Source organism: Elephas maximus, chromosome 7 (assembly GCF_024166365.1).
Source record: "Elephas maximus indicus isolate mEleMax1 chromosome 7, mEleMax1 primary haplotype, whole genome shotgun sequence".
Taxonomy (NCBI): Eukaryota; Metazoa; Chordata; class Mammalia; order Proboscidea; family Elephantidae; genus Elephas; species Elephas maximus.
The window spans coordinates 44,575,179-45,151,894 of record NC_064825.1 but is presented as its reverse complement, the minus strand read 5'-3'; the positions used below and the strand labels follow the sequence as shown (position 1 = coordinate 45,151,894).

The window sequence follows — 576,716 nt, the reverse complement described above, 5'->3', positions numbered from 1 at the left end:
TGCTCTATATATGTCATCCCATTGCCTTCTTGACTGCATGGTTTCTGCAGAGTAGTCTGAACTTATTCTTATAAATTCTCCTTAATAGGAGACTTTTCTTTTATCCCTGGCTACTTTTAAAATTTTCTCTTTATCTTTGGTTTTGGCAAGTTTGATGACAATATGCCTTGGTGATTTTGTTTTTGGATCAATCTTATATGGGGTTTGATGAGCACCTTTGATAGTTATCCTTTCGTCTTTCATGATGCCAGGGAAGTTTTCTGCCAACAGATCTTCAAATATTCTCTCTGTATTTTCTGTTATCCCTCCCTGTTCTAGAGCTCCAATCACACACAAGTTTTTCTTCTTGATAGAGTCCCACATAATTATTAGGGTTTCTTCATTTTTCTTAAATTCTCTGATTTTTTTTTCAACGATACTGGTGTCAAATGCCTTATCCTCCAACTCCCCCACTCTGCATTCCAATTGCTTGATTCTGCTCCTCTGACTTCCTATTATCTAATTCTGTAATTTTACTGTTAATCTTTTGGATTTCTGAATGCTGTCTCTCTATGGATTCTTGCAGCTTATTAGTTTTTCCACTATGTTCTTGAATAATCTTTTTGATTTCTCCAAATGCTTTATCAGTGTGTTTCTTGGCTCTTTCTGTAGATTGCCTTATTTCATTTCTGAGGTCATCCGTGATGTCTTGAAGCATTCTGTGTATTAGTTTTTTATATTCTGTGTCTGGCAATTCCAGGATTGTATCTTCATTTGGGAAAGATTTTGATTCTTTAATTTGGGGAGTTGTAGAAGCTATCATGGTCTGCTTCTTTATGTGGTTTGATATCGACTGCTGTCTCTGAGCCATCTATAAGATACTGTAATGATTTATTTTATATTTGCTCACTGAGTCTTGTCTTGTTTTGTTTTCTTTCAGTATACCCAGATGGGCTACTAGATTGTGCTGTCTTGATTGTTGTAGCCTTTGAATCACTTATGTCCTATTACCAGCTGGTTTGGGCTGTTACCAGATATATAAACCTAAGAGTCCATTCACTATTCTTGAATAGAATCAGCTTAGGTGTTCTGATTTTGGGTCACCAAGTGTGTGGTGTACACTGTCACCTATTAACTTAGAGGAGTAGTGGTGATAGTTGTGTGCATCAGATTCTAGTAGTAGCAGGGGGTCACACTCCAGGGGGGCAGGATGCTGACAGCCTTCCCCCACATGCCAGTGAGGTAGGTATGTCTCTATTCCTAAAGCACTTTGGTGGGTGGGCTCTGCAGCTGTACCTTAGGCACCCGATGCATGTACCTCTAAAGACTGGTAGGCGTCAGTATCCTCAGACCCCTTTGGCAGGTGGCTAGGTGGTTTGGGTGGAGCTTCAGCCCTCAGTTCCCCATTGTGGATCAGTGAGGGCTCTGTTTAACAGGTAGAGATATCAGACCTGGAAAACTTGTCTTTCCAGTGATCAGCTAAAAGAATTACATTCAGATCTCTTATTAGAATTGCCTTTGCATTATAATAGCCACCTTGTTCCCTGTAGGGATGAAAGCCAAAGACTGTGGACCTCATATGCTTGGCTGGAGCTGGTTCTGTATTTTCACTCCAATTTAGGGAAGTCAGGGAAGTATTTTTTGTCCCTGGGTTTGTAGTAGCTACTTTTCTCAGGCCAGGAGAATGGGTTAGGAAAAGAAAAACAAGAAACAAAAAAACACAGAGCACTTCGCTCCCTGGCCCAGGAAATTCCAATGTTAATGAAGCCACCTGGGACAAGGAGGGGAGGGATCAGATAGACAGGAGTAGCACCCAACAATACAGACAAAGTTACTTATCTTGCTTGGTGATGGCTGTTTTATCTGAGATTCCCGAGGGCCAGGGGTGTGTAGCCTGTGTGTCCTGGCTGGGTTGAGATTGCCCCTGAGGGTCAGGCTGTGCTTGTGCTGTCTCAGAAGCCGTGGTCAGCTCCCCCGCTCCCAGTCCAACGCCCAGTGCCAAGGTTCCCCAGCTGGGACACTGCACTCCAGGCTCCAAAACCAGTCACTGCCTCCTTGTGATTTCTCCTGTCAGCACTGCCTGCCTGCGTGAGCTGGGATTCCCCCGAGGTCACTTCACGGGGCTAGGGCTGCATCCCATGTTTGCGCCATCTCAGGAAGCTGTGCTCAGCTCCCCTGTGCCCAGTCCAAAGCCTAGCGCCAAGGTTTTCTGACTGGGACACTGGATCCAGTCTTCAAAAACAGTCACTCCTTCCCCATGGTTACTTTCTCTCATTATCCGGGTCAGTGTGCTGCCTGCTTGTGCTGGCTGAGTCTCTACCGAGGTTACCCCACGTGGCTAGGGGTTATGGTTGTGTCCCATGCCTGCCCCGCCTCAGAAAGCCGCAATCAGCCCCGCCACTCAGCACTGGGAACTGCGATTCTATGTGGAGCGGGTCGCCAGTTCCAGAGCCAGTCGCTGCTTCAGGGCGCAGGTTTTCGCTCTGTCACTCAGGTCAACTCTTTGGATCTGTGTTTGATGGTCAGGGTTCATAGACTGTCATGTATGTGATCGATTCACGTGTTTTCCCAAGTCTTTGTTGCAAGAGGGACCCGAGGTAGCTTCTACCTAGTCAGCCATCTTACGGGAGACTACAAATTTTATAGGCTCAAAGAATTCCTCATTCCATGAGTATTTTTCTAAGATCTCCATCATTTTCATTTGTCCCAAATGGAAAGGTTTGTGTAAATTTTAAGTAATTGGAAGATGCAGATATTTTGGTAATTCTGCCATCAGCTCCAAGCCATAAATTGGTAGTTGGATGTTGATACTAGCCAACCCTTTTCCAAGTTATGAGTTCACTTCTTCGGAATGTTTGTTGGTATTCAGAAAGTATTTCTAAAGCAGCATGTAAATTTAAGTCACTCTGAGAAGGCTTAGGTCTCATAATAGAGGCTGGTAAGTCCTGGGAGGCAACTTACATTGCAGCTACACCAGCAAGGTTGTTCCCTCAGATTTCCTGTTTGAGGAACTCCCTTTGGGTGGTGTGCAGGAATTTTTCTCACTGTAATTTGAGACAGTATTAATGCATTTCAAAGTTCAGCTACTAATGCTCCATATTTAATGGCAGTTTCAAAGGAAGTCAAAAAAAAACCATTTCCATAACATGCCAAAATCGTGAATAACTCCAAAACAATAATGAGACTCCATTAAAATACTTATGGACTTCTCTTTGGCTAGTTTTCAAACCCTGGTAAGGGTAATTTATTCAGCCTATTAGGCTGAAGTTGCCTCAGGAAGAGCCTGACTTTTTAAAATTTCAGTGGAGGCTGTAACAGCATACCCAGTTTCATAGCAACTACTAGTAGAATTGGGCTACAAATAAGAACCACCCACAAAAAAAATTAAATCAGGATTATCAAGAGGAGACTCCTTTAAGTCTTTTCTGTGAAACACTAGTTGTTCTCTTAAAGAATCATGAATTGGATAGTCCTCATCTCTCATGGAAGAAGAGTAGCTGGATTTAAATAATTCACAGTGTGAAGCCTAATGTTAGCTGTAGCAAAAAGAATAATCCTTAAGAGGTGAGCCTGCTGCAGATAAATGCTATATATATAAACAAAGTTAAGTAGGGCAGACACAGTATGTGGTACATGATATCTAAGAAATTCCAAGAATAATGTCTGTAGCAGATTCTACAAGTTTGGCAGTGGCAGCCACTGCTCAGAGGCAAGGGGGAGAGCCTCTAGCTACTGCATCAAGTTGGAGACTGTAACAGCCTATAGGTCTATGCTGTCCTCAGTGTTTTTGGGCTAATAAACCTAATGCATTCTCATTTACCTCATGGATAAATAAGGAGAAGTCAAGTTGATAAGTAGGAAAATCGAAAGCAGGAGCCAAGACTAGGGTTTCTTTTAAGGTTTTTAAAGCCTCACCATCCTCAGGGGTAAGCTGAAATGAATCAGTTCTGAGGACTTTAAATACTTGTATAAAGACTGAGCTAATGAAGAAAAATTTGAAACCCAAGTTCAGCAGTAACCATATCACCTAAAAATCCATGTGATTGTTACTTTGTTTTTGTAACTGGGTAGGCTAAAAAATAATCTTTTCTCTTAGGATTTATATAAATACTATGAAATACCAGAAATTAGATGGCCTAGGAATTTAACCGTGGGTTGGAAAAAAAAAAAAAATTGAGCTACCAGTAACTTACCTTTAAGGACCTTGTGTCCTCCTGTGGCCAAAGGTTCAAGTAAAATAAGGCTGTCTTCTAAGCAAATCTCCCTGGAAAAGGAGATTAACAGATATTGCTGTTAGTTGGCCTCACGTTGGTTCCAACTCACAGCGACCCTATGTACAACAGAACGAAACACTGCCTGGGCCTACACTATCCTCACAATCATTGTTATGCTTGAGCCCATTGTAGCAGCCACTGTCAAAATCCATCTCACTGAGGGTCTTCCTCTGTTTTACTGACCCTCTAATTTACCAAGCGTGATGTTCTTCTCCAGGGACTGGTCACTCCTTGTAATATGTCCAAGTATGTGGGACGTAATCTTGCTATACTTGCTTCTAAGGAGCACTCTGGTTGTACTTCTTCTGAGAGATTTGTTCATTCTTTTGGCAGTGCATGGTATATTTAATATTTTTTAACGACACCATAATTCTAAGGCCTCAATTCTTCCTTGGTCTTCCTTATTCACTGTCCAGCTTTTGCATGCACATGAGGTGACTGAAAACACCATGGTTTGGGTCAGGCACACCTTGGTCCTCAAAGTGACATCTTTGCTTTTTAACATTTTAAAGAGGTCTTTGCCAGCAGATTTTCCCAGGGCAACGCATCATTTGATTTGCCTGCTTCTTCCACAGGTGTTGGCAGTGGATCCAAGTAAAACGAAATCCTTAACAACATCAATCTTTTCACCATTTATCATGATGTTGCTTACTGGTCCAGTTGTGAGCATTTTTGTTTTCTTTAGGTTGAGGTGCAATCCATACTGATCTTCATCAATAAGTCCTCTTCACTTTCAGGAAGGAAGGTTGTATCATCTGCATAACACAGGTATTTAACGCGTCTTCCTCCAATCCTGATGCCTTGTTCTTCATATACTTTAGGTTCTGGGATTACTTGCTCAGCATACAGATTGAGTAAGTATGGTGAAAGGATACAACCCTGACACACATCTTTCCTGACTTTAAACCACACAGTATCCCCTTGTTCTGCTCAGAAAAGCTGCCTCTTAATCTATCTACAGGTTGCTCGTGAGCACAATTAAGTGTTCTGGAATTCCCACTCTTCACAATATTATCCATGATCTGCTATGATCCACATGACTAAATGCATTAGCATAGTCAATAAAACACAGGTAAACACCTTTCTGATATTCTCTTCTTTCAGCCAGGATCCATCTGACATCAGCAACAATATCCCTCATTCCACGTCCTCTTCTGAATCTGGCCTGTATTTCTGGCAGTTCCCTGTCGATGTATTGCTGCAGCCTCTTTTGAATGATCTTCAGCAAAATTTTACTTCCATGTGGTATTAATGATATTGTTCAATAATTTCCACACTCAGCTGGAACACCTTTCTTTGGAATAGGCAAAAATATGGATCTCTTTCAGTCCATTGGCCATGTAGCTGTCTCCCAAATTTCTTGGTACAGATGAGCGAGCCTCCAGTGCCACATCCATTTGCTGAAATACCTCAATCAGTATTCCATCAATTTCTGGACCTTTGTTTTTTTGCCAATGCCTTCAGTAAAGTTGGGACCTCTTCTTTCGATACCATTGGTTCCTGATCATATGCTACTTTTGGAAATGGCTGAACGTCAACCAATTATTTGCAACTTCATGTATTCCTTCCATCTTCTTTTGATGTTTCCTTAATCGCTCAGTCTTTTGCCCACAGAATCCTTTGACGTGGCAATTCAAGGTTTGAATTTTTTCTTCAGTTCTTTCAGCTTGAGAAATGCTGAGCGTGTTCTTCCCTTCTGGTTTTCTTTACACCTGTCATTATAATACTTGACTTTGTCTTCTTGAGCTGTTCTTTGAAATCTGTTCAGCTCTTTTACTTCATCATTTCTTCCATTTACTTTAGCTACTCGACGTTCGAGAGCAACTTTCAGAGTTTCTTCTGACATCCATTTTGGTCTTTTTGTCCTTTCTTGTCTTTTTAATGACCTCTTCCTTTCTTCACGTATCATGTCCTTTACGTCATCTCACAACTCATTTGTTCTCTGGTCATTACTGCTCAACGTCTCAGATCTATTCCTGAGATGGCCTCTAAATTCATATGGGATATACTCAAGGTCGTACTTTGGCTCTCACGGACTTGTTCTAATTTTCTTCAGCTTCAACATGTACTTGCATACAAACAAATGATGGTCTGTCCCACAGTTACCTCCGGCCTTATTCTGACTGATGATATTCAGCTTTTCCAGCATCTCTTTCCACAGAGTAGTCGATTTGATTCCTGTGTATTCCACCTAGTGAGGCCTACGTGTATCGTCACACTGTTTATGTTGTTGAAAAAAGGTATTTGCAATGAAGAAGTTGTTGGTCTTGCAAAATTCTATCGTGCCATCTCCGGTATTGTTTCAATCACCAAGGCCATATTTTCCAACTACTGATAACTTCTTTGTTTCCAACTTTCACATTCCAATCACAACTATTTATCAATGCATCCTGATTGCATGTTTGATCAACTTCAGACTGCAGAAATTGGTAAAAATCTTCAAATTCCTCATCTTTGGCCTTAGTGGTTGGCGCATATATTTGAATAAAATTCGTATTAACTGGTCTTTCTTGTAGGTGTATGGATATTGTTCTATCATTGACAGCATTGTACTTCAGGACAGATCTTGAAATGTTCTTTTTGATGATGAATGCAATGCTATTCCTCTTCAATTTATCATTCCCAGCATAGTAGAACATATGAACATCCATTTCAAAATGGCCAATACCTGTCCATTTCAGCTCACTAATGCCTAGGATATCAATGCTTTTGTGTTCATTTTTGACAATTTTCACTTTTCCTAGATTCATACTTTGTACATTTCACGTTCCAATTACTAATGAGTATTTGCAGCTGTTTCTTCTCTTTTTGAGTCATAACACATCAACAAATGAAGGTCCTGAAAGCTTGACTCCATCCACATCATTAAGGTCGACTCTGCTTTGAGGAGGCAGCTCTTCCTCACTTGTCTTCCAAGTGCCTTCCAACCTGAGGGGCTCATCTTCTGGCACTATAACAAAAAAAAGTTCTGCTGCTATTCATAAGGTTTTCACTGGCTACTTCTTTTCAGAAGTAGACCGCCAGGTCCTTCTTGTTGTCTTAGTCTGGAAGCTCAGATGAAACCTGTCCACCATGGGTGACCCTGCTGGTATTTGAATACCAGTGGCATAGCTTATAGCATCACAGCAACACCCATGTCCTCACAGTACAACACACTGACAGATGTGTTGGGGGATTAAAAGATAGTCTATGTACTGTAGCAAGGTAGAACTGTGTGTACATTGTGAAGGCTGATAATCAATATGTAAAACTTGAGAAAAATAAGCAGAGGACTCTGTAAATCCCTGAGGCATCACTGTCCAAGTAAACTGTTGGTTTTCTCATATGAAGGGTGGACAAAAATACTGAAAAAGGCACCACAAAGATCTATGAAGATAAAATGTGTGGCCTCAGGTGGAACACTGGAGAGTAATAAATGATTAGGAACAACAGGAAATCTGGGAATGACTATACAACTAATTGCACACAAGTATTAAACCTTCAGCCCTTATTTTTAACAGGGAGGACTGGGATATTGCATGGGCTAGTACAAGGGACTGTGAGGCCCCTAGAAAGCAAGTTTTATATTATTGGAGCAATGCCTTCTTCAGCTTCTCATTTAAGAGGGCACAGGGGAATCTTTTTAAGGGTTTTGATGAGTCTATTTGAATTTTAATTGGTTCAGCGAACAGTACTCAACCCACATCAGTAGATGTGGTAGCCCGCAAATTCTCAGGAATTGATCAGAGGACTTCTGTGTGTTAATACGTTTGTAATTTTCAAAGCTGGCCACTATGTCTTTCATTATAATTGAGGTTGCAAAATAAGATAATGGAGCGGGGGGAGGAGCGATCCGGTATTTATCAGTACTCAAAGATGATGGGGGTGTAAAGTTACAGAACTGGGAGGGGAGGTGATTAGAGCTCCCAGATATTAAAGACATATTTTCCAATTAATTCTACCTAAGACTCTTATCTTTTTTTTTTTTTTAATTGCTCTTCAGACGAAGGTTAACAAATTAGTTTCAAATTAAACAATACACATATTGTTTTGTTACACTGGTTACTAAACCCACGACTTGTCAACACTCTCTCCCTTTCAACCTTAGGTTCCTCATTTCCATTTGTCCAGGTTTCCTGTTCCCTCCTACCTTCTGGTCCTGGCCTCTGGGCTGGTGTGCCTATTTAGTCTGGTATACATGATTGAGCTGCATGTATTACTATTTGTTCTATGGGCTTTAGATGAAGATTTCCAAACCAAATTAGTTTCTCATTAAAAAAGTAATACAAATATTGTTTTGTGACAGCGGCTGACAACCCCACGAGACGTCAACATGTCTGTCTGGATGTCTCTACAAACATGCTATGACCTTGCCTTGGTCAAGTTGTGCTGACTTCCCCAGTACTGTGTGCTGTCTTACCCTTCACCAGTTACCACTTACCTATTGTCTAGCCAACTAACAAATTTATCAGCTATAAATCTGGTAGTCCAGGTTCATAAGTTTCAACTGAAATTTTAAATTTTCTTGTAAAATTTTTTTAAAGGATCTTTGTGAGGATTAGGAAATTCTTTTACTATTGTGTGAAGCTCTGCTTTGGATAAGGAAGCAAAAGTGACCTGCAGGAGTTCATCTTTTTCTTCTGGGTGTCTAATTTTAAAGGGCATTTCATGTAAAAGCTTATCTTCTTTTTTTTTCTTTGTGCTAAAAAGGGAGCTCAGATAGATCAGTAGAGAGTAAAAAGGGGGAAAGAGACAAAGAGGAGTTGGAGCCAGTGGTGAAGCAGAAAGAAGTTCTGGAGACATGACAGTAGATGGCATTGGAGCAGTAGGTACTGCATCACAGTTTTCACATTATACTTCTTTAACTTCCTTGTTTTAAAAATGATGTCTTGTAGGAATGCAACTTTACTGTCCTGCTGCCATTTTAAAGCTGCTAAATTCCAATTGAAAAATTCCAATTAAATCCCATTGCATCTGTTTTATTCAGGAATCTTTCTTTTCTAATTTACTGTGCAGAAAAGTTAATTTAGCAAGGTCAAATGATCCCTCGAAGTAGCCACTGCTATTCTAAATTGTCTTTAGAAAGGCTATTCCAACAACTTAAAACTGAGTGCGTTACAGGACCAAAATGCTTATTCAAATAATGAGTGGGAGTCCCAGAGGGGAACTCTCTGTTCTTAGATTTGGCATTACCCACTCTTATCATCATCAGAAGCAAATGTGCACACAGAAAGAATTTTGAAAGTGGAGTGCTGCCTTCGGTTTCTCGGGGATCCTTTATACAAATCTGCACAGTGCTAACATGCGCGCTAAACCTAGGTCAAACAAACCTTAACCTGGACTTGCAAGCAGAAAACTTGACTCAAACTTCCAAGTGGACAAAAGTGAAAATAAACACAGAATTCTCAATAAAACCAAGAGATTTCTATAAGGATGCAGAGCTTGAGCTGAGGGGAATATCCTAAGGTGACTCCCAGAAAGGTTTGGGGAGACAAAGAGCTTACAGGACTCCACTGGCCAGACCCAAATTCCCGAGCTTCCAGGGGGTCGTTGGAGTCAATGTTCTTCATATCCTATGATGTGTGACACCAAGAAATGTCACAGAACTCAAGCCAGGGAGCCTGCTTAAAGTAAAACCAAAGAGTTTTATTAAGGAAAAAAAAATTCAAAAATTGAGAAACACAGAGTTGAAGATGCTCTCAATGTAGCACTCTGTTGTCCCTATCAAGTTAGAGGATTTTATCCATACAGAAACATAAGGAAAGATAGGGGATTAATGACTGATTGTACATCAGCTTCAGTCTGAAGTCCTCTGAAATGTAAAGGGTGGCCATCTAATTGGGGGGAGTGAGCCAGTTGCTTTGGTTATTCTTGATGGTGGAATTGTAGTCAGCTTTCCATGACTGTAGTCACTTCTGGAAGCAAACTATTCACATATTCTTCTAGAACGGTTGACACCCTGACTGGTTTGATTACTTGCTAACATATTCTTCCCGAGAACAGTCGTTTACATCTTGACATACTCTGCCTAAATGATCTGCATACTGATCTTTTCTTTCCTGGGAATCTATGTCGGCCCCATCGTTCTGTTTGTTGAGAGTGGGTAAAGTTCCCTCATTCTTTTCTAAGAGTTACTTATCTATCAGTTTCAGCAAAGCACCGTGGAAACTTAAAGAAATGACAGGGTGTAGTTTTCAAGCAGTATCTATGCTAAAAATCAAAATGGAGTCTGACTTTGGGCAAAAACATAGCTATTTCCTATTAATCAGGTACCCCAAGTATTAATTTTAGGTGCTCTTTTTTTACCCATGTCTGAACAGACATTTCTTCAAAAAAAGTACACAAATGGCCAACAAGCACATGAAAACATGTTCGACATCATTAGTCATTAGGGAAATAGAAATTAAAATCAGATTAAGATACCACTTCACACTTACTTAGCTATTTAAGAAATTAAAATAACCAGTCTTCGCGAGGATGTGGAGAAATTGGAACCCTCATACACTGCTGGTGAAAATGTAAAATGCTGCAGCTGGTGCGGGCAACAGTTTGTTAATCCTCAAAAAGTTAAACATTCATTGAGGAATTTCACTCTTAGTGATATATCCAAGAGAACTGAAACAGGGACTCAGCCAGATACCAGCAGACCAACGGTCACTGTAGCATTATTCACAGTGGCTTGCACCATGGGGACAGGGACTGTGCAAGGTGCTTTTAACAGAGGAACTTGCTTAATCCACAGAACTGTATGAGGTTATTTAACTGCATTAGGTACAGTTCTGTGGATTAAGCAAGTTACTGTGTTTAAAGGTATAATTTTCTTTGTTTTCCAAGTGGCAAAACTGAAGCTGCAGAGGCCTGAAGTCACAGAGTTGGCAACACAGCCCATTCTGAACTCAGGCCTGCTAACTCCAAAGCTTGTGCTTTATTCTCTGTACCACAATAACTACTCGTATGAGTCTCCTGCTGCTATCGGCTGGCCTAAATGCCTCTTCAGTTTCCCATAGCAGGTAGCTGGCCAACAGGAAACACCTATGAAAATAAGATAACGGGCAGCTTTTTCTATGATCTTCCACACTTTCGTTCATTAACTTCGTATCACTTACTTCTCCCTGAAACATCCAAGATCCCAAATCTCCCTCCTTTCTCATTCTCATAAAAACATACCTGTACTCATCAACAACCTGTGTTATGCAGATGACACAACCTTGCTTGCTCAAAGTGAAGAGGACTTGAATCACTTACTGATGAAGATCAAAGACCACAGCCTTCAGTACGGATTACACCTCAACACGAAGAAAACAAAAATCCTCACAACTGGACCAATAAGCCACATCATGATAAACGCAGAAAAGACTGAAGTTGTCAAGGATTTCATTTTACTTGCATCCACAATCAACACCCATGGAAGCAGCAGTCAAGAAATCAAAAGATGCATTGCATTGGGCAAATGTGCTACAAAGGACCTCTTTAAAGTGTTGAAAACAAAGACGTCAACTTGAAGACCAAGGTGCACCTGATCCAAGCCACGGTATTTTCAATCACATCATATGCACATGAAAGCTGGACAATGAATAAGGAAGACCAAAGAAAAACTGATGTTTGAATTTGTGGTACTGGAGAAGAATCCTGAATATACCACGGACTGCCAAAAGAATGAACAAATCTGTCTTGGAAGAAGTACAACCAGAATGCTCCTTAGAAGCAAGGATGGCGATACTGTGTCTTATAACATACTTTGGACATGTTGTTGGGAGGGATCAGTCCCTGGAGAAGGACATCAGCAAAAAAGAGGAAGACCCTCAACGAGATGGACTGACACAGTGACTGCAACAATGGGCTCAAACCTAACAAGGATTGTAAGGATGGCGTGGGACCGGGCAGCGTTTCGTTCTGTGGTACATAGGGTCGCTATGAGTCGGAACCGACTCAACAGCACTTAACAACAACTTTGTCCAAAACCTTCAGAGCTTGCTCCCTGCTAACAGATCATCTAAAAGTAATCCACATCCACTCTCAGTGGATGGCAATGTCGACAGTTCCCCCTAGGTGTATTCCTTCATTCATTCAATATTTAAAAAAAAAAAAAAAATTTTTTTTTTCATGTGCCACATACTGGGCTGAATACTAAAAACAATGAAAACGACAGACACGATCCCTACAAGCATAAAGTTTACATCTATTTGGGCAGCAAATAAGCAATTCCAATAGAGTATAATACATTCTACTGACAGAGAACTCCAGTGTGCTATGAAAGCAGAACAATATCAAGACTCAGGCCTATCCCAAGGAGTGACCCTAATGGCAAGGGTAATTTCAGCCAGTAACACCTGAGAAGGAAGGGAAGAGCCTCTTCATTGCCCCTGAAACTTGCCCTCTGTGCATCAGCCTGCGTAATGTGAAGTCTGGCTTTATGTTCAGTTATAGCTCAGTCTCAGTAATGTCATTCATCATGAGGACCCTTTAGAGGTTCTGGTATGTAATATATTTCATGAGGACTACAAAGAAGAGTACAGCAGGAAAGAAGTTCAGGCCCACACAGGTTTCACTGGCCTCATATCAAAACCAAGTAATCTTTTTTCATCCAGAATACAATAAGTCCCCAGTCTATTGGGGACTATTACTCCCTGTTTCTGAAGCAGGAGCTGGAGGTGGCAGTTGCCGGGTAACACCAATCACTCCTCAGCTTCCCACTAGCACCATGGTATACCATCAGGCATTCCGAATATAACTTAGGTAGTCCCTCTCAATCAATTCACCTCAAAAAAGAAATCTCGAAGGGCTGGCCCATCCCCAAAAGAAGTAACTACCTCACCTTCTTCACATCTTTGCTCAAATGTCACCTTCCCAGTAAGATCTACCTTGCCACCCTCTTTAATACTGCAACCTGTTCCTCTCACCCCAACACTCCTAATTCTCCTATTGTTCCCTGTTGTTGTTATTGTTGTTAGGTGTCATCAAATTCGTTCTGACTCATAGTGCCCCTATCTATGTACCACAGAATGAAACACTGCCCGGTCCTGCGCCTTCCTTACAATCCCTGTTATGCTTGAGCCCATCGTTGCAGCCACCGTGTCAATCCATCTCTTTGAAGGTCTTCCTCTTTTTTGTTGACCCTCTACTTTACCAAGCATGATGTCCTTCTCCATTGAATGATCCCTCCTGACAACATGTCCAAAGTATGTAAGATGCAGTCTCGCCATCCTTGCTTCTAAGGAGCATTGTGGTTGTATTTCCAAGACAGAATTGTTCCCTAGTATTTCTTTTTTCTACAACACTATTACTTCAATAATTATACCTTCTTATATAATTTACTTATTGTTGATATGGTTATTGTTTGTCTGTCTTCAATTGCTAGAATGTATGGTCTATGGGAGAAGGAATCTTTTTTTGTTCCTTGATGTAACCTAAGCATCTATAACTGGTACAGAATGGCATTTAATAAATGTTTGTCAAATACATGAATAATTATCATAGGTCAAGGGATTATGAAGACCACAGCATCAGCTTCCTATTGCTGCTATAACAAATGTGCTACAAACTGAGTGGCTGAAAACAACACAAATTTATCTATCTCATAGTTCGGTAAGTCAGAAGTCCAAAATGGGTTTCACTGGGCTGGGATAAACTTGGAGTGATGAAAAATAGTAACTCTGGAGTCTTTTTAAAAGACAGTCTTTCTCTCCACAGTACTTTACCCATGAGGTTTTTTTTTTTAATTTTTTTCTTCTTTTTCAAAATTTTATTGTGCTAATATGTATTTTTTTATATCAAAAATTTTGCCATTTAACCATTTTTAAGTCTGGCAGTTCAACATGGTAACAACTGGCTGAGTAGTAGTGGCTGCTCTATTGTTTTACATTTGCTTACCTTCGTTCATTCATATTATTTGCTCCCCACTCCCTAAAACACTGAATATGTGAACACCTTATTAGATAATCCCTAAATAGTGTCTTTCCTGTGATGTTCAATGAATTTATAAATGGAAAGAACGAAGGACGAGGAGTTCAATCCCAGAGTCCACTAAGCAGACCCCAGGAAACCAGTTCCCCAGATACATTGTTGAAAGCTCCCAATCCCCACTGCTTCCTCTATCTACCTCACTAAAAGAACATGATCAGCCTCAGTAATCCATAGTGACAGAACACAGGTCCGTGCAGCATAGGGAAGAGTAACACCAAGGGATTACAAAGGGACACGAGGAGTATCTACGTATGTTAAAACTCATCAAGTGGTACGTTTTAAGTATGTGCAATTTATCTCTTTTTTAAAAAGGAAAATAGAATAAAAAAATAATCAAACCAAAAGAAGGCAAGAAAGATGTTAAAAAGGAACAAAGTATAGGTGAACAAATAGAAAGCAAATAGTAAGATGCCAGAGTTAAACCTAAGTGTATCAGTAACTACCTTAAATGTAAATGCACTAAACACTCTAATTAAAAAAAATTAAAACAAAGATTGTCTAACTGGATTACAACAAAACCAAACCACATACTCCTTACAAGAGAAAATGATTGAAAGTAAAAGACTGGAAAAACATAGCCAAGTATATGTATCAGTTTTCTTTTGCCAAGATAACATCATAACATCATGTGTCAACCAAAGACAAAATTTCAGTGGCATATACAAATAAGTATTTTTTGCTCACATATCTGGGCTGATTGGCTATCTATTCTGCTGATTTAGGCTGACCTCAGCTAGTCTGCTTGAGGTGACTTGCCTCTGCTCCACAGGTAGCCAGAGTATGTTCTCATGATGATGAAAGATGCCTGACAGGGCAAGTTTCAACATACAAATCCATTTCAAGCTCTGCTTCAAGGATTTCTGCTCACATGGCTGGGAATAAAGTCAAAAGCAAAGTAGGAGGTAATATAAAGTTACATGGCAAAGGGTGTGGACACAAAGGGTGTAACTAAGACGAGGAGGAAGAATAAAATTTGGGGCCAAATGATACAATCTACTTTATTATTAGCAAAAAAACAAACAAACCTGTTGTCATCAAGTTGATTCTACCTCATAGTGACCCTACAGAACAGACTAGAACTGCCCCATAGGGTTTCTAAGGCTGTAGCCTTTATGGAAGCAGACTGCTACATCTTTCTCCCTGCCACTTCTTTGTCCCAAAGAATGGATGGGAGCCACTTCTTTGTCCCAAAAAATGGCTGGGAGCCACTTCTGGTTAGTGGCTGAGTGCTTAAGCACCGCACCACCAGGGCTCCTCTTTATTATCAGCAAAGTAAATCTTGAGGCAAAAAGCTTTGCTAGAGACAAAGAGGACTGTTTCATAATAAAGAAAAATGATTAAGAAAAAGAAAAAAGAATTTTCAATTTTTTTAATCACATAAACAGAGCTCTGAGACTGCAATGGTTAAGTGTGTGACTGCTAACCAAAAGGCTGCCAGTTCAAATCCATCAGCTGCTCCTTAGAAGCCCATGGGGCAGTTCCATTCTGTCCTATAGGATCACTATGAGTCAGAATCAACTCAATGGCAAGGGGTTTGGTTTTTGGTGTTTGGTAATCACACAGCCTCTAAAGGAGAAAGAGATAAATCCAAAATTGTGATGGAAGGTTTAGCATGCCTGTTTCAAGAAAGGATAGAACAAACAGATAAAAAAGAAATCTGTATAACAGTATAGATTTTAACAACTCGATTCAACACACTAGTCTTAACTGACATTTTTAGAACACTCCACTAAACTACAAAATGCACACTCATTTCAAAGGTACACGGAACTTTTTTTTTTTGATAATATATTGAGCCACACAGCTAGTTTTAACGAACTTCAAATAATTGAAATCTTGTCTGCATCTTTTCTGACTACAGTATAATTAAGCCAGAAATCAGTAAGAAAAAGGTAAGGAGGAAATTCAACATTTGGAAATCAAACACATCGGTCAAAGGAAAACAAACAAAATGAAACTAGAAAAAATTCGTTAATGATAAAACTACTTACTACATGTATCTAGAATTGGGATGTACCAGGGCAGTTATTGTGAACAAAAGCTCTGTAACTAGGAGAACGGTAAACCCTTTGGCTACTGAATGAAAGGGCGTATTTCTACCGCAATCATCCCCAGCATCATTTTCCACATGCCGACAGTGGTTAAGCGCTCGGCTGCGAACCCAAGGTCAGCAGTTCAACCCACCAGCCTCTCCTCCAGGAGAAAGATATGCAGTCTGCTTCCATAAAGATTACAGCCTAGGAAACCCTATGGGACAGTTCTACTCTGTCCTGTAGGGTCCCTGTGAGTCGGAATCCTCTCTAAGGCAGTGCGTTTGGTTTTGGACAGATGTTTGTTTATTTCTACGCACCCGCGTTTACAGACAATTCAGTAATATTTAGCGGGAGATCAATACATGTTATATTTCTCTTCTAGACCTCCTCTCTGATTTCCAGACTACCAAACAACCTAACAAAACCTCCACTTGGATTTCTCAAAGGCATCTCAAAACTACTATGTCCAGAACTGAACCTTTGATTTTCCCTCTAAAAGCTATTCCTCCCGAAGTTTGTCCCATCTCAGTAAACAGTACCACCATTCACTCAGTAGTTTATGCAAAAAGAAAAAACACTCAGGGAATGCCTGCTAGGATGGAGAAACTAGGATCAGATTTTTCCCTTTCACCATTAAAAAAAAAAAAAAAAAACTAGAAACCTGGGCAAAATACACGAAACAACTATTTTGAGACACTGAACAAAAGGCAGCACAGGCAGGTTGTCTGAGTGGGTCTCACCTAATCACAGGAGCCCTTCACACCTGCAGCAACGGAAGCCCTGTCTCCCGAGGGCAACCCTGGGCGCCCAGCCAGCCTCTCCCTGGGGCTGCGGAGCTTTGTGCTGCCTGGACCTGACTGGAGACCGCTGTGGGGTCGATGTCCTTTGGCCTCAGCTCCTCCCGTGAGGAGTGGGAATAACGGCAACTCCAAGCTTACCCAAAAAGTAGTTCGCTAACCGGGTCAAACTGCCCCAGGGCCAGAGGGCTGGGCCAAAGCGAGTTTGGCTGCCGTAAGTGATAATATTAACGTGCCTTCCTATTTCTGAATACGTGTTAGGATGAACAAAGAGCTGGACACATTACCTACACTGACTTCACCGTCCCAAACCCAAACGCAGACTTTAGCCCTTGGGAAGAGAACCTCTTCCCTAAGATGGCGGCGGGCCACGAGGAGACGCTTGAGGTAGGAGGGTAGTGGGCGTGGCCAGGGGCGTGGCCACTGATGCTAGTTTCAAGGCCAGCCTGATCCAATTTGCTCAGATTACGTATTTTAGATGTTTTTAAAGGTATGCTCTCTTTATTTTGGTTTCATTATTTTATTAATTGGTTTTGGGTTTTTTTATTTTGCTTCTTATTAAAATAATCTTAAGTATATCTAGGTTAAATTCTTATTAATTGTTTAGTTTCAGGAATTAACTATTTTGTAGTCTAATTATTCTTAGATTGCCTCAATTTTTAATATTTTTTCTTGTTTCTCTTTTTCATCCCTTCCTAATATCAGAAAGGGAGCGCTGGTGGCACAGTGGTTACGAGTTTGGCTGGTAACCAAAAGGTCGGCAGTTCTAATCCACCAGCCGCTCCTTGGAAACTGTGGGGCAGTTCCGCTCTGTCCTATAAGGATCGCTATGAGGCAGAGTTGGCTCAATGGCAGCGGGTTTGATTTGGTATGGTTAAACCCAGAAAACCAAACCTATTGCTATCCAGTCAATTCTGACTCAAAGCGACAGGGTACAACTGCCCCATAGGGTTTCCAGAGCATACTACCACATCATACTTTCTGCAGAGCAGCTAATGGGTTCCAACTGCCTACCTTTTGGTGAGAAGCCCAGGGACTGTGCCATCAGGGCTCCTTTTTGACGCCCCGGCACCCACCTGTTTCAAACATTGGAGGGCCTGCAATGGGCCTATTTTATCTTTAATTTTTGATCCCTCCAGCTATTTGTCCAACTCTGACCTCATTCCTCAGCCCTGGACTCATATCCAACTGACGCTTGTCAGTCCTCTCTATCTGAACATCCCACTGCCAACACCTCAAACTCACTAAATCCTAACCTGGATTTATTATCTTTCCCTTCAAATCTGCTCCATCTCCTGTGGTTCCATATCTGTAAATACCAAGAACTGAAACCAGTGCCTTATTCTTGACTCCTCTCCTTCCTTTGCAACACCCCCACTCCCCATCACACACACGCACACCAAACTCTGCTCAATATATACTGTTTCTTAGTCATTTCATTTCATTGCCCACTAGGCCCTAATCATCTTAATTGGTACAAACCAACCAGCTTAGTACTGTTAGTACTATGTTAAGGATTAAGGTAGTTACTGCAATAGACTCCCAAAGAATCTCCCTGCCTCTAGTTTACCTTTCCCAACACCTTCCAAAGAGCAGCTAGTGAGCTCTCAAAAGTGCAAATATGACCATGTTTTAAACTCATTCCTAGTGTTAAAGTTGCAGCTTTCTTTCCAGCCCAACCCATACAGGTTGGTCCAGTACACACACAAACACACACACACACACACACACACACACACACACACACACAGAGTCCTCAGTCAGTCAATGGCCGTTCTTCTAATTTGTGAACATAGCATTGTGTGGAGTTCAACAGGGCCATTTATAGTTGCACAGGACTTGAATATAGGCTAACCAAGGCCTATAAGATTGTTTCCAAGCCTTTCTAATGACCCAAAAGTCTGTATATTCCAAAAGGAAGTAAAGCTAGGCTTGGGACATAAGTTTATTGTTGACAGTCAGTTTCATAGGCAAGTAGTGGGTAGTGTAACTCAACCGAGGAGGACAGGAAGCTTGGGAGTAGGGAAGTATAGTCAGGAAACAGCGGAACTTTTCCAGTTCTCCCTCATTGCATCTGGCACCTGATGACTGATCTAGCATTTTGACAGATTAGCAAAGGAGCTATTGCCAATAGAGCTGGCTGGAAAAAATTGGGATGGCCTGGGTGACAATCCTTCTGGAGAGATCCAAGTATAAGATAATTGATATGTACTATGCCCACTTGCCTCCCATGGTGTTAGGTGTGTCCTTCTTTCTGGTGAGGAGCTTCGCCTTCTAGAATTATCTATAGCATCTGGCCCACATCTAGCACAATAAACTTACCAGGGACCCAGGAGTAGCCCATCACTACCAATCTCCTTTCCCCACGGTCCCACGATAGTTGGACTACATTCATTTGCACCAAAGGTGAAGGCAGGTAGCATAGTGCTCATGTGACAAGGTGACTAGACCTGGAAGTACAATATCACCAAAGGCAGGATAAAAGTATTCCTCTCACAATAGAATGAACTAGAGCTACACACAACTACATACATATATCTTAAGAACATAAATATCTATTATGATTCTATTATAAAGTTCCAAAACTGGCAGAATTAAACTGCATAGGTTTTGGAATACATACTAATGTAATTAAAGTATAAAGAAAAGCAAGAATGTGATTTCAATAAGTGAGGATAGTGGTTACCTTGAGTGGGGGGAAGAAAGGCTGTAATGGGAAAGGGCATGGTAAGATAGATAAGGTTCTGGAGTACTGGAAGTGTTCCATTTCTTGATTTAGGTCATGGATACATGTGTGTTTATAATAATTCCTGAAACAGAACAAATATGATTTTGGGTCATTTCTCTTAATCAGTTGATATTTAAAATAAAGTATTAAGAAGAAAGAATATACAATGAGGTATTAGTGGTAAAGAGCCATCCTATCTTCAATTTACTTTTAAATGGCTCAGGGAGGGAGAAAAATATAAATATATATTTACAAACAATAAGAATATCTGGGGGAAGGATATATGGGAATCCTTTATACCATTCTTGCACTTTTTTTTAAGTTTGAAGTTTCTTCAAAATAAAAAGAAAAGAAAGAAAGGAAGACTCCAAGTATTTTCATCTCCTTTTATTGAAGGAAATAGAAACTCACGCTGCAGAGGCAGTGGTGCCTCAGAGCGTGACAAGGTAACCAGTGGGGCTGACATGACAAGTCACAATGCTGGCCAGGGATCCAACCACTGTGGGAGGACCAAAACCACAAAGACAGCAGGAGGTAGCAAACATCCCCAACAGCCAGTGCAAGCATTTCCATTTGTAGAGAGCTTGGCCATGCACCTTACAAACAGGGTCCCCTCACAGCTGGCAGATTATCATCTCGGGCCTTGGCCAAAATCATCCAAATGCATACAAAATTAATATGCTATCTCACATCTGGAGACCCTTCCCTTTGATCCAAAGATTCGGGTCAGAAGATCTGGGCTGATCATTCAGCTCCTCATCCCAGAAGGGAAAAGAGGCTGAGTTCTTAAAACATCAAACAGGTATAGACTAGACAGGTGCTGACGCCCAGTCTGGCTCTAAAAGAAGCTCGATTTGTTTCTTCCTGACTTCTCACATTGCTCTCACCCTGCATGGGCCCTAGGATACCTCTCAGTGTTATGAACTAGTACAAAATGGGGGCAGCAGCCTAGGAGATGCAGGGAATTAAAAGGTGCTATTTTTTTTTTTTTTTTTTTGTATTAGCCAAGACCGTTTCACAAGAAATAGCATGAGAAACACTATTGGGTCAAGGTCCTCCCAAACAGCTGCTAGAAGCACACACAAAGAAAAATGTGGGAGCTCTCTCTCCCATGTCGGGATCCGCTGCACCAAAGTCATGGTCCAGGAGGCTGAGCCATGTCGTGTCCCTGGCAGATTATCAAACCCCAAGGCATTACTCAAGCTGTTCCAGTTTTCAAATACACTGAGGTGTTTGGGCAGCTCAGTCACAGAAAAGCAAGCAATAAAGAAGTCTCAACCGATTACAAATTGATAATGTTATCAACCCTTAAATTTACATAGTCAAGATCTGATTGTGGGGGGGGGGGGCGGTTCTGCTATGTAAAAATAACAGTCCAAGTTTATTCACATAAACCCTTGATCATAAACCATCCTCACCTCCACAAATTGGAAGGAAATTCCTTATTCAGAAATGGCCATCATCTGATTGGTCATCCCAGTGCAGTTCTCTTCAATGCTGGGCCCATGGTTTCCAAAGATCAAATTCTTGAGAGCTCTAGACCAGAAAATGGGAGGATCAAGGCAAGGAGGAGAGGGCACTGGGGTTGGAATTTCTGAAATGAGCATTTATTTCACAGAAGGCTTGGCACAAGAGGGCCGGGGTGTGCATGGGTTTAATGGTTGTTCTTGGTTGCCTCCTTTGCTGCAGCAATCAGTGGAGTGAGGCTGGAGAGGGGCTTGGCAATCTTCAGAAACTGATGCTAGTAAAGAGAAAAAGAGCAAAAGACATGTGATCATTTCCCATTCTTCCTCAGCAACCATTACAAGACATTACGGGCATCCACGTTTATATGAGGTGCTGCCTAGAGAGCTTCAGATAATGCCCAAATTGAAGGACACCTTTAAAAGGTATCAAACCTACTCAGGCCTTCATAACCACTGGGAATAATTCTCAACTTTATTAAATAGTATGGATTATTATAATCTATGGATTCCAAATATGTGGCTAAAAAAGATCCCCCAAAACTTGATATATAGTAACTTCCTGTACAGTTGAAAAAAGCATTTAATCTGAAAGTTTTTCTTAAATTTAGTAATGAAAAAGTTTTGTCTCTTGAGGATGTGGGATGTTTCTTCCACCTGATAAAACATACAGGAATTACTACATTGTCTTTTATGTCCCAGCTACCAGGACACTTAGAACTGAATGTGATGTTTAAGCATACCTATTAAACTCAAATGATTAGCATATTTGATTCTTCTGCCATCCCTTGGTCAGAGGTTTATAATTCCCTTTTATTTATCATATTATTTACGTATATGGTACACACACACCCCTACACTTTGCTGGAAGCTGTTTCAAGTTCTCTTTGGACACTGATAGTATATAATGACTACTGAGAACAAGGGGTTACTATTACTATAAAAGGAATAAAAGATCTTGACTAAATCCTGAAGATATTAATTCCAATATATTATCTTGTATATTTCTGTCCATATATATGTTCTCTCAGGAAAAACAGATATGAAACCTTCATGATTTATGGCTCTGAAAGTCATGGTTTTGAATATTTACCATGTACAGTAACAAGTTAAAGAGCTAATTTTCTCAGATCACATGTTTCTACAGTTCCCCCTCCGAGTTAAGAAAGCAGCATGATCCAACACTCAACTGGGAGGCCTCAGTTTCCTTCTCTGTACAGTGAACAAAGTAGACTAGATAAACCCTAAGACCCCCCAGTTTTGACTCTTTAAGCCTGTAACCGCAGTGGCCAAGACCTCACACAGTAAGAGCCAAACAGACATGGATTAAAATCCTGGCTCCACCACTTATTGCCTATGCAATCATGAGAAGGTTACTAAACTCCAGAAACCTTGGTTTCCTCATCTGTAAAAATGGGAATAACAGAACCTTTAATTCACCTGACTGTTGTGCAGAATAGAGCAAAAATATGTACTTAGTGCTTAGAATGTGGTACATTCAATATAATATATTCCTTATTATTATAATGTTATGTCAGGAATAAAACTCTAGAGGGCACTAATCTTGAATGACTATACTTCAGTACCTAATTAAGAATGATATCTTCACCAATCACAGGCTTGGCACAGTATTTGCACATTTCTCAATGCCTAGCGTTTCCAGAACACACCTTATGTGATCTTATATTGTACTGTCTGTTATAAGGAGTTTTTAGTCCCAACAGATCCTAGAAACTAACTGATTACTTGACAGAATCCAGACCTTCTATCTCATAGGTCAGAGCTCTGTAATCAGTAACTCCGATTACAATGACGGTCCAAAGCATGACATTCTGCTGAAGGCAAACACTTTAAGCAATTCTACCCAGTTTAGCAAGTATTTTCTGATTACCTCTTCTAGCCCTAGTCAGGACCTAGCTAGGTGCAAGAGGAGGCCCAAGATTAATAAGGTACAGGTTATAGCCTTTTTTTTTTTTTTTTTAATAACCTAGTGAGAAACACAAAGATGTTCATAACTAACTTTAATGCAGGATAGTGTGGTAGGTCCTGACCCGGCCTGCCTTGCTCAGTCCCCCAGGCCACATGATACAGGGGTAGATCCACTGTTCGTGACTACAGACCAATCACGGTCATAAAGCTGCATCTGATACTTATTATTAAATCACCAGGGGACAATGCAGTACAATGACACTAGTAATGTAGTAAGAAATTGTAGCTGAAACTTAAGTGTTAGATACAAATGATGTGACCTGCTAAAGGCAGTTTTTGCAACCATATAAAGTAATTATGCTTTAATTTCAGAACTAAGAAGGTGAGAACATAAGAGGCTTGGTAAATCCCCCCACTCAGGGCTTCCCTACAATTTGGAGAATCTCACTTCAAGCAAGTAGAATATCATTGCTATTACCTCAGAGAGTCTCTGATGAAGAAACTAGGGAGACGTGAAAAGCCGCACTCACTAACTGTCCTCTAAATTTACATCCTCTGATATGCTTTGCTAAAAATGTAGCTTGTGTTAAGATTTGTGTGTCAGAGAGCTTCTTTTCATCAGGACTCAAACTCTGTCAGACTACTTCAGGCAGAACAAAAGAAGTGCTAAAGAGAGTGCAAAGTTCAGTAGGTGCTCAGAAAGTAGACTTTGGGCTGAGCCTAGGACAGTGTACAGAGTTTTCATAGGTTGAGGAAGAGGCTAAGGAAAGAAGGTGAGCAAAGGTACAGGGATGAGGAAGGTTAGGGAACTGGGAATATAGGGTGAGTTCAGGGTGTGGTAACAGACAAGGCTTCTTCTATAATAACCAGTACCTTACAGATAGAAATGAAGGAAAAAAGGTCTGGTGGAGTGATTTCTCAGGCAAGTGCTTCTCTGCATAGGGACAGTTACCTGTAGTAGCTCTTTTGCTGAACCTCTCTTCTCCACAACCATTTCAAGACAGCGGTTCAGAAAGTCCCGGAAGATAGCTGACAGCTTCTCTGGGTTCTGAAGCTCTGGGGTCCCATTGGTGGCAATGAGGTACAAGGCCTGGCAATAAAAATGAAGAATGGCTGTTATGGATTGAATTGTGTCCTGCAAAAATATGTGTTCTAAATCCTAACCCCTAAATTTGTGGTTATAATCCTATTTGGGGATGGGTTTTCTTTGTTATACTAATGATACAGGACTGGTGTAGGATGTGTCTTAAATCAATCTCTTTTAAGATATAAAAGAGGATTAAACAAGCAAGCAAGAGAAGCAGAGATGGGGGAAGACAGCCATAGGAAGATCGCCCAGGAGCAGGAGCTCAAAGAGACAAGGACCTTCCTCCAGAGCCCACAGAGAAAGAACACCTTCCCTTAGAGCCGGCACTCTAAACTGTGAGAAAATAAATTTCTTTTCATTAAAGCCACCCATTTGTGCTATTTCTGTGATAGCAGCACTAGATACCTAAGACAGGTCTAAAGATGGACAGCTGCAGGAAGGACTAAGAGGAAGAGAGAGATCCAAAAACTATTTCTTAAATGCAATTATTGGGACCTAATGGTCTTTTTTTTTTTAATGGTCAGGGGAAAAAGGTGAGGCAGAGAGAGACAGAAGCCTGAGCCCCAGATCAGCCAAAGCACAACTTCTCAAGTCCCTAGACTCTTGCCCAGAGCCCTGGGCTTTACTCCTGGACGGGGCAGCTGTTTCAGGGTCACAGCACTGGATGGACCAGAGGCCTCAGAGTGAGGTTTACCACCACTAACAGTCACTGCAAATTCTGACTGTGTAATAATGCAAGGGGATCTGTTTCTCTGGCAAAGTGCAGCAAAGATGGTTGGTTGTGACACAGATAGGAAGCCAGAATCTTGTCTACCTGTAGGCTTTCAGTCAAGGACAAAAGTTCTTAAAGATTAAACTTGTTAGTTTCCATACCTTGTTCAGATCATTAAGATTTCCTGGTAAAAGGTTAAGTGCCATCAACTACTAGCTATGGAGGTCATGTATGTTAACAGTTAATAACACAGAATTTAGTGTTAGGCAATCCTGAATTTGATCCAACCTCTCTCATCTACTCCAGGACCTCATTCCTGCAGTTGACACTTCTCTCTTGTACCCCCCTCCACTGAATCATCAGAACACAAATATGCTGTGATAACATCATCTTTTTAATAAAACCCTTTTTTTTTTGAGTCCATATCCACTTCAAGGTATTGTTCCATTTCTGTTCTTCTTTTACCAATACTCTCTCCTTTCCTCTCTCTCTCTCTCTATGCCATCCCACTTCCTGTTCTCCCACTCTCGTGAATTTGTTCTAATTAGGCTTTCATCCCCATCATTCTACTGATACTGATTACCAAGGTCATCAATAACCTCCACATAAGCAACACTGGCAGATCCAAGGTTGATTTCTCAGTCTGATCTTACTCAATCTATGGGTTACATTTAGCACAACAATCAACCCTCCTTCTCGAAATACTTTGTTCACTTGGCCTCCAGGACATACTTCTCTCAGTTCTCATCTACTAGGAAGGCCACTCCTTCTCGGTTTACTTTGCTAGCTCTTCATCTCTCCAACCTGTAAATACTGGAGGTACCCCAGCACTCAAATTTCTTTTCTTCTTAAACTGCACTCATTCCCTAGTTGAGTGATCTCATCTAGTTCTGATTTTAAATAACAACTATATACTCTCTATTAATAAATTTGTATTTATACTCCTGAGCCCTTTCCCTTCTTTGGGGATTTGCCCAAACTCAACATTTCCACTTGAATATCTAATAAACTTTTCAAATCAACACATTCAAAAATCAGACCCTTATTACTACATCTAACCTGCTCTGCCACGTGTCAGTAAATGGCAAATGAATTTTTTCAGTAATTCAGGCCCAAAATCTTGTAATCATTGTTGATTCCTCTCTTTCTAATACTATTTCATTGTGTCAGTTGTACTTTCAAGGTATTTCCTGTGTCCAACCACTTCTCACTTTTACTCCTACCAATCTAGTCCAAGCTACCACTCTTACCTGAACTATTGCAACAGTCTTTTTGCATAAAAGCAGCCTAAGTGATCTGTTTAAAAATAATTCACATTACTCCTCAGCTCAAAACCCTCCAGTGGCTTCCCATCTCTGGTAGAGTAAAAGCCACGTCCTCACAAGTCTTACTTGATCTGACCCCTGCTAGTTCTCTGACCGGTCTACCACTCTCCTTATTCCTCACCCACTTCAGGGACACTGGTCTCTTTGGTGTTCCCCAGAACATAGGAAACATGTTCCCAAATCAAGTTTTTGGTGTTCTTCATACCTAGAAAGCTCTTATCCCAGATTAATCTCATGCCTTGCTCCTTTTCTTCTTCTAGTTTTTGCTCAAATAACCTAAAAGAGAGGACTTCCTCTGTACCCATATAAAATAGCATACCTCTCCCATTACTCTCTTAATGCCTTTACTTTGCATTTTTTCTCATAGTACTTATACCTAGTTTTATCTGGAAACTCATAGTGAACCCACCTGAGTACTATTTCCTGGGACCAGAGACAACAACCTAGACATCTTGAAATGGGATCAGTAACACTCACTCTCAGAGGGTTTTCATTGAGGTATGGGGGCTCCCCTTCAATCATTTCAATAGCTGTAATGCCTAAGGACCAGATGTCAACATTGGGCCCATAGGCCTTTTGCGTCACAACCTCTGGTGCCATTCAGTATGGGGTTCCCACCATGGTGCTCCGTTTGCTCTGCTCTGGGGTGATCTGGGCAGAGAATCCAAAATCAGCTAGATAAGGAAAATAAAAGAAGGAAAGTATTTACATTTAGCATACTCCTTTTTTTTTTTTTAACTCCTTAGTAAGTGTTAACTCTGTGCCTACCCCTTGGTGTCAAGCTCTGCCTGGCCGCCCCCCCAGCCACTGCAATCCCTGATCTCTTCAAAGCTGGAATTGCTTGACTTCCATCTACCAGTCCAGCTCCTAGCTTGTCCCTTGTCCAACCCTAAAGAGTAGCAGGAGGATTATAAGGAACAACATCTCTGTCCTCCTACCTCTCCTCAAACTAGAAGGACTAGGCATCAAAGTCCAAGCTGCCCATTTTGGCCTTGATCAATTGGTCCAATTCTGTTTTGTTCTTGGAAGTCATTCTTATGTCTCAGAATCTGGTAACGAGGTCCTTGCCTTATTCCCTAGGCTTGAGACACGGGCTTAAATCCTAATCACCTACGATAGGCAAGGCCTTACTTTATCAGTTCCCCAACCTGTACCTCATGGCCAGAGGCTGCTAAGAGTCCTTTCACAAGCTGCTTATCCACCTGTGACACAGCCTGTTTGTCTGGCCTACTGGTTCTTACACCTTTGAAAAACTGTTCTGCATACAGCTTATTTACATTATATTGCAATTATACGTTTAATTAAGTTATGAGGTCTTTGATAGCAAGAACTATGTCTTCGTACTCATCTTTGTATTCCCAGGGAGTCTGGCATATAAACCCTCTCCACCCCGGTCTGAGGTGCTGTTTCTCCTCTTCCATTTCTCCTCTTGCTTTTTGAATTCTGCTTTTTCTCTTCCTCAAGGCACCCTCCTTCCAATCACCCCATTCTCGTGTGTGCCCCTTGCCTCTGCCACCACTCCAGTTTGTACAGCCCAGACCCAGGGCCCAAGGAGGCCAAGGCCAAGTCCTACTTGTGTTGTTTGGGAGAAAGACCCAGCCATGAGTTGCTTTTTCCTGTCTGTCTTCTTAAAATGCTCTGCCCAGTGCTGGACCATGGGGAAGTCCCTCAGAGGGAGAGTGTCTTGCATGGGTCAGGGTGCTTGGTCTGGTGGGAGGCACAGCCAGGGAGCATGAGAGGCCCAGGAGAAGGCCTGCTGGCACCAAGCAAGCACCACCCCTCTCAGGCCTTCAAGATGGAGTCCAGCACCAAGGCCAAGGACTTTTGCCAGAACATTGCCACCCGGCTACACCTCAAGACCTCCGAGGGGTTCAGCCTCTTTGTCAAAATTGCAGACAAGGTAGGTAATGTCTATTGTGAGGAGCTTATGGGAGAGCAGGAGGAGGGCTGAGAAAAAGAGAGAGAGACGGAGAAATAAAGAGAGAGAGAGGGAGAAAGAAGGAGAGAAGGAGAAAGAGACAGACAGACATGCTTGTATACAGCTCCTAAGTGTACCCATCTCCTTCTTGCATATCTACTGTGGCTCCCTTTACTTGGAGCAGCTGCCCTGAAATCTCTCTCCTCTGAGGCATTGCACAGCATGTCCTCAGACCCTGTTTGGAGCCATGTGCATGGGTACTCTATGTTCTCGTCATACCAGTCTCCTCACCCTGCCCCTACACACATGTATTTTCCAGACTTTGTTCTGACTGGTCCATCAGCCCCCATGCCTGCAGCCAATTAACCCTTGAACTAATCCTTGAAAGGAGGAGTGATTAACCCCATTTAATGCATCACAAAACTAGGTAGGGTTCAGAGAGGTTAAGTAACTTATCAAAGGTCACACAGCAGGGACTCAGATGCAGGTGGGTCTGCCTCCGAAGCTCATGCCTCTGCCACCATCCCACATGGCCCTCCCTCCACATCTCTGCACACGGAAGTCTTAAAGGCCCAGCTGTAAAGTCCCTCCCCATGAGAAGGCTTCCCTGATCATCTCAGAATTAGATGCTCCCTCCTGTTTGTCTCTGACAATTCCTTGTCCACCCATGTCTGTCTCCTCACCTCACGCCTGTCCTTGTGCCAGACAGCAGGGACTCAGAGGTGACTTCAATGAGATCCTGGACCCAGGAGAGCCCAGAACTTGTGGGAGGAGTCGGACATGGATGCAAGAACATCAGCTTCAAGGAAGGGGCTGGGTCTCGCTCTCTGCCATATCCGTGTGCTAGGTAGGGCAGTGTTTAGTAGATTTTGCTGAATGACTGAATGGAGACACTCAACAGGCACAGATGGGAGGAGGGTGGGGCTGATACAGGGAAACCCTTTCCGGCTGGGATTAAGTGTCTTTCTGGAGAAGGGGCCACCAGGAAGACCTTGGGTGGGAACATTGGAAAACACACTATTTGTTAAACTAAAATGAATGGACTAGAACAGCCGTGTCCCTAGGTCATCAGCGTCCCTGAGAATGACTTCTTCTTCGACTTTGTCCAACACCTGACGGACTTGATACAGAAAGTGCGGCCAGTCAAGGATGGTAACGTGAGGTCAGGGCCCTGGGGTCATCTGAGGCCCAGGGCAGGGCAGGTGCTTGCTCAGGGCCATAGCGTGAGGTCCACCTGGGTGGGAACCGAGGCCAGGCCTTCTCTGGGCTGGTGCTGGGCTAGGAAGGGCATGGGCATCTCTTTGTGCTGGGACCTCCCTGTGATCAACTGCCCTATGCCACAGGAATCGTGCCCTCGCTCACCTACCAGGTGTTCTTTATGAAGAAGCTGTGGACCATCACAGTGCCAGAGAAGGACCCCGTGGCTGATTCCGTCTTCCACTATTACCAGGTGAGCTGCCCACTGCCTCTCTGCTCCTGTTGCCTCCCCTGCAGCTGCCAGCCCTGCTGTACTTTGTGATAACAGAGTCCTGCTGCCCTTGCCAGGTGAGGGGCCTGTAACAGGATGGCCTCGAAGAGATTCCCAGAATCATGTTCATCCTTCCCAAACCACTGGGCCCCCAGGGAGTGGCCCAAGTTCGGGTCCTTCTCTTTCCTAGCCGTCCAGCCTTCAAAGGCTTGATTTTTCCTCTCCTGAGCTCCCAAATCCCTGCCTGTTCAGGTTCCTCCCTCCCTCGGTGCAGGGTTGTTTTTTGAATTCAAGATTCTGCTATTTGAACAAGGCGTATCCAGGGCCTCTGTGATTCATAATTTCTAGCACAGGACTGGTCCCGAAGTAAGGTAGGAGGGAGGCTCACGTGTTGCATTTCTATTATGTGTCTGGCACTTTTTACTCATTCCATCCTCTCAACAAACCCCAAGAAGTAGGTATGTTGTTCCCATTTTATGGAGGGAGAAACTGAGACTCGGAGACATTAGGTGATGTAATTAAGATCACACAGCTGATGGTCCTGGGGTTTGATTCAGGGTCTTTGTAACTGCAGACTCAGTGCTCTTTCCTGGGCTACAGCCTGCTCACCATTCTGTTGGAGAGACAAGCCAGGAGGTTGGGAGGGGCCAGGGAGGCAGGAATGGTGGCTCCTATGGCAGAGAGAATCCTAGCCTCGAGTTAGAGGCTGTTGTCATCCAGACCTGGGATATGCCTTTCCCTTATGCCTGCTTCTGACCTCCACACCATGAATGAATAGATGGATGGTGGATAGGTGGGTAGATGGTTGGGTAGATGGATCAGTGGGTGGACAGATGAATGGGGGACAGGTGGGTGGATGGGTATGGATGCATGCATAGGTAGGTTGGTGGGTGGGCAGATGGATGGGTGAGTGGATGTCCTCAGGTCAGTCTCAGTTTCCCTACCCTTCAAATAGTAGATAAGACATCCTGAAGGCTCTAGGGGTCTGTGGGCAACACTGGCCCTTAAGGGACTTTATCTCTCCTTTTTGTCTACTCTCCATCCTCAGTTGCTCTGGTTCTGGGTCACGGAGTTCTAGGGCGGTGAGGGGAGCCAGCGATAAGGATGAACCAGCCAGTCTCAAGGGAACATAATGACAGGATGCCTTTCCCAAGGGAGGACAGGGCCTGGAGGGTCAGGAGTGTGGAACAGAACAGTCTCAGATTCACCAGCTGGTCACTCCCAATTTAGTCATCTTTGCAATGGGGCTGCTCACCTCACTGAACTGTTCAGAGGGTAAATGAGATGATACTCATACATGGGTATGCTTTCAAACTATAACATGCTAGATCTGTACAGGCATAATTGCAATTTCCCTGTACTATGCTGTTTCCCCTTGGGAAGCGGCGTCATCTGAGGCTGGAGAAGTGGGTGGGGGTAAGGCAGTAGACCCTGGCCTTGAGGATGGTGGGGAAGGAGCCCACTGCCTCCAGATCCCGCCACTCCTGTGACCTGTCTGTCTCTGGCAGGAGTTGCCCAAGTATCTCCAAGGCTACCACAAGTGCACACGGGAGGAAGTGCTGCAGCTGGGGGCGCTGATCTACAGGGTCAAGTTTGAGGAGGACAAGTCCTACTTCCCCAGTGTCCCCAAGCTGCTTCGGGAGCTGGTGCCCCAGAACCTCATCTGGCAGATCTCACCTGATGACTGGAAACGGGTGAGCATGGGAGAGGAAGAAGCAATGGGGGGGGGCTTGAATGGGTCTCTGGGCACCCCAGGAGTCAAGGGGGTAGGTCCTGGCCAGCTGCCCAGGGAAGTACCTCTTGTGACTCCTGTGTGTGATCAAACCACCCTCCCTTTCTTTCCTCCACCTGCTGTATTCTCCTGTCCTCCAATACAGAGGGTTCAGCTGCCCACTTGGCAGTAATTTGCCCCCTTCTGGTTACCATGATGACTTGATTTTACCTGATACCCACAGGCCTGTCTCCCTTGGGCCTGGGGGAGAGGCCAGCAAAGTCCTGGCTCTGAGAGCCTATTACCTGAGACAAAGGGGAAGCCCCTCATGGCCTCTAGGACTGCCCATCCTACACCTGGCCCTCCAGGGCCCGTGTCAGCTACTGACAGCACAGAATGGGGCAGGAGTGGCAGGAGAGGGGCCCCTGTGTGGGGCAGTGTCCTGGTCCCGCCCCTGACTCCCCACCCCCTGCAGTCCATCCTTGCCTACTTCAATAAACACGCAGGCAATCCAAGGAGGAGACCAAACTGGCCTTCCTGACGCTCATTTTCAAGTGGCCCACGTTTGGCTCAGCCTTCTTTGAGGTGAAGGTACCTTGTGGGGGCCTTCTCTGAGAGGAGGAAGAGGGCAAGGAGAGGGATGAGAAGGCACAGAGAGTTCCCCCAGGACTGCGGGGAACAGCAATACCTTCTGCCGCCTTCCCTGGTGAGGAAAGGGGGGAGCACCTCAGCCTTGTCCCACATGCTAAGTGCTGAATCCTGGGGGCACAGAAGCCCATATGCTCAGCCTGGCAAGGGAGGCAGATACACAAACAGGTGAGGGTAACGGAGAATGATCTGTGCTATGACAGTGGGAAGCCTTCACAGAGGTGGCAGAGCCCGAGAGGACCTGCCCAGACTGAGGAGAAGGGCCAGGGAGGCTTCCTGATGGAGGTAACACCTGAACTTTCCAGGGAGCCCCTGGGGAGAGTGTCTCTGGAGGACGGTGCCGTGTGTGCAAAGGCCCAGAGGTGTGAGATCTCAGGCCTGGGCAGGAAATGCAAGTGGTGGAGGGTAAATGGGGCCTGGGGTGTGAGGTGAGCAGACCGGGGGGACGTGGAGGCCCAAACCAGCTGGCCCTGATTTGGGGGATGATCATGTGGCTGTCTAAGAAGACATCCCAGCCCCATCAATGTTTACATGACTCTACAGTCAGCCCAGGATAAAATCTGAACCAGAAGGAAGGTGCTGTGGTGATCTGCCTCTACACCATCATCATACAGGTGGGGATGCTGACGCCCAGTGAGGGAGTGTAAATGGGTGATGGTCACACAGTGTAACTCAACTCACTGCTACTAATATCCAGCTCCTCCTTTTTTTTTTTTTTTCCAGACAAAAGGGCTCCAGATGCTTGTTGAAAGCTCTAGTTTCCCTTCAAGGCCAAAGGTAAGCATGGGACTGTGCCCACCATCCCATTGATGAATCAGCCAATGACAAGCTATTACGAAGCATCCTGCAACACACTGGAGCAGAGAATGTGTATGGGTGATGAGACCTTTGCCCCTGACTCATGCCCATGTCACCACTCATCCTCTGGCTCAGGATGATATCACTTTTGCATTTGCCCCCAGTCCTGGATGATCACAGAAGGTCCCAAAGTGTACACCACTACTGTTTGGCTTCTGGAGAGGTTGCCTTTATTTACAGGCTGATGTTCACTACAGGCACTCCTTTCACAGGGACTACTATAGAAGGATTAGGATGAGAAAAACCATATAATACCCAGAAAACCACCATCTCCAACTCCAAGACCATACACAACTGTTTTCCCCTTGCCCTTGAGATGCATTCTTTATAGAAAGGCTGGACCAAATGGACTCCTGATAGCATCAGTGGTCCTTCTCCACTCCATTCTTTACCACTCCTCACCATCACCACCCATACAGAGAAGAAGAAGGGAGTAAGGTGTGGCTATTTCTTCTCTCAGAACATCCTAAAGCTGGAATCTGCTGTTAAAAAGGATTCCTGGTGGCGGGGGGGAGGTTCAACCATGGGGGACGCTTTGGGGTGTGTTTTAGGAAGGGGGCCACTTTGGAGGGCATTTTCCATTCATCCACATTAATGACAGGCAAGGCAGTTTGGAGGGCGGACCGTCTGGTGGCCCACTGAGTGGGTTCTTTGGTTAGCTCAGAGGGCTTCTTTTTGGGCTCTGGTGGTTTAACATCATCCTTGGCAGGCATCAGGGGTTTGATGTTTTTCTTGGTTGGTGGTGTTTTGGCTTTCTTCTTGGGGGGTACTGTCAAATGGAAGACACTTGAGTGGTTACTTGTGCTGCTGCCTATACTTGGGTAGGGGGCTTTTACAGTCCAAGGACTTTCTGAGACTCGGTTGAGAGGCTGTGTGGATAAAGAGTCTCAAACCTTTCTCTCTTGGAGGTCCATACCCTGAGTACCTGTGGGATAAAAAAGATAGAAACAAATTCCTCAATTGTCACTTCTCCAAACTCTGCTTGCCATGTGATTAAATCTAGTCATCCCTCAAATATGAGCCCCTTACGTACCCTCTCAGGTTCTTCCCGCCAAACTCTCCCACCCCAAGATTTTGTGCAGATGTTATTATGGTCCTCCAATTCTGCCTGGGACTGAAGAGTCCACTGTGTGAGGCTTTAGGTCACCAAGGGAGCTCTCAAAAGGCATGGACTGACATTTGCTTGACATCACTGCTTCCAAATCATCTTAAATAGAAAAATGAACTCTTCCTCAATAGAGTGTGAGCTTGAAGGTGGGGGAAAAAAAATTTCTTTTTTGTCTTTTTTTTTTTGTCTGACTGATGGAAAAAATAGATAATAGAGACTTCTAATAATGGAACTAGGAAATTAGGACAAATCCTCTTACTTAAATAAAAAACAATAAAACATCTTAAAATTATCCAAGAGTTAATATAGTGAGGAACTGTGGGGCCAAAATCTAAAAGAATGTGAGTCTCCAAAGAAGCAAATACAGGATTCAAAGTTATTTTTACTCTGAGTGTAATTTCAATCTAAAGACACAGCTACACAAATAGTTTGCATTTTTGTCAGCTTCACGGAAGGAGATTTTTATTGGACTTGAATCTTTAGGTCAATTCAGTATCTTTATGATACTGAGTTTTCTAATTCATGAACGTGGTATATTGCTCTATTTGTGGCTTCTTTAATTTCCTTCAGAAAGTTCTGTACTTTTCAGGGGCCCTTTATATATCTTCCTTTGTGAGGGCTTCCAAAGCTTTCATTAAAGTTATTCCTTAAGTATTGTATGTCTCTGTGCTATTCTAAGTGATGTTATTTCAAAATTTTATAATTTTCCAATTATTCATTGCTAATATGTAGACATACAATTGATTTTTGTAAATCGATCTTGTATCTAACTCACTTCTTAGTTCCAGTAGGTTTGTTTGTTGTTGTTTGAGTCCTTAGAATTTCTTATGTAAACAATCATATCATCTGTGAACCAGGACAGTTTTCTTTCTTCCTTTTCAATCTTTGTGCCTTTTATTCCTTTTCCTGCCATATTATACTGGCTAGGATCTCCATGACAATGCCGAATAGAAATAGTGAAAGTAGATATACCCCTGCCTTATTCCTGATCATCAAAGAAAAATATTCAGTGTTTCACCATTAAGTATGATAATGGCTATGGTTTTTTTTGCGATACCTTTTATCAGATTGAGGGAAGTTCCGTTCTATTCCTAGTTTGCCAAGAGTGTTCATCATAAATGGGTGTTGATTTTTTTCCCTATAATTTATGCTTTTTCCCTATATTTTAATGTAGTGGATTATATTCATTTTCAAAGGTTAAACCCATCTTGCACTACTGAGATAAATCTCACTTGCTCATGGTGTATTAGCCTTTTTATATACTGGTGGATTCAGTTTGTTAATATTTGTTAAGAATTTTTACGTCTAATTCATGAGTGATATTGACCTGTAAATTCAGTTTTCTTGCAATGTCTTCGACAGGTTTTTATATCAGAGTATTACTGCCTTCAAAGAATGAGCTGAGAAGTGTGCCTTCCTCGTCTTTTTTTCTGAGTTTGTGTAAGATTGGTATTATTTCTTCCTGAAATATTTGATTCACCAATGCTGGGCCTAGAATTTCTTTGTGGTGAGGTGTTTGATATATGAATTCGATTCTGATAGACAATGGGTTATTTAAATTTTCTATTTTTCTCTCAGCTCTGGTACATTGTACATTTTAAAGAATTCATCCATTTAAGTTTTCAGATTTAATGGCACAAAAATGTTCATAATATTCCCTTATTTTCCTTTTTATGTCTAGCATCTGTAGAGATATTCCCTTTTAGATCTGGTAATCAATCTCTCTATCTATATACATGTCTATAAAACCAAAAACCCAAACCCAGTGGCATCTAGTCGATTGTGACTCACAGCGACCCAATAGGACAGAGTAGAACTGCCCCATAGAGTTTCCAAGGAGCGCTTGGCAGATTCGAACTGCCAACCCTTTGGTTCACAGCCATCGCACTTAACCACTATGCCACCAGGGTTTCCATATGTGTCTATATCTATGTTTTATAGATATATGTCCATCTGTTCATCTCTCTTGATACGAGTTTATCAGTTTTATTAATCTTCGCAAAGAACCAAAAAAAAAATTTTGGTGAAAGTATTCATAGCCAAATATACATCATTTCAAGAATTTCTACACATATAATTTAGTGACATCGGTTATATTCTTCAAGTTGTGCTGCCATTCTCACTATCTTTTTCCACATTATGCTACCACCATTTTCTTAAACTCACTGGCCCCAAGCTTCCCATCCAACCTTTCCAGTCGCTGTTGTTCATTTATCTCATATAGATAATTATGTAAAAGAGCATAATGCTCAAAGCAGATGTACTTTACTAATTAAAATATGCTATTTTTGGTTCAAAGACTTCAGGGGATAGTTTTGGTATACGGTTTAAATTTTAAAGATCATCTCAGGACAATAGTTTCAGGGGCTCGTCAAACCTCAATGGCTCCAGAAAGTCTGGATTGCATTGAGAACCTGAAATTCTGTCCTGCATATCCCCCCTTTTTGTCACTATTCTTCTATACAAAATGTTTTGTGCATGCAGTGAGGTATGGGCCTTGTTTCATTTTTTTGCAGATGGATATCCAGTTATGCCAGCACCAATTGTTAAAAACACTGTCTTTTCCCCATTTAACTGTTTTGGGGCCTTTGTCAAATATCAACTGCTCATATGTAGATGGATTTATGCCTGGATTCTCAATTCTGTTCCATTGGTCTATGTATCTGTTGTTGTACCAGTACCAGGTTGTTTTGACTACTGTGGTGGTATAATAGGTTCTAAAATCAGGTAGAGCAAGGCCTCCCACTTTGTTCTTTTTCAGTAATGCTTTACTTATCCAGGGCATCTTTCCCTTCCATATGAAGTTGGTGATTTGTTTCTCCATCTCATTAAAGAATGTCGTTGGGATCTGGATCGGAATTGCATTAAATGTATAGATTGCTTTTGGTAGAATAGACATTTCTATAAGGTTAAGTCTTCGTATCTATGATCAAGGTATGTTTTTCCACTTATGCAGGTCTGTTTTTGTTTTTTGCAGAATAGTTTTCTTTGTATAAGTTTTTTACATCTCTGATAAGGTTTATTCCTAAGTATTTTATCTTCTTGGGGGCTACTGTAAATGGTATTGATTTGGTGTGTGACGTAGAGGAATCCAACTGATTTTTATATGCTTATCTTGTATCCCGATACCCTGCTGAACTTCTCTATTAGTTTCAGTAGTTTTAATATTTAAAAATTTTTTTTTAACATTTACTCATATGTTTACCATTTCCAGTGCTCTTCATTCCTTCCTGTTGATCTGGATTACTATCTGATGTGATTTCTTTTCAACTTGAAAAATTTCCTTTATCATTATCACTGTGGTTTCTTTAAAAGCTGACTTGTTGGTAATAAATTATCTCCATTTTGTTTATCTTAAATGTCTTTATTTCAACTTTGTTTTTGAAAGATGATTGTGTTGGATAAAGAATCCTAGGTGAACAGCTCTCTTCATCCAGCATTTAAACTTGCTAGCTCTTTGTTATGGCCTCCAGTATCTCTGATGAGAAAACACCATCATTCACTAAAGTCTTTGGCTGCTAATTATAACACTTAGGTCATCTCAGGATCAGTTCCTATTGATGGTTTTTTCTCTTTGAGTATAGCTCCTATTTCCCCATATCCTCCTACCTAATAAATTTTGACTGTATATTGGACATTGTGAAATACATATTGTAAATACAGATTTTTTTATACTCCTCAAAAAGTATTGCTTTTTCTTACCAAAGATGTAAAAGACCTATACAAAGAAAACTACAAAGTACTACTGCAAGAAACTAAAAAGGACCTACTTAAGTGGAAAAACATACCTTGCTCATGGATAGGAAGACTTAACATAGTAAAAATGTCTATTCTACCAAAAGCCATCTATACACACAATGCACTTCCGATCCAAATTCCAATAACATTTTTTAATGTGATGGAGGAACAAATCACCAACTTCATATGGAAGGGAAAGAAGCCTCGGATAAGTAAAGCATTACTGAAAAAGAAGAAGAAAGTGGGAGGCCTCACTCTACTTGATTTTAGAACATATTGTACAGCCACAGTAGGCAGAACAGCCTGGTACTGGTACAACAACAGGCACATAGATCAATGGAACAGAATTGAGAACCCAGATACAAATCCATCCACATATGAGCAGCTGATATTTGACAAAGGCCCAGTGTCAGTTAATTGGGGAAAAGATAGTGTTTTTAACAAATGGTGCTGGCATAACTGGATATCCCTTTGCAAAAAAATGAAACAGGACCCATACCTCACACCATGCACAAAAACTAACTCCAAGTGGATCAAAGACCTAAACATAAAGACTAAAACGATAAAGATCATGGAAGAAAAAATTGGGACAACCCTAGGAGCCCTAATACAAGGCATAAACAGAATACAAAACATTACCAAAAATGATGAAGAGAAACCAGATAACTGGGAGCTCCTAAAAATCAAACACCTATGCTCATCTAAATTCTTCACCAAGAGAGTAAAAAGACCACCTACAGACTGGGAAAGAATTTTCAGCTATGACATCTCCGACCAGCGCCTGATCTCTAAAATCTATATGATTCTGTCAAAACTCAACCACAAAAAGACAAACAACCCAATCAAGAAGCAGGCAAAGGACATGAACATGCGCTTCACTAAAGAAGATATTCAGGCGGCTAACAGATACATGAGAAAATGCTCTCGATCATTAGCCATTAGAGAAATGCAAATTAAAACTACGATGAGATTCCATCTCACTCCAACAAGGCTGGCATTAATCCAAAAAACACAAAATAATAAATGCTGGAGAGGCTGCGGAGAGATTGGAACTCTTATACACTGCTGGTGGGAATGTAAAATGGTACAACCACTTTGGAAATCTATCTGGCGTTATCTTAAAAAGTTAGAAATAGAACTACCATACAACCCAGAAATCCCACTCCTCGGAATATACCCTAGAGAAATAACAGCCTTTACAGGAACAGATATATGCACATCCATGTTTATTGCAGCTCTGTTTACAATAGCAGAAAGCTGGAAGCAACCAAGGTGTCCATCAACAGATGAATGGTTAAATAAATTGTGGTTTATTCACACAATGGAATACTACGCATCGATAAAGAACAGTGACGAATCTGTGAAACATTTCATAACATGGAGGAACCTGGAAGGCATTATGCTGAGTGAAATTAGTCAGAGGCAAAAGGACAAATATTGTATAAGACCACTATTATAAGATCCTGAGAAATAGTATAAACTGAGAAGAACACATTCTTTTGTGGTTACCAGAGGGGGAGGGAGGGAGGGTGGGAGAGGGTTATTTACTGATTAGTTAGTAGATAAGAACTACTTTAGGTGAAGGGAAGGACAATACTCAATACACAGAAGGTCAGCCCAACTGGACTAGACCAAAAGCAAAGAAGTTTCCGGGATAAACTGAATGCTTCAAAGGTCAGTAGAGCAAGGGCGGGGGTTTGGGGACTATGGCTTGAGGGGACTTCTAAGTCAATTGGCAAAATAATTCTATTATGAAAACATTCTGCATCCCACTTTGAAATGTGGCATCTGGGGTCTTAAATGCTAACAAGCGACCATCTAATGATGCATCAATTGGTCTCAACCCACCTGGATCAAAGGAGAATGAAGAACACCAAGGTCACACTATAACTAAGAGCCCAAGAGACAGAAAGGGCCACATGAACCAGAGACTTATATCATCCTGAGACCAGAAGAACTAGATGGTGCCCGGCCACAACCGATGACTGCCCTGACAGAGAGCTCAACAGAGAACCCCTGAGGCAGCAGAATAGTGGGATGCAGACCCCAAATTCTCATAAAAAGACCAGACTTAATGGTCTGACTGAGACTAGAGGAATCCTGGCGGTCATGGTCCCCAAACCTTCTGTTGGCCCAGGACAGGAACCATTCCCGAAGACAACTCATTAGACATGGAAGGGTCTAGACACTGGGTTGGAGAGAGATGCTGATGAAGAGTGAGCTACTTGTATCAGGTGGATACTTGAGACTATGTTGGCATCTCTTCTCTGAGGGGGAGATAAGAGGGTAGAGAAGGTTAGTAACTGGCAAAATTGTCACGAAAGGAGAGACTGGAAGGGCTGACTCATTAGGGGGAGAGTAAGTGGGAGTACGGAGTAAGGTGTATATAAGCTTACGTGTGACAGACTGACTTGATTTGTAAACGTTCACTTAAAGCTCAATAAAAATTATTTTAAAAAAAAGTATTGCTTTTTTCTAGTAGGCTGTTATTTTGGCTAGACTCAAGGTCCAACCTCTGTCTCCCTTGCTATGGGCAGCAGCTATAATTTATGCTCACTTCTTCCAACTTGCAGATGCTTATATTTCACCAGGATCTCTGGGTTGTCCATTATACATGCATAGTTTAATGGTCTCCCAAGGATTGATGTAGAATTTATGTGCAGATTCTTGAGATTTACCTGCTTTGTGGCTCCTTCTGTTCCAGAATAGCCCCATAACGTTACAGATGCTCTGTCAAACCTGAACTCTTTCTTGCGACACCATAAACCAGTAATTTTATGGCTTTCTGCTGCCTTGAACCACACACAAATTACGGAGAACCCTAAGGCAAAAAGCTGCAATACTGCAAATCTCCCTTGTTGAAGTTCCTCTATTCCAAGGGTAGATTTACCTCAGATTCTACAACTGACTAGTGCTTTCAAATACATTTTTCTAAAGTGCTTTTCAGTGTTTGTAATTTTTATCTCTGATAAGCTAATTCCACAAAGCTGCTCTACCATTACTGGGAGAGGAGCTCCCACTGTTAGATTAAAATTTTGTATGAAGGTAAAACATAATACAGAAAATGCACAAAAAGCACTAAGTGTGAACATCAATATAAGGAAATTTCCAGCATAACAGAAGGTTCCCTTATGCTCCTAGGTAGTCAATACCAAACCAGCTCCTATATCCTGACTGCTATTGTCATTGATCAGTTTCGCCTATTCCTGAACTCAATTTAGTATCTGTGAGATTAATCTCTGTTGTTGTGCAGCAACATAGTTTATTCTATTGTTCTATTGAATGATCACAGTATATAAGGAACCTGCACATAGACCAAGAGGCAGTCATTCATACAGAGCAAAGGGATACTGCGTGGTTCAAAATCAGGAAAGGTGTGCATCAGGGTCGTATCCTTTCGTCTTTCAATCTGTATGCTGAACAAATGATCTGAGAAGCTGGAGTATATGAAGAAGAACAGGGCATCAGGATTGGAGGAAGACTCATTAACAATGTGCAGTATGCAGATGACATAACCTTGCTTGTTGAAAGTGAAGAGGACTTAAAGCACTTACTGATGAAGATCAAAGACTACAGCCTTCAGTATGGATTACACCTCAACATAAAGAGATCAAAAAGCCTTACAACAGGACCAATAAGCAACATCATGATAAACGGAGAAAAAATTGAAGTTGCCAAGGGTTTTATTTTCCCTGGATCCATAAACAACTCCCATGGAAGAAGCAGTCAAGAAATCAAACAACATACTGCACTGGTCAAATCTGCTGCAAAGGACCTCTTTAAAGTGTTAAAAAGCAATGTCACTTTGACAAGTAAGGTGTGCCTGACCCAAACAATGGCACTCACCTCATATGCATGATAAAGCCGGACAGTAACTAAGGAAGACGGAAGAAGAATCGATGCCTTTGAATTATGACATTAGTGAACAATAACGAATATACCATGGACTGCCAGAATGAACAAATCTGTCTTGGAAGAAGTATAGCCAGAATGCTCCTTAGAAGGGAGGATGGCGAGACTTCATCTCACAGACTTTGGACACGTTACCAGGAAGGACCAGCCCCTGGAGAAGGACATCATGCTTGGTAAAGTAGAGGGTCAGAGAAAAAGAGGAAGACCCTCAGTGAGATGGACTGACACAGTGGCTGCAACAATGGGCTCAAGCATAACAAAATCTCAGCAGACTTGTAACAATTAAAGAGATTGAATCAGTAATAAAAAACTTCCCAACAAAGAAAAGCCCAGGACCAGATGACTTCACTGGTGAATTTTACCATTTAAAAAATTACACCATTTGTGCTCAAACTTAAAAAAAAAAAAGAAGAGGGGGGAGGACTTCCTAACTCATTCTGTAAGGCCAGCATTACTCTGATACCAAAAGCAGTTAAATACAACACAAGGAAAGAAAATTATAGATCAATGCCTCTTATGAATATCAGTGCAAAAATTCTCAACAAAATACTAGCAAATTGAATCCAATAGCACCTTAAAAGCATTACCGACCGTGGCCAAGTGGAATTTTCCCCAGGAATGCAACGGTGGCTCAACATGAGGAAATCAATCAATGCGATGCACCACACTAATAGAATGAAGGAAAAGAACCACATGATCATCTCAATTGATGCAGAAAAAGTATTTGACAAAATCCAACACTCTTTCATGATAAAAACAATCAGCAAACTGGGAATAGAAGGGAAATCCTTCAACACGATAAAGGGCATTTATGAAAAACCCACAGCAAATATCATACTCAATGGTGAAAGACTGAAAACTTTCCCCCTAAGATCAGGAAAAACTCCAGAATGTCCTCTTTCACCACTGCTATTCAACATTGTATTGGAAGTTCTGGACAGAGCAATCAGGCAAGAAAAAGAAATTAAAAGCATCCAGATTGGAAAGGAAGTAGTAAAATTATCCCTATTTGCAGACATGATCCTATGTATAGAAAATCCCTAAAAGTATACAAAAAAGGCTACTAGAGCTAATAAATGAATTTAGCAAAGTTTCAGAGTACTAAATCAACATGGAAAAATCAGTTGTGTTTCTATACATCAGCAAGGAACAATCTGAAAAGGAAAACAAGAAAACAATCCCATTTATGATAGCACCTAAAATAATAAAATACGTAGGAATAAATTTAACCAAGAAGGTGAAAAACTTGTACACTAAAAAGTATAAAATGCTGCTGAAAGAAATTAGAGAAATTTTAAATAAATGGAAAGACATCCTGTTTTCATAGGTTGGAAAGCTTAATATTGTTAAGATGTCATTCTTACCCAAAGTGATCTACAGATCGAATGCAATCCCTATCAAGATTCTTTTTTGCAGAAATGGAAAAGTTGATCCTCAATATTGCAAAGAATAAGGTAGGAGGATTCACACTTCCCAATTTCAAAACATACTGTAAAGCTGCAGCAATCAAAACAGTGTGGTACAGGATAAGGATAGACATATAGAGCAACGGAATAGAATTGAGGTTTCAGAAATAAGCCCATACACCTACAGCCAATTGCTTTTTGACAAAGGTGCCAAGTCCATTCAGTGGGGAAAGACCCGCCTTTCAATAAGTGGTGCTGGTCTCAGTGGACACCTAGCTCTATTGGCATAACATAGTTTATACAGAAAATGTTCTACATTTTACTTTGGTGAGTACCATCTGGGGTCTTAATAGCTTGAGTGGCCCTCTAAGATACTACACTGGTCTCACCCCATTGGGAGCAAGGGAGAATGAAGAAACCCAAGGACACAAGGGAAAGATTAGTCCAAAGGACTAACGGACCACATTTACCATGGCCTCCACCAGACTGAGTCCAGCACAACTTTATGGTGCATAGCTACCACCACTGACTGCTCTGACAGGGATCACAATAGGGAGTCCTGGACAGACTTGGAGAAAACTGTAGAACAAAATTCTACTGGAGAAATCCTGAGAGTATGGCCCCCAGACACCCTTTTAACTCACGGTTTACCCTTCAGCTAAACATCACACAGGCCCATAAAAAAAATGAGACTAAATGGGCACACCAGCCCAGGGGAAAGGACTAGAAGGCAAGAGAGGACACAAAAGCTGGTAATGGGGAACCCAAGGTCAAGAAGGGGAGAGCGTTGACATGTCATGGGGCTGGAAACCAACAACAATTCTGTGTATTGTTTAATAAGCTAATTTGCTCTGTAAATCTTCATCTAAAGTACAGTAAAAAAACAAAAAATGGTGCTTGGACAACTGGATCACCACATGCAAAAGAATGTAGTTGGACTTATGCCTCACAATATACAGGCAGTCCTGGGGTTATGAACGAGATCTGCTCCTGACAGCATCTTTAAGGATTTGTAGGTAAGTTGGAACAGGTGCACATGGTTCTTATTTAGCCTTACTTTAGTGCAAGAAAAGGCTCGACGCCTTTTCAGTGATTTAAACGCTGCCACACAGCAAGTGAAGGTGACTGTGATGAAGAATTTGTTATGAGCAAGATTGGTCAATCATTTCAAACAGAGGGCAAATTTACGTAACATTAAACGGCAAGTACGTGTTGTCCGTAAGTCGGGTGTGCGTAACCCAGGGACTGCCTGTATACAAAAATTAACTCAAAATGGATCAATAACCTAAATATAAGAGCTAAAATGATAAAACTCTTACAAGAACAGAGGTAAAACCTCAAGACAACAAAATAGATAAATTTAGCTTTATGTAAGTGAAAAAAATGTGAATCAAAAGATTTTATCAAGAAAGTGAAAAAACTACCTGTACAATGGGAGAAAATAGTTGGGAACCATATATCTGATAAGGGCTTAATATCCAGAATATATAAATAACACTTATAAACAACAAAAAGACAAACAACCCAATTTTAAAATGGGCAAAGGATCTGAATAGATATTTCTGCAAAGAAGATATACAAATGGTCAATAAGCACATGAAAAGATGCTCAAGGTCATTAGTCATCAGGGAAATGCACATCAAAACCACAATGAGCTATCATCTCACATCCACTAGGACGGCTATTGTCAGAAAAATGGAAACTAACAAGTGTTGTCGAGGATGTGGAAAAATTGAAATCCTTTGCGTATCGCTAGTGGGAACGTAAAATGGTGTAACTGCTACGGAAAATGGTTTGGCAGTTCTTCAAAAAGTTAAGCACAGAATTACCATATGACCCATCAATCCATTCCTAGGTATATATCCAACAGACCTGAAAACAGGTGCTCAAACAGATACGTGTACACTAATATTTATTGCAGTATTATTCACAATAGCCAAAATGTAAAAACAACTCACGTGTCTATCGACAGATACTCAGATAAACAAGATGTAGTATATACATACAGTAGAATATTATTCAGCCATAAAGAGAAATGAAATTCTGATACATGGATGAACCTTGAAAACATTATGCTGAATGAAAAAAGCCAGACACAAAAGAATAAATATCGTACAATTCCACTTTTATAAAATACCTAGAATAGGCAACTGCACAGACACTAAAGTTCGTTAGTGGTTCCCAGAGGCTGGGCAGAGGAGGAAATGTAGTTATTGCTGAAAGGGTACTGAGTTTCTGTTTGGAGTGATGTAAAACTTTGGGAAATGGGTAGTGGTAATGGTAGCACAGCACAGTGAATCTAAATCAAAGTCACTGAATTGTACACTTGAAAATGGTTAAGATGGCAGGCAAACTGTTACATATATTTCACCACAATGTAACTTTAGAAAGTGAATCAGTAAATAAATATTTTCAGGATTTCTTGGTTTTAATTTCTTATATGATAAATAATGATAGAAACTAGACATGCTAAGAAGCCAGAAAACATGATCCATATCCAGAACAAAAGTCAGTCAACAGAAACAGACCCAGAGATAATAGATGATGGAACTAGCAGACAAGGATATTAAAACCAATATAACTAAACTATGTTCAGATATTTAAAGGAAACATGAACATGAGAAATGGAAGATTAAAAAAAAAAAAACCAAAAGGAATTTCCGGAGATGAAAAGTACAATATTTGAAATGAAAATTTCACTGGCTGATTAAGCAGGTTAGGTATTAGAGAAGAAAAGATCAGCGAAGTTGCAGACAAGTGTGGGAGGCAGAATTCTAAGATGGCTCCCAAGACGCCCATCCTGTGGTATACATGCCCTGGATAATCCCCTTCTCTTGAATGTGACTGAGACCTTCATCAGGTTACATTATGTAAGAAAGGTAATGGGGATAGTCACTCCCATGATTACATTATATAAGACTCTATTATACCACACGGGAGAGAGAGTCTCCTGTTGCCTTTGAAGTAAAGGTGCCATGTTCTCAGACAGCCATGTGGCTAGGGCCTGAAGGCGGCCTCTAGGAACTGAGAACAAAACTCTGCCATCAGCCAGCAAGAAAACGGGTGACTTCAGTCCTACAGCTGCCTGGACCTAAATTCTGCCAGTAATCATTAAGCTTGAAAGAGGACCCTGAGCCTCAGATGAGACTGCAGCCCTAGACGACACCTTGATTTTAGTCTGGTGATACCCTAAGCAGAGGACCAGGCTAACTCATGCCTGGACTACTGACTCAGAGAAACTGCGAAATAATCTATTTTGTGTTGTTTCAAGCTACTAGGTTTGTGGCAATTTGTTCCCCAGCAATAAAAAATACACACAAAAATAGAATCTATCCAAAACGAAGCACAGAAACAGAATAGGATTAAAAGAAAAACAAATGGAGTTTCAGTAACCTTGGGGCAATATCAAACTGTCTAACATTCATGTAACTGGAATCCCTAAGGGGGCGGGGCAGGAAAATATTTGAAGAAATAAAGGCTGAAATTTTCTCCAAATTTGCTGAAAACTGTAATGATCTAAGAAGTTCAACAAACTCAAGCAGGATAAAAACACACACACACACTCTCTCTCATAAACACACACACAGCCCAATATAAACTATAATCAAATTATTGAAAATCAGTAATAAAGGGAATAATCGCTATGAACAGAGGGATGAAGAAAAGAACACTAAAGACTTCATAAGAAACTATGTAAGAAAGAAGACAAAGGACCGATTCCTTTAACATGCTGAAAACACACCCTCACAGGTGAGGGGCAATGAACGCCTTCTGGCGGCAGAAGTGGCGGCAGCAGGTGCAGCGGTACATGCCCATCCTGGACGTGGCCGTGGCGCAAGATGTGGCACTGTGTGTTTAGTGTTCAGGGCTCTCTTCTCCTCAGCCTGAATGGGGCTGGGCTGTGGTGCTGGCTGAGGTCCTGGCTTCTGCCAAGTCGTCCTTGTTCTTTCCCTGGTTCTAAACCTGGTTCTGCACCTTCTAGGTGTGTCTCTTGGAGGTGCCCAAATAGCTCTTCAATAGATTCTCTTTCTGTGTGGGTGAGGCAAAATTGGTTCCTGTAGCATGCAACTAAGAACACTTAAAAACGGGAAAAATTCTTTGTTTTCTACTCTTATTATTTTCTTACACTATTTGAATATATAGGGGCTTGGGGGTCAGGTTAACTTGTACTTTTTCTAAGGGAGCCAGTGGGTAGAGGTGGAGAAATAGGAGTGGGCTAGACTTTACCTTTGTGAATGTTGGCTCTTATGTACATTTTATCTCTCTGTTCACCTTTCCACCTGGAAAAAAAGCAGATCATTCATGAACCTCACAGGCTTCTCTGAAAAAAGGCAATAACTCAAGGCAGTGGCCTGGAAGGAAAACTACGAAGCCAAATTCTCATTTAAGCAGAGGGTTTGTGCTCCCCTCCCCCCTTTAAAGGATAAGTGACAAATCAAGAAATGACAAGCCACAATGGGGCCTGAACTAGCACACTCTCCTCAAGCTACTACATGTCTTCAACCAGGATGTTCCCCCTTTCACCTTGAACTTCCAATCCTGTAGGATTTTCCCTGAAATGTCTCTCAAATATAATTTTCTTGGACAGATTAAAAGACTGGCCCAGAAGGGGATGGTTATTTTCCCAGATTCACTCAACAACTAAAGGGTAAAGCCCGCGCTAAAACCCAGGCTTCCCAGTTGATGAACTTGCTCTTTGCACAGCACCTCACTATATTCTGTTTCCTGTAACGTGAGAATATGGAGGCACTTGTCCTGGCCAACCTTCAACTCCTGCCCTCTCCCAGAAGCTACATAGTGAACCCGTGGTAGTGTGCACTGGCTAAGCTTCGCTGAGAGTCTTCATCGTCAAAATATTTTCTAATGTTGGGGAAAAAGGAGGGGAGTGAGGAGCAGCGGGCAGCATGAGAAAAAATGAGAAGAAACAAGAAATTCAGACTATAAGCACCATCTTCCTGAGAATTTGCCCAAGTGAGATTACAAAAAGAATATAAGTCTTCCCCCTCCCCCCTTAACTTCTATCTTTTTCTAACTTCTGTAAGAACCATTTATCATTTTATTTTGGGAAGCAAATCATTTAAAATATATAAATATATACTTACCAGTGAAAATAAAATATGGCAAAAATTAAAACTGCAGAAATACCATCTATGAGAAGCCATATGAACATATAGTACCTTGGTGTCTGTAAAACATGAAACGAGTGACAATTAAAGGACTTTGCAGTTGGAAGGGATTTCAGATCATGTGGGCCAAGTCCCTCGCTCTGCTACAAGAGCTAGAAGAGGGACAGAAGGGGGGATAGACCAGGTGGAGGAACACTGACTGACATGGTGGTCTCAAATACACAGAGTACCTGCTGCTATCCTAAGAACTACCCTTTACACATGCAGGGAGCCCTACAAGGGACAAAATACTTTATACCCTTCATCTCCCTTGACCCTCAAGACAGAGGTCTGAGAAAGTCACTTGACAGTAATTCTTCCTATTATACAGATTTGAAGCTGGGTCCAGAAAAGTCCCATACCAAGTCTGTTCTGGACCAGGACTACAGCCCGGCTTCTTATCCTCTAGTCCTCTATGTTTTCACGGCAGGTGTTCCCAAACGTGGCTGTACAAATCCACCTGGGCAGCTTTTAGTAATACAGGTTCCTGGGTCTCACTACAGATGTACGGAATCAGAATCTCTGCACTTTTAGCAAGCTTCCCAGATGATGCTGAAGCAACTAGTTTGTGAACCAGCATTTGGGAACCATTGTTCTAAATTATCCTGCTTTAAATAAATATGTTGAAATTACAATACCCCCTTACCTTACATGCCCCTTCTCCATGCTCCTTGCCTGAATCACCCAATTCCTACAGTCCTATCTCTTGGGTCCTCCTATGTGAGTTTCACAATTCCCTAGTTTGATCCTCCCTTCCCAGCTCCAATGTTCCCCCTACTCCAATTTCACTTGATACCACTGTGGCTGGCACATTTTATTATTTCTCAGGTCACTCTCAACCCTGTCTCAAGGTCTTTCCTTGCACTGAATAATAATAACACTAAGGATCGTGATAATAATGATAACAACAAACATTTAATGAGTATTTATTAGGAGCCAGGTAGGTGTTCTAAGAACTTTGAAGGTATTTTCATGTCCTCGCAACAGCCCCATGAGGCAGGTATAGTGGAAGCTCTTAATGAAAAGCCTCTTCTAAACCAAGGCCCTTAATTCCCTCTGGGAAACATACTGACCGACGCCTTGCCCTACTGACTGCTCCAGGACGCCCAGCGGGTGAACAGTATGTTCACCAAGAATCAGTTGCCCTTGTCTCCAAATGGCTTAGTTGGGTCAGTACTACTTGTTACTGTAATTCTGCAATGTAATTAAATACTGCTTAAATCTACAAAATTGGAGTGAAAAAAAGTATGTCATTGTCAAGAAAATTAAGTCAATGCTTTGAAACATTCAGTGAAGACAGGATAGGTCACTATAAAAAATAAACTGCTATTGAATTAGGTGAGGGTAGAATACTGTAAGAGACTGGAGTAGGGGAATTATAAAAAAGTAGATGAATTCCTCCTTCAGGTTTGTTTTCTCCCAATGACTTTCTTATTTCATTTTAAAGAAACAGAAATTAGAAATCACAGCTGGTTCGTTGGGTGTTAAAAGAACCAAGAGAACACAGAATTCAATCAGCTGAAGTATCCTCAAAGAAAAGACCTTGGCCCTATATCAAAAGTTGAGTAAATGAATATTTTAAATTAAATTAAAATGTGTAAGGCATGTGTGTGGTAGACTATTTACAAAAACAACCACACTACTCCTCCCAAGCCTCTCTGCAGGCTTCTTTGCCATGTGGCTTTGCTGCTCCTCACCATCCTGATGTGAAGTCTGTTTCTCCCTCACCTTGAATCTGGACTTGGCCATGTGATGTTCTTTGGCCAATCAGGCATTAGGAAACAACACTGGGAGAACCTGGAAAAGTGCCTGGGCATTGAGGCTTGGCCTCCCTTGAGGCTGGGAACCCTTCTGCCACTAGGTGAACACATCCAGGCTAGCCTCCGTGATGGTTTATGACCACATGGAGAGAGACCCAGTCATCCCAGGTGTCCCAACCATCCCGGTAAGGCCCCAGACATAGGAGTGAGTCCATCCTAGACCATCTAGCCAGCCATATTGGCTCAGACCAGAGGAACTACTCAGCTGTGATACAGAATTATGAGAAATAATGCCTTTCGTCTTAAGTTGCTAAGTTTTGAGGTATTTTTTTTAAAAGCAGTAAAAGCTACCTAATAGCATGTATATCTTTTTTTTTTTTTTTTAATAAATCCCTGCTTCAACTAACTTTTTCAATTAACTGACCAGTGATCACAGTCCAATTGTGTTGGATCAAAGTACTTCTACTGGAATATTATTATCTCCAATTTACAAAACAACACACTGAGGCATGGACAGGTTAATTAAGATTTCCAAGTTGACTATATAAGTAGTGGAGCCAAGATTTGAATCTGCACAATCTGACTCCAGAGCGTGGGATGCTGGCCCCACCTCCCCGAAGCAGTGACACACAGCAGGAGCCTGGAACTGTATATTGGGCCCTTTAAACAAGCCTCGGCCAGGTGTGGAGGGAAGATTTTCCACCTATATCTTTTGATATTTTGAATTTTGAAACACATGAATTTATTACCAATTCAAACATTAAAAAGAAAAAAAAATGCTTTCAGCAACAGTGGTAGCACTTAAGTAAATGTGTAGCCTCCCAAGGGGACAACTTTGAATGAGACATTACTGATTTGGGGGGATAGGATTATGGAGGAATGTATTGCTTTCAGAATTATGCATTTTTGTAATGACTGAATTTTATGTAATAAACAAGCTTATATTTATAACCTATTAAAAAGAACAAAAATGTTAGAAAAATATATAGAAATTCTACAGAACATTAAAAAAGCCCTGACCACAGACCCTGCCTACTGGAGTTGGGCTGAACACACATTTTTGCCTCCAGTCCCTATTTCCCACCTTGACTGGTCTCTGTCCTGGGCTCACACCCACAACTCACAGTTTACTCAGTACTCAAAACAACAGCGCTATAACTCATAATATTTCATTTAATCCTGACACAGAAAACCTGAAAGGTGGATTTTCTTTAAGTGGGACTTTTTCTTGCTGTTTCAAGTAAGGCTCCACAGGTCAGGACAGAACAGGGGTCTAAGGACCCCATGTTCCAAAGTGAGGGGCTAGGTCCTCTCCACAGGCCTCTGCTGAATTCCCATGGAGGATTTCTTAGAGTTGTCTACGTGTTGTGTTCCCCACCCCACCCGTGGTGATAGGGGCAGGTTGCTTTCCTCTCACCTCAGGCCAACTAAGAGGGGCTTCAAGGAGACTGCTTGGAGATCCCCTGGCCTGTGTTTCCTAGAATTTCAGCTTGAAATAGCTGGGCAAAAAGGGAGAGATGCCTTTGGAGGTTGGGGCTGTGATTAAAGGAGTGATGTGACTCCCATAAAGGGAGTTTACCAAAAACAGGAAACAAAAAAACCCATTGCCGTCGAGTCGATTCCAACTCATAGCAACCTTACAGGACCAAGTGGAACGGCCCCATAGAGTTTCCAAGGAGTGCCTGGTGGATTCGAACCGCTGATCTCTTAGTTAGCAGCCATAGCTCTTAACACACCACCAAACAGAGTTTGGGGGCAGTAAACTGCAGAATCCTGGAGGGCTGAGAGGGAAGTTATATGGGGGCAGGTGAGTGAGGAAGCTTTTCCTGGCCCAACAAACCTGTCATCCAAGGTTCCCTGCAGGTCATCTCCAGGAACCCATGGAAACCACCAGAGAGAGGAGAGCTCAGAGATTTGACATCTGCCATCACAGGGCCTTAAATGCAGTATGGGCCCTGTGAGACAGTGCTCTGAACCCTTCTCCCTAATCCCTTCTCTCCCCGGTCCTGACCCTTGATAGGTTAGAAATGGGGATTAGGGAGGGCAGAAGTAGGGAGACAGAAACCAGAGACCTCTGCCCACTTCAGCGTTCTCTGCCAAAAGCTTTACGTCACTACAGTTTGGAGTTTGGGTTATTACTCTAGAACAGGCACTTAAATTCTGAGATGAGGCTTCTTTGTAACTAAAAGTAAACTTCAAAAAAGAGTCTAAGAGTGGCTAGAAAAGCTATGGGACCTAAGCGATATTTCATTCAGGGGAGGGAAAAGCCTAGCTCACAAAGCAGGTTTTAAAAGTCATTGAGGAAAATTTAAACTGTTTTCTGCTTGTATGCTATTGTATCCCAACCTGCTCAATCTACTCTACCCAAACAAGATAAAAGGACTCTGTAGCAGTGAACTGGTTAGCTGGGGCTCCTTCCACTGACACTAACTGATGGGATTTGGCTGGTATTACAACCCAGGTCCTTCAGGTCCCCAAGCCTCTGGCAATGAGCAGTAGGAGGGTCAGAAGGGAAAACCAAGCTAGGCAACTGGACACTGGCTCCCTTCTTCAGAAGTGTTTTGTTCAGGGTACACAGTTTTTATACCAATGAAACCCAGTAGAAACCCAAAAATAGACCCACACAAATATGCCCAATTGATTTTTGACAGAGGTGCAAAAGCAACTTGTGATGGTTAGTTTTGACTTTTGTTCATACACTTGGTTTTCTCCTCATACTCCATGCCATTATTCATTGTTGCCACGCCTTTAGGAAAGTAACAAAGCTCTGGAGTCAGACCTCATTCTGAATCCCACATCATGAGACCTCGCAGAAGGATCTTAGACTCTAGGAGCTTCAATTTCCTCATGGGAATGATAACAGTAGCTAACTTAGAGGGTTAAATATCCAAAAGCATATTTTAGAAGTAATTCAATAAATGGCAATACTAATTAATCTCTCCCTGCAAATCACAGAAGGATCTAGGTGAGAGAAGGGAAAATGGTATATCTCCAATATCAAAGAAATCTCTACTCTTAAATAGCTCCCTAGTGGACTGCACAGTGGGTAATGTAGGGTGAGGTGGGAGGACATAGATCCCTATGGTACCAGGCTTGGAAGAACAATATGGGCAACCAGCTCACCATGAAGAAGTGAGGGTGATCAATCTCACTCAGGAGCTTAATGTTGTCTGTGGTGACTGAATGAATTCTGGAGCACCAGGCCAGTGAGAAGAGCCAAGGCTTATTGACGACATATAAGTTGATGGTGATGTTAGCGGCTTTATAATCTCTGAAATAAAAAGAGAACCCACAGGGTATTTAGATCTAGTCTCGCTCTCATCATCTACAAAAGGAAAAGCCACCATGTTATTGAAAGGCTGTTGTCTAAATCACCAGGAGCAGTGGGTCCTGGGATGACTTATGATGGAATATGACAGAATAGGCTCACATTGCAATGGGATAAAGGACTGAATTCAGTGCCTCTGCTCCCTTAGCAGCGTGGTGTGCTGGTAAACTGGATCTCCTAAGGAAAAGGGAAAAAAGAGAGGGGCAGGGGGAGGAGGGGGAGAAGGAGAAAGGAATTCCTTATTTGTAGCATTTGCAAATTTCCATGGTGTAAATACTCCTACACTGGCCAATTTCAGCTACCACTGGTAAAACCACTTTGCAAAATTCCTGAATATTTAATCACTGGAAAACAGTTTCGTGGTTTATTAAAAAGGTAAACATAGAGTTGGCATACTCAAAAGAATTTAAAACAGGTATTTAAATCCCACTCCTGGCAATACAAATTTGGAGCCCTGGTGGTACAATGAATATGAGTTCGGCTGCTAACCGAAAGTTTGGCACTTTGAATCCACCAGCCACTCCTTCGAAACCCTATGGGGCAGTTCTACCCTGTCCTATAAGGTCGCTATGAGTCTGAATTGACTCCACGGCAATGGGTTCGGTTTGGATTTATCCAAACAAAAACCATTTAAAATAGTCAAAAGGTGGAAACAACACACATGTCCATCAATCAATGGATGAATGGATAAAGAATTGTAGTATATCCATACAATGGATGGAGGGATATATTCAGTCAAAAAAGAATGACATACTGCCACATGGTACAATGTGCATGAACCTCAAAACACATTATGCTAAGTGAAAGAAGGCAGACACAAAAGACCACATATTGTGTGATTCCATTTATATGAATTACCCAGAATATGTAAATCCATAGAAACAAAGAGCAGATTTGTGGCTGCCAAGCTTTAGGGTGCTAGGAGAATGGGGACTGACTGCTTAATGAGTACAAGGTTTCTGTTTGGGATGATGACCAATGAAAACGCCAAAGCTTGGGTCAGGCACACCTTAGTTCTTAAAGTGACATCTGTGCTCTTTAACACTTTAAACAGGTCTTTTGCAGCAGATTTGGCCAATGCAATGTATCGCTTGATTTCTTGACTACTGCTTCTACGGGCATTGATTATGGATCAAAGTGAAATGAAATCCTTTTCATTTTCTCCGTTTATGATAATGTTGTTTATTGGGCCAGTTGTGAGGATTTTTGTTTTCTTTCTGTTGAGGTATAATCCATACTGAAGGCTGTAGCCTTTGATCTTCATCAGTAAGTGCTTCAGGTAATCTTCACTTTCAGCAAGCAAGGTTGTGTCATCTGCATAACACAGGTTGTTAATGAGTCTTCCTCCAATCCCGATGCCCCCTTCTTCTTCATATAGCCCAGCTTCTCAGGTTATTTGCTCAGCATACAGATTGAATAAGTATGATGAAAGGATACAACCCTGACACACACCTCTCATGACTTTAAACCACACAGTATTCCCTTGTTCTGTTCAAAAGACTGCCTCTTGGTCTACGTACAGGTTCCTCATGAGAATTAATACATTTAGTATATGTTACTAAAATAAATTTAGTAAGGTTGTAAAACAAATTTAATATGCAAAAATAAAATTTATTTGTATACGCTAACAATGAACAAATGGAAAAAGAAATCAAAAACAGTATCATTCACAATAGCATTCAAGATATAAAGTACCTAGAGATAAATTCAATAACTATAAACTTGAGGACATTAAAAAAGCTAAGTGAAATACACAAAAGGACAAATACTGTTTGATTCCACTTATACAAGGTACCTAGAAGAGGCAAACTCATAGAGACAGAAAATAGAATAGAGGTTACCAAGGGCTGAGGAGAGGAGAAAAAGGGGAGTTGTTGTTTAATGGGTATATAATTTCTATATGGGATGATGAAAAGATCTGGAAATAGATAGAAGTGATGGTAACACAACATTATGAATGTATGTAACACCACTGAATTGTATAGTCAAAACCTTAAAACAGTAAATTTTATGTTACCACAATAAAAAAGAAAGAAAAAAGAAACAGACCTACACAGATATGGCCAAATTGTTTTTGACAAAGGTGTATAGGCAACTCAATGGAGAAAGTATAGTCTCTTCAGCAAATAGTGTTGAAACAACTGGATATCTATACCCAAGAAAATGAACCTTGACCTAAACTTTCCCCTAGATAAAACTGAGTGAAAATAGATCATACATAAATGTAAAATGTAAAGGTATAATACTTTTAAAATAAAACATAGGAGAAAATCCTTGTGACCTTGGATTAGGCAAAGAGTTCTTAAATATGATACTAAAACCATGATCCACAAAAGGAAAAAACTGATAAATTGCATTTCATAAATTAAAAAAACATTTCCTCTGCCAAAAACACCAGTGAGAGAATGTAAAGACAAGCTACAGAAAGGGAGAAAATATTTTCAAATCACATACTGAGCAACGAAGTTGTATCCAGCATATATAAAGAACTCTCAAAACCCAAAGGTGAGAAAACAAACAACCTAATTTTAAAAATAATGGACACCCATTCTTCATAAAAACTCTCAATAAAATAGGAATAGAAGGGAAATTTCTCAACATAATAATGGGCATCTATATAAAACCAAGAGCCAACATCATTCTCAATGGAGATACGCTGAAAGCATTCTCCCTGAGAATGGGAACCAGACAAAGGTGCCCTTTATCACCACTATTTAATATTGTGCTGGAAGTCCTAGCTAGAGCAGTAAGGAAAGAAAAAGAAATAAAGGGCACCTAAATTGAAAAGGAAGAAGTAAAATTATCCCTTTTCACAGCTGGTATGATCCTATACACAGAGAACCCCAAAGAGTCCACAAGAAAACCACTGGAACTAATAGAAAGATTCAGAAGAATAGCAGGATACAAGACCAACATACAAAAATCAGGTGGATTCCTATACACCAACAAAGTGTACTTTGAAGAGGAAATCAGGAAAATAATACCATTTACAATAGCCCCTAAAAAGATAAAATACTTAGGAACAAATCTAACCAGAGACATAAAAGACCAATACAAAGAAAACTACAAAACCCTACTGCAAGAAACCAAAACAGAACTACATAAATGAACAAAGATACCATGCTCATGGATAGGAAGACTCAACATTGTGAAAATGTCAATCTTACCCAAAGCAATCTTCAGATATAATGGAAGCCCAATCAGATACCAACAGCGTTCTTTAATGAGATGGAAAAGCTAATCACCAATTTCACATGGGAAGGAAATAGGCCCCAGATAAGCAAAGCATTACTGAAGAAAAAGAACAAAGTAGGAGGCCTCACACTATCTACTATACAGCCACCGTAGTCAAAACAGCCTGGAACTGGTACAAAGACACATAGACCAATGGAACAGAGTCGAGAACCCAGGCGTAAATCCACCCACCTTTGGTCAGCTAATTTTTGACAAAGAACCAAAGTCCATTAAATGGGGAAAAGGCAGTCTTTTTAACAAATGGTGCTGGCAAAACTGGATGTCCTTCTGTAAAAAAAAATGAAACAGGACCCATACCTCGAATCATACACAAAAACTAACTCAAAATGGATCAAAGACCTACACAAAAAACCTAAAATGATAAAGATCATGGAAGAGAAAACAGGGACAGTGCTAAGGGTCCTACGTGGCATACATATAATAAAAACCATAACTAATGATACACAAACACCCAAAGAGAAACTAGATAACTGGGAGCTCATAAAAACTAACCACTTATGCTCATTAAAAGACTTCACCAAGAGAGTAAGAAGAAAACCTACAGAGTGGGAAAAAAACAATTGGCTACGACATACCTGACAAGGGTATAATCTTTAAAATCTATACAATGCTTCAACATCTTAACAACAAAAAGACAAATAATCCAATTAAAAAATGGACAAAGGATATGAACAGACACTTCACTAAAGAAGACACTCGGGCAGCTAACAGACAAATGAGAAAATGCTCATGGTCATTAGCCATTAGAGAAACACAAATCAAAACTATAATGAGATACCAGTTCATTCCAGCATTACTAGCACTAATCAAAAAAACAGAAAATAACAAATGTTGGAGAAGTTGCAGGGAGATTGGAACGCTTATGCACTGCAAGAGGGAATGTAAAATGGTACAACCGCTATAGAATACGATATGACGCCTCCTTAAAAAGCTAGAAATAGAAATACCATTTGATCCAGCAATCCTACTCCTAGGAATATATCCTACAGAAGTAAGAGCCATCACATGAATACATGCATGCACACCCATGTTCACTGCAGTATTATTCACAAGAGCAAAAAAGATGCAAACACTCTGAGTGTCCTTCAACAGAGACAAGACGGCAGGAAGGGGCAGGGAACCTGGATGAATGGACAAGGGGAAGCCAGGGTGTAAAGGGAAAGCGGGAGCATGCTGACACATTGAGGGGATTCCAACCAATGTAACACAACAATTTGTGTATAAATTTTTGAATGAGAAATAACTTGCACTGTAAACTTTCACCTAAAACACAGTAAAATTAAAAAGAGAAAAAATGGTAAAGGGGGGGAAGATGATAACTTCAACAGACACTTAACCAAAGAGGATATAGAATGGCAAATAAGCACATTAAAAGATATTTAACATCATTAGCCATTACGTAAATGCGAATTAAAACCACTGTAAGATACCATTACACATCTACTAGAATGGAAAAAACAAAACAAAGAAAAGCAAAACAAAAATATTCGACACTACCAAGAGCTGTGGAAGATGCAGAGCAGCCAGCATACATTGCTGGTGTCCAGCCCCTCTGGAAAACACTTTGGCAGTTCCTCAAAATGTTAAGCATGTTAAGGATGTTGACAGCAAGTGGAACTCTCATACTTTGCTGGTGGGAATAAGAAATGGTACAACCACTTTGAAAATCAGTTTGGTAGTTTCTTAAAAAGTTAAACATATACTTAACCATATCATGCAGTCCTTCCACTCCCAGGTACCTACCCTAGAGAAATGAAAACTTACATGCGCTCAAAACCTTTACATGAACGTTCTTACCAGCTTTATTTGCAATAACTCCAAACTAAGAACAAGCCAAATGTCTATAAACAAGTGAATATATAGACAAATTGTGTTGTATCCATACAATGAAATACTACTTGGTAATAAAAAGGAATTAACTATTCATACATGGAAATTATGAATAAATCTCAAAATAATTATTCTAAGTGAAAGAAGCCAGACCCTCCTCTAAAATAAAAAAAAAAAAAACAAGAGTACATACTGTGTGGTTTCATTACAGAAACTTCTATATAATGCAAAGAAATCTACAGAGAGGCAAAGAAAGCAGATGCTGATTTGTCTGGGGACAGGGCTGGGGAAAGAACAGGGCAGTAGGAGGGAGTGCAAAGGAGTGATGGACATGTCCATTATTTTGACTCAGGTGATGGTTCCAGGAGGGTATACATATGGCAGAATTTTTTTAACGTGTAAACTTTTTAATGTGTAAACTTCAAATCAGTGCAGCTTATTGTATGTCAATTTTACCTCAATAAAGCTATAAATAAAACTGTTAGGCTAAAACATTCTCCACAAAATTTGAATTTGTAAAATTGGGCCTGAGAAAATTAGACACGATGAAAATATGATACAAATGAAAACTCACAATGATAAAAGTTATAATTCATAAAACGCCACAAGGATAAAAAACTGATTAGTCAATTCTTTATTACAAAATTTGCAGGGGAAATAATCCTATTAAAATAACTTCTGTAAGTTAAAAACAGAAAAAAAAATTGAGATAAGATCACTGCAGTTTCTCAGAAGATAGGCCTGGCAATCTGCTTCTGAAAAGGTCATAGTTCTGGAAACCCCTGTACACATGGGATTGCCATGAGTCGGAATCGACTCGACAGCAACTAACAACTGCAGTTTATAGAAAATCGATTGAGAAATTAAATAGATATCTCTTTGGAAAATAGTTTCTCAATGTTCATATAACTCTGATTAAAATAATATATCTAAAACATTCTCAGAGTCAAAATGGCAAGGTTAAAATATCTTGTTAACAGTGGCCTGATGGACTAGAAAGAGAATATTGATCACTGAAAATGTGATCGTAATCAGGTCATCAACATTACACAATTATTTAATGTATAACTGTTTCATTTGTTATAATTTAGAGATACTGGGAATGATTTTGAATAAAGTCCTATTCATGAATTTATTGCAATCAGCTTTGTATTACAGCTACGTGGGAAAAAGACTTATTCTCCCTACTAGAGTACATACCGTCCTTAAGGAAAAGAAGGATGCCTTGCTAATGTTGACCTTTTGTATAAAATTTCTATGATGCATTTACATATTACTACTCAGCAAACATTTGTTGAGCTAAATGAAGCTGCTTAACTTTATACGAGAACTCCGGATATGATCCCTGTTAAACCTGAGGGAAGTTGGGACTATGGCTATATAACGATGGCCAAGGGAATACCTATAAAGGCACAGTGGTAAAAGAACTTGGACTCTGGCATCTGTCAGGCCTATGTTTAAAGCCCAGGTGCACAATTGACCAACTGTCAGTGATGAATTACCTAACCGCTCTGAGCTTTAGTTTCCTCATTTAAAAAATGGGATAATAATGCCCACTACATACTACGTAGGAGCCCTGGTGGCATAGTGGTTAAGAGCTTGCTGTTAATTAAAAGGTCAGCAGTTTGAATCCAAAAGCCACTCCTTGGAAATCCTATGGAGCAGTTCTATTCTGTCCTATAGGGTTGCTATGAGTTGGAATTGACTCGATGGCAATGGGTTTTTGGTTTCTTACATAGTTTGTATGGATGGAGATGATAAAAGCAGCAGCTAACATTTATTGTGCTTTTACATTTGTCCAGCATTCTGCTCTGTGCATTACAAGAATTAGCTCACTCTTTCAGCCATTCCTTCCAGTAGGTACCATTGTTATCCTTAACTTACAAATGAGAAAACTGATGATCAGAAACTTCCAAAGTCACACAGGAAACGATGGGTAGGGCAGGATTTGAAACAGAATCTGTGTTCTACTAACCACAGAACTTTACACATAATAAAGGCTCGATAAATGGAAGCTTTTATAATTATTTTTCAACTACTAGATCAATCTAAGTTATGATTAGGAGGGAAGAACATAACTTTAGAGTCATTTTCTATTTGAAAAAAGTAAAAGTAAATAGAAATGCTGTCAACATAGAGGGGTAACCGTGTAAGAAAAATCTTCTGGTTGAGAAATAGACAGTAAAGCACACATAATTTTCCAATGCTAAAAGACAAAAAAGGCATTATATGAGTAACCTCTCCATGGCCAGAGAGACAGAAAATGCAGACACAGAGGTATATCCAACAGCCTGCTTCATGGCTTGGAATGCAGAAAAATGTCTATGGGAATTTTTATAAAGCCTAGCAAGAGCTTGTGATTTAGGCTGGGTTCTCTAGAGAGGCAAAACCAGTGAAGTATATAAATATCTGTATAAAAAAAAAAATAGAGAGATTTATATAAAGGAAATGGCTCACGTGGTTGTAGAGGCCAGGAAGTCCCAAATCTGTGGGTCACGCTGGAGGCTTCCCCTGATTCACATAGCTGCAGGGGCTGGCGACCCAAGATCAACAAGTCAGACAGCAGGGCTCTGGCTCACAGGCTACGAAGACGAATGAATCCCGTGATCAGCAGGCAAGATGGCAGATAAGCTGCTAGCTCAAGTCCCAAGAACTGGAGGTCAGACAAACAGGAGCCAGCTGCAGGATCCAGTGTGAGTAAAAGCCCAAAAGCCTTGTCAGAAAGTCCACGTATATTCAGTGCAGGCCACACGCCCAAGGAAACACCGCTTCAACTGAATGGCCACTCACAGCAGATCCCATCATGGAAGTGATCACGTATCAAATCCATCACGGAAGTGATTGTATCATCATACAGCTGCCAAACTACATTATACCTGCCAAACCACTGAGAATCATGCCACAGCCAAATTGATACACAACCTTAATGATCACACCTTGAATATATATATTTCTCTCCAAGGAAGACCCTGTCTCTGGAACATTCACAATTACCTGAAAAATTTATCCTTAAATCTAAGAGGAAGGATATGAAATAAAAAGTTACCTTTTTATTCCTAGGTGCTTTTAATCAGGGACAGATCACCCAATAACAAGGTAGGCATCTGCTTAGAGCATCAAAAAAAACAGGGGCACCAGTTGTCCAAAGCAAAGACCCATAGATGCCAAGCAGACAGGACACAAGGAAAAGTGAGCACTGCAGTGGAAGGAAACCAGCAAGGCACTAAATAAAACTGATACCAGCTCCAGTGTGTGAGAATGTGCCAGCTGGAAATAAAAGTTAATCCAGGGTCACGAGGACACCCACATGAAAGGTTGTTTAAGCTATGAAGCCCCTACCACTTCAAAACCTTTGTTGACGTCTGTGTCCTACAGTCCCCTCCTTATCTCAGCAGGTCTCCTGAGTTAATACTATTTCTTTCTAATAAACAAGAGGTGGGGGAGGTCTGTTGAATCTAACTGTTGCTACGTTCACCCAATATGCCACTGTATCCAACATGAGCAATTACTGGGCAACGACATTTTATAAGTAATATATACATAAACCAAACCCGTTGCCGTTGAATCAATTCCGACTCATAGCGACCCTATAGGACAGAGTAGAACTGCCTCATAGAGTTTCCAAGGAGTGCCTGGTGGATTTGAACTGCTGACCTTTTGGTTAGCAGCCATAGCACTTAACCACTACACCACCAGGGTTTCCATTAATATGTATATAATTAATATTAAGATAACAGATCTCTGATCCATTTTGAGAGAACATTCACATCTGCTGATCCAGCAACTCCAGCCAGAAGGGCCAGCAATGCTCTTTGCCATGATATAAACACAAGGGTACGCTCTTGCACACATCCTGGTAAACAACCAATGGGAACTACAGTCCAAGGTGACATACAGAAGTGAGGGAACTCGAATTCAATCAAGTTACTTTTAAATGCTGTATAGCATTTATGTACAGAGTTATGTCCTAAGTTTTGTACACAATAATATTTATAACTTTAAAATATATTTGGCATACATGTATATGTAATCTAGCACATTTAATATAATATTAACATGGGTAATAATTTAATACATTACTAATATAGCAAAATCCAAAAATTACTGGAAATCTTAATATTTGTCTAACACAAAAATGTTTAATTTTGTATCAGGTAAGTTTTGTTCTTATTCTCTGTTGTGAGAGACACAGTGCTTGATATTACTCTATGTATGCTAATCAATGAGGTACTAGGCACATTAAGAGGACACAAAATTGAATATATATTTATTATGCAAAATACACTTCTGTTTTCAACGAGTGTGCCTCTAGATTCATCTTCTAAGAAAGGAACACAGGGAGTTCATCAGAACATTATATTTATATTTTATCAGAATATTTACATATCTCCATGTAAGAGAAGTGAACATTTCCTGAAGGAAATAAATGAATAGATAATAAAAATTATATAAATGTATTTTCCATTTCCCTTCAGACTGACTTTCTTTTAAGAAATTAATAGATATTGTTATAACTCACAAAACAAACTTGCTTATTGAGAAGTGCTATTATTACATCAATTATGTACATAACTCCAAATATGGGCATTGAACAATCCCACAAATAAATAAAACGTCCCGTGCAAAGCAAACCAAAACGTGTCTTCAGGCTGAACATACCCTTTATTGGTATGCTCTTTGCGATCGCTAGTGCCCCCACTGGGTATTGACAGTAGTCTAATAACTGTGAAGACACAGCACCAAAGGACAGAACGTGAGTGTGCAGGCTTTTAAGTACTATTTCAAGACAAAAACACTCATGGAGATCTGCAAGGGGCCTCCAACAAACATCACAGGACAAGCGAATGAAATTATTTCTGACTGCCTTATACTATTTCTTTTGACTGTTTAAGATCTGAAGAACAAAATGACATGTTCCAAATCAATTTTTTTTTACTTAATAATTCTAAAATATAAATTTTTGTGTTACCATCCAACTTTTAATGTAAATTTTATTTTATAAATTTTATTTATTCAAAATTATTTGCTATGGTAGAACCAAATTTAAAAAGTGATATAATTTTTCATCCCTAAAATGAAACAGCAATAACTAAGTGAAGTGCAAAAATGAAAGCTGCAGAAGATAAAAGGATTCGTGAATTCTAAAGACAATTACAAAATTAACCTCCTTTTTAAAACGTAATGAATTAGAAGAGCCTTTTTCCATTGTATCTCAAATAGCTTTAGTAGTACCCCTAGTGCTGAAATTACTAATAGCCATACAAATATAACAGAATTTATTCCTAATTCTGTACCTATTCCTCGGTGTACTAAGAAAAAATTAATAGTGGTGTAGCAAGTGAAACTATTTTAGAATCTGAAATTGTCACATCAACAGAAATACAAATCCTGTTTTCTGAAATAATTTTCCTTCTAATGATGTAAATTACTGAATCAAAACAGGGCCAAGAGATTGTCAGCATCACGGTGGACCATTTGAAAATTCGTGTTGAAAATTTCTGGATAGTAAATAAGCAAGGTTCTGTAGCCGGAATATATTTCTACAGTGCAAAGCTAATGGTGAAAATTATAAGAGGGAGTGGCTACTGTATTCTCCATCAGTCAGCTCTGTACGTTGTTTTGTTTGCAAACTATTCACTTCTAAATCATTTAATTCTCGATTTGCTACGGATGTATTTAGCAATTGGCGCAACGTGAATATGTTTGATAAACATGAAAACAGTTCAATTCACAGAGATTGTATGTTCTCACACTTAATCTGAAGACATGGTTTTGGCTTAATTTATGAGCTGAAAACACAATGAAGAATGTTAGTACTGGAAAGAAATTTTGCAACGCATTGTTGCTGTCATTATAATAATCACTAAATGTGGACTGTCTTTTCAATGAGGAGATGAAGTGTTTAAGTCCCCACAAAGTGGAAATTTTGGGGGTTTACTTGAACTCATTGTCCACTGTGATCCATTTTTAGCAGGTCACATCTCAAAATATGGTAACACAGGAAAGGGCAACCCATTGTATATGTCTACAACAATGTGTGAGGAATTAATCAATGTAATAAGTGATAAAGTTTGATCAACTATTTTCAATGAAATTAGTACAGCTTGATATTTCAGTTTGTCTGTAGATTGCACTCCTGATCTTTCTCATACAGATCACTTGAGTATTGTTTTAAGATACATATCTCCAACAGATGGAAAACCTGTCACACGATTTAGAATATTTACTAGCTTAAATTCATACTGATAAAGAAACTGCAAATCAAGTACTTCACTACTTATGTGAAGTTTCAAAATTAGATTTTTCTACGTGCAGAAGCCAGTCCTATGCCAACGCTGCCAATATGTCAAGGCGTTATAAAGGCATGAAAAAGAGAATTTTAGAACATAATGCATGTGCCATTTTCATACCATGTGCTGCACATTCACTGAAACTTGTAGGACGTAATGAAGTAGATTGTTGTCTGGAAGGAGTTGATTTTTTTCCCTTTGATCAGTTACTCTACACATATTTTGCCACCTTAATGGAGCCCTGCTGGCGCAGTGGTTAAGAGCCTGGCTGCTAACCAAAAGGTTGGCAGTTTGAATCCACCAGCCACTCCTTGGAAACCCTATGGGGCAGTTCTACTCTGCCCTATAGGATCGCTAGGAGTCAGAATTGACTCAACAGCAATGGGTACTCATGGTATGTTCTTAAAACATATTTAGGCAATGATTGAGTATTAAAATGCCTTTCCAACACACAACGGGAAGCACGTGCTGTAAAAACAACTGCAATCCTGAAACCCTAATCTTAGATTCTAGATGCCTCAGGAAATATTGCTGAAGAGAAGACACAAAAAGGAGATACCAAAAGAGAAGCTGAAAAATTTGCCAACAAGATGCAAGCACGAGAGTATGTATTTATGCTGGTTATGTGGAATAATATATTGCAGAGTTTTCATCAGATTAAGTCAAACTCGCCATGATTCAAAAGTAAATTTGAAGACATGCTCAGATCTCTACCAGTCATTAATAGGTATTTACATAATTTAAGAGAAGATTTTGAAAAATTTGAGAACACAACAAAACAAGTACTACCAAATACTGATTATCAAGCAATTCAGCATCACAGAAGCATTAGAAAGAAACAAGTAAATGACAGAAGTACTCCAGAAATACTGAGTCCCAGAGATCAATTTCATGTAAGCACACACTACACCGTCATTGACACATTTGAATCTTGCATGAAAAGAAGGGCAAAAGTATATGCAGTTCTTTCACATAAATTTTCCTTCTTAAAGAATGTGGATATACATAATGAAGAATGCATAAAGGCATCCAAGAAATTAGTGCAGGCTTATCCCAATGACTTAAATACAAAGCTTTATGGAGAAGTGTGACAATTTTGTTCTTAAATGAGACCTAAGTTTAGAGATTAGGTAAAGACAAATTTTACTCATGTAGGCATGTATGATTCCATAATAGAAGATAAAATACAATGCATATTTACCAATGTTGAAATTACATTGTGCATATTTTAACTTTAATGAACACAAACCGCACAACACAAAACTCATTTTCATCCTTCAAGAGACTCAAAAACTCTCAGCATACAACAATGATTCAAGAAAGACTCAATTCATTACCCTTATTACGTAGCGAAGTAGATATTTTTCAGCAGTTTAATTCTGATGAAATCGTTGAAGAATTTGTAAGAGCAAAGAACAGAAAAAATGTTTTAAATTATAACAGAGATGAAAGACCTATCTAAAAATAAAATATAGTCATTTGTTGTAATGTGTTTTCTGATTATTAAGTTTTCTTTTATGACATTTTTCATTTGTAATTATAGAGTTTATTATAAAACAAGCATCAAAACTGAAGTATGAGGCCGTTTAAAACAAAATTGGTGAAAGTCAACTTTTCGTTGTGGGAGGTCAACAGAATTTTACATTGATTGTTGAAACAACTAAGTTCACTGACTCATTTTCTTTGTTATAGAATTTCTTTTCATAGAAAATGTGGTATATAGTATCATGGATTGAACTGTGTCCCTCCAAAATATCTGTTAACTTGGCTAGGTCATGATTCTCTTGTATGATTATGTGATTGCCTGCCATTTTATCATCTGATGTGATTTCCCTGTGTGTTGTAAATCCTACCACTGTGATGTAACAAGATGGATTAGCAGCAGTTATATTGATGGGGTCTACAAGATTAGGTAGTGTCTTAAGCCAATCTCTTTGAGATATAAAAGAGAAGCGAGCAGAGAGACATGGGGACCTCATACCACCAAGAAAGGAGTGCCGGGAGCACAACACGTCCTTTGATCCTCAGGTTCCTGTGTTGAGATGCTCCCAGACCAGTGGAAGACTGATCCTCCAGAGGTGACAGAGAGAGAAGGCCTTCCCAAGGAGACAGCACTCTAAATTTGGATTTCTAGCCTAGTGGACTATGAGAGAATAAACTTCTCTTTCTTAAAGTCATCCGCTTGTGGTATTTGTGTTACAGCAGCACTAGATGACTAAGACATATAGTAAAAATATTAGTACCCTGTACCCAATAAAAAATTTATAATCTATTTCATCTCATTCCACTAAAATGGTATACACCACTTTTGCATTCAATCGCTAATATTATAGTCACATTTTAAAAGAAGTTACATCATAGATAGCTAAGACACACATATATATGTATACGTATATATATAACTCACATATCCCGTTTGAATGTGTGAGTGAGCAGAGTAGAAGACACCACAGAGTATTGGTCCTTAGGGCCCTCGCATGCCTTAATCTGGTCCTGCTTTTAATTCTGAAAATTTTTCTCCAACTGAGTATTCATGAAAGTGGTGGTTAATAATTTTAGATCCTTCTCATACTTGGCTGCTTGAAACTTAAAACTTTTTTTTTTTAAAGAATGATTTAGTAATATTCTTAATTATGCCTACTAGAAATCTGACTATCTGGATCATGAAGTTATATATGAGATACTGCAATTGATCTGGCAATGGCAGGAAGAAATAAAAAACTTTTTAAATTCTGACTTTTCCATGTCTACCTTAATAAAATCAGAAATGCAAAGTATACAAAAGAGTGTGCCAAATGATGAGGGATTAGGACACACAAAAAAGAAGGGGTTTAAGACTATGTTCCAGGGACATAGTCCATACTTTATGTATCATTTGTAGGTAGAGGGAGGGAAGAGAAGAGATGGAAAAAGGCTGAAAAAGTGGAAGAAGGGTCGGGTAGGAAGGAGGAAGTAGGTGATTCCAAGAAGACGACTGCACATAGCAATCCTGAGATGGAGAGGGGAAACTAAGTAGCTTAGTTGGAATGTGGATTTTCTTCAAGTAAGGCAACTCAAGCTAAGAGAGGTATAGTCAATCACTTACCTCAAGCCGTTGTAGAACAACTCCTTGTAGTCAACATTTATTATTTTTATGTTTTCCTTTGAAAGTTGGTCAAGGGGGTATAACCGGCCCACTTGCTGAAAACCAGGAGCCATATGCCTGACGTAGTCCCTGTCAAAATTTGGCAACCAAAAAATCTGTAAAGAAAAACAGTAAATCCTTCAGTGGATAATCATCTGTCTCAGTACAAACAGCTCCACGTAGAATAGAGGGAGCACCGTTTTAGTACTGGTTAACAGTCTACGGGAAATATAGTGAGTGATTCTGGCCCTTGTGAAAAGGACCAGCCTGGCCTAATACAGACAGTCTGATGGGGCCTTCCCCAGAGTTATTTTGGAGCTGAGTTTTCTCAAGACCTCTCGTCCACCAGTTAACATCACGGACCAAGGGTCCACTATATCCATAAGTTTCATACTAGGCAAACTGTATGATGAGTGGGTAGATGAGGATGAAAGGTAGGAATCATAAACATCCCCTGGATAATGCTGCTGGAAACAATCCTTGAGAGGAGTCATTTCCTGCCAACAGGGAATGCTATTATGATTCATCTGTGAAAACAGTTCCATTTGCAAAAAAAATTCATATTTATTTCACTCCTAATACTCTCCCATATGATTCTGTGAATTAGCTGCCCAAATGTAGAGAGTTGCTTCTGAGAAATATGATGAATGAGTCTCTGCTCAAATATGAAGCAGGTACCCTTTCTACATTATTCATCAAAGCCAATTTATCAAAGCCTTAATGTTACCCAAGCTCTTTCTAATAGATCTATGTTAGTGATGGTGCAGGTCACATCACATGGTCATTATAAACATTCCTCTTTGACAGGGTGCTGATATTTCATCTGGTTTGGAATAGTAAATGGCCTGCTTGCTATTTAACTGGGTCATCCTCAAATTGTTACCTGTAGCCGTATTAGCAACCATCTACAAAATTACTTAAGGATCCCATCCATGGAGGAGCCACACAGCTGATCACGTCCAACTGCTATACTCCTGGGACATGCTATCCACCTCCCAATCTCTACTATAAACACTGAGATAGACGTACCAGATGTGGCTCAATTTTAGAGTCAAGGATCACGCTTACTACCAGTCGGACAAATGTATTTCTGTGAGGATGTTTTGGTGGAGGGGTTGTAAGATCAAATATCACGTATTTTTTTTCCTTCTGTGCGAGATCCAATAAATCACGTAATTTGGGGATTTTCTGATTTCTTGCTTTTTCATTATCAGCCTCTGATAGGGGTTCCATACGATAAAATGGTTTGTCCTAAAAATATACAAATACATCAGAAAATACATTGGCTCCCATCAAAAGCATTTCCTGGTTCTCTTGCTAGGTAGTCCTACCTCCATCTTCCTCCATTACCATTCAACCTACCAGGCCCTCTGAAACACTGGTTCTGAGATCAGAGTTGACAAGAAGAAAAGTAAAATGTAATCTTCATAGGTGATTCTGGTGTTTGCAATGGTTTCTTCTATATCTAAGACCATGTTATATTTGCACTGAAGGTCTTTTATGTTCTAGTTCTGACCTTTCTTTTCAGGCTTTTCTTCCATAACTCAAGGTAATATATCCCTTTTCAGTTTCACTAGATTTCCACATATGTTCTTACTGTTGTAGTTTTGAGTAATGGGAAGAGGCTTTGGCCTTAGACTTAATTGGCTATAATCCCAGCTCTACCACACATTTGTCCTCTTTGACAAATCTTCCTGTTAAAATCCTACCTCCAACCTACAAAGCCCAGTTCAAATGCTAGCTTCTTCATGAAGTCTTCCTTAAGTATTCCTGAACTAAAAATAACATCAATGGTGTGAAACCTCTATAGCCTGTTTTTATGCCTGCTTAATTGTATGCCTCACTCTGCTTTCTACAGTTACTTGTACATGTCTTAGATGGACCAAAGTTCAAATCCTAGCTAAATACACTTCTTACTGTGTAATTTTTTACTGTGTAACTTTGCTAAAATCATCTGAATTCTCAAAGTCTTATTGTCCAAACTATAAAATTGGAGAAGGGAGGAGTAATCCATGTATTTCTCAGCAGTATTTTGAAGATTAAATTTGATTAAATATTTACAGGGTCTGGGAGCATATCTGGTACATAGAAGGTATAAAAATCACATTAGTTCATTTATTCTACTGTTTCTACCAGAGTATAGCTCCCTCATGGCAGGAATTTTGTCTTATTTTCTATACACTTCACAGTATTTATCTCACACATAAACAAACAAAAAACCTAAACCTGCTGCTGTGGAGTCAATGGAAATTCTGTTGGACAGAGTAGAACTGCCCCACAGGGTTTCCAGGGAGTGGCTGGTGGATTTGAACTGCTGACATGGTGGTTAGCAGCCAAGCTCTTAACGATTGTGACACCAGGTCTCTACCTTACACATAAAAAAAAACTCACTGCCGTCAAGTCGATTCGGACACATAGTGACCCTATAGGACAGAGCAGAACTGCCCCATAGAGTTTCCAAGGAGCGCCTCTTGGTTAGCAGCCCTGGCACTTAACCACTATGCCACCAGGATTTCCAAGCAGGCCGTAAATATATTTGATGTATTAAATTCAATGGAGTGACATCAGCAACATGGCAGACTAACAAACTCTACACTCCCACATGACCCTCCCCACAGAAACATCCAAAAATAAGCAGAAACTATCAAAACCAACTTTGTCAGAACTCTGAGAAATACTCAAAGGTTTACAGCAGCCAAGTGAATGCTCAATCAAGAAAAATGCAACTTCATAATGGTAGGAAAGCTTTGTGGCATGGCTCTTTACTTGTTCATGCCCCACTCCCTCCCTGGCTCAGCAGTTGGCTTGAAGAGAGTAGCCTGTGTTCCCAGTGTGGGACCCTGGACCCTGGTTCTGGAGGAAGAAGAGAAAACCTTATTCAAAAGTAATCTGTCAGGTGGATACCTAAATGACTGAAGCAAGGCACTTGTCTCTGATTCACCTATATCAGAACGCATGCAGGGTTAAAAATGTCTGGCGTTCCTCAAACACTGTAAGGTAAACAATCAACCTGTATCTGTCTGGCACAAAAGAGTGTGGTTAACATATACAACAGATTGCCTAAGGACTGGAAAGCAACGCTAAGAAAGTTTCTTTAAAAAAAAATAGGACATTCAAAAGCACCCATGGGAAAGGGGGGAGGGGAATTTAGAAAGCTACATGCATGCCCAGGGCAAGACACACGCTCAGAGAAGACCTGAGAAAACCCTAAGCTTTCACATTGGTCTGATTGCTAAACTCAATGTAAGGCTAGCTAAGTATTGAAGGAAGGTGCCAACACAGAGCCAATCTGCAAAGACAGAAAGTGGTGATTCTATTCTGTTGTTTTTTGTTTTGGGGTTTCTTCTTCTTCTTTTCTTTTTTTTTTTTGACTTTTGGAATTCAAAGAAATCTCTGTCAAAACACCAACTGAATACAAGCTAAAGAAACAGACTTCAGTGACCACACACATCAGGGAACATAGTTTTTGCAAAAACAGTTTGGAAGGATCACTAAACCAATGGATCATTACAGTCTTCAACACTAAAAAAACTCAGAACATCCTGAAGAAGTGGGATAATCTGATTTCCAGAGTTACTATAATATTCAAGTGTACCTCTTTCAACATAAAATCACACACATACAAACAGGAAAGTTTAATTCATTCAAAAGAATTTTAAAAAGCATCGCAAAAACCATCACCCAAGGAATCCCAGATATTGCACTTACCAGACAAGGACTTTAAAACACTGTCTTAAGTATGCTCAAAGAGCTAAATGAAAACATAAACAAAGAACTAAAGGAAATAAGGAAAATGATGTAAGAACAAAATGAGAATATTCATGAAGAGGCAGAAATGACCAAAAAAAAAAGAAAGAAATTCTGTAGCTCAGAAATACAATAATTGAAATGAAAAATTCACTGGGGTTCTTCAACAGCAGATTTTAACTGGCAGAACTGAAAAGCAGCAAACGTGAAGATAAGAAATTAAAAATTACCAAGTCTTAGGAGAAAAAAAAAAGTGAAGAAAAGTGAACAGAGAACAAGGGGCTTGCGGGACACTGTCAAGCTGACCAACATATGCTTTATGGGAGTCTAGAAGGGGAAGAGAAAAAGAAAAGGGCAGAAAGAATACTTGCAGAAATAATAGCCAGAAACAGGTCAAATTTGATGAAAGGCATGAATCTACATATCCAAAAAACTCAAGGAACTCCAACTAAGACAAACCAAATTAATCAAACTTTCAAAAACCAAAGATAAAAAGAGAATTTTGAAAGCAGCGAGAGAAGTGAATCATCACATACAAGTAGTTCTCAATAAGATCAAGTAACAATTTCTCCTCAGAAACTATGGAGGCCAGAAGGCAGTGCAATGACATATTTAATGTGCCGAAAGAAAAGAACTGTCAGAGATGGGGCCAAGATGGGGGAACAGTCAGATGCTTCCTGTGGTCCCTCTGAAAACAAAGGCCCCCAAAAAACAATTGAATTGATTTTAGGAGCCCTGATCCTCAGAGACAAAGTTGAGGAGCTGGACTGAGTGGCAGGGGGAGGAAGAGACAGTTCAGAAGTAGCAAAGAAGTGCCAGTCTTGAGCTAGCAGGCACCCTGTGGGCTGGGTTAGCTGGCGCACAAGGGCTAAGGCAAGCAGTAGCACTCAGGAAGCATTTCACCACATCCGGAGAGACTGGGCAGCAGAGAGTCTCCATAAGCCTCTGAAGTCAGGGGGAAGTGGCGCTGGATCTGCGAAAGTTAACTGCGTCTAACCTACTGCGTGGGATCAAAATAACCCCTCCCTTTCCGGGACTGGTTTGTAGTGGAGAAGTGTCACTTTCCCCTAAACCACCCCACTCTTTGCTATGCTCCAATACCAGTCTGGCAGTATTCAACAATTGCCATACTGAGTAAGCCAGAAATGGAGCTATTGCACCCAAATCAGTCTCAAGACTTTAGGGAAAAAAGAAAAAAAAAAACGCCAAGTTCCCTAAGCCAGGAACTCAGGAACTCAGTCCTCAGCTTCAAAAAAATCACCATGCCCCCTAAGCCAGGAACTCAAGGAAAGCACTGTCCCTTTGCCTAGGGACTGGCATAAGGGGTCCATGGACTGTGAATATCCTTCGCCCTTGCCTAGACCTCTGTGGGCCAATTCAACAGCAGAGGCCTTCATTACCGTAGAACAACAGCCTATTTGCAACTGTAGTGGCCAAGGGGGAGTTTCAGATTTATGACATTTGATACTACCCTGCCCATTAGGCAGGGTCCTCACCCACCCACATCAGGGGTCTGAGGACTGGAGGTTCCACCCATTCCACCTAGCCACCCATGCCAGGGGTCCAAGTGGTGCCTCCCAGTCCTTACAGCCAACATATTGGGTGCCCAAAGTCCAGCTGCAAAACCCATCCACCTATGCGCTCTAGGGGAGACAGACACAGCTTCCACCTAGGCACTCAGAGGCAGCCATCAGCCCCCTACCTTGCTCATCACATAGCCCCACAGCAGCCAGATACCTGTGACTGCTCCAATCACCCCTACATAGCCCTGCCCATCTACGACTCTAGGTAAGAGTCTATGCCACACACTTGATGACTGATGACCTGGACACCTGAGCTGAATCTGCACAAGAAATGTAAACAGACTCCTGGGCTCACACACCTAGTAGCAGCTCTAACCACCTGGTGACAGAATGTGAAAGCTTCGAAGATGCCAATAAAAATATTAGCTTATAAGCCCAGCCTATTTTGGGCATATCGAACAAAACAAAATGCTATGACACAGTAAGCAAACACACAATAAATAAATATAACTATGGAGGGCTCAGAGATAACAGTCAATATCAAATCTCATAAAGAAGCAGGCTAAGATGGCTCCAACAAGTGACCAAAACGAAGAATCAGGAAACCTTCCAGAGGAAGATGTATTGGACTTACCAGAGTTAGAATTCAAAAGATTAATATACAGTGCCCTTCAAGAGATCAGGAAGGAGATCAGGCAAAACTCAGACCAAGCTACGGAACACACAAAGCAATTGATGAATTCAGGAAAGCAATATAAGAACAGAACAACAAATTTAATAGGGAGCTAGAAAATCCAAAAGATTAACAATAAAATTTCAGAATTGGGCAACTCAATAGAAGGTCATAAAAGCATAACTGAGGCAATGGAAATCAGAATTAGTGAAATTAAAGATAGAGCCCCAACACCAATTTATTTAAGGAAAAATCAGATAAAAGAATTTTAAAAAATAAAGAAATTCTAAGACTTATGTGGGACACTATCAAGAGGAAAAACCTACTAGTGATTGGAGTACCAGAACAGAGCAGGCGGGGGGGGGGAGGGAAAACAGAAAACACAGAATTGTTGAAGAGTTGCTGGCAGAAAAATTCCCTGATATTGTGAAAGACAAGAAGATATCTATTTAAGAACCTCACTGAACCCACACAGGGTAGATCCCAAAAGAATGTCGCCAAGACATATCATAACCAAACTTGCCAAAACCAAAGATACAGAATTTGAAGAGCAACTAGGGATAAGTGAAAAGTCACCTACAAAGGACAGTCAATAAGAATAAGCTCTGACTACTCAGCAGAAACCAGGCAGGCAAGAAGGCATGGAATGACATATATAAAGCCTTGAAAGAAAAAACTCTCAGCCAAGAATTATGTATCCAGCAAAACTGTCTCTCAAATATGATGGTGAAATTAGGGCATTTCCAGATAAACAGAAATTGATGGGATTTGTAAAAACCAAACCAAAATTACAAGAAATACTAAAGGGAGTCCTTCGGTAGAGAACCAACACTATCAGACAACAACACAAAACTAGAACACAGGATGTAACAACCAGATAGCAACCCAGATAGGGAAGACACAAAAATAAGTCAAAGCTAAAAGGCTGAAAATAGGGAAACAGAGACATGAATATGTAAACGATGACAAAGTCAAAACAAAAAAAGAGAGACTAACTAGTGTAGTCATAGAGCTTTCATATGGTGAAGATGTTAAGGTGATATCAAGAGATAAGAGATTAGTTTAAACTTATAAAGACAAGGGTAAATTTTAAGGTAACCACAAAGGGAGCCAACAAAACTACCCAACAAAATAAAAAAGAAGAAAAACATAAAGACTCAACAAACACAAAATCAACAATAATGAAAAAGATGAAAAGAAAATACATAAAGAAAAATGACTCAGCACAGAAAACTAAGCGGAACAAACAAACCGTCAACACCATACATGTGAAAAAAATACATAATAGTGACAGCACTAAACTCATACTAGTGAAATTAAATGGTGGCAGAGAGAGCAGAATGGACTAAAAAAAGAACACAGTCCATCTATATGCTACCTAAAAAAGACACACCTTAGACTCAAAGACACAAACAAACTAAAACTCAAAGGATGGGAAAAAATATATCAAACAAACAACAACCAAAAAAGAGTAGAAGTGGCAATATTACTCTCTGACAAAATAGACTTTAAAGCAAAATCCACCAAGAAGGTTAAGGAAGGACACAATACAATGATTAAAGGGTCAATACACCAGGAAGAGATAATTATAATAAATATATACGCACACAATGACAGGGCTCCAAAATACATAAAACAAACTCTAACAGCATTGAAAAGAGAACTAGATGGCTCCACAGTAACAGTAGGAGACTTCAGCACACCACTTTCGGTAAAGGACACAACATCTAGAAAGAAAATCAACGAAGATATGGAAGATCTAAATGCCACAATCAATCAACTTGAGCTTATAGACATATACAGAACACTCAATACAATAGCAGCCAAGTATGCACTCTTTTCTAACATACATGGAACATTCTTCAGATTAGACTACATATTAGGCCACAAACCACGACTTAAGAGAATCCAAAACATCGAAATATTACAAAGCATCTTTTCTGACCATAAAGCCATAAAAGTAGAAAACAACAGCAGAAAGATCAAGGAAACAAAAATTCAAATACACAGAAACTGAACAACACCCTGCTCAAAAACTACTGGGTTATTGAAGAGATCAAGGAAGGAATAAAGAAATTCATAGAATCAAATGGGAATGAAAACACATCTTACCCAAAACTTTGGGATAGAGCAAAAGCAGTGCTCAGAGGTCAATTTATACCAATGCATTCCACACATGCAAAAAGAAGAAAAGGTCAAAATCAAAACATTAACCCTACCATTTGAACAAGTAGAAAGAGAGCAGCAAAAGAAGCCCTCAGGCACCAGAAGAAAGGAAATAATAAAGATTAGAGCAGAAATAAATGAAATAGAGAATAGAAAAACAATTGAAAGAGTCAACAAGACCAAAAGTTGGTCCTTTGAAAAGACCAACAAAATCAACAAACCACTGTCCAAACTGACAAAAGAAAAACAGGAGAGGAAGCAAATAACCTGAATAAGAAATGAGATGGGCGATATCACAACAGACCCAAAGGAAATTGAAAGGGTCATAACATAATACTATGAAAAATTGTACTCCAACAAATTTGAAAATCTACAGGAAATGAACAAATTTCTAGAAATGTACTACCTACCTAAACTAACAAACTGAAGTAGAAAAGCTAAATAAATCCATAACAAAAGAAGAGATCGAAGAGGTAATTTAAAAAACTCCCAACAACAACAAGAAAAAAGCCCTGGCCCGGAGAGCTTCACTGGAGAATTCTACCGAACTTTCAGAGAAGAGTTAACACCACTACTATGAAAGGTATTTCAGAACATAGAAAAGGAAGAAATATTCCTGAACTCATTCTATGAAGCTGGCATAACTCTGATACCAGACCCAAGACACCACAAAAAAAGAAAATTACAGACCAATATCCCCCATGAACATAGATGCAAAAATCCTCATCAAAATTGTAGCCAATAGAATTCAACAGCATATCAAAAAAAAATAATTCATCATGACCAAGTGGGATTCATATGAGGTATGCAGGGATGGTTCAACATTAGAAAAACAATCAATGAAAAACCATCAAATAAATAAAACATAAGAACCACATGATCTTAGCAACTGATGCAGAAAAGGCATTTGACAAAGTTCAACACCCATTCGTGATTAAAAAAAAAACTCTCAGCAAAACAGGAATAGAAGGGGAATTCCTCTACATAATAAAGGGCATTTATACAAAGCCAAAGTCAACATCATTCTAAATGGAGACAGACTGAAAGCATTCCCCTTGAGAATGGAAACCAGACAAGGATGCCCCTTTTCATCACACTTATTGAACATTGTGCTGGGGGTCCTAGCCAGAGTAATAAGGCAAGACAAGACATAAAGGCATCCAAATTGGTTAGGAAGAGGTAAAAGTATCCCTACTTGCAGATGATATGATCTAATACACAGAAAACCCCAAAGAATCCACAAGAAAACCACTGGAACTAATAGAAGATTTCAGCAAAGATTCATGATACAAGATAAACATACAAAAATCAGTTGGATTCCTCTAAACCAACAAAGAGAACTTTGAAAAGGAAATCAGCAAATCAATACCATTTACAATAGCCCCCAAGAAGATAAAGTACTTAGGAATAAACCTGACCAGAGATGTAAAAGACCTATACAAAGAAAACTACAAAACACTATTGCAAGAAACCAAGAGAGGCATTACATTAAGTGGAAAAACATACCATGCTCATGGATGAAAAAAAAAAAAAGGAAGACTTAACACTGTGACGATCTCAATTCTACCCAAAGTGAACTACAGATAAAATGCAACCCTTATTCAAATTCCTACAGCATTTTTTAACAAGATGGAGAAACAAATTACCAACTTCATATGGAAAGGGAAGAGGCCCCAAATAAGTAAAGCATTACAGAAGGAGAACAAAGTGGCAGGCCTCACACTACCAGATTTTAGAACCCATTATACCACCACAGTAGTCAGAACAGCCTGGTACTGATACAGCAACAGATATACAGACCATGGAACAGAATTGAGAACCCAGACATAAATCCATTCACCTATGTGCAGCTGATATTTGACAAAGGTCCAAAGTCCATTAAATGCGGAAAAGACAGTCTCTTTAACAAATGGTGCTGGCATAACTGGATATCCATCTATTAAAAAAAAAAATGAAACAAGGACACATACCTCCCACCATACACAAAAACTAAATCAAAATGGATCAAAGGACTTGGGGGCCAAGACGGCTGACTAGGTAGACGCTACCTCGGATCCCTCTTGCAACAAAGACTCGGGAAAACAAGTGAATTATCACATACATGACAATCTACGAACCCTGAACAACAAACACAGATTTAAAGAGTTGACCTGAGTGACAGAGACGGAGAACGAACAACTATGGGAAAGCAGCAACTGTTTTCAGAGCCTGGAGCCAGCGTCCCAGTCAGGTAACCTTGGCGCCGGGCTTAGGACTGGGCACAGGGGAGCTGAACACGACATCTGTGACGGTGCAAACACGGGGAGCAGCCCTAGCCCCCTGAACTGACCCCGTGAGGGGGCCCAGCCGGTCCGTGTAGGCGGCACGGCCACGCAGCTGGTGGGAGGAGAAGTCCCCGGGAGGCAGTGACTGGTTTTGGAGCCGGGAGTGCAGCGTCCCAGCCAGGGAACCTTGGCGCCGGACTTTAGACTGGGCACAGGGGAGCTGAACGCGACATCTGGTCATGGCGCAAACACGGGGCGCAGCCCTACTCCCCTGAACTAACCCTGGGAGGGGGCCCAGCCAGTCTGCGGGGGAGGCGCAGTGACGCAGCTGGTGGGACGAGAAGTCCCCGGGAGGCAGTGACTGATTTTGGAGCCGGGAATGCAGCGTCCCAGCAGGGGAACCTTGACGCTGGGCTTTGGATTGGCAGCGGAGGATCTGACCGCGGCTTCAGCGGGCCAGACCCTCGGGGACAATCTCCACACAGCCAGCACACATAGGCGACACGCCCCTCGGGAATCTCAAATAAAATAGTCATCCCAAGCAAGACAAGCAACTTTGGCTATATTCCGGGGTGCTACTCTCTGCTGTTTTTCTGAACCCTCCCCTCCCCTTCCCAGGCAGCTTCATTAACTTTGGAATTTCCTGAGCCAGAGGGAGAACGGCTCCGGCTCCACGGCTTTGCTTTTCCCTTTTTTTTTTTTGGTCTTTTCCTAACCCATTCTTCCAGCCTGAGAGAAGCAACCACAGAAAACCCAGGGACCAAAAATTCTTCCCTAATTGGACTAAAAACACAGAACCAGCTCCAGCCAAGCATATATGATCCAAATCTCGGGCTTTTACCCTTACAGGGAACAAGGTGGCTGTTATAATGCAAAGGCACTTCTGATAGGGATCTGACTGCATTTTTTTTAGCAGATTTACTGGAAAAACAAGTTTCCCAGGTCTGATATCTCTGCTTATTCAACAGAGCCCTAACTGACCCACAACAGGGAACTGAGGGTTGAAGCTCCCCCCAGACCACCTAGCCTCTTGCCTTAGGGGTCTAAGGAGGGTGACACCTACCAATCAGTAGAGGTACTTGCATTGGGGGCCTAAGGTACAGCTGCAGAGCCCTCCCACCAAGGTGCTATAGGAATAGAGACACACCTACCCCACTGACACTTGGGGGAAGCCTGTCAGCATCCTGCCCCCCTGGAGTGTAAACCCCAGCTGCTAATAGAATCTGGTGCACACAACTATCACCACTACTTCTCGAGGTGGATAGGTGTTAGGGTGCAGCACACACTTGATGACCCAAAATTCAGATTCTACTCAAGAACAGTGAATAGACTCAGGCATATATATCTGGCAACAGCCCAAACCAGCTGGTAATAGGTCATAAGTAAGTCAACGGCTACAACAAACAAGACAGCACAATCTAGTAGCCCATCCACGTATATTGAAAGAAAACAAAACAAGATAAGACTCAGTGAGCAAATATAGAATAATTTTTTTTTTTATATCTTAGTGATGGCTCGGAGACAGCAGTCGATATCAAACCTCATAAAGAAGCAGACTATGACAGCTTCTACAACCCCCCAAACAAAAGAATCAAAAACTTTCCCAAATGAAGATACAATCCTGGAATTATCAGATACAGAACATAAAAAATTAATTTACAGAATGCTTCAAGACATCAGGGATGACCTCAGAAATGAAATAAGGCAGACTGCAGAAAAAGCCAAAGAACACACTGATAAAACACTTGAAGAACTCAAAAAGATTATTCAAGAACATAGTGGAAAAATTAATAAGTTGCAAGAATCCATAGAGAGACAGCATGCAGAAATCCAAAAGATTAACAATAAAATTACAGAATTGGACAATGCAATAGGAAGTCAGAGGAGCAGACTCGAGCAATTAGAATGCAGAGTGGGAAATCTGCAGGACCAGGGAATTAACACCAACATAGCTGAAAAAAAATCAGATAAAAGAATTAAAAAAAATGAAGAAACCCTAAGAATCATGTGGGACTCTATCAAGAAGGATAACCTGCGGGTGATTGGAGTCCCAGAACAGGGAGGGGGGACAGAAAACACAGAGAAAATAGTTGAAGATCTGCTGACAGAAAACTTCCCTGACATCATGAAAGACGAAAGGATATCTATCCAAGATGCTCATCGAACCCCATTTAAGACTGATCCTAAAAGAAAAACACCAAGACATATTATCATCAAACTTGCCAAAACTAAAGATAAAGAGAAAATTTTAAAAGCAGCCAGGGATAAAAGAAAGGTCTCCTTCAAGGGAGAATCAATAAGAATAAGTTCAGACTACTCAGCAGAAACCATGCAGGCAAGAAGGCAATGGGATGTCATATACAGAGCACTGAAGGAGAAAAACTGCCAGCCAAGGATCATATATCCAGCAAAACTCTCTGAAATATGAAGGCGAAATTAAGATATTTACAGATAAACACAAGCTTAGAGAATTTGCAAAAACCAAACCAAAGCTACAAGAAATACTAAAGGAAATTGTTTGGTCAGAAAACCAATAATATCAGATACCAGCACAACACAAGGTCACAGAACAGAACATCCTGATATCAACTCAAATAGGGAAATCACAAAAACAAATTAGGATTAATTTAAAAAAAAATGCTCAAAACAGGGAATCATTGAAGTCAATATGTAAAAGATCACAGTAATCAAAAAGAGGGACTAAATACAGGTGGCATAGAACTGCCATACGGAGAGGGATACAAGGCGATATAGGACAATACAAGTTAGTTTTTTACTTAGAAAAATAGGGGTAAATATTAAGGTAACCACAAAGAGGTATAACAACTCCATAACTCAAAATAAAAGCCAAGAAAAACGTAATGACTCAACAAACATAAAGTCAAATACTATGAAAATGAAGATCTCACAATTTACAAAGAAAAACATCTCAGCACAAAAAAGTAAGTGGAAAAATGAAATTGTCAACAACACACATAAAAAGGCATCAAAATGACAACACTAAACACTTATCTATAATTACGCTGAATGTAAACGGACTAAATGCACCAATAAAGAGACAGAGTCTCGGACTGGATAAAGAAACACGATCCGTCTGTATGCTGCCTACAAGAGACACACCTTAGACTTAGAGACACAAACAAACTAAAACTCAAAGGATGGAAAAAATATATCAAGCAAACAATAAGCAAAAAAGAAGAGGAGCAGCAATATTTTCTGACAAAATAGACTTTAAACTTAAATCCACCACAAAGGATAAAGAAGGACACTACATAATGATAAAAGGGACAATTGATCAGGAAGATATAACCATATTAAATATTTATGCACCCAATGACAGGGCTGCAAGATACATAAATCAAATTTTAACAGAACTGAAAAGTGAGATAGACACCTCCACAATTATAGTAGGAGACTTCAACACACCACTTTCGGAGAAGGACAGGATATCCAGTAAGAAGCTCAATAGAGACACAGAAGACCTAATTGCTACAATCAACCAACCTAACCTCATTGACTTATACAGAACTCTCCACCCAACTGCTGCAAAGTATACTTTTTTTTCTAGCGCACATGCAACATTCTCTAGAATAGACCACATATTAGGTCATAAAACAAACCTTTGCAGAGTCCAAAACATCGAAATATTACAAAGCATCTTCTCAGACCACAAGGCAATAAAAGTAGAAATCAATAACAGAAAAACTAGGGAAAAGAAATCAAATACTTGGAAACTGAACAATACCCTCCTGAAAAAAGACTGGGTTATAGAAGACATTAAGGAGGGAATAAGGAAATTCATAGAAAGCAACGAGAATGAAAATACTTCCTATCAAAACCTATGGGACACAGCAAAAGCAGTGCTCAGAAGCCAATTTATATCGATAAATGCACACACACAAAAAGAAGAAAGAGCCATAATCAGAGAACTGTCCCTACAACTTGAACAAATAGAAAGGGAGCAACAAAAGAATCCACCAGGCACCAGAAGAAAACAAATAATAAAAATTAGACCTGAACTAAATGAATTAGAGAACAGAAAAACAATTGAAAGAATTAACAAACCCAAAAGCTGGTTCTTTGAAAAAATTAACAAAATCGATAAACCATTGGCCAGACTGACTAAAGAAATACAGGAAAGGAAACAAATAACCCGAATAAGAAACGAGAAGGGCCACATCACAACAGACCCAACTGAAATTAAAAGAATCATATCAGATTATTATGAAAAATTGTACTCTAAGAAATTTGTAAACCTAGAAGAAATGGATGAATTCCTGGAAAAACACTACCTACCTAAACTAACACAATCAGAAGTAGAACAACTAAATAGATCCATAACAAAAAAAGAGATTGAAACAGTAATCAAAAAACTCCCAACAAAAAAAAGCCCTGGCCGGGATGGCTATACTGCAGAGTTCTACCAAACTTTCAGAGAAGAGATAACACCACTACTACTAAAGGTATTTCAAAGCATAGAAAATGACAGAATACTACCAAACTCATTCTATGAAGCCACCATCTCCCTGATACCAAAACCAGGTAAAGACATCACAAAAAAAGAAAATTACAGAACTATATCCCTCCTGAACATAGATGCAAAAATCCTCAACAAAATTCTAGCCAATAGAATTCAACAACATATCAAAAAAATAATTCACCACGACCAAGTGGGATTTATACCAGGTATGCAAGGCTGGTTTAATATTAGAAAAACCATTAACGTAATCCACCATATAAATAAAACAAAAGACAAAAACCACATGATCTTATCAAATGATGCAGAAAAGGCATTTGACAAAGTCCAACACCCATTTATGATAAAAACTCTCACCAAAATAGGAATTGAAGGAAAATTCCTCAACATAATAAAGGGGGCATCTATGCAAAGCCAACAGACAACATCACTCTAAATGGAGAGAGCCTGAAAGCATTTCCCTTGAGAACGGGAACCAGACAAGGATGTCCTTTATCACCGCTCTTATTCAACATTGTGCTAGAAGTCCTAGCCAGAGCAGTTAGGCTAGACAAAGAAATAAAGGGCATCCGGATTGGCAAAGAGGAAGTAAAATTATCTCTATTTGCAGATGACATGATCTTATACACAGAAAACCCTAAGGAATCCTCCAGAAAACTACTGAAACTAATAGAAGAGTTTGGCAGAGTCTCAGGTTATAAGATAAACATACAAAAATCACTTGGATTCCTCTACATCAACAAAAAGAACATCGAAGAGGAAATAACCAAATCAATACCATTCACAGTAGCCCCCAAGAAGATAAAATACTTAGGAATAAATCTTGCCAAGGATGTAAAAGACCTATACAAAGAAAACTACAAAGCTCTACTACAAGAAATTCAAAAGGACATACTTAAGTGGAAAAACATACCTTGCTCATGGATAGGAAGACTTAACATAGTAAAAATGTCTATTCTACCAAAAGCCATCTATACATACAATGCACTTCCGATCCAAATTCCAATGTCATTTTTTAAGGTGATAGAGAAACAAATCACCAACTTCATATGGAAGGGAAAGAAGCCTCGGATAAGCAAAGCATTACTGAAAAAGAAGAAGAAAGTGGGAGGCCTCACTCTACCTGATTTTAGAACCTATTACACAGCCACAGTAGTCAAAACAGCCTGGTACTGGTACAACAACAGGCACATAGACCAATGGAACAGAATTGAGAACCCAGATATAAATCCATCCACATATGAGCAGCTGATATTTGACAAAGGCCCAGTGTCAGTTAATTGGGGAAAAGATAGTGTTTTTAACAAATGGTGCTGGCACAACTGGATATCCATTTGCAAAAAAATGAAACAGGACCCATACCTCACACCAAGCACAAAAACTAACTCCAAGTGGATCAAAGACCTAAACATAAAGACTAAAACGATAAAGATCATGGAAGAAAAAATAGGGACAACGTTAGGAGCCCTAATACAAGGCATAAACAGAATACAAAACATTACCAAAAATGACAAAGAGAAACCAGATAACTGGGAGCTCCTAAAAATCAAACACCTATGCTCATCTAAAGACTTCTCCAAAAGAGTAAAAAGACCACGTACAGACTGGGAAAGAATTTTCAGCTATGACATCTCCGACCAGCGCCTGATCTCTAAAATCTATATGATTCTGTCAAAACTCAACCACAAAAAGACAAACAACCCAATCAAGAAGTGGGGAAAGGATATGAACACACACTTCACTAAAGACGATATTCAGGCAGCTAACAGATACATGAGAAAATGCTCTCGATCATTAGCCATTAGTGAAATACAAATTAAAACTACGATGAGATTCCATCTCACTCCAACAAGGCTGGCATTAATCCAAAAAACACAAAATAATAAATGTTGGAGAGGCTGTGGAGAGATTGGAACTCTTATACACTGCTGGTGGGAATGTCAAATGGTACAACCACTTTGGAAATCTATCTGGCGTTATCTTAAACAGTTAGAAATAGAACTACCATACAACCCAGAAATCCCACTCCTCGGAATATACCCTAGAGAAATAACAGCCTTCACACAAACAGATATATGCACACCCATGTTTATTGCAGCTCTGTTTACAATAGCAAAAAGCTGGAAGCAACCAAGGTGTCCATCAACGGATGAATGGTTAAATAAATTGTGGTATATCCACACAATGGAATACTACACATCTATAAAGAACAGTGACGAATCTGTGAAACATTTCATAACATGGAGGAACCTGGAAGGCATTATGCTGAGCGAAATTAGTCAGTGGCAAAAGGAAAAATATTGTATAAGACCACTATTATAAGATCTTGAGAAATAGTATAAACTGAGAAGAACACATACTTTTGTGGTTACGAGTGGGGGGAGGGAGGGAGGGAGGGAGAGGGTTTTTTACTGATTAATAAGTAGATAAGAGCTGCTTTAGGTGAAGGGAAGGACAACACTCAATACATGGAAGGACAGCTCAACTGGACTGGACCAAAAGCAAAGAAGTTTCCGGGATAAAATGAATGCTTCAAAGGTCAGCGGAGCAAGGGCGGAGGTTTGGGGACCACGGTTTGCGGGGACTTCTAAGTCAATTGGCAAAATAATTCTATTATGAAAACATTCTGCATCCCACTTTGAAATGTGGCGTCTGGGGTCTTAAATGCTAACAAGCAGCCATCTAAGATGCATCAATTGGTCTCAACCCACCTGGAGCAAAGGAGAATGAAGAACACCAAGGTCACAGAATAACTAAGAGCCCAAGAGACAGAAGGGGCCACATGAACCAGAGACCTACATCATCCTGAGACCAGAAGAAGTAGTTGGTGCCCGGCCACAACCAATGACTGCCCTGACAGGGAGCACAACAGAGAACCCCTGAGGGAGCAGGAGATCAGTGGGATGCAGACCACAAATTCTCATAAAAAGACCATACTTAATGGTCTGACTGAGACTAGAGGAATCCTGGCGGTCATGGTCCCCAAACCTTCTGATGGCACAGGACAGGAACCATTCCCGAAGACAACTCATCAGACATGAAAGGGACTGGACAGTGGGTAGGAGAGAGATGCTGATGAAGAGTGAGCTAATTATATCAGGGGGACACTTGAGACTGTGTTGGCATCTCCTGTGTGGACGGGGGATGGGAGGATAGAGAGAGTTGGAAGCTGGCAAAATTGTCACGAAAGGAAAGACTGGAAGGGCTGACTCATTAGGGGGAGAGCAAGTGGGAGTACGGAGTAAGGTGTATATAAACTTATATGTGACAGTCTGACTTGATTTGTAAACGTTCGCTTGAAGCTCAAAAGTTAATTAAAAAAAATGGATCAAAGACCTAAATATAAAACCAAAAACTATAACAGTCACAGAAGCAAAAATAGGGACAATGCTATGAGCCCTAGTACATGGCATAAATGGTACACAAACCATAACTAAAGTGCACACAGGCCAGAAGATAAACTAGATAACTGGGAGCTCCTAAAAATCAAACACTTATGCTCATGAGAAGACTTAAAAGAGTAAAAAGAGAACCTACAGACTGGGAAAAAAAATTGGCTACAACATATCCAATAAGGGTCTAATTTCTAAAATCTACAAGACACTGCAACATCAAAAAGACAGATAATACAGTTAAAAAATGGGCAAAAGATAAGAACAGACACTTCACCAAAGACATTCAAGCAGCTAACAGATACGTGAGGAAATGCTCATGATCATTAGCCTTTAGAGAAATGCAAACTACAATGAGATACCATCTCACCCCAACAAGGCTGGCACAAATCCAAAACACAAAATAGTAAATGTTGGAAAGACTGGAACACTTATGCACTGCTGGTGGGAACATATAATTGTACAACCACTTTGGAAAATGATTTAGCACTTCCTTAAAAAGCTAGAAATAGAAACACCATACAATCCAGCAATCCCATTCCTAGGGATATATCCTAGAGAAATAAGAGCCGTCACACAAATAGACACATGCACATGTTCATTACAGCACTGTTCGCAATAGCAAAAAGATGTAAACAACCTAGGTGCCCACCAACAGATGAATGGATAAACAAATTATGGTACCTAATTCCTTCATACACAGAATGGAATATTACGCAAAGATAAAGAACAATGATGAATCCACAGAGCATCTCACATGGATGAATCTGGAAGGTATTATGCTGAGTGAAATCAGTCAGTCACAAAAGAAGAGGGGAATTCACTAACTAGGTAGTAGGCAAGGATCAACTTCAGTGAAGGGAAGGGCAACACACAATACAGGGGAAGTCAGCACAACTGGACCAAAGTAGAAGCTAAGAAGTTTCCTGGACATACCACAATAAAGAATTCTCTTGGTATTTGGATTGGGATTGCACTGTATTTGTACATTGCTCTCAGTAGAACTGACATTTTCATGCTGTTGAGTCTACTTATCTATGAGCATGGTATGTTTTTCTATTTATGTTAGGTCTCTTTTGATTTTTTGCAATAGTGTTTTATAGTCTTCTTTGTATAGGTCTTTTATGTTCCTGGTTAGATTTATTCCTAAGTGTCTTATTTTTTAGGGGCTATTATACTGCTTTCCTGATTTCCTTTTTGTAGTTCTCTTTATTGGTGTATAGGAATCTAATTGATTTTTGTATGTTTATCTTGTATCCTGCTTCTCTGCTGATTCCATCTTTGATTTCTTCTATGACCCAATGGTTTTTAAGCTAGGTGTTACTTAGGTTCCATGTACTTGATTTTTTCCTTGCTCTTCCTGTTATTAATTTCTATTTTTGTGGTGTTGTGATCAGAGAAGATGCTTTGTATTATTCCAATGTTTTTAGATTTTATTGTGACCTAAGATGTGACCTGTTCTGGAGAATGTTCCATGTGCATTGGAAAAGAAAAATACTTTCTACTATTGGGTGGAGTGTTCTGTATATGCCTATAAGGTCAAGTTGGTTGATTGTGGCCTTTACATCTTCTGTATCTTTGTTGAGTTTCTTTCTAAATGTTCATTCTTTACCCAGAGTGGTATGTTGAAGTCTCTCACTATTATTGTGGAAATGTAAATTTCTCTTTTCGGTGCTGTTACAGTTTGTTTTGTGTATTCTGGAGCCCTGTCATTGAGTGCATAGATATTTATTATGGTTATAGCCTCATGATGGATTGTCCCTTTGATCATTATATAATATCCTTCCTTGTCCTTTACGGTAGATTTTGTTTTAAGCTCTATTTTATCTGAGATTAGTATTGCTACTCTGCTCTTTTCTGGTTGCTGTCTGCTTGATACATCGTTTCCACCCTTTGATTTTTAATATGTCTTTCCTTCTAAGGTATGTCTCTTGTAGACAGCATATTGATGGGTCCCGTTTTTTGTTTTTTTTTTTTTTATCCATTCTGTCACTCTCTGTCTCTTTATGGGTACATTTAAGCCATTTACATTCAGTGTCATTATCAGTAAGTGTAAGATTATTGCTGTCATTTTCTAGTACTTTTTTCTTTCTTTCTTTTTTGTGGTGCTGACATTTTCTTTGTTCTTCTTACTCTCCCGTGCTGAGTTCCATTTGTTTGTGGATTTGGTTTGTTTTTTGTAGATTTTGTGTTTACTAAGGCTATGTTTTTCTTCTTTATTTTGATGAAGTTTGTTAACTTTCTTTGTGGTTACCTTGAAATTTACCCCTATCTTCCTAAGTTTAAACCAGGTTTTTATTACTTGATATCACCTTTACTTCCTCTGCATTTGAAAATTCTATGCCTACACCATTTATTCCCTCTTTTATTATTCTGACGTTGATGTCATTAACAGATTGACTTTTCTGGTTCCCTGTTTTAAATCTTTTAGTTGTGTTTTATCCTTGAGAGTTCATTACCTAGGTTGGTATCTGGCTGATGCTGTCCCATGTCCTAGATTCAGGTTGTTGTCTGATGTTGTTTGTTCTCAAACCAAAGATCTTCCTTTAATAATTCTTGTAAGTTTGGTTTTTACATATTCCCTTAATTTTTGTTTATCTGCAAATGTCCTGATTTTGCCATTATATCTGATTGAGTTTTGCAGGATATATTATTCTTGGTTGGCAATTTTTTTCTTTCAAGGTTTTATATATGTCATCCCATTGCCTTCCTGCCTGCATGGTTTCTGCCAAGTAATAAGAGCTTAGTCTTATTGTTTCCCTTTTACGACTTTTCATTTTTCTTGAGCTACTCTTAGGATTCTTTCCTTGCTGTGTTTTGGCGGATGGGATTATGATGTCTTGGTGACTTTCTTTTGGGGTCTCTCCTGTATGGGGTTTGTTGAGCTTTTTGGTTGGTCAGCTTTTCACCTTTCATGATATTAGGGAAGTTTTCTGTCAGCAAATCTTCAAAGATCCTCTGTGTTTTCCATTTTCTCCCCATGTTCTGAACTCTGATCATGTGCAACTTTTTGCTCTTGACTGTATCCCATATCATTCTCAGGTTTTCTTCATTCTCTTCTCTGATTTTTTCTCAAAGAAAATGGTATCCAAGGATTTGTCTTCAATTTCACTGATCCTGTCTTCTGTTGTTTCACATTTGCTCCTAAAACCTTCAACTACACTGTCCATTTCTGAAACCTTGTTGCTTATCCTTTGGATTTTGAATTGCTGTTTTTACATGATTTCTAGTTGTCAGTTTATTCTGACATTTTGTTCCTGTATTATTTTCCTGAATTCTTCCATTGCTCGGTCTCTTTTTTCCCTGATTTTGTCTATTTTTTCCTTATTTTGTCTTTGTTTTCCTTCATGTTTTTCCTAATCTTTTGGAGAGTCCTAAATATTAGACTTTTGAATTCCCTATCAGGCAGTTCCAGTGCCCCTTCTTCTATAGGAAGGTCATCTGGTGTTTTACATTAGTTGCTTACTGGAGCCATCCTGTCCTGTTTTAACTCATATTCTAAAAAGTAAGCTAAATAGTCCTAAATGAATTTATCACTTTAACAAAGAGAAAATCAAATTATAGTTTAACAATAATATAAAGTTTGCTAGTGAAGCATTCACAAGCCTTTGTTTTATCTTAAAATAAACCCTTTAAACTAAATCTACATGTTTCATTGCTTCTTAGTATACTTATTTTCAGGTAGTTTAAATCAAGTTTAAATAAAGTTCACTTTCTCTTAAACCCTCTGCAACTTATTATACCCACTCATTTGTCTATCGTTTTGTTTCACATTCCAGAACATTCAGACACTTTAAATCAGCCATACCACTAAACTCAATGTTTTGTTCAGTTCACTTTTTTCTTTTCACAGCAAGATTGTCTTGGGGAAGAAAGTAGTTTGTTGATTTACTTTCTGTTGTGTGTGTTTGTCTCTGTATACACATATATATAGATACAAACACACATGTAAAGGACATAGATTCTATTAGTTGCCATCAAGTCAACTGCAACTCATGATGACTGTTATGGATTGAATTACATCCCTTCAAAATTAGTGTTCTAAATCCTAATCCCTATACTTGTGGTTGTAATACCATTTGGGAATGGGTTTTCATTGTAATGTTGAAGAGGCCATATCAGTGCAGGGTGCATTTTAAGCCAACCACCTTTGCGGAAGAAATGGAACAGATAAGGACAGAGGAGAAAGTAGAGATGGGAGAAGATAGATGCCCTGCCACATGAAGACGGCCAAGGAGCCAAGGAATAAGGACCTTTCCTTGGAGGCCTGGTGGTGAAGCGGTTAAGAGCTCAGGCTGCTAACCAAAAGGTCAGCAGGTTGAATCCACCAGTCACTCTTTGGAAACCCTATGGGGTAAGTTCTACTCTGTCCTATAGGATCGCTATGAGTCAGAATTGCCTCGATGGCACACGACAACAACGTAGAGCCAACAGAGAACAAGCCTTCCCCTATAGCCAGCATCTTGAATTTGGATTTATAGCCTCCTAAACTGTGTGAGAATAAATTCATGCATTTTCAAAACCACCCACTTATGGTATTTTTGTTACAGCAATACTAGATAACTAAGACAGTGATCCCACGTGTTATGGAGTAGAACTGCTCCATAGGGTTTTCTTGGTTGTAACATTAACAAAAGCAGATTGTCAGGCGTTTTCCTTCACGGTACTGTTGGGTGGGTTCAAACCCCAACTTTAGGGTAGCAGTCAAGTGGAAACCTTTTGTGTGACCTAGGGATATATATAAATAATTCCCGCAGTCATTCAACTATGAGTTGAATAATCGGGCATGTCACTTACCCTTTTCAAGCTTAAGTTCTCTCATTTTTAATATAAAATATTTTAGGTCAAATTAAATGATGCATTTAAGGTTTTTTTTTAAATTGTAACTTATAGTTACTGTTTGTAGCATGTCCAAAAAGGGTCCAAAGTACTTTTAAGTGACCACTGTCATACAACTTATATCCTCTCTGTCCATTTTATCTCCCTTAGTAGACAGTGAATATCTTGAGAGCAGGAACTGTATTTTATCAGCATATAGAGTTTGCTTACTGGATGAATGAATGAATGACTCAATGAAAGAATATCTAGTGTTCGGGACTGAGTAAACAAGTCTGACTTTATACTCCACCATTCCCTCTTAATGTCACTGAAAGTGTACTGTTAGTGGCATTGGTAAGTTAATTTTCACGAAACACTGAACCACAAGTAATATTCACTGTCACAAAAATAAGTCCAATGCAAGTCCTTATAACTGGATTAAGCAAACCTCTCCCTCATCTAGCTACAATTTATCTTTAATCTAGGTACAACACAAAGTTTCAGCACTTGTGCTAGTTGGTCAAAAATAAATCCAAAGCTATTCTATTTTCCCTAATAAATTTCACTGAGGAATTTAAATTGTTAGGTTGTACTCAAGGGTTGTGCTATATCGAGACTTGTTCTATATCAACCAAAGTGAAAGACAAAATTTTGGTAATCACCTGAAACTATCCAACTCCTATTGGTGGGATCAATATCCTTAGGAAGCTGTTTCCCACCAAATATGCTAACCTCTGCAGGTTTTTTATAAACAGACATTGTCTATGGAGAGCTTGAGAAGTCATACAATTGGAGTGGCCTATTTTAACAGCCCGACAGAACAATTAACCTTGACCTTGGGTTGGCAGCAGAAAGCCTGATTCCCATATGTTATGGATAGAATTGTGTACCCCAAAATGTCTGTCAACTTGGCTAGGCCATGATTCCCAGTATTCTGTAATTGTTCACCATTTTGTTACCTGATGTGATTTTCCTATGTGTTGTAAATCCTACCTCTACAAAGTTAATGAGGCAGGAATAGAGGCAGTTATGTTAATGAGGCAGGGCTCAATCTACAAGATTGGGTTGTATCTTAAGTAAATCTTTTCTGAGATACAAAAGAGAGAAGTGAGCAGAGAGAAAGAGGGATCTCATATTCCAGGAAAGAAGCACCAGGAGCAGAGCAGGTTCTTTAGACCCAGGATCCCTGTGCTTATAGAACAGTGGAAGATTGATGACAAGGACCTTCTCCCAGAGCTGACAGAGAGAGGAAGCCTTCCCCTGGAGCTGGCACCCTGAATTCAGACTTCTAGCGTCCTAAACTATCAGAGAACAAACTTTTGTTTGTTAAAGCCATTCACTTGCGGCATTTCTGTTATAGCAGCGCTAGATAACTAAACCAAAACCAAAAACCCAGTGCCGTCAAGTCGATTCCGACCCATAGCAACCCTATAGGACAGAGTAGAACTACCCCATAGTGTTTCCAAGAAGCGCCTGGCAGATTCGAACTGCTGACCCTTTGGTTACCAGCCGTAGTACTTAACCACTACGCCACCAGGGTTTCCCGATAACTAAGACATCACATATTAAAAGAACACAGGAATTTCACAAAACATGCAATCAACTACCGTGGAGTTATAAGAATATTTTCTCTGAGAGTTGCGATAGCAAGTATTTATTATTACATCCCAGAATACTTTTTATCCTCTGTTTCCAGGTCAAGGACATTTTCCTTCATTTATGTACAATTTAAAAAAATAACCACTATTAGTAAATTTGGTATAGTAGTTTGAATATTTCCCCCATAAATACATCTACATCCTAATCCCTGGAACCTATGAATATTACTTTATATGCCCAAAGATGTGACTAAGTTAAGAATACTGGGAGAAAGTTTATCCTGGATTATGTGGGTGGGCTCTAAATACAATCATATGTATCCTTATAAGAGAGGCAGAGGGAGTTTTGAGGTAGATCCTCAAAGGAGACTACACGCAGAGAAGAAGGGGACTGGACGGCAGAAGCAGAGACTGGAGTGAAGTAGCCACTAGCCAAGGAAAGCCAAGACATATTAGGCAAAACAGATTCTCCCCAAGAGCCACCAGAGGGAGCACTGCCCCACTGATACCTTGATGCCAGATTTCTGGCTTCCAGAACTGTAAGAATAAATTTCTGTTGTTTTACGCCACCAGGTTGGTGGTAATTTGTTACAGCAGCGCTAGGAAACTAAAGCCGTTGGTATAACTTCTTTATGTTGTCCTCAGTTACTTCTGTACCTGGACGGTTAGAACTTTTGTTCAATTTATACGACTAAACCATGGTTTTAAGTGTTTACGTCTTTTTTGAGGATTTGATATGCTTTTTTTTTTTTTTTTAAATACTACAAAGGAAATTGTAAGGGCAACCTTCAAAGGGGAAATATGATTGGATATTAGTCTGATTTATATGATCGAATTGAGTTGCAGTGTCCCTGCACGGGCTATAAATCCATAGATATCAGCCTAACATCTCTCTTTTTTTTTTTTAATGTGCTTTAAATGAAAGTTTACAGTTCGAGTTAGTTTCTCATACAAAAATTTATACACACATTGTTATGTGACCCTAGTCGCTCTCCCTATAATGTGAAAGCACACTCCTTTCCAATTCATAAACACGGTTTATCGTTCCATTTATTTAGGTCTTCTTTCTTTCCACGATGTTTTATAGTTTTCAACATACAAGTCTTCCATTTCCTTGGTTAAATTTATTTCCAGCTATTGTATTCTTATACATGCTACTACAAATGGAATTGTTTTCTTAATTTTCTTTTTGGATCGTACATTACCAGTGTATAGAAACAACTGATTTTTATGTGAAAATCTCTTTTGTTCATTGGTGTGATTCAACAATTTACAATTGACATAATTACTGATATGCTTACATTTAGGTATCTCAGTTTATGGTTTGTTTTATGTTTGTCCTTTCTGTTTCTGTTTCTTTGTTCTCCCTTTCCTGCCTTCTCTGGATTATTTAATTATTTTTTTTAGTTTTCCATTTTATATCTTAGCTTTATATATGGCCAAATAAAAAAGGCCAATTTTTTTTTAGTATTCCACTTTAATGTATCCTATGCCTAGATCTAATATTTGGATATAGCTTTGTATTTTTTAAATAGGTGCTCTAAATATAAAAAAATAGGATGTGCGGCCAAGATGGCAGGGTAATCAGACACTTCCTGTGCTCCCTCTTACAACAAAGACCCCCCCAAAAAACAAATGAATTGATCATATATGACAATCTAGGAGCCTTGAACATCAAAGGCAAACTTGAGGAATTAGACTGAGCGTCAAGGGGTGGGAGAGACAGCTCAGAAGCAGTGAGTTGCTAGACCTGACCCAGCAGGAAACGGCACCCTGTAGGCTGGATCAGCTGGTACACGTGTGGCGAGGCACGCAGTGGCGCTTGGCATGCGTTTTCCACATTGGAAGAGACTGAGCAGTGGAGAGTCTACTCAAGCCTTCAGAACTAGTGAAAAACGATGCTCAACTGGCAAAGATAAGTACATGTGTCTAATCTACCAAGCAGATCAAAAAACACCCCTTTTGGGAAGATCCTCTCTCCCAATTACCTGCCCCCTCCCCATTCTGCACTGGGTCCTGGGCTGGCTTCAGCGATTGCCACATCCCTGGGGCCAGAAGTAGGTCTCGGCACACGCTCTAAGCCATTCTCCTGGCTTTGGAGAGGGAACAAACTAACAAACAGGAAAAAATAATCTGCCAGCTTCCCTAAGTTGGGAACCCAGGGCAGGAACAGCCTCTTTGCCTAGGCACCGGCATAAGGTGTCCATGGACTCTGAATGCCTTTCGCCCCTGCATAGTCTTCTGTGGGCCCATTTCAACAGTAAAGGCCCTCATTAGCACAGTCCAAAAGGGTATATACCTGAAGCCTATTATCAACTGTCTCAGCTGTAAGGTAGACTGGCAAATTTGTGACATTTGACACTGCTCTGTCCATTAAGTAGGATCCTCACCTACCTACATCAGGGTCCTGAGGACTGGTGGCACCACCCATGCCACCTAGCCATCCACGAAAGGAATCCAATAATAAGTGGTGCCACTCAGTCCTTATAGCCAACAGGAATGGGTGCCCATATTACAGCTGCGAAACCCACCCCCCCAACACGCTCTAGGGAACAGGGCCACGCTTTCCTCTCATACACTCAGAAGTAGCGATCAGACCTCTGCCTTGCTCAGCACATGATCCTCCACTGCAGCCAGATATCTGAGTCTACTCCAATCACCCCTGCCCGTCTAGGACTGTAGGCAAGAGCCTATATGGTGACCGACTACCTGGATACCTGAGCTGAATCCATACAAGAAATGTAAATGGACTCCTGGGCTCACATACCTAGTTACAGCTCTAACCAGCTGGTGAAAGGACATGAGAGCTTCAAAGGTGCCAATAATCAAACTGGCACACATGACCAGCTTATTTGGGCATATCAAAACAAAATAAAACAAGAAGCTAGGACACAGTAAGCAAACATAAAATAAATAAATATAATAACTTATTGATGGCTCGGAGACAAGAGTCGATATCAAATCACTTAAAGAGGCAGACCATGACGGCTTCAGCAAGTGCCCAAAACGAAGAATCAAGAAACCCTCTGGAAGAAGAGAACTTCTTGCAATTATCAGAGGTAGAATTCAAAAGATTAACATACAGAGCTCTTCAAGAGATCAGGAAGGAGATCAGACAAAATAAAAATATGCCAAGGAATTCATAAAGCAACAGAGGAACTTAAGAAGCTTAAACAAGAGAATAATGACAAATTCAACAGGCAGCAAGAGTCCACAGAAAGGCAGTAAAATGAAATTCCAAAGATTAACAATAAAATTTCAGAAGTATACAACTCAATAGAAAGTCATAGGAACAGAATTGAGGCAATGCAAGTCAGAATTAGTGAGATTGAAGATAAAGCATTTGACACCAACTTATTTGAGGAAAAATCAGACAAAGAAATTTTCATAAATGAAGAAACCGTAAGAATTATGTGGGCCTCTATCAAAAGGCATAACATACTAGTGACTGCAGTGCCAGAACAGGGGGAAATAACAGAAAATACAGGCAGAATTGCTGAAGATTTGTTGGTAGGAAACTTACCTGATATCATGGAAGATGAGAAGCTATCTATCCAAGAAGCTCTTCGAATCCCACAAGATAAGATTCCAAAAGAAAGTCACCGAGACATATTATAATCAAACTTGCCAAAACCAAAGATAAAGAGAGAATTTGAAGAGCAGCTAGGGATAAACCAAAAGTCATCTACAAAGGAGAGTCAATAAGACTAAGTTTGAACTGCTCAGCAGAAATCATGCAGGCAAGAAGGCAATGAGATGACATATATAAAGCCTTGAAGGAAAAAAATTGCCAGCCAAGAATTACATATTCAGCAAAACTGTCTCTCAGTTATGATGGTGAAATTAGGAATTTTCAGAAAAACAGAAGTTTAGGGAATTTGTAAAAACCAAACTAAAATTACAAGAAATACTAAAGGGAGTCCACCGGTTAGAAAATCAGTAACATTGGGTAACAACCTAAGACTAGAACACGGGACAGAACAAACAGATATCAACCCAGATAGGGAAGTCACAAATAAATCAAAGCTAAAACACTGAAAATAGGGAAAAAGAGACATGAATATATAAATGATGACAACATTAGAACAAAAAAGAGGGACTAAATAATGTATTCATAGATCTTTCATATGGAGAAGTCAAGGTGATAAAAAGAAGTAAAAGATTAGTCTAAACTTAGAAAAATAGGGGTAAATATTAAGGTAACCACAAAGGAAAATAACAATCCTATACATCACCAAAAAAAAAATTTTTTTTATACGTCAAAATAAAAACCAAGAAAAACATAAAGATTTGGCAAATACAAAATCAACAACGATGAAAAGGATGAAAAGAAAACACATAAAGAAAAACAACTCAGCACAGAAAATTAAGTGGAACAAACTGACAACACACTTACACACACAATACATCAAAATGACAGCACTAAACTCATACCTATCAATAATTATGCTGAATGTAAATGGACTAAAAACACCAATAAAGAGAGAGTGGCAGAAAGGAGTAAAAAAACATAATCCATCTATAAGCTGCCTACAAGAGACACACTTTAGACTTAAAGACACAAACAAACTAAAACTCAATGCATGAAAAAATATATATCAAGCAAACATACCAATTAAAAAGGAGCAGAAGTGGCAATATTAATCTCCAATAAAATTGACTTTAAAGTAAAAACCATCACAAAGGATAAGGAAGGACAGTATGTAATGATTAAAGGGTCAATACACCAGGAGGACATAACCATAATAAATATTTACGCACCCAATGAGAGGGCTCCAAAATGCATAAAACAAACTCTAACAGCACAGAAAACGTAAATAAACAGCTTCACAATAATAGTAGAAGACATCACTTTTAGTGAAGGGCAGAACATCCAGAAAGAACTTTAATAAAGACCCAGAAGATCTAAATGCCACAATCCAACAACTTGAACTCATAGACATATACAAAACACTCTACCCAACAGCAGCCATGTATACTTTTTTTTTTTCTAACGCACATGGAACGTTCTCCAGAATAGACCACATATTAGGCCATAAGAATCCAGAGCATTGAAATATTACAAAGCATCTTTTCTGAGCATAAAGCCATAAAAGTAGAAATCAATAACAGGAAAAGCAAGGAGAAAAAAATCAAACATATGGAAACTGAACAACACCATGCTCAAAAACTACTGGGTTAATAAAGAAATTGAGAACAGGATAAAGAAATTCACAGAATCAAATGGGAATGAAAACACATCCTACCATAACTCCTGGAACTCAGCAAAAGCAGCGCTCAGAGATCAACTTATAGCAAGAAATGCACACATCCAAAAAGAAGAATGGGCCAAAATCAAAACATTAACTTTAAAATTACAACAAATAGAAAGAGCAGCAAAAGAAGTCCTTGAGCTCCAGAAGAAAGCATGTATAAAAATGAGAGCAGAATCAAATGAAATAGAGAACAGAAAAATTACAGAAAGAGTTAACAAGCCCAAAAGCTGGTTCTTTGAAAAGATCAACAAAATTGATAAACTGTTGGCCAAACTGACAAAAGAAAAACAGGACAGGAAACAAATACTCCAAATAAAAAATGAGATGGGTGATATCACAACAGACCCAAGTTAAAAGAATCATAACAGAATACTATGAAGAACTGTACTCTAACAAATTTGAAAACCTAGAGGAAATGCACATATTCTAGAAACACGCTATCTACCTAAACTAACACAAACGGAGGTAGAACAACTAAATAAACCTATAACAAAAGAAGAGATTGAAAGGTAATTAAAAACTCCCAACAAAAACAAGCCCTGGCCCTGACAGCTTCACTGGAGAATTCTACCAAACTTTCCGAGAAGAGTTAACACCACTACTACTAAAGGTATTTCAGGGCACAGAAAAAGATGGAATACTCCCAAACTCATTCTATGAAGCTGGCATAACCTTGATACCAAAGCCAATAAAGACACCACAAAAAAAAAAAAAAAAAAGAAAGAAAATTACAGGCCAATATCCCTCATGAACATAGATGCAAAAATTCTCAACAAAATTCTAGCCAAGACACTTCAACAACATATCAAAAAAGTAATTCACCGTGACCAAGTGGGATTCATACCAGGTATGCAGGGATGATTCAATATTAGAAAAACAATCAATGTAATCCATCACATAAATAAAAGACAAGAACCACATGATCTTATCAACTGATATAGAAAAGGCTTTTGACAAAGTCCAACACCCATTCATGATTAAAAAAAACTTTCCAAAAAATAGAAGGGAAATTCCTCAACATAATAAAGGGCATTTATACAAAGCCAACAGCCAACATTATCCTAAATGGAGAGAGTCTGAAAGCATTCCCCTTGAGAACAGGAACCAGACAAGAATGACCTTTATCACCATTCTTATTCAACATTGTGCTGGAGGTCCTAGCCAGAGCAAATAGGCAAGAAAAAGAACTAAAGGGCATCCAAATTGGTAAGAAGAAGTAAAAGTATCCCTATTTGCAGATGATATGATCTTATACACAGAAAACCCCAAAGAATCCACAAGAAAACTACTGGAACTAATAGAAGATTTCAGCAAAGTATCAGGATACAAGATAAACATACAAAAATCAGTTAGATTCCTCTACACTGACAAAGAGGAAATCACCAAATTAATACCATATATAATAGCCTCCAAGAAGAGAGAATACTTAGGAATAAATCTAACCAGAGACGTAAAACACCTATACAAAGAAAACTACGAGACGCTACTGCAAGGAACCAAAAGAGACCTACATAAGTGGAAAAACACACCTTGTTCATGGATAGGAAGACTCAACATTGTAAAAATGTCAGTTCTACCCAAAGCAATCTATAGATCCAATGCAATCCTGATGCAAATTTCAAAGCATTTTTTAATAAAATGGAGAAACAAATCATGAACTTCATATGGAAAGGTAAGAGGCCGTGGATAAGTAAAGCATCACTGAAGAAGAGGAACAAAGTGGGAGGTCTCACACTACCTGATTTTAGAACCTATTATTCTGCCATGGCAGTCAAAACAGCCTGGTACTGATACAACAACAGACAGACACAGTAATGGAACAGAATTGAGAACCCAGACATAAATTCATTTACCTATGAGCAGCTGATATTTGACAAAGGCCCAAAGTCTGTTAAATGGGGAAAAGACAGTCTCTTTCACAAATGGTGCTGGTATAAATAAATATCCATCCATTTGCAAAAAAAGAAACAAGACCCATACCTCACACCATGCACAAAAACAAACTCAAAATGGATCAAAGACCTAAATATAAAATCTAAAATGATAAAGATCATGAAAGAAAAAATAGGGACAACGCTAGGAGCCCTAATACAAGGCACAAACAGTACACAAAACATTACCAAAAATACACAAACACCAGAAGAGAAAATAGATAACTGGGAGCGCCTAAAAATCAAACACGCTCTTTAAAAGACTTCATCAAAAGAATAAAAAGAAAACCTTAAAAAAAAAAAAAAAGTTGCCATTGAGTCTATTCCAATTCATAGCAACCCTGTAAGAAAGTGTACAACTGCCCCATAGTTTCCAAGGAGCACCTGGTGGATTCAAACTGCCAACCTTTTGGTTAGCAGCCACATCACTTAACCACTATGTTACCATGTTTTCCTAAAAAAGACAGCCTACAGACTGGGAAAAAACTTTTGGCTACAATATATCTGATCAGGGTCTAATCTCTTAAAATCTACAAGATACTGCAAAACCTCAACAATAAAGAGGCAAATAACCCAATGAAAAAACGAGAAAAGAATATGAACAGGTATTTCACCAGAGAAGACATTCAGGTGGCTAACACATACTGAGGAAATGCTCACGATCATTAGCCATTAGAGAAATGCAGATGAAAACTATAATGAGATACCATCTCACCCCGACAAGGCTAGCATTAATCCCAAAACACACAAAATAATAAATGTTGGAGAGGTTGTGGAGAGGCTAGGACACTTATACACTGCTGGTGGGAATGTAAAATGGTACAACCAATTTGGAAATCGATTTGGCACTTCCTTAAAAAGCTAGAAATAGAACTACCATATGATCCAGCAATCCCACTCTTTGGAATATATCCTACAGAAATAAAAGCCCTCACACAAATAGATATATGCACACCCATGTTCACTGCAGCACTGTTCACAATAGCAAAAACATGGAAACAACCTAGGTGCCCATCAATGGACGAATGGATAAACAAATTATGGTATATTCATACAATGGAATACTATGCAATGATAAAGAACAATGATGAATCCACGAAACATCTCGTAACATGGATGAATCTGGACGGCATTATGTTCAGTGAAATTAGTCACTCACAAAATGACAAATATTGTATGAGACCGCTATTATAAGAACTCAAAAAAAGGTTTAAACACAGAACAAAACATTCTTTGATGGTTATGAGGGTGGGGAGGGAAGGAGAGGGTACATGGACTCGATTACAAAAAAAAAAAAAATTACCATTGAGTCGATTCTGACTCATAGTGACACTATAGGACAGGGTAGAACTGCCCCACAGGGTTTCCAAGGAGTACCCATTGGATTCAAACTGGTGACTTTTTGGTTAGCAGCTGTAGCTCTTAACCAATATGCTACCAGGGTTTCACACCAACTAGAATTATCTTAGGTGAAGGGAAGGACAACACGCAATAGAGGAAAGTCAGCACAACTGGACTAGACCAAAAGCTAAGGATTTTCCAGAATACAATCAATCACTTCGAGGGACAGAGTAGCAGGGGCAGGAGTCTGGGGACCATGGTTTCAGGGGACATCTAGGTCAACTGGCATAACAAATTTTATTAATAAAATGTTCTGCATCCCACTTTGGTGAGTGTCATGGCGCTCTTAAAAGCTAGTGAGCCGCCATCTAAGATGTATGAATTGGTCCCAACCCACCTGGAGCAAAGAAAGAAGGAAGAACACCAAAGACACAAGGAAAATATGAGCCCAAGAGACAAAAAGGGCCACATAAACCAGAGACTACATCGGCCTGAGACCAGAAGAACTAGGTGGTGCTCCGCTACCACCCATGACCGCCCTGACAGGGAACACAACAGAGAGTCCCTGATGGAGCAGGAGAAAAGTGGGGTACAGAACTCCAATTCTAGTAAAAAGACCAGACTTAATGGTCTGACTGAGACTTGGAGGAACCCTGAAGACATGGCCCCCAGGCTGTTAACTCAGAACTAAAACCATGTCCAAAGCCCACTCTTCAGACAAAGATTAGACTGGACTGTAAGACATAAAATTATACTCATGAAGAGTGTGCTTCTTAGTCCAAGTACGTATATGAGACTAAATGCACAGCTCTTATCCGGAGGTGGGATGAGAAGGAAGAAAGAGATAGGAGCTGGTTGAATGGACACGAGAAATCCAGGGTGGAAAGGAGGGTTGTGCTGCGATATTACAGAGAGACCAACTAGGGTCACACAACAATGCATGTATAAATTTTTGTATGAGAAACTAACTTCAGCTGTAAACTTTCACTTAAAGCACAATAAAAATAAAATAAAAATTACAAAATACATTCCTACCCTAGCCTTTCATTGTCTATTTAGTGTTTATATTTTATCACTTTAAGTAAAATGGAGAACTCTTACAACTATAAAAGGTCCCTTTATCCTCCCCCCACTGTATTATAGTTATGTATTATATCTACATACATTGAAAACTCTATGAGAAGTGTTCTAATTTTACTTTCAGTCATAAATGTTTGTTAAAAATTGAGAGGAAAAAGGTAACCTATCATATTCACTCACGTATTTACAATTTTTGTTGCCATTTCTTCATTCCCGAAGTTCCAACTTTCCCTCTGGTACTTTCTTGAGGGTTTCTTTTACAGTAGTTCTTCTGACAATAAATTCTCTAATTTTCCCTGCACCTGAGGATGCACTGATTTCACAGTCATCCCTGAAGGATATGTCAGGATTTGCTACTGTCAGTTTCTTTGATATGAGCCATTTTAACGGGAGCCCTGGTAGTGAAGTGGTTAATTAAGCACTTGGCTGCTAAACAAAAGGTCAGCGGTTCAAACCCACCAGCTGCTATGTGGGAGAAAAGACCTAGCAATCAGCTGTAGTAAAGATTACAGCCTGGGAAGTTTTATATAGTTAGTTCCATGATCTATTTTAAGTTAATTTCTTCTAAGGTGTGAAGTATATGTTGAGATTAATACGGGACATCCAATTCTTCCAACAAAATTTCTTCTAAAGGCTTTCCTTTCTCTATTGATCTGCCTTTGTACCTTTGTCAAAGTCGGTTTACTTCTAGGATTAAAATTCTGTACCATGATCTTTGCCTATTCTTTCACCAATACCACACTTTCTTGATTACTGTAGCTTTATAGTAAGATTTGAAATCAGGTAACGTGAGTCCTACAACTGCCTTCTTTTTCAGAATTGCTTTGATTTTTCTCATTCCTTTGCTTTTTCATATAAATTTTAGAACCAGCTTGTTGACACCTGAAAAAAAATAGATTCCTTGAATTTTGATCTTTTGATTCAGATTGCCTTGAATCTATCAATCAAACTATACACATTTTAAGATCAACTCTTACAATTCATGAACATAGCATACCTCTCCATTAATCTAGATCTTCTTTGGTTTCTTTCATCATAGTTTTGTAATTTTTAAGCATACAGATGCTGCACAATTTTTTTTTTTCAGATTTATGCGTAAGTACTTGACTTTTTGGGTGCTACTAATGTTATTGTTATGTTAATTTCACACTTCAACTTTTCACTATTAGTATTTGAGGATACAATTTACTTTTATATATATGTCTTGTATCCTGGGACCTTGTAAAACTCATTTATTGGTTCTAGGAGCTTTTTTGTAGGTTCTTTTGGAATTTCTACATAAACAATCATGTTGCATGTGAATAGAGATAACTTGCTTTCTTCCTTTCAAATATGTATACTTTTTCTATCTTTAATGCACTGTCTGAAACTTCCATTGTAATACTTAATAGGAGTGATGAGGGAAGGCATTGTTGGGGAAGATTCGAGTCTTAGGGGAGAAGCATTCATTCTCTCACCATTAAGAATGTTAGCTGTAGGTTTTTTGACATTCTCCTTTATTAGCTTAAGGAAGTTCCTTTCTATTTATAACTTGCCGAGAGTTTTGTGAATGGAATTTTGTTGAACGCTTCTGCTGTATCAGGTGAAGTCATTATGTAGTCTTCTTTTCTCTTTAGACTGTCAATATGGTAAATTACATTGATTGATTTATGAATGTTGAACCAGTGTTCTACTCCCAAGATGGAGCCCACTTGATCATGATATATTTTCTTTTTTATAGATTTGAGATGCTAATATTTTGTTGATATATTTAATTTTCTAGGTTAATGAATTAATATTATGAAAGACAAAGGTGGACATTATCTCATGTATTAGATTTCTATCGCTGCTGTAACAAATCAACACAAATTAGCAGCTTAAAACAACATGTATGTCAAATAGTTTGGTAGGTCAGCTGTCTGATATTGGTCTCACCAAGCTAAAAGCAAGGTGTTAGCAGGCCTGCTCTTAACAAAGAGCTTCAAAATACATGAGGCAAAACCTGAAAGCTGTAAAAGGAGAAATACGTAAGTCAACAATACTGACAGACTTCAACATTCCTTTCTCAGTAACTGATAAAATAAATGGGCAGAAAAATCCATATGGATATATATGATTTGGACAACATTATTAACCAACTTCACCTAATTGAAATTTACAGGACACTCCACACAACAACTGCAGAATACACACGTTCTTCTTAAGTGCACATGGAACATTCATCAAAACAAGTCATATTCTGGTTTATAAAACAAATCTTAGTAAACATAAAAGAACAGAAATCATATAAAGCATGCAGTCAGAATTAAACTAGAAATCAATAATACGAAGATACTTGTAAAATCCTCAAATATTCAGAACTTTAAAAACATACTTCTGAATAACCCATGGATCAAGGAAGAAGAGTCAAGAGAAATTTTAAAACATTTTGAAGTAAATACAAATTAAAATGTAACATTTTCAAATCTGCAAGATACAGTTAAAGCAGTGCTTATGGGTAAATGTATAGTATTAAATGCTTATATCAAGAACGATCTAACATCAGTAACCGAAGCTTCCACCTTAATTAGAAAAAAGAAAATCAAATCAACCCAAAGTAATCAGAAGAAAAAAACCAATAAAGATTTCAGCAGAAATCAATGAAATTAAACACAGAAAAACAATAGAGATAACCAATGAAACCAAACATTATTTCTTCGATAAGATCAATACAATTGCAAAATCTCTAGCCAGGCTGTACCAAAAGGAGAGAAAAAACAACAAATTAACCAATATCAGGAATGAAAGAGGGAATATCACTACTGATGCTACAGTAATTTATAGGAAATTAAGGAAATGTTAAGAACAACCCTGCTCATAAATTTGATATCTTAGATGACATAGACCAATTCCTAGAAACACACAAACTATTAACAATGACTCAAGAACAAAGAGATAATCTGAAATGCCCTATGTCTAGTCAAGAAACTGAATTTATAATTAAAAACCTTCAACAAAGAAAACTCCAGGCCCAGGTATGTTCACTGTTGAACTCTACCAAACATACAAAGAATAAATTCTATGCAGTATCTTCCAGAAAATAGATGAGGTCAGAGGAATTCCCAACTCATTTTATGAGGCCATTACCCTAATACCAAAACAAGGTAACAACACTGTCAGAAAAAGAAAAAAAACTGCAGACCAATATGCCTCATGAATATGCCCATCCAACAAAAAGCCACCAGCCTAACCTTCACAAACAAAATCAGTTTCTCCACCAACAAAAATTACCCAGTTCTATAAATGTTTTAAATCACATGCCAACATCACTTCAACCACCTTCTGACCATATTGTTATGCAAGCAAAGAAAGCTCCACAATCCAACCTAAAAATAAAGACCCAAATACTCATATGTGATCTTCAACTTTCAGGATATTGCTCAGTAGCCATAGTAAGAGTATAACGCAACATTACAAGCATACAACCTAAATATACTAAAGTAGTAACCTGAAAATTTTCACCAAAATTTAGTACAATAATATAAACAACTCTACCACCTCCAAATAACCCAAGACATTCACAGACAGAAGATGCTCTGGGAGGAAAATCTTGAAAACTAGTAATTAAAATACCTAAATATATCATAGCTGTCACATGGAATTTAACCATGACCAGTCACATGAAAACCAATGTTGTCTTTCAACTATAAGGACCATCAAGTAACCAACATATGAAAACTCATCTATTAATTAAAATTATCAACCACTCATTCATCAACCTCCCTGCTCGATCAAACATCTCAGCCAGATGAAACTTTGGCTCAATTTTAGGAGCGTGTTTAATTCAACAAATCCTAATAAGACTTTTCCAAGCCATAAATTATATGTCAGATACAATAACGGCCTTCTCATCTGGAATATGCATTAGCCAAGATGTTCGCTATGGCTGACTAATCCAAAATACACATGCTAATGGAGCATCTCTAGTTTTTATGTATCTATTTATTCCTCTATGATGGTAATTATATTACAGATCCTACATATACAGAGAAGCCTGGAATATCAGAGTAATTCTATTGTTTTAACTTACAGAAGCAGCATTTATAGGCCATGTACTTCAAGAGGACAAATATTTGGAGGAGCTACAGTAATCACAAATCTACCTTCAGCTATCTCTTGTATTTACACTAGCTAACAGAATGAGTCAGAAAATGTGTGTGTAAGGGCTGCATCCTTTCATCATATTTATTCAATCTTTATGCTGAACAAATAGTCCAAGACGCTGGACTACACAAAGAACACGGCATCAGGACTGGCGGAAGACTCATTAACAACCTGCGATAGGCAGGTGACACAACCTTGCTTGCAGAAAGCAAAGAGGATCTGAAGCACGTACTGATGAAGATCAAAGACTACAACCTACAGTATGGATTACACCTCAACATAACAAAAACAAAAATCTTCACGACTGGACCAATAAGCAAGATCACAATAAATGGAGAAAATATTCAAGTTGTCAAGGATTTCATTTTACTTGGATCTACAGTCATTGCCTGTAGAAGCAACAGTCAAGAAATCAAACGACATGTCTCATTGGGCAAATATGCTGCAAAAGGCCTAACTAGATAGTAGCTAAGTGGTAACTTCGGTGAGGGATAAGATAGACAGTATATGATACTGGGAAAGTTAGCACATCTAGGCCAGGGCAAAGTCATAGAAACATCAGACAATCCAAACGCCCTCAGAGACCGAGCTACTGGGCTGAGGCCTGGGAACCATGGTCTTGGGGAACATCTAGCTCGACTGGCATAACATAGTTTATAAAAAATAAATGTTCTACATCTGACTCCGGTGAGAATCAACTGGGGTTTTAAAGCCTGTTAGTTGGTCCATCGCGTCTGGAGGAAAGGAGAATGAAGAACACCAAAGATACAAGGGAATGATTAGTAAAGGACTAATGGACTATAACTACCACACCTCCACCAGACTGAGCCTAGAACAACTGGATGGTGCCCGGTTACCACCACCCACTGCTCTTCCAGGGATCAAAATAGAGGGTCCCAGACAGAGGTGGAGAAAAATGTAGAACAAAATTCTCACTCACAAAAAAAGACCAGAGTTAGTGTTCTAACAGAAACTTGAGAAACCCCAAGAGTATTGTCCCTGGACACTCTTTAACTCAGTACTGAAGTCACTCCTGAGGTTCACCCTTTGCCCAAAGATTAGACAGGCCCATAAAACAAACAATAATACACATAGCTCAACCATGTATATAAGACTAAATGGACACACCAGCCCAAGGGCAAGGACAAGAAGGCAGGAGGGACAGGAAAGTTGGACGAATGGAAATGGGGAACCCAAGGTCAAGAAAAGGAGAGTGTTGATACGTCGCAGTGTTGGCAGCGAATGTCACAAAACAATATGTGTGTTAAATGTGTAATGAGAAATTAATTTGCTGCAAAAGACCTCTTGAAAGTGTTCAAAAGCAAAGCTGTCACTTTGAAGACTAAGGTGCTCCTAACCTAACCCATGGTATTTTTGGTTTCCTCATATACATGTGAAAGCCAGACAACAAATAAGGAAGACCAAAGAGGAAGTGATACCTTTGAATTACGGTGTTGGTGAAGAATATTGAATATATCATGGACTGCCAGAAAAATGAAGACATCTGTTTTGGAAGAAGTATAGTCAGAATTCTTCTTAGAAGTGAGGATGGGAGACTGAGGCTTCATCTCACATATTTTGGACATGTTATCAGGAGGGACCAGTCTTTGGAGAAGGACATCATGGTAAAGTACAGGGTCAGAGAAAAAGAGGCAGACCTGCAATGAGATGGACTGACACAGTGGCTGCAACAGAGGGCTCAAACATAGCAACGATTGTGAGGACGACACAGAATCAGGCACTGTTTCGGTCTGTTGTACACAGGGTCTCTATGAGTCGGAAGCAACTCAAAGGCACCTAACAACAACAGAATGAATCTTAAGTGGAATTTCAATAGATAAATCTATCCCTATGTAATTCCTCACTTTTCACTATTTTTACATTAAACAGAATCTAACCAGTTATCACATCCAATATAAGTAAAATTCCATTCAACCCTTAGTACACAATAAAAAATACCTTAAAATTCATTTTCTTAATTGCACTGTTACCTGATAAGAAAGCTAGTGCCACAGCTGACCCCTCCCCTCAATTATGCTACTGTATCTATTGACGCATATGCCAGAAATATGAATATCCACTGTCTATCTTGTTCATAGGAACCCTGGTGAGCAGTGGTTAAGCGCTCAGCTGCTAACTGAAAGGTCAGCTGCTTGAAACCACCAGCTGCTCCGCAGGAGAAAAATGTGGCACTCTGCTTCTGTAAAGATTATAGCCTTGGAAACCCTATGGGGCAGTTCTGCTCTGTCCTATACGGTTGCTATGAGTCGGAACTGAGTCCACAGCAATGGGTTTATCTTGTTCAGATGCTTACTTTCAAAATCAAATTCTCAAATGAGTACCTCTGATTGGCAGAACCTGGGTCACAGGGATTCACCCTCGCCACAAGACGAGTTGGGAAAATGTGTTCTGTTTTCCTTAACTTGAGAAAGCAGGTTTAAGCTTTATCAAATGCATATATGACCTTTTATTTTACCCACTTAAAAATCTTCAAGAATAAATCTAAACTAACTTGTTATTTAAGAATTGCTATAATCACCTGTCAAAATGTTTTCCCAGACTCTTCCCATCTCTCTTCTATCTCCTCTCCGCCTCTCCCTTTCCGCCTGCTCTCCCTCTCCCTTACACACACACCACATCCCTCTTGCTCGAGTATGCTGTGATCTCTGAAACACACTACCATCAATACTCATGGTTTCCCGTAGAGTAATGATCTTCCCTCAGAAGAAATGACATCTTTGCACAAAGTATTCTCCAACCCTCTCAAGTAGAACTATTCATTTATGCCTCAAAATTACTTATCACACAGCCCTTGCTTTAAATTTTATCACACTCATTTTTGCCCTATACACCTCCTTATTCTAGAATCTCCCATCACCACTCATCATACTAAAGTTAGAAGTTGTTCTTGTGTGCTCCCAAAGCAACCTGAAATTCTCCTTTAGCACTTATCACAATGTATTGTAATTGTCTGTTTCTTATACTACTCTGTGACCTTTATTAGGGCTGGATATGTGCACACACTAGTACCCAGTAGGTATGCAATAAATATATGCTGAATGGCAAGAAGAAGGAATCAAGAATAATTATGTTTCTAGTCTTCCTCATATATAAAACTGTGAGCTACTCAAAATGCCTGGTAAAATGCTATGTACAATAGGCTCCCCTTAACCACAGTTTCACTTTCTACAGTTTGTTGCCTACAGTCAAACGTAGTTCAAAAATGTTAAATGAGTAGTGTAATGAAATCTCGAGCCATCGCACTTCAACCTGCCTGGAACACGAATCATCCCTTTGTCCAGGGTATCCACCACCTGCCCATTAGTCACTTAGTAGACAACTCGGTTATCAGATCGACTATTGTGGTACTGCAGTGCTTGCATTCAAGGAACTCTTATTTTACTTAATAATGATTTAGTAGTGATGCTGGCAATTTGGATATGCCAAAGAGAAACCATAAAGTGCTTCCTTTTAAGGGTGCTGGTACATATATGTCCCTGTTACATTTTCCACCCCTGGAGGTTTACTGGCAGACATTTGAGCCACTTTAGTGCGTAGGGTTATACAGGTGCAACTGGCTGAAAAGTGCTGAGAGCTATTTGGATAAGGCAATGCTTCTTGGAGGAGTGATTATGTGAAATTTTTGTGTCTTTTGGTTTCTGTACAGTGAGATAAGGTCTAAGGCTTGCAAAGATGTTTATTATTTCCATTGCGTTATTGGGAAGGCATGGTTATCAGTATTCAGGAATATTCAAGTACTGAGTTATTTTCAGGGTGAAAACAGTTTGTGATGTACTTCCTGGACTATGGGACCGATATGGCCCACTTGTATTAGTCACCTCCCTTATGACATCTTTTATAAAGCGCTCACCTCGCTGATGGAGAGTATCTCCCAGTTAAGACAACCAGAAGGTGATGCAGAGAAGGTAGCACTCAGAAGAAACATACTCAAAGAACAATTCCGTGTGGAAACTGCAAAGTGCCTTTATGTGTCACCCTGTATTTTCTAAACTTTCACTCAAAATCAAACTGATAACAATTATGTGCAGCAAGTGCAATGTTTATTTAGTATTTTGTGTATAATTTTGGAAAGCTGAGTATGGTAAGTATGAGTATGGCTCAAGTGTAAGCAAGAAGTGTGATACACTTCCTGGGCCATGGTATCAATATGGTCCACTTGCAATTGGCAACTCATTTTTTCAAATAATAAATAACTGTCAATGATGATGCAGCATCCCTGCCAATAATGAAAAAATATGGCATCACCAAAAAGTTCCCCCCTAAATTCATCCTTTAAAGGCTTAAGTGAAAAGGTGAAAGTTCTCAACATCATTACAAGAAGAAGGATGCGTACAGTACCATATTTTGAGAGAGAGAGAGACCACATTCATGTAACTTTTATTATACTGTATTGCTATAATTGTTCTATTTTATTAGTGTTGTTAATCTCTTACTGTGCTTAATTTATGAATTAAACTTTATCATAGGCATGTATGTTCAGGAAAAAACATACTATATATAAGGCTCAGTACTATCCATGGTTTCAGGCATCCACTGGGAGCCTTGGAACATAACCAACGCAGATAAGGGGGGACTACAGTATACGATAAGGGGGGACTACTGTACATGATAAGGGGGGACTACTGTACCTGGGGGGCACGCTGTAGAACTTTACGAAATGCTTCAATGAAAAGGAATTATATGACAAGTATACACGTATGTCTTTGGACCTTCCAGGAAATGTAGAAAGCAGCAATTCAACTGAACGAATTACTGGAAAGACCCTCCTGCCAGTGCTAGGACCCTGCCACCAAACTGGGATAGAACTGTGTGTATACTTCCCTATCTTTACTAACGGCCTTATCTCAAAGAGTAGCAGATGCAGAGAGATTCAAAGCAGGTTTGTTGACCTGAGGTCTCTGTCTTACCCATCGTTCTATTACCTTCAAAAACCATTCGCCTGCATTCAGAGTCGATATGAAATCCCATTCGTAGAATTCACTTCTTTTGAGGTCAGCACTGGATATCACCTCCTCAATATCAGTTGTTCGCTTGAAGTCATTGTCATGCAAGAGGAAAGGCACACTATCGTAACTGCAGACAGAGGGAAAAAAGAGAGGCAAGTGTAGGTAAGTTGAATACAGCTATCTTGGTAGAGAAAAAAAAAACAAACCCACTGCCATCAAGTGGATTCTGACTCATAGCAACCCCATATGACAGAGCAGAACTCCCCCTGTATGATTTCCAAGGAGCGCCTCAGGGATTTAAACTGAGAACCTTTTGGTTAGCAGCCATGCCTCTTAACCACTATGCCATCAGGTTTTCCTCTTGGTAGAGAGGATCTTTGAAAGCGTATCAACTTCACAAGTCTTATTAGGGTCCTTCCTCCCTCACAAACCTCAGTAAAGCACTAAGTAAGAGTCATTTACACTTTGATGTCAATATTTTCCTGCCCTAGGTATCAATATTTTTTCATGATGTATAAAAATCATATTAGTGATGGTGAAAGAGCAGATTCTCTATTCAGGGTAATTCCAGTGCCAGGAAAGTAGCAGGTATAGTAGTGACCTGAGAGTAGGGTGAGTGAAAGTGTGAGTCCTGAGGTCCCCAGGACCATAGTAAGCAGGTGTCCACATAATCTTTGTGTCTTTCTGACTCTTTCCCTGTCTAGGCACCTGCCCTAGGTCTAGAACTCTCACATCATATGGTATCACTAGACAAGTTTCTGGTCCTGCTATTTGCTATTTGCATTGGGGAATCTCTGTTTCTATTTAAAAAAAAAAAAAAAAACTCTCTTGCCTTCTCAATAGAGTATCTATGAAGAGAACTTGTACAATGGCCACGACAGAGTAACAGGTTTGGTAGTTACCCTCTAGCCATGAACAACTGGAAAACTAGCAAAATAAAGGAAATAACTCTTTTCAGTCAGTGGACAACAGGGAGCACAGTATTATGTTCTCTGAGAAAAAATAAATATGATAATCCCTACCAATACTCAGACTTTCTTACTGCAAGTGACTGTGGCACACAGAAAACCTAAAATGAGGAGAAAGAAATCAAAGTAAAGAAAGGCCAAGGCAGCTGGAATTTGTGAGCCAGATCCCCACAGAAATTGGAAGGAAAGAGTTCCAGAAATCTTCACAGAAGTCCCTTGAGTCTATGGCCTAATACCAATCTGTATACATGTAGGGTAAAACTCTATAAAGCTTGGCAAGAACAACTTGGCAAGAAAAGAAAAAGTACCAGAAAGATCTAAACCAAACAGTTTTCAGAGCCAACACGGGTGTTAATCATTCAAGTTCCTTCTAGGAAGAGTAAAAAGAAGAGTGGAGACACCTTAATGTTTGTATGGGATATTCATTAGACACTCCAGAGGACCACACCTTAGAAATGGGGCTAATTGACATCTAGAATAATTCAGATTTAGAGTCATCATAAAAGAGCTTGAAAACAAACATCTAAGAAGTCAAATGTTTCTGCCTCCTAGAAAAAAGTCCAACATCCTTTAAAGGAATACAACAAAATAGCACCCAGCAATGTAAAATCAAAATGTCCAGTATGTAACCAAAACTTAGACACGCAAAGCAGCAAAAAAAATAAAAGGTGACTGACCCATAATAGCAGAAACTACTCAACAGAGAAAACTCAAAAATGAAAGAGATGATAGTAGACAAGGATATTAAATAATATAAAAAAATATATAAATAATAAATGTAAAGCAAATAACCATACGAGGAAATAAATGGAAAATACATTTTTAAAAATAGGAATCATAGAGGTGAAAAATATAGCAACAAAAAAATTTTTTCACTGGATGAAATTACCAACAGATAATGCAAAGACTGGTGAATCTGAAGATGCTGCAATACAATCTCTCCAAGCTGTAGCATACAGAGAAAAAAGACTGAAACAAAAAGAACAGCATATCGATGTGGCCTGTGAGACAAATCAAGCAGAAATACATATGCGTAACTGGAATCCTAAAATGAGAGGTGAAGCACAAAAAATATTTGAAGAAATAAAAGTTAAAATTTTTCAAAATTTGATGACCATTATGCATCAACAGATCCAAAAATCTCAACAAATTCTAAACAGAATAAATACAAGTGTACAAACACACACACAGCATATTAAGGATCACCATAATCAAATTGGTAAGGAATCAGTGACAAAAGAAACTCTTAAAAAGAAGCCAGAGAAAAAACAGACATATGTACACACTGGTATAAACATTATCATTATCACAGTGGAATAAAGATAATCATTATCACAGCTTTAAAAAAAAAAAAACCAAACCCGTTGCCATCAAGTCAATTCCGATTCATAGTGACCCTATAGGACAGAGTAGAACTGCCCCATAGAGTTTTCAAGGAGCACCTGGTGGATCTGAACTGTCGAACTTTTGGTTAACAGCAGTAGCACTTAACCACAAAGTCACCAGGGTTTCCTGTTACAGATTACTCATTAGAAAATATGTAAGTCAAAAAAACAATAAAACAACATATTCGAATGCTGAAAGAAAAAGCTGATAGCTTAGAATTCTACATTCAGTAAAAATATTCTTCAAAAATAATGGTGAAATGAAAATATTTCAGACAAACAAAAGGCACTAATATCCATTTCTAGTAGACCTGCTCTATAGGAAATATTTAAAGAATTACTTAGGCAAAGTGAAAATTATATCAATTGAAAACTTGGATCTACACAAAAGAATGAAGACTGCAGGTTATGATAAATATGTAGATAAATATTTTAAAAAATTCCCATTTTTTAATTGCTTAAAAAGATAATTGTTTGAAGAAAAAATTAGTAACAATGTGTTATGAGGCTCAATACAGCAACAGGCTGAAGAACTGACACCAGTCCTGATTAAACTCTTCCAAAAGATAGATAAGGCAGGAATACACCCTAATTCACTCTATGAAGCAAACATAAGCCTGATACCAAAATCAGATAAACACACTACAAGAAAACTGGAGGCTAATATCCCTTATGAATATAGATGCAAAAATCCTCAACAATATACTAACAAACAGAATTCAACAGCATATTAAAAGATTCATGCATCATGACCAAATGGGATTTATTCCAGGAATACAAGGATAGTTTAACATTAGAAAATCAATCAACATAATACCCCATACATCAATAGAACAAAGGAAAAGAAAAACATGATTGATCATCTCTACAGATGCAGAAAAGCATTTGATAAAATCTACTACTATTTCTTGATGAAAACCTCAAGAAGATTGGAATAGAAGGGAAATCTTTCAATATGATTCAGGGCATATACGAAAAGCCAACAGCTAACATTATACTTAATGGAAAAAGACTGAGAGCTTTTCTTCTGAAATTGGGAACAAGACAAGGGTGTCCGCTCTCACTGCTTCTATTCAACATTGCATTAGAAGTCCTAGACAGCTCAATAAAAGAAGAAAAAGAAGTAAAAGGTATCTAGATTGGGAAAGAAGCAAAATTTTCTCTATTTGTGGATGACATGATCCTGAATATGGAAAATCCAAGAGTCCACAAGAAAAATTCTAGATATATAATAGAGAAATTTAGCAAAGTTGCAGGGTACAAGATCAACAAACAAAAATCAACTGTGTTTCTAATACACCAGCAATGAGAGATATGAAAAGAAAATTACAGAAACAATTCAATTTACAATAGCATCTGAGAAAATAAACTACCTAGGAATAAATTTAACCAGGGATATGAAGGACTTATACAATGAAAATTATAAAACACTGTTGGAAATATTAAAGAATACTTAAATAAATGGAAAAATGTTCCATATTTATGGATTGGAAAACTTAATATTGTTAAGATGTCAGTACTACTTAAAGTGATCTACAGATTCAATACAATCCCAGTCAAAATCCTAATAGTCATCTTCATAGGAATGGAAAAACCAATCCTCAACCTCATATGGAATGGCAAGAGGACATCAATAGCTAAAGCAATTTTCAAAAGGAAGAACAAAGTAGGAGACTCACACTTCCTTATTTTAAAACATATTATACAGCTACAGTAATCAAAATAGCATAGAGACAAATAACAATAGACATATAGACCACTAGAATAGAACTGAGAATCTAGAAATAAACCTGCATGTATAAGGTCAACTGATTTTTGGTAAGGGTATTTTTAAGTCCATTTGACAGGGAAAGAATAACTTCTTCAGTAAATGGTGCTGGGAAAATTGGATTTCCACATGCAGAAAAATGAAACAGGATCAATGCCTCACATCATATACAAAAACAAATTAAAAATGGATGAAGGACCTAAAGGTAAAAAGTAAAACCATAAAATTCTTAGGAGGAAATGCAGGGACAATGTTGTTAGGCCTAGCTTTTAACAAGGGATTTTCTAATATAATAACAAAAGCACAAACATTGAAAGACAAAATAAACAAATGAGACCCCATGAAAATTAAAAAAATTTTTATCAAAATACCTTATCAGACTTCCAGCCAACATGGTGCCACAGACAGAAACACCACGCTGTCCCTGCACAGCAAAGACCCGAAAAACTAAGCAAAACGAGACCAACGTCAGTCCTGGAACCCTAAGTGTCAAATTAAGAGAAAAAGAACTCAGCCAAGCACTGAAGGGAATAATAAACTGGCAAAGGATGGAGAGCAAGGAGAAATATGTGCGGTGGTCCCCTATCAGGTAATGCAGCACGGATTCACCATATCGGACTCCTGCTGGAGATAAGCATCCAGGGAGCACAGGAAAACAGCTTCACGGAGCTCACAGCAGGAGACGGAGCACCCAGTAACCAGTGATATATGTTTCCCATCCCCCATATTCTCCCCGCTGTTCTACCTCCGTGCCTCCTGGCTGGCAGTGGCTCCGTGGGCTGGGAAGTGCAGCATCCATGCTGCCTGGATTTGCCCCACCCACATCAGAGATCAGTGTACAGGGAGTATGAGAAAGCAGCTTCGTGAAGTTCCCAGCAGGTGAAAGAGCACCTGGTAACCAGCGATATATGCTTTTCTAACTTCCCACCCTTTTTACCTCCCCTGCCCTCAGCCTCCTCTGCTTCCCAACAGCTGCAGTCTCCTGGCCCTGAGGGAACTGCTTTGGCCCTGGGCTGCTTGGATTCACCCCACCCACACTGGATGGCTACCTGAGTGCCACTTGTTGCTGCTGTTGCTTTTTTTCAATTTCTTTTTGTTTCTTCTGTGCCTCCCACCACCTCCCCCTCCTTTCTCCTGAACACCTGAATCCCTGTGACATCTCTGCTTCCTCTTGAAAGCCTGTGAAGCACCACTCGACTGGGGAACCACTCCCCCAGGACGCAACACCACGCTGCTGGGATCCCCGAGGCTTTTTTTTTTTTTTTTTGCTTTCTTTTGTTCTGTTTTATTTGTTTGTTTGTTTTTTCATAGCTTGGGAGCCTCTTCCAGTCAGGCTACACTGCACGCATTAGGAGCCACTCCCGCAATCTGTGCAGCTGCGTAGATGGGATCCTTTGGGGCACTTCTTTTTTCTTTCTTTCTTCCTTTCTGTCACTCTCATTTCTCAATTCTCCCATCTCTATACTTACCTTCTCTTCCTGTCTCCTACATACCTGGCTCTGTGTGACATCTATATACCCGCTCTAGCCAAGCTATATTGCACAGTCTGGGAGCCACTTCCCCGGTTTTTTCAGCTGCACCTGTGGGACCACTGGGGATTTTCTTTTTTCTCTCTTTCAAGTTTTTATCTAGTTATTTTTTTTCTTTTTTCCCTGTTTTTTCCTTTTTTTTTTTTCTCCATTTCTGGGTTTCTCATCTCTCCACTCCAGTGGCAAACTCCCCTAGCACTCTTTTTTTGGTGTTATTTTATTTTTTATTTTTTAGGCTCCTGCTTCTCTCTCCTCTCTCTTGTCTTTCCCATACCCATATAAGCTCCACACACCACAACCTCCCCCCTCCTTCCTGCCTACCTGCACCATGCACTGAACATCACACCCCCGAGCAGTACAGATACGGCCTACCGAAACCTGTCAAGCGCTGAATCCTGACCCCCGTTGTCGGCCCTAATATGTGCCACAAACAACCCACTCCAGCCCTTCCCCTTTGGCTGGACCTGCCCTGCTGCACCATAGCTGAGTGACTGGCCCTGCCCACTGGACAAGGAAGTGAAAAGTACTGTGACCACAAACGAGCAAACAACAAAGAACGCACAGCCCGCCTGCTCAATTTATAATTCAATAAAACAAAACTGCAGGAGTAAACAAACAGGTCTACAATCAATAAATAAAGAAATTAACTACTGAATATCCGAAGACAGCAGACAATATCAAAATATAAAAAATGAAAAAAAGGACAGGATGATTCCAAAGGCATCCAAAATAAAGCACCAGATAACTTCACAGCAGAAGAAAAGTCACTAGAACTACCTGACAGGGAATTCAAATCTCTAATATACAGGCTATCTAAGAGTTGAAGTGGAGAACAGACAAAAATAAGGAAAAAAACAGGCAAATTCATGGAAAAGGCAGACAAAGAAATGGAAGAATTCAGGAAAATAATACAGAAACAAAATGCCAATATATTCACAACTAGAAATCATACAAAAAAAAAAAAATTAGAAATCCAAAAGATAAATAACGGGAATTTCACAAATGGACAGTGTCACAAAAGGGCTGAGAAGCAGGTCTGAAACGATAGAAGACAGAATCAGCAAAATTGGAGACAAACACTTGGATACAAATCTGAGGAAAAATTAGAAAAAAGAATGATGAAAAATGAAGAAACCCTGAGAATTATGTCGGCTAAAATCAAAAGCAAAAATTTGCGAGTGATCGGAGTTCCAGAATACGGGAGAAAATGGAAAACACAGAGAGGGTCATTGAGGAATTGCTGAGAGAAAACTTCCCTAATATCATGAAAGGTGAAAAGATGACCATTCAGGAAGGTCAAGAAACCCCACATAGGAGAGACCCCAAAAGAAAATCCCAAGGCATATCATAACCAAGCTCACTAAAACCAAAGACAAAGAAAAATTCTGAGAACAGCTCAACAAAAACAAAAAGTCATATACAAAGGAGAAAGAATAAGACAGTTGTTGTTGTTAGGTGCCCTCCTGTCGGTTCTGACTCATAGCAACGCTATACACAACAGAACAAAACACTGCCTAGTTCTGAGCAATCCTTACAAACATTGTTATGCACAGCTCATTGTTGCAGCCACTGTGTCAATCCACCTCGTTGCGCGTCTTCCCCTTTTCTGTTGACCCTGTACTCTGCCAAGCATGATGTCCTTCTCCTGGGACTGATCCCTCCTGAAAACATGTGCAAAGTATGTAAGACACAGTCTCGCCATCCTCGCTTCTAAGGAGCATTCTGGTTGTATTTCTTCCAAGACAGATTTATTCGCTCTTCTGGCAGTCCATGGAATACTCAATACTCTTCGCCAACACCACAATTCAAAGGCATGAATTCCACTTTGGTCTTCCTTATTCATTATTCAGCTTTCACATGCCTATGATGCTATTGAAAATACCACGGCTTGGGTCAGGTGCATCTTAGTCTTCAAGGTGACATCTTTGCTCTTCAACACTTTAAAGAGATCCTTTGCAGCAGATATACCCAATGCAATGTGTCTTTTGATTTCTTGACTGCTGCTTCCACAGCTCCTGATTGTGGATCCAAGTAAAATGAAATCCTTGACAACTTCAATCTTTTCTCCGTTTATCATGATGTTGCTCATTGGTCCAGTTGTGAGGATTTTTGTTTTCTTTATGTTGAGGTGCAATCCATACTGAAGGCTGTGGGCTTTGATCTTCATTAGTAAGTGCTTCAAGTCCTCTTCACTTTCAGTAAGCAAGGTTGTGTCATCTGCATGACTCAGGTTATTAACGAGTCTTCCTCCAATCCTGATGCCCCATTCTTCTTCATGTAGTCCAGCTTCTCATTATTATTTGCTCAGCATACAGACTGAATAGGTATGGTAAAAGAATACAACCCTGATGCATACCTTTCCTGACTTTAAACCAATCAGTATCACCTTGTTCTGTCCGAACAACTGCGTCTTGATCTATGTAAAGGTTCCTCAGAAGCACAATTAAGTGTTCTGGAGTTCCCATTCTTCGCAATGTTATCCATAATTTGTTACGATCCACACAGTCGAATGCAGATAGTGGAGGTACACAGAGGAGAAGATCACTGGAAAAAAAAATGTCAGCAAGCAAAAAAACAGAAGGGTTGAAAGGATAATCTACATTAAATTTGAAATTACAGTAGTAAGTGAGGAGAGAAAAACAAGGCGTCAGGAGCTCATTGGCCCAGCACCCTTGCCACATTATGCCCATGACCACTAGACATTTGTTCACCAGTGACACCAGCAGCTCTGCTTGAACATCCAGTTTTTATCCTGACTCAAAATATTCTGCATGGAAGGGTTGTCACTTTTGGGTAATGTCAAGAACCCTGGTCTGAGGTCATGAAATCTAGTTCTAATTCTGGCTGTATCATGTACATTATAGCCATATGACCTGAGCAATACACTTTACTTCTTGGGACCCAGGTTCAAACCACAGTTTCCTCTATCTGTGAAACAGAATGTTAATTTCTGTTCTGCTTGCCTCACACGATGGCCGTGAAGAGGCTTTATACATACCACATACACTACTATATCCACGCTAGAGATGGCCCCAGACTTCCCACTTCCTCAGCTGCCCAGCTTTGTCAATTTTACTGAGAAGCATGTCTTTTTATCCCTGCTCTTGCTCTGATCCAAGTCTTCCTTTGTCTCTCCTTGGACCGTTGCTACAGTCATTTTACTCATCTCTCTGGCAAGTCTTTGTTACAGACTTTCAGATGAATCCTTCTAAAACACATCTCCAATAAGGTCATTTCTCCTCTAAAACCCCCCATGGCTGCTCATTACACATTCCGGGCTCTGCATGGTCCAGTCTCAGTCAGGCCTACACTCAGTCACACCTCTCCTCACATAGCCCTCTCCAGCCCACAAAGCACATCACTTTTGGCATCCACGCAAGTTAGCTCACATACCTACAAACTTACTATTTCTCATTTAAATTCCTTTGAATAAGCTGATGCCTCTGCCTGGAATGTCTCTTTTCCCCAACTCTGCTCGATAAAATACTATTTTTCCTTCAAATCCCAACCCAATCACAACCTAGAGCACAGGGTACTTTTTTTAAATCACACAATAGGAGGCAACCTTTTCCTTCACTGAGGTTCCATGGCACTTGCCTTATTCTTCTCTTGAAAGCACTCACTGCAAATGGTCTTATACTGTGGTTATTTGTAAATATGCCACGTTTCCTTCACTGGGTTGGGAACATCTCTTAGATAGGACTATATCTTACTTATTTGCATTTCCTCAGCACTCTGAAGAAAGCCTGCAATATAGTAGATGCCCAGTGAATGTTAGTTAAATAAATTGTTGAGTGTTGGTATATAGTATACGGTTTGCCATGGAGATAAATTTGAATTATGCATGGGAAATGCAGAGTGTGTGTACGATTTGTGGTGTGTGTGGAAGGATGTTTGCCTTTTATTCCATTTTTGCCTAGATTGAGAATGTAGGGGTACAGACGTGTGGTTTGTAAGGGGGACATGGTTCATACGTGTGGTATCTGCATATACACCATGGGTACAGGAGAAACTCTGCAGGGCTTCCCCCTCTACTCCTTGGGTCAGATTGGTCCTCTTCCATAGAATTGCCTTATCTTCTCCTGCTTCCACCTCCATCCCTGATCCTGCTTTCTTACCTTATATGTACGTCAGACTCTAGTCCATAGGCTCCATGTTCAATAGCTTTCTCAAAAGACATCATGGTGTTCTCAGGCCCGGACTATGAAAGAAAAGATAAATGACAGTCAAGAGAAATAGACTGGGAGTCTGGTGATCTGGGTTTGAGGCCAACTTCAACAATTAATTCCTTATTCTTATCATCTCAAGCCAACCCATTTCCTCCCCAGGGACCCCTATGGTTTTGAGCTCACTTTCTCTCACCTATTCACCCCATGCACACCTGTACTCACCCTTGTTCACCATGGTCAGACCTACCATGGGGGCACCTCTATGTCCAAAGAAGTTGGGCTTGGGGCCTAACTTCTCCTTATCTTGGATGCAGGGAGAATGAATCCCCAGTGGCATCACGTAGAGAAACAAAAGGACAATAACAAAAGGCAGTCCAACAACTATTTGTAGAGCTGAAAAAGTTGGAAGAAAGGGGAAGAGAGAAAAGAAGAAAAGGGAGATGAAGACCCATCCCAAGCAACTGACTATCCCAAAGCAGCAGTCTGAGTAAATATCCAGCCCATCGGTTTCACTGACTCTGTGGATTGGCTAATTTACTCTACTTCTGTCACATCCCCACCTACTTTCAGTGATTTGCATGTGAAAGTACAAGACTGTCCAAAAATACGGCATTATGTTAAGGCAGCATTACCGGAACTGGAAACTGACAGGGGAATGAATTGTGCAGGGGTACAAAGGGAAGGAAGCAGAGGGAATGTTAAGGATTAGCTTCTCAGGAGGAGGAGCTTGGCTGATTTCGAGAAAGCCCTAAAGCCTGTAAAGATCAACCTAACATGTCTCTATATTTGAAGGCAGTGTGGTATAATGGAAGGGTACTAGCTGACAGAAACCTGGGATCAAAGCCAGGCTCTGCCACTTTCTAACTGTTGCTTAACCTCTCTGGGTCTTCATTTTCTTATATAAAATGGGGCTATTCCACTACTAACATCTGCCTCACAGACTTGTTATGACTTTTTTGACTCAAAACAGGTACTCAATAAATAGTACTTGTTTTTCTCTCTCTATCCCTCTTGCACACACACACACCCTGTCCACAGCCCATTATCACTGGTCATTCTCCAACACTTCACCTTTTAGACTTTTGAGGACATTTTAAGTTACCACCTATGCTTCATTGACTTTCAAATCTAGGTCTCCAGCTCTAACCTTTCAACCTTGTGAGTATATGACATCTCTCGGTTTTTTCTCTCTCATAATATGGCATCATGGATCTTCTGGACCTAGCTAAAATTTAGGAAGTAAAAAAAAAAAACCCATTCATTATTGTCACCTTTAAGTTCTTGCCCCAGAAACATCTTCTAAAATTCATCCTCCACAGACATATATACAAACATACATATGTACAATGGCATCGCTATCAATTCAGTCTGGCTCTTGCCTGTATCCTTCTACAAATCAGGAAGCAAATACCCTATACTAAAACAATGGTAAACAGGGAGGCTTAGAGAAAAGAGTCTACTGGTTCCTCAGTAGGAGTAGTAAGAGATAACTCTATTCTCAGAGCAATTAAGTGTACAGCTGATTCCCTTTTGTTTCCATTATACCAGGGCAAAGATTGAGAGAAAACCAGTGACAGAACTAAAAATCTTTACTCCTGCTGTGAGTCCCCAGGTGTGACAGACAGGGATTCACATGGGCCTGCTTTGAGTTTCTGGGAGGTAACCAGGGACCTATGGGTCTCATAAAAATTCATTAAAACTAGTAATATTTTCTAAACCAAACTGAAAGTACTGTGACTCTTATCAGTACTCTGGTCAAATAAAATTAAAATGGTCCCACTGCCCCCACCCCACCATTCCCAGACAGTCAATGTGTAACAACATACAAAACAATCTTATTTTTCTAGAAGAAGAATCCCTCTTTAGAAGACCTATTTGGTCAGGGAAATAAATACTATGACACAGGCCATTTACAGCAGGGAGTGAGAACACAAGGAACACGCCTGAGTAATGAGCTAAACTACTTTCAAAGAGCCATAGGGTTGGCTAGCTACCAAGGCTCTGTTTCACTGAGTGCAGTATATCAGCTAAAGCCAGAGCTGAATGGGTCAGGCAAGGGTCTGCCAAAATGACATACCTTCTCCTTCCAACTGGACCAAGTAGTAGGACACAGGCCATGAAAGGATAATCATCAAAGTTATGCAGGCCAGATGCCAGTAGGGAGCAAAGATCTGGGAGAAAGCCAGAAATCAGGCTGGATACACCTGGACAGACAGTGCTAGAACTGCAGGATGATGCTTACCTTCAGAGACAGCCCAAGTATCAGCCACTTGTCTCTCCATAATTTGCATAAAACCCACAACAAAGTGATGGATAGTGCTGTCACTAGCAGAATCAGGATCTGAGGAAACAGAAAGGATCTTGGGAAACAGAAAGAATCTCCTGACTTCCATGCACTAAGCTGGAACCAGAACTGACCTTGGGGATTGTATGCGTGTTCCCAACAACAGCAGAGTCCTCACTCCTCATTCTTTTAATTTAACCTTCCTGCAAACCCTCAATATTGGATGGATCCAATCATTCACTTTCTCTGATCCCAAGTACATTGTGTGGCGTGGCTAGAAAATATTACACAGCCGTATGGTCTGAGGACATTACTAATTTATCATTTCCAGCCTCAACCGGACCCTCAACCTGGATTGGCGTCCCTCTTTCATTCTCAACAATGGCCGTAGCAAATATTCACTTCTATATACGACTCAATATAATTATAACCAAATAATATTTTGTAATTACCTCTTTAATGTATGTTTTCTCCAGAAGACTGTAAGGTTCATGAAGTCAGGGATAGCATTTGTATTATTACTACATCCTCAGTGTCTTGCACTGTCTGACATATAGTAAGCATCCAATAAATATTTGTTGAATAGATGAAAAAAGCTGCCAAATCAGACTCATAAATCACAGATCTTCCCCAACACCAAAGTTTGCAAATGATTTAAAGGATACACACAATCATAAGGTATAGGTGAAGCATTTCCCCTTGGAGAAATCTGATCCTGTCAAGAAAGTTCTTTCCTCTCCTGCATTAGGATACATTCTGGTTTGGGACTAGAAATGTAAGGTGTGTTCTGAGCAACATATGCAGAAACACTGCCTCACAGAAGGGGCCACTTTGGTTACAGAACATCCCTACTTCGTATACCATTAATGATATCACTCCACCCAGCCACGTCCCCTACCCCATAAATCTCTAAAGTCCAGGTTTATTTAGATTTACAATAAGCAACCTAGTTATACTAGGTATACCCTCCAAAAAAATTTCATAGATATGGACTATACATTACATTTTGGCTAACAAATACCTTTAGTGTGTTTACCAGGATATCTGGTTATTAGCAGGTTTACAGGGAGTTTCGATTTAGGTCATTCATTCCACCCTGGACATCTCTAGGTAGAAGGGAAATAGGCTATACGTCTGTCACTAACCTCTTCCTAGTTGGGTTTATCATGAGTGCATTAAGACTGAAATTCCAAGTGCTACAGAATCTATCTTCCCAACAGAAACAGTCTCTGCCCCAAGTCTAGTAAGCCTGGTCCTTCCTTGCTTGAAGGTCCAACTGAGGTAGTTACCTTCCAAGGGGATGCCAACTGTTCTCATAACCCACCTCCATCATCTCTCATTGCTGTCAGACTTAAAACTGCAATTAGATCCCAGAATGCCTCAGGAGATTAAGGCTTACAAAAGAATAACAAGATTTTGCTCATTTACATTGGCAAAAATCCTGTAGCATATATGTAGGATGCTAGACCAGGAGAAAAGAACATAAGTTTAGATCAGGCTAAATTTATTGATAAAGTTCCATTTACCAGAGATTCTGGATTCAATATATCAGGATCCAAGTGTTAAACAGCTTTGGGTCATTCTAATTGTCTGCAATCTTGGTTCTATAGTGGCCTATGCCTAATGAAATTGGGATGATAGCAATGTCTTGGTATGGAAGAAAAAATCCAAAGATTTAGGGAGAAAAAGATGTTGGAACGCTATCGCCTGTGATCAGCTCACCTACCCCATATCATGGTCTCTGGGAGGTCTCAGAAGACCCTGAAAAATACACCATGGCTGTCTACTCAATTCTGACTCATAGTGCCCTACAGGACAGAGTAGAACTGCCCCATAGGGTTTCCAAGGAGCTGCTGGTGGATTTGAATTGCTGACCTTTTGTTTAGCAGCTGGGCTCTCAACCACCATGCCACCAGGACTCCATGAAAGTGCCAGTATACTTAAAAAGCACTGTTATGGCTATCCTCTAGGCCTGAATAAAGGTGAGAGATGCTGGGCTCCCTGATTTCCAAGGGGATGATGAGATCCAGCTGTAGTCAAAGCCAAGCAGCAGAACTGCCAGGAGAAGGTGAGCATGGTTTCTATAAGAGGCACAAGCCCGGAATGGTAATCAGAATATTTTAACTGGAATAAATTCAGGCCTTCAACTGGTTCATTTCGGTTCGAACCCCTGCTGAGAATCTGCATTTTTAACAAGTTTTCAGACAACGCTAATACTGCTGGTTAGGGATCAATTCTGAGAACCACTAGTAGAGCAGTGGTTCTCAAAATTTATTATACAGGAGAATCACCTGGGGATCTTCTTAAGCTGTAGATTCTGACCCAGTATATCTGGGGTGAAAACGCAAATTCTCAGCAGGGATTTGAACCGGAAAGAGCCAGTTCAAAGCCCTGGATAAGTTGGTAGTGGCTAATTGATCATAATGTCCCCATTCTAAAATAGTGATCTCACTAAGATCTATTCACTTCTCAGTCTACGTTCTTTCCTTAAGGATCTCATGACTTCAATTTTCACTTATTCTGGCAACTCTTAAATTTCTATTTCCAGTTCATACTTCTCATTTGAGTAAGAGAAGATTTAAGGGGACCACTCAGTGAATTTGACGTGTTCCTGGATTTGGGGAAATACAAGGAATAGTATTAGAGCCACTCTTGGAAAAGTCTATAAAAAGGCAAAAGCCTGGGACTGGAGCTGCTCCTGCCTGTGGCAGAACAAAAGGAGGTTTATTTTGGAAATGAGCTGCATGTCTACAGATAGTGGACAAAGTTGCCAGTTTTCTGGGAACCAGATATGGACCCTTTGAAAGAAATCATGCTGGCGTCATCTTAAAGGGATCCCACAAAAGGGAGGGTCAAAAGGACCTTACAGAGAAATTCTAGGACGAAAGACAGGCATTGACTCCATCAAGCGAGTTGAAGTCAAGGTTTTCAGCAGAAGGTGACACACAGAAACTACCCATGAGGAAAAGATCTAGGAACTGTGCATTTATCTGGTCCAGACAGAATAACTGAGATGACCAGAGGAAGAGGACCCTATGCCCTCTTCACCAGTATAGGCTTCCAGGCCTGAATCAGGCCTGAATAGGGGAGGGAAGAAATTTTAAGATTAATAAAATTGAAGTTTGAGTTATTACAATGAACTGAAACTTTCAATGCCTGAAATAAGAATGTTCTTATGACTAAAAAGGATTGAAAACTAATGGACCTTTCCTAAGATCCTTGCCTAAGATTTTTTCTGGGTGGGAAAAACAAGGCCACAGAGTGGGTTTAACAGGGAGTGGTGAGAAAGAATGAAGTTTGAATTTGTCTTGGGTTCAACTCCTTCAATAAGCCAGTTACATCTAGTAGAAATTATTTCAGTTAAAATAGTGTAAGTAAATCTCTTCTCTCTAGAGGAAACAACAAAAGACTGACTATACCTAACCCTGAGTGCCAGGGAGGCACAGTCAGTCCTGGTTTTAAGGACTCCTATGAGGATTCAGATGTCCTACCTTATGGCACCAGTGCAGGTATAGTTTGTTCCCTTCCCAAACCAACAAAAATCCAAGTACCTGCAAAAGAGAAAAGAGGAGGTAATTTTGAAATTACCAAGTTGTTGCTCAAACCATTGTTCTGGAGCTCAAAATTCCACAGTCTGGCACTATAGTCACTTCTTGCTATACCTGCACTTCTTAGCCTCTGGGACTTCGCCATGTTGTTCCTCTACCTGGAAAGCTCTCTCTCCCCATTCCACTTACCCTTCAAAGCCAGGTCAAATGTTACCTCCTATTTTTAACTTTTAGAAGCTTCCCCAGAAAGAATTAATTATTATTTCCTCTGGGATTTTATAACAATCACCCCAGTAATACCCTTTGTGAGTTCCTGCCAATTCTTTTCCCCTGGGTTGGACTTGATTCCTGGCATTACTCAAACCAATTTGCCAGAGGACCCAGGTCAGGGGCTAGCCCTTCCAATGGTATTTTAAAAGCTATTTTGTGGGGAAATGGTATGTAACATTACCACCACAGCTACCACCGTGAACACTGGTACGTACTCAATAAATCTTACTTAGACTTGGCGTACATCTATCTAGTTACCAAGCCAGTGCAGAGATGAAAACTGAAAATTGGAGTATTCCTCAGAAGCCTTGTATATTAATGATAATTTGAATGTGTAAGGCCCTTTATCTTTTTATCAAAATATCATATATATGATTTCATTTGTTCTTTATCAAATCCTATGAAACATTTTATTATATAATACTCATTTGAAAGGAGGAAACGGAGGCTCATACAAGTTATATAACTTGACCAAGCTTACAAAACAACTTAAAGATAGAGCAAGAAATAGACCCAGGCCTCCCTCCATGTTTAATGTTGTCACCATTGCAGATATTCAAAAAGAGGTAGGGTGGTAGTGTAGAATAGAAAGTTCGCTAAAATATGTTAGTTTACTGGGCAACTAGCACTCACGCCTACCTGAGAAGCTAACTTTACCATTTCTTGTTTATTGTCTATGAAAATGGTGTAATTCAGTGGCCAGGGTTTGGCTTAGAGCATGTCCTTCACAGGCATTTTCTCTATTTAAAAAAAAAAAAAAAGCTTCTAATTGGTCCCTCTGCTTGCAAGCTCCAACTACAACTTCCAGAACGATTTTCCTAAAATAAAAATCTGATTTATTTCAAATGTCTTAATCTTGCATTCCAGGTCTTCCAAAGTCTGTTACGAGCCTACTTTTCAGTCCTGTTCCCCATTATTCTTCATTATGTCCTACACACTAACAGAACTGACCATTCTCTCTTTTCTAGACTTATTCCGTAGTTTTCTATCTCACTGCCTTTGTCATGATGTTCCTTCAGCCTGGAATATTCTTCACCATTCCAACATTTGTAGTCCACATCCAACATTCTCTTAAGGATTTTATTCTAGTACCACCTTCTTCAAGAAGTCTTACTTAATAGCCATGGCTGGAAGCTAACCTCTTCCTTCTCAGAACCCCTGTAGAACTCTATTTAGGCTTTCCAATAACAATTATAATGCTCCACCTTGTGTTAATTATTTTTGTCCATAACTGAGCCCTACTAGATCTAACTCATTGGGTGAAGGGGAAGGGGTTGTTTCACTTTACATCTCATACCTATTTCCATAAAATATTGTGCATGAAACAGACACTACATTTATTTTGTTGATCTCTGTATTCTCAGTACCTAGCACAATGTTCTACTCATAGTAATACTCAATATGTTTTGTTGAAAGAAAAAAATTAATGCAAATGGTGGCTGATTTGGAGGTTAGGTCCTTCTGTGTCAAACAGGAAATCAGTAGGGGCAGAGAACAGTAGATTCAGAGAGAGATGTCTGCCTTCTGTATATGTGAGTACTAAAAAACTCCAATTGCCTAAAGTTATCCTCCCATATGCTTCCCATTTCCACAGCCTTTTCTCTTCCCTGGCTTGAAATTCTCACACTACACTACACTGCTATGTCAGGCAAAGAGACAGGGTCACTACTGCTTAAAGACTTTTGCTCTAATGTGCTTTTCATTTGGGCTAGGTGACTAGCATTTGCACATTAGAAGGGATTTAACAATCTAGCTAATTTAACTTGTAAGGCCCAGAAAGACTGATTCCCAGGGGATGCAATATGAAATGAGATGGTTTCATGTGTGAAGGTATTACTGATGGGAATCTGCAAGTGCCTAAAATTACAATACTGTGTGAACCATAGGACAGGCTATGAAACAGGGGGGATAGAAAGAGGATATTCTGCCACCCTTTAAAAGGGTCAAATTGGTAAGGCACATTCTCTAATAGCACAAGCCTTTTTTCCCCCTCTACCTCTTGTGCCTAAATTCAAGTAGCTGATATAAAACCAAACTCTGCTAAAAACAAGGGAAATCTTCGGTTTTGGGGACACTAGAACCAAGTGCATACCATATCAGGGACAGGAGCACCTCATGAGTCCACTCATGGAGACAGTCAGGGAAAATGGGAAGCATTACTCACCAACAGCAATGAAGTGTAGGCAGTCAGGATCCCAACAAGAGACAACAAAACAATGGACCAGTAGAACCAGATTCCTGTAGTTAAGTACATGGCCCTGCAAAAATGTGTTTCAATCCTTAATACACAGCAGAACACAGTAGAGTTTTTGCCAGGGATGGGACAACACAGGACTGAATGAGGCATAGGAGAACCAGAGAGATAAGAAGAGGTTTGGGAACAGATCTATGAAGATCTTTGGTTTGGGGCTATTTAGTTGAGGACTTTGAACACTCTCCTGCAGGCAATTGGGTACATTAGTGGGGTCTGTATAAATGGTAAGATTATTTTTAAAAAGAGTTACTTAGAATATATATTCAAAAATCATATCCTTTAATAGCACAATATAATAATATACACATACTAAAAAAAAAAAAAATACTAGAACGTGAAAAAAGGAAAACGTCTTCCCAAAATACCACCCCGTTAATAAAACTAGTACTTTCCATCTTGGCAGTTTCCTTATCCATGTGCATGTATATTTTTTATAGAATTGTAATCACAGTCAACATATTAATTGCTCTGTTCTGTGGGAGAGATTTTGGCTCTTTAAAAACAGTCCTAAATATTTTTGTTCTTGAAGTACTTTATGAGAGGGAAATTACTAATGATCTGCTAAGAGAAATAATGTCATACTTAGTCTAGGTACATATGCCAAAGAATTTAAACTTTTTATTTCAAGATAGCAGAGTGATAATAAGTTGAAATTTCCTCATCTCCATACAAAACCTGGAGAAATTATATTTTAAATATATAAGCTACAGATCAATGAAAAAACAACCACATTAAAAATAAGAAAGAACCCTAGAGGTTGTGGTCCCCAGGCCTTCTGTTAGCCCAAGACAGGAACCATTCCTGGGAATTCTGGGAAATAACAGTTTCAGTTTAACTAAGTTGACCCAATTCGTACACCACCACAGTTCACCCATTGTCAACTTGGCATTCATAGACATCTCTTTTAATCATCCTTAACTTCTAACACGATGTGATTATCCCTCATACAAACAAAAACACACTAACCCTCCCCAAAAAATATACTATTAGTGATGCCTATTTGTCTTAAATAAATATTGATATACAAGGCTAACTATTGGTAACACATCTATGTTCAATGGGAGGGGAATGGGAGAGAAGGGAAAAATATATATATATGCATATATACGTATATATATATATATGTACACAGAGACACATGCACAGAATTCTGGCTCCCATGACCTTTGTCCTCTGGTGTCACAAGTAGTTAGTCATAAGGTAAAAAAGACTGTGCAGATGTAATTAAGGTTACTAATTAGCTGACCTCAAAATAGGGAGATCAACCTGGATTACCTGGATAAACCCAATGTAATCACATGAAGTCTTTAAAACAACAAAGGAAGTCACAGACATGTAGTAAAAGCATAAGTCAGAGAAATATGAAGTATGAAAAGCACTCGACACATCATTGCTAGTTTTAAAGATGGACGAGACCATAAGCCAAGGAATGCAGCTGGCCTCTAGAAGCTGAGAATGACCACCAGATGAGAACCAGAAGGAAAATGGAAGCATCAGTTCTACAATCATAAGGAAATGGATTCTGGCAACAACTTGAATGATTTTGGAAGTAGATTCTCAGCCAAAGCCTCCAGGTAAGAGCCTAGACAAAAGGAGATAAGTGGAGCTAAGGTGTTTCTAGATCCTTGCATTATCCAGAAAGAGAGTGAAAATACTAATTAACGTTAGATTTCGATAATGTTAGACTTTGTAATTTTTTGGGTGGGTACAAAAAGAATAAAGTGGGTAGGGTAGAAAATGGGCATATACCTTCCAAGTTAAGAGAGAAGAAAATAAAATAATACAAAATGCTCAATACCAAAGAAGGCAAGAAAAGAGAAAAATATGAATATAGAAGTGATGGGATAATAGTATTAGGAAGATTATAGATGTAAGCTGAAATATAGTAGTAATTATATTAGTACAGAAATGTCTTTTATTTGTAACAAACTGTAAATATTGTCAGACTGGATTTTTAAAAATCCAACCATATGGTATCTACGAAAGAAACTTCTAAAACATTAAATACAGACAGCTTAAAAAGAAAAAAGACAATGAACAGAAATTTGAAATAAAAAAACACAACACTATTTACATTAGCACCAAAAAATTACATAGGTATAAATGTATACAAGATCTACATAAGGAAAACAAAATCCTGATGAAAGAAATCAAAAAAGATCTTAATAAATGGAGAGATATTTCGTGTTCATTAAGAGGTAGACGTAATAGTATAAAGATGTCAATTATTCCCAACACGTCTATACATTCAAAGCAATCTCAGAAAAAGTCCCAGCAAGTTACTTTGCAGATATCAACAAAATGATCCTAAAGTTTACATGAAAAGGCAAAAGACCAAGAATAGCCAGCACAATACCGAAGAAGAACAAAGTCAGAGGACTGACACTACTAAATTCATAACTTACTTTAAAGCTACAGTGATCAAGACAGTGTGTACTGATGAAATGTATCACATACCTAAATGTTAAACACAAAAATATGCAACTTTTGGAAGATAACACAGGAGAAAATCTAGGTGACCTTGGGTTTGGCAATGCATTTTTATATACAACACCAAATTCATGATTCATGAAAAAATAAAAATTGGTAAATTGGACTTCATTAAAGTTAAAAACTTCCTCTCTGTGCATATTGATGAAAGAATAGACACATAGATCAATGGAACGTAACAGAGAGCCCAGAAATAAACCCACACGACTATAGTCATCTGATCTTTAACACATGGGCAAAGACAATTCCATGGAGAAAATAAGTCTTTTCAATAAATGGTGCTGGAACAAATAGATATCCACATGCATAAAAATGAATCTGGTGCAAAATACTGGTAGAGGAAGGAAAAGACAAGCACAGAATGGGAGAAAATAGTTACAAAACATGTAGCTGATAAATAACTTGTATCCAAGATATATAAAGAACCCATAAAACTCAACAACAAAAACACAAACAACCCAATTACAAAATGGGCAGAATATGTGAACAAACATCTCACCAAAGAAGATACACAGATGGCAAATAAGCATATGAAAAGATGGTCAACGTCATATTTCATCAGGGAATTGCAAATTAAAGCACTACACACACCATTTAAAATGGCTAAAATACAGAACACTGACAACCCCAAATGCTACTGAGGATGTCGAGTAAGAAGAACTCTCACTCACTACTATTGGGAATGAAAAATGGTAGAACCACTTTGGAAGACAATCTGGAAGTTTCTTACAAAGCTTAATACAGTCTTACCATACAATCCTGCGATAGTGCTCTTAGATGTTTACCCAAACAAGGGGAAAACTTATATCCACACAAAAAGTTGCACATGAATGTTTAAAGCAGTTTTATTCATAATTGCCAAAAATTGGAAGCAACCACAATGTCCTGCAATAGGTGAATGGATAAACAAACTGTGGTATATCCATTCAATGGAATATTATTCAGCAGTAAAGAGACATCAGCTATCAAGCTACAAAAAGGCATGGAGGAACCCTAAGTGCATATTGTTAAGCAAAAGAAGCCAGTCTGAAAAAGCTACATACTGTATGATTCCAGCTACATAACACTGTGGAAAAGGAAAAACTAGAGAGACAGTAAAAAGATTAATGGTTTTTTTTTTTTTTTTTTTATGCATTGGGGTCAGGGCATTCAATAGATAAAGCACAGGCAGCGAAACTATTCTGCATGATATTTTAATGGTGAATACATGATATTATGCATTTTTCAAAACACACAGAACTGTACAACACAAAGAGTGGGTGCTAATGTAAACTATGGACTTCAGTTAATAATAATGTACCAATGTTGGTTCGTCAAGTGTAACAATTACACCACACTAAAGCAAAATGGTAACAATAGGGGAAACTGAACAGGGAGGAGGGGGATGCATGAGAATTCTTCGTATTTTCTGCACAATTTTTCTTAAACCTACAACTCTAGAAAAGAAAGTGTATTAAAATAGAAGATAAAAAAGAAAAAGGATGAAAAAGTTAAACGATGCAAAGTGGTATGGATATATTAACATCATACAAAACAGTCTCTAAGGTTAAAAAGTACCTTACAAGACAGTACCCAGTACTGGGGAAGCCAGCACAACTTGTACAAGGCAAGCTCATGGAAGCTCCACAGACACACCCAAACTTCCTGAGGGATCGAGTAACTGGGCTGAGGGCTCTGGGGACCATGGTTTCGGGGAACATCTAGCTCAACTGGCATGACACAGTTTATAAAGAAAATGTCCTACATTCTACTTTGATGAGTAGCATCTGGGGTCTTAAAAGCTTGTGAGCGGCTATCTAAGATACTTCACTTGTCTCACCCCTTTAGGAGGCAGGGAGACTGAAGAAAACTAAAGACACAAGGAAAGATTAGTCCAAAGGACTAACGGACCACAGCTACCAAGGCCTCCACCAGACTGAGTCCAGTACAACTAGATGGTGCCTGGCTACCACCACTGACTGCTCTGACAGGGATCACGACAGAGGGTCCCCAACACAGCTGGAGAAAAATGTAGAACAAAATTCTAACTCACAAGAAAAGACCAGACTGATTGGCCTGACAGAGACTAGACAACCCTGACAGCATGGCCTCCGCATGCCCTTTTTGCTCAGTTATGAAGTCACTCCTGAGGTTTACCCTTCAGCCAAAGATCAGACAGTCCCATAAAAGAAAATGAGACTTAAGGGGCACACCAGCCCAGGGACAAGGACTAGAAGGCAGGAGGGGGCAGGAAAGCTGGTAATAGGGAACCCAAGGTTGAGAAGGGAGAGTGTTGACATGTCATGGGGTTGGTAACCAACATAATAAAACTATGTGTACTAACTGTTAAATGAGAAGCAAGTTTCTTCTACAAACCTTCATCCAAGTACAATACTGAAAAAATAATAATAAAAACCCCAGAAATCTACAAAATTTCAAACCTCTGTTGAAAGTGATCAAGAAAAAGGAGGGAAGACACAAATATCTGACATCAGACATCAGAAATAAAAAAGGAAATAGTACTACAGATGCTGCAGGCTTTAAGAACTACACGAAGGGGATGCAGTCAGTAAAATCCAGACTACGGGAAAATCTACAGGACAAAAAACTTATTTCTTTAACAAATAAGCTGCATGGGGAAAAGTTTGTGTCTGGGCAAGTGGGAACCTCTAGATTAAAAGAGACTTAAAAGACATTTTAAAAAGGCTAAATTAAGATACAGTATTGAGAGATGCACACTTGACGAAATTATGAAGAAAAGCAAGGAAGTAATTATCATAAAGTCAAGCAAAGATTACTTTTAGGGGGGCAGAGGGGATTGCGATTGAGACAGGGCATGTGGAGGGCTGCCATGGTAGCTGGTGAGGTTCATTTCATGAACGAGCAGTGATTCACAGGCGGTGTGCCTTACAGTAATTTAATGATTTTATGGTTATTGTAGCTTTGTTATATTTTAAAATAAAAAAATTAAAAGGATAGTAAGAGGTTAGTTATTATGAACAACTTTGTGCTAATAAACTGGAAAATTGCATAAAACAGAAACATTCCTAGAAATATGTCCTATATAAGCGTTTTAAAAATTAAAACAGTCGTCAAGATGATTCACAGGTAAGTTCTACCAAACATTCAAGGAATAAATAATTCCAACTTTATACAAACGTCCAAAAAAAAAAAAAATAGCAAGAGAGGGTTTACCAAGCAACTCATTTAATGAGGCTTACTTAACTTCAGTACCAAAACCTGAAAAGGACTGCACAAGACAGGAAAACTATGGGCCTGGGAGAAACGGTTAACCGCAGGCTTAAACTCTTTCTTCATGGGAAGATAACATCAGTTTTACTTTTTCCCAGCACTGTTCTTAGAAACATACCAAATCGGCTCATGAAATACTAATGTAGTTTAGTGTGAAAGTGACCTCCGAGTGGTACCTGTGTCTGGACTAGAAGGACTGAGAACACGCATGCTTTGAACATGAGGGCCTTGCAAAACTCAGGTCTTGGCTTCTTTGTGCAGTGTCTCTTAGAAATCTTGCCTATATGGGGCCTTATCACTTAAAATTTAGTGTGACCTTTGTGGGCACTAAGAAGCTGTACCCAGAATGCTGTACTGGCTCCCATAAAAATGTCTGATGCTATCATGCTGACATGCTGTGTTTCCTGATCTCTATTGAACCTCATGCAAGGTTAGACCCTATTGTGCCCATCACTATGAATGTGAATCTGAACAAAGTCCACTGCAGGCCAACCTTACTCATAAACAAAGATACAAAAGTCATAAATTAAATATGAGAAAACAAAATCCAACCATAAAAAAAAATCCAACCGTAGAGACAAATAAAACACTATGACCAAATTGTGTTTATCCAAAGAATGAAAAATTGATTTTATATTAGAAAATCAAATCATTTTCCATAAGATAATCATACAATACTGTTAACAGATGCAAAAAGTATTTGATAAAACCAAACACACACTCATGGGGGAAAAAAAAACCAAGTAGTCTAGGAATTTAAGGGAGATTCCTCAACCTGATAAAGATTATACACAAAATAATCTCCAGCAAACATACTTAATGGCAAAATGTTGCAGATTTTTCCTTTGAGATCAAGAACAAGAAAAGGCTGATCACTATCATCACTTCTACATAAAATTGAATTGGAAGGTCTAACCAGCTCAATTGGCAAGAAAGAGATATAAAATATAAGGACTCAAAAAGAAGACACAATAGTTATTACTTACAGATGATATGACAGTAAGTAAAAATTCAAAAGTGGCCTACAAATAAATTATAAGACTAAGAAAAAAGCAAAATTGCTGATAATAAAATCAATATATAAAAATCAATCGTATTCTTAAATATCAGTTAAGAAAATACAATAGCATAAAATAGCAAGTACCTAGGAAAAAATCTAACAAAATATATATAAGATCCCTAAAGGGAAAAATCAATACATTTTATTAAGAAATATTTTCAAGGACCCAACTTAAGGAAGAGACAGGATCAAATACAAGGACTAGCAAACTCAATATTGTAAAGAAGTCATTTCTTCCCAAATTAATTTACAACAATACCAATCAAAATCTCAACATACTTTTTTTTTAATAATTTTATTGTGCTTTAAGTGAAAGTTTACAAATCAAGTCAGTCTGTCACATATAAACTTATATACGCCTTACTACATACTCCCATTTACTCTCCCCCTAATAAGTCAGCCCGCTCCCTCCTTCCAGTCTCTCCTTTCGTGACCATTTTGCCTGTTTCTAACCCTCTCTACCCTCCCATCTCCCCTCCAGACAGGAGATGCCAACACAGTCTCAAGTGTCCACCTGACACAAATAGCTTACTCTTTATCAGCATCTCTCTCCAACCCATTGTCCAGTCCCTTCCATGTCTGATGAGTTGTCTTTGGGAACGGTTCCTGTCCTGGGCCAACAGAAGGTTTGGGGACCATGACCGCCGGATTCTTCTAGTCTCAGTCAGACCATTAAGTCTAGTCTTTTTATGAGAATTTGGGGTCTGCATCCCACTGATCTCCTGCTCCCTCAGGGGTTCTCTCTTGTGCTCCCTGTCAGGGCAGTCATCTGTTGTGGCTGGGCACCATCTAGTTCTTCTGGTCTCAGGATGATGTAAGTCTCTGGTTCATGTGGCCCTTTCTGTCTCTTGGGCTCATAGTTATCGTGTGACCTTGGTGTTCCTCATTCTCCTTTGATCCAGGTGGGTTGAGACCAATTGATGCATCTTAGATGGCCGCTTGTTAGCATTTAAGACCCCAGACGCTACACTTCAAAGTGGGATGCAGACTGTTTTCTTAATAGAATTTATTTTGCCAATTGATTTGGAAGTCCCCTTAAGCCATAGTCCCCAAACCCCTGCCCTTGCTCCGCTGACCTTCGAAGCATTCAGTTTATCCTGGAAACTGCTTTTGGTCCTGTCCATTTGAGCTGACCTTCCCTGTATTGAGTATTGTCCTTCCCTTCACCTAAAGTAGTTCTTATCTACTATCTAATCCGTAAATAACCCTCTCCCACCCTCCCTCCCTCCCTCATCTCGTAACCACAAAAGAATGTGTTCTTCTCAGTTTATACTATTTCTCAATATCGTATAATAGTGGTCTTATACAATATTTGTCCTTTTGCATCTGACTAATTTCACTCAGCATAATGCCTTCCAGGTTCCTCCATGTTATGAAATGTTTCACAGACTCGTCACTGTTCTTTATGGATACGTAGTATTCCATTGTGTGAATAAACCATAATTTATTTAACCATTCATCCGTTGATGGACACCTTGGTTGCTTCCAGCTTTTTGCTATTGTAAACAGAGCTGCAATAAACATGGGTGTGCATATATCTGTTTGTGTGAAGGCTGTTATTTCTCTAGGGTATATTCCGAGGAGTGGGATTTCTGGGTTGTATGGTAGTTCTATTTCTAACTTTATAAGAAAACGCCACATAGATTTCCAAAGTGGTTGTACCACTTTACATTCCCACCAGCAGTGTATAAGAGTTTCAATCTCTCCGCAGCCTCTCCAGCATTTATTATTTTGTGTTTTTTGGATTAATGCCAGTCTTGTTGGAGTGAGATGGAATCTCATCGTAGCTTTAATTTGTATTTCTCTAATGGCTAATGATCGAGAGCATTTTCTCATGTATCTGTTAGCTGCCTGAATATCTTCTTTAGTGAAATGCGTGTTCATATCCTTTCCCCACTTCTTGATTGGGTTGTTTGTCTTTTTGTGGTTGAGTTTTAACAGAGTCATATAGATTTTAGAGATCAGGTGCTGGTCGGAGATGTCATAGCTGAAAATTTTTTCCCAATCTCTAGGTGGTCTTTTTACTCTTTTGGTGAAGTCTTTAGATGAGCATAGGTGTTTGATTTTTAGGAGCTCCCAGTTATCTGGTTTCTCTTTGTCATTTTTGGTAATGTTTTGTATTCTGTTTATGCCTTGTATTAGGGCTCCTAAGGTTGTCCCTATTTTTTCTTCCATGATCTTTATCGTTTTAGTCTTTATGTTTAGGTCTTTGATCCACTTGGAGTTAGTTTTTGTGCTTGGTGTGAGGTATGGGTCCTGTTTCATTTTTTTGCAAATGGATATCCAGTTATGCCAGCACCATTTGTTAAAAACACTATCTTTTCCCCAATTAACTGACACTGGGCCTTTGTCAAATATCAGCTGCTCATATGTGGATGGATTTGTATCTGGGTTCTCAATTCTGTTCCATTGGTCTATGTGCCTGTTGTTGTACCAGTACCAGGCTGTTTTGACTACTGTGGCTGTATAATAGGTTCTAAAATCAGGTAGAGTGAGGCCTCCCACTTTCTTCTTCTTTTTCAGTAATGCTTTACTTATCCGGGGCCTCTTTCCCTTCCATAAGAAGTTGGTGATGTGTTTCTCCATCACATTAAAAAATGTCGTTGGAATTTGGATCGGAAGTGCATTGTATGTATAGATGGCTTTTGGTAGAATAGACATTTTTACTATGTTAAGTCTTCCTATCCATGAGCAAGGTATGTTTTTCCACTTATGTATGTCCTTTTTAGTTTCTTGCACTAGTACTTTGTAGTTTTCTTTGTATAGGTCTTTTACATCTTTGGTAAGATTTATTCCTAAGTATTTTATCTTCTTGGAGGCTTCTGTGAATGGCATTGATTTGGTGATTTCCTCTTCCATGTTCTCTTTATTGATGTAGAGGAATCCAAGTGATTTTTATATGTTTATCTTGTAACCTGAAACTCTGCTGAACTCTTCCATTAGTTTCAGTAGTTTTCTGGAGGATTCCTTAGGGTTTTCTGTGTATAAGATCATGTCATCTGCAAATAGAAATAATTTTTCTTCTTCCTTGCCTATCCAGATGCCCTTTATTTCTTTGTCTAGACTAATTGCTCTGGCTAGGACCTCCAGCACAATGTTGAATAAGAGCAGTGATAAAGGGCATCCTTGTCTGATTCCCATTTTCAAGGGAAATGCTTTCAGGCTCTCTCCATTTAGAATGATGTTGGCTGTTGGCTTCGTATCCCAAAAGCTTTGTATAAAATCGCCCTTTATTTTGTTGAGGAATTTTCCTTCAATTCCTATTTTGCTGAGAGTTTTTATCATGAATGGGTGTTAGACTTTGTCAAATGCCTTTTCTGCATCAATTGCTAAGATCATGTGGTTTTTGTCTTTTGTTTTATTTATATGGTGGATTATATTAACGGTTTTTCTAATATGAAACCAACCTTGCATAAAAAAAAAAAAACCTGGTATAAAATCCCACTTGGTCGTGGTGGATTATTTTTTTGATACGTTGTTGAATTCTGTTGGCTAGAATTTTGTTGAGGATTTTTGCATCTATGTTCATGAGGGATGTAGGTCTGTAATATTCTTTTTTTGTGGTGTCTTTACCTGGTTTTGGTATCAGGGATATGGTGGCTTCATAGAATGAGTTAGGTAGTATTGCATCATTTTCTGTGCTTTGAAATACCTTCAGTAGTAGTGGTGTTAACTCTTCTCTGAAAGTTTGGTAGAACTCTGCAGTGAAGCCATCCGGGCCAGGGCTTTTTTTGGGAGTTTTTTGATTACCTTTTCAATCTCTTTTTTTGTTATGGGTCTACTTAGTTTTTCTACTTCTGATTGTGTTAGTTTAGGTAGGTAGTGTTTTTCTAGGAATTCGTCCATTTCTTCTAGGTTTGCAAATTTGTTAGAGTACAATTTTTCATAATAATCTGATATGATTCTTTTAATTTCAGTTGGGTCTGTTGTGATATGGCCCATCTCGTTTCTTCTTTGGGTAATTTGTTTCCTTTCCTGTATTTCTTTAGTCAGTCTGACCAATGGTTTATCAATTTTGTTAGTATTTTCAAAGAACCAGCTTTTGGCTTTGTTAATTCTTTCAATTGTTTTTCTGTTCTCTAATTCATTTAGTTCAGCTCTAATTTTTATTATTTGTTTTCTTCTGGTGCCTGATGGGTTCTTTTGTGGCTCGCTTTCTATTTGTTCAAGTTGTAGGGACAGTTCTCTGATTTTGGCTCTTTCTTCTTTATGTATGTGTGCATTTATCAATATAAATTGACCTCTAACCACTGCTTTTGCTGTGTTCCAGAGCTTTTGATAGGAAGTGTTTTCATTCTCATTGCATTCTATGAATTTCTTTATTCCCTCCTTAATGTCTTCTATAACCCAGTCTTTTTTGAGCAGAGTATTGTTCTTTTTTCTTTTTTTTTATTGTTCGGTTTTCTAAGCATTTGATTTCTTTTCCCTGATTTTTCTGTTATTGATTTCCATTTTTATGTCCTTGTGGTCTGAGAAGATGCTTTGTAAAATTTCGATGGTTTTGGATTCTGCAAAGGTTTGTTTTATGACATAATACGTGATCGATTCTAGAGAATGTTCCACGTGCGCTAGAAAAAAAGGTATACTTTGCAGCTGTTGGGTGGAGTGTTCTGTATAAGTCTATGAGGTCAAGTTGGTTGATAGTAGCAATTAGGTCTTCCATGTCTCTATTGAGCTTCTTACTGGAAGTCCTATCCTTTTCTGAAAGTGGTGTGTTGAAGTCTCCTACTGTAATTGTGGAGGTGTCTATCTCACTTTTCAGTTCTGTTAATATTTGTTTTATGTATCTTGCAGTCCTGCCATTGGGTGCATAAATATTTAATATGGTTATATCTTCCGGGTCAATTGTTCCTTTAATCATTATGTAGTGTCCTTCTTTATCCTTTGTGGTGGATTTAACTTTAAAGTCTATTTTGCCAGAAATTAATATTGCTACTCCTGCTCTGTTTTGATGGTTGTTTGCTTGGTATATTTTTTTCCATCCTTTGAGCTTTAGTTTGTGTCTCTAAGTCTAAGGTGTGTCTCTTGTCGGCAGCATACAGACGGATCGTGTTTCTTTATCCAGTTTGAGACTCTCTGTCTCTTTATTGGTGCATTTAGTCCATTTACATTCAGCATAATTATAGATGTGTTTAGTGCTGTCATTTTGATGTCTTTTTGTGTGTGTTGTTGACAATTTCATTTTTCCACTTACTTTTTTGTGCTGAGATGTTTTTCTTTGTAAATTGTGTGTTCCTCATTTTCATAGTAGTTGACTTTATGTTTGCTGAGTCGTTATGTTTTTCTTGGTTTTTATTTTGAGTTATGGAATTGTTAGACCTGTTTGTGGTTACCTTAATACTTACCCCGATTTTTCTAAGTAAAAACCTAACTTGTGTCATCCTATATCACCTTGTTTTCCTCTCAGTATGGCAGTCCTATGCCGCCTGTAATTTAGCCCCTGTTTTTGATTATTGTGATCTTTTACATAATGACTTCAATGATTCCCTGTTTTGAGCATTTTCTTCTTTTTAAAATTAATCTTAATTTGTTTTGTGATTTTCCTATTTGAGTTGATATCAGGATGTTCTGTTCTGTGACCTTGTGTTGTGTTGGTATCTGATATTATTGATTTTCTGACCAATTTCCTTTAGTATTTCTTGTAGCTTTGGTTTGGGTTTTGCAAATTCTCTAAGCTTGTGTTTATCTGTAAATGTTTTAATTTCGCCTTCATATCTGAGAGAGAGTTCTGCTGGATATATGATCCTTGGCTGGCAGTTTTTCTCCTTCAGTGCTCTATATATGTGATCCCATTGCCTTCTTGACTGCATGGTTTCTGCTGAGTAGTCTGAACTTATTCTTATTGATTCTCCTTTGTAGGAGACCTTTCTTTTATCCCTGGCTGCTTTTAAGATTTTCTCTTTATCTTTGGTTTTGGCAAGTTTGATGATAATATGTCTTGGTGATTTTCTTTTTGGATCAATCTTATATGGGGTTCGATGAGCATCTTGGATAGATATCCTTTCGTCTTTCATGATGTCAGGGAAGTTTTCTGCCAATAGATCTTCAAATATTCTCTCTGTATTTTCTGTTATCCCTCCCTGTTCTGGGACTCCAGTCACACGCAAGTTATTCTTCTTGATAGAGTCCCACATGATTCTTAGGGTTTCTTCATTTTTTTAATTCTTTTATCTGATTTTTCTTCAACTATATTGGTGTCAATTGCCTTATCCTCCAGCTCCCCCACTGTGCATTCCAGTTGCTTGATTCTGCTCCTCTGACTTCCTATGGAGTTGTCTAATTCTGTAATTTTACTGTTAATCTTTTGGATTTCTGAATGCTGTGTCTCTATGGATTCTTGTAGCTTAATTTTTCCACTACGTCCTTGAATAATCTTTTTGATTTCTTCAACTGCTTTATCAGTGTGGTCCTTGGCTTTTTCTGTATATTGCCTTATTTCATGTCTGAGGTCATCCTTGATGTCTTGAAGCATTCTGTACATTAGTTTTTTATATTCTGCATCTGGCAATTCCAGGATTGTATCTTCATTTGAGAAAGATTTTGATTCTTTAATTTGGGGAGTTGTAGAAGCTATCATGGTCTGCTTCTTTATGTGGTTTGATATCGACTGCTGTCTCCGAGCCATCTATAAGATATTGTAATGATTTATTTTATATTTGCTCACTGAGTCTTATCTTGTTTTGTTTTCTTTCAGTATACGTAAATGGGCTACTAGATTGCACTGTCTTGATTGTTGTAGCCTTTGAATCACTTATGTCCTATTACCACCTGGTTTGGGCTGTTACCAGATATATAAGCCTAAGAGTCCATTCACTATTCTGGAGTAGGATCTGATTTTGGGTCACCAAGTGTGTGGCATAGACTGTCACCTACTAACTTAGAGGAGTAGTAGTGATAGTTGTGTGCACCAGATTCTAGTAGGAGCAGGGGTTCACACTCCGGGGGGGCAGGATGCTGACAGGCTTCCCCCAAGTGCCAATGGGGTAGGTGTGTCTCTATTTCTGAAGCACTTTGGTGGGTGGGCTCTGCAGCTGTACCTTGGGCATCCAATGCATGTACCTCTACAGATTGGTAGGTGTCACTATCCTCAGACCCCTTTGGAAGGAGGCTAGGTGGTTTGGGTGGAGCTTCAGCCCTCAGTTCCCCGTTGTGGGTCAGTGAGGGCTCTGTTTAATAGGTAGAGATATCAAACCTGGAAAATCTGTCTTTCCAGTAATTCGCTAAAACAATTACAGTCAGATCTGTATCAGAATTGCCTTTGAGTTATAATAGCCACCTTGTTCCCTGTAGGGATGAAAGCCCAAGACTGTTGATCTCATAAGCTTGGCTGGAGCTGGTTCTCTATTTTTATTCCAATTTCTGGAAGTCAGGGAAGGATTTTTGGTCCCTCGGTTTTTTGTAGCTGCTTCTCTCAGGCCAGGAGAATGGGTTAGGAAAAGACAAAAACAAAAACAAAAAGACAACCACAGAGCACTTCACTCCCTGGCCCAGGAAATTCCAATGTTAATGAAGCCGCCTGGGAAGGGAGGGGAGGAATCAGATAGATAGGAGAGAGTAGCACCCAGCAATATAGACAAAGTTACTATCTTGCTTGGTGATGACTGTTTTATCTGAGATTCCCAAGGGGCTTGTAGCCTGTGTGCTGGGTGGGTCGAGATTGCCCCTGAGAGTCAGGCCCTCATCCTGCGCTTGTGCTGTCTCAGAAGCCGTGGTCAGTTCCTCCGTTCCCAGTCCAAAGCCCAGCGCCAAGGTTCCCCGGCTGGGACACCACACTCCAGGCTCCAAAATCAGTCACTGCCTCCTGGTGACTTTTCCTCCTGTCAGCCGCGTTGCTGCGCTGCCTGCATGCACTGGCTGGGCTTCCCCCGAGGTCACTTCAGGGAGCTAGGGCTGCGTCCCGTGTTTGCGCCATCTCAGGACGCTGTGCTCAGCTCCCCTGCGCCCAATCCAAAGCCTGGTGCCAAGGATTTCTGTCTGGGACGCTGGCTCCAGGCTACAAAAACAGCCACTGCTTCCCGTGGTTGCTCGTTCTCTCGTTAGCCGCGTCAGTGTGCAGCTTGCTTGCGCTAGCTGAGTCTCTACAGAGGTTACCCCAGGGGGCTAGGGGTTAGGGCTGTGTCCCGTACCTGCCCCGCCTCAGCAAGCCGCAATCAGCCCCGCCACTTGGCACCAGGGAACCGCGAGGGCTGAAGGCTGTGGCAACGGATGCTGGCTCCAGAGGCAGTTGCTGCTTCAGGAAGCAGCTTTACGCTCACCTGCCACTCAGGTCAACTCTTTAGATCTGGGTTTGATGGTCATGGTTTGTAGATTGTCATGTATGTGATCAATTCACTTGTTTTTCTGAGTCTTTGTTGCAAGAGGGATCCGAGGTAGCTTCTACCTAGACAGCCATCTTGGCCTCGCCCCAACATACTTTCTATGGACCATGAAAAATAGATTCTAAAATTTGTATGGAAGAAAAAGGGATGAAAGATCATGAAGACATCTTAGAGAAGAACACTGGGTGAGGACCTGCTCTACCAGATACCAAGACCGATAACTAGACAGCGTGGAATTGGTGCAGAGATAGACCAACGGGCCAATGGAACATAACACACTGCCCAAATACAAACCCACACCTGTATGTGCACTTGATACACGACAGGTTTGGCACTGCCCAGCAGCAGAGAAAGGACATAGTTCTTAATAAAAGATGCTGGGACAATTGAGAAAAAAATATAGTTTCTTACGTCACAGTATAACAAAAATTAATTTCAAGTGGATTAAAGGTTTAAATGTAAAGGGCAAAACTATATAACTTTTAGAAGATGATAGAGTTGAGTAAAAGTAGTCCCTGATTTACAACAGGGTTTCCTTTCAACGACTCCACGAGTCCGTTGTGATGTAAGTCGAATACCCTTTTTGTTTTAAATTTTCATTCTTATTGCCTTTTATTATCAGTATCTTTATAAATCCAATCTTTGAACGTCTACAACTGAACATCAAAGAATAACATCAGCCAATTATGGGCTGCAACACTGTATATAGTACATATTACTAACAATAAGATGTAGAAAAACAAAAACAGGACAGTAGTAAGTGCGGTTCATTGTAACTCGAATGCATATGTTGTTAGTCAGGGACTACCTGTACCTTCATGACTTTAGATTAGGGAAGGACCTCTTAAACAAGACACAAGAAACCACTAATCATAAAGGAAAAGACTGATAAATTTGTCACCCTGGAAGAAATTTCCTTTATTAAAAGATTTTATAAAGAGAGTACAAAGGCAAGATATAGAGCGGAAGACCATAAGTGTTATGCAAATAACTGATAAAGTGCTTGTATTTATAATAAATAAAGAACTCCCACATATCAAAAGATACATAACCCCCCCCAAAAATGGGCAAAATACTTGAAACATCACTTCATGAAACACCAAATCAAAATGGCCAATTCACTTATAAAAAGTGTCAACTCATTTATCACATCAGAGAAATGCAAATTTAAACCACAATGATATACAACTACATACCCACCAAACTGACAAAAATTTAAAATATCAAGTATTGGTGAAGAAGTGGCACAACAAAAACGCTCATACACTGCTAGTGGACGTGTAAATCAATACAACCACTTTTAAAAAAGAATTTGGCATCATTTTCTAGTAAACCTGAAGGTATGCATAAACTTGAGCTAACAATTCATTTGGGATATATCCTAGAAAGATTTGTGCACATGTGGTTCAGGGTATATGTACAAGAATGTTCACGATAGCAGTTTTCATAATCAGTCAAAACTGGAAAAAAAACCCAGTGTCTATCATTAGTTGAATGGTTAACTTATCCTACAGTATATTTATACAATGAAATATCAAACAGCAAAGCAAATGAATGAATCACGTTGACATACAAAGTTTGGATGAATCTAGCAAACAATGCTAAGTGAAACAAAAAGCAATGACTACACTAAGATATTAGTGATAAAAATTGCAAAAATAAGCAAAATTAGGTTACGTTTTCAAGAGATATATTCACACATGATAAAACTATAAAGAAAAGAAATGAAATTTTTAGCTAGGATAGTGGTTACCTCTAGATGAAGGAGGGGGTTGTGATCTGGACTGGATACAGGTGGACTGCTGAAACTGGCAATATTCTATCTCCTGAGGTAGTAGGTGGTTATACTGGTGTTTATTTTGTAATTATTTTTAAAACTATATTTTTTTATAATCTATGCAATTTTATATACTTTATAATAAACATACTTTACTTTTCACCAAGTAAATAAGTTAAACCATATGATCTTTCCAACCCCAAAACCCAGTGCTGTCGAGTCAATTCCGACTCATACCGACCCCACAGGATGAAGTAGAACTGCCCTATAGAGTTTGATTTTCCCAGTAGATGCCCCCAAAACATAGATAAAACTTCACAAACTCATCTGATAAATTTTTTTTAGAAAATCAGGAATTGCAGAACATTTTCTTAACATGAAAATATGCACCTTAAACTATCAGCAAACAATATACAATTAATCTGAGTTATCTGTCAAAGAGGGGCAAGGAATAGAAGTTGGGGCTGTGAAGAAAATCAGGGATTATCCCTACCCTAAAGACACAGAGAGTTACTTTCCATCAGGATTGAAAAAAGGGAGCTGTTCAAGATTGCACTATTACTCAGACTTGTGCCCAACTTCCACGTTGCACCCTGGAGGCACACGACCATGAGTGGGGGACTGTTGCATGGGAGCTTACGGAGGCTGATCATTAAGCATCTCAGTCTTGGGAGCAATGGTGAGGATTCCGGAGCCAATCTTATGCTTAATACAAAAGACTGTTGTGAGAGTCATTTTGGTAACATACCTGGAAGAGCAATTCCAAAAAGTGGTCAGGAACCAGTACCTGACTGAGGCATTGTATAACAGAAGTAATAATGGCCAAGGTGGTCAGTGTAAACTGATGATCCGAGGTTCCCCTCACAACCACCGTACTATTTTGGCTGTACTGCAGTAAACCTCCAGACTTTGATATAACACAAGGGGATGGGGAGGGAGCCGGGTAAATTTAAATACACCTTCTCACTTATCGACTATCTTGTTATCTGACATTTTGCATTTACAATGGTAGTAAAAAATCTACTAACCAAAAATTTTGTGCATTAACGTGTGTCTGGCAGTAATGAATGCTGAGATGCAAGGTGAGACTAACATTGGCCTTGATGGTTAAGGTTGTGTCAACCTAACTGGGCCATGATTCTCAGTTGTTTGGTAGTTCTACAATGATGTAATCTGGCAGTTACATAACGATGTGATTTGGCAGTTATATAATGATGTAGTCATCCTCCATTTTGTTATATGATGTGGTCATCCTCCATTTTCACAAAATACTGATTTTTCATAATGACCTGGTCTTTGGAGCCTAACCAGATTGATAATTAAGGAGAGGGAATATTAGACTTGGCACAAACCTTGACATCTATGGATCTCTGAGCCATATTTTTAAAAATTTGTAAATATAAAGAATGAAACATTTCTTGTATTTCAAGTGCTGCAGAATAATTCATAAGTGGTCCATAAATAAATACTGCATATAAACTGATGAGAAAACTTACTGAAGGCCCCAAAAGATAAATGGACAAGGGAAAACTAAAGAGAAGATAAATTAAATAAACTAATGTTGAAAATCAATGATTCAAATTAAAACAAGTTAAAAAAAAAAAAATTCCATCTAGCAAATTAACAAAACTTATTCAAAATTAGAATATCTAATGCTGGCAATGGTAGGTTAAAACACAAACTTTCATATACACCTTTTGAGAAAGTACTTTGGTGATAGGTATAATGAATTTTTAAGACTGTTCTTGCCTCAATAACTCCGCTTGTATAATCTATCCTAAGAACATTAGTCAGAATACAAAGATTTATCTGTACTGTTATTTTATAAAACAAGAAAACTAGAAACAATCATAATGCCTAACACTAAAAAATGGATAAGTATGCTATATCATCTTCATGTGATGAAAAATCTTGAAACTAAATGACGTTCAGAGGTTTAATAATTTGTTAAAATGACTGTAATAATTTTAAATGAAAATAGAAAAAATATATCTACATACACATATGGAAACACTGGTGGCGTAGTGGTTAAGTGCTACAGCTACTAACCAAAGAGTGAGCAGTTCGAATCCGCCAGGCGCTCCTTGGAAACTCTATGGGGCACTTCTACTCTGGACTATTGGGTCGCTGTGATTCAGAATTGACTCTACAGCACTGGGTTTTTGGTTTATATACACATATAAGCATGTGGGTCATATAACCATAAAAAAAAAACCATAGTAATGTAAAAATAAGCAAAGGGAAAAAAATGCTATGAAATATACCAAGAAGTGACACTTGAGAATGAGGCTAAGAAGATCTTATATTTTCTAATTTTTCTTCACATTTAACAAATCATGTTAAAATAACAAAACATATTTTACTGCTATAAAGAGAAAAATAAAATGTATTCCACTGGGGGAAAAAAAAATGTCTCATATCCCAACATGCCTCTCCTCACCCCAAATACCAAATAATGGGTAATATTTTACAGCAAAGTAGGAAGATGCTGGGTCAGAAAAACTGGAAGTGTTGGGAGCAGTCCAGGAGTAGAAGTTTAGCCATGAAAGAGTGCTGAGAGGGGACAGCTATCTCTATGTTCAGAGTCTTCCTAGGATAACTCCTAAGGACAGGAGGATGCAGAGGTTGTAGGTGCTGCACTGACAGCAGGGTTCAGAGACAGAGATCATGAAGACCCACTGCTGTAGATATCAGTAACCCAGACAAAAAGACTGAGGAATATGATACCAGGGAGTCATTATCTGAGTAGCAGGACTGGGGACATTGGAAACAAAGACAAAGCTTCCCACTGAGCTAGATGAGAGATTTCGTCTAAGTACGATACTGAGCACAGCTGGAAGTGGTGTATAGTAGGTTAAGGTGCTAAGCATCCTTACTCCCACCCACAGTCACGCCTCTTACCCATCATCTGTGCAATGTCCAGTTTTGTCCACCCTGCCCTCTTGTGCCACCACATCTTTGCAACCTGGTGTATAATCCAGATGGCTATCAGACCAAAGAGCCCTTACATAAATGAAAATGCAAAAAGTGAAACTCACCAGTCAAAACCAAAGTATTCATTTGAGGTTTCCACCCACACGAACAGTGAAATCACAGAGAAGCCAAATGAAATAATCAGAAATGGGAAAAATAATCGCTCTCTCTGGGAAGAAAAAGGAAGCTAATTTAGCTCCATTTATCCATGCAATTTCATAACAAGCAATTTCTGTATCTACTTGTTAAAGGTCAATACCATTACGGTGCTTTGAATTACTTTCCCCAGGCTGGACTGGCCACTCTCTTATTCTCACCCTCCCTCCAACAAGAATCTTGTCTGTGCCTATTTATAGCATTTATTACACTGAACTGTACTTACATGTTTATGTTTCTATCTGCTGCTACACTGTTTCTTCTTTGGGAAAAAAAGGTAACTTCTCTTACATATCTCTGTATTGCCAATATCTGGCATAGTTCCTTGAATGCAGTTGACTCTCTATAATTACCTGTTGAAATTATCCACCTCTTCACCTGTCTACCTACCAAATATTTGTTTGGTGATTCATTTATTGAGTCAGTCATTCATCAGTTTATTTAGTCATTTATCTATCTACTGGTAGGGGGAAGGTGGATGTCAGGATTAAGGAATTTTTTTTTTTTTAGTAGCTATTTTGTGACATTAAAATACTAAGGACCTCACAAGCTACTTTTACTTTATTCAGTTTGTTTCTCATAATAGCCATATGAGTTAAGTATTGTTAATCTCATTTTGTAGAAAAAAGAACTAAGGCTCAGTGAGATAAAGCAACTGGATAAGGATGACACAGAGAAGAAATGTCAGGGCCAGAACTAGAACCCAGATTAGCGAGCCCAAAGCCAGGACGGAATACATGTTCAAACTGGGTCTTGAAGGCAACCACCCTACCACTGAAAAACATGTCACAAAGCACCCATGCTACAAGCTGGCCGAATTCTTCCAGGAAGGATAAGGGTTACGTTGCAATCCGAGTTAAAGAGTTCTAACATTCTCTTATTCTCTGTATCACATGAATAAGAAAATTTGACCTCTTTGGGGCACTGTTGTTAATTTGTTAAAAATGGATAGACTAATCCTTGTCTTATCTAAGGTATGATTATGGGGTTATTGTGAGGGTTACTGGAGCTAGTCAGTGGTGAAATTATATATTTTTTTCTATATGTTAATTTTCTCATTGTTGAGAACATACACAGAAAAACATACACCAATCCCACAGTTTCCACATGTACAATTTAGTGACACTGAATACACTCTCGGAGTTGTATAACCATTCTTACCCTCATTTTCTAAGTTGTTCCTCCCTCATTAACAAAAGCCCATTACCCCCTAAGGTTCCTATCTAATCTTTCAAGTTGCTGTTATTAATCTGATCCTATATACTTCTTAAAAGAGCATAATGCTCAAGACAGACGTTCTTTACTTTGTTGTTGTCGTTAGGTGCTGTCAAGTTGGTTACAACTCACAGCAACCCTATGCACAACACAACGAAACACTGCCCCGTCCTGAGCCATCCTTACAATGATTGTTATGCTTCAGCTCATTGTGGCAGCCACTGTGCCCATCCACCTCATTGAGGGTCTTCCTCTTTTCTGCTGACCCTGTATTCTACCAAGCATGATGTCTTTCTCCAGGGACTGATTTCTCCTGACAACCTGTCCAAAGTATGTGAGATGCAGTCTTGCCATCTTGCTCCTAAGAACCATTCTGGCTGTACTTCTAAGACAGATTTCTTCGTTCTTTTGGCAGTCCATGGTATATTCAATATTCTTCGCCAACACCACAATTCAAAGGCGTCAATTCTTCCATCTTCCTCATTCATCGTCCAGCTTTCACATGCGTATGATGCGATTGAAAATACCACGGCTTGGGTCAGGTGCACCTTAGTCTTCAAGGTGACATCTTTGCTCTTCAACACTTTGAAGAGGTCCTTTGCAGCAAACTTACCCAATGAAATTTGTCTTTTGATTTCTTGACTGCTGCTTCCATGGTTGTTGATTGTGGATCCAAGTAAAATGAAATCCTTGACAACTTCAATCTTTTCTCCATTCATCACGATGTTGCTCATTGGTCCAGTCGTGAGGATTTTTGTTTTATGTTCAGGTACAATTCATACTGAAGGCTGCAGTCTTTGATCTCCATTAGTAAGTGCTTCAGTCGTCTTCACTTTCAGGCAGCAAGGTTGTGTCATCTGCATAACACAGGTTGTTAATGAGTCTTCCTGCAACCCTGATGCTCCGTTCTTCATATAGTCCAGCTTCTCGGATTATTCATTCAGCATACAGATTGAAGAGGTACAGTGAAAGAATACAACCCTGACACACACCTTTCCTCACTTTAAACCAATCAGTATCCCCTTGTTCTGTCTGAACAACTGCCTCTTGATCTATGTAAAGGCTCCTCATGAGCACAATTAAGTGTTCTGGAATTCCCATTCTTTGCAACGTTATCCATAGTTTGTTATGATCCACACAGTCGAATGCCTTTGCATAGTCAATAAAACACAGGTAAACATTTCTCTGATATTCTCTGCTTTCAGCAAGTATCCATCTCACATCAGCAATGATATCCCTGGTTCCATGTCGTCTTCTGAAGTCAGTCTGAATTTCTGGCAGTTCCCTGTCGATATACTGCTGCAGCCGTTTTTGAATGATCTTCAGTAAAATTTTGCTTGTGTGTGATATTAATGATATTCGTCCATAATTTCCACATTTGGTTGGATCACCTTTCCTGGGAATAGGCATAAATATGGATCTCTTGCAGTCAGTTGGCCAGGAAGCTGTCCTCCGTATTTCTTGGCATAGGCAAGTGAGCACCTCCAGTGCTGCATCTGTTTGTTGAAACATCTCAATTGATATTCCATCAATTCCTGGAGCCTTGTTTTTCGCCAATGCCTTCAGAGCAGCTTGAACTTCTTCCTTCAGTTCCATTGGGTCCTGATCATATGCCACCTTTTGAAATGGTTGAACATGGACTACTTCGTTTTGGTATAATGACTCTGTGTATTCCTCCCATCTTCTTTTCAAGCTTCCTGTGTCATTGAATATTCTCCCCATAGACTCCTTCCCCATTGCTACTCGAGGCTTGAATTTTTTCTTCAGTTCTTTCAGCTTGAGAAACACTGAGTGTGTTTTTCCCTTTTGGTTTTCCATCTTCAGCTCTTGGGACATGTCATTAAAATACTTTACTCTTTCTTCTCGAGACGCCCTTTGAAATCTTCTGTACAGTTCTTTTACTTCATCAATTCTTCCTTTTGCTTTAGCTGTTCAACGTGTGAGAGCAAGTTTCAGAGTCTCCTCTGACATCCATCTTGGTCTTTTCTTTCTTTCCTGTCTTTCCAATGGCCTCTTGCTTTCCTGTATAATGTCCTTGATGTCATTCCATGACTTGTCTGGTCTTCAGTCAGTAGTGTTCAATGCATCAAATCTATTCTTCAGATGGTCTCTAAATTCAGGTGGGATACACTCAAGGTCATATTTCGGCTCTCGTGGACTTGCTCTGATTTTCTTCAGTTTCAGCTTGAACTTGCATATCAACAATTGACAGTCTGCTCCACAGTTGGCCCCTGGCCTTGTTCTGACTGATGATATCGAGCTTTTCCATTGTCTCTTTCCACAGATGTAGTCAATTTGATATGTGTGTGTTCCATCTGGCGAGGTCCATGTGTACAGTCGCCGTTTATGTTGGTGAAAGAAGGTATTTGCAATGAAAAAGTTGTTCGTCTGGCAAAATTCTATCATTCGATCTCTGGCTTTTTCTATCACCAAGGCCATATTTTCCAACTACTGATCCTTCTTCATTGCCAACTCTCGCATTCCAGTCGCCAGTAATTATCAATGGATCTTGATTGCATGTTTGATCAACTTCAGACTGAAGCAGCTGATGAAAATCTTCTATTTCTTCATCTTTGGCCCTAGTGGTTGGTGTGTAAATTTGAATAATAGTCGTAGTAACTGGTCTTCCTTGTAGGTGTATGGATATTATCCTATCATGGACAGTGTTGTGCTTTAGGACAGATCTTGAAACGTTCTTTTTGACAATGAATGCAACACCACTCCTCTTCAAGTTGTCATTCCCAGCATAGTAGACTATATGCTTCTCCAATTCAAAATGGCCGATAGCCAGTCCATCTCAGCTCACTTATGCCTAGGATATCGATGCATATGCACTTCACTTTTGACGATTTCCAATATTCCTAGGCTCATACTTCATACATTCCAGGTTCCCATTATTAATGGATGTTTGCAGCTGTTTCTTCTTATTTTGAATCGTGCCCCATCAGGAAATGAAGTTCCCCAAAGCTTTATTCCATCCACGTCATTAAGGTTGACTCTACTTTGAGGAGGCAGCTCTTCCCCAGTCGTCTTTTGAGTGCCTTCCAACCTGAGGTGCTCAACTTTCAGCACTATGTCAGACAGTGTTCTGCTGCTATTCATAAGGTGTTTACTGGCTAATGCTTTCCAGAAGTAGACTGCCGGATCCTTCTTCCTAGTCTGTCTTAGTCTGGAAGCTCAGCTGAAACCTGCCCTCCATGGGTGACCCTATTGGTACCTGAATATCGGTAGCATAGCTTCCAGCATCACAGCAACACGCAAGCCCCCACAGTACGACAAACTAGCTTTACTAGTTATGCTAAACTATTGCTCTTTTTAAGATGACTTCAGGGGATACTTTTGGTTTAAGCTTTAGAGATTATCTTAGGGAAATAGATTCAGGGGTTCATCCACCCTCCATGGCTCCAGAAAGTCTAGAGTCCATGAGAATTTGAAATTCTGTTCTGTGTTTTCCCCCTTTTGATCAGGATTCTCCTATGGAATCTTTGATGAAAATATTCAGTAGTGAGAGCTGAGCACCATCAGTTCTTCTGGCCTCATGGCAAAAGAAGGCAGTTGTTCATGGAAGCGATTAGCCACACATTCCATATCCTCCTCCAGTTCCTGATATTCCTTCTTCCTGTGTTGCTCCAGGTGAATAGAGACTAATTGTTGTGCCTTGGATGTCCGCTTGGAAGCTCTTAAGACCCCATGCACACCCAAAAAACTAAGAGGTAGAACAGAACCACTAAACACATTATTAGGCCTATTAATTGGGATGTCCCAAGAAACCAGGACCCTAAACCTCCAAATCAAAGAACCAAATGCCATGCGGTGTTTGGTTGTACATAAGCAGCCTCAGTAGCTACTTTTACAGGTGTACAACTTTTTGACAGCCATCATCATAACCAGCTGTGCAACCCTACCCTTAATCAATGTGATTTTTCCATCATCATGTACCCCCTTCCCCCCCATCCCTGGTAACCACTAATAAACTTTAGTCTTTATACACTTCCCTTTTATTGTCTTTTTAAATAAGTGAGATCATACAATATTTGTCCTTCTATAATTCCCTTATTTCGCTCAACCTAACGTCTTCAAGCTCCATCCATTCTGTATCATGTATCAAGACTTCATTTCACCTACTGGGTGAGTAGTATTCCATTGTATGTATATATCACATTTTGTTTATCCGTTCATCTGATGATGGGCATTTAGGTTGTTTCCACCTTCTGGCTATTATGACTAATACTGCAATGAATACTGGTGTACAAGTATATCTGAGTCTCTGCTTTCAAGTCTTTTGGGCATATATCTAGAAGTTGAATTGCTGGGTCATATTGTAGTTCTGGAAACCCTGGTGGTGTAGTGGTTAAGTGCTATGGCTGCTAACCAAAGGGTCAGCAGTTTGAATCCGCCAGGCACTCCTTGGGAAATCTATGGAGCAGTTCTACTGTGTCCTATAGGGTTGCTGAGTCAGAATCAACTTGACGGCACTGGACAATGGATAGTTCTATTTTTACTTTTGTGAGGAATCCCCACACTGTTTTCCACAAGAGCTCTACCATTCCACTTTCCCACCAGCAATGGGTAGGTGTTCCAACTTCCCCACATCCTTGCCAACATTTGTTCTTTTTCTTTTTTAAAATCTTAGCTATCCTAATGGGAGTCGAGTAGTATCTCACTGTGGTTTTGATTTGCATCTCTCTGATGGCTAATGATACTGAGCGTCTTTTCATGTGTTCAGTAGTCATTTGAATGTCCTCTTTGGTGAAATGTCTATTCAAGTCCTTTAGCCATTTTATGATTGGGTTGTCTTTTTGGTGCTAAGTTGTTGAATCTTTATATATGTATTGGTTATTAGATTCTTGTTGGACTTATGGTTTTCAAAGATATTCTCCAGCCAGAGCTTGTCTTCTCACTTTTTTGGTAAAATCTTTTGATGAGTAAACATTTTTAATTTTCATGAGGTCTCATTTGTCTTTTGCTGTTTGTGCTTTTGTTATTACATTGGATAATCCATTGTTGAAAGCTATACCTGACAGTGTAACCAGTACTTCTTGTTCTAAGAATTTTAGGGTTTTAGTTTACACGTTTAGGTCTTTAATCTACTTTGTATTTGTTTTTGAGTATGGCGTGAGGTATGGATCTCGTTTCATTATTCTCCATGTGGAAATCCAATTTTATCAGCATCATGTATTGAAGAGACTCCTTCTTCCCGAACGAATGGACTTAGCACCCTTGTCAAATATCAGTTGACCATAGATGTGTGGGTTTATTTCTGGACTCTCAATTCTATTTCATTGGTCTATATGTCTATGGTTATACCAGTACTAGGGTGTTTTGATTACAGCTGTACAGAATATTTTAAAATCAGGAAGTGTGAGTCCTCCTACTTTGTTCTCTCTCAACATTGTTTTACCTATTCAGGACCTCTTGCCATTCCATATAAAGTTAAGGATTGGTTCTTCTATTTCTGTAAAGAAAGCTGTTGAAATTTTGATCAAGATTGTGTTGAATCTACAGATTGCTTTGTATAATACCAACATCTCAACAATATTCTTTCAATCCATGAACATGGAACATTTTTCCATTTAAGTATTCTCTAATCTCTTTCAGTAGTGTCCTATACATTGTATAAGTCCTTCATGCCTCTGGTTAGATTTATTCCTACGTATTCTATTCTCTTAGGTGCTATTGTAAATGGAATTGTTTCCCTAACTTCCCTGTCAGGTTTCTTATTGCTCATATATAGAAACCCAACTGATTTTTTAAATTGTGCTTTAGGTGAAAGTTTACAGCTCAAGGTAATTTCTCATACAAAAGTTTATACACATATTTTGTGACATTAGTTGCAATCCCTACAACGTGACAGCATACTCCCCATTAACACCCAGGGTTCCCTGTGTCCATTCAACCAGTTCCTGTCCCTTCCTGCCTTGCATGTTGCCTCTCAAGGGAGTCGCCCGTTTGTTCTCATCTATCTGACTGAACTAAGAAGTACACTCCTCATGTGTATTCTTTTTTGTTCTATAATCCTGTCTAATCTTTGTCTGAAGAGTGGGCTTCAGGAATGGTTTCAGTTCTGGGTTAACAGAGCATCTGAAGGCCATAGTTTCAGGGGTTCTGCCAGTCTCTGTTAGACCAGTAAGTCTGTTCTTTTTATGTGAATTTCAGTTCTGCTTCACTTTTCTCCCACTCTGTCCAGGACTCTCTGTTGTGTTCTCCATCAGGGTGGTCATTGGTGGTAGCCAGACACCATCTAGTTCTTCTGGTCTCAGGCTGGGGGAATCTCTGGTTTATGTGGTCCTTTAGTCTCTTGGGCTAATATTTTTTTGTGTGTCTTTGATTTTCTTCATTAACCTTTGTTCCAAGTGGGATGGGACCAACTGATGCATCTTAGGTGGCCACTCCCAAGCTTTTAAAACCCTGAATGCCACTCACCAAGGTGGGATGCAGAACATTTTAATTTTGTTATGCCTATTAACCTAGATGTCCCCCAAAACTATGGTCTCCAGGCCCCAACACCAGCTACTCTGTGCCTCAAAGTGTTTGGATGTGTCCAAGAAACTTTTTAGCTTTTCTTCTGGTCCAGTTGTGCTGACTTCGTCTGTATTGTACATTGTCCTTCCCTTCACCAAAGTTGACCCTTTTCTACTATCTAGTGAATTTCCCTCTCTCCAACCCCCACCACCTTCGTAACCATCGAAGAATTTTTTTTGTTTAAACCTTTCCTTGAGTTCTTACAATAGTGGTCTCATATTTGTTCTTTTGTGACTAAATTTACTCAGCATAATGCCCTCCATATTCATCCATGTTGTAAGATGTTTCACGGATTCAACATTGTTCTTTATCATTGTGTAGTATTCCACCATGTGTATGTACCATAATTTGTCCGTTCATCTGTTTATGGGCACCTAGGTTGTTTCCATCTTTTTGGTACCATGAACAATGCTTCAATGAACATAAGTGGGCATATGTCTATTTGTGTGATGGCTCTTATTTCTCTAGGATATACTCCTAGGAGTGGGATTGCTGGATCATATGGTATTTCTATTTCTAGTTTTTTTTTTTTTTAAATTTTTATTGTGCTTTAACTGAAACTTTACAAATCAAGTCAGTCTCTCATACAAAAAATATGAAACGCTTCACAAATTTGTGTGTCATACTTGCGCAGGGGCCAAACTAATCTCTGTATCGTTTCAATTTTAGTGTATGTGCTACCGAAGTGAGCACTATTTCTACCTTTTTAAGGAACCACCAAATTGTTTTCTATACTGGCTGTACCATTTACATTCCCACCACCGTAAGTGTTCCAATCTCTCCACAACCTCTCCAACAATTATTAGTGTTTTTTGGATTAGTGTCACCCTTGCTGGGGTGAAATGGTATCTCATTGTAGTTCTGATTTGCATTTCTCTAGTGGCTAATAATCACGTGCATTTCCTCATGGTCTGTTAGCTTCCTGAATGTCTCCTTTGGTAAAGTGTCTGTTCATACCCTTTGCCCATTTTTTAATTGGATTATTGGTCTTTTTGTTGAGGTGTTGCAGTTATTTTGTAGATTTTAGAGATTAAATCCTTACTAGATATGTTATAGTCAAAATTTTTCCCCAGTCTGCAGGGTTTTTTTTTTTTTTTCACTCTTTTGGTGAAATCTTTTGATAAACTTGTGTTTCACTTTTAGGAGATCCCAGTTATTGAGTTTCTACTGTGCTGTTTGTGCATTGTTATGACTTGTATACTGCTTATGCCATGCATTAGGGCCCCCAGACTTTTCCTTTTTTCTTTCATATTTATCATTATAGGTTTTATTTTTAGGTCTTTCATCCATTTTGAGTTATTTTTGTGTGTGGTGTGAGGTACGGGTCCTTTTTTTTTTTTTGCAGATGAAAATCCAGTTATGCCAGCACCACTTATTAAACAGAATGTCTTTTCCCCATTTAACGGACTTTGAGCCTTTGTCAAACATCATGTGACTGTAGGTGGATGGATTAATATCTGTTCTCAATTCTGTTACACTGGTCTATGTACCTGTTGTACCAGTACTAGGCTGTTTTGACTACCATGGTGGTATAACAGGTTCTAAAATCTGGTAGTGTGAGGTCTCCCACTTTGTTGTTCTTCAGTAATGCTTTACTTATTCAGGATCTCTTACCTTTCCATATGAAGTTGGTGATTTGTTTTTCCATCTTGTTAAAAAATGCCACTGAAATCTGGATCCGGATCTGTTGATCGCTTGGGGTGGAACTGACATTTTCACAATGTTGAATCTTCTCATCCGTTAGCATGGTATGTTTTTCCACTTATGTCTTTTGGATTTTTACAGTTTGCATTTTTCTTTGCATACTTCTTTTACATCTGTGGTTAGACTTAATCCTAAATGTGTTATCTTCTTGTGGGCTATTGTAAATGGTATTGATTTGGAGATTTCCTTTCAAAGTTTGTCTTTGGAAACTCAACTGATTTTTCTTTGTTGACCCTGTACTCTACAACTTTGCTAAATACCTTTATTAGCTCTAGAAGTTTTCTGGTGGATTCTCTAGGATTTTCTATACATAGGATAACATCATCTGTGAACAGAAATAATTTTACTTCTTTTCCAATCTGGATACCTTTTGTTTCTTTTGCTCTGCCTAGGACTTGTAATAGCATATTGAATAGAAGTGGTGAGAGCGGGCACCCTTTTCTTCCTCCTGATTTCAAGGAGAAAGCTCTCGGTCTTTCTACATTAAGTATAATATTGGTTGTTGGCATTTCATCTACGCCCTAAATCACATTGAGGAATTTACATTCTATTCCAATTTCTTGAGAGTTTTCATCAAGAAACAGTATTGGATTTTATCAACTGCTTTTTCTGCATCCATAAAGATGATCATGTGGTTCTTTTCCTTTGTTTTATTAATGTCATGTACTATGTTCATTGATTTTCTAATGCTGGACCATCCATGGATTCCTGGAATAAATCTCATTTGGTCATGGTATACAACTCTTTTTATATGCTACTGGATTCTGTTTGCTAGTATTTTGTTGAGGATTTTTGCATCTATATAGAGATATTGGCCTGTAGTTTCCTTTTCTTGTGATGTCTTTGTCTGGTTTTGGTAGTAGTGCTATGTTTGCTTCACAGAATGAATTAGGGAGTATTCCTCCCTTCTCTATCTTTTGGAAGAGTTTAAACAGTATTGGTGTCAATTCTTCTCTACATATTTGGTAGAATTTCCCAGGGAAGCCATCTGGTCCAGGATTTTGTTTGTTGTTGGAAGGTTTTTGATCACTGATTCAATCTCTTTAATTGTTAGAGAATTTCTATTTCTCCTAGAGTCAGTTTGGGTACACAGTGTGCTTCTAAAGAGTTTGTCCATTTCATCTAGGTTATCTAATTTGTTGCCATAAGTTGTTCATAACATTTTACCATATGAAGTCATAATTTGAATTCAGGCAGTCTTTCTCCAGAATACAAGATCTTAACTCTTATGCTATATTCCTTTCCTTGAGCAGGAAGGGACACTGAGAATCATCTAGTTTAATTTCCTTGTTGTAAAGAGGCTTAGAGATGTCACATAACAAGCGCAAGGTCAAAGTTGGAAATAGGACCCATATGCACCCCCATTTGGTCCAGGGATTTCTGCATTATAACACACTGCCTCAAATGTCACCTTTCCCATGAAGTCTCCCTTTACTTCCCCCCATGTCCTTCTTTATAGCTTTCACGTGGCTACTGCATCCCTAATTAATAAATATTGGTCAAATCTATCCACTCTCTCCATCTTTACCACCAACTCTAATCCAGGGCATCATCATCTCTTATCTGGAATATTGCTATTGCCTTCTCTTTATCTTCTTTCTGGTCTGCCTGCATTACTTTTGTCCTTTCCAATCTAACATCCACAAAATAGGTACTCTTTCCAAAGTACAGCTCGGACTACATCAACAGCTTAAACCCTATAGGGCAGAGTAAAAATGTCCCAGGATTTCCTAGGCTGAAATCTTTACAGGTACAGACTGCCACATCTTTCTCCCATGGAGCAGCTGATGGGTTCAAACAACGAACCTTTCAGTTAGCAGCCAAGTGCCAAACCACTGCACCACCAGGACTCCTCAGTAGACACTAGTCAGACCAGTAATAAAGGAGTGCCTTGTTTCCAACCTGCTATTTTTTTCGTATGAGCATAACTCCTTTGGGAAACTCATAGTGATGACAGAATTAAAGACTCAGGTATTCCTAGGCAAAAAGATCTAACTGCACACAAACCTCACTCTTTCTTCAAGGTTCACTGAATAATAAATGCAAAAGTAGATGAATGAATGAATGACATAAAAGAGGTAGTAAGGAAAAAGAAAAGTGAAAGGAAAAAAGAAAGCAAGTACATGTTTCAGTAAGGTTTTCTTTGGATCCAGAATTGGAACAGTCTTTTGAGGGAGGAACTAGAGCCCTAGCATCCCCAGTCCTCCAGACTCTAATAAGCCCTCTTGGTGTCAGAGGCCATCCCAAGTTCCCCACATCTGAGAAAGTGTTGTCGAGCTTCTTCCCATATCTCTGTACCAAACTGCAGCAACAGGATCCTAATTTATATTTTTCCCAGTCTTTCGGCTTCCATTCACAGCTGTAGCAACCAGTAATGAAGGTGACATAGCAACGGTGGTTGAGGAAATGTGAGATCCATGGGCGAAACGTTTTCTGGCTTCTCGTCTTTTCACTCCTGGGCTCAGCTGCGTTCTTAAGCATGATTCACTCTTTTCCTGGAAGGATAAATAAAACAATCAGGATATAGTGCAGCTCCCTTAAATACGCTCACCCTATTCCACCATTCAACAGGATTCTATGGAAAGAGATGGATAAATAATGTTTATAATCAAAGACAATGCATTAGATCGGGGCAGAGGAATAGAGCTTTATCCTATCTTTCCCACTAACTTGTTGAGTGTTTATGGCAGCAATCTAGATCTAGGTTTCTCTCCATTCTAGGTTTAGGTTTCTTGCCTCTAAAATGGGATCACGGCTAACAGCACTCTTTGACAAGATGGAAAAACTAATCACAAACTTTATATGGAAAGGAAATAGGCCCCAAATAAGCAAAGCATTACAGAAGAAAAAGAACAAAGCAGGAGGCCTCACACTACCTGATCTCAGAACCTATGGTGGTCAAAACACCCTGGTACTGGTACAACAACAGACACATAGACTAATGGAACAGAACGGAGAACCCAGACATAAATCCACTCACCTACAGTTAGCTGATTTTTGACAAAGGACCAGAGTCCATTCAATGAGGAAAATGCAGTCTTTAACAAATAGTGCTGGCAAAAGTGGATGTCCACCCACAAAAAATTAAACAGGACCCATACCTCACACCACACATAAAAACTAGCTCAAAATGATCCAAAGACGTAAATATAAAACCTACAACTATAAAGATTATGGAAGAAAAAATACTGACAAAGCTAGGGGCCCTAATACATGGCATACATGCAATATAAGCCATAACTAACAATGCACATACACCAGAAGATAAACTAGGTAACTGGGAGCTCTAAAAAATTAAAGATTTATCCTCAACGAAAGATTTCACCAAAAGAGTAAAAACAGACCGGGAAAAAATTTTGGTTATGACATATCTCACAACACTGTACTCTCTAAAATCTATAGAGTATTTTAACACTTCAATAACAAAAACACAAATAATTCAATTTAAACATGGGAAAAGCTTACAAACAGACACTTCACCAAAAAAGAAATTTAGGCAGCTAACAAACACATGAGGAAATGCTCCAGATGATTAGCCATTAGAGAAATGCAAAAAAAAAAAAAAAAAATTACAATGGGATACCATCTCACCCCAACATTACTGGCACTAAAGAAAAAACAAACAAACAGTAACAAATGTTGGAGAGGGTGCAGGGAGACTGGAACTCTTACGCATTGGTGGCAGGAATGTAAAATTGTACAACCAGTATGGAAAATATATGGTGCTTCCTTTAAAAGCTAGAAATAGAGATACCATATGATCCAGCAATCCCACTCCTTGAAATATATCCTAGAGAAGTAAAAGGCGTCACACAAACAGACATACGCACACCATGTTCACTGCAGCATTATTCACAATAGCAAAAAGACGGAAACAACCTAAGTGCCCATCAACAGATGAATGGTTAAATAAATTATGGTACATACACACAATGGAATACTATGCAATGATAAAGAACAACGATGAATCTGCAAAGCATCTCACGATATGGATGAATCCAGAGGGCATTATGCAGAGCGGAATAAGTCAATCACAAAAGAACAAATATTGTATGCTACCACTATTATAAAAACCCAAAACAAGGTTTATACACAGGAAAAAAAACAATCTTTGATGGTTATGAAGGAGGGCTGGGGTGGGAAGGGAAATCACTAACTAGACAGTTAAGACAAGTTAACTTTGGTGAAGGTAAAGACAACACACAATATAGGAAAAGGCAGCACAACTTGACCAAAGAAAAGTCACAGAAGCTTCCTAGACACATCCAAACACCTTGAGAGACTGAGTATCTGGGGCTGAGGGCCACAGACCATGATCTCATCTAGGTCAACTGGCATAACATAGTTCATAAAGAAAATGTTCTACATTCTATTTTGGTGAGTAGTATCTGGGGTTTTAAAAGCTTGTGAGCAGACATCTAAGACACATTTATGGGTCTCATCCCGTTTGGAGCAAAGAGGAATAAAGGAAACCAAAGACACAATGAAAATAGTAGTCCAAAGGACTAACGGACCACATGAACCACAGCCTCCAGCAGCCTGAGACCAGAAGAACTAGATGCTACACAGCTACCACCACTGACTGCTCTGACAGGGATCATAATAATAGGGTCCCACACAGAGCGGGAGGAAAATGCAGAAAGTAATTCAAATTCACCAAAAAAAAAAGACCACACTTACTAGTCTGACAGAGACTGGAGGAACCCCTGAGACTATGGACCCCCGGAAACTCTGCTAACTCAGAACTGAAGCCAGTCCCAAAGTCCACCTTTCACTTAAAGATTACACAGGCCTATAAAACAAACAAGACATGTGAGGACCATGCTTCCTAGTTCATCAAGTACACTAGACTAAATGAGTAACACCTGTCGAAAAGCAAAGACAAGATGCAAAGAAGGGACAGGAAAACCGGACAAATGGACATGGAGTTCCCACGGTGGAAACAGAAAGGGGGAGAGTGATGACACACTGCAGGGATGGCAACCAAGGTCACAAAACAATTTGGGTATAAATTTTTGAGTGAAAAACTAATTTGAGCTATATATTTTCACCTAAAGCACAATAAAATTTAAAAATAATAATAATAAAATGGGACCAGAGTCCCTGTCCTAGACAACAAATAGATACTGAAGCATCAATGAGATAATATACATGAATGGGCTTTGCAAACTGTAATATGCTTTTGAAATAAGTTAGAGACAAAAGTGAGGTACATGAAAAATACAACCCTTAACTAATAAATGATTCAGTCACATAGATGCCTTTCCTTTTTCTCCTCTCCCACATGGAATAAACTAGAGTTGAACTCAATTATCAATGACAGAGCACTGAAAACAGCAATAGGTCAAATAAGACAGCTTATTTTTTCTTTTCCAAAAAAGAAAGAAAAAAGTTCAGAGGTAAAGAACAAGGTATGTGGTATGTGGCATCACAATATCATTAGGGATCCAGACATCTTCTAGCTTGCTGTTCCAACGTTCTCAGCACAGGGTTTCCTCGTCTGGGCCCAAAAATCGCTGCTCAAGCTATAACCACCATCCCAAAATCTAGCCAGCAGGCAGGAGGAAGGAATTCAGAAGGAAGCTTCTGTTATTTTAAGGACATTTACATAAGTTTGACTTGACATGTCACTACCAGACATGGGTTCTCTTACTATTTAAAAAAAAAAGGTAAAGGAAAAACCAGTATTGAGGAAAATCTAGCAGTCTTTATTGCATTTTCTCACCCCACTGTGATAGTAAAAAGCTGTGCTCATACCACAGAACCTTTCACAGAATGTGTTCATTCAGCAGGGGAAGGGAGGTGGCAGGGAGAAAGTGTTTAAAAACAAATAAAAATCCTATGAAGGATCTTATCCCAGGCAATACTCTCCTTCTGAAAACTTTGTGATGCTCTGATCTGTTTGTTTCGTGAAAGGCACTCTGGAGTTGTGTTTAAGAGTGTATGGTAAAACTCCCACTTCTGGCCAAATGGCATAATGGGATAGGAGTTACCCTCCCATTTTAAGGGACTAAAAAACTGGGGAAAAAAGCATGAAACGATAGTTTTCCAGACACTGGACAATAGGCAGTGAGGGAGAGTGACTCCTGAAAGAAGAGAAACAAAGAAAATGAGTCTATGAATGCTTCACTTACAACCTGAATAGAGTTTCCAGGATGCAGCAGCAGGAGGGGCAGTGTAGGTACAGCCTGGTAGTCTCCCTGAACTGAAGAGATTGAAATTGCAGTTTGGGGAGGTAACGGTTCCTCCTACTCCTGAGTCTCCAGCTGAATATGATGCAGTCATGCAAAGAAATTAACTGAGGTTGGTGAAAGAACCACACAAAAGGAGATCACGAAAAAATTTCTAGGGCTCACACAGGACTAGGAATAGTTGGTGTTTCCACCAACCAGAGCAAAAAAACCCTGTATGGGGGAATTCAACACAGTACTCAGTAGAGTACTGCCTTAGTTAGTACGCTTATATTAAAGGCTGCTCTGATCTGGCCTAATGTCATGGATTGAATTGTGTCCCCCCAAAATATGCGTCAACTTGGTTATGTCATGATTCCCAGTACTATATGATTGTCTACCACTTTGTCATCTCATGTGATTACCCTGTGTGTCGGAAATCCTATCACTATGATGTATTGAGATGAACTAGCGGCAGTGATATTGATGAGATCTACAAGATTAGATAGTGTCTTGAGCCAATCTCTTCTGGGATATAAAAGAAAGAAGCAAGCAAAGACACATGGGGACCTCATATGACAAAGAATGGGGAGCAGGAGTGTGCATTCATAGGACCTGAGGTCCCTGCGCTGAGAAGCTCCTCGACCAGGGGAAGACTGATGACAAGGACCTTCCTCCAGAGCTGACAGAGAAAGCCTTCCCCTGGAGCTGATGCCCCAAATTTGGACCTGCAGCCTACTAGACTGTCAGATTATAGCAACACTAGATCACTAAGACACCTAACGAAGCTTAATGGTAAGCTTTAAAAGAATCAAAATATTTCTAAGCAACTTAGCAGTGATCTAGAACAAAGATCAAGAATATTTTGAGAAAGGCAATGCCAACATGGCACTATAGAGAGAAGCACCATGCTCTCCCTCTGCAGCAAAGACCCAGAAAACTAAGTAAAACAGATACAAACATCAATCCTGGTACCCTAAGTACCAGATGAAGGCATAGAAGAACTTGATCAACCACTGAATGAAATAAGAAACTGACAGAGAACAGAGAATGAGGAGAGCTACGGAATGGAGGTCCCCTACCAACTAACATGGTTGGATTCGCCGTCTTTGACTACAGCCACCAAAGAACGTAGACAGGGAGTATGTGAAGGCAACTTCATGGTGGAGCTCCCAACAGGAGACAGAGTACCTAGTAACCAGGGATACATGCTTTCCCACCCCCTACCCTTCTTCCCTGCAGGAGGCCTCCGCTGCTTGCCAACAGGTCATGGGTGCTTGGTCGGACAGATACCAGCTCACTGCCAGCCGGATTCGAAATCCTGGACCTCAGCCACCAAGGACTGCAGAGAGTACAGGAGGGCAACTATATGGAGTTCCCAGCAGGTGAAAGACTACCCAGTAACCAAGGATACTCATTTTCCCACCCCCCACCTTTCTTCCCTCCACGTTGCCTCTGCCACTTTCCAACGGGCCATGGTTGCTTAGCTGGAGAGACACCAGCTCACTGCTGCTGGGGACTGCCCTGCCCCACCAGCTGGCCCCTTCAATGCCTTTTGTTTTGTATTTTTGTTTGCCTTTTTTTTTTTTTTGCTTCTACCTGTGTCCCTTCTTTCCTTTCTCCCACTGAGCTAGCCTCATGTGCCATCCCCTCCCCTTCTTGGTGGGCTGTCATTTTTTTGGTTTGTTTCCTTTTCTTGTTTTTTCTCACCGTCTTTCCTTCCTTTCTCCCACAAACCCTGCCCTGTACACTGCCCCGCCCCTGCCCCTTCTTGAGGGCCTGTGCTGCACAGCTCATTTGGAGAGTCACTGCACACAGCTTTGCAGGGTCTGTGCCACTGTCACCAACCAGATCCCTCAGCGTCATTTTATTTACTTACCTATTGTTTTTCCTTTTTGTTCACTCTCCCTGTCTTTCTTTCCTTTCTCCCAACCACCCAGCCCCATGCGCCACTGCCCCACCCTTTGGCAGGCTATACTGTACTGCTTCGTTGAAGAACCTCTGCCACATGGCCGCCCCAGGTCTGCACTGCGCCCCCAGGCTGGCTCCTTCAACGTCATATTTTTTATTTTTCTTTATCTTTCCTCTTCTCCTTTTCCTTCTCCCTCCCACCTAGGCCCTGCGTTGCCTCCGCACCTTCCTGAAGGGCTATGCCATAGCACCTGGTGAGAGAGACATCAGCTCACCACCACCCCAATTCTACTCCACCTCCAATGGTTAGTTCCCCCACTATGATATCATTTTTGTTCCTGTTATTTTTTTCGTATTTATCCATTTTTTGTTTGTTCGTTTGTTTCTTCTCTCTCTTTCCCCTCTTTCCATTATTTTCTCCTGCTCTTCATGACCCATGTGCAACCCACGCCCCTCTCGATAGATAGATCCACACAGCTCAGCTAGAGAGCCATTAGCACATGGCCTCATCAGGTCTGCCCCACTACTACCCACCAAATTCTAGTGCACCACCATTTTATTTACTTCTTCTCTTTTTCTTTATTTTTAATTCATTTTTTATATTAGCTTTTTAAAATTTTGTGTCTCTTCTTTTTTTCACTTAGCTCTGCACATCACGTCCTCTCATTTCCACCCTACCTATATGCAACATGTGCTGTCATGACCCTGAGCACTACTGACATGGTCCTGCAGGCCCTGCCATACACTGCCCAACAATACCTCCCTGTCACCCACACTTCATGCTGGAAACTACCCTTCCCCCCCTCCACCCATGCTGGACCTGCCCTGCTGCAGCATACCTGAGTGACCAGCCCTGACCACCTGAACAAAGTGCTAAGAAGGATCTTGCCCACAGGCAAGCAACAACAAAAAAACCAGTCAGCCTGCTCAGACACAACAAAATAAAACAAAAAAGCAGGACAAAACAATCCTATCTACAACCAATAAATGAATACAGTAATTCCTGGTTGTCCTAGAGACAGCAGAAAATATCAAAACATATGATAAAACAGAAGAGGATGGCTCCAGAAAGTGATCAAAATAAAATATCAGATGACCTTCAACTAGAAGAAAAGTCACTGGAACAAACTGATAGGGAATTCAAATCTCTTAATATTCAGGGTTCAACAACAAGTAAAGGAATAAGTAGAGGAAGAAATAGACAAAATCATGGAAAAGACAGACAAAACAATGGAAGAATTCAGGAAAATAATACAGGAACAAAATGTCAAAATAAATAAACAACTAGAAATCATACAAGAACACCAACTAACAATACAAAATATAAACAAGATTTCAGATATGGACAGTGCAATAGGAGGTTTTAGGGGCAAATCTGAAACAATGGAAGACAGGATCAGTGAAATCAAAAGACAAATCCTTGGATACCACAAAGAAGAGAACAAAGAAAAATGAAGAAATCCTGAGAATGGTGTGAGATAAAATCAAAAGCAAAAATTTGCATGTCATCAGAGTTCCGGAATGGGGGGGAAACAGAAAACACAGACAGGATCATTGAAGATCTGCTGACAGAAAACTTTCCTAATATCATGAAAGATGAAAAGCTGACCATCCAAGAAGCACTACAAACCGCATACAGCATAGACCCCAAAAGAAAAACACCAACACACGTCATAATCACACTCGCTAAAACCAACCATCTCAGGAAAAACGAAAAATCACATACAAAGGGGAAACAATAAGACTAAGCTCTGATGACTCAGCAGAAACCATGCAGCCAAGAAGGCAATGGAATGACATATATAAAATCTTCAAAGGAAATAACTGCCAACCAAGAACAATATATCCTACAAAACCCTTGCTCAAATATGATGGTGAAATTAGGACATTTCCAGATGAACAGAAATTAAGGTAATATGAAAAAATAAAACTAAACTGAGAAGAATGATTCAAAGGAGTCCTTAGAACTCTTATCTGCTGGTGGTGGTAATGCAAATGAAACATTCTGGAAAACAATATGGTAATTCCATAGAAATAGAAATACCATATGATCCAGCAATCCCACTCCTAGGAATATACACTACAGAAATAAGAGTCGTCACACGGACACAAACATGCACACCCATGTTCACTACAGCATTGTTCATCGTAACAAAAAGATGGAAATAACCTAGATGTCCATCAACAGATAAATGGAAGAACAAACTGGTACATACACACAATGGAGTATCACACAATGATAAAGAACAATGGTGAATCTGTGAAGCATCTCATTACACGTATGAATCTGGAGGACATTACGCTGAGTGAAATCAGATCACAAAAGGACAAATATTGTACAAGACCACTACTGTAAATACTCATGAAAAGGTTTACATACAACAAAAAAATCTTTGATGGTTATGACGGAGGGAAGGGGTGGGATGGAGAAACACTTCACAGACAACAGATAAGGGGAAACTTTGGGGAAGGGTAACACAGTACACAATACTGGGGAAGCCAGCACAACCTCTACAAGGCAAGGTCATGGTAGCTCCATAGATACATCCAAACTTCCTGAGGGACCAAATTTCTGGGCTGAGGGCCGTGGGAAATGTGATCTCAGGGAATATCTAGCTCAACTGGCATAACATAATTTATGAATAATATGTTCTACATTCTATCTTGGTGAGTAGTGTCTGGGGTCTTAAAAGTCTGTGAGCAGCCATCTAGGGTACTCCACTGGTCTCATCCCTTCAGGAGCAAGGAAGAATGAAGAAAACTAAAGATACAAGGGAAAGACCAGCTCAAAGAACTAATGGACCCCATCCACCACAGCCTCCACCAGACTGAGTCCAGAACAACTAGATGGTGCCTGGCTAACACCACTGACTGCTCTGACAGGGATCACAATAGAGGGTCCCAGACACAGCTGGAGAAAAATGTAGAACAAAATTCTAACTCAAAAACAAAGACCTGACTTGCTGGCCTGACAGAGACTGGAGAAACCCTGAGAGTATCCACCTAGGACATGCTTTCAGCTAATTAATGACGTCACTCCTGAGGTTCACCCTTCAGCCAAAGATTGAACAGGCCTATGGAATAAAACAAGACTAAAGGATCACACCAGCCCTGGGGCATGGACTGGAAGGCAGGAGAGAACAGGAAAGCTGGTAATGGGGAACTGACGGTTGAGAGGAGAGTGTGTTGACGTGTCGTGGGGCTGTTAACCAATGTCCTGGAACAATGTGTGTACTAACTGTTTGATAGGAAACTAATTTGTTCTGTAAACCTCCATCTGAAGTACAATAAAATAAAAATTTTTAGAAAAAAGGAGCCTTTAGGTTAGAGAACCAACAAAATCAAACAACAATCTGAATCTAGCAAATAAACAGCATCATGTAGATAACAACCTAGATAATAAACTCTCAAGGATAAAATAAAACAATTCACAACAGGGAACCAGAGAGGTCAATCTGCAAATGAAAACAACGTTGGAACAATAAAAGAGGGAATAAAAATGGAGAGGAAGTCAAAGCACTATCAACTAATAAAAGACCGGTTTAAACTTAGGAAGATGAGAGTAAATTTCAAGGTAACCACAAAGAAAGTTAACAAATCTACTCATCAAAATAAAGAAGAAAAACAAAGTCTCAGTGAACACAAAATCCACAATAATGAAAGAAATGGAAAAAAAAAAACACAAAAAGAATTCAGCCAGAAGAGTAAGAGGAACAAAAAAAAAGGTCAGCACTACAAAATGACAGCGATAAACTCACACCTATCAATAATCACACTGAACATAAACGGCTTAAATGCACTCATAGGAAGAGTGACAAAATGGATTTAAAAAAAAAAAAAAACATCAATATGCTGCCTACAAGAGACACACCTCAGAACCAAGACATAAATATATTAAAACTCAAAAGATGAGAAAAAATTCATCAAGCAAACAGAAACCAAAAAAGAGCAGAAATAGGAATACTAATCTCAGATAAAATAGGCTTTAAAACAAAATCCACCATAAAAGACAAGGAAGACATCATGTAATAATTAAAGGGACAATCCACTGTGAAAATATAGCCATAATAAATATCTACATACCCAATGACAGGGCTCCAAAACACAGAAAACAAACTTTACCAGCACTGAAAAGAGAAACAGACAGTTCCACAATAGTACGAGATTTTAACACATCACTCTCAATAAAGGACATAACATCTAGAAAGAAACTCAACAAAGATACAGAAGATCTAAAGGCTGCAATCAACCAGCTTGACCTCATGGACATATACAGAAAACTCCACCCAACAGGATGGAAGTACACATTCTTTTCCAACACACATAGAACGTTCTCCAGAACACACCACATCTTAGGCCACAAGGCAACCTTCAACAAAATCCAAAAAATTCAGATAATACAAAGCACCTTCTCTGATCACAACATCATAAAAGTAGAAATTAATAACAAGAATTAAAAAAAATTTTTTTTTTAATAGCAAGGAAAAAAATAAAAAACATAGAAAGTGAATAACACCTTGCTTAAAAACCAGTGGGCAATAGAAGAAATCAAAGATGGAATAAAAAAATTCCTAGAATCAAATGAGAATGAAAACACATCATATCAAAACCTGTGGAATACAGCAAAGGCAGTGATAGGAAGTCAATTTATAGCAATAGATGCACACATCAAAAAGAAGGGACAAAATGAAAACATTAGCCATACAACTTGAACAAAACGAAAAAGAACAGCAAAAGAAGCCCACAGCCAGCAGAAGAAAGGAAATAAGAAAGAACTGAGCAGAAATAAATGAAAAAGAGAATAGAAAAACAATAGAAAAAATCAACAAAACCAAAACTTGGTTCTTTGAAAAGATCAACAAAATCTACAAACCACTGGCCAAACTGACAATACAGTAACAGGAAAAGAAGCAAAAACCCAAATAAGAAATGAAATGGAGGATATTACAACAGACTCGATTGACATAAAAAGGATTATTAACAGAGTACTTTGAAAAACCACACTTTGAAAAATTTGGAAACTTAGAGAAAATGGACACATTTCTAAAAACACACTACCTACCTACGGTAACTTAAACCGAGATCGAAAATATGAACAGACTCATAACAAGAAAAGAGATTTAAAAGGTAATAAAAAAAAACTCTGAACATAAAAAAGCCATGGCCCAGATGGCGTCACTGGAGAACTCCACCGAACATTCAGAGAAGAGCTTACACCAGTACTACTCAATCTATTTCAGAAAATAAAAAAGGAAGTGATGCTCCCAAATTCATTCTATGAAGCCAGTATAACCCTGATACCAAAACCTGGCAAAGACACCACAAAAAAAAAAAAAAAAAAAAAAACACACAGATCAGTATCTCTCATTAAAATATTGGATACAAAAATTCTCAACAAAATTCTAGCCAATAGAATTCAGCATCATATAAAAAAAATAAAATTACACACCATGACCAAGTGGGATTCATACCAGGTATGCAAGGATGGTTCGACATTAGAAAGTCAGTCAAGGTAATCCACCACATAAATAAAACAAAAGGAAAAATCATATGATCATCTCAATTGACACAAAAATGGCATCCCGTAAAATTCCATATCCATTCCTGATAAAAAAAACTCTCAAAAAAATAGGCATAGAAGGGAAATTCCTCAACATAGTAAAGGGCATCTAAAAAAACAGAGCCCTGGTGGCACAGTGGTTAACAGCTTGACTGCTAACCAAAAAGTCAGCAGTTTAAATCCACCAGCTGCTCCTTGGAAACCCTATGGGGCAGTTCTACTCTGTCCTATAGAGTCACCGTGAGTCGGAATCGACTCGATGGCATACAACAATAAAAACAACAACATACAAAACCAACAGCCAACATCATTCTTAATGGAGGGAGGCTGAAAACATTCCCCCTGAGAACGCCCTTTATCACCACTCCTATTTAACATTGTGCTCAAAGTCCAAGCTAGAGAAATAAGGCAAGAAAAAGAAAAAAAGGGCATCCAAATTGGTAGGGAAGAAGTAAAACTATCCCTACTTGCAGATAATATGATACTATACATAGAGAACCCGAAGGACTCCACAAGAAAACTACTGGAACTAATAGAAAGATTCAGCCGAGAGGCAGGATACAAGATAAACATACAAAAATCAGTTGGATTCCTATACACCAACAAAGAGAACTACAAAAATGAAATCAGGAATGCACCATCATTTATAATAGCCCCTAAAAAAATTAAATACTTAAAAATAAACCTAACCAGGGACCGTCAAAGACCTACACAAAGAAAACTACAAAACACTACTACAAGAAACCAAATGGCACCTATATAAATGGACAAACATACCATGCTTATTAACAGGTAGACTCAACATTGAGGAAACGTCAATTCTACCCAAAACAATCAACAAATACAATGCAATCCCAATCCAAATACCAACAAAATTCTTTAATGAGACAGAAAAACTAATCATTAACTTTATATGGAAAGGAAAGAGGCCCCAGATAAATAAAGCACTCCTGAAGAAGAATAAAGCAAGAGGACTCGCACTACCTAACCTCAGAACCTACTATATGGTAGTCCAAATACCCTGATACTGGTACAATGACAGACACGTTGACCAATGCAACAGAATCGAGAACCCAGATGTAACTCCATCCACCTACGGTCACCTCACCTTCAACAAAGGCCCAAAGTCCATCAAATGGGAAAAAGATAGTCTTCTAAATGGTGGTCCTGGCAAAACTGGATGTTCATATGCAAAAATATGAAAAAGGACCCACACCTCACATCATACACAGGAACTAATTCAAAATGGATCAAAGACCTAAATATAAAGCCAAAAACTATAACAATCATACAAGAAAAAAATACAGTTAATACTAGCGGCCCTAATACATGGCATAAACAGCATACAAACCATAACTAACAAAACACAAACACCAGAAGATAAGCTAGATAACTGGGGTCTTCTAAAAATTAAACACCTATGCTCATCAAAAGACTTCAACAAAAGAATAAAAAGAGAACTTACACAATGGGAAAAAAATTTGGCTATTACAAATCAGAAAAAGGTCTAATCTCTAAAATCTATAGTAAAATCCAACACCTGTATAACAAAAAGAAAAATAATCCAATTTAAAAAATGGGCAAAGAATATGAAACATACACTTCACCGAAGACGGCATTCAGGAACCTAACAGACAAATGAGGAAATGCTCAAGATTACTAGCCATTAGAGAAATGCAAATAAAAACCACAATGAGATACCATCTCATTCCGACATACTGGTATGAACCAAAAAAACAGAAAATAACAAATGTTGGGGAGGCTGCAGGGAGCTTGGAACTCTTATGCACTGATGGTGGGAATGTAAAATGATACAGCCATTTTGGAAAACGTTATGGAGCTTCCTTAAAAAGCTAGAAATACAAATACCATATGATCCAGCAATCACAGTCCTAGAAATAAACCCTAGAGAATAGGCATGCACACCCATGTTCATTGCAGCATTAGTCACAATAGCAAAAAGATGGAAACAACCTAAGTGCCCACGAACAGATGAATGGATAAACTATGGTACTTACATGCAGTGGAATACTATGCAACACTAAAGAACAATTATGAATATGTGAAACATCTCACAACATAGGTGAATCTGGAGAACATTATGTTGAGTATAAGTCAATCACAAAAGGACAAATATATGAGACTACTATTACAAAAACTCAGGAAAAGGTTTACACACAGTAAGGAACAGTCTTTGATGGTTGTGGGGAGGGAAGGAAAAAACACTAGACAATAGATACATGGGAACTTCAGTAAAGGGTAAGACGTACACAATTCTGGGGAAGTCAGCACAACTTGACCATGACATGGTCATGGAAGCTCCATAGACACATCCAAACTCCATGAGGTAACAAATTACTGGGCTGATGGCTAGGGACCATGGCCTCGAGGGACATCTAGCTCAACTGGCACAATATAGTTTATAAAGAAAATGTTCTACATCCTACTTTGGTGAGTAGCATCTGGGGTCTTAAAAACTTGTAAGCAGCCATCTAAGAAACTCCACTGGTTCCACTCTATCTGAAACAAGGGAAAATGAAGAAAACCAAAGACACAAGGGCAAGATTAGTTCTAAGGACTAATGGACCACAACTACCACAGCCTCCACCAGACTGAGCATAACACAACTAGATGGTGCCTGGCTATCACCACTGGCTTCTCTGATAAGGATCACAACAGAGGGTGCCGGACAGAGCTGCAGGAAAATGTAGAAGAAAATTCTAACTCATGAAAGAAGTCCAGGCTTACTGATCTGACAGAGACTGGAGAAACCCGAGAGTATGGCCCCTGGACACCCTTTTAACTCAGTACTGAAGTCTCTCCTGAGGTTCACCCTTCAGCCAAATATTACACAAGCTCATGAAACAAAATGAGACTAAATGGGCACACCAGGTTAAGAGGCAGGGACAAGAAGGCAGGAGGGGACAGGAAAGCTGGTTAAAGGGAACCAAAGGTCGAGAGGGGAGAGTGTTAACATGTCATGGGGGTGGCAACCAATGTCACAAAACAGTATGTATATTAATTGTTTAATGAGAAACTAATTTGCTTTGAAAACCTTCCTCTAAAGTACAATAAAAAAAGTATACATATATTTATTTAATTACAAGAATTTTCGGTATCCAACAAGGTAAAATTCAAAACGTCTATCCAATCAAAACTACCAGGCATACAAAAAAGCAACAAAACACAGCCCATATGGAGGAGAAAACAAAACAAAACAATTAAGAGCAGACCAGATATGTCTCAAACAATATAATTAGTAGATAAGGACTTTAAAATATTATAACTATATTCTGTATGCCCAAGAAAGTAAAAGAAAACAAATATGCTAAGACATAAAAGATGTAAAAAGAGTTCTACTTTTACAGATGAAAAATACAATACTTGAGATTAAAATACACTGCTTAGACTAACAGAAGATTAAATACTGCACAACTAAAGATCAGAGAACTTGAAAATTTTTAAAAACAAACAGCCAAAACAATCTTGGGGGGGGGAAAAGAACAAAGTAGGAGGACTCACATTTCCTGATTTCAAAAGGTACTACAAAACTATAGTAATAAAAACAGTGTTGTACTGGTATAAGTAACAACATGTAAACTAATGGAATAGAATTAGGAATCCAGAAATAAACTCATACATCTATGGCTACCTGGTTTTTGATAAGGAGTCAAATCTATTTAATGAGGAAAGAATATTCTCTTCATCAAATGGTGTTAGGACAAGTGAATTTCCATAAGCGAAAGAATGAAGCTAGAACTGTATCTCACACCATAAACAAAAGTGCATTAATGACCAAAATATAAGGGTTAAAACCATAAAATATTTACAAATAAATAAATAAATAAGACGAAAGCTTCAAGACATTCTTTTAGGCAAAGTGTTTTTAAATATGACACCAAAAACATGAGCACCAAGAGAAAAAATAAACTGGATATCATTAAAACTAAAAACCTGTGCATCAAGGGATATTATCAAGAAAGTGAAGAGACAATCTATAGAATGAGAGGAAGTATCTGGGATCCATATATCAAACAAGGATTTTATATCCAAAATTTACAAAGAACCCTTAAAACTCAACTAATAATCCAATACTAAAATGAGTGAAAGACAGGAACAGACATTTCTCCAAAGAAGATATACACAAAACAAATAACATGAAAGTAAGTTCAATACCATTACTCATCAGAGAAATGCAGATCAAAAGCACAGTGCGATACTTCATACACACTAGGATGGCTATTACAAAAAAAGACAGAGTAAAAGGAGATTGGGGATGATAGGGACAGTGCGGTCACCAGTATGTAGGAAAAATGCAACAAAGTTCTTTGACAATCTGATCTGTGAAATGAGTCCCTCGATCGCTACACAGGGTGTTTGGGTTGCTCCAAACAGGTATAATGCTCCCAAGCAATTTCTTTGCTAAAAAAGTAGCAGTGGCTTGCCTAAAAGGGAAAGCTTCTACCAAATATGAGACGCAGCAGACACTACGAAGTACATATTTATAACCACAAGAAGGTGGTAGCTGAATGAAATCTATTTGCCATTCCAGCACACAACCAATGGGTAAAAGATAACATCCATGCTGAGGCTTCATGTTTTCCAGGATTATAGTGGGAGCTGAGAACAGTGAGAACATATTCTGCTGCTTCAAGAATTTTTCCCTACCAATATTTCTTCATAATTTCCATCATTTAGTCATATACTAAATGGGAACCTTCAAGTAAGGCCCACAACATAGGAACATGCCAGCATTTAGGCATAACTACTTCTCCATTAGGTTTGGCCCATAGTGGCAGGGTCTTAATGCCAGCTCTCCCTTTTCCATATTTTCTGTTTTAACTGTTAAAGCTAACTGTTGGTATTTTTCAAGAAGCTATGGAGCCAATCCACTAAGGTTATAGTTATTCATAAATGAATCAAGGTAGTCTCTACCACTGGCTTTCGTAAGGGCAAGAGTTTGAAAAACAGGTTTTCTGCAACGTTATCGATGAGGAAAATTTCATTAGTTTTATCATGTTTAGCTCTCAGATTACACGTAGCACAGTGGGAGACTACAAATTTTATAGGCTCAAAGAATTCCTCATTCCATGAGTATTTTTCTAAGATCTCCATCATTTCCATTTGTCCCAAATGCAAAGGTTTGTGTAAATTTTAAGTAATTGGAAGATGCAGATATTTTGGTAATTCTGCCATCAGCTCCAAGCCATAACTTGGTAGTTGGATGCTGATACTAGCCAACCCTTTTCCAAGTTATGAGTTCACTTCTTCGGAATGTTTGTTGGTATTCAGAAAGTATTTCTAAAGCAGCATGTAAATTTAAGTCACTCTGAGAGGGCTTAGGTCTCATAATAAAAAATAGAGGCTGGTAAGTCCTGGGAGGCAACTTACATTGCAGCTACACCAGCAAGGTTGTTCCCTCAGATTTCCTGTTTGAGGAACTCCCTTTGGGTGGTGTGCAGGAATTTTTCTCACTGTAACTTCAGATGATAGTAATAATGCATTTCAAAGTTCAGCTACTAATGCTCCATGTTTAATGGTGGTTCCAGAAGATGTCAAGAAACGCCCATTTCCATAACATGCCAAAATCATGAATAACTCCAAAACAATAATGAGACTCCGTTAATACTTCTGAACTTCTCTTTGGCTGGCTTGCAAACCCTGGTAAGGGCAATTTATTCAGCCTATTAGGCTGAAGTTGCCTCAGGAAGAGCCTGACTTTTTTAAATTTCAGTGGAGGCTGTAACAGCATACCCAGTTTCGTAGCAACTACTAGTAGAGTTGGGCTACAGATAAGAACCATCTGCAAATAAAATTAAATCAGGGTATCAAGGGGAGACTCCTTTAGGTCTTTTCTGTGAAACACTAGTTGTTCTGTTAGATTTAAACAATCATGAATTGGGTAGTCATCATCTCTCATGGAAGAAGAGTAGCTGGATTTAAATAATTCACAGTGTGAAGCCTAATGTTAGCTGTAGCAAAAAGAATAATCCCGTAAGAGGTGAGCCTGCTGCAGATAAATGCTATGTATATAAACAAAGTTAAGTAGGGCAGACACAGTATGTGGTACATGATACCTAAGAAATTCCAAGAATAATGTCTGTAGCAGATTCTACAAGTTTGGCAGTGGCAGCCACTGCTCAGAGGCAAGGGGGAGAGCCTCTAGCTACTGCATCAAGTTGGAGACTGTAACAGCCTATAGGTCTATGCTGTCCTCAGTGTTTTTGGGCTAATAAACCAAATGCATTCTCATTTACTTCATGGATAAATAAGGAGAAATCAAGCTGGTAAGCAGGAAAATCCAAAGCAGGAGCCAAGACTAGGGTTTCTTTTAAGGTTTCTAAAGCCTCACAATCCTCAGGGGTAAGTTGAAATGAATCGGTTCTGAGGACTTTAAATACTTGTATAAAGGCTGAGCTAATAAAGAAAAATTTGGAACACAAGTTCGCCAATAACAACATCACCCTAAAAATCCATGTGATTGTTACTTTGTTTTTGGAACTGAGTAGGCTAAAAAATAGCATCTTTTCTCTTAGGATTTATATAAATACCATGAAATTAGATGGCCTAGGTATTTAGCCATGGGTTGAGATACCAGTAATTTATCTTTAAGGACCTTGTGTCCTCCTGTGGCCAAAGGTTCAAGTAAAATAAGGCTATCTTCTAAGCAAATCTCCCTGGAAAAGGAGATTAACAGATGCTGCTGTTAGTTGGCCTCGTGTTGGTTCCGACTCACAGCGACTCTATGTACAACAGAACAAAACACTGCCTGGGCCTACACCATCCTCATAATCATTGTTATGCTTAACCCCACTGTTGCAGCCACTGTCAAAGTCCATCTCATTGAGGGTCTTCCTCTGTTTCACTGACCCTCTAATTTACCAAGCATGATGTCCTTCTCCAGGGGCTGGTCACTCCTGGTAATATGTCCAAGTACGTGAAACGTAATCTTGCCATCCTTGCTTCTAAGGAGCACTCTGCTTGTACTTATTCCAAGAGAGATTTGTTCATTCTTTTGGCAGTCCATGGCATGTTCAATATTCTTCAACAGCACCATAATTCTAAGGCCTCAATTCTTCCTTGGTCTTCCTTATTCACTGCCCAGCTTTCTCATGCATGTGAGGTGATTGAAAACACCATGGTTTGGGTCAGGCACACCTTAGTCCTCAAAGTGACATCTTTGCTTTTTAACATTTTAAAGAGGTCTTTGGCAGCAGATTTTCCCAGTGCAACGCGTCATTTGATTTGCCTCCTGCTTCCATGGATGCTGACTGTGGATCCAAGTAAAATGAAATCCTTAACAACATCAATCTTTTCGCCATTTATCATGATATTGCTTATTGGTCCCGTTGTGAGGATTTTTGTTTTCTTTAGGATGAGGTGCAATCCATACTGATCTTCATCAATAAGTCCTCTTCACTTTCAGCAAGCAAGGTTGTATCATCTGCATAATGCAGGTATTTAATGAGTCTTCCCCCAAAACTGATGCCTCCTTCTTCCTATACTTTAGATTCTGGGATTATTTGCTCAGCATACAGATTGAATAAGTATGATGAAAGGATACAACCCTGACACACACCTTTCCTGACTTAAACCACACAGTATCCCCTTGTTCTGTTCAGAACTGCTGCCTCTTAATCTATGTACAGGTCCTCATGAGCACAATTATAATGTTCTGGAATTCCCATTCTTCAGAATATTATCCATGATCTGTTATGATCCACACCACTGAATGTATTAGCATAGTCAATAAAACACAGGTAAACACCTTTCTGATATTCTCTTCTTTCAGCCAGGATCCATCTGACATCAGCAATGATAATCCTCGTTCCACATCCTCTTCTGAATCCGGCCTGAATTTCTGGCAGTTGCCTGTCGATGTATTGCCACAGCCTCTTTTGAATGTTCTTCAGCACAATTTTACTTGTGTACATTATTAATGATATTGTTCAATAATTTCTGACTCACTTAGATCACCTTTGTTTGGAATAGGCATAAATATGGATCTCTTCCAATCTGTCAGCAGTGTAGTTGTCTTCCAAATTTCTCAGCACAGAAAAGTGAGCCGCCAGTGCTGCATTCATTTGTTGAAACATGTCAATCGGTATTCCATCAATTTCTGGAGCCTTGATTTTTTTGCCAATGCCTTCAGTGAAGCTTGGACCTCTTCCTTCTGTACCACTGGTACCTGATCATATGCTACCTTCTGAAATGACTGAAAGTCAACCAATTATTTGCAACTTCATGTATTCCTTCCATCTTCTTTTGATGTTTCCTTAATCGCTCAGTCTTTTGCCCACAGAATCCTTTGACGTGGCAATTCAAGGTTTGACTTTTTTCTTCACTTCTTTCAGCTTGAGAAATGCTGAGCGTGTTCTTCCCTTCTGGTTTTCTTTGCACCTGTCAGTATAATACTTGACTTTGTCTTCTTGAGCCGCCCTTTAAAATCTTCTGTTCAGCTCTTTTACTTCATCATTTCTTCCATTTCCTTTAGCTACTCGATGTTGAAGGGCAACCTTCAGAGCCTCTTCTGACATCCATTTCAGTCTTTTTTTTTTTCCTTCCTGTCTTTTTAATGACCTCTTCCCTTCTTCATGTATCACGTCCTTGATGTCATCTCACAACTCATTTGTTCTCTGGTCATTAGCATTTAACCTGTCAGATCTATTCCTGAGATGGTCTCTAAATTCAGATGGGATATACTCAAGGTCCTACTTTGGCACTCACAGACCTGTTCTAGTTTTCTTCAGCTTCAACTTGTACTTGGATATGAACAACTGATGGTCTGTCCCACAGTTAGCCCCTGGCCTTATTCCAACTGATGATATTGAGCTTTTCCATCATCTCTTTCCACAAAGTAGTCGATTTGATTCCTGTGTATTCCATCTAGTGAGGCCTACATGTATCATCACCATTTATGTTATTGAAAAAGGTATTTGCAATGAAAATGTTGGTCTTGCAAAATTGTATCGTGCCATCTCCGGTATTGTTTCAATCACCAAGGCCGTATTTTCCAACTACTGATAACTTCTTTGTTTCCAACTTTCACATTCCAATCACAACTATTTATCGATGCCTCCTGACTGCATGTTTGATCAACTTCAGACTGCAGAAGTTGGTAAAAATCTTCAAATACCTCATCTTCGGCCTTAGTGGTTGGTGCATATATTTGAATAAAATTTGTATTAACTGGTCTTCCTTGTAGGTGTATGGATATTGTTCTATCATTGACAGCATTGTACTTCAGGACAGATCTTGAAATGTTCTTTTTGATGATGAATGCAATGCTATTCCTCTTTATCATTCCCAGCATGGTAGACCATATGGACATCTGATTCAAAATGGCCAATACCTGTCCGTTTCAGCTCACTAATGCCTAGGATATCAATGCTTTAGTGTTCCATTTCATTTTTGACAACTTTCACTTTTCCTAGATTCATACTTCATACATTTCATGTTTCAATGACTAATGAATATTTGCAGCTGTTTCTTCTCTTTTTGAGTCATGACACATCAACAAATGAAGGTCCTGAAAGCTTGACTCCATCCACATCATTAAGGTCGACTCTGCTTTGAGAAGGCAGCTCTTCCTCACTTGTCTTCCAAGTGCCTTCCAACCTGAAGGGCTCATTTTCTGGCACTATAACAAAAAAAAGTTCTGCTGCTATTCATAAGGTTTTCACCGGCTACTTCTTTTCAGAAGTAGACCGCCAGGTCTTTCTTGTTGTCTGTCTCAGTCTGGAAGCTCAGATGAAACCTGTCCACCATGGGTGACCCTACTGGTATTTGAATACTGGTGGCATAGGTTATAGCATCACAGAACACCCATGACCTCACAGTACAACAAACTAACAGATGTATCAGGGGATTAAAAGAGAGTCTACGTACTGTAGCAAGGTAGAATTGTGTGTACACTGTAAAGGCTGCTAATCAACATGTAAAACTTGAGAAAAATAAGCAAAGGACTCTGTAAACCCCTGAGGCATCACTGTCCAAGTAAACTGTTTGTTCTCCCATGCAAAGGGTGGACAAGAATACGGAAAAAGGCACCACGAAGATCTATGAAGGTAAAATGCGTGGCCTTAGGTGAGACATTAGAGAGTAACGAATGATTAGGAACAACAGGAAATCTGGGAATGACTATACAACTAATTGTACACAAGTATTAAACCTTCAGCCCTTATTTTTAGGTTTCTTAACAGGGAGGACTGCGATATTGTATAGGCTAGTACAAGGGAGTATGAGGCCTCTAGAAAGCAAGTTTTATATTATTGGAGCAATGCCTTCTTCAGCTTCTCATTTAAGAGGGCACAGGGGAATCTTTTTAAGGATTTAGATGAGTCTACTTGAATTTTAATTGGTTCAGTGAACAGGACTCAACCCACATCGGTAGATGTGGTAGCCTGCAAAGTCTCAGGAATTGATCAGAGGATTTCTGTGTATTAATATGTTTGTAATTTTCAAAGCTGGTCACTATGTCTTTTATTATAATTGAGGTTGCGACAACAGGTAATGAGAGTGAGGGAGGAGCGATCCGGTATTTATCAGCACTCAAAGATGATGGGGGTGTGAAGTTACAGAACTGGGAGGGGAGGTGATTAGAGCTCCCAGATATTAAAGACATATTTTCCAATTAATTCTACCTAAGACTTTTTTTTTAATTGCTCTTCAGATGAAGGTTTATAGAACAAATTAGTTTCTCATTAAACAATACACATACTGTTTTGCTACACTGGTTACTAAACCCACAACTTGTCAACACTCTCTCCTTTTCAACCTTGGGTTCCTCATTTCCATTCCTCCAGGTTTCCTGTTCCCTCCTACCTTCTGGTCCTTGCCTCTGGGCTGGTATGCCCATTTAGTCTGGTAAAATTGAGCTACATGTATTACTGTTCGTTTTATGGACCTGTCTAATCTTTTTATTGTTGTGCTTTAGATGAAGGTATCCAGACCAAATTAGCTTCTCATTAAAAAATTAATACAAACATTGTTTTGTGACAGCGGCTGACAACCCCACGACATGTCAACATGTCTGTCTCCATGTGTCTACAAACCTGCTATGACTTTGCCTTGGTCAAGTTGTGCTGACTTCCCCAGTACTATGTACTGTCTTACCCTTCACCAAAGTTACCACTTGCCTATTGTCTAGCCAACTAACAAATTTATTAGATATAAATCTGGTAGTCCAGGTTCATAAGTTTCAATTAAAATTTTAAATTTTCTTGTGAATTTTTTTTTAAGGATATTTGTGAGGATTAGGAAATTCTTCTACTATTGTGTGAAGCTCTGCTTTGGATAAGGAAGCAAAAGCAACCTGCAAGAGTTCATCTTTTTCTTCTGGGTGTCTAATTTTAAAGGGCATTTCATTTGAAAGCTTATCTTTTCTTTTTTTCTTTGTGGTAGAAAGGGAGCTCAGGTAGATGATTAGAGAGTAAGAAGCGGGGGAAGGGACAGAGAGGAGTTGGAGCCAGGGGTGGAGCACAAGGAAGTTCTGGAAACATGACAGTAGATGGCATTGGAGCAGTAGCGACTGCATCACAGTTTTCACATTACACTTCTTTAACTTGCCTGTTTTAAAAATGATGTCTTGTAGGAATGCAACTTTACTGTCCTGCTGCCATTTTAAAGCTGCTAAATTCCAATTGAAAAAGGCATCCCACTGCATCTGTTTTATTCAGGAACCTTTCTTTTCTAATTTACTGTGCAGAAAAGTTAATTTAGCAAGGTCAAATGATCCCTCAAAGTAGCCACTGGTACTCTAAATAGTCTTTAGTAAGGCTATTTCAACGACTAAAACGGAGCACATTATAGGACCAAAATGCTTATTCAAATAATGAGTGGGAGTCCCAGGGGCGAACTCTCTGTTCTTAGATTTGGCATTACCCATTCTTTTCATCAGAAGAAGCAAATGTGCACACAGAAAGAATTTTGAAAGTGGAGTGCTGTCTTCGGTTTCTCACGGATCCATTACAGCAATCTGTACAGTGCTAATACGTGCGCTAAACCTAGGTCAAACAAACTTTAACTTGGACCTGAAAGCAAAAAACTTGACTCGAACCTCCAAGTGGACAAAAGTGAAAATAAAGACAGAATTCACCATAAAACCTAGAGAATTTTACAAGGATGCAGAGCTTGAGCTGAGTGGAATTTCCTAAGGTGACTCCCAGAAAGGTTTGGGGAGACAAAGAGCTTACAGGACTCCACTGACCAGACTCAAATTCTTGAGCTTCCAGGGGGTCGTTGGAGTCAATGTTCTTCATATCCTATGATGTGTGACACCAAGAAATGTCACAGAGCTCAAGCCGGGGAGCCTGCTTAAAATAAAACCAAAGAGTTTTAATAAGGAAAAAAAAAATCACAAATTGGAAAAACACAAGAGTTGAGGATGCTCTCAATGCAGCGCTCTGTTATCCCTATCGAGTTAGAGGATTTTATCCATACAGAAAACAAAAGGAAAGGTAGGGGATTAATGACTGATTGTACATCACCTTCAGTTTGAAATCCTCTGAAATGTAAAGGGTGGCCACCTGGTTGGGGGAAGTAAGCCACCTGGTTTGGTTATTCTTGATGGTGGAATTGTAGTCAGCTACCCATGACTGTAGTCATTTCTGGGAGCAAACTGTTCACATATTCTTCTCAACAGGTTGACACCCTGACTGGTTTGGTTACTTACTAACATGTTCTTCCCGAGAACAGTCATTTACATCTTGACATACTCTGCCTAAATGATTTGCATACTGATCTTTTCTTTCCTGGGAATCTATGTCGGCCCCATCGTTCTGTTTGTTGAGAGTGGGTAAAGTTCCCTCATTCTTTTCTAAAAGTTACTTATCTATCAGTTTCAGCAAAGCACCGTGGAAACTTAAAGAAATGACAGGGTGTAGTTTTCAAGCAGTACCTGTGCTAAAAATCAAAATGGAGTCTGACTTTGGACAAAAACATAGCTATTTCCTATTAATCAGGTACCTCAAGTACTAATTTTAGGTGCTCTTACCCATGTCTGAATAGACATTTCTTCAAAAAAAGTACACAAATGGCCAACAAGCACATGAAAACATGTTCGACATCATTAGTCATTAGGGAAACAGAAATTAAAATCAGATTAAGATACCACTTCACACTTACTTAGCTATTTAAGAAATTAAAATAACCAGTCTTCACGAGAATGTGGAGGAATTGGAACCCTCATACACTGCTGGTGAAAATGTAAAATGCTGCAGCTGGTGTGGGCAACAGTTTGTTAATCCTCAAAAAGTTAAACATTCATTGAGGAATTTCACTCTTAGTTAGATACCCAAGAGAATTTAATGCAGACACTCAGCCAGATACCAGCAGACCAACGGTCACTGTAGCATTATTCACAGTGGCTTGCACCATGGGGACAGGGACTGTGCAAGGTGCTTTAAACAGAGGAACTTGCTTAATCCACAGAACTGTATGAGGTTATTTAACTGCATTAGGTACAGTTCTGTGGATTAAGCAAGTTACTGTGCTTAAAGGTATAATTTTCCTTGTTTTCCAAGTGGCAAAACTGAAGCTGCAGAGGCCTGAAGTCACAGAGTTGGCAACACAGCCCATTCTGAACTCAGGCCTGCTAACTCCAAAGCTTGTACTTTATTCTCTGTACCACAATAACTACTCGTATGATTCTCCTGCTGCTATCAGCTGGCCAAAATGCCTCTTCAGTTTCCCATAGCAGGTAGCTGGCCAACAGGAAACACCTATGAAAATAAGATAACGGGCAGCTTTTTCTATGATCTTCCACACTTTCATTCATTAACTTCACATCACTTCTCCCTGAAACAGCCAAGATCCTAAATCTCCCTCCTTCCTCATCCTCATAAAAACATACCTGTACTCACCAACAACCTGTGTTATGCAAATGACACAACCTTGCTTGCTCAAAGTGAAGAGGACTTGAATCACTTACTGATGAAGATCAAAGACCACAGCCTTCAGTACGGATTACACCTCAACACGAAGAAAACAAAAATCCTCACAACTGGACCAATAAGTCACATCACGATAAACGCAGAAAAGATTGAAGTTGTCAAGGATTTCATTTTACTTGCATCCACAATTAACGCCCGTGGAAGCAGCAGTCAAGAAATCAAAAGATGCACTGCATTGGGCACATCTGCTGCAAAGGACCTCTTTAAAGTGTTGAAGAGCAAAGATGTCACCTTGAAGACTAAGGTGCACCTGACCCAAGCCACAGTATTTTCAATCACATCATACGCACGTGAAAGCTGGACAATGAATAAGGAAGGCCAAAGGAAAACTGATGTTTGAATTGTGGTACTGGAGAAGAATCCTGAATATACCACGGACTGCCAAAAGAACGAACAAATCTGTCTTGGAAGAAGTACAACCAGAAAGCTCCTTAGAAGCAAGGATGGCAAGACTGTGTCTTACATACTTTGGACATGTTATCAGGAGGGATCAGTCCCTGGAGAAGGACATCAGCAAAAAAGAGGAAGACCCTCAACGAGATGGACTGACACAGTGACTGCAACAACGGGCTCAAACCTAACAAGGATTGTAAGGATGGCGTGGGACCAGGCAGTGTTTCGTTCTGTGGTACATAGGGTCGCTATGAGTTCGAACCAACTCAACAGCACCTAACAACTTTGTCCAAAACCTTCAGAGCTTGCTCCCTGCTAACAGATCATCTAAAAGTAATCCACATCCACTCTCAGTGGATGGCAATGTCGACGGTTCCCCCTAGGTGTATTTATTCATTCATTCAATCAGTATTTACTGAGTACATGTGAAAGATACTGGGCTGAATAATGAAAACAACAGACACGATCCCTACAAGCATAAAGTTTACATCTATTTGGGCAGCAAATAAGCAACTGCAATAGAGTATAATAAATTCTACTGACAGAGAACTCCAGTGTGCTATGAAAGCAGAACAACATCAAGACTCAGGCCTATCCCAAGGAGTGACTCTAAGGGCAAGGGTAATTTCAGCCAGTAACACCTGAGAAGGAAGGAAAGAGCCTCTTCGCTGCCCCTGAAACTTGCCCTCTGTGCATCAGCCTGCGTAATGTGAAGTCTGGCTTTATGTTCAGTTATAGCTCAGTCTCAGTAATGTCATTCATCATGAGGACCCTTTAGAGGTTCTGGTATGTAATATATTTCATGAGGACTACAAAGAAGAGTACAGCAGGAAAGAAGTTCAGGCCCACACAGGTTTCACTGGCCTCATATCAAAACCAAGTAATCTTTTTTCATCCAGAATATAACAAGTCCCCAGTCTATTGGGCACTATTACTCCCTCTTTCTGAAGCAGGAGCTGGAGGTGGCAGTTGCTGGGTAACACCAATCACTCCTCAGCTTCCCACTAGCACCATGGTATACCATCAGGCATTCCGAATATAACTTAGGTAGTCCCTCTCAATCGACTTCAAAAAAGAAATCTCAAAGGGCCATCCCATCCTCAAAAGAAGTAACTACCTCACCTTCTTCAAATCTTTGCTCTAACGTCATGTTCTCAGTAAGATCTACCTAGCCACCCTCTTTAATACTGCAACCTGTTCCTCTCTCCCCAACACTCCTAATTCTCCTATCGTTCCCTGTTGTTGTTATTGTTGTTAGGTGTCGTCGAATTTGTTCTGACTCATAGTGACCCTATCTATGTACCACAGAATGAAACATTACCCGGTCCTGTGCCTTCCTTACAATCCCTGTTATGCTTGAGCCCATCGCTGCACCCACCATGTCAACCCATCTCTTTGAAGGTCTTCCTCTTTTTTGCTGACCCTCTACTTTACCAAGCCTGATGTCCTTCTCCATGGACTGATCCCTCCTCACAACATGTCCAAAGTATGTAAGATGCAGTCTCGCCATCCTTGTTTCTAAGGAGCATTCTGGTTGTACTTCCAAGTCAGAATTGTTCCCTAGTATTTCTTTTTTCTACAACACTATTACTTCAATAATTATACCTTCTTATATAATTTACTTATTGTTGATATGGTTATTGTTTATATGGTTATTGTTTATTGTCTGTCTTCAATTGCTAGAGTGTATGGTCTATGGGAGAAGGAATCTTTTTTTGTTCCTTGATGTAAACTAAGCATCTATAACTGGTACAAAATGGCATTTAATAAATGTTTGTTAAATACATGAATAATTATCATAGGTCAAGGGATTATGAAAACCATGGCATCAGCTTCCTATTGCTGCTGTAACAAATGTGCTACAAACTGAGTGGCTGAAAACAACACAAATTTATCTATCTCATAGTTCGGGAAGTCAGAAGTCCAAAATGGGTTTCACTGGGCTGGGATAAACTTGGAGTGATGATTTTGGAGTCTTTTTAAAAGACAGTCACTTAACTTTCTCTCCACAGTACTTTACCCATGAAGTTTTTTTTTTTTTTAATTTGTTTCTTCTTTTTCAAAATTTTATTGTGCTAATATATATTTTTTTATATCAAAAATTTTGCCATTTAACCATTTTTAAGTCTGGCAGTTCGACATGGTAACAACTGGCTGAGTAGTAGTGGCTGCTCTATTGTTTTACATTTGCTTACCTTCGTTCATTCATATTATTTGCTCCCCACTCCCTAAAACACTGAATATGTGAACACCTTATTAGATAATTCATAAGTAGTGTCTTTCCTGTGATGTTCAATGAATTTATAAATAGAAAGAATGAAGGATGAGGAGTTCAATCCCACAGAGTCCACTAAGCAGACCCCAGGAAACCAGTTCCCCAAATACATTGTTGAAAGCTCCCAATTCCCACTGCTTCCTCTATCTACCTCACTAAAAGAACATGATCAGCCTCAGTAATCCATAGTGACAGAACGCAGGTCCGTGCAGCATAGGGAAGAGTAACACCAAGGGATTACAAAGGGACACGAGGAGTATCTACGTATGTTAAAACTCATCAAGTGGTACGTTTTAAGTATGTGCAATTTATCTCTTTTTTAAAAAAGCTCTTTGTAAAAAGCTGATAGAGAGGAAAATAGAATAAAAAAATAATCAAACCAAAAGAAGGCAAGAAAGATGTTAAAAAGGTACAAAGTACAGGTGAACAAATAGAAAGCAAACAGTAATATGCCAGAGTTAAACCTAAGTGTATCAGTAACTACCTTAAATGTAAATGCACTAAACACTCTAAAAAAAATTAAAACAAAAATTGTCTAACTGGATTACAACAAAACCCAACCACATACTCCTTACAAGAGAAAATGATTGAAAGTAAAAGACTGGAAAAACATAGCCAAGTATATGTATCAGTTTTCTTTTGCCAAGATAACATCATAACATCATGTGTCAACCAAGGACAAAATTTCAGTGGCATATACAAATAAGAATTTTTTGCCCACATATCTGAGCTGATTGGCTATCGATTCTGCTGATTTAGGCTGACCTCAGCTAGTCCGCTTGAGATGACTTGCCTCTGCTCCACAGGTAGACAGAGTATGTTCTCATGATGATGAAAGATGCCTGACAGGGCAAGTTTCAACATACAAATCCATTTCAAGTTCTGCTTCAAGGATTTCTGTTCACAGTGTTGAGAACAAAGTCAAAAGCAAAGTAGGAGAGTAATACAAAGTTACATGGCAAAGGGTGTGGACACAAAGGGTGTAACTAAGAGGAGGAGGAAGAACAAGATTTGGGGCCAAATGATACAATCTACCTTACTCTATTATTAGCAAAAAAACATATAAACAAACCTGTTGTCATCAAGTTGATTCTACCTCATAGTGACGCTACAGAACATAGTAGAACTGCCCCATAGGGTTTCCAAGGCTGTAGCTTTTATGGAAGCAGACTGCTACATCTTCCTCCGTACCACTTCTTTCTCCCAAATAATGGCTGGGAGCCACTTCTGGTTAGTGGCTAAGTGCTTAAGCACCGCACCACCAGGGCTCCTCTTTATTATCAGCAGACAAAGTAAATCTTGAGGCAAAAAGCTTTGCTAGAGACAAAGAGGACTGTTTCATAATGAAGAAAAATGATTTAAAAAAAAAAAATTTTTCAATTTGTAGGTACCTAAAATTTCTTTTTTAATCACATAGTCAGAACCTTGAGAGTGCAATGGCTAAGTGTCTGGCTGCTGGCCAAAAGGCTGCCAGTTCAAATCTACCAGCTGCTCCTTAGAATCCCGTGCGGCAGTTCCATTCTGTCCTATAGGATCACTATGAGTCAGAATCAACTCAATGGCAAGGGGTTCATTTTTTGGTGTTTGGTAATCACACAGCCTCTAAAGGAGAAAGAGACAAATCCAAAATTGTGTTGGGAGGTTTAGCATGTCTGTCTCGATAAAGAATAGAATGAACAGATAAAACAGAAATCTGTAACAGTATAGATTTTAACAACTTGATTTAACAAACTAGTCTTAACTGACATTTTTAGAACACTCCACTAAACTACAAAATGCACATTCATTTCAAAGGTACATGGAACTTTTTTTTTCATAATATATTGAGCCACACAGCTAGTTTTAAAAAACTTCAAATAATTGAAATCCTGTGTGCATCTTTTCTGACTACAGTATAATTAAGCCAGAAATAAGAATGAAAAAGGTAAGAAGGAAATTCAACGTTTGGAAATCAAGCAAGTTTCTAAAACCCATGAGTCAAAGGAAAACAAAACGAAACTAGAAAAAAATTCGTTAATGATAAAACTACTTACTACATATATCTAGAACTAGGATGTACAAGGGCAGTTATTGTGAACAAAAGCTCTGTAACTAGGAGAATGGTAAACCCTTTGGCTACTGAATGAAAGGGCGTATTTCTACCGCAATCATCCCCAGCATCATTTTCCACATGCCGACAGTGGTTAAGCACTCGGCTGCGAACCCAAGGTCAGCAGTTCAACCCACCAGCCTCTCCTCCAGGAGAAAGATATGCAGTCTGCTTCCATAAAGATTACAGCCTAGGAAACCCTATGGGACAGTTCTACTCTGTCCTGTAGGGTCCCTGTGAGTCGGAATCCTCTCTAAGGCGGTGCGTTTGGTTTTGGACAGATGTTTGTTTATTTCTACGCACCCGCCAGGGTACCCAAGTTTACAGACAATTCAATAATATTTAGGGGGAGATCAATACATGTTATATTTCTCTTCTAGACCTCCTCTCTGATTTCCAGACTACCAAACAACCTAACAAAACCTCCACTTGGATTTCTCAAAGGCATCTCAAAACTACTATGTCCAGAACTGAACCTTTGATTTTCCCTCTAAAAGCTATTCCTCCCAAAGTTTGTCCCATCTCAGTAAACAGTACCACCATTCACTCAGTAGTTTATGCAAAAAAAAAAAAAAAAAAAAAAAAACACTCAGGGAATGCCTGCTAGGATGGAGAAACTAGGATCAGATTTTTCCCTTTCACCATTAAAAAAAAAAAAAAAAAAACTAGAAACCTGGGCAAAATACACGAAACAACTATTTTGAGACACTGAACAAAAGGCAGCACAGGCAGGTTGTCTGAGTGGGTCTCACCTAATCACAGGAGCCCTTCACACCTGCAGCAACCGAAGCCCTGTCTCCCGAGGGCAACCCTGGGCGCCCAGCCAGCCTCTCCCTGGGGCTGCGGAGCCTTGTGCTGCCTGGACCTGACTGGAGACCGCTGTGGGGTCGATGTCCTTTGGCCTCAGCTCCTCCCGTGAGGAGTGGGAATAACGGCAACTCCAAGCTTACCCGAAAAGTAGTTCGCTAACTGGGTCAAACTGCCCCAGGGCCACAGGGCTGGGCCAAAGCGAGTTTGGCTGCCGTAAGTGATAATATTAACGTAACTTCCTATTTCTGAATATGTGTTAGGATGAACAAAGAGCTGGACACATTACCTACACTGACTTCACCGTCCCAAACCGAAACGCAAGCTTTAGCCCTTGAGAAGACAACCGCTTCTCTAAGATGGCGGCGGGCCACGAGGAGACGCCTGAGGTAGGAGGGAGGTGGGCGTGGCCAGGGGCGTGGCCACCGATGCTCTTTCCAAGGGCGCCGGATCCACGTTGCTGAGATATTTTAGATGTTTTTAAAGGTATGTTCTGTTTATTTGGATTCATTATTTTATTGATTGGTTTTGGAGAGTTTTCTCTTTATTTTTGGTTCTTATTAAAATAATCTTAAGTATATCTAGGTTAAATTCTTATTAATTCTTTAGTTTCAGGAATTAACTATTTTGTAGTCTAATTATTCTTAGATTGCCTCATTTTTTAATATCTTTTCTTGTTTCTCTCTTTTATCCCCTCCTAACATTCGAAAGGGAGCCCTGGTGGCACAGTGGTTAAGAGCTTGCATGCTAACCAAAAGGTCAGCAGTTCTAATCCACCAGCCGCTCCTTGGAAACTGTGGGGGAGTTCCACTCTGTCCTATGAGGATCGCTATGAGGCAGAATTGGCTCAGTGGCAGCGGGTTTGATTTGGTATGGTTAAACCCAGAAAACTAAACCTATTGCTATCCAGTCAACTCTGACTCATAGCGACAGTGTACAACTGCCCCATAGGGTTTCAGAGCATAGTACCACATCTTCCTTCTGCAGAGCAGCTAATGGGTTCCAACTGCCTACCTTTTGGTGAGCAGCCCAGGGACTGTGCCATTAAGGCTTCTTTTCGATGCCCCGGCACCCACCTGTTTCAAACATTGGAGGGCCTGCAATGGGCCTATTTTATCTTTAATTTTTGATCCCTCCAGCTATTTCTCCAACTCTGACCTCATTCCTCAGCCCTGGACTCATATCCAACTGACGCTTGTCGGTCCTCTCTATCTGAACATCCCACTGCCAACACCTCAAACTCACTAAATCCCAACCTGGATTTATTATCTTTCCCTTCAATCTGCTCCATCTCCTGTGGCTCCATATCTGTAAATACCAAGAGCTGAAACCAGTGCCTTATTCTTGACTCCTCTCCTTCCTTTGCAATACCCCCGCTCCCCATCACACACAAGCACACCAAACTCTGCTCAATATATACTGTTTCTTAGTCGTTTCATTTCATTGCCCACTAGGCCCTAATCATCTTAATTGGTACAAACCAACCAGCTTAATACTGTTAGTACTATGTTAAGGATTAAGGTAGTTACTGCAATAGACTCCCAAAGAATCTCCCTGCCTCTAGTTTACCTTTCCCAACACCTTCCAAAGAGCAGCTAGTGAGCTCTCAAAAGTGCAAATATGACCAAGTTTTAAACTCATTCCTAGTGTTAAAGTTGCAGCTTTCTTTCCAGCCCAACCCATACAGGTTGGCCCAGTACACACACGCGCACGCATGCACACACACACACACACACACACACACCCAGAGTTGTCAGTCAATGGCCGTTCTTCCAATTTGTGAACATAGCATTGTGTGGAGTTCAACAAGGCCATTCACAGTTGCACAGGGCTTGAATATAGGCTAACCAAGGCCTATAAGATTGTTTCTAAGCCTTTCTAATGGCCAAAAAGTCTGTATATTCCAAAAGGAAGTAAAGCTAGGCTTGGGACATAAGTCCATTGTTGACTCTCAGTTTCATAGGCAAGTAGTGGGTAGTGTAACTCAACCGAGGAGGACAGGAAGCTTGGGAATAGGGAAGTATAGTTAGGAAACAGCGGAACTTTTCCAGTTCTCCCTTGTTGCATCCGGCACCTGATGACTGATCTAGCATTTTGACAGATCAGCAAAGGAGCTATTGCTAATAGAAAAAAAAAAAAAAAAACTTTTTTTGAGGTGGCTGAAAAAATTTGGGATGGCCTGGGTGACAATCCTTCTGGAGAGATCCAAGTATAAGATAATTGATATGTACTATGCCCACTTGCCTCCCATGATGTTAGGCGTACCCTTCTTTCTGGTGAGGAGCTTCTCCTTCTAGAAGTATCTATAGCATCTGGCCCACATCCAGCACAATAAACTTACCAGGGACCCAGGAGTAGCCCATCACTACCAATCTCCTTCCCCCATGGTCCCACAGCAGTTGGACTACATTCATTTGCACCAAAGGTGAAGGCAGGTACCATAGTGCTCATGTGACAAGGTGACTAGACCTGGCAGTACCATATCACCAAAGGCAGGATAAAAGTATTCCTCTCACAGTAGAATGAACTAGAGCTACACACAACTACATACATATATCTTAAGAACATAAATATCTATTATGATTCTATTATAAAGTTCCAAAATGGGCAGAATTAAACTATATAGATTTTGGAATACATACTAACGTAATTAAAGTATAAAGAAAAGCAAGAATGTGATTTCAGTAAGTGAGCATAGTGGTTACCTCGAGTGGGGGGAAGAAAAGCTGTAATGGGAAAGGGCATGGTAAGATAGATAAGGTTCTGGAGTACTGGAAGTGTTCCATTTCTTGATTTAGGTGATGGATACATGTGTGTTTAAAAAAAAATTACTTTATAATAATTCCTGAAACAGAACAAATATGATTTTGGCTCATTTCTCTTAATCAGTTTATATTTAAAATAAAGTATTAAGAAGAAAGAATATACAATGAAGTATTAGTAGCAAAGGGTCATCCTATCTTCAATTTACTTTCCAATGGTTCAGGGAGGAAGAAAAATATACATATATATTTACAAACAATTAGGATATCTGGGGAAAGGATATATGGGAATCCTTTGTACCATTCTTGCAATTGTATTTAAGTTTGAAATTTTTTCAAAATAAAAAATTGGAAAAGAAAGAAAGGAAGACTCCAAGTAGTGTATTTTCATCTCCTTTTATTGAACGAAATAGAAACTCATGCTGCAGAGGCAGTGGTGCCTCAGAGCGTGACAAGGTAACCAGTGGGGCTGACATGACAAGTCACAATGCTGGCCAGGGGTCCTACCACTGTGGGAGGACCAAAACCACAAAGACAGCAGGAAGTAGCAAACATCCCCAACAGCCAGTGCAAGCATTTCCATTTGTAGAGAGCTTGGCCATGCACCTTACCAACAGGGTCCCCTCACAGCTGGCAGATTATCATCTCAGGCCTTGGCCAAAATCATCCAAGTGCATACAAAATTAGTATGCTATCTCACATCTGGAGACCCTTCCCTTTGATCCAAAGATTCGGGTCAGAAGATCTGGGCTGATCATTCAGCTCCTCATCCCAGAAGGGAAAAGAGGCTGAGTTCTTAAAACTTCAAACAGGTATAGACTAGACAGGTGCTGACGCCCAGTCTGGCTCTAAAAGAAGCTCAATTTGTTTCTTCCTGATTTCTCACATTGCCCTCACCCTGCATGGGCCCTAGGATACCTCTCAGTGTAATGAACTAGTACAAAATTGGGGCAGCGGCCTAGGAGATGCAGGGAATTAAAAGCTGCTACATTAGCCAAGACCGTTTCACAAGAAATAGCATGAGAAACACTATTGGGTCAAGGTCTTCCCTAACAGCTGCTAGAAGCACACACAAAGAAAAATGTGGGAGCTCTCTCTCCCATGTCGGGATCCGCTGCGCCAAAGTCATGGTCCAGGAGGCTGAGCCACTTCATGTCCCTGGCAGATTATCAAACCCCAAGGCATTCCTCAAGCTGTTCCAGTTTTCAAATACATTGAGGTGTTTCGGAAGTTCGGTCACAGAAAAGCAAGCAATAAAGAAGTCTCAACGATTATAAACTGATAATGTTATCAACCCTTAAATTTACATAGTCAAGATCTGATTGTGGTGGGGGGTTCTGCTATGTAGAAATAAGAGTCCAAGTTTATTCGTATAAACCCTTGATCATAAACCATCCTCACCTCCACAAATTGGAAGGAAATTCCTTATTCAGAAATGGCCATCATCTGATTGGTCATCCCAGTGCAGTTCTCTTCAATGCTGGGCCCATGGTTTCCAAAGATCAAATTCTTGAGAGCTCTAGACCAGAAAATGGGAGGATCAAGGCAAGGAGGAGAGGGCACTGGGGTTGGAATTTCTGAAATGAGCATTTATTTCACAGAAGGCTTGGCACAAGAGGGCCGGGGTGTGCATGGGTTTAATGATTGTTCTTGGTTGCCTCCTTTGCTGCAGCAATCAGTGGAGTGAGGCTGGAGAGGGGCTTGGCAATCTTCAGAAACTGATGCTAGTAAAGAGAAAAAGAGCAAAAGACATGTAACCATTTCCCATTCTTCCTCAGCAACCATTACAAGACATTACGGGCATCCACGTTTATACGAGGTGCTGCCTAGAGAGCTTCAGATCATGCCCAAATTGAAGGACACCTTTAAAAGGTATCAAACCTACTCAGGCCTTCATAACCACTGGGAATAATTCTCAACTTTACTAAATAGTATGGGTTATTATAATCTGTGGATTCCAAATATGTGGCTAAAAAAGATCCCCCAAAACTTGATATATAGTAACTTCCTGTACAGTTGAAAAAAGCATTTAATCTGAAAGTTTTTCTTAAATTTAGTAACGAAAAAGTTTTGTCTCTTGAGGATGTGGGTTGTTTCTTCCATCTGATAAAACATACAGGAATTACTACATTTTCTTTTCTGACCCAGTTACGAGGACACTCAGAACTGAATTTGATGTTTAAGCATAACCATTTAACTCAAATGATTAGCATATTTCATTCTTCTTCCATCCCTTGGTCAGAGGTTTATAATTTTCTTTTATTTATCATATTATATATATATATGGTACACACACACACGCCTACACTTTCATAGAAGTTGTTTCAAGTTCTCTTTGGACAGTGATAGTATATAATGACTACTGAGAACAAGAAGTTACTATTACTATAAAAGGAATAAAAGATCTTGACTAAATCCTGAAGATATTAATTCTAATATATTATCTTGTATATTTCTGTCCATATATATGTTCTCTCAGGAAAAACAGATATGAAACCTTCATGATTTATGGCTCTGAAAGTCATGGTTTTGAATATTTACCATGTACAGTAACAAGTTAAAGAGCTAATTTTCTCAGATCACATGTTTCTACAGTTCCCCCTCCGAGTTAAGAAAGCAGCATGATCCAACACTCAACTGGGAGGCCTCAGTTTCCTTCTCTGTACAGTGAACAAAGTAGACTAGATAAACCCTAAGACCCCCCAGTTTTGACTCTTTAAGCCTGTAACCGCAGTGGCCAAGACCTCACACAGTAAGAGCCAAACAGACATGGATTAAAATCCTGGCTCCACCACTTATTGCCTATGCAATCATGAGAAGGTTACTAAACTCCAGAAACCTTGGTTTCCTCATCTGTAAAAATGGGAATAACAGAACCTTTAATTCACATGACTGTTGTGCAGAATAGAGCAAAAATATGTAAAGTACTTAGTGCTTAGAATGTGGTACATTCAATATAATTTTTTTTTATTATTATAATGTTATGTCAGGAATAAAACTCTAGAGGGCACTAATCTTGAATGACTATACTTCAGTACCTAATTAAGAATGATATCTTCACCAATCACAGGCTTGGCACAGTATTTGCACATTTCTCAATGCCTAGCGTTTCCAGAACACACCTTATGTGATCTTATATTGTACTGTCTGTTATAAGGCGTTTTTAGTCCCAACAGATCCTAGAAACTAACTGATTACTTGACAGAATCCAGACCTTTTATCTCATAGGTCAGAGCTCTGTAATCAGTAACTCCGATTACAATGACGGTCCAAAGCATGACATTCTGCTGAAGGCAAACACTTTAAGCAATTCTACCCAGTTTAGCAAGTATTTTCTGATTACCTCTTCTAGCCCTAGTCAGGACCTAGCTAGGTGCAAGAGGAGGCCCAAGATTAATAAGGTACAGGTTATAGCCTTTTTTTTTTTTTTTTTTTTTTTAATAACCTAGTGAGAAACACAAAGATGTTCATAACTAACTTTAATGCAGGATAGTGTGGTAGGTCCTGACCCGGCCTGCCTTGCTCAGTCCCCCCGGCCACATGATACAGGGGTAGATCCACTGTTCGTGACTACAGACCAATCACGGTCATAAAGCTGCATCTGATACTTATTATTAAATCACCAGGGGACAATGCAGTACAATGACACTAGTAATGTAGTAAGAAATTGTAGCTGAAACTTAAGTGTTAGATACAAATGATGTGACCTGCTAAAGGCAGTTTTTGCAACCATATAAAGTAATTATGCTTTAATTTCAGAACTAAGAAGGTGAGAACATAAGAGGCTTGGTAAATCCCCCCACTCAGGGCTTCCCTACAATTTGGAGAATCTCACTTCAAGCAAGTAGAATATCATTGCTATTACCTCAGAGAGTCTCTGATGAAGAAACTAGGGAGACGTGAAAAGCCGCACTCACTAACTGTCCTCTAAATTTACATCCTCTGATATGCTTTGCTAAAAATGTAGCTTGTGTTAAGATTTGTGTGTCAGAGAGCTTCTTTTCATCAGGACTCAAACTCTGTCAGACTACTTCAGGCAGAACAAAAGAAGTGCTAAAGAGAGTGCAAAGTTCAGTAGGTGCTCAGAAAGTAGACTTTAGGCTGAGCCTAGGACAGTGTACAGAGTTTTCATAGGTTGAGGAAGAGGCTAAGGAAAGAAGGTGAGCAAAGGTACAGGGATGAGGAAGGTGAGAGAACTGGGAATATAGGGTGAGTTCAGGGTGTGGTAACAGACAAGGCTTCTTCTATAATAACCAGTACCTTACAGATAGAAATGAAGGAAAAAAGGTCTGGTGGAGTGATTTCTCAGGCAAGTGCTTCTCTGCATAGGGACAGTTACCTGTAGTAGCTCTTTTGCTGAACCTCTCTTCTCCACAACCATTTCAAGACAGCGGTTCAGAAAGTCCCGGAAGATAGCTGACAGCTTCTCTGGGTTCTGAAGCTCTGGGGTCCCATTGGTGGCAATGAGGTACAAGGCCTGGCAATAAAAATGAAGAATGGCTGTTATGGATTGAATTGTGTCCTGCAAAAATATGTGTTCTAAATCCTAACCCCTAAATTTGTGGTTATAATCCTATTTGGGGATGGGTTTTCTTTGTTATACTAATGATACAGGACTGGTGTAGGATGTGTCTTAAATCAATCTCTTTTAAGATATAAAAGAGGATTAAACAAGCAAGCAAGAGAAGCAGAGACGGGGGAAGACAACCAAAGGAAGATCACCCAGGAGCAGGAGCTCAAAGAGACAAGGACCTTCCTCCAGAGCCCACAGAGAAAACACCTTCCCTTAGAGCCGGCACTCTAAACTGTGAGAAAATAAATTTCTTTTCATTAAAGCCACCCATTTGTGCTATTTCTGTGATAGCAGCACTAGATAACTAAGACAGGTCTAAAGATGGACAGCAGCAGGAAGGACTAAGAGGAAGAGAGAGATCCAAAAACTATTTCTTAAATGCAATTATTTTCTTTTAATGGCCAGGGGAAAAAGGTGAGGCAGAGAGAGACAGAAGCCTGAGCCCCAGATCAGCCAAAGTACAACTTCTTAAGTTCCTAGACTCTTGCCTAGGGCCCCAAGCTAACCAGACAGGCTTTACTCCTGGACGGGGCAGCTGTTTCAGGGTCACAGCACTGGATGGACCAGAGGCCTCAGAGTGAGGTTTACCACCACTAACAGTCACTGCAAATTCTGACTGTGTAATAACGCAAGGGGGTCTGTTTCTCTGGCAAAGTGCAGCAAAGATGGTTGGTTGTGACACAGATAGGAAGCCAGAGTCTTGTCTACCTGTAGGCTTTCAGTCAAGGACAAAAGTTCTTAAAGATTAAACTTGTTAGTTTCCATACCTTGTCCAGATCATTAAGATTTCCTGGTAAAAGGTTAAGTGCCATTCACTACTAGTTATGGAGGTCATGTATGTTAACAGTTAATAACACAGAATTTAGTGTTAGGCAATCCTGAATTTGATCCAACCTCTCTCATCTACTCCAGGACCTCATTCCTGCAGTTGACACTTCTCTCTTGTACCCCCTTCCACTGAATCATCAGAACACAAACATGCTGTGATAACATCATCTTTTTAATAAAACCCTCCTTTGAGTCCATATCCACTTCAAGATAGTGTTCCATTTCTGTTCTTCTTATCACCAAAACTCTCTCTCTCTCTGCCATCCCACTTTCTGTTCTCCCACTTTTGTGAATTTATTCTAGTTAGGCTTTCATCCCCATCATTCTACTGATACTGATTACCAAGGTCATCAATAACCTCCACATAAGCAACACTGGCAGATCCAAGGTTGATTTCTCAGTCTGATCTTACTCAATCTATGGGTTACATTTAGCACAACAATCAACCCTCCTTCTTGAAATACTTTGTTCACTTGGCCTCCAGGACACACTTCTCTCAGTTCTCATCTACTAGGAAGGCCACTCCTTCTCCGTTTACTTTGCTAGCTCTTCATCTCTCCAACCTGTAAACACTGGAGGTACCCCAGCACTCAAATTTCTTTTCTTCTTAAACTGCACTCATTCCCTAGTTGAGTGATCTCATCTAGTTCTGATTTTAAATAACAACTACATACTCTCTATTAATAAATTTGTATTTATAGTCCTGACTCCTTTCCCTTGAACTCCAGATGCATTTGCCCAAACTCAGCATTTCCACTTGGATGTCTAATAAACTTTTCAAATCAATACGTTCAAAAACGAGACCCTTATTACCACATCTAACCTGCTCTGCCACATGTCAGTAAATGGCAAATCAATTTTTTCAGTAATTCAGTCCCAAAATCTTGTAATCATTGTTGATTCCTCTCTTTCTAATACTATTTCATTGTGTCACTTGTACTTTCAAGATATTTCCTGTGTCCAACCACTTCTCACTTTTACTCCTACCAGTCTAGTCTAAGCTACCACTCTTACCTGAACTATTGCAACAGTCTTTCTCCATAAAAGCAGCCTAAGTGATCTGTTTAAAAATAAATCACATTACTTCTCAGCTCGAAACCCTCCAGTGGCTTCCCATCTCTGGCCGAATAAAAGCCACGTCCTCACAAGTCTTACTTGATCTGAAGCCCTGCTAGTTCTCTGACTGGTCTACCACTCTCCTTATTCCTTACTCACTTCAGGGACAGTGGTCTCTTTGGTGTTCCCCAGAACATAGGAAACATGTTCCCAAATCAAGTTCTTTGTATTCTTCATACCTGGAAAGCTCTTACCCCAGATTAATCTCATGGCTTGCTCCTTTTCTAGTTCTAGTTTTTGCTCAAATAACCTAAAAGAGAGGACTTCCCTCTGTACCCATATAAAATAGCATACCTCTCCCCTCTCCCATTACTCTCTTAACCCCTTTACTTTGCATTTTTCTCATAGTACTTGTACCTAGTTTTATCTAGAAACTCATAGTGAACCCACCTGAGTACTATTTTCTGGGACCAGAGACAGCAACCTAGACATCTTGAAATAGGATCAGTAACACTCACTCTCAGAGGGTTTTTAGTGAGGCATGGGGGCTCGCCTTTAATCATTTCAATGGCCATGATGCCCAAGGACCAGAAGTCAACCTTGGGCCCATAGGCCTTTTGTGTCACAACCCATGGTGCCATCCAGTATGGGGTTCCCACCATGGTGCTCCGTTTGCTCTGCTCTGGGGTGATCTGGGCAGAGAATCCAAAATCAGCTAGAAAAGGAAAATAGGAGAAGGAAAGGATTTACATTAGCATACTCCTTAGTAAGTGTTAGCTCTGTGCCTACCCCTTGGTGTCAAGCTCTGCCCGGCCCCCAGCCACTGCAATCCCTGATCTCTTCAAAGCTGGAATCACTTGACTTCCATCTACCAGTCCAGCTCCTAGCTTGTCCCTTGTCCAACCCTAAAGAGTAGCGGGAGGAATATAAGAAACAACATCTGTCCTCCGACCTCTCCTCAAACTAGAAGGACTAGGCATCAAAGTCCAAGCTGCCCATTTTGGCCTTGATCACTTGGTCCAATTCTGTTTTGTTCTTGGAAGTCTTTCTCATGTCTCAGAATCTGGTAACGAGGTCCTTGCCTTATTCCCTAGGCATGAGTCCCTGGCTTAAATCCTAATCACCTACGATAGGCAAGGCCTTACTTTATCAGTTCCGCAACCTGTACCTCATGGCCAGAGGCTGCTAGGAGTCCTTTCACAAGCTGCTTATCCACCTGTGACGCAGCCTGTTTGTCTGGCCTACTGGTTCTTAGACCTTCGAAAAACTGTTCTGCCTACAGCTCATTTACATTATATTACAATTATATGTTTAAGTTATGAGGTCTTTGATAGCAAGAACTATGTCTTTGTAATCATCTTTGTATTCCCAGGGGGTCTGGTATATAATAGACATTGAATGAAAGTTTACTGAATAATGATTGAATGACAGAAAGTACGTACACTAAACTCTTTTTTTGTATTATCTATTACATGTCTCTTTATCCTAGGCTGAGAACTCAATGGCAGACAACATGTACCCTCAATGCTCATCACAGGAACCAGCACATACCAGGCATTCAGCAAATTATTTTTGGCTGAAAGTATGAAGAACTGAAATGACATTCTATGACAGAGGAGTATAAAGAATCTGCATATCCCAGGAAATAAAGACCCACTGATGAGTCTTATAGCTACGATTATATAATTTCCACCCCACAGGGGACAGGATCCCACAGGAAAAAGAAGTACTATCACTCCTAAGACTCCTACTCACTTAGCTTGACAGAGCCATCCATTCCCAACAGGATGTTGTCTCTCTTGTCTCTGTGAATGACCTGGTTCGAATGTAGAAACTCCAGGGCCTGCAGGCACTATTGAAGTGGTGTGGGCAGAGGGAGAAAGAAAAGACATACAATACAGGAGAATTATAGAAAATCAACTAATCTAACCTCCTCTTTCTAAGAGAAAGTGAGGCCCCAATGAGTTAAAGGACTTGCCCCAAACAAGTGGCAGAGCTAAGTCTAGAACCAGGTCTCCTGACTCAGCATTTTCACAATGCTCCCTGTTGTTGTCTTCCCATTATAATGGTTTTGTTTAAGTGATGAAGTCCCTCCAATGTATTTACTTTGGTGTTTTAGAGAACATTAAGTCCTTGATTAAAAAAAAAAAAACCTGAGGTCCAAGAAAAATTACTGAAGAAGACTGGAAAGGATTTTGTAAAGAGAACTAGAGGAAAACAAAAATAAGAGTCATATGGAAGTGATATTATTAGAAGCAGTTATGTTAGAGAGATAACCTTGTTTTGGTAAGGAGATATTTTGGACTGTTCCGGATATGTTGAATTTGACATACCATAGGGTCGCTATGAATCGGAATTGACTCGATGGCAACGGGTTTGGTTTTTGGCTTTATAGAACACTGACAGACAAATGTCCAGTAGGCAACTGAACATATCTTAAGTTCTGTACAGAGGTCTGAACTTGAGATAAACATTTACAAGTCATTTGGGAAGAGGTTTTTCTTTTAAGTTATCAGAATGGTTGAAACTGACAAAAAACAGAAGAGGATAAAGAAAAGAACCTTGGAAAACACCTATATTTAGCAGGCAGAATGAGTAACAAGGAGACAAAATGATACAATTAAAATGCCTTGTTCTATCACTACCTGACTAACCATATCATTCTAGACAAATCACTTACTCTCTCTAGGCTACTGATTTCCTATGTGTAAAATATGGGGATCGGATGATATAATCTCAGGTTTTCAACTAAATCCAATGGTTAGAAACGTCTACCAATTGAAAAACACGAAAGATGCAAACCAATAGGAAAATTCTATGTCAGTGGTCTTAATACTTTACTTTCTAAGAACTATCAACAGTTAAATTTAGAACAAACTTCATGTGGAGAGACTAATTAGGAAAAGAATGTCTAATAAGACTTCTTAGAGGGGCAATAATTAAAAAAGGCTGAGAAACACTTTATTACTGGTAGGGCAAAGAAAAGAAGTCAGGTCTCCTAAAAATGCCAGTCCTTTGTTAATTCCATTAACTTACTTGTGTGCTCTCTACATCCCAAGGTTCTTAATGCAAAGGTGACCATACTTTCTAGGACCGTATTTATTTCACGGGGTCTTATTTTCTCCTAACATTAAATATACAACTACATAATTTCATCTGTATGCCTCTAGATCTTACATCCTCAAGCCCCACCCCCTCTATTATACTTATCCTCACAAAATTCTGAACCTCATCTAAATGTCTACTCTTTTCAGTTATTGGGTCATTGGGAAATCCTAGTCTCTCATCAGCAAACATCCAGTATCCTCAACTGTTCTGAATATTCCCTTCATCTTCTTGCTGTAATGAAAACCTGGCTGTCTACTGAGGACACTGCTTCTCATGGAGCCCTTGTGGAGTTTTTTTTCTTTTTCTTTTTTCTTTCTCTTACACACATCAGCATATTACAGACCTTAGATATTAAACAGCCATGAGGAGAAATGAGGATAGTATTTTAAGTTTGTTTTCTATTTCTTTTGCTTGGAAATATTTTACCCTAGATTTTTGCTCAGCTTGCTTTTTCACATCATTCATATCTTCACTCAAATCTATGGTGACTAACCTGTCTAAAATAGTACTGTACTTTAATGCACCTTCCACATTTGTTTGCCAACATCCCCCCAAAAGGTATTTTCCTAAGTTCGCTATGCTAATTTTTTTACAGCAACATGTAAAAAAATTAGCATAGCTGAACATATGAAAATACAGGGGAGGCACAGTTGGCAAACAGGTGTAGAAAGCATGCACTGTTTGCGTAAAAATAAGTACCTCCTATGTCACTATCTTCTTACTCTTGATTATTTTCTTCGTAACACCGAAATAAAACAGGAGCGCAGAATAAAAATGATTAAAAAATATATATCCAGCAACTATAAAGAATAATGGTGAGTCCGTGAAACATATAACATGGTTGAATCTGGAGGATATTATGCTGAGTGAAATAACTCAGTCACAAAAGGATTGTATGGTCTTATTATTATAAAAAGTCAAGAATAGGTACACACACAGAAAGCAATGTCTTTTGATGTTTACCAGGGATGGGAGGGGAGGGAGGGGAACCACTTGCTAGATAGTAGACACCAGTAATTTCTGGTTTTGAGAAAAGCAATACACAATATGGGAGAAGTCAGCACAACTTGACCAAGGTATATAAAGACACTGAGAGGTACACAAGAATAAAAGACAATTGCGGTAAATATTATACAATTTTGTGACACCAGTAATAACCAAAAAATATGTGTGTGGTTACAGAGATATATATGTATGCTTTATGTATAAAGGAAGGTATATATGAGTACATTCACATGCATATATAGGTATATTTGTAGGCATAAGTATATACATTGTTTGGGTGTGCTACATACATATTCATATATATAATAAATCACATGGAGGGCACAGCTATGGAGATTTTCTAGACATATCCAAACACCCCGTGGGATTGGTTTACTGAGTTCAAGGGCTTGGGACCATAGCCTCATAGGACAACTCAGTCAAATGGCATAACATAGTTCATAAAGATAATGTTCTACCTAGTTTGGTGAGTAGCATCTGGGGCCTTAAAAGCTTACGGAAGGGCATCTAAGATACAACTATTGGTTTCTTCCTGTCTGGAGCAAAAAAGAATGAAGGAAACCAAAGACTCAAAGAAGAAACTAGTCCACAGCACTAAAAGACCACATGAACCACAGCCTCTCCTAACCTGAGACCAGGAGAACTAGTTGGTGCCCGGCTACCACTCCTATCAATTGTTCTGACCAGGGGCACTACGGAAGTCCTCAAATAGAATGGGAGAAAAATGTAGAACAAAACTCAAATTCCTAAAAAAGACCAGACTTACTGGACTGAAGAGACTAGAGGAAACCTGAGACTTTTACCCTAAGACACCCTTGGAACTTGGAACTGAAGCCTTTCCCAGAGGTCTCCTTTCAGCCAAATCATAGATTGGCTTATAAAATAAACACTATCACCTGTGAGGAATGTGTTCCCTTAAAAAATCAACCACATGAGACCAAATGATCAACATTTACCCAAAAGCAATGATGAAAAGGCAAGGAGGGGCAGGGAAGCTAGATCAATGGAAACAGAACAAACAACAGAACTAATGAGAATGCTGACACATTGTAAAAACTAATAACCAATGCCACTGAACAATTTGTACAAAAATTGTTAAATGGGAACCTAATTTGCTACGTAAGCTTTCACCAAAAACACAATAAAATGTTTACAAAAAAAAAAATGTATATGTATGTATATAGCAGTTACCTTTAAAGGTTGAAATTATGAATGATACTTTTATAATGCTTTTAGTACTTAACTAATTTTTCTTCAGTGGGTATAAATTTTATAATCAGAATAAAGTTATCATTAAAGAAAAATATCATGATGACAGAAACTATGAAACACAGGTATAAAAAGAGAAGATGGAAGAGTCACTAATTTCTCCCACCTCCACACTGCCCAGGCTAAGATCCCATTAGGTGTGGGAATTTCAGGGGACATGGATATGGAGGCCACTTCCTGTCTGAGGCTGCTTGGTCCTTGGCCTTACCTCACGGCAGACAGCTGCAATCTGGCCTTCATCCATGCAGGTTTCTGTCACTACATCTGTCAGAGAGCCTCCAGCCAAGTATTCCATGACAACCCATAGCTCATCTCCCACGAGGTAACTACAGAAGTACAGATAAAGGGTGAGAAGGAACAATCAGGGTACACTGAGACACTGCTTTGGGTTTCGAAGGCTAAGCACGTGCACGGAGTGAACCTGCATCTCAGTCAGCTGTGGAAGAGTCTAGGGTTCTTTAGCCTGGAGAAAAGCAGAACCTGGGGGACAGATCACTAACTTTAAAACTCTAAAGAATTTCTCCTGGAGAAAACAAAGCAGACATGTTCTGTGAGGCCTCAAAAGGCAGAACTAAGATCGCTAGGTTAAAGATAGAAAAAAACTAGAGCTCATTACAACATAAAAAAAAAAATACTTTCTAAAATTAGAAAGATTAGAAATAAAATAGGTTGCTTTGTGAGGAGGCACAATTCTCACACCTCTAAAAACATCCAAGTAGCCCGCTGCCATCACATCAATTCTGACTCACCCCAGTAGAAAGCACCCAAATATTGGACAAAGATGCTTTGGTCAAAAGGGCTTGGGATTTAAAGCCCATGTTACCAATACTCGGGAGAGTTACTAAACTTCCCTAGGAGTGCTAACTAGATCTGAGATTCACAAATGCAAGTACTGAGTCTTATTCAAGACTCTATCCCAGAATCCAACACAGTAGATGCCAATATTTACTGAATAAACGAATAAGTAAAAGGCCCGCTGGCTCCTCAGTTTGTGGGCGCTGCTGATGGGCTGGGCTCCCTTGGCTGACACAGGGGCAGCCCTGATACCACTCCCTTTCCACTCCTACATTTGTCACCTCAGTGGAGTCAGGGCCCAGCTAAAAGGCCAAAGACTTCCAGGTCAAAGGGTGCCCTGGGGTGCCTGGTCCAACACCCTGCTTCTTTGGGCAGCTTTGTTGTGAAAGTTATCTCTCCCTCCCTCCCTTAAGAGGCTTCGTGGTGAAGAAAAGTCCTTTCTCCCTCTGAGCTGAGCTCTACACTGGTGCCACCCCCTCCCCATTCCCAGTTCTGTTCCCAGGCACAGAGCCTCCCTATATCCCTGAGCCCACTTTCCTGCAGGCAGAGGCCCAGACCCATCTCTGCCTCCCCACCTAACATGATTGTAGGCCTCTCACCCTGGCACCCTCTGCCAAAGGATCCTGTTTGTCTTTGTGCCCACATACTCAGGCTCTCTTGTGTATCTCTACCCCCACCCCAGCTCAGCACAGCATCTCATTCAGATGCTCATGAGTCCAGCATCTAAACTTAGTTTGAAAAAGCAGTTCACTGGTCTAGGGACCAGGACCAAAATAACCAAACCCATTGCTGTTGAATTCAGATTCATAACGAACCTATAGGACAGAGTAGAACTGCCCCATACAGTTTCAAAGGAACACTTGGTGGATTTGAACTGCTGATGTTTTAGTTACCAGCTGTAGCTCTTAACCACTGTGCCACCAGGTTTTCCCTAGGGGCCAGAGATACTCAGAAATGTCACAATACGATTCCACTTACAAAGACAGAAAAATTTCCTAAAGTCCTTTTCTGTCCCTCCACTTCTCCCTCCTCCTTCCATCTGAATTTCACCAGGCTCTCAAATCCCTCTCCACCCCGGTCTGAGCTGCTGTTTCTCCTCTTCCACTTCTCCTCTTCCTTTTTGGAATTCTGCTGTTTCTCTTCCTCAAGGCACCCTCCTTCCAATCACCCTGTTCTCGTGTGTGCCCCTTGCCTCTGCCATCATTCCAGTTTGTACAGCCCAGACCCAAGGAGGCCAAGGCCAAGTCCTACTTGTGTTGTTTGGGAGAAAGACCCAGCCATGAGTTGCTTTTTCCTGTCTGTCTGCTTAAAACGCTGTGCCCAGTGCTGGACCATGGGGAAGCCCCTCAGAGGGAGTGTCTTGCATGGGTCAGGGCGCTTGGTCAGGTGGGAGGCGCAGCCAGGAAGCATGAGAGGCCCAGGAGAAGGCCTTTTGGCACCAAGCAAGCACCATCCCTCTCAGGCCTTCGAGGTGGAGTCCAGCACCAAGGCCAAGGACTTCTGCCAGAACTTTGCCACCCGGCTACACCTCAAGACCTCCGAGGGGTTCAGCCTCTTTGTCAAAATTGCAGACAAGGTAGGTAATGTCCATTGTGAGGAGCTTACGGGACAGCAGGAGGAGGGCTGAGAGAAAGAGAGAGAGAGGGAGAAATAAAGAGAGAGAGGGAGAGAGAAGGAGAAAGAGACAGAGAGACATGCTTTTTATACAGCACCTAACTGTGCGAATCTCCTTCTTACGTATCTACAGTGGCTCCCTTTACTTGGAGCAGCTGCCCTGAAATCTCTCTCCTCTGAGGCATTGCACAGCATGTCTTCAGACCCTGTTTGGAGCCATGTGCATGGGCACTCTATGTTCTGGTCACACCAGGCTCCTCACCCTGCTCCCACACACATGTGCTTTCCAGACTTTGTTCTGACTGGACCGTCAGCCCCCATGCCTGCAGCCAATTAACCCTTAACTAATCCTTGAAAGGAGGAGTGATTAACCCCATTTAATACATCACAAAACTAGGTAGGGTTCAGAGAGGTTAAGTAACTTATCAAAGGTCACACAGCAGGGACTCAGATGCAGGTGGGTCTGCCTCCGAAGCTCATGCCTCTGCCACCATCCCACATGGCCCTCCCTCCACGTCTCTGCACACAGAAGTCTTAAAGCCCAGCTGTAAAGTCCCTCCCCATGAGAAGGCTTCCCTGACCATCTCAGAATTAGATGCTCCCTCCTGTTTGTCTCTGACAATTCCTTGTCCACCCACGTCTGTCTCCTCACCTCACGCCTGTCCTTGTGCCAGGCACTGGGGGCTCAGAGGTGACCCCGATGAGATCCTGGACCCAGGATAGCCCAGAGCTTGTGGGAGGAGTCGGACATGGTTGCGAGAACATCAGCTTCAAGGAAGGGGCTGGGTCTCGCTCTCTGCCATGTCCCTGTGCTAGGGCAGTGTTCAGTAGACATTTGCTGAATGACTGAATGGAGACACTCAACAGGCACAGATGGGAGGAGGGTGGGGCTGATACAGGGAAACCCTTTCCGGCTGGGATTAAGTGTCTTTCTGGAGAAGGGGCCACCAGGAAGACCTTGGGTGGGAACACTGGAAAACACACTATTTGTTAAACTAAAATGGATGGATGAGAACAGACATGTCCCTAGGTCATCAGCATTCCTGAGAATGACTTCTTCTTCGACTTTGTCCAACACCTGATGGACTTGATAAAGAAAGCATGGCCAGTCAAGGATGGTAACATGAGGTCAGGGCCCTGGGGTCATCTGAGGCCCGGGGCAGGGTAGGTGCTTGCTCAGGGCCATAGCGTGAGGTCTACCTGGGTGGGAACCGAGGCCAGGCCTTCTCTGGGCTGGTGCTGGGCTAGGAAGGGCGTGGGCACCTCTCTGTGCTGGGACCTCCCTGTGATCAACTGCCCTATGCCACAGGAATCGTGCCCTCGCTCACCTACCAGGTGTTCTTTATGAAGAAGCTGTGGACCATCACAGTGCCAGGGAAGGACCCCGTGGCTGATTCCGTCTTCCACTATTACCAGGTGAGCTGCCCACTGCCTCTCTGCTCCTGTTGCCTCCCCTGCAGCTGCCAGCCCTGCTGTACTTCGTGATAGCAGAGTCCTCCTGCCCTTGCCAGGTGAGGGGCCTGTAACAGGATGGCCTCGAAGAGATTCCCAGAATCATGTTCATCCTTCCCAAACCACCGGGCCCCCAGGGAGTGGCCCAAGTTCAGGTCCTTCTCTTTCCCAGCCGTCCAGCCCTCAAAGGCTTGATTTTTCCTCTCCTGAGCTCCCAAATCCCTGCCTGTTCTGGTTCCTCCCTCGGTGCAGGGTTGTTTTTTGAATTCAAGATTCTGCTATTTGAACAAGGTGTATGCAGGGCCTCTGTGATTCATAAACAATTTCTAGCACAGGCCTAGTACCGAAATAAGGTAGGAGGGAAGCTCACATGCTGCATTTCCATTATGTGTCTGGCACCTTTTACTCATTCTGTCCTCTCAACAAACCCCAAGAAGTAGGCATGTTGTTCCCATTTTGTGGAGGGAGAAACTGAGACTCGGAGACGTTAGGTGATGTAATAAAGATCACACAGCTGATGGTCCTGGGGTTTGATTCAAGGTATTTGTGACTGCAGACTCAGTGCTCTTTTCTGGGCTACAGCCTGTTCACCATTCTGTGGGAGAGACAAGCCAGGAGGTTGGGAGGGACCAGGGAGGCAGGAATGGCGGCTCCTATGGCAGAGAGAATCCTAGCCTGGAGTCAGAGGACTGCTGTCATCCAAACCTGGGATCTGCTTTTCCCTCACGCCTTCTTCCCACCTCCACACCATGAATGAATGGAAAGATGGTGGGTAGGTGTGTGGATGGATGGGTAGATGGATCCATGGGTGGACAGATGAACGGGGGACAGGTGGGTAGATGGATATGGATGGGTGCATAGGTAGGTTGGTGGGTGTGCAGATGGATGGGTGAGTGGATGTCCTCAGGTCAGTCTCAGTTTCCCTACCCTTCAAATAGTAGATAAGACACCCTGAAGGCTCCAGGGGCCTGTGGGCAACACTGGCCCTTCAGAGACTTTATCTCTCCTTTTGGTCCACTCTCCATCCTCAGTCACTCTGGTTCTGGGTTAGGGAGTTCTAAGGCGGCGAGAGGAGCCAGTGCTAAGAATGAAACCAGCCAGTCTCAAGGGAACATAATGACAGGATGCCTTTCCCAAGGGAGGACAGGGCCTGGAGGGTCAGGAGTGTGGAACGGAACAGTCTCAGGTTCACCAGCTGATCACTCCCATTTTAGTCATCTTTGCAATGGGGCTGCTCACCTCACTGAACTGTTCAGAGAGGAAATCAGATAATATTCATACATGGCTATGTTTTCAAACTATAACATGCTGGATCTAAACAGGCATAATTGCTATTTCCCTGTACTATGCCATTTCCCCTTGGGAAGAGGCGTCATCTGAGGCTGGAGAAGTAGGTGGGGGTAAGGCAGTAGACTCTGGCCTTGAGGGTGCAGGGGAAGGAGCCCACTGCCTCCAGGTCCCGCCATTCCTGTGACCTGTCTGTCTCTGGCAGGAGTTGCCCACGTATCTCTGAGGCTACCATAAGTGCACAAAGGAGAAGGTGCTGCAGGTGGGGGCGCTTATCTACAGGGTCAAGTTTGAGGAGGACAAATCCTACTTCCCCAGTATCCCCAAGCTGCTTCAGGAGCTGGTGCCCCAGGACCTCATCCGGCAGATCTCGCCTGATGACTGGAAACGGGTGAGCATGGGAGAGGAAGAAGCAATGGGGGGGAGGGGGCTTGAATGGGTCTCTGAGCACCCCAGAAGTCAAGGGGGAAGGTCCTGGATAGCCGCCCAGGGAGGTACGTCTTGTGACTCCTGTGTGTGATCAAGCCGCCCTCCCTTTCTTTCCTCCACCTGCTTTATTCTCCTATCCTCCAATACAGAGGGTTCAGCTGGCCACTTGGCAGTAACTTGCTCCCTTCTGGTTACCATGATGACTTGAGTTTACTTGATACCCACAGGTCTGCCTGCCTTGGGGGCAGGAGAGAGGCCAAGAAAGTCCTGGCTCTGAGAGCCTATTACCTGAGACAAAGGGGGAGCCCCTCATGGCCTCTAGGACTGCCCATCCTATACCTGGCCCTTCAGAGCCCACGACAGCTACTGACAGTACAGAATAGGTCGGGAGTGGCAGGGGAGGGGCCTCTGCGTCAGGCAGTGTCCTGGGCCCGCCCCTGACTCCCTGTCCCCTGGAGTCCATCATTGCCTACTTCAATAAACACGCAGGCAAGTCCAAGGAGGAGACCAAGCTGGCCTTCCTGATACTCATTTTCAAGTGGCCCACCTTTGGCTCAGCCTTCTTTGAGGTGAGTGTACCTTGTGGGGTCCTTCTCTGAGAGGAGGAAGAGGGCAAGAAGAGGGATGAGAAGGCACAGAGAGTTCCCCCAGGACTGCGGAAAAGAGCAATCCCTTCTGCCACCTTCCCTGTCGAGGAAAGGGGGCAAGCACCTCAGCCTTGTCCTACATGCTAAGTGCTGAATCCTGGGGGCACAGAAGCCCATGTGCTCAGCCTGGCAAGGGAGGCAGATATGCAAACAGGTGAGGGTAATGGAGAATGATCTGTCCTATGACAGCGGGAAGCCTTCACAGAGGTGGCAGAGCCCAAGAGGACCTGCCCAGACTGAGGAGAAGGGCCAGGGAGGTTTCCTGATGGAGGTAACACCTGAACTTTCCAGGGAGCCCCTGGGGAGAGTGTTCTTGGAGGAGGGCACAGTGTGTGCAAAGGCCCAGAGGTGTGAGATCTCAGGCCTGGCAGGAAATGCAAGTGGTGGAGGGTGGATGAGCCCTAGGGTGTGAGGTGAGCCGACCAGGGTGAGGAAGGTTGTTGAGCAGGTGAGGGCATTGTGTTTCCTCCTGCGGGTGGTGCAGCCTTGGAGGGTTTTGAACACGGAGGCTAGGACCAGGAGCCCACTCTGGCTCCGGGGTGGAGGATGACTCCAAGGGGCCCAGTCTGAGAGGCAGAATGGTGAGGAGTCTAGTGAGAGAGGCTGAAGGGGTAGGTCAGGATGGAGGGGGGATAACTTTGTTGCATACCTAGGATGGGAGGCCTTTTGGGAAGCTTGAAGGAAAGAGAGGTGGGATGGTAGCTGGAGGCAGGTGTGAGGTTCAAGAAGGGTTTTCTTTAAGTTGGGAGGCATTAGAGCTGAGGGAAAAGAGACAGCAGAGACTCCTGGAGAAGGAGGATAGAAGGGATGGTTGAAAGAGGTTCCAGAAGCAAGGGGAGTGGACAGGGCCCAGAGCACTGAGGGAGAAGGGGTTGGGGGGGAGGATCAGGTAAGATGGTAGCTTGGGGGGTTAGAGCAGTCTGATGGCTCCCATTTTCTCTGTGAGGTCTTCTCCTGCGGGTGGAGGTGAGGAGAGTGGCGTAGCAGTCACTATGGGAGAGAGAGCTGTTCCGGATCCTCTGCTGTGGGGAGTGAGGGGTAATCTGGGGACCCATGAAGGGATTGGGGTAGCACTGAGGATCCAGCAGAAGTGGAAACTGTAAGGTCTGGCAGGGCCAACAGTACCTCTCTGCACCCCTGGAACCAAGCAGGTGGCAGAAGAGGTTGATTTTATCCTAGCTTCATTCTTGTCCCCAAATGCACATAGATTTTCCTATTCTCAGTCCTCCCATCTTATGGTTTCCTGTCTTTCTTCACTAGCAAACTACCGAGCCAAATTTCCCTGAGATCCTCTTAATTGCCTTCAACAAGTATGGAGTCAGCCTCATTGATCCCAGAACCAAGGTGAGGAGTGACAGGAGTGAGCAGGCAGGGGTGGGCTTCTTCTCTACCAGCATGGTGGCCTCAGAAGGGCCTGCATCTGGGACACAGTGCACCCTAGACCCAAATCCTGGAAGCCCCTACCAGACCATCCTCACTCTCATCTGCCCCTCTTAGCCACCCTTCTTGAAAGATTGTCTGTATTTGCTGGGTCCACTTCCTTACTAAATCTAAGGAACTCTAATTAATATTTGGCCTTTCACAGGTGGGGACGGGAAAGCTGGTAACAGGGAACCCAAAGTTGAGAAAGGAGAGTGTTGACATGTCGTGGGGCTGTTAACCAATGTCACAAAACAATGTGTGCTAGGTGTTTAATGAGAAACTAGTTTGTTCTGTAAACCTTCATCTGAAGTACAATAAAAAAAAAAAAAGGGCCTTTCAGCACCATCAGATGCTACCAGCCACTCCCTCCTTCCAAAATGCTCTTTGCTTGTATTGGTCAAGATGGTCAGGTTGTTCAGGGGTAAAACATGTCCCTGTTGCTTGTATGTGTGAGCCAGAGCAATCCTGACCCGGGGACCAGGAAGTACAGTCCTACCACGTGCCCAGAAGGGGGCAGCACCTATAGTTGGCCAACAGCGCCGATGACCACCATCCCCACTTTGGCATGTGCCACACTTTCCTGATTTTCCTCTTATCTCTCTGGTCATTTATTCTCAGACACTTTAGTGGGCCTCTTCTCTACCCAGCCCATAATTGTTCCAAGCCCCAAGACTCTGTCCTTAGCCTTCTTTCTCCCTCCTCAAACTCCCTAGGTGATATTACCCAGGCTGACTTTAGTTCCCTCAGGCCTCATCCAGCTTTCCAATTTGAGCCCTATGTACCCAACACCCTACTGGTCTAGCCTAGCTATCCGACCAACTGGTCCAAATCAAGGTATGGGAGACGGAGCACCTGCTTCCTACAGCAGCTCCGTGGCGGAACTGGCCTCTTCCTGCTGCGCCTTTTCTTGTCAGAGGGCCTTTTATGCTATGCTGTCTGTGGGCTGGACCTGGGGGGCAGTGAGACCAGGGGGTCCAGGCTGTGCAGCTTCATGCCCTTTCTGCTTCCTCAGGACATCTTGACCACTCACCCCTTCACCAAGATCTCCAACTGCAGCAGTGGCAACACCTACTTCCACATCACCATCGGGAACCTGGTGCGCGGAAGCTGCTCTGTGAGACATCACTGGTGAGAGCCCTTCCTTCTGGGCCTGGTGGGCTCACTGCCTTGTCTGCAACTTCAGCCATCCTCTCAGCCCCTGGGACAAATACAAGGAGTGCTGTAAGGGTCAAGGTCAGATTGGGGCCAGGGTCAGAGGCCAGTGTAGGGGTGGGGAGGGGGCTTAACCCCTCATTCACTCAACAACAATTTTGTGGGTGCCTTCAGTATCTGGGTATTGAGTCTGTGGTTGTAGCTCTTTGGCCCCTGAGTTCAACAGCAGAACCATTAGCAATGAGGCCTCCTGGACTGAGCTCAAACTTCCAAGGAGACCTCAGCTGGGATAGACTTTAGAGCCATTCCTGGAGGTAGGCATCTAGAATTTGAAGGATCCACAAGCTGTGGACTTTATGTGAGATCACAACATCTTAGAACCTTAGACACAGGGCTGGATGAATCCAACCCTTCAACTGTCCAGATGGGGAGACTGAGTCCAAAGGAGGACAGGATTTGCCTTGTACCAGCGTTCTGCCCCCAGCCCTGGGTTCTCCCCACAGCACAGTTTCCTGAAGGCTGTGTTCTGGTTCGAGTGGGCAGGCCCTGTTCTACTCTGTGCCCTGCTTATCTTGCCCCTGTGTTCAGGGCTACAAGATGGATGATCTCCTGACTTTCTACATTAGCCAGATGCTCACGGCCATGAGCAAACAGCGGGGCTCCAGGAGCAGCAAGTGAACAGAGGTGAGGAAGGGCTGGCTCCGTGCTTGCTATTTAGACAGCAGCTGGCTGAGGCCCATAAGCTACTGTTGCAGATGGGGGAAGACTTCGGCTATCCAGGCAGGAAGGCTGGACTGGCTGGACACCACTGACTGTACCAACTTGGTCTCTGATCCTTCTTCCAGTGAGGCAGCCTTGCTGGTATGCAGAATCCCCACTTCTTCCACCCTTGAAGTACCTGGGTTGGATTCTAGTACAGGCTTCCTATGGCATTCCCGGTTGTAAGAGGCTCCAATCCTTGGATGCATCTCCTATCTCAGACCAGCCCCACCATGCAACCCCCCTTTAACTTCCTGTGCACTGTTGGTACACAGAGGGATCAAGAGGACAACCCAGCTCTCCATACTGGGAGGGCCCAAATGAAATGCGCATTGAATATTCTGAAGACTAAGGGCCTGGGATCTTTAGCTGGGACCAGGGAGACAGGCCACTTTTATATATTGCAGTGTGAGTTCTGGGTCCATGCTGAATCTCCCCTGGTCATCTCAGGGCATAAAATGTGTATTTTATCCTCTGGCCCTTTAGTCTTTTTCCTGGGGGAGGGGGAGTGTGTGTGTGTGTGGGGCCAGAACAGGATCCTTAAGGGAGCAGCCTGTATAACTACTTCCTGTGTGTCTGCAGGGCCAAACTGGTCTGTTTGGGGGTCAGGGTGCCTACGCCCAGGCCAACCCGGTCTGAGTTTGGGGGCTGGGGTGCCTGAGCCCAAGGTGTGCTTGGAACTGGCTTAAAGGATCCTGGGATGAGAGTAGGTTGGGGGAAATGCTAGGAGTCAGTGGGAGTCAACCTGGACAGCAGGGAGCTGAGTGTGCATGAGCTGGGGATACAGAAGAGGAACCAGTTTCTGGGCCTTAACCACGGCCAGTGGAGTCAGAGTGGTCCTTACATCTTCCAAGAAACATCTCTTTTGCTCATCAAGACATGTTCGAGAACCCCAAGAACAATGCTGAATTGGGCTAATGGATTACATCCAGAGGGTGTCTGTAAAGTGTTACTTTATGACTGGGGTGGGAAAAACAAGTTTGGGCATGACCAGGGCAGGTCTGGGGGTGGGGAACTTCAGGCATAGGGGTCGGAGGATCCTCCTGGGATGTTGCTGGGATGAGTGCCTGGAGATGTGACAGTAAATAATCCCATTGAGGTGGGAGTACTTGTGACCCCAAAATCTCGATCTCTGTTTGCCTTTGATGTTCCTGATACTTCAGCAGAGTCAAGTCCTGCTTCCCCTAACACACCCAAGGGCTGAAGTTGTTCCCATCTATGTGCTCAATGACTCCACAGGGAGCGCTATTCCTGTTCTCCCCAGCTGCCTGGGTAGGAGGGGGGAGAACGTGGAGGCCTAAACAAGCTGGCCCTGATCACGTGGCTGTCTAAGGAGACATTCCAGCCCCATCAATGTTTACATGACTCTACAGTCAGCCCAGGATAAAATCTGAACCAGAAGGAAGGTGCTGTGGTGATCTGCCTCTACACCATCATCATACAGGTGGGGATGCTGAGGCCCAGTGAGGGAGTGTAAATGGGTGATGGTCACACAGTGGAACTCAACTCACTGCTACTAATATCCAGCTCCTCCAGACAAAAGGGCTCCAGATGTTTGTTGAAAGCTCTGGTTTCCCTTCAAGGCCAAAGGTAAGCATGGGACTGTGCCCACCATCCCATTGATGAATCAGCCAATGACAAGCTATGAGGAGGCATCCCACTACACACTGGAGCAGAGAATGTGTATGGACGATGAGACCTTTGCCCCTGACTCATGCCCATGTCACCACTCATCCTCTGGCTCAGGATGATATCACTTTTGCATTTGCCCCCAGTCCTGGGTGATCACAGAAGGTCCCAAAGTGTACACCACTACTGTTTCGCTTCCGGAGATGTTGCCTTTATTTACAGGCTGATGTTCATTACAGTCACTCCTTTCGCAGGGACTACTATAGGATTAGGATGAAAAAAACCCAATACTACCCAGAAAACCACCATCTCCAACTCCAAGACCACACACAACTGTTTTCCCCTTGCCCTTGAGATGCATTCTTTATAGAAAGGCTGGGCCAGATGGACTCCTGAGAGCCTCAATGGTCCTTCTCCACTCCTTTCTGTACCACTCCTCACCATCACCACCCATAGAGACAGAGAGGAAGAAGGATGTGAGGTGTGGCTATTTCTTCTCCCAGAAAATCCTAAAGCTGGAATCTGCTGTTAAAATGGATTCCTGGGAGGGGATCTAACCATGGGGGACTCTTTGGGGTGTGTCTTAGGAAGGGGGGCCACTTTGGAGGGCATTTTCCATTCATCCACCTTAATGACAGGCAAGGCAGTTCGGAGGGCGGACCGTCTGGTGGCCCACTGAGTGGGTTCTTTGGTTAGTTCAAAGGGCTTCTTTTTGGGCTCTGGCGGTTTAACGTCATCCTTGGCAGGCATCAGGGGTTTGATGTTTTTCTTGGTTGGTGGTGTTTTGGCTTTCTTCTTGGGGGGTACTGTCAAATGGAAGACACTTGAGTGGTTACTTTTCCTGCTGTCTATACTTGGGTAGGGGGCTTTTACAGTCCAAGGACTTTCTGAGACTTGGTTGAGAGGCTGTGTGGATAAAGCTTCTCGAATCTCTCTCTCTTGGAGGTCCATACCCTGAGTACCTGTGGGATAAAAAAAAAATAGAAACAAATTCCTCAAATGTCACTTCTCCAAACTCTGCTCGCCATGTGATTAAATCTAGTCATTCCTCAAATATTAGCCCCTTACACTCTCAGGTTCTTCCCTCCAAACTCTCCCACCCCAAGATTTTGTGCAGATGTTATTATGGTCCTCCAATTCTGCCTGGGACTGAAGAGTCCACTGTGTGAGGCTTTAGGTCACCAAGGGAGCTCTCAAAAGGCATGGACTGACATTTGCTTGACATCACTGCTTCCAAATTAACTTAAATAGAAAAATGAACTCTTCCTCAATAGAATGTGAGCTTGAAGGCAGGGGAAAAAAAAAACTTCTTTTTTGTCTGACTGATGGAAAAAATAGGTAAGAGAGACTTCTAATAATGGAACTAGGAAACTGGGACAAATCCTCTTACTTAAAACAAATTAAAACCAATAAAACATCTTAAAATTATCCAAGAGTTAATATAGTGAGGAACTGTGGGGCCAAAATCTAAAAGAATGTGAGTCTCCAAAGAAATCCAGGATTCAAAGTTATTTTTACTGAGTGTAATTTCAATCTGAAGACACAACTACACAAATAATCTGCGTTTTTGTCAGCTTCATGGAAGGACATTTTCATTGGATTTCAATCTGTAGGTCAATTCCATGACAACTAATATCTTTATGATATTGAGTTTTCTCATTCATGAACATGGTATATTGCTCTATTTGTGGCTTCTTTAATTTCCTTCAGAAAGTTCTGTACTTTTCAGGGGCCCTTTATATATCTTCCTTTGTGAGGGCTTCCAAAGCTTTCATTAAAGTTATTCCTTAAGTATTGTATGTCTCTGTGCTATTCTAAGGGATGTTATTTCAAAATTTTATAATTTTCCAATTATTCATTGCTAATTTTTAATATGTAGACATACAACTGATTTTCATAAATCAATCTTGTATCTAACTCACTTCTTAGTTCCAATAGGTTTGTTTGTTGTTGTTTGATTCCTTAGAATTTCTTATGTAAACAATCATATCATCTGTGAACCAGGACAGTTTTCTTTCTTCCTTTTCAATCTTTGCACCTGTTATTCCTTTTTCTTGCCATATTATACTGGCTAGGATCTCCATGACAATGCTGAATAGAAGTAGTGAAAGTAGATATATCCCTGCCTTATTCTTATTCTTATTCAGTGTTTCACAATTAAGTAGGATAACGGCTATGGTTTTTTTTGCGATACCTTTTATCAGATTGAGGGAAGTTCCGTTCTATTCCTAGTTTGCCAAGAGTGTTTATCATAAATGGGTGTCGAATTTTTTCCCTATATTTTAATGTAGTGGATTATATTCATTTTCAAAGGTTAAATCCATCTTGTACTACTGATCTCACTTGCTCATGGTGTATTAGCCTTTTTATATACTGGCAGATTCAGTTTGTTAATATTTGTTAAGAATTTTTATGCCTAATTCATGAGTGATATTGATCTGTAAATTCAGTTTTCTTGCAATGTCTTTGAGAGGTTTTGATATCAGAGTATTAATGGCTTCAAAGAATGAGTTAAGAAGTGCGCCTCCCTCTTTTTCCCTGAGTTTGTGTAAAATTGGTATTATTTCTTCCTGAAAAATTTGATTCACCAATGCTGGGCCTAGAATTTCTTTGTGGTGAGGTGTTTGATATATGAATTCGATTCTCATAGACAATGGGTTATTTAAATTTTCTATTTTTCTCTCAGTTCTGGTACATTGTGCATTTTAAAGAATTTGTCCATTTAAGTTTTCAGATTTAATGGCATAAAAATGTTCATAATATTCCCTTATCTTCCTTTTTATGTCTAGCATCTGTAGAGATATTCTCTCTTAAATCTGGCAATCTCTCTCTATGTATGTCTGTGAAACCAAAAGCCCAAACCCAGTGCCATCGAGTCGATTCCGACTCATAGCGACCCAATAGGACAGAGCAGAACTGCCCCATAGAGTTTCCAAGGAGTGCCTGATGGATTCGGACTGCCAACCCTTTGGTTCACAGCCATAGCACGTAACCACTACACCACCAGGGTTTCCATATATATCTATGTTTTATAGATATATGTCCATCTGTTCATCTCTCTTGATACGAGTTTATCAGTTTTATTAATTTTTGCAAAGAACATAAAAAAAATTTTGGTAAAAGTATTCATAGCCAAAAATACATTATTTCAACAATTTCTACACGTATAATTCAGTGACATCGGTTATATTCTTCAAGTTGTGTTACCATTCTCACTAATGATACCACCATTTTCTTAAACTCACTGGCCCCAAGCTTCCCATCCAAGTTTTCCAGTTGTTGTTGTTCATTTAATCTCATACAGATAATTCTTTAAAAGAGCACAATGCTCAAAGCAGATGTACTTTACTAATTAAAATATGCTATTTTTGGTTCAAAGACTTCAGGGGATAGTTTTGGTATAAGGTTTAAATTTTAAAGATTATCTCAGGACAATAGTTTCAGGGGCTCACCCAACCTGAATGGCTCCAGAAAGTCTGGATTCCATTGAGAACCTGAAATTCTGTTCTACATTTCCCCCCTTTTGGTCACTATTCTTCTATACAATCTTTGATCAAAACGAAAGAACTTAAAAAAAAATTTTTGTTTATTGTACTTTAGAAGGAGGTTTACATAGTAAACTAGTTTCTCATTAAACAATTAATAGACACATTGTTTTGTGACATTAGTTGCCAACCCCAAGACATGTCAACATTCTCCCCTTCTCAACCTTGGGTTCCCCAATACCAGCTTTCCTGTTCCCTCCTGTCTTCTCGTCCTTGTCCTTGGGCTGGTGTGCCCACTTAATCTCATTTTGTTTTATGGTCCTGCCTAATCTTTGGCTGAAGGGTGAACCTCAGCAGTGACTTTATTACTGAGCAATAATGGTGTCCAACTCTTGGGGTTTCTCCAGTCTCTGTCAGTCCAGTAAGTCTGGTCTTTTTTGTGTGTGTCCGAGTTAGAGTTTTGTTCTACATTTTTCTCCAGCTCTGTCCGGAACCCTCTATTGTGATCCCTGTCAGAGCAGTCCGTAGTGGTAGCTGGGCACCATCTAGTTGTATGGGACTCAGTCTGGTGGACGCTGTGGTAGTTGTGATCCACTAGTCTTTTGGACTAATCTTTCCCTTGTGTCTTTGGTTTTCTTCATTCTCCCTTGCTCCTGAAGGGGTGAGACCAGCGGAGTATCTTACTTAGATGGCCACTCACAAGCTTTTAAGACCCCAGATCCTACTCACCAAAGTAGAACGTAGAGTATTTTTTATAAACTATGTTATGCCAATTGAGCTAGATGTTTCCCGAGATCATGGTCCCCATAGCCCTTAGCCCAGTGATCTGGACCCTCAGGGAGTTTGGATGTGTCTACGGAGCTTCCATGACCTTGCCTTGGACCAGTTGTGCTGGCTTCCCCAGTTTGTGTACTTCATCAAAGTCACCACTTATCTATTGTCTATTCAGTGTTTTTCCCACCCACCCCTCCTGTCTGTCATAACCATCAAAGATTGTTTCTTTTTGTGTGTAAACCTTTCCTTAAGCTTTTATAGTAGTGGTCTCATACAATATTTGTTCTTTTGTGACTCACTCATTTCACTCAGCATAATGGCCTACAGATTCATCCATGTTGTGAGATGTTTTGCAGAGTCATCATTATTCTTTATCATTGTGTAGTACTCCACTGTCTGTATGTACCATAGTTTGTTTATTCATTCACTTGTTGATGGACACCATCTTTTTGCTATTGTGAACAATGCTGCAATGAACATGGGTGTGCATATGTCTACTCGTGTGACAACACTTATTTCTCTAGGAGTGGGACTGCTGGATCATATGGCATTTCAATTTCTAGCTTTCTTAGGGAGTGCCATATCATTTTTCAAAATGGTTATACCATTTGCCATTCCCACTAGCAAGTGCATAAGAGTTCCGATCTCCCCACAGCCTCTCCAACATTTGTTATCTTCTGTTTTTTTTTTTTTTTTTGTGCCAATAATGTTGGGATGAGATGGTATCTCACTGTGGTTTTGATTTGCATTTCTTTAATGGCTAGTAATGTTGAGCATTTCCTCATGCATCTGTTAGCCACTTGAATGTCTTCTAGGATGAAGTGTCTGTTCATATCCTTCGCCCATTTTTATTTAATTGAACTTTGGATGAAGGTTAACAGAAGAAAGTAGTTTTTCATCAAATAGTATACACGCTGTTGTATGACATTGGTTAACAGCCCCACGACATGTCAACACTCTCCCTTCTTAACCCTGGGTTCCCTATTACCAGCTTTCCTGTTCCCTCCTACCTTCCAGTCCTTGTCCCAGGGCTGGTGCACTCTTTTAGTCTTGTTTTGTTCCATGGGCCTGTTCAATCTTTGGCTGAAGGGTGAACCCCAGGAGTGGCCTCATTACTGACCTGAAAACGTGTCCAGAGGCCATGCTCTCAGGGTTTCTCCAGTCTCTGTCAGGCCAAGAAATCTGGTCTTTCTTTTTGAGTTCGAATTTTGTTCTACATTTTTCTCCAGCTCTGTCTGGGACCCTCTATTGTGATCCCTGTCAGAGCAGTCAGTGGTGGTAGCTGGGCACCATCCAGCTGGGCTCAACTCTGTCTGGTGGAGGCCATGGTAGATGTGGTCCATCAGTCCTTTGGACTAATCTTTCCCTTGTGTCTTTAGCTGTCTTCATTTCCTTGCTCCCAGCCTTTGCCCATTTTTTAATTGGATTATTTGTCTTTTTGTTGTAGAGGTGTTAAGATTTTCCTGTGGAATTTAGAGATTAGACCTTTGCTGGATTTGTCATAACCAAACTGTTTCCCAGTCTGTAGGTTCCTTTTTTACTCTTTTGGTGAAGTCTTTTGAAGAGCATAAGTGTTAATTTTGAAAAGACCCCAGTTATCTAGCTTATCTTCTGATGTTTGTGTATTGCTAATTACAGTTAATGTTATGCCTTGTATTAGGGTTTCTAGCATTGACCCTATTTTTTCTTCTATGATCTTTATAGTTTTTGGTTTTATATTTAGGTCTTTGAGCCATTTAAATTAGTTTTTGTGTATGGTGTGAGGTGTGGGTCCTATTTCATTTTTTTGCAGGTGGACATCCTGTTTTGCCAGCACCATTTGTTAAAAAGACTGTCTTTTTCCCTGTTTGATGGACTTTGGGCCTTTGTCCAAGATCAGGTGATCACAGGCGGGTGAACTTATATCTGGGTTCTGTTCCACTGGTCAATGTGTCTGTCACTGTACCGGTACAAGGCTGTTTGGACTACTACAGCTGTATAGTAGGTTCTGAGGTCTGGTAGCACAAGGCCTCCTACTTTATTCTTCTTCTTCACTAGTGCTTTACTTATGCGGGGCCTCTTCCCTTTCCATATAAAGTTAATGATTAGATTTTCCATTTCATTAGAGAATGCTGTTGGTATTTGGATCGAGATTGCACTGTATTTGCAGATTGCTTTGGGTAGAACTGACATTTTCACAATGTTACTTCTACCTATCCATGAGCATGGTATGTTTTCCCATTTAGGTAGGTCTCTTTTGGTTGAAAGAACCAACTTTTTACTTTGTTCATTTTCTCTATTGTTTGTCTCTTTTCTATTTCATTGATTTCTGCTCTTTATCATTTCCTTCCTTCTATTTGGGAAAAATTGACCAGTTGTTTAAACCAAAATAAAGAAGGAAAGAGAGAGAAGGAAGACAGACAGACAGAAAGAGATTAGACAGATAGATAGACAGACATAGATAGCTGCCATTGAGTTGACTCCAACTCATGGTGACCTTATGCATAACAGAACAAAATGTTGCCCAATCCCGCATTATCCTCAGGATCGCTGGTTTGTTCAAGTCATCGTTGCAGGTACTATGCCAATCCATCTCACTGAGGGTCTCCCTTACCCTTGTTAGCTCTTCTCTTTGCAAAACATGATGTCGGCATCCAGTGATGGGATTTCTTCTGGTAATGTGTCCAAAGCAAGTGGTCGGACAGTGTTCTCTTGTGACCCATAAGGTTTTCATTGGCTAATTTTTGGAGGTAGATCACCATGCCTTTCTTTCTAGTCTATCTTAGTCTGGAAGCTCTGCTGAAACCTGTCCACCATGAGTGACCCTGCTGATATTTGAAATACCAGTGGCATAGCTTCTGCCATCACAGCAACATGTAAGCCACCATGGTTTGACAAACTGACAAATGGGTGGTAGGAGGCAAAAATATATAACACTTTATGTGGGGTTTATAACATATGTAGATACATTATTTTAGAGAAATGAAGAAAATATTTTTAGAAAATTTTTAAAAATTTTTACTGTGCTTTAAGTGAAAGTTTACAAATCCAGTCTCTCACACAAAAACTTCTATACACCTTGCTACATACTCCCAATTGCTCTCCCCCTAATGAGACAGCCCGCTCCCTCCCTCCACTCTCTCTTTTCGTGTCCATTTTGCCAGCTTCTAAGCCCTTCTACCCTCTCAGCTCCCCTCCATGGAGGAGATGCCAACATAGTCTCAAGTGTCCACCTGATCCAAGAAGCTCACTCTTCACCAGCATCCCTCTCCAACCCACTGTCCAGTCCAATTCCTGTCTGAAGAGTTGGCTTTGGGAATGGCTCCTGTCCCTGGTCAACAGAAGGTCTGGGGCCCATGACCACCGGGGTCCTTCCAGTGTCAGTCAGACCATTCAGTTTGGTCTTTTTATGAGAATTTGGGGTCTGCATCCCACTGCTCTCCTGCTCCCTCAGGGGTTCTCTGTTGCATTCCCTGTCAGGGCAGTCATCGGTTGTAGCCAGGCACCATCTAGTTCTTCTGGTCTCATGGTGATGTAGTCTCCGGTTTATGTGGCCCTTTCTGTCTCTTGGGCTCATAATTACCTTGTGTCCTCGGTGTTCTTCATTCTCCCTTGATCCAGGTGGGTTGAGACCAATTGATGCATCTTAGATGGCCGCTTGCTACCATTTAAGACCCCAGATGTCTCTCTCCAAGGTGGGATGCAGAATGTTTTCTTAACAGATTTTATTATGCCAGTGGACTTAGATGTCTCCTGAAACCATGGTCCCCAAACCCCTGCCCTTGCTACGCTGGCCTTTGAAGCATTCATTTTATTCAGGAAACTTCTTTGCTTTTTGTTTAGTACAGTTGTGCTGACCTTGCCTATATTGTGTGTTGTCCTGTCCTGTCACCTACAGTAGTTCTTATCTACTATTAGTGGATACCCCTGTCCCACCCTACCTCCCTCCCCCATCTTGTAACCATCAAAGAATATTTTCATCTCTGTTTAAACTATTTCTTGAGTTCTTATAATAGTGGTCTTATACAAATATTTGTCCTTTTGCAACTAATTTCACTCAGCATACTGCCTTCCATTCCTCCATGTTATGAAATGTTTCACAGATTCATCACTGTTCTTTATCAATGTGTAGTATTCCATTGTGTGAATATACCATAATTTACTTATCCATTCATCTGTTGATGGGCACCTTGGTTGCTTCCATCTTTTTGCTATTGTAAACAGTGCTGCAGTGAACGTGGGTATGCATATATCTGTTTGTGTAAAGGCTCTTATTTCTCTAGGATATATTCCAAGGAGTGGGATTGCTGGATCGTATGTTAGTTCTATTTCTAGCTTTTTAAGGAAGCACCAAATCGATTTCCAAAGTGGCTGTACCATTTTACATTCCCACCAGCAGTGTATAAGTGTTCTAATCTCTCCACAGCCTCTCCAACATTTATTGTTTTGTGTTTTTTGGATTAATGCCAGCCTTGCTGAAGTGAGATGAAATCTCATTGTAGTTTTGTTTTGCATTTCTCTAATGGCTAATGATCATGACCATTTCATCATGTATCTGTTAGCTACCTGAATGTCTTCTTTAGTGAAGTGTCTGTTCATATCTTTTGCCCATTTTTTAATTGGGTTATTTCTCTTTTTGTAGTTGAGTTTTTGCAGTATCATGTAGATTTTAGAGATCAGGCGCTGATTGGAAAAGTCATAGCTAAAAGCTTTTTCCCAGTCTATAGGTAATCTTTTTACTCTTTTGGTGAAGTCTTTGGATGAGCAGAGGTGTTTGATTTTTAGGAGCTCCCAGTTATCTACTTTTTCTTCTGCATTGTTAGTAATGTTTTGTATACTATTGATGACATGTATTAGGGCTCCTAACGTTGTCCCTATTTTTCTTCCATGATCTTTATTGTTTTAATTTTATATTTAGGTCTCCGATCCATTTTGAGCTTGTTTTTGTGCATTGAGTGAGGTATAGGCCTTGTTTCATTTTTTTGCAGATGGACATCCAGTTATGTCAGCACCATTTGTTAAACAGTCTGTCTTTTCCCCCATTTAACTGTTTTGGGGCCTTTGTCAAATATCAACTGCTCATATGTAGATGGGTTTATGTCTGGATTCTCAATTCTGTTCCATTGCTCTACGTATCTGTTGTTGTACCAGTACCAGGCTGTTTTGACAACTGTGGCAGTATAACAGGTTCTAAAATCAGGTAGAGTAAGGCCTCCCACTTTGTTCTTCTTTTTCAGTAATGCTTACTTATCTGGGGCCTCTTTCCCTTCCATATGAATTTGGTGAATTGTTTCTCCATCTCATGAAAGAATGTTGTTGGGATTTGGATCGGAATTCCATTAAATGTATAGATCACTTTTGGTAGAACTGACCTTTTTATAATGTTAAGTCTTCCTATCTATGAGCAAGGTATGTTTTTCCACTTACGCAGGTCTCTTTTGGTTTCTTGCAGAAGTGTATTTTAGTTTTCTTTGTGTAAGTCTTTTACATCTCTGGTAAGGTTTATCCCTAAGTATTTTATCTTCTTGTGGGCTACTATAAATGGTATTGATTTGGTGATTTCCTCTTCGATGTTCTTTTTGTTGATGTAGAGGAATCCAACTGATTTTTGTATGCTTATCTTTTTTTTTATCTTGTATCCCGAAACCCTGCTGAACTCCTCTATTAGTTTCAGTAGTTTTAATATTTAAAAAAAAAATTTTAACATTTACTCATATGTTTACCATTTCCAGTGCTCTTCATTCCTTCCTGTTGATCTGGATTACTATCTGATGTGATTTCTTTTCAACTTGAAAAATCTCCTTTATCATTATCACTATGGTTTCTTTAAATGCTGACTTGTTGGTAATGAATTATCTCCATTTTTGTTTATCTTAAATGTCTTAATTTCAACTTTGTTTCTGAAAGATGATTGTGTTGGATAAAGAATCCTAGGTGAACAGCTCTCTTCATCCAGCATTTAAACTTGCTAGCTCTTTGTTATGGCCTCCAGTATCTCTGATGAGAAAACACCATCATTCACTGAAGTCTTTGGCTGCTAATTGTAACACTTAGGTCATCTCAGGATCAGTTCCTATTGACGGTTTTTTCTCTTTGAGTATAGCTCCTCTTTCCCCATATCTTCTTACCCAATGAATTTTGACTGTATATTGGACATTATGAAATATATATTGTAAATACAGATTTTTTTATACTCCTCAAAAAGTATTGCTTTTTTTTTCTAGTAGGCTGTTATTTCAGCTAGACTCAAAGTCCAACCTCTGTCTCCCTTGCTATGGGGAGCAGCTATAATTTATGCTCACTTCTTCCAACTTGCAGATGCTTATTCGTCACCAGGATCTTTGGGTATCCACTATACATGCATAGTTTAATGGTCTCCCAAGGATTGATGTAGAATGTATGTGCAGATTCTTGGGATTCACCTGCTTTGTGGCTCTTTCTGTTCCAGAATAGCCCCATAACTTTACAGATGCTCTGTCAAACCTGAACTCTTTCTTGCGACACCATAAGCCAGTAATTTTATGGCTTTCTGCTGCCTTCAACCACACACAAATTATGGAGAACCCTAAGGCAAAAAGTTGCAATACTGCAAATCTCCCTTGTTGAAGTTCCTCTGTTCCAAGGGTAGATTTACCTCAGATTCTACAACTGACTAGTGCTTTCAAATACATTTTTCTAAAGTGTTTTTCAGTGTTTGTAATTTTTATCTCTGTTAAGCTAATTCCACAAACCTGCTGTACCATTACTGACAGAGGAGCTCCCACTGTTAGATTAAAATTTTGTATGAAGGTAAAACATAATACAGAAAATGCACAAAAAGCACTAACATTAAGTGTGAACATCAATGTAAGGAAATTTCCAGCATCACAGAAGGTTCCCTTATGCTCCTAGGTAGTCAAAACCAAAGCAGCCCCCATATCCTAATTGCTATCATCATTGATTAGTTTTGCCTATTCTTGAACTCAATTTAGTATCTGTGAGATTAATCTCTGTTGTTCTGCAGCAACATAGTTTGTTCTGTTTTTTTTTTGTGTGTGTGTGTGAATGATCGCAGTATATAAGGAACCTGTACATAGACCAAGAGGCAGTCGTTCAAACAGAACAAAGGCATACTGCGTGGTTCAAAATCAGGAAAGGTGTGCATCAGGGTCATATCCTTTCATCTTTCAATCTATACGCTGAACAAATAATCTGAGAAACTGGAGTATATGAAGAAGAACGGGGCATCAAGATTGGAGGAAGACTCATTAACAATGTCCAGTATGTGGATGACACAACCTTGCTTACTGAAAGTGAAGAGGACTTGAAGCACTTACTGATGAAGATCAAGGACTACAGCCTTCAGTATGGATTACATCTCAACATAAAGAGATCAAAAAGCCTTACAACAGGACCAATAAGCAACATCATGACAAACGGAGAAAAGATTGAAGTTGCCAAGGGTTTTATTTTCCTTGGATCCACAACCAACTCCCATGGAAGTAGTAGACAAGAAATCAAACAACATATTACACTGGGCAAATCTGCTGCAAAGAACCTCTTTAAAGTGTTAAAAAGCAATGCCACTTTGACAAGTAAGGTGTGCCTGACCCAAACAATGGTACTCACCTCATATGCATGATAAAGCTGGACAGTAACTAAGGAAGATGGAGGAAGAATCGATGCCTTTGAATTATGATGTTAGTGAACAATAACGAATACATCCGGGACTGTCAGAATGAACAAATCTGTCTTGGAAGAAGTATAGCCAGAATGCTCCTTAGAAGGGAGGATGGCGAGACTTCGTCTCACAGACTTTGGACACGTTACCAGGAAGGACTAGCTCCTGGAGAAGAATGTCATGCTTGCTAAAGTAGAGGATCAGAGAAAAAGAGGAAGACCCTCAGTGAGATAGATTGACACAGTGGCTGCAACAATGGGCTCAAGCATAACAAAATCTCAACAGACTTGTAACAATTAAAGAGATTGAATCAGTAATAAAAAACTTCCCAACAAAGAAAAGCCCAGGACCAGATGACTTCACTGGTGAATTCTACCATTCAAAGAATTACACCATTTCTGCTCAAACTATTTAAAAAAAAAAGGAGAAGAAGGGGAGGGGAGGACTTCCTAACTCATTCTGTAAGGCCAGCATTACTCTGATACCAAAAGCAGTTAAATACAACACAAGGAAAGAAAATTATAGATCAATGCCTCTTATGAATATTGATCCAAAAATTCTCAACAAAATACTAGCAAATTGAATCCAATAGCACCTTAAAAGCATTACCGACCATGGCCAAGTGGAATTTTCCCCAAGAATGCAACGGTGGCTCAGCATGAGGAAATCAATAAATGCAATGCACCACACTAATAAAATGAAGGAAAAGAACCACATGATCATCTCAATTGACGCAGAAAAAGTATTTGACAAAATCCAACACTCTTTCATGATAAAAACAATCAGCAAACTGGGAATAGAAGGGAAATCCTTCAACACGATAAAGGGCATTTATGAAAAACCCACAGCAAATATCATACTCAATGGTGAAAGACTGAAAACTTTCCCCCTAAGATCAGGAAAAACGCAAGAATGTCCTCCTTCACCACTGCTATTCAACATTGTATTGGAAGTTCTAGACAGAGCAATCAGGCAAGAAAAAGAAATTAAAAGCATCCAGATTGGAAAGGAAGTAGTAAAATTATCCCTATTTGCAGACATGATCCTATGTATAGAAAATCCCTAAAAGTATACAAAAAAGGCTACTAGAGCTAATAAATGAATTTAGCAAAGTTTCAGAGTACTAAATCAACACGGAAAAATCAGTTGTGTTTCTATACACCAGCAATGAATAATCTGAAAAGGAAATCAAGAGAACAATCGCATTTATGATAGCATCTAAAATAATAAAATATGTAGGAATAAATTTAACCAAGAAGGCGAAAAACGTGCACACTAAAAACTATAAAACACTGCTGAAAGAAATTAGAGAAATTTTAAATAAATGGAAAGACATCCTGTTTTCATAAGTTGGAAAGCTTAATATTGTTAAGATGTCATTCTTACCCAAAGTGATCTACAGATCGAATGCAATCCCTATCAAGATTCTTTTTTGCAGAAATGGAAAAGTTGATCCTCAATATTGCAAAGAATAAGGTAGGAGGATTCACACTTCCCAATTTCAAAACATACTGTAAAGCTACAGCAATCAAAACAGTGTGGTACAGGATAAGGACAGATATATAGTGCAACGGAATAGAATTGAGGTTTCAGAAATAAGCCCATACACCTACAGCCAATTGCTTTTTGACAAAGGTGCCAAGTCCATTCAGTGGGGAAAGACCTGCCTTTCAATAAGTGGTGCTGGTCTCAGTGGACACCTAGCTCAATTGGCATAACATAGTTTATACAGAAAATGTTCTACATTTTACTTTGGTGAGTACCATCTGGGGTCTTAATAGCTTGAGTGGCCCTCTAAGATACTACACTGGTCTCACCCCATTGGGAGCAAGGGAGAATGAAGAAAACCAAAGACACAAGGGAAAAGATTAGTCCAAAGGACTAATGGACCACATTTACCATGGCCTCCACCAGACTGAGTCCAGCACAACTTTATGGTGCATAGCTACCACCACCGACTGCTCTGACAGTGATCACAATAGGGAGTCCTGGACAGACTTGGAGAAAACTGTAGAACAAAATTCTACTGGAGAAATCCTGAGAGTATGGCCCCCAGACACCCTTTTAACTCACGACTGAAGTCACTAATGAGGTTTACCCGTCAGCTAAACATCAGACAGGCCCATTAAAAAAGGGAGACTAAATGGGCACACCAGCCCAGGGGCAAGGACTAGAAGGCAGGAGAGGGCAGGAAAGCTGGTAATGGGGAACCCAAGGTCAAGAAGGGGAGAGCGTTGGCATGTCATGGGGCTGGAAACCAATGTCACAAAACAATTCTGTGTATTGTTTAATAAGCTAATTTGCTCTGTAAATCTTCATCTACAGTAAAAAAGCAAAAAATGGTGCTTGGACAACTGGATCACCACATGCAAAAGAATGTAGTTGGACTTATGCCTCACAATATACAGGCAGTCCTGGGGTTATGAACGAGATCTGCTCCTGACAGCATCTTTAAGAATTTGTAGGTAAGTTGGAATAGGTGCACATGGTTCTTATTTAGCCTTACTTTAGTGCAAGAAAAGGCTCGACGCCTTTTCAGTGATTTAAACGCTGCCACGCAGCAAGTGAAGGTGACTGTGATGAAGAATTTGTTATGAGCAAGATTGGTCAATCATTTCAAACAGAGGGCAAATTTATGTAACATTAAACGGCAAGTACGTGTTGTCCGTAAGTCGGGTGTGCGTAACCCAGGGACTGCCTGTGTACAAAAATTAACTCAAAATGGATCAATAACCTAAATATAAGAGCTAAAACGATAAAACTCTTACAAGAACAGAGGTAAAACCTCAAGACAACAAAATAGATAAATTTAGCTTTATGTAAGTGAAAAAAATGTGAATAAAAAGATTTTATCAAGAAAGTGAAAAAACAACCTGTACAATGGGAGAAAATAGTTGGGAACCATATATCTGATAAGGGCTTAATATCCAGAATATATAAATAACACTTATAAACAACAAAAAGACAAACAACCCAATTTTAAAATGGGCAAAGGATCTGAATAGATATTTCTGCAAAGAAGATATACAAATGGTCAATAAGCACATGAAAAGATGCTCAAAGTCATTAGTCATTAGGGAAATGCACATCAAAACCACAATGAGCTATCATCTCACATCCACTAGGACGGCTATTGTCAGAAAAATGGAAACTAACAAGTGTTGTCGAGGATGTGGAAAAATTGAAATCCTTTGCGTATCGCTAGTGGGAACGTAAAATGGTGTAACTGCTACGGAAAACGGTTTGGCAGTTCTTCAAAAAGTTAAGCACAGAATTACCATATGACCCATCAATCCATTCCTAGGTATATATCCAACAGACCTGAAAACAGGTGCTCCAACAGATATGTGTATGCTAATATTTATTGCAGTATTACTCACAATAGCCAAAATGTAAAAACAACTCACGTGTCTATTGACAGATACTCAGATAAACAAGATGTAGTATATACATACAGTAGAATATTATTCAGCCATAAAGAGAAATGAAATTCTGATACATGGATGAACCTTGAAAACATTATGCTGAATGAAAAAAGCCAGACACAAAAGAATAAATATCGTACAATTCCACTTTTATAAAATACCTAGAATAGGCAACTGCACAGACACTAAAGTTCGTTTGTGGTTCCCAGAGGCTGGGCAGAGGAGGAAATGTAGTTATTGCTGAAAGGGTACTGAGTTTCTGTTTGGAGTGATGTAAAACTTTGGGAAATGGATAGTGGTAATGATAGCACAGCACAGTGAATCTAAATCAAAGTCACTGAATTGTACACTTCAAAATGCTTAAGTTGGCAGGCAAACTGTTACATATATTTCACCACAATGTAACTTTTGAAAGTGAATCAGTAAATAAATATTTTCAGGATTTCTTGATTTTAATTTCTTATATGATAAATAATGATAGAAACTAGACATGCTAAGAAGCCAGAAAATGTGATCCATATCCAGAAGAAAAGTCAGTCAATAGAAACAAACCCAGAAATAATAGATGATGGAATTAGCAGACAAGGATATTAAAACAAATATAACTAAACTATGTTCAGATATTTAAAGGAAACATGAACATGAGAAATGGAAGATTAAAAAAAAAAAAAGGAATTTCCGGAGATGAAAAGTACAATATTTGAAATGAAAATTTCACTGGCCGAGATTAAGCAGGTTAGGTATTAGAGAAGAAAAGATCAGCGAAGTTGCAGACAAGTGTGGGAGGCAGAATTCTAAGATGGCTCCCAAGACGCCCATCCTGTGGTATACATGCCCTGGATAATCCACTTCTCTTGAATGTGACTGAGACCTTCATCAGGCTACACTATGTAACAAAGTAATGGGGATAGTCACTCCCATGATTATATTACATAAGACTCTATCATACCAGACAGGAGAGAGAGTCTCCTGTTGGCTTTGAAGTAAAGGTGCCATGTTCTCAGACAGCCACGTGGCTAGGGCCTGAAGGCGGCCTCTAGGAGCTGAGAACAAAACTCTGCCATCAGCCAGTAAGAAAACGGGTGACTTCAGTCCTACAGCTGCCAGGAACTAAATTCTGCCAGTAATCATTAAGCTTGAAAGAGGACCCTGAGCCTTAGATGAGACTGCAGCCCTGGACGACACCTTGATTTTAGTCTGGTGATACCCTAAGCAGAGGACCAGACTAACTCATGCCTGGACTACTGACTCAGAGAAACTGCGAAATAATCTGTTTTGTGTTGTTTCAAGCTACTAGGTTTGTGGCAATTTGTTCCCCAGCAATAAAAAATACACACAAAAATACAATCTATCCAAAACGAAGCACAGAAACAGAAAAGGATTAAAAGAAAAACAAATGGAGTTTCAGTAACCTGTGGGACAATATCAAACTGTCTAACATTCATGTAACTGGAATCCCTAAGGGGGTGGGGCAGGAAAATATTTGAAGAAATAAAGGTTGAAATTTTCTCCAGATTTGATGAAAACTGTAACGATCTAAGAAGTTCAACAAACTCAAGCAGGATAAAAACACATACACACGCTCTCTCTCATAAACACACACACAGCCCAATATAAGCTATAATCAAATTATTGAAAATCAGTAATAAAGGGAACAATCGCTATGAACAGAGGGATGAAGAAAAGAACACTGAAGACTTCATAAGAAACTATGTAAGAAAGAAGACAAAGGACCGATTCCTTTAACGTGCTGAAAACACACCCTCACAGGTGAGGGGCAATGAACGCCTTCTGGCGGCAGAAGTGGCGGCAGCAGGTGCAGCGGTACATGCCCATCCTGGACGTGGCGGTGGCGCAAGATGTGGCACTGTGTGTTTAGTGTTCAGGGCTCTCTTCTCCTCAGCCTGAATGGGGCTGGGCTGTGGTGCTGGCTGAGGTCCTGGCTTCTGCCAAGTCGTCCTTGTTCTTTCCCTGGTTCTAAACCTGGTTCTGCACCTTCTAGGTGTGTCTCTTGGAGGTGCCCAAATAGCTCTTCAATAGATTCTCTTTCTGTGTGGGTGAGGCAAAATTGATTTCCGTAGCATGCAACTAAGAACTCTTAAAAACAGGAAAAATTCTTAATGTTCTTATCACTAACTCAAAGTGTAGGGCCTTGGGGGTCAGGTTAACTTGTACTTTTTCTAAGGGAGCCAATGGGTAGAGGTGGAGAAATAGGAGTGAGCTAGGCTTCTTACTTTACCTTTGCGAATGTTGGCTCTTATGTACATTTTATCTCTCTGTTTCCCTTTCCACCTGGAAAAAAAGCAGATCATTCATGAACCTCACAGGCTTCTCTGAAAAAAGGCAATAACTCAAGGCAGTGGCCTGGAAGGAAAACTACGAAGCCAAACTCTCATTACGCAGAGGGTTTGTTCTTCCCGCCCCCCTCTGCCCCCACCCTTTAAAAGATAAGTCACAAATCAAGAAATGACAAGCCATGATGGGACCTAAGCTACCACTCTCTCCCCAAGCTACTATCCTTCTTCAACCAGGACATTCCCCCTTTTACCTTGAACTTCCAATCCTGTAGGATTTTCCCTGAAATGTCTCTCAAATATAATTTTCTTGGACAGATAAAAAGACTATGGCCCAGAAGGGGACGGTTATTTTCCCAGATTCACTCAACAACTAAGGAGTGAAAAAAAAAAAAAAAGGGGGTAAAGCCAGCGCTAAAACCCAGGCTTCCCAGTTGGTGAACTTGCTCTTTGCACAACACCTCGCTATACTCAGTTTCCTGTAATGTGAGAATATGGAGGCACTTGTCCTGGCCAACCTTCAACTCCTGCCCTCTCCCAGAAGCTACATAGTGAACCCTTGGTAGTGTGCACTGGCTAAGCTTCACTGAGAGTCTTCATCCTTAAAATATTTTCTAATGTTGGGAAGAAAGTAGGGGAGTGAGGAGCAGCGGGCAGCATGAGAAGAAACAAGAAATTCAGATTATAAACACCATCTTCCTGAGAATTTGCCCAAGTGGGATTACAAAAAGAATGTAACTCTTCCCCCTCCCCCACTTAACTTCTGTAAGAACCATTTATCATTTTATTTTGGGAAGCAAATCATTTAAAATATATAAATATATACTTACCAGTGAAAATAAAATATGGCAAAAATTAAAACTGCAGAAATACCATCTATGAGAAGCCATATGAACATATAGTACCTTGGTGTCTGTAAAACATGAAATGAGTAACAGTTAAAGGACTTTGCAGTTGGAAGGGATTTTAGATCACGTGGGCCAAGTCCCTCGCTCTGCTACAAGAGCTAGAAGAGGGACAGAAGGGGGGATAGACCAGGTGGAGGAGCACTGACTGACATGGTGGTCTCAAACACACAGAGTACCTGCTGCTATCCTAAGAACTACCCTTTACACATGCAGGGAGCCCTACTAGGGACAAAATACTTTATACCCTTCATCTCCCTTGACCCTCAAGACAGAGGTCTGAGAAATTCACTGTGTTCACAGTAATTCTTCCTATTATACAGATGTGAAGCTGGGTCCAGAAAAGTCCGATAGGAAGTCTGTTCTGGACCAGGACTACAGCCCAGGCTTCTTTTCTTCTAGTCCTCTATGTTTTCATGGCATGTGTTCCTAAATGTGTCTGTACGAATCTACCTGGGCAGCTTTTAGTAATACAGGTTCCTGGGTCTCACTACAGATGTACGGAATCAGAATCTCTGCATTTTTAACAAGCCTCTCAGATGATGCTGAAGCAACTAGTTTGTGAACCAGCATTTGGGAACCACTGTTCTAAATTATCATGCTTTAAATATGTTGAAATTATAATACCCCCTTACCTTACATGCCCCTTCTCCATGCTTCTTGCCTGAATCACCCAATTCCTACAGTCCTATCTCCTGGGTCCTCCTATGTGAGTTTCACAATTCCCTAGTTTGATCCTCCCTTCCCAGCTCCAATGTTCCCCCTACTCCAATTTCACTCGATACCACAGCAGCTGGCACATTTTATTATTTCTCAGGTCACTCTCAACCCTGTATCAAGGTCTTCCCTTGGACTGAATAATAATAACACTAAGGATCGTGATAATAATGATAACAACAAACATTTAATGACTATTTATTAGGAGCCAGGTAGGTGTTCTAAGAACTTTGAAGGCATTTTCATGTCCTCACAACAACCCCATGAGGCAGGTATAGTGGAAGCTCTTAATGAGCCTCCTCTAAACCGAGGCCCTTAATTCCCTCTGGGAAACATACTGACCGATGCCTTGGCCTACTGACTGCTCCAGGACGCTCAGCAGGTGAACAGTATGTTCACCAAGAATCAGTTGCCCTTGTCTCCAAATGGCTTAGTTGGGTCAGTATTACTTGTTATTGTAATTCTGCAGTGTAATTAAATATTGCTTAAATCTACAAAATCAGAGTGAAAAAAAGTATGTCATTGTCAAGAAAATTAAGTCAATGCTTTGAAACATTCAATGAAGACAGAATAGGTCACTATAAAAAATAAACTGCAATGGAATTAGGTGAGGGTGGAATAGTGTAAGAGACTGGAGTAGGGGAATTATAAAAAAGTAGATGAATTCCTCCTTCAGGTTTGTTTTCCCCAATGACTTTCTCATTTCACTTTAAAGAAACAAAAATTAGAAATCACAGCTGGTTCGTTGGGTGTTAAAAGAACCAAGAGAACACAGAATTCAATCAGCTGAAGTATCCTCAAAGAAAAGACCTTGGCCCTATACAAAAGGTGAATAAATGAATAGTTTAAATTAAATTAACATGTGTAAGGCATGTCTGTGGTAGACTGTTTACAAAAACAACCACACTACTCCTCCCAAGCCTCTATGCAGGCTTCTTTGCCATGTGGCTTTGCTGCTCCTCACCAACCTGATGTGAAGTCTGTTTCTCCCTCACCTTGAATCTGGACTTGGCCATGTGATGTTCTTTGGCCAATCAGGCATTAGGAAACATAACACTGGGAGAACCTGGAAAAGTGCCTGGGCATTGAGGCTTGGCCTCCCTTGAGGCTGGGAACCCTTCTGCCACTAGGTGAACACATCCAGGCTAGCCTCCGTGACGGTTTATGACCACATGGAGAGAGACCCAGTCATCCCAGCTGTCCCAACCATCCTGGTAAGGCCCCAGACATAGGAGTGAGTCCATCCTAGAGCATCTAGCCCAGCCATACTGGCTCAGACCAGAGGAACTACTCAGCCGTTGTACAGAATTATGAGAAATAATGCCTTTTGTCTTAAGCCGCTAAGTTTTGAGGTATTTTTTTTTAAAGCAGTAAAAGCTACCTAATAGCATGTGTATCTTTTTTTTTTTTTTTTAATAAATCCCTGCTTCAACTAACTTTTTCAATTAACTGACCAATGATCAGTCCAATTGTGTTGGATCAAAGTACTTCTACTGGAATATTATTATCTCCAATTTACAAAACAACACACTGAGGCATGGACAGGTTAATTAAGATTTCCAAGTTGACAATATAAATACTGGAGCCAAGATTTGAACCTGCACAATCTGACTCCAGAGCGTGGGATGCTGGCCCCACCTCCCTGAAGCAGTGACACACAGCAGGAGCCTGGAACTGTATATTGTGCCCTTTAAACAAGGCTTGGCCAGGTGTGGAGGAAAGATTTTCCACCTATATCTTTTGATATTTTGAATTTTGAAACACATGAATTTATTACCAATTCAAACATTAAAAAGAAAAAAAAAGGCTTTCAGCAACAGTGGTAGCACTTAAGTAAATGTGTAGCCTCCCAAGGGGACAACTTTGAATGAGACATTACTGATTTGGGGGGATAGGATTATGGAGGCATGTATTGCTTTCAGAATTATGCATTTTTGTAATGACTGAATTTTATGTAATAAACAAGCTTACATTTATAATCCATTAAAAAGAACAAAAATGTTAGAAAAATATATAGAAATTCTACAGAACATTAAAAAAGCCCTGACCACAGACCCTGCCTACTGGAGTTGGGCTGAACACACATTTTTGCCTCCAGTCCCTATTTCTCACCTTGACTGGTCTCTGTCCTGGGCTCACACCCACAACTCACAGTTTACTCAGTACTCAAAACAACAGCGCTATAACTCATAATATCTCATTTAATCCTGACACAGAAAACCTGAAAGGTGGATTTTCTTGTCCCTGCTTTACAGTAAGTAATAAGAGGATGTTAAAGTGGGACTTTTTCTTGCTGTTTCAAGTAAGGCTCCACAGGTCAGGACTGAACAGGGGGGCTAAGGGCCCCATGTTCCAAAGTGAGGGGCTAGGTCCTCTCCACAGGCCTCTGCTGAATTCCCGTGGAGGATTTCTTAGAGTTGTCTACATATTGTGCTTCCCACCCCACCCATGGTGATAGGGGCAGGTTGCTTTCCTCTCACCTCAGGCCAACTAAGAGGGGCTTCAAGAAGACTGCTTGGAGATTCCCTGGCCTGTGTTTCCTAGAATTTCAGCTTGAAGTAGCTGGGCAAAAAAGGAGAGATGGCTGTACTTTCTTGACTTGGAGGTTGGGGCTGTGATTAGAGGAGTGATGTGACTCCCGTAAAGGGAGTTTACAAAAAAAGGAAAAAAAAAACCCACCGCCGTTGAGACGATTCTAACTCATAGCAACCCTACAGGACTGAGTGGAACTGCCTCATAGTTTCCAAGGAGTGACTGGTGGATTCGAACTGCTGAGCTCTTAGTTAGCAGCCATAGCTCTTAACACACCACGAAACGGAGTTTGGGTGCAGTAAACTGCAGAATCCTGGAGGGCTGAGAGGGAAGTTATATGGGGGCAGGTGGGTGAGGAAGCTTTTCCTGGGCCAACAAACCTGTCATCCAAGGTTCCCTGCAGGTCATCTCCAGGAACCCATGGAAACCACCAGAGAGAGGAGAGCTCAGAGATTTGACACCTGCCATCACGGGGCCTTTAATGCAGTATGGGCCCTGTGAGACAGTACTCTGAACCCCTCTCCCTAATCCCTTCTCCCTTCTGGTCCTGACCCTTGATAGGTTAGAAATGGGGATTAGGGAGGGCAGACGTAGGAAGATGGAAACCAGAGACCTCTGCCCACTTCAGCGCTCTCTGCCAAAAGCTTTACATCACTACAGTTTGGAGTTTGGGTTATTACTCTAGAACAGGCACTTAAATTCTGAAATAAGGCTTTTTTATGACTAAAAGTAAACTTCAAAAAAGTGTCTAAGAGTGGCTAAAAAAGCTATGGGACCTAAGTGATACTTCATTCAGGGGAGGGAAAAGCCTAGCTTACAAAGCAGGTTTTAAACGTCAGTGAGGAAAATTTAAACTGTTTTCTGCTTGTATGCTATTGTGTCCCAACCTGCTCAATCTACTGTCTTCCCAAATAAGATAAAAGGACTCTGTAGCAGTTAACTGGTTAGCTGGGGCTCCTTCCACTGACAGTTACTGACAGGATTTGGCAGGTATTACAACCCAGGTCCTTCAGGTCCCCAAGCCTCTGGCAATGAGCAGTAGGAGGGTCAGAAGGGAAAACCAAGCTAGGCAACTGGACACTGGCTCCCTTCTTCAGAAGTGTTTTGTTCAGGGTACACAGTTTTTATACCAATGAAACCCAGTAGAAACCCAAAAATAGACCCACACAAATATGCCCAACTGATTTTTGACAGAGGTGCAAAAGCAACTTGTGATGGTTAGTTTTCACTTTTGTTCATACACTTGGTTTTCTCCTCATACTCCATGCCATTATTCATTGTTGCCACGCCTTTAGGAAAGTAACAAAGCTCTGGAGTCAGACCTCATTCTGAATCCCACATCATGAGACCTCGCAGAAGGATCTTAGACTCTAGGAGCTTCAATTTCCTCATGGGAATGATAACAGTAGCTAACTTAGAGGGTTAAATATCCAAAAGCATATTTTAGAAGTAATTCAATAAATGGCAATACTAATTAATCTCTCCCTGCAAATCACAGAAGGATCTAGGTGAGAGAAGGGAAAATGGTATATCTCCAATATCAAAGAAATCTCTACTCTTAAATAGCTCCCTAGTGGACTGTACAGTGGGTAATGTAGGGTGAGGTGGGAGGACATAGATCCCTATGGTACCAGGCTTGGAAGAACAATATGGGCAACCAGCTCACCATGAAGAAGTGAGGGTGGTCAATCTCACTCAGGAGCTTAATGTTGTCTGTGGTGACTGAATGAATTCTGGAGCACCAGGCCAGTGAGAAGAGCCAAGGCTTATTGACGACATATAAGTTGATGGTGATGTTAGCGGCTTTATAATCTCTGAAATAAAAAGAGAACCCACAGGGTATTTAGATCTAGTCTCACGCTCATCATCGACAAAAGGAAAAGCCACCATGTTATTGAAAGGCTGTTGTCTAAATCACCAGGAGCAGTGGGTCCTGGGATGACTTATGATGGAATATGACAGAATAGGCTCACATTGCAACGGGATAAAGGGCTGAATTCAATGCCTCTGCTCCCTTAGCAGCGTGGTGTGCTGGTAAACTGGATCTCCTAAGGAAAAGGAAAAAAAAGAGAGGGGCAGGGGGAGGAGAGAGAGGGAGAAAGGAATTCCTTATTTGTGGCATTTGCAAATTTCCATGATGTAAATACTCCTATGTTGGCCAATTTCAGCTATCACTGGTAAAACCAGTTTGCAAATTCCTGAATATTTAATCATTGGAAAATAGTTTCATGATATCTTAAAAAAGATAAACATAGTTAGCATATGATTCAGTGATTCTCTCCTTGCTATATAAAAAAAAAACCTGCCAAAAATTTGAAACAGGTATTCGAATCCCATTTCTGGCAATACAAGTTTGGAACCCTGGTGGTACAGTGACTAAAAGCTCGGCTGCTAACCAAAAGGTTGGCACTTTGAATCCACCAGCCACTCCTTTGAAACCCTATGGGGCAGTTCTACCCTGTCCTATAGGGTCCGTATGAGTCTGAATCGACTCCATGGAAATGGGTTTGGTTTTGGTTTATCCAAACAAAAGCTATTTCAAATAGTCAAAAGGTGGAAACAGGACAAATGTCCATCGCTGGATGACTGGATAAAGAAACTGTAGCATATCCATACAATGGACGGAAGGATATATATTATTCAGTCATAAAAAAGTATGACGTACTGCCTCATGCTACAATGTGAATGAACCTCAAACACATTATGCTAAGTGAAAGACGCCAGACACAAAAGACCACATATTGTGTGATTCCATTTATACGAATTATCCAGAATATGTAAATCCATAGAAACAAAATATAGAGTTGTGGCTGCCAGGGGTTAGGGTGCTAGGAGAATGGGGACTGCTTGCTTAATGAGTACAAGGTTTCTGTTTGGGATGATGAGCAATGAAAATGCCAAAGCTTGGGTCAGACACACCTTAGTTCTAAAAGTGACATCCGTGCTCTTTAATACTTTAAAGAGGTCTTTTGCAGCAGATTTGGCCAATGCAATGTATTGCCTGATTTTTTGAATACTGCTTCTATGGGCATTGATTATGGATCAAAGTGAAATGAAATCCTTGACAACTTCAATATTTTCTCCGTTTATCATAATGTTGCTTATTGGTCCAGTTGTGAGGATTTCTGTTTTCTTTATGTTGAGGTGTAATCCATACTGAAGGCTGTGGTCTTTGATCTTCATCAGTAAGTGCTTCAAATAATCTTCACTTTCAGCAAGGAAGGTTGTGTCATTTGCATAACACAGGTTGTTAATGAGTCTTCCTCCAATCCTGATGCCTCATTCTTCTTCATATAGCCTAGCTTCTCAGATTATTTGCTTAGCATACAGATTGAATAAGTATGGTGAAAGGATACAACCCTGACTCATACCTTTCCGGACTTTAAACCACAGAGTATTCCCTTGTTCTGTTCAAAAGACTGCCTCTTGGTCTATGTACAGGTTCCACATGAGAATTAATAAATTTAGTAAGACTGTAAAACATATTTAATATGCAAAAATAAAATTTATTCCTATATGCTAACAATGAACAAATAGAAAAAGAAATAAAAAACAGTATCATTCATAATAGCATTCAAGTTATAAAGTACCTAGAGATAAATTCAATAAATATAAACTTGAGGACATTAGGCTAACTGAAATACACAAAAGGACAAATACTGTTTGATTCCACTTATACAAGGTACCTAGAATAGGCAAATTCATAGAGGCAGAAAATAGAATAGAGGTTACCAAGGGCTGAGGAGAGGAGAAAAAGGGGAGTTGCTGTTTAATGGGTATAGAATTTCTACATGGGATGATGAAAAGATCTGGAAATAGAAGTGATAGTAACGCAACATTAAGAATGTACTTAACACCACTGAATTGTAGTCAAAAATCTTAAAACGGTAAATTTTATGTTACCACAATAAAAAAGAAAGAAAAAAGAAACAGACCTACACAGATATGGCCAAATTGTTTTGACAAAGGCGCAAAGGCAATTTAATGGGAAAGTATAGTCTTTTCAGCAAATAGGGTGAAACAATTGGATATCTATATCCAAGAAAACGAACCTTGATCTAAACTTTCCCCTAGATAAAACTGAGTGAAAATAGATCACACATAAACGTAAAATGTAAAGGTATAATACTTTTAAAATAAAACATAGGAGAAAATCCTTGTGACCTTGAATTAGGCAAAGAGTTCTTAAATGTGATACTACAAACATGATCCATAAAAGGAAAAAACTGAAAAATTGCATTTCATAAATTAAAAACATTTCCTCCGCCAGAAAGACCAGTGAGAGAATGTAAAGACAAGCTACAGAAAGGGAGAAAATATTTTCAAATCACATACTGAGCAACAAACTTGTATCCAGAACATATAAAGAACTCTCAAAACCCAAAGGTAAGAAAACAATCTAATTTTAAAAATAATGGACACCCATTCCTCATAAAAACTCTCAATAAAATAGGAATAGAAGGGAAATTCCTCAACATAATAATGGGCATCTATTTAAAAAAAAAAAAAATATATAAATATAAAACCAAGAGCCAACATCTTTCTCAATGGAGATACGCTGAAAGCATTCTCCCTGAGAATGGGAACAAGACAAAGATGCCCTTTATCACCACTATTTAATATTGTGCTGGAAGTCCTAGCTAGAGCAGTAAGGAAAGAAAAAGAAATAAAGGGCACCTAAATTGAAAAGGAAGAAGTAAAATTATCCCTTTTTGCAGATGGTATGATCCTATACACAGAGAACCCCAAAGAGTCCACAAGAAAACCACTGGAACTAATAGAAAGATTCAGAAGAATAGCAGGATACAAGACCAACATAAAAAATCAGTTGGATTCCTATACACCAACAAAGTGAACTCTGAAGAGGAAATCAGGAAAACAATACCATTTACAATAGCCCCTAAAAAGATAAAATACTTAGGAACAAATCTAACCAGAGACATAAAAGACCAATACAAAGAAAACTACAAAACACTACCGCAAGAAACCAAAACAGAACTACATAAATGAACAAAGATACCATGCTCATGGATAGGAAGATGCAACATTGTGAAAATGTCAATCTTACCCAAAGCAATCTTCAGATATAATGCAATCCCAATCCAGATACCAACAGCATTCTTTAACGAGAGGGAAAAACTAATCACCAACTTTATATGGAAAGGAAATAGGTCCCAGATAACCAAAGCATTATTGAAGAAAAAGAACAAGGTAGGAGGCCTCACACTACCTACTATACACCCACAGTAGTAAAAACAGCCTGGAACTGGTACAAAGAAGAAACACAGACCAATGGAACAGAATTGAGAACCCAGATGTAAATCCACCCACCCACGGACAACTAATCTTTGACAAAGAACCAAAGCCCATTAAATGGGGAAAAGGCAGTGTCTTTAACAAATGGTGCTGGCAAAACTGGATGTCTATCTGTAAAAAAAGAAACAGGACCCATACCTCACACCATACACAAAAACTAACTCAAAATGGATCAAAGACCTAAACATAAAATGTAAAACAATAAAGATCATGGAAGAGAAAACAGGGACAGTGCTAAGGGTCCTAATACATGGCATACATATAACACAAACCATAACTAACGATGCACAAACACCTGAAGAGAAACTACATAACTGGGTAAAAAAATAAAAAGAAATAACTGGGAGCTCATAAAAATTATGCATATTAAAAGGCTTCCCCAAAAGAGTAAAAAGAGAACCTACAGACTGGGAAAAAAAAAAATTGGCTACAACATACCTAACAAGGGTATAATCTTTAAAATCTATAGAACACTTCAACATTTTAACAACAAAAAGACAAATAACCCAATTAAAAAATAGGCATAGGATATGAAGAGACACTTGATTAAAGAAGACATTTAGGCAGCTAACAGACGCATGAGAAAATGCTTATAGTCATTAGCCATTAGAGAAATGCAAATCAAAACTACAATGAGATACCAGTTCATTCCAACATTACTAGCACTAATCAAAAAAACAGAAAATAACAAATGTTGGAGAAGTTGCAGGGAGACTGGAACGCTTATGCACTGCAGGAGGGAATGTAAAATGGTACAACCGCTATAGAATACCATATGGCGCCTCCTTAAAAAGCTAGAAATAGAAATATCATACAATCCAGCAATCCTACTCCTAGGAATATATCCTAGAGAAATAAAAGCTGTTACTTGAATACACGCATGCACACCCATGTTCACTGCAGTATTATTCACAAGAGCAAAAAAGATGGAAACACTCTAAGCGTGCTTCAACAGAGAGAAGAAGTCAGGAAGGGACAGGAAACCTGCATAAACGGACAAGGGGAAGCCAGGGTGTAAAGGGAAAGCAGGAGCATTCTGACACATTGAGGGGATTCCAACCAATGTAACACAATAGTTTGTGTATAAATTTTTGAATGAGAAATAACTTGCACGGTAAACTTTCACCTAAAACACAGTAAAATCAAAAAGAGAGAAACAAAGGAAAGAAAAATAGTGAAAGAAAAAAAAAGGATAACTTCATCAGACACTTAACGAAAGAGGATACTGAATGCCAAATAAACACATTAAAAGATAATTAACATCATTAGCCACTAGGTAAATGCGAATTAAAACCACTGTAAGATACCATTACACATCTACTAGAAGGGAAAAAAAGAAACAAAGAAAAGCAAAACAAAAATACTTGACACTACCAAGAGCTGTGGAAGATGCAGTGCAGCCAGCATACATTGCTGGTGTCCAGCCCCTCTGGAAAATGCTTTGGCAGTTCCTCAAAATGTTAAACATGTTAAGGATGTTGACAGCAAGTGGAACTCTCATACCTTGCTGGTAAAATAAGAAATGGTACAACCACTTTGAAAATCAGTTTGGTAGTTTCTTAAAAAGTTAAACAGGAGGCGGGGCCAAGATGGCGGACTAGGTGGACGCTACCGCGGATCCCTCTTGCAACAAAGACTTGGAAAAACAAGTGAATCGATCACATACATAACAATCTACGAACTCTGAACAACAAACACAGACTTAGAGACGGAGAACGAACAAATACGGGCAGACAGCGATCGTTTTCAGAACCACGAGCCAGCGTACCAGGCAGGTGACCTCTGGAGCCCGATCTGGGGCAGAGCCCAGGGGGCAGACGGCACAGAAAAGGGGCCCAGCCCTACGCCCCAAACTCATCCCGGGAGGGAGCCTAGCTGGTTGGCGCGGGTGGTGTAGCGGCACAGCCGGTAGGAGAAGCACCCGGGAGAGAGTGACTGATCTCGGAGCGGGGAGAGCAGCGTCCCAGCCGGGGAGCCGTCCCACCGGGAGTTTGGCGGGAAGTGGGCGTGGCGAGAGCATGGGGATCAGCTATATTTCCCTAAAGCGACCCCGGGGGCGGGCCCAGCTGTTCGTGAGGGCGACGCCCACCCAGTTCGCGCGAGCGGTGGGGCGCAACAGAGGGAGAAGTCCCCAGGAGGAAGTGACTGGTCTCGGAGCAGGGAGAGCAGCGTCCCAGCCAGGGAGCCCTCCTGCTGGAATTGTGGCGAGCGCGGGTGGAGCATGAGCGCGGCGACCAGTTATATTTCCCTGAATTGACCCCGGGGGCGGGCCCAGCCATTAGTGCGGGCACGCCCACCCAGTTCGCGCGAGCGGAGCGGCGTGCCGGAGGGAGAAGTCCCCGAGAGGAAGTGACTGGTCTTGGAGCGGGGGGAGCCGTCCCGCCGGGATATTGGCAGGCGCGGGCGGAGCGTGAATGCGGGAATCAGCTCTATATTCTGAGGTGCTACCTCCTAGCTCTCTGATCCCTCCCCCACACTCCCCAGGCGGCTCCATTAACATCCAAATACCCTGAGCCAGAGGGAGAATTCAGATAGGGATCTGACTGCATTTTTTTTTTTAGCTGATTACCTGGAAAAGCTAGTTTCCCAGTGATGGCTCGGAGACAGCAGTCTATATCAAACCACATAAAGAAACAGACCATGACAGCTTCTCCAACCCCCCAAACAAAAGAATCAAAATCTTTCCCAAATGAAGATACAATCCTGGAATTATCGGATATAGAATATAAAAAACTAATTTACAGAATGCTTAAAGACATCACAAATGAAATTAGGCTAACTGCAGAAAAAGCCAAAGAACACACTGATAAAACTGTTGAAGAACTCAAAAAGATTATTCAAGAACATAGTGGAAAAATTAATAAGTTGCAAGAATCCATAGAGAGACAGCATGTAGAAATCCAAAAGATTAACAATAAAATTACAGAATTAGACAACGCGATAGGAAGTCAGAGGAGCAGACTCGAGCAATTAGAATGTAGACTGGGACTTCTGGAGGACCAGGGAATCAACACCAACATAGCTGAAAAAAAATCAGATAAAAGAATTTAAAAAAATGAAGAAACCCTAAGAATCACGTGGGATTCTATCAAGAAGGATAAATTGCGAGTGATTGGAGTCCCAGAACAGGGAGGGGGGACAGAAAACACAGAGAAAATAGTTGAAGAACTCCTGACACAAAACTTCCCTGACATCATGAAAGACGAAAGGATAGCTATCCAAGATGCTCATCGAACCCCATTTAAGATTGATCCAAAAAGAAAAACACCAAGACATATTATCATCAAACTTGCCAAAACCAAAGACAAACAGAAAATTTTAAAAGCAGCCAGGGAGAAAAGAAAGGTTTCCTTCAAGGGAGAATCAATAAGAATAAGTTCAGACTACTCAGCAGAAACCATGCAGGCAAGAAGGGAATGGGACGACGTATACAGAGCACTGAAGGAGAAAAACTGCCAACCAAGGATCATATATCCAGCAAAACTCTCTCTGAAACATGAAGGAGAAATTAAGATATTTACAGATAAACACAAGTTCAGAGAATTTGCAAAAACTAAACCAAGACTGCAAGAAATGCTAAAGGAGATTGTTTGGCCTGATGACCAATAATATCAGGTACCAGCACAATACAAGGCCGCAAAACAGAACGTCCTGATATCAACGCAACTCAAATAGGGAAAACACAAAAACAAACAAATTAAGATTAATTCTAAAAAATAAATAAATAAACAAAATAATACACATAACAGGGAATCATGGAAATCAATAGATAAATGATCACAATAATCAAAAAGAGGGACTAAATATAGGAGGCATTGAACTGCCAGATGGAGAGTGATACAAGGCAATATAGAACGATACAAGTTAGGTTTTTACTTAGAAAAATAGGGGTAAATAATAAGGTAACCACAAAAAGGAATATCAATTCCATAACTCAAGAAAAAAGCCAAGAAAAACGTAACGACTCAACTAACATAAAGTTAAACATTATGAAAATGAGGATCTCACAATCTACTAAGAAAACCGTCTCGGCACAAAAAAGTATGTGGAAAAATGAAATGGCCAACAACCCACATGAAAAGGCATCAAAATGACAGCACTAAAAACTTATTTATCTATAATTAAGCTGAATGTAAATGGACTAAATGCACCAATAAAGAGACAGAGAGTCACGGACTGGATAAAGAAACACGATCCATCCATATGCTGCCTACAAGAGACACACCTTAGACTTAGAGACACAAACAAACTAAAACTCAAAGGATGGAAAAAAATATATCAAGCAAATAATAAGCAAAAAAGAAGAGTAGCAATATTAATTTCTGACAAAATAGACTTTAGACTTAAATCCGCCACAAAGGATAAAGAAGGACACTATATAATGATAAAAGGGACAATTGATCAGGAAGACATAACCATATTAAATATTTATGCACCCAATGACAGGGCTGCAAGATACATAAATCAAATTCTAACAGAATTGAAAAGTGAGATAGACACATCCACATTCATAGTAGGAGACTTCAACACACCACTTTCGGAGGACAGGACATCCAGTAAGAAGCTCAATAGAGACACGGAAGATCTAATTACAACAATCAACCAACTTGACCTCATTGATTATACAGAACCCTCCACCTAACTGCTGCAAAATATACTTTTTTTTCTAGCACACATGGAACATTCTCTAGAATAGAGCACATATTAGGTCATAAAACAAATCTTTGCAGAATCCAAAACATCGAAATATTACAAAGCATCTTCTCAGACCACAAGGCAATGAAGCTAGAAATCAATAACAGAAAAACTAGGGAAAAGAAATCAAATACTTGGAAAATGAACAATACCCTACTGAAAAAAGACTGGGTTATAGAAGACATCAAGGAGGGAATAAGGAAATTCTTAGAAAGCAACGAGAATGAAAATACTTCCTATCAAAACCTCTGGGACACAGCAAAAGCAGTGCTCAGAGGCCAATTTATATCGATAAATGCACACATACAAAAAGAAGAAAGAGCCAAAATCAGAGAACTGTCCCGACAACTTGAACAAATAAAAAGTGAGCAACAAAAGAACCCATCAGGCACCAAAGAAAACAAATAATAAAAATTAGAGCTGAACTAAATGAATTAGAGAACAGAAAAACAACTGAAAGAATTAACAAAGCCAAAAGCTGGTTCTTTGAAAAAATTAACAAAATTGATAAACCATTGGCTAGACTGAGTAAAGAAAAACAGGAAAGGAAACAACCCGAATAAGAAACGAGAAGGACCACATCACAACAGAGCCAAATGAAATTAAAAGAATCATTTCAGATTACTACGAAAAATTGTACTCTAACAAATTTGAAAACCTAGAAGAAATGGATAAATTCTTGGAAAAATACTACCTACCTAAACTAACACATTCAGAAGTAGAACAACTAAATAGACCCATAACAAAAAAAGAGATTGAAACGGTAATCAAAAAACTTCCAACAAAAAAAAGTCCTGGCCCAGACGGCTTCACTGCAGAGTTCTACCAAACCTTCAGAGAAGACTCAACACCACTACTACTGAAGGTATTTCAAAGCATAGAAAAAGACGGAATACTACCCAACTCATTCTATGAAGCTACCATCTCCCTGATACCAAAACCAGGTAAAGACATTACAAAACAAGAAAATTATAGACCTATATCCCTCATGAACACAGATGCAAAAATCCTCAACAAAATTCTAGCCAATAGAATCCAACAACACATCAAAAAAATAATTCACCCTGACCAAGTGGGATTTATACCAGATATGCACGGCTGGTTTAATATCAGAAAAACCATTAATGTAATCCATCACATAAATAAAACAAAAGATAAAAACCACATGATCTTATCAACAGATGCAGAAAAGGCATTTGACAAAGTTCAACACCCATTTATGATAAAAACTCTTACCAAAATAGGAATTGAAGGAAAATTCCTCAACATAATAAAGGGCATCTAAGCAAAGCAAAGCAAAGCCAACAGCCAATATCACTCTAAATGGAGAGAACCTGAAAGCATTTCCCTTGAGAACGGGAACCAGACAAGGATGTCCTTTATCACCGCTCTTATTCAACATCGTACTTGAAGTCCTAGCCAGGGCAATTAGGCTAGACAAAGAAATAAAGGGTATCCAGATTGGCAAGGAGGAAGTAAAGCTATCACTATTTGCAGATGACATGATCGTATACATGGAAAACCCTTGGCAGAGTCTCAGGTTATAAAATAAACATACAAAAATCACTTGGATTCCTCTACATCAACAAAAAGAACACCAAAGAGGAAATAACCAAATCAATACCATTCACAGTAGCCCCCAAGAAGATAAAATACTTAGGAATAAATCTTACCAAGGATGTAAAAGACCTGTACAAAGAAAACTATAAAACTCTGCTACAAGAAATTCAAAAGGACATACTTAAGTGAAAAATATACCCTGCTCATGGATAGGAAGACTTAACATAGTAAAAATGTCTGTTCTACCAAAAGCCATCTATACATATAACGCACTTCCAATCCAAATACCAATGTCATATTTTAAGGGGATAGAGAAACAAATCACTAATTTCATATGGAAGGGAAAGAACCCCCGGATAAGTAAAGCATTACTGAAAAAGAAGAAGAAAGTGGGAGGCCTCACTCTACCTGATTTCAGAACCTATTATACAGCTACAGTAGTCAAAACAGCCTGGTACTGGTACAACAACAGGCACATAGACCAATGGAACAGAATTGAGAACCCAGATATAAATCCATCCATGTATGAGCAGCTGATATTTGACAAAGGACCAGTGTCAGTCAACTGGGGAAAAGATAGTCTTTTTAACAAATGGTGCTGGCATAACTGGATATCCATTTGCAAAAGAATGAAACAGGACCCATACCTCACACCATGCACAAAAACTAACTCCAAGTGCATCAAAGACCTAAACATAAAGACTAAAACGATAAAGATCATGGAAGAAAAAATAGGGACAACCCTAGGAGCCCTAATACAGGGCATAAACAGAATACAAAACATTACCAAAAATGATGAAGAGAAACCAGATAACTGGGAGCTCCTAAAAATCAAACACCTATGCTCATCTAAAAACTTCACCAAAAGAGTAAAAAGACCACCTACAGACTGGGAAAGAATATTCAGCTATGACATCTCAGACCAGCGCCTGATCTCTAAAATCTATATGATTCTGTCAAAACTCAACCACAAAAAGACAAACAACCCAACCAAGAAGTGGGCAAAGGACATGAACACACATTTCACTAAAGAAGATATTCAGGCAGCCAATAGACACATGAGAAAACGCTCCCGATCATTAGCCATTAGAGAAATGCAAATTAAAACTACGATGAGATTCCATCTCACACCAACTAGACTGGCATTAATCCAAAAAACACAAAATAATAAATGTTGGAGAGGCCGCGGAGAGATTGGAACTCTCATACACTGCTGGTGGGATTGTAAAATGGTACAACCACTTTGGAAACCCATCTGGCGTTATCTTAAACAGTTAGAAATAGAACTACCATACAACCCAGAAATCCCACTCCTCAGAATATACTCTAGAGATACAAGAGCCTTCATACAAACAGATATATGCACACCCATGTTTATTGCAGCTCTGTTTACAATAGCAAAAAGCTGGAAGCAACCAAGGTGTCCGTCAACGGATGAATGGGTAAATAAATTGTGGTATATTCACACAATGGAATACTACACATCGATAAAGAACAGTGACGAATCTCTGAAACATTTCATAACATGGAGGAATCTGGAAGGCATTATGCTGAGCGAAATGAGTCAGAGGCAAAAGGACAAATATTGTATAAGACCACTATTATAAGATCTTGAGAAATAGAAAAAACGGAGAACACATACTTTTGTGGTTACAAAGGGGGGAGGGAGGGAGGGAGAGGGTTTTTTACAAATCAATTAGTAGATAAGAACTGCTTTGGGTGAAGAGAAAGACAACACTCAATACAAGGAAGGTCAGTCTAATTGGACTGGACTAAAAGCAAAGAGGTTTCTGGGATAAAATGAAAGCTTCAAAGGTCAGTGGAGCAGGGGCTGGGGTCTGGGGAACATGGTTTGAGGGGACTTCTAAGTCAATGGGCAGAACAATTCTATTATGAAAACATTCTGCAACCCACTTTGAAATGTGGCGTCTGGGGTCCTAAATGCCAACAAGCGGCCATCTAAGATACATCAATTGGTCTCAACCCACCTGGAGCAAAGGCAAAGGAAGAACACCAAAGTCACACGACAACTAAGAACCCAAGAGATAGAAAGGGCCACATGAACCAGAGACCTACATTATCCTGAGACCAGAGGAACTAGTTGGTGCCTGGCCACAATCGATGTCTGCCCTGTCAGGGAGCACAATACACAATTCCTGAGGGAGCAGGAGACCAATGGGATACAGACCCCAAATTCTCATAAAAAGACCATACTTAATGGTATGACTGCGACTAGAGGAATCCCGGAGGCAATGCTCCCCAGACCTTCTGATGGCACAGGACAGGAACCATCCCCGAAGACAACTCATCAGGCATGAAAAGGACTGGTCAGCGGCGGGGGGGAGAGATGCTGATGAAGAGTGAGCTAATTAAATCAGGTGGACACTGGAGAGTGTGTTGGCAACTCTTGACTGGAGGGGGGATGGGAAGATAGAGAGAGAGGGAAGACGGCAAAATTGGCACAAAACGAGAGACTGAAAGGGCTGACTCAATAGGGGGAGAGCAAGTGGGAGAAGGGAGTAAGATGTATGTAAACTTACATGTGACAGACTGATTGGAATGGTAAATGTTCACTTGAAGCTTAATAAAAATTAATTAAAAAAAAAAAGTTAAACATACACTTAACCATATCATGCAGTCCTTCCACTCCCAGGTACCTACCCTAGAGAAATGAAAACTTATATGCACACAAAACCTTTACATGAAAGTTCTTACCAGCTTTATTTGCAATAACCCCAAACTAAGAACAAGCCAAATGTCTATGAACAAGTGACTATATAGACAAATTGTGCCATATCCATACAATGAAATACTACTTGGTAATAAAAAGGAATTAACTATTCATACATGGAAAATATGAATAAATCTCAAAATGATTATTCTAAGTGAAAGAAGCCACACCCTCCTCTAAAAAAAAAAATAGAGTACATACTGTGTGGTTTCATTACAGAAACTTCTATATAAGGCAAAGAAATCTACAGAGAGGCAAAGAAAGCAGATGCATGATTTGTCTGGGGACAGGGCTGGGGAAAGAACAGGGCAGTAGGAGGGAGTGCAAAGGAGTGATGGACACGTCCATTATTTTGACTCAGGTGATGGTTCCAGGAGGGTATACACATGACAGAATTTTTTAACATGTAAACTTCATATTTGTGCAGCTTATTGTATGCCAGTTTTACTTCAATAAAGCTGTACATAAAATTGTTAGGCTAAAATATTCTCCACAAAATTTGAATTTGTAAAATTGGGCTTGAGAAAATTAGACATGATAAAAATATAATACAAATGAAAACTCACAATGGTAAAAGTTATAATTCATAAAACACCACGAGGATAAAAAATTGATTAGTCAATTCTTTATTATGAAATTTTCAGGGGAAATAATTAATCCTATTAAAATAACTTCTGTAAGTTAAAAACAGAAAAAAAAAATTGAGATAAGATCACTGCAGTTTCTCAGAAGATAGGCCTGGCAATCTGCTTCTGAAAGGTCATAGTTTTGGAAACCCCTGTACACATGGGATCACCATGAGTTGGAATCGACTTGACAGCAACTAACAACTGCAGTTTATAGAAAACTGATTGAGAAATTAAACAGATATCTCTTTGGAAAATAGTTTCTCAATGTTCATATAACTCTGATTAAAGTAATATATCTAAAACATTCTCAGAGTCAAAACAGCAAGGCTTTTTACAATGTCTTATAACAGTGGCCTGATGGACTAGAAAGTGAACACTGATCACAGAAAATGTACTTAAAATTTGATTGTAATCAGATCATCAACATTACACAAATATTTAATGTATAACTGTTTCATTTGTTATAATTTAGAGATACTTACGGGGAATGATTTTGAATGAAGTCCTGTTCATGAATTTATTGCAAACAGCTTTGTATTACAGCTACGTGGGAAAAAGACTTATTCTCCCTACTAGAGTACATACCGTCCTTAAGGAAGAGGAGGATGCCTTGCTTATGTTGACCTTTTATATAAAATTTGTATGATGCATTTACATATTACTACTCAGCAAACATTTGTTGAGCTAAATGAAGCTCCTTAACTTTATACGAGAACTCCGGATATGATCCCTGTTAAACCTGAGGGAAGTTGGGACTATGGCTATATAATGATGGCCAAGGCAATACCTATAAAGGCACAGTGGTAAAAGAACTTGGACTCTGGCATCTGTCAGGCCTATGTTTAAAGCCCAGGTGCACAATTGACCAACTGTCAGTGATGAATTACCTAACCGCTCTGAGCTTTAGTTTCCTTATTTAAAAAATGGGATAATAATGCCCACTACATACTACATAGCAGCCCTGGTGGCATAGTGGTTAAGAGCTTGCTGTTAATTAAAAGGTCAGCAGTTTGAATCCAAAAGCCACTCCTTGGAAATCCTATGGAGCAGTTCTATTCTGTCCTGTAGGGTTGCTATGAGTTGGAATCGACTCGATGGCAATGGGTTTTTGCTTTTTCACATAGTTTGTATGGATGGAGATGATAAAAGCAGCAGCTAACATTTATTGTGCTTTTACATTTGTCCAGCATTCTGCTCTGTGCATTACAAGAATTATCTCCCTCTTTCAGCCATTCCTTCCAGTAGGTACCATTGTCATCCTTAACTTACAAATGAGAAAACTGATGATCAGAAACTTCCCAAAGTCACACAAGAAATGATGGGTAGGGCAGGATTTGAAACAGAATCGGTGTTCTACTAACCACAAGACTTTACACATAATAAAGGCTCAACAAATGGAAGCTTTTATAATTATTTTTCAACTACTAGGTCAATCTAAGTTATGATTAGGAGGGAAGAACATAACTTTAGAGTCATTTTCTATTTGAAAAAAGTAAAAGTAAATAGAAATGCACTCATAATAGAAGGGTAACTGTGTAAAGAAAAATCTTCTGGTTGAGAAATAGACAGTAAAGCACACATAATTTTCCAATGCTAAAAGAAAAAAAAGACATTATATGAGTAACCTCCCATGGCCAGAGAGACAGAAAATGCAGACACAGAGGTATATCCAACAGCCTGCTTCATGGCTTGGAATGCAGAAAAGTGTCTATGGGAATTTTTATGAAGCCCAGCAAGACCTTGTGATTTAGGCTGGGTTCTCTAGAGAGGCAAAACCAGTGAAGTGTATAAATATCTGTATAGAGAGATTTATATAAAGGAAATGGCTCATGTGGTTGTAGAGGCCAGGAAGTCCCAATCTGTGGGTCACGCTGGAGGCTTCCCCTGATTCACATAGCTGCAAGGGCTGGCAAACCCAAGATCAACAAGTGAGACAGCAGGGCTCTGGCTCACAGGCTACGAAGACGAATGAATCCCATGACCGGCAGGCAAGATGGCAGATAAGCTGCTAGCTCAAGTCCCAAGAACTGGAGGTCAGACAAACAGGAGCTGGCTGCAGGATCCAGTGTGAGGAAAAGCCCTAATGATCACACCTTGTATATATATCTCTCTCTCCAAGGAAGACTGTCTCTGGAACATTTACAGTTACCTGAAAAAATTATCCTTAAATCTAAAAGAAAGGATATGAAATAAAAAGTTACCGTTTTACTCCTAGGTGCTTTTAATCAGGGACAGGTTGCCCAATAACAACGTAGGCACATGCTTAGAGCATCAAAAAAAGAGGGGCACCAGTTGTCCAAAGCAAAGACCCAGAGATGCCAAGCAGACAGGACACAAGGAAAAGTGAGTACCAAAGTGGAAGGAAACTGGCAGGGCACTAAATGAAACTGATTCAGCTCCAGTGGTGAGAATGTGCCAACTGGAAGTAAAGTTAATGCAGGGTCACAAGGGCACCCACATGAAAGGTTGTTTAAGCTATGAAGCCCCTACCACTTCAACACCTTTGTTGACATCTGTGTCCTACAGTACCCCCCTTATCTCAGCAGGTCTCTTGAGTAAATACTATTTCTTTCTAATAAACAGAGGTGGGGGTGCCCTGTTGCATCTAACTCTTGCTTTGTTCACCCAATATGCAAAAGGATCCAAAATGAGCAGTTACTGGGCAAGGACAGATAATAATTTATATATATATATACATATATAAAATTAATATTATGATAACAGATCTCTGATCCATTTTGAGAGAACATTCACATCTGCTGATCCAGCAACTCTAGCCAGGAGGCCAGCAATGCTGTTTGCTGTGATATAAACACAAGGGTACGCTCTTGCACACATCCTGCTAAACAACCAATGGGAACTATAGTCCCAGATGACATACAGAAGTGAGGGAACTTGAATAAGTCGACCATTGCAATGAACTTGATCAAGTTACTTTTAAACTGTATAGCATTTATGTACAGAGTTATGTCCTAAGCTTTGTACACAATAATATTTATAACTTTAAAATATGTTTGGCATACATGTGGATGTAATCTTGCTGTTTGTGTTGTTAGGTGCTGTCGAGTCGGTTCCGACTCAGCGACCATATGCACAACAGAACGTAACACTGCCCGGTCCTGCGCCATCCTTACAATCGTTGCTATGCTTGAGCTCATTGTTGCCGACACTGTGTCAATCCACCTTGTTGAGGGTCTTCCTCTTTTCCGCTGACCCTATACTCTGCCAAGCATGATGTCCTTCTCCAGGGACTGATTCCCTCCTGACAACATGTCGAAAGTATGTAAGACTTTCGACAGTCTCGCCATCCTTGCCTCTAAGGAGCATTCTGGCCCCACTTCTTCCAAGACAGATTTGTTTGTTCTTTTTGCAGTCCATAGTATATTCAATATTCTTCCCCAACACCACAATTCAAAGGCGTCAACTCTTCTTCCGTCTTCCTTATTCATTGTCCAGCTTTCACATGCATATGATGTGATTGAAAATACCATGGCTTGGGTCAGGTGCACCTTAGTATTCAGGGCGACATCTTTGCTCTTCAACACTTTGAAGAGGTCCTTTGCAGCAGATTTGCCCAATGTAATGCGTCTTTTGATTTCTTGACTGCTGCTTCTATGGCTGTTGATTGTGGATCCAAGTAAAATGAAGTCCTTGACAACTTCAGTCTTTTCTCCCTTTATCATGATGTTGCTCATTGGTCCAGTTGTGAGGATTTTTGTTTTCTTTATGTTGAGGTGCAGTCCATACTGTAGGCTGTGGTCTTTGATCTTCATTAATAAGTGCTTCAAGTCCTCTTCACTTTCAGCAAGCAAGGTTGTGTCATCTGCATAATGCAGGTTGTTAACGAGTTTTCCTCCAATACCGATGCCCCGTTCTTCTTCATATAGTCCGGTTTCTCAGATTATTTTTCCAGCATACAGATTAAATAGGTATGGTGAAAGAATACAACCCTGACGCACACCTTTCCTGACTTTAAACCGATCAGTATCGCCTTGTTCTGTCCGAACAACCGCCTCTTGATCTATGTAAAGGTTCCTCATGAGCACGATTAAGTGTTCTGGAATTCCCATTCTTTGCAGTGTTAGCCATAATTGGTTATGATCCACACAGTCGAATGCCTTTGCATAGTCAATAAAACACAGATAAACATCCTCCTGGTATTCTCTGCTTTCAGCCAGGATCCATCTGACATCCGCAATGATATCCCTGGTTCCACGTCCTCTTCTGAAACTGGCCTGAATTTCTGGCAGTTCCCTGTCGATATACTGCTGCAGCCATTTTTGAATGATCTTCAACAAAATTTTGCTTGCATGTGATAGTAATGATATTGTTCTATAATTTCCACATTCAGTTGGATCACCATTCTTGTGAATAGGCATAAATATGGATCTCTTGCAGTCAGTTGGCCAGAAAGCTGTCTTCCATATTTCTTGGCATAGACGAGTGAGCACCTCCAGCTCTGCATCTGTTTGTTGAAACATCTCAATTGATATTCCATCACTTCCTGGAGCCTTGTTTTTTGCCAAGGCCTTCAGAGCAGCTTGGACTTCTTCCTTCAGTACCATCGGTTCCTGATCATATGCCACCTCTTGAAATGGTTGAATAACGACTAATTCTTTTTGGTATAATGACTCTGTGTATTCCTTCCATCTTCTTTTGATACTTCCTGCATCTTTTAAGATTTTCCCCATGGGATCCTTCACTATTGCAATACGAGGCTTGAATTTTTTTTCAGTTCTTTCAGCTTGAGAAACGCTGAGTGTGTTCTTCCCTTTTGGTTTTCCATCTCCAGCTCTTTGCACATGTCATTATAATACTTTACGTTGTCTTCTCAAGAGGCCCTTTGAAATCTTCTGTTCAGTTCTTTTACTTCCTCAATTCTTCCTTTTGCTTTAGCTGCTTGATGCTCATGTGCAAGTTTCGGAGTCTCCTCAAACATCCATCTTGGTCTCCTCTTTCTTTCCTGTCTTTTCAGTGACCTCTTGCTTTCTTCATGGATGATGTCCTTGATGTCATTCCACAACTTGTCTGGTCTGCAGTCATTAGTGTTCACTGCGTCAAATTTATTCTTGAGATGGCCTCTAAATTTGGATGGGATATACTCAAGGTCATATTTTGGCTCTCATGGACTTGCTCGGATTTTCTTCAGTTTCAGCTTGAATTTGCATATGAGCAATTGATGGTCTGTTGCACAGTCAGCCCCTGGCCTTGCTCTGACTGATGGTATTGAGCTTTCGTGTCTGTCAGTTTGTCATACTGTGGGGGATTATGTGTTGCTGTAATGCTGGAAGCTATGCCACTGGTATTCAGATACCAGCAGGGTCACTCACGGAGGACAGGTTTCAGCTGAGCTTCTCGACTAAGACAGACTAGGAAGAAGGACCCAGCAGTTTACTTCTGAAAAGCATTAGCCAGTGAAAGAGATGATGGATGTAATCTAGCGCATTTAACATAATATTAACATGGGTAATAATTTAATATATTATTAATATTGCAAAATCCAAAAAATACTGGAAATATTAATATTTGTCTAACACAAAAATGTTTAATTTTGTATCAAGTAAGTTTTGTTCTTATTCTCTGTTGTGAGAGACACAGTATTTGATATTATTGTATGTATGCTAATAAATGAGGTACTTGGCACATTAAGAGGACACAAAATTCAATATATATTTATCATGAAAAATACATTTCTGTTTTGCAATGAATGTGTCTCTAAATTCATCTTCTAAGAAAGGAACACAGGGAGTTTATCAGAACATTATATTTATATTTTATCAGAATATTTACATATCTCCATGTAAGAAAACTGAACATTTCCTGAAGGAAATAAATATTTAGATAATAAAAATTATATAAATGTATTTTCCGTTTCCCTTCAGACTGACTTTCTTTTAAGAAGTTGATAGATATTGTTATGACTCACAAAACAAACTTGCTCATTGAGAAGTGGCGCTATTATTACATCAATTATGTACATAATTCCAAATATGGGCATTGAACAATTCCATAAATAAATAAAACGTCCTGTGCAAAGCAAACCAAAATGTGTCTTCAGGTTGAGCATACCCTTTATTGGTATGCTCTCTGTAATCGCTAGTGCCCCCATTGGGTATCGACAGTAGTCTAATAACTGTGAAGACGCAGCACCAAAGGACAGAACATGAGCGTGCAGGCTTTTAAGTACTATTTCAAGACAAAAACACTCATGGAGATCTGCAAGGGGCCTCCAACAAACATCACAGGACAAGCGAATGAAATTATTTCTGACTGCCTTATACTATTTCTTTTGACTGTTTAAGATCTGAAGAACAAAATTACATGTTCCAAATCAATTTTTTTACTTAGTAATTCTATAATATAAATTTTTGTGTTAACATCCAACTTTTAATGTAAATTTGATTTTATAAATTTTATTTATCCAAATTTATTTGCTATGGTAGAACCAAATTTAAAAAGTGATATAATTTTTCATCCATAAAATGAAACAGCAATAACTAAGTGAAGTGCAAAAATGAAAGCTTGCAGAAAAAGGATTTGTGAATCCTAAAGACAATTACAAAATTAACCTCCTTTTTAAAACACAGTGAATTAGAAGAGCCTTTTTCCATTGTACGCTCAAATTTAATGTGTGCAAATAGCTGTAGTAGTACCCCTAGTGCTGAAATTACTAATAGCAATACAAATATAACAGAATTTATTCCTAATTCTGCACCTATCCCTTGATGTAGTAAAAAAAAAAAAAAAAGGTGTAGAAAGTGAAACTATTTTAGAATCTGAAATTGTCACATCAGCAGACCTTATAAATAACAGAAATACAGATCCTATTTTGTGAAATAATTTTTCTTCTAATGATGTAAATTACTGAATTGAAAGAGGGCCAAGTGACTGTCAGCATCACGGTGGACCATTTGAAAATTCATGCTGAAAATTTCTGTATAGTAAATAAGCAAGGTTCTATAGCCAGAATATATTTCTACAGTGCAAAGCTAATGGTGAAAATTATAAGAAGTGGCTACTGTATTCTCCATCAGTCGTGTCTGTACGTTGTTTTGTTTGCAAACATTCATTTCTAAATCATTTAATTCTTGATTTGCTACAGATATATTTTGCAATTGGTGCAACCTGAATATGTTTGATCAACATGAAAACAGTTCAATCCACAGAGATTGTATGTTGTCACTCTTAAAACGAAGACAGGGTTTTGGCTTAACTTATGAACTGAAAGCACAAATTAATGAAGAATGTTAGTACTGGAAAGCAATTTTGTAACGCCTTGTTGCTGTCATTATAATAATCACTGAATGGGGGCTATCTTTTCAATGAAGAAATGAAGTGTTTAAGTCCCCACAAAATGGAAATTTGGGGGGTTTACTTGAACTTCTTGTCCAGTGTGATCCATTTTTAGCAAGTCACATCTCAAAATATGGTAATACAGGAAAGGGCAACCCATTGTATATGTCTAAAACAATGTGTGAGGAATTAATAAACGTAATAAATGATAAAGTTGATGAGGTTTGATCAACTATTTTCAACGAAATTAGTATAGCTTGATATTTCAGTTTGTAGACTGTACTCCTGATTTTTCTCATACAGATCACTTGGGTTAACATACATATCTCCAACAGATGGAAAAGCTGTCAAGCAATTTATTATGTTTACTACCTTAAAGTCATACCAGTAAAGAACCTGCAAATCAAGTACTTCACTATTTATGTGAAGTTTGAAAATTAGATTTTTCTAAGTGCAGAAGCCAGTCCTATGACAATGCTGCCAAGCTGTCAAGGCATTATAAAGGCACGAAACAGAATTTTAGAACATAATGCATATGCCATTTTCATACCATGTGCTGCACATTCACTGAAACTTGTAGGATGTAGTGAAGTAGATTGCTGTCTGGAAGCAGTTGATTTTGATCCTGCTACTCAGTTACTCTACACATATTTTGCCACCTCTAATGGAGCCCTGCTGGCGCAGTGGTTAAGAGCCTGGCTGCTAACCAAAAGGCTGGCAGTTTGAATCCACCAGCCACTCCTTGGAAACCCTATGGGGCAGTTCTACTCTGCCCTATAGGATCACTAGAAGTTGGATTTGACTCGATGGCAATGGGTACTCATCAATGGACAGTTATTAAAACATATTTAGGCAATGATTGAGTATTAAAATGTCTGTCTAACACATGTTGGGAAGTGTGTGCTGTAACGACGACTGCAATACTGGAACCCTAAGCTTAGATTCTAGATGCCTCAGGAAATATTGCTGAAGAGAAGACACAAAAAGGAGATACCAAAAAAGAAGCTGAAAAATTCGCCAACAAGATGCAAACACAAGAGTATGTATTTATGCTGGTTATGTGGAATAATATATTGCAGAATTTTTATCAGATTAAGTCAAGCTTGCCAAGATTCAAAAGTAAATTTGAAGACATGCTCAGATCTCTACCAGTCATTAACAGGTATTTACATAATTTAAGGGAAGATTTTGAAAAATTTGAAAACACAACAAAACAAATGCTATCAAATACTGATTATCAAGCAATTCACCATCAAAGAAGCGTTAGAAAGAAACAAGTAAATGACAGAAATACTCCAGAAGTACTGAGTGCCAGAGATCAATTTCATGTAAGCACACACTACACCGTCATTGACACATTTGAATCTTCCATGAAAAGAAGAGCAAAAGTATATGTAGTTCTTTCACATAAATTTTCCTTCCTAAACAATGTGGATATACGTAATGAAGAATGCATAAAGGCATCGAAGAAATTAGTGCAGGCTTATCCCAATGACTTAAATACAAAGCTTTATGGAGAAGTGTGACAATTTTGTTCTTAAATGAGACCTAAGTTTAGAGATTAGGTAAAGACAAATTTTACTCATGTAGGCATGTATGATTCCATAATAGAAGATAAAATACAATGCATATTTACCAATGTTGAAATTGCATTATGCATATTCTTAAGCTTAATGATCACAAATTGCACAACACAAAACTCATTTTCATCCTTAAAGAGACTTAAAAACCCTCAGGATACAGCAATGATTCAAGAAAGACTCAATTCATTATCCTTATTACGCAGGGAAGTAGATATTTTTCAGCAGTTTAATTCTAATGCATCATTGAAGAATTTGTAAGAGCAAAGAATAGAAAAAATGTTTTTAATTATAACAGAGATGAAAGAATCTATCTAAAAATAAAATATAGTCATTTGTTGTAATATGTTTTCTGATCATTAAATTTTCATTTATGACATCTTTTCATTTGCAATTATAGATTTATTATGAAACAAGCATCAAAACTGAAGTATGAGGCCGTTTAAAACAAAATTGGTGAAAGTCAATTTTCATTGTGGGAGGTCAACAGAATTTTACATTGATTGTTGAAACAACTAAGTTCACTGACTCATTTTCTTTGTTGTAGAATTTCTTTTCATAGAAAATGTGGTATATAGTGTCATGGATTGAACTGTGTCCCTCCAAAATATCTGTTAACTTGGCTAGGTCATGATTCTCTTGTATGATTATGTGATTGCCTGCCATTTTATCATCTGATGTGATTTCCCTACGTGTTGTAAATCCCACCACTGTGATGTAACGAGATGGATTAGCAGCAGTTATATTGATGGGGTCTACAAGATTAGGTAGTGTCTTAAGCCAATCTCTTTGAGATATAAAAGAGAAGCGAGCAGAGAGACATGGGGACCTCATACCACCAAGAAAGGAGTGCCAGGAGCACAACACGTCCTTTGATCCTCAGGTTCCTGAGTTGAGATGCTCCCAGACCAACGGAAGACTGATCCTCCAGAGGTGACAGAGAGAGAAAGCCTTTCCCTGGAGATGACACCTAGAATTTAGATTTCTAGCCTACTGGACTGTGAGAGAATAAACTTCTCTTTGTTGAAGTCATCCACTTGTGGAACTTCTATTATACCAGCACTAGATGACTAAGACATATAGTAAAAACCTTACTACCGTGTATCCACTAAAAAATTTATAACCTAGTTCATCTCATTCCACTAAAATGGTATACACCACTTTTGCATTCAATCGCTAATATTATAGTCACATTTTAAAAGTTACATCATAGATAGCTAAGACACACATATATATGTATACGTATATATATAACTCACATATCCCGTTTGAATGTGTGAGCGAACAGAGTAGAGGACACCGCAGATTATTGATACTTATGGCCCTCACATACCTTAATCTGGTCCTGCTTTTAATTCTGAAAATTTTTCTCCAAATGTATATTTATGAAAAAGGTGGTTATTTAATTTTAGTTCCTTCTCATGCTTGGCTGCTTGAAACTTAAAACTTTTTTTTTTAAAGAATGATTTAGCTATTTCTTAATTGTGCCTACTAGAAATCTGGCTATCTGGATCATGAAGCTATATATGAGATACTGCAATCGATCTGGCAATGGCAGGAAGAAATAAAAAGCTTTTTAAATTCTGACTTTTCCACATCCACCTTATATAAAATCAGAAACGCAAAGTATACAAGAGAGTGTGCCAAATGATGGAGGATTACAAAAAAACCGAACCCACTGCCGTCTAGTCGATTCCAACTCATAGCAACCCTATAGATATAAACAAAAAAGAAGGAGCTTAAGACTATGTTCCAGGGACATAGTCCATACTTGATATACATTTGTTGGCAGAGGGAGGGAAGGGAAGAGATGGAAGAAGCCTGAAAAAGTGGAAGGAGGGTTGTGTAGGAAGGAGGAAGCAGACGATTCCAAGAAGACTACACATAGCAATCCTGAGATGGAGAGGGGAAACTAAGCAGCTTAGATGGAATGTGGATTTTGTGCAAGTAAGGCAACTCATGCTAAGAGAGGTATAGTCAATCACTTACCTCAAGCCATTGTAGAACAACTCCTTGTAGTCAACATTTATTATTGTTATGTTTTCCTCTGAAAGTTGGTCAAGGGAGTATAACCGGCCCACTTGCTGAAAACCAGGAGCGGTATGCCTAACGTAGTCCCTATCAAAATTTGGCAACCAAAAAATCTGTAAAGAAAAACAGTAAATCCTTCAGTGGATAATCATCTGTCTCGGTACAAACACCTCCATGTAGAATAGAGGGAGCACCATTTTAGTACTGGTTAACAGTCTACGGGAAATATAGAGAGTGATTCTCGCCCTTGTGAAAAGGACCATTCTGGCCTAATATTGTCTAATAAGCTTTCATAATAGGGCCTTCCCCAGAGTTGTTTTGGAGCTGAGTTTTCCCAAGACTTCTCACCCACCAGTTAACATCATGGACCAAGGGTCCACTGTATACAGAAAGTCTCATACTAGGCAAATCGTATGACAAGTGGGTAGATGTGGATGAAAGGTAGGAATCATAAACATCTCTGGATGATGCTGCTGAAAATAATCTTTGAGAGGAGTCATTTCCTGACAACAGGGAAAGCTATTATGATTCATCTGTGAAAACAGTTCCATTTGCAAGAAAATCCATATTTATTTCACTCCTAATACTCTTCCATATGATTCTGTTAATTAGCCGCCCAAATGTAGAGAGCTGCTTCTGAAAAATATGACGAATCAGACTCTGCTCAAACAGGAAGCAGGTACCCTTTCTACATTATTCATCAAAGCCAAGTTCTGAAAGCCTTAATGTTACCCAAGCACTTTCTAACAGATCTGTGTTAGTGATGGTGCAGGTCACATCACATGGTCATTATAAACATCCCTCTTTGACAGAGTGCTGGTATTTCATTTGGTTTGGAATAGTAAATGGCCTGCTTGCTCTTTAACTGGATCATCCTCAAATTGTTACCTGTAGCTGTATAAGGAACCATCTGCACAATTACTTAAGAATCCCATGGAGGAGCCACACAGCTGATCACGTCCAACTGCTATACTCCTGGGACATGCTATCCACCTCCCAATCTCTACTATAAACACTGAGATAGACGTACCAGATGTGGCTCAATTTTAGAGTCAAGGATCACGCTTACTACCAGTCGGACAAATGTATTTCTGTGAGGATGTTTTGGTGGAGGGGTTGTAAGATCAAATATCACGTATTTTTTTTCCTTCTGTGCGAGATCCAATAAATCACGTAATTTGGGGATTCTCTGATTTCTTGCTTTTTCATTATCAGCCTCTGATAGGGGTTCCATACGATAAAATGGTTTCTTCTGAAAATATACAAATACATCAGAAAATACATTGGCTCCCATCAAAAGCATTTAAAAGCATTTCCTGGTTCTCTTGCTATGTAGTCCCAAACTCAGCCCTACCTCCATCTTCCTCCATTACCATTCAACCTACCAGGCCCTCTGAAACACTGGTTCTGAGATCAGAGTTGACAAGAAGAAAAGTAAAATGTAATCTTCATAGGTGATTCTGGTGTTTGCAATGGTTTCTTCTATATCTAAGAGCATGTTATATTTGCACTGAGGGTCATTTATGTTCTAGTTCTGTCCTTTCTTTTCAGGCTTTTCTTCCATAACTCAAGGTAATATATCCCTTTTCAATTTCACTAGATTCCCACATATGTTCTCACTGTTCTAGTTTTGAGAAATGGAAAGAGGATAGGCTTTGGCCTCAGACTTAATTGGTATAATCCCAGCTCTACCACACATTTGTCTTCCTTGCCACATCTTCCTGTTAAAATCCTACCCCCAACCTACGAAGCCCAGTTCAAATGCTACCTTCTTCATGAAGTCTTCCTTAAGTATTCCTGAACTAAAAATAACATCAATGGTGTTAAACCTCTATAGCCTGTTTTTATGCCTGCTTAATTGTATGCCTCATTCTGCTTTCTACAGTTACTTGTACATGTCTTAGATGGACCAAGGTTGAAATCCTAACTAAATACACTTCTTACTGTGTAACTTTGCTAAAATCATCTAAATTCTCAAAGTCTTATCACTGAAACTATGAAACTGGAGAGTAGAGAGGTAATCCATGTCTTCCTCAGGAATATTTTGAAGATTAAATATGATTAAATATTTACAGGGTCTGGGAGCATATCTGGTACATAGAAGGTATACAAATCACATTAGTTCCCTTATTATGTACTGTTTCTACTGGAGTATAGCTCCCTCATGGCAGGAATTTTGTCTTATTTTCTATACAAATCACAGTATTTATCTCACACATAAACAAACAAAAATACCCAAACCTGTTGCTGTGGAGTCAACTGCGACTCTTTTGGACACAGTAGAACTGCCCCGTAGGGCTTCCAGGGAGCAACTGGTGGATTTCAATTGCTGACATGGTGGTTAGCAGCCAAGCTCTTAACGACTGCGCCACCAGGTCTCCATCTTACAAACAAAAAAAAACCCCACTGCCAACAAGTCAATTCCGACTCATAGTGACGCGATAGGGTGACCAGAACTGCCTGAGAGTTTCCAAGGAGTGCCTGGTGGATTCGAACTGCTGACCTCTTGGTTAGCAGCCCTGGCACTTAACCACTATGCCACCAGGGTTTCCATCTTACACATAACAGGCCGTAAATATATTTGGTATATTAAATTCAATGGAGTGACATTGGCCAGATGGCAGACTAACAAACTCTACACTCCCACATGACCCTCCCCACAGAAACATCCAAAAATAAGCAGAAACTATCAAAAACAACTTTGTCAGAACTCTGAGAAATACTCAAAGGTTTACAGCAGCCAAGTGAATGCTCAATCAAGAAAAATGCAACTTCATAATGGTAGGAAAGCATTGTGGCATGGCTTTTTACTTGTTCATGCCCCACTCCCTCCCTGGCTCAGCAGTTGGCTTGAAGAGAGCAAGCTGTGTTCCCAGTGTGGGACCCTGGACCCTGGTTCTGGAGGAAGAAGAGAAAACCTTATTCACAAGTAATCTGTCAGGTGGCTACCTAAATGACTGAAGCAAGGCACTTGTCTCTGATTCACCTATATCAGAACGCATGCAGGGTTAAAAATGTCTGGCATTCCTCAAACACTGTAAGGTGAACAATTAACCTGTATCTGTCTGGCACAAAAGAATGTGATTAACATATATAACAGATTGCCTAAGGACTGGAAAACAAGGCTAAGAAAGTTTCTTTAAAAAAATTAGGACATTTGAAAGCACCCATGGGAAAGGGGGGAGGGGAATTTAGAAAGCTACATGCATGCCCAGGGCAAGACACATGATCAGAGAAGACCTGAGAAAACCCTAAGCTTTCACATTGGGCTGATTGCTAAACTCAATGTAAGGCTAGCTAAGTATTAAAGGAATGCCCCGAAACAGAGCCAATCTGCAAAGAGAAGAAGTGGTGATTTTATTCTGTTGTTGATTTTTGTTTTGGGATTTCCTCTTTTTTTTTTTTTTTTGACTTTTGGAATTCAAAGAAATCTCTGTCAAAACACCAACTGAATATGAGCTAAAGAAAGAGACTTCAGTGACCACACACATCAGGGAACAGTTTTTGCAAAAATAATTTGGAAGGATCACTAAACCAATGGATCCCTACAGTCTTCAACACTAAAAAAAAAGCAAAACATCCTGAAGAATGGGATAATCTGATTTCCAGAGTTACTCTGTTATAATATTCAAGTGTCCCTTTTTCAACATAAAATCACACACATACAGAGAAACATGAACGTTTCATTCCATTCAAAAGAATTAAAAAAAAAAAAAAAAAAGACAGAAACCATCACCCAAGGAATCCCAGACATTGCACTTACCAGACAAGGACTTTAAAACACTGTCTTAAGTATGCTCAAAGAGCTAAATGAAAACATAAACAAAGAACTAAAGGAAATAAGGAAAATGATGTAAGAACAAAATGAGAATATTTATGAAGAGGCAGAAATGACCAAAAAAAAAAAAGAAGAAGAAATTCTGTAGCTCAGAAATGTAATAACTGAAACGAAAAATTCACAGGGGCTCTTCAACAGCAGATTTGAACTGCCAAAAGAGAAAAGCAGCAACCGTGAAGATAAGAAATTAAAAATTACCAAGTCTTAGGTGACAAAAAAAAAGTGCAGAAAAGTGAACAGAGAATAAGGGGCTTGCGGGACACTGTCAAGCTGACCAACATTTGCATTATGGGAGTCTTAGAAGGGGAAGAGAAAGAGAAAAGGGCAGAAAGAATACTTGAAGAAATAATAGCCAGAAATAGGTCAAATTTGATGAAAGGCATGAATCTACACAACCAAAAAGCTCAAGGTACTCCAACTAAGACAAACCAAATTAATCAAACTTTCGAAAACCAAAGATAAAGAGAGAATTTTGAAAGCAGCGAGAGAAGTGAATCATCACATATAAGGAGTTCTCAATAAGATCAAGTACCGATTTCTCCTCAGAAACTATGGGGGCCAGAAGGCAGTGCAATGACATATTTAATGTGCTGAAAGAAAAGAACTGTCAGAGATGGGGCCAAGATGGGGGAACAGTCAGATGCTTCCTGTGGTCCCTCTGAAAACAAAGGCCCAAAACAACAATTCAATTGATTATAGGAGCCCTGATCATCAGAGACAAAGTTGAGGAGTTGGACTGAGTGGCAGGGGAAGGAAGAGACAGCTCAGAACCAACAAAGAAGTGCCAGTCTTGAGCTAGCAGGCACCCTGTGGGCTGGGTTAGCTGGAGCACATGGGCTGAGGAGAGCAGTAGGACTCAGGAAGCATTTCACCACATCCGGAGAGACGGGCAGCGGAGAGTCTCCCTAAGACTCTGAAGCTGGGGGAAGTGGAGCTGGATCTGCGAAAGTTAAGTGCAAGCGTCTAACCTATTGTGTGGGATCTAAATAACCCCTCCCCTTCCGGGACTTTCGTAGTAGAGAAGTACCACGTTCCCCTAAACCACCCCACTCCCTGTTCTGCTCCAATACCAGTCTGGCAGTATTCAACAATTGCCACACTGAGTAAGCCAGAAATAGGAGCTATTGTACCCAAATCAGTCTCAAGGTGTTAGGAAAAAAAAAAAAATACCAAGTTCCCTAAGTCAGGAACTCAGGAACTCAGCTTCAAAAAATCACGACGCCCCCTAAGCTAGGAACTGAAGGAAAGCACTGTCCCTTTGCCTAGAGACTAGCATAAGGGGTCCATGGACTGTGAATGTCCTTTACCCCTGACTAGACCTGTGTGGGCCAATCCAACAGCAGAGTCCTTCATTACCATAGAACAACAGCCCATTTTCAATTGCAGCGGCCAAGGGAGAGTTTCAGATTTATGACATTTGATACTACCCTGCCCATTAGGCAGGGTCCTCACCCACCCACATCAGGGGTCTGAGGACTGGAGGTTCCACCCATTCCACCTAGCCACCCATGCCAGGGGTCCAAATGGTGCCTCCCAGTTCTTACAGCCAACACATTGGGTGCCCAAAGTCCGGCTACAAAACCCATCCACCTATGCGCTCTAGGGGAGACAGACACAGCTTCCACCTAGGCACTCAGAGGCAGCCATCAGCCCCCTACCTTGCTCATCACATAGCCCCACAGCAGCCAGATACCTGTGACTGCTCCAATCACCCCTACATAGCCCTGCCCATCTACGACTCTAGGTAAGAATCTGTACCACACACTCGGTGACTGACGACCTGGACACCTGAGCTGAATCTGCACAAGAAATGTAAACAGACTCCTGGGCTCACACACCTAGTAGCAGCTCTAACCACCCGGTGACAGAATGTGAAAGCTTCGAAGATGCCAATAACAAAAGTAGCTCATAAGCCCAGCCTATTTTGGGCATATCGAACAAAACAAAATGCTATGACACAGTAAGCAAACACACAATAAATAAATATAACTATGGAGGGCTCAGAGATAACAGTCAATATCAAATCTCATAAAGAAGCAGGCCAAGATGGCTCCAACAAGTGACCAAAATGAAGAATCAGGAAACCTTCCAGAGGAAGATGTATTGGACTTACCAGAGTTAGAATTCAAAAAATTAATATACAGTACTCTTCAAGAGATCAGGAAGGAGATCAGGCAAAACTCAGACCAAGCTACGGAACACACAAACAAAGCAATCGACGAATTCAGGCAAGCAATACAAGAACAGAACGACACATTTAATAGGGAGCTAGAAACCATAGGGAGGCAGCAACTAAAAATCCAAAAGATTAAGAATAAAATTTCAGAACTGGGCAACTCAATAGAAGGTCATAAAAGCATAACTGAGGCAATGGAAATCAGAATTAGTGAAATTGAAGATAGAGCCCCAACACTAATTTATTTAAGGAAAAATCAGATAAAAGAATTTAAAAAAATAAAGAAATTCTAAGACTTATGTGGGACACTATCAAGAGGAAAAACCTACTAGTGATTGGAGTACCAGAACGGTGGGGGTGGGGGGAAGGGACACAGAAAACACAGAATTGTTTAAGATTTGCTGGCAGAAAAATTCCCTGATATTGTGAAAGACAAGAAGATATTTATCCAAGAACCTCAATGAACCCACACAGGGTAGATCCCAAAAGAATGTCACCAAGACATATCATAATCAAACTTGCCAAAACCAAAGATACAGAATTTGAAGAGCGGCTAGGGATAAATGAAAAGTCACCTACAAAGGAGAGTCAATAAGAATAAGCTCTGACTACTCAGCAGAAACCAGGCAGGCAAGAAGGCATGGAATGACATATATAAAGCCTTGAAATAAAAAACTCTCAGCCAAGAATTATGTATCCAGCAAAACTGTCTCTCAAATATGATGGTGAAATTAGGGCATTTCCAGATAAACAGAAATTGATGGGATTTGTAAAAACCAAACCAAAATTACAAGAAATACTAAAAGGAGTCCTTCGGCTAGAGAACCAACAATATCAGACAACAATTCAAAACTAGTACACAGGATGGAACAACCAGATAGCAACCCAGATAGGGAAGTCACAAAAAATAAGTCAAAGCTAAAAGGCTGAAAATAGGGAAACAGAGACATGAATATGTAAATGATGACAAAGTCAAAACAAAAAAGAGAGACTACATAGTGTAGTCATAGAACTTTCATATGGAGAGGAAGTTAAGGTGATATCAAGAAATAAAAGATTGGTTTAAACTTATGAAGATACGGGTAAATTTTAAGGTAACCACAAAGAAAGCCAACAAAATAAAAAAGAAGAAAAACATAGACTCAACAAATACAAAATCAACAATAATGAAAAAGATGAAAAGAAAATACATAAAGAAAACAACTCACCACAGAAAACTAAGTGGAACAAACCGTCAACACCAGACACGCGAAAAAATACATAAAAATGACAGCTCTAAACTCATACCTATCAATAATTACACTGAATGTAAATGGGTTAAATGTACCAATAAAGAGACACAGAGTGGCAGAATGCATTAAAAAAACCACAATCCATCTATATGCTACCTAAAAAAGACACACCTTAGACTCAAAGACACAAACTAAAACTCAAAGGATGGGAAAAAATATATCAAACAAACAACCAAAAAAGAGTAGAAGTGGCAATATTAATCTCTGACAAAATAGACTTTAAAGCAAAATCCACCAAAAAGGTTAAGGAAGGACACAGTATAATGGTTACAGGGTCAATACACCAGAAAGAGATAATTATGATAAATATATACGTACACAATGACAGGGCTCCAAAATACATAAAACAAACTCTAAAAGCATTGAAAAGAGAACTAGACAGCTCCACAGTAACAGTAGGAGACTTCAGCACACCACTTTCGGTGAAGGACACAACATCTAGAAAGAAATTCAACAAAGATACGGAAGATCTAAATGCCACAATCAATCAACTTGAGCTTATAGACATATACAGAACACTCTATACAATAGCAGCCAAGTATGCACTCTTTTCCAACATACATGGAACATTCTCCAGATTAGACTACATATTAGGCCACAACCCACGACTTAAGAGAATCCAAAACATCGAAATATTACAAAGCATCTTTTCTGACCATAAAGCCATAAAAGTAGAAAACAAAAGCAGAAAGATCAAAGAAACAAAAATTCAAATACACAGAAACTGAACAATACCCTGCTCAAAAACTACTGGGTTATTGAAGAGATCAAGGAAGGAATAAAGAAATTCATAGAATCAAATGGGAATGAAAACACATCTTACCTAAACCTTTGGGATAGAGCAAAAACAGTGCTCAGAGGTCAATTTATAGCAATAAATTGCACACATCTAAATAGATGAAAAGGCCAAAATCAAAACATTAACCCTACGACTTGAGCAAATAGAAAAAGAGCAGCAAAAGAAGTCCTCAGGCACCAGAAGAAAGGAAATAATAAAGATTAGAGTAGAAATAAATGAAATAGAGAATAGAAAAACAATTGAAAGAGTCAACAAGACCAAAAGTTGGTCCTTTGAAAAGACCAACAAAATCAACAAACCACTGTCCAAACTGACAAAAGAAAAACAGGAGAGGAAGCAAATAACCTGAATAAGAAATGAGATGGGTGATATCACAACAGACCCAAAGGAAATTGAAAGGGTTATAACACAATACTATGAAAAATTGTAGTACAATAAATTTGAAAATCTACAGGAAATGAACAAATTTCTAGAAATATACTACCTACCTAAACTAACAAACTGAGGTAGAAAAGCTAAATAAATCCACAACAAAAGAAGAGATCAAAGAGGTAATTTAAAAAACTCCCAACAACAACAAGAAAAAAGCCCTGGACCAGAGAGCTTCACTGGAGAATTCTACCGAACTTTCAGAGAAGAGTTAACACCACTACTATGAAAGGCATTTCAGAACACAGAAAAGGAAGAAATATTCCTGAACTCATTCTATGAAGCTGGCATAACCCTGATACCAGGGCCAAGATACCACAAAAAAAGAAAATTACAGACCAATATCCCTCATGAACATAGATGCAAAAATCCTCATCAAAATTCTAGCCGATAGAATTCAACAGCATATCAAAAAAAATAACTCATCATGACCAAGTCAGATTCATACAAGGTAGGCAGGAATGGTTCACCATTAGAAAAACAATCAATGTAATCCATCACATAAATAAAACACGAGAACCACATGATCTTAGCAACTGATGCAGAAAAGGCATTTGACAAAGTTCAACACCCATTCATGATAAAAAAAACTCTCAGCAAAATAGGAACAGAAGGGAAATTCCTCTACATAATAAAGGGCATTTATACAAAGCCAAAGTCAACATCATTCTAAATGGAGACAGACTGAAAGCATTCCCCTTGAGAATGGAAACCAGACAAGGATGCCCCTTTTCATCACTCTTATTCGACATTGTGCTAGGGGTCCTAGCCAGAGCAATAAGGCAAGACAAGAAATAAAGGCATCCAAATTGGTTAGGAAGAAGTAAAAGTATCCCTATTTGCTGATGATATGATCTTATACACAGAAAACCCCAAAGAATTCACAAGAAAACTTCTGGAACTAACAGAAGATTTCAGCAGTTTCATGATACAAGATAAACATACAAAAATCAGTTGGATTCCTCTAAACCAACAAAGAGAACTTTGAAAAAGAAATCAGCAAATCAATACTATTTACAATAGCCCCCAAGAAGATAAAGTACTTAGGAATAAACCTGACCAGAGATGTAAAAGACCTATACAAAGAAAACTACAAAACACTATTGCAAGAAACCAAGAGAGACATTACATTAAGTGGAAAAACATACCATGCTCATGGATAGGAAGACTTAACATTGTGAAGATGTCAATTCTACCCAAAGTGAACTACAGATAAAATGCAACCCTTATTCAAATTCCTACAGCATTTTTTAACAAGATGGAGAAACAAATTACCAACTTCATGTGGAAAGGGAAGAGGCCCCAAATAAGTAAAGCATTACAGGAGGAGAACAAAGTGGGAGGCCTCACACTACCAGATTTTAGAACCCATTATACCACCACGTTAGTCAGAACAGCCTGGTACTGATACAGCAACAGATGTATAAACCATGGAACAGAATTGAGAACCCAGACATAAATCCATTCACCTATGTGCAGCTGATATTTGACAAAGGTCCAAAGTCCATTAAACGTGGAAAAGACAGTCTCTTTAACAAATGGTGCTGGCATAACTGGATATCCATCTATTAAAAAAAAATGAAACAAGGACACATACCTCCCACCATATACAAAAACGAAATCAAAATGAATCAAAGACCTAAATATAAAACCAAGAACTATAACAGTCACGGAAGCAAAAATAGGGACAATGCTATGAGCCCTAGTACATGGCATAAATGGTACACAGGCCAGAAGATAAACTAGATAACTGGGAGCTCCTAAAAATCAAACACTTAATGCTCATGACAAGACTTCAAAGAGTAAAAAGAGAACCTACAGACTGGGAAAAAAAATTGGCTACAACATATCCAATAAGGGTCTAATTTCTAAAATCTACAAGACACTGCAACACTTCAACATCAAAAAGACAGATAATACAGTTAAAAAATGGGCAAAGGATAAGAACAGACACTTCAAAGACATTCAAGCAGCTAACAAATACATGAGGAAATGCTCATGATCATTAGCCCTTAGAGAAATGCAAATCAAAACTACAATGAGATACCATCTCACCCCAACAAGGCTGGCACAAATCCAAAACACAAAATAATAAACGTTGGAAAGACTGGAACACTTATGCACTGCTGGTGGGAACTTATAATGGTACAACCACTTTGGAAAATGATTTAGCACTTCCTTAAAAAGCTAGAAATAGAAACACCATACAATCCAGCAATCCCATTCCTAGGGATATATCCTAGAGAAATAAGAGCCATCACACAAATAGACACATGCACATGTTCATTACAGCACTGTTCGCAATAGCAAAAAGATGTAAACAACCTAGGTGCCCACCAACAGATGAATGGATGAACAAATTATGGTACCTAATTCCTTCATACACAGAATGGAATATTACGCAAAGATAAAGAACAATGATGAATCCACAGAGCATCTCACATGGATAAATCTGGAAGGTATTATGCTGAGTGAAATTAGTCAGTCACAAAAGAAGAGGAGGGGAATTCACTAACTAGGTAGTAGGCAAGGATCAACTTCAGTGAAGGGAAGGGCAACACACAATACAGGGGAAGTCAGCACAACTGGACCAAAGTAGAAGCTAAGAAGTTTCCTGGACATACCACAATAAAGAATTCTCTTGGTATTTGGATTGGGATTGCACTGTATTTGTACATTGCTCTCAGTAGAACTGACATTTTCATGCTGTTGAGTCTACTTATCTATGAGCATGGTATGTTTTTCTATTTATGTTAGGTCTCTTTTGATTTTTTGCAATAGTGTTTTATAGTCTTCTTTGTATAGGTCTTTTATGTTCCTGGTTAGATTTATTCCTAAGTGTCTTATTTTTTAGGGGCTATTATACTGCTTTCCTGATTTCCTTTTTGTAGTTCTCTTTATTGGTGTATAGGAATCTAATTGATTTTTGTATGTTTATCTTGTATCCTGCTTCTCTGCTGATTCCATCTTTGATTTCTTCTATTACCCAATGGTTTTTAAGTTAGGTGTTACTTAGGTTCCATGTATTTGATTTTTTCCTTGCTCTTCCTGTTATTAATTTCTATTTTTGTGGTGTTGTGATCAGAGAAGATGCTTTGTATTATTCCAATGTTTTTAGATTTTATTGTGGCCTAAGATGTGACCTGTTCTGGAGAATGTTCCATGTGCATTGGAAAAGAATGTATACTTTCTACTATTGGGTGGAGTGTTCTGTATATGCCTATAAGGTCAAGTTGGTTGACTGTGGCCTTTACATCTTCTGTATCTTTGTTGAGTTTCTTTCTAAATGTTCATTCTTTACCCAGAGTGGTATGTTGAAGTTTCTCACTGTTATTGTGGAAATGTAAATTTCTCTTTTCGGTGCTGTTACAGTTTGTTTTGTGTATTCTGGAGCCCTGTCATTGAGTGCACAGATATTTATTATGGTTATAGCCTCATGATGGATTGTCCCTTTGATCATTATGTACTATCCTTCCTTGTTCTTTATGGTAGATTTTGTTTTAAGCTCTATTTTATCTGAGATTAGTATTGCTACTCTGCTCTTTTCTGGTTGCTGTTTGCTTGATACATCTTTTCCACCCTTTGATTTTTAATATGTCTTTCTTTCTAAGGTATGTCTCTTGTAGACAGCATATTGACGGGTCCCGTTTTTTTTTTTTTAATCCATTCTGTCACTCTCTGTCTCTTTATGGGTACATTTAAGCCATTTACATTCAGTGTCATTATCAATAAGTGTAAGATTATTGCTGTCATTTTCTAGTACTTTTTTCTTTCTTTCTTTTTTGTGGTGCTGACATTTTCTTTGTTCTTCTTACTCTCCCGTGCTGAGTTCCATTTGTTTGTGGATTTGGTTTGTTTTTTGTAGATTTTGTGTTTACTAAGACTATGTTTTTCTTCTTTATTTTGATGAAGTTTGTTAACTTTCTTTGTGGTTACCTTGAAATTTACCCCTATCTTCCTAAGTTTAAACCAGGTTTTTATTACTTGATATCACCTTTACTTTCTCTGCATTTGAAAATTCTATGCCTACACCATTTATTCCCTCTTTTATTATTCTGACGTTGATGTCATTAACAGATTGACTTTTCTGGTTCCGTGTTTTAGATCTCTTAGTTGTGTTTTATCCTTGAGAGTTCATTACCTAGGTTGGTATCTGGCTGATGCTGTCCCATGTCCTAGATTCAGGTTGTTGTCTGATGTTGTTTGTTCTCAAACCAAAGATCTTCCTTTAATAATTCTTGTAAGTTTGGTTTTTACATATTCCCTTAATTTTTGTTTATCTGCAAATGTCCTAATTTTGCCATTATATCTGATTGAGTTTTGCAGGATATATTATTCTTGGTTGGCAATTTTTTTCTTTCAAGGTTTTATATATGTCATCCCATTGCCTTCCTGCCTGCATGGTTTCTGCCAAGTAATAAGAGCTTAGTCTTATTGTTTCCCTTTTACGACTTTTCATTTTTCTTGAGCTACTCTTAGGATTCTTTCCTTGCTGTGTTTTGGTGGATGTGATTATGATGTCTTGGTGACTTTCTTTTGGGGTCTATCCTGTATGGGGTTTGTTGAGCTTTTTGGTTGGTCAGCTTTTCACCTTTCATGATATTAGGGAAGTTTTCTGTCAGCAAATCTTCAAAGATCCTCTGTGTTTTCCATTTTCTCCCCATGTTCTGAACTCTGATCATGTGCAACTTTTTGCTCTTGACTGTATCCCATATCATTCTCAGGTTTTCTTCATTCTCTTCTCTGATTTTTTCTCAAAGAAAATGGTATCCAAGGATTTGTCTTCAATTTCACTGATCCTGTCTTCTGTTGTTTCACATTTGCTCCTAAAACCTTCAACTACACGGTTCATTTCTGAAACCTTGTTGCTTATCCTTTGGATTTTGAATTGCTGTTTTTACATGATTTCTAGTTGTCAGTTTATTCTGACATTTTGTTCCTGTATTATTTTCCTGAATTCTTCCATTGCTCGGTCTCTTTTTTCCCTGATTTTGTCTATTTTTTCCTTATTTTGTCTTTGTTTTCCTTCATGTTTTTCCTAATCTTTTGGAGAGCCCTAAATATTAGACTTTTGAATTCCCTATCAGGCAGTTCCAGTGCCCCTTCTTCTACAGGAAGGTCATCTGGTGTTTTACATTAGTTGCTTACTGGAGCCATCCTGTCCTGTTTTAACTCGTATTCTAAAAAGTAAGCTAAATAGTCCTAAATGAATTTATCACTTTAACAAAGAGAAAATCAAATTATAGTTTAACAATAATATAAAGTTTGCTAGTGAAGCATTCACAAGCCTTTGTTTTATCTTAAAATAAACCCTTTAAACTAAATCTACATGTTTCATTGCTTCTTAGTATACTCATTTTCAGGTAGTTTAAATCAAGTTTAAATAAAGTTCACTTTCTCTTAAACCCTCTGCAACTTATTATACCCACTCATTTGTCTATCGTTTTGTTTCACATTCCAGAACATTCAGACACTTTAAATCAGCCATACCACTAAACTCAATGTTTTGTTCAGTTCACTTTTTTCTTTTCACAGCAAGATTGTCTTGGGGAAGAAAGTAGTTTGTTGATTTACTTTCTGTTGTGTGTGTTTGTCTCTGTATACACATATATATAGATACAAACACACATGTAAAGGACATAGATTCTATTAGTTGCCATCAAGTCAACTGCAACTCATGATGACTGTTATGGATTGAATTACATCCCTTCAAAATTAGTGTTCTAAATCCTAATCCCTATACTTGTGGTTGTAATACCATTTGGGAATGGGTTTTCATTGTAATGTTGAAGAGGCCATATCAGTGCAGGGTGCATTTTAAGCCAACCACCTTTGCGGAAGAAATGGAACAGATAAGGACAGAGGAGAAAGTAGAGATGGGAGAAGATAGATGCCCTGCCACATGAAGACGGCCAAGGAGCCAAGGAATAAGGACCTTTCCTTGGAGGCCTGGTGGTGAAGCGGTTAAGAGCTCAGGCTGCTAACCAAAAGGTCAGCAGGTTGAATCCACCAGTCACTCTTTGGAAACCCTATGGGGTAAGTTCTACTCTGTCCTATAGGATCGCTGTGAGTCAGAATTGCCTCGATGGCACACGACAACAACGTAGAGCCAACAAGCCTTCCCCTATAGCCAGCATCTTGAATTTCGATTTATAGCCTCCTAAACTGTGTGAGAATAAATTTATGCATTTTCAAAACCACCCACTTATGGTATTTTTGTTACAGCAATACTAGATTACTAAGACAGTGATCCCACGTGTTATGGAGTAGAACTGCCCCATAGGGTTTTCTTGGTTGTAACATTAACAAAAGCAGATTGTCAGGCCTTTTCCTTCACGGTACTGTTGGGCGGGTTCAAACCCCCACCTTTAGGGTAGCAGTCAAGTGGAAACCTTTTGTGCCACCTAGGGATATATATAAATAATTCCCGCAGTCATTCAACTATGAGTTGAATAATCGGGCACGTCACTTACCCTTTTCAAGCTTAAGTTCTCTCATTTTTAATATAAAATATTTTAGGTCAAATTAAATGATGCATTTAAGGTTTTTTTTTAAATTGTAACTTATAGTTACTGTTTGTAGCATGTCCAAAAAGGGTCCAAAGTACTTTTAAGTGACCACTGTCATACAACTTATATCCTCTCTGTCCATTTTATCTCCCTTAGTAGACAGTGAATATCTTGAGAGCAGGAACTGTATTTTATCAGCATATAGAGTTTGCTTACTGGATGAATGAATGAATGACTCAATGAAAGAATATCTAGTGTTCGGGACTGAGTAAACAAGTCTGACTTTATACTCCACTATTCCCTCTTAATGTCACTGAAAGTGTACTGTTAGTGGCATTGGTAAGTTAATTTTCACGAAACACTGAACCACAAGTAATATTCACTGTCACAAAAATAAGTCCAATGCAAGTCCTTATAACTGGATTAAGCAAACCTCTCCCTCATCTAGCTACAATTTATCTTTAATCTAGGTACAACACAAAGTTTCAGCACTTGTGCTAGTTGGTCAAAAATAAATCCAAAGCTATTCTATTTTCCCTAATAAGAAATTTCACTGAGGAATTTAAATGGTTAGGTTGTACTCAAGGGTTGTGCTATATCAAGACTTGTTCTATATCAACCAAAGTGAAAGACAAAATTTTGGTAATCACCTGAAACTATCCAACTCCTATTGGTGGGATCAATATCCTTAGGAAGCTGTTTCCCACCAAATATGCTACCTCTGCAGGTTTTTTATAAACAGACATTGTCTATGGAGAGCTTGAGAAGTCACACAATTGGAGTGGCCTATTTTAACAGCCCCACGGAACAATTAACCTTGACCTTGGGTTGGCAGCAGAAAGCCTGATTCCCGCATGTTATGGATAGAATTGTGTACCCCAAAATGTCTGTCAACTTGGCTAGGCCATGATTCCCAGTATTCTGTAATTGTTCACCATTTTGTTATCTGATGTGATTTTCCTATGTGTTGTAAATCCTACCTCTACAAAGTTAATGAGGCAGGAATAGAGGCAGTTATGTTAATGAGGCAGGGCTCAATCTACAAGATTGGGTTGTACTTTAAGTAAATCTTTTCTGAGATACAAAAGAGAGAAGTGAGCAGAGAGAAAGAGGGATCTCATATTCCAGGAAAGAAGCACCAGGAGCAGAGCAGGTCCTTTAGACCCAGGATCCCTGTGCTTATAGAACAGTGGAAGATTGATGACAAGGACCTTCTCCCAGAGCTGACAGAGAGAGGAAGCCTTCCCCTGGAGCTGGCACCCTGAATTCAGACTTCTAGCGTCCTAAACTATGAGAGAATAAACTTTTGTTTGTTAAAGCCATCCACTTGCGGCATTTCTGTTATAGCAGCGCTAGATAACTAAACCAAAACCAAAAACCCAGTGCCGTCAAGTCGATTCCGACCCATAGCAACCCTACAGGACAGAGTAGAACTACCCCATAGTGTTTCCAAGGAGCGCCTGGCAGATTCGAACTGCTGACCCTTTGGTTACCAGCCGTAGTACTTAACCACTACGCCACCAGGGTTTCCCGATAACTAAGACATCACATATTAAAAGAACACAGGAATTTCATAAAACATGCAATCAACTACCGTGGAGTTATAAGAATATTTTCTCTGAGAGTTGCGATAGCAAGTATTTATTATTACATCCCAAGAATACTTTTTATCCTCTGTTTCCAGGTCAAGGACATTTTCCTTCATTTATGTACAATTTTAAAAAATAACCACTATTAGTAAATTTGGTATAGTAGTTTGAATATTTCCCCCATAAATACATCTACATCCTAATCCCTGGAACCTATGAATATTACTTTATATGCCCAAAGATGTGACTAAGTTAAGAATACTGGGAGAAAGTTTATCCTGGATTATGTGGGTGGGCTCTAAATACAATCATGTGTATCCTTATAAGAGAGGCAGAGGAAGTTTTGAGATAGATCCTCAAAGGAGACTACACGCAGAGAAGAAGGGGACTGGACCACAGAAGCAGAGACTGGAGGGAAGCAGCCACCGGCCAAGGAAAGCCAAGACATATTAGGCAAAACAGATTCTCCCCAAGAGCCACCAGAGGGAGCACTGCCCCACTGATACCTTGATACCAGATTTCTGGCTTCCAGAACTGTAAGAGAATAAATTTCTGTTGTTTTACGCCACCAGGTTGGTGGTAATTTGTTACAGCAGCCCTAGGAAACTAATGCTGTTGGTATAACTTCTTTAAATTGTCCTCAGTTACTTCTGTACCTGGACGGTTAGAACTTTTATTCAATTTATACGACTAAACCATGGTTTTAAGTGTTTAAGTCTTTTTTGAGGATTTGATATGCTGTAATACTACAGAGGAAATTGTAAGGGCAACCTTCAAAGGGGAAATATGATTGGATATTAGTCTGATTTATATGATCGAATTGAGTTGCAGTGTCCCTGCACGGGTTATAAATCCATAGATATCAGCCTAACATCTCTCTCTCTCTCTGTTTTTTTTTTAATGTGCTTTAAATGAAAGTTTACAGTTCAAGTTAGTTTCTCATACAAAAATTTATACACACATTGTTATGTGACCCTAGTCGCTCTCCCTATAATGTGAAAGCACACTCCTTTCCAATTCATAAACACGGTTTATCGTTCCATTTATTTAGGTCTTCTTTCTTTCCACGATGTTTTATAGTTTTCAACATACAAGTCTTCCATTTCCTTGGTTAAATTTATTTCCAGCTATTGTATTCTTATACATGCTACTACAAATGGAATTGTTTTCTTAGTTTTCTTTTTGGATCGTACATCGTCAGTGTATAGAAACAACTGATTTTTATGTGAAAATCTCTTTTGTTCATTGGTGTGATTCAACAATTTACAATTGACATAATTACTGATATGCTTATATTTAGGTATCTCAGTTTATGGTTTGTTTTCTGTTTGTCCTTTCTGTTTCTTTTTCTTTGTTCTCCCTTTCCTGCCTTCTCTGGATTATTTAATTATTTTTTTAGCTTTCCATTTTATATCTTAGCTATATATGGCCAAATAAACAAGGCTAAATTTTTTTTAGTATTCCACTTTAATGTATCCTATGCCTAGATCTAATATTTGGATATATCTTTGTATTTTCTAAATAGTTGCTCTAAATATAAAAAAATAGGACGTGCGGCCAAGATGGCAGGGTAATCAGACACTTCCTGCGCTCCCTCTTACAACAAAGACCGAAAAAAAAAACAAATGAATCGATCATATACGACAATCTAGGAGCCTTGAACATCAAAGGCAAACTTGAGGAATTAGACTGAGCGTCAAGGGGTGGGAGAGACGGCTCAGAAGCAGTGAGTTGCTAGACCTGACCCAGCAGGAAACGGCACCCTGTAGGCTGGATCAGCTGGTACACGTGTGGTGAGGCACGCAGTGGCGCTTGGCATGCGTTTTCCACATTGGAAGAGACTGAGCAGTGGAGAGTCTACTCAAGCCTTCAGAACTAGTGAAAAACGATGCTCAACTGGCAAAGATAAGTACATGTGTCTAATCTACCAAGCAGATCAAAAAACACCCCTTTTGGGAAGATCCTCTCTCCCAATTACCTGCCCCCTCCCCATTCTGCACTGGGTCCTGGGCTGGCTTCAGCGATTGCCACATCCCTGGGGCCAGAAGTAGGTCTCGGCACACGTCCTAAGCCATTCTCCTGGCTTTGGAGAGGGAACAAACTAACAAACAGGAAAAAATAATCTGCCAGCTTCCCTAAGTTGGGAACCCAGGGCAGGAACAGCCTCTTTGCCTAGGCACCGGCATAAGGTGTCCGTGTCCATGGACTCTGAATGCCTTTCGCCCCTGCATAGTCTTCTGTGGGCCCATTTCAACAGTAAAGGCCCTCATTAGCACAGTCCAAAAGGGTATATACCTGAAGCCTATTATCAACTGTCTCAGCTGTAAGGTAGACTGGCAAATTTGTGACATTTGACACTACTCTGTCCATTAAGTAGGATCCTCACCTACCCACATCAGGGTCCTGAGGACTGGTGGCACCACCCATGCCACCTAGCCACCCACGAAAGGAATCCAATAATAAGTGGTGCCACTCAGTCCTTATAGCCAACAGGAATGGGTGCCCATATTACAGCTGCAAACCCCCCCCCCACACACGCTCTAGGGAACAGGGCCACGCTTTCCTCTCATACACTCAGAAGTAGTGATCAGACCTCTGCCTTGCTCAGCACATGATCCTCCACTGCAGCCAGATATCTGAGTCTACTCCAATCACCCCTGCCCGTCTAGGACTGTAGGCAAGAGCCTATATGGTGACCGACTACCTGGATACCTGAGCTGAATCCATACAAGAAATGTAAATGGACTCCTGGGCTCACATACCTAGTAACAGCTCTAACCAGCTGGTGACAGGACGTGAGAGCTTCAAAGGTGCCAATAATCAAACTGGCACACATGACCAGCTTATTTGGGCATATCAAAACAAAATAAAACAAGAAGCTAGGACACAGTAAGCAAACATAAAATAAATAAATATAATAACTTATTGATGGCTCAGAGACAAGAGATGATATCAAATCACTTAAAGAGGCAGACCATCACAGCTTCAGCAAGTGCCCAAAACAAAGAATCAAGAAACCCTCTGGAAGAATAGAACTTCTTGCAATTATCAGAGGCAGAATTCAAAAGATTAACATACAGAGCTCTTCAAGAGATCAGGAAGGAGATCAGGCAGAACAAAAACATGCCAAGGAACACAAAAAGCAACAGAGGAACTTAAGAAGCTTAAACAAGAAAATAATGAAAAATTTAAGAGGCAGCAAGAGTCCACAGAGAGACAGTAAAATGAAATTCCAAAGATTAACAATAAAATTTCAGAAGTGTACAACACAATACAAAGTCATAGGAACAGAATTGAGGCAATGCAAGTCAGAATTAGTGAGATTGAAGATAAAGCATTTGACACCAACTTATTTGAGGAAAAATCAGATAAAAAAATTTCAAGAATGAAGAAACCCTAGGAATTACGTGGGACTCTATCAAAGGGAATAACTTACTAGTGACTGGAGTGCCACAACAGGGGAAATAACAGAAAATACAGATAGAATTGTTGAGGATTTGTTGGTAGGAAACTTACCTGATATCATGGAAGATGAGAAGCTACCTATCCAAGAAGCTCTTCGAATCCCACAAGATAAGATTCCAAAAGAAAGTCACCAAGACATATTATAATCAAAATCGCCAAAACCAAAGATAAAGAGAGAATTTGAAGAGCAGCTAGGGATAAACCAAAAGTCATCTACAAAGGAGAGTCAATAAGACTAAGCTTGAACTGCTCAGCAGAAATCATGCAAGCAAGAAGGCAATGAGATGACATATATAAAGCCTTGAAGGAAAAAAATTGCCAGCCAAGAATTACATATTCAGCAAAACTGTCTCTCAGTTATGATGGTGAAATTAGGAATTTTCAGAAAAACAGAAGTTTAGGGAATTTGTAAAAACCAAACTAAAATTACAAGAAATACTAAAGGGAGTACACTGGTTAGAAAATCAGTAACATTGGGTAACAACCTAAGACTAGAACACGGGACAGAACAAACAGATATCAACCCAGATAGGGAAGTCACAAATAAATCAAAGCTAAAACACTGAAAATAGGGAAACAGAGACATGAATATATAAATAAATAATGATGACAACATTAGAACCAAAAAGAGGGACTAAATAATGTATTCATAGATCTTTCATACCGAGAAGTCAAGGTGATATAAAGAAGTAAAAGATTAGTCTAAACTTAGAAAAATAGGGGTAAATATTAAGGTAACCACAAAGGAAAATAACAATTCTATACATCAAAAAAAAAAAAATTTTTTTTTTTATATGTCAAAATAAAAACCAAGAAAACCATAAAGACTTGGCAAATACAAAATCACCAACAATGAAAAGGATGAAAAGAAAACACATAAAGAAAAGCAACTCAGCACAGAAAATTAACTGGAACAAACTGTCAACACACACACACACACACACACACACACACACAAAATACATCAAAATGACAGCACTAAACTCATTAAAAAAACTAAGAGTGGTTTTCAGTACCTATCAATAATTATGCTGAATGTAAATGGACTAAAAATACCAGTAAAGAGACAGAGAGTGGCAGAAAGGATTAAAAAAACATAATCCGTCTATATGCTGCCTCTAAGAGACACACTTTAGACTTAAATAAAGACACAAACAAACTAAAACTCCAAGGATTAAAAAAATATATATCAAGCAAACATACCAATTAAAAAAGAGCAGAAGTGGCAATATTAAAAAAAAATTAATCTCTGATAAAATTGACTTTAAAGTAAAATCCATTACAAAGGATAAGGAAGGACACCATGTAATGATTAAAGGGTCAATACACCAGGAGGACATAACCATAATAAATATTTACGCACCCAATGAGAGGGCTCCAAAATACATAAAACAAACTCTAACAGCACAGAAAACATAAACAGCATCACAAGAATAGTAGGAGACATCACTTTCGGTGAAGGGCAGAACATCCAGAAAGAACTTCAATAAAGACACAGAAGATCTAAATGCCACAGTCCAACAACTTGAACTCAGAGACATATACAGAACACTCCACCCAATAGCAGCCAAGTATACTTTTTTTTTCCAACGCACATGGAACGTTCTCCAGAATAGACCACATATTAGACCATAAAGAATACAGAGCATTGAAATATTACAAAGCATCTTTTCTGACCATAAAGCCATAAAAGCAGAAATCAATAACAGAAAAAGCAAGGAAAAAAAAATCAAACATATGGAAACTGAACAACACCATGCTCAGAAACTACTGGGTTACAGAAGAAATTGAGAACGGAATAAAGAAATTCATAGAATCAAATGGGAATGAAAACACATCCTACCATAACTCCTGGAACTCAGCAAAAGCAGCGCTCACAGATCAATTTATAGCAAGAAATGCACACATCCAAAAAGAATGGGCCAAAGTCAAAACATTAACTTTACAACTAAAACAAATAGAAAGAGAGCAGCAAAAGAAGCCCTTGAGCTCCAGAAGAAAGCATGTATAAAAATGAGAGCAGAATCAAATGAAATAGAAAAATTACAAAAAGAGTTAACAAGCCCAAAACCTGGTTCTTTGAAAAGATCAACAAAATTGATAAACTATTGGCCAAACTGACAAAAGAAAAACAGGAGAGGAAACAAACAACCCAAATAAAAAATGAGATGGGCGATATCACAACAGACCCAAATTAAAAGAATCATAACAGAATACTATGAAGAACTGTACTCTAACAAATTTGAAAACCTAGAGGAAATGCACATGTTCTGGAAACACACTATCTACCTAAACTAACACAAACGGAGGTAGAACAACTAAATAAACCTATAACAAAAGAAGAGATTGAAAGGTAATTAAAAACTCCCAACAAAAACAAGCCCTGGCCCTGACACCTTCACTGGAGAATTCTACCAAATTTTCAGAGAAGAGTTAACACCACTACTACTAACGGTATTTCAGGGCACAGAAAAAGATGGAATACTCCCAAACTCATCCTATGAAGCCAGCATAACCTTGATACCAAAGCCAATAAAGACACCACAAAAAAAAAAAAAAAAGAAAGAAAATTACAGGCCAATATCCCTCATGAACATAGATGCAAAAATTCTCAGCAAAATTCTAGCCAAAAGACTTCAACAACATATCAAAAAAGTAATTCACCATGACCAAGTGGGATTCATACCAGGTATGCAGGGATGATTCAATATTAGAAAAGCAATCAATGTAATCCATCACATAAATAAAAGACAAGAACCACATGATCTTATCAACTGATATAGAAAAGGCTTTTGACAAAGTCCAACACCCATTCATGATTAAAAAAAACTTTCCAAAACATAGAAGGGAAATTCCTCAACATAATAAAGGGCATTTATACAAAGCCAACAGCCAACATTATCCTAAATGGAGAGAGTCTGAAAGCACTCCCCTTGAGAACAGGAACCAGACAAGAATGACCTTTATCACCGTTCTTATTCAACATTGTGCTGGAGGTCCTAGCCAGAGCAAATAGGCAAGAAAAAGAACTAAAGGGCATCCAAATTGGTAAGAAGAAGTAAAAGTATCCCTATTTGCAGATGATATGATCTTATACACAGAAAACCCCAAAGAATCCACAAGAAAACTACTGGAACTAATAGAAGATTTCAGCAAAGTATCAGGATACAAGATAAACATACAAAAATCAGTTAGATTCCTCTACACTGACAAAGAGGAAATCACCAAATTAATACCATATATAATAGCCTCCAAGAAGATAAAATACTTAGGAATAAATCTAACCAGAGACGTAAAACACCTATACAAAGAAAACTACGAGACGCTACTGCAAGGAACCGAAAGAGACCTACATAAGTGGAAAAACACACCTTGTTCATGGATAGGAAGACTCAACATTGTAAAAATGTCAGTTCTACCCAAAGCAATCTATAGATCCAATGCAATCCTGATGCAAATTTCAAAGCATTTTTTAATAAAATGGAGAAACAAATCATGAACTTCATATGGAAAGGTAAGAGGCCGTGGATAAGTAAAGCATCACTGAAGAAGAGGAACAAAGTGGGAGGTCTCACACTACCTGATTTTAGAACCTATTATTCCGCCATGGCAGTCAAAACAGCCTGGTACTGATACAACAACAGACAGACACAGTAATGGAACAGAATTGAGAACCCAGACATAAATTCATTTACCTATGAGCAGCTGATATTTGACAAAGGCCCAAAGTCTGTTAAATGGGGAAAAGACAGTCTCTTTCACAAATAGTGCTGGCATAAACGCAATAGAGGAAAGTCAGCACAACTGGACTAGACCAAAAGCTAAGGATTTTCCAGAATACAATCAATCACTTCGAGGGACAGAGTAGCAGGGGCAGGAGTCTGGGGACCATGGTTTCAGGGGACATCTAGGTCAACTGGCATAACAAATTTTATTAATAAAATGTTCTGCATCCCACTTTGGTGAGTGTCATGGCGCTCTTAAAAGCTAGTGAGCCGCCATCTAAGATGTATGAATTGGTCCCAACCCACCTGGAGCAAAGAAAGAAGGAAGAACACCAAAGACACAAGGAAAATATGAGCCCAAGAGACAAAAAGGGCCACATAAACCAGAGACTACATCGGCCTGAGACCAGAAGAACTAGGTGGTGCTCCGCTACCACCCATGACCGCCCTGACAGGGAACACAACAGAGAGTCCCTGATGGAGCAGGAGAAAAGTGGGGTACAGAACTCCAATTCTAGTAAAAAGACCAGACTTAATGGTCTGACTGAGACTTGGAGGAACCCTGAAGACATGGCCCCCAGGCTGTTAACTCAGAACTAAAACCATGTCCAAAGCCCACTCTTCAGACAAAGATTAGACTGGACTGTAAGACATAAAATTATACTCATGAAGAGTGTGCTTCTTAGTCCAAGTACGTATATGAGACTAAATGCACAGCTCTTATCCGGAGGTGGGATGAGAAGGAAGAAAGAGATAGGAGCTGGTTGAATGGACACGAGAAATCCAGGGTGGAAAGGAGGGTTGTGCTGCGATATTACAGAGAGACCAACTAGGGTCACACAATAATGCATGTATAAATTTTTGTATGAGAAACTAACTTCAGCTGTAAACTTTCACTTAAAGCACAATAAAAATAAAATAAAAATTACAAAATACATTCCTACCCTAGCCTTTCATTGTCTATTTAGTGTTTATATTTTATCACTTTAAGTAAAATGGAGAACTCTTACAACTATATAGGTCCCTTTATCCTCCCCCCACTGTATTATAGTTATGTATTATATCTACATACATTGAAAACTCTATGAGAAGTGTTCTAATTTTACTTTCAGTCATAAATGTTTGTTAAAAATTGAGAGGAAAAAGGTAACCTATCATATTCACTCACGTATTTACAATTTTTGTTGCCATTTCTTCATTCCCGAAGTTCCAACTTTCCCTCTGGTACTTTCTTGAGGGTTTCTTTTACAGTAGTTCCTCTGACAATAAATTCTCTAATTTTCCCTGCACCTGAGGATGCACTGATTTCACAGTCATCCCTGAAGGATATGTCAGGATTTGCTACTGTCAGTTTCTTTGATATGAGCCATTTTAACGGGAGCCCTGGTAGTGAAGTGGTTAATTAAGCACTTGGCTGCTAAACAAAAGGTCAGCGGTTCAAACCCACCAGCTGCTATGTGGGAGAAAAGACCTTGCAATCAGCTGTAGTAAAGATTACAGCCTGGGAAGTTTTATATAGTTAGTTCCATGATCTATTTTAAGTTAATTTCTTCTAAGGTGTGAAGTATATGTTGAGATTAATATGGGACATCCAATTCTTCCAACAATTTTTTTCTAAAGGCTTTCCTTTCTCTATTGATCTGCCTTTGTACCTTTGTCAAAGTTGGTTTACTTTTAGGATTAAAATTCTGTACCATGATCTTTGCCTATTCTTTCACCAATACCACACTTTCTTGATTACTGTAGCTTTATAGTAAGATTTGAAATCAGGTAACGTGAGTCCTACAACTGCCTTCTTTTTCAGAATTGCTTTGATTTTTCTCATTCCTTTGCTTTTTCATATAAATTTTAGAACCAGCTTGTTGACATCTGAAAAAAAATAGATTCCTTGAATTTTGATCTTTTGATTCAGATTGCCTTGAATCTATCAATCAAACTATACACATTTTAAGATCAACTCTTACAATTCATGAACATAGCATACCTCTCCATTAATCTAGATCTTCTTTGGTTTCTTTCATCATAGTTTTGTAATTTTTAAGCACACAGATGCTGCACAATTTTTTTTTTTCAGATTTATGCGTAAGTACTTGACTTTTTGGGTGCTACTAATGTTATTGTTATGTTAATTTCACACTTCAACTTTTCACTATTAGTATTTGAGGATACAATTTACTTTTATATATATGTCTTGTATCCTGGGACCTTGTAAAACTCATTTATTGGTTCTAGGAGCTTTTTTGTAGGTTCTTTTGGAATTTCTACATAAACAATCATGTTGCATGTGAATAGAGACAACTTGCTTTCTTCCTTTCAAATATGTATACTTTTTCTATCTTTAATGCACTGTCTGAAACTTCCGTTGTAATACTTAATAGGAGTGATGAGGGAAGGCATTGTTGGGGAAGATTCGAGTCTTAGGGGAGAAGCATTCATTCTCTCACCATTAAGAATGTTAGCTGTAGGTTTTTTGACATTCTCCTTTATTAGCTTAAGGAAGTTCCTTTCTATTTATAACTTGCCGAGAGTTTTGTGAATGGAATTTTGTTGAACGCTTCTGCTGTATCAGGTGAAGTCATTATGTAGTCTTCTTTTCTCTTTAGACTGTCAATATGGTAAATTACATTGATTGATTTATGAATGTTGAACCAGTGTTTTACTCCCAAGATGGAGCCCACTTGATCATGATATATTTTCTTTTTTATAGATTTGAGATGCTAATATTTTGTTGATATATTTAATTTTCTAGGTTAATGAATTAATATTATGAAAGACAAAGGTGGACATTATCTCATGTATTAGATTTCTATCGCTGCTGTAACAAATCAACACAAATTAGCAGCTTAAAACAACATGTATGTCAAATAGTTTGGTAGGTCAGCTGTCTGATATTGGTCTCACCAAGCTAAAAGCAAGGTGTTAGCAGGCCTGCTCTTAACAAAGAGCTTCAAAATACATGAGGCAAAACCTGAAAGCTGTAAAAGGAGAAATACGTAAGTCAACAATACTGACAGACTTCAACATTCCTTTCTCAGTAACTGATAAAATAAATGGGCAGAAAAATCCATATGGATATATATGATTTGGACAACATTATTAACCAACTTCACCTAATTGAAATTTACAGGACACTCCACACAACAACTGCAGAATACACACGTTCTTCTTAAGTGCACATGGAACATTCATCAAAACAAGTCATATTCTGGTTTATAAAACAAATCTTAGTAAACATAAAAGAACAGAAATCATATAAAGCATGCAGTCAGAATTAAACTAGAAATCAATAATACGAAGATACTTGTAAAATCCTCAAATATTCAGAACTTTAAAAACATACTTCTGAATAACCCATGGATCAAGGAAGAAGAGTCAAGAGAAATTTTAAAACATTTTGAAGTAAATACAAATTAAAATGTAACATTTTCAAATCTGCAAGATACAGTTAAAGCAGTGCTTATGGGTAAATGTATAGTATTAAATGCTTATATCAAGAACGATCTAACATCAGTAACCGAAGCTTCCACCTTAATTAGAAAAAAGAAAATCAAATCAACCCAAAGTAATCAGAAGAAAAAAACCAATAAAGATTTCAGCAGAAATCAATGAAATTAAACACAGAAAAACAATAGAGATAACCAATGAAACCAAACATTATTTCTTCGATAAGATCAATACAATTGCAAAATCTCTAGCCAGGCTGTACCAAAAGGAGAGAAAAAACAACAAATTAACCAATATCAGGAATGAAAGAGGGAATATCACTACTGATGCTACAGTAATTTATAGGAAATTAAGGAAATGTTAAGAACAACCCTGCTCATAAATTTGATATCTTAGATGACATAGACCAATTCCTAGAAACACACAAACTATTAACAATGACTCAAGAACAAAGAGATAATCTGAAATGCCCTATGTCTAGTCAAGAAACTGAATTTATAATTAAAAACCTTCAACAAAGAAAACTCCAGGCCCAGGTATGTTCACTGTTGAACTCTACCAAACATACAAAGAATAAATTCTATGCAGTATCTTCCAGAAAATAGATGAGGTCAGAGGAATTCCCAACTCATTTTATGAGGCCATTACCCTAATACCAAAACAAGGTAACAACACTGTCAGAAAAAGAAAAAAAACTGCAGACCAATATGCCTCATGAATATGCCCATCCAACAAAAAGCCACCAGCCTAACCTTCACAAACAAAATCAGTTTCTCCACCAACAAAAATTACCCAGTTCTATAAATGTTTTAAATCACATGCCAACATCACTTCAACCACCTTCTGACCATATTGTTATGCAAGCAAAGAAAGCTCCACAATCCAACCTAAAAATAAAGACCCAAATACTCATATGTGATCTTCAACTTTCAGGATATTGCTCAGTAGCCATAGTAAGAGTATAACGCAACATTACAAGCATACAACCTAAATATACTAAAGTAGTAACCTGAAAATTTTCACCAAAATTTAGTACAATAATATAAACAACTCTACCACCTCCAAATAACCCAAGACATTCACAGACAGAAGATGCTCTGGGAGGAAAATCTTGAAAACTAGTAATTAAAATACCTAAATATATCATAGCTGTCACGTGGAATTTAACCATGACCAGTCACATGAAAACCAATGTTGTCTTTCAACTATAAGGACCATCAAGTAACCAACATATGAAAACTCATCTATTAATTAAAATTATCAACCACTCATTCATCAACCTCCCTGCTCGATCAAACATCTCAGCCAGATGAAACTTTGGCTCAATTTTAGGAGCATGTTTAATTCAACAAATCCTAATAAGACTTTTCCAAGCCATAAATTATATGTCAGATACAATAACGGCCTTCTCATCTGGAATATGCATTAGCCAAGATGTTCGCTATGGCTGACTAATCCAAAATACACATGCTAATGGAGCATCTCTAGTTTTTATGTATCTATTTATTCATCTATGATGGTAATTATATTACAGATCCTACATATACAGAGAAACCTGGAATATCAGAGTAATCCTATTGTTTTAACTTACAGAAGCAGCATTTATAGGCCATGTACTTCAAGAGGACAAATATTTGGAGAAGCTACAGTAATCACAAATCTACCTTCAGCTATCTCTTGTATTTACACTAGCTAACAGAATGAGTCAGAAAATGTGTGTGTAAGGGCTGCATCCTTTCACCATATTTATTCAATCTTTATGCTGAACAAATAGTCCAAGACGCTGGACTACACAAAGAACACGGCATCAGGACTGGTGGAAGACTCATTAACAACCTGCGATAGGCAGGTGACACAACCTTGCTTGCAGAAAGCAAAGAGGATCTGAAGCATGTACTGATGAAGATCAAAGACTACAACATACAGTATGGATTACACCTCAACATAACAAAAACAAAAATCTTCACGACTGGACCAATAAGCAAGATCACAATAAATGGAGAAAATATTCAAGTTGTCAAGGATTTCATTTTACTTCGATCTACAATCATTGCCTGTAGAAGCAACAGTCAAGAAATCAAACGACATGTCTCATTGGGCAAATATGCTGCAAAAGGCCTAACTAGATAGTAGCTAAGTGGTAACTTTGGTGAGGTGTAAGATAGACAGTATATGATACTGGGAAAGTTAGCACATCTAGACCAGGGCAAAGTCATAGAAACTTCAGACAATCCAAACGCCCTCAGAGACCGAGCTACTGGGCTGAGGCCTGGGAACCATGGTCTTGGGGAACATCTAGCTCGACTGGCATAACATAAAAAAAAAAAATCATAGTTTATAAAAAATAAAGTTCTACGTCCGACTCCGGTGAGTATCAACTGGGGTTTTAAAAGCCTGTTAGTTGGCCCATCGTGTCTGGAGCAAAGGAGAATGAAGAACACCAAAGATACAAGGGAATGATTAGTAAAGGACTAATGGACTATAACTACCACACCTCCACCAGACTGAGCCTAGAACAACTAGATGGTGCCCGGTTACCACCACCCACTGCTCTGTCAGGGATCAAAATAGAGGGTCCCAGACAGAGGTGGAGAAAAATGTAGAACAAAATTCTCACTCACAAAAAAAGACCAGAGTTAGTGTTCTGACAGAAACTTGAGAAACCCCAAGAGTATTGTCCCTGGACACTCTTTAACTCAGTACTGAAGTCACTCCTGAGGTTCACCCTTTGCCCAAAGATTAGACAGGCCCATAAAACAAACAATAATACACATAGCTCAACCATATATATAAGACTAAATGGGCACACCAGTCTAAGGGCAAGGACAAGAAGGCAGGAGGGACAGGAAAGTTGGGACGAATGGAAATGGGGAACCCAAGATCAAGAAAAGGAGAGTGTTGATACATCACCGTATTGGCAGCCAATGTCACAAAACAATGTGTGTATTAAATGTTTAATGAGAAATTAATTTGCTGCAAAAGACCTCTTGAAAGTGTTCAAAAGCAAAGATGTCACTCTGAAAACTAAGGTGCACCTAACCTAACCCATGGTATTTTTGGTTTCCTCATATACATGTGAAAGCCAGACAACAAATAAGGAAGACCAAAGAGGAATTGATACCTTTGAATTACGGTGTTGGTTAAGAATATTGAATATATCATGGACTGCCAGAAAAATGAAGACATCTGTTTTGGAAGAAGTATAGTCAGAATTCTTCTTAGAAGTGAGGATGGGAGACTGAGGCTTCATCTCACATATTTTGGACATGTTATCAGGAGGGACCAGTCTTTGGAGAAGGACATCATGGTAAGTACAGGGTCAGAGAAAAAGAGGAAGACCTTCAATGAGGTGGACTGACACAGTGGCTGCAACAGTGGGCTCAAACATAGCAACGATTGTGAGGATGACACAGAATCAGGCAGTGTTTCATTCTGTTGTACACAGGGTCTCTGTGAGTCGGAAGCAACTCAAAGGCACCTAACAACAACAGAATGAATCTTAAGTGGAGTCTCAGTAGATAAATCTATCCCTATGTAATTCCTCACTTTTCACTATTTTTACATTAAACAGGATCTAATAACCCATCACATCCAATATAAATAAAATTCCATTCCACCCTTAGTGCACAATAAAAAATACCTTAAAATTCACTTTCTTAATTGCACTGTTACCTGATAAGAAAGCTAGTGCCACAGTTGACCCCTCCCCTCAATTATGCTACTGTATCTATTGACGCATATGCCAGAAATATGAATATCCACTGTCTATCTTGTTCATAAGAGCCCTGGTGCACAGTGTTTAAGCGCTTAGCTGCTAACTGAAGGGTCAGCTGCTTGAAGCCACCAGCTGCTCCGTGGGAGAAAAATGTGGCAGTCTGCTTCTGTAAAGATTATAGCCTTGGAAACCCTATGGGGCAGTTCTGCTCTGTCCTATAGGGTTGCTATGAGTCGGAATTGACTTCACAGCAATGTGTTTATCCTGTTCAGATGCTTACTTTCAAAATCAAATTCTCAAATGAGTACATCTGATTGGCAGAACCTAGGTCACAGGGATTCACCCTCGCCACAAGACAAGCTGGGAAAATGTGTTCTGTTTTCCTTAAGAAAGCAGGTTTGAGCTTTATCAAATGCATATACGACCTTTTATTTTCCCCACTTAAAAATCTTCAAGAATAATTCTAAACTAACTTGTTATTTAAGAATTCCTAAAATCACCTTTCAAAATGTTTTCCCAGACTCTTGCCATCTTTCTTCTGTCTCCTCTCCGCCTCTCCCTTTCCGCCTGCTCTCCCTCTCCCTCATATACACACACCACATCCCTCTTGCTCGAGTATGCTGTGATCTCTGAAACACACTACCATCAATACTCATGGTTTCCCGTAGAGTAATCATCTTCCCGCAGAAGAGATGACATCTTTGCACAAAGTAGTCTCCAACCCTCTCAAGTAGAACTATTCATTTATGCCTCAAAATTACTTATCACACAGCCCTTGCTTTAAATTTTATCACACCCATTATTGGTGTATACACCTCCTTATTCTAGAATTTCCCATCACCACTCACCATACTAAAGTTAGAAGCTGTTCTTGTGTGTTCCCAAAGCAACCTGAAATACTCCTTTAGCACTTATCACAATGTATTGTAATTGTCTGTTTCTTATACTACCCTGTGACCTTTATTAACGCTGGATATATGCACACTAGTACCCAGTAGGTATGCAATAAATATATGTTGAATGGCAAGAAGAAGGAATCAAGAATAGTTATGTTTCTAGTCCTCCTCATATATAAAACTGTGAGCTACTCAAAATGCCTGGTAAAATGCTATGTACAATAGTCTCCCCTTATCCAAAGTTTCACTTTCCACAGTTTGTTGCCTGCAGTCAAACGTAGTTCAAAAATGTTAAATGAGCAGTGTAATGAAATCTTGAGCCATTGCACTCCATCCTGCCTGGAACACGAATCATCCCTTTGTCCAGGGTATCCACTGTCTGCCCACTGGTCACTTAGTAGACAACTCGGTTATCAGATCGACTATTGTGGTACTGCAGTGCTTGCATTCAAGAACTCTTATTTTACTGAATAATGATTAAGAAGTGATGCTGGCAATTTGGATATGCCAAAGAGAAACCATAAAGTGCTTCCTTTTAAGGGTGCTGGTACATATATGTCCCTGTTACATTTTCCACTCCTGGAGGTTTTTTGGCAGACATTTGAGCCACTTTAGTGCGTAGGGCTATACTGGTGCAACAGCCTGAAAAGTGCTGAGACCTATTTGGATAAGGCAATGCTTCTTGGAGGAGTGATTATGTGAAATTTTTGTGTCTTTTGGTTTCTGTACAGTGAGATAAGGTATAAGGCTTGCAAAGACGTTTATTATTTCCGTTGCGTTATTGGGAAGGTATGGTTATCAGTACTCAGAAATATTCAAGTACTGAGTTATTTTCAGGGTGAAAATAGTTTGTGATGTACTTGCTGGGCTATGGGACCGATATGGCCCACTTGTATTAGTCACCTCCCTTAGGACATCTTTTATAAAGTCCTCACCTCACTGATGGAGAGCATCTCCCAGTTAAGACAACCAGAAGGTGATGCAGAGAAGGTAGCACTCAGAAGAAACATACTCAAAGAACAATTCCGTGCGGAAACTGCAAAGTGCCTTTATGTGTCACCCCGTATCTTCTAATGTTTCATTCAAAATTAAACTGATAACAATTATGTGCAGCAAGTGCAATGTTTACTTAGTATTTTGTGTATAATTTTGGAAAGCTGAGTATGATAAGTATGAGTATGGCTCAAGTGTAAGCAGGAAGTGTGATGCACTTCCTGGGCCATGGTATAAACATGGCCCGCTTGATGTTAGCACCTCCTTTTTTGAAATAATAAATAACTGTCAACAATGATTCAGCATCCCTGCCATTAATGAAAATATATGGCATCACCAAAAAGTTTCCCCCAAAATTCATCCTTTAAAGGCTTAAGTGAAAAGGTGAAAGTTCTCAACATTATTACAAGAAGAGGGATGAGTACGGTGCCATATTTTGAGAGAGAGAGAGAGAAACCACATTCACATAACTTTTATTACACTGTTTTGCTATAATTGTTGTATTTCATTAGTTGGTGTTGTTAATCTCTTACTGTGCTTAATTTTAAATTAAACTTTATCATAGGCATGGATGTTCAGGAAAAAACATACTATATATAAGGTTCAGTACTATCCATGGTTTCAGGCATCCACTGGAAGCCTTGGAACGTATCCCCTGCAGATAAGGGGGGACTACTGTACATGATAAGCTAGGACTACTGTACCTGGGGGGCATCCTGTAGAACTTTAGGAAATGCTTGAACGAAAAGGAACTATACGACAAGTTTACACGTATGTCTTTGGACTTTCCAGGAAATGTAGAGAGCAGCAATTCAACTGAATGAATTACTAGAAAGCCCCTCTGCCAGTGCTAGAACCCTGCTACCAAACTGGGATAAAACTGTGTGTATACTTGCCTATCTTTACCAATGGTCTTATCTCAAAGAGCAGCGCAAGCAGAGAGATTCAAAGCAGGTTTGTTGAGCTGAGGACTCTGTCTTAATCTTTCTATTACCTTCAAAAACCATCTGCCTGCATTCAGAGTCGATATGAAATCCCACTTGTAGAATTCACTTCTTTTGAGGGAAGCACTGGGTATCACCTCCCCGATATCAGTTGTTCGCTTGAAGTCATGGTCGTGCAGGAGGAAAGGCACACTATCGTAACTGCAGACAGAGGGAAAAAAGAGAGGTAAGTGTAAAAAAAAAGTGTAGGTAAGTTGAATACAGCTATCTTGGTAGAGAAAAAAAAAAACCAAACCCACTGCCATCAAGTGGATTCTGACTCATAGCAACCCCACATGACAGAGCAGAACTCCCCCTGTATGATTTCCAAGGAGCGCCTCAGGGATTTAAACTGAGAACCTTTTGGTTAGCAGCCATGCCTCTTAACCACTATGCCATCGGGGTTTCCTCTTGGTAGAGAGATCTCCAAAAGCCTACCAACGTCACAAGTCTTATTAGGGTTCCTTCCTCCCTCACAAACCTCAGTAAAGCACTAAATAAGAGTCATTTATACTTTAATGTCAATATTTTCCTGCCCTAGGTATCAATATTTTTTCATGATGTATAAAAATCATATTAGTGATGGTGAAAGAGCAGATTCTCTATTCAGGGTATTTCCAGTGCCAGGAAAGCAGCAGGTATAGTAGTGACCTGAGAGTAGGGTGAGTGAAAGTGTGAGTCCTGAGGTCCCCAGGACCATAGTAAGCAGGTGTCCACATAATCTTTGTGTCTTTCTGACTCTTTCCCTGTCTAGCACCTGCCCTAGGTCTAGAACTCTCACATCATATGGTATCACTAGACAAGTTTCTGGTCCTGCTATTTGCTATTTGCCTTGGGGAATCTCTGTTTCTATTAAAAAAAAAAAAAAATCTCTCTTGCCTTCTCAATAGAGTATCTATGAAGAGAACTTGTACAATGGCCACGACAGAGTAACAGGTTTGGTAGTTACCCTCTAGCCATGAACAACTGGAAAACTAGACAAAATAAAGGAAATAACTCTTTTCAGTCAGTGGACAACAGGGAGCACAGTATTATGTTCTCTGAGAAAAAATAAATATGATAATCCCTACCAATACTCAGACTTTCTTACTGCAAGTGACTGTGGCACACAGAAAACCTAAAATGAGGAGAAAGAAATCAAAGTAAAGAAAGGCCAAGGCAGCTGGAATTTGTGAGCCAGATCCCCACAGAAATTGGAAGGAAAGAGTTCCAGAAATCTTCACAGAAGTCCCTTGAGTCTATGGCCTAATACCAATCTGTATACATGTAGGGTAAAACTCTATAAAGCTTGGCAAGAACAACTTGGCAAGAAAAGAAAAAGTACCAGAAAGATCTAAACCAAACAGTTTTCAGAGCCAACACGGGTGTTAATCATTCAAGTTCCTTCTAGGAAGAGTAAAAAGAAGAGTGGAGACACCTTAATGTTTGTATGGGATATTCATTAGACACTCCAGAGGACCACACCTTAGAAATGGGGCTAATTGACATCTAGAATAATTTAGATTTAGAGTCATCATAAAAGAGCTTGAAAACAAACATCTAAGAAGTCAAATGTTTCTGCCTCCTAGAAAAAAGTCCAACATCCTTTAAAGGAATACAACAAAATAGCACCCAGCAATGTAAAATCAAAATGTCCAGTATGTAACCAAAACTTAGACACGCAAAGCAGCAAAAAAAATAAAAGGTGACTGACCCATAATAGCAGAAACTACTCAACAGAGAAAACTCAAAAATGAAAGAGATGATAGTAGACAAGGATATTAAATAATATAAAAAAATATATAAATAATAAATGTAAAGCAAATAACCATACGAGGAAATAAATGGAAAATACATTTTTAAAAATAGGAATCATAGAGGTGAAAAATATAGCAACAAAAAAATTTTTTCACTGGATGAAATTACCAACAGATAATGCAAAGACTGGTGAATCTGAAGATGCTGCAATACAATCTCTCCAAGCTGTAGCATACAGAGAAAAAAGACTGAAACAAAAAGAACAGCATATCGATGTGGCCTGTGAGACAAATCAAGCAGAAATACATATGCGTAACTGGAATCCTAAAATGAGAGGTGAAGCACAAAAAATATTTGAAGAAATAAAAGTTAAAATTTTTCAAAATTTGATGACCATTATGCATCAACAGATCCAAAAATCTCAACAAATTCTAAACAGAATAAATACAAGTGTACAAACACAGACACACAAACACACCATATTAAGGATTACCATAATCAAATTGGTAAGGAATCAGCGACAAAAGAAAATCTTAAAAGAAGGCAGAGAAAAAACAGGCATGTGTCTACACTGGTATAAAGATTATCATTATCACAGTGGAATTTAAAGATAATCATTATCGCAGCTTAAAAAAAAACAAACCCGTTGCCATCAAGTCAATTCCGATTCATAGTGACCCTATAGGACAGAGTAGAACTGCCCCATAGAGTTTTCAAGGAGCACCTGGTGGATCTGAACTGTCGAACTTTTGGTTAACAGCAGTAGCACTTAACCACAACGTCACCAGGGTTTCCTGTTACAGATTACTCATTAGAAAATATGTAAGTCAAAAAAACAATAAAACAACATATTCGAATGCTGAAAGAAAAAGCTGATAACTTAGAATTCTACATTCAGTAAAAATATTCTTCAAAAATGAAAGTAAAATGAAAATATTTCAGACAAACAAAAGGCACTAATATCCATTTCTAGCAGACCTGCTCTGTAAGAAATATTTAAAGGATTGCTTAGGCAAAGTGAAAATTATATCAATTGAAAACAGATCTACACAAAAGAATGAAGACTGCAGGATATGATAAATACGTAGATAAATATTAAAAAAAAAACTTTTCCCATTTTTTAATCTCTTAAAAAGATAATTGTTTGAAGAAAAATTAGTAACAATGTGTATGAGGCTCAATACAGCAACAGGCTGAAGAACTGACACCAGTCCTGATTAAACTCTTCCAAAAGATAGATAAGGCAGGAATACACCCTAATTCACTCTACGAAGCAAATATAAGCCTGATACCAAAATCAGATAAACACACTACAAGAAAACTGGAGGCTAATATCCCTTATGAATATAGATGCAAAAATCCTCAACGATATACTAACGAGCAGAATTCAATAGCATATTAAAAGATTCATGCATCATGACCAAATGGGATTTATTCCAGGAATACAAGGATAGTTCAACACTAGAAAATCAATGAACATAATACACCTTACATCAATAGAACAAAGGAAAAGAACAACATGACCGATCATCTCTACAGATGCAGAAAAGCATTTGATAAAATCTAATACTATTTCTTGATGAAAACCTCAAGAAGATTGGAATAGAAGCGAAATCATTCAATATAATTTGGGGCATATATGAAAAGCCAACAGCTAACCTTATGGAAAAAGTATGAGAGCTTTTCCTTTGAAATTGGGAACAAGACAAGGGTGTCCGCTCTCACTGCTTCTATTCAATATTGCATTAGAAGTTCTAGACAGCTCAATAAAAGAAGTAAAAGGTATCTAGATTGGGAAAGAAGCAAAATTATCTCTATTTGTGGATGACATGATCCTGAATATGGAAAATCCAAGAGTCCACAAGAAAAATTCTAGATATATAATAGAGAAATTTAGCAAAGTTGCAGGGTACAAGATCAACAAACAAAAATCAACTGGGTTTCTAATACACCAGCAATGAGAGATATGAAAGGAAAATTACAGAAACAATTCAATTTACAATAGCATCTAAGGGAATAAACTACCTAGGAATAAATTTAACCAGGGATATGAAGGACTTATACAATGAAAATTATAGAACACTGCTGGAAATATTAAAGAATACTTAAATGCAAAAATGTTCCATACTTATGGATTGGAAAACTTAATATGTTAAGATGTCAGTACTACTTAAAGTGATCTACAGATTCAATACAATCCCAGTCAAAATCCTAATAGTCATCTTCATAGAAATGGAAAAACCAATCCTCAACCTTATATGGAACGGCAAGAGGACATCAATAGCTAAAGCAATTTTCAAAAGGAAGAACAAAGTAGGAGACTCACACTTCCTTATTTTAAAACATATTATACAGCTACAGTAATCAAAATAGCATAGAGACAAATAACAATAGACATATAGACCACTAGAATAGAACTGAGAATCTAGAAATAAACCTGCACGTCTACGGTCAACTGATTTTTGGTAAGGGTACTAAGTCCATTTGACAGGGAAAGAAAAGCTTCTTCAGTAAATGGTGCTGGGAAAATTGGATTTCCACATGCAGAAAAATGAAACAGGATCAATGCCTCACATCATATACAAAAACAAATTAAAAATGGATGAAGGACCTAAAGGTAAAAAGTAAAACCATAAAATTCTTAGGAGGAAATGCAGGGACAATGTTGTTAGGCCTAGCTTTTAACAAGGATTTTCTAATATAATAACAAAAGCACAAACACTGAAAGACAAAATAAACAAATGAGACCCTATGAAAATTAAAAAATTTTTTATCAAAATACCTTATCAGACTTCCAGCCAACATGGTGCCACAGAGACAAATACCATGCTGTCCCTGCATAGCAAAGACCCGAAAAACTAAGCAAAACAGAGACCAACGTCAGTCCTGGAACCCTAAGTGCCAAATTAAGGGATAAAGAACTCAGCCAAGCACTGAAGGGAATAATAAACTGGCAAAGGATGGAGAGCAAGGAGAAACATGTGCGGTGGTCCCCTATCAGCTAACGCAGCACGGATTCACCATATCGGATTCCTGCTGGAGATAGGCAGCCAGGGAGCACAGGAAAGCAGCTTCACGGAGCTCACAGCAGGAGACAGGGCACCCAGTAACCAGTGATATATGTTTCCCATCCCCCATATTCTCCCCGCTGTTCTACCTCCGTGCCTCCTGGCTGGCAGTGGCTCCATGGGCTGGGAAGTGCAGCATCCATGCTGCCTGGATTTGCCCCACCCACATCAGAGATCAGTGTACAGGGAGTATGGGAAAGCAGCTTCATGAAGTTCCCAGCAGGTGACAGAGCACCTGGTAACCAGCGATATATGCTTTTCTAACTTCCCACCCTTCTTACCTCCCCTGCCCTCAGCCTCCTCTGCTTCCCACCAGCTGCAGTCTCCTGGCCCTGAGGGAACTGCTTTGACCCTGGGCTGCTTAGATCCACCCCACCCACACTGGATGGCTACCTGAGTGCCATTTGTTGCTGCTGTTGCTTTTTCCAATTTCTTTTTGTTTCTTCTGTGCCTCCCACCACCTCCCCCTCCTTTCTCCTGAACACCTGAATGCATGTGACATCTTTGCTTCCTCTTGAAAGCCTGTGAAGCACCACTCCACTGGGGAACCACTTCCCCAGGACGCAACACCACGCTGCTGGGATCCCCGAGGCTTTTTTTTTTTTTTTTTTGCTTTCTTTTGTTCTGTTTTATTTGTTTCTTTTCTTTTCATAGCTTGGGAGCCCATACCAGCCAGGCTGCACTGCACAGCTTAGGAGCCGCTGCTGCAATTTGTGCAGCTGTGTAGGTGGGATCCTGTGGGGCACTTCTTTTTTCTTTCTTTCTTCCTTTCTGTCACTCTCATTTCTCAATTCTCATCTCTCTATACTTACCTTCTCTTCCTGTCTCCTACATACCTGGCTCTGTGTGACAACTGTACCCCCTCTAGCCAAGCAATATTGCGCAGTCTGGGAGCCACTTCCATGGTTTTTTTCAGCTGCACCTGTGGGACCACTGGGGGTTTTCCTTTTTTTCCTCCAATTTTTTATCCAGTTATTTTTTTTTCTTTTTTCCCTGTTTTTTCCTTTTTATTTTTCTCCATTTCTGGGTTTCTCATCTCTCCACTCCAATGGCAAACTCCCCTAGCAATCTTTTTTTGTTGTTATTTTATTTTCTTGGCTCTTGCTTCTCTCTGTCTGTATTGTCTTTCCCATACCCATATAAGCTCCACACATCACAACCTTCCCCCTCCTTCCTGCCTACCTGCACCATTCACTGAACATCACACCCCCGAGCAGTACAGATACGGTCTACCGAAACCTGCCAAGCGCTGAATCCTGGCCTGCCTTGTTCACCCTAATATGTGCCACAAACAACCCATTCCAGCCCTTCCCCTTTGGCTGGACCTGCCCTGCTGCACCATAGCTGAGTGACTGGCCCCGCCCACTGGACAAGGAAGTGAAAAGTACTGTGACCACAAACGAGCAAACAACAAAGAACGCACAGCCCGCCTGCTCAGACATAATTAAATAAAACAAAAATGCAGGAGTAAACAAACAGATCTACAATAAAGAAATTAATTAATGAATGTCCGAAGACAGCAGACAATATCAAAATATAGAAAATAAAAGGACAGGATGATTCCAGTAGGCATCCAAAACAAAACAGCAGATAACTTTACAGCAGAAGAAAAGGCACTAGAACTATCTGATAGGGAATTCAAATCTCTACTATACAGGCTATCCAAGAGTTGAAGTGGAAAACAGACAAAAATAAGGAAAAAAACAGGCAAATTCATGGAAAAGGCAAAGAAATGGAAGAATTCAGGAAAATAGTACAGAAACAAAATGCCAATATATTCACAACTAGAAATCATACAAAAAAAAACTAGAAATCCAAAAGATAAATAACGGGAATTTCACAAATGAACAGTGTCACAAAAGGGCTGAGGAGCAAGACTGAAAAGATGGAAGACAGGATCAGCAAAATTGGAGACAAACACTTGGGTACAACTCTGAGGAAAAATTAGAGAAAAGAATGATGAAAAATGAAGAAACCCTGAGAATTATGTGGGATACAATCAAAAGCAAAAATTTGCAAGTGATTGGAGTTCCAGAACAAGGGGAGAAAATGGAACCCACAGAGAGGATCATTGAGGAATTGCTGAGAGAAAACTTTCCTAATATCACGAAAGATGGAAGGATAGCCATTCAGGAAGGTCAAGAAACCCAACAGAGGAGAGACCCCAAAAGAAAAACCCAAGGCATATCATAGCCACACTCACTAAAACAAACAAAAAAAAACCAAAGACAAAGAAAAATCCTGAGAACAGCTCAACAAAAACAAAAAGTCACATACAAAAGAGAAACAATAAGACTGTTGTTGTTGTTAGGTGCCGTCATGTCGGTTCCGACTTATAGCAACCTTATGCACAACAGAACGAAACAATGCCCCGTCCTGACCCATTCTCACAATCGTTGTTATGCTTCAGCTCATCGATGCAGCCACTATGTCAATCCACCTCGTTGAGGGTCTTCCTCTTTTCTGTTGACCCTGTGCTCTGCCAAGCACGATATCCTTCTCCAGGGACTGATCCCTCCTGACAACACGTCCAAAGTTTGTAAGATGCAGTCTCGCCATCCTTGCTTCTAAGGAGCATTCTGGTTGTACTTCTTCCAAGACAGATTTGTTCATTCTTCTGGCAGTCCATGGTATATTCAATATTCTTCGCCAACACCACAATTCAAAGGCATCAATTCCACTTGCGTCTTCCTTATTCATCGTTCAGCTTTCACATGCATATGATGCTATTGAAAATACCATGGCTTGGGTCAGGCACACCATAGTCTTCAAGGTGACATCTTCGCTCTTCAACACTTAAAAGAGATCCTTTGCAGCAGATTTACCCAATGCAATGCATCTTTTGATTTCTTGACTATTGCTTCCATAGCTGTTGACTGTGGATCCAAGTAAAATGAAACCCTTGACAACTTCAATCTTTTCTTCATTTATCAGATGTTGCTGATTGGTCTAGTTGTGAGGATTTTTTCTTTCTTTCTTTTTTATTTATTTATTTTTAAATAATTTTTATTGTGCTTTAAGTGAAAGTTTACAAATCAAGTCAGTCTATCACCCAAAAACCCATATACACCTTGCTACACACTCCCAATTACTCTCGCCCCAATGAGACAGCCTGCTTTCTCCCTCCACTCTCTCTTTTCGTGTCCTTTTGGTATTCTTTATGTTGAGAAGCAATCCCTACTGAAGGCTGTGGGCTTTGATCTTCATTAGTAAGTGCTTCAAGTCCTCTTCACTCTCAGTAAGCAAGGTTGTGTCATCTGCATAACTCAGGTTATTAATGAGTCTTCCTCCAATCCTGAAGGCCCATTCTTCCTCATGTAGTCCAGCTTCTCATTATTATTTGCTCAGCATACAGAATGAATAGGTATGGTAAAAGAATACAACCCTGATGCACACCTTTCCTGACTTCAATCAGTATCACCTTGTTCTGTCCGAACAACTGCGTCTTGATCTATGTAAAGGTTCCTCAGGAGCACAATTAAGTATTCTGGAGTTCCCGTTCTTCGCAACGTTATCCATAATTTGTTACGATCCACACAGTCGAATGCAGATAGTGGAGGTACACAGAGGAGAAGATCACCGGAAAAAAGAACGTCAGCAAGCAGAAGAACAGAATGGTTGAAAGAAAAATCTACATCAAATTTGAAATTACAGTAGTAAGTGAGGAGAAAAAGACAAGGCATCAGGAGATCATTAGCCCAGCACCCTTGCCACATTATGCTCATGACCACTAGACATTTGTTCACCAGTGACCCTGGCAGCTCTGCTTCAACATCCAGTTTTAACCCTGACTCAAAATATTCTGCATGGAAGGGTTGTCACTTTTGGGTAACGTCAAGAACGCTGGTCTGAGGTCATGAAATCTAGTTTTAATTCTGGCTGTATCATGTACATTATAGCCATATGACCTGAGCAATACACTTTACTTCTTGGGACCCAGGTTCAAACCACAGTTTCCTCTATCTGTGAAACAGAATGTTAATTTCTGTTCTGCTTGCCTCACACGATGGCCGTGAAGAGGCTTTATATACACCACATACACTACTATATCCACGCTAGAGATGGCCCCAGACTTCCCACTTCCTCAGCTGCCCAGCTTTGTCAATTTTACTGAGAAGCATGTCTTTTTATCCCTGCTCTTGCTCTGATCCAAGTCTTCCTTTGTCTCTCCTTGGACCGTTGCTACAGTCATTTTACTCATCTCTCTGGCAATTCTTTCTTACAGACTTTCAGATGAATCCTTCTAAAACACATCTCCAATAAGGTCATTTCTCCTGTAACACCTCCCATGGCTGCTCATTACACATTCCGGGCTCTGCATGGTCCAGTCTCAGGCAGGCCTACATTCAGTCACACCTCTCCTCACATAGCCCTCTCCAGCCCACAAAGCATATCACTTTTGGCATCCACGCAAGTTAGCTTACAGACCTACAAACTTACTATTTCTCATTTAAATTCCTTTGAATAAGCTGATGCCTCTGCCTGGAACATCTCTTTTCCCCAACTCTGCTCAATAAAATACTATTTTTCCTTCAAATCCCAACCCAATCACAACCTAGAGCACAGGGTACTTTTTTTAAATCACACAATAGGAGGCAACCTTTTCCTTCACTGAGGTTCCATGGCACGTTCCTTATTCTTCTCTTGAAAGCACTCACTGCAAATGGTCTTATACTGTGGTTATTTGTAAATATGCCACGTTTCCCTCACTGGTTTGGGAACATCTCTTAGATAGGACTATGTCTTACTCATTTGCATTTCCTCAGCACTCTGAAGAAAGCTTGCAATATAGTAGATGCCCAGTGAATGTTAGTTAAATAAATTGTTGAGTGTTGGTATATAGTACACGGTTTGCCATGGAGATAAATTTGAATTATGCGTGGGAAATGCAGAGTGTGTGTACGATTTGTGCTGTGTGTAGAGGGATGTTTGCCTTTTATTCCATTTTTGCCTAGATTGAGAATGTAGGGGTACAGATGGTTTGTTAAGGGGGATATGGTTCATATGTGTGGTATCTGCATATGCACCATGAGTACAGGAGAAACTCTGCAGGGCTTCCCCCTCTACTCCTTGGGTCAGACTGGTCCTCTTCCATAGAATTGGCCTTATCTTCTCCTGCTTCCACCTCCATCCCTGATCCTGCTTTCTTACCTTATATGTACGTCAGACTCTAGCCCATAGGCTCCGTGCTCAATAGCTTTCTCAAAAGACATCATGGTGTTCTCAGGCCCAGACTATGAAAGAAAAGATAAATGACAGTCAAGAGAAATAGACTGGGAGTCCGGTGATCTGGGTTTGAGTCCAACTTCAACAATTAATTCCTTATTCTTATCATCTCAAGCCAACCCATTTCCTCTTCAGGGGCTCCTATGGTTTTGAGGTCGCTTTCTCTCACGCATACACCCCATGAACGCCTGTACTCACCCCTGTTCACCATGGTCAGACCTACCATGGGGGCACCTCTATGTCCAAAGAGGGTTGGCTTGGGGCCTAACTTCTCTTTATCTTGGATGCAGGGAGAATGAATCCCCAGTGGCATCATGTAGAGAAACAAAAGGACAATAACAAAAGGCAGTCCAACAACTATTTGTAGAGCTGAAAAAGTTGGAAGAAAGGGGAAGAGAGAAAAGAAGAAAAGGGAGATGAAGACCCATCCCAAGCAACTGACTATCCCAAAGCAGCAGTCTGAGTAAATACCCAGCCCATCGGTTTCACTGACTCTGTGGATTGGCTAATTTACTCTACTTCTGTCACATCCCTACCTACTTTCAGTGATTTGCATGTGAAAGTACAAGACTGTCAAAAATACGGCATTATGTTAAGGCAGCATTACTGGAACTAGAAACTGACAGGGGAATGAATTGTGCAGGGGTACAAAGGGAACGAAGCAGAAGGAATGTCAAGGATTAGCTTCTCAGGAGGAGGAGATTGGCTGATTTCGAGAAAGCCCTAAAGCCTGTAAAGATCAACCTAACATGTCCCTATATTTGAAGGCAGTGTGGTATAATGGAAGGGTACGAGCTGACAGTAACCTGGGTTCAAAGCCAGGCTCTGCCACTTTCTAATTTTTGCATAACCTCTCTGGGTCTTCATTTTCTTCTATAAAATGGGGCTATTCCACTACTAACATCTACCTCATAGAGTTGTTATGACTTTTTTGACTCAAAACAGATACTCAATAAATATTACATGTTTTTTTCTCTCTGTCCTTGCACACATATGCACCCTGTCCACAGCCCATTATTACTGGTCATTCCCCAACACTTCATCTTTTAGACTTCTGAAGACATTTTAAGTTACCACCTATGCTTCATTGACTTTCAAAACTAGGTCTCCAGCTCTAACCTTTCAACCTTGTGAGTATATGACATCTCTGGTTTTTTTCTCTCTCATAACATGGCATCATGCATCTTCTGTATCTAGCTAAAATTTAGGAAGTAAAAAAAAGCATTCATTATTGTCACCTTTAAGTTCTTGCCCCAGAAATATTTTCTAAAATTGATCCTCCACAGACATACATACAAACATACATATGTACAATGGCATCACTATCAATTCAGTCTTTCTCTTGCCTGTATCCTTCTATAAATCAGGAAACAAATACCCTATACTAAACCAATGGTAAACAGGGAGGCTTACAGAGAGATTCTATTGGTTCCTCAGTAGGGGTAGTAAGAGATAACTCTATTCTCAAAACAATTAAGTGTACAGCTGATTCTCTTTTGTTTCCATTATTTCAAGGCAAAGATTGAGAGAAAACCAGTGACAGAACCAAAAATCTTCTCTCCTGCTGTGAGTCCCCAGGTGTGACAGGGACTCACAGGGGCCTGCTTTGAGTTTCTGGGAAGTAACCAGGGACCTATGGGTCTCATAAAAATTCATTAAAACTAGTAATATTTTATAAACCAAACTGAAAGAACTGTGACTCTATCAGCACTCTGGTCAAATAAAATTAAAATGGTCCCACTGCCCCCTCCCCATCCCCGGACAGTCAATGTGTAACGACATAGAAAAAAGTCTTATTTTTCTAGAAGGAGAATCCCTCTTTAGAAGACCTATTTGGTCAGGGAAATAAATACTATGACACAGGCCATTTACGGCAGGGAGTGAGACCACAGGAACATGCCTTAGTACTGAGCTAAACTACTTTCAAAGAGCCATAGGGTTGGCTAGCTACCAAGGCTCTGTTTCACCGTGTGCAGTATATAAGCTAAAGCCAGAGCTGAACGGGTCAGGCAAGGGTCTGTGAAAATGACATACCTTCTCCTTCCAACTGGACCAAGTAGGAGGACACAGGCCATGAAAGGATAATCATCAAAGTTATGCAGACCAGGTGCCAGTAGGGAGCAAAGACCTGGGAGAAAGCCAGAAGTCAGGCTGGATACACCTGGACAGACAGTGCTAGAACTGCTGGATGATGCTTACCTTCAGAGATAGCCCAAGTATCAGCCACTTGTCTCTCCAAAATTTGCATAAAACCCACAACGAAGTGATGGATAGTGCAGTCACTAGCAGAATCAGGATCTGGGAAAACAGAAAGGATCTCAGGAAACAGAAAGAATTTCTTGACTTCCAGGCACTAAGGTGGAACCAGAACTGACCTTGGGGATTGTATGTGTGTTCCCAACAACATCAGAGTCCTCATTCCTCATTCTTTTAATTTAACCTTCCTACAAACTCTCAATATTGGATGGATCCAATCATTCACCTTCTCTACTCCTAAGTCCGTTGTGTGGCGTGGCTAGAAAATATTACACAACCATGTGGTGTGATGACATTTCTAATTTACCATTTCCAGCCTCAACCGGACCCTCAGCCTGAATTGGCGTCCCTATTTCATTCTCAACAATGGCCATAACAAATATTCACTTCTATATACCACTCAACATAAGAAAATAGTATTTTGTAAGTACCTCTTTAATGTATGTTTTCTCCAGAAGACTGTAAGGTTCATGAAGTCAGGGATAGCATTTCTATTATTACTACATCCTCAGAGTCTTGCAGACTGTCCGACACATAGTAAGCATCGAATAAATATTTGTTGAATAGATGAAAAAAGCTGCCAAATCAGACTCATAAATCACAGATCTTACCCAACGCCAAAGTTTGTGAATGATTTAAAGGATACACACAATCATAAGGTATAGGTGAAGCATTTCCCCTTGGAGAAATCTGATCCTGTCAAGAAAGTTCTTTCCTCTCCTGCATTAGGATACATTCTGGTTTGGGACTAGAAATGTAAGGTGTGTTCCGAGCAACATATGCAGAAACACTGCCTCACAGAAGGGGCCACAATGGCTATAGAACATCCCTATTTCATATACCATTAATGATATAACTCCACCCAGCCACGTCCCCTACCCCATAAATCTATAAATTCCAGGTTTATTTAGATTTGCAATAAGCAACCTAGTTATACCAGGTATACCCTCCAAAAAAATTTCATAGATATGGACTATACATTACATTTTGGCTAACAAATACCTTTAGTGTGTTTACCAGGATATTTGGTTATTAGCAGGTTTACAGGGAGTTTTGATTTAGGTCATTCATTCTACCCTGGACATCTCTAGGTAGAAGGGAACTAAGCTATATGCCTGTCACTAACCTTTTCCTTGTTGGGTTTATCATGAGTACATTAAGACTGAAATTCCAAGTGCTACAGAATCTGTCTTGCCAATAGAAGCAGTCTCTCCCCCCAAGTCTAGTAAGCCTGGTCCTTCCTTCCTTGAAGGCCCAACTGAGGTAGTTACCTTCCAAGGGGATGCCAACTGTTCTCATAACCCCCCTCCATCATCTCTCATTGCTGTCAGACTTAAAACTGCAATTAGCTCCCAGAATGCCTCAGGAGATTAAGGCTTACAAAAGAATAGCAAGATTTTGCTCATTTACATTGGCAAAAATCCTGTAGCATATATGTAGGATGCTAGACCAGGAGAAAAGAACATAAGTTTAGATCAGGCTAAATTTATTGATAAAGTTCCATTTGCCAGAGATTCTGGATTCAATATATCAGGATCCAAGTGTTAAGCAGCTTTGGGTCATTCTAATTGTCTTCAATCTTGGTTCTATAGTGGCCTATGCCTAATGAAATTGGGATGATAGCAATGTCTTGGTATGGAAGAAAAAATCCAAAGATTTAGGGAGAAAAAGATGTTGGAACGCTATCACCTGTGATCAGCTCACCTACCCCCATCATGGTCTCTGGGAGGTCTCAGAAGACACTGAAAAATACACCATGGCCGTCTACTCAATTCTGACTCATAGTGCCCTATAGGACAGAGTAGAACTGCCCCATAGGGCTTCCAAGGAGCTGCTGGTGGATTTGAATTGCTGACCTTTTGTTTAACAGCTGGGCTCTCAACCAGCATGCCACCAGGACTCCATGAAAGTGCCACTATGCTTAAAAAGCACTGTTATGGCTCTCCTCTAAAAAAACTGAATAAAGGTGAGAGATGCTGGGCTCCCTGATTTCCAAGGGGATGATGAGATCCAGCTGTAGTCAAAGCCAAGCAGCAGAACTGCCAGGAGAAGGTGAGCATGGTTTCTATAAGAGGTACAAGCTGGAATGGTAATAAGAATAGTTTAACTGGAATAAATTCAGGCCTTCAACTGGTTCATTTTGGTTCGGACCCCTGCTGAGAATCTGCATTTTTAATAAGTTCTCAGACAACGCTAATACTGCTGGTTAGGGATCAATTCTGAGAACCACTAGTAGAGCAGTGGTTCTCAAAATTTATTATACAGGAGAATCACCTGGGGATCTTGTTAAACTGTAGATTCTGACCCAGTATATCTGGGGTGAAAACGCAAATTTTCAGCAGGGATTTGAACGGGAACGAGCCAGTTCAAAGCCCTGGATAAATTGGTAGTGGCTAATTGATCATAATGTCCCCATTCTAAAATAGTGATCTCACTAAGATCTATTCACTTCTGTCTACATTCTTTCCCTAAGGATCTCATGACTTCAATTTTCACTTATTCTGACAACTCTTAAATTTCTACTTCCAGTTCATACTTCTCATTTGAGTAAGAGAAGATTTAAGGGGACCACTCAGCGAATTTGACATGTTCCTGGATTTGGGGAAATACAAGGAATAGTATTAGAGTCACTCTTGGAAAAGTCTATAAAAAAGCAAAAGCCTGGGACTGGAGCTGCTCCTGCCTGTGGCAGAACAAAAGGAGGTTTATTTTGGAAATGAGCTGCATGTCTACAGATAGTGGACAAAGTTGCCAGTTTTCTGGGAACCAGATATGGACCCTTTGAAAGAAATCATGCTGGCGTCATCTTAAAGGGATCCCACAAAAGGGAGGGTCAAAAGGACCTTAACAGAGAAATTTTAGGACAAAGGACAGGCACTGACTCCATCAAGAGAGTTGAAGTCAAGGTTTTCAGCAGAAGGTGACACAGAAACAACCCATGAGGAAAAGATCTAGGAACTGTGCATTTATCTGGTCCAGACAGAATAACTGAGATGACCAGAGGAAGAGGACCCTATGCCCTCTTCAGCAGTATAGGCTTCCAGGCCTGAATCAGGCCCGAACAGGGGAGAGAAGAAATTTTAAGATTAATAAAATTGAAGGCTGGGTTATTACAATGAACCGAAACTTTCAACAACAGAAATAAGAATGTTCTTGAGCTAAAAAAGGTTTTTGTGACTAAAAGGGATTGAAAACTAATGGACCTTTCCTAAGATCCTTGCCTAAGATTTTTTCTGGGTGGGAAAAACAAGGCCACAGAGTGGGTTTAACAGGGAGTGGTGAGAAAGAATGAAGTTTGAATTTGTCTTGGGTTCAACTCCTTCAATAAGCCAGTTACATCTAGTAGAAATTATTTCAGTTAAAATCGTGTAAGTAAATCTCTTCTCTCTAGAGGAAACAACGAAGGACTGACTGACTCTGTACCTAACCCTGAGTGCCAGGGAGGCACAGTCAGTCCTGGTTTTAAGGACTCCTATGAGGATTCAGATGTCCTACCTTATGGCACCAGTGCAGGTATAGTTTGTTCCCTTCCCAAACCAACAAAAATCCAAGTACCTGCAAAAGAGAAAAGAGGAGGTAATTTTGAAATCACCAAGTTGTTGCTCAAACCATTGTTCTGGAGCTCAAAATTCCACAGTCTGGCACTATAGTCACTTCTTGCTATACCTGCACTTCTTAGCCTCTGGGACTTTGACATGCTGTTCCTCTACCTGGAAAGCTCTCTCTCCCCATTCCACTTACCCTTCAAAGCCAGGTCAAATGTTACCTCCTATTTGTAATTTTCTTCTTAATGCAAATGGCGGCTGATTTGGGGGTTAGGTCTTTCTGTGTCAAACAGGAAATCATGAGGGACAGAGAACAGTAGATTCAGAGAGAGATGTCTGCCTTCTGTATACGGGAGTACTAAAAAACTCCAACTGCCTGAAGTTATCCTCCCATATGCTTCCCATTTCCACAGCCTTTTCTCTTCCCTGGCTTGAAATTCTCACACTACACTACACTGCTATGTCAGGCAAAGAGACAGGGTCACCATTGCCAAAAGACTTTTGCTCTAATCTACTTTTCATTTGGGCTAGGGGATTAGCATTTGCACATTAGAAGAGATTTAACAATCTAGCTAATTTAATTTTTAAGGCCCAGAAAGACTGATTCCCTGGGGATGGAATATGAAATGAAATAGTTCAGGGTGTAAAGGTATTACTGATGGGAAGCTACAAGTATCTAAATTACAATACTGTGTGAACCATAAGACACACTATGAAACAGGGGGAATAGAAAGAGGATATGCTGCCACCCTTTAAAAGGGTCAAATTGGTAAGGCACATTCTCTAATAGCACAAGCCTTTTTTCCCCTCTACCTCTTGTACCTAAATTCAAGCAGCTGATATGAAACCAAACTCTTTTAAAAAAAGGGGAGTTTGTAGGTTTTGGGGGCTCTAGAACCAAGTGGGTACCATACCAGGGACAGGAGCACCTCATGAGTCCGCTCAGGAAGAGAGTGAGAGAAAATGGGAAGCATTACTCACCAACAACAACGAAGTGTAGGCAGTCAGGATCCCAACAAGAGACAACAAAACAATGGACCAGTAGAACCAGATTCCTGTAGTTAAGTAAGTGGCCCTGCAAAAATGTATTTCATCCTTAATACACAGCTGAATGCAGTGGAGTTTCTGCCAAGGATGGGACAACACAGGACTGAATGAGGCATAGGAGAACCAGAGAGATAAGAAGATAAGAGGTCTGGGAACAGATTTATGAAGATCTTTGGGGTTATTTAGTTGAAGACTTTGAACACTGTCCTGCAGGCAATTGGGTACATTAGTGGGGTTTGTATAAATGGTAAGATTATTTTTAAAAAGAGTTCCTTAGAACATATATTCAAAAATCATATTCTTTTTAATAGCACAATATAATAATACAGACATGCTCCAGAAAAAACCCAGTGCCGTCGAGTCTATAGAGTCATGCTAGAATGTGAAAAAACGAAAACTTCTTCCCATAATACCAACCCCTTAATCTTGGCAGTTTCCTTATCCATGTGCACATGTATTTTTAATAGAATTGTAATTACAGTGAACATATTAATTGCTCTGTTCTGTGTGAGAGATTTTGGCTCTTTAAAAACAGTCCTAAATATTTCTGTTCTTGAAGTGCTTTATGAGAGGAAAATTACTAAGGATCTGCTAAGAGAAATAATGTCATACTTAGTCTAGGTACATATGCCAAAGAATTTAAACTTTTCATTTCAAGATAGCAGAGTGATAATATGCTGAAATTTCCTCATCTCCATACAAAACCTGGAGAAATTATACTTTAAATATATAAACTATAGATCAATGAAAAAACAACCACATTAAAAATAAGAAGAACCCTAGAGGTCATGGTCCCTAGGCCTTCTGTTAGCCCAAGACAGGAACCACTCCCAAAGCCAACTCTTCAGACAGGGATTGGACTGGACTATGGGGTAGAAAATGATACTGGTGAAGAATGAGCTTCTTGGATCAAGTAAGCACATGAGACTATGTTGGCCATCTTCTGTCTGAAGGGGAGATGAGAGGGTAGAGGGGGCCAGAAGCTGGCCGAATGGACACAAAAAAGAGAGTGGAGGGAAGGAGTGTGCTGTCTCATTAGGGGGAGAGCAATTAGGAGTACATAGCAAGGTGTTTATAAATTTTTATATGAGAGTCCAACTTGATTTCTAAGCTTTCACTTAAAGCACAATAAAAATTAAAAAACAAAAAAACTGAATATTCTCTTTGGCCAGAGACTACAAGACATACCAAGAAGAAAAGAGGAAAACAGCCACCCTAGTAAGAACCTCCCGAGATCCAGACCATACAATGTCTCGCATTCAAGCAAAAATAATCAGGCACACGAGGACAAGACCACATTAGTGAAAGTAAAAACAAACAATGTACAACAGAAAAAGACCCTAACTAGATAACGGAGTTATCAGACATGGACTTCTAAACAACTGTCCTTCATACACTACACTGGGACAAAATTGTGAATTTCATGTGAGAACTGTTAATAAGTGGATAAGTTAAAAATTCTAGAAAGAAAAATATACCAACAAAAATGAAGAAATCAGTGGGTGAATTTGATAGTAGGTAAGACAGAGCTAAAAAGAATTTTTTAAATGAAGAATTGATCAGAAGAAGCTATCAAGAATGAAAGAGAGAGAGATAAAAAATGAAAAATGCAGGTGAAAGGGTAAGAGATTATGGGGTAAAGAGAAAAGGTCTAATATAGATAAAATTGGAGCCTCAGAAGTAGAAGAAATAGAGAATGGGGTAGAAATGATAGTTGAGCTAATGGCTAAGAACTTTTCCAACATGATTAAAAACACTGTATCAGTCTGGGATCACTCAGAGAAGCAGAACAACTATGAGTGTTATAAAATAAGAGTTTATGTAGGAATCAGACCACATATTATGGGAGCTGCTAGAGAAGGTTGTTACATCTGCTCTGATGTTTGGCCTACAATTGCTAGAGGTCAAAAAGGCCAGCAGTTAGGAAACAAAGCTGAACATAAAGTATGAGAGAGCAAGGGCAAACTGAAATTCACAAGAATGAACAGGAACCCATGAAAACAAAAGGAACATGGGTATGTATATCACTACCTCCTTCTGATATGGGTGATGCAAGTGACCTGCAGAAGTTGATACCCTTCACTGAGCTGCATGCTTATCTGGCTCTGGACTTGGAGAAGCTGAAGATCTGGCAGAAGCAGGGAGAGTTGCAGGCCCAAGTGCTGGCCCACGTCAACTCAGTAAGATACCAGATACTGACATTGCATGCAGGCTGCCATAGTGTTCAGGGCCATCACTGACCTTTCACAGTGTAAAATAATGACTGCTGCCTCACTTCTCCCTTCCAAATTTCATTGCAATTCTTCTTGGGATCTCTACTAATCCAGTCCTATATTGGAAAGTGAATTCTGGGAAATATCAGTTTCAGTTTAACTAAGTTGACCCAATTAGTACACCACCACAGTTCACCGATAGTCAACTTGGTATACATAGACACCTCTTTTAATCATCCTTAACTTCTAACACAATGTGATTATCCCTCATACAACCAAAAACACACTAACCCTCCACAAAAAGTATGCTATTAGTGATGCTTATTTGTCTTAATTAAGTATTGATATACAAGGCTAACTATTGTTAACAGATCTACGTTCAATGGGAGGGGAATGGGAGAAGAGGGAAATATATATATATATATATATATATATATATATATACACAGAGCCACATGCACAGAATTCTGGTTCCCATGACCTTTGTCCTCTGGTGTCACAAGTAGTTAGTCATATTATAAGGGAAAAAAGACTGTGCAGATGTAATTAAGGTTACTAATTAGCTGACCTTAAAAGAGGGAGATCAACCTAGATTACCTGGATTAACCCAATGTAATCACATGAGTTCTTTAAAACAACAAAGTCAGAGAGATGTAGTAAAAGGGTAAATCAGAGAAGTCTGAAGTATGAAAAGCATTTGACACATCATTGCTAGTTTTAAAGATGGAAGAGACCATAAGCCAAGGAATGCAGCTGGCCTCTAGAAGCTGAGAATGACCACCAGATGAGAGCCAGAAGGAAAATGGAAGCATCAGTTCTACAATCATAAGGAAATAGATTCTGGCAACAACTTGAATGATGTTGGAAGTAGATTCTCAGCCAAAGCCTCCAGGTAAGAGCCTAGACAAAAGGAAGTAAGTGGAGCTAAGGTGTTTCTACACCCCTGCATTATCCAGAAAGAGGGTGAAAATACCAATTAATGTTAGATTTTTATAATGTTAGACTTTGTAATTTTTCTGGTGGGTACGAAAAGAATAAAGCGGGTAGGGTAGAAAATGGGGTATACCCTGCAACTTAAGAGAGAGGAAAATAAAATAATGCAAAATGCTTAATACCAAAGAAGGCAAGAAGAGACAAAAATGAATATAGGGGTGATGGGACAACAGTATTAGGAAGATTACAGATGTAAGCTGAAATATAGTAGTAATTATATTAGTACAGAAATGTCTTTTATTTGTAACAAACTGTAAATATTGCCAGAGTGGATTTTTAAAAAATCCAACCATATGGTATCTACGAAAGAAACTTCTAAAACATAAAATACAGAAAGATTAAAAAGAAAAAAGACAATGACCAACGGAAATTTGAAATAAAAACCACAACGCCATTTACATTAGCAGTAAAATATTACTTAGGTATACATATATAAAAGATCTATATAAGGAAAACAAAATCCTGATGAGAGAAATTAAAAGAGATCTTAAAAAATGGAGAGATATTCCATGTTCATGAAGAGGTAGACTTACTAGTATAAAGATGTCAATTATTCCCAACACGTCTATACATTCAAAACAATCTCAGAAAAAATCACAGCAAGTTATTTTGCAGATATCAACAAAATGATCCTAAAGTTTACATGAAAAGGCAAAAGACCAAGAATAGCCAGCACAATACTGAAGAAGAACAAAGTCAGAGGACTGACACTACTAACTTCATGACTTACTTTAAAGCTACAGTGATCAAGACAGTGTATACTGATGAAAGAATAGACACATAGATCAATGCAACATAATAGAGAGCCCAGAAATAGACCCACACAGCTACAGTCATCTGATCTTTAACAAAGGGGCAAAGACAATTCCACGGAGAAAATAAGTCTTTTCAATAAATGGTGCTAGAACAAATAGACATCCACATTCATAAAAATGCATCTGGCGCAAAATACTGGTAGAGGAAGGAAAAGACAAGCACAGAATGGGAGAAAATAGTTGCAAAACATGTAGCTGATAAATAACTTGTATCCAAGATATATAAAGAACCCATAAAACTCAACAACAAAAACACAAACAACCCAATTACAAAATGGGCAGAATATGTGAACATCTCACCAAAGAAGATACACAGATGGCAAATAAGCATATGAAAAGATGGTCAACATCATATTTCATCAGGGAATTGCAGATTAAAGCACTACACACACCACTTAGAATGGCTAAAATACAGAACACTGACAACCCCAAATGCTAATGAGGATGTGGAGTAACAAGAACTCTCACTCACTACTACTGGGAATGAAAAATGGTAGAACCACTTTGGAAGACAATCTGGAAGTTTCTTACAAAGCTTAATACAGTCTTACCATACGATCCTGCGATAGTGCTCTTAGATGTTTACCCAAACAAGGGGAAAACTTATATCCACACAAAAAGTTGCACATGAATGTTTATAGCAGTTTTATTCATAATTGCCAAAAATTGGAAGCAACCACAATGTCCTGCAATAGGTGAATGGATAAACAAACTGTGGTACATCCATTCAATGGAATACTATTCAGCAGTAAAGAGACATCAGCTATCAAGCTACAAAAAGGCATGGAGGAACCCTAAGTGCATATTGTTAAGCAAAAGAAGCCAGTCTGAAAAAGCTACATACTGTATGATTCCAGCTACATAACACTGTGGAAAAGGAAAAACTAGAGAAGACAGTAAAAAGATTAATGGTTGCTATGCATTGGGGTCAGGGCATTCAATAGATAAAGCACAGGCAGCGAAACTATTCTGCATGATATTTTAATGGTGAATACATGATATTATGCATTTTTCAAAACACACAGAACTGTACAACACAAAGAGCAGGTGCTAATGTAAACTATGGACTTCAGTTAGTAATAAAGTACCAGTGTTGGTTCGTCAAGTGTAACAAAAAATTACACCACACTAAAGCAAAATGGTAACAATAGGGGAAACTGAACAGGGAGGAGGGGGATGCATTAGAATTCTTCGTATTTTCTGCACAATTTTTCTTAAACATAAAACTCTAGAAAAGAAAGTGTATTAAAATAGAAGATAAAAAGAAAAAGGATGAAAAAGTTAAACGATGCAAAGTGGTACGGATATGTTAACATCATACAAAATAGTCTTTAAGGTTAAAAAGTACCTTACAAGACAGTACCCAGTACTGGGGAAGCCAGCACAACTTGTACAAGGCAAGCTCATGGAAGCTCCACAGACACACCCAAACTTCCCGAGGGATCGAGTAACTGGGCTGAGGGCTCTGGGGACCATGGTTTCGGGGAACATCTAGCTCAATTGGCATGACACAGTTTATAAAGAAAATGTCCTACATTCTACTTTGGTGAGTAGCATCTGGGGTCTTAAAAGCTTGTGAGCGGCTATCTAAGATACTTCACTGGTCTCACCCCTTTAGGAGGCAGGGAGACTGAAGAAAACTAAAGACACAAGGAAAGATTAGTCCAAAGGACTAACGGACCACAGCTACCAAGGCCTCCACCAGACTGAGTCCAGTACAACTAGATGGTGCCTGGCTACCACCACTGACTGCTCTGACAGGGATCACGACAGAGGGTCCCCAACACAGCTGGAGAAAAATGTAGAACAAAATTCTAACTCACAAGAAAAGACCAGACTGATTGGCCTGACAGAGACTAGACAACCCTGACAGCATGGCCTCCGGACGCCCTTTTTGCTCAGTTATGAAGTCACTCCTGAGGTTTACCCTTCAGCCAAAGATCAGACAGTCCCATAAAAGAAAATGAGACTTAAGGGGCACACCAGCCCAGGGACAAGGACTAGAAGGCAGGAGGGGGCAGGAAAGCTGGTAATAGGGAACCCAAGGTTGAGAAGGGAGAGTGTTGACCTGTCATGGGGTTGGTAACCAACATCATAAAACTATGTGTACTAACTGTTAAATGAGAAGCAAGTTTCTTCTACAAACCTTCATCCAAGTACGATACTGAAAAAATAATAATAAAAACCCCAGAAATCTACAAAATTTCAAACCTCTGTTGAAAGTGATCAAGAAAAAGGAGGGAAGACACAAATATCTGACATCAGACATCAGAAATAAAACAGGGAATAGTACTACAGATGCTGCAGGCTTTAAGAACTACACGAAGGGGATGCAGTCAGTAAAATCCAGACTATGGGAAAATCTACAGGACAAAAAACTTATTTCTTTAACAAATAACCTGCATGGGGAAAAGTCTGTGTCTGGGCAAGTGGGAACCTCTAGATTAAAAGAGACTTAAAAGACATTTTAAAAAGGCTAAATCAAGACACAGTACTGAGAGATGCACACTTGACGAAATTATGAAGAAAAGCAAGGAAGTAATTATCATAAAGTCAAGCAAAGATTACTTTTAGGGGGGCAGAGGGGACTGTGATTGAGACAGGGCATGTGGAGGGCTGCCATGGTAGCTGGTGAGGTTCATTTCATGAACGAGCAGTGATTACACAGGCGGTGTGCCTTACAGTAATTTAATGATTTTATGGTTATTGTAGCTTTGTTATATTTTAAAATAAAAAAATTAAAAGGATAGTAAGAGGTTAGTTATTATGAACAACTTTGTGCTAATAAACTTGAAAATTGCATAAAACAGAAACATTCCTAGAAATATGTCCTATATAAGCGTTTTAAAAATTAAAACAGTAGTCAAGATAATTCACAGATAAGTTCTACCAAACATTCAAGGAAAAAATAATTCCAACTTTATACAAACGTCGAAAAAAAAAAAAAATAGCAAGAGAGGGTTTACCAAGCAACTCATTTAATGAGGCTTACTTAACTTCAGTACCAAAACCTGAAAAGGACTGCACAAGACAGGAAAACTATGGGCCTGGGAGAAACGGTTAACCGCAGGCTTAAACCCTTTCTTCATGGGAAGATAACATCAGTTTTACCTTTTCCCAGCACTGTTCTTAAAAACATACCAAATCGGCTCATGAAATACTAATGTAGTTTAGTGTGAAAGTGACCTCCGAGTGGTACCTGTGTCTGGACTAGAAGGACTGAGAACACGCATGCATTGAACATGAGGGCCTTGCAAAACTCAGGTCTTGGCTTCTTTGTGCAGTGTCTCTTAGAAATCTTGCCTATATGGGGCCTTATCACTTAAAATTTAGTGTGACCTTTGTGGGCACTAAGAAGCTGTACCCAGAATGCTGTACTGGCTCCCATAAAAATGTCTGATGCTATCATGCTGACATGCTGTGTTTCCTGATCTCTATTGAACCTCATGCAAGGTTAGACCCTATTGTGCCCATCACTATGAATGTGAATCTGAACAAAGTCCACTGCAGGCCAACCTTACTCATAAACAAAGATACAAAAGTCATAAATTAAATATGAGAAAACAAAATCCAACCATAGAGACAAATAAAACACCATGACCAAATTGTGTTTATCCAAAGAATGCAAAATTGATTTTATATTAGAAAATCAAATCATTTTCCATAAGATAATCATACAATACTGTTAACAGATGCAAAAAGTATTCGATAAAACCAAACATACACTCATGGGGAAAAAAAAAACTAAGTAGTCTAGGAATTTAAGGGAGATTCCTTAACCTGATGAAGATTATATACAAAATAATCTCCAGCAAACAGACTTAATGGGAAAATGTTGCAGATTTTTCCTTTGAGATCAAGAACAAGAAAAGGCTGATCACTATCATCACTTCTACATAAAATTGAATTGGAAGGTCTAACCAGCTCAATTGGCAAGAAAGAGATATAAAATATAAGGACTCAAAAAGAAGACACAATAGTTATTACTTACACCTGATATGACGGTAAGTAAAAATTCAAAAGTGGCCTACAAATAAATTATAAGACTAAGAAAAAAGCAAAATTGCTGATAATAAAATCAATATATAAAAATCAATCATATTCTTAAATATCAGTTAAGAAAATACAATAGCATACAATATCAGGTACCTAGGAAAAAATCTAACAAAATATATGTAAGATCTCTAAAGGGAAAAATCAATACATTTTACTAAGAAATATTTTCAAGGACCCAACTTAAGGAAGAGATAGTATCAAATACAAGGACTAGCAAACTCAATATTGTAAAGATGTCATTTCTTCCCAAATTAATTTACAATAATACCAATCAAAATCCCAACATACTTTTTATGGACCATGAAAAATAGATTCTAAAATTTGTATGGAAGAAAAAGGGATGAAAGATCATGAAGACATCTTAGAGAAGAACACTGGGTGAGGACCTGCTCTACCAGATACCAAGACTGATAACTAGACAGTGTGGAATTGGTGCAGAGAAAGACCAACGGGCCAATGGAACATAACACACTGCCCAAATACAAACCCACACCTGTATGTACACTTGATACACGACAGGTTTGGCACTGCCCAGCAGCAGAGAAAGGACATAGTTCTTAATAAATGATGCTGGGACAATTGAGAAAAAAAAAAATAGTTTCTTACATCACAGTATAACAAAAATTAATTTCAAGTGGATTAAAGGTTTAAATGTAAAGGGCAAAACTATATAACTTTTAGAAGATGATAGAGTTGAGTAAAAGTAGTCCCTGATCTACAACAGGGTTTCCTTTCGACGACTCCACGAGTCCGTCGTGATGGAAGTCGAATACCCTTTTTGTTTTAAATTTTCATTCTTATTGCCTTTTATTATCAGTATCTTTATAAATCCAATCTTTGAACATCTACAACTGAACATCAAAGAATAACATCAGCCAATTATGGGCTGCAACACTGTATATAGTACATATTACTAACAATAAGATGTAGAAAAACAAAAACAGGACAGTAGTAAGTGCGGTTCATTGTAACTCGAATGCATATGTTGTTAGTCAGGGACTACCTGTACCTTCATGACTTTAGATTAGGGAAGGACCTCTTAAACAAGACACAAGAAACCACTAATCATAAAGGAAAAGACTGATAAATTTGTCACCCTGGAAGAAATTTCCTTTATTAAAAGATTTTATAAAGAGAGTACAAAGGCAAGATATAGAGCGGAAGACTATAAGTGTTATGCAAATAACTGATAAAGTGCTTGTATTTATAATAAATAAAGAACTCCCACATATCAAAAGATACATAACCCCCCCAAAAAATGGGCAAAATACTTGAAACATCACTTCATGAAACACCAAATCAAAATGGCCAATTCACTTATAAAAAGTGTCAACTCATTTATAATCAGAGAAATGCAAATTTAAACCACAATAAGATACAACTACATACCCACCAAACTGACAAAAATTTAAAATATCAAGTATTGGTGAAGAAGTGGCACAACAAAAACGCTCATACACTGCTAGTGGAAGTGTAAATCAATACAATCACTTTTAAAAAAGAATTTGGCATCATTTTATAGTAAACCTTAAGGTATGCATAAACTTGAGCTAACAATTCATTTGGGATATATCCTAGAAAGATTTGTGCACATGTGGTTCAGGGTATATGTACAAGAATGTTCATGATAGCAGTTTTCATAATCAGTCAAAACTGGAAAAAAAAAACAGTGTCTATCATTAGTTGAATGGTTAACTTATCCTACAGTATATTTATACAATGAAATATCAAACAGCAAAGAAAATGAATGAATCACGTTGACATACAAAGTTTGGATGAACCTAGCAAACAATGCTAAGTGAAACAAAAAGCAATGACTACACTAAGATATTAGTGATAAAAATTGCAGAAACAAGCAAAATTAGGTTACATATTAAGAGATATATTCACACATGATAAAACTATAAAGAAATTTTTAGCTAGGATAGTGGTTACCTCGAGATGAAGGAGAGGGTTGTGATCAGGACTCGATATAGGTGGACTGCTGAAACTGGCAATATTCTATCTCTTGAGTTAGTAGGTGGTTATACTGGTGTTTACTTTGTAATTACTTCAAAACTGTATTTTTTATAATCTATGCAATCTTACATATTTTATAATAAACATATTTTACATGTCAACACGTAAATAAGTTAAACCATATGATCTTCCCTATAGATGCCCCAAAAGCATAGATAAAACTTCACAAGCTCATCTGATAAATTTTTTTTAGAAAACTGGGAATCACAGAACATTTTCTTAACATGAAAATATGCACCTTAAACTATCAGCAAACAATATACAATTAATCTGAATTATCTGTCAAAGAGGGGCAAGGAATAGAAGTTGGGGCTTTGAAGAAAATCAGGGATTATCCCTACCCTAAAGACACAGAGAGTTACTTTCCATTAGGATTGAAAAAAGGGAGCTGTTCAAGATTGCACTACTACTCAGACTTGTGCCCAACTTCCACATTGTACCCTGGAGGCACACGACCATGAGTGGGGGACTGCTGCATGGGAGCTTATGGAGGCTGATCATTAAGCATCTCAGTCTTGGGAGCAATGGTGAGGATTCCGGAGCCAATCTTATGCTTAATACAAAAGACTGTTGTGAGAGTCATGTTGGTAACATACCTGGAAGAGCAATTCCAAAAAGTGGTCAGGAACCAGTACTTGACTGAGGCATTGCATAACAGAAGTAATAACGGCCAAGGTGGTCAGTGTAAACTGATGATCCGAGGTTCCCCTCACAACCACCATACTATTTTGGCTGTACTGCAGTAAACCTCCAGACTTTGATATAACACAAGGGGATGGGGAGGGAGCCGGGTAAATTTAAATACACCTTCTCACTTATCGACTATCTTGTTATCTGACATTTTGCATTTACAATGGTAGTAAAAAATCTACTAACCAAAAATTTTGCACATTAACACCGTGTGTCTGGCAGTAATGAATGCTGAGATGCAAGGTGAGACTAACATTGGCCTTGATGGTTAAGGTTGTGTCAACCTAACTGGGCCATGATTCTCAGTTGTTTGGTAGTTCTATAATGATGTAATTTGGCAGTTACATAACGATGTGATTTGGCAGTCATATAATTATGTAGTCATCCTCCATTTTGCTATCTGATATGGTCACCCTCCATTTTCACAAAATATTGATTTTTCATAATGACCTGGTCTTTGGAGCCCAACCAGATTGATAAGGAAGGAGAGGGTGTATTAGACTTTGCACAAACCTTGACATCTACGGATCTCTGAGCCATATTTTAAAAAATTTGTAAATAAAGAATGAAACATTTCTTGTATTTCAAGTGCTGCAGAATAATTCATAAGTGGTTCATAAATAAATACTGCATATAAACTGATGAGAAAACTTATCGAAGGCCCCAAAAGATAAATGGACAAGGGAAAACTAAAGAGAAATTATTTAAATAAACTAATGTCGAAAATCAATGATTCGAATTAAAACAAGGTAAAAAAACAATTCCATCTAGCAAATTAACAAAACTTATTCAAAATTAGAATATTTAATGCTGGCAGTGGTTTTTTTTTTTAGTGGTAGGTTAAAACACAAACTTTCACATAAACCTTTTGAGAAAGTACTTTGGTAATAGGTATAAAGAATTTTTAAGAGTGTTTGTTCTTCTTGCCTCAATAACTCCACTTGTATAATCTATCCTAAGAACATTAGTCAGAATACAAAGATTTATCTGTACTGTTATTTTATAAAACTACAATCATAATGCCTAACACTAAAAAATGGATAAGTATACTATATCATCTTCATGTGATGAAATATCTTGAAACTAAAAGACGTTCAGAGTTTTAATAATTTGTTAAAATGTCTGTAATTATTTTAAGTGAAAACAGAAAAAAATGTATCTATACACACATCTGGAAACCCTGGTGGCACAGTGGTTAAGTGTTATGGCTGCTAACCAAAGAGTGGGCAGTTCGAATCCTCCAGGCGCTCCTTGGAAACTCTATGGTGCAGTTCTACCCTGGCCTATAGGGTCGCTGTGAGTCGGAATCGACTCTGTGGCACTGCGCTTTTGGTTTATATACACATATAAGCATAAAAACCAAACCCAGTGCCATCAAGTCGATTCAGTAAAAATAAGCAAAGGAAAAAAAAAAAAGGCTATGAAATATACCAACAAGTGATACCTGAGAATGAGACTAAGAAGATTTTATATTTTCTAATTTTTCTTCATATTTAACAAATCATGTTAAAATCACAAAACATATTTTACTGCTATAAAGAGAAAAATAAAATGTATTCCACTGGAAAAAAAAAATGCCTCATATCCCAACATGCCTCTCCTCCCCTAAAATACCAGATAATGGGTAATATTTTACAGCAAAGTTGGAAGGCACTGGGTCAGAAAAACTGGAAGTGTTGAGAGTAGTCCAGGAGTAGAAGTTTAGCCATGAAAGGGTGCTGAGAAGGGACAGCCATCTCTATGTTCAGAGTCTTCCTAGGATAACTCCTAAGGGCAGGAGGAGGCAGGGGTTGTAGGTGATGCAGAGACACCAGGGTTCAGAGACAGAGATCATGAAGACCAACTGCTGTAGATATCAGTAACCCAGACAAAAAGACTGAGGGGTAAGACAGCAGGGAGTCACTATCTGAGTAGCAGGACTGGGGGCACTGGAAACAAAGACAAAGCTTCCCATTGAGCTAGATGACAGATTTTGTCTAAGTACGATACTGAGCACAGCTGGAAGTGGTGTATAGTAGGTTAAGGTGCTAAGCATCCTCACTCCCACCCAGAGTCAGGCCTCTAACCCATAATCTGTGGAATGTCCAGTTTTGTCCACCCTGCCCTCTTATGCCACCACATCTTTGCAACCTGGTGCATAATCCAGATGGCTATCAGACCAAAGAGCCCTTACACAAATGAAAATGCAAAAAGTGAAACTCACCAGTCAAAAACAAAGTATTCATTTGAGGTTTCCACCCACACGAACAGTGAAATCACAGAGAGGCCAAATGAAATAATCATAAATGGGAAAAATAATTGCTCTCTCTGGGAAGAAAAAGAAAGGAAGCTAATTTAGCTCCATTTATCCATGCAATTTCATAATAAGCAATTTCTGTATCTACTTGTCAAAGGTCAATACCATTACTCTCCCCAGGCTGGATTGGCCACTCTCTTATTCTCACCCTCCTTCCAACAAGAATCTTGTCTGTGCCTATTTACAGCATTTATTACACTGAACTGTACTTACATGTTTATGTTTCTATCTGCTGCTACACTGTTTCTTCTTTAGGAAAAAAAGGTAACTTCTCTTACATATCTCTGTATTGCCAATATCTGGCATAGTTCCTTGAATGCAGCTGGCTCTCTATAATCACCTGTTGAAATTATCCACCTCTCTACCTACCAAATGTTTGTTTGGTGATTCATTCATTGAGGTATTCATTCATCAGTTTATTTAGTCATTTATCTGTCTACTGGTGGGGGGAAGAGAGATGTCAGGATTGAGGAATAATTTTTTTTTAGTAGCTATTTTGTGCCATTATAATGCTAAGGACCTCACAAGCTACTTTTACTTTATTCAGTTTGTTTCTCAGAATAGCCATATGAGTTAAGTATTTCTAATCTCATTTTGTAGAAAAAAGAACTAAGACTCAGTGCGATAAAGCAAGTGGATAAACATCACACAGCCAAGAAATGTCAGGGTCAGAACTAGAACCCACAATAGTGAGCCCAAAGCCAGGATGGAAGACATGTTCAAACTGGGTCTTGAAGGTACCCACCCTACCACTGAAAAACATGTCACAAAGCACCCATGCCACAAGCTGGCCAAATCCTTCCAGAAAGGATAAGCTTATGTTGCAATCTGAGTTAAGAGTTCTAACAGTCTCTTATTCTCTGTATCACATGAATAAGTAAATTTGACCTCTTTGGGGCACTGTTGTTAATTTGTTATAAATGGATAGACTAATTCTTGTCCTGTCTAAAGTACGATTATGGGGTTATCGCAAGGGTTACTGGAGCTAGTCAGTGGTGAAATTATACTTTTTTTCTAAATGTTAATTTTGTCATTGTTGAGAACATACACAGAAAAACATACACCAATTCCACAGTTTCCACATGTACAATTTAGTGACGCTGAATACACTCTCGGAGTTGTACAACCATTCTTAACCTCATTTTCTAAGTTGTTCCTCCCTCATTAACGTAAGCCTATTACCCCCTAAGTTTCCTATCTTTCGAGTTGCTGTTATCAATCTGATCCTATATTCTTCTTAAAAGAGCATAATGCTCAAGACAGACATTCTTTACTTTGTTGTTGCTGGTAGGCGCCATCGAGTTGGTTCCAACTCATAGCAACCCTATGCACAACACAACAAAACATTGCCCCATCCTGAGCCATCCTTACAATCCTTGTTATGCTTCAGCTCATTGTTGCAGCCACTGTGTCAATCCACCTCATTGAGGGTCTTCCTCTTTTCTGCTGACCCTGTACTCTGCCAAGCATGATATCCTTCTCCAGGGACTGATCCCTCCTGACAACACGTCCAAAGTATGTAAGACACAGTCTCGCCATCCTTGCTTCTAAGAACCATTCTGGTTGTACTTCTTCTAAGACGGATTTCTTCGTTCTTTTGGCAGTCCATGGTATATTCAATATTCTTCGCCAACACCACAATTCAAAGGCATCAATTCTTCCATCTTCCTTATTCATAGTCCACCTTTCACATGCACATGATGCGGTTGAAAATAGGATGGCTTGGGTCAGGCGCACCTTAGTCTTCAAGGTAGACATCTTTGCTCTTCAACTCTTTAAAAAGGTCCCTTGCAGCAAATTTACCCAATGCAATGCATCCTTTGATTTCTTGACTGCTGCTTCCATGGCTGTTGATTGTGGATCCAAGTAAAATGAAATCCTTGACAGCTTCAATCTTTTCTCCATTCATCACGATGTTGTTCGTTGGTCCAGCTGTGAGGATTTTTGTTTTCTTTATGTTGACGTACAATTCATACTGAAGGTTGTAGTCTTTGATCTTCATTACTAAGTGCTTCAGTCCTCTTCACTTTCAGCAAGAAAGGTTGCGTCATCTGCATAACGCAGGTTGTTAATGAGTCTTCCTCCAATACTGATGCACCATTCTTCTTCACACAGTCCAGCTTCTCGGATTATTCGCTCAATATACAGATTGAATAGGTGTGGTGAAAGAATGCAACCCTGACCCACACCTTTCCTGACATTAAACCAATCAATATCACTTTGTTCTGTCCGAACTAACTGCCTCTTGATCTATGTAAAGGCTCCTCATGAGCACAATTAAGTGTTCTGGAATTCCCATTCTTTGCAACATTAGCCATAGGTTGTTATGATCCACACAGTCGAATGCCTTTGCGTACTCAATAGAACACAGGTAAACATCCATCTGATATTCCCTGCTTTCAGCCAGGATCCATTTGACATCAACAATGATAGTCATGGTTCCAAGTCCTCCTCTGAAACCGGCCTGATTTTCTGGCAGTTCCCTGTCGATATACTGCTGCAGCCGTTTTTGAATGATCTTCAGTAAAATTTTGCTTGTGTGTGATATTAATGATATTCTTCCATAATTTCCACATTCAGTTGGCTCACTTTCTTGGGAATAGGCATAAATATGGATCTCTTGCAGTCAGTTGGCCAGGAAACTGTCTTCCATATTTCTTGGCATAGATGAGTGAGCACCTCCAGTGCTGCATTTGTTTGTTGAAACATCTCAATTGATATTCCATCAATTCCTGGAGCCTTGTTTTTCACCAAGACCTTTAGAGCAGCTTGGACTTCTTCCTTCAGTACCATTGGGTCCTGATCATATGCCACCTCTTGAAATGGTTGAACACTAATTCTTTTTGGTATAATGACTCTGTATTCCTCCCATCTTGTTTTGATGCTTCCTATGTCATTGAATATTTTCCCCATAAAGTCCTTCCCTGTTGCAACTCGAGGCTTGAAATTTTTCTTCAGTTCTTTCAGCTTGAGAAACACTGAGCGTGTTTTTCCCTTTTGGTTTTCCATCTCCAACTCTTTGGACATGTCATTGGAATACTTTACTTTCTCTTTTCAAGACGTCCTTTGAAATCTTCTGTTCAGTTCTTTTACTTCATCAATTCTTCCTTTTGCTTTAGCTGCTCGACGTACAAGAGCAAGTTTCAGAGTCTCCTCTGATATCCATCCTGGTCTTTTCTTTCTTTCCTGTCTTTTCAATGACCTCTTGCTTTCATGTATGATGTCCTTGATGTCATTCCATGACTCGTCTGTTCTTCGGTCACTAGTGTTCAATGCATCAAATCTATTCTTCAGATGGTCTCTAAATTCAGGTGGGATATACTCAAGGTCATATTTTGGCTCTTGTGGACTTGCTCTGATTTTCTTCAGTTTCAGCTTGAACTTGCATATCAGCAATTGATGGTCCGCTCCACAGTCGGTCCCTGGCCTTTTTCTGACTGATGATATTGAGCTTTTCCATCACCTCTTTCCACAGATGTACTCAATTTGATTTCTGTATGTTCCATCTGGCGAGGTCCATGTGTATAAAAAAATATAGTCACCGTTTATGTTGGTGAAAGAAGGTATTCACAATGAAGAAGTTGTTGGTCTTCCAAAATTCTATCATTCGATCTCTGGCATTGTTTCTGTCACCAAGGCCATATTTTCCAACCACTGATCCTTCTTCCTTTCCAACTTTCACATTCCAGTTTCCAGTAATTATCAGTGCATCTTGATTGCATGTTCGAACAATTTCAGACTGAAGCAGCTGATGAAAATCTTCTATTTCTTCATCTTTGGCCCTAGTGGTTGGTGTGTAAATTTGAATAATAGTCTTATTAACTGGTCCTCCTTGTAGGCATATGGATATTATCCTATCACGGAAAAGGTTGTACTTCAGGACAGATCTTGAAACCTTTTGATGATCAATGCAACACCATTCCTCTTCAAATTGTCATTCCCAGCATAGTAGACTATATGACTGTCCAACTCAAAATGGCCAATACCAGTCCATTTCAGCTCACTAATGCCTAGGATATCGATGTTTACACATTTTATTTTTTACGATTTCCAATTTTCCTAGGTTCATACTTCATATGTTCCAGGTTCTGATTATTAATGAATGTTTGCAGCTGTTTCTTCTTATTTTGAATCATGCTACATCAGGAAATGAAGTTCCCCAAAGCTTCACTCCATCCACTTCATTAAGGTCGACTCTACTATGAGGAGGCAGCTCTTCCCCAGTCGTCTTTTGAGTGCCTTCCAACCTGAGGTGCTCAACTTTCAGCACTATGTCAGACAGTGTTTTGCTGCTATTCATAAGGTGTTTACTGGCTAATGCTTTCCAGAAATAGACTGCCGGATCCTTCTTCCTAGTCTGTCTTAGTCTGGAAGCTCAGCTGAAACCTGTCCTCCATGGGTGGCCCTGTTGGTACCTGAATACCAGTGGCATAGCTTTCAGCATCACACCACCACGCAAGCCCCCACAGTATGACAAACTAGCTTTACTAGTTAAGCTAAACTATTGTTCTTTAGATGGCTTTGGGGGATACTTTTGGTTTAAGCTTTAGAGATTATCTCAGGGATATAGATTCAGGGGTTCATCCACCCTCCATGGCTCCAGAAAGTCTAGAGTCCATGAGAATTTGAAATTCTGTTCTGTGTTTTCCCCCTTTTGATCAGGATTCTCCTATGGAATCTTTTAAGAAAATATTCAGTAATGACAGCTGAGCACTATCAGTTATTCTGGCCTCATGGCAAAAGAAGGCAGTTGTTCATGGAGGCGATTAGCCACACATTCCATATCCTCCTCCTGTTCCCGCTATTCCTTCTTCCTGTGTTGCTCCAGGTGAATAGAGACCAGTTGTTGTGCCTTAGATGGCTACTTGCAAGCTTTTAACACCCCAGGCATTCCCAAAAAACTAAGAGGTAGAACAGAACCACTAAACACATTATTAGGCCTATTAATTGGGATGTCTCAAGGAACCATGACCCTAAACCTCCAAATCAAAAAATCAAATGCCATGAGGTATTTGGTTGTACATAAGCAGCCTCAGTAGCTACTTCTACAGGCGTACAACTTAGTGACAGCCATCATCATAATCAGCTGTACAACTCTACCCTTAATCAATGTGATTTTCCCAGCATCGTGTACCCCCCTTTTCCCCCTCCCTCCCATCCCTGGTAACCACTAATAAACTTTAGTCTGTATACACTTGCCTTTGCTTGTCTCTTTAAACAAGTGAGATCATACAATATTTGTCCTTCTGTGATTGGCTTATTTCGCTCAACATAATGTCTTCAAGCTCCATCCATTCTGTATCAAGACTTCATTTCTCCTACTGGCTGAGTAGTATTCCATTGTACGTGTATATCACATTTAGTTTGTCCATTCATCTGATGATGGGCATTTAGGTCGTATCCACCTTCTATTATGACTAACACTGCAATGAATACTGGTGTATTTTTCAGTCTCTTCTTTCAAGTCTTTTGGGTATATACCTAGAAGCGGAATTGCTGGGCCATATACTAGTTCCACTTTTAGTTTTGTGAGGAATCCCCACACTGTTTTCCAAAAGAGTTGTACCATTTTGCATTCCCGCCAACAATGGCTAAGTGTTCCAACTTCCCCACAGCCTCGCCAATAGTTGTTCTTTTTTTATTATTATTTCTTTTTAAATCTTAGCTATCCTAGTGGGAGTGAAATGGTACCTCACTGTGGTTTTGATTTTTATCTCTCTGATGGCTAATGATGCTGAGCATCTTTTCATGTGTTCAGTAACCATTTGAATGTCCTCTTTGGTGAAATATCTATTCAAGTCCTTCAGCCATTTTATGATTGGGTTCTCTTTTTAAGTTGCTGAAGCTTTATACATATATATTGGTTATTAAATTCTTCTTAGATGTATGATTTCCAAAGATATTCTCCAGCCAGAGCTTGTCTTTTCACTTTTTTGGTAAAATCTTTTGATGAGTAAACATTTTTAATTTTCATGAGGTCTCATTTATTTGTCTTTTGCTGTTTGTGCTTTTGTTATTACATTAGATAATCCATTGTTGAAAGCTATACCTGAGAGTGTAACCAGTACTTGTTCTTCTAAGAATTTTAGGGTTTTAGTTTACACATTTAGGTCTTTAATATACTTTGAATTTGTTTTTGTGTATGGCGTGAGGTATGGATCGTTTCATTATTCTGCATGTGGAAATTCAATTCTATCAGCATCATTTATTAAAGACACTCCTCCTTCCCCATCAAATGCACTTAGCACCCTTATCAAATATCGGTTGACCATAGATGTGTGGGTTTATTTCTGGACTCTAAATTCTATTTCATTGGTCTATATGTCTGTTACACCATTATTAGGATGTTTTGATTACAGCTGTACAGAATACTTTAAAATCAGGAAGTGTGAGACCTCCTACTTTGTTCTTCTCTCTCAACATCGTTTTAGCTATTCAGGACCTCTTGCCATTCCATATGAAGTTAAGGACTGGTTCTTCTACTTCTGTAAAGAAAGCTGTTGAAATTTTGATCAAGATTGTGTTGAATCTACAGATCGCTTTGTATAGTACCGACATCTCAACAATATTGTCTTTCAATCCATGAACATGGAACATTTTTCCATTTATTTAAGTATTCTTTAATGTCTTTAAGCAGTGTTCTATACATTGTGTAAATCCTTCATGCCTCTGGTTAGATTTATTCCTAGGTATTTTATTCTCTTAGGTGCTATTGTAAATGGAATTGTTTCCCTAATTTCCCTTTTAGATTTCTTATTGCTCATATATAGACACCCAACTGTTTTTTTTTTTTTTAATTGTGCTTTAGGTGAAAGTTTACAGCTCAAAGTAATTTCTTATACAAAAGTTTATGCACATATTATTTTGTGACATTAGTTGCAATCCCTACGATGTGACAGCATACTCCCCATTAACACCCGGGGTTCCCTGTGTCCATTCAGCCAGTTCCTGTCCCTTCCTGCCTTTGCATGTTGCCTCTGGACAGAAGCTGCCCATTTGGTCTCATGTATCTGACTGAACTAAGAAGTACATTCCTCACGTGTATTATTTTTTGTTTTATAATCCTGTCTAATCTTTGTCTGAAGAGTGGGCTTCAGGAATGGTTTCAGTTCTGGGTTAACAGAGCATCTGAAGGCCATAGTTTCAGGGGTTATGCCAGTCTCTGTTAGATCAGTAAGTCTGTTCTTTTTATGTGAATTTGAGTCCTGCATCACACTTTTCTCCCACTGTGTCCAGGACTCTGTTGTGTTCCCTGTCAGGATGGTCACTGGTGGTAGCCAGACACCATCTAGTTCTGGTCTCAGGCAGGGGGAATCTCTGGTTTATGTAGTCCTTTAGTCTCTTGGGCTAATATTTTTTTTGTGTCTTTGATTTTCTTCATTAACCTTTGTTCCAAGTGGGATGGGACCAACTGATGCATCTTAGGTGGCCACTCCCAAGCTTTTAAAACCCCAGATGCCACTCACCAAGGTGGTATGCAGAACATTTTCTTAATTTTCTAATGCCAATTAACCTAGATGTCCCCCAAAACTATGGTCTCCAGGCCCCAGCACCAGCTACTCTGTGCCTCAAAGTGTTTCAATGTGTCCAAGAAACTTTTTAGCTTTTCTTTTGGTCCAGTTGTGCTGACCTCCTCTGTATTGTGTGTTGTCCTTCCCTTCACCGAAGCTGACCCTTTTCTACTAATTAGTGAATTTCCCTCTTGCCCCCTTCATAACCATCAAAGAATGTTTTTTTCTGTTTAAGCCTTTCCTTGAGTTCTTACAGTAGTGGTCTCATATTTGCTCTTTTATGACTAATCTTATTCAGCATAATGCCCTCCAGACTCATCCGTGTTGTAAGATGATTTGTGGATTCATCATTGTTCTTTATCGTTGTGTAGTTATTCACCATGTGTACGTACCATAATTATCCATTCATCTGTTGATGGGCACCTAGGTTGTTTCCATCTTTTTGCTACTGTGAACAATGCTGCAATGAACATAAGTGTGCATATGTCTATTCGTGTGACAGCTCTTATTTCTCTAGGATATACTCCTAGGAGTGGGATTGCTGGATCATGTTATTTCTATTTCTAGCTTTTTTTTGTTTTTGTTTTTTGTGTGCTTTAAGTGAAAGTTTACAAATGCAGTCAGTCCTCTCATACAAAAAATATGGAACGCTTCACAAATTTGTGTATGATACTTAGCCAGGGGTCACACTAATCTCCTCAGTATCGTTCCAATTTTAGTATATGTGCTGCCGAAGTGAGCACTATTTCTAGCTTTTTAAGGAATCACCAAATTGTTTTCCATAGTGGTTGTACCATTTTCCATTCCCACCACTGTAAGTGTTCCAACCTCTTCACAATCTCTCCACCAATTATTGTTTTGTTTTTTGGATTAGTGCCAGCCTTGTTGGGGCGAGATGGTATCTCATTGTCATTCTGATTTGCATTTCTCTAGTGGCTAATAATTGTGAGCATTTCCACACGGTCTGTTAACTTCCTGAATGTCTTCTTTGGTAAAGTGTCTGTTCATACCTTTTGCCCATTTTTTTAATTCGATTATTGGCCTTTTTGTTGTTGAGATGTTGCAGTATTTTGTAGATTTTAGAGGTCACATCCTTAATAGATATGTTATAGTGAAAATTTTTTCCCAGTCTGTAGGTTTTTCTTTTTACTCTTTTGGTGAAATCATTTGATGAACTTAAGTGTTTGATTTTTAGGAGCTCCCATTTATTGAGTTTCTCTTTTGGTGTTTGTGCATTATTAGTTATGATTTGTATACTACTTATGCCATGTATTAGGGCTCCCAGAGTTGTCCTTTTTTTTCTTCTTCCATGCTCTTTATCATTATAGGTTTTATTTTTAGGTCTTTCATCCATTTTGAGTTAGTTTTTGTGTGTGGCGTGAGGTATGAGTTCTGTTTCATTTTTCTGGGCAGATGAATATCCAGTTATACCAGCACCACTTATTAAAGAGAATGTCTTTTCCCCATTTAACGGACTTTGAGCTTTTGTCAAACATCAGGTCACTGTAGGGGGATGGATTTATATCTGGGTTCTCAATTCTGTTACATTGGTCTATTTATCTGTTGTTGTACAAGTACCAGGCTGTTTTGACTACCATGGTGGTATAATAGCTTCTAAAATCTGGTAGTGTGAGGTCTCCCACTTTGTTGTTCTTCAGTAAGGCTTTACTTATTCAGGGCCTCTCACCTTTCCATATGAAGTTGGTGACTTGTTTCTCCATCTTGTTAAAATATGCCATTGAAATATCGATCAGGATCTGTAGACTGCTTGGGGTGGAACTGACATTTTCACAATGTTGAGTCTTCTCATCCATGAGCATGGTATGTTCTTCCACTTATGTATTTTGATTTTTTACAGTTTGTAGTTTTCTTTGTATAGTTCTTTTAAGTCTCTGGTTAGACTTACTCCTAAATACTTTATCTTCTTGAGGGCTATTGTAAATGGTATTGATTTGGAGATTTCCTTTCAAAGTTTGTCTTTGGAAACTGAACTGATTTTTGTTTGTTGACCTTGTACTCTACAACTTTGCTAAATACCTTTATTAGCTCTGCAAGTTTTCTGGTGGATTCTCTGGGAGTTTCTACACATAGGATCACATCATCCGTGAAAAGAAATAATTTTACTTCTTTTCTAATCTGGATACCTTTTGCTTCTTTTTCTTGTCTCACTGCTCTGCCTAGGACTTCTAATACAATATTGCACAGAAGTGGTGAAAGCGGGCACCCTTGTATTCTTCCTCATTTCAAGGAAAAAGCTCTCAGTCTTTCTACATTAAGTATAATATTGGTTGTCAGCATTTCATATATGCCCTAAATTACACTGAGGAAATTTCCATTCTATTCCAATCTTCTTGAGAGTTTTCATCAAGAAACAGTATTCAATTTTATCAAATGCTTTTTCTGCATCCATAGACATGACCACGTGCTTCTTTTCCTTTGTTTTATTAATGTGATGTACTATGTTCATTGATTTTCTAATGTTGGACCATCCCTGGATTCCTGAAATAAATCTCATTTGGTCATGGTGTATGACTCTTTTTATACGCTGTCGGGTTCTCTTTGCTAGTATTTTGTTGAGGATTTTTTGCATCTATATACATAGAGATATTGGCCTGCAGTTTTCTTTTCTTGTGATGTCTTTGTCTGGTTTTAGTAATAGTATTATGTTTGCTTCACAGAATGAATTAGGGAGTATTTCCCCTTCTCTATCTTTTGGAAGAGTTTAAACAGCATTGGTGTCAATTCTTCTCTAAATATTTGATAGAATTTCCCAGGGAAGCCATCTGGTCCAGGATTTTGTTTGTTGTTGGAAGGGAAGGTTTCTGATCACTGATTCAATCTCTTCCATTGTTATGGTTCTGCTGAGAATTTCTATTTCCCCTAGAGTCAGCTTGGGGACGTGGTGTGCTTCTTAAGAGTTTGTCCATTTCATCTAGGTTATCTAATTTGTTGCCATAAGTTGTTCATAATATTTTACCATATGAAGCCATAATTTGAATTTAGGCAGTCTTTCTCCAGAATACAAGATCTTGACTCTTATGCTATATTCCTTTCCTTGAGCAAGAAGGGACCTTGAGAATCATCTAGTTTAATTTCCTTGTTGTAAAGAGGCTTAGAGATGTCACATAACAAGCCTAAGGTCAGAGTTGGAATTAGGACCCATATGCACCCCCATCTGGTCCAGGGAAATTTTTGCATTATAACACACTGCCTCAAATGTCGTCTTTCCCATGAAGTCTCCCTTTATTTCTCCCTCTATGTCCTTTATCGCTTTCATGTGACTATTGCATCCTTAATTAATAAATATTGGTTAAATCTATCCACTCTCCATCTTTACCATCAACTCTAATCCAAGGCACCATCATCTCTTTATCTGGAATATTGCTATTGCCTTCTCTTTATCTTCTTTCTGGTCTGCCTGCATTACTTTTGTCCTTTCCAATCCACCCTCCATGAAATAGGATACTCTTTCCAAAGCATAGCTTGGACTAAATGATCAGCTTAAATCCTATAGGACAGAGCAAAAATGTCCCTGGATTTCCTAGGCTGAAATCTATACAGGTACAGACTGCCACATCTTTCTCCCATGGAGCAGCTGATGGGTTTAAACCACAGACCATTCAGTTAGCAGCCAAGTGCCAAACCACTGCACCACCAGGACTCCTCTGTGGACACTAGTCAGACCAGTAATGAAGGAGTACCTTGTTTTCAACTTGCTATTTTTTCCTTATGAGCATAACTCCCTTGGGAAACTCACAGTGATGACAGAATTCAAGATTCAGGTATTCCTAGGCAAAAAGATCTAATTGCACACAAACCTCACTCTTTCTTCAAGGTTCACTGAATAATAAACGCAAAAGTAGATGAATGAATGAATGACATAAAAGAGGTAGCATGGAAAAAGAAAAGTGAAAGGAAAAAAAGAAAGCAAGTACATGTTTCAGTAAGGTTTTCTTTGGATCCAGAATTTGGACAGTCTTTTGTGGGAAGAACTACAGCCCTAGCATCCCCAGTCCTGCAGACTCTAATAAGCCCTCTTGGTGCTAGAGGCCATCCCAAGTTCCCCACATCTGAGAAAGTGTTGTCGAGCTTCTTCCCATATCTCTGTACCAAACTGCAGCAACAGGATCCTAATTTATATTTTTCCCAATCTTTCGGCTTCCATTCACAGCTGTAGCAACCAGTAATGAAGGTGACATAGCAACGGTGGTTGAGGAAATGTGAGATCCATGTGCAAAATGTTTTCTGGCTTCTCGTCTTTTCACTCCTGGGCTCAGCTGCGTTCTTAAGCATGATTCACTCTTTTCCTGGAAGGATAAATAAAACAATCAGGATATAGTGCAGCTCCCTTAAATACGCTCACCCTATTCCACCATTCAACAGGATTCTATGGAAAGAGATGGATAAATAATGTTTATAATCAAAGACAATGCATTAGATTGTGGCAGAGGAATAGAGCTTTATCCTATCTTTCCCGCTAACTTGTTGAGTGTTTACGGCAGCAATCTAGATCTAGGTTTCTTTCCATTCTAGGTTTAGGTTTCTTGCCTCTAAAATGGGATCACGGCTAACAGCACTCTTTGACAAGATGGAAAAACTAATCACAAACTTTATATGGAAAGGAAATAGGCCCCAAATAAGCAAAGCATTACAGAAAAAAAAAGAACAAAGCAGGAGGCCTCACACTACCTGATCTCAGAACCTACGGTGGTCAAAACACCCTGGTACTGTAACAACAACAGACACATAGACTAATGGAACAGAACGGAGAACCCAGACATAAATCCACTCACTTACGGTTAGGTGATTTTTGACAAAGACCAGAGTCCATTAAATGAGGAAAATGCAGTCTTTAACAAATAGTGCTGGCAAAAGTGGATGTCCACCCACAAAAAATTAAACAGGACCCATACCTCACACCACACATAAAAACTAGCTCAAAATGATCCAAAGACGTAAATATAAAACCTACAACTATAAAGATTATGGAAGAAAAAATACTGACAAAGCTAGGGGCCCTAATACATGGCATACATACAATATAAGCCATAACTAACAATGCACATACACCAGAAGATAAACTAGGTAACTGGGAGCTCTAAAAAATTAAACATTTATCCTCATCGAAAGATTTCACCAAAAGAGTAAAAACAGACCGGGAAAAAAATTTTGGCAATGACATATCTGACAACACTGTACTCTCTAAAATCTACAGAATATTTTAACACTTCAATAACAAAAACACAAATAATTCAATTTAAACATGGGAAAAGCTTACAAACACAGACACTTCACCAAAAAAGAAATTTAGGCAGCTAACAAACACATGAGGAAATGCTCCAGATCGTTAGCCATTAGAGAAATGCAAAAGCAAAAAAAAAAAAAAATTACAATGAGATACCATCTCACCCCAACATTACTGGCACTAAAGAAAAAACAAACAAACAAACAGTAACAAATGTTGGAGATGGTGCAGGGAGACTGGAACTCTTATGCATTGGTGGCAGGAATGTAAAATTGTACAACCAGTATGGAAAATTTATGGTGCTTCTTTTAAAAGCTAGAAATAGAGATATCATACGATCCAGCAATCCCACTCCTCGAAATATATCCTAGAGAAGTAAAAGGCATCACACAAACAGACATACGCACACCATGTTCACTGCAGCATTATTCACAATAGCAAAAAGACGGAAACAACCTAAGTGCCCATCAACAGATGAATGGTTAAACAAATTATGGTACATACACACAATGGAATACTATGCAATGATAAAGAACAACGATGAATCCGCAAAGCATCTCATGATATGGATGAATCCAGAGGGCATTATGCAGAGCGGAATAAGTCAATCACAAAAGAACAAATATTGTATGCTACCACTATTATAAAAACCCAAAACAAGGTTTATACACAGGAAAAAAAACAATCTTTGATGGTTATGAAGGAGGGCTGGGGTGGGAAGGGAAATCACTAACTAGACAGTTAAGACAAGTTAACTTTGGTGAAGGTAAAGACAACACACAATATAGGAAAAGGCAGCACAACTTGACCAAAGAAAAGTCACAGAAGCTTCCTAGACACATCCAAACACCTTGAGAGACTGAGTATCTGGAGCTGAGGGCCACAGACCATGATCTCAGGTGACATCTAGGTCAACTGGCATAACATAGGTCATAAAGAAAATGTTCTACATTCTATTTTGGTGAGTAGTGTCTGGGGTTTTAAAAGCTCGTGAGGAGACATCTAAGATACATTTATGGGTCTCATCCCATTTGGAGCAAAGAAGAATAAAGGAAACCAAAGACACAATGAAAATAGTAGTCCAAAGGACTAACGGACCACATGAACCACAGCCTCCAGCAGCCTGAGACCAGAAGAACTAGATGCAACACAGCTACCACCACTGACTGCTCTGACAGGGATCATAATAATAGGGTCCCACACAGAGCGGGAGGAAAATGCAGAAAGTAATTCAAATTCACCAAAAAAAAAAGACCAGACTTACTGGTCTGACAGACTGGAGGAATCCCTGAGACTATGGACCCCCGGACACTCTGCTAACTCAGAACTGAAGCCAGTCCCAAAGTCTACCTTTCACTTAAAGATTACACAGGCCTATAAAACAAACAAACAACACATGTGAGGACCATGCTTCCTAGTTCATCAAGTACACTAGACTAAATGAGTAACACCTGTCGAAAAGCAAAGACAAGATGGAAAGAAGGGACAGGAAAACTGGACAAATGGACATGGAGTTCCCATGGTGGAAACAGAAAGGGGGAGAGTGATGACACACTGCAGGGATGGCAACCAAGGTCACAAAACAATTTGGGTATAAATTTTTGAGTGAAAAACTAATTTGAGCTATATATTTTCACCTAAAGCACAATAAAATTTAAAAATAATAATAATAAAATGGGACCAGAGTCCCTGTCCTAGACAACAAATAGATACTAAAGCATCAATGAGATAATATACATGAATGGGCTTTGCAAACTGTAATATGCTTTTGAAATAAGTTAGAGACAAAAGTGAGGTACATGAAAAATACAACCCTTAACTAATAAATGATCCAGTCACATAGATGCCTTTCCTTTTTCTCCTCTCCCATATGGAATAAACTAGAGTTGAACTCAATTACCAATGACAGAGCACTGAAAACAGCAATAGGTCAAATAAGACAGCTTATTTCTTCTTTTCCAAAAAAGAAAGAAAAAAGTTCAGAGGTAAAGAACAAGGTATGTGGTATGTGGCATCACAATATCATTAGGGATCCAGACATCTTCTAGCTTGCTGTTCCACCGTTCTCAGCACAGGGTTTCCTCGTCTGGGCCCAAAAATCGCTGCTCAAGCTATAACCACCATCCCAAAATCTAGCCAGCAGGCAGGAGGAAGGAATTCAGAAGGAAGCTTCTGTTATTTTAAGGACATTTACATAAGTTTGACTTGACATGTCACTACCAGACATGGGTTCTCTTACTATTTAAAAAAAAAAAGTAAAGGAAAAACCAGTATTGAGGAAAATCTAGCAGTCTTTATTGCATTTTCTCACCCCACTGTGATAGTAAAAAGCTGTGCTCATACCACAGAACCTTTCACAGAATGTGTTCATTCAGCAGGGGAAGGGAGGTGGCAGGGAGAAAGTATTTAAAAACAAATAAAAATCCTATGAAGGATCTTATCCCAGGCAATACTCTCCTTCTGAAAACTTTCTGTGATGCTCTGATCTGTTTGTTTCGTGAAAGGCACTCTGGAGTTGTGTTTAAGAGTGTATGGTAAAACTCCCACTTCTGGCCAAATGGCATAATGGGATAGGACTTACCCTCCCATCAAACTGGGGAAAAAAGTATGAAACGATAGTTTCCAGACACTGGACAACAGGCAGTGAGGGACAGTGACTCCTGAGAGAAGAGAAACAAAGAAAATGAGTCTATGAATGCTTCACTTACAACCTGAATAGAGTTTCCAGGATGCAGCAGCAGGAGGGGCAGTGTAGGTAGAGCCTGGTAGTCTCCCTGAACTGAAGAGATTGAAATTGCAGTTTGGGGAGGTAACGGTTCCTCCTACTCCTGAGTCTCCAGCTGAATATGATGCAGTCATGCAAAGAAATTAACTGAGGTTGGTGAAAGAACCACACAAAAGGAGATCACGAAAAAATTTCTAGGGCTCACACAGGACTAGGAATAGTTGGTGTTTCCACCAACCAGAGCAAAAAAACCCTGTATGGGGGAATTCAACACAGTACTCAGTAGAGTATTGCCTTAGTTAGTACGCTTATATTAAAGGCTGCTCTGATCTGGCCTAATGTCATGGATTGAATTGTGTCCCCCCAAAATATGGATCAACTTGGTTATGTCATGATTCCCAGTACTATATGATTGTCTACCACTTTGTCATCTCATGTGATTACCCTGTGTGTCGGAAATCCTATCACTATGATGTATTGAGATGAACTAGCGGCAGTGATATTGATGAGATCTACAAGATTAGATAGTGTCTTGAGCCAATCTCTTTTGGGATATAAAAGAGAGAAGCAAGCAGAGACACATGGGGACCTCATATGACAAAGAATGGGGAGCAGGAGCGTGCATCTATAAGACCTGGGGTCCCTGTGCTGAGAAGCTCCTCGACCAGAGGAAGACTGATGACAAGGACCTTCCTCCAGAGCTGACAGAGAAAGCCTTCCCCTGGAGCTGGTGCCCCAAATTTGGACCTGTAGCCTACTAGACTGTCAGATTATAGCAACACTAGATCACTAAGACACCTAACAAAGCTTAATGGTAAGCTTTAAAAGAATCAAAATATTTCTAAGCAACTTAGCAGTGATCTAGAACGAAGATCAAGAATATTTTGAGAAAGGCAATGCCAACATGGCCCTATAGAGAGAAGCACCATGCTCTCCCTCTGCAGCAAAGACCCAGAAAACTAAGTAAAACAGATACAAACATCAATCCTGGTACCCTAAGTACCAGATGAAGGCATAGAAGAACTTGATCAACCACTGAATGAAATAAGAAACTGACAGAGAACAGAGAATAAGGAGAGCTACGGAATGGAGGTCCCCTACCAACTAACATGGTTGGACTCGCCGTCTTTGACTACAGCCACCAAAGAATGCAGACAGGGAGTATGTGAAGGCAACTTCATGGTGGAGCTCCCAACAGGAGACAGAGTACCTAGTAACCAGGGATACATGCTTTCCCACCCGCTACCCTTCTTCCCTGCAGGAGGCCTCCGCTGCTTGCCAACAGGTCATGGGTGCTTGGTCGGACAGATACCAGCTCACTGCCAGCCGGATTCGAAATCCTGGACCTCAGCCACCAAGGACTGCAGAGAGTACAGGTGGGCAACTATACAGAGTGCCCAGCAGGGGAAAGACTACCCAGTAACCAAGGATACTCATTTTCCCACCCCCCACCTTTCTTCCCTCCACGTTGCCTCTGCCACTTTCCAATGGGCCATGGTTGCTTAGCTGGAGAGACACCAGCTCACTGCTGCTGGGGACTGCCCTGCCCCACCAGCTGGCCCCTTCAATGCCCTTTGTTTTGTATTTTTGTTTGCCTTTTCTTTTTTTTTTTGCTTCTACCTGTGTCCCTTCTTTCCTTTCTCCCACTGAGCTAGCCTCATGTGCCATCCCCTCCCCTTCTTGGCGGGCTGTCATTTTTTTGGTTTGTTTCCTTTTCTTGTTTTTTCTCACCGTCTTTCCTTCCTTTCTCCCACAAACCCTGCCCTGTACACTGCCCTGCCCCTGCCCCTTCTTGAGGGCCTGTGCTGCACAGCTCATTTGGAGAGTCACTGCACACAGCTTCGCAGGGTCTGTGCCACTGTCACCAACCAGATCCCTCAGCGTCATTTTATTTACTTACCTATTGTTTTTGCTTTTTGTTCACTCTCCGTCTTTCTTTCCTTTCTCCCAACCACCCAGCCCCATGCGCCACTGCCCCGCACCTTGGCAGGCTATACTGTACTGCTTTGTTGAAGAACCACTACCACATGGCCGCCCCAGGTCAGCACTGCCCCCACAGGCTGGCTCCTTCAATGTCATATTTTTTATTTTTCTTTATCTTTCCTCTTCTCCTTTTCCTTCTCCCTCCCACCTAGGCCCTGCGTTGCCTCCGCCCCTTCCTGAAGGGCTATGCCATAGCACCTGGTGAGAAAGAGATCAGCTTGCCCCCACCCCAATTCCACTGCACCTCCAACAACTAGTTCCCCCACCATCATATTTTTTTGTTGTTGTTATTTATTTTTTTCATATTTTATTGATCTATTTTTTGTTTGTTGGTTTCTTCTCTCTCTTTCCCTTATTTTCTCCCACCCTCCTGGACGCATGTGCCACCCACACTCCTTCTCAATAGACAGATCCACACCGCTCAGCTAGAGAGCCATCAGCACATGGCCTCATCGGGTCTGCCCTACCACTACCCACCAAATCCTACTGCACCACCATCTTATTTACTTTTTTCTTTTTATTTTTAATTCATTTTTTGTATTTGCTTTTTTAAATTTTGTTTCTCTTCTTTTAGTCACCTACTTAACTCTGCACATCACATCCTCTCATTTCCATCCTACCTATCTGCAACATGTGCTGAGCGTCATGCCCCGGAGCACTACTGACATGGTCCTGCAAACCCTGCCATACATTGCCTGAAATACCACCCTGTCACATCCACTTCACACTGAAAACTACCCATCCCCCCTCTACCCATACTGGACCTGCCCTGCTGCACCATGCCTGAGTGACCAGCCCTGATCACTTGAACAAGGTGCTGAGAAGGATCTTGCGCACAGGCAAGCAAGCAAGCAACAACAACAAAAAAGCAGTCATCCTGTTCAGACACAACCAAATTAAACAAAACAGCAGGACAAAACAATCCTATCTACAATCAATAAATGAATAAAAAAATTCCTGGCTGTCCTGGAGACGGCAGAAAATATCAAAGCATATAATAAAACAAAGAGGATGACTCCAGAAAGTGATCAAAAGAAAGTATCAGATGAACTTCTGCTAGAAGCAAAGTCACTGGAACAAACTGATAGGGAATTCAAATCTCTGAATATTCAGGGTTCACCAAAAAGTAAAGGAATAAGTAGAGGAAAAAATAAACAAAATCATGGAAAAGACAGACAAAACAATGGCAGGATTCAGGAAAATAATACAGGAACAAAATGTCAAAATAAATAAACAAGCAGGAATCATACAAGAACACCAACTAAAAATACAAAATATAAACAACAAGATTTCAGATATGGACAGTGCAATAGGTTTTAGGGGCAAATTTGAAACGATGGAAGACAGGATCAGTGAAATCAAAAGACAAATCTTCGGACACCACTTTCTATGAGGAAAAATCAGAGAAAAGAACAAAGAAAAATGAAGAGATCCTGAGAATGATGTAAGATAAAATCAAAAGCAAAAATCTGCATGTCATCAGAGTTCCAGAACAGGGGGAGAAAATAGAAAACACAGAAAAGATCACTAAAGATCTACTGACAGAAAACTTTCCTAGTATCATGAGAGATGAGAAGCTGACCATCTGGGATGCACAACGAACCCCATACAGCATAGACCCCAAAAGAAAAACACCAAGACATGTCATAATCACTTGCTAAAACCAAGGACAAAGAATCCTGACGGCATCTCAAGAAAAATGAAAAATCACATATAAAGAGGAAACAATAAGACTAAGCTCTGATTACTCAGCAGAAACCATGGAGCCAAGAAGGCAATGGGATGACATATATAAAATCTTCAAAGAAAAAAATGCCACCAAGAACAATATATCCTACAAAACCCTTGCTAAAATATGATGGCAAAATTTGGACATTTCCAGATGAACAGAAATTAAGATAATATGAAAATATCAAACTAAACTTAGAAGAATGATCAAAAGGAGTCCTTAAAACTCTTAGGCACTGCTGGTAGGAATGCAAATGAAACAACCATTTTAGGAAACGATATGGTAATTCTAAAAAGCTAGAAACAGAAATACCATATGATCCAGCAATCCCATTCCTAGGAATATAAACTAGAGAAACAAGAGTCGTCACACATGGACAGACATGCACAACCATGTTCACTACAGCACTGTTCACAATAACAAAAAGATGGAAATAACCTAGATGCCCATCAACAGATAAATGGATAAACAAACTGTGGTACACACAATGATAAAGAACAATAGTGAATCTGTGAAGCATCTCATACCATTGATGAATCTGGAGGATATTACGGTGAGTGAGATAAGCCAATCACAAAAGCACAAATATTGTACGTGATCACTACTGTAAATACTCATGAAAAGGTTTACATACAAAAAGAAACAATCTTTGATGGTTATGAGGGAGGGAAGGGGTGGGGATGGAGAAACACTTCATAGACAATCAAAAAAAAAAAAAAAAAACAAACCCGTTGCCGTTGAGTTGATTCTGACTCATAGCGACCCTATAGGACAGAGTAGAACTTCCCCATAGAGTTTCCGAGGAGCACCTGGCAGATTCGAACTGCTGACCTCCTGGTTAGCAGCCATACCACTTAACCACTGTGCCACCAGGGTTTCTATCATAGACGATAGATGAGGGGAAACTTTGGTGAAGGGTGATAAAGTACACAATACTGGGGAAGCTAGCACAACCTGCACAAGGCAAGGTCATGGTAGCTCCATAGACACATCCAAACTCCCTGAGGGACCGAATTCCTGGGCTGAGGGCTGTGGGGACCATTATCTTGGGGATTATCTAGCTCAACTGGCATAATATAATTTATAAAGAATATGTTCTACATTCTACTTTGGTGAGTAGCATCTGGGGTCTTAAAAGCCTGCAAGCAGCTATCTAGGATACTCCGCTAGTCTCACCCCTTGAGGAACAAAGAAGAATGAAGAAAACTAAAAATAAAAGCTAAAGATTAGTCCAAAGGACTAATGGACCACATCTACCACAGCCTCCACCAGGCTGAGTCCAGAACAACTAGATGGTGCCCGGCTAACACCACTGACTGCTCTGAAAGGGGTCACAATATAGGGTCCCAAACAGAGCAAAAGATTGAACAGGCCCATGGAATAAAACAAGACTAAAGGGTCACACCAGCCCTGGGGCAAGGACTGAAAGGCAGGAGGGAACTGGAAAGCTGGTAATGGGGAACCAAGGGTTGAGAGGAGAGAGTGTTGACATGTCGTGGGGTTGTTAGCCAATGTCCTGGAACAATGTGTGTACTAACTGATAAGAAACTAATTTGTTCTGTAAACCTCCATCTAAAGTACAATAAAACCAAAAGTTAAAAAAATAGTCTTTAGGTTAGAGAACCAACAACATCAGACAACAATCTGAATCTAGCAAATAAACACCACCATGCAGATGGCAACCAAGATAATAAACTCTCCAGGATAAAATAAAACAATTCACAACAGGGAACCAGAAAGGTCAATCTGAAAATAACAACGTCAGAACAATAAAAGAGGGAATAAAAATGGACAGGAAGCCAAAGCACTATCAAGTAAAAAAGACTGGTTTAAACTTAGAAAGATAAGGGTAAATTTCAAGGTAACCACAAAGAAAGTTAACAAATCTACTCATCAAAATAAAAAAGAAGGGGCGGGGCCAAGATGGCTGACTAGGTCGAAGCTACCTCAGATCCCTCTTGCAACAAAGACTCGGAAAAACAAGTGAATCAATCACATACATGACAATCTACCAACCCTGACCATCAAACACAGATCTAAAGAGTTGACCTGAGTGACAGAGACTGAGAAAGAACAACCACGGGGTAGCAACGACTGCTTTCAAAGCCTGGAACCAGCATCCCAGTCAGAAAACCTTGGCGCTGGGCTTTGGACTGGGCGCAGGGGTGCTGAGCATGGCATCCTGAGACGCGCAAACATGGGACTCAGCCCTAGCCCCCAGAAGTGACCTCGGGGGAAGCCCAGGCAGTGCACGCAGGCAGCGCACCGTCGCAGCTGACGGGAGAAGTCACCGGGAGACAGCGACTGGTTTTGGAGCCTGAAGTGTGGCATCCCAGCCAAGGAACCTTGGCACTGGGCTTTGGACTGGGAGTAGAGGAACTGACCACAGCTTCCGAGAGAGCACAAGCCCGGGACACGGACCTGACCCTCGGGGGCAATCTCAACCCAGCCAACACACAGGCTACACACCCCTCGGGAATCTCAGATAAAACAGTCCTCACCAAGAAAGATAAGTAACTTTGTCTATATTCCAGGGTGCTACTCTCTCCTATCTATCTGATCCCTCCCCTCCCCTTCCCAGGCAGCTTCATTAACATTGGAATTTCCTGAGCCAGAGAGTGAAGCGCACTGTGGTTTTTCTTTCTTTCTTTTTTTGGTCTTTTCCTAACCCATTCTCCTGGCCTGAGAAAAGCAGCTACAAAAAACCCAGGGCCCAAAAATCCTTCCCTAATTGGACTAAAAATACAGGACCAGCTCCAGCCAAGTATATGTGCTCCACAGTCTTGGGCTTTCATCCCTACAGGGAACAAGGTGGCTGTTATAATGCAAAGGCAATTCTGATAGGGATCTGACTGTAATTGTTTTAACGGATTACTGAAAAGACAAGTTTCCCAGGTCTTATATCTTGGGGTATTCAACAGAGCCCTCACTGACCCATAACAGGGAACTGGGGGCTGAAGCTCCCCCTAGACCACCTAGCCTCCTGCCTTAGGGGTCTAAGGAGGGTGACACCTACCAATCTGTAGAGGTACTGGCATTGGGGGCCTAAGGTACAGCTGCAGAGCCCACCCACCAAAATGCTTTAGGAATAGAGACACACCTACCTCATTGGCACTTGGGGGAAGCCTGTCAGCATCCTGCTCCCCCCCTGGAGTGTGAACCCCTGCTGCTACTAGAATCTGGTGCACACAACTATCACCACTACTTCTCTAGGTGGACAGGTGACAGTCTGCACCACACACTGGATGACCCAAAATCAGATTCTACTCAAGAACAGTGAATGGATTCTTAGGCTTATATATCTGGTAACAGTCCAAACCAGCTAGTAATAGGACATAAGTGATTCAAGGGCTATAACAATCAAGACAGCGCGATCTGGTAGCGCATCTACGTACATTGAAAGAAAACAAAACAAGATAAGACTCAGTGAGCAAATATAAAATAAATCACTACAATATCTTAGAAATGGCTCAGAGACAGCAGTCGATATCAAACCACATAAAGAAGCAGACCATGACTGATTCTACAACTCCCCAAATTAAAGAATCAGAATCTTTCCCAAATGAAAATACAATACTGGAATTGCCAGATGCAGAATATAAAACACTAATACACAGAATGCTTCAAGACATCAGGGATGACCTCAGAAATGAAATAAGGCAATCTACAGAAAAAGCCAAGGAACACACAGATAAAGCAGTTGAAGAAATCAAAAAGATTATTCAAGAACATAGTGGAAAAATTAATAAGCTACAAGGATCCATAGAGAGACAGCATTCAGAAATCCAAAAGATTAACAGTAAAATTACAGAATTAGACAACTCCATAGGAAGTCAGAGGAGCAGAATCGAGCAACTGGAATGCATGGTGGGGGAGCTGGAGGACAAGGGAATTGACACCAATATAGATAAAAAAAAAACAGATACAAGAATTTAAAAAAATGAAGAAATCCTAAGAATCATGTGGGACTCTATCAAGAAGAATAACTTGCATGTGACTGGAGTCCCAGAACAGGGAGGGATAACAGAAAATACAGAGAGAATAGCTGAAGATCTATTGGCAGAAAACTTCCCTGACATCATGAAAGACGAAAAGATATCTACCCAAGATGCTCATCAAACCCCATGTAAGACTGATCCAAAAAGAAAAACGCCAAGACATATTATCATCAAACTCGCCAAAACCAAAGATACAGAAAATTTTAAAAGCAGCCAGGGATAAAAGAAAGGTCTCCTACAAAGGAGAAGCAATAAGTACAGACTACTCAGCAGAAACCATGCAGGCAAGAAGGCAATGGGATGACATATAAAGAGCACTGAAGGAGAAAAACTGCCAGCCAAGGATCATATATCCAGCAAAACTCTCTCTCAAACGTGAAGGCGAAATTAAAACATTTACAGATAAACACAAGCTTAGAGAATTTGCAAAAACCAAACCAAAGCTACAAGAAATACTAAAGGAAATTGTTTGGTCAGAAAATCAATTAATATCAGATATCAGCACAACACAAGGTCACAGAACAGAACATCCTGACATGAACTCAAATAGGGAAATCACAAAAACAAATTAAGATTAATTTTAAGAAGAAAAAAACGCTCAAAACAGGGAATCATTGAAATCAATATGTAAAAGATCACAATAATCAAAAAGAGGGACTAAATACAGGAGGCACAGAACTGCCATATGTAGAGGAAAACAAGGTGATATAGGACAATACGAGTTAGGTTTTTACTTAGAAAAACAGGGATAAAAAAAAAACACCAAGAGGTATAACAACTCCATAAATCAAAATAAAAACCAAGAAAAACGTAACGACTCAGCAAACATAAAGTCAACTACTATGAAAATGAGGAACACACGATTTGCAAAGAAAAACGTCTCGGCACAAAAAAGTAAGTGGAAAAATGAAATTGTCAACAACACACATAAAAAGGCATCAAAATGACAGCACTAAACACATAAAAAAAACTTACCTATAATTACGCTGAATGTAAATGGACTAAATGCACCAATAAAGAGACAGAGAGCCTCAGACTGGATAAAGAAACACGATCCGTCTATATGCTGCCTACAAGAGACACATCTTAGATTTAGAGACACAAACAAACTAAAACGCAAAGGATGGAAAAAAATATATCAAGCAAACAACAAGCAAAAAAGAATAGGAGTAACAATATTAATTACTGACAAAATAGACGTTAAAGTTAAATCCACCACAAAGGATAAAGAAGGGCACTACATAATGATTAAAGGGACAATAGACCAGGAAGATATAATCATATTAAATATTTATGCACCCAGTGACAGGGCTGCAAGATACATAAAACAAACCTTAACAGAACTGAAAAGTGAGACAGACAGTTCCACAGTTATAGTAGGAGACTTCAACACACCACTTTTGGAGAAGGACAGGACTTCCAGTAAGAAGCTCAATAGAGACACAAAAGACTGAACTGCTACAATCAACCAACTTGACCTCATTGACTTATACAGAACATTCTACCCAACTGCTGCAAAGTATACTTTTTTTTCTAGCGCACATGGAACATTCTCTAGAATAGATCACATATTAAGTCATAAAACAAACCTTTGCAGAATCCAAAACATCGAAATATTACAAAGCATCTTCTCAGACCACAAGGCCATAAAAGTGGAAATCAATAACGAAAAATTAGGGAAAACAAATCAAATACTTGGAAACTGAACAATACTCTGCTGAAAAAAGACTGGGTTATAGAAGACATTAAGAAGGGAATAAAGAAATTCATAGAATGCAATGACAATGAAAACACTTCCTATCAAAAGCTCTGGGACACAGCAAAAGCAGTGCTCAGAGGTCAATTTATATCGATAAATGCACACATACATAAAAAATAAACAGCCAATATCAGAGAACTGTCCCTACAACTTGAACAAATAGAAAGGGAGCCACAAAAAAATCCATCAGGCACCAGAAGAAAACAAATAATAAAAATTAGAGCTGAACTAAATGAATTAGAGAACAGAAAAACAACTGAAAGAATTAACAAAGCCAAAAGCTGGTTCTTTGAAAAAATTAACAAAATTGATAAACCATTGGCCAGACTGACTACAGAAATACAGGAAAGGAAACAAATAACCCGAATAAGAAACGAGATGGGCCACATCATAACAGACCCAACTGAAATTAAAAGAATTGTATCAGATTATTACGAAAAATTGTACTCGAACAAATTTGCAAACCTAGAAGAAATGGATGAATTCCTAGAAAAACACCACCTACCTAAACTAACACAATCAGAAGTAGAACAACCAAACAGACCCATAACAAAAAAAGAGATCGAAATGGTAATCAAAAAACTCCCAACAAAAAAAAGCCCTGGCCCGGATGGCTTCACTGCAGAGTTCTACCAAACTTTCAGAGAAGAGTTAACACCACTACTAGTAAAGGTATTTCAAAGCATAGAAAATGACAGAATACTATCTGACTCATTCTACGAAGCCACCATATCCCTGATACCAAAACCAGGTAAAGACATCACGAAAAAAGAAAATTATAGACCTATATCCCTCATGAACATAGATGCAAAAATCCTCAACAAAATTCTAGCCAATAGAATTCAACAACGTATCAAAAAAATAATCCACCACGACCAAGTGGGATTTATTTTTTTTATGCAAGGCTGGTTTAATATTAAAAAAACCGTTAATATAATCCACCATATAAATAAAACAAAAGACAAAAACCACATGATCTTATCAATTGATGCAGAAAAGGCATTTGACAAAGTCCAACACCCATTCATGATAAAAAGTCTCAGCAAAATAGGAACTGAAGGAAAATTCCTCAACATAATAAAGGGCATCTATTTTTTTTTTTATACAAAGCCAACAGCCAACATCACCCTAAATGAAGAGAGCCTGAAAGCATTCCCCTTGAGAACAGGAACCAGACAAGGATGCCCTTTATCACCGCTCTTATTCAACATTGTGCTAGAAGTCCTAGCCAGAGCAATTAGGCTAGACAAAGAAATAAAGGGCATCCCGATTGGCAAGGAGGAAGTAAAATTGTCTCTATTTGCAGATGACATGATCTTCTACACAGAAAACCATAAGGAATCCCCCAGAAAACTACTGAAACTAATAGAAGAGTTTGGCAGAGTCTCAGGTTATAAAATAAACATACAAAAATCACTTGGACTCCTCTACATCAACAAAAAGAACATCGAAGAGGAAATAACCAAATCAATACCATTCACAGTAGCCCCCAAGAAGATAAAATACTTAGGAATAAATCTTACCAAAGATGTAAAAGACCTATACAAAGAAAACTACAAAGTACTAGTGCAAGAAACTAAAAAGGACCTACATAAGTGGAAAAACATACCTTGCTCATGGATAGGAAGACTTAACATAGTAAAAATGTCTATTCTACCAAAAGCCATCTATACATATAATGCACTTCCAATCCAAATTCCAATGACATTATTTTTTTTTAATTTTTATTAAGCTTCAAGTGAACATTTACCATTCCAATCAGTCTGTCACATGTAGGTTTACATACATCTTACTCCCTTCTCCCACTTGCTCTCCCCCTATTGAGTTAGCCCTTACAGTCTCTCGTTTCGTGCCAATTTTGCCATCTTCCCTCTCTCTCTATCTTCCCATCCCCCCTCCAGTCAAGAGTTGCCTACACACTCTGCCGTGTCCACCTGATTTAATTAGCTCACTCTTCATCAGCATCTCTCTCCCCCCCACTGACCAGTCCTTTTCATGCCTGATGATTTGTCTTCGGGGATGGTTCCTGTCCTGTGCCATCAGAAGTTCTGGGGAGCATTGCTTCTGGGATTCCTCTAGTCGCAATCATACCATTAGGTGTGGTCTTTTAGTGAGAATTTGGGGTCTGTATCCCATTGGTCTCCTGCTCCCTCAGGAGTTGTCTGTTGTGCTCCCTGACAGGACAGACATCGATTGTGGCCGGGCACCAACTAGTTCTTCTGGTCTCAGGATAATGTAGGTCTCTGGTTCATGTGGCCCTTTCTGTCTCTTGGGTTCTTAGTTGTCGTGTGACCTTGGTGTTCTTCCTTTGCCTTTGCTCCAGTGACATTTTTTAATGTGATGGAGAAACACATCACCAACTTCTTATGGAAGGGAAAAAAGCCTCGGATAAGTAAAGCATTACTGAAAAGGAAGAAGAAAGTGGGAGGCCTCACTCTACCTGATTTCAGAACCTATTATACAGCCACAGTAGTCAAAACAGCCTGGTACTGGTACAACAACAGGCACATAGACCAATGGAACAGAATTGAGAACCCAGATATAAATCCATCCACATATGAGCAGCTGATATTTGACAAAGGCCCAGTGTCAGTTAATTGGGGAAAAGATAGTCTTTTCAACAAATGGTGCTGGCGTAACCGGATATCCATTTGCAAAAAAATGAAACAGGACCCATACCTCAAACCATGCACAAAAACTAACTCCAAGTGGATCAAAGACCTAAACATAAAGACTAAAACGATAAAGATCATGGAAGAAAAAATAGGGACAACGTTAGGAGCCCTAATATAAGGCATAAACAGAATACAAAACATTACCAAAAATGACGAAGAGAAACCAGATAACTGGGAGCTCCTAAAAATCAAACACCAGCACAGCAGAGGACCCCTGAGGGAGCAGGAGATCAGTGGGATGCAGACCCCAAATTCTCATAAAATGACCAAACTTAATGGTCTGACTGAGACTAGAGGAATCCCGGCGGCCATGCTCCCCAGACCTTCTGTTGACACAGGACAGGAACGATCCCCGAAGACAACTCATCAGACATGAAAGGGACTGGTCAGCGGGTGGGAGAGAGATGCTGATGACGAGTGAGCTAATTATATCACGTGGACACTTGAGATTGTGTTGGCAACTCTTGTCTGGAGGGGGGATGGGAGGATAGAGAGAGAGGGAAGCAGGCAAAATTGTCAAGAAAGGAGAGACTGAAAGGGCTGACTCAAGAGGGGGAGAGTAAGTGGGAGTAGGGAGTGAGATGTATGTAAACGTATATGTGACAGACTGATTGGATTTGTAAACGTTCACTTGAAGTTTAATAAAAGTTATTAAAAAAAAAAAATCAAACACCTATGCTCATCTAAAGACTTCACCAAAAGAGTGAAAAGACCACCTACAGATTGGGAAAGAATTTTCAGCTATGACATCTCCGACCAGCGCCTGATCTCTAAAATCTATATGATTCTGTCAAAACTCAACCACAAAAAGACAAACAACCCACTCAAGAAGTGGGCAAAGGATATGAACACGCACTTCACTGAAGAAGATATTCAGGCAGCTAACAGATACATGAGAAAATGCTCTCGATCATTAGCCATTAGAGAAATGCAAATTAAAACTACAATGAGATTCCATCTCACTCCAACAAGGCTGGCGTTAACCCAAAAAACACAAAATAATAAATGTTGAAGAGGTTGTGGAGAGATTGGAACTCTTATACACTGCTGGTGGGAATGTACAATGGTACAACCACTTTGGAAATCTATCTGGCGTTTTCTTAAAAAGTTAGAAATAAAACTACCATACAACCCAGAAATCCCAATCCTCAGAATATACCCTAGAGAAATAAGAGCCTTTACACAAACAGATATATGCACACCCATGTTTATTGCAGCTCGGCTTACAATAGCAAAAAGCTGGAAGCAACCAAGGTGTCCATCAACGGATGAATGGTTAAATAAATTATGGTATATTCACACAATGGAATACTACATATCCATAAGGAATAGTGACGAATCTGTGAAACATTTCATAACATGGAGGAACCTGGAAGGCATTATGCTGAGTGAAATCAGTCAGAGGCAAAAGGACAAATATTGTAGAAGACCACTATTATAAGATCCTGAGAAACAGTATAAACTGAGAACACATACTTTTGCAGTTCCGAGGTGGGGAGTGAGGGAGGGTGGGAGAGGGTTATTTACAGATTAGGTGAAGGGAAGGAAATACTCAATACACGGAAGGTCAGCTCAACTGGACTGGACCAAAAGCAAAGAAGTGTCCGGGATAAACTGAATGCTTCAAAGGTCAGCGGAGCAAGGGCGGGGATTTGGGGACTATGGCTTAAGGGGACTTCTAAGTCAATTGGCAAAATAATACTATTATGAAAACATTCTGCATCCCACTTTGAAATGTGGCATCTGGGGTCTTAAATGCTAACAAGCGGCCATCTAAGATGCATCAATTGGTCTCAACCCACCTGGATCAAAGGAGAATGAGGAACACCAAGGTCACACGATAACTATGAGCCCAAGAGACAGAAAGGGCCACATGAACCAGAAACTTACATCATCCTGAGACCAGAACTAGATGGTGCCTGGCCACAACCGATGACTGCCCTGACAGGGAGCACAAGAGAGAACCCCTGAGGGAGCAGGAGATCAGTGGGATGCAGACCCCAAGTTCTCATAAAAAGACCAGACTTAATGGTCTGACTGAGACTAGAGGAATCCCGGCGGTCATGGTCCCCAAACCTTCTATTGGCCCAGGACAGGAACCATTCCCAAAGACAACTCATCAGACATGGAAGGGACTGGACAATGGGTTGGAGAGAGATGCTGACGAAGAATGAGCTACTTGTATCAGATGGACACTTGAGACTGTGTTGGCATCTCCTGTCTGGAGGGGAGATGGGAGGGTAGAGAAGGTTAGAAACTGGCAAAATCATCACGAAAGGAGAGCCTGGAAGGAGGGAGCGGGCTGACTCATTAGGGGCAGAGTAAGTGGGAGTATGGAGTAAGGTGTATATAAGCTTATATGTGACAGACTGACTTGATTCGTAAACTTTCACTTAAAGCACAATAAAAATTATTTAAAAAAAAAATAAAGAAGAAAAACAAAGTCTCATTGAACACGAAATCCACAAAAATAGATGAGAAAAAAAAAAAACATAAAAGAAATTCAGCCAGACGAGTATGAGGAACGAAGAAAAATGTCAGCACCACAAAAAAGCACTGCAAAAATGACAGCGATAAACTCACACCTATCAATAAATGGCTTAAATGCACCCATAAAGAGACAAAGAGTGACAAAATGTATTTAGAAAAAAAGGACCCATCAATATGCTGTCTACAAGAGACACACCTTGGAAATAAACACATAAATATATTAAAACTCAAAGGATGAGGAAAAATTCATCAAGGAAACAGCAACCAAAAAAGATCAGAAATGGGAATACTAATCTCAGATAAAATAGGCTTTAAAACAAAATCCACCATAAAAGACAAGGAAGACATTACACAATAATTAAAGAGACAACGCACTTTGAAGATATAGCCATAATAAATATCCACACACCGAATGACAGGGCTCCAAAATACAGAAAACAAACTCGAACAATACTGAAAAGAGAAACTGAGAGTTCCAAAATAGTAGGAGATTTCAACACATCACTCTAAATAAAGGACATAACATCTAGAGAGAAACTCAACAAAGATACAGAAGATCTAAAGGCTGCAATCAACCAGCTTGACCTCATGGACATATACAGAAAACTCCACCCAACAGGATGGAAGTATACATTCATTTCGAACACACATAGAATGTTCTCCAGAACAGACCACATCTTAGGCCACAAGGCAACCTTCAACAAAATTCAAAAAACTGAGATAATACAAAGCACCTCCTCTGATCACAACATCATAAAATTAGAAATTAATAACAGGAAGAGCAAGGAAAAAAATAAAAACGATGGGAAGTGAATAATACCTTGCTTAAATAATAGAAGAAATCAAAGATGGAATTAAAAAATTCCTAGACTCAAACGAGAATGAAAACACATCACACTAAAAACTCTGGAACACAGCAAAGGCAGTGCTAGGAAGTCAATTTATATCAATAGATGCACACATCAAAAAGAAGAAAGGGATAAAATGAAAACATTAGCTGTACAACTTGAACAAATAGAAAGAGAACAGCAAAACAAGCCCACAGCCACCAGAAAAAGGAAATAATAAAGAACTGAGCAGAAATAAATGAAATAAAGAATAGAAAAAAATCAACAAAACCAAACTTAGCTCTTTGAAAACATCAACAAAATGTACAAACCACTGGCCAAAGTGACAAAAGACGAACAGTAAAGGAGGCAAATACCCAAATAAGAAACGAAATGGGGGACATTACGACAGACTCAACTGAAATAAAAAGAATCATAACAGAGTACTATGAAAAACTATACTCTGAAAAATTTGAAAATCTAGAGTAAATGGACAAGTTTCTAAAAACACACTACCTACCTACAGTAACTTAAACCGAGATCAAAAATCTGAACAGACCCATAAGAAAAGAGATTAACAAGGTAATAAAAAAAAATTCCCAACAAAAAAAGCCGTGGCCCAGATGGCTTCACTGGAGAATTCTACCACACATTCAGAAAGAGCTTACACCAGTACTACTCAAACTATTTCAGAAAATAGAAAAGGAATTGACACTCCCGAATTCATTCTATGAAGCCAGCATAACCCTGATACCAAAACCTGGCAAAGAAACCACAAAAAGAAAAAAAATTACCAACCAGTATCCCTCATTAATATTGGATACAAAAATTCTAGCCAATATATTTCAGCATCATACTAAAAAAAAATAATAAACCATGACCAAGTGGGATTCATACCAGGTATGCAAGGATGGTTCAACATTAGAAAGTCAGGCAACGTAATCCACCACATATAGAAAACAAAAGGAAAAATCATATGATCATCTCAATTGACACAAAAATAGCATCCCATAAAATTCAACATCTATTCCTGATAAAAACTCTCAAAAAAATAGGCATAGAAGGGAAATTCCTCAACATAGTAAAGGGCATCTGAAAAACCAGAGCCCTGGTGGCACAGTGGTTAACAGCTTGACTGCTAACCAAAAAGTCGGCAGTTTAAATCCACCAGCTGCTCCTTGGAAACCCTATGGGGCAGTTCTACTGTGTCCTATATGGTCACCATGAGTCGGAATCGACTCGACGGCACACAACAAAAACGACAACATACAAAACCAACAGCCAACATCATTCTTAATGGAAGAAGGCTGAAAACATTCCCCCGAGAATGCCCTTTATCACCACTCCTATTTAACATTGTGCTCGAAGTCCTAGCTAGAGAAATAAGGCAAGAAAAAGAAAAAAAGGGCATCCAAATTGGTAGGGAAGAAGTAAAACTATCCCTACTTGCAGATAATATGATACTATATACATAGAGAACCCAAAGAACTCCACAAGAAAACTACCGGGAATAATAGGAAGATTCAGCCAAGAGGCAGGATACAAGATAAACATATAAAAATCAGTTGGATTCCTATACACCAATAAAGAGAACTACAAAAATGAAATCAGGAAAGCAGCATCATTTGTAATAAAAAAGAAAAAAAAAAATTTTTTTTTTTGTAATAGCCCCTAAAAAAGTTAAATACTTAAAAATAAATCTAACCAGGGACCGTCAAAGGCCTACACAAAGAAAACTACAAAACACTACTACAAGAAACCAAATGAGACCTAAATAAATGGGTAAACATATCATGCTTATGAATAGGTAGACTCAAGGTTGAGGAAATGTCAATTCTACCCAAAACAATCAACAAATTCAATGCAATCCCAATCCAAATACCAATAGCATTTTTTAACAAGATAGAAAAACTAATCATTAACTTTATATGGAAAGAAAAGAGGCCCCAGAAAAGTAAAGCACTACTGAAGAAGGAGAGTAAAGCAGGAGGACTCCCACTACCTAACCTCAGAACCTACTTATGGTGGTCCAAACAGCCTGTGCAACAGAATTGAGAACCCACATGTCAATCCAACCACCAACAGTCACCTGACCTTCGACAAAGGCCCAAAGTCCATTAAACGGGGGAAAGACAGTCTTTTTAAAAACTAGTGCTGGCAAAACTGGATGTTCATATATAAAAATATGAAAAAGGACCCACACCTCATGTCATACACAGGAACTAATTCAAAATAGATCAAAGACCTGAATTATAAAGTGAAAAACAACAAAGATCATAAAAGAAAAAATAGGGTTCACACTAGAGTCCCTAATGCATGCCATCAACAGCATAAAACCATAACTAACAAAACACAAACACCAGAAGATAAGCTAGATAACTGGGATCTTCTAAAAATTAAACACCTATGCTCATCAAAAGACTTCACCAAAAGAATAAAAAGAGAACCTACAGACTGGGGAAAAAAATTTGGCTCTTACACATAGACAAAGGTCTAATCTCTAAAATCTACAGTAAAATCCAACACGTGTATAACAAAAAGACAAATAATCCAATTTAAAAAATGGGCAAAGGATATGAAACATACACTTCACCAAAAAAGGCATTCGAGAACCTGAGAGACAAATGAGGAAATGCTCAAGATCACTAGCCATTAAAAAAAAAAAAAAAGCCATTACAGAAATGCAAAAAAAACCACAATGAGATACCATCTCATTCCGAGATACCGGTATGAATCAAAAAAACAGAAAATAACAAATGCTGGAGACGCTGCAGGGAGCATGGAACTCTTATGAACTGCTGGTGGGAATGTAAAATGGTACAACCATTTTGGAAAACGTTATGAAGCTTCCTTAAAAAGCTAGAAATAGAAATACCATATGATCCAGCAATCACACTCCTAGGAATATCCTAGAGAAGAGCCATCACATGAATAGATATGCACGCCCATGTTCATTGCAGCATTATTCACAATAGCAAAAAGATGGACAACCTAAGTGTCCATCAAAAGATGAACAGATAAACTGACTATGGTACTTATATGCAGTGGATTACTATGCAACAATAAAGACCAATTATGAATCTGTGAAACATCTCACAACATAGACGAAATCTGGAGGAGATTACGCTGAGTATAAGTCAATCACAAAAGGACAAATATCATATGAGGTCACTGTTATAAAAACTCATGAAAAGGCTTAGACACAGAAAGAATCTTTGATGGTTTCGGGGGAAGGGGAGGGAAAAACACTAGACAATAGATAAGTGGGAACTTTGGTAAAGGGTATGACAGTACACAATTCTGGGGAAGTCAGCACAACTTGACCATGACAAGGTCATGGACGCTTCACAGACACATCTAAACTCCATGAGGTAACAAATTACTGGGCTGATGGCTGGGGACAATGGCCTTGAGGGACATGTAGCTCAATTGGCATAATATAATTTACAAAGAAAATGTTCTACATTTTACTTCGGTGAGTAGCATCTGGGGTCTTAAAAGCTTGTGAGCGGCCATCTAAGGTACTTCATTGGTCCCAATGCATCTGGAACAAGGGAGAATGAAGAAAACCAAAGACACAAGGGAAAGATCAGTCCTAAGGACTAGCGGACCACAACTACCACAGCCTCCACCAGACTCAGCACCACACAACTAGATGATGCCCGGCTACCACCACTGACTTCTCTGACAGTGATGACAATACAGGGCCCCAGGCAGGGCTGCAGGAAAATGCAGAAGAAAATTCTAACTCATGAAAAAAGCCCAGACTTACTGATCCGACAGAAACTGGAGAAACCCGAGAGTATGGCCCCTGGACACCCTTTTAACTCAGTACTGAAGTCACTCCTGAGGTTCACCCTTCAGCCAAATATTAGACAAGCTCATAAAACAAAACGAGACTAAACGGGCACACCAGGTAAGGGGCAGGGATGAGAAGGCAGAAGGGGATGGGAAAGCTGGTTAAAGGAAACCCAAGGTCGAGAGGGTAGAGTGTTGACTTGTCGTGGGGATGGCAATCCACGTCACAAAACAACATGTATATTGTTTAATGAGAAAATAATTTGTTCTGTAAACCTTCACTAAAGTACAATAAAAAACCCAAAACCAAAAAAAAAAGGATATATAAATTGATCTAATTATATTTCAGTATCCAACAAGGTAAAATTCAAAAAGTCTTTTATCCAATCAAAACTACCAGGCATACAAAAAAGCAAGAAAACAAACCCCATACGGAGGATGAAAGCAAAAGAAAACAGATAATATAATTAGTACATAAGGACATTAAAGTAGTATATCTATTTTCTATATGCCCAAGAAAACAAATGTGCTAAGACACAAAATGTAGGAAAGAGTTAAAGTGAACTTCTATAGATGAAAAATACAACATTTGAGATTAAAATACACTACTTAGACAAACAGAAGATTAAATACTGCACAACTAAAGATTAGAGAACTTGAAAATTTTTAAAAATAAACAGCCAAAACAATCTTGGGGAGAAAAAAAGAACAAAGTAGGACGACTCACCTTTCCTGATTTCAAAATATACTACAAAGCTACAGTAATAAAAACAGTGCTGTACTGGTATAAAGAACAACAAATAAACTAATGGAATAGGATTAAGAATCCAGAAATAAACTCATACATCCATGGCCACACGGCTTTGATAAGGAGTCAAATCTATTTAATGAGGAAAGAATATTCTCTTCATCAAATGGTGTTGGGACAAGTGAATTTTCATAAGCAAAAGAATGAAGCTAGAACTATAACTCACACCATATACAAAAATTAACTCAAAATGCATCAATGACCAAAATATAAGGGTTAAAACCATAAAACATTTACAAAAAAAAAAAACATAAGAGGAAAGCTTCAAGACATTCTTTTAGGCAAAGGATTTTTAGATAAGATACCAAAAACACAAGCACCAAGAGAAAAAATAAACTGGATATCATTAAAACTAAAAACCTGTGCATCAAGGGATGTCATCAAGAAAGTGAAGAGACAATCTATAGAATAAGAGGAAATATCTGGAATCCATATACCAAACAAGGGTTTTATATCCAAAATTTACAAAGAACCCTTAAAACTCAACTAATAATCCAATATTAAAATGAGTGAAAGACAGGAACAGACATCTCTCCAAAGAAGATATACACAAAACAAATAACATGAAAGTAAGTTCAATACCATTACTCATCAGAGAAATGCAGATCAAAAGCACTATGAGATACTTCATATACACTAGGGCAGCTATTATAAAAAATGAGAAAGAGGAAAAGATGATTGGGGATGACAGGCACAGTGCAATCACCAGAATATAGGAAAAATGTGATGAAGTTCCTTGACAATCTGATCCGTGAAATGAGTCCCTCGATCGCTACACTGGGCGGTGTTACCCCAAACAGGTATAATGCTCCCAAGCAATTTCTTTGCTAAAAAAGTAGCAGTGGCTTGCCTACAAGGGAAAGCTTCTACCTGATGTGAGAAGCAGCAGACCCTAAGAAGGACCTATTTATTAACCACAAGAAGGTGGTAGTTGAATGAAATCTATTTGCCACTCCAGCACACAACCAATGGGTAAAGGATAACATCCACGCTGAGCCTTCACGTTTTCCAGGATTACAGTGAGAGCATGGAACAGTGAAAACATATTCCACTACTTCAAGAATTCTTCTCTACCGGTATTTCTTCATAATTTCCATCATTTTGTCATATACTAAATGGGAACCTTCATATAAGGCCCACACCATAGGAACATGCCAGCATTTAGGCATAACTACTTCTCCATTAGGTTTGGCCCATAGTGGCAGGGTCTTAATGACAGTTCTCCCTTTTCCATATTTCTGTTTTAACTGTTAAAGCTAACTGTTGGTATTTTTCAAGAAGCTACGGGGCCAATCCACTAAGATTATAGTTATTCATAAATGAATCAAGGTAGTCTCTATCACTGGTTTTCGTAAGGGCAAGAGTTTGAAAAACGTTGTTCGGCAACGTCATCAATGAAGAAAATTTCATTAGTTTTATCATGTTTAGCTCTCGGATTACATGTAGCACAGTGGGAGACTACAGATTTTACAGGCTCAAAGAATTCCTCATTCCATGAGTATTTTTCTAAGATCTCCATCATTTTTATTTGTTCCAAATGCAAAGGTTTGTGTAAAATTTAAATAATTGGAAGATGCAGATATTTTGATAATTCTGCCATCAGCTCCAAGCCATAACTTCCTAGTTGGACGTTGATAACAACCAACACTTTTCCAAGTTATGAGTTCACTTTTTGGGAATGTTTGTTGGTATTCAGAAAGTATTTCTAACCAAAAAAAAAAAAAAAACTAAACCCACTACCGTCGAGTCGATTCCGACACATAGCTGCCCTATAGGACAGAGCAGAACTGCCCCATAGGGTTTCCAAGGAGCGCCTGGCGGATTCGAACTGGCAACCTCTTGGTTAGCAGCCGTAGCACTTAACCACTACACCACCAGGGTTTCCAGTATTTCTAAAGGAGCATGTAAATTTAAGTCACTCTGAGAAGGCTTAGGTCTTAATATAAAGGCTGATAACGCCTGGGAGGCAACTTACATTGCAGCTACACCAGCAAGGTTGTAGCCTCAGGTTTCCTGTTTGAGGAGCTCCCTGTGGATTGTGTGCAGGAATTTTTCTCACTGTAATTTCAGATGATAGTAATGCATTTGAAAGTTCAGCTACTAATGCTCCATGTTTAATGGTGGTTCCAGAAGATGTCAAGAAACCCTCATCTCTGTAGCATGCCAAAATCATGAATAACTCCAGAACGATAATGAGAATCCATTAAAATACTTCTGAACTTCTCTTTGGCTGGCTTGCAAACCCTGGTAAGGGCAGTTTATTCAGCCTATTAGGCTGAAGTTGCCTCAGGAAGAGCCTGACTTTTTTAAATTTCAGTGGAGGCTGTAACAGCATACCCAGTTTCGTAGCAACTACTAGTAGAGTTGGGCTACAGATAAGAACCTTCCACAAATAAAATTAAATCAGGATTATCAAGAAGAGACTCCTTTAAGTCTTTTCTGTGAAACACTAGTTGTTCTGTTAGATTTAAATGATCATGAATTGGATAGTCATCATCTCTCATGGAAGAAGAGTAGCTGGATTTAAGTAAGTCACAGCGTGAAGCCTAATGTTAGCTGCAGCAAAAAGAATAATCTCCTAAGAGGTGAGCCTGCTGCAGATAAATGCTATGTATATAAACAAAGTTAAGTAGGGCAGACACAGTATGTGGTACATGATACCTAAGAAATTCCAAGAATAATGTCTGTAGCAGATTCTACAAGTTTGGCAGTGGCAGCCACTGCTCAGAGGCAAGGGGGAGAGCCTCTAGCTACTGCATCAAGTTGGAGACTGTAACAGCCTATAGGTCTATGCTGTCCTCAGTGTTTTTGGGCTAATAAACCAAATGCATTCTCATTTACCTCACAGATAAAGAAGGAGAAATCAGGCTAATAACTAGAAAAATCCAAAGCAGGAGCCAAGGCTAGGGTTTCTTTTAAAGTTTCTGAAGCTTCACAATCCTCAGGGGTAAGTTGAAATGAATCAGTTCTGAGGACTTTAAATACTTTTATAAAGGCTGAACTAATAAGGAAAAACTTGGAACCCAAGTTCAGCAGTAACCACATAACCCTAAAAATCCACGTGATTGTTACTTTGTTTTTGGAACTGGGTAGGCTAAAAAATAGCACTTTTCTCTTAGGATTTATATAAAAAAAATAAATAAATACCATGAAATGCCAGAAATTAGATGGCCTAGGAATTTAACCGTGGGTTGAGCTATCAGTAATTTATCTTTAAGGACCCCGGGTCCTCCTGCGGCCAAGGTTCAAGTAAAATAAGGCTGTCTTCAAAGCAAACCTCCTTGAAAAAGGAGATTAACAGACGTTGCTGTTGGTTAGCCTCACGTTGGCTCTGCCTCACAGCGACCCTGTGTACAACAGAACAAAACACCGCCTGGGCCTGCACCATTCTCACAATCGTTGTTAGGCTTGAGCCCGTTGTGGCAGCCACTGTCAAAATCCATCTTACTGAGGGGGTCTTCCTCTTTTTTACTGACCCTTTCATTTACCAATCGTGATGTCCTTCTCCAGGGACTGGTCGCTCTTGATAACATGTCCAAGTATGTAAGACCTAATCTTGCCATCCTTGCTTCTAAGGAGCATTCTGCTGTACTTATTCCAAGATAGACTTGTTCATTCTTTTGGCATTCCATGGTATATTCAATATTCTTCAACAACACTGTAATTCTAAGTCGACAATTCTTCCTTGGTCTTCCTTATTCACTGTCCAGCTTTCGCATGCACATGAGGTGATTGAAAACACCATGGTTTGTATCACTAACGCCTTAGTCCTCAAAGTGACATCTTTGCTTTTTAACACTTTAAAGAGGTCTTTGGCAGGAGATTTTCCCAGTGCAATGCATCATTTGATTTGACTGCTGCTTCCATGAGTGCTGACTGTGGATCCAAGTAAAACGAAATCCTTAACATCAATCTTTCCGCCATTTATCATGATGTTGCTTACTGGTCCAGTTGTGAGGACCTGTGTTTTACGTTGAGGTGCAATCCATACTGATCTTCATCAGTAAGTCCTCTTCACTTTCAGCAAGCAACGTTGTATCATCTGCATAATGCAGGTATTTAATGAGTCTTCCTGTAATCCTGATGCCTCATTCTTAATATAGTTTAGCTTCTGGGATTATTTGCTCAGCATACAGATTGAGTAAGTATGACGAAAGGATACAACCCTGACACACACCTTTCCTGACTTTAAACCACACAGTATCCCTTTGTTCTGTTCAGAACGGCTGTCTCTCAATCTACGTACAGGTTCCTCATGAGCACAATTAAGTGTTCTGGAATCCCCATTCTTTGCAATATTATCTATAATCTGTTATGATCCACACCACTGAATGCCTTAGCATAGTCAATAAAACACAGGTAAACGTCTTTCCGATATTCTCTTCTTTCAGCCAGGATCCATCTGACATCAGCAATGATATCCCTCCTTCCACGTCCTCTTCTGAATTCGGCCTGAATTTCTGGCAGTTGCCTGTCGATTTATTGCCACAGCCTCTTTTGAATGTTCTTCAGCACAATTTTACTTGTGTATGTTATTAATGATATTGTTCAATAATTTCCAACTCACTTAGATCACCTTTGTTTGGAATAGGCATAAATATGGATCTCTTCCAGTCCGTCGGCAGTGAAGCTGTCTTCCAAATTTCTTGGCACAGATAACTGAGCCTACAGTGCTGCATTCATTTGTTGAAACATGTCAATCAGTATTCCATCAATTCCTGGAGCCTTGTTTTTTGCCAATGCCTTCAGTGAAGCTTGGAGCTCTTCCTTCAATACCATTGGTACCTGATCATATGCTACCTTCTGAAATGACTGAAAGTCAACCAATTCTTTTCAACTCTGTGTATTCCTTCCATCTTCTTTTGATGTTTCATCACTCAGTATCTTGCCCACAGAATCCTTTGATACGGCAATTCAAGGTTTGAATTTTTTCTTCAGTTCTTTCAGCTTGAGATATGCTGAGCGTGTTCTTCTGGTTTTCTTTGCACCTGTCATTATAATACCTGACTTTGTCTTCTTGAGTCGCCCTTTGAAATCTTCTGTTCAGATGTTTTACTTCATCATTTCTTTCATTTGCATTAGCTACTTGACATTCAAGAGCAACTTTCAGAGTCTCTTCTGACATCCATTTTGGCCTTTTCTTTCTTTCCGGTCTTTTTAATGACCTCTTCCTTTCTTCATGTATCACGTCCTTTACGTCATCTCACAACTCATTTGTTCTTTGGTCATTAGTGTTTAACCTGTCAGATCCATTCCTGAGATGGTCTCTAAATTCAGATGGGATATACTCAAGGTCGTACTTTGGCTCTCATGGACTTGTTCTAATCTTCTTCAGCTTCAACTTGTACTTCCGTATGACAACTGATGGTCTGTCCCACAGTTAGCCCCTGGCCTTATTCTGCCTGATGATATTGAGCTTTTCCATCATCTCTTTCCACAGAGTAGTCCATTTGATTCCTGTGTATTCCAGCTGGTGAGGCCTACGTGTATTGTTGCCTTTTATGTTTTTGAAAAAAGGTATTTGAAATGAAGAAGTTGTTGGTCTTGCAAAATTCTACCATGCCTTCTCTGGTATTGTTTCAATCTCCATGGCCATACCTTCCAACTACCGATCCTTCTTCGTTTCCAACTTTCACATTCCAATCATCACTATTTATCAATGCATCCTGACTGCACGTTCAATCAACGTCAGACTGTAGAAGTTGGTAAAAATCTTCAAACTCTTCATCTTTGGTCTTAGTGGTTGGTGCATATATTTGAATAATAATCGTATTAACTGGTCTTCCTTGTAGGTGTATGGATATTGCTCTATCATTGACAGCATTATACTTCAGGATAGATCTTGAAATGTTCTTTTTGATGATGAATGCAATGCTATTCCTCTTCATCATTCCCAGCATAGACCATATGAACATCCAATTCAAAATGGCCAATACCTGTCCATTTCAGCTCACTAATGCCTAGGGTATCAATGTTTTATGTGTTCCGTTTCATTTTTGACAACTTTCACTTTTCCTAGATTCAGACTTTGTACATTTCACGTTCCAATTACTAATATTTGCAGCTGTTTCTTCTCTTTTTGAGTCATGCCACATCAGCAAATGAAGGTCCTGAAAGCCTGACTCCATGCACATCAAGGTTGACTCTATTTTGAGGTAACAGCTCTTCCTCAGTTGTCTTCCAAGTGCCTTCCAACCTGAAGGGCTCATCTTCTGACACTATAGCAAAAAAAGTTCCACTGCTATTCGTAAGGTTTTTACCAGGTACTTCTTTTCAGAAGTAGACTGCCAGGTCCTTCTTGTTGTCTTAGTCTAGAAGCTCAGATGAAACCTGTCCACCAAGGGTGACCCTGCTGGTATTTAATATCGGTGGCATAGCTTATAACATCACAACAACACACATGTCCCCACAATACAAGAAACTGACAGGTGTGTTGGAGGATTAAAAGATAGTCTATGTACTGTAGCAAGGTAGAAATGTGTGTAAATTGTAAGGCTGCTAATCAACATGTAACACTTGAGAAAAATAAGCAGGGGACTCTGTAAACCCCAGGCATCACAGTCCAAGTAAACTGATGGTTCTCCCATGTAAAGGCTGTCAGGGAGAACAGGAGAACTAAAAAAGGCACCACAAAGATCTATGAAGGTAAAATGCATGGCCTCAGGTGGGAAATTAGAGAGTAATAAATGATTAGGAACAGGAAATCTAGAAACGATTATACAACTAATTGTACACAAGTATTAAACAAATCTCCAGCCCTTATTTTTAGGTTTCTTAACAAGGAGGACTGGGATATTGCATGGGCTAGTACAAGGGACTATGAGGCCTCTAGAAGGCAAGTTTTATATTACTGGAGCAATGCCTTCTTTAGCTTCTCATTTAAGAGGGCACAGGGGAATCTTTTTAAGGGTTTAGATGAGTCTACTTGAATTTTAATTGGTTCAGTGAACAGGACTCAACCCACATCAGTAGATGTGGTAGCCCACAGTCTCAGGAATTGATCAGAGGATTTCTGTGTATTAATAAGCTTGTAATTTTCAAAGCTGGTCACTATGTCTTTTATTGTAATTGAGGTTGTGACAACTGGTAATGCGTGGGAGGGAGGAGCGATCTGGTATATATCAGCACTCAAGGACGATGGGGGTGTGAAGTTACAGAACTGGGAGGGGAGGTGATTAGAGCTCCCAGATTTTAAAGACATATTTTCCAATTAATTCTACCTTTTTTTTTTAATTGCTCTTCAGATGAAGGTTTATAGAACAAATTAGTTTCTCATTAAACAATACACATTTTGTCACACTGGTTACTAAACCCACGATTTGTCAACACTCTCCCCTTTTCAACCTTGGGTTCCTCATTTCCATTTATCCAGGGTTTCCTGTTCCCGCCTACCTTCTGGTCCTTGCCTCCGGGCCAGTGTGCCCATTTAGTCTCGTATACATGGTTGAGCTACATGTATTACTGTTTTATGGGCCTGTCTAATCTTTTTATTATTGTGCTTTAGGTGAAGGTTTCCAGAGCAAATTAGTTTCTCATTAAACAATTAATACACATACTGTTTTGTGACAGTGGTTGACAACTCCACGACATGTCAATATGTCTATCTGGATGTGTCTAAGAACCTTCTTTGACTTTACCTTGGTCAAGATGCGCTGACTTCCCCAGTACTGTGTACTGTCTTACCCTTCACCAAACTTATCATTTATCTATTGTCTAGCCAACTAACATATTTACCAACTGATATAAATCTGGTAGTCCAGGTTCATAAGTTTCAATTACAGTTTTAAATTTTCTCGTAAAATTTTTTTCTAAGGATCTTCATGAGGATTAGGAAATTCTTTTACTATTGTGTGAAGCTCTGCTTTGGATAAGGAAGCAAAAGTAACCTGCAGGAGTTCATCTTTTTCTTCTGGGTGTCTAATTTTAAAGGGCATTTCATTTAAAAGCTTATCTTCCCTTTTTTTTCTTTGTGGTAGAAGGGGAGCTCAGATCATTAGAGAGTAAGAAGGGAGAGAGGGACAAAGGCGAGTTGGAGCCAGTAATGGAGCAGAAGGAAGTTCTGGAGACATGAGAGTAGATGGCATTGGAGCAGTAGGTATTGCAGCAGAGTTTTCACATTGTACTTCTTTAACTTGCTTACTTTAAAAATGATGTCTTGTAGGAATGCAACTTTACTGTCCTGTTGCCATTTTAAAGCTTCCAAATTCCAATTAAAAAATGTATCCCACTGAATCTCTTTTACTTAGGTGCCTTTATTTTCCAATTTACTGTGCAGAAAATTTAATTTAGCAAGGTCAAATGATCCCTCAAAGTAGCCACTGCTATTCTAAATAGTCTTTAGTGAGGCTATTCCAACAACTTAAAAATGAGCACATGACAGAACCAAAATGCTTATTCAAACAATGAGTGGGAGTCCCAGAGGGGAACTCTCTGTTCTTAGATTTGGCATTACCCATTCTTTTCGTCAGAAGAAGCAAATGCGCACACAGAAAGAATTCTGAAAGTGGAGTGCTGCCTTTGGTTTCTCAGGGATCCATTGCAGCAATCTCCACAGCGCTAATATGTTCACTAAGCCTAGGTCAAACAAACTTTAACTTGGACTTGCAAGCAGAAAACCTTCACTTGAACCTGCAAGTGGACAAAGCTGAAAATAATGACAGAATTCTCAATAAAACTGAGAGAGTTTTACAAGGATGCAGAGCTTGAGCTGAGAGGTATTTCTTAGGGTGACTCCCAGAAAGGTTTGAGGAGACAAAGAGCTTACAGGACTCCACTGGCCAGACCCAAATTCCCGAGCTTCCAGGGGGTTGCTGGAGTCAATGTTCTTCATATCCTATGATGTGTGACACCAAGAAATGTCCCAGAGCTCAAGTTACGGAGCCTGATTAAAATAAAAGTAAAGAGTTTTATTGAGGAAAAAAAAAATTCACCAATTGAGAAAACACAGATTTGAAGATGCTGTCTGAATGCAGCACTCTGTTGCCTCTATCGAGTTGGAGGATTTAATACATAGAGAAACAAAGGAAAGACAGGGGATTAATGATTGATTGTACATCGGCTGCAGTTTGAAGTCCTTTGAAATGTAACGGTTGGCCACCTGGTTGGGGGAAGGGAGCCACCTGGTTTGGTTATTCTTGATGGTGGAATTGTAGTCAGCTATTTTTTTTTATTCATGACTATAGTCACTTCTGGGGGCAAACTGTTTACATATTCTTCTCAAAGGGTTTACATCCTGACCGGTTTGGTTAGTTTACTAACATATTCTTCCCAAGAACAGCTGTTTGCATCTTGACATACCTCTTTCTAAATCATCTTGCATCCTGACCTCTTCTTTCCTGGGAATGCATGTTGGCTCCACCATTCTGTTTGTTGAGGGTGGGTAAAATTCCTTCATTCTTTTCTAAAAGTTACTTATCTATTGGTTTCAGCAAAGCACTGTGGAAACTTACAGAAATGACAGGGTATATTTTTCAAGCAGAATCTATGCTAAAAATCAAAATGGACTCTGACTTTGGACAAGAACACAGCTGTTTCCTATTAATCAGGTGCCTCAAGTATTAATTTTAGGTGCTCTTACTCAGATCTGAACAGACATTTCTTCAAAGAAAGTATACAAATAGCCAACAAGCACATGAGAAGATGTTTGACATCATTAGTTATTAGGGAAATAGAAATTAAAATCAGAATAAGATACCACTTCACACTTACTTAGCTATTTACAAAATTAAAGTAACCAGTGTTTGGGAGGATGTGGAGAAATTGGAACCCTTATACATTGCTGGTAAGAATGTAAAATGGTGCAGCTGGTGTGGGAAACAGTTTGTGAATCCTCAAAAAGTTAAACATAGAATTACCATACAACGAGGAATTTCACTCTTAGTTATATACCCAAAAGAATTGAAAGCAGGGACTCAACCAGATACTAGCACACCAACGATCACTGTAGCATTATTCACAGTGGCCAAAAGGTGGGGACAACTTGTCTTAGTTATCTAGTGCTGCTATAACAGAAATAGAAGTGGATGGCTTTAACAAAAAAGTATTCTCTCATAGTCTAGGAGGTTAGACATCCAAATTCAGGGTGCCAACTCCAGGGGAAGGCCTTCTCTCTGTATCAGCTCTCGGGGAAGGTCCTTGTCATCAATCTTCTGATCTAGGAGCTTCTCAGTGCAGGAACCCTGAGTCCACAAAACACACTCCCCTTCTGCTTCTTCACTCCTGGTGGCATAAGGTTCCTCTCCTCTCTGCTCAATTTTCTCTTTCATACCTCAAAAGAGATTGAGTCAAGACACAACCTAATCCTATAGATTGTGTTCTGCCTCATTAACATAACAGCCTCTAATCCTGTCTCATCAATGTCACAGAGGTTAGGATTTACAACACATAGGCTGTATTCACATCAGATCACAAAATGGAGGATAACCACACAATACTGGGAATCATAGACTAGCCAAGTTGACACACTTCAGGGGACACAATTCAATTCATAACACAACTCAAGTATGCATCAAAGAATGAATGGATAAACAGTATGTGGTATATACATACAATAGAATATTACTCAGTTATACAAAGGAATGAAGTACTGCTCCATGGATGAACCTTGAAAAGTTTATGCTAAGTGAAAGAAGCCAGTCACAAAAGGCCACATATTGTACGATTTTATTTATATAAAATATCCAGAAGAGTTAAATCTATAGAGACAGAAAGCAGATTAGCAGTTACCAGGGGTTAAAGTGGAATTGGAAGTGGCTGCTAAATTGATAGAGAGTTTTATTTTGTGCTGACAAAAATGTTTTGCAACTACATAGAGGGATGGTTGCACAAGCTTGTGAATGTACTAAATGCCACTAAATAATACACTTTAGTTAAAATGATGAGTTTTATGCTAAGTAAGTGTTACCACAATTTTTTAAAGTAATGTAATAATGTAATGAAAATTCCTTTATTACCAATATTTATTTTTGCTACTTAACATTAAAAAAATTTGCATTAGAAAGGGACAGGGTCCAGAACAAGATGGCAGCATGAGTAGCTCCACGCTACTGTTTCCCAAAAAACACCAAAGAAACAAACAGAAACTGGCAGAGCCTATTCTGTCAGAACTCTGGAAACCAGTCACAGGGTCACAGCAACTAAGTGAATGCTGAGTCAAAATACCAGGCGATGTCTAAATGGTAGGAAAGCTTTGGTTTTCTACTTGACACACTCGACCCCCTCCCCAGCTGGGTGTGGTAGTCTTAAAGCTGCAGTAGCCCACATTCACAGAGAGGGAGCCTGGACTCTGGCTGTATGTAGGAGGGACAACAACAACAACAACAACAAAAAACACTGCCATCAAGTACATTGTGACTCATAGTGACCCTACAGGACAAAGTGGAACTGCCTCATAGGGTTTCCAAGGCTTTAAATCTTTACAGAAGCACATCATTGTCTGGAAGAGTCACTCGTTGTTTCGAATCACCAGCCTTTCAGTTAGCAGCCGGGCACTTTCACCACTGTGCCACCAGAGCTCCTTAAAGCACACAATAAGCACTTAAACACTGGAAGGAGATACCAGAGAGTGAATTTCTTCTGGAAATTAAGGCTTTCAAAAGCACTGTGTATACAGGAGAGCTGAGAAAGACATAAGCATGCCCAGAGTGTGACACTTGCTCATAAATTACCTAAGAAGATCCTACATTTTCATCTGAGGCTGATCCCTAAGCTCAGAGATAGTCTGCTAAGTGTCGAGGGAGGGCTCTGGCACACAGCCAATTCGTAAGAATTGGGAAAGGTTTTTTAGTTTTTAAATAATTTTTATTATGCTTTAGATGAATGTTTACAGAGCAAATTGGTTTCTCATTAAACAATTAATACACATATTGCTTTGTGACATTGCTTACTAACCCCACAACAAGTCAAGACTCTCCCTTCTTGACCTTGGGTTCTCCAAGGACTGGGAGAGGTTTTGTTGTTGTGTTTGTTATTTTTTGTGTTTTCCCTTTGGCATTCAAGGAAATCTCTGTCAAAACACTAGCTAAACACAAGCTAAGGAAGAGAGTCTTCAGTGTCCACACACATACAAGAAGTCAGTCTTGGCAAAAAATAGTTATGGGAAGTCACTAAACAAACGGACAACTACAATCTTCAACAACTTTAGAACAAAACAAAACAAAAAACCTAGGGAAGAAGAACAATCTGATTTCCAGAGTTACCACATTATAACATTCAAATATCCCAGTTTCAACAAAATCAGAAAGAAACAGGAAAGGACGGCCCATTCAAAACAACAAATAGATAGTAACTCAAAGCCATATGAGGAAAAAAAGATCTCCAGTAAATGTAATTTAACAGGCAAATATGAAGGCCAGCTGTGTTGTATTTTGATTTGAAACTCTACTCATCATGTCCTACATGATTTAAAATACAAATGCATAAAAATACTTATGAATCTGTGTTATTGCACAATGTACAAAGATGTAATTTGTGATTTAAAAAACAACATAAAGAGGAGGAGGGAGTGGTAAATGAAAAGAGTTTTTATGTTAGTGAAGTTAAGTTGGTGTCAATTTAAACTAGGTTATTATAAATTTAGGATGCTAAATGTAATACCCATGGTAACCACAAAGAAAATATCTACAAAAGAAACTGAGAAGAGAATCAAAATGTTTCACTACAAAAAAATCAACTAAGCACAAAAGAAGGCAGTATTGAAGGAAATCAGGGACAAAAAGGTATGACACATAGAAAACAAATAGCAAAATGGCAGTCCTTCCTTATCAGTAATTGCTTTAGAAAAATAACTCTTACAACTCAGTAACAAAAAGACAAATACACCCTGTCCTCACTTATCAACATGGTTAGGTTCCAAAGACCAGGTCACTATGCAAAATTGGTGTTATGCAAAAATGGAGGATGATCACATCAAGATCACAAAATGGAAAACGACTACATCATTCCAATGCTGCCAAATTACAGCATTATGTTAACTACCAAATTACATCATTCCGTAACTGCCAAACCACTGAGACTCACGGCCCAGCCAAGTTGACATATAACCTTAACCATCACAGTCAGCATTACTCTCTCCGTGCACCTTGGCATTTGTTATTGCCAGACGTATGTTGTTAACGTGCAAAATAGTCAGTAGACCTTTTTTTACTATTGTTGTAAATGCGAAATGTTAGATAATGAGATAGTAAGTGAGGAGAAGGGGTAACCCAATTTAAAAATGGGCCAAGGAACTGAATCGACATTTCTCCAAAGAAAATATACGAATGGCCAATAAGCACATGAAAAGATGCTCAACACTGCTGTTGTTGTCAGGTGCCGTCAAGTTGGTTCCTACCCATAGCCACCCTAAAGGACAGAGTAGAAATGCCCCGAAGGGTTTCCAAGGAGCAGCTGGTGGATTTGAACTGCCAACCTTTAGGCTAGCAGCCGAGCTATTAACAACTACGCCACCAGGGCTCAAATTCAATGTCATTAAGGAAATGCAATCAAAACCACAATGAGACACTACTGCACACCCACTAAAACCAAAAAATCAAACCCATCGCTGTCTAGTCGATTTCAACTCATAGTGACCTTGGCTATTATCAGAAAATAACAAGTGATCTCAAGGATATGGAAAAATTAGAACCCTCACCCAATGTCACAGGTATTGTAAAATGGTACCACCGCTGTGGAAAACAATTTGGTGGTTCCTCAAAAAGTTAAACATAGAAATACCATCAATACCACTCCTAGGTACCTCCTCAAAAGAACTGAAAGCAGAAACTCAAATGGGTACTTGTACACCAATGTTCACTGCAGCATTATTCACAACAGCCAAAAGGTGGAAACAACCCAAGGGTCCACCAATACATGCATGAATAAACAAAATGTGGTCTATATACACAACGGAATAGTATTCAACCATAAAGAAACAGGAAGTTATGATGTATACTATGACATGGATGAACCCTGAAAACATCATGCTGAGTGAAATAAGTCAGACGCAAAAGGACAAATATTATATGATCCCACTTATATAAAATATCTAGGATAAACAAATAAAAAAAAAGGAAAAAATTCTTTTTTTTTTTTTTTTTTTTAATGCATAGGGACAAAAGTTTATGAGTGGCTACCAGGGGCTGAGGGGAGAGAGGAACGAGGAGTTATTGCTTCAGGGGTACTGAGTTTCTGTTAGGGGTGAAGAAAAACTTCTGGAAGTAAACAGTGGTGATGGTTGTACAAAATGGTGAATATATTAATGTCACTGAATCGTACACTTACAAATGGTTAAAAAGGCAATTTTTTTTGTTATATACATTTTACACTAAAAAAAATTTGAAGGGAAAATAGTGGGGATAGAGTGGATCACTGGAATACCTAGCATAGCTATGAGGGGTGCAAACAACCTGGAGACGCCTGAGAGATAGTGGGGGCCGTGGAAGATATAGACAGGGTCCAAAGATTACAATTACTTGATACTCGTTATGTACTCACTCCCTAACCGGGAAGAGAAGAAAATTAGGCAGAAAAAAAATGAGAGGACCAAAGTAAAAGAAGTGGAGAAAAGAAAAGGGGGGTAAAAGAAGGAAAAGGAAGAAGTAGAGAAGAAGAAAGAAGAAAAAAAAAAAGAGAAGGAAAATCAGATGTGTATTCCATTTGCCAATCCTGCCAAAGGAAGAGGGAGAACAGGAAGGGGAAAGAAAAAGGCTAGAAGGACAGGGAAATGAAGGGAGGAGGAGAGGGAAATGTGAAGAAGAGGAGCAAGAAGAGAAAAAGACGTGGAAGAATAGAATGGAGAGGGTAAAGAAGAAATGAGAAAGACAGTGAGAATGAGAAAGAAAAAGGAAAACAGCAAAATAACATTTTCTGGGCTCGCACTACGGGGACAGGGGCTGTGCAAGGTGTTTTCAACACAGTCACTTGCTTAACCCACTGAACTGTACTAGGCTGTTTAACTACATCAGTAGTAAAATAAGTTTTACTTACTTAACTTAAGCAAGTTACTGTGTTTAAAGGTGTAATTTTCCTTGTTTTCCAAGAGGCAAAACTGAAGCTGCAAAGGCCTGAAGTCACAGAGTTGGCAACACGGCCCATTCTGAACCCAGGTCTGCTAACTCCAAAGCTTGTGCTTTATTCTCTGTACCACAATAACGACTCGTATGATTCTCCTGCTGCTGTCGGCTGGCCAAAATGCCTCTTCAGTTTCCCATAGCAGGTAGCTGGCCAACAGGAAACACCTATGAAAATAAGGTAACGGGCAGCATTTTCTATGATCTTCCACACTTTCGTTCATTAACTTCACATCACTTCTCCCTGAAATAGCCAAGATCCTAAATCTCCCTCCTTCCTCATCCTCATAAAAACATACCTGTACTCATCAACAACCTGTGTTATGCAGATGACACAACCTTGCTCACTGAAAGTGAAAAGGACTTGAATCACTTACTGATGAAGATCAAAGATCACAGCCTTCAGTATGGATTACACATCAACAAGAAGAAAACAAAAATCCTCACCACTGGCCCAATAAGCCACATCATGATAAACGCAGAAAAGACTGAAGTTGTCAAGGATTTCATTTTACTTGCATCCACAATCAACGCCCATGGAAGCAGCAGTCAAGAAATCAAAAGATGCATTGCATTGGGCAAATGTGCTGCAAAGGACCTCTTTAAAGTGTTGAAAACAAAGATGTCACCTTGAAGAGTAAGGTGTGCCTGGCCCAAGCCACAGTATATTCAATCTCATCATATGCATGCGAAAGCTGGACAATGAATAAGGAAGGCCAAAGAAGAACTGACGCTTTCAATTGTGGTGCTAAAGAAGAATACTGAAATATACCATGGACTACCAAAACAACAAACAAATCTGTCTTGGAAGAAGTCCAACCAGAATGCCCCTTAGAAGCAAGGATGGCGAGACTGCGTCTTACATACTTTGGACACGTTGTCAGGAGGGATCGGTCCCTGGACAAGGACATCATGCTTGGTAAAGGAGAGAGTCAGTAAAAAAGAGGAAGACCTTCAAATAGATGGATTGCCAGTGACTGCAACAATGGGCTCAAGCATAACAAGGATTGTAAGGATTGCACGGAACGAGGCAGTGTTTCGTTCTGTGGTACATAGGGTCACTATGAGTCGGAACCGACCCAACAGCACCTAACAACAACAACTTTGTCCTAAACCTTCAAAGCTTGCTCCCTGCTAACAGATCTTGTAAAAGTAATCCACGTCCACTCTCAGTGGATGGCAATGTCGACAGTTCCCCCTAGGTGTATTCCTTCCTCATTTGATAAGTATTTACTATGTGCCAGATACTGGGCTGGATACTAAAAACAACGAAAAAGACATACAATCCCTACAAGCATAAAGTTTACATCTATTGGGCAACAAATAAGCAAATGCAATACAGTATAACAAATTCTACTGACACAGGAACTTCAGTGTGCTATGAAAGCAGAACATTATGAAGACTCAGGCCTAACCCAAGGAGTGACTCTAAGGGCAAGGGTAATAATTTCACCAGTAACAGCTAAGAAGGAAGGGAAGAGCCTCTTCGCTGCCCCTGAAATTTGCCCTCTGTGCATCAGCCTGCATAATGTGAAGTCTGCCTTTATGTTCAGTTATAGCTCAGTCTCAATAACGTCATTCATAATGAGGACCCTTTAGAGGCTCTGGTATGTAATATATTTCATGAGGACTACAAAGAAGAGTACAGCGGGAAAGAAATTCAGGCCCACACAGGTTTCACTGGCCTCATATCAAAACCAAGTAATCTTTTTTCATCCAGAATATAACAAGTCCCCAGTCTATTGGGCACTATTACTCCCTCTTTCTGAAGCAGGAGCTGGAGGTGGCAGTTGCTGGGTAACACCAATCACTCCTCAGCTTCCCACTAGCACCATGGTATACCATCAGGCATTCCCAATATAACTTAGGTTGTCCCTCTCAATCAATTTGCCTCAAAAAAGAAATCTCAAAGGGCTATTCCATCCGCAAAAGAAGTAACTACCTCGCCTTCTTCAAATCTTTGCTCAAATGTCACCTTCTCAGTAAGATCTACCTTGCCACCCTCTTTAATACTGCAACCTGTTCCTCTCTCCCCAACACTCCTAATTCTCCTATTGTTCCCTGTTGTTGTTGTCAGGCGTTGTCGAGCTGGTTCCAATTCAGTGACTCTGTGTACCACAGAATGAAACACTGCCCAGTCCTGCACCATCCTTACAATCCCTGTTATGCTTGAGCCCATTGTTGCAGCCACTCTGTCAATCCACCTCCTTGAGGGTCTTCCCCTTTTCCGCTGACCCTGTACTTTACCAAGCATTATGTCCTTCTCCATGGACTGATCCCTCCTGACAACATGTCCAAAGTATATAAGATGCAGTCTCGCCATCCTTGCTTCTAAGCAGCATTCTGGTTGTACTTCCAAGACAGAATTGTTCCCTAGTGTTTTTTTTTTTTTTCTACAGCACAATTACTTCAATAATTATACCTTCTTATATAATTTTTTTTATATAATTTACTTATTGTTGATATGGTTATTGCTTATTGTCTGTCTTCAGTTGCTAGAGTGTATGGTCTATGGGAGAAGGAATTTTGTTCCTTGATGTAAACTAAGCATCTACAACTGATACAGAATGGCATTTAATAAATGTTTGTCAAATACATGAATAATTATCACAGGTCAAGGGATTATGAAGACCACAGCATCAGCTTCCAATTGCTGCTGTAACAAATGTGCTACAAACTGAGTGGCTGAAAACAACACAAATTTATCTATCTCATAGTTCGGGAAGTCAGAAGTCCAAAATGAGTTTCACTGGGCTAAGATTGGAGTGATGAAAAATAGTAACTCTGGAGTCTTTAAAAGACAGTCCCTTAACTTTTCCCTCCACAGTACTTTACCCGTGGAGTTTTTTTTTTAACTTGTTTCTTTTTAAAAATTTTATTGTGCTAAAATATATATATATATCTCAAAAATTTTGCCATTTAACCATTTTTAAGTCTGGCAGTTCGGCATGGTAGCAACTATCTGAGTAGTAGTGGCTGCTCTATTGTTTTACATTTGCTCACTTTCATTCATTCATATTATTTGCTCCCCACTCCCTATAAACACTGAATATGTGAACACCTTATTAGATAATTCGTAAGTAGTGTTTTTCCTGTGATGTTCAATGAATTCATAAATAGAAAGAACGAAGGACGAGGAGTTCAATCCCAGAGTCCACTAAGCAGACCCCAGGAAACCAGTTCCCCAGATACATTGTTGAAAGCTCCCAATCCCCACTGCTTCCTCTATCTACCTCACTTAAAAGAACATGACCAGCCTCAGTAATCCATTGCGACAGAATGCAGGTCCACGGTTGAAAAGAGAAGGGTAAGAGGGAGGGATTACAAGAGGACACGAGGAAACTTTTGACGGTGATAGATATGTTCATTATTTCAATTGTACTGATAGTTTCATGAGTATCTACATATGTTAAAACTCATCACGTAAAACATTTTAAGTATGTGCAGTTTCTCTTTTTATCTTTTTTAAAAAGCTGATAGAGAGGAAAATGTTGTCATTGTTAAGTGCCATTGAGTCGGCTCCGACTCATAGTGACCCTATGCACAACAGAACAAAACACTGCCCAGTCCTGAGCCATCACTACAATCGTTGTTATGCTTGAGCTCACTGTTGCAGCCACTGTGTCAATCCACCTTGTTGAGGGTCTTCCTCTTTTCCACTGACCGTGTACTCTGCCAAGCATGATGTCCTTCTCCAGGGACTGATCCCTCCTGACAACATGTCCAAAGTATGTAAGACACAGTCTCGCCATCCTTGCCTCTAAGGAGCATTCTGGCCCCACTTCTTCCAAGACAGATTTGTTCATTCTTTTGGTAGTCAATGGTATATTCAATATTCTTCACCAACACCACAATTCAAAGCCCTCAACTCTTCTTCGGTCTGCCTTATTCATTGTCCAGCTTTCACATGCATATGATGAGATTGAAAATACCACGGCTCAGGTCAGGCGTACCTTAGTCTTCAGGGTGACATCTTTGCTCTTCAACACTTTGAAGAGGTCCTTTGCAGCAGATCTGCCCAATGCAACGCGTCTTTTGATTTCTTGACTGCTGCTTCCATGGCTGTTGATTGTGGATCCAAGTAAAACGAAATCCTTGACAACTTCAATCTTTTCTCCATTTATCATGATGTTGCTCACAGGTCCAGTTGTGAGGATTTTTGTTTTCTTTATGTTGAGGTGCAGTCCATACTGTAGGCTGTGGTCTTTGATCTTCATTAATAAGTGCTTCAAGTCCTCTTCACTTTCAGCAAGCAAGGTTGTGTCATCTGCATAATGCAGGTTGTTAACGAGTTTTCCTCCAATACCGATGCCCCGTTCTTCTTCATATAGTCCGGTTTCTCAGATTATTTTTCCAGCATACAGATTAAATAGGTATGGTGAAAGAATACAACCCTGACGCACACCTTTCCTGACTTTAAACCAATCAGTATCCCCTTGTTCTGTCTGAACAACTGCCTCTTGATCTACCTAAAGGCTCCTCATGAGCACAATTAAGTGTTCTGGAATTCCCATTCTTTGCAGTGTTAGCCATAGTTTGTTATGATCCACATAGTCAAATGCCTTTGCATAGTCAATAAAACACAGATAAACATCCTTCTGGTATTCTCTGCTTTCAGCCAGGATCCATCTGACATCCGCAATGATAACCCTGGTTCCACATCCTCTTCTCAAACCAGCCTGAATTTCTGGCAGTTCCCTGTCAATATACTGCTGCAGCCATTTTTGAATGATCTTCAACAAAATTTTGCTTGCATGTGATATTAATGACGTTGTTCTATAATTTCCACATTCGGTTGGATCACCTTTCTTGGGAATAGGCATAAATATGGATCTCTTGCAGTCAGTTGGCCAGGAAGCTGTCTTCCATATTTCTTGGCATAGATGAGTGAGCACCTCCAGCGTTGCATCTGTTTGTTGAAACATCTCAATTGATATTCCATCAATTCCTGGAGCCTTGTTTTTCGCCAAGGCCTTCAGAGAAGCTTGGACTTCTTCCTTCAGTACCATCAGTTCCTGATCATATGCCACCTCTTGAAATGGTTGAATATCAACTAATTCTTTTTGGTATAATGACTCTGTGTATTCCTCCCATCTTCCTTTGATGCTTCCTGCGTCATTTAATATTTTCCCCATGGAATCCTTCACTATTGCAACTCGAGGCTTGAATTTTTTCTTCAATTCTTTCAGCTTGAGAAACACCAAGCGTGTTCTTCACTTTTGGTTTTCCATCTCCAGCTCTTTGCACTTGTCATTATAATACTTTACTTTGTCTTCTCGAGACACCCTTCGAAATCTTCTATCCAGTTCTTTTACTTCCTCAATTCTTCCTTTTGCTTTAGCTGCTCGACATTCAAGAGCAAGTTTCAGAGTCTCCTCTGATATCCATCTTGGTCTTTTCTTTCTTTCCTGTCTTTTCAGTGATGTCTTGCTTTCTTCATGGATGATGTCCTTGATGTCATTCCACAACTTGTCTGGTCTGTGGTCACTAGTGTTCAATGCATCAAATCTATTCTTCAGATGGTCTCTAAATTCAGGTGGGATATACTCAAGGTCATATTTTGGCTCTCGTGGACTTGCTCTGATTTTCTTCAGTTTCAGCTTCAGCTTGCATGTGAGCAATTGATGATCTGTTCCACAGTTGGCCCCTGGCCTTGTTCTGACTGGTGAGATTGAGCTTTTCCATCACCTCTTTCCACAGATGTACTCAATTTGATTTCGGTATGTACCACCTGGCGAGGTCCATGTGTATAGTCACCATTTATGTTGGAGAAAGAAGGTATGTGCAATGAAGAAGTCGTTGGTCTTACAAAATTCTATCACTCGATCTCCGGCATTGTTTCTATCACCAAGGCCGTATTTTCCAACTACTAATCCTTCTTCTGTTTCCAACTTTTGCGTTCCAATCACCAGTAATTATCAATGCATCTTTATTGCATGTTCCATCAATTTCAGACTGTGGCAACTGATAAGAATCTTCTCATTCTTCATCTTTGGCCCTAGTGGTTGGTGTGTAAATTTGAATAACAGTCATATTAACTGGTCTTCCTTGCAGGCATATGGATATTATCCTCTCACTGACAGCGCCTTACTTCAGGATACATCTTGAAATGTTCTTTTTGACGATGAATGCAACCCCATTCCTCTTCGAGCTGTCATTCCCAGCATAGTAGACTATATGACCGTCCCATTCAAAATGGCCAATACCAGTCCATTTCAGCTCACTAATGCCTAGGATATCGATGTTTATACGTTTCGTTTTTGACGATTTCCAATTTTCCTAGATTCATACTTCAGACATTCCAGGTTCCGATTATTAATGGATGTTTGCAGCTGTTTCTTCTCATTTTGAGTCGTGCCACATCAGCAAATGAAGGTCCTGAAAGCTTTAGTCCATCCACGTCATTAAGGTTGACTCTACTTTGAGGAGGCAACTCTTCCCCAGTCATCTTTTGACTGCCTTCCAACCTGGGGGAGGGACTCGTCTTTCAGCACTGTATCAGATAATGTTCCGCTGCTATTCATAAGGTTTTCACTGGCTAATGCTTTTCAGAAGTAGACTGCCGGGTCCTTCTTCCTAGTCTGTCTTAGTCTGGAAGCTCAGCTGAAACCTGTCCTCCATAGGTGACCCTGTTGGTATCTGAATACCAGTGGCATAGCTTCCAGCATCACAGCAACACACAAGCCCCCACAGTACGACAAACTGACAGACACGTGGGGGAGAGAGGAAAATGGAATAAAAAAATAATCAAACCAAAAGAAGGCAAAGAATAGGTGAACAAATAGAAAGCAAATAGTAAGATGCCAGAATTAAACCTAAGTGTATCAGTAACTAACTTAAATGTAAACACACTAAACACTCCAACTTAAAAAAAATTAAAACAAAGACTGTCTAAATATATTAGAACAACAAAACCCAACCACATACTCCTTAAAACAGAAAAAGATTGAAAGTAAAAGACTGGAAAAAGACAGCCATGTATATGTATCAGTTTTCTTTTGCCAAGATAACATCAAGACATCATGTGTCAACCAGAGACAAAATTTCAATGGCATATAAAAATAAGCATTTTTTGCTCACATATCTGGGCTGATGGGCTATCTATTCTGCTGATTTAGGCTGACCTCAGCTCGTCTGCTTGAGGTGACTTGCCTCTGCTCCACATGTCACTCAACCAGGTAGCCAGAGTATGTTCTCATGATGAGGAAAGATGCCTGACAGGGCAAGTTTCAACATACAAATCCATTTCAAGCTCTGCTTCAAGGATTGTCTGCTCTCGTGGTTCGGACTTAAGTCAAAAGCAAAGTAGGCCACCCCATGGTAGGAGGGTAATACAAAGTTACATGGCAAAGGGTGTGGACACAAAGGGTGTAACTAAAAGGACAAGAAAGAATAAGATTTGGGGCAAAATGATACAAGCTACCTCGCTCTATTATTAATTTTTTTTTTAATTAGCAAAAAAAAAAAAAACGTTGTCATCAAGTTCATTCCACCTCATAATGACCCTACATAACAGAGTAGAACGGGCCCATAGGGTTTCCAAGGCTGTAACCTTTATGGAAACAGACTGCAACATCTTTCTCCTGCCACTTCCTTCGAACCACTAACCTTGTGTTTAGTGGCTAAGTGCTTAACCACTATACCACCAGGATTCCTCTTTATTATTGACAAAGTAAATCTTGAGGCAAAAAGCTTTGCTAGAGACAAAGAGGATTGTTTCATAATGATGAAAAACTATTAAAAAAATTTTTTTTTCAATTTGTAGGTACCTAATCACAAAGCCAGAAAACACTGGTGGCGTAGTGGTTAAGTGCTACAGCTGCTAACCCAAGGAATGGCAGTTCGAATCCGCCAGGTACTCTTTGGAAACTCTACTGTGCAGTTCTACTCTGTCCTATAGTGTCGCTATGAGTCGGAATCGACCCAATGGCACTGGGTTTGGTTTTTTTTTTGTTGTTTAATCATACAGCCAGAGCCCTGATAGTGCAATGGTTAAGAGTTTGGCTGCTAACCAAAAGGCTGGCATTTCAAATTCACTGCTCCTCAGAAACCCGTGGGGCAGCTCTATTCTGTCCTATAGGATCACTATGAGTCAGAATGAACTCAACCGTAAGGGGTTTGGTTTTTGATAATCACATAGCCTCTAAAGGAGAAAGAGACAAATCCAAAATTGTGGTGGGAGGTTTAGCATGCCTGTCTCAATAAAGGATCGAAGAAACAGATACAAAACAAATCTGTAATGGTATAGATTTTAACAACTTGATTTAACAAACTAATCTTAATTAACATTTTTAGAACACTCCACTGAACTACAGAATGCACATTCATTTCAAATGTACATTGAACTTTTTTCTTGATAGTATATTGAGCCACACAGTTAGTTTTAACAAGCTTAGAATTGAAATCTCATGTGCATCTTTTCTGACTACAGTATAATTAGGCCAGAAATCAGTAAGAAAAAGGTAAGTATGAAATTCAACATTTGGAAATCAAATACATTTATAAAAACCCATGGGTCAAAGGAAAACAATCAAAATGAAACTAGAAAAAATTGTTTAATGATGAAACTACTACATACATCTAGAACTGGGATGTACAAGGGCAGTTATTGTGAACAAAAGCTCTGTAACTAGGAGAATGGTAAACCGTTTCGCTACTGAATGAAAGGCTGTATTTCTACCCGAATCATTGCCAGCATCATTTTCCACATGGCGGCAGTGGTTAAGCGCTCGGCTGCTAACCCAAGGTCAACAGTTCAACCCACCAGCCACTCCTCCAGGAGAAAGATATGGCAGTATGCTTCCACAAAGATTAAACCCAAAAAAACCAAACCCACTCCCGCCGAGTAGATTCCGACTCATAGCGACCCTACAGGACAGAGTAGAATTGCCCTACAGAGTTTCCAAGTAGCGCCTGGCGGATCTGAACTGCCGACTTCTTGGTTAGCAGCCCGTAGCATTTAACCACTACGCCACCAGGGTTTCCTCCAAAAAGATTAGTCTAGAAAATCCTATGGGACAGTTCTACTCTGTCCTGTAGGGTTTCTATGAGTCGGAATCCACTCTAAGGCAGTGTATTTGGTTTTGAACAGATATTTATTTCTATGCACCCGCCAGGGTACCCAAGTTTATAGACAATTTAATAATCATTGGGGGGAGATCAATACATATTATATTTCTCTTCTAGACCTCCTCTCTGATTTCCAGACTACCAAACAACCTAACAAAACCTCCACTTGGATTTCTCAAAGGCATCTTAAAACTAGTATGTCCGGAACTGAACCTTTGATTTTCCCTCTAAAAGCTATTCCTCCCGAAGTTTGTCCCATCTCAATAAAAAGTACCACCATTGACTCAGTGGTTTATGCAAAAAAAAAAAGAAACTCAGGGAATGCCTACTAGGATGGAGAAACTAGGATCAGATTTATCCCTTTCACCATTAAAAGAAAAAAAACTAGAAAACTGGGGGAAATACACAGAACAACTATTTTGAGACACTGAACAAAAGGCAGCACAGGCAGGTTGTCTGAGTGGGTCTCACCTAATCACAGGAGCCCTTCACACCTGCAGCAACGGAAGCCCTGTCTCCCGAGGGCAACCCTGGGCGCCCAGCCAGCCTCTCCCTGGGGCTGCGGAGCTTTGTGCTGCCTGGACCTGACTGGAGACCGCTGTGGGGTCGATGTCCTTTGGCCTCAGCTCCTCCCGTGAGGAGTGGGAATAACGGCAACTCCAAGCTTACCCAAAAAGTAGTTCGCTAACTGGGTCAAACTGCCCCAGGGCCAGAGGGCTGGGCCAAAGCAAGTTTGGCTGCCGTAAGTGATAATATTAACGTACCTTCCTATTTCCGAATACGTGTTAGGATGAACAAAGAGCTGGACACATTACTTACACTGACTTCACAGTCCCAAACCCAAACGCTTCCGCTTCAGCCTGAGACCGCGGCTTCTCTCAGATGGCGGCGAGGCACGAGGATCCGCCTGGAGTAAGCGGAAGTGGGCGTGGCCGGGGCGTGGCCACAGATGCTATTAGCAAGGCAGGTGGGATCCACGTTGCTGAGATTACGTATTTTAGATGTATTTAAAGGTACGCTCTCTTTATTTTGGTTTCATTATTTTATTAATTGGTTTTTTGGGAGTTTCCTCTTTATTTTGGTTCATATTAAAATCTTAAGTATAAAAAAAATCTTAAGTATATCTAGGTTAAATTCTTATTGTTTAGTTTCAGGGATTATTTTGTAGTTTAATTATTCTTTTTTTAATTATTCTTAGATTGCTTCATTTTCAAATATTTTTTCTTGTTTCTTTTATCCCTTCCTAACCCCAGAAAGGGAGCCCTGGTGGCGCAGTGTTTAAGAGCTTGACTACTAACCAAAAGGCCGGCAGTTCTGATCCACTAGCCGCTCCTTGGAAGCTATTGGGCAGTTCCAGTCTGTCCTATAAGGATCTGTATGAGGCAGAATTGGCTCAATGGTAACGTGTGATTGATTTGGTTTGGTTACACCCAGAAAACCAAACCCATTGCTATCCAGTCAGTTCTGACTCATAGCGACCCTACAGGACAGAGAAGAACTGCCCCCATAGAGTTTCCAGAGCATACTGCCACATCTTTCTTCTAAAGAACAGCTGGTGGGTTCCAACTGCCTACCTTTTGGTGAGCACCCCAGAGACTGTGCCATCAGGGCTCCTTTTCAACACCGCCCGCCTCCCCGCCCCCTAGCCTGTTTCAAACATTTGAGGGCCTGCAATGGGCCTATTTTATCTTTAAATTTGATCTCTCCAGCTATTTCTCCAGCTCTGACCTCATTCCTCAGCCCTGGACTCATATCCAACCAACTACTAGTCCTCCCTATCTGAATGTCCCGCTCCTGACACCTCAAATTCAGTAAATCCTGACCTGGATTTATTATCTTTCCCTTCAAATCTGCTCCATTTCCTGTGGCTCCAAATCAGTAAATAGCGAGAGCTGAAACCAGTGCCTTATTCTTGCCTCCTGTCCTTCCTTTGCAACACCCCCACTCCCCGTCACACACATGCACACCGAATTCTGCTCAACATAATACTGTTTCTTAGTCATTTCATTTCATTACCCACTAGGCCCTAATCATCTTAACTGGTACAAACAAACCAGCTTAGTACTGTTAGTACTATGTTAAGGGTCACTATGAGTCGGAATCAACTGGACAGCAGCGGGTAAAGATTAAGGTCATTACTGCAATAGACTTCCAAAGAGTCTCCTTGCCTCTAGTTAACCTTTCCCAAAACCTTCCAAAGAGCAGCTAGTGAGCTATCAAAAATGCAAATATGACCATGTTTTAAACTCATTCCTATCCTAGTGTTAAAGTTGCAGCTTTCTTTCCAGCCCAACCCATACAGGTTGGCCCAGTACACACACACACTCGCGCGCGCGCACACACACACACACACAGAGTTGTCAGTCAGTCAATGGCCGTTCTTCCAATTTGTGAACATAGCATTGTGTGGAGTTCAACAGGGCCATTCACAGTTGCACCGGGCTTGAATATAGGCTAACCAAGGCCTATAAGATTGTTTCCAAGCCTTTCTAATGCCCCAAAAGCCTGTATTCCAAAAGGAAGTAAAGCTAGGCTTGGTACTCAAGTCCATTTTTACAGTCAGTTTCATAGGCAAGTAGTGAGTAGTGTAACTCAACTGAGGCGGACAGAAAGCTTGGGAGTAGGGAAGTATTGTTAGGAAACACTGCAATGCTTTCACCTCTCCCTTGATGCATCCGGCACCTGATGGCTGATCTAGCATTCTGACAGATTAGCAAAGGAGCTATTGCTAAAAAAATTTGGGATGGCCTGGGTGACAATCCATCTGGAGAGATCCAAGTATAAGATAATTGATATGTATTATGCCCACTTGCCTCCCATGATGTTAGGTGTACCCTTCTTTCTGGTGAGGAGCTTCTCCTTCTGGAAGTATCTATAGCATCTGGCCCACATCTAGCACAATAAACTTGCCAGGGACCCAGGAGTAGCCCATCACTACCAATCTCCTTTCCCCATGGTCCCACGATAGTTGGACTACATTCATTTGCGCCAAAGGTGAAGGCAGGTAGCATTGTGCCCATGTGACAAGGTGACTAGACCGGGAAGTAGAATATCACCAAAGGCAGGATAAAAGTATTCCCCTCACAGTGGAATGAACTAGAGCTACACCCAACTACATACATATATCTTAGGAACATAAATATCTATTATGTTTCTATTATAAAGTTCCAAAATGGGCAGAATTAAACTACATAGGTTTTGGAATACATACTAATGTAATTAAAGTATAAAGAAAAGCAAGAATGTGATTTCAATAAGTGAGGATAGTGGTTACCTCCAGTGGGGGGAAGAAAGGCTGTAACGGGAAAGGGCATGGTAAGATAGATAAGGTTCTGGAGTACTGGAAGTGTTCCATTTCTTGATTTAGGTCGTGGATACATGTGTGTTTACTTTATAATAATTCCTGAAACAGAACAAATATGATTTTGGCCCAATTCTCTTAATCAGTTTATATTTAAAATAAAGTATTAAGAAGAAAGAATATACAATGAAGTATTAGTGGGAAAGGGTAATCGTATCTTCAATTTACTTTCAAATGGTTCAGGAAGGAAGAAAAATATAAATATATATTTACGAACAATTAGGATACCTGGGGGAAGGATATATGGGAGTCCTTTGTACCATTCCTGCAATTGTTTTCAAGTTTGAAATTTCTTCAAAATAAAAAATTAGAAAAGAAAAAAAGAAAGACTCCAAGTAGAGTATTTTCATCTCCTTTTATTGAAGGAAATAGAAACTCACGCTGCAGAGGCAGTGGTGCCTCAGAGCATGACAAGGTAACCAGTGGGGCTGACATGACAAGTCACAATGCTGGCCAGGGGTCCTACCACTGTGGGAGGACCAAAACCACAAAGACAGCAGGAGGTAGCAAACATCCCCAACACCCAGTGCAAGCATTTCCATTTGTAGAGAGCTTGGCCATGCACCTTACAAACAGGGTCCCCTCACAGCTGGCAGATTATCATCTCAGGCCTTGGCCAAAATCATCCAAATGCATACAAAATTAATATGCTATCTCACATCTGGAGACCCTTCCCTTTGATCCAAAGATTCGGGTCAGAAGATCTGGGCTAATCATTCAGCTCCTCATCCCAGAAGGGAAAAGAGGCTGAGTTCTTAAAACTTCAAACAGGTATAGACTAGACAGGTGCTGACGCCCAGTCTGGCTCTAAAAGAAGCTCGATTTGTTTCTTCCTGACTTCTCACATTGCTCTCACCCAGCATGGGCCCTAGGATACCTCTCAGTGTTATGAACTAGTACAAAATGGGGGCAGCAGCCTAGGAGATGCAGGGAATTAAAAGCTGCTACTTTAGCCAAGACCGTTTCACAAGAAATAGCATGAGAAACACTATTGGGTCAAGGTCTTCCCTAACAGCTGCTAGAAGCACACACAAAGAAAAATGTGGGAGCTCTCTCTCCCATGTCAGGATCCGCTGCGCCAAAGTCATGGTCCAGGAGACTGAGCCACTTCATGTTCCTGGCAGATTATCAAACCCCAAGGCATTCCTCAAGCTGTTCCAGTTTTCAAGTACAATGAGGTGTTTGGGCAGCTCAGTCACAGAAAAGCAAGCAATAAAGAAGTCTCAACCGATTACAAATTGATAATGTTATCGACCCTTAAATTTACATAGTCAAGAACTGATTGTGTGGGGGAGGGTTCTGCTATGTACAAATAACAGTCCAAGTTTATTCGTATAAACCCTTGATCATAAACCATCCTCACCTCCACAAATTGGAAGGAAATTCCTTATTCAGAAATGGCCATCATCTGATTGGTCATCCCAGTGCAGTTCTCTTCAATGCTGGGCACATGGTTTCCAAAGATCAAATTCTTGAGAGCTCTAGACCAGAAAATGGGAGGATCAAGGCAAGGAGGAGAGGGCACTGGGGTTGGAATTTCTGAAATGAGCATTTATTTCACAGAAGGCTTGGCACAAGAGGGCCGGGGTGTGCATGGGTTTAATGATTGTTCTTGGTTGCCTCCTTTGCTGCAGCAATCAGTGGAGTGAGGCTGGAGAGGGGCTTGGCAATCTTCAGAAACTGATGCTAGTAAAGAGAAAAAGAGCAAAAGACGTGATCATTTCCCATTTTTCCTCAGCAACCATTACAAGACATTACGGGCATTCAAGTTTATACGAGGTGCTGCCTAGAGAGCTTCAGATCATGCCCAAATTGAAGGACACCTTTAAAAGGTATCAAACCTACTCAGGCCTTCATAACCAGTGGGAATAATTCTCAACTTTACTAAATAGTATGGATTATTATGATCTATGGATTCCAAATATGTGGCTAAAAAAGATGCCCCAAAACTTGATGTATAGTAACTTCCTGCAGAGTTGAAAAAAGCATTTAATCTGGAAGTTTTTCTTAAATTTAGTAATGAAAAAGCTTTGTCTCTTGAGGATGTGGGTTGTTTCTTCCATCTGATAAAACATACAGGAATTACTAGATTTTCTTTTATGTCCCAGCTACCAGGACACTCAGAACTGAATTTGATGTTTAAGCATAACTATTTAACTCAGATGATTAGCATATTTGATTCTTCTGCCATCCCTTGGTTAGAGGTATATAACTCCGTTTTATTAATCATATACATATACGGTACACACCCACCCCTTCCCTTTCCTAGAAGTTGTTTCATGTTCTCTTTGGACAGTGATAGTCTTTGATGACTACTGAATACAAGAAGTTACTATTACTATAAAAAAATATATATATATATCTTGACTAAATCATGAAGATATTAATTTCAATACATTGTCTTGTATATTTCTGTCCATATATATGTTCTTTCAGGAAAAACAGATATGAAACCTTCATGATTTATGACTCTTAACAGTCATGGTTTTGAATATTTACAATATACAGTAACAAGTTAAAAAATAGTTTTCTCAGGTCACGTGCTTCTACAATTCCCCCTCCGAGTTAAGAAACCAGCATGATCCAACACTCAACTGGGAAGCCTCAGTTTCCTTCTCTGTACAATGAACAAAGTAGACTAGATAAACCCTAAGAGACCCTCCAGTTTTGACTCTCTTTAAGCCTGTAAGTGCAGTGGCCAAGACCTCACACAGTAAGAGCCAAACAGACATGGATTAAAATCCTGGCTCCACCACTTATTGGCTATGCAGTCATGAGAAGGTTACTAAACTCCTGAAACCTTGGTTTCTTCATCTGTAAAAATGGGAATAACAGAACCTTTAATTCACATGACTGTTGTGCAGAATAGAGGAAAAATACATAAAGTACTTAGTGCGTAGAATGCTGTGAAAACAATATATTTCTTCTTATTATAATATGTCAGGAATAAAACTCTAGAGGGCACTAATCTTCAATAACTACACTTCAGTACCTAATTAAGAATGGTATCTTCACCAATCACAGGCTTGGCACAGTATTTGCACATTTTTCAATGCCTAGCATTTCCAGAACACACCTTATGTGATCTTATATTGTACTGTCTGTTATAAAGAGTTTTTAGTTCCATCAGATCCTAGAAACTAACTGGTCACTTGAAAGAATCCAGACCTTATATCTCATAGGTGAGAGCTCTGTAATCAGTAACTCTGATTACGATGACGCTCCAAAGCATGACATTCCACTGAAGGCAAACACTTTAAGCAGTTCTACCCAGTTCAGCAAGTATTTTCTGATTACCTATTCTAGCCCTAGTCAGGCCCTAGCTAGGTATAAGAGGAGGCCCAAGATTAATAAGGTACAGGTTATAACCTAGTGAGAAACACAAAGATGTTCATAACTAACTTTAATGCAGGATAGTGTGGTAGGTCCTGACCCGGCCTGCCTTGCTCAGTCCCCTAGGCCACATGATACAGGGGTAGATCCACTGTGCATGACTACAGACCAATCACGGTCATAAATCTGCATCTGACACTTATTATTAAATCACCAGGGGACAATGCAGTAAAATGACACTAGTAATGTAGTAAGAAATTATAGCTGAAATGTAAATGTTAGATACAAATGATGTGACCTGCTAAAGGCAGTTTTTGCAACCATATAAAGTAATTATGCTTTAATTTCTGGACTATGAAGGTGAGAACATAAGAGGCTTGCTAAACCCCCCACTCAGGACTTCCCAACAATTTGACAGAATCTCACTTCAAGCAAGTAGAATATCATTGCTATTACCTCAGAGAGTCTCTGATGAAGAAACTAGGGAGACGTGAAAAGCCGCACTCACTAACTGTCCTCTAAATTTACATCCTCTGATATGCTTTGCTAAAAATGTAGCTTGTGTTAAGATTTGTGTGTCAGAGAGCTTCTTTTCATCAGGACTCAAACTCTGTCAGACTACTTCAGGCAGAACAAAAGAAGTGCTAAAGAGAGAACCTGGCAAAGTTCAATAGGCGCTCAAAAAGTAGATTTTAGGCTGAGCATTTTCACAGGTTGAGGAAGAGGCTAAGGAAAGAAGGTGAGCAAAGGCACAGGGATGAGGAAGGTTAGGGAACTGGGAATATAGGGTGAGTTCAGGATGTGGTAACAGACAAGCTTTCTTCTATAATAATCAGTACCTTAAAAGGAAAAAAGGTCTGGTGGAGTGATTTCTCAAGGCAAGTGCTTTTCTGCATAGAAACAATTACCTGTAGTAGCTCTTTTGCTGAACCTCTCTTCTCCACGTCCATTTCAAGACAGCGGTTCAGAAAGTCCCGGAAGATAGCTGACAGCTTCTCTGGGTTCTGAAGCTCTGGGGTCCCATTGGTGGCAATGAGGTACAAGGCCTGGCAATAAAAATGGAGAATGGCTGTTATGGATTGAATTGTGTCCTGCAAAAATATGTGTTCCAAATCCTAACCCCTATATCTGTTGTGATAATCCTATTTGAGGATGGGTTTTCTCTGTTATACTAATGATACAGGACTGTTGTAGGGTGTGTCTTAAATCAATCTCTTTTAAGATATACAAGAGGATTAAACAAGCAAGCAAGAGAAGCAGAGATGGGGAAGACAACCAAAGGAAGATCGCCCAGGAGCAGAAGCTCAAAGAGACAAGGACCTTCCTCCAGAGCCCACAGAGAAAGAACACCTTCCCTTAGAGCTAGCGCTCTAAAGTGTGAGAAAATTAATTTCTTCTTGTTTAAGGCACCCATTTGTGCTAGTTCTGTGATAGCAGCACTAGATACCTAAGACAGGTCTAAAGATGGACAGCTGCAGGAAGGACTAAGAGAAAGAGGGAGATCCAAAAACTGTTTCTTAAATGCAATTATTGGGACCTTTTTTTAATGGTCAGGTGAAAAAAGTGAGGCAGAGAGAGACAGAAGCCGGAGCCCCAGATCAGCCAAAGCACAACTTCTTAAGTGCCTAGTCTCTTGCCCAGGGCCCCAAGCTAACCAGACAGGCTTTACTCCTGGACGAGTTAGCTATTTGAGGGTCACAGCACTAGACAGACCAGAGGCCTCAGAGTGAGGTTTACCACCAACTGTCACTACAAATTCTGACTGTGTAATAATGCAAGGGGGTCTGTTTCTCTGGCAAAGTGCAGCAAAGATGGTTGGTTGTGACATAGATAGGAAGCCAGTCTTATCTACCTGCAGGCTTTCAGGTAAGGAGAAAAGTTCTTAGAGATTAATCTTGTTAGTTTCCATACCTTGTCCAGATAATTAAAATTTCCTGGTAAAAGGTTAAGTGCCATCAACTACTAGCTATGGAAGTCATGTATGTTAACGGTTGATAACACAGAATTTAGTGTCAGGAAATCCTGAATTTGATCCAACCTCTCTCATCTACTCCAAGACCTCATTCCTGCAGTTGACACTTCTCTCTTATACCCCCCTTCACTGAATCATCAGAATACAAACATGCTGTGATAACATCATCTTTTTAATAAAACCTTCTAGTCCACATCCACTTCAAGATATTGTTCCATTTCTGTTCTTATTTATCACCAAAACTCTCTCCTTTCCTCTCTCTATGCCATTCCACTTCCTGTTCTCCCACTCTTGTGAATTTATTCTAATTAGGCTTTCATCCCTATCATTCTACTGATACTGATTCCCAAAGTCATCAATAACCTCCACATAAGCAACACTGGCAGATCCAAGGTTGATTTCTCATTCTCATCTTACTCAATCTATGGGTTACATTTAACACAACAATCAACCCTTCTTCTGGAAATACGTTGTTCACTTGGCCCCCAGGACACACTTCTCTCAGTTCTCATCTACTAGGAAGGCCACTGCTTCTTGGTTTACTTTGCTAGCTCTTCATCTCTCCAACCTGTAAACACTGGAGCTACCCCAGAGTTCACTACTAAAATTTCTTTTCTTCTTAAACTGCACTCATTCCCTACTTGAGTGATTTCATCTAGTTCTGATTTTAAATAACAACTATATACTCTCTATTAATAAATTTGTATTTATACTCCTGACCTCTTCCTCTTGAATTCCAGACGCATTTGCCCAAACTCAGCATTTCCACTTGGATGTCTAATAAACTTTTCAAATTAACACATTCGAAACCAGCTCCTTATTACCACATCTATCCTGGTCTGCCACATGTCAGTAATTGGCAAATCAATTTTTTCAGTAATTCAGGCCCAAAATCTTGTAATCATTGTTGATTCCTCTCTTTCTAATACTATTTCATTGTGTCACTTGTACTTTCAAGATATTTCCTGTGTCCAAACACTTCTCACTTTTACTCCTACCCATCTAGTCCAAGCTACCACTCTTACCTGAACTATTACAACAGTCTTTCTCCATAAAAGCAGCCTAAATGATCTTTTTAAAAACAAATCATACTACTCCTCAGCTCAAAACCTTCCAGTGGCTTCCCATCTCTGGTAGAGTAAAAGCCAAGTCCCCACAAGTCTTACTTGATCTGACCCCTGCTAGTTCTCTGACCAGTCTACTGCTCTCCTTATTCCTCACTCACTTCAGGGACACTGGTCTCTTTGGTGTTCCCCAGAACATAGGAAGCATGTTCCCAAATCAAGTTCTTTGCATTCTTCATACCTGGAAAGCTCTTATCACCAGAATAATCTCATGGCTTGCTCCTTTACTTCTTCAAGTTTTTGCTCAAATAACCTAAAAGAGAGGACTTCCCTCTGTACCCATATAAAATAGCATACCTCTCCCCTCTCCCATTACTCTTTTAACCCCTTTACTTTGCATTTTTCTCATAGTACTTGTACCTAGTTTTACCTAGAAACTCATAGTAATCCCAACTGAGTATTATTTCCTGGGACCAGAGACAACGACCTAGACATCTTGAAATAGGATCAGTAACACTCACTCTCAGAGGGTTTTCATTGAGATATGGGGGCTCCCCTTCAATCATTTCAATGGCCATGATGCCCAAGGACCAGATGTCAACCTTGGGCCCATAGGCCTTTCGCGTCACAACCTCTGGTGCCATCCAGTATGGGGTTCCCACCATGGTGCTCCGTTTGCTCTGCTCTGGGGTGATCTGGGCACAGAATCCAAAATCAGCTAGATAAGGAAAATAAAAGAAGGAAAGGATTTACATTTAGCATACTCCTTAGTAAGTGTTAACTTTCTGCCTACCCCTTGGTGTCAAGCTCTGCCCGGCCACCAGCCACTGCAATCCCTGATCTCTTCAAAGCTGGAATCACTTTACGTCCATCTACCAGACCAGCTCCTAGCTTGTCCCTTATCCAACCCTAAAGAGTAGCAGGAGGAATATAAGAAATAACATCTCTGTCCTCCGACCTCTCCTCAAACTAGAAGGACTAGGCATCAAAATCCAAGCTGCCCATTTTGGCCTTGATCACTTGGTCTAATTCTGTTTTGTTCTTGGAAGTCATTCTCATGTCTCAGAATCTGGTAATGAGGTCCTTGCCTTATTCTCTAGACATAAGTCCCTGGCTTAAATCCTAATCACCTATGATAGGCAAGACCTTACTTTATCAGTTCCTCAACCTGTACCTAATGGCCTTTCACAAGCTGCCCATCCACCTGTGATACAGCCTGTTTGTCTGGCCTACTGGTTCTTATACCTTTGAAAAAATGTTCTGCCTACAGCTCATTTACATTATATTGCAATTCTATGTTTATTTAAGTTATGCGGTCTTTGATAGAAAGAACTATGTCCTCTTACTCATCTTTGTATTCCCAGGGGGTCTGGCATATAAAAGACATTCAATGATAATTTGCTGAATAATGACTGAATGAAAGTATGTACCCTAAACTGTTTTTTTGTATTATCTATTACACGTCTCCTATCCTAGACTGAGAACTCCTCGAAGGCAGACAACATGTACCCTCAATGCCCATCAGAGGACCCAGCACATACTAGGCATTCAGCAAATTATTTTTCGCTGAAAGTATAAAGGAATGAAAAAGAAATGAAATGACATTCTATGACAGAGTAGTATAAAGAATCTGCATATCCCAGGAAATAAAGACCCACTGATGAGTCTTATAGCTACAATTATATAATAATTTCCACCCCACAGGGGACAGGATCCCACAGGAAAAAGAAGTACTATCACTCCTAAGACTCCTACTCACTTAGCTTGACAGAGCCATCCATTCCCAACAGGATGTTGTCACTCTTGATGTCTCTGTGAATGACCTGGTTCGAATGTAGAAACTCCAGGGCCTGCAGGCACTATTGAAGTGGTGTGGGCAGAGGGAGAAAGAAAAGACATACAATACAGGAGAATTATAGAAAATCAACTAATCTAACCTTCTCTTTTCAAGATAAAATGAGGCCCCAATGAGTTAAAGGAGTTGCCCCAAACAAGTGGCAGAGCTAAGTCTAGAACCAAGTCTCCTGACTACGCATTTTCATGATGCTCCCTGTTGTTCTCTTTCCCATTACAATGGTTTTGTTTACATGAAGGAGTCCCTCGAATGTATTTACTTCAGTGTTTTACAGAACATTAGGTCCTTGATTAAAAAAAAAAAAAAAAAACCTGAGGTCCAAGAAAAATTACTGAAGAAGAATGGGAAGGATTTTGTAATGAGAGAACTAGAGGAAAAGGATGAATAAGAGTCATATGGAAGTGATATTATTAGAAGCAGTGAAGTTAGGGGGACAATCTTGTTTTGGTAAGGAGATATTTTGGACTCTTCTGGAAATGTTGAATTTGACATAGCATAGGGTCACTATGAATTGGAATCAACTCAATGGCACCGGGTTTGGTTTTTGGCTTTATAGAACACTGACAGACAAATGTCCAGTAGGCAACTGAATATATCTTAAGTTCTGTACAGAGGTCTGAACTTGAGATAAACATTTACAAGTCATTTGAGAAGAGGTTCTTTTTTTTTTTTTAAGTTATTGGAATGCTTGAAAATGACAAAAAACAGAGAAGAGGATAAAGAAAAGAACCTTGGAAAACACCTATATTTAGCAGGCAGAATGAGTAACAAGGAGACAAAATGATACAGTTAAAATGCCTAGTTATATCACTACCTGACTAACCATATCATTCTAGACAAATCACTTACTCTCTCTAGGCTACTGATTTCCTATTTGTAAAATATGGGGATCGGATGATATAATCTCAGGTTTTCAACTGAATCCAATGGTTCGAAACTTCAATCAATTGAAAAACACGAAAGATGCAAACCAACAGGAAAATTCTATGTCAGTGGTCTTAATACTTTACTTTCTAAGAACTATCAATAGCTAAATTTGGAACAAACTTCATGTGGAGAGACTAATTAGGAAAAGAATGTCTAATAAGACTTCTTAGAGGGGTGATAATAAAAAAAGGCTGAGAAACACTATATTACTGGTAGGGCAAAGAAAAGAAGTCAGGTCTCCTAAAAATGCAAGTCCTTTGTTAATGCCATTAACCTACCTGTGTGCTCTCTACATCCCAAGGTTCTTAATGCAAAGGTGACCATACTTTCTAGGACAGTATTTATTTCACGGGTTCTTATTTTCTCCTAACATTAAATATACAACTTCGTAATTTCATCTATATGCCTCTAGATCTTACATCATCACACCCCACCCCTCTATTATACTTATCCTCACAAAATTCTGAACCTCACCTAAATGTCTACTCTTTTCAATTATTGGGTCATTGGGAAATCCTAGTCTCTCATCAGCAAACATCCAGTGTCCTCAGCTGCTCTTAATATTCCTTTCATCTTCTTGCTGTAATGAAAACTTGACTGTCCACTGAGGACACTGCTTCTCATGGAGCCCTTGTGGAGTTTTTTTTTTTTTTTTTTTTCCATTTTCTTTTTTTTTCTCTTACATACATCAGCATATTACAGACCCTAGATATTAAACAGCAATGAGGAGAAACAACGATAGTATTTTAAGTTTGTTCTCTATTTCTTTTGCTTGGAAATATTTTACCCTAGATTTTTGCTTGGGTTGCTTTTTTCACATCATTCAGATCTTCACTGGAATCTAAGGTGAGACTTTCCCTGACTAACCTGTCTAAAATAGTATTGTATTTTAATGCAAATAATCGCACCTTCCACATTTGTTTGCCAACACCCTCCCACCGCCCTGCACGAGGTATTTTCGTTAGTTTATTATGCTAAATTTTTTACAGCAACATGTACAAAAAATTAGCACAGCTGTGCTTATGAAAACACAGGGGAGGCGCAGTTGGCAAACAGATGTAGAAAGCATGCATTATTTGCATAAAAATAAGTACCTCCTATGTCACTATCTTCTTACTCTTGTTTATTTTCTTTGTAACACCAAAATACAACAGGAGCGCAGAATAAAAATGATTAAAAAATATATATCCAGCAACTATAAAGAATAGTGTTGAGTTCATGAAACATCTTACATAACATGGATGAATCTGGAGGATACGCTGAGTGAAATAACTCAATCACAAAAGGATTGTATGGTCTTACTTTTATAAAACGTCAAGAATAGGTACACACACAGAAAGCAATGTCTTTGGATGTTTACCAGGGATGGGAGGGGAGGGAGGGGAACCACTTGCTAGATAGTAGACACCAGTTATTTCTGGTTTTGAGAAAAGCAATACACAATATGGGAGAAGTCAACACAACTTGACCAAGGTATATGAAGACACTAAGAGGTATACAAGAATAAAAGACAATTACGGTAAATGTTATAACATACAGGTTTGCAACAACAGTAATAACCAAAACATATGTGTGTGTTTACAGAGATATGTATGTATGCTTTATGTATAAAGGAAAGTATATATGAGTATACTCACGTGTATATATAGGTATATTTTTAGGCATAAGCATATACATATTTGTGTGTGCTACATACATATTCATATATATAAAACACATGGGGGCACAGCTATGGAGATTTCCTAGACACATCCAAACACCCTGTGGGATTGATTTACTGGGTTCAAGGGCTTGGGACCATAGCCTCGTAGGACAACTCAGTCAAATGGTATAACATAGTTCATAAAGATAATGTTCTACCTAGTTTGGTGAGTAGCATCTAGGGTCTTAAAAGGTTACAAGAGGGCATCTAAGATACAACTATTGGTCTCTTCCTGTCTGGAGCAAAAGAGAATAAAGGAAACCAAAGACTCAGAGAAGAAACTAGTCCACAGCACTAAAAGACCACATGAACCACAGCCTCTCCTAACCTGAGACCAGAAGAACTACCAATTGCTTAGTGACCAGGGGCACTACAGAAGGTCTCAAATAGAATGGGAGAAAAATGTAGAACAAAACTCAAATTCCTAAAAAAGACCAGACTTACTGGACTGAAGAGACGAGAGGAAACCTGAGACTTTCACCCTAAGACACCCTTGGAACTTAAGCGTCTCCCAGAGGTCCCTTTCAGCCAAATCATAGATTGGCTTGTAAAATAAACACTATCACCTGTGAGGAATGTGTTCCCTTAAACAATCAACCACAGGAGACCAAATGGTCAACATTTACCCAAAAGCAATGATAAAAAGGAAGAAAGGGCAGGGAAGCTAGATCAATGGAAACAGAACGGAAATAATGAGAATGCTGACATTGTAAGAATTATAACCAGTGTAACTGAACAATCTGTATAAAAATTGTTAAATGAGAACCTAATTTGCTATGTAAACTTTCACCTAAAGCACAATAAGATGTTTACCCAAAAAAAAAAAAGTATATATATATCCATAGCAAAGACATAAAGGAAAATACTACAAAACGTTTACAGCAGTTACCTTTATAGGTTGAAGTTATGAATGATACTTTTATAATCCTTTTTGGTACTTAACTAATTTTTCTTCAGTGGGTATAAATTTTATAATCAGAATAAAGTTATCATTAAAGAAAAATATCATGATGACAGAAACTATGAAACACAGGTATAAAAAGAGAAGATGGAAGAGTCACTAATTTCTCCCACCTCCACACTGCCCAGGCTAAGATCCCATTAGGTGTGGGAATTTCAGGGGACATGGATATGGAGGCCACTTCCTGTCTGAGGCTGCTTGGTCCTTGGCCTTACCTCACGGCAGACAGCTGCAATCTGGCCTTCATCCATGCAGGTTTCTGTCACTACATCTGTCAGAGAGCCTCCAGCCAAGTATTCCATGACAACCCATAGCTCATCTCCCACGAGGTAACTGCAGAAGTACAGATAAAGGGTGAGAAGGAACAATCAGGGTACACTGAGACACTGCTTTGGGTTTCGAAGGCTAAGCACGTGCACGGAGTGAACCTGCATCTCAGTCAGCTGTGGAAGAGTCTAGGGTTCTTTAGCCTGGAGAAAAGCAGAACCTGGGGGACAGATCACTAACTTTAAAACTCTAAAGAATTTCTCCTGGAGAAAACAAAGCAGACATGTTCTGTGAGGCCTCAAAAGACAGAACTAAGATCGCTAGGTTGAAGATAGAAAAAAACTAGAGCTCATCACAACATAAAAAAAATACTTTCTAAAGTTAGAAAGATTGGAAATAAAGTAGGTTGCTTTGTGAGAAGGCACGATTCTCACATCTCTAAAAACATCCAAGTAGCCCGCTGCCATCACATCAATTCTGACTCACCCCAGTAGAAAGCACCCAAATATTGGACAAAAATGCTTTGGTCAAAAGGGCTTGGGATTTAAAGCCCATGTTACCAATACTCAGGAGAGTTACTGAACTTCCCTAGGAGTGCTAACTAGATCTGAGATTCACAAATGCAAGTACTGAGTCTTATTCAAGACTCTATCCCAGAATCCTACAAAGTAGACACCAATATTTACTGAATAAATGAATGAGTAAAGTAAAAGATAATTATAAATATTAAATGTGAAAAAAGGTTATAAAAGCCCTTTAAAATCTGTAAAGTATTAGACACATATCATTATGCTGACAATGAGTTTCACTTTGAGCGTCACTGTTTCAAGAAATGGAATGAATTCAGCAAGGGCTGCAGATATGCCAAGGGCTACCATTTAGCGATATATCCCTGGATAGACTATGGGGCCAATATGAGTTAGATTCCCTAGGTTCACTCAGAGGTTGGATCACTCAGCCCTCTTATATGATAAAGAAAAGGTCACATAGCCTGTCTGATCAATGTTTCCTCAGCTGTAGAATAGGACAAATAAAAATAAGGCTAGCTCACTGCCCTATAAACTCTAGGTTGAAATACTAAAGATAGGATTTAATGAAGAGAATAAAAAGTTCTACAGTTCTTGTTTAATACAAGCTCCTGTAAAAAATGACCAGATATTTTAGTTGACCACAAACTTACTAGAAGACACCAATGAAAGAGGCTTGCTAAAAAAACAAAATAAATACCTAATGAAATCATTATTTTATGTTAAATTTACAATAAAGATGGAGCCCCACTCTTCCCATACTGGTCATATCTCAAATGAAGCATCTAGTATGAGCATCATACTTTCAAAGCATACAAACAAACTAGGAATTATTCAGGAAGGTGAACAGAATAAGGAAAGATTCGGGATGAAAAACAATTTGAGGATCTAGAGCTTAGACTCAGGCAGATGAGCTGAGGGACATCCCTGAGATAGAAAAACAAACAATATTAGGACCAGCTGTTAGAAGCTACACGGTGGTAGACTTCAGTCTAACCCAGGAGGATCTTCCGGCAATCAGATATGTCCAGCAGTACGCAGGGTCAGAGGCAGAGAGCTGAGAAGCACAGAAGACTTTTAAATGGAGGCAATTGTGAGTGTTGGTATCGCCCTCTCCTCTAATAGCTCTACCACCCACCAGTCCCAAAGGCTCTATCCCTCTGAAGAGGCCCACATGCCATACCTGTCCAAGTAGTTCACAATATTTGGGTTCTTGTTTTCCCTCATGACCAGGATCTCATTAATAATCAGCTCTTTCTTCGGCTGTTGCTGAAGGTTCATCTGCTTAATGGCCACCTGAAATCAGAGTACAGACAACTTGCAACCACAGTCATTCAATGTTTACTGAGCACTACTATCTACCAGACCTCACGCACTGATGAATAACATACAGTCTTAGTCCTTCCTTGAGGAATTCACGATTTATAATCGTAGACCAGTGGTTCTCAAAATGAGATCATCAACATTATCTGGGAACTTGTTGAAAATGAAAATTCTCAGCCCTACCCCAAAACTACTGAGCCAGAAACTCTGTGTTTTAATAAGCACTCCAGGCGATTCTGACACACACCAAAATTTGAAATCAAACCTTGATATAGAAAAAGACTTTTTAAATATCACAATATAAAAGCGGTGCTATAACAGAAGTTCACACAAAATGCTACAGAAACACAATATTGCGCAAAAACTGTTAATCTGGCAACCTAGGGAGGTTTCAGAGAGGTGGAAGAGACTTTTTTAACTTGGTGTGGAAAGAAAAATCAGAGTTGACCAGGTTAAGGGGGAAGAGATTCCTAATGTTTATCTATGAAGATCTTGATAGACTTTTTTTGTCTACAGCAATTAAACAAGTTTCCATATAAGTATTCAAAATACCTTACCAAATATAAGGTATACTTTAGTTTCCAAGGCACTTTTGCAGCCATTTCTATGTGTTAGGTACTATGTAAATTGTTCTCAAATTTGTTATTTAATCCTCACAGACACCTTATGAGTTAAGCACTACTATTTATCCCCTCTCGGCAGATGAGGGAATTGTTATTCAGAAAATATATGTGACTCGCTCACAGAGCTATTAAATAGCAAGTCAAGATTAGAACCCACAGAAGTGATGCCACTTTCTCATTTATTCTGCAGTGGCCAGACTGATCTTCCTTACCACACACATTCGATCACACTCTCTCCTGTTCAAAAATATAAATGGCTCTTGGTTGCCTACAGACGGTCTTCAGCCTGACTAGAAAAATTCTCATGATCTGGCCCCATCCTTATTTCCCACTGTATTCCTGTATACATTCGTTGCTCTGCCTACAACCTAGTCTCCCCGACTTCGTTCAAAATCTTCTCTCCATGTGGAACATCTCATGCCATTTCTACATGTTCAAAAGCTATTTATGCTTTATATCAGGCCGAAAAAACCTCATTCTCCCTATCCGATATGCCTTTTCCCTTCCTTAAAACTCTGTAAGATACTATTTATACCTCTCTTAATGCTACCTTGTATGATGATTAGTTAGGGGTGTGCGTGTTGTATACATATATACACATACACACATATGCGTGAAAGTTATTCTGAAAGCTCTAGTACCAAGCACAGGGCCTGACACACAGTTGGTGTTAAATAGATGTTTGTGGTAAGGAAGGTTGAAAGGACAATTCCATGGGTTGGTAAGCACTTTGTTTTTAAAGCATACAACACATTAGCAAACAGGCTACTCTATCCCACAAGAGATTTTAAATTATTTGCTAAATGTTTACTTCCTAGAGATATTTTCCCCTTTTCCTGCTTACTAGACAAGAATGTGAACATCTAATAATTCAAAACAAAAAATCCAAACCTATTGCCATTGAGTCGATTCTAACTCATAGCGACCCTACAGGACACAGTATAACTGCTACATTTTTCTCCCACAGATGGGCTGGTGGGTTTGAACCACTGGCCACTCGGGTAGCAGCCAAAGTGTGAACTAAATTAGGTCTTTCCAGAGGCAAGGATGAATAATTCAAATTTTTATGGGGAAAAAACCCTATTATTTCAAGTATGGGCGGTCTTATGCAGAGACCCAGTTAATCATTAAGAATAGAAATGATATTTTTAAAAAGATTCTGACCACCTCCATTCCCTAGGAGGAGGAAAAAAATGCTTTGGAGTTGGGTCTCCAATCAGGTCAGGCTTCTGGCCTGGCTGCAGCTTTCTGTAACAGCTGAGGATTAGCTTCTTCTAATGTCTGAAAAGCAACAGTTGATCTAAAGATATATTAAACCCTTAAGACACATATTAAGGGCTGGAACCAGAGGGGTGCCTTTGGGGTTCCTCAGGCAGTTCCTTCTGGAGGATGGAGCAGTGCCTATGAACCTCACCGTGGTCACTGCTGGCAGCAACAAAGGAGAATAAAAAAGGTAGGCAGGCAGAGTCCTTACGTGGAGGCTGTAGCAGGACACTAGGACAAAGCTATTCTTTTCTATAGCTACCGACTTACTATGGGCCAGGCTAAATATCCTTCACCTATCACACTCCAAGGAGGCCTGGTGGTGCAGTGGTTATGTGCTCACCTGCTAACCAAAATGTTGGTGATTCGGTATCCACCAGCGGCTCCACAGAAGAAAGATGTGGCAATCTACTTCCTTAAAGATTACAGCTTTAGAAACCCTATGGAGCAGTTCTACTCTGTCCTGTAGGGTCACTATGAGTTGGAATAGACTCGATGGCAATGGGGTTTGGTTTATCATACCCACATATTGGGGCCAGGAGACAATACTCTTAGAAAAGAAAAAGAACAGGCCTTGAGGCTCTGAGTACCGGTGCTCTGGGCCTGACTCTCTTAAACTCACTAACCTTGACCAATCACAAGTTCTCTGAGCCTCAGTCTCTTCATTAATACATTTAAGATAATAATCTCAACTCCAACGCCCCTGTTCACAGGGTTGTTTTGAGGACTAAATGAGATAGTGGCCAGTGTATTAGTCATACACAAATAAGACATTTAACTAATAAAGTAAGACAATGAAAACGCTAATCACAGTAACAACAGCATTTCATGAACATCTGACGCAAAGCAGCGAGAATGACAACAACAGTAACAGCAATGACGGCAAAAACCAACACTCTCCCACCACTGTTTACTGAGTGCCCACTCTCTACGAGCCACCGTGCTAGATGTGGTACTTCCGTTATCTCAGCAAAAACTAACAACTGTGTAAAGTAGAAATATCATTATACACATTTTTAGGTAGGAAAGTTGAGGCTAAGATTCACAAATAAATTGCCCAAGGTCATAATCAATGAGTAACCCACAGGTCCATATGACTGCAAAGCCTATTCTCTTTCTATATACTTTCTCTATAAAGAGAGGCTTGATAAACAATTGTTGGGTCTATAATAGGAAGAATTCCCAGCACTAACATGCTAGTCTTCCTATATGCGCTCCTCTTCCCCAGGGGGATAACCCCCAATAAGCACTCACTCACAAAGACTGTGAACATCCCATCAGCTCCACCAAAGATTTATATTCCCTGGGGCAGGAAAAGAGGCCTTCCTGACCACACTGCACTAGCCACTCTAATGGACTTGCTTCCATTCATAGTTTTGTAACCACAAGGCAAGTACACAGTGAAGACAAGTTTCCCCTTCCTGCGTCCAGCTTCTCACGTACACAACCTCCAGGCCTTCCAGGAATCACCAGCCTATCTCCCATCGAGGACTATCAGGTTCAAGAGGCCAGAAATATGACGAGAAGGGGCCCTAGTGCCTAACCTCAGCTCTGCTGTGGCCTCACAGCCCAGAAGGCATGGGATTAGGAGTCAGAAGATTCTAAACCAGTCTCCGCTAACTGCTGGTAGCACAACCCTGTAGAAAAGTTATTTAAACTCCTTGAGCCTCAAATTCCTCACTGGTAAAAAAATAAATAAATAATATCACCTAACTCTTTTTAGGTTCTTTTTAGGATTGGTACAACCTCCTCTCTATCTCTGTCTCCAATTCTCCACCTGTAACACTGGCATGATAATACTATCCTGTTTTCCTCACCATTATTTTCACTTTAAGGCCAGTTCCTATCAGCACTGCAAGACTTTTATATAAACATAATGGAAATTATGGCCTCTTACATTTATAATGCCTAGGAAGAAAGCCCTGGTAATCTACTTCTGAAAATTAGCCAGCAAAAACCTTATGGGTCACAACGTAACACTGTCTGACTTGCTTGCTAAAGATACATCATCAAGAGGCTCAATCACTGGAGGAGGACATCATGTTTGGTGAAGTAGCTGGCCAGTGAGGGTGACAGAGACCCTCAGTGAGATGAACTAGCACACTGCCTGCAAAGGTGGACTCAAACATGCCAGGATTATGAGAATGAAGCAGGACCTAGCAACATTTCGTACTGTTGTACATAAGATCGCCATGAGTCAGAGCTGACTCGACAGCAGCTATCTATCTCTCTATCTAAATGTATATATGATTTTAAAGTCTGAGTGCTTGCATAGGACTGACTGAATCTTTCACATAGTTCTTAGCACAAGGAGTGGTATAAAGCAAACGCTCAGTAATTCTTTATGGAATGAATAAATACATACGAATAAATACGTAATTCTTAAAGTTTATGAAATATTTTCACATACATTGCTTTATTGTATTCTTCTAAAACTTTTGTACAGCATATATTATCACATACTTTTTTTACAATTTTTATTGTGCTTTAAGTGGAAGTTTACAAATCAAGTCAGTATCTCATACAAAAATTTATATACACCTTGCTATATACACCCCTAGTTGCTCCCCCCTAATGAAACAACACAGTCCTTCCCTCCACCCTCTATTTCTGTGTCCATTCAGCCAGCTTCTGGCCCCCTCTGCCTTCTCATCTCCCTTCCGGACAGGAGCTGCCCACACAGTCTCACGTGTCTACTTGATCCAAGTAGCTCACTCCTCGTCAGTATCATTTTCTATCCCAGAGTCCAGTCCCATCACTGTCTGAAGAGTTGGCTTTGGGAATGGTGCCTGTCTTGGGTTAACAGAGGGTCTGGGGACCATGACCTCCAGGGTCCTTCTAGTCTCAGTCACACCATTAAGTGTGGTCTTTTTACAAGAATTTGAGATCTGCATCCCACTGCTCTCCTACTCCCTCAGGGGTTCTCTGTTGTGTTTCCTGCCAGGGCAGTCATCGGTTATAGCCAGTCACCATCTAGTTCTTCTGGTCTCAGATTGATTATCACGTACGTTTTATAAATAAAATTCAGGCTCAGAGAGGTCAAAAGACTTGCTAAAGGTAAGCATTTAGGTCTTTGGATTTCCACCTCAAGGAACAATTAACAAATTCTTATGGTAGTGTAGTGGTAAGTGCCATGGATACTAACCAAAAGGTCAGCAGTTCGAATCCACCAGCCACTCCTTGGAAATTCTGTGGGGCAGCCCCGCTCTATCCCATAGCATCGCTACGAGTTGGAATTGACTCGACAGCAATGGGTTTGGTTTGGTAACCATATGGTGATTTTTTTAAAAAGTTGATTTGCCCTAGGTAGAGCTTCAATATTTGGCTAGAAACTTGTAAAAGACAAGAGCATGGTGAAATATGTGCTATCCCTATTAACCATGACTTCTCTAGTATACCAGGGGGTTTGCTGTGGTTCCTAGCAGCTTCTCTCTATTTTCACTAGGAGAGGAGATGCCTCTCTCAACCTGATACTCTTTGAACTGAGGACTACCCCTGAGGCAACTATATCCACAGACCGCCTGCCAACATTCCTGCACTGCAAACAGACAAAGTAGAATGCAAGGAAACCCAAAATGCTGTATATTCCCTTCATAGATTCCTTCTATTAAAGACAAGATCATGGGTCAGACAGCCAAACCAGTAAGGCCAAAGTTCTCCTGGCTTAACAAAATGAGAGGACTAAAGAGTTGACTCCAAATAAACAAGGCCTTCAATGCCTAATGGAATCCTGGGCAAAGGATAATGGAGGTCTACTAGTTTGGGAGTCAGGAGACATAGGTTTAAATCTTTCATTTCTATATTTCTCTCCCAAGCACCAAACTCGGGTAAACAATTGCCCACTGGGCACTTTCAAAAGAAAGTCTCTCAGGCAATATCCAATTTCTTCATACAGTCTGGGTATACCTCCACCTTTTTTCCTTCTCCTTGGATAGTATCACTCACTTGTGAACCACTCTCACATTCAGTTAATCACCAAATCCTGTCAAATCTACCTCCTAAGTATCTCCCAGCCAACAAAAACCCTATAGATCCCAACAGTCCAATCCACAACCCATTACGGGGAAGGTGCAGGACCAGGTAGCGTTTTGTTCTATTGTGCACGGGTCACTATGAGTTGGGGACAACACAACAGTTGCTAACAACAATTATCTCTCAAATCCATTCACTTTTCTCCAACCACAAGTGTGCTATCACCGTAGTCCAAAGCATCATCGCTCACCTGAACTTACACAATAACCTCTTGATTCATCTGGTCCACTCTTATTTCCTCCAATCTGTTCTCCACACTTTAGCTACTGTGACTTTTCTAAAATCCCTAAGTCTTATCATGTTACTCTCTGTCTGATATAATGAGGAACTAGAAGAAGTCCCCAGTGAGCTAAGAAGGGCTAAAAAGTAACCAAAAATAAAAAGAAACAGTAAAACTGAAGGAGCAACAGTGGATACTCACCTCCTGTCCTGTGGCCACATCCATTGCAGTATACACGGTGCCTGAAGCACTGGACAAGAGGTGGGGGAGAGAGAAAACAAAAATAAAAAACAGATGTTCAATTAAGTGCCATTTGTCAAATGTAGCTCTGACACAATCTGGCAGTGCATGTGCTAATAAGACTAGCAGCAATAATCCTCTTCTCTGCCCCCCACCCCCGTTCTCATCTTTGAGAGGCTGTATACGATACTAAAAGAACACAGGCTCTAGAGGCCAACAGACCTGAGTTCCAATCTGGATCTTATACCTAGTACCTATTAGCTATATGATTTTAAGCAAGTTATTTAACTTCTCTAAGTGTCACTTTCCTCATTTGTAAAATGAAGATAAAAGAACGTAAAGAGAATAATAGAATTAAAAATCAAGTAGTTCATGTAAAGCACTTGGCCAAGTGCCTAAAATATAATAAATATATGCTAGTTTCCTTCTCTTGCTTCCTCTTCTCCTGTCCTCCACCAACCTTGGCAAATTGCTTTAATTTCTTCTGGCCTCAAACTCTTCACCTGTAAATAGGGATAAAATTAGATCTGTGATTCTCAGCTGGTGGGCTGATGAGGAGGAAGGGGCCTTAGGGAGAATTTCAGAAACAGTTGGGGGGTAGTGCTTAAGTTTACTAAAAAAAAAAAATATATATATATATATAGACTTCTAGGGTGCCAGTAACATTCTGTTTCTTAATCTGGGTTCTGGTTACATAGGTATGTTCACTTTTTGAAAACTTGTTGAGTTGTATACTTATGTATGTTGAGTCAATTAAAAATTACATTAAAAAACTATGTTTAAAAACTATAAAACCTTGAAGAAACATACTGAATAATCTAAAATAATCTCAACATGCCCTTCCTTTTCTGACCTTATATGATCCTATGGCTATATAACATTGTTTCCAATCTTTTATTCTACTAAGACATATGAGTTTTATTTTCTGTAATTTGTATTATAGAATAGGTTTTTATTTTTCATTTTTTAAACAAAACATAATATTAACATGCTTTCTAAATATATGGTACCAGAAAATCTAATACTACCTCTACCCCAAACCCAAGATAAGAATAACCTCACTATGCATACACATGTACCTGTATGTATGTATATATGCATACAGAAAGAAAAAGAAAACACTAGGACTAATGCCTGGAAAGTAATCATGTCCATTCAAACTAAAAGCTTCATTTTATGCCTATAATTACAAATCCTGTATATTTGCAGGTAGGTGATGGGAGGATGTAACCACGTATTTGCAGCTATGTTTGCAGCTATGTATGCCATAAGATGGGTATGTATGATATAATTTGAAGAAATTTAAAATTCTGATCAATTGCAAGAATGTATTCTAGGCAAGCCCTGAGATAATGCTGCCTGGGGAAGCAAGGTCAATTCAGGGGGAAAGTCACTTGTAAGTACATCTTGCAGCTAGAAATTATGGTCACCAACTCCCTAACCATCACTATTTAATTGGGATCCTTGCTAAATGCCAGGAGACTGTGAACATAAAACATTGGCCATCGGAGAAGGATTGGATTATTTTCATTGGCAATAATTTCCCTAATCCATGATCATTCTGCTCCTAGCTATCTCCTGTCATAAAGCTGGTGCCTGTTTTCTCGTCCCCTACCAGATGCACCATTCTTATTGGACAAACACGCCCAGGCCTCCAGGAACCAGACATTTTGGGACTGTCTACATCATTACAAAGGTCTACGAGGCTATTCACGCCCACAAGTTAGTACTTGATTCTTTCTACCTTAAGTAGACATATGATTAGACATGAGCTTCAGGTCTAAAAAAAACTTCAGGTCATAAAAGAAAAAAAAAAGGCAAGCAAAAGTTATAACTGTACCAACTCATCATATCTGTGTGGCACTTATATTTTTAAAATCATGGAATATGAAAACATCAGCACAGGTGCTTAATAAATATTTCATTCTTCCTTTAGCATTAATAGATCTGTGACGTAAGTAAGGAAAGAACATTTTGCAGATGTTGCCTATTTATAGGCCTCACACATCTGTATAAAAACAGCCTTGGAAACCCTATAGGACAGTTGTACCCTGTCCTATAGGGTCACTATGAGTCAGAATTGACTCAATGGCAATGAATTTTTATCTGTATAAAAAGAATCACAGAATTTTTGGAGGTGAAAGGCCCTCAGTCTACACCCCTCTCTCTCCCTTAGAGAACGGACTTGGCTTGTCCAGGCCTGTGTGTCTTTCTGCTACATTTTTAACATCTCAGTGTAACTACTAAAGGAAATGCCATCCCAGATTACTCCAAGGCAAGGAAAATAATTTCTTCTCAAGGTGTTAACTACAGTATACCAGTTCAGACTCACAAAAGCATGTCTAGTTGGAAAAACACTGGACCAGGAAAAAATGAGATCTATTCAAGTCCTGAGTTGTTCTGAGGATTAAACAATAGATACAAATGACAGATGTGAACTGAAATGCTGTACAAATAACATCAATACTTTCTTATCTATTTTCATAAGTTCTTAGATGCATGAGAAAGAAAACCGAAACAGACTTCATTAGCAACAATGCTTTCATTCCAATAACACCAAGAGCCCACTATAAGCTACCAGTTAAAAAAAAAAAACATTGCCATGTGATCCAGGTCATGGCAACCCCATGTGTGTCCGTGTCGTTGCAGAGTTGCTCCATAGGGTTTTCAATGGGTGATTTTTTCAGAAGTAGATCGCCAGGCCCTTCTTCCGAGGTGCCTTTGGGTGGACTCAAACCTCCAATCTTGCAGTTAACAACCAAGCAGGTTAACTGCACCACCCAGGGACTCCTACTCCAAGCCAGGTGTTTTTTTGTTTTTTTTTTTTTTCAGTTTCTTATTAAATTTTAGCTCTTTTGGTAAGTCTGTAGGAATCTCATTTCTTTTTTATATAGAGGTATGGAGCCCTGGTGGCACAGTGGTTAAGAGCTTGGCTGCTAACCAAAAGGTTGGCAGTTTGAATCCACTAACGGCTCCTTGGAAACCCTATGGGGCAGTTCTACTCTGTCCTATAGGGTCACTATGAGTCAGAATTGACTCGACGGCAAGAGGGTTTTTTTATATAGAGGTATAATTTACCTAAAGTAATTTACATAACTCTTAAGTATACACCTTGGTAATTTTTTACACATGTACGCACCCATGTATTTACCGCCAAGATCAACATATAGAACATCTGTTTCACCCCCAAAGTTTTCCTCATGCCCCTTCCCAATCAACATTTCCCTCAGAGAGGTAACCACTATTCTGACTTCTATTACCATTATTACTTTTACCTGCTCTTGAACTTCACAGAAATGGAATCCTATAGTATCTGCTCTTTTACGTCTGGCTTCTTTCACTCAAAATAATGGCCAAACACTGCTTTAAGACTTGTAACAGTATATTTCTTTGTGTGCCTATCTATCTCCTAAGAACTTGGGGTCCTTGAGGTAGAGACTGTGTCTGATTCATAGTTATATTCACAGTGCCTAGCACACAAGAGGAACTAAGCTGAGGTTTGCTGAGTTTGATAAACTGAAGACAGCATCCAAGAAGCAGAGAGGGAACCAGAGCCCAGGAGACATGAAATCTGGCAGTCACCTAGAAAAATAGGTCCTGTTTTACTAACAGAACAGTCTGCAGTTCTGGGTCCCATATTTCATATTAGTCCTGGTAGGTGTCAGCACTAGAGCAAACAGGGTCAATCTAGAAAAGCAGAGCTATAATTTGGGAAGCTGGTTTTACGCTAAGAAAATAAATGGTCTCTTGCTCTCACTGCAGGGCTATTTTTAGCAACATGGTCAGCTAATAGCACATCTCTCATACTAAGTATAATTCAGCCAAACCTAAACAGCCTAATGTAACACCTCCAGATGAGTGAGGGGTGAGATTGGAAAAAAAGCAAGCTTTATGAGAGCCAAAACTACAGTGAAATCTATATACTCCAGCACACACAATTTTACATCATTTCTTCAGGGAAAGAAAATGCGCCTACTAACCCTTGTCCAATCTTCTCAAACCGTGTATATTTCTTCTTAGGATCGCCCACACTCACTATGCTCCCTTTAAAAGAAACAGAGACCATAAGTCATTTTTTTTCCCAAATAAAGATACAAAATAGGCCCTGTGGTCCTCCCTTCCCAGGAGTTAGCAAGGGTTAAAGAATTACCTCCAAAATAAATAAATAAATAAATAAAAACACACACACTAGGCAGGTTCTTATCTTTTTCCCCAAAGGTTTCACCTCCTTGACTGCTTTTATTCATGTTAATCTATCCTATTTCTAAGCTCCTAAAAGCCATTCACTCATCTTTTTAATCCATTCATTCAATAAACATTTATTCATTTATTATGCTTACTTACTATGTCCCAAGCCCTATGTTGAGTGCTAGGAATAAAGAGATAGATGAGACACAGTTAAGACAGTCCCTTTTCTCAAGGAGCTCAGTCTCATACAGGAGACAGACAAGTAAGCAGAGAGCTCCATGAAAATATAATTGCTGTGATAGATTCCAAGAGGGTACAGAAAGAGGCACAAAATACAGCCTAGTAAGGCTTCAGAAAGGAAATTTCTAGAATGATTTTTATAGAGTAGGAGTTAGTCAAGGAGAGAAATTAAGGAAGGAGTTTACAGCAGGGAACAAAGTTCAAGTGAAAGGACATAGAGGTAGGAGAGAGAACAAGGGGTCTCACAACTTGTATTCTAGAGATGGAGAGACTGAGGCCCACAGGAAGGAAAGTACTTCCTCAAGGTCACACAGCAAACTGGTATCAGAGCTAAGATTAGGAGTTTGGTTTTTAGTCTCCCAATCCTATATACTTTCCACATATACCAGTTACTAGAATTTGCCCTTCTCACTTACCGTTACCTCATTTGACTTACAAATGAGGCAGGTATTAACATCCCTATTTAAAATATAAAAAGGAAGTTCAGAGGACAGTAGGAAATTGTCTAAGATACAAGTCAGTGGCAGGGCTGGGGCTTCAACCCAAGTCTTCAAATTCCCAGAACATTCTGCTTTCCATAATTCTATGTTCTAAATCTTAGGGCCGGGGAAAAAATCTGGCTCCGGGAAAGAGATTACATACAGGTCAGTAAAAAAAAAGGGGGTAAGTAAATGGCTAAGTGGGTGGCTTTTTTTTTTTTTAACGTCATCATTTCATGAGGGCCTGGGCAAGGGCAATTAAAAAAAAAAAAAAGTCATACAAGAATTATCAGAAAGAAATCGAGAGCTGCAAAGCTAGAGAACCAGACACTTCAGCTTTAGAAAGTAATGCCAGTTTGCAGGCATGGCCCAATCAGCCACCTTAAATTCTCTTTGGAAGTAGGTAGGTACAAAGAATAAATCAAAGCCCTTTTCAAATGATTTTTCCAAGTCCACAGATGAAACTCAGTCCTTTCTTCTTATCTGAATTCTTCTACAGTTCACTGAAACACAGAAACAAGCTACCCTAATAATACCCCATTTCTGGCTGCTAAGAAAAGTACAGTGGAAGTTTCCACCTGAAAGCCAGAAGCAGCATGGAAGTTTCCACCTGACAGCAAGAGGCAACATGCTCTAATTACAGGCGCACAAGCTTGTGCTCTAATCCCAGCCTCATCAATTTACTGGCTTTGTCACTTGGGGCACAGTATTTAGCAGCTCTGAACCTCAAATATCTTAAATGCAAAAATGAGGATTACACTGTCTGTCTTCACAGGATTAACATGAGAATTAAATGAAAAACAAAAACAAACAAACAAAAAACCCAAGAAAATACCTTGCTTGTCATTTGATACATAGTACAAGCTCACAAAATGTTAGTTTCCCTTCCCCGTTTTCCTACAACTAAGATAGCAGACCTCTCTTCTCCTAGGTCAATGGCAAACATCAATAACCGATCTTCATCACATCCCCAACCTAAAGTGGTATCCAACCAGGGCTAGGAAGACAGGGCAGTGGGTGGGTGTGAGAGCAGGATGAGAAGAAGCACAGTATGTGGCTACAGTACCAAGCATGGTTAGCCAGCCACATGGACAAAGCCTGGGACTAGGACCTTTGTGGAAGTGGAATTCCCTCTGTGCTTGACTAGTCGCAGACCAGTGGGGGTTCAGAAAGCAACAAAGTGCTTACGTAATTTCTCCAAGATCTCTTCATCAGACATTTTAGGCTTCTTCTTCTGCTTCTCGGTATTCCGGGTCAGAGCCTCTGACGGAATGATGTTATTCTCAGTAGGTGATATGGGAGATGTAGCCACATCCCGAGTTGGAGTAACAGGAATTGGCTCGATCACGGACCTTGTGTATACCTGCATCGTTAGTCCAAGAATTTGGCAAGGTCAGCCTTTGTTAGCATGAGAGAAGCTAAGGAGTCTCTCTCAGAAGTTGGGTTAGAACATTCACAGAACAAGTCCCAATAAACTCATCCCTCCTCCAAAGTAAAAATCTGTACAAAAAATCCTTTGTGCCCAGGCCCACTTTCTCTGAGTAGATTGTGGCCTTCCTTGCTCTCACTTCATGCAAAAGGGGTTAGTGAGAGCCTCATCACTGAAGATATTCAGTACAGTCCAGACAATTCTGTACGGAAATGATTTTTATTTTTGGTGGTTCATTCTTTTTATTCATTTATTTATTTTTGGTGAAAATATATATATAACAAAATATACACCACTTCAGTGAATTCTACATGTAAAATTCAGTGAGGCTGGTTACATTCCTCAAGTTATGCCACCCTTCTCGACAACCTTTTCCAAACTACTTCACCATCATTAACACAAACTCACTGCCCCCCTCAGCTTCTCATCTATCCTTTGAGTTGCTGTTGTCAATTTGATCTCATATAGATAAATCTTTAAAAGAACATAATGCTTAATGCAGACACTATTTCTAATTAGGCTAAACTATTATTTGATTCAAAAATGACTTCAGGGGATAGTTTTGGTTCAAGGGTTAAAGATTTCCTCAGCATAATAGTTTCAGGGGGTAGTATGGCCTCAATGACTCCAGAAAAGTCTGCATTTCCTGAAAATTTAAAATTCTCAACAGAAATGATTTAAAGAAGATTCTATCATTAATTGGCAATCCCTTTCATCTGTAAAACTCTATGCTTTCCCAAGCTGAAATGAATATCCTATACTTCCACAGTACTTTGCACTGCTACTATAGGACTTAATTTTATCTTCTATTAAGTTGCTCCCCCTGCAAATGCCAAACCCTTGCAGAGAAGGGTCTATCTCTTATTCTTCTTCAAGAGGCAATATGGAATAGTGACTTTGAGCACAGACTCTGGAACTGATGGCCTGGGCTTAAACTCCATCTCTTACTATCTGTATCATCTGGGGCAGGTTACTTCTCTGTGCTTCAGTTTTCTCATCCGTAAAATGGTGATAATAATGATTCCTATTTCATGGGTCGTTGTAGAAATAATTAGTTAATATGTGCAAAATGATTAGAATCATGCCTGGCACACATTAAGCATCAAAATTTAGTTAACATTATCATATTTCCTTTCATTCATTTACTTAACAAGCATTTACTGAGAATCCACTCTATGCCTCACCCTATACAAAATGCTGCCCCATCCTCTCATTCTTGAAGGAGGTAGGAAGTCAGATAACTAAAGGCAGAAAGGGATAAATGTCATAAGAAATGAGCAAACTATACGCTACTGAGGTTTGGAAGAAGTGATCAGAAGTTATATCCCTTTCCCCTAGACATGTGCCAGATGTCATCACAAAGATATCACAATTATCTATTGGCTAGTCTATAACCTCTGTGAGGACAGGGAATATGTGTCATTAATCTCTGAGTTTCTGCATCTAACTATTTAGCTAACAAAAAGCAAGCATTCAGGCAAATGTTTGATGAATCAGTGAATAAACAAATGAGATGCTTTGGGTGAGTCTTGATGGATGGACAGGATTTTAATAGGTGGAAATGGGAGACAGCTGTCCATGCAGTGGGAACAGCAATAAGTCAAGACACTGAGATCACAGACTATGGCTTCTTTCCTGACTACTCTAGAACAATGATTTCTCGATTTTGTATTCTTACACCTGTAGATCAACTATACCTCTAGCACCTAAACCTGTATTTTCATGTCCTTGTTCTCCTTCTTTGTTTTTCCTGACACAGCTCCTTGAGAACAGAAACTCTGCCTTTTCATTCTCTATTATTTTGTTCTTTCTCTGGCTCCCAGCACAGGTCCGCACACACAAAAAGGCCACTGTGCTACCGAGGAAGGCAATGGGTGATTGGGTCAATTACCTGCCTTCAAATCCTGGCTCTTTCAGAGTAAGAAACTTTGGGTAGATCAATTTACCTCTCCAAATCTCAGTTTTCCTTCTATAAGTTAAGAATTAACAATGGTTTTTTAGAAAGGAATGCTATGAAGATCAAATTTGTCAATTCATTCAATATTCATTGCCTTTCTGATACCTGCCAAGAACTATGTTAAACACTACAAATGCATATACGTATATTCCCACTGTTTTTGAGAAGTTCATGGCTTAGGGGAAATGAATTTTTAAAACGAACATTCTTGGAAACCGAAAAGGGCCATATTAATGTGAGATATTTTGACAACGATCCAATTTTGAAGTCTACTTTCCTTAAAGTGACTTTGTAACCTACAGAAAAGGTGATGCTACAGATTCCGTGCATAAATTCTCAGCCTAAGAAGTTATCCAAACCCCTTGAATTTCTTCTACAGCATGTCCCATAGTCAGTCAACCAACTTCTGCTTCAATACTACCCTAAATGCTTGGGGCAACTTTTTTTACATTATCAGAAAATTTAAACCCTGGATAGTTCTTTCCCTATGATGTTCTCTTCATAATATAAAAGCCCCAACAAAGAAACACTAGTAGGTCATCATCTGATAGTAGTTCAGTGCTCGATGATGTTAAAATAAAGTGAGGGTCAGAAGGACTGTGGCTGCTCTGAGATGTAGGAACTTCAAAGGAAGTTAAATAAAAATCACTGCCAACATCTGGCATCAAAATGCACTCCTGATGTCCAGCATATTAATAGCACTAATGTATTTATAAATTCTCGTGGGTCTTTCAGTATCATCAGTGATGTTCTAAGAGGCTGAACACTGCACATTTAACAGAGAGGAAAGGATGTGTAGCAGGATAATTTGTTGCTTCCCAGGAGACTGGAATAATTTATGTTAGTCCTGCACTAAGTAATATTAATTCTGCATATCTTCCTATCCTATTCTGTGGAGAACAGGCTAAGTAAGCTAGGACTGGGCTGGTATAAACACTAATTGCTTAGGACACTTTGGGACTATCTGCAGAGCAGTGATGAATAAATACACTATTTCTTGTCTTTGATCATACAGAAAGTATCTTTCAATCAAGGCATTTTAGTTATTACACCAGCTCTAAAACCAAAGAGCCCCTACCAGAGCATTCAACCTCTAGGCTTCAGCATTACTCTCTACTTTTCCCAAACAATTCTAATAAATTAAATCTCACATCCATCACAAATGACAAAGCTTTGTCAGGGTCCCCAAAGACTCACAGATTTTGTATGCTCTGGGCGTGGAGCAATCACTGGAGGAGGGGTAGCATCATCATCATCATCTTCATCTTCTGAAACTGGTGGCACTGCTGGTGTCTCAGACACAGCCTTTACATTCTATGCAGGGAAGAAAAGAGATTCATTCATCCTGTCCAGCTGTCACGGAACTTAAGCTATCAGGATCACCAGTCCCCCAGAAGAAACCCATCCTCACATCCCTTGGGGAACCCACATCAGTCCCTAAGCTCTCTACCTTTGTTGTAGCCAGCCTCAGTAACTCAGTCAGCTTCCTTCTCTTCTTTTAGCCACCACTAATCCATTCAGTCCCTTGAGGCTTCTTCTCCCACCCAAAGCCTAACTGTTGAATGAGAAGCCAGCTTCCAGCTTTTCTATCGCCATGCCCCCAATCTAACACTTGAAGACATGTTCATAATACCTTCTTATTCTATGAATTTTACTCTCTACCCTGAAAGGGTAGAGAAATACAGGGAAATGAACAGAAGTTTGGAATTTTACAAAATTTATCAATATAATTTCTTACTCTTTTCCAATATAGTAAATGGAAGTTTGGACAGGCTTCTGCCCTCTCCTTTTCCTCTCTTTCCCAAAAACTACTGACCCATTCTTTCATCAGGGCCCCTCACTTCAATCTGAAAATACAGAACACCAGGAGTTTCTTGTTTAAAGGGTACAATGAGTTTCTTCCCAGACTGAATGCTATGCATTTCACTAAGCTTCTGCCTTGCCCTGGAATGAACCTTACCAGACCCACTAATTAGATCTGCTATAATCTGCAGTAACTTGATTTTCCCATGCCAACTGTAACAAAGCTAAGCCAAGAGTAGGTTTTAGGGCAAGTCCAGGCAAAAATATCATACCATTACTGTTTACAACACAATGTGGCTTCAAAATATAAGATTTTTGATAGGTATCAAATGATTTCAGCATAGGACAAGGGAGGCAATAAGGATCTTTTTATATATACTCTGATATAACTGAACAGTCTCAGATATTTTTAGAGCACCTAGTTTGTGCTCAATAAGATACTGTGACAAATACTGTTGACATGAAGATAGAAAGATGACCCATGTCCTGAAGCAGCTCACCATCTGGTACAGGCAGGGGACAAAGAGTGAGTTCCCCTTCTGCCTGCCATTTGGGGCCTCCTGAGAGGGGGAAGCCAGGAGTCAGAATGACAGGGGATATGAGGAAGAACTGAGGGATACGAGATTAGGGTTACTAAGTGTGGGAGTACTCATTAGTATATCTAACATACATACTTAAAAACTGGCAATCTCATTGACTTCAACAGGGCCTCCAGTGCAGAATATAACTTAGAAACTGACAGTGCCAGGCATATGCAAGTAACTAGGTATGGTGGCCACAACTATCCTCTTGGTCTCAACTTTCAACACTTGAGTAATGAGGAGGTTGAGGAGTGGTACAGACTGAGGGGTTACCTTAAGTAATTTTCAGCTGTAAAATTCAACAGAAGTTCTTCCCTTGTCAAAACATGTATTTTGATACTTTTCCCCTCTCATTTCTCTTCTCCCCACTCTCCCCTCAACAAACACTAGGAACCAAAATGGAAGTAAAGCTGACTCATCAGCCTGTTCTTCATTATCAGGTGGCCTAGGGCTCCTCTAATGTGTACTATAAACATTAGGTTTGTTTGCTTCTAAAACTCTATAGAAAAGGGGATTTCACCACCTTCCTCAGAAATACATTCTGTTTTCCACAGGTGATCACTTGGGGAAGTAGTATGAACAACAGTCAGAATCAAGAAATCTGGGTTTTTGCCCTAGATTTCTACTTCTTATTCCTGTGTCCTTGGGGAAGGCTATACTACTCTAAGACTCAAGTTTCTCATCTATAAAATAGGGATAATGATAGCAGCTCTGAACCTACCTCAGAGGGACACTGAGAGGATGAAATGAAGTTATGTGGCTATAAAAACACTTTGTAAATGGTAAAGGACTAGAGAGATGTAAGGAAGCAATTAAATTATGTCTAATAAACACAAACCTCCATTTAAAAAGAAAACAAACAGAAACTCCAACTCGTTCATCCATTCACTTTGTGTTAAGCTCTATTCTAGGCTCAGGAGCTATACTGAAGAACAAAATAGATAAAAGTCCCTGTCCTGAGTAGCAGGGGCGAGGGTCTGGGGACCATGGTTTCAGGGGACATCTAAGTCAATTGGCATAACAAAGTTTATTGAGAAAATATTCTGCATCTCACTGTAATGAGTGGTGGCTGGGGTCTTAAATGCTAACAAGCAGCCATCTAAGATGCATCGATTGGGTCTCAACCCACCTGATGCAAAGGATAATGAAGAACACCAAAGACACAAGGAAAATATGAGCCCAAGAGACAGAAAAGGCCACATAAACCATAGACTTCATCAGCCTGACATGGGAAGAACTTCATGGTGCCCAGCTACCACCAATGATAGCCCTGACAGGAAACACAACAGAGAGTCTCTGATGGAGCAGGAGAAAACTGGGGTGCAGAACTCAAATTTTAGTAAAAAGACCAGACTTAAAAGTCTAACTGAGACTGGAGGGATGCCAGAAGACATGGCCCCCGGACTCCCTTAGCCCAAAACTAAAGTCATTCTTGAAGCCAACTCTTCAGACAAAGATTAGACTGGACTATAAGACATAAGATGATACTGGTGAGGAGTGTGCTTCTTAGCTCAAGTAGACATATGAAACTAAGTGGGCAGCTCCTGTCTGGAGGTGAGATGAGAAGGCAGAGGTGACCGGGAGCTGGTTGAATGGACACGGGAAATACAGGGTGGAGAGGATGAGTGTGCTGTCATATCATAGAGAGAACAACTAGGGTCACATAATAATGTGTGTATGTTTTTGTATGAGGAACTGACTTGAATTATAAACTTTCATTTAAACCACAGTTAAAAAAAGAAATAAAAGCTTACCCCCGCCCCCCAAAAAAGTTCCTGTCCTATGGCATACATTATCGAAGAGGATCAACAAAAAAAAAAATCCTTTTTAATTGTCAAGGTGTCAGGTAGTAATAAGACAAACATATAGAAGTACAGGTAGAGTAGTCATGGGAAAGTCTCTCCAATAAGACAACATGTAAACAACAGCTTTAGTGAATGGCTATCTGGGAAAAGAATATTCCTGGCAGATGGAGGCAATACAAAGGCCCTGAGATAAGTACATGTCTAGTGTGTTCCAGCAACCTCAAGAACGCTTGGGTGAATGTAACAAAGTGAGCAAGGGGAAGTGGGATAAGAAAGAAGGTCAGAAAATTAGCCAGAAGCCAGATTATATAAGGCCAGGGAGGCCATAGAAAAACTTTGGAGTTTATACCTAAAATGAGAAGTCACTGGAGGGCTGTGAGCACAAGAGTGATGTGATCTGTATTTTTTTTTTTTTCTTTTTAAAGTACTTTATTATGATGTTTCTTACAAATTAGAGAAAAGATTCTTTATCGTAACCAATAAAATAAAAGTTCCTATTTTATAACAATATAGTGAAAAGCACCAAAGGAAATTTAGACCCATAATTCTGATGAGCTCAAGAGTTCCTGGTTTTCAGTTCTTTTAAAGTACAGTCTGATGGAGAACTTAAAGCTTTCAGAAAGGGTACCAAATTTATTTACTGACTCTTAAAATGTTGCATAAACAGCACTTTTTATTCCTCCTATGTTCACATATATAGACTAATATATTGTTTGCCTTGCCTTAAATACAAAAATATTCATCACATGCAAGTTTTCTACTGCAAATAGACAAAGACTATTAAATGCTACCATCTACTTTTTGGAAAATAAGATATTACAAAGCAGAGTAGAACATAAATGTTACTAATTAAAGAACCTATATCCTTCTTTACTTTAGATGGCTTCAACTGTTCAACAATATTTTAAGACTTTTCCATATAAGTGCATTCACAAGTATGGATTTTCTTTGTTAAAGAGATGTATGTCTGAAGAGAGAGTACCCCTGGTTAGACCCTTGCAAACAGGGCAGTTGCTTAAAGAAAAGGCATATTCTTGGCATACTACCAGGTGACCACAAGGAATAAATACAATGGAAACTTCTTTGTCCATTCAACTTTTATAAATTCTTTTCTTCTTGCAACTTCCTCAATTGTTCTTCCAGTGACAGACCTCAAACATCTTCTGACAGAATATACTTCATGTATTTTTCCACTAATGTCATTTCTCAGCTTGTCTTTCCTTCTTTTTTCTTTATCATCTTCATTAGAAGTGTTGACAAAATAACTGCCTGACTATTCTCTCCAGTTCCTAAGATTTTATTTTCAACTATCTTTTTTTCCCAGGTAAACCCACTGCCATAGAGTCAATTCCAACTCCTAGTGACCCTGTAGGACAGAGTAGAAATGCCCCATAGGGTTTTCAAGGAGCGTCTGGTGGATTCGAACTGCCGACCTTCGGTTAGCAGCCAAACGCTTAACCACTGTGCCACCAGGGCTCCTTTTTCCAAGGTAGTATATAGAATAATGGTTAAAAGCTGATATTCTGGAGTCAACCAGCTTGGGTCCAAACCCTGGCTCTACCACTTACAAATTATGAGTTTTGTGTAGGATAATAAACTCACTGTCTTAGGTTCCTCAATTGTAAAGAGGAGCTCGTTATAGTACTTGCTTCAGTGTTAGTACGTGGTTAGAAGCGATAATCCACGTAAAATACATGAAAAAAAGATTCAAATATGGGCTACGATAACGTCATTGGCTACTCAGAAGGTGCTCAATACAAGACTGCTGAATGAATGAGTGTACCTTATCCAATAGCAGCATAAGCTGGAATGAAATATCTAAACAGCAGAATACTGAACAATTGAGGGGGTAGATATAATGGGAACAGGACTGTAGAGGAGGGGACTAAAATGGCTACGGATTGAACTATTAGCTGACTTAAACCATTCCTATATTCTACAATAGAAATAAGTAGTTCTGATGGCTTTACACTCTGTAAAGCTTTGTTTACTTTATTACATCTTCAACATGGTCTAAACCAGCTGTCATTATAGATGGGGCTGTTAAAAGGCTTAGCAAAAATGGTCAAGGACTAGTCTATACAGTCAATCATTTTTCGGTGGCTGCTGCCTGATCAACTAATAGTTTCCAGATCAAGAAAGAGAGTAAAGAGGAAAATGACCAGGCAGCAGAACTGTGATTCAAGCCCCTGGGCAGTTAGGAAGGATGCGATGCAAACACACTGAAAAGGGCCACTGAAACTTGACAACCTATCCCAGAGAGAAGGTGGTAGCCAGTGTGTGCTCCCTAAGTATTGTGTCCCAGGAGTAAGATTGTACCCACCCTGGAACAAGTAAAATCTGATATTTTTCCTTGGGATAAGAACACCAAGCAGGATACCAGACTGAATGAAAAATCCTTTCCCATTCTATGAGAAACAGTGTGGTAAAGTGGAAAAAACAAACAAACAAAAAATCAGATCACAATTCAAAAAGCTCTCTTCATTCTATCTTCTCTTCTCTAGCCCCACTGTCACTGCCCTCAGCATAGGCCTCTTGATCTGTCACTCCTACCAGTCCTTTACAAGTCTCCCTCACTGCTCTCTGGCCTTCAGTTTTGCCCTCTCCAACGCATCTTTTACAACAGTCCCAGAGTAATATGTCTTTCATCTTTTTGTTTTTATGGTTTAAAAATATTGTATGTAGAATTCCAGGTATGGCAGAAAGAGGTGACTGGAAAATTCTCTTCAAAAAGCAACCATAAACTGGACAATTTTGTCAAAAACAACTGTTTCAGCACTCTGGAAATCCACCAAAGTCATACTAAATTCTGTGACGCTCTTATAATTGGAAAAACCACTGAACTTCAAATAAGATTAACGGAAATCTCTTACACCCTGGCCTGGGGCTGCTCCCATCCACCCCACCCAGAGCTCCATCAGAGTAGAGGTTTGGGCAGAGCAGAGCAGGCCATGGGCAGTCATGGCTCAAGAGGGCTCACTTTGACAATGGACAGGCCCAGCGGCAGTGTCAGTGGAAGTGTCTTCGCAGAGGTGATAGCAGGTGAGGGCCAACTCGGCTTTACAAGACTGAGGTTGCAGTACTGGATAAGGCAAACAAACTTCTAGCTGAGGCTGCTCACAGCCACAGAGAAGGCTGGAGAGGCCCCAAGGTAGTCACACACGCCTAGCTTACCCTAAAGCTGTGTCATGTGCATGAAACTAAAAGCTGAGACAGACCTGAAAAAGATCTGATCACTGAATGTACTCCCCAGCCAATATAAAGATTAATCAGCAGAAGAAAAAAGTCTCACTGACTCGAGGTCTTTGTGCAAAACCTCTGTCCAATCATTGGCTGACCATTAAGCTTAAAAAAACACAGGGACAACCCCTAGAAAGCCAGGCTAAAACAAATATAACAAGAATATTAAAAAAGCAATAACGAAAACTGAGCAGAGACAAAGAGCTACCTTTTTTCCCTTTCTTTATGTCCGCTGTAGAAATCTGCAGTTAACTTAGGCTCTGCACTGCTTCTCTCTCAGGTTCCCATGCCCGCTAGAGCTCTCCTCAAGTAGGCAGTTTATTTTCTTTAGAAAATCATCTGGCTTTAGCCTAGAATCAAATGCACCTGATGTCTTTTGCTCACTCTAAGGAGGAGCCTACGCTGCTGTCTCAAACATGGAATTTTAATTAATTTACCATCGACTCGACAGCACTGGGTTTGGTTTTATTTATTTATTTATTTTTACCCTTGGAAGTGGCCCAGGACTCCCTCCCGATTCTTGCATATATTCTCTCGTTGTTGTTAGGTACCATCAAGTCAATTCCAGCTCATGATGAACCCATGTGACAGAGTAAACTGCTCCATAGGGTTTTCTAGGCTGTAATTTTTCCAGGAGCAGATCACCAGGTCTTTCCCCAGTGGGACCTCTGGTAGGTTCAAACCACCAACTCTTCAGTTAGCAGCCAAGTACTTAAACTTTCGCATCTCTAGGGCTCCTTATGTATTCTCTCAGCTAGGCTTTTCTCTGGAATTACTCTTATTTTCCCAAGAGTTTTGTTTTGTACCTCCATTAGACTGTGGTTTCTTCTGCTCTGATCAGTCTCATCTTATCTACTTTCTATCTTCCATGCATTCCTCACATTGGTCCATTTATGTCGTATGTCAAGTACTGTCTTGAATTTATTTTTTATTACTTCTTTTATGAAATTAATCAATTAGGAATGTATAGCATGGTGTATGCAAATTTTTGTATGAGATTGACCTGATTTGTGAACTTTCACTTAAAGCACAATTTAAAAAAAAAGAAATCTGGGATAGCAAGAGAGATAGACGGACATATGAATTCAGTTTACTATCCTGATCCAATTTCTAGAGGAATATTGCTAAGATGCGAATGTAGGCTGAAACGCACACACATCCTTAACTCCAGCATAAGGCCCAACACCTTTGGTCTGATATGCTGGATCCTTAAAACCTGGCTTTTGTTCATACTGTCCCTCAGGCAGGAAAGCAGTGGCCTCTTCTGTGCCTAGTATCATCCTGTGTTTACTGGACACTGTATTATAAATCTCTATTTACATGCCTTGTTCCTCACTAAGTTGTGAGATCAAGAGCAAAGACCTTACCAGTCCTTGACTCCTAAGACCCAAAGAGCCTATCACAGAGCCGGTGTTCATTTTATAATGAGAATTTGGGCGCAAAAATGTCATGGAATCTCAGAGCCAGATCTCAGATCAATACACCATAAATAACAGAATTTTAGGTCTGGAAGGAACCTTAAAGATCATCTTTGTTAAATGAACGAATCTTTAAGGTCTAGCAACTCTGTGCAAATTCCCTGTACTAAAGGCAGAAGAAAATCACTCCATCAAATGTGGTCCATTGTACATTATTTATACCTCTTTTGCAGCCCTTATCTCCCTAGTTTGTGATTAATTTTTTACTTAAGGGCTAATATAGTACATATTCATTTTTGTGCTACTAACACCTTTGCACAAAGAAGGTCCTAAGTAAATATTTATGCTATGAATGAATAAATGAATGCTCAGGAGAACTGAATTTTGTACTGGTTTCTACTACTGAATCACTCAAGTATGGAAGAAGTCACTTTACCTCTGAGTCACAATTTCTTCATTTGTATTATGGGGATAATAATCCTGTCTAATGTATTTCACAAATCGTGTGGAATGATCTGTGTGAAACCATTACAGAAAACAATGCCATGATACCACAATAGAAGCCATACGCCCCATGTAAAACCAGTACAAAAATATATAGCAATGAGCCACAGAGACAAATGTTCTGAATTGTGGGGGAGAAATGCCCTTCACAGCTTGAATGGTTTTAATTGTAGATACTAAACCTGTACAGGTTTTTACTAAGCAGGTGTTATCCTCTCTGCCATATGGACTGAGCCCCAGGGCTCCTCCTCCTCACTAACAAACAACATAGTGTGGCTCTACTGCAGTCTCCTTTGTAAGACCTCTTTGACATCTTTCTCTGTTCCCTGCCACAGTGAAGATAACTCTGGACTGAGACTCAGAAGACCTCAGTTCTTATTCAGTTCTTCCATAATAGCTAGCTATGAGTCTTCAGGAAAGCCTGCTTTTCAACCTGTGAAATGGGGATGATGATACTTCCTCACAAGGTAATTTGTGAGGACTAACTAATTATGCTAACATATATAAAGTTCTTAGCACAGTGCCTGGCCCATATCAGGTACTCAATAAATGATAGCTGCCAAAAGCTTATAGATATTTGAACCCCAAAGTACAGCTCAGCTTTGTTCAGGCCACTTCTTCAATAGTTTCTTACTGCTCAGTAATGGGGAAACACCCAAAGATTTCATGTTCACGAATATTTCCAAGTCTCTTAATCACATCTCTGCCATTTGATGAAGGGTAGCATGAATCAGGAAGTGCTCTGGTGATGTAGTGGTTAAGCAGCTGGCTGTTAACGGAAAGGTCAGTGGTTTGAACCCACCAGCCACTCCATGGGAAAAAGATGTGGCGTAAAGATTACAGCCTTGGAAACCCTATGGGGCAGTTCTACTCTGTCCCACAGGGTTACTATGAGTCAGAATTGACTCAACGGCAACGGGTTTGGGTTTGTTTGGTTAGCATGAATCAGGGCAAAACAGTGCAGACTGGGGATCAGAGGCCTCTTGTTGTTAACCCTTCTTTACTTCAGTTTTATTATCTATAAAATCAGGATAATAGCCCACCCAATTGAGTTCCTGTGAGGATTACAGTGAATAAGAAAGGACTCGGCATGCTGCAAGGCACTGGACATGTGAACATTTTTTATAATCAATAAGAGTATTAACAACTCAGAGTAAACTAGTCCCCAATGCTGGAAACATGGCTCAAAGTATTTTGATGGTAACTCAGTATTGTGTTAGAATTTACTACCCCCCTGATTAAAATTCTTCAATAGCTTCCCATTACATTTAACATAAAGTTAAAACTCCTACATTATCTGGCCTGCTTACTATTCCTTCTCATCCTCTATTCCCGTCACATTTCACATTCCAGGCATATCTAACTACTTGCAGTTCCCTTCCAAGCATACCTTGCATACCTCCTTGCCTTTGCACATGCTCTTCTTTCTGTCTGGAGCACCTTCCGTTTTTTAATTCTTACCCTAGATAACTAACTCATTCATCTCAGACTTTAACATCAGGAAGCTTGCTCTGATACGTCCAACCTTTCATTCAGCAAATGTCTACTGAATGCCAGAAGCCAAGAATACAGCATTAACAAGTCAAACATAGTTCTTGGCCTCATGAAGTTTCCTATGCAGCACTGATAATGGTCTGTGCCTTCATATCCCCCACAAGACTGGGAAGTTCTTAGGAACTGGGACAATGTCTGAATCATTTCTTCATCACCACTACTCCATACAGGACCTGGCAGAAAGTAGGGGCTTTGCAAACGTTTACTAAGAAAATTTATATGGCATAAACCAGCTTTGTACAAGAGACAACATCAGATGTAAAAACTAGTGGTATTCTCTTTTTATGCATTACAGTTTACTATTTATAAGACCTTTCAAACACACCAACATCTCATTTTGTCCTTACATCTGTCCTGGAAAATAAGATTTGTAAATTGAGAGAGACAAGAGGACTGTTTAAGTCAACTAGTTTTACTTCCTAGCCAATTCTTAAATGATATCTGTAACATCCCTTCAAATGACAGGGCATGCACTACAGTTTCATAGTGAATGATCTTAGATAAACATAATCTGCTCCCTTCAACAATTAGTCCTAATCCTGGCTTTATAGGCCCTACTGACCAAAAGGGCCCCTGGTGGTGCAGTGGTTAAGAGCTTGGCTGCTAACCGAAAGGTCAGCAGTTCAAACCCACCAGCCGCTCCTTGGAAACCCTATGGGGCAGCTCTACTCTGCCTTATAGGGTCACTATAATGTGGAATCGACTCTACGGCAACAGGTTTGGTTTTTCTGTATACTGACCAAAGGGAAGACATTCTCTTCTAAATTCAGGTAAAGACACGGCCAGGTAAGGAAGAGTGTATCATCCTCATTTTATTGATAAAGAAACTAAAGTTCAGAAAAACAAAATGACTTTCCCAAGTTCAAAGCTAAAAAAGAAAAAATTGAGTCCAGAAGCCAGGTCTTCTGTTTTCAAGGTTAAGATTTCTAGAACATTAAAGCTGGAAGGGATCCCCACTATTTATTAAGTTCAATTCCTTTACTGTACAGATAGGAGCTCTGAGGCCTACTGTGGGGAAGTGACCAAGTTGAAAGCCTCCTAGCCCAGGCTCTGCCTCTACCATACTGTCTTGATCATTAACCACCATACCTGCCCATATCAGAATAGAGGAAATAAAGACTTACCACCAAAGTATTTGAAGAATTATAATCCTCAGCTAATTTATCTGCAAAGAAAGACAGACGAGGAACTCAGTCAGTAAACAATCAGAGTTAATCTCTTCTTGACAGCTATTCAGTTAAGCACTTGCCAGGCTCAGAGAATAATAATAGCTATTTCAGCCAGATACTGTGTTAAGCACACTATACGCCTTAGTTCATTTAATCTTCACTATGGCTCTGAGTAGAAACCCTGGCTGCTAACCAAAATGTTGGTGGTTCGAATCCACCAGGCGCTCCTTGAAAACTCTATGGGGCAGTTCTACTCTGTCCTATACATAGGGTCGCTTGAGTCAGAACTGACTCGATGGCAACAGGTTATGGCTCTGGGTACTATTATTATACCCTTTTTTACTGATTTGGAAACTGAGGTTTAGAGAAGTTAAGTGATTTGCCAATGGTACACACAGGTTAAAATAGTAGAGTTAAGATTTGAATCCTGGTCTGCCTCAAAATACTGTGTTAGAACTAAATCCACATCATCAGCTGTATCATCAACAGGCCTCAGTGTCCAAGGAAATTTCCTGCATTCTAAGAGAAAGAAAAGAATTCATGGCTGGCACCCTCCTGAGCTACCCATGCCAAACCATGACCAGCCTGCAACTGCAGTTTTCAGAAATGAATCTTCTAGATCCATGCCTATTCCCTGCAGGGAGAAAAGGACTAAGGGTTAGAAAAACAGAGGCATTAATAACGTCAAGTCTAATTAAAGGCAGGGTCTTGTTTTCTAAGAATAGATTCAAGCTTCCTCAATGAGGCAATCAGCATATTTTGTTAATTCTATGATGTACATTTTTTCACATTAACATCTCTGAAATAGAGATATGTCTACAATCAAAGGCATTTTTCACAATTTAATCAGCAGCTTTTTTCCCCTTAGTGGTACGTAAAATAATGGTGGATCTTACAGTCAATATCTCAGACTTGATGAAATATGAAATGTAGACCCAACGGAGAACTTAGTAAGAAAAGAAGTTAAAAGACCAGGTTTCGTGTTTGGCTTTGTTCTCCAAGAACAAACTGGCTTCCCCAGTTCACCACCAATAGAATTAAGGAGGAGAAATACCCAACATATTTCTCACCAAGAGCCAAACCTAGAAAATGTCCAAGCTCCCAATTCTATCATATAAGAAAGTACTAGGTACAGCTTCTTGGTTCAAAGGCAAGTCATGAACCCACAGAGCAAAAACAAAGCAGTCTGGAACGTTACATTCTTAAAACAAATCCTGAATTGCCAGCTCTACACTGGAGAAACCAATTCAGGATGTATTTTAAACATAATTCCTTTGTTTTTCTTTTATAATAGAACACTGGCTTAGGCAGAGCAAAGCGCGACGCTGTGTCTTCACTGTACCAACACCTAACCTTATCCACTGCTAGTATTTTTGAAGACTAGGTATTCTAGTAATAAACATACCTACTTCTTATGTCATATAAAATAAAAAACAAGTAAACACTGCACCTTTTAAAGGTTATGTACAATTTTTATATATCAAAATCAAATTCCAAAGCACTGAATGACAGATCAGAAAGTACTCGTATAATTATAAATTCTTCAATTATACAAATGAGGAAAAGAGACTTGTTCAAAATGACATAAATCAGTGGCAAAGTAGGGCTAAAGCGCTGAACTCTGAGTTGTCAATCCAGTCTACTTTTTCCTACCACATTAGCTACTAGCTGGTACAGAAAAAAAAAAAAAAGTGCTAAAAACAGAGACTTGACAAAAAATTCGCATGGAGGGTTGCACTTGGGTTATAAGCAAAGGGTTTAAAGGCCTGGTTTAAAACACATTTCTACCATGTATCACCCAGGTCACTCTGGGTAAGTCACTTAATTTCTCTGAGCCTAGTTAATTTCTCTGGGTCTATAAAATGGGGACAATATCCTTGCCTTGCCACTCTCCCAAGGCCTTCATGAGAATCAAATGACAAAACTGACATGCAAGCATATACAAATAGAGGTAGTATTATCATACTTGATAGTATGAGAGGAGGAAAACAGGGAAAAGAGAGATGGGACATTAAAAATAAACTGTGCCAAATATAAAATTTTGCCAAGAGTTGGCCCTGGTTTCAAGTTCTACAAAATTTTAAAGCTTGTACATACATATATTACTCATGTGCGAAAATTTATAGACACAAAAGTAGACATATGCACATGTATCTATAAACTCAATACTATACACGTATGCATGCACAGATGAGTATATACACAATTACCTATGTATATTATACACATATTCTTTCATAAATACTTACGTGGGCTTAAATTCCAGACATAAGTAAACCTACAAGCTATGCCTCCATATACATACATGGCCCTTGCACACATCTACATACATGCAAACATAAAAAGAGACTCTTTCAAAGACTTTGCTGCTGAAGCTTTCAAAGCCAGCTTCTAATCTGATGTCTCCATGACAAACTCCTTAAAACACAAACTCTAATTTCATGACTGGAAAACTTCCCCACCTAGCACCCTCTACTCCAATTCTTCCTTGGGAATGACTGAGTCCCTCAATGGGAGAAGTGGGATAGAGCCAGCGGGGCCAGAAGTGAGGAAGGAAATACTGCTGGGAACATGCATGGCCCTCTCCTGGGTACTACTATGGCAGCATGAGCAAAGCTGTAGCCTGCCATCACCACCATCTGTGTCCTTTGATACAAGCCAGATACTGGCTGGAGAAAGCATCCTTCTAAATTAGCTAGTTCCTCCTGATTCTCATCTTCCCCAGCAATGCTGCCCTTTGAAGTAAACAGCATGAGAACCGGAAAGAACACCAGACTGGGAGTTAAAAGACCAGCCCTACCACTAATTTAGCCACATTAGAAAGGCTTTTCTTGGCTTTAATGTCTGCAAATCAAGGGGGGAGCTGGAAGTGCTATATGCTAAGGATATTTCTTGCTCTAAAACATTCTAAGATGCTATATATAAGGCAAGTTTCCAGAAATGTAGGGCTTCTCATAAATCATCCTAGGAAAAGAAAAATCTTTCTGTTAAGTAAGGAGGTACTCCAAATAGAGTTACTACAGTCAAGTAATAAATTCAAAAGGTGCTAAGAATTAGAAGACCTGGATTATAATCCCAATTCTGCTCTTAAAAATACTCTGAAAAACACAGTCCCTTATATATAGAGTACATCTGAAGAACATTTATTATTACTGGCCTGTTTTTCATTTTCACAAAAATTAGTCCCCTGAAGAAGAAATCTGGCTTGCTTACTTAAAAGATACACAGTGGTGTTATTAAATAACTAATGATATTAACAAAATGATAGCCTACATTTCCATGGTGCTGTTTTATAACCTATAAAGAACTTTATTACCAATTAGCTCCTTTATTCCTTACCACAACCTCTTGAGATAAGAATTACTATTTCCCTTTTGCGGCTCAAAGAAATGAAGTTACTGTTAGAAACTAGTGAATGTCAGAACCTAGATCTTCTAACACAAAGCCTGGATTCTTTATACAAAGTACCATGCTATTTTTTAAAATCATGTATAGCTTCAGAATAAATACTCAAGTCTGATGCAAAAACCCATTGTCTTGGCTCTCAAATTACAAATTTCTATTTTAGTGAAAGTGTCACCTGCACTCCTTCCAATAATTTCTTCTCTCATCCCAGGCCAATAGGCATGTGGGGTTTTTCTACCCAGGTCTAAAACCTTCCTTTCCCTAGACAGCCCCGGACACAATCTCCATACCTGTAAAACTCATGTACTTCTGGCTATTGGAAGTCTTCTTTGAGTTGTAAAATTCCAACACATCTAGAACAGCCTGTGGGTTTTTCTTCTGCTCCGACTTAGTGATATTTGACGTCTGAAGCAAGCGGGCCCACTGCTCTGGCATCCCCTACAAGAGACATGCAAGGCTGTCAAGAAGGAACAGACACAGGAGAGCTTGAAGGAAAATCAGAGCTAACTTTGATACCTGCTGATAGCTAAAGATGGGTTTGTTAGTCACTCCCTTCTCTCTATGCCCTCAGGGCTTTACACAGCCTCTTTTATAATACTTATCGCATCATATTAGGCATTTCTTGAGATGTTTGCTCCCTCATCAGGCTATAAATTCTTTAGAGCTTTGTTTCTGTATCATCAGTGCCCAGCACAGACCCTGCTAACACGGCTCCACCTAACAGGTACATTTAAGGAATGGAGATTCAATGGCTACTCCGGGCACAATTTTGGAAATGAGGAAAGGGTCCCTCTTACAAATATAAGTAGCTAAGTAATGAGGATCTTAGGCACAGACAGAGACGTTAGAAAAACTAAAAAAGATTGGATCCAACAGTGCATAACCAAAATGCTAAAAGACCAAAGAACTTTCTGTGACCCAGGGACTCACCGTGAACTCCCCTGTGACGGCATCAAAACCAACATGAATTGTGTGCTCAAAATCTGAAGGAAGAGAAATCTCTGGCCGTTCCTTCTCCTTCTTTTTATTTGCTGCAAGAGAAACAAGGCAAAGGAGATTTTTTTAAAAAGGGATGTTACCTAAGTTTTTATGCTTATTCTAGCTCTTTATGAGCTATGGGCTCCCTTAGAGTGCAAGAACTGTCTACTTCACATGTGTATTTACAGAGTCCAACACTGGACCTGGATTGGATGTTCAAAGCATATTTAAAGACTTAATTTTTTGTTGAACTAAAGTAAGAGAAGAACAGAAACAACATTCGTCAGAGTTAATAATCCTGGTTCTACCACTAATGAGTCTGTTGTTCCAGGGCAAGTCACTGCTTTTTCTGAACCCTGGTTTACCCATCTCTAAAATGAGAAGGCTAGAGTAGATGGTCTCTAAAGACCCTTCCAGTCCTGGCATCCTATTGTCTAGGAGCTTCTGTAGGCTGAATCACACTCACTGGATCTTGATCATAGACTGCTCTAGGGCTCTCTAAATATTAAAATTTTAGATTTGGAAGTTGCTTTAATAATATGAGTCACTAATATTTATCATGTATTTACCATGTACCAATTTCTGGTTCATGTTTTTTAACCTGGATTAATTCACTTAAAACTCAGTAACCCTATCAGTGAGACACTATCATTCTTATTTTGAAGATGAAGAAGCTGAAGCATAGAGATGAAGTTACTTGCACAAGATCATATGGCTAGTAAGTGGCAGGACCCAAATCTAAATCCAGGGAGTCTAGCCCAGAGACTGAGCTCTTAACCACTATGCTATGCTGCCTCCCTAGGCTAGGACCTTAAAGAATCATAAAGTCTAAACACGTGAGACATTCCTCTCCCATTAAAGGTCTTGCTTAAAGTAGATGTTCACTAAGGTTCTTCTGGCCTGACAGAAAAAGCTTCCATGTTCTAACTACAAGGAGTTTCAGGATCTTGGTATTAGCTAGACCTCAGGCATCCACAGATGCAATCTGGTTGAAACGGGCTTAAATACCTTCCAAGGCTCAGCCAGACAATCTTTCTTCCTAGATGGGAACCCACAGAGCCAAGATTTTAAACCTCTCCTACAAAAATACTCCCCATTCTCCCAGCCAAGGCTCCTCCTCCTTCAATGCCCTAGAGAGGAAGTAGAGGAGAGGGGCGTCTGGTCCAAATTCACAGGAAGATCCCTCCATATCACTTGGGGGAACTAGGTTCAGAAGCTAATTGCAAAAGCTACCATTTATTGAGCTCTTACCATGTGCCAGGCATGTGCTAAGAATTTTGAATACATCAAATACTCTTGCAACTCTACAAAACAGTTATTAATATTCCTATTTTATAGGTGAGAAAACAATTACAGTGAAACCTGTGAGAGCCGGCACTTGATGGGACTACCTTGTTTTTCTGGGTCTCTTAAGTTTCCTTCCGCCTTTGACACGGTGCCATCTTATTACTTTTCTATCACTCGTTTCAGTGGAAAATATTTAAGTTTTCCTTCTCTGACAGGTTTCTGTCTTACATAGGTTCCAGCTTTCACGGGTTTTACTGTAGTTTCTTTTAATAACGTGCTTGACCATTCCTGAGTTCCAGTGACAAGTATGCCCAAAATTATTAGGCTTTAGTCATCCAGGCAAACCAGAAATTCTTATTGGGCCTGTGAGGCAAGATCAGAATATCCTCCTCTTCAATGCAAGACAGCAAGGAAAGCCCAGGGGCCCTGATTCTCTGGTCTTCTCTACTACCAGTCCTTCTAGGAACCCACCAGAATTTTCTCCTGGTAGGAGAAGTTATTCTCTTCACTGCCATAGTCAAGACACAAAATTCTGTGGCTCCAGATCAGCTGGAAGTTTCCTTCCTAGAGATGTCCAGAATCACATTCCAGCAAGGTTCAGGGTCAAAGACTAGAAGATGAGAATTCACCTTTAACAGAAATTCACTGGGCAGTGTCTGAGACCTTGGCTGGGGTCAGATAGGGACTGAATGCCAGGCTTGCCTGGACCTATCCTTGGAGTTCAGATTTAAAGTATAGGCAGAAGCCCATGGGCTAAAATAAGGTCCCAAAATCCAGAGTTAATACCCCAATGACCAGGAAGAACTGGACTGCATTTATCCCACTTGTCCTATAAGGTGATTGCCTTTCCAGGTTGACATGTCTGAGCCTCACTACCAGACTAAATATTCCTACAGGGCAGACTGTCAGTACCTATAACACTTTACAATAGATTTATACTTCATAAAAATTACAATAATCATTTTCATTTGTGTCACGCTCTAGTGTTGACAAAACACTTTCATATCAATTAACTCATTACAGTCTAGTAAGAACTGTGTTACAAGTAGGGCAGTGATTATGGTGCCCATTTGACAGAAGAGGAAAATGAGGTTCCAAGAAGTTGAGTGGCCTGTCCAAGGTCACACAGCAAGTTAGAAGCAGAACTGAGGTCTTCAGACTCCCAGCCCAAGGCCTTTCTATTCTATTACTCTCCCTCTTATGGACTGCTGCTGCTCATGGTTGTATTATCTCTCCTTTCTTTCCCAATGTACTCCAGTCCCCAAGTTCTTAATGATTTTATCTTCTATACATTGCTCAAATTTATCCACTCTTCTCCATCTCCACTGCCACCGCCCTATTTCAGGCATTGTTATCTACCGCCTGAGTTATCATAACCGGTCACCTACATTCTGGACCTCTTCAACACAAATAGCAGCCAGGGTGATCTACAGCCTTGTTATTCAAAGCAACACCAGTATCACTTGGGAGACTGCTGGAAATGCAGAAACTCAGGACCCAACCCTGAGAATCAGTATCTGAATTTTGATAAGATCCCAGGTGATTCACATGCATATAAAAATTTGAGAAGCTCTGCGTTACAGACTTGTTCCCCCTCCTTCATCTCCCACTACTTACGTTTCAGACACTCTGCACCAGCTACACTGAACCAGTTATGGTTCCCCAAATATAATGGGCTCTTTCACACCTCTTCACATGTTCTCAAGCTACACCCTTTGCCTATAATATTCTGTCCTTCCCTTCCCACCTCACCATACCCCCCTCAGCTTAAAGGTCCTCTCTTCTATGAAGTCCTCTCTGATCTCTAGGTTGGGCAGTTCTTCACCCTTTCTTCTGTTCCCACAGCACCAACACAGTAACTGCCTATTTATGTGTTTATCTTCCCTACCATACTGAGTTCCAAGTACAGAGGCCATGTCCAATTCCTCACTGATCCCCTGGCACGAGCATGTGCCTGATACAAAATAGATGCTCAGATAGTAAGTGAATGAAGAAACAAATGACCAGACGTGGACCTCAACCAGGTAACTGAGTTTAAGGAACCTGACTAAGGCGTGTAAACGCTCTCCAGGGCAGGAATAAGTGTTTCATTTCACCAGCTGTAGGCTGACTTTCACAATCCTTGTCACCTGGTCCTGGAGTCCAGGCCAGTTTTGGCTGCATCACTATATTATTACAGAACCCTGGATCTGGTCTGAACAATGGAGAGGATGGACTAAATGGTCTTAAGGACCCATCTAGTTCTTATATTCCGTGGATTTATGAAACCAGGAAAATGAGCACTCTCAAAGCTCTGTAGCTTTATTTCTTCCTGAGATGGCATCCTACAGTTCTTTAGTAGGTACTTCCTATACATTGTCTCATATAATCACCACAATCCTGAGAGGCAAGTTGTACTTTGTAGGTTAGGAAACTGAGGCACAGGCTTGCCTACAGTCAGTCAGTAATTCAAATCTCAAAAAGGTATGGCTTCAAAGCCAGGGCTGTTTACGTTGTACCACCCTACATTCCCTACAGAATTTCAAGTTGAATCAAGAAAACATTTTGGCATAAGGAGAAGAAACAGCATTAAATGAGAATTTACCACGTTTAAGGGACCACGACATACATTATTTTCCTTCACTCTCAAAATGCTATGATATTACTGCAATTTCATAGATGAGGAAATGGAAAAACAGTTAAATAACTTTTCCAAGCTCACAGCTAATGAGAGCCAAGATTTGAACCCAGGTCTGACTCCAAATCTTCTTTACTCAGTACCTTAATGAGAACAATTTGCCTACATGCCAATGGCTAAAGTTTAAGCTATTTATGCATTTGGCAATTTCCCTTCCAGGAGCAGCTGCTTTGAGAAAGAAAGGGCTATAAAGGTAGCCATTTATGACACAAGTCCATCTATCTGTCTGGCTCATAGCTACGATACATGAGACGTGTTGCAGGGCTTTGGGACTGCTTCCCGTTCCTAAATTCTCTCTAATCACTTAAGAGGCTGTAAGCAAGAACAATTATATTTTTATGTTTTAGTATATTTGCATATATGTTATAACCAGTTGCCACCGAGGTGATTCCGACTCATGGCAACCCCATATGTATCAGAATAGAAATGTGCTCGGCAGGTTTTTTTTTTTTTTTTTTTTAGTATGTTTTTGGAGAAGCTTTACACAGCAGTTTAGGTTCCGATTCAACAATTTCTACACAAATTGTTCAGTGACATTGGTTACGTCCTTTACAATGCACGAACATTCTCATAATTTCTGTTCTGGTTGTTTCCATTAATCTAGCTTCCTGCCCCCTTACATTCTCATCTTTCTTTTAAAGTAACTGTCGACCATCTGGTCTCATATAGATGATTTTTCAAAGCAGCACAGTACTCACAGGTGATATTCTTTATTTTGTGAGCCAATCTGTTATTTAGCTAAAAGATGACTTCAGGAGCAAGTTTTGGCTTAAGGTTTAAAGAGTATCTCAGGGTGATAGTCTTGGGGAATCATCCAGTCTCAACTGGTCCAGTAAGTCTGGCTTTTTTTTTTTTTAAAGAATTTGAGGTTCTGTTCTGCATTTTTCTCCCATTCTATCAGGATCCATCTACTGTGGCCCTGATCAGAATGGTATGTAGTGACACCATCTAGTTCTTCTGGTTTCAGGATAAATGGGGCCATGGTTTGTGTAGACTATCAGTCCTATAGACAAGTGTCTTCTCTGAGTCTTTGGTGTCCTTCTTTCTTTTTTGCTCCAGACAAATAGAGAGCAATTTGTCCGGGCACCACTCACTGAACTAGGATGTAGAATATTTTTATGAACTATATTATGCCAATTGACTGAGTTGTCCCACTAGACTATGGTCCTAAGCCTTCAAACCCAGAAAATCAATCCAGCAAGGTGTTTGGTTATATCTAAGAAGTATCCATAACTGTGCCACCTATGTACTTTCTTATGCATATATATGCATACATCTATATAGACACACACTATATACTCACACATACCTATACACATATACGTCTACATATACACGTATATACCCACACGTATTTTTTGGCTGTTGTTGCTCTTATTTCAAGATTATATATGCCATAGCAATTACCATTACTTTTCCCATCATCAAAAAGAATTAGTCTCTACTTTCTAGAATCCCCCTCCCTATCCCATCCCTGGTAACCACTAATGAACATTAGTTTCTATATACTTACCTGTTCATGCCATTTCACAGAAATGAGAACATACAATATTCGTTTTTTTGACTGACTTATTTCACTTGACATAATGTCCCTCAGGTTCATCCATGTTTCAACGTGTTTCAGAAACTCATTTTTCTTTATCACTGAGTAGTATTCCATTGTATGTATGCACCACATTTTACTTACCCATTCATCTGTTGATGGGCACTTAGGTTGCTATCTTTTTGCTAGTATGAATATGTGTGCCTATGTCTGTTCGTGTCACTTCTATTAGATCCCTAGGGTATATACCTAGGAGTGGAATTACCAGGTCATACAGTAGCTCTACCTCTAGTTTTTTTGAGGAACCTCCAGACTTTTTCCAATGGATGTACCATTTTGCATACCCACCAACAACGGGTGAGGGTTCCAATTTGTCTACACCCCCTCTAACACCTCTTATTTTCTGGTTTTGTTTTATCTTTATCTCAGCCATCCTAACCAAAAAAAAAACCCATTACCATCAAGTCGATTCCAATTCATAGTAACCCTACAAGACAGAGTAGAACTGCCCCATAGGGTTTCCAAGGAGTGGCTGGTGGATTTGAACTGCCAACCTTTTGGTTAGCAGCCAAGCTCTTAACCACTGTGCCACCAGGGCTCCTTAGCCATCCTAGTGGGACTGAAATAGCATCTCACTGAGGTTTTGATTTGCATTTCTCTGGTGGCTAATGATATTGAACATCCTTTTTTTGGATTGGCCATTTGAATATCCTCTTTGGTGAAGTGTCTGTTCATGTCCTTTGCCCAGTTTTTGATTGGGTTATTTGTCTTTCTGTTATTAAGTTGGAAAAGTTTTCTATATGTTTTAGGTATTATTCCCTTATCAGTTATATAGTTCCCAAAGATTTTTTTACCTGTCTGTAGGTTGTCTCTTTATTCTTTCAATAAAGTCGTCTGATGAACATTAAGTATTTAACTTTTATGAGGTCCCAGTTATCTATTTTGTTTTTGGTGGCTCATGCATTCATTGTTGTGTTTGATAATCTACTGTTGAAAAAAAAATTAGGTCCCAAAGCTTTGATCCTATATTTTCTTCCAGGAACTTAACGGTTTTAGATTTAACATTTAGGTACTTGATCCATTTTGAATTAGTTTTTGTACATGGCATGAGGTATGGATCTTGTTTCATTTTTCTGCATATAGAAATACAGTTTTGCCAGCACCATTTGTTGAAGAGACTGTACCCCTCCTATTGAATGGATTTGGCTCCCTTGCTGAAAATCAATTGACCACACATTTGGATTTGTTTCTGGGTTTTCATCTATGGAATTTTCAATGGCTGATTTTTCAGAAGTAGATCACCAGGAGTTTTCTTCTAAGGAGCTTCTGGGTGGACTCGAGCCTCCAACATTTAGGTTTGCAGCCTAGTGTGTGTTGACCGTTTATACCACCCTAAGATTCCACTAACATAAACTAGACCTGGGGTATAAGAACAGGAAAGGCCTGGTTGAAGTGGGAGAGGAGGGAAGCAGGGAGGAAAAGAAAATTTAGCTGGCAGGATTTAGGTTGGGTGCTGTGCAACTCAGGCTGAGTAGTCACTGTTTGGGACCACCACTAGGAAACAGGGCTCCCGAGACAGGAATGCAGAAGAGAAGTGGAGAAGTCATACTCCTGGGGAATGGCTAGGAAGGAAATACAGTCCCAGAGGCATCGGGAACTCAGTCAACCTCTTCCTGGAAGTAACAACCACTTCCCTCACAGGTGCAAAGCCCTTTCACAATCCAGACAGCATGCATTAACCTTATTTTACAGCTGAGAAGACTGAGGTCAGGGAATTAAAAGAAATCTCTGTCAGTGGAAAGAATCCTGGGCTAGGAGTCAGAGGAAAAAAGATCCAGGATTATCTTTGCCATTAACTCACTTTTGAGGATCAACTAAGATAATGGAAATAAATGTGCTTTGTAAACTAAAGAGCTTTACAAACACAAGTTATCATCAATATAAGAAACTGTCAGAATAAGATTTCCCAACCTACTCATTAAGACAGAAGAACTACGGCTGTGGTCAGAAATCAAGAAGAAAGCATTATCCTGATTTCACGTGACTAGAGGTCTTAGACTTAAGGGTATAAAGTGAGAAAGTGTGCAACCCTACTCCATCCCAACTTTAACCTTCTCTTTGACTAATTCATTTTGACTTTCGACAGCATGAAAAATGAGGCTGATACTGCAAAATATCATGTTTCAGCACAGCCACCAAAGTTTCAGCACAAATTATTGGTTTTTTTGTTTTTTATTTTTAAGCAGTACCTCTCATTGTTTCAGCTGAGCTAATCTGGCCTCAAGGCAATAAAACATTCCAAACTTGAAGAGATAAACACTGACGTAATCCAGTTTTAAAATTAACTTTGCTAAACTCTTCCCAAGTTGGGAGAATTCCAGAAAAAGATTCTAAACTAAATGCTGTAGGATTTCTTAGAATAAACCAAAGGCTCCAGATCCTAACCACAAGAACCAGGCTTCCCCACATGGAATTCTGCAACTCAGCGCCACTTATTACAGGCCCTCAATTACAGCTTTTCCTTCCAATCATTTCTGCATTCCTCAGGCACAAACTAAAGCCATGCTAGAGGTCAGCATTAGGCAATGCCTACAAACATCCTGCCCACCACCGGCTAAAACCTCAACCGCTGCTGCAGCCCACAGAGAACCCTTGTATTTCATCTCCCAAATTTCCGTAGTGACCCAAAACTACCACTCTGGAAATTGACTCCAAAAACCTGGGTGTGACCCAGGCATCCATATTTTTTAAAAGCAGTGTGGATAAGTCAGATGTGTATAACCAGGGTTGAGAACAACTGACAGAGACAGCATGGTAAGATGGAGCAGTTACTTTAAGGAAGACTTAGTTTCATACACAGCCCTGCCGTTTTGCAGCTTTGAGACCTTGCACAATTTACTTTTCCTTAAGCCTCAGCTTGCCCAATTGAAGATGGATTGTTCTGGGAGCCAGATAAAACAATAAATAAGATTTCTATTAAAAAAAAAAACTTATTTATAAGTTTTAGCAAGTACTTTTACATTCATTATGTCAAGTGACAAAAACTTACTAATGATATAGACTGGATGGGAATTAAGATTTTCCCACTTTACAAATAACAATCTTCTTTCATCAAGTTGATTTCAACTCACAGCCACCCCATGTGAGAGAGTAGAACTGCCCCATAGGGTTTTCATAGCTGTAATCTGTACAGAAGCAGATCGCCCGGTCTTTCTCCCACAGAGCAGCTGGATGGGTTCGAACCGCCACCTTTCGGTTAACAGTCAAGTACTTACCTGTTTATGCCACAAAAGCTCCTTACAAATGAGGATATTGGGATTAAAAGAAATAGGTAAGAGGGGAAAAAAATCACAGTTAGTAAGTGTCAGAGGCAGGATTCAATCCAGGTTTTCTAACTCAAGTTCTAGACCGTTTATGTAATTCTCAAACACTACATAAAGGGTATATTGCTTCAAAGGCTGCCCAACACTGCTGTGGATTCTGCTAGGACTAAATTGAGCACAAAGTACCAGGTCAACAAATGTCCACTGGTTGAATACCAACAGGCACAAAGTCAAGAACAAAGGCTCCAGACTAAAGGAAAAAACCTCAAACTTATTTCATTTTGATGGATGGATGAATGACAGTCATCAAAGGTCTTAAAGCAAAGGAATGAAACCTATGTGCTCAAGGCATATATAGAGAACCTATAACTATAGGGTCACTATGAGTCAGAGTCAAATCGAGGACAAAGAGTTTGGTTTTTTTTTTATAACTAGGACATGGAAGGGAGGTTACTAGAACTTCTGAAAACTCTATGCTTTCTACCTCTTTGCTTTCTACTTAAAGAGATGCAGCCTTGATCTTGAGGCTATAAGAACTGCTTTCAGATCAGATTTGGCCTAGGGTTACACAGACAGGATTTCCAGAAAGTACCTCTGGATCTACACCTCTATCTCTGATTAAAATACTTTACAATGGCCTAATTTCTTTTCACTTACATGTACAAGCCTGATCCAATTTCATCTTTACAATATCTCAGAAATGTGCAACCCCATTCTAACTTCCACCTGTCTTTGACTAATCTACTTTGGGTTTCTGACAGCATGAAAAACAACATTAGTACTTCAAAAGAACATGTTTCAGGATTCCAAAGCTGTAAGACACTGTACATGCCTATTGGTCTGATTCTTTTTGTAGATGAAGGCACTGAAGTCTACAGAGAAGTCAATGACCCAAATCAGGCAGCCAGTTTATGGGAGAATCAAGACTACAACTGGTAGCCAGACCCCCAGCCCTGGGCTCTTCGCCTCCTCCAATCACTCCCCTTCCCAATGATATCTGAATGTTTCTGATTCTACGTGCTGTTTCAGGAAATTTTTTTTTTTAAGTTTTATTGATATAATTTACATACCATATAATCAACCAGCTTATAGGTATACAAGGGCTTTTTAGTATATTCACAGTCATAAAGCCATCACTACAATGAGTTTTAGAACATTCCATCACCCCAAAAAGAAACCTCATATCCCTTAAGTGTTACCCTCCAACGCTTTCATCCCCTAATCCTAAGCAACCATTTTCTGCCTGTATAGATTTGCCTGTTGTGAACATTTCATATAAAAGGAACCACACAATACGTTGTCCTTTGTGACAGGGTTCGTTTGCTTAGCATAATGTTTTCAAACTTCATCTATATTGTAGCATGTATTAGAACTTAATTTCCTTTTATGGCAGAATAATATTCCATTGTATGGATGTACCACATTTTATTTATCTATTTGGAAACCCTGGTGGCATAGTGGTTAAGTGCTACGGCTGTTAACCAAGAGGCTGACAGTTCGAATCTGCCAGGCACTCCTTGGAAACTCTATGGGGCAGTTCTACTCTGTCCTATAGGGTCGCTATGAGTTGGAATCAACTTGACGGCAGTGGGTTTGGTTTTTTTGTTTGTTTGTTTATTCATCAGCTGAGAAACACTTGTGTTGCTTACACTTTTTGGCTATTATGAATAATGCTGCTATACACATATGTGTACACACTTCCTTTTTTTATGTCTAAATTTCACATTTTTTAAAATTTTATTGTATTTCAGATGAAAGTTTACAGCACGAATTAGTTTCTTATTCAAAAATTTATACACAAATTTTGTGTCATTGGTTACAATCCCTGCAATGTGTCAGCACTCTCCCCCATTCCCTTTACACCCTAGGTCCCCCTGTGTCCATTCATCTAGGCTTCCTGTCCCTTCCTGCCTTCTCATCTTTGCTTTTGGGCAGGTGTTGTCCATTTGGTCTCATATACTTGACTGAACTTAAGAGGCACATTCCTCATGTGTGTTACTGTTTTTTTTTTTATAGGCCTGTCTAACCTTTGGCTGAAAGGTGGGCTTCAGGAGTGGTTTTCAGTTCTGAGTTAGCAGGGTGTCCAGGGGCCATAGCCTCAGGGGTTCCTCCAGTCACCATGAGACCAGTAAGTGGTCTTCTTTTGTGAATTTGAATTTTGTTCTATATTTTTCTCCCACTTTGTCTGGAACCCTCTACTGTGATCCCTGTCAGAATAGTCAGTGGTGGTAGTTGGGCAACATCCAGTTCTTCTGGGCTCAGGATGGTGGAGGCTGCAGCTCATGTGGTCCCTTAGTCCTTTGGACTAATATTTGCCTTGTGTCTTTGTTTTTTTTTTTTCATTTACCTTTGCTCTGGACATGATGGGACCAAAAGTATATTTTAGATGGCTACCGTCAAGCTTTAAGACCCTAGATGCTACTAATCAAAGTAGGATGCAGAATATTTTCTTCATGAACTATGCTGTGCCAACTGACCTAGATGTTCCCTTAGACCATGGTCCCCAGCCCTCCGCCCCAGTAACCCAGTCCCTCAAGGTGTTGCGATGTGTCTAGGAAGCATCTATGGCTTTGCCTTGGTCAAGCTGTGCTGACTTCTCCTATAACTGTGTGTTGTCTTTCCCTTCACCAAAGTTAACACTTGTCTACTATCTAGATAGTGATATCCCCTCCCCACCACTCCTCTCCCTCATAACAAAGATCGTTGGTTTTTTTTCTGCGTGTAAACCTTTCCTCGGGTTTTTATAATAATGGTTCCATACAATACTTACCCTTTTCTGATTGACTTATAGCACTCAAGATAACGTCCTCCAGATTATGAGATGTTTCACAGATTCATCATTGTTCCTTATCATTGCATAGTACTCCACTGTGTGTATGTACCATAATTTGCTTATCCATTCATCTGTTGATGGGCATTTAGGTTGTTTCCATCTTTTTGCTATTGTGAATAATGCTGCAATGAACATGGGTGTACGTGTGTCTATTCGTGTGACAGCTCTTATTTCTCTAGGATATATTGCTAGAAACGGGAATGCTGGATTGTATGGTATTTCTATTTCTAGCTTTTTAAGGAGGTGCCATATTGTTTGCCATAGTGATTGTACCATTTTATATTCCCACCAGCAATGCATAAGAGTTCCAATCTCCCCACAACCTCTCCAACATTTGTTATTTGCTCTGTGTGTGTGTGTGTGTGTGTGTGTGCGCCAGTAATGTCAGGGTGAGATGGTATCTCACTGCAGTTTTGATCTGCATTTCTCTAATGGCTAATGATCAGGAGCATTTCTTCATATGTCTGTTAGCTGCTTGAATGTCTGTGTACAAAGCTTTTGTGCTGACATAAGCTCTCATCCTCTTGGCTATATACCCAGGGTGGTATATATGCTTAACCTTTTTGAGGAATGGCCAAACTGTTTTCCAAAGGAGCTGAACCATTTTATATTGCCACCAGCAGTGTATGAGGTTTACTTTCTTCATATCTCCACCAAAGCTTATCATCATCTATCTTTTTGATTCTAACGCACCTACTGGGTATCAAGTAGCTTTGATTTGCATTTGCCTGATGACTAATAATGTTGGGCATCTTTTCATGTGCTTATTGGCCATTTGTGTATTTTCCTCAGAAAAATGTCTATTCAGATTCTTTGACTATTTTTTAATTGGATTATTTATTTTTTTAATTTTTGAGTTGTAATTTTCTTATTTATTACTTTATCAGATAGATGATTTGCAAAAATTTTCTCCCATTCTCTGGACTGTCTTTTCACTTTTTTGATAACATCCTTTGAAGCACAAAAGTTTTCAACTGTGATAACATTCATCGGACAGGAATCTTATGGTCTTTCCCAGTTTGAGTTAGCAATAACAATTTAAACTTTAAAATTTTAAGTCTTATCTCATCACATGTACACACTTGGGCTGAAGTCTATTTATAGGGATCAAGAACTATGTTTGGTAAAATATAATATTAAAAATAAAAACTCTAAATTGAGGGATAAACAAAGTAGCTATATATGTGGGAGAAGGTTTCAGGGCAGGGTGACACCACCTAGATCATAGCCCCTATACCCAGAAAATAGCAGCTACTATATAAATGAGTTAGCCAGTTAAGAAAAAGTTAAAAACTACCCATACTTCTATTCATAACCTGAAAAGCTTACAATGAAAGTGGAGTAGGGGAACAGGCACACATATACAAAAACACAGGCCCAAAATACTCCTTAAAAAGTACTTAACAGCTCTCATTTCAGTTATTCAACAAATACCTACTATATATGCAACATCACTGCCTATTAGACATCTCCACTGAAGACACCTCAAATGTGATGTGTCCAACATTATCTTTGCACTTCAGATGCAATGTGTCTAAAGTCATCATCTTTCCTGTTCTCCAACCACCAACCCTCCAGACTTGTTCCTCTTCAAGTGTTCCCATTTGGTCAATGATACTATCATCTACCATCTCCTCTGACCTGTAGATGTGCAGTAATATTTTTCTGCATTGTAAGATATTTTCTGCACTTCACCATTGTTCTTGTTATATCTGACCTACTGTTCCAAGTTTCTTTGAATCCCAATTCTGATTTTATCAAGTAATCTACTAGCTAGTCTACTAGCCTCCAAGCTTCGACTCATTAACAAATGAGTAAAGACAAATGAACTAACACCTGAGTACCTCCTGTGTGGAAGGTACCGTATTACAAACCTTACAGATAATCTTTATGACAACTATGTGAGATATTACACCAATTTTCGGGACAAAAAAACTAAAGATCAGAGGGGTTAACTGACATGCCTAAGGTCACAGAGCTGGTCAGTGGTGAATCCAGGATTTGAACCAATCAAACCAAACCGACTGCTATCAAGTTGATTCCAACTCATGGCGATCCTATAGGACAGAGGAGAACTGCGCCATAGGGTTTCCTACGCCATAAAAAACCCTGGTGCCGTAGTGGTTAAGAGCTATGGCTGCTAACCAAAAGGTCGGCAGTTCGAATCTACCAGGTGCTCCTTGGAAACACTATGGGGCAGTTCTACTCTATCCTATAGGGTCACTATGAGTCAGAATTGACTCAATGGCAACAGGTTTTTGGTTAATCTTTACAGAAGCAGATCACCAGGCCTTTTCTCCCGCAGAGACACTGGTGGGTTTGAACCTCCAACCTTTCTGTTAGCAGCTAAGCGCTTAACCACTGCACCACCAGGGCTCCTTGGATCTGAATCAGCTCCATCTAAACAAAAAGCTCATGATAACAATTTACAAAGAGAAAGCCAATTTCTTCAGCATGGCACAAGAACATGACCAAGAACTCTACTTAAGATCAACAGCCACTCAAATCAACATTTTTTGGGCCAAACAAGAAGTCATCTATCATGAGGGCACTCAAACCTCTATTTCACCACCTTGTCCATACAGACCCCAGTGACTTCATCAGATGCATTTTTAAAATCCCATTTCTTCTTCCAGAAAAAATTTTCAATAAAAAGGATATGAGGCTGCTGTACGACTTATTCTTAATGAACTCATGCTGAGTCCTAGTTATCTCTGCTTCCTTCTCTCAGCTTCTACTTACCCATCTTACTATATTTAATTCTGATCTCTGGGTATGAGACCAGAAGATCCAAATAAAGAAGAGGCAATCAAGAATTTGGAAAGAAGACATTCCAAATGAAACTAGTTTGGAAACAAAACATTTCCAAATGAAGACATTTCAATATTGCTTATATTTTGGATATCATAAGCAGTTTAAGAATTTTAAAAAAAACAGCTTCAGATTGTTCAAAATCTAACAAGAGCATAATTATTCTCCTAGAATTTTGCTCAGAAATACTAAATGGAGCACAAAATGAGTTTATCTTCCTTTTGGCTTTAGGAAGAAAACAGAAAGGAGATATTAAACCGGGGTGGGTGGGGAGGCATGATAGGAAAATAAAGATAAACTCTAGGAAGGGCAGATCCTGTATCCACACTACAAAAAAAAAAAAATTTTTTTTTTAAGCATAGAAATGTTGAAAAAATGAAATACTGTACTTTTATCTCCAGGTAAGATGGATCGGTAAAATCGGTCCTTCTTTTTCTTCTCCTCTGGGTTTGGAGGCAGAGGTTTGGAACCGTGGTTTAGGGTTCCAGCATCTTTGCTGCCAGCTCCAATCATAGTGCTGGTGTTTCTCATCGGAGGGGCTGGGGGTTTATCTTGAATGTCTAGGCCGTTATTTGACATTGTCACCACCACCAGCAGCTACTGTAATCAGAAAGAAGAATATAATTCTTTTATTACTTTTGAGCAAACAGAAATACATGTTAAAATTTTAAAAATAATCCAAATTACATAACCCCTCAGGGCCCCTCAAGATCTTCCACTAAATACCATGACTACTGTTGTCTGATTGCATGGCTATGCAGGCAACAATGCTCAAAGATATAAATGCCTACTCTGTGTGAAGCCAATCTCAAAATTCCCAAGGACCTTGCTCTTCTCTACATTCCCATATCTCAGGCATTGGTTAGCACAAAGAGCCACCATGATGTGGTTGAAAAAGCATAAATTTGGTCTAGCAAAATTGAGTCTACATTACAGTACCACTTACTACCTTGAGAAAAATTCTATTTATTCATATATATGAAGATTAATTAAAGCTACTAACAGCATTCCCTCCCCACGTATCTGTCAGTTTACCGTACTGTGGGGGCTTACATGTTGCTGTGATGCTGGAAGCTATGCCACTGGTATTCAGATACCAACAGGGTCACCCATGGAGGGCAGGTTTCAGCTGAGCTTCCAGACTAAGACAGATTAGGAAGAAGGATCCGGCAGTCTACTTCTTAAAAGCATTAGCCAGTGAAAACCTTATGAATAGCAGCAGAAGATTGTCTGACATAGTGCTGGAAGTTGAGCACCCCAGGTTGGAAGGCACTCAAAAGATGACTGGGGGAAGAACTGCCTCCTCAAAGTAGAGTCGACCTTAATGACGTGGATGGAGTAAAGCTTTGGGGACCTTCATTTGCTGATGTGGCACGACTCAAAATAAGAAGAAACAGCTGCAAACATCCACTAATAATCAGAGCCTGGAATGTATGAAGTATGAATCTAGGAAAATTGGAAATCATCAGAAATGACATGGAATGCATAAACATCGATATCCTAGGCATTAGTGAGATGAAATGGACTGCTATTGGCCATTTTGAATCAGAAAATCATATAATACACTATGCTGGGAATGACAACTTGGAAGAGGAATGGTGTTGCATTCATCGTCAAAAAGAACATTTCAAGATCTATCCTGAAGTACAACGCTGTCAGTGATAGGATAATATCCATACGCCTACAAGGAAGACCATTTAATACAACTATTATTCAAATTTACGTACCAAACACTAGGGCCAAAGATAAAGAAATAGACGATTTTTATCTGCTGCTGCAGTCTGAAATTGATCAAACATGCAATCAGGATGCATTGATAATTACCGGTAATTGGAATGAAAAAGTTGGAAACAAAGAAGAAGGATTAGCAGTTGGAAAACATGGCCTTGGTGACAAAAACAATGCCGGAGATCGAATGATAGAATTTGGCAAGACCAACGACTTCTTCATTGCAAATACCTTCTTCAACCAACATAAACGGCGACTATACACATGGATCTCGCCAGATAGAACACACAGGAATCAAACTGACTATATCTGTGGAAAGAAAGGATGCAAAAGCTCGATATCATCAGTCAGAACAAGGCCAGGGGCCAACTGTGGAACAGACCATCAATTGCTCACATGCAAGTTCAAGCTGAAACTGAAGAAAATCAGAGCAAGTCCACGAGAGCCAAAAAACGACCTTGAGTATATCCCACCTGAATTTAGAGACCATCTGAAGGATAGATTTGATGCACTGAACACTAGTGACCGAAGACCAGACGAGTTGTGGAATGACATCAGGGGCATCATACATGAAGAAAGCAAGAAGTCATTGAAAAGACAAGAAAGAAAGAAAAGACCAAAATGGATGTCAGAGGAGGCTCTGAAAATTGCTCATGAACACTGAGCAGCTGAAGCAAAAGGAAGAAAGGATAAAGGAAAAGAACTGAATAGAAGATTTCAAAGTGCGGCTCAGGAAAACACGGTAAAGTATTACAATGACACATGCAAAGAGCTGGAGATAGAAAGCCAAAAGGGAAGAACGTGTTTGGCGTTTCTCAAACTGAAGGAACTGAGGAAAAAATTCAAGACTCAAGTTGCAATAGTGAAGGATTCCATGGGGTAAATATTAAATGACACAGGAAGCATCAAAAGAAGATGGACTCATTCTATGAAGCCACCATCTCCCTGATACCAAAACCAGGTAAAGACATTACAAAAAAAGAAAATTACAGACCTATATCCCTCATGAACATAGATGCAAAAATCCTCAACAAAATTCCAGCCAATAGAATTCAACAACATATCAAAAAAATAATTCACCACGATCAAGTGGGATTTATACCAGGTATGCAAGGCTGGTTTAATATCAGAAAAACCATTAATGCAATCCACCACATAAATAAAACAAAAGACAAAAACCACATGATCTTATCAATTGATGCAGAAAAGGCATCTGACAAAGTCCAACACCCATTTATGATAAAAACTCTAACCAAAATAGGAATTGAAGGAAAATTCCTCAATATAATAAAGGGCATCTATGCAAAGCCAACAGGCAACATCACTCTAAACGGAGAGAACCTGAAAGCATTCCCCTTGAGAACAGGAACCAGACAAGGATGCCCTTTATCACCGCTCTTATTCAACATCATGCTACAAGTCCTAGCCAGGGGTTAGGCTAGACAAAGAAATAAAAGGCAGCCGGATTGGCAAGGAGGAAGTAAAATTATCTCTATTTGCAGGTGACATGATCTCACACACAGAAAACCCTAAGGAATCCTCCAGAAAACTACTGAAACTAATAGAAAAGTTTGGCAGAGTCTCAGGTTATAAAATAAACATACAAATATCACTTGGATTCCTCTACATCAACAAAAAGAACATCGAAGAGGAAATAACCAAATCAATACCATTCACAGTAGCCCCCAAGAAGATAAAATACTTAGGAATAAATCTTACCAAGGATGTAAAAGACCTATACAAAGAAAACTACAAAGCTCTACTACAAGAAATTCAAAAGGACATACTTAAGTGGAAAAACATACCTTGCTCATGGATAGGAAGACTTAACATAGTAAAAATGTCTATTCCACCAAAAGCCATCTATACATACAATGCACTTCCGATCCAAATTCCAATGTCATTTTTTAAGGTGACAGAGAAACAAATCACCAATTTCATATGGAAGGGAAAGAAGCCTCGGATAAGCAAAGCATTACTGAAAAAGAAGAAGAAAGTGGGAGGCCTCACTCTACCTGATTTCAGAAGCTATTATACAGCCACAGTAGTCAAAACAGCCTAGTACTGGTACAACAACAGGCACATAGACCAGTGGAACAGAACTGAGAACCCAGATATAAATCCATCCACGTATGAGCAGCTGATATTTGACAAAGGCCCAGTATCAGTTAATTGGGGAAAAGATAGTCTTTTTAACAAATGGTGCTGGCATAACTGGATATCCATTTACAAAAAAATGAAACAGGACCCATACCTCACACCATGTACAAAAACTAACTCCAGGTGGATCAAAGACCTAAACATAAAGACTAAAACGATAAAGATCATGGAAGAAAAAATAGGGACGACGTTAGGAGCCCTAATACAAGGCATAAACAGAATACAAAACATTACCAAAAACGACGAAGAGAAACCAGATAACTGGGAGCTCCTAAAAATCAAACACCTATGCTCATCTAAAGGCTTCACCAAAAGAGTAAAAAGAACACCTACAGACTGGGAAAGAATTTTCAGCTATGACATCTCCGACCAGCGCCTGATCTCTAAAATCTATATGATTCTGTCAAAACTCAACCACAAAAAGACAAACAACCCAATCAAGAAGTGGGCAAAGGATATGAACACATACTTCACTAAAGAAGATATTCAGGCAGCTAACAGATACATGAGAAAATGCTCTCGATCATTAGCCATTAGAGAAATGCAGATTAAAACTACGATGAGATTCCATCTCACTCCAACAAGGCTGGCATTAATCCAAAAAACACAAAATAATAAATGTTGGAGAGGCTGTGGAGAGATTGGAACTCTTATACACTGCTGGTGGGAATGTCAAATGGTACAACCACTTTGGAAATCTATCTGGCATTATCTTAAACAGTTAGAAATAGAACTACCATACAACCCAGAAATCCCACTCCTCGGAATATACCCTAGAGAAACAAGAGCCTTCACACAAACAGATATATGCACACCCATGTTTATTGCAGCTCTGTTTACAATAGCAAAAAGCTGGAAGCAACCAAGGTGTCCATCTACGGATGAATGGGTAAATAAATTGTGGTATAGTCACACAATGGAATACTACGCATCGATAAAGAACAGTGACGAAGCTGTCAAACATTTCATAACATGGAGGAACCTGGAAGGCATTATGCTGACCGAAATCAGTCAGAGGCAAAAGGACAAATATTGTTTAAGACGACTATTATAAGATCTTGAGAAATAATATAAACTGAGAAGAAAACATACTTTTGTGGTTACGAGGGGGGGAGGGAGGATGGGAGAGGGTTTTTTTACTGATTAATTAGCTGAAAAGAACTGCTTTAGGTGAAGGGAAGGACAACACTCAATACATGGAAGGTCAGCTCAACTGGACTGGACTGGACCAAAAGCAAAGAAGCTTCCGGGATAAACTGAATACTTCAAAGGTCAGCGGAGCAAGGGCGGGGGTTTGGGAACCATGGATTAAGGGGACTTCTAAGTCAATTGGCAAAATAATTCTATTAGGAAAACATTCTGCATCCCACTTTGAAATGTGGCATCTGGGGTCTTAAAAGCTAACAAGCGGCCGTCTAAGATGCATCAACTGGTCTCAACCTACCTGGAGGAAAGGAGAATGAAGAACACCAAGGTCACACAACAACTAAGAGCCCAAGAGACAGAGAGGGCCACATGAACCAGAGACTTACATTATCCTGAGAACAGAAGAACTAGTTGGTGCCCGGCCACAATCGATGACTGCCCTCACAGGGAGCACAATAAAGAACCCCTGAGGGAGCAGCAGATAAGTGGGATGCAGACCCCAAATTCTCATAAAAAGACCATACTTAATGGTCTGGATGTGACTAGAGGAATCCCGGCGGTCATGGTCCCCAAACCTTCTGTTGGCACAGGACGGGAACCATCCCCGAAGACAATTCATCAGACATGAAAGGGACTGGACAGTGGGTGGGAGAGAGATGCTGATGAAGAGTGAGCTAATAATATCAGGTGGACACTTGAGACTGTGCTGGCATCTCCTGTCTGGACGGGGGATGGGAGGATAGAGAGAGTTGGAGGCGGCCAAAGTTTTCACAAAAGGAGAGACTGGAAGGGCTGACTTATTACGGGGAGAGCAAGTGGGAGTAAGGAGTAAGATGTGTATTAACTTATATGTGACAGACTGACTTGATTTGTAAACGTTCACTTGAAGCTCAATAAAAGTTAATAAAAAAAAAAAAGATGGAAGGAATACACAGAGTCATTATACCAAAAAGAATTAGTCAATTTTCAACCATTTCAACAGGTAGCATACGATCGGGAACTGATGGTACTGAAGGAAGAAGTCCAAGCTGCTCTGAAGGCATTGGCGAAAAGCAAGGCTCCAGGAATTGATGGAATATCAACTGAGAAGTTTCAATAAACAGATGCAGCGCTGGAGGTGCTCACTCACCTATGCCAAGAAATATGGAAGACAGCTTCCTGGCCAACTGACTGCAAGAGATCCACATTTATGCCTATTCCCAAGAAAGGTGATCCGACCAAATGCAGAAATTATAGAACAATATCATTAATATCACACGCAAACAAAACTTTGCTGAAGATCATTCAAAAACGGCTGCAGCAGTATATCAACAGAGAACTGCCAGAAACTCAGGCTGGTTTCAGAAGAGGATGTGGAACCAGGGATATCACTGCTAATGTCAGATGGATCCTGGCTGAAAGCAGAGAATACCAGAGCATGTTTACCTAGGTTTTATTTACTATGCAAAGGCATTCGACTGTGTGGATCATAACAAGTTATGGATAACACTGGGAAGAATGGGAATTCCAAAACACTTAACTGTGCTCACGAGGAGCCTTTACATAGATCAAGTGGCAGTTGTTCGGACAGAACAAGGGGATGCTGATTGGTTTAAAGTCAGGAAAGGTGTGCATCAGGGTTGTATCCTTTCACCATACCTATTCAATCTATACGCTCAGCAAATAATCCGAGAAGCTGGAGTATATGAAGAATGGGGCATCAGGACTGGAGGAAGACTCATTAACATCCTGCGTTATGCATATGATACAACCTTGCTTGCTGAAAGTGAAAAGGACTTGAAGCACTTACTAATGAAGATCAAAGACTACAGCCTTCAGTGTGTATTGCACCTCAACATAAAGAAAACAAAAATCCTCACAACTGGACCAATAAGCAACATCACGATAAACGGAGAAAAGACTGAAGTTTTCAAGGATTTCGTTTTACTTGGATCCACAATCAACGCCCATGGAAGCAGCAGTCAAGTAATCAAAAGACGCATTGCATTGGGTAAATCTGCTGCAAAGGACCTCTTTAAAGTGTTGAAAAGCAAAGATGTCACCCTGAAGACTAAGGTACGCCTTAATTTCAATCACATCGTATACATGTGAAAGCTGAACAATGAATAAGGGAGACCAAAGAAGAATTGACGCCTTTGAATTGTGGTGTTGGCCAAAAATATTGATTACACCATGGACTGCCAAAAGAACGAACAAATCTGTCTTGGAGGAAGTACAACCAGAATGCTCCTTGGAAGCAAGGATGGTGAGACTGTGCCTTACATACTTTGGGCATGTTGTCAGGAGGGATCAATCCCTAGTGAAGGACATCATGCTTAGCAAAGTACAGAGTCAGTGGAAAAGAGGAAGACTGTCAACAAGGTGGATTGACACAGTGGCTGCAACAATGAGCTCAAGCTTAACAGTGACTGTAATGATGGCGCAGGACCGGGCAGTGTTTCATCCGGTTGTGCATAGGGTCGCTATGAGTCAGAATCGACTCAACGGCACCCAACAACAACAGCATTCCACATGTAGTAATTTCTCTGTCAGCCTCTAATTTTATAATTTTAGGCGAGCCATTTTCCCTCTATGAGATGCACTGTATCAGAGGTAAGGAAAGCTGCCTGTTTTTGTAAATAGCTTTACTGGGACAAGCCATGCCCGTTCATTTACTTACTGTCTATGGCTTCTTCCACACTACAAAGGCAGAGTTGAGTACTTGCAAAGTTGAGTGATTTGCGAATGAGACTGGATTTGGATAGCCACAGAAAAAGTCTGCCAACTATATCATCTCTCCAGTATCCCCCTGTTCTAAAATTCTACTTTGGTCTAAATATAGGAAGGTCAATGGAGTAATCATCCTGTCCCATATGGTGTTGAATTTATTGGCAACCTCAAATGCTTCTGGAAATAGAAGAATTAAAAATTTAAAAGGAAGGAAAGAAATCCCTATGACATGGTAACTTTAATGAAGACAGATGTTACTACCTTAAAATAAATAAGTATCCTTAACAATGAATACAATGGGTAGATATAAATGCATCCAGGGTTAATAAAGTTTCTCATTATTCTTCCATGCTACAATGAAAATTATATATTTAACCATGACTACTGAGGATTTTGGAACCCCTGGTGGCATAGTGGTTAAATGCTACAGCTGTTAACCAAAAGGTCAGCAGTACGAATCCGCCAGGTGCTCCTTGGAAACTCTACAGGCAGTTCTACTCTGTCCTATAGGGTCGCTATGAGTCGGATCGACTCGATGGCAGTGGGTTATGGGTTTATTGAGGATTTAAGCTCCTTGGAGTCACACACAACGTTGCTTCAGAGACTAATGGCTTCTAAAAATCTGCATGAAAATCACCAAGAGCATTTTAGAAATATAGGTACGATAGCTTGATCTCCCACAAATTTGGATTTAGTATGGCTGGGTTAGGGCCAAAAATCTGTGTATTTTTAAAAATTAGTGATTTCAACACACAACCAGATTTGAAAACCACTTCTTGAATTGTCAATTACTTATAAAGCCATGAATAAAATCTATAGACATCTTTTAACATTTCCTGATAAATGAAGAACTGATTTCCTGCATCCAGTTTCTTCCTCAGTTTTTTACACATCATCAGTGATCCTAAACACACGACTTCTCTGTTAAAACCTTTTACTGACATCCCAGAATAAAAGCTAAATTTCTCAGCTTGCTTTATGAGGTCTTCCATTACCTGGCAGAGCACATTCACAAGTGTTACCTCCACCACTACTACCTGCTGCTATCAAGTTGATTCCATAGTGACCCTATAGGATTCACAGTCACCCTATTTAAAAAAAAAAAAAAAAACCCGTTGCCATCAAGTCATTTCCAACTCATAGGGACCCTACAGGGCAGAGTAGAACTGCCTCACAGAGTTTCCAAGGAATGCCTGGTGGATTCAAACTGTCAACCTTTTTGGTTAGCAGCTGTAGCTCCTAACTGCTATGCCACCAGGGTTTCCAGTGATCCTACAGGACAGAGTAAAACTGCCCCAGAGGGTTTCCGAAGCTGTAATTCTTACATCTCTCCCGCAGAGTAGCTAGTGGGTTCAAACCCCAACCTTTCAGTTAGTGCTTAACCGCTGTACCACCAGGGCTCCTCCCACCACTATTACTCCCTTTAATTCCCTTTACACTCTAGCCACACCCAACTTCTTGAACTTCCTCAAACATACCAGAGCTTTCACACTTCCCATTCTTTTGCACATGCTGTTCCCTCTACCTAGAACACCAATTTTCTTATTCTCTCAAGCTGTGAATTCACTTATACTTCAAGGCTTTATTCAACTGTCACTTCTTCTGTGAAGCCCTTAGGAATTGTTCTCACCTCCAAGAAATTAGATGTCCCCCTCTTCCATGCTCCTAAGACAATGGGTATATTTCCAAGGTTATCACATTTATTTTTATATGTTCAAATTACTTATTTAAAGGTATGTCTTCCCCAGGAGCCAGAATGTTCCTCACCAACTGAGCCTGATTTTGCCACCCCTGCATTCCAACAAGTCCCTAGTATAGTATCTGGTTCACAGTAGATCTGATAAACATTTGAAGTAATCAGAAGTTTCCACAGCAATACATACTTTGCCTTGAAGGAGTTCTTAGTAAGGAAAATAAGTCATGGACATGATACATGGTATGAAAACTAAGGATACAAAAGAGAAATGAGAATTCAACAAGAAGATATTGCTTCCAAGTTGAAGGTGAAAGGAGTTCAAGGGTTTTTTTGAAGAAGCAGCATCTGAACTAACCCATAAATGTTTATAATGGATTAGATAAAAGAAACTCAAAAGCATTCACAGTTTGAGAAAACTACTGGATATGTATCTTACCCATGTGCAAATGTTTCCTCAGAGAAGAAAACCTAAAAAATCATGAGCTGGAGCAAAACCAAAAGGGTAGAAATGCCCCATTCTTTAGTCTGAGGCTGTTCTTTCAGTAGAATCTACTGCAGGAAATTCCAGCAATTCCCTCTTTCATTCATAAAGAATAAGCATCAAAATCCTGCCTCTAAGACAATATTTAGTCATCCTCTAGTGTATCAGAAACTTCTTCAAAATTATTCTTGAAATTTGGAATGTAGACTTGTATTATAATAATTTATGTCTTCATTTTTACCACCCACTGCTAAATTATAAGCTTTTAGAACAGCAAAAGAAGCCCACAGCCACCAGAAGAAAGGAAATAATAAAGATCAGAGCAGAAATAAATGAAATAGAGAATAGAAAAACAATAGAAATAATCAACAAAACCAAAACTTGGCCCTCCGCAAGGATCAACAAACCACTGCCCAAACTGACAAAAGAAAAACAGGCGAGGATGCAAATAAGAAATGGAATGGGGACATTACAAAAGATCCAAATGAAATAAAAAGTACCATAACAGAGTACTATGAAAAAACACACTCCAAAAATTTTGAAAACCTAGAAGAAACGGACAAATTTCTCAAAACACACTACCTATCCAAACTAACACGAACTGATGATGAAAATCTGAACAGACCCATAACAAGAGAAGAGACTGAAAAGGTAATAAAAAACTCCCAACAAAAAAAAGCCCTGGCCCAGATGGCTTCGCTGGAGAATTCTACCAAACATTCAGAGAAGGGCCTATACCAGTACTACTCAAATTATTTTAGAACATAGAAAAGGAAGTAATATTTCTGAATTCGTTCTATGAAGCCAGCATAACCCTAATACCAAAACCGGGCATAGACACTACAAAAAAGGAAAATTACAGACCAATGTCTCTCATGAACATAGACGTAAAAATTCTCAACAAAATTCTAGCCAACAGAATTCAGTATCATATCAGAAAAATAATACACCACGACCAAGTGGGGTTCATACCCAGATATGCATGGATGATTCAACTTTAGAATATCAATCAATGTAATCCATCACATAAATAAAATAAAATAATCACATGATCATCTCAATTGACACAGACAAGGCATCTGACAAAGTCCAACACTCAGTCTTGACAAAAACTCTCAACACAATAGGTACAGAAGGGAAATTTCTCAACACAATAGATATAGAAGGGAAATTTCTCAACACAATAGGTATAGAAGGGAAATTTCTCAACACAATAAAGGGCACCTACAAAAAAACAGGCAGCTCGAGAAGACAAAGTTAAGTACTATAATGACATGTGAAAAGACCTGGAGATAGAAATCCAAAACAGAAAAACATGCTCGGCATTTCTCAAGCTGAAAAAACTGAAGAAAAAATTCAAGCCTCAAGTTGCAATACTGGAGGATTCCACAGGGAAAATATTAAACAACACAGGAAAAAGCAAAAGAAGATGGAAGGAATAATCAGAGTCACTATACCAAAAAGAATTGGTTGATATTCAACCATTTCAGTAGGTAGCATAAGATAAGGAGCTGATGGTACGGAAGGAAGAAGTCCAAGTTGCACCAAAGGCACTGGAGAAAACAAGGCTCTAGGAATTGACAGAATACCAATTGAGATGTTCCAACAAACAAATGCAGTGCTGTAAGTGCTCATTCATCTATGGCGAGAAATCTGGAAGGCAGCTACCTGGCCTACCGACTGGAAGAGATCCATATTTATGCCTATTCCCAAGACAGGTGATCCAACCAAATGTGGAAATTATCAAACAATATCATTAATATCATACAGAAGTAAAATTTTGCTGAAGATCGTTAAAAAGCAGCTGCAGAGGAGATGGGGCCAAGATGGTGGACTAGTCAGGTGCTTCCAGTGGTCCCTCTTACAAAAAAGACTTGAAAAAACAAGTGAATCAATTATATATATGAAAAACTAGAAGCCCTGAACTTTGATAACGCAAAGTTAAGAAATTGGACTGAGCGGCAGATGGAAGGAGAGACAGTTCAGAAGCAGCGCGGAGCTGCCAGACCTGACTCGGTGGGAAATGGTGCCCCTCAGCCCCAAACCCCTGGCACGACTGTGGCAGGCTGACGATAGCATGCTGGATATAGCATTTTCAGCCACAGAGAGTGAGCATTAGAATCTACTCAAGCCTCAGGAATCAGCGAAGAACAGAGCCCTTGGCAAAAGTTAAGTGCTCGCATCTAATTTACCACGTGAATCTAAAAACACCCCTGTCAAAAGAACTCTCTCCCATTTATCTGATCCCTCCTCCCTCTGCCCCAGGCCCTAAGCCAGCTTCAGTGACAGTCGAATTCCCTGGGCCTGAGATAGGTCCTACTGCATGTCCTGAGCCACTCTCCTGGCCTTGGAGAAGGAACAAATTAATAAACGGGGTAGAAATAATCTGCTGGTTCCCCTATGCTGGGAACTTAGGGCAGAAGTGGCTCCTGTCCAGGTACAAATGGTCCATGGACATTGAATGCCTTTCACCCCTGCATGGACCCATGTGGTCCCATTTCAGTAGCCAGGCCTTTGTTGTTACAGAGCAAGGGTGTATGTACCTGAGGTCTGACTTTAACTGTTTCAGCTGTGCGGTAGAGACCCTACTAAGCAGGGTCCTCACCTACCCACATCAGGGGCCTGAGGACTGGTGGCTGCACCCATGTCACCTAGCCATCTATGACAGGGGTCCAAGGGTAAGTGGTGCCTCTCAGTCCTTACGGTCAAAAGCACTCGATGCCTATGGCATGGCTGCAGAATCCACCCATGTGTACACTCAAGAGAACAGGGACACGCCTTCCTCCCAGACACTCGGGGGACAGTTGTCAGCCCCCGGCCTTGTTCAGAGCATGACCTCCTGCTGCAATAAGAAACCTGTGCATACACCAATCACCACTGCTTCTCTAACACCACAGGTGAGAGACTGCACCACACACTTGGTGACCGACTACCTGGACACCTGAGCTGAATCCATACAAAAACAGTGAATGGACTCCAAGGCTCATATACCTGGTAATATCTCTAGCTATTTGGTGACAGGACATTACAGCTTCAAAGGCTCCAATAATCAAGCTGGAACACTCCAGAAGCCTATCTGAATATATCAAAACAAAACAAAGCAAGAAGCTAAGACACAGTAAGCAACCATAAAATAAATTAATACAATAACTTATAGATGGCTCGGAGACAACAAGCAGACCATGATTGCTTCAATAAGCTCCGAAAACAAAGAATCATGGAATCTTCCGGATGAAGAGGTATTCCTGGAATTACCAGAGGTAAAATACGAAAGATTAACATACAGAACTCTTCAAGAGATCAGGAAGGAGATCAGGCAAAATGCAGAACAAGCCAAGGAACACACAGATAAAGCAGCTGAGGAAATTAAGACGGTTAAAGAACATAATAAAAAATTTAATAGGCTGCAAGAATCCACAGGGAGACAGCAACCAGAAATTCAGAAGATTAACAATAAAATTACAGTATTAGACAACTCAATAGAAAGTCAGACGAGCAGTACTGAGGAACTGGAAGTCAGAATTCGTGAGACTGAAGATAGAACACTTGGCACCAATATATTTGAAGAAAAATCAGATAAAAGAATATTAAAAAAATGAATAAACCCTAAGAATCACGTGGGACTCTATCAAGAGAAATAACCTTCAAGTGATCGGAGTACCAGAACAGGGAGGGAAAACAGAAAATACAGAAAGAATTGTTGAAGATTTGTTGGCAGAAAACTTCCCTGATATGAAAGATGAGAAGATAACTATCCAAGATGCTCATCAAACCCCACACAAGGTAGATCCCAAAAGAAAGTCACCAAGACACATTATAATCAAACTTCTCCAAAACAAAGATAAAGAGAGAATTTTAAGAGCTGCTAGGGGGAATCGACTCAATGGCACTGGGTGAGGGATAAAAAAAAAGTCACCTACAAAGGAGAGTCAGTAAGAATAAGCTCAGGCTACTCAGCAGAAACCATGCCAGCAAGAAGGTAATGGGATGACATATATAAAGCCTTGAAGGAAAAAAATCGCCAACCAAGAATCATGTATCCAGCAAAACCATCTCTCAAATATGAGGTAAAATCAGTACATTTCCAGAAAAACAGAAGTTTAGGGAAGTTGCAAAAACAAAACTAAAACTACAAGAAATACTAAAGGGAGTCCTCTGGTCAGAAAATCAACAACATCAGATAACAACCCAAGCCTAGAACACAGGATAGAGAAACTAAATATCGACCCAGATAGGGAAATCACAAAAATAAATGAAGATAAAAAATCACTCAAAACAGGGAAACAGAGACGTCATTATGTAAAAGATGACAACATTAAATCAATAAAAAGGGACTAAAAAATGTACTCACAGATCTTTCACATGGAGAGGAAGTCAAGGCAATATAGAGAGATAAAAGTTTGGTTTAAACTTAGAAAAACAGGGGTAAATAATAAGGTAACCAAAAAGGAGACTAAGAATCCTACACATCAAAAACAAAAAAACAAAATCAACAACAATGAAAAAGAAGGAAAGACAATTTATAAAGAAAAACTACTCAGCACAAAAAATTAAGTGGAAAAAAGAAACTGTCAACAACACACAAAAAAGATATCAAACTGACAGCACTAAACTCATAAAAAAATACCTATCCATAATTACAATTAATGTAAATGGACTAAATGCACCAATAAATACACAGAGGGTGACAGAATAGATTAAAAAAACATGATCTGTCTATATGCTAGGGAAACCCTGGTGGCATAGTGGTTAAGTGCTACGGCTGCTAACCAAAGGGTTGGCAGTTCAAATCCACCAGGTGCTCCTTGGAAACTCTATGGGGCAGTTCGACTCTGTCTTATAGGGTCACTATGAGTCAGAATCGACTCGATGGCACTGGATTTGGTTTGGTTTGGTCTATATGCTACTTACAAGAGACACACTTTAGACCTAAAGACACAAACAAACTAAAACTCAAAGGATGGAAAAAAATATATCAAGCAAACAACAATCAAAAAAGAGCAGGAGTGGCAATGCTAATTTCTGACAAAATAGATTTTAAAGTTAAATCCACCACAAAGGATAAGGAAGGATACTATATAATGATTAAAGGGACAATATATCAGGAGGATATTACCATATTAAATATTTACACACCCAACGACGGCTTCAAGATGCATAAAACAAACTCTAACAGCACTGAAAACTGAGACAGACAGCTCCACAATAACAGTAGGAGACTTCAACACACCCATTTTGGTGATGGAGAGAACATCCAGAAAGAAGCTCAATGAAGACACGGAAGATCTAAATGCCACAATCAACCAACTTGACCTCGTAGTCATACACACTCCAACCAACAGCAGAAAAGTATACTTTCTTTTCCAACACTCATGGGACATTCTCTAGAAAAGATCACATTATTAGGTCATAAAGCAAGCCTTAACATAATCTAAAGCATCAAAATATTACAAAGTATCTTCTCTGACAAAAAAGCCATAAAAGTAGAAATCAATACCAGAAAAATCAAACACATGGAAACTGAACCACATCTTGTGTCAAAAACAAATGGGCTATAGAAGAAATTAAGGATGGAATAAAGAAATTCAAAGGAGCAAATGAGAATGAAAACACCTCCTATCAGAATCTTTGGGACACAGCTAGAGCAGTCCTCAGAGGTCAATTTACAGCAATAAATGCACACATCCAAAAAGAAGGGCCAAAATCAAAGAACTATACCTACAACTTGAACAAATAGAACGAGAGCAACAAAAGAAACCCTCAGGCCCAGAAGAAGGCAAATAATAAAAATTAGAGCAGAGTTAAATGAAATAGAGAACTGAAAAACAATTGAAAGAGTTAATAAGACCACAAACTGGTTCTTTGAAAAGATTAACAAAATCGATAAACTGGCCAAACTGACAAAAGAAAAACAGGAGACAAAGAAAATAACCCGAGTAAGAAATGATATGGGTGATATCACAACAGAACCAACTGAAATTAAATGAATTCTATCAGATTACTATCAAAAATCATACTCTAACAAATTTGAAAACCTAGAAGAAATGAACAAATTTCTAGAAACACACTACCTACCTAAACTAACACAAACAGAGGTAGAAAAACTGCATAAACCTATAACAAAAGAAGAGATTGAAAAGGTAATTTTAAAAGTCCCAACAACAACAAAAAAAGCCCTGGCCCTGATGCCTTCACAGGAGACGTCTACCAAACTTTCAGAGTAGAGTTAAAACCACTATTATTAAAAGTATTTCAGAGTATAGGAAAGGATGGAATACTCCCAAACTCATTCTATGAGGCCAGCATTTATTTCCCTGATACCAAAACCAGGTAAAGACACAACAAAAAAAGAAAACTACAGACCTATATCGTTCATGAACTTAGACACAAAAATCTTCAACAAAATTCTAGCCAATAGAATTCAACAACATATGAAAAAAATAATTCACCATGACCAAGTGGGATTCATACCAGGTATGCAGGGATGGTTCAACATTAGAAAAACAATCAATGTAACCTACCATATAAATAAAACAAAAGACAAGAACCACAGGATCTTATCAATTGATGTATGAAGGGCATCTGACAAAGTCCAACACCCATTGGTGATAAAAACTCTCAGCAAAATAGGAATAGAAAGAAACTTCCTTAACATAACAAAAGGCATTTATACAAAGCCAAGAGACAACATCATCCTAAATGGAGACAGTCTGAAAACATTTCCCCTTGAGAACAGGAACCAGACAAGGATGCCCTTTATCGCCACTCTTACTCAACATTATGCAGGAGGTCCAAGCCAGAGCAATTAAGCTAGATAAAAAAAAATTAAGGGAATCCAAATTGGCAAAGAAGTAAAAGAATCTCTCTTTGCAGATGACATGATCTTATACACAGAAAACCCTAAAGAATCCTCAAGAAAACTACTGAAACTAATAAAAGAGTTCAGCAGGGTATCAGGATACAAGAGAAACACACAAAAATCAGTTGGATTCTCTACACCAACAGAGAGAATGTCAAAGATGAAACCAAATCAATACTATTTACAACTGCCCCCAAGAAGATAAAATACTTAGGAATAAATCTAACCAGAGATGTAAAAGACCTACACAAAGAAAACTACAAGACACTACTACAAGAAACCAAAAGAGATCTACATAAATGGAAAAACATACCATGCTTATGGATAGGTAGACTCAACACTGTGAAAATGTCAGTTCTACCCAAAGCAATCATACATAAATACAATGCAATCATACTAAAAGCATTCATTAAGGAGATGGAAAAACTAATCATTAACTTTATACAGAAAGGAAAGAGGCCCTGGATAAGTAAAGCACTACTGAGGAAGAACAAAGCAGGAGGACTCGCATTACCTGACCTCGGAACCTAATATACAGCTACAGTAGTCAAACCAGCCTGGTACTGGTACAATGACAGATACACTGATCAAAGGAACACAACTGAGAACTCAGCTGTAAATCCATTCACCTACGATCACCTGGGGAAAAGGCAGTCAGTCTCTTTAACAAATGGTGGTGGCAAACTGGATGTCCATCTGCAAAAAAATTAAACAGGACCCATACCTCACACCATACACAAAACTAATTCAAAATGGATCACAGACCTAAATATAAAATCAAAACATATAAAGATCATATAAGAAAAATAGGATCAATGCTAGAGGCCCTAATACATGGCATTAACAGGATACAAACCATACCTAACAACACAAACTCCAGAAGATAAGCTACATAACTGGGATCTTCTAAAAATTAAATGCTTATGCTCATCAAAAAACTTCACCAAAAGACTAATAAGACAACCTACTTTTTTTTACAGACTGGGAAAAAATTTTTGGCTATCACAAATTCAACATAGGTCTAATCTCTAAAATCTACAGGAAAACCCAAAACCTCTACAACAAAAAAGACAAATAATCCAATTTAAAAATGGGCAAAGGAAATGAACGGACACTTCACCAAAGAAGACATTCAAGCTGCTAACAGACACATGTGGAAATGCTCACAATCACTAGCCATTACAGAAATACAAATCAAAACCACAATGAGATACCTACCATTCCACCCTGACATTACTGGCACAAATCAAAAAAAAAGGAAATAACAAATGTTGGAGAGGCTGTGGGGAGATTGGAACTCTTAGGCACTGCTGGGGGGAATGCAAAATGGTACGACCATTTTGGAAAACAATATGGCGCTTCCTTAGAAAGCTAGAAGTAGAAATACCATATGATCCAGCAATTTCACTCCTAGGAATATATCCTAGAGAAATGAGTTGTCACACAAATAGACATATGCACACCCATGTTCAATGCAGCATTGTTCACAATAGCAAAAAGATGGAAACAACCTAGATGCCCATCAACAGATGAATGGATAAACTATGGTACATACACACAATGGAGTGCTATACAAGGATAAAGAACAATGATGAATCTGCAAAGCATCTCACAACATAGATGAATCTGGAGGGCATTATGCTGAATGAAATAAGTCAGTCACAAAAGGTCAAATACTATAAGACACCACTAATATAAAAACTCATGAAAAGGTTTACACACAAAAAGAAATAATCTTTGATGGTTATGGGGGGGAGGGGTGTCCACAAAACATTGATAACTTTGGTGAAGGGTAAGACAGTACACAATACTGGGGAAGCCAACACAACTTGTCCAAGGCAAGGTCATGGAAGCTCCACAGACACATCCAAACTCCCGGAGGGACCAAATTTCTGGGCTGATGGCTGTGCGGACCATGGTCTCGGGGAACATTTAGCTAAATTGGCATAACATAGTTTATTAAAAATACTCTATGTTCTACTTTAGTGAGTAGTATCTGGGGTCTTAAAAGCTTGTGAGTGGCCATCTAAGATACTCCACTGGTCTCACCCCTTCGGGAGCAAGGGAGAATGAAGAAAACCAAAGACACAAGGAAAAGATTAGTCCAAAGGACTAATGGACCACAACTACCACAGCCTCCACCAGAGTGAGTCCAGCAGAACTGAATGGTACCCAGGTATCACCACTGACTGCTCTGACAGGGATCACAACAGATGGTCCCAGACAGAGCTAGAGAAAAGTGTAGAACCAAATTCTAACTAACAAAAAAGACTAGACTTCCTGGCCTGACAGAGACTGGAGAAACCCTCAGAGTATGGCCCGTGGACACCCTTTTAGCTCAGTAATGAAGTCACTCCCAAGGTTCACCCTTTAGCCAAAGACTAGGCAGGCCCATAAAACAAAATAAGACTAAAGGGCACACTAAAGGCCAAGGACTAGAAGGCAGGAGGGGACAGGAAAGCTGGTAATAGGGAACGCAAGGTCAAGAAGGGGAGAGTGTTGACATGTCATGGGTTTGGTAACCAATGTTACAAAACAATATGTGTACTAATTGTTTAATGAGAAGCTAGTTTGTTTTATAAACCTTCAACTAAAGTACAATAATAATTTAAAAGAAAAATTAAAAGCTCTTAGAACTGTCTACCAAGCTCTAGACTTCTATTTCCAACAGTCTACAAGTCTTCAACTATCTTCACCACATCCATGCAGTCATCCCATACCAAAGGAAAAAAAACTGACTGGTTGCTGTCGAGTGTATTTCGACTCACACTCATCCCACAGGCACCTCAAATTCAATATGTAGCCTGATGCAAATTACTGCAATCTCTTCCCTTCTTCATTCCTACTGAACCTACATTAAATCTCACCTGCTTCCCCTTCCTTCAAAATTATCTTCTGAAAACATGTATGTGATTTGTCACTTCTATGCTTTAAAATCTCCAGTGGTTCACCACTGCCTACATGATCAAATTTTTAGTACAAACAAAATTCAAGGTCCTTCACAATCTGACACTGACCTGCCTTACAAACAAAGCCACCACACCTGAACACAAGCCTGCATTCAAACTATGCCTCAGAAGTCTCTCCTGCCCTGAAGGTGCCAAGCATTCTCTTACGTGGCTCCACCCCCGTGCTTATGTCAATGAGTTCTCTCTTCTCTGACTGATAAAAATCTTACTCATCCATCAAGACCAAACTCAAATCTCATCTCTTTGTGTGACTCATCCAGACCCCAACATTGCCAAACTAACTACTCCTTCTCTTTCTGAATAAAAGAAATCAAGCAGGCAAGGACAATTTTGCTAATCTATATTAACTCTCTGGATCATGTGCTTTTTATCCATTTCTTCCAGTTTCACTTTCCAGATTCAGCTTTGCTTTCCCTTCCTGCTACAACTCAAGTCCCTCAGCAACCCAAACAGAGCTTCTGCACACTCGGTTCTCAAGTGTACCTTCCCACTGCAGGCTGCCAGTTCCAAAGTTACACTCCCTGCAGCCACCTGATACTCTAGTCAGGTCCTTCTTTGCCTCCCAGGTCCTTCAACCAACAGCTGTATTGAATGCAACTCCCTTTCAGGCCCACGTCCCAGAATCGTGGCAGGAAAGCCTTTAGTGACATTCCTGATAATACTTGGAGAAATTCAAGGTGGTAGATCCCTACTTTCAAAGAAATTCTAAATTATTTAAAACCTAAAATCTATTTTTGAAATCTGATGTTTGAATCCTCTGTACTACATTCCAGCCTAGGTCATCCAGCCTAAGCTTGAAAAACTCCAGTCATAGAAAATTTATGATCTCAAAAGACAGCCTATTCTATCTTTGATCACCTTGTTTAGAGAGTTTTTGCTTAAATTTCGTTCTTTCTCACACTGCATTGCAATTATTTGCCTCCCACTATACCCTTATTCCCTGCTAGCCTTGCACTATGAACTCCTCGAAAGCAAAGTTCATATCTTATTTATTTCTTGATTCCCAATACAAGGCTTGGCACAGAATAATAACCAATAAAGATTTGTTGAACAAATGAATGAATGAATGAACTAACAAATAAATGAACAAATATACACAGAAACAAAAAGTGCTTCCATCTGTGATTCTTAAAACCTATATCTTGAGGCTATTCAGACAGAACTCAGATGTTTGAAATGTCAAGCCTCCCAAATCTATTTTCTCAATGCTAAACACTGCCAGTAACTTCAAGAATACCCAAAATAAGATTTGGTGCCCTCCTGATCTCTCCCCTCTGAACTTGCTTAGATTAGGGTTTCTAAACTACTTTCTGGTTTCCCTGCAGTCCTCCAACCAGTCCTTTCCTATAATTTCTCCACAAGTCTTTCCTCTCTTTAATTTTATACATTGTTCCCTTCACCAGCCATTTTTTTCTCAGCTATACTCAGCACAATAATTATCCAATTTTAAAACTTTTCTTGTAGACAACAGGTCCAAAACATCAAATCTGAGAGGGGGAAGGGTAAATACACTTAACCCCTGAATAAAGAGACCAAGCACATTTTAAATCTTCCAACATATTCTGCAGTCAAAGACTCGGGAGCCATGAAAAACCAAGGCTTACTGGCATGCTGCACTGTAAAGCTAGATCCGAGGCAAACATTAAAAATGATGGTTCAGATGGCACCCCTCTATCCTCCCTGGAAGGCAAATTGATACGACAGAAAGACTGGCCAGATTTAACCAATACCCAGAGGCTCAAGGAGCCTAATAATTTATGAGCAACTAATTACACTGAAGTATTAATTATGAATCAACTGAATGGCTCTATAATAAATGCTGGATCACTGTGAAGTTTCATAAGGCCCAGTGGTGATAATAGTAAAAAGATGACAGCGGCTGAAGTTCCTTCACCTATTGTGGTGTAATGGGTTGCTTTTGTGTGGCCTTTCTAGCCACGGCCTTGTAACTCCTACCCAGTGACTGGGCGAGACTGTGCAGATACAGTAATTGTAGCCCACCAAGGGGACTGGTCAGTTTTGTGATCCTGCTGGGCTTGAGATAAGCCATACCAGAAATGGGAAAGGAGAAGAACCCACCACCACCAAGGAAGGAGAGACCTGGCAGCAGGAGGCGGTGTGGTGGGCTTCCCAGCCCACAGAGCAACAAAGCCGAGCGCCTTTGGGTAGAGGCGTGCCTGCGAGTATGGCTGGAAAGAGGCTGTCCTGATGGAAGAACAATATCCTGAGCATTCCTGAACCTAAACTGTAACCTGTTACTTCCGTAATAAACTCCATAATCATGAGTATGGTCTGTGAGTTCTGTGTGACCATTGCAATGAATTATCAAACCTAGGAGAGAAGAAGAATGCTGTGGGAGGGATGGTTGGTGTCAGAGTTGGTAAAGATAGCAAAGAGAAGAGCCATATCTGACTTCCACCTCATAGGAATCAGCCTTAGGCTGTTGATCTGGATTCTCTTTCCCACCTGTGAAATTAGAGGAGGTCACACACTGCCCCCACACCATTTTTTACACCTAGGACCTACAACTTGATGTTTCCTGGCATAGCACATCTAGTCATGCCACTGTGCAGTCTCTGGACTTAGATAATGGTCCATGGGCAACCAAGGAGGGAAGGTGATTTGTGCCTTTATAAAGCACGCTATAAATAGCATCAAGATACAGTGCTCGCGTAGAAAGCAGAGAAAGAAAACACATTTCCGGTAGCCACTATATATAAGGTACTTAATATACTGAATGAAACTGGACAGGAATTCAAGGAAGCGGTGTGCTCACTGAGAACTACCTCTCTCCATTTTACCACCCAGATTCCACAGTGTAAAACTGGTGTAAAACTGCATCGAGAAAATGAAAGGTTTTTAAGATGCACATAACATGAAAGACTAAAGCAACTGTAGACGTCATCTAATCTGACTCCCTTATACTACAAGTAGGAAATTGAGGCCCAAAGAGCAGAAGGAAATTGCCTAAGATCACACAGCAATTAAAAGGTAGAGTAGGGACTAGAACTCATGTCTTTACAGTCTTTGCCAAAGGATTTTTCCAAATACAATGTTACTGAAATAATTCTATCCCCTTTATACCTTTTCTGACCTGAATTCTGCTACTTCTGATTTATGTTTAGCTCAGTCAAGTCTAGCCAATGGTAAATTTAGAAACATATAAGCATGGTTGGGCTAGACTTGATTGACATTTACTAAATGTCTGCCATGTACCTGTGCTAAGCACCAGAGAACACAGAGGATGTAGTACGAACACTGCAGATGGGGAGGTGTTTAACATAATACAGTAAAACCTATGAGAGCCAGAATACAATGGGACTACCTTGTTTTTCCAAGTCTCACAAGTCTTCCACCTTTGACAGTGTACAGTCTTAACACTTTCTATCGCTCGTTTTAGTAGAAAATATTTGAGTTTTCCTTCTGACAGGTTTCTGCCTCATACAGGTTCTGGCTTTTGCAGGTTTTACTGTACAGTATTTAATTGAAGCCATGTGCAAGTTATATACACCTTTGCTAGAACTGCACGTTCTTCATTCAAGAACAATTCAAATCAATAAACCTTTACTGCGTATTTCACTTGTGAGGCACTACGTCAGCAACCTGGGGTATAGAGATAAATAAATAAATACGATCCTGATCCTAAAGGCTCTCACAGTCTAGTAAGCAAGATAGGACCTAGAAAACCATAATACCAGACCAATCGTAAATAGCGCTGCAGAACAGAACAATCAGTAAAATGTCAGAACATATAGAAAGGAAAGACTAAATTGAATTGGAGTGATCAGTAAGGCTTCTCAGAAAAAAAAATGATATTAAGAGTAGGGGCTTACAGATAAATAGGTCAGACCAGTGGTCTTAATCCTGGACAAGTGGACTCCCCTGTAAGCTTTCAAAATACCAATGCTAATAAAACCTATTAAGAAAACATTCTGCGTCCCAGAGTGGCATCCGGGGTCTTAAACGCTAGCAAGCAGCCATCTAAGGTGCATCAATTGGTCTCAACCCACCTGGAGCAAAGGAAAATGAACAACACCAAGAACACAGGTAATTATGAGCCCAAGAGACAGAAAGGGCCACATAAGCCAGAGACTACAGCAGCCTGAAACCAGAAGAACTAGATGGTGCCCGGCCACAACCGATGACTGCCCTGACAGGGAGCACAACAGAGAGCCCCTGAGGGAGCAGGAGAGCAGTGGGATGCAGACCTCAAATTCTCATAAAAAGACCAGACTTAATGGTCTAACTGAGACTAGAAGGACCCCAAAGGTCATGGTCCCCAGACCTTCTGTTAGCTCAAGACAGGAACCATTCCGAAAGCCAACTCTTCAGACAAGGATTTGACTGGACTATGGGATAGAAAATGATACTGGTGAGTATCTTGGATCAAGTAGACACATAAGACTATGTGGGCAGCTCCTGTCTGGAGAGGAGATGAGAGGGCAGAGGGAGTCGGAAGCTGGCCAAATGGACACGAAAATAGAGACTGGAGGAAAGGAGAGTGCTGTCTCATTAGAGGGAGAGCAACTAGGAGTATATGGCAAGGTGTATACAAAAAAAACTGACTTGATTTGTAAACTTTCACTTAAAGCACAATAAAAAATTTTTTAAAAAAACAAAAACCTGCAATACAAAAAAAAAAAAGCCAATGCTGAAGTACCTAGGGGAAAGAGTACTCATGTCTGCGATTTACTTTGAAATACATTTTTTTAATTAGATTAATAGATGGACTTAAGGATGTGATATAAAACAGAGACCAACATATAATGAATGCAATTAAACAAACATATGAAAATGTTTATGGTAGAATCTAGGTGGTAGATATACAAGTATTCACTGGAAAATTCTTACAACTGTGCTATATGTTTGAATTTTTTCTAATAAAACAGGAAAAACAACAGCAGTGTTTAAACTCAACCCCCTGAGTCTCTGACTTAATTGGTCTGGGGTAGCCCTAGCCATCGGTATAGTACCTGGTCCAAAGCCAACAGTAAATAAATGACAGCATACATAAATAAATGAATCATTCTGATGGAGAAAGATGATGGCAAATACATCCCAGACCACAGGAATAACTTAAGTGTGACAGTACAGTGGGGCAGAACACAACATGAAAAACTAAACTGGGAGACTGAGAGGTAGGACAGAGCAGATCACAGAGGGCCTTTAATGTTCCGCACCACATATATCACCAGTTGGAGAAATGGTCCCTCCTAAGTAATTCTAGAGCTGGGCAATAAATGTCTCGTGTTAAAAATAAAAGATGACGCTATCCATCAAAAAAAGCAAGGCTGTGGAGAGTCAACAATGAGAAAGGAGGTGTTGCCTGGAGAAGGGAACCAGCTGCTCTCCGTTTGCAGCGAGGACTCCGATGGCTTGGGCTCACACGATGACATTTAGGAGTCCTCTAAAATGCCTAACAGAGTAGCTAAAATGCTTTAAAAAAAAGTCTCCCTGGGAACCTCCTGCACTAGCCATCTTACAAACAGAATTTGAGCAATTGGGGGTTCATATTTTAATAACCACTAACACTGGACAGCATTTTAGAGTTTACAGAAAACTTGGAAATGTATTTGGTAGTTATCATTTTTCTCATTTAGTCATGCAAACATTTATTCATCACCTACTGTTTGGCAGGATACAATGGTGAACAAGTCAGAAAAAGCAAAGTCTCAGAGACACTGCCAGTCACCCAGGGTCACACATTTAGTGGGCAGCAGAGGCAGGGACCTGAAATGATGTCTGACCTTAGAACCACTACTCTTTCCACAAGGAGCCCTGGTGGCTCAGTGGAAGCACTCGGCTGCTAACCAAAAGGTTGGCAGTTTGAATGCACCAGCCGCTCTGCAGGAGAAAAGATGTGGCAGTCTGCTTCCATAAAGATTACAGTCTTGGAAACCCTATAGGGCAGTTCTACTCTGTCCTATAGGGTTGCTATGAGTCAGAATCAACTCGATGACAACAGGTTTCTGGGTTTTTTTGGTTACTCTTTCCACTCTATCACACCTCTGGAGGCAGAGGAATAGACTAGATAATCTTTAATAATCCCCCAGGCCATTATTTCAGATGAAGAAGGAAAGAAAGAAGAAAAAGACCTATTTCATATACTAATCACATTTCTCAGTTCAAACAACCCAGAGCAGCTGAGATTGGTATGACCAACACTTTACCCTAGATGGGGGAGTACTTCATGCCCTTGATGCTTGATTATGAGAACCTGATCTTTAATTAAATTGTGCCAGGAGGTTTTCTTTGGCAGGGGCCTGGAATACTGCAGTCCTGAATTTGCTGAGGGATGTCCTTCTGAAGCATTAAAGAGACTCCCTGCTTGCAGCCTTCAGACACTTGCTCCAGTTTAGCAAGGAAGCAACTGCTGGGGCAGCAGGGAGGAAAACTGGAGGGGATGTTCGAGGAAACTTCTAGCTTTTGAGGGGGAGAGGGTTGTTAGGAAGGCTGTTTTAATTTCTGACCCTCAGTTTCCTCTCACATAATATACAAATAAGACTAGCTACTTTAGAGCATTAGCATAAGAATTAAAAAACATATATAAAACTACCTAGTATGCTGCCTGACACGAAATAGATGCCCAACAAATATTTGTTCCCTTCTCCCATCTATCTTCCCAGTTTCATCTCCACTATTCCCTTAACTTGTCATTCCAACTCAGTATGCTTTCATGCCCCCGCCTTTGCCCACGCTGTTCCCTCTGCCTAAAATGTCCCAACTTTTCTGCCAAGCAAACTCCTACTCATCCTTCAAGACCCGGTTTGACTAACTTCCTCTATAAACCTTCACAGAAGTCTCCCTACCTCCACCTAATATTAGTAGTTCCTTTCCTCTAAATTTAATAGCATATTATACATACTTTTATTCAACAGTTTTCATATTTCATCACATCAACCATAATTCATGCTTGTCCTCACCAGACCATGAACAATTCAAGGTATGACACTGAGTCTCATTAACCTCTAAGTCCCTGGAGCCCTCCCAACACAGGCATGGCATACACTAAGTAATTAGTAAAGGTTCACAGACTAAGGCAGCCTGGTTTAGAGGAAAAAACACAGAAACTGGAAGGATCCTAAAAGTCAGTCAGTTCCAAACCTTTACTTTACAGTTCAAAACGTGATGCCAACAGGGGTTTGTAATTTATCTAAGACCGCTTAATGAAACAGTGATAAAGCCATGCCTTTGTTGCTATTAGCTACTGCAGAGTTGATCCATCCACTTTATAGTGATCCCATGCACAGTGAAGTTGCACTGTTGTGATTTCATTGGCTGATTTCCACTGGATTTTCAGTGGCTGATTTTCAGAAGTAGATCACCGGGCCTTTCTTCCAAGTCTGTCTTAGTCTGGAAGCTCCACTGAAGCCTGATCAGCTTCACAGCAACACACAAGCCTCCGCTGACAGGTGGTAGCTGCGCTTGGGCGCTGGCCGAGAATTGAACCCAAGTCTCTCACAGGGAAGGTGAGAATTGTACCACTGAACCACCACTGCCCTCAAAGCCAAGAACAGCCTCAGACTATTCTGATTCTCCCAAAAGAATTTTTTCCTACAGTAATTATGTAAGGCAGAATGAACAAAGGGCTGTACCTTGCAGGCTTCCTACAATATAAGAGGCAGCAAAGTGAAATGGAAATGGCAAAAAGATTTGGAATCAAAGACTTAAGTTCACCTAGGCTGGCTCTGTACTTCCCCACTCTACCCACACCACCCCCATCACACATAACACATTTTCCTCACTCTTACCATCTCTGCACAGTTACTACAGTTATTTGTAGAGATCAGTGCTCATAGATCTTATAGTCCTCTCTCTACAATCTTGGGACATTTCCTGACCTACAGCCCCAGCTTAGCTGTTCTCAATAGTTAAGGGGAAAAAAATTCAAATTTAAGCTCCAAACTTCCAGACTTCCCACTGGATGACCTATACTGAGAAAACCAGCACTAAAACCTGAAGACCTTATAATCAGAGAGCTGGAATGAATCACAAAGGCCACCTGGTTCACCTCCCAGAAAACACTGCCATCAATTCTACTGTCTTGCCTGAACACATCCTCTGATTTCCCACACTGCCACATGCTGCCTCTCTCAAAGTATAGAGAAACACAGCACAAAAATAGACTGCCTTCCCTCCTCTAAAAGATACTGAGGACTATCATTATCAAGACTCTAGTGTCCATTTACTTCAGTCATCCATGATCACCCAAACTCTCATCCCTAAACTTTTCTATATCTCTAATCTGACCAAATCCCCCACCCCTCTCCTGACTCAGGAGCCCTTTGCCTCTTTGCCTTAAATAAAACCCAGCTGTCCCCTAAAGAGGAGCCCTGGTGGTGCAATGGTTAAAGAGCTTGGTTATTAACAAAAGATGGGCAGTTTGAATCCACCAACCACGCCTTGGAAACCCTATGAGGCAGTTCTACCCTGTCCTATAGGGTCACTATGAGTCAGAATCAACTCGACAGCAACGGGTTTGGTTTTGTTCTCATCACCTAAAGAAATGACTTCTGCAGTCCTCTCAACTGGAGGCTGTTTTCTCTCTCATAACCGACCTATCAGTGTTGTCCTTTCTTTTCAGTGCCATTTCCAAACCATTTCTCTCCCTTCCTCTTGTAAAAACCTCTGTTCCTTTGAGTAGCCTCCACTTCATTGATGCTACCTACCTACTTTCTGGTCACTCACACTCATAAGGCTTTAGTTCCTGGTTCAGTCTTCTGCACCCCTCCAGTTATCATTCTAGGTGACTTCAACAGCCACAATGAAAACCCTTCTAGCACGCAGACCACTCCATCTTCTGACTTCCAATCCAAGTTAGCCACTAGTCACATGGTCAAATCCTGGTCCTTATTACCGAAATCTTCATTAACTCCAATATCAGGAATGAATCATATATATTCCACACACAACTTCCTATCCATGAAGCTCACCTGGTCAAGAACTTACAATTCTAGACTTCACTTTGAGCTCCAAACTATCCACCAGCCCCTCCTGCCTTCACTTGTCTCTTTACCTAACCAAGATCATCAAAATCATTCAAACATCAAAAATCAACCCTCTTGCCCTTTACTCTCTTTCTGACATTCAGGGGGCAAAATCCCAGCTTTTGGACAGTGGAACTCAACTACCTCCCTATTGTCTCCAGACTGAAATAGCTGAATGTTCTAGAGAACATTACCAAAACTTGAAAGCTATGATTACTTTTCTCAAATAGGTATTCAATTGGGCCTAGAAAGCATACTACATTTCTCCAGTGAGTTCATTTTCCCAGTCATACTTTCTCTCCCCCTCAAAGTTCCCACTGCTCTTGCCCTTGGCTGACAAGCTTACCTTCAATGAGAAAACCTAGAAGTCGACCTGCGTCTGCACCCAGCTTCTCCCTCTTCCCTCCAGTTACAGTGAAGGAAGTGTTCCTCTTCTTACCAAAAGCCATTCTCTATTCTCCCTCAGCTCCTTCACTTAAACTCCCTCTCACCTGGAACGATCTCCTCTTTCAATTACATCTGTCTTTTCCTTTCTAGTAGATATATTCAGCCATTCAACAAATGTTTGTTGAGTAACTGCAATGTACCAGTACTAATCTAGTTGAATAAAACAAACAAAAGTCCTTGCCTTCATGGAGTTTATGGTCTAGTAGGGGAAGCAAAGAAATACGCAAATAAATATACAATGTCGAACCCATAATGAAAATTAAGACAGTAATAGTATGTGTGACTATAGCGGGTGGGAGAAGTACCAAGGCAGACAGGGATGTTATACAAGGCTTCTCTAAGGAAGAAACGCTTAAGGCCTGAATGAAATAAGATAGCAAATCATAGTGCTAACATGAAGAAAAGCTTTTTAAGCAGAGGAAGCAGAAAGTACAAATGCCCTAGATGAGAATGTAATGGGCACATTCAAATAGGAAAAAGGCCACTGAGAACAAGGCGAAACATAGTAGGAGACCGAGATGAGAGATGCAGACAGAGGTCAAGTAAGAAGTCTGAATTTTGAACCAAGTGTGGGTACACACTGAAGAATTTTGAACAAGAAAGGCATGATCAGATTCATGTTTTAAATAAACCATTCTGGCTACAGAGGAGAATGGGCTGCAGGGGAACAAAGGAGAAGCAGAGAGACCATTAAGAAGTTACTGAAATAATCAAGGTGAGAACTGATGGTGGCTTGGATGGACAGCAGTAGGTAGAGAGTACTCAGACATATGGGAAAGGCAGATCTATTTTGAAGATAGAGCCAAATGGCTTATTTAGAGATTGGCTGTAGGGTATGACAAAAATGGACAAATCAAAATCAGACCTAAATTTTTCATCTGACCTGAGAAATACTGGGTGGATATAAATACGCTAAAGTGTCTCCTATTCAAACACACACACACACATACACACCCCTCCCTTAATCCCACAATCCCAAACACCACCTATTTTTCATAGCAAAGCTTCTCAAAAGAATTATATACATACTTACACTACCTCTACTTCCTAGCCTTCTTTTTGCCAACTAACACCCTTCCATTTCACGAAAAGTAGTTGTGTCTAGGTCACCAACCATTTCCACATTGCCCAATGAAGTGATTACTTTTCTGTCCTCACCTTACTCAGTCTCTCAGCAGCATCCAAGGTAACTGATCACCCTTCTTTTTCAAATGCTCTACTAGCTTGGCTTCTGGAGAAGCACACTCACCTGGCTTTCATTCTATCTCTCTATCTCTAATTCTATCTCCTTTCAGATTCCTCCTTCTCTAGTCATCCTCCAAATGTCCAAGAGGAGGAACCGCCTTTCTTTATCCACTACGCTCTCCCACAGGTGGTCATCCATTCCCATGACTTTACAAATCATCTATATATTGATGAAGCCCAAGTTTCTATTTCTGGCCCAAACACCTCTCTTTCAGGTTAACAACCTTCTATTAGACAACTCCACCACATTTCTCAACAGTACCTCAAACCTAACATGACCAAAATGGAGCTCTTGGTTTTCTCAGCATTGATCATGAGTTTTAATTAGGTTTGTTTACTTATTTACATTCCCCTCAAATTAACAGTAATCTTCACAAAGGAACAACTAAGTCTGCAGTGTTTACTTATGTATACCTAACAACTCAACAGGGCTTGGCAAGGTACCCTGTAGACATCAAGATTTACTAGGCCGTCTCTGCCCTCAAAAAACTCACAGATTGATGGAAGAGGCTGATACATAAACCAGAATGACAATACAACATGGTAAGTGCCACTATGAATGGTGAGGCAAGCACATGGGTGCTACAAGAATCCAGAGAAGGCAGCCTTAATAGCCTACTAGTCAGGGAAGAGTTTCTTGAGAAGGTGACATCAGAGTTTATTTTTGTCGAATAACAATAATGATAGTTACTAAATGCCTACTATATAATTTTAATCCTTATAAAAACCCTTCAAGGTAGTTATAAATATCTTCCATTTTATATGAAGCTTAGAGTGATTAGCAACCAGGTTGCTAGTAAGTGGCAAAACCAGGATTTGAACCAAGGTGAGTCAACTTTTAAACTCCCCCTTCTATTTCTTTGCTACACCACAGGGTTCCACTAAAAATAGTCTCTCTTAGCTTCTGTTGCTGTTATCGCTAGGTGCCATCAAGTAGACTGTGATTCACAGCAACCTCATGGGATAGAGCAGAACTGCCCCATGGGGTTTTCTAGGCAGTAATCTCTATAGAAGCAGGTCACCAGATCTTTCTCCCAAGAAGGCGCTGGGTGGGTTTCAAACCCCCAACCTTTCCATTAGCAGCTGAGTGCTTAACTGTTGCACCACCAGGGCTCCTTTCGTATCTTACCGCAGCCAACTACTATCTATGTGATCTTAAATAACTACATCTTTCAACCTCAGTTCTGAGCATGGGGCTCAATCACCAGTCCATAAAGCCTTCTCTATCTAGTCTATTCCTTTTCCTCTATTCCTTAAAGATTGAGGCTCAGTTTTAAACTAAGCAGTCAGCAACCGCAGGCATTTCTTTCAGGCTTTAGCATCTGAGCCTTTTTCAAGGCCTGAAAATGCATTCAGGAACAACCATAACAATATTGCAAAGTGCTTTACAGTTTATAAAGTATTCTCATACTCATTATTCCATTTGATCCTCACCAACCCTATGAGATGTTAAGTCCTCATTTTACTGAGGCCAATGGAAGTAAAATGCCTAGCTTAGCTCCATCTGGTTTCTGGATGCTACAGTCCACCATAAATTGAATTTAAGAAAATGGAGGGGGGAGGAAAGGGAGGACGAGATCAAATGACTCATAAAGGCAGCTCAACACCAAGCCACCCAAGTGGCCTGGGGCCAGATGTTAACAGAGACCAGGTGTGTTTCCCTTTCAAGGTAATGTGTGTTTGACCATTGCATAGCGACCTATTATGTGTAACTTTTCTTTTTTCTACCCAGCAGCACCTAGAGTTCAGCCCAAAAGACCCAAAACCAACCCCGTGGCCGTCGAGTAGATTCCAACTCATAAGGACCCTATAGGACAGAGTTAGAGCTGCCCCATATAATTTCCAAGGAGCAGCTGGTGGATTCCAACTGCTGATCTTTTGGTTAGTAGCCATAGCTCTTAACCACTGCACCACCAGGGCTCCTCCAGCCCAAAAGGTAGGCAAAAAGCGGAATGTAAGAAAACTCTTAAACTGGATGAACGGACACGGGGAACCCGGGTATAGTGGTAAAGGAAGAGAGCACCAACACATTGCGGGGATTGCGACCAACGTCAAAAAAATTTGTGTGTGCAAATTTTTGAATGAGAAACTAATCTGCACTGTAAACAAAGCACCATAAAATTAACAAAGGAAAAAGAAAACTCTTTGTATACTATCTGTACACATGGGGTTACGAGATAAAATGATACAGAGAACAGGCATCACCTTTAAAGAAGATTTGAGTTTATGTTCTAGCTCTGCATCTGACTTGCTGAGTCAAAAGTTCCCTCCTCTGCACCACCACAGCCCCTTGTGCTTGCCTCTAGATACTTACCATATGAGGTCACAGGTACCCACACTCTTTGACCTGCACTGGATGGAGGGCAGTCACTGAGTTCAACTTCCACTTTTGTATCCCCAGCACCTGATACCATAACTAACACAGATGGTTCAGAGAACATCTGATGATGAATGGATGCCTTATTCAAAGCTTTTTATATAGATATACATTTCATATTCTGGCCTAGATGGTGAGCACCAGAAAACAGCAACATTGTCACTCTCATCTCTGCTGCCTCTCTCACTCACCCACTTTGGGGACACTACTCAAGAAAATTTTGCTGAGTAGAAATAAACCAGTCCAAAAAGCAAGTCTGCATAGGGGAAGAGAATTAACCTATATGGTCCCTTTCCCAGACTATAGTCCTTCCCTTGCCACCCCCTCCCCACCCACCCCTACGCCCAAATAATCCCTATCTTACCCAGTCACCCTCTTCTTCAAAAGGCCACTGTTCTTCTCCCCCAGAAGAACCTAATCCCTCCTAGGTTCCCACAGGGTTTTCCCCTCTTCTTTCCTGGGCTCATGGGTCAACTTCATTTCTTCAGCAATGTCTCAGAGCTGCCAAAGAGTGTTTGGTCCTCCCCCAGTCACTCATCTCACTAAAGGGAGTTTGAGCCTCTGCCCAGCCCTACTGGACACACTTGCTCTCCTCCAACTCTAGACCTCAAGCCTCTGACTTCCCATTTAATTTACTCCCTACAGCCCACCTGCTGGAAACTCTGGTGGTGTAGTAGTTAAGTCCTGTGGCTGCTAACCAAGAGGTCAGCAGTTCGAATCCACCAGGCGCTCCTTGGAAACTCTATGGGGCAGTTCTACTCCGTCCTATAGGGTCGCTATGAGTCGGAATTGACTCGACAGCAGCAGGTTTGGGTTTTGGCCCACTTGCTGGACCCCCAGGGAAAGAGGTTGGGGGACAAATCCAAAAGGAAGGATTACTGGCACTGGGAGAAGACAGAATTTGGAGGAGAAATCTCATAGCAAGGGAGTTAGGTAGGAAACAGAGCATGCTGAGATCTCACAAAACACCACAGCAAAAGGTCCCTACAAACCAGTAACCTACTAATAATGAAAAAGTTTAACCAGAAATTGTAAGAGGGAAAGAGAAGCCTAACCAAGAATGAAGGACTTAAGAGAGGGAAGGAAAAACTGGCTATGAAGAAGAGATAAGAAAGGCAAAGCGTGAAGGGACCAGGAAAAAGGGAGGAAGCTGGGGTGGGAGAATAGGTGGGTAGGAAGAAGGGCAGGAAAAGATCAGGAGGAGGAAGCTGAAAGAGAAGTGGGGAGAGCTAAAAGAGGCAGGACCAAGGAAAAACCAGGGGGAGGAGGAAAGTTCAAAATAATCTAGGTAGGTTAGTAGAAGGCCTGACATGTGTTTCTTGGTCCCAGATAATTAAGAAGGAAGAAATTACAGTGATTAAGTCATTATACAGCCCCAAGGCTTGTCATTAACTTAGCAGGGAAAGGAAGGGGCTTCACACAAGACAACATAGTTTAAAGCAGCTTTATACACAATACTGAAATGGGCAGCTCAGAAAAAAAACCATTAGCATACCTTGACCTGCTTCTTCACAACCCCACCTCCCTATATCCAAATATCAGCATTCTCAGCCTCTGCCTTGCCCATGAAGTCACTGGGTCCTGGGCAAACCAGCAAGATGCATTCAAAAAGCTAGCTGGAAGAGATAACGCCAAGATCTGCTTCCCAATTTCGCCTCTGTCTCCTACAGTGTAAGGGCACGTTCCCAAGACTCATTCCAGGGCTTTCGCCTGCTCATCTTTCCAAGACACTTTGACAGCCTGGGAAAGCCAGAGTTACAAGCAGGATATCAAGTCTTTCATTGCAGAAATAAAGAAACTGAGGCCCAAAAAGGCTGTCTGAACCAGTACCAGCCCCCCCCCCCCCCCGCCAGGTCTCCCATTTCCCAGTTCACTTATCAGTCACGTAGAACATCCCCCCTTCCCCCGCTCAGGACCCAGAGAAAAGCTCCACGGTCCCAGCAGGCGAGAAGCTAAGCGAAGGCAGAGGTGAGCATCACCCAGGCCACCACGCAAAGGGTACTAGCAGACGAGCGCGGGCTCCCGCAGCAGAGCAGTTCCCCAAAAGCGCAGCTTCCCCTTCACACCCCGGCGAGAGCTCTGATGCCAGTGTAGGCCTAACCCTGGGTGGGATCATCAGAGGGTTCCACCCTCTGCCCCTTCTCTCATTTAGGGCCTCTTAAAAGAAAGGGAACGAAAGGAGGCTTAAAATTCCGGTCTCCCCGGAAGCTGGCGGAGACCCCCAGCGCAAGCCTAGCTGGGCACGCCCCAGGCAGGGCCGGCATTACCTGGTGGGGGGCGCCGACCCCGGCATCCCTGGCGACCTCTTTCGTCGCAGACCCGCAGCTCTCCCGGCCAGCACGACCGCGCAACAGCCAGTCTCCCCGGCTCCGCTCCTCGGCTGGGCCAGGCTCTGGGCAGCTGGACCGCCCCAGCTCCCGCGGTGCAGCACGCTCGCGCCCTCGCAGGGCGGCAGCAAAGGCGAAGCAGAAGGGGCGGAGAAAGAAGGCAGAGAAGGAGGCGGGAGGAAGTACCTTCCCAATCAGCTATTCTCCACCACCCGGTCTCCCAAATCAAACCAAATCAAACCACTGCCGTCGAATCGATTCCGACTCCAGCAGGAGGTAATTTCCCGCCGGAACCGGGCTTTCCAGGTTCTGTCAGAGTCCTGGGCGCGCCCCAGAGTCAAGGAAGAGAACCAGAGCTTCTCTGCGCCTCAGTTTCTGCAGCTGGCTCTGGCTCTGCACGAAGCCCTCTTCCAGGTCTTCTGAAGTCAGATGTCCTACAATTCCATCAGATTGGGCTGCAGTAAAAGCGGTTCCGCACCCCCCACACACACATCCCACACCCCCAAAACGTGTCAGGTCTAATTCTAATGCCCCAGGGAAAACACTGGGTGGGCCCTTATGGCTGTTTCAAAGCAAAGCAAGCTCAGCAGCAGCAGCTACCGTTTAAGTGCTAATTGTATACCAGGGGCTTTACAAATATTAGTCTGTCTCTCATCAGCCTTGTGAAGTGGGGACTACACCAGTTCACACACAACAAAACTGAGGCCTGGGGAGAATGTGGTTTCATATGGTATTTCTTAAGCACCTATTGTGTCTCAGGCACTGTAAGGAGCCCTGAGCTGAACAACACCAAATTGCAGGCACAACACATTCCAAATGCTCCCCGTTGTTGTTTATTGTCATCTAGTTGATTCGTGGAAACCCTGGTGGCGTAGTGGTTAAGTGCTACGGCTGCTAACCAAAGGGTCAGCAGTTCGAATCCGCCAGGCGCTCCTTGGGAACTCTATGGGGCAGTTCTACTCTGTCCTATAGGGTCTCTATGAGTCGGAATTGACTCGACAGCACTGGGTTTGGTTTTTGGTTTGGTTTAGTTGATTCGTAAGGTCGCTATCAGTAAAAAAAACTTGACAGCAACTGGTTTGTTTTTTTGTTTGTTTTTTAGTGGATTCAGACTCATGGCAACCCCAAATGTGCAGAGTACAACTGCACTCCATAGGGTTTTCAAGGTTGTGACCTTCTGGACGCTGATTGCCAGGCCTGTCTTCCAACATGCCTCTGGATGGGTTCGAACCACCAACCTTTCAGTTAGTAGTCCAGTGCTTAAACACTTGTGCCACCAAAAAACCAAACCTGTTACCATCGAGTCGATTCCCACACATAGTGACCCTAAAGCACAGAGTAGAACTACCCCAAAGGGTTTCCAAGGAGTCCCTGGTGGATTCAAACTGCCAAACTTTTGGTTAGCAGCGTAGCTCTTGACCAGTACACCACCAGGGTTTCCTTTTGCCACCAAGGGACTCCTCAAGTGCTCCCTGTTGTTATCATGTCCCGTCAAGTAGTTTCCAACTCATAGTGACCTTATAGGACAGAGTAGAACAGCCCCCATAGGGTTTTCAAGGAGCGACTAGCTGGTGGACTTGAACTGCTGACCTTTCAGTTAGCAGCCAAGCTCTTAAGCATTGTCCCACCAGGGCTCCAAATGGTCGCTAGGAGGTAGTATTACCTCACCGCCCCTTCAGAGAGACTGCAGGAGTCAGATTATGCAGGATCTCTTCCAGGTCACAAATAGGAGTTTGGATTTTTTTATACATACGATGGGAAGTCTTTGGAAGATTTAGTAAAGCAAAATGAGAAGATCTAATTTGTTTTTAAAAGCTCACTGACTGCTGAATGAAGAATGGAGAGTGAAGGGAAGATGGAAACAAGAAACAAGTTAGTAGATTCTTTCAGAGTTCCAGGCAAAAGATGATGGTAATGATTTGGACTAACATATTGGAAGAATAGATGAAAAGAAACAATTATGTAATAAAAATACAGTTTGCAAGGAGAAGCTGCACAACTTGGTGATGGGTGAGAGAAGGCAGTGACTTCTCCAAGACTACACAGCTGGTAAATGGCTGAGTCATCTGAACCCTGGTTTGACTCTAAGCCTACACTTTAGTTCTCTCTGCCTTGGTGTTAGTCTTCTCCATATCAACTACCACTGACACAGACATAAAATTACTGTTAAATTGCTATAAAAGTTTTCTAAACACTTTCAATTTCTATGCTTACCACACAGCAGACTGGAAAAAGTTCAGACCCTACTTTGAGTAGCGCTAGTCTGAGGAACCCTCCACTAAACTCAGTCCTATTTGCAATGACCTTCTTACTACCTGGTTCCCTGAGAAGACATGATAGTGTAAGTGAAGTCTGTGGGAATAATCATTGCCTTTTTTTTTTTTTTTTTAATTGTACTTACTATTTCCGATAATTCAGTCTACAGCTGCATTACCTTTTTAGCCACTGAAATACCTTTGGCTGACATTGAGCTTAGGCAGCTAAAACCACCAGTCTCTTTTTCATAAGAACAGCATCATTCTAGGTCTCCTCCAGTCTTCCCATATGTCCTCATTTCTTTGCAATTTAAAATGCACGACTTCACTGTCATTCAATTTTATATTGTTGGCTTCAGCCCATACTTTCAAGCTCTCTCTCTGCTATCTAGCATATTAGTTTCCTTTGGAGCCTTTGTTACCTTCAAATCTATCATGTATGCCATCTCTTCAAACATTTATCAAACATCTACCATGTGCCCTTGCCTGTGCTAGGTTTTCAAGATTAAAGGATTAAAGATGACCTAGAAATGGCCTGGAATCCCTGGGTGGTACAGTTAATGCACATGGCTGCTAACCCAAAGGTTATAGGTTCAATTCCACCCAGAGGCACCTTGGAAGAAAGGCCTGGTGATTTACTTCCCAAAAATCTGCCATTAAAAACACTACGGAGAAAGTCTATTGAGGAGGAGCCAAGATGGAGGAATAGACAGACACCTCTGGCGAGCCCTCTTACAACAAAAACCAAAAAAAAAAAAAAGTGAAACAAGTATATTTATGACAACCTAGGAGCCCTGAACATCAAAGGCAAGCTTAGAAAACGAACTGAGGGGCAGGGGGAGGAAGCAACGGTTCAGAAGCAGAGAGGAGTTACCAGACCTGAAACACAGGGAGCCCTCAGGCACCATTCCTGGAGGCGGCTGCGGCAGGCTGGTACTACCGTTCAGCCACAGTTTCCTCAGGGAAAAGCAGCCAGCCACACAGCCTACTCACACCTCCAGAACCAGAGAAGAAGAGCACTCTCTGCAAAAGCTCGGTACATGCGTATATTTTATTGCCCCACCCCACCCCGCCCCCAAGCTGGCTTCAGAGGCTGTTTTCCCTGGACCTGAGGTAGGCCCTGTTGAATGCTTAGAGCCATCCTCCCAGCGTTGGAGAAGGAGTAAATTTGCAACTGGGGGAGAAGATAATTTGCCAGCTCCACTAACCAGGGGACCTCAGGACAGAAGCAGCTCCTGTACAGGCATAAACAGTCCATGGACTTTGAGCACCTTTCCCCTCTACATGGACCTGTGTGGGCCTATTTAACAATAGGCCCTTGTTGGCACACTACAACTGTTTCAGCTGTGCGGCGGAAAGGTGGGTGTTTGATGTTTGACATTGCTTTGCCTATTAAACAGGGTCCTCACCTACTCACATCAGGGTCCTAAGGACTGGTAGCTCCACTCAGGTTACCCAGTCACCTGCAACATGGGTCCAAGGATAACTGGTACCTCCCAGTCCTTACAACCAAAAATATTGAGTGTCCATGGTCCATCTACAGAAGCCACCCACCTGTATGCTGTAGGGAACAGGGACACACTTTCCTCAGAGACACGTGGGGGATGATTCTCAGCCCCCTGCCTTGTTCAGAGCATGACACTCTGCTGCAACCAGATACGGGTACCTACACCAATCACCCCTGCCCCTCTAAAACTATAGGACAGAGCCTGTATCACATACTTGATGACCAGCTACCTGGACACCTGAGCTGAATTCATACAAGAAAAGTGAATGGATTCCTAGACTGATATACCTGATAAGAGCTCTAGCCATCTGGGGACTGGATTCAGTGCTACAAAGGTGAAAATAATCAAGCTAGCTCACTCCAGCAACCCATTTGGGCATATCGAAACAAAACAAGGCAAGAAGCTATGACACGATAAGCAACCATAAAATAAACTAATACAATAACTTATAGATGGCTTGGAGGCAACAGTCAATATCAAGTCACATAAAGAAATAGACCATGATCGCCTCAACAAGCTCTCAAAACATAGAATCAAGGGATCTTCTAGTGAAAGTGCCTTCCTGGAATTACCAGAGGCAGAATACAAAAGATTAATATACAGAACCCTTCAAGACATCAGGAAGGAAAAGAGGCAATACAGAACAAGCCAAGGAACACACAGATAAAGCAATTAAAGAAATTTTAAAAATTATGCAGGAACATAATCAAAAATTTAATAAGCTGGAAAAAATCCATAGACAGCAATCAGAAATTCAGAAGATTAACAATAAAAGTGCAGAAGTGTACAACTCAATAGAAAGTGAAGGAGCAGAATTGAGCAAGTGGAAGGCAGAATTTCTGAACTTGAAGATAAAGTACTTGGCACCAATATATTTGAAGAAAAATCAGATAAAAGAATTTTAAAAAATGAAGAAAACTTAAGAATCGTGTGGGACTCTATCAAGAGAAATAGCCTTCCAGTGATTGGAGTACCAGAACAGGGAGGGATAACAGAAAATACAGAGAGAATTGTAGAAGATTTCTTGGCAAAAAACTTCCCTGATACCGTGAAAGCTGAGAAGGTATCTATCCAAGTTGCTCATCGAAAACCGCATAAGGTAGATTTTAAAAGAAAGTCACCAAGACATGTTATAATCAAACTTGCCGAAACCAAAGATAAAGAGAGAATTTTCAGAGCAGCTAGGGATAAACGAAAAGTCACCTACAAAGGAAGGTCAATAAGAATAAGCTCGGACTGCTCGGGAGAAACCATGCAGGCAAGAAGGCAATGGGATGACTTATAAAATGCAGGAAAAAAATTGCCAGCCAAGAATCTTATACCCAGCAAAACTGTCTTTCAAATACGACGGTGAAATTAGGAAATTTCCAGAAAAACAGAAGTTTAGGGAATTCGAAAAAAAAACGAAAACTACAAGAAACACTAAAGGGAGTTCTTTGGTTAGAAAATCAATAATATCAACCCAATACTAGAGCACTGGGCAGAGCAGTCAGAAGTCAACCCAGACAGAGAAATCACAAAAATAAATCAAGATAAAAATATGCTCAAAACAGGGAAACAGCGATGTTATTAAGTAAAAGAAGACAACATTAAAACAATAAAGAGGGACTAAGAAACGTAGTCACAGATCTTCCATATGGAGAGAAAAACAAGGCAATACAAAGAAATAAAAGTTAGGTTTAAATTTAGAAAAATAGGGGTAAATAATAACGTAACCACAAAGGAGACAAACTATCCTACACATCAAAATAAAATACAAGAAAAAAATAGAGACTCAGCAGAAACAAAATCAACAACAAGGAATATGAGGAAAGGACAATATATAATCTACTCAGCACATAAAATTAAGTGGGAAAAGCAACTGTCAACAACACACAAAAAAAAGATGCCAAAATGATAGCACTAAATTCATACCTATCCATAATTATGCTGAATGTAAATGAACTAAATGCACCAATAAAGAGACACAGAGTGGCAGAATGGATTAAAAACCACAATCCGTCTATATGCTGCCTACAAGACACACACCTTAGACTTAGAAACAAAAACACACTAAAACTCAAAGGATGGAAAAAAAATTTATCAAGCAAACAACAATCGAAAAAGAGCAGGGGTGGCAATATTAATTTCTGCCAAAATAGACTTTAAAGTTAAATCCATCATAAAGGATAATGAAAGACACCATATAATGATTAAAGGGACAATATACCGAAAAGATATAACCATATTAAATATTTATGCACCCAATGACAGGGCTACAAGATACATAAAACAAACTCTATCAGCATTGAAAAGTGAGACAGCTCCACAATAATAGTAGGAGACTTCAACATACCACTTTTGGTGAAGGACAGGACATCCAGAATGAAGCTCAATAAAGACACAGAAGATCTAAATGCCACAATCAACCAACGTGACCTCATAGACATATATAGAACACTCCACCCAACAGCAGCCAAGTATGCTTTCTTTTCTAGTGCACATGGAACATTCTCTAGAATAGACCACATATTAGCTCGTAAAGCAAGCCTTAGCAGAATCCAAAACATTGAAATATTACAAAGCATCTTCTCTGACCATAGGCCATAAAAGTGGAAATCAATAACAGAAAACGCAAGGAAAAGAAATCAAACACTTGGAAACTGAACAATATCCTGCTCAAAAAAGACCGGATTATAGAAGACATTAAGGATGGAATAAAGAAATTCATAGAATCCAAGGAGAATGAAGACACTTCCTATCAGAACCTTTGGGACACAGCAAAAGCAGTGTTCAGAGGTCGATTTGTATCAATAAATACACACATACAAAAAGAAGAAAGGGCCAAAATCAAAGAATTATCCCTACAACCTGATCAAATAGAAAGAGTGCAACAAAAGAAACCCTCAGGCACCAGAAGAAAACAAATAATAAAAATTAGAGCAGAACTAAATGAAATAGAAACCAGAAAACCAATTGAAAGAATTAACAAGACCAAAAGCTAGTTCTTTGAAAAAAATCAACAAAATTGATAAACCGTTGGCCAAACTGACAAAAGAAAAACAGGAGAGGAAGCAAATAACCTGAATAAGAAATGAGATGGGTGATATTACAACAGACCCAACTGAAATTAAAAGAATCATATCAGATTACTATGAGAAACTGTACTCTAACAAATTCGAAAACCTAGAAGGAAAGGATGAATTCCTAGAAACACACTACCTACCTAAACTAACACAGAGGTAGAACAACTAAATAGACCCATAACAAAAGAAGAGATTGGAAAGGTAATCAAAAAACTCTCAACAAAAAAAAGCCTGGCCAGGAGGGCTTCATTACGGAATTCTAACAAACTTTCAGAGAAGAGTTAAAACCATTACTACTAAAGGTATTTCAGAGCATAGAAAAGGACAGAATACTCTCAAACTCATTTTATGAAGCAACCATATCCCTGATACCAAAACCAGGTAAAACCAAAAAAAACCCTACTACCATCAAGTCAATTCTGACTCATGGCAACCAGGTAAAGACACCACAAAAAAAGAAAATTACAGACCTATATCCCTCCTGAACTTAGATGCAAGAATCCTCGACAAAACTGTACACAATAGAATTCAACAACATATGAAAAAAATAATTCACCATGACCAAGTGGGATTCATACCAGGTATGCAGTGATGGTTCAACATTAGAAAAACAATTAATGTAATCCATCATATAAATAAAACAAAAGGCGAGAATCACATAATTTTATCAACTGATGCAGAAAAGACATTTGACAAAGTTCAACACCCATTCAGGCTAAAAACTCTCAGCAAAATAGGAATAGAAGGAAAATTCCTCAACATAATAAGAGGCATTTATACAAACCCAATAGTCAACATCATTCTAAATGGAGACAGCCTGAAAGCATTCCTCTTGATTTGGGGAACCAGACAAGGATGCCCTTTATCACCATTCTTATTCAACATTGTGCTGGAGGTCCTAGCCAGAGCAATTAGGCTAGGTAAAGAAATAAGGGGCATCCAGATTGGCAAGGAAGAAGTAAAAGTACCTCTATTTGCAGATGACATGATCTTATACACAGAAAACCCTAAGGAATCCTCAAGAAAACTACTGAAACTAATAGAAGACTTGAGCAGAGTATCGGGATACGAGATAAACATACAAAAATCACTTGGCTTCCTCTACACTAACAAAAAGAACATCGAAGAGGAAACCACCAAATCAATACCATTTACAGTAGCCCCCAAGAAGATAAAATACTTAGGATTAAGGGACTAAATCATCCAGAGACAGGAAGAACTAGATGGTGCCCGACTACAACCGATGACTGCCCTGACAGGAAACACAACAGAGAACCCCTCAGGGAGCAGGAGAGCAGTGGGATGCAGACCCCAGATTCTCATAAGACCAGACTTAATGGTCTGACTGAGACTAGAAGGACCCCAGTGGTCATGGCCCCCAGACCTTCTGTTGGCCCAGGACAGGAACCATTCCCGAAGTCAACTCTTCAGACATGGATTGGACTGGACAATGGGTTGGAGAGGGATGCTGGTGAGGAATGAGCTTCTTGGATCAGGTGGACACTTGAGACTATGTTGGCATCTCCTGCCTGGAGGAGAGATGAGAGGGTGGAGGGGGTTAGAAGCTGGCGAAAAGGACACAAAAAGAGAGAGTGGAGGGAGAGAGCGAGCTGTCTTATTAGGAGGAGAGTAATTGGGAGTGTGTAGCAGGGTGTATATAAGTTTTTGTGTGAGAGACTGACTGGATTTGTAAGCTTTCACTTAAAGCACAATAAAAATTATTTTAAAAAATACTTAGGAAGAAGTCTTACCAGAGATGTAAAAGACTTATACAAAGAAAACTACAAAACACTTCTGCAATAAACCAAAAGAGATTTACGTAAGTGGAAAAACATACCTTGCTCATGGATAGGAAGACTTAACATTACAAAAATGTCTGTTCTACCAAAAGCAATCTATAGATTTAATGCAATTCGATTCAAATTCCAAAGACATATTTTAATGAGATGGAAAAACAAATCACCAACTTCATATAGGAGGGAAAAATGCCCCGGATAAGTAAAGCATTACTGAAAAAGAACAAAGTGGGAGGCCTTACTCTACCTGATTTTAGAACCTATTATACTGCCACAGTAGTCAAAACAGCCTGATAGTGGTACAACGATGGATACATAGACCAATGGAACAGAATTGAGAATCCAGACATAAATCCATCCACATATGAGCAGGTGATATTTGACAAAGGTCCCAAGGCAGTTAAATGGAGAAAAGACAGTCTTTTTAACAAATGGTCCTGGCATAACTGGATATCCGTCTGCAAAAAAATGAAACAAGGCCCATACCTCACACCATGCACGCAAACAAGCTCAAAATGGATCAAAGACCTAAATATAAAATCTAAAATGATAAAGATCATGGAAGAAAAAAATAGTGACAACGTTAGGAGCCCTAATACATGGCATAAACAGTATACAAAACATTACTAACAATGCAGAAGCAAAACTAGATAACGGGGAGCTCCTAAAAATCAAACACCTATGCTCATCCAAAGGCTTCACCAAAAGAGTAAACAGATTACAGACTGGGAAAAAGTTTTTAGCTGTGACATTTCTGATCAGAGCCTAATCTCTAAAGTCTACATGATACTGCAAAATCTTAACTACAAAAAGACAAATAACCAAATTTAAAAAATGGGCAAAAGATATGAACAGACATTTCACTAAAGAAGACATTCAGGTTTTAACAGATAGATGAGGAAATGCTCACGATCGTTAGCCATGAGAGAAATACAATTCAAAACTACGATGAGATTCCATGTCACTCCAACAAGGCTGGCATTAATCCAAAAAATACAAAATAATAAATGTTGGAGAGGCTGCGGAGAGACTAGAACACTTATACACTGCCAGTGGAAATGTAAAAGGGTACAACCACTTTGGAAATCGATTTGGCGCTTCCTTAAAAAGCTACAAACAGAACTACCATTCGATCCAGCAATCCCACTCCTTGGAATATATCCTAGAGAAATAAGAGCCTTTACATGAACAGATGTATGCACACCCATGTTCACTGCAGCACTGCTTACAAAAGCAAAAAGATGGAATCAACCAAGGAGCCCATCAACGGATGAATGGATAAATAAATTATGGTATACTCACACAATGGAATACTATGCATCGATAAAGACCAGTGATGATCTGTGAAATATTTCATAACATGGAGGAATCTGGAAGGCGTTATGCTAAGTGAAATTAGTCAGTTGCAAATGGACAAATGTTGTATAAGACCACTATTATAAGAACTCAAGAAATAGTTTAAACAGAGAAGAAAATATTCTCTGATGGTTACAAGAGGGGGGAGGGAGGGGGAATGGGAGACGGGTACTCACTAATTAGACAGTAGATAAGAACTACTTTAGGTGAAGGGAAAAACAACACACAATACAGAGGAGGTCAGCACAACTGGACTAAACCAAAAGCAAAGAAGTTTCCTAAATAAACTGAATACTTCGAAGGCCAGTGTAGCAGGTGCGGAGGCTTGGGGACCATGGTTTCAGGGGACATCTAAGTCAATTGGCATAATAAAATCTATTAAGAAAACATCCTGCATCCCACTTTGAAGAGTGGCATCTGAGGTCTTAAACGCTAACAAGCAGCCACCTAAGATGCATCAATTGTCTCAACCCACCTGGACCAAAGGAGGATGAAGAACACCAAGGACACAAGGTAATTACAAGCCCAAGAGACAGAAAGGGCCACATAAACCAGAGACTACAGCAGCCTGAGACCAAAAGAACTACATGGTGCCCGGCTACAACCGATGAATGCCCTGACAGGGAACACAAGAGAGAACCCCTGAGGGAGCAGGAGAGCAGTGGGATGCAGACCCCAAATTCTCTTAAAAAGACCATACTTAATGGTCTGACTGAGACTAGAAGGATCCCGGTGGTCATGGCCCCCAGACCTTCAGTTGGCCCAGGACAGGAAACATTCCCCAAGCCAACTCTTCAGACAGGGATTGGACTGGACAATGGGATAGAGAGGGATGCTGGTGAGGAGTGAGCTTCTTCGATCAGGTGGACACCTGAGACTATGTTGGCATCTCCTGCCTGGAGGAGAGATGAGAGGGGAGAGGGGGTTAGAAGCTGGTGAAATGGACACAATAAGAGAGAGCGGAGGGAGGGAGAGGGCTGTCTCATTAGCAGGAGAGCAACTGGGAGTATGTAGCAAGGTGTATATAAGTTTTTGTGTGAGAGACTGCCTTGATTTGTAAACCTTCACTTAAAGCACAATAAAAAAAAAAAACTCTGTGGAGCACAGTTCTACTCTGACACCCATGGGGTCACCATGAGACTCGATAGTAACTGGCTAGCAATGACCTGTGTCTCTAGGACATCACCATTAATAGGGGAAACTGCTATATATAAACTGTAAAAAGTGCTGCCTTAGAAAATTTGAGCAAACAAAACAAATAAGACAGAGTAGAAGAAACAATGAAACATTTATCTTCCCATGTCTTCAGCTGGAAAGATCTAATTCAGACATCTTCTATTTTAGACTTAGTTCTGAAAAAGCAAATGCTGGAGAGGGAGGGAAGGAGGAAGGGGAAGTCACAGCTTAGGGGACACTGAGCTTCTGTTAAGGGCAACAGAAAAATTTGGAAAGGGACAGTAGTGATGGTTGCATATCATGATGGATATAATTAGTGTCACTGAACTGTACATGTAAAAAATGTTGGAAATGGCAAATGTTATATATATATTTTACCACAATAAAACAAAATTGGGGGGAGGAACCAAAATGTTGGTTTTATTACAGAAGGCTGACTAGCTGGCATACCCCATTCTCTTTCAATGGCTGGTCCTCCTATAAGAAGCTTGGCTAAGCTTGGCTCCTTCTGATGAAACACAAGACATGAAGTTACAGTATAATGGCAAAATGCCAGCAGCTTTATTTATTACTGAGAGCTAATAAGCTTACAATTAAGAAAGAAACTGTGAGCTAAAGAAAAGAAAAAAGCAGAATCAAATAGGGTAGAAGGGCCCATAGAGACCAAGCTGTACATCCTAAGAAAGAAATTAAATCCTAGAGAAGTCAAATGACTTGCCTAAGCTTACACAACTACTTAGCAGTTAACTTGCCTCAAGTGCAATAACTCCTTGCATTTGTATAGTCCTTTGTTTTACAAAGTAAATAATACACAAATTATTCTTTCAAACCACAGACCATGGCCAGCAATGCTTTGTCTATGTAGTTTTCTTAGGTCTGACCAGGCCCTTTTATTTCACACCCTTGGTCTCTGTAGGCAAATGAGTTTGCAACCCCTGGTAACACTCTATAAAGGTCAATGATCAGTAATAATTAGTAAACTTGGTTATTTAGACACTACAGCTTTCAACCTAAGGGCTTATGTATGACTACTGTGATTGCACCGCCTGTAGTGTTTGAAGATGATTGTTTTTATTTTATTCTTTTGTAGATACGTCTCACATACTTTGGACATCAGGAGGGATCAGTCCCTGGAGAAGAACACCATGCTTGGTAAAGTAGAGAGTCAGCAAAAAAGAGAAAGACCCTCAATGAGATGGGTTGACACAGTGACTGCAACAACATGCTTAAGCATAACAATGATTGTGAGGATGGCACAGGACTGGGCAGTGTTGTACACAGGGTCGCTATGAAGTGGAACCAACTTGATGGCACCTAACAACAACAACAGCTACAAATAATTTTAAGAACAACATATTTATTTGAATGAGAATTATAATATTTTGACATCACCAGTTAAATGTGGTAGTAAGTCATTCAATGATGATGATTTTGGTATTAAAAGTCATCTAATATGCCAGTCTTTCTTATAGCAGTTAGATGGCAGGGCTAGTTGCGTATGAAGGCCTCTCTAAGAAATAAGATTAGGAGATAAAATAAATAATAATAGCTTACAAAATACAGTCATTAAGGAAATAAGCAAAAGAGGAAGAGAAGTGCAAAAAAGAAAAAAAAAGTAGAATCTACTTCGTGGTAGTCAGTCATACAGCAACTAATCATAAATCAAAATAGACTTGAAGTTCAAACAAGGCAAAGAAGCATAGAGAAGGGAGAGATTAATTACATCAGTAGAACCAGAGGAAGCTTCACGGAAAAGGCAGTATCTGGGCTGGGTATTGAAGAAGGAATAGAATTCTCCTAGTCAAGAGGTATTAAGGTTGAGGATAGAGTAGAGAATTCCTGACTAAGGGAACCACAAAAGCAAAGGCTCAACGGATCAAAAAGCATGAGCTCTGTTTGTTGTTGTTGAGCTCTGTTTAGGAAATAGTAAATAATCCAGTCATTCAAGGAAATAGTACCCTTGTCAATCATTCAATTACCATATACTGAGCATGTTCTACGTGCAACACACAGTGCCAGTCACTAGGGATGAAAAGATGAGAAGACCTAACACTTACCCTTAAGAATCAAAACATTTCTCAGGACAATAGGAGACAATGCTATATCACTGACAGTCACATTTAACAGGTTCAAAATCTGTTCCTCCTACAGTTGCTCTCCTCTCAATAAATGGCAACTCTATTCTTTTAATTTCTCAAGGCAAAACTCTTTGATTCATCTTTGACTCTACTTTTTTCCTCAATCCACATCAAATATATCAGCAAATCCTGTCAAATCTACCTTCAAAACATATCTACAATCCAATCACTTGTCATTACGTTCACTGCTACCACCTTGCCTAGAACAGTGGTTCTCAACAGGGAAGGGAAAGTTGGAAATTTGGCTCCCCAGGGGACATCTGGCAATGTATAGAGAAATTTTTGGTTGAAATAACTGGCAGGGATTGCTGCTAAACATCCTACAATGCACAGGACAGTCCTTATAACAAAAAATTATCCAGTCCAAAATATTAATAGTGGTGCTGTCGAGAAAGTCTGATCTAGAATATTGCAGTTAAGGCAGAGGTTAGAAAACTTTTTTTTTTTAAGGGTCTATTAGTAAATATTTTAGGCTTTGCAGGCCATATAGTCCCTGTCTTAACTACTCAACTCTGCCTTTGTAACACATAAGCAGCACAGACAACATGTAAATGATGGGTATGCATATAGCCCAGTAAAGCTTTTATTAACAAAAACAGGCAATGGGCTGGATTGGTCTGGCCCAAAGGCTGCAGTTTGCCAAACTGAGTCAAATGATTCTTGGATATAAGCACCAGATCCTAGCTGATTAAGCAAAAAAAAAAATGAATTTACAAAAAAAGAAAAGGACATTGGGTGGTTCACAGAAGCTTGAGGAAGGATGGAGAAACAGGCTTGAGGCTAAATTTCTAGGAAAAAGCACAAAGCTTCACTGAAGAACTAACTAGTCCAGTGAGGAACCCCTGCAGAAATTGCTAACCATGAAATGCTAGAATGCCACTTCTGGGCAATAATTCAACTTCAGCCAGCAGCCACTAGCAGCAATGCCACTTCAGTGCCAGGAACTCAAACTTGCAGGTGACACCACTGCCTCTGCAGCAGAGAGAGAAAGGTAGCTCTCCGTTACTTTCTCTCCCATGTCATTAAGTTCTAAATCCAAATGCGGGTACATCTGGTTGGTGAATCCTAGGTCATTGCCTGTGCCCTAGCAGCAGGGAAGCTGGGAAGCAAGCATCTAAATTTCTATAGGGTTGCTATGAGCTGGAATCAACTCAATGGCAACAGGTTCGGTTTGGTTAGGGGATAATATCTTTGCCCAAACAAGACTCATGAAATGGAGAACACAAAATGCTGTGCAGCAATGACAACTATCCATTTCAGTTATCCCTTACTTATACCTTTTTCTCCATATGTAAATTGTTTTTTTAAAAAATGGTCCAGCCTCAATGGGTTGGAGAGGGATGCTGATGAGGAGTGAGCTTCTTGGATCAGGTGGACACTTGAGACTATGTTGGCATCTCCTGCCTGAAGGTGAGATGAGAAGCTGGCGAAATGGACACGAAAAGAGAGTGGAGGGAGAGAGCAGACTGTCTCATTAGGGGGAGAGTAATTGGGAGTGCGTAGCAAGGTGTATATGGGTTTTTGTGTGAGAGACTGACTTGATTTGTAAACTTTCACTTAAAGCACAATAAAAAACAAAAAAAAAAAGGTCCAGCCTAACACATTGTAACTAACCCTAACAAACCAAAAGTACATTCACTATCTTCCCTAAATGGGGACCAATACGTAGTCTTTTTAGTTACTATATCCCAGCATTGAATTCTGAGGAATTTATCTCTTAGTTATTGAATATTTTTAATACCAGGTATTACTCTAAGCCTCCCTGCATCTGTCCACCCTGTTACCTCTGCTTGAAACACCCTTATGTCCCATTACCTTCCTTTGTTTCCTGGCAAACTCTTCAGATGTCACCTCCTCTAACTTGCCATCCCTGACATTATCCTTGCCCAAAGGCTGGAATAGGTACTTCGCCTTTAGGATCTTATAGCACCTCATGAAAACTTTTATTGTGTTATTTACCATATGCTATTGAAATTTTTCAAGTCTTATATTTCCACCCAGACTACCAGTTCCTTTGGTTAGGGATTGTTTAATTCACCTCTGTTCCCTCAGTACCTAGTACAAGCCCTAGTACACAGAAGGCTCTTCATAATTTTATCTACTGAGCCCAGACAAGTCTAAAAAATAGGCACATTACATAACTTTTGGCCCAGCTACCCAATTTCTCTTTGTCTTGGGCCTGATTGATTTTATACCCCAGGACATATGCTTGTTCCCAAGGCTGCCTTAAAGATCTCTCCGAAATATTTTAAATGCTGCAGCAGCACGAGTGGCTTTAAGAAGAAAAATAATTATAAATCGGTTGTTTAAAAACCAAGAGCAGTTTGGAGGTCCACTGCCTCATCAAAGCAGAAGACAGTTATAATAGGCATAGCCCCATTTTAAGGACTCCTAGGCTCAAAAAACTTGAGACACAGGTTGGTTTTTTTCAGTTGCTGTTATGTTTTTTTAATGAGCTCTCGATATTTCTAGCTACTAAAATCTTTCTTCCTTCTTTAGTTAAACTTAGACTCCAACCATGGTGTTCCACTAGGGCAGCTAAAGTTTCTAGAAAAGAAGTATCTTCTGAAAGATATGACAATCCCTAACATTTATGTAAATCTTTATAACTAACAAAGCACGTTCAGACTTATTAACCAATTTTATTCTCACATACAACCCTGTGAGATTTCTCCTCAAAAGCAAGGCCCAGCCTCAAAACCATCTCTCTGGCACTTTCCTGGACCACCACTACCACTCCCCACCATACACACCCCACCTATAACCCTTCTCACTCATGCTGATTATCTCTTCTCCATAGTGAAGTATGTGCAGCTTGAGGGAAGGTACCAAGCCTAGCGCAGCGTATGGCATAGTAAATGTTCACTAATTGTTTGCTGAATAAACAAACCAAAGCAAGTTAGGCAGAACAGTTAGCATTTACATTTTAATAGAGTAGAAACAGGTGACTTTCCCAAACTCTCCTAGCTAACTCTATAATCAGGGTATCCCTGACTTCAATACAGGGTTCATTTTACCATCCTACCCTCTCCTATGAGGACTGGTCAGTGTACAAGAGAAACAGTCCTGGACTAGGAGTAAAAGGTCTCTGGCCCTCAAATAAGCCACTTAACTTCTCTGAGCATCAATTTCCTCATTTGCTAAGTGGGAGTAATCACACTATCTTTCCCTCTTTGAGCACATTATGAAGATCACATAAGATGATATAAGTAAACGTGGCTTAAGAAGTGTGAAATGATATATTAGGCTAGAGAAAATGCATAGGTTGATGATTCCCGCTGTTGGTGGCAAAGTCAAAACCAGAGTCTACACTAGGAGAATCATACTTATCCTCACAATAGCCCTAAAAATGGCTTTATTATTCTCATCTTAAAAAGGAGAAAACATAACACAGAGAGCTGAACACTTAACCAAAGGCTGCAACCCTAGTAAATCATAGAGCTGGAATTAGAACTTAGGTCCATCACAAGTCTAAAGATTTTTCAGACTGACTTGATTTTTGTAAACTTTCACTTAAAGCACAATAAAAATTATTTAAAAATAAAATCTTTCATTGCTGCTTTCCAAACAATTATAGAATAAAAGCCTTATTCCTCTTTAATTTCAGTTATCACTAAGCAGATGGAAGGGTGATCATCTTGGGTTGGGAGCATTCCCATTGTCTCTCAGGCCAAATCAAACTAACAATCTTGTAGGTAAGACTCCAACTTCTGTAGTGCCACACCTCAATAGGTTAAGCCAAAAATTCAATATGTATATTAGAAAGTGTTCCTGACCTCAACTTTAAAATTATTCTAAACTCAACTGAGCACCGGATAGGAAAAGCAAAAGTGAATGATCCTTTGTTTTTACTATTCATTGCTATGATTATAAAACATGAAAAAGAGCGTAGGCTTGGAAGTTCAACAGTTCAAACTCAGCAAAGAAAGAAAGAAAAGTCTGGACAAAGGCCTGGAGGAGGGAATAAGCAGGAGAGGATCAAGACGCTATACTATGGCTGGAATAAGTGAGGTTGGTAATGAGACCTAAGAAAATACAGTTCCCTATCTTTCTCTTTCTTTGTTTATACTCAAATTCTACAAGAAACCTACACTGCGATGCTTCCAAGGAGCCCTGGACATGTAGTGATTAAGCACTCGATTGCTAACTAAAAAGTTGGTGGTTTGAACCTCCCAGCTGCTCCATGGAAGAAGGATGTGGCAATCTGCTTCCATAAAGAGCAAAAAAAAAAAAAAAAAACAGCCTTGGAAACCCTATGAGGCAGTTCTACTCTGTCTATAGGGTCACTATGAGTCAGAATTCACTTGACTGCAATGGGTTATGGGGTGATGCTTCCCCTCTCCCTACAGCACCTACACAGCCCTGAACAGTACAGATTTGTAAGTCACTGAGAAAGCCTGAAACGGACACTTCCGTCTAAATGCCTCTCCAGAGACAGACGGAATGGCAGACAGGCTATCAGAAGACACGCGTTGTTAAGATACTGGCCTTCAGACAGTTTGAGGCAGGCTTTTTTGGTAGGGTGATAAAGCTGCTATTTACAACTTTAAATACCCATATGCCTGTAACCAAGAATTCTTTTATTTGGGATGAGTGTGTCAGGAATTTTTTTTAAAGGACATATTTGGAATTTACAAAAGAGAAGGACAGCAATGTGAGTAAATAATTTTCTCAGAAAGAGCTCTGGCATAGGGCAGGCATCTAGATCCAGCAGTGCTAGGGCCCAAACCCTTTCCTGTAGTCAAGAGTCTCTTGGGCCTCAGTGAGGTTTATGAATGGACTTCAAACGAAAGCAAGAGACTCACTGTTGCAGTAATCTCAAACACTCAGAATTCATTCACTCAACAAGTTCCATCAGCCTTCCCTGAATGTTTACTAGATGCAATGACCTGTGTTGGGTGCATTCAAGGAGCAGAATGTAAAGAGTTAATCATGACAACAGGAAGAATGAAGTACTTACTCAGAAATAGGAAAAAATGGTATTATTTCTGACTATGGAGATCAGAAAAAGCTTCGCCAAGTCACCTCCTCCCCATATGGGTGCCCTTCTAACTATACTGGCACGCAACACCAGACAATTGAATCAGGACTCAAAATGGATTTTGTCAGATACTGAAGAAAGAAGGTGGCTAAGCCAGGCAGAGAAGAGGACAAAAACAAAAACTGGAGGAGTAAATGCACTGGGGTACATCTAAGGAATGGCAACGGGCATGGTTGAAGTGTAGAGTACACAGAGAATTAATAAGAAATGAGGCGGGAAAGGTGGCACATTTGGTTCAGAGTCTAGAAGGCTCTGAATGCCAGCCGAAGGACTTGAAATATATTCTATAAGCAAAGGGGAACTAACGATTAAGTTTTTAAGCCGCAGCATGATTTGACTTATATTTTAGAAAGATCACTCCAGAAGAACTGTGAAAGGTGCAGGGAGAATGGAAACAGAAAGACCAGTTAAGAAGCTATTATGTTATCATAGTTAAGAGAGAACGAGGGTAGACCAATAATATCTGGTATCAGAGCCTGAGTAGGGTAAGGTGTTTACACTGTGAGGGGACAAGGAGAATCAGAGCCCAAGTAGGATGAGAAAGGCATGTATGCATGGGGGAGGCTTAGTATGAGATGTCAGAGCCCAAGTCCTCATGCAGGAGTAGCCTTGTGTAGTATGCTAGAACCCAAGCAGCACAAGGAAGGCATCCACATGGGGCGCGGGGGAGGGGCTTGCAATAGGGAGTCAGAACTTCATTTCCTCACTATGTCTAATGAAAGGACCTGGTAGCACCAATAGTCCAATAGCAATCAGCACACCTAGCAGCCAGATCATGACTTCTAAATATCACTTAACACTAACAGAAACTAGGGTTCTTTGATGAAATGGCTGATTCCAGGGCTGGGGCAGAGTAAGTTCAAGATATGCCTAGAACATCTTGTTCGGCCAGAAAGCAAAGAAGTGCTCAGAGAATGATAGGGACATGTCAGAAGTAGACAGGAGCCAGCTTGAATGGCCGTATCAGGGACAATTTGAGCATCAAAATAATGTTAGCAATAGATTATTAACCACTGAATAAAATAGGATACCATGCATCCATACAGATAAAAATAATTAAATATATTGAAAGTTTAACAAGGATAGATATATTTACATAGTTTCATCATACCTCCCAAAAAAAACATATATTGAGTAAGTATAAAGGAGAAAACAGTACTATGACGGTGGAGAAGCCTGGCAGACACCATCTTAAGCACATTACCAAAGCGAACATCAACAGTAATGAGACAGGTTGAATTAATCACTACCTGAAATGAGTGGTAAAGTGGTTAAGAGGTACAGTTGCTAACCAAAAGGCTGGCAGTTCAAATCCACCAGCCGCTCCTTGGAAACCCTATGAGGCAGTTCTACTCTGTCCTGTAGGGTCGCTATGAGTCAGAATCAACTGGATGGCAACAGGTTTGAGTTTTTTTTTTAAATGATGCAATGAGAAGAACACAGTATCAGTTCTGGAATACTTCCTACCAGAGATGCATAACCAAAACTAGTGATGAGAAAACATCAGATATTCTACAAAATAATTGCCCTATAATCTTCAAAAGTGACTAGGTCATCAAAGTCAAGGAAAGATTAAGGAAACTAAGGAGACTAAAGAGACGACTCGAAAGATCCAGAAAAATAAAGTTTGTGATTGTATCAAAAATTTTCAAAATGAAAAAGAATAAATGAGATGAGGAGGCTCTGGAATAGAGCAGTAGCAGTGGGAGTAGGAAAGGAAGATATATATTTTCAGGATCACACAGTTAAGGTAAAGGTAAGGATGAGCCTAGACACTCATCCTAGTACTTCCTTTCTGCTATATAAAGCTCATATTGTACTAGAGAAAATAGTCTTCTAAGAACTAGAAGCATATGTGTCTGGTGATGACTCAAATGTGAAGGGTTATGGAAGAAGAAAGAGTAGAAGAAGACAAGCTTTTTAATGGAGTTAAGATGAGGTTTAGAGGACACGTGTCTCTTTGGTGAGGAACAGCATATTAAGAGGCTCCCCCATCTAATGGGGACAAAGCTTAATGACCTCAAAGGTTCCTTCAGCACTGACATAATAACCCTGTTATTCTAAGATTCCTTGCTTCCATTTTGGCCCCATCCTATGAGCGTCTGAATAACCAGAGACTAAATTAGTTTCAGACCTAGTGTCTCCTCCAAAGTTCAGTCCTTTTTCTAATGTAAGGACAAGCTGTGACTGCCAACAACGGCAAATTTTATCCTTCCTTAAAATGGATCAGTGTGACCCACACTCCTTAGATCCTTTCAAAACAAGGGGAGGGGGAGAGAGGAGAAAGATCTGCTCACCAAAAAGCAGCAAAATAAAATAAAAATAATACGGACTCCAGAGTTAGATCTTGTTTTGATTCCTAACTTTGCCCAAGTAACCTCTCTTAACTGGAATTTCCTTATCTATCAAATGAGGATAAAATTATTGTTGGGAAGTTTTGGGAAAACAATGTCTAAAGCACCTATCAAAAGTGCCATGAACACAGTAGGGGCTCAAAGTGTAGCTATTATTACTTCAACTTTACTTTTTGTAAATAAATCACGTGTATACAGTTTTGTATGCATCGTGTAGGATCTCACATATACCTCATATCACTCTGAGAAACTCTGCAATAGAAGTGGTATTCCCTTTTCAATTTGATAGGGGAGGTAATTGAAGCATGAATAGAATGAATTGACCTGCCTAATGTTTAACAGTGAGTTAAATGTACAGCTAAGACCTCAAACATGTACTTCCAACAGACGAGACAACTGAGCATGAATAGGGTGAATTGACCTGTCCAATGTTTAACAATGAGTTAAAGGTATAGCTGAGACCTGAAACATGTCTTCCCAACTCCTTCCACAGTCCTCTTCCTCATAGGGCTTATGTGATGCTGAAGAAAACACCCTTTCTCAAGAGTTATCCCCTTTCACCAGAACATGGAATCCTATGGAAGGAGAGAATCCCTCTGAGATGGGACTGTGATTGAGGCCAACCAAGAAAGAAGTAAAGCATTCTTTCCCCACTCAGAACCAGACAGGAAGAGTCATCCACCTATCTATCTAGCCGCTCTGAACTTACCAAAATGACAAACTCTTCAGAAGGACCTAAGTGAAGGAACACCAACAAAAGGCAACTAATCTCACAAGATGCTATAATTAGAATGGATCTTAAATACCATCAGATTCAACTATACCATGTACAGATGGTAAAACTAAGACCTGAGGTCATATATGTAACAAGAATTGCAATGTGCCCAATAAACAGCCTGAAGATAAGGGCATTCTAAAATTCATTTGGTAACTACTTATACGTCTTTATCATACTCCTGTGTTCTAAATTTTAAGTTTGTGTGTTTTCTGTCTTCTCAATTATAGCGAATGGCCCAATAACATCTTACTTATTTGTGTACTCCTACAGGCTTGGTAAATAGTTGATGCCCAATAAGCACTTGTCATAAAACACAAAATGATCCCAGGAATGCAAGGTTGGTTTAGCATACTCCCATTAATGAAATCAATTAATGAATATACCATATTAGTAGTAATTAAAACCATATTGAAAAATGGTAGTAGTAGCATCAGAACTTGACTAACTTAGGGGGGGATAATAACCAGGATCAGCCCAAAGCTGATTCACCTGAGGTGGAAGTCAGCTATACTTCCACCCACCAACCTCTTATCAATTCGAAAACCAGCTGTCCCTCCCACAGCACTCTCTACTTCTCTTCTGGGTTCGATAATCCATTGCAATAGCCACACAGAACTCACAAACCACACTTTAAGTGGTTTATTAAGGAAGTCACAGGGTGCAACTCAGAATCGGGATCAGGAAACACGTAGGCAAAGTCTCCCTTCTTCAGTACAGGACAGATCTCTCAGCTCCTCCTGGTCATGCAGGCCTTCACTCAGACCCCTCAGGATAATTCTCCTCTTGGTCCCCTCAGAACAGGCTCCTCTAGGTCCCCTTAGGACAGGCTCCTCTTGGCCTCCTCAGGATAGGCTCCTCTTGGCCCTCCCATCTGTCATCACCGACTCTGCCACTGGGCCCCTTCCCGCTGGCCCTGCTGCTAAGCCCCTTCTAGGCCTCTCGCTGTCTTCAGTGTTACAGCCCTTGACCCATGTTACAGCTCTTTTAGGAGGTTCCTTGCCTCGTCTCTCTCTCTGTACTTCTTCTCTTTTCTCTCTTTCTTCTGCTTCTTCAAGCTGCTTCTCTTCCTGCTTCTTTCTGTCTGAAAAACCTCTGTGGGGTTGGCTGCAGATAAACACAAACTCCTCATCAATTTCAAGGCATGGCTCTCCCATCAGAGGCACAAACTGACCAATATACCCTCGGTAGGCCAGAGACACTTCATTTGCATAGTAGAGTACAGATACTTCATTTGCATAGTCTATTGACCAATCCCTCCATGGTGCACATCAATCACAGGGCAAGCTGTAGCCCAGGACCAGAAAAAAGTATCAAACCACAAGTTGTTTAAAGTTTACCCAGGAAATGTAACAAACCCTCTGGGGTAGAAAACAAGGGAACAGGTAACTCCTCAAGGTTTAGGAGAAAAATCTCTCAAGCTGTTTTTCCAAAGAACCAAGGCGAAAGGCCACATAAAGGAACTCATCTTACCATACAGATGATCATCTCAATTGAAAAAATCCAACACCTTTTCATGATAAACTAGGAATAGAAGGAAACTTCCTCACTTGATAAAGGACATCTAGGAAAAACCCATAGCAAATACCGCACTTGCTGGTGAACAACTGAATGCTTTCCCCTTAAGATCAACAAGGCAAGGAAGTCTGCCCTTGCCACTTCTATTTGACATTGTACTGGATTTCTAGCCAGAGTATGTAGGCAAGAAAAAGAAATAAAAAACACTAGGTTAGAAATGAAGAAGTAAAATTATCTTTATTCATAGACGACATGATCTTACATACAGAAAATCCTAAGGAATCTACCCCCCCAAAAAAATTAGAAATAATAACTGAGTGCCGCAAGGTTGTCCAATACACAATTAATACACAAGCATCAATTGCATGCCTATACACAAGCAGTAGACAATCCAAAAAGGAAATTTAAAAAGCATTCCCTTTCAAAATAACATCAAAAAGAATAAAAGAAATGCAAGACTTGCAGAATCTTGAAAAAGAACAGAGTTGAAGGACTCATACTTTCTGGTTTCAAAACTTACTATAAAGCTCCCCCAATCAAAACTGTGTGATACTGGTATAAGGATAGAGATATGGATCAATGAAATAGAATTGAAAGTTCAGAAATTAACTCTTGTATTTATAGTCAATTAATTTTTTATGATAGTACCAAGACAATTCAGTGGCGAAACAACAGTCTTTTCAGCAAATGTGTGCTAGGACAAATGAACATTCACATGCAAAGGAATAAAGTTGGACCGCTATCACACACCACAAAAATTAGCTCAACAATGAATCACAGAACTACATAACAGCTAAAACTCTTAGAAGAAAAGAGAAGTAAATCTTCATGACCTTAGACTAGGCAATGCTTTCTTAGATATGACACCGAAAGTATAAGCAACAAAAGAAAAAATAGATAATTTGAACTATATCAAAACTGAAAACTGTAAAGTACACCATCAAAAAAGTGAAATGACAATCCACTGAGCAGGAGAAAATATCTGGAAATTATACATCTGATATGGGACTTGTACCCAGAATATATGAAGAACTTTTACAATAACAGTAAAAAGACAAATAACCCAGTTTAAAAATGGGCAAAGGACTTCAACAGACATTTCTCCAAAGAGGATGTACAAATGGCCAATAAACACATTAAAAAAAAAAACACTCAACATCATTAGGAAAATGCAAATCAAAGCCACAATGAGATACCAATTCACACCCACTAGGACAGCTATGATTAAAAAAAAAAAAAAAACGAAGGAAAGCAAAAAGCTTTGGTGAGGATTTGAAGAAATTGGAACCTTTATATACAGCTGGGGCGAACGCAAAATGGTGCACAACCCCTTTGAAAAAGTTTTCCAGTTCCTCAAACTGTTAAACATAGTTACCGTATGACCCAGCCATATAACTCTATTCCTACATATGTACCTAAGAAATTAAAATATACATCCATACAAAAACTTGTACATGAATATTCAGAGAATCAGTATTCGTAATAGCCAAAAAGTGGAAATAACCTGATGTCCATCAGCTGATGAATGGATAAATAAAACGTGGCATATACATACAATGGCATATTATTCAGCCACAAAAAGAAAGTACTGATATATGCTACAACATGGATGAACCTTGAAGCCATCATGCTAAGGGAAAGAAACAAGATGCAAAAGACCACATACTCCATAACTCCATTTATATGAAATGTTCAAAAAAAAAAATAAGCAAATCTATAGACAAAAGGGAAACCCTAGTGGTGTGGTGGTTAAGTGCTACAGCTGCTAACCAAAAAGTCGGCAGTTCGAATCTACCAGGTACTCTTTGGAAACTCTATGGGGTAGTTCTACTCTGTCATGTAGAGTTGCTACGAGTCAGAACCGAATGGACAGCAAGTGGGTTTCATCTTTTTTTTTTTTTTTTAACAGAGAAAGAATAGGAGCATTGGTGATTCAGAGGCAGAATTCTCACTTTTCACATGGGAGATCAGGTTAGAGTCCTGGCTGAGGCACTTCATGCACAGCCACCAACTGTCTGTCAGTGGAGATTTGCATATTGCTATGATACTGAATAGGTTTCAGTGGGGCCTCCAGACTAAAATAGACTAGGAAGAAAGGTCTGGCAATTTATTTCCAAAAATCAGCCAACGAAAACCCTACAGATCACAACAGTCTGATCCACAGCCGATCATGAGGATAGATCAGGACCTTTGTGCATGGAGTCACCATGAGTCAGGGGCTGACTCAATGGCAGCTAATAACACAGAGACAAAAAAAAGCTTAGTGGTCTCCTAGAGCTAAAGAGCTAGTCCTAAAGTCCCCAGGTAATACAAATGGTTAATGCACTTGGTTGCTAATCCAAAGGTTGGAGGTTCAAGTCCACCCCAAGGCACCCCAAAAGAAAGGCCTGGCAGTCTACTACTGAAAAATCAGCCATTGAAAACCCTATGGCACGCAATTCTATTCTGACACACATAGGGTTGCTATGAGTCAGAGTCAATTCAACGGCAATTGGTACTGGTGCAGGTAAAACCAAAATCAGACCAAACCCATTGCCATCGAGTCAATTCCGACTCATAGCCTCCTACCTCATGAGGCAGAACTAGGGAAATGGGAGTAAAGGGGAATGGTTAAGTGACTCCTGATGGGTATAGGGTTTCTCTTAGGGAGAACAAAACGTTCTAAAGCTAGGTAGTGGTAATGGCTGCACAACCCTGTGAAGACACTAAAAAACACTGAATCGTACACTTTAAGAAGGTGAATTTTATGGTATGCCAATTACATCTCAATAGAACTGTTACAACACACACTACAGTAGAGTGTCAAGAGCAGCCACTGGTAACAATAGGTTCAAATCTGTTCCTATTACTCACTACGTGCATGACCACAACTTCTCCCAAAATCTTAGTTTCTTTATCTCTAAAATTCGAATAATAATAGTAATCACTACCTTTGCAAGATGGCTAGAAGATTAAGAAAATAGACATGAAAGTTCCTTATATATAAATGATTTCCTGATACATTTATTTTCTCTGTTATATATCCCTTGTCAATAGTATTTCTGACCAAAATAGTTGAAACTAGGATAAAAGGACGTTTTTGTCACCTGATTTAAGTAGCTTTGTGTCTTTTCTCCACAAGCAAAAAGGGAAATGAGCAGATCCTAAAATTTACAATGAAGAGTAAGAAAGCTGTAGAGCATATCAATATAGGCAATCAGCATACATTCCTGAATAAAGAGGGGTTTTTTTTTTTAAGTAAATATATGCCCCAAGTGCCTTTTTCCCCTGGAATCCAAACCCTACTTTCTGCTTCGGCCAGTAAGCCATGACCACCACATCACCACTGAAATAGGAAGTGGCAGTTCAGGAGATATCATGATTCCTAGTTCTGGGCTGGCAGGGAGAATGAGGCATCCCTGGTTCTCAGCAGACACTTAGCCTGTGGTTGGAGGCTGCCTCGGGACATCACCAGCAGACAACTGAAGATGGAAAGGAAAAATGAAGAGCTGTTTAACTTTTTGTTTATAGAATGGAAAACTCACAGACTTGCCTAAGGCCACACAGCAAGATCATATAGTACCAATCATATAAGTATTTGGCAAGCAGCACAACGCTGGATAAAGAAATCTGAATGTGAAGAAAGGAAAAACCAGATCTAGTCCCAAAACTGCTATCAAATTGCTGTATAATCTTGAAGGAATCTATCTCTCTGACTCTCATCTCCCCTCCTATGTGCCTAGTGATTCAGAAATTTCACAAATAAAGTACCTACTACAGGGCACTGTGCTGGAGTATTCTCTACACTCATGAAGTTTACAGGATAGAATATTGCAAAAGTCAGATATTAAAGAAATAAACAAGCCAATTATAACATAATTACAACTTGTAATACACAGCAGTGTCAATGAGGAGGTAAGCTGGGGGTAGAGGAACACACATGAGGAAGAAAACATCACCAGCAAAAAGGCAGATTACGGATCAGGAGAAGGAGCTCCTCTCAGCTTTCTCTATCACAGAGGCTCAGTATTTTCTTACCACATATGTCATCTGACTGCCTGCTGTTTTTTATCATTGGAAGTATCATGGTCAACCACAAAAAACAAAACATACAGCAAATGCCAGCCAGCTCCACCAGTTACTGTGTAACCTTAGTTAAGCCCCTCTCTCTCCTGAGTCTCAGTTTCTTCATCAACAAAATGGGGCTAATACTACCTACTTCACAAAACTGTTCTGATGGGAAAATAGAAAAAAAGTATCCTAGAAAAGCAAAGATGTCACCTTGAAGACTAAGGTGTGCCTGACCCAACTCATGGTGTTTTCACTCACCTCCTATGCATGCGAAAACTGGACAATGAATAAGGAAGACTCAAGAAGACTTGACACCTTTGAATTATGGTGTTGGCAATGAATATCGAATATACCATGGACTGCCAAAAGAATGAACAAATCCATCTTGGAAGAAGTACAGCTAGAATGCTCCTTAGAAGCGAGCACGGCGAGACTATATCTCACATACTTTGGACATGTTATCAGGAGGAACAGTCCCTGGAGAAGGACATCATGCTTGGTAAAGTACGGGGTCAGCAAAAAAGAGGAAAACCCTCAACCAGATGGATTGACACAGCGGCCACAACAATGGGCTCAAGCATAACAATGATTGTGAGAATGGCGCAGGACCAGGCAGTGTTTTGTTCTGTTGTACATAGGGTCACTATGCGTCGGCGGAACTGACTTGATGGCACCTAACAACAACAGAAACTGAAGCACTATATTTAAAAAAAAAAAAAAAAGCATTTTTTCTTTTGCAGAGACAACAATAAATCATTAAGGCAAGAGAAAAACCATCTACTCCAGTGTGCTCCTGGTGCTCAGTACAGGACTAGGCACATAACAGGGTATCCATTTGAAAAATTGAAATAACAACTGTACGTACCTCACAGAATGACTGTGAGGATGAAATGAGGTAACTTACAGCTAAGGCACTTAGTACTGTTGCTGAAACACAGCAACTTATAAAAACATTATCTGTACCAGCTGCAGTCGAGTCGATTTTGACTCATGACAACCCCCTGCGTGTCAGAGTAGACTATGCTCAATAGGGCTTTCGATGGCTGATTTTTTTAATCAGCAGTCCTTTCTTCCAAGGTGCCTCTAGGTGGACTTGAACCTACAACCTTTCTATTAGCAGCCAAGTGTGTTAACTGTTTGTACCACCCAGGGACTCCATAAAATCGTTGTTGTTAGCTGCCAATGAGCCAACTCCAACTCATGGCCACCTTATATACAATGGAAGAAAATGCTGCCCAGTCCTACAACGGTCTCACAGACACCAACGTGTTTGAGTCCACCATTATGGCTAAAGTGTGCCAATCCATCCCACCAAGTGTCTCCTTCGCCCTCATTGGCCCTCTACTTCAAAAACATGATATTCTCCTCTAGTAGTTGATCCCTCCTGAGCCATAAGGTTTTCACTGGCTAATTTTCTGAAGCAGATTGCCAGGCGTAGTCTGTCTTAGTCTGGAAACTCTGCTGAAACCTGTCCACCATGGGTGACACTGCTGGTATTTGGAATACCAGTGGCAGAGCTTCTACCATCACAATAACACACAAGCCACCACAGCATGATTAATTCACTTAACGTTTCTTTCTTTCAGTATCCTCATCCGTAAAGCTTGTAAAATAATAGTACCTAACTCATAGGATTATTATGAGGATTAATGAGCAAAATATATTTAAAGGCTTAGAAGTGTCTGGCACATAGTAAGTGCTACATATAAGTGAGATAATATCGCAAGTGGCTCGCACTCCGCTGCTAACCTAAAAGTTGGCAGTTTGAACCCACCCAGTGGTGCCATGGAAGACAGGCCTGGCAATTCTGCTTCTGTAAAGATTATAGCCAAGAAAGCCCTACGAAGCAGTTCTACTTTGTAACACATGGTGTTGCCGTGAGTCAGAACTGACTCGATGGCAATGGATTTGGAGATGTATACATATATATTTTTATTATTATTACTATTATTTTTAACCTTTTGGCTATTCCCACAATTTACATGGACATAGAAAAGTAGTTCTAAACCAGTGATGATTTTACTCCCCAGGGCACACTGCCAATATCTAGAGATATTTTTGAGTGTCACAACTGAAGAGGGGCTAGATGCTACTGGCATCTAGTGGGAAGATGACAGGGATGCTGCTAAATATTTTACAATACACAGGACAGGACAGCCCCCAATAACAAAGAATTATCCTGTCCAAAATGTCAATAGTCCCAAGGTTGAGAAATTCTAATACAGACTAAACAAATCAAACTCACAGGCAGAAGTTCTCTTTTCCTGGTCTGAACTACTACAGTATAATATTTGGATCATTCTTCTAAACTTCATTAGACAAGTACAAGAGTTTTAGATCTGAAGGTATTAGAGAGCCCTGTAATTTACCAAGTGGCAGAATGAGCAAGTATTTTTACAAAAAGCAGAGATTCAGTAGTAGGAAAAGCCAGAACTGGAACCCAGGTCTCCCGACTCCCAGACTGGTACTCCTCCCATGAACTAAACCAGTGATAGGTCTCAGTACTTCCTCTGTCCCTCACCCCTCTGCCCACTCCCCCTCCCAACACTTGCTACTGATCTTTCTCTCTGCCATCCCTTCCCTCTCCTTCACCTTTCTTGTTACACACACACACACACACACACACACACAAAGCACGTTTGGAAACAAGATTTCCTTTCCAGTAATATCAGAGACAAGGTTGACCTCACTCCCTGCCCTCCATTTGCTTACCTTCCCAAGGACCTGCCCTCTCAGGCTGCAGTCTATTTACCTTGCCCGGGGTCACTTTCCTGGTGTGGCCACACCTGAGCTGCTTCTGCTACTGCTCTCTCCTGAGGTTAGGCTGTTGTTGTGCTTGAAAATTATAACTTGGGCTGCACAACCTGAATTAATTTCCTTTTCCCTGCCTATGGGAATGAACTAGCCTCTGGGAGGGGCCAAAGGCAAGTTATAACAGAATCCCTTGGACTTTCTCCCCAGGAAGTGGCTTTGAAGAGAAAAAAAGACTGTGGGAATCTTGGTGAGAGAAAACATGGAGAAAGAATACATACGGGAAAAGACACTGAGGGATTTAATAGACTATCTGGAACATACAGGATATCTCAAACATTTCCTACACCTAATTCTTATCAGTACAGTATTTCAAGGACAAAGACCTGCCTCCTCAAAAAAGCTTACCTTGATCACTTCAGCTCATGAAAATATTAATCAAATGCTTGTTATGTGCTAGCCACTATAGTATCTTTATCTCATTTAATTTTCATAACCACTTTCTGAGGTAATTATTATCCCATTTTAGAGATGAAGAAAATGAGGATTAGAGAGGTTAAATAACCTGGCTTAGGTCACACAACCAGTAAGTAGCAGAGCTGCAATTTATTCCCAGATCTTTTAGACATCAGAAAACTAAGCTCTCAACTATTTAATTGAACTGCTTCTCAAGACAATTTCCCTCTTCTTTTGAACTTATATCGTACTTGCTGTCTGTATCATGTATTAACCAATTAATTTCAGGCTGCCTTGTCTTGTTAGCTACCAGTCCATCAGAAGAAGATTTGTTTCAGGCCCTGTGCTGGGTCCTGTGAACAAAAGATGTAAATAGCAAGCAGTCTCTCCCCTAAAACAAGGTTTCTCAAATGGTTTTGACTACAACCTACAGTCAGAACACATTTTACTTCAAGACCCAGGTGCATTCATGCACATACACAGATACACACACACACACATACAAAATATATAAATCAAAAACTAAAACAAAAGTTTCTCAAAACAATCCTTATTCTTTCTATATACAATGTATTCTGATACTTTCTGCTGTATTCTATTTGACTCTTTTTAAATGCTGTTATGATTTACAGTCTAAATAAAAACACTGCCCTTGAGACAGACGTTCCCACATTCAAAGGGGAGATAAGACAGGAGTAATAATAAAAATCATTGTAACAACAGTAGCCAACATTTCAAGAACTCTCACTGTGTGTTTAGCACTCTGATAAGCACTTTATATGAATTATTTTTGGAGCCAAGATCCAATCCAGGTCTGCCTGTACACATTCGATGTGCATATTCTTTTCACCACACCATACTGTCAGTGCAGCCTGAGAAGTGCTATGAATAACACTTCCCTAAGGGTAGAACGGTGAGAGGGAACAGTCAGGAGGCATCATAAGAGTGAAGATTCCTCAGTTGTGTCTTGAAGTAGGAATCTTTGGGATTTCGGGGGTGGGTGTAAGGACTAGATCATTTTACTTAAATACTTTCCCCCAAAACACACTATGAGCCTCTATTAAAAAAAAAAAAAAAAAAAACCGTTGCCATTGAGTCGATTCTGACTCATTGCAACCCTGTAGGCACTGTATAAATACCTGTGGATAGAACTCTTTATATTCTCTTGTGATGTTGAAAAACAGCTTGATATTTTTAAAAAGAAATCTACATAATTTTAAACTGATGCCGTCTCTCCCAACAGAAATAAGGTACATAGGCCACGTGTCTTAGAGCTCAGTAACAGCTTCACTATAAAAGCTGTTGTTATGGATTGAATTGTGATCCCAAAAAATATCTGTCAACTTAACTAGGCCATGAATCCCAGTATTGTGTGATTGTCCACCATTTTATGTCATTTCCCTCTGTGTTGTAAATCCTACCACTATGATGTAATGAGATGGATTAGTGGCAGTTATATTGATGAGATATATAGGATTAGATAGTGTCTTAAGCCAATCTCTTTGAGATATAAAAGAGAGAAGTGAGCAGAGAGATAGGGGGACCTCATACCACCGAGAAAGCAAGCCGGGAGCGTAGCGCGTACTTTGGACCCAAGGTTCCTGCACTGAAATGATCCCAGACCAAGGGAAGACAAATGACAAGGACCTTCCTCTAGAGCCGACAGAGAAAGAACGCCTTCCCCTAGAGCCGGCACCCTGAATTTGGACTTCTAGCCTACTGGACTTTCAGAGAATAAAATTTGTCTTTGTTAAAGCCATCCACTTGTGGTATTTCTGTTATAGCAGCACTAGATGACTAAGACAGCTGTCTACAGAAAGACATCCAGGACTGGCTACCAGGAGAACAGAGACCTAATCCTGGTTCCGTCACAGAATGTCTATGTGTGACCTGGGGCAGGTGGCTTTACTGCTCTGGAACTCAGTTACTAATCTACAAAATGGTCATGAGAACAGGCTATATGATCAGTAAGTTTCTTTCTAGCACTAATAACTTCGGTGAGTCCATGAAAAGGAATAAATAATTTTAATAAAAACCACAAGGACATGAGAATGAATATGAGGCTCTAGAACTGAGCTCCTGGGACTGTCTTGCCTGACCCTCTTAGCTGGAGGCAGAATAGAAGATTCACACCCAATGACCTGAGATATTATCATTTCACCTGCCTGAACATCAGTGTCCCCATGTGAAAGGCCAATGATGAGAAGCCACAGAGGGGCAGATTTTTGTTTCAAGAGCCAAAACATCCAACTGTGAAAATGAAGGCTGCCTTTAGCAGTACAGAGCTCTCCATCATGGAAGTATGCGAGCAGATATTGGAAAACTACTTGGCAAGAACTTTGCTGAGGGAATTCAAGCATGGGGTAAATAAAGGCTGTGCTGCATACCTTTTAAGGGAAACTTCACTCTCAAAATTCTACAGTTCTCTCTTCACACAAAAAAACAACAGCCCTTTGCCGATTTTGGAGGGGGGAAAAAGTACCCAAGGAGCTTTCTGGTCCTTTCCATTACCCTTTCCTCCTTCTTTCTATGTCTCTACCCCAACACACTAGGTCAATCACTACCAGAGAGGTCATAGCTGTATTTGCCTACTCTTTTCGGGCTTTGTTTTTAATTTATGGAGAGGGGAGGAGAAGTTGTCAAGGAAAGCACCACCAGTCAGATCTATAGGGGCACAGATTCACACTAGGGGAAACAACTCAGGAGAGTGGGAAGATTCCCAACAGTATCCAGACTCAAGGTGGTCACTGGCTTCTCATGGTTAAGAGATTAACAGCCCTCTAAGCATAATGTTGGGAACTATCTAATCCAGCCCCAGCCACCCAGCCTAGTCCAACCCACTCCTGTCACTGGAGAATCGTGTATTGCAAACTAGTCGCTGGTTTCTCCACTAGGTGACCTTGGATCATTCACTGCTTCACCCTGAGCATGAATAACCTCACTTGTAAAATGAATACATCAGACAATATGATCTGTAAAATTACTGCCAGCACTGATTTTGTTACTCTAATATAAAACGGGTATTGTTAAAATTTAATTGACATTTATTCTAAATTCTTAAAGACATAAGAACAAAATTAATAATAAAAAATCGTTAATATCTAGTGAGCACTTGGGGGGCAGTGGTGGTTCAGTGGTAGAATTCTCGTCTTCCATGCAGGAGACTCAAGTTCCATTCCCAGGCAATCCACCTCATGCACAGCCACTACCAGTCTACCAGTGGAAGCTTGTGTGTTGCTATGACGCTGACCTAGGAATAAAGGCCTGGTGGTCTACTTCCAAAGATCAGCCAGTGAAAACCCTATGGATCACAACAGTTCGATCCACAATTGATCATGAGGATGGTGCAGGACCAGGTAACATTTAGTTCCATTGTGCATGGGCTCGCTATAAGTCGGGGGGCTGACTAGACAGCACGTAACAACAACAGTGAGCACTTATTATGTGGCAAGTGTAGCAATTTTTATGCTTATTTTAATCTTCACAGGAATCTTATTTTATAAATGAGAAAACAAACTGATAAAGGTTAAGAATCTTGTCCAAGTTCACATAGGAAAATAGGGGAGCTGGAATTTGACCCAGTACTTTTCTACTAAACCATTAATTTCCAGGCTTCTATTATGAAATAGAAATTTTACCTGAAGATTAAGAGGACAAAAAGTATGGGAAACATTTTGGAGAGTGACATCTAGGGTCTTAAATGCTAGCAAGCAGCCATCTAAGATGTAACAATTGGTCTCAACCCACATGGAGCAAAGGAGAATGAAGAACACCAAAGTCACAAGGTAAATACGAGCCCAAGAGTCAGAATGGGCCACATAAATCAAAGACTACATCAGCCTGAGACCAGAAGAACTAGATGGTGTCCGGCTACAATCAATGACTGCCATGACAGGAAACACAACAGAGAATCCCTGAAGGAGCAGAAGAACAGTGGAATTCAGGCCTCAAATTCTCGTAAAAAGACCAGACTTAATGGTCTGACAGAGATTAGAAGGACTCTGGAGGTCATGGTCCCCAGACCTTCTGTTAGCCCAAGACAGGAACCATTCCCAAAGCCAACTCTTCAGATAGGGATTGGACTGGACTATAAGACAGAAAATGATACTGGTGAGGAGTGAGCTTCTTGGATCAGGTAGACATACGAGACTATGGGTGCAGCTCCTGTCTGGAGCCGAGATCTAAACGTGGAGGGGGACGGAAGCTGGCTGAATGGACATAGAAATACAGGGTGAAGAGAAGGAGTGTGCTGTCTTATTAGGAGGAGAGCAACTAGGAGTACATAGCAAGGGGTATATAAGGTTATAAAGTTTTCTATGAGAGACTGACTTGATTTGTAAACTTTCACTTAAAGCACAGTAAAAATATTTAAAAAGAAAAAAAGAAGTATGGGAAAGATAGGTGTCTTAGTCGTCTAGGGCTGCTATAACAGAAATACCACAAGTGGATGGCTTTAACAAAGAGAAATTTATTCTCTCACAGTCTATGAGGCTAGAAGTCTGAATTCAGGGTACCAGCTCCAGGGGAAGGCTTTCTCTCTCTGTCAGCTCTGGGAGAAGATCCTTGTCATCCATCTTCCCTGGTCAAGGAGCTTGTCAGTGCAGGGACCCCGGGTCCAAAGGATGCACTCTGCTCCTGGCACTACTTTCTTGGTGGTATAAGGTTCCCATGTCTCTCTGCTCACTTCTCTCTTTTATTTCTCAAAAGAGATTGACTTAAAACACAACCTGATCTTGTAGATTGAGTCCTGCCTCATTAACATAGCTGCCACTAATCCCACCTCATTGACATCACAGAAGTGGAATTTATAACACATAGGAAAATGACTTCAGATGACACAATGGTGGACAATACCGGGAATTATGGCCTAGCCAAGTTGACAGATGCTTTTGGGGGACACAATTCAATCCATGACAGATAGCTAGATATTAGCTTCTTTCAGCTAGCAAAGACCTGTTTTCTACAGCCAAAATGGGGATAACAATAAGTTTTTGAGTCACCCAAATACAAGAGGACCCCCCACAAGCTGCTAGAAGCAAGATTCACCTGAATTCCTCCCACCTCCACCAGCTCCATTAATTTAGTCTCCAAAAGACAGCTGGGGACAGATAGGCCAGAGAAAGTATGTTTGTGTCTAAATAATCCAAAGGGAAAAAAAAAAAATTTTTTTTTTTTTTTTTTTTTCAGGCAGGGCGTAATTCAGAATGCCAGCCCTTCTCACCTGCTGCTGACTTACGTGGCTCCGTCTTCTCCCAGGAGGCCTGTTCATGACCTCTGCCTCTCCAGGAAGGCCTTCACCCCTCCAGACCTGGATCTTGATTTTTGAAGAAACTATGCCACCTTAGAGATGAATGATGCGGACATGGGCAACTAATGCCTACCTCTCCAACACTGGATAGAAAATTAAAGTTAAAAATTATTTAAGGAGGAGAGAAGGAGAAAAAAGTGTGGGCTTCTCAGAGACACCTAGGCCCACTCTCTGCTGTTCTATCTGTAGAAAGAAGGGCACTCCAGCATTCCTTAAGCCTCTCCTTGCTCAATGGCATTAGAAAAGTCTTTCCACTGAGAAGTCCTTCAAGATCACTCAGTCCAGTAGTTTCTACAATTTTTTAGGCCTCTAAACCTCTTTTTCCAAACAAATTTTACAGAAAAATCAATATTTAAACAGATAAAAAGTAGAGTTTCTCTGGCTGAAGTAAAGGTGAGGAAGTTCCATTCCCTCAGCCTCTTCCTACCTCCCAACCTCATCCTAGGAACCTGTGAGGCTACTTCAGAACCCTGGGATTCTAGTTTCACCTCATCATCTTATACATAAGGAAACTGGGGTCCAGATAGAGAACATGGCTTAATTGGGATCACACAGTCAGTTAGTGTCAAAGCTGGAACTCAAACCCACATACACTGACTTCAAGGCCAGCCCATTTCTCATCTTATCACAATACTCCTTTGAGAAGATCACATGAAAATGAAAGTGAAGGAGTTTTTAAAACTACTAAGTGCTAGAGGCATGTATACTTACTTCCCTAGGCCAATTTTCTCTACAGGTAAGAGAATCAAAATGTTTAGATTTCCAAGGACAATCTTAATGGATAGCATTTAGTGACAAAGAAGTTCTCTGGTGCTCCCAAACCCTCACTAAAGTGTCTAGTTGTTTGTAAAAACAGACTTAATTATGTTACCAATTTAGAAAGATTCACAGTAGACAAATGAGACCCAGGAGGCTTCTGAAGGATTCCCTGCTCCCTGCATCCCGAGAAACCATCCCTTAAAGACATACAGGAATTCTCCCAGGATCCACCATGCCTGGTACATGGAACAGAACCTGTTTATTAAGGTTAATTCCTTAATAAATGATGTATATAGCCTGGGCCTCAAAGTTTCTCTACCACTGTGGTAGCCAGCCTCCAAGATGGTACCCAGTGATCCCTGCCTCCCAGTATTTGCACCCTTGTGTACTCCTCTCTCACCTAGTAGCAGGGTCGGTCTATGCAACTAATAAAAAACAGCAGAAATGATTATATGCCACTTCTGAGATTAGATTACAAAAGATACCACAGCTTCTGTTTTGGTTGTTCTCTTGCCCTCTCTTGGATCACTCACTTCAGGAGAAGCCGGATGCCATGTTGTGAGCTACCTTACGGAGAGATGCATATGGCAAGGAATTGAGGCCTCCAGCCAACAGCCATTAAAAAGCTGAGGCCAGCCAACAACCACATGAGTGCACTTAGAAGAGGATCCTCTAGGCCTGGTTGAGCCTCCAGATGACTGCAGCTCTGGGTAACAACTTGACTGCAACCTCATTAGAGACCCTGAGCCAGAACCACCCAGGCTGGTCACTCCAAGTTTCCTGACCCTCAGAAAATGTGTAAAATAATAAATGTTTGTTTTTTTAAGCCACTAAATTTTGCAGGTAATTTTTTACACACCAATTGTCAACTAGTACAACCACAAAACTAAGGTTTCCTGGGTTTACAACAGAAAGCCTTTGTTAGGAAACCAAAAGTCAGGCTGAAATGAAACCCAAAGCCTCAAGGGTTGGGGCTTCCCCTTAAACAATAACTGTCTCCATTGCTTATTCACAAGGTGGCCTTGTGCAACTCACTTCATCTCTCTTAGCCTTGGTTTCCTTATTAGATGTAGAAATATCACTCTATTTGCAGATTATTGCAAGGATTAAATGACAATAGTTTGTAAAAGCATCTTTAGGACAGTATGCTGTTGTTAGGTGCTATTGAGTCGCTTTCGACTCATGGTGGCCCTATGTATAAGACAGAACAGAACTGCTCCATAGGATTTTCAAGGAGCGGCTGGTGAATTTGAACTGCCGACCTTTTGGTTAGCAGCCAAGGTCTTAACCAGTACACCACCAGGGTAGTATTGGGCTACACAAATGAAAGTTGTTATTCTTAGTTATAAAAAAGACGCTGAGAAGGTTCCCCTCCAAGCCCACTCCCAACACCCACCAAAAGACAACTCTGCTCAGTGAAGCCAAATGGAAAGACCTCTGTTACAACACTTATCCAACTGTACTGTAATTATCCCCCCATCACCGCCCCTAATAATAACCAAAAATTACCAGTGTTTATTATATATCAAGCATAGTATTATGGGCTTTCATATTAATATATTCCATTTAACACACAGGGAAACTGAAACTTTGTGAGGTTAAAATGACTTGTTAGTATTGGGGCCAGGATTGAACCTCAGATCCATGGAATTCCTCTAAACAAGCATTCTTTTTCATTATACCAAGGATCCTGAAAGTATCCAATATGGAAGACATTCAGGCACAACTTAAAAGAAAAAAAAGAAAGCAAGAAAAATCACCTTTCAAGTTAAAGGGAAAAGAAAAAAATCCAGGAGATGGGGATTTTGGACCTGCCTAGGGTACCAAGTAGCTGTAACACCTTGGCCAAGATATCCGTCAGGGAAAATAAAAAGTTCCTTACGTTTACAGTACAAAGCATTCTAAAGTACATGCATATATTTGATTGTCACAGCAATCCTGGAATGTAGTTTTAATTATCTCCATTCTATAAAACTTCTTTAATATTTCTTTTGTATCACCATTTTATACAACTTTTATATAAAGAAGTCTGCCATTCTTAGGGAAGAACTGAGCTCAGAAAAGGTATTCAGGAAATATTTGCTTCCCTTGATTACTTTCTAGAAAATGTTAATCCACCATTGTTATTGCTGATTTAGAATTTGATAACCAGAAAATCATTTTTTTCCCACTTCTGCAATTCTGTAACACACTGGAGTTTGCCATTTAAAATCAGCATTCTTCTTCATGGGCTTTTTATATAGATAACACAGCATCAAATGAATGTGAAGGAGTTTTCAAAAGCACGAAGTGCTGGAGACATATACAGTTCCCTCAGCTAATTTTCTCTACAGGTAAGACAATCAAAAAGTTCAGACTTTCAAAGACAATCTCAACAGGTAGCATCCAATGGCATAATGCTACCCATAAATGAAAAATTCACCAAATCATATAACGTGGACTGTCTGGGACTGGGAGAGACCTTATAGACCATCTAGTGCAACTCACACAACGTCATTTTTCTCTCTTTTATGGTAAATGCCACATTCTCCCTTGTATGTCATATTAGTTACTGCTTCACAGGGCTCCTTCTGAACCACCCCACTCCCACTAGACTATAATCACATCAAGGGTTGAGACTCTACCTCATTCATCTTTATATCCCCAGTGCTTATCACAGTTCATAGTATATGCTCAATCAACAGTTTCTAAAGTGTTTTTCTCTCTCTCTTTGCCACTAGTCTGCTTCTCCAAAAAAAGGAACTGGATCTTACCCATTTTTGTATCCCTAGGGCTTAGTACAATATGCAGGATATAATAAATACAATAGTATTTGTTCATATAATAAAAATATTTTATTCACTGTCTCTGCACTCTGCTGTGCTAGTCTGTATTTAGTAAGAAGTTTAGACCCCCAGTAATCAAAAAGCAGAAAGTGGCAAAGTCAAAATTGCAGCACTATTCTCAATAACCAAAAGGTGGAAATAACCCAAGTCCATCAACAGATCAATGGATAAATAAAATATAGTATATATATATATATATATATATATATATATATATATATATATATAAAGGTTATTATTCAGCCATATAGATACGGTTCTGATACATGGATGGACCTTGAAAACATTATGCCAAGTGAAATAAGTCAGACAAAAAAGGACAATACTGCATGATCCCACTTATATGAAATATCTAGAATAGCAAATGCAAAACGACAAAAGTTTGTAAGTGGTTATCAGGGGTTGGAGAATGACAGGATGGAAGTTACTGCTGAAGGGGTACTGAGTTTAGTTGGGGTGACGTAGAACTTTTGAAAATGGGTAGTGGTGATGGTAACACAGACTGGTGAATATAATTAATGTCACCGAATTGTACATTTAAGAATTGTTAATACGGCAAATGTTTTGTCATACATATTTTACCACAATAAAAAAAAATTTTTAAATGGCAAACTTAAAATACAGCCAGCTATATGTCCAAAAGGACAAAAACATGTAGGCAAGATACTTGAAGACAATTAAACATTGAGATATCCTGAAACAGGTTAGGTCCTAGAGACCCCAAGGCTGCCTGGGATGACAGGAAATAGAGATCCAAATACTTCTCTCTCAGCAATTCACTCAGGTGGTCCTCAAAAGGGCAGACATAAGTTTCTGCTTGTTAACTGACAAATATCTACGTACAGTATTCAAACCTCAAACACACTAAGAACTGAGTCTGGACATGTATCTCACTGTTCCAGGTCCTCACTAGTACAAAGAGAAGTCCAGGCCGGCATCAGAAAAACACTAACTCAGACTTCTAAAGAACTTCTCAGTACCCAAAAGGATCCAAAGACTTCTTAAAGAAGGGGCCCTATAGGTTGTGCTGAAGACCAGAGAAAGGACAGACAGCAACACATTTTCAAACTGGTGGACTCTTGCTCATTGTTCCACAATCAAAGGTCACCTCCTGTGGGAAGTCTTTATTGCCTCTCTTCGCTTCCCCTTTCTGCTTAGATAACACTTTGTATATCTCTCTATCATGGCGCTCATCACTGAATGTGTCTCTCTCTCCTGCTAGAGCAGACACACAATAATCATGGTCACACTGCAAAAGGCTGCTCCTTCCCATGAAAAGATCTCAGGTTCTCTGGATTGTCTTACTCCCATGAGAAATAGTAATAAGGGTAAAATACTTCCAAATAGCTGTTTGTTTACCCTGTATCATCTAAGAGCCATGGAATGCACAGTGATTCCCCTTTTCAGGTACCATGCTCTGGTCTGTACGGTAGTGGTAGGTAGTACACACGGACTTCAGAACACTCAGTCCTGTTAGTCTGAGTCCAAGGCCTAAAAGATTCAGAACAAGGGAATAGAAGGCAGCATTAAAGGACCAGTGCTCTTCAGAAATCAGGAAAGTCTCAGATTTCTTAGAATATTAAGGATAGAAAGAACTTAGAGAGCACCCGGGACAACTTCCTCACTTTACAAAGAGGGAAAGTGAGGTCCCAAAAGGGGAAAGGATTTGGCCAAGGTCACATATTCAGCTAAAAGCAAACTTGTGTTTTCATTCCTAATTCCATACAATTTCTAGTATATCTTTTCTCTGTGGGTTTTCGTTTTGTTTTTGTTTTTTCATTTTAATCTCAAAAATAAGGTTTGCCAACAGCCAACATCACTCTAAATGGAGAGAGCCTGAAAGCATTTCCCTTGAGAACAGGAACCAGACAAGGATGCCCTTTATCACCCCTCTTATTCAACATTGTGCTAGAAGTCCTAGCCAGAGCAATTAGGCTAGACAAAGAAATAAAGGGCATCCGGATTGGCAAGGAGGAAGTAAAATTATCTCTATTTGCAGATGACATAATCTTCTACACAGAAAACCCTAAGGAATCCTCCAGAAAACTACTGAAACTAATAGAAGAGTTTGGCAGAGTCTCAGGTTATAAGATAAACATACAAAAATCACTTGGATTCCTCTATATCAACAAAAAGAACATCGAAGAGGAAATAACCAAATCAATACCATTCACAGTAGCCCCCAAGAAGATAAAATACTTAGGAATAAATCTTACCAAGGATGTAAAAGACCTATACAAAGAAAACTACAAAGCTCTACTACAAGAAATTCAAAAGGACATACTTAAGTGGAAAAACATACCTTGCTCATGGATAGGAAGACTTAACATAGTAAAAATGTCTATTCCACCAAAAGCCATCTATACATACAATGCACTTCCGATCCAAATTCCAATGTCATTTTTTAATGTGATAGAGAAATAAATCACCAACTTCATATGGAAGGGAAAGAAGCCTCAGATAAACAAAGCATTATAGGAAAAGAAGAAGAAAGTGGGAGGCCTCACTATACCTAATTTCAGAACTTATTATACAGCCACGGTAGTCAAAACAACCTGGTACTGGTACAACAACAGGCACATAGACCAGTGGAACAGAACTGAGAACCCAGATATAAATCCATCCACGTATGAGCAGCTGATATTTGACAAAGGCCCAGTATCAGTTAATTGGGGAAAAGATAGTCTTTTTAACAAATGGTGCTGGCACAACTGGATATCCATTTGCAAAAAAATGAAACAGGACCCATACCTCACACCATGCACAAAAACTAACTCCAAGTGGATCAAAGACCTAAACATAAAGACTAAAACAATAAAGATCATGGAAGAAAAAATAGGGACAGCCTTAGGAGCCCTAATACAAGGCATAAACAGAATACAAAACATTACCAAAAATGACGAAGAGAAACCAGATAACTGGGAACTCCTAAAAATCAAACACCTATGCTCATCTAAAGACTTCACCAAAAGAGTAAAAAGAACACCTACAGACTAGGAAAGAATTTTCAGCTATGACATCTCCGACCAGCGCCTGATCTCTAAAATCTGTATGATTCTGTCAAAACTCAACCACAAAAAGACAAACAACCCAATCAAGAAATGGGCAAGGGATATGAACCCACACTTCACTAAAGAAGATATTCAGGCAGCTAACAGATACATGAGAAAATGCTCTCGATCATTAGCCATTAGAGAAATGCAAATTAAAACTACGATGAGATTCCATCTCACTCCAACAAGGCTGGCATTAATTCAAAAAACACAAAATAATAAATGTTGGAGAGGCTGTGGAGAGATTGGAACTCTTATACACTGCTGGTGGGAATGTAAAATGGTACAACCACTTTGGAAATCTATCTGGCATTATCTTAAACAGTTAGAAATAGAACTACCATACAACCCAGAAATCCCACTCCTCGGAATATACCCTAGAGAAACAAGAGCCTTCACACAAACAGATATATGCACACCCATGTTTACTGCAGCTCTGTTTACAATAGCAAAAAGCTGGAAGCAACCAAGGTGTCCATCAACGGATGAATGGGTAAATAAATTGTGGTATATTCACACAATGGAATACTACACATCGATAAAGAACAGTGACGAATCTGTGAAACATTTCATAACATGGAGGAACCTGGAAGGCATTATGCTGAGCGAAATTAGTCAGAGGCAAAAGGACAAATATTGTATAAGACCACTATTATAAGATCTTGAGAAATAGTATAAACTGAGAAAAACACATACTTTTGTGGTTACGAGGGGGGGAGGGAGGGAGGATGGGATGAGGGGGGGAGGGAGGGAGGATGGGACGAGGGTTTTTTACTGATTAATTAGTAGATAAGAACTGCTTTAGGTGAAGGGAAAGACAATACTCAATACATGGAAGGTCAGCTCAACTGGACTGGACTGGACCAAAAGCAAAGAAGTTTCCGGGATAAACTGAATACTTCAAAGGTCAGCGGAGCAAGGGCGGGGGTTTGGGAAGCATGGATTAAGGGGACTTCTAAGTCAATTGGCAAAATAATTCTATTATGAAAACATTTTGCATCCCACTTTGAAATGTGGCGTCTGGGGTCTTAAATGCTAACAAGCAGCCATCTAAGATGCATCAATTGGTCTCAACCCACCTGGAGCAAAGAAGAATGAAGAACACCAAGGTCACACGACAACTAAGAGCCCAAGAGACAGAAAGGGCCACATGAACCAGAGACCTACATCATCCTGAGACCAGAAGAACTAGTTGGTGCCCGGCCACAATCGATGACTGCCCTGACAGGGAGCGCAATAGAGAACCCCTGAGGGAGCAGGAGATCAGTGGGATGCAGACCCCAAATTCTCACAAAAAGACCAGACTTAATGGTCTGACTGAGACTAGAGGAATCCCCGTGGTCATGGTCCCCAAACCTTCTGTTGGCCCAGGACAGGAACCATTCCCGAAGACAACTCATCAGACATGGAAGGGACTGGACAATGGGATGGAGAGAGATGCTGATGAAGAGTGAGCTACTTGTATCAGATGGACACTTGAGACTGTGTTGGCATCTCCTGTCTGGAGGGGAGATAGGAGGGTAGAGAGGGTTAGAAACTGGCAAAATCGTCATGAAAGGAGAGACTGGAAGGAGGGAGCAGGCTGACTCATTAGGGGGAGAGTAAGTGGGAGTATGGAATAAGGTGTATATAAGCTTATATGTGACAGACTGACTTGATTTGTAAACTTTCACTTAAAGCACAATAAAAATTATTATAAATAAATAAATAAATCAGCAAAAATTTTTTAAAAAAATATGGTTTAAGGAGGTAATTTGTCTAAGGTCATATAGCTAGTAGATGATTAAGTCAGGATATGAACCCCAGATATCTCACTGAAATGTCTACTTTCTCATTTATTATTCTAAACTGCCTCTCTCGCAGTGTTTTTTCAAGTCCAGATATAAATGCAACTTCACATTTTTTTTCCTTTAACTTTCAATGAACTCTGCTTCTAGTAAAGGCTGGCACATTAAAACCATGTATTTACCTTTACTTCCTCCCAAAATCACACTAAAATAACAGTTGTGTTGTTAGGTGCTGTCAAGTCGGTTCTGGCTCATAGTAACCCTATGCACAAGAGAATGAAACACTCCCTGGTCCTGAGCCATTCTCACAACCTTTATGTTTGAGCCCACTGTTGCAACCACTATGTCAATCCATCTCCTTGAGGGTCTTCCTCTTTTTCACTGACCCTCTACTTTACCAAGCACGATGTCCTTCTTCAGTGATTGGTCCCTCCTGATATCATGTCCGAAGTATGTGTAAAGTTTCACCATCCTCGCTTCTGAGGAGCACTCTGGCTGTATTTCTTCCAAGACAGGCTTGTGTGTTCTTCTGACAGTCCATGGTATATTCGATACTCCTCACCAACACTGTAATTCAAAGGCATCAATTCTTCATTCTTCCTTATTCATTGTCCAGCCTTCACATGCATATGAGGCAATTGAAAATATCATGGCCTGGGTCAGGTGCACCTTAGTTCTCAGAATGACACCTTTGCTTTTGAATACTTTGAAGAGGTCTTTTGCAGCAGATTTGCCCAATGCAGTATGTCCTTTGATTTCCTGACTGCGGCTTCCATGGGCATTGATTGTGAATTCAAGTAAAATGAATTCTTGACAAAGTCAATCTTTTCTCCATTTATCATGATGTTGCTTACTGGTCCAGCTATAAGGATTTTTGTTTTCTTTATGTTGAGGTGTAACCCATACTGAAGGCCATAGTCTTTGAGGTATAAACCTCAATAATGAAGAAAATAGGTGAGGGAAAATCAGAAGATGAAAGATTTCAACAAATCTGTAGACTACGGATAGTGAATGGAGGAATTTTAACTAAAAAAGGGGGCAAAAGAACCTGTAACCTAGAGCCTTGCATGGTCCCTGGGCAGCAGCAACACGTTAGCTAAAAAGACTCACTGGACTAAAACACATAAAAGAAATAGCCCTAGGCAGTATAAATCACTTGTCCCAAATTACAAAGGGCTAACAAGAGCTTTAACCCAGGTCTTCCTATTTTTGTTACCTTTCTAAAACACACCCACTGACTTATGAGAATACAGGATCAATCAACACCCCATGCAACAAAACAAGGAGGCAGAGACGCTTCCCAGGTCTACCTTTTGGCCTCATTTATAAACTCCAAAAAAAGTCCTTTGTGTTTGGGCTCTTCCTGGTGAAAGCCCAGGCTATTCAGTTGGGATAAAAACCCCATATTCTAATTGTTTGATTCTACAGTTCTGAAAAAGTAGGCTACCAGTACCTGACAAAAATACGACAAAGCTTAAAGGGAAATATTTCAGAACCACTTATACAGTTTCAGGTCAAAGCTGAGCTCACACCTTGCCCGCTGTAGTGTGAGAGAAGCAGCTTTTCATGCCTTTTTAGAACAGAACATGCCCAAAGGCAGGTGTTATTACATCTGCTAACCAGCTAAAATAGACTCATTTTTAAATGCCAAATAGGATTGCCTATAGTTTCAATTAAGGAGCCCTGGTGGAGCAGTCGTTAAGTGCTCCGCTACTAACCAAAAGGTCAGTGGTTCAAACTCACCAGCTACTCCGCGAAAGAAAGATGCGGCAGTCAGCTTCTGTCAAGATTTACAGCCTTAGAAACCCTATAGGACAGTTCTACTCTGTCCTACAGGGTCACTATGAGTCAAAATTGACTTGATGGCAATGGGTTTGGTTTTTTTTGTTTTATAGTTCAATTAAGCATTAATGACTCTAGGGCCAATTCTTAATACGTAGCAATTGTGTGAGTACTGGAGCTATTTTGCTCCCCATTCCACCCCATTGTCAAATGAACTCTTGTCTATCATTGCATTAAACACATCTATATACTCAATTTGTGTGTAGTGATGTACACAGAAAGAGTACTGAATTAGGAGTCAGAAGGATAGTTCTAAATACAGCTCAAGCTTTGGAATCAGCAAACTTGAGTTTGAATCCCAGCCTCAATTATCTCACATGTTAAATGGGCATAATACCTGTCTCACACACTTATTGTGAGGATTAAGTAGGAATATCTATAAGGCAACTGGCAAAGCAGTAAGGCATCAATAAATGTTAATTTCTTCTTTTATTGAGCACCTGGTATGTGCTAGGTACTTCCAGCCTTGGAAGAGCTGATTGTTTGAGGAAGTATTAAGGGACAGGCAGGGTAGATAAACAAATAATTACAATACAGTATGATAAATGCTGTCATAGCCATTGGAACAAGGTACCACATAAACACTGACGGAAGGGATATTAATTCTACTTGGGGCAGGCGGACAGCATCAGGGAAGGCATCAGAGACAGATATTTGGGCTGGGCCTTGAAGGCTGTTGACCAGAAGTACAGCAAGCAAAGGAAAACATCTTAAACAAAAGAAACTCTGAGTACCAAGGAATATGAGAGAGAATGTGTGGCTTATTCAGGCAACAGTGAGAAAACTTAGGAAGTAGAAGTAATGGACTACACAGAGGACCAGAATGAGGAAGGGGCCCATAGGAAGTTTTTGTGAAGAGAAAAATGGTATAAGAGACAAGGAAAGGTAATCGTCTGAGAAATTCTTGAAGAAAATATTCAGCTGGAGAAGACTAGAGATAAAATCACTATTGTGATTACAAAGTTTGTGTTTATTTTGTCTGACCCAAAGGAGTAGACTCAGGGCAATAGATGGAAAGTAAAGAGTGACACCAAAATGGCCTAGGAATACTAGTCATATACAAAATGGGGTGTTTGGAATTCAAAAGGAAATGTCCTTTCTTTAAGCGGTGAAACAAGCCCAGAGATCTCAAGAAACTTGTCTACTGGCTAAGGAACTCAGGCTTTCTCTTCCTCTTTGGGGACAGAACTTAACTTTGATGGGCTTTTGGTGCAACCAGGTTTGAGGAAGGTATTTCCACCACTTCCTGAGGCCTTACACAATTCTGTTCAACCTCAAAAGGGAACACTAGCCCACACATAAACAGCTTTAAAAAAAGAAAACTATATCAGGCAACGGGCCTAAAAAGAGAGGCGCAATGGGGCTGCAGAACATCAGAGGCATCAATTACCCGTTACCATATAAATGGAGGAAGTAAGCAATGGAACAGCTGCAAGACCAATATCTGAATGTCTGTGTTGTCTGGGGCCACAGAGGTCATCCACTTCAGCACCTCCATGTACATACAGAGAGAGAAAATAAAGCCCAGAGAGGGGATAGGGCAGGTAGAGTCAGGCCTAAAAACAACTTACTATAACACTTTACAGTTCAGGCAGGCTCTTTTACTTGTATTATTTCACTTTTCCTCAAGACAAACACAGTGAAGGAGGTGTTATTTTCCCAATGAGACATATAAGGTCTTTAAAACATTATAACAGTGTTTGTGTCAGTTACCACTATGGATTTCTGTAATGAATAATCCTTTCCTTTTTGATATAATGGGTTATAAAAAAATTCAGCTTGAGGACTGGGAATCCCCCAGGCAAATTATATAGACAAGGAAACAATTTCTCAATACTCTCACCCCAAATGCCCTACTCTCTGAGTCTGTATGATTTTCCGATTAATATTCAACAAAAATTATTCCGTTTCAGCCCCAGGGCTGAAAACAGAAAATACAGATGCGAATAAGGCAAAATTCCCACCTTCAAGGAACTCCATTCTGGAAAGGCACAGAGACATGGCATCAGTGATTCTCTTAGGAGTCATAAAGACCTGGGTTTATACCCTGGATCTACCCTTTACTAGCGAAGACAAGTCATTTCCCTTAGGTAAACTCCAGATTCCTTATATGTGAAATTGTGAACAAGACTATTAGCCTAACTTAAAAGGTCATTTGTATTTGGTAAGATAATGTTTGTAAAGAGCCCAGCAGAATGTCAGCTGCATAGTATATACACTCAGTATGTATTTACTGAACTAATGGCTTATATTCTTTTTTGGTGGGAGAAAGAACATCTCAGAATTATGTTTTTCTATAACCTTGGAACCTCTGAAGAAATAACTGTTTGCCTGACCATGTAGACTTCATGTTCCCTGCCCCTTGTGCATTAGAAACACAAACACCACCCCAGCATTATAAACCAGAAAGAGGAACCTTGCAGGTCCCACACAATGACTAGGGATGAAGGAAATAGCTGTCTGGTCTGACTAAGGTCGCAAAGGGAAGTTGGCAGCAGAGCAAACCCAAAAAACCCAAGACCTGAAATCCTACAACTCCTTAACTTAAGATTATATACTAGAACCACCTGATTAAATCCAAGCGTCTCTGCAAGGTACAGCTCAGGTGGGAGATTAGGGATCACTAGGGATTTATGGACCCCTACAGTCATGATGAGTCGGAATCAGCTAGACGGCAAGGGGTTTTATAGTCCATAGCCCATGAGCTGCTCCACAGGATAAAGATGTGGAGTCTACTTCCACAAAGATCACAATCTCGGAAAACCTATGGGGCAGTTCTATTCTGTCCTATAGGGTTGCTACGAGTTGGAATCAACTTGACGGCAACGGGGATAGGCCATAGTCATTCTCTACTTCGGATAGTCATTCTTTCAATAAAAAATACATTTTGCGTATGTACTGCAGGTCAGGTATTTGAGGCACAGAGGAATTCAACATGGTCCCAGCCTTTGAGGCAATTATAGTCTCAGGCTGAGATTCATAATGAGAATAGGTTTCACCACTAAGGTCCTGACATACTACTGTTCAGTGGACTGCAAGCAGGAGTGACCAGAAGTAGCACCATTTTCCTCATTTCCATTCTCCCTCCTGAGTTTCCCATCCATCAAGCTTCCCTCCTCTTCTTCAATTAATTTACCACAAAGCCTGCCTTCTCTAGAGGTCCTTCCTTGGGCAGAAGAGCCTGACCATAGGCCACTGAGTTTAAAATGGAAATCTGACTAACAAACAGCAAAGCCAACACCTCAACCCTCCTTCACCATCCAGAATCAAACTCTTCAAAGTAGTTTTAAAACCACAGAAGAACAATCTCTTCTATATTTGTTTTAAGCCTTTAAAGAAGCTGTTCTGAGAAGATAGAACTAAGTCTTCTGGGAGGGTCTCAAACATATATTGAATACCTACTATGTGGCAGGCACGACTTAGAAGCTTTACATACATGGAAGTCCTCAAAACAACTCTACAAGGGAGGCATTACTGTCCCAATTTTACAAAGGAACAAGTGGGATTACAGAAATTAAGTAACTTGCCCAAAACCACAGTTAATAAATTATGGAGCTGAAATTCATAAGCAAATTGGCCCTGTCCACTTTAAAGTCTTCATTATTTCCACTGCATCTCACATTTTATTCTAATAATAACCCTGTGAGGCACGTAAAAGAGGAATCAACATTATCTCCTTTTACAGATGAGAAAATTGGCGCTTAAGTGATGTTATTTTCTCAGGAACAAGCCAGTAAGCGGCAGAGCCATGGTTTGTAGCCAGATTTTTTGCCCTCAAATCTGTGCTCTTTCCACAACCCACATTTTCTCTCACACCGTGCTTTGCAGAGAGGTGCAGTGGAAATACACTTAACGAGTCAAATGTGCTGAGACGTGGTCCATCCTGACTCTGTACCTTACTTGTTGCATAATATTGAATGAGTTATTTTTCCTCTCTTGGCCTCAGTTTTTTCCTCCATAATATAAGAGTGCTGGACTAGATAACTCCTGAAGTCACTCACCTTCAGCCAGCAATCTAAATTTTAATCAGCACCAACAAGTCTATGAGAAGTAGTTTCTGTTTTCCTTGCCACTCAACAGTAACTTTCTGAAAGAAAAAAAAAAGGAACTGTTATTTGTAGTATAGATAAAGTGTGAAGTACTTACCACCAGAGTAGAAATTACCCACTCAGTTTTATCCCTTCCTTCCTCAAACACCCCAAATGTAAACAAAGAAAAGGCCACAAGCCACCTAATAACACAACACTGTCACATCCAATAACCGGCACCTCTAAAACACACCAAGTACACCTAGGAGCAAACAGTTCATGGTGGGGTCATTCTTCCCTCTGCTGGATTCATAATACTTCTTTTCACTAGTTAATCTCTCTTCCTAGCTGGGATACCAGCTCTGCTTCACTTACAGCAAACCAGGAGCCTACAGATACACAGTCTACAGTAAAATATGACTTTAATGAAATCCTACCAAATCTAAACAATTTACAAATGATTTTTGACTAATTAATATTATAGAGAAAAAAATGAAATTTAACCCCTGATGTAAGTTCTTTCATGCCAAGAAATAGAAAGAGGGGAAAAAGAGGGATACACAAGACTTTGGACAAAACACTGTCCATCTGTCTTAGTTTCTTTATATATAAAATAAGAGAGTAAGTCCGAATCAACTCTAAACACCTTTCCCACTCTAACCTAATGTGAATTTATAAATATTCCATTTATGCATAAAATGTGAAATGTCTAAAAAATACAGATTAGGGAAGAGGGCATAGAGTTACAAATTAAAACGCACTCACAGAAGAAAATAAAAAGGACTAAGTTATGCTGCCAAGGCAGAATATAAAATATGTATGGTCACATCACCCTGAATACAAATTACTTATAAAAGCAGAAAGAAACCACTATATCCCCATGACAGCTGAAGTAAATAATTCATGTAATGCCCCAGGATAAGACTACAGAGGCAGAAACCCTTGTTCATGCAATTAAACAGAGTTGATCTGAATATCATCAAGGACCTGAGACCTGAAATAATCACTGAGAACTAGGCAATAGTCTTAAAAGGATAGATATTCCTGAGGAAGCATGCCTCCCCATGTCCTCAGAATAAAGTTCATTCCACTTAGCCAAGCAGCATCATTCAGATTCAGTAAATGTTTACTTAATATAACAAATGATGTACTAAGCACTTCCATATATATTCACTCAGTTCTCTCAACATCCTGATTTTACAAATGAGATGTCTGAAGCACAAAGGGGTGGAGGGACAAAGATGAGAACCCAATCTTCTGACTCCCAAGTTCAATGTACTTTCTTCTATTATACTTCACCACTATTATGTTTCTTTTACTGTACAGGTCCCTCACACATATATTATCCAAATTTCTATCTCACAACAACCTTGTGAGGTAGACATTCCAGGTTTGCCATGATCTGGTCCCTAATTAACTTAACAGTTTTGAAGTGAATGCTGTTGACTCCCCACTCAACATTCATTCCCCTCTTCCTCCTCCCTAACAGAGCCAGGATTCTGGGAGGGTTCAGCCTGTGTTACTGGGAGGGTTCTTCAGAGAAACAGAACCAATAGGATATATAGAGAGTGAGGGAGATTTATTTTAAGGAATTGGCTCATGCAATTGCAGGGGCTGCCAAGTCCAAAGCTTGTAGGACAGGCTGGTAGGCTTGAAATTCAGGTAAGAGCTGATTTTGCAGTCTTATTGAAGTGTGTATGTGTTTTAGGTTAAAGTTTACAGTGCAAATTAGTTTTTCATTCAAAAATTTTATACACAATCATTTTGTGATATTAGCTGTAATCCCTGCAATGTGTCAGCACTCTTCCCTTTCCCTTTCCACCTTGGGTTCTCAGTATCCATTCTTCCAGTCCTCCTGTCCCCTCCTGCCTCCTCATCTCTGCTTTGGAGCATGTGTTGCCCAATCGGTCTCGTATACTGTTACTGTTTGTTTTATAGCCTGTCTAATCTTTGGCTGAAAGGTGTACTTCGAGAGTGGCTTCAGTTCTGAGAAAGCAGGGTGCCCGCTGGGCTATATGGGGGCTTCTCCCGTCACCATCAGACCAGTAAGTCTGGCCTTTTTGTGTGAATTTAAATTTTGATGTACATTTTTCTCCCGCCCTGTACCGAGCCCTCTATTGTGATCCCTGTCAGAACAGTTGGTGGTAAGGTTCTGGTTCATATGGTCCATTAGCCCTTTAGACTAATATTTTCCACGTGTCTTTGATCTTCTTCATTCTCCTTTGCTCTGAACATGATGGGATCAATAGATATATCTTAGATGGCTGCTCACAAGCTTTTAGGACCCTGGATGCTACTCACCAAGTAGGATGTAGAACATTTTCTTTATGAACTATGTTATACCAATTGACCTAGATGTCCCCCAAGACCATGGGCCCCAGCCCTCAGCCCCAGTAACTCAGTCCCTCAAGGTGTCTGGATGTGTCTAGGAAGCTTCTATGACTTTGCCTTGGTCAAGTTGTGCTGACTTCTATATTGTATGCTGTCTTTCCCTTCACCAAATTTAACACTTGTCTACTCTCTAGTTAGTGATTCCCCCTCTCAACTCTCCCCTCCCTCGTAACCATCAAAGACTTTTTTTCTGTGTGTAAAGCTTTTCTTGGGTGTTTATAATAGTGGTCTCATACAATATTTGCCCTTTTATGATTGACTTATTTCACTCAGCGTAATGCCCTCCAGATTCATCCATGTTGTGAGATATTTCACAGATTCATCAGTTATTTATTATTGAGTACTATTCCACTGCATGTACCAGAATTTGTTTATCCATTCATTTGTTGATGGGCACTTAGGATGTTTCCATCTTTTTGCTATTGTGAATAACCCTGCAATGAACATGGGTATACATGTCTATTCTAGTGACAGCTCTTATTTCTCTAGGATATATTCCTAGGAGTGGGATTGCTGGATGGTACGGTATTTCTATTTCTAGCTTTTTAATATCATCTTCCATAGCTGTTGTGATGTTCTAAGTCTGGAATCCCAAGATACATAGGCCAGGCCAATAGGCCAGAAACTCAGCAGGATTTCTATGCTGCAGTCTTGAGGCAGAATTCCTCCCTTCTTTGGAAAATCTGTTTTGCTCTTAAAGCTTTCAAATGACTGATGGGGCTCACCTACATTATGGAGAGTGATGTGTTTTACTTAAAGACAAAAATTGAACCTCTTGCCATCAATTCCAACTCATAGCAACCCTATAGGACAGAGCAGAACTGCCCCAAAAGGTTTCCAAGGAGTGGCTGGTGGATTCAAACTGCAGATCTTTTGGTTAGCAGCCAAGCTCTTCATCACTGACTGGAAATGTTAATCACATCTGAATACCTTCATAGCAATATCTAGTGTTTGACCAAACAACTGGGTACCATCACCTAGTCAAGTTGATACATATAATCAATGCTCATAATTACTAAAGCAGTGGTTCTCAAATTATAACATGCAGTCAGAATCTCCTGGAGGGCTTATTAAAACACATATTTCTCAATCCCACATCCAGAGTTTTTGATTCACTAGGACTGGGATGTGGCTCAAGGAATCGTATTTTTAGCAAGTTTCCAGGTGACCACACTTTGAGAACCACTGTACTAAGGAAAACTAATTCCATCCCTCAATCCAGGAGTAGATTCCAATTGGACATCCAAACCAAATGTGATAATCCCATTCTCCTTATCAGTATTCAGTTCAAGAACTCAGGCTTAACCAATTAGCACTTGGCACGTCCCTAGCAACTCTTGTAGTTCAGGGATGGGTAAATAACCTAAGTTGGTCCAATTGGACTAAAGAGAAGAACTTTTCATCCATTTGGGGGGATAAAGTCAGTCTCAGTCAGAGTATCTGTCTCTCTTTCTCTTCCCATCTGTCCCTCTTTTCCCTTCCCTTCTCTTCCTTTCTTCTTTCCCCTTCTCTCTTCTCCTCTACTCTCCTCCTTTCCTCCTCTCTCTCTACTACTGGTAAACAAAGAAGCCTCTCTCCCAACTGTTCTAGCCAGCCAATGTACTACCATGAGAGAAGCCAGCTTGGGGACAAAACTAACACAGCTTGATACAAATTTTGATATGATTTAGGCCAAATTTGAGTCAGAATTTCTCCTAACAGTTGAAAGAATTCCAAATGATATGGAATTTGGTGCTAAAAGAGGGTATAAACTATCTGGATACTCTCTCTGACAGAATCTGTAGATTGGCTCGCCCAAAACACTATTCCAACCCCTTTCTAGTTTAGCTTTGGATACTACAGAGGTTGGAAAGCAAAACTATATTTTCCAGACTTCATTCTAAATGTGAAATAGGTTTTGTCAATCAGATGCTCACACTAGCTATAGATTTGGAACTAAGTTAGGTGAGAGAGCCTGGACACAGGAATTCCTTTTTCTGGAACAAATTGTGTCAGAGGCATCTAGTAGTTGTAGCAGCAGCTTCCTGATTCTACAGCTTCTAGATTATGGCACAGGCAGCAGCATCCTTGGGTGCTCAGTTCTATAAGGCAGTTTGGGGAGTTTGATCCTGCAAACTCAGCCTAGGGTCCATTTTTTCAACTTTTCCAAAGATTCTAAAGAATCTCTCTGACACCCTTTAATAGACCCCTTTTGCTAGAACAGATTCTGTTGTTTGCCTCTATTCATAAGAACTTTAACCTATAAACTGCACTTAAGATACATAATATTCACTATAATATTCCCATAAGACCCAATCCTTTCCTTCTTTATTTTGTACTAATTTTTCCCCAACTCTGGAATGTCCTCCCCTCAAATCACCCCATTTGCAAACGTTACCCACTTCTTCCGAGAAGAGACTTACATCAGGAGGAGCTAATCACCGAGGAAAGAAAGAAAAGAGACTTGACGGAGGAGACAGCCCAGAAAAATGAACAATATGTCATTTCAAAGAACAAGGAGAAAGGAAAGGGATATTTCAAGTGTAAAGAACAGCATTCACAAAGGCAATTAAAGTGTCTCTTTTGCCATCAAAGGAAACCCTGGTGGCATAGCGGTTAAGATCTACCACTGCTAACCAAAAGGTTGGCAGTTCAAATTCACCAAGCGCTCCTTGGAAACCGTATGGAGCAGTTCTACTCTGATGGGGTTGCTATGAGTCGGAATAGACTTGACGGCAGCGGGTTTGGTTTTTGTTTTGCCACCAAAACTGTACCTAGAAATTCACAACTTCTTAAGAATTGAGTTTGATTCACAGTATATACTGGTCTTTGCTCAATAAATTAATGTTGAATAGAAGTGACTTTACAGTTACCAGTAATTACCAAGCACTAGTTAACTGCGTGGAGCCCTGATGGTGCAGTGGTTAAGAGATATGGCTGCTAACCAAAAGGTCGGCAGTTCAAATCCACCAGCTATGGGGCAATTTTACTGTCCTGTAGGTGCTGCCTGGTGAAAAGCCCAGGTTTTGCTCAGCCTAACTTGTTACAGGCAATAGACAAGAGGCCGAGGTGGGAAATCAGGAAGAAGCCTTTATTTCCTTGTACAAGGAAAGGGGCAATTGGGGTGCTGCCTTCAGAGATTGATCACAGGCAGCTTGGGGAGCTGGGCTTTTACGGGGAGCTGGGCTTTTACGGGGAGCTGGGCTTTTACAGAGAGCCAACAAAGAAATGCAAATTCATCATGAATATTCAGGATTGACCTTCGGGAAGCTGGTCAGAGCTTGGGGATGACTATGCATTTTCTTTAGACAAGGGTTCGATCCCCAGGATGGAGGAAGAGGTCGATTTTCTTTCCTTAGGATGTTAAGTCTCTGCCCAGAGGCAGGTTAAGGTCATCTATGGCCCATTCTGTCATTATCTTGTCAAGGACAATTTTAGAAGAATGTGCAGCTTATTCTGCTCAGTGTAGGGAGGATAAGCCAGAGCAGGTGTCTCTCAAAAGGGTTGGGCTATGAGGCAGCCTGCCTCATAGTGTCGCTATGAATCAACTCAATGGCAACAGGTTTGTTTTTTATTTTTTTAGTTAACTGTGTAAGAAGCCCTGGTGGTATAGTGGTTAAGTGCTTGGCTATTAACCAAAGGTCGGTGGTTGAAGCCCACTGCCACTCAGTGAAAGAAAGATATGGCAGTCTGCTTATGTAAAGTTTACAGCCTTAGAACCCTAAGGGGCAGTCTTACTCTGTCCTACAGGGTCACTGTAAGAATTGATTCCACAGCAATAAGGTTTTTTTTTTTTTGGTTTTTCAGTTAACTGTGTATAAAAAAAAAACTGTACAAAGAGCTATTAGGAGATTCCCACAGCACAGATCACAGTCCTCGCTTTTGAAGATTTATAACGTAGAAGAGAACAAAGACATCTGAAAAGATCATGGACACAACACAAAAACTATGAAAACAAGTATAAATTCATATAAGCAACTGTAATGAGAAAAGGATTCCAAGTCATTGGAGTCTCCAGGTGTCATTCAGAGAAAATTTCCTCAAGAAAATTCATTAATTCACCAAATACTAACATCTGCTGCTACTCTTGTTAGTTGCTGCAGAATTGATTTCTACTTAAGGCCACCCAATGTGTTACAGAGTAGAACTGCTCCATAGGGTTTTCTAGGCTATAATATTAATGGAAGTAGTTACCAGCCCTATCTTTTGCGGTACCGCTGGGGTTTCGAACCACCAACCTTCAGGTTAGCAGCTGAGCACAAAATTTATTCCACCTAGGAACCTTTTTTTTTTTTTTTAGGAACCTTACTAAGATCCACTATGTGTTAAAAACTGTTCTACGTGTTAAAAATACAGGGAAGCAAGCAGATTGTGTCCTTGTTTTCATGAGGCTTATATTCTAAATGAAAGAGAATTGGGAACAAAGGTTTCAAAGACAGGATTGTAAATGAAAGCACTGGTCAGTTAGGATCAGTATAGCTTTCTACCCTGACTTACTGAGCACTTGTTATATGCCAAAAACTACCAAGTGCTTTAGAATCATTATCTCCTGTAATCCTAGTAACAAACCTATGAAGCAGGTACTATTACTAGTACCATTTAAGGATAAGGAAACTAAAGCTGCCGAGGTTAAGCAGCATATCAGAAAGTGACAGGGCAAAGTTAAATCAGTGGATAGAGGTTTTAACTAATATGCAATATAAAGGAGAAAATTATTTCTACATGAAATAAGGCTTTGTTAAAACGAGAGTTATGGAATTATTAATTTGACATCAGTGTTATCCTGAGGGTTTTTGTTTTTTCCTTACCTCATGAAATGAGGGGTTAGACTCCCTATGCTAAGGTCACTTTTAGCTTCCATTTCCATGGCTTCAAAAACAATGTAAAAAGATGTTCAGGTACCTAGTTTTGAACTCCAATTGTTGTCCGTGAAAAGGTACTTTGAGGGCTGCCACTGTGCAGTTCTTATCAACCAGCTGGGACCATGTGCTTCCATGGCTTCATTAAGGGACAAATTAGCATTATATTAATCGGTATAAAGGCTCCCAGGACAACAGCTGCAGCAGAAACCTACAGCAGATAGGAGGCTGGAGGCACACAGAACAAAGGGAGAGGCAGGAAACCAATGACTGGCTGACCTAGATCCGTCTAGGTCAAGCAGAGCATTTGGTCCCTCTGCATTTCTAAGTTCTCATGAATGTGGATGCCCAAGCAGCAGCCCAAGCCCTCCTCATTTCCATCTCAATCTTCAGGAAGAATTACAATGAGACCAAGAGCTACTAAGGCAGTGAACTGACTCTGAATATTAAATAAAGTACACACAAGGCAGGAGCTGGCAAAAGGAAAAATAAAAGAAGTTTTCCTCTTTGGCCTAACAAAGTTTAACAGTCAAACCCTCTGACTCACCTACCTTACAAGCTCCGTACCTTTTCAAGGGGCTTTTCCAATTATTACTCATTTCTTCTCATCCCCATGCATTTATTAGGCATCTCCTATATGTCAGAATCTGAACTAGGCATTTGAGGAATATAATGAATAAAGTGGTTCCCAACCTTGGGGAACTCAAACTAATGGGGGGATATGCACATAGAGGAGATTCTGTCATCTGAGGAAAACTAGTACCAAACATCCCACAGAAAACAAAAATTTTGTAGTAAATTTTTTAAAAAGTTGATTGGGCCTTTATCAAGATAAATATAAAATATCTTTTATTATTCTTAATTTAGCAAAATTTAGGTAATAATCGTCATTAAAGTAGTTCTTAAGATAAAGAACATCATCACTCCATGTTTGGCTGTCAAAACACATTGATAAGCCTCATATCTCATAATCGTACTCCAACACTCTGAAAAGACTATTTCAGTTTCAGTCAATTTGATATCACATCACCCTGCTCCCCCAGTCTGGGATTCCTTTAGCCTGGATTCCCCCTGCTTTTTTTTTTTTAACTTATTTTATGTTGTTCTTGTTGTGGTTGAAAATATACACAGCAAAAAAAAAAAAAAAATCCAAACCTACTGCCATCAAATCGATTCCAACTCATAGCAACCCTATAGGACAGAGTAGAACTTCCCCACAGGGCTTCCAAGGACCAGCTGGTGGATTCAAACTACCGGCCCTTTGGTTAGCAGCCATAGCACTTAACCACTACACCACCAGTGCTCCCTAGCTAAGCTATAAACCAAAAAAACCTGCTGCCGTTGAGTCGATTCTGACTCATACCGACCCTATAAGACAGGGTACAACTGCCTCATGGAGTTTCCAAGGAGGACCTGGTAGATTTGAACTGCTGGCCTTTTGGTTAGCAGCCGTTAAGTCTCAACCACTATGCCACCAGGGTTTCCAGCTAAGCTATAAACCCAGTGCCGTTGAGTCGATTCTGACTCATAGCGACCCTATAGGACAGAGTAGAACTGCCCCATAGAGTTTCCAAGGAGCGCCTGGCAGATTCAAACTGCGGACCCTTTGGTTAGCAGCCGTAGCACTTAACCACTATGCCACCAGGGTTTCCTAGCTAAGCTATATAAAAAAAAATTTCAACCAAACACTAATCTAGGTGTTGCTGTGAGGTATTTTGCAGGTGTGGTTAATCACTGAACTTCAACCAAAGATTATTTTCAGTAATCTGGTGGGCCACATTCAATCACCTGAAAGGCCTTAACAGCAAAACTGAGGTATCCTCAAGAAATCGCACCAGTGGACTACAGCTTCAGCTCCTATCCAAAAGTTTCCAGCCTCCCAGCCAGCTCTACAACTCTCAAGACTTTCAAGCCCCCACAACTGCATAAGCCAATTCCTTAAAATAAATCTCTTTATACTCACACACACATATAAATACATATACTAAAGACAGGGATAGATAGGTAGGTAGGTAGATAAGATGATAGATTAGATAGGTAAATAGACATAGACTAAATATAGATAGATCAGACAGACAGACAGACAGGTCTATTTCTCTGATAGAAGATTGACTGAGAATAGTTTTAGGTAAATTATGAAATATCATCTTAATTATTATAATTAAGACTAAGGAGTAACAGGGAAATATCTACAGGTCAACAAAAAAGAACCAACAACAAACGTAGATCAACATTATATTTATAACTATGTAATGTCGGAATCGACTCAACGGCAATGGGTTTTGTTATGGTAAACATATGTGTTTATATACAAGGAGAAAAGGAAAACAAAAAAAACAGTTGATTTGCTAAAGTGATTTAACTGTGGGTAAATTTCAGATCTGTTAATGGTATTACAGAACAGTTTGTGAAATAGAGATCTGTTATTCTGGATGAAAGAAAGGTAGTAACATTATATACTTAAGTCTTTTAAGGATTGTTTTAAGGATCGTGTGGCACTTTAAAGAAACCCATACTAACCTAAAAGAAAATGGTCCATTTTTGAAACACTGCCTTCCGTAGTAATAAAAAGAATGGACTCTCTATAAGACCAGTATGCCTATGAGGGCCTCAATCTAATGCTGTTTTTCAGTAACATGCAATTCCTCAACTCAAATGAAATGAAGAAAGGCCTGGAATGGCAAAGTAGTAGGTAATCAGCTTAAGAATTTTGTATATCCTTAGATAAGTATCAGGGCATGCCTTTAACTTTTACTTGGGTCAAAAGTATTTGCAGTGGGCAGCTAAAAATCTAGCACAGTGAGGTTTCTTCTTTCCTACCCTCTCCCAACACCAGAGACTAAAAGGATTCTTGTATGTTTGTTGAATTTGAGAAAATCAAACAAGAGTTCTTAGTATAGAAGTCAAATGGACCTCAGTTTGAATACTGGCTCTGCTTTCATTCAATTAAAAAAAATATTTATCAAATGCCTGTTATAAGCTAGAGGAGCCCTAGTGGTGCAGTGGTTAAGCATTCGGCTACTAATCAAAAGGTCAGCAGTTCAAATCCACCAGCCAGTCCTCGGAAACCCTATAGGGCAGTTCTACTCTGTCCTACAGGGTTGCTATGAGTCGACTCGATGGCAACAGGTTTTGCTTTTGGTGGGAACACAACAGTGAGAAAAAAGATAGTTTTTTATTTTAAAGAAAAGGGTACTGTGCTAAAATTCATTCTCTTTAAGGTGTCATACCTTAAAGAGAAATGATTCTCTAGAGCTTAGGGTGTAGTGGGGCAGGTACACATTAATGAAACAGTCCCAGTGTAGTGGGTAAGAGTGCCTTTAGCAGTCTCTAATTGTCTCCACCTATAAAATCAGATTTAATAATCCTTTCTTGGTCTCTCAGGATTAACTAGGATACTGTACAGAGTAGCATTTTGAAAGGCCTCTTCCTACTTGTCAACTTCATCTCATACCACTTACTTTTGCTACCTATGAATAGCCATAAAGTCTTTTTTGGAATTGATTCAACAGCAAATGGAAAAAAAAAAAACTGGAATGTTACACTAAACCAGTGCCACCCAAGAGAAATACAATGCAAGCCAAAAATATAAGACACATTTTAAATTTTGGAGTAGCCATACTAAAAAAAAGAAACAGGTAAAGTTAATTTTAAAATATCTTTTATTTAACCCAATATATCTGAAATATTAATACTTTGACATATAATCAATATAAAAAATGTTAATGAGACACTTTACATTCTTTCTTCAGCACTAAGCCTTCAAAATCTGGTTCATATTTTACACTTACAGCTACGGTGTAATGGAAGAAACATGAGCCCAAGAGTCAGAAGAACCTGCCTTCAAATCAAAGCTGAGCTGTATAGTATAACTTCAGGGAATTCAATTAAACTCTCCATTTTCTTACCTATAAAATGCAGGTAAAACAATACCTGTCCTAGCTAACCCCGGGAAGTGAGATAATATGAATGAAAATACTTTGTACACTACACAAAAGGCCTTTCATCATCTGGGTCCTGCCTTCCTCTCTGCTGTCATCACTTGTACCCTATCCTCTAGGTATATGAAACTGTTTAGGGTTCCCAGAATAGGCTCTCAAGCCTTCTTGCCCACATCTTAGTCTCTTTCAGGAACATCCTTTCTCTTCCCAACTCTCACCCACATTGTGCTTGGTTAACCCCGGCTCCTCTTTCAAAACCCATCTTAGGTGTCGCTTCCATTAAAAAGACTTGCCAGGCCACCCCCATTTCAGGTGGAATTAGATGTCCTTCCTCTGCGTCCATATAACATCTACACATATCTCCATGTGTCATATTTGTCTCAATATAGTATAATTATCTGTGTTCATGTCTGTTTCTCCAGGAACCTATAAACCTGAATTTATATATCCATATGATTCATCTGTTATGTGTGATTCATCTGTTTCTTCAGAGCTTATGACAATACCTGATGCTTTATATATGTCTGGCAAGTGAATAAACTTTAAATAGCAATAAAAACATTACTTTAAATAGCAATAAAAACATTATCTAATTATCTAATAATTAGATAAGACATTTATGCAAAATATAATGTAACGCGGTGCTTCTCAACCTTGGCTATATAGCAGAATTACTTATAAACCTTTAAAAATAGATCCCAAGAGAGTTTGATTCAGTAGACCTGGGAATACAGCCTAGGCCAACTGTTCTTTTTAATCTTCACAAATAGCTCAAATGCACTCATAGCGATCCTAGAGAACAGAGTAGAACTGCCCCACAGGGTTTCCAAGGAGCAGCTGGTAGATTCAAACTGCTGACCTTTTGGTTAGCAGCAGAGCTCTTAACCACTATGCCACCAGGGCTCCAATTAGATAAGACATTTATGCAAAATATATTGTAAGGCAGTGCTTTTCAACTTTGGCTGTATCACAGAAACACTTAAAAACCTTTAAAAATAGAGATTCCAAGAGAGTTTGATTCAGTAGCCCTGGAAACAGAGCCAAGGCAACTGTGCTTTTTTTAATCTTCACAAATAGCTCAAACGCAGAGCCAAAACTAAAAGCCACTGTTATGCATAGTTGTAGCTATAAAATTACAATTCTATCTAACATCTATATGGCTCAATTTCTCACATTCACTTTCACACTAATTCTGTGAGTTAGGCATTATTTATGTTTTCCAAATGAAAAAAATATAGAGATCTAAATAAGTGTTCAAGTGAGGAAGAAGTCAATTCCAACTTTGTGAGAATCAGGGAAGGAATAAAGAAAGCTGGGCCTTGAAAAAAAAGGTAAGATATAGGCAGGCAGATGAAGGTAAAAGCCATGCATATTTTAGCATTTATCATACCCAAGAGATTCAAAAGGCAGATCCAATTAAACAAAAAAAAAAAGGAAATGCTCTTGCCAGCCTCTGTTGGTACTTTAGACAGTCTGAAAGGGAAAGGAACACTGGAGTGGGCTGGGAGTAAAAAAGTAGAAGAAGAAAGCCCCATAACTAGAATGAATTCCCAATGCTGCATGCAAATTTTCTAACCCTGACTCCATGAATAAGAGCCAAGACATAATGGACTTCTTATAACTAAAACAGATCAATTTTTGAGAATTAATCAATACCACACAAAATATTAATGATCAATGAACCTCTGGTTGTTTCTAAACTTACAATGCTATTCCTAGAGAGAGAGTGGATCATCTGAGGTGCCAAGCACATAAATGATTTTCCCCCATCTCAAACACTAAGAGGATGGGAGAAGAGGAAGTCACTCATTAGAGAAAAAGCCTAAAACAAGAGCAGAAAAATGTAGTACATTATGTTAATAAATTTATGATGGCAAAGGGAAATGAATATTCAGGCACAGGTGACTCAACACCGGATAAACTCTGATCTCACAGCTTCAGTAAAAAAGCATTATCTTCCAAAGTCTGCAACATCCTGACCATCTGACACAAAGTTTCATCAGAAAGTATTTTTTCTAGTTCAAACTGTGGACTTCAGTCAGGGTTTTCTTAGAGCGAAGAAGATAAAAGAGATATTGAAGCAATCCAAAAGCATATTTCTAGTGCCCCAAAGTTTAGTCTGATGGAGTTTAAAAGGCAATACAATATAATGGCAAAAGTACATTTAGAATTTAAAAACGTGGTCCTAAATCAATATTTAGCCAATGGCTAATGTTATGCCTTTGAACAAGCCAAGACTTCTATAGTCCCCAGTCTCCTAACTGATAAAATGGGAATATATAACTTACAGGACTGCTGTGAAGACTGAACAAAATAACAGCTATTATTATTTTCCCCCTATGAATTCAAAATGTAAATGTAAATCTGTGTTCACTAATCTTTTTCTTTTTAATTGTGCTTTAAGTGAAAGTTTACAAACCAAGTCAGTCTCTCATGCAAAAACTTATATACACCTTACTATATACTCCTAGTTGCTCTCCCTTAAATGAGACAGCACACTCCTTCCCTCCACTCTCTTTTTGTGTCCATTTGGCCAGCTTCTGACCCCCTCTGCCCTCTCATCTTTTCTAGAGACAGGAGCTGCCCACATAGTCTCGTGTATCTACTTGATCCAAGAAGCTCGCTCTTCACTAGTATCATTTTCTATAGTCGTGTCCAATCCCTATCTGTAGAGTTGGTTTTCAGAATGGTTCCTGTCTTGGGCTAACAGAAAGTCTGGGGACCATGACCTCTAGGGTCCTTCTAGTCTCAGTCAGGCCATTAAGTCTGGTCTTTTTACAAGAATTTGGGGTCTGCATCCCACTGCTCTCCTGCTCCCTCAGGGGTTCTCTGTTGTGTTCCCTGTCAGGGCACTCATGGGTTGTAGCCAGGCACCATCTAGTTCTTCTGGTCTCAAGCTGACGTAGTCTCTGGTTTATGTGGCCCTTTCTGTCTCCTGGGTTCATAATTACCTTGTGTCTTTGGTATTCTTCATTCTCCTTTGCTCCAGGTGGGTTGAGACCAATTGATGCATCTTAGATGGCTGTTTGCCAGCATTTAAGACCCCAGACGCCACTCTCCAAAGTTGGATGCAGAATGTTTTCTTAATAGATTTTATTATGCCAGTTGACTTAGACGTCCCCTGAAACCATGGTTTCCAAACCCCCGCCCCTGCTACACTGGCCTTCAAAGCATTCAGTTTATTCAGGAATCTTCTTTGCTTTTGGTTTAGTCCAGTTGTGTTGACCTCTCCTGTATTGTGTGTTGTCTTTCCCTTCACCTAAAATAGTTCTTATCTACTATCTAGTTAGTGAAAACCCCTCTCCCTCCCTCCCTCCCCACTCTCGTAACCATCAAAGAATATTTTCTTCTCTATTCAAACTATTTTTCGAGTTCTTATAATAGTGGTCTCAAATATTGTGTGAGACCACTATTATAAGAACTCAAAAAATAGTTTAAACACAGAAGGAAAAAAAAAAAATTTTTTTAAAGGAAGATTCATTTGACAAGTTTCCTTAGTGCAATATACCTCAAAGGAAATCACAATGAAAGATTTAAATCAAGGTCTCAGAATTTCATACAAACACTAAGACCAAAATCCTAAAGTATTGGTACTGTGTCTCATTAACATGAAAAAAGCTTAAACTTACATGTCTTACAGGGTATTAAGTGAAACTAGAATTAGCAAACATGCCAAATGTTTCGCTTTTAATTGTAGACACAGGTCTTATATTTGAGTTTTAGTGTTGAATGTAATGTGGTATAAAAGCAACATTTAACATAATTCAACTGCTTTAAACTAAATATACTTACTCCTTAAGTACATCCTACAACTAACTGGAGAAAAGCTGAAAATTATTTAACAGTTATAGTTTACTCAAACTTCGTTGTTAAACCTAGATGAATGTTTTGTGTTCAAAAATAATGAACCTGAAATCTTTTTAAAACAATCCTGATTTCCTCTTAGGGTAAGAGTAAATTGCAAGCTTGTACTGTGAAACTGTTAAACTTAAGTTTGTTTTCTCAAAAAAAAAATTTTTTTTGACCAAACAAAAAAGAGCAGCCTTAATGGAGAGAAATCTTAACTCTCACAGCAATATATTAATTACAAAACACTCCTATATCCTCTGCTGAAAAACTAAAGCTGCCTGAGTGGATATGGACTGGAATTGAGGTCTGTCAGTTACTAGAGGCAAAACCTTGAATAAGTTCCTTTCACCAGTCCGAACCTCTGCTTCCATATTTCTGAAACAGAGATACCAGCCACCATCTTACATGGTTATTTTGAGGACTGGAGAAAACATGTTAAACATCTCACATAGTGCTTAATACCTAACAGGTGTCCAATACTGTAGGCCACTGTTAATAAGTTTACAGCCTCCTAGTAACTAATTAGGGAGCCCTGGTGGAACAAAGTTTAAGTGCTTGGCTGTTAACCAAAAGGCTGGTGGTTCAAACCTACCCAGTGGCTCTGCAGGAGAAAGAACTGGCTATCTGCTTCCATAAAGATTACTGCCTAGAAGACCCTACGAGGCCGTTGTACTGTGTCACCTGGGGTCGCTATAAATCAGAATCTACTCAATGGCACACAACAATAATTAACAAATCATATTTTTCAAAGGTTTAATTCAGTATTTTATTTAGTTGCTTCTTAATCCTGTAAACTAGGTAGAGCAACTGTTACTATCGCCATTTTACAATTGGGACAAAAGGCAAAGAGATAAAATTACAAGGTCATGCAGTGACATAGAGACTAAATTAAGGTCTCCTGCCTTTCCCAGGGTTTCACTACTCTCCCACCCTAAATAACAATATTATCCCTTAAAAATTAAAATGACATCTATGAAAAATAGTTGATAACCTTAAAAGTCTCTTTACTATAACCAAAAAACACACACACACACACACACACCCCTTTCTGGTTATGGTTTAGAAAGTTAAAAAAGGGGGAAAATAAAATTCATTAAAAGCAGCAACAGAATTAAGGAGAGTTGTCTCAAATTGGCAACTGCTGATTCTGCCTTGATTTGCCCCCAGCAAAGCCACCTTTTTAAATTAAAAAAAAAAAAAAAAAAAGTCTGCTTATCAAAATGGTGCTTGTTTGACAAACTAGTCCTAAACTGAGAAAGAGAAAAAATAGGAGGGCAACTCTCACCCACCTTTATGATCATGCATCACTTTTTTATCCTACTATTTTATCCCTTGGTTTTAGCACTTCTCACATCATGTTGTAATCATCTCCTTAAGGGCTTGGACCATTCAATGTATATCTGAACATCCTGCCCCAGCACAGGACCTAGCACACATGGAAAGGGCTCAGAAAATGTTTACAAGTGGGTGAACAAATGAAACCACTTTCCCAGAGGGAAACTAGGAAAGGAGAAAACTAAGCATGGGCTAACAAGAAAGTGAAAGAAACAAAGCATTTGAAGAGCTTCATAAGGAAGAGAAACATTTGTGTCGAGTCTAACAGGCCCTTGTATGGCTTTAACTTAAGAATCACTGAAGAAAGGCAAAAACCACAGGAGATCCGGAAAAGGCAGTTTGAAGTTAAAAGGCTCAAAAGCTAGGGTGCTTAGTTAGACTTGCAAAACGACGTTGCAAATTTCCAAGAAGCAATTCTGGTGTAGGATAATCCAACTGCAGTTTTCAGGTCTCGGCCGAAAAATCCTGCAGGCTTTGGTAGAGAAAGGTAGACATAAGAAGGAGAAAAAAACTCAGCCTAAAATTAATCTTAAAAAATGTTGGGATCCATTTGGATTTGCATATTGGACTGTGGCTCCTCTTCATTCCAGGAACTACTCTTGAATAAGACTCCAATGTAGCAACTGGAGTTAAATCATCTTACAGAACTCATTCAGCAAATATTTGCCATGCTTACTAAAAGGCAGTCACTATTCCAAATACTGGGATCAAAGCAGTGAACAAAACAGGCAAAATTCTCTGCTTTCACACAGTTTTCATTCTAGTGGCAAAAGATAGAATAGGATAAAACCCATGCTGCCAAGTCATAGTGACCTTATAGGACAGATTAGAACTGCCCCATAGAGTTTCCAAGGAGTGCCTCATGGATTCCAACTGCCAGCCTTTTGGTTAGCAGCCATAGCTCTTAACCATTACACCACCAGGGTTTCCCTAGAATAGGATAGGATAGGATATATGTCAGTTGGTAATTGCTATGAGATATAAACGGTAGAAGGGGGTGGCAGAGTGCTGGTCTCATCAAGGACAGGTCTTCTAATCCAGTGGTTCTCAAACCGTGGCAGGCATCAGAACCACCTGGAAGACATGTTAAAACAAGATAGGGTACCACTAAAAACTTCCCTCAGGTTATGTTGATGCTGCCGTTCCAGGGACCACACTTAAAAAACCAATTGCTCTAACCCAAAAGATGGGGTAACCCCTACCTCATTAGCCTTAACTTGCTTCTTCATTTATCCGTTTGTTCATTCATTTGAACGGTTATTCAGGAACTTTTCTAGGCACTGGTGACACAGACGTATAAAACAGGCTCTGCTATCAAGAAATTCACATGCTAATGGAAAAGAAGACACAAATTCAAATCATTGAAATAGAGTGCTATAGTGGGCTATAAGAATGGTATGAACATGAGCCAGAGGCTGGAAGAACAACCCTTCTATGGGGAGAATAAGAGGAGAGACTATAGGACTTCTTCCCAGAGGCCCATTAAGGGCATCTCCACAGTGAGGTATGGGTAAACCCGTTGCCATGGAATCTATTCCGACTCAGAGTGACCCTATAGGACAGAGTAGGGTTTTCAAGGAGCACCTAGTGGATTCGAACTGATGACCTTTTGGATAGCAGCCAAACTCTTAACAACTACACCACAGGAGTTTCCGAGGAATGGGTCTCAAACCCAAAACCCACTGCCATCGAGTCAATTCCAACTCCCAGTGACCCTATAGGACAGAGTAGAACTGCCCCATAGAGCTTCCAAGGAGCGCCTGGTGGATTCAAACTGCCGACCTTTTGGTTAGCAGCCGTAGCACTTAACCACTACGCCACCAGGGTTTCCAAGGAATGGGTAGGAGGCAGGAATTCCAGACAGAAAGCAAGGCACATGCAAAAGCAGGGATGAGAGGGAAAAACGGCAAGGAAGTTATAAACAGCGAGGCTGGTAGGCAGTGGTCTGTTTTCTGGGAACTTGTTTCATATTGCCACCACCACCAGGTCCTGTAAAGTCCTACTCATGGTGAACCCAGGTGTGTCAGAGTAGAACTGTGCTTCCGAGGGTTTTTAGTGGCTGATTTTTCAGAAGTAGATCACCAGGCCTTTCTTCCAAGGAGCCTCTGGGTGTACCCAAACTGCTAACCCTTTGATTAACAGCCAAGGGAGTTAACCGTTTGCAATTCCATGTTGTTGCTGCTGGGTGCCGTTGAGTTGATACCAAACCCATGTGACAGAGCAGGGTTTTCTTGGCTGCAATCTTTACAGAAGCAGATCATCAGGTCTTTCTCCTGCAGAGCCACTGGGTGGGTTTGAACTGCCTACCTTCCAGTTAGCAGCCAAATGCTTAACCATTATACCACCGAAAAAAACAAATCCATTTCCATCAAGTCTATTCCGACTCATAGCGACCCTGTAGGACAGAGAAGAACTGCCTCATAGGGCTTCCAAGGCTGTAACCTTTACGGAAGCAGACTGTCACATCTTTCTTATGAGGGGCACCTGGTGAGTTCAAACAGCTGACTTTCTGGTTAGCTGCCAAGCTCTTAACCACTGTGCCACCAAGGCTCCTACTGCAGCCACCAGGGTGCCCTAATTCTACGTTTAGAAGTCTGAAATTTATCTTTAGCCAATGAGCAGTGCGGGAACTGACGTGATCAGGTTTTTGTTTTACGAAGATCACTCTGGAAGGACAGGGCAGTGATTCCTCCAAGCCTAACACTGATGGAAAAAACACTGATAACACGTGCTTAGTAGATGTATGTTGAATTGAACTGAAAAAGCTTTTAATCAAGTCCCCTCTTATGGATGAGAGTCACGGCAGGACTGACTGTGGCCAGGACAAGACTTGAAAAACAGGTCCAGCGGCCTCGATTATTGCATATCAGGTCCTGTACAAGTGGAGTCCCCCAGAGATTAGGGCAGGCCTTTATTGTTTACAGGTCTACCTCACCCACTAGACTTTGAGCTTTTTTGAAGACAGGGAATGTCTTAAAAAGACTCTGAATCTACAAAGCCCTACCAGGAGGCCTGGAACACAGCACCTCTCCCGACTCCAGTTATGTTGGATAAATGAATAACCAAATGGGCAAATTTACCAGATAGGCCATGAGCTTATGCAGGTAAGGGTATGGGTAAGCTTCAGAGAATGTTTCAGGGTTCATGTTCCTGAAACCCTGCTTGAGAGAGTTTCTAGTTGAGGTGCGGTAGCTTTCATATGTACCTGATCTAGGATTCCCCACACAGGCACAAAAAATGTTAGAAGAGCTGTGGTAGAAATCCTATCAGGTCTGTGAGGGCCCCAGTGGGGAGAAATCAGTTCTGCCAGAGGGCACAGAGAGGTAGATGCCGGCAAAGACCTCACATTTGGGGGATTCTTCAGTTGAGTCTTGAAAGCTAAGTAGGTGTTTGCTACCTGCCTGTTTCTAGGCCTAAAAAGCACACTCCTGGAACACTAAGTCTAGGAGTGACCTGCTCAAGGTTACACAGGTAAGAAGTGAAATCACAGGTAAGAAGGCTGAGGTGTCTCTGTACTGTTTCCTCCTGACAGAGAGCCCAGAAACACAGGAGGCAAATTTAAAGATTTTTTTTTCAGGTACAACTCTTAAAAGAAAACTAACTAGTTTGAATGTTTATTGGTAACCACAGTACTGACCCCGCCTTTCACCTTTCACAGTTTTGGAAATAAAGCGTAAGACAGTTATCCAAAAGGTTTAAAAAAACAGCAAGCAATTTGCTCACAACACCTATAAACACCCAGTACTTCTCAAGTGATTCTATTCTTCCAAAACACTCCCAGTGACGTCTGCTGTTAAAATATTCAAGATAGTAAAGGCTATAATAATCATGTCTTTTGAAACGTAATAACGAACATAAAATAACTATAATTCTCCTTTCCCCGTGTTTTAAACTTTACAAGTCGGCGTATTCCCGGGGTGGGGGAGGGGCTGCATAAGACAAGTACCAGCCAGTTCCATTTTTCAAGGAGTTGAACCCTAACCTGGACGGGATTACTTTTTTCCACAGAGAAAGACTGCGTCGCCCCTTTGCTAGGCTACCTTGTCGGGGGTCATGGTTAGCGCCGGAGAGACCACAGAGTTTGGGAGAGAGTCGGTCCCGGACCAGGACCTGTCGGGTCTCCCGGCCCCCCGCCCCCCTCGTCCTCCCCCTGGTCCCCCGGAGTCTGAGACCGGCGGCCGCGCTGGTCCATGCACAGGGGGCCTTTGTTGGTCCGACCGGAGCGGCGAGCCTCGCTGGGCGGCGCCCCGGCCTCACCTTACCTGGCGCCCCCTCCCGCCTGGCCCCCTCGCAGGGAATGAACGGGCCTCGGGCCCCCACCTCAGGCTGCCTGCCCGCGTCCCGCGCGCCGCACCGCCCCGCCCCCGCGCCCCAGCCTGCGAAGCCCGCGACACCTGGGGTACCGGGGAGGAGGCCGGCTCTCACCTTCCACGCTCGCTCTGCACGACTCGGCTCCTCCTCCTCCTCCTCCTCCTCTACCCCCGCAGCGGCGGCAGAGCCGGGCAGGGAGCGCGCGAGTGAGCGCGAGCGACCGCTCCACTTTCGGCCTCAAGCCGCCGCCGCTTGGCACTCGGCGCCTCCTCCACCCCGGCTCGCGCCAGGGAGTCCCCTCAGGGCAGGGGATCTGCGAAGAAGGGGACGGTGAAGTGGGCGGGAGGGAGCTGGGCGAGGCCGATGAAGGGGGTGTGGTGGGGGTGGAGGATCGGTGGTCTGAGGGAGGCGGGATGTGAGGGGCCTCGGGTGGCCTCTGAGGGAGGTGGGAAGTCGACGGGAGATTCTCTGTGGAGGATCCTGAGAGCCGGGCGCTCGGTGAGGAGGGGATGAGTCTGTGGAGTAGGATGGCCGAACCGGTAAGGGAGGTGCGATGGACCGCGAAGGGGGAGAGAGGATGTGGGCGAAGCCGAGAGGGGGCGTCTACTGTGCAGCCGGCACCTTTCGGCTCCAGCTGCAGCCCCAACGGGACAGCCTCCCCCGCCCGCAGCCTCTATTGTACACCACCCGCCACCGGGCTGGTCCCAACCGCCTCTCCCACCAGCCCCCCTTCCTCCGTGGGGCGGTGGCGCCGGCGGAGCCCAGCCCACCCCGCCTCCTGCAGGTGGGAGGGGGCGGGGAGGGCTGGACAGACCCGCGTCGGCAAGGCCAACCCAAGCTAAGGGGCGGGCGAGCCGCTGGGGTGACGTCATCGGCGCATGACGCCAGAAGCTGGGAATCACCCGGGTGCCTCATGACGTCATAGCACCCACGAAGAGCCTCTAGGCCTGCACTCTCTGACTCCATTCACACAGCCTTTATCTGGTAAGGTTTGGGGATGACTTTTGGGGGCGTTAGTGGTGTAGTCAGGGTCGGATAAGACAGCCTAACCCCTGGGCCTGGGGTCCCTCTCAGGTTACGAAGCATCACTGTCACCGTCACCCGCATCCTTTAGCATAGCCAGAAGCTGAATTTGAAAACACTCCGATCTTGTGTGATCTCAGCCAGACTTTTTGTTGTTGTTGTTCGTTTTGTGTGTTGCGGGGTGGAGGGAAAGACAGAGACTATGGTAGTGGAGAAGTTTGAACTAGCGTGAACTGACATAGAAAATAATGGGCTCCACTTCCTGTTTTTCTCCCACCATGGATCCTGTGTTTCCCAGTGCCTCACGGACAGGATCACTGGCATGCCCCACTGTACTTCAGCATATCCAAAACTGAGACAGTGTTAGCGGCTAAGAGTCTGGATCCAGATTGCCTTGCTTCACATTCCAGCTCTATGCATGTTAATGATAGGACCTGAACATTTCTAAGCCACAGTTTCTCCATAATAATTAGTTTCTGTGTATTCTTAACTTGGTCTTTCTAAACTTCAGTTTTACGATAATAACAGTAACTACAATTTAGGTCATATTAAGTTCTTTAGAGTGTCGGCTGTTATTATCGTCTTTCCCCAAAGTTGCTACCAGTGGCCTCACTAGGGTTGATGTCACCCAGTGCGGTATCTCGTGGTGTCACTACCACCCTCCCCCTCTGCAGGCTAGCGAACCCCCTCCGGTGGGCGGAACGGCCCCACTCCGCCCCCATTCCCTACCCCAGAGCAGAGTTGGGTGCCACGTCGCACTGCCGACAGCCACTCCTCTAGGCCTGCCCCTTCCAGCTCCACCCCTGCCTGCGCGGCCTGCCCTTTCCGGTCCCACCCCTGAGGCTCCGCGCAATTTCTCGCTCCTATTGGCCAAGGTAGAGACCGTGTTCTCGGCCCAACAGGCAGGTGACATGGTGGGGTGACGGGTGGGGTGATGAGTTACCATACTGAGTGACGGGTGTCATCAACCAACCCTAGTTACACAACTGCTTTGGTGGCCCCTCCCCCGGCAACTCTGGCACACTCGCCGCCGATCTTGCCGTCATTTTAGTGTCACCCCTTCTGACAGTGTCACGAGGTGCAATCCACACCCACCTAGTGACGCCGCTTCTTGCTATTTCTCTTAAGTTCCTTCCAAGTCTCAGTGAGTGGACCACTTTCCAGCAGTTGCCTAAGCCGGAAACCTGGACATAGATCCCCATTCTTCCTCTCTCAATATCTATATGAAATTGGTCACCAAGTCCTTTAGTCTCCTAAATATTTCTCAAGTCCTTGCTCTTCACCCCACTACCAGTGCCTGGGCAACTAGAGAAGACTTCAGTCCCTCTAAATGCAATCTATTCTTCTCACTGGTCACCAGAGGAGTCTTTCTAAATAACAAATTTGATGATGCCTTCCCTTATTTAAACCCTCCAAATGGATTTTATTTCTTTCAGGATTAAGTTTAAACTCCTTAACTTGGCTTTTCACAACCTGACTGCTTACAACCAGCCTTTCTAGCTTCATCTCACCGTATATGTTTTGCTCCAGCCACTCTGAAATACTACTCAGTGTTCTTTGACCAAACCTTATTTTTTCACATCTGTGAGCCCTTCCCTCCTTATCAGGCCTGCCAACACCTATTCATTCTACGAAGTTCAATACAAATGTCATGTTCATTAATTCATTTAACCAATATTTCTAAATAGTTTCTTTGAGACTTCAAATGCTATGATCCTATAGTACTTCCATAAGAGCCCTGGTGTTGAAATGGTTAAGTGCTCTGTTGCTAACAGGAAGGTTGGCAGTGGTTGGAATGTATGTGCTGGTCTGCGGGAGGAAAAATCTGGCTATCTGCTCCCATAAAGATTACAGCCTTGGAAGCCCTGTGGGGCAGTTCTACTCTATCCTGTAGGATCACTATGAGTTGGAATTGACTCGACAGCACACAGCAACGACATATAGCACTTCCATGCCTTTTAGGGCACGTAATGCACGGTGTGGTAACTGTATTTGTGTATCTGATCCTTGAGCTCCTTGAGAGCAAGTCATAGTTCTATCTGTGATGTGGTAGCATCAGACCTAGTCTACATTCAGGAAGAGAGAGAATGAAGATCAGCCCAAAACTGATTCCTGTGAGGTGGAGGTCAGAGATACCTCCAACTCCCCAAACTTTTATCCAATTCTGACACCAGCCGTCCCTCCACGGCATTCTTTACTTCTCTGCTAGTTTTGATAATTCATTGCAATGGCCATGCAGAACTCCAGACCATACTCACAACTATGGGGTTTGTTAGGGAAGTAACAGATTACAATTCAGGATCATGATCAACTTGGAAGTAACAGGATACATCTCAGGACACCTCTTCAGTCAGGACAGCTTCCGACCAAAACAGCTCTCAACTTCTTCTACAGCCACACCCACAGGCAGGCCTCGCTTTTGCCCTCTGCCACCAGCCTCTCACTCGGGCCTGGCCTCTGCCCTGCTTGGGCAAATGTTACAGCTCTTTAGCTCCACTGATAAGTGCCCAGAGGCACCCTACTTCACCAGGAAGCCTCCTGCCTAGAGGCACTCAGCTCTCTCACTCCTTGGGTCACCCAGCCCACTGCAGCTGTCTGCTGGCCCTTTGCCTCTGCTGTCTTGTGCTGCTGCTATCTCTCCAGGTCTCTTGCCATCTTCAGTGTTACAGCTCTCTCTGTCTCCTAGGTCTAGGAGGCTCTCAGAGCAGGGACTCCAGGTCCAAAGAATGCGCTCTGCTTCTTGTTCTTCTTTTTTGATGGTAACGAAGTTCCCCCAACCTCTGTGGGATTGGCTCTTTTAAGCCTAGTGGGATGGCACAACTGACCATTCCCCTTGGTAGGCCATAGGCACCTTATTTACATAGTTGCTGTCCAATCCCTATAAGAGTTTTACACACCTTATTTGAGTAGTCCCAGCCAATCATTTTGTGGGAGTTAAGAGACCATGGCCAAAAAGACCATATAAAAAGAGAAACCTATTGCCCTGTACTATCCATATCCCCAGATCCAAAAACAGTGCCTGACACATAGTAGGAATCAATATGTTGTTAAAATGCATTTAATAAATGCCTATAGAGTGCTCTGGTGTGCCTGAGTGGTGCAAATAGTTAGCTGCTAACCAAAAGATTTAGCAGTTCAAACACAGAGGCACCTGAGAAGAAAGGACTAGTGGTCTGCTTCCAAAAGGTCACGGCCATGAAAACCCCATGGAGCACAGTTCTTCTCTCAACACATCATGAGTCAGAATCAACTTGATGGCAACTGGATTTTTTTAGTATAGTGCTTACTGTGTGCCAGATATTGTTCTAAGCACTTTACAAACGCTAACTCCTTTCAACTTCTAACAACTCTTTGATATAGATACTAGTATTATCCCCATCTTATTGATAAGGAAACAGGCACAGAAGGGTTAAGTAACTTACCAAAATCACACACTCAGTAAACTGATTCTAATCCAGGCTATTTTAGCACTGTCTCTGTGGTAAGCAGGATAATACCAAAACCCATAGCTGTTGACTCGATTCTGACTCAGTGAACTGTCCAATAAGGTTTCCAGGGACCAGCTGGGATAATGCTCCCAAAAAATGTTCACATCTGAATCCCTGGAACCTATGAATGTGTTACCTTCCATGTCAAAAGGAATCTTGCAGATGTGATTAAATTAAGGATTTGGGGATGCAGAGATTAGCCTAGCATATCCATGTGGATCCAGTGTAATCCTTAAAAGCGGAAAAGGGAGACAGAAGAGTGAGGAGAAAGAGATTTGGCTACAGAAGAGGAAATCAGAGTGATTTGATCTGAGAAGGACTCTACTTACTATTTGAGGATATAGGAAGAGGGCCACCAGCTAAGGAATATGGTTGGTCTCTAGAAGGTGGAAAACCCCTCCAGAAAGAAACAGAGCCCTACTGACACCTTGATTTTAGTGTAGTGAGACCTATTTTGGACTTCTGAGCTACAGAACTGTAAAGTAATAAATTTGTGTTGTTTTTTAAACCACTAAGTTTGTCATAATTTGTTGCAGCAGCAATAGGAAACTAATACAGTCTCCAATCAAGAGGCATCTGCTCTATGCTAACAAGTAGGAGGAGGCTACTTGCTAAAAATGCAAAGTTTCAGTTACCTCTACCCAAATGTCTCCATCCCAGGTCTCAGGGTCCCGCTTCATACCTACAGTACTTGGACTTTATCATAAGAGATTTGTTGAGGCATGTCTGCCACCCTATTACATTCTGGGCCTGATTTTCAGCACAGTTGTTCCCTCCAGCTTCAGGAGAGGAGGGTTTTATTTTGTTTTGTTTTAATTTTCCACAGAGGTCTTCTGGATTTCACAGCATGTCGTGAATTGATAGGTGGATTACCTAAACCTGAAATACTCTTTATTTGAGGCTTTTAAGATAGCTAACAAAATCCAGCCAACTAAGAAGTTATAATTAACATTACCCTCATATCATTCAAGTGCTAGAGCATTCACCACAGTGGTGATATCTTCTCCAAGAGGGTGCAAATTGGTTCTTGGGAGAGGGAGGACAAAAATAATCTTAGATATTACAATGGTTTATGGCCTTCAAAGCTCAACCCCAGTCAACAAAATTTCATTCTTTAGTATTTAATTTCTCTCACTAGGGAGAATTTAAATTATTCTCCTTAGAAGGGTAATAATGAAGAAAAAAAAAAGTTGAGAAACACTGCGCGAAGGCTATTCCATGATCTAATGTACTCCTGCCACTTGTACTTCTTCCAATCTACCACAACCAAAGAGCCTTAGTCACTGAGATTGTATAGCATGTCAGGGACTATCACTAGTTAACTTACTGTCAATAATGAAGTCCTTGTTGCCTCCTAATTAGTGAGTGATTCAGTTCTAGAACCCTATCCTGAAGGCCTTCTCTCCAGGGTCACTCCTGGTACCAGCTACCTAAGTTTGGGTTTCCCAAAGAGCACAACCTGGCGTAACAAAGTTTATTAAGAAAATGTTCTGCATCCCACTTTGGTGAGTGGCATCTAGGGTCTTAAAAGCTAGCAAGTGGCCATCTAAGATGCCTCAATTGCTCCCAACACACCTGGAGCAAAGGAGAATGAAGAACACCAAAGACACAAGGAAAATATTAGCCCCAGAGACAAAAAAGACCACATAAAACAGAGACTCCATCTGCCTGACACCAGAAGAACTAGATGGTGCCCAGCTACCACCAATGACCACCCTGACAGGAAACACAACAGAGAGTCCCTGACAGAGCAGGAAAAAAGTGGGGTGCAGAACTCAAATTCTAGTAAAAGACCAACTTAATGGTCTAACTGAGCCTGGTGGAACCCCAGAAGACATGGCCCCCAGACTATCTGTTAACCCAGAACTAAAACTATTCCTGGAGCCAACTCTTCAGACAAAGATTAGACTGGACTATAAGACATAAAATATTACTCATGAAGAGTGTGCTTCTTAAATGGGCAGCTCCTGTCTGGAGGCAAGATGAGAAGGCAGAAAGGGATAGCAGCTGGCTAATGGACACTGGAAATCCAGGGTGGAAAGGAGTGTGCTGTCACATTATAGGCATATAATGTGGGTCACATAACAATGTGTGTATAAATTTTTGTATGAGAAACTAACTTGAGCTGTAAACTTTCACCTAAAGTACAATTAAAAAAAAAAAAAAAGGCACAGCCTGACGTAAGTAGTTGGGTGCAGGAAATGATTCCGGGAAACAGAAGTGAGACAGAATGGAAAGCCAATGCATTGTTGAGAATATAACTTCTGCCAGAACCTCAGAGAAGCATACAGAATGCCTCCCAGAATAGACCACCTGAAAGACAGGAGGCTGGAGCATTTATCCACTAGCTTCCATCTCTCATTGGGTAAGGGTTGTCCCCAGGGCTGTTGACTCCTCTGAACTTCATGGCTTTGCTTGCAGGTTTAGGAAGCTCCCATAGATGTTAGAGAAGGCCCTGAGGCAGAGCAAGAAAACATGTCAGATGTACACTCGAGGTGACACACTAGCAGCATGAGGTGAGCTAGAACTGTCCATCACACCTGCAGCTGAAATCAGAGATGGGCCAAGGAAATGTGATGAGTACCAGAGGTATCTGCTGTGGACTCTAAACAGGTTCCATTTACAGGTTTACATCAAAAAAAGCTTTAGTAGAAAATGCCAAACCTGTTTTCCAAAATAATTGTATCGATTTACATTCCCACCGGCAAAGTATGAGACTTCAAGTTATCCCACATCGTCAACAATACTTGGTATTACTAGTCTTGATTATTTTATCCATTCTGGTGGGTATGTAGTGATACTGCATTGTTATTTTAATTTGCGTTCCTTTGACTAATAATGAGGTTGAGCACCTGTTCATAAGTTTATTGGTCATTTGGATATCCTCTTTTGTGGGGTATCTGTTTAGATCTTTTGCTCAAGTTTTAAAAATCAACTTTATTAAGGTATAATTTACATATGATAAAATATAACTATTTTATGGGGAAAAGACAGTCTTTTTAACAAACGGCACGGCAGAACTGGATATCCATCTGCAAAAAAATGAAACAGGTCCCATAGCTCACACCCTACACAAAACTTAATTCAAAATGGATCAAAGACCTAAATATAAAGCCAAAAACTCTGAAGTTCATAGAAGAAAAAATAGGACCAATGCTAGAGGCCCTAATTCGTGGCATTAACAGGATACAAACCATAACCAACAACACAAACTCCAGAAGATAAGCTAGATAACTGGAGTCTTCTAAAAATTGAACACTTATGTTCATCAAAAGACTTCACCAAAAGAGTAAAAAGAGAGCCTATGGGCTGGGAAAAAAAAAGTTGGCTGTTACAAATCAGACAAAGTTCTAATCTCTAAAATCTACAAAAATCCAATACCTCTACAACAAAAACACAATGGATAAATCTGGAAGGCATTATGCTAAGTGAAATAAGTTAATCACAAAAGGACAAATATTGTATGAGACCACTACTGTAAAAACTCATGAAAAGGTTTACACACAAAAAGAAACAATTTTTAATGGTTATAAGGGAGGGCAGGTGTGGGGATGGAAAAACTAGACAATAGATAAGTGCTAGCTTTGGTGGAGGGTAAGACAGTACACAATATTGGGGAAGCCAGCACAACTTGTACAAGGCAAGGTCATGGAAGCTCCATAAACACATCCAAACTTCCTGAGGGACCACACTACTGGGCTGAAGGCTATGCAGACCATGGTTTCGGGCAACATCTAGCTCAACTGGCATAACATCGTTTATAAAGAAAATGTTCTACACTCTTCTTTGGTGAGTAGGGTCTGGGGTCTTAAAAGCCTACGAGCGGCCCTCTAAGATCCGCCACTGGTCTCACCCCTTCGGGAGCAAAGAAGAATGAAGAAAACTAAAGATACAGGGGAAAGATTAGTCCAAAGAACTAATGGACCACATCTACCATGGCCTCTACCAGACTAAGTCCAGTACAGCTAGATGGTGCCCGGCTACCACCACTGACTGCTCTGACAGGGATCACAATAGAGGGTCCCAGGTAGAGCTGGAGAAAAATGTAGAACAAAATTCTAACTCACAAAGACCAGACTTACTGGCCTGACAGAGACTGGAGAAACCCTGGGAGTATGGCCCCCGGACACCCTCTTTGCTCAGTAATGAAGTCACTCCTGAAGTTCACCCTTCAGCCAAAGACTAGACAGGCCCATAAAACAAAACGAGACTAAAGGGGCACAACAGCCCAGGAGCAAGGACTTGAATGCAGGAAGGTACAGGAAAGCTGATAACAGGGAACCCAAGGTCGAGAAGGGAGGCTGTTGACATGTCGTGGGGTTTTTAACCAATGTTATAAAACAATATGCATACTAACTATTTAATGAGAAACTAGTTCTGTAAACCTTCATCTAAAGTACAATTTTAAAAAAAGAAAAAAGCACACCTATTTTAGGTGTTCAGCTTGATGAGTTACAACAAATACATATACCAATGTAACCACTACCACACCTCATCTGACCCAGAAAGTTCCCTTGTGCCCCTTTGCAGTCAATCTCCCTCACAGGCAGTCAATGATATGCTTTCCGTCACTATAAATTAGTTTTGTCAGTTCTAGAATTTCATATAAATGTGATCATAGCATGTACTTTTTTATGTCTGGTTACTTTCATTCAGCATAATATTTTTTAGATTATCCCTGTTTCATGTATCAGTCAGTACTTCCTTTTTATTGATGAGAGTATTCTATTGTATGTATATACCACAATTTGTTTATCCATTCAACAACTGATGAGCATTTCAAGTTTTTGACTATGATGAATAAAGCTACTATGACCATTCATGTACAAGTCTTTGTATGAACATAGGTTTTCATTTCTCTTTTTGAGGAGTAGAATTGCTGGGTCGTAGGATAAGTGTAAGGAGCCATAATGGCACAGTGGTTAAGCACTCGGCTGCTAACTGAGGGGTCAACAGTTTGAGTCGATCAGACACTCTGTGGGAGAAAAGACTTGGTGATCTGCTTCCATAAAGATACAGTCTAAGAAACCCTATGGGGCAGTTCTACTCTCTCATATAAGGTCCCTATGAGTCAGAATCCACTCCACAGCACACAACAGGATAAGTGTATATTTAACTTTATAAAAAAAAAAAAAAATTTTTTTTGAACTTTATAAGAAACTGCCAATTTTGTTTTCCAAAATGACTGTTCCATTCTGTGTCCTTTTGACATGTCCCCATCATTTTTAAGCACTTCCTCATTTATTGGCCCAAGACGTTTTAGGCTCTTCTTATACTTTCTTTGATCCAGCCTTCAAATTAGCAATTTCCCCAAAGAGCTCTGATTCATTCCAGTGAATAATGGTATTTAGAACCCAAGATCTAAGCACTAGGTGTGCTCACTGCTATAGAGTTTCACTGTTCCCAGGCCTCTTGTGTATATAAGATTCCAAGGGGACTCATCACCCTTCTCGTGTTTAGGAAGCAATCCACCACGAGATCTATGGCTGCAAGGAAATGAATTCTGCCGGCAACTTGGGGGAGTTTGGAAGCCTCATGAGGATGTAGCCCATTAACAGCTTGAATGCAGCCTTGTGAGACCCTGATACAGGACTCAGCTAAGTTATGCCCAGAGGCTCCTGATCCACAGAAAATGTGAGATAATAAATATGTGTTGTTTTAAGCCACTAAGTTTGTGGTAATTTGTTACTTAGCCATAGAAAACTAATACAGGAAGGGAGAGAAAAAAAGGGAAAGAGAAAAAGAAGAGTTCTGAAGATATTTTTTATTTCCTAATTCAGCCTCCCATTTCTTCTTACTTCCTTCTGCTGGGAATATAGCAGAAAATCACAGAGATCTTGAGCTGACTACCTTGAGCCATCAACCGACTGCCAGGAGCCATCTGCCTCCAAAATTTTTGTTAGGCAGGAGAGAGAAGAGCTTTTTAAGCCATTGTTTCTCAGAGCTTTTTCACTTATAAAACCCGAACCAAACCCATTGCTGTCAAGTCAATTCCAACTCATAGTGACCCTATAGGATAGCAATTCCTCAGTGGTGCAATGTGTTTGTAGCTTCCAAGTGTATGTTTTGTTTTTGTTTTATTTTAACTATCCTTTCATTGTTGTTCCTTGAACATGGCAAGCACCATCCCACCTGGGGCCCTTGCTCTTGCTATTTGCTCTGCTTAGAATTGTTTTCCACTTGATTTCTGCATAGGAGTCCCTGTGTGACCCAAAGCATTACGTGCTCAACTACTAACCTAAAGGTTGGTAGTTCAGACCCACCCAGAGGCACCTCAGAAGAAAGGCCTGGTGATCTGCTCCCAAAAGGTACAGGCCTGAAAACCCTATGGAGTACAGCTCTACTCTGCAACACATGGGTTCACCATGAGTTGGAATTGACTCGATGGCAACTGGCTTGGTTTTTTGTTTTTTGTTTTTTTTTTTGTTTTTGGTCCTGTGTTATTTGTCCTGTCCTGTGTTACATGACTTAGCAATAGTGCTTATGTTGTTGTATGCAAGTGTTTGGTTTTGTCTTATTTTTTCATTAGAATATTATGTTTTATAATAACAAGAATAATGATACCTGCCCTCAAGTCTTACGTGTCTTCTAAGACACTACCTTATCTCTTCTAAGGTACTTACTGCTATCTTCAGTAAGAAATACAACTTACATATGTATTGGAAAGAAGTTTCATAAAACAATACTTATCCTTAGTCTGTGCAATGCACTCTGATATTTTCTATTATTTGTATTCTATAAGGAGCCCTGATGGCACAGTGGTTAAGCACTTCGCTGCTGTCTTAGTTATCTAGTGCTGCTATAACAGAAATACCACAAGTGGATGGCTTTAACAAACAGAGATTTATTCTCTCTCAGAGTAGGAAACTAGAAGTCCGAATTCAGGGTGCCAGCTCCAGGGAAATGTTTTCTGTCTGTGTCGGCTATGGGTGAAGGTCCTTGTCATCAATCTTCCCCTGGTCTAGGAGCTTCTTAGTGCAGGGATCCCAGGTCCAAAGGACGCACTCTGCTCCTGGCACTACTTTCTTGGTGATATGAGGTCCCCACATCTCTCTCCTCACTTCACTCTTTTATATTTCAAAAGAGACTGACTCAAGATACAACCCAATCTTGTAGATTGAGTCCTGCCTCATTAACATAACTGCCTCTAACCTTGCCTTATTAACATCATAGAGGTAGGATTTACAACACATAAGGAAAGTCGCATCAGGTGACAAAATGGTGGACAATCACACAATACTAGGAATCATGGCCTCGCCAAGTTAACATACATTTTGGGGGGACACAATTCAATCCATAACATTCCAAAATTCATGTCCTTGCCACATGTAAAACACATTCACCCCATTATATCATAGCAAAAGTCTTAAATCAACTCCAAGTCCAAAATCCAAAAAATTCCCTTTCACCTGCGAAAGCTAGAATACAAGTCATCTGCTTCCAAAGTACAATGGTGGAACAAGCACAAGCTAGACATTTCCATTTCAAATGGAAGAAATTGGAAGGAAAAAAGGCATAACAGGCCTGGGGTCCTAAATGCCAACAAGCGGCCATCTAAGATACATCAATTGGTCTCAACCCACCTGGAGCAAAGGCAAAGGAAGAACACCAAGGTCACACGACAACTAAGAACCCAAGAGACAGAAAGGGCCACATGAACCAGAGACCTACATTACCCTGAGACCAGAAGAACTAGTTGGTGCCCGGCCACAATCGATGTCGGCCCTGTCAGGGAGCACAACAGACAACTCCTGAGGGAGCAGGAGACCAATGGGATACAGACCCCAAATTCTCATGAAAAGACCATACCTAATGGTATGACTGCGACTAGAGGAATCCCAGAGACAATGCTCCCCAGAACTTCTGATGGCACAGGACAGGAACCATCCCCGAAGACAAATCATCAGGCATGAAAAGGACTGGTCGGTGGGGGGGAGAGAGATGCTGATGAAGAGTGAGCTAATTAAATCAGGTGGACACTGGAGAGTGTGTTGGCAACTCTTGACTGGAGGGGGGATGGGAAGATAGAGAGAGAGGGAAGATGGCAAAATTGGCACGAAACGAGAGACTGAAAGGGCTGACTCAATAGGGGGAGAGCAAGTGGGAGAAGGGAGTAAGATGTATGTAAACCTACATGTGACAGACTGATTGGAATGGTAAATGTTCACTTGAAGCTTAATAAAAATTAATTAAAAAAAAAAGGCATAACAGGCACCAAGCAAGGCAGAACACATTATGTTAGCTCTCCAGGCTTAAAAATAATCCTCTGTTATCTGAGACCATTTAGGCAATGGCTCTGCCCTCCAGACTCTGGGTGTTGGTCACACTCTCTGGATTGTGGGTGGAGGTCCCTAAGCCCTGGGCTTCAGCTCTGCCTTCCAGACCCACTGGGATGGCAACTATGCTCCCTCGGCTTTGGGCAGCACCATTTTCCTAGTCTATCTGAGTGGTGACCCTACACCCTTGGCCCCCACAAGCCATGTTTTTCTGCACCTTGGGCATAGCACTCCTGCCCCCTCAGCTTTGGGCAGTGGATCTAGCCCCATTCCACTGGCACTCGTGAACAGCAGCTCCACACTCCAGAACCAAGCTGGTGAAGATCTGACTCTTCGGAATGTAGGAGGCTGTGGCCCCACTGTTTGAAGCCCCAGAGGTCGTGGCTCCACCCTTTGAGACCCCTGAGGTCATGGCCCTACCTTTGAGACTGAGGCCACTCTGCTTCCTGTGTTTCTTGTGTCATCAGCTTCTGCTTCCTGGTTCATTGGCCTCTTGACATCTTGGGCCTCTTCATCCATGTCTGCCCTACTGGGGCAAGTGTTCCAAAGCTCAGTAGCTCCACTGATAAGTGCCTGGAGGCACCCCATCCTGCCAAGGCACAAAGGCTCTCAGTTCTCCCACTCCATGGATCAGCTCCAACACTATCTCCCACTGGTTTCTTGGTTCTGCTGCTGCTGCTTGTCGTCTGTGCAGTCTCCAGTGTAACAACTGTCCTCACTTCCTTCTGAGTCCTCACCAGGATTGTCTTTCATGTCCATAACACCACCAACAGTCTCTTCAAGGCAATCTCGGCTCTCACTATTTAAAAAAAAAAAAAGTTGCTGCTGAGTTGATTCTCATAGCAACCCTATAGAACAGAATAGAACTGCCCATACAGTTTCCAAGGAGTGCGTAGTGGATTCGAACTGCCAACCTTTTAGTTAGCAGCCATAGCTCTTAACCACTACACCACCAGAGTTTCCAGGCCTTTACTATTAGGCATCTTAAAACTCTTCAAGCCTCCACCCATTCATAGTTTCAAAACCACTTCCACATTTTAGGTATTTGTTAGAGAAGCACCGCACTCTCAGTACCAAATTCTGTCTTAGTTATCTAGTGCTGCTATAATAGAAATACCACAGTGGGTGGCTTTAACAAACAGAAGTTTATTCTCTCACAGCCTAGAAAGCTAGAAGTCTGAAATCAGGGCACCAGCTGCAGGGGAAGTCTTTCTCTCTCTGTTGGCTGTTGGGGAAGGCTGTCCTTGTCATCAATCTTCCCCTGGTCTAGGAGTTTCTCAGTGCAGAGACCCACAGTGCAAAGGACGTGCTCTGCTCCTAGCACTATTTTCTTGGTGGTATGAGGTGCCCCATCGCTCTGAATGCTTCTCTCTTTTATATCCCAAAAGAGATTGACTCAAGATACAGCCTAATTTTGTAGATTGAGTCTTGCCTCGTTAACATAACTGCCTCTAATCCTGCCCCATTAACATCATAGATGTACGATTTACAACACATAGGAAAATCATATCAGACGACAAAATGGTGGACAATCACACAGTACTAGGAATCATGGCCTAGCCAAGTTGACACACATTTTTGGGGGGCACAATTCAATCCGTAACAGCTGCTAACCAAAAAGTCAGCAGTTTGAGGCCACCAGCTGCTCCACAGGAGAAAGATGTGGCATTCTGCTTCCAGAAAGCTTTGCAGTCTTAGAAACCCTGTGCTGTCCTCCTGAGTCACTATGAATCAGAATTGACTTGACGCAGTGGGTTTGGTTTGGGTTTTGTATTCTATATAATTTCGTATTTTAAAAAGTCTAGTCTCCTAAATGCAATGTAGTATCCTGAATTGAATCCTGAAACAGAAAAAGGGCATTAGTGGAAAAACTGGGGAAATTCAAATAAAATCTGTAGTTAATAATATTGTACCAATGTTAATTTCTTAGTTTTGACAAATGGATCCTGCTTACATAAGATGCTAACGTTAGAAGAACCTGGGTGACAAATATGCAGAAACTTTCTGAACTGTCTTTGCAAATTTTCTATAAATCTAAAATTAATCCAAAAGTAAAATTTATTTAAAAAAACAAACCAAAAAAAATTCTAGTCCCAACCATCTAAACTTGTTTCATGACCAAATAATGGATTACAATTCATACTCTTCATCTTGTAGGTGTTTGCTATCTTTTTTGGATAATGCTGATGGGAACAGTTTTGCTGATTTATGAAGACTCATTATCACTCCTTGTCTAACCTCCTCCTCCACAGTGCCACAGCCAACCTCTCTCACAACACTTAGCCCTCTCTGCCTGGGGTTACACTCATTTTTGTCTGTATGTCTGTCTTTGAAAGGATCCTGTTACAGAAAAAGCCTGCCTAAGTTACCTGTGGACATTCAAGGGGTTACATGATACGTATTTGTTAAATGAATGCCTAAAGGAATAAGTGGGTTTCAATAGTCTTGCTCATGAATTTTCCTACCTCTTCAAATTGTAGGAAAGTTCTCTTTGTATACTGAAATCTAATATAAAGGTGTTTATGAAAGTCTTATGTAAAATAATTTGTTCCAAACCTGGCAGAAAGTCTTTCTTGACAAAAGCTTTCATTGCCATCTGTGAGAATTTCAATAACAAAGGAAGCACAGCTCCTGTGGAAGGGGCTTACTTTTCAACTTTATTATTTCACTTTATAAGAAATGCCCGTTTGTTATTTAAAAATAGAAAATAAACATAATAACAAAATGAAATTCTAAAAAGTCACCAACAATCTAACCGGAAATAACTATTGCTAACATTTTGACGTAAACCCCTTCCACATGCATACGCATGTAAATAAATAGAATTTTTTTTTTAACAGGTGGTCATATTATTCATAGAATGTTAGAGGTATCTTTCCTTAGCGTGTTCCCTGATAGAACGTATTTTCTCCTTTTTGTTCTCCACCCGAATACTTCCTACTCATCCTTCTAGACCCAACACATAATTGCACCTCTGAAGCCTTTTCTGCCCTCTTGGCCTTCCTCAGCTCTTCAAGGTTTAAGAGCTACCTCTTAGGTATTCCAATGATACTTTGGTTATCCCTTTATCACACTTTGTATCTTAATTAGTATCTTCGGCTGGGTTCTTTAGAGAAGTAAAACCAGTAAAGCGTATAAATATATAGAGAGAAAGAGATTCATATCAAGAAAATGACTCACTTGATTGTAGAGGCTGGAAAGTCCCAAGTCTGTGTATCAGGATAGAGGCTTCTACTGATTCACACAGCTGCATGGATTGGCAAACCCAAGATCAGCAGGTCAGACAGCAGGGCCCCTGTTCACAGGCTGAGAAGATCAATGAATCCCAAGATCAGCAGGCGAGCTGCCAGCTCAAGTCCCAAGAACTGGAGATCAGACGAACAGGAGCCAGATATGAGCAGAGTGAGCAAAAGCCCACAAACCTTGCCAGAAAGTCCACTTATATTGGATCCAGGCCACACTGCCAAGGAAACTCTCTTTCAGCTGAGTGGCCACTTAGAGCAGTTCCCATCATGGAGGTAATCACATTATATCAAATTTCATCATGGAAGTGATTACATCAGCATACGACTACCAAACTACATCTTAATTGCCAAACCACTGAGAATCATGGCCCAGCCAAGCTGATACCCAACCTTAATGATCACAGTTGGTTTACATGTCTGTCTGTCCTAACAGTCAGGGAACTCCTCCATGTCAGGGACCATGCTCAGGGCAGCTTTTGTGGAATGGTTGGATGGATGGATGGATGGATGGATGGGTGGATGGGTGGATGGGTGGATGGGTGGATGGGTGGATGGGTGGATGGGTGGATGGGTGGATGGGTGGGTGGGTGGATGGATGGGTGGATGGATGGATGAATGATGTAGTAAAGCTGTCTCATACTTTATTTTATTGTTTTGACTTTTAATTTGCTGCACAGAATATCCTTTGCTTCTCAGCCCTGCAGGAAGAGTCTCAGCCTCAACTAGGTTTTCACTGAAGACGAGTCATTGTACAGAGACTATGGATGATGCCATGCGACTCATCACCTGAATTACAAAGACAACTCAAATGCCTGTCCTCTCAATGAGGAAATCTCCCAAAGTCCCATGGAAGCTGATACGTAATCTTGAATTCTGGCCTCTCAACTACTGGAGAGGCAGTGGAACTGCTTGGACATGCTGAAAACTAGGCAGCAGGGGACCCAAGTCTCAGGCTCAGTTCTAAGATAAATTTGCTGCTGTGTGGCCTTGGGAAACCCAGGTGGTGTAGTGGCTAAGTGCTACAGCTGCTAACCAAGAGGCCAGCAGTTCAAATCTGCCAGGTGCTCCTTGGAAACTCTATCAGGCAGTTCTACTCTGTCTGTGGGGTCAGTATGAGTCAGAATTGACTTGACGGCAGTGGGTGGTGTGGCCTCGGGCAAGCTACTTCCCTGCTGTTGGCCTCAGTTTTCTCATTTTACAACAAGAGGATTAAATTGAGTGGTCTCTAATTTCTCTTTCAGCTCTCCGCCTCTGTGATCTCATGACTAATGGACTGAAGATTGATTGCCCTCAGAGAAGAGACAGAATAGAGGGCAGTGAACATTTTCTGCCTCATCTAAACTGTGCTTAATTGTCACTATTTTACCATGCGACCTTGGGCAAATCTCTTTTCCTCCCAGGGTCTCAGTGTTCCCATACGGGATGTGAAGATTGGACTAGCTTCTACACAGTATATACGCATCCTTTGCAAGCCACCTACTACAAAGAGAATATTCCATTTAAAAGTGAACATTCAGAGCCTCTGAGAAAATAATAACATTGCATTTGTTGATGTTGTTCTCCACACAATGTTTTCTCAGAGCTCCTCATCTTGCCCCAAAATAAATGTTTTATCTTTTACAAAAACCACATTGATTTTGGGCAAAGAAGTTCTCAAACCCATTGCCAAGGTTACCACACAATTACGTTGATTTGCAGAGCTGCAAAACAAACAGGAGAAATGGCAAACATCAGTGCTGTAACTGTGGCTAAATTCTCAATTGCTTCAGAACTTTTTATCTTTTATTCATAAAATGACAGAGTTTAGAGTTACCTAAAGGTTGTAATCCAATATCAATATTATTATAACATCAAGCTTGAGTTTACTTTTCCATTTAAAAAAACACCATAATTATTACATTAATTATAATGGAAATTTTTGGCCACCAATATGAAACCTCAGTGATGAACAAAAATCTGGGAAAGCATTTTTCTCACATACCAATGGATGAATATATACATACAAAGAACAGGAAAACGAAGGAAATGCTTTAAAATGTTAACAACATATGAAAAGATTCTAAATATCGTTTGTCATTGAGGAAATACAAATTAAAACCATGATGAAATACCACTATACATTTATTAGAATGTTTAATATTAAAAAGACTGACCAAACCAAGTGTTGGCAAGAATGTAGAAGAAATGAAACTCTCATATACTACAGGTGGTGATGTAAAATGTATAGCTAGTTAGGAAAAGTTCCTTAAAAAGCAGTTTTGAAATTTCTTCAAAAAGTTAAACATATACCAACCATCTGATTCAGTCATTCCAATCATAGATATTTACTGGAGAGACAGCATATAAAAGCGCATGTCCATACAAAGACTTGTACACAAATACAACAGATTTATCGGTAATAGTCAAAAACTAGAGATAAATTTTCGGGAGCGATGAATATCTTAACTGTGACAATGGCACCACAAGTGTATATGTATGTCAAAACTTAGAAAATTGTGCATCTGTCCAATTACAGGCAAATGGGTAGACAAATTGTGGTATATCCATACAATGGAATACTACTTTTCAATAAAAAGAAATAAACTACTGATGAATCTCAACACAAAAAGCCAGACCAAAAAAGACTACATACTATATGATTACATTTATGTAAAGGTCTACAAAATGCAAACTATAGTGACAGAAAGCAAATCAGTGGTTGCCAAAGAGGGAAGGAGTAGGAAAGAGAAATTACAAAGGGGCACGAGAAAATTTGGGGAGTGATGGGTGTATTTATAATCTTGATGATGGCAATGGCTTCACAGGACTACATACATACTAAAACTTATCAAATTGTACACTGTAAATTTGTTTTGTTTATTTTATGTCAATTATACCCCATAAAACTGTTAAAGGGAAAGTGGGAGGCATTTATAGACTAAAGAATCTTAAGAGACATATAAACCAAATGCAACATGTGGACTTTCATGTATTAGAATGAGGTTTTAAATAACAGTAAAAAAATTTTTTTTTTGAGACAAGCAAGTAAAATTGTTAACAGTAGTTACTTCTAGGTGGTAGGACCCCAGATTGATGCCAATTTTTATTCATACTTTTTCCATTACTTTCACATTTTCTCTTGAGGACACATGTTACTATAATAAAAAATGAGAGAGTGTCGTGTGTATGTGTGTGTGCATGTACACGTGATTTTTAAAAATAAGAGCAGGGTTTTTTTTTTATTTACTTAAATGAGAGCTCACCCCTTCTCAGTGTTTGTTAGCGAGGACAATACAATAGTATACTTAATTTATTTTTGTGGAGGGGCAGCTGTATAGGACAACTCACACACTGGCTAATGAAGCAGAAGTTTTCATCAAATG

The 576,716-nt window shown here is 40.0% G+C and overlaps 3 protein-coding genes and 2 non-coding genes across 9 annotated transcripts; all 5 read right to left on the bottom strand.

The window, feature by feature from the left end:
* Window positions 1–48,134: 48,134 nt before the first annotated feature.
* LOC126078952 (glycerophosphodiester phosphodiesterase domain-containing protein 4-like) lies at window positions 48,135–192,431 on the bottom strand. Its single transcript, XM_049889792.1, has 14 exons — window positions 192,214–192,431; window positions 129,228–129,321; window positions 126,737–126,796; window positions 123,204–123,302; window positions 123,039–123,132; window positions 122,109–122,186; window positions 121,209–121,354; window positions 120,911–120,993; window positions 111,119–111,269; window positions 100,120–100,125; window positions 68,818–69,039; window positions 67,750–67,904; window positions 53,085–53,232; window positions 48,135–48,221 (listed from the first exon to the last, which is right to left on the bottom strand). Exons 1-14 carry the CDS (start codon window positions 192,429–192,431, stop codon window positions 48,135–48,137), a joined length of 1,641 nt encoding a protein of 546 aa, XP_049745749.1.
* LOC126081316 (U6 spliceosomal RNA) lies at window positions 157,649–157,752 on the bottom strand. The gene has a single exon (XR_007518362.1). It is a non-coding gene; the product is annotated as a U6 spliceosomal RNA (small nuclear RNA).
* A 3,819-nt stretch (window positions 192,432–196,250) lies between the features above and the next one.
* PAK1 (p21 (RAC1) activated kinase 1) lies at window positions 196,251–557,980 on the bottom strand. 5 transcript variants are annotated; one of them, XM_049889732.1, is made up of 16 exons: window positions 557,437–557,980; window positions 536,631–536,716; window positions 452,075–452,285; window positions 437,164–437,264; window positions 436,524–436,671; window positions 432,784–432,824; window positions 421,952–422,068; window positions 418,557–418,731; window positions 416,442–416,505; window positions 412,423–412,471; window positions 405,944–406,056; window positions 404,182–404,299; window positions 400,281–400,380; window positions 399,043–399,239; window positions 396,394–396,531; window positions 392,732–393,838 (listed from the first exon to the last, which is right to left on the bottom strand). In XM_049889732.1, the coding sequence occupies exons 3-16, from the start codon at window positions 452,262–452,264 to the stop codon at window positions 393,752–393,754; spliced, it is 1,638 nt and encodes a 545-aa protein (XP_049745689.1). In that variant the 5' UTR covers window positions 452,265–452,285; window positions 536,631–536,716; window positions 557,437–557,980; the 3' UTR covers window positions 392,732–393,751. The 5 variants fall into 5 exon arrangements, with proteins under 5 accessions (XP_049745688.1, XP_049745691.1, XP_049745689.1 ...); XM_049889733.1 differs by having other exon boundaries at window positions 452,075–452,282; XM_049889731.1 differs by lacking the exons at window positions 392,732–393,838; window positions 536,631–536,716; window positions 557,437–557,980 and adding exons at window positions 196,251–196,406; window positions 486,757–486,934.
* Window positions 236,151–316,491, bottom strand: LOC126078847 (glycerophosphodiester phosphodiesterase domain-containing protein 4-like). Its single transcript, XM_049889664.1, has 14 exons — window positions 316,463–316,491; window positions 315,980–316,073; window positions 314,949–315,008; window positions 311,397–311,495; window positions 311,232–311,325; window positions 310,317–310,394; window positions 309,421–309,566; window positions 309,123–309,205; window positions 299,178–299,328; window positions 271,142–271,150; window positions 266,344–266,562; window positions 265,272–265,426; window positions 241,145–241,292; window positions 236,151–236,237 (listed from the first exon to the last, which is right to left on the bottom strand). The coding sequence occupies exons 1-14, from the start codon at window positions 316,489–316,491 to the stop codon at window positions 236,151–236,153; spliced, it is 1,452 nt and encodes a 483-aa protein (XP_049745621.1).
* Window positions 337,275–337,381, bottom strand: LOC126081326 (U6 spliceosomal RNA). Its single transcript, XR_007518371.1, has one exon. It is a non-coding gene; the product is annotated as a U6 spliceosomal RNA (small nuclear RNA).
* Window positions 557,981–576,716: the final 18,736 nt, after the last annotated feature.

Excerpts from the sequence above, each read along its gene's own strand:
- LOC126078952 (XM_049889792.1), bottom strand. The coding sequence starts at position 192,431 with ATGAATCCAAATAAACAGAACATACCTTTAAAAACATCTAAAATATCT. Across the intron at positions 123,303-126,736 it reads ACCTGCACTGGTGCCATAAG|ATCCTGATTCTGCTAGTGAC; the intron begins GTAGGACATCTG and ends CTGTTTCCTCAG. Across the intron at positions 121,355-122,108 it reads TATACTCACAAGGTTGAAAG|CTCTACAAATAGTTGTTGGA; the intron begins GTTAGAGCTGGA and ends CAACTTTTTCAG.
- LOC126078847 (XM_049889664.1), bottom strand. The coding sequence starts at position 316,491 with ATGGATAAGGAAACTGCCAAGATTAAGGG. Across the intron at positions 311,496-314,948 it reads ACCTGCACTGGTGCCATAAG|ATCCTGATTCTGCTAGTGAC; the intron begins GTAGGACATCTG and ends CTGTTTTCCCAG. Across the intron at positions 265,427-266,343 it reads CTAAAATTGAGCCACATCTG|ATTTTTTGGTTGCCAAATTT; the intron begins GTACGTCTATCT and ends TTTTCTTTACAG.
- PAK1 (XM_049889732.1), bottom strand. The coding sequence starts at position 452,264 with ATGTCAAATAACGGCCTAGACATTCAAGATAAACCCCCAGCCCCTCCG. Across the intron at positions 422,069-432,783 it reads ATTCTTCAAATACTTTGGTG|AATGTAAAGGCTGTGTCTGA; the intron begins GTAAGTCTTTAT and ends TTCCCTGCATAG. Across the intron at positions 404,300-405,943 it reads ATTGTGAACTACTTGGACAG|TTACCTCGTGGGAGATGAGC; the intron begins GTATGGCATGTG and ends GTACTTCTGCAG.